Below are 566,661 nucleotides of genomic sequence, written 5' to 3' on the forward strand. Positions count from 1 at the left end.
AATTACTAAACATATAAAAAAGCAAAAAAAAAAAAAAATGTGGCTCATCACCAAAAGAAAAATCGCTCAATAGAAAGAAACCAAGATGGACCAGCTTGGGCAACATAGTGAGACCCCCATCTCTAAAAAAAAATAATAATAATAATAATAATAATTAACCACGCATATTGGTGAATGTCTGTAGGCCTAGCTATGCAGGAAGATGAGGCAGGAGGATTGCTAAAGCCTAGGAGTTTGAGGTCATAGTGAGCTATGATTGTGCCATTGCACTCCAGTCCAGCTTGGGCAACAGAGGGAGACCCTGTCTCAAAAAAAGAGAGAAAGAGGCCAAGGTGGAATTAGTAGACAATATGTTAAAATAGATATTATAAATATAAATATAAGGAGATATTATAAATATTTTCCACAATATAAAATTTCTGCAATATTTCATGGAAAAAATATAAATTGTCCCATACAATAAACAAATAAAGTAAGTCTCAAAAAGATTTAATGGAAAATATGAATATGAGAAGAGAAATGAAAGACAAAAAATTAAATGGAATATCTAGAGCTGGAAAATACGATGTCTGTAGTAAAAATTTCACTGGATAGACTGAACAGCATATTATTATAGAAGCTATAGAAAAACGGTTAACAAACTGGATAACCTAACAATTGAAACTATTTAAAATGAACAACAGAGAGCAAAATAAATTTTATAAAAAGCAGGCCAGGCGCAGTGGCTCACGCCTGTAATTCCAACACTTTGGGAGGCTGAGGCGGGAGGATCACCTGAGGTCAGGAGTTCAAGACCAGCCTGGCCAACATGGTGAAACCCTGTCTCTCTACTAAAAATACAAAAGTAGCTGGGCGTGGTGGCACATGCCTGTAACCCCAGCTACTCAGGAGGCTGAAGCAGGAGAATCGCTTGAAACTGGGAGGCAGAGGTTGCAGTGAGCCGAGATTGCACCATTGCACTCCAGCCTGGGCGACAAGAGCAAAACTCCGTCTCAAAAAAAAAAAAAAAAAAAAAAAAAAAAAATGCCGAGAAGAACAACAAACTGTGCCAGGACAAACTGTGGAACAATATCAAGGGGCCTAACATGTGTAATTGGAGTCATAGGGTGGGAGAAGAAAAATATTTCAAACTATGATGACCAAAAAATTTCAGTTTTGATGAAAACTACAAACCCAATGATCTAAGGAGCAAAATGAACCCTAAGTGATATAAAGACACACTCATACACAAAAAACACACAAAAGAACATAATAATTAAGCTACTAAGACCAGTAGTAAAGATAAAATCTTAAAAGCAACCAGAAAAAAAAGACACGTTATATACATTGATATAATGATAGGAATTCCCGAACTTATTATCAGAAACAGTGCAAGCCAGGAGACAATGTAATGACCGATTTAAACTGAAAGAACAATAAAAAAGAGCCTATCAACCCAGAACATTCTATATCTGGCAAAAATATTCTTCAGAGATGAAGGCAAAATAAAGACATTTTTAGATAAGCAGAGGTGAGAAAATTTGTCATCAACAGATCCACATTAAAAATACATGCTAAAGGAAGTTCTTCAGACTGAAGAAAAATAATACCAGATGGAAAGCCAGATAGATAAGGAATTAAAAGATCAAGAAATGGTAAATATGTGGAAATACATGAGACTTTCCCTCATTTTAAGAACCCTTTAAATGTAATTGCTAAGGCAAAAGCTTAAAAATACAATATATTTTGGGGTATATAACATAAGTAGAAATAAAATACAAGAATAGTGCAAAGGATGGGAGGGGAACATTTTAAGTATACAGTTGTACATTTCTTAAAATATACCTGAAATTGTATAATATTTTGAAAGTAGACTGTGGTGAGTTAAAAATATTGTAAACGCTAAGCAATCCCCTAAAAAATAAGACCAAGAGGTAGCTAATGTATTAGTTTCCTGGAGCTTTCATAACAAACTACCATAAACTGGGCAGCCTGAAACAAGGGAAATTTATTATTTCACTGTTCTAAAACCTAGAAGTCTGAAATCAAGGTGTCGGCAGAACCAAAGTGATTGAAGGCTCTTTCTTGCCTCTCTAGCTCCTGGTGGTTGCCAGCAATCTTTGGCCTTCTTTTGACATTCCTTGGTTTGTAGATGTTTCGCTCCAATTCCTGTCTGCATCAGTGGCATTCTTCTGGGTGTCTTTGTCTCTGTTTTCTCTTCTTATAAGGACACCAGACATTGGATCAGCATCCATCTGAATTCAATATGACTGCATCTTAAACCAATTACTAATGGAGGCTGCAAAGACTTTATTTCCAAATAAGGTTTCATTCTGAGCTTCCAGTGGACATGAATTTTAGGGGACATTATTCAACCCAATATAGCTAACCAACCAAGAGTGGAGAAAACATGGAATCATAAAAAAATTTAATAAATGAGTTGATTATTAGAGAGTAGACAACCTCCTCAGGTATGAAAAACAATATAGTTAAATCTCTATCAATTTTAACTTGGCTAACTAGTTAAAATGCCCAGTTGGTGAGTGGAAGGCATGATTTGTTTATTTATGCCCATCTAGTATCCATTTTCTTCTTTTTTCTTGCTCACAGTGATCCACCTCTGTCTCAGTGATTCATTGGATGGTAACCCAAAATCCTGCTCAGAATTAAGTCATAGTTGGCTTAAACTGCTGGTGTTGGTCCCATTTTCTTGCCAGTCACTTATTTAGAGGTGAGCATTTTTGGCCAATTATTGGCCAATGAAATGTGGTGGACATGACTGAGATTTTTCTGGGAAAAGTTTTTCTTGCCTCTAACGAATACACGTTAGGGGGCCCGGTGTGGTGGCTCACGCCTGTAATCCCAGCACTTTGGGAGGCTGAGGTAGGCAGATCACCTGATGTTGGCAGATCACCCGAGGTCAGGAGTTCGAGACCAGCCTGGCCAACATGGTAAAACCCCATCTCTACCAAAAATACACACACACAAAAATTACCCGGATGTGGTGGCAGGCACCTGTAATCCCAGACACTTAGGGGGGCTGAGGCAGGAGAATCTGTTGAACCTGAGAGGCAGACGTTGCAGTGAGCTGAGATCAAGCCATTGCACTCCAGCCTGGGCAACAAGAGTGAAACTCCATCTCAAAAATAATAATAATAATAATAAAATAAGAAATATGCCTAGGAGAAGCAATCCCTTTCCTATCTCTGAGTATTTTTGTGTTTGAGTGCCATGTTTAGAATTTGAATGGCTGCAGCCATCTTGCTACCAGGAGAACCACAAAGAAGAAGAGTTGGACCTGGTGCATGATACATGGAAATTCCCAACCTCCAAACATCTTATTATAGGGAAAAATACATGCCTTTTTTTGTGAAGGCCAAAATGAATGAGGATTATCTGTTTTTGCTGCTAAAAGTATTCTAATCAATGGAGTAGGTCTACACAAGGCCTGGGTGAATAAGCCCAAATTTTCATTAATCACAACTGTATGAATGGGAGATACTTCCCATTCTAGGACTACACTCATGCATCTTTTGAGGGCCAAGAATGAACCAGAAAACTCCTACCAACATAAAGATGAAGATTGCCTGCCTTTGACAAATGTCTTAAATATTTCATATCTAGTTACGAGTTGTAATTTTTTGTGTTAATTTTCTTTTTTTTAATTTGAGATGGAGTCTTGCTGTGTCGCCAGGCTGGAGTGAAGTGGTGCGATCTCGGCTCACTGCAACCTCCGCCTCCCAAGTTCAAGCAATTCTCCTGCCTCAGCCTCTTGAGTAGCTGGGACTACAGATGCACACCACCACGCCCAGCTAATTTTTGTATTTTTAGTAGAGATGGGGTTTCACCATGTTGGCCAGGATGGTCTCAATTTCTTGACCTCGTGATCCACCTGCCTCGGCCTCCCAAAGTACTGGGATTACAGGCGTGAGCCACTGTTCCTGGCCTGTGTTAATTTTCTTTTTCTTGGTCACATATTTAGCCTACAACTTAACTGTATGGTATGGTGACTGTATCAATCACATATCTTCATATGTAAATGTCTTACAAAACATCTTTTATGTAGGTAATTGTGTAAGAGTAAGATGAGGGTAAATCTGACATTATGATAGTACTGATGTCATAATAAGGAAAAAATTTGATATTTAAATCTTCCAATCAGAATTTTTTAATCTTATATTTTCATTTTGAAAATATTCTAAAAGTCAGATGTAAGGTATTCTAGAACATATAGAATACTTCAGTGAGATTTAAAAGTGCTCATTTACATGTGCATTTATGATTATGTTGTCACCCAGTGATCCCTAAGTGACAGTGCTTGATTTTTAATGTATTGATAATAAAGTTTGATATATCCTAATGTCAAAGTGGCAATTGACCCATGACTGTTATTGTGGTCATGTTAAATTCTTTTAATAGTTTAAGGACAAAACTTTTCTTCTGCAATGATAATTTATGCTGCAACATCATTGAGTCTTCTCTTGGCATAAATGCATTATTCATATTTTTTTAAGGAATTGAAACTCCTGAATATAGTGTTGATGCCTTAAGTGCAGATTATTTTGAATTCAGCTGCGTGTGCTATTGAATGCCTTGGCATGATTCAGTTCTGCCCCCATTTTTCTCTGTCTGAACTACTAAGAAGACTCTATTCCCTGTGACTTCATTGAACTCCACTGGGCTTATATGAAGATGCAAATGCAGACACAAACCTTGAAATATGTGGCAATATTTGATTATATGTTGGTGTTCCAGATGATCCCCAAATATCCTTTTTATTGCTCTTCCTTTTAAAAATGAAACAGAAGCTCAGAAATGTGAACTAATGTTTCGAGGTGGCATAACTACTAAACAGCAGAACCATAATTTGAATTTAGGTATTTTGGCTGCAGTTACAGTGCTTTTCCCATGAGTGTTTCCCAAGGTGATATGCATACTACTGGTGATATATCCGATAATCTTAGGTGATAAGTGGGCAAACATTTTTAACAGTTTTCTAGTTAAATGTTGTTAGAAAATATAATTAATTATACATCAAAACTGCTTCCTCAGATTTTTGCATAGGACAGGGCTAACATAGACAGTGCCACAAAAATCCATCCTAGGACACATAAAACACAAGGTACACTCAGGCAAGTGTATGGATGTTTTCAAATTCCAGTAACTGAACCTTCCATTATATAAATTATTGATGTTAGAGATGATATACATCAGTTACATGGCTTCTCATATAATGAATGCTTGCATCCTTTTCAGTAAAATATTCATCTTTCTTCCATAAGCTCTCAGTTACTTGCAAGATCGGTAAGACTGTTTCTCATATATAATCTATTGCAGCAATAGGAAAAATTACTCACTGATGTAAATACAGGATGTCTTTCCCACCAGAGAATCATATGAATATTTAACAAATCTGCTAAAATTGTCAATCACATTAAGAGCAGCCCAATATATTTTTGACTTTTTCCCCTCAAGATAGGTGGTGACCACAGATGACATTTGTTTTATAGGTGAGTTTAGTGGCCTTTGCAAAAGTCCTCTCTTATCTATTCAAGTTGCAAGAACTTCATGGCTTCCAGAAAGAACTCATCACTCTGTAAAATTATATGCATGATTAAAATTGACTTTGCAAGCTAGCTTATTCCATAGATATATTTGCTCATCTGAAAAACTTGTTTTTCCTCTCAAGGCAAGCTTATGAAAATATATCATGTACAAAACCAAATGCACACAATTCTCACGAAAATGAAATAAGGAATACATGCCATGATTGTGTGGTCTTAGTTTCTTTGTGTTATCTAAATTATCTGGCTCTTTGGATTTCTGAGGTTACCAATAACATCATTTCCTCCTGTATATTCTGTGTGTATATTTACTTTGTGTCCTGTGACTTGTTATATCCATTTATTGGTTCATTTTTTATAGATTCTTCAGGACTTTCTATGTAGATGATCACATTGTCTGAGGATTAAGACAGTTTTATTTCTTTCTTTCCAATCTTGTCTCATTGCATTGCTAAGACATCCAGCATGGTGTTGCATAGAATTGAGAGAAGACTTGTTCCCCATCTTAGAGGGGAATGTATTTAGACTCATCATGAGAATAATATGAGCTGAAGTTTTTCATAGATTTCCTTTTTTATATCATCTATTTTAATTCTCCCATTAAGCTTAGTGTTTGGGTAGAATTGTCTCCATTTACAGATGAGAATACCGAGGCTCAAAGATGTTATATAAATTTCCCACAATCATACAGCTAGCAAGAGGCAATCAAGACCCTGATGCCAGTGCTGTTTCAACTGTATCAGTGATTCCATTTGTCAAGTGTCTGGTGCTTTATTCAATTTAAATCATTCACTTTGGAAACAATTATTGAGCTCATACCATGTGCTATACTTTAAAGGTGCAAAACACTGAACAAAACCTATTTATTTGTATTAATAAGTTTTTAAAACTGAGATGATACCCAAGTAATCTTTTAAGAAAGGTTTGCAAGAGGTTTTTGCATAGATTACTTAGAAAGACAAGAGGAAATCACCTTACTGATGAAAGTAATATATCATCAAGATGACATATCCCATTAAGCATCAAAGGGATGCTAAGTTTTAGTCCTTAAAGCATGAATTTGTGTCTCCAGAGATAATCTGTGACAACTGTGTATTTGATAGCTCTATTTATCTGTATTGAAGAACACACAAATTCCACTTTAAATACAGCTTGTTCTCATAGAACAGCACCATTGGTTTGGTGATTATCATCATCTTCTTTAGCGTTATATCAGAGAATGTCTTTTCTTTCTGATTCTATTGGTAGCTAATTTATTCATATTTTAAGTGTTTTAGATAAGGAGATTTTAATTTTAGGTTTAGTTTCTTTTTATCTTTGTCCATATGTATGTTCTAATTCATTCATTCTAAATTGAGAGATAATTTGCAATGTGAAAATCAGCTCATCTTTCTTTTTCAGGTTATGAATAAATATCCAGAGGGAGATAAAGATTGGAGAAGGGAATCATAGAATGTTAGGACTGAAAGAGACCATGATGGTCACCATATTATTTTACAGCTGAGGAAATTGAGGCTGAGGAAACTTAAGCCACATGTCTAATATTATACAGCTGCTGGCCAAGTGGCAAGGCTGAAACTTAAACTCAGTTCTTACGTCTCCCAGGCCTGTAGTTTTCCTTCTTTCCTTTCTTTCTTTTTCTTTCTTTCTTTCTTTCTTTCTTTCTTTCTTTCTTTCTTTCTTTCTTTCCTTCCTTCCTTCCTCTCTCTCTTTCCCTCCCTTCCCTTCCTTCCTTCCTTCCTTCCTTCCTTCCTTCCTTCCTTCCTTCCTTCCTTCCTTCCTTCCTTCCTTTCTTTCTTTCTTTCTTTCTTTCTTTCTTTCTTTCTTTCTTTCTTTCTTTCTTTCTTCTTTTTTTTTTGACAGGGTTTCACTCTGTTGCCCAGGCTGGAGTACAGTGGCACGATCACTGCTAACTGCAGCCTCGACCTCCCTGGGCTCAGATGATCCTCCTGCCTCAGCCTCCCAAGTAGCTGAGATTACAGGCACATGCCACCATGCCTGGCTAATTTTTGTATTTTTTGTAGAGATGGGATTTTGCCGTGTTACCCAGGCTAGTCTCGAACTCCTGGGCCCAGTAATCTGCTAGCTTCGACCTCCCAAAGTGCTGAGATTACAAGCATGAGCCACCACACCTGGCCCTGTAGTTTCTATTTCCGCAGGCTGACAAACATTAGGTAAGTGGTTGGAATAGTTTACGTTCAGTATCCCTTTCAACTCAGAGAGTCTTTTGTTATTTTATCCCATTATGGGTACAATTATATTATTTCTACATCAGCTAATGTGTGAACTATTTCATGCCATTCTTCCTAAATAAACATTTCAAATTAAAAATAGTTTTAAAAATCTGCTATAGGTCAGTTTAATTAGAATCAATACCACTTTTGAAGAAAATACTCCTACTTCATATATTTGCTGTAAACAGAACAATTTGGTGTAACTGTTCATGTTTTATAGAATCAGTGGTTGTCCTTCTACCACCTGTTTTAAAAAGGACCCATGATTTTCCTGCCTTGTTGGAGACATTCACCTGCAGTGAGTCCACACATCTGTGCCTAAACTAACAATGCAACATTTGGCTTTCTCAAGACACAGAATCAGCCTCAAAAATATAAAAAATAGATCACAGCTTTGAAACGTAAAGTGTGTACTGCCAAAAAATGAAATATACATATTCAGTTTTTGAAAGTTCCATGATAAGATGGTATCAAGCAACAAGGCTGTTTTTCCTTTTAGGAAAAATTATTTTTCAGCTGGGTGCAGTAGCTTACACCTGTCATCGTAGTACTTTGGGAGGCCGAGATGGGTGGATTGCCTGAGCTCAGGAGTTTGAGACCAGCCCAAGCAACATGGTGAAACCCCATCTCTATTAAAATACAAAAAATTAGCTGGGCATGGCAGTGTGAGCCTGTAGTCCCAGCTACTCGGGAGGCTGAGGCAGGAGAATTGCTTGAACCAGGGAGGCAGAAGTTGCAGTGAGCTGAAATCATGCCACTGCACTCCAGCCTGGGCAACAGAGTAAGGCTTCATCTCAAAAAAATATATATATATACATATATATATATATATGTATATATATATATATTTCCTGGATGATGATAGAAATTATTTTTATTTCTGTCAAATCCATCAGACTGTAGCCTCTTAGCCCGTAGTTGTTTTCAACTATGTCCCTAGCATGTATTTGAGAATTACCTAGTCATGCTTACTAGAAATTCAGACATCTGGTCCAATCCCAGAGTACTTTTCTAGCTGGGGCCCTGGGAATTAGCTTTTCAATACATTCTCCTCCCCATACCCAAGATGATTCTTATTTGCACTAAGTTTGAATCATTGGTTTAGAAGACAAGAAGTATATCCTTTTGTTATTGTTGTTGTTAAGTGTAGCTTTATTTGTAAATGACCCAAACTGGAAACAACCAAAATGTTCTTCAGCAGACGAATGGACAAACTGTAGTATATCCACACCATGGGGTACTACATAGCAATAAAAAGGAACAAACAATTGATACATGCAACAACTTGGATGGATCTCAAAAAAATTATGTTGAGTGAAAAAGGCCAATCTCAAAAGGTCACATACTATATGATTCCATTTACACAATATTCTTGAAATAAAATTATAGAGATGGAGAACAGATTAGTGGTTGCCACGGGTTAGAGATGGGGGATGGGGTAGGGATGGCTATAAAGGGCAATAACAGAGCCTTATGGTGGTGGAGCAGTTCTGTATCTTGATTATATTCGTGATCACGTCAATTTACATATGCAATTTTTTTTTTGAGACAGAGTCTCGCTCTGTCACCCAGGATGAAGTGCAGTGGCGTGATTTTGGCTCACTCCACTTCCTGGGTTCAAGTGATTCTTGTGCCTCAGCCAGCTAATTTTTGTATTTTTAGTAGAGACGGGGTTTCACCATGTTGGCCAGGCTGGCCTCAAGTGATCCACCTGCTTCAGCTTCCCAAAGTGCTGGGACTATAGGCATGAGCCACCACCTGGCCTCACATGCAATAAAACTGAACATCACTACACACACACATACATGAGTGCATGTAAAACTGGTGAAATGTGAATGACCTCTGTGGATTGTCCCAATGTCAATTTCTTAGTTGTGAATTAAGAATTACATCCTTTTTAATCTTAATTCAAACTCCACTAACCATACAGGATGCTTCATACTGCATTCTCTGATGATGATAATGTAATGTGTACCCAGTCCCTACTTGTAAATCCTTTATAGCTAGAGCTACTCAGCCCCTACTTACAGGCCAGTCCCCCACCTAGGTTTTTGGATTAGTCTTATAGTTGTGCAGAAAGAATTTAGGAGCCACAGGTTAGTGTTTAGTGGTCAGCATCAAGGGTGATGATGCTGTGACATCAATATCTGTTTAGCCCTTCCCTCTTTTTTTCCTCTCCTTGGTAGCTCCAGGGAAGGGAGAGAGTTCACTCCATAGGATCCACCTTTTCTAGGAGGCCCATTTCCCACATTGTTAGTTGGTTCATTGCATAAGGCTTATCTGTAGCCTTCTAACAAACTCTTCCCCCTCTTCCCCTCCATCTCTCCCATAGCTCCATACAAGCAGCTGATTGGGCAGGATTTTAGGCTTGGGTAATATTTATATCTGTGTTTTGGCAAAAGAGTGAAGCATTATTCACTTCACTTCAAACCGACTGTTCCAGGTCTTCAATCAAGTTTTAGAGCTGTCTCTAAATTTTAATTATATTATTTCCTGTAGCCTAATTGGCACTCAATTTAAAATATATTATTGATAAGTCATCACCTCTATGTGCAAACCCATGCCTCAGACCAGAGAACCCTTTGATGTTTAGGTCTCATATTTTAAAGGAAGAGATGTAGATATCAGTGGCTCCAAACCCATTTCTTTCTGGACCAGTGAAGGCATGCAGAGGAAGTCAGGGCTTCCTTTTTCTCTCAAGCTGATTCCTCAGACCGCTTCTTCCTTTCATATCAAAGGTTTCAGTCAGTCATCCATTTTTCTCAGCTCAGAAATTCTGACACAGGGAGCTTACTTGTATGTGTGACCTGCCATTATACCTTGTTGTGCCTGGAAGTGTGAGAAGGGACAGAATTTTTACTTGAAAGAAGACAGTCTTGTTTCCAAAGAATGACAGAGAGGGGTTCTTTGCCTTTCCCATCAAGTAAGACTTCCTTTCAGTCTGAAGAGAGCCAGTCTTGAAGGGCACTTGGTCGGCAGGCACCCTTGCTCCCACTCATCTGTATTTGTACCCTTGGGTTCTAGCTCCAACTTCCTGGTAACCCAGGGGAGCAACTCTATGGAGATCCTGGCAGGGTTACAGAGGATCCTTGGGGGTACAGTTGATCATTCTAGACAAATCTCCCCAGGAACAGGTTGTTTTTCCAGATTTTACAGAATATAGTATTTATAAGACAATATTTCTTTTGCTTTCTCTGTCTCTCATGGCAGAACTTTTCATGCTTAATTGTTCCAAAGTACTGTTTCGTCAGAGCCAACTACACCAAAAATTCTTGTTCCCTTCTGAGATGGAATTACTGCTAGCAAGCAACTTTCCAGCCTGAGAACCCATCTCAGCTTCCGGCACATGTGAGAGGGACCATGCTACTAGTTCTCATCAAGAGATCTTAAGCAGAAGGGATGTGTGTCACCTCTGGGCTGAGGTGGTTATGTTCCAGGTACAGGGCATTTCATCTCTTTCTTTGACTGCCATTTGGCTGAATGCAGAGGATCCAGGAGAGGTGACAAGGAGGGCCTAGGGGATGGTGGAGCCACAGGATAGAAGGAGCCTGGATGCTGAGTTGCCACTTTAGGAGAGAGCTGCCAAGGAGAGCAGCTTGACCAGGAATGTCTGAATCTGTGACTTGCCATTATGCTTTGCTGTGCCTGGAAGTGTGTGAAGAAACAGAATCTTCAAATTTATGTGAGACAATATCAAAGACTTGGAACCAACCCAAATGCCCATCAATGATAGACTGGATAAAGAAAATGTGGCACATATACACAATGGAATACTATGCAGCCATAAAAAAGGATGAGTTCATGTCCTTTGCAGGGACACAGATGAAGCTGGAAACCATCATTCTCAGCAAACTAACACAAGAACAGAAAACCAAACACTGCATGTTCTCACTCATAAGTGGGAGCTGAACAATGAGAACACATGGACACAGGGAGGACATCACACACCGGGCGGGGCCTGTCGGGGTGTGGGGTGGGAGAGGAGGAGGGATAGCATTAGGACAAATACCTAATGTAGATGACAGGTTGATGGGTGCAGCAAACTGCCATGGCACATGTATACCTATGTAACAAACCTGCACGTTCTGTACATGTGCCCCAGAACTTAAAGTATAATTTTAAAATATTTAAAAAAATTTATGTGAGAAATAAACTTTTATTGTGCTAAGTTACTGAGATTAGGGATTATTTGTGACAGAAGCTGGGGTTAATAACCCTGACTGATACAACCATCTTCCTTAGAGTGAGGATGAGGAAGAAAAAGACAGTAGAGGGTCAGGGAGAGGACGGCCCCCATTGGCCACATATATAAGAACAACACATAGAACTATGAACTAGAAACCCAAGTGCCTAGAATCCCATACTTCACAAATGGAATCAGCATCTCTATTTGTCCTGCCTAAAAATACAGTATTTAAATCTAATAGTTATCAAGTTGCATTTTGCTGGCAGTGCAGGAGACTTAGAGACAAATGAGACAGAGTTGCTTAAGTCTTTTGTGGCAGCACAGTCCCTGCCAAACAGAAACACTGGATAAATATTTGTCGAATTGGATAGTTGGAGTCAGATATGAAACAAAATGTAACACAAGGTAAGTGTCTACACAGGGCTATGGGAATAGACAATAGAACAATTAATTTTGCTTGCATAGAGTATGTGTGAGTGGTTAGTAAAGGCCCCAGTGTCTAGATGTCTTTTACAGAACAAAGATGCAGACAGCCCTGGGTTCCTTATAGCTCTTAGCAATGAAGCTGATGGCTTGGGCTCACCCCCTGTCACTGCTGCTCTGAGAACTCCCAGGCCTTCCTGACTCCTCCACCCGTGGTCCCCCCCATCTAGATCACCCTTTGTTGGTTCCTTTCCTCCTTCCCGTGCACATTCCTGTAGTACTCTCACACTTCCCTTCCCAGCACCTCTAGGGAGGCCAGGGCTTCAGGACACCACCAGGGAGATATTCTTGCCCATTTCTTGTTTACTATGAGTCAGCCCCGACTCACCACCCAGGGCTGTGCATCCTGAACATAGGTTTTTCCAGCCTTTGATGAGAAGGCAGTGCTGTGGCTCTCCTATGACCAAGAGAGAAGCCAGCACCTGGTTATCCATGGAGTTACCTTACCTCACCACCTTTCCTTTCTGCTCACACCTTTCAAGTTTAGGTTCTGGAGAGGTTCTCAGGGGAGTAGGCACATGGCCTGGGCCTACGGGCTTCTTGGTTCTCACAGGGGTCCAGGCTCTAGTTCTAGTCTATGCTTTCTTTTCTTTTCTTTTCTTTTTTTTTTTTTTTTGAGATGGAGTCTTGCTCTGTTGCCCAGGCTGGAGTGCAGTGGTGTGATCTTGGCTCACTGCAACCTCCACTCCTGGGTTAAAGCAATTCTCCTGCCTCAACCTCCTGAGTAGCTGGGATTACAGGCGCATGCTGCCTGCCTGGTTAATTTTTGTATTTTTTTTTTTTTTTACTAGAGATGGGGGTTTCACCATATTGGCCAGGCTGGTCTCGATCTCCTGACCTTGTGATCCGCCTGCCTCAGCCTTCCAAAGTGCTGGGATTACAGGCGTGAGCCACAGCGCCCGGCCTCTAGTCTATGCTTTTGAGGGCATTAGGGGAAGTTTGTGTTTCAAATATATTTTGATATTCTTAAACATGTTTCATGATCTTTAAAATAAAAAGATGAATCCAATGTGTTCTGTAAAATGGGGGTGGAGGTGGATCTGAGGGTTCATTTCTCAGGCTGCATCTAGATCTTTTAGGAGGGCACCACTACTCAGTTCTGCCTCTTGAGGGCACCAGAGACTGTTTTGCCATCCACAGAACAGCAGGGAACTAGGCAGCCATCAGCTGAGTGACCCATGAACAGGCGATGTTTGGCCAGCCAGGGGAGCCCTGCTTGGGGGCCATAGCCTTGCAGAGCTCTGCCAGGTTAGTGGGATGATGACGGGACCCAGAAACCTGAGCTATGGCTTCAGCTCTGCTCTCAGCTAGCTGTGTGCCTTTCAAAAGCCATTTAACTTCCCCGGGCTTCAGCTTCCTCCCATGTATTAAAAGTAATGGCCAAAACCTCAATTATCTTTGCACCAACCCAAAAAAAGGCCAGGGGTAGAAAGAGCTGACCCAGATGGCTTCTTCTATATTTAGGGCTTTGAATTGCCCTAAATCATGGAAAAACTGGAAATGATAGAACGGCATAGATTCTTATTTCCTGGAGCCTTTGAAAGTGTTCCGGTCCTGAGCCCTGACCTCGACATGACCAGAAATTGGTTATGGCAAGATGGCTGGGAGCAGGGGGCAGGTGCTGACAAAGAGTAAATGAAGAAAATGAGGCTCAGGAGATAAATCAGAGTGGAAATGTCACAAGCTCTCCCTAATTTAGAATCATAACTGATGCTAGGAAAAGGACCTGAGAAAGATTGCATAACCTTTTTGTAACTATCCTCTGCCTGTCCAAGCTGTGTATGAAATAATAGCTATGAAACACAATACAAGCTAAGGGGGCTTTGGTAGCACTCAATAGCCCTGTTGAGATGTGGGTGGGTGTCTCAATAGTATTCCGAGTCACAAATGAACTTTCCTTGACATTTCATTTCCATACCTGAATTGTACATAATATTTTGGTTCACACCAACTCACTGAGGTAGGAAGACAAAATGCATGTCTATAGCATTAATCTTGGAAAAATGAATCATTCATTCATTCATGAGTCAACTAACGAAAGAAAGAGCAAGCGCCGAGTGGGAGAGTCTTGGCTGTGAGGGTAGTAAAGGCAATTCTGATTCAGGCACAACTCTTAGGAGTGGAAGTCTTTGGCCCCCGAGCAGAGAGAACTTGGTTGCAGGTCAGTGGGGTGTATTTCACTGTCCCAGATGGCACTTGTATGTAGGTTAAACTCAGAATCCAAAGTGTTGCTAAAGGACTGTATGGAGAATATGTGGGGAATGGGAGCAAACGGTAGTCTTATATGTTGTGAATGCCAGAGGATAGATAGAGACAGCAGGGGATGTTCTGAATGCTGAAAAAACCACGTTACCATTCAGTTGGGGGCGACATCAAAATTCTGCTCCTTGCCTTGTAGGGATGTCAGGTGGGATATGGGTCAGTAAAGCAAGATAGAAGTCTGGGGAGTAATAGTGCTTAGAGAGGCATCAAGGTAGTGGGATCCCTAAAAGGCTTTTTGAGAGGGAGTTGCCATTCCAAATTCAAGAACTTGACACTTTCCCTAGGGAGCCATAAGGAAAGCAAAGTACCTTTTCTTTGATCTTGCTTTGTAGACATGTCTTCTTTCAGAAAGTCCCTCCTATCAAGGGAGCCACAGGTAGATAGGGGTACAGTGGAGAGGGTTATAAAAGTCAAGGACTAAAGAGAAGGAATACACAGAAGGCGTGGGGTGAGCATGGAGGGTGGCTTGCCTTCAGACCTGGCTCCAGTGCTTATACCTATGTGATCTCGGAAAAACCCTATAATCTTCCCCAGCCTCAGTTTCCTCTTCTGCACTATGGGAGCCATACTTGTACCTCTCTCAGAAGGTTCTCATAAGGATTAGGTGAAATATAAACAAATATAAACAAAAGGCTTTTTAAAACTATACGGCATGGACTGAAAATAAACTATTATTATTATGAAAGGCAGAGGCGGTAGGTGCATACCAGAATGCCAGGATTATTACTTTTCACACATGGTGGTGTTTTGGGGACCCCTGCAGCCTTGCTAAAACTACTTCTACTGGGTGACTGCAGGTGTTAGCAAATTAAGTTTTTAAAAGGGCTCAAGAGCACCTGTGTGCGGGCTGAATCCTTGCATTATGACTTGGCAGCCTGGTAGGGCATGCTGGTCTCTGGAAATCACCTTTTGTAGTAGGCTGGGAGGGGACCTGGGGGTACCCACAAATTATCTGCTAGTTCTCCACTTTACGCAGGAGATCTACTTCTACCTCATCGTGGTAACCTACAACTTACATGACAGCTAGCCATGGTGACCAGAAACTTTATTGTTTTGTAACCCAGTAGGCCATGAATGCCTCCCTGGTGTGCCAAGAAATTGCATATACCATAGTTGTAGAGCCAGGTAATACAGGCATGCATAGGTTTGGACACAGGGCCTAGGAGGAGAAATCCTGGGCACCAGCCAATGTAATGTATTCCCAAAACACATCTTTGAAAGGCTGGATGGACCTTCTTGTCTCAACGCACCACTAATGCCACCATGGCATGCATCTGATAATAACAGATATCAACTGAGAGCTTACAACATGCCAGAAACTGTGCTGTTTTACATGCATAATCTCATTGTTTTAAAACTTTTTTATTGTAAAATATACATAACAAAATTTATCTTAACCATTTTTAAGTGTACAGTTTAATGGCATTGAGTACATTTGCAACGTTGCATGGCCGTTACCACTATTCATTTCCACAACTTTTTCATCATCCCAAACAGAAACTCTGTACCTATTAAACTATAACTCCCCATTTCCCCTTCCTTCCAGGCCTTGGTGACCACTCTTCTACTTTCGGTCTCCATGAAATTGCCTATACTAAGTACATCACACAAGTAGAATCATACAGTATTTGTCATTTTGTGACTGGCTTATTTTATTTAGCATGTGTAATTCCTAAAGTTTCATCCACATTGTAGTATGTGTCAGAATTTCCTTCTTTGTTAAGGCTGAATAATATTTCATGATATGTAAATACATTTTGCTTATCCATTTATCACTAATAAATATTTGAGTTGTTTCCACCTTTTGACTATTGTGAATAATGCTGCTTACAAGTTTTTAAGATGGAAAATTCTAAACATATACAAAAATAGAGCACAAAATATGATAAAACCTCATGTACAATGATCAACTCATCAACAATAATCAACTGATGGCCAATTTTGCTTCATCTATATGCCCACCTACCTCCCCCCATCCCATATTATTATGAGGCATCTCAAACATCATACAGTAATTGTTTCTAGTTTACAGAAGAGGAAGCTAAGGGACAGAGAGGTTTGAATTTGACCAAAATTCAAACTCAGGCAGTGTGATGACTGGGCTCATACTTATAAGTCTTTGTGTGTGTGTGTGTGTGTGTGTGTGTGTGTATGAGTGTGTGTTCATACATATACACACATGCATGGGGTCAACCTTGGGCAAAATTGCATATTTGGAAAAGTTTGCCTCTGGTGCCTCTCCCTGCGTCTTTTCCCATACTTGGATGCCACGTGGACTTTAAACATATGAGCACAAGTTTGAAGTCTTAGTTCTTAGTTACAGGTAGAGTCAGTAATGCCTGGCCTCCAGAGTGGGTGTGAGGATTAAAGGAGATAAGATCAGTAAAAGTGTTGGGCACCTTCAAGCATGTGGCAGATCAGTACACATGCTTTCCCCTCCCTTCCTTGGGGGGCCAGGCCCACCTTCCCTCCACAAAAGCAGACCTCAAGGAAACATGCACTATCAGAGCGCAACTCTCAGATGTCAAGGGGTAATCACTGCTGGGGGATTTGTGTTGTGAAATAAAGGATTTTTACCCTGCCAGTGAGTACACGACAGAGGTGGTGCAATTCCTTCTTGCCAATGAAATCATGTATGCGTGTGTGTGCAAGCATGTGCATCCACAAATGTGTAAAATAGGTTGGTGGACAAGTTCAGACTTCATTCTCTACCCAGACCATTACATTTTCTTTTCTCTGAGGAATTGTGACCCTGAAACAAATAACCACTTTTTCTCTCTTTGTCCTCTATTGGCTAAAATAGGAGGACAAGTCCTTTGTTGGGACCCTCATCATTTTCTGGCCCAAGGATACGAAACCACGGGACAGAGGTCTGAGCTCAGACAGGTCTTGGCAAGCCTGGCTCATTTCACTTCTAATCCTCTGTGGCCAGGCCCCTGGAGGTAACTCGGGAAGGACTGCAGAGCTCAGTGGACAACGGAGCAGGACTCATTGGTTGACCACAAAGTCTCAGGTAACCTCAAAATGTATCTGCAGAGGGGACAGGAGGGCACTGTGGCCTCAAGTATATTGAGTGATGGTCAGCAATAGTCTGGTTGGCCACTTCCTCTACCTGGAATGGGCTTTTCTGATCTTGCCCATGGAAGTAATAGAATCCTTTAATGCCAAGCTCAAGTACTGCCTCCCCTGTGACATTTTCTGTGTCTCCTCCCACTCTCCACCTCCACCCACCCCTGGTTGCCATACAAAGTGATCTCTCCTGCTCTGAACTCCATGGTATCACTTTTGTGCCCTCTGAAGCACTTTTAGTGCTTTATTTTTATACCATCGGAATATCAGTCTTAACTCCTTGATAGATCAAAGTGAGTTCCTCCAGAACAAGAACTGTTTCATCTATTTCTTTCCACTGTGAAGAGCCATTCAGTCATGCAACTAATGAGCATGCAGACTAATGAGCTGACAGAGCATGCAGTCAGCAACTAATAAATATCTGTTGGCTAAATGATCAGATGTCTCACACAACCATGGCACATAGCAGGCACTCACTAAATGCACACCGAACGAAGTAACATCCATCTCCAACATAAGAGACAGTTTACCCTGCCACGGATGTTCAGATGGAAACCAGTTTCATATAGCCCTTCAGGCAATAAAATATTTCAAAACCTCCATGGAAATAACCATACAAACTGCCTTGGGTAGCACCTGAGATGGTCTCAAATGGGGTTTCGAGTATTCTAATATCCCAAAGTGTGGCATTTTTATTAGTCTGTTTATTATTCTAACTGGCATTCTGAAGAATTTGAATGTCACAAAGTAGTACATACTTGTTGATTTAAGATAGTCTTGATGAGAATATCTGACCAGAATATCTGCTCATCAGCAGAATAATGGTTGACATTTGTAACAGTGACCCTGTAGTTACACAAGAAACCCAAACACCTTATTTAAGGAAGTGTTATAATATCTTTGGAAACTTGCTTTTTAAAAAGCCATTTTAATTTTCTTTTCTTTTTTTTTTTTTTTGAGATGGACTCTCGCTGTATCTCCCAGGCTGGAGTGCAGTGGAGCGATCTCGGCTCACTGCAAGCTCTGCCTCCCGGGTTCATGCCATTCTCCTGCCTCAGCCTCCTGAGTAGCTGGGACTACAGGCACCTGCCACCACACCCAGCTACTTTTTTGTATTTTTAGTAGAGACGGGGTTTCACCATGTTAGCCAGGATGGTCTCTATCTCCTGACCTCGTGATCTGCCCGCCTGGGCCTCCCAAAGTACTGGGATTACAGGCGTGCGCCACCATGCCCAGCCCTTAATCTTTTTTTTTTAAGACAAGATTTCACTCTGTCACCCAGGGTAGAATGCAGTAGGCGATCGATCTTGGCTCACTGCAACCACCTCCTGGCCTCAAGCAATCCTCCCACCTCAGCCTCCCAAGTAGCTGGGACTATAGGTGTATGTTGCCACACCTGGCTAATTTTTGAATTTTTTGTAGAGATGGGGTTTTGCCATGTTGCCTAGAACTCCATGTTGGTCTTGAACTCCTGAGCTCAAGTGATCCACCCACCTTGGCCTCCTAAAGTGCTGGGATTACAGGCATGAGCCACCTCGCCTGGCCTATTTTAACCATTTTTAAGTTAATAACTCAGTGACATTAAGTGAATTCACCACTATCTCCATAACGTTTATCATCCCAAACAGAAAGTCTATACCCATTAAACAATAACTGTACATTATCCCCTCTTCCTGGCTTCTGATAACCTGTATCCTATTTTCTGTTTCTATGAATTCACTTGTTATAGGTACTCCATGTAAGTGAAATCATAGTATTCATCCTTTTGTGACTGGCTAATTTAACTTAGCCTAATGTCCTCAAGTTTCTTCCATGTCGTAGTATATGTCAAAATTTCCTTTCTTTTTAAGGCTGAATAATATTCCATTGCATATATACACTACATTTTGTTTAATCCATTCATCTATTGATGAACATTTGAATTGTTTCTTCTTTTGGGAAAATTACTGTGAATAATGCTGCTATGAACATGGGTATACACATGTCTGCTCAGAAACGAGCTTTTTATGATCGCCTTCTCATCAGTAAATTTTATATCCATGGTAACTTCCCACTAACCAGAATATTTGACTAACTAGAATACTCCATTTTACCATCAGGCTTGGTAAGAACATTTCCTGGAATATATGGTAGACGTACAATACACAGTGATGGAGAATTATGCCTCCGTCTCACACATGGACACAGGGCCACAGGCAGGCAGATGACTGGACTACAGCAGCCCAGCATATTAGTATGGGCAGTCAGATTTGCACTTAGAGATCCCACCCCACCCCCACTCTGGCTCTGAACCCCATCACTGTTCTAGCTGTTAGACTGGGCTGCTTTTCCAAAAAGGTATGAGCATGGGGAACATTTGTTCTGAATTAAACTTGGCTGCAGTTAAAGTGTTATCATTTATGTGAAGCTCAGATTACAGAGGCTGCCTTCGGCCAGTGAATGGCACAGCACGGCTGCTCAGAGAGGTGGAAAATCCTGAGGCCCCTCCAGCACTGTTTCAAGAAAAACGCTCTGAGTGGTGTGGAGAGGGGCCAGCTGGTGATGTCAAGAGATTTATAAAAGAGATTACAGGACCTTTTAAGGGAGTGAGGCAGTTGTTAATGATGGAAAACTGCTAAAGCTGGATCTGGATGAGACCTGAACACTTAATTTGCTAGTTGTCCTGAAATGCCTGTAATTTTTAGAAAACATATTGTGCCTCTCCCTTTGTGTGGAGTTCAAAAGACAATATTAGAGCATGGTGAGAACCTGTTATGCTAATCAAAGTCTGGGGTAACTGAAATTGAGCTCTCAGGACACATAAAACTCAAAGTGGGAGATCTTGAACCTGGGAGGGAAAATTAAGGTCCAAACACACCTGGTTGCACTGTGCATCTGTACTTTTCTTTTCTTCTCTCCTTTCCTCTCCTCTTCTTGCTTGCTTTTTAAAAGCACACTAGTGGAGGGTCCAGAGCAAGCTTTATGTTTTTAAGCAACTACAAAACTACCTAAAAGTTTTTCACCAACAAAGAGAGATCTGAAAATAACATTAATTTATATTGCATTTATAAGGTTTTCCGTAGTCTTTTTACAGCCCTCGTGTCATCTTAAGAATGTAGGATTTATAAAGAGGAAGCAAGATCAGTTACAATGACACAGGATAGATTTAGTTGAGCACACAAGCCCCAGCTTTCTAAATGTAACAGCTGGGCTTACTCTGTGTTTTAAATAGATAATTAATGTAAATAGTCCCAGATTTAGGAATAGATATAACTTTGGAGAGGTAAAAGTGAGGGCCTTAAAATCAATTTTTAGTAGCGGAGCTAAATGAAAGAAAATTCTCCATCAAGATCTCTTTGCCATTATGAAGCACTAAAACCAATGAACAAACAAACAAAAACAAACGGACAATATATAAATAATACTAATATTGTCACTCAATGGGGAATGGAAGCAAGAATTAAAAAGTATCTGGAAGTGAGCAATGTGGAGGTACTTTGGGACCCATGATACAGAGGTATAATTGGTTGCAGCTTTGTTTTCAGTATCCTTCATTTGTGGGTACAGGAGACAACACGAGGACGATCTGGTCAACTCTCTATATAATCTTATAATATGGAAAAGCCAATCATTCCCTTTAATGCCAGACATTTCTCAATTGTAGCTTAAATAAAAAAGTATTCATTTTTTGGTGGTAATGGGGAGGTAATCTTTCTGAATTAGCACCCAGGGTCACATCCCAGTTCAAAAATATCCCATGGAGTGCAGTCATCTCAGCCAGCTGTTGAAGGCCTCTCTAGCTGTCTCCTGACTCTGTTCCCAGCCTTATCACTAATGGCTCTCCAATTGGAACTCTCCACCCTGTAAGCTTGTCCCCTGAGGACATTTTGCAGATTAATGTCTCTGTAGACCCTGACTCCATGTCTGCCCTCCTCCTGTGTTTTTAAAATCAAAATCCTTTCCCTTTTTTTTTTTTTTTTTTTTTGAGACAGAGTCTTTCTCTGTTGCCCAGGCTGGAGTGCAGTGGCGCGATCTTGGCTCACTGCAACCTCTGCCTCCTGGGTTCAAGCTATTCTCTTGCCTCAGCGTCCTGAGTAGCTAGGATTACAGGCGCCCACCACCATGCCCAGCTAATTTTTTTTGTATTTTTAGTAGAGACGGGGTTTCACCATGTTGGTCAGGCTGGTCTCGAACCCCTGACCTTGTGATCCACCTGCCTCGGCCTCCCAAAGTGCTGGGATTATAGGCATGAGCCACAGCGCCCAGCCAATCCTTTCCCTTTTTAAAGCCCAATGCAAGCCTGACCTTCTTCCTTGAGGCCTTTCCTGACCACGCCAGCCCCAGTGATTTTTGTCCATCCTTTCCCTTCATGCCACTTAGAGATGGGCGCCTCATTTTTATGTGTAGATCATACATTACCTTCTGCACTTAAAAGTGTCTGTCTCATGAAGGGTGTATACCTCTCTTATGTTCCTCGCTGTGCCTGGGAAACTTTTACAGCAGGAATACCTGTTAAATATGATTTTATTGCCTTTGACCAAAAGGCTTTTTGACCCAGAGCCATCAAATTAATAAGTACTTTTTACTTGAAATACTAAGTGGCACTAAGAAATCCAGCTATTACCTTTAACTTGAAAAAGAATATTCTGAATTAGAAAAGCAGGAAAGATTATACTATCCAGTAGAGATTATTCAACAAATCTACCTGAGAAGGGGAACTTAAACCGTGCCAAGAACCTAAACTTCTTTCTTCAACTCAAAATTCTTCAGACCTTCCTCTCTTCCTTAGATCTCCTAATTCCCCACAAGTGTTTCAAGAGAACCTTTGATACTGCCTGTTTCCTGCTGTTCTGCTCCAGGGATGTGTGAGAAAGTGCTATAGGAGGAAGTAGCTCTGGCCACTGCTTCCCACTCACCGTGCTGTCTCTCCTTCTGCATCAGCTAGCTGTTGTGGAAAGCTTGGATCCCAACAGGCATTCCCATTTGGAAGTTGATTTGAAAGAGTATTGAATTTATAAGAACATGATATGCATTCTTTTGTAGAGAGATTTACCTTTGAAACAGAAATAAATGACTCAATATGGCTTAGTTCTTGGTATGGGGGTGGTAGTGGATGGAGTCTGCTTCCATGAAGAGGAAAAATATGTGGACCAGCATCACAGTATGTAATACGTTTTTGAATAATCTTTCTGATGGGGCAAATATCCCAAATTATTACTTTGTTGCTCACGTAGTAAAAGATCATGCTAAACCAAACTTGCATTAGAGACCATTGGTGATAGAGGGCGCTATTTTTTCCCAAAGAGAAATTACTTAATGTCTATTGCCGCTTTAAAAAATGGGCTACTGGGGAGGCTGAGGCAGGAGAATGGCGTGAACCCGGGAGGCGGAGCTTGCAGTGAGCCCAGATCGCGCCACTGCACTCCAGCCTGGGTGACAGCGAGACTCCGTCTCAAAAAAAAAAAAAAAAAAAAAAAAAAATGGGCTAATGATTTCTAACTCTATATGTCGCAGAGAAACACTGTCAGGTAAAAACAGTAAAACATGAAAAAATAATTTGAAATCATTATGTATTTTTAATGTTTAGTATTATTTATACAAAGATTTTGTGAGTTCTATCCATCTGCATATCTGAGCAGTATTGAGCAAGCTGACATACTCTTCATTCTTTGTTGGCTCTACTCATGCCAGGATTCCTACTTATGTTTTATGACCTATACAAATTACTTCCCTCTCTCAGCCTCAGATTCCTCACCTGTTTAATGTGGATAACCTGTCTTATACGGTGAAGCAAGGCAATGCACCTGCCATGCTTAGCATGTGGAAGCCAGTGTTTATGATCAAAAGCAAATTAAGGCTGGGTGCGGTGGCTCACGCCTGTAATCCCAGCACTTTGGGAGGCTGAGGTGGGTGGATCACCTGAGGCCAGGAGTTCAAGACCAGCCTGGCCAACATGGTGAAACCCCGTCTCTACTAAAAATACAAAAATTAGCTGGGTGTGGTGGTGGGTGCCTGTAATCCCAGCTACTTGGTAGACTGAGGGAGGAGAATCACTTCAATCCAGGAGGCTGAGGTTGCAGTGAGCCAAGACTGTGCCATTGCACTCCAGCCTGGGCAACAAGAGCGAAGTTGCATCTCAAAAAAAAAAAAAAAGCAAATTAATTTTCTCAATTCCAAATATGTGCTAAAAGTAAAGTTTGCTGTCAATTCATTTATAACCCATTACTGTGTGATAGAAAGATTACTGAGTTAGCTCTAGTTCATAGTAATTTGATAGGCAAATTACTTAATCTCTCTGGGCTTCAGATAGTTCTTTGTCTCATTTAAAATGAAGGAGCTGGATTAAATGATCTCTGAAGTAACTTCCAGTTCTAAGATGCCATGATGCAGGATTTTTTTTACAATTAATTTTCAAACAAAGTTAAAATAAGAAGTATTATATGATTGACAATTTATATTTAATTAAATATACTTCAGATTAAAATTTTATCAAGCAATGTTTAAAATACAGAATGGTATGGAAACTGATACAAGTACCTGTCATTCACTATAAGAAATACAACTTGAGGCCAGGCGAGGTGGCTCATGCCTGTAATCCCAGCTCTTTGGGAGGCCGAGGTGGGCGGATCATTTGAGGTCAGGAGTTCAAGACCAGCCTGGCCAACACAGTGAAACCCTATCTCTACTAAAAATACAAAAAAAAAAAAAAAAAGAAAAAAAGAAAAAAATTAGCTGGGCATAGTGGTGCATGCCTGTAATCCCAACTACATGGGTGGGGGCTGAGGCAGGAGAATTGCTTGAACCAGGGATACTGAGGTTGCAGTGAGCAGAGATCATCCCACTGCATTCCAGCCTGGGTGACAGAGTGAGACCCCGTCTCAAAAAAAAAAAAAGAAAAAGAAATAAAACTTGATTCATTTTTTTAAAATGGGTTTGGAAATGCTGTGGGTGAGATTTAGTTACATTTAAAGGTGTAAAAACAAGATTGAAATCACTGCCTAAAAAAAGGAAATTACTTTGGATGCCCATTGTTTCTGGAAGAAGGGTGTTTTCATGCCTATGTGGCACTGACGTTATATTAGGTGGAGGCCAAAGTAGAGAATGAGACTCTCCTTTTTGGAACACTTCATATAACTGAAATGGAATGAATATTACCTTAGCAATACTATGTGCCTAAATAAAACATGGGTTCTGAATTTGACTTGCATCTCATTTGTAATATGAAGCTTTTCTTATCAATCCAGGCATGCCAGAACCACCTCTTGACACAGAATTGACCTGCATTCAAATTCCAGTTCCTTTCCTTTCTACATGTGTGACCTTGGGCAAGTTATTTAAACCCCCCTGTGCCTCGGTTTCTGTGTAAAACAGGGCTAACCTTAGAGTTGTGTGCATATTAAATAACACCTGTAAGACTCTAAGAACAATGCCTGACACATAGTGAAAGGGAATGATCATTATCTATTATTATTCAGTTCCATAAATAATTATTGGCTGTCTACTCTGTAGTAGTCTCTGTACTAGACCCTGAAATACCTTTGGGATTTCAGCCTTTTTGTTTGTGTTTTGTCTACAAACAATGTGTTATAGACTTAGATATGAAATTCTGATAAATTCAGCAGTCCAGTTAGACTCAAACTAATCTAGAAAAAAGGCCGTTTGGAGTCAGAGGACATTTTAAATTCGGGAGAGAATATGAGATGTAAATGAAATAGTTACTTAAGGTCTTGCCTTTAAGTTATTGAGTTACTGTGCCAGGTTTTAGAGAGTACATTTACGATGCATATTAAAACCACTTTGACATTCAAAGAGTCAAACATGCCTGATTAGACTTTCATGTCCTGTATTTATAAAAAGGTTAGTGGTGCATTTCTTCAGTGCAAATTATTTTTGGTTCTTACTAATATTTATGAATATAATAAAATCTGTACAGCATAATGTATGTGATTAATTTGTCCATATCATCAGTTTGCTTTTATTTAAGGAGATATCCCAGAAGTTGCTACATCTTGACCAGTAATTTCAGCAGTTAGAGAATAGGCAATATCTAGTTAAGGGCAATTGTACTTTAGCACTATGGGACAAAATGAGAAATGCAATCACGGCAATAATGTATTCTCTTGTAGAAATCTGTCATGGAAATGGTATAAGAAGACATGCCTTTTACAAGCAGTTTCGTTGTTACGCTTTATGGTAATTCCAAGCCTGGCCTATACAACAAACAATCAATAATGTTTGGTCTGCAAGTCGCCTTGGGTAGATATGTCCACAGGGCACTAAAAGTAGGTTTAAGGTGATGAATTCAACAGAGAATCTGACCCTTTGGTCTAAGGAATCTCAGATTTGACTGGCTTTGACACTGGCTTGACTGGTTACTTTCCGAGATTTTGGAGTTAGCCATGTATATAACAGCTGTCCTGCAGCTCTACCTATGGTGTTTTCACAGATACTGAATACTTGGTCACGAACTCCTCCTATAGCTCCTTTATTTGCATATCTTGCACCGTTCAGAAACTGAACACATAGGACACAACCCTTCCATTACCCGATATCTGCCAAGATGGAGATAATTAGGCAACTTTTCTCCAAAACTGTTGATGTAAAGGAGAAAAGTGACTAGGCCCCTTCTTAGCAATAGGCAAATTGAGCTCCAGCATTTACTAAGATGGGAACCATAATACGCTGGCCGGAAATAACTCGGAAGCTCATTTTGTCCATACCCAGTTGTAGACAGTCAAGAATATAAAAATGTTCTGGATTCTCTTGTCCTTAGTACTCCTTTCTGCCTTCCCCATTTCTACAAGGCTGATGGCTTTTAAATGTTAAAACCCTCCCTAAAGGCACCCCATAAGCCCTATTACACAAGTCACATACGAACAAAAAGCGCCTAAGATAGTCCTCCATTTGGGCGCAGTCTTGCCTTCTGAGAAAGGGGACTCTGAGAATTAATGAGGGCCCAGATCTGGGATATCTGGGACAAGACTTGGGCCTTCCTGGTAAAACACGAAAACAAAACAATAAACACGGCCCCTCCCCCCTCTCCAAAAACAAAAACAAAAACTTCAAGGCCATGCCGCCGCGGCCATCAGTAGCTCCGGCTCAGAATTTGACCGTTAAAAAAAGGAAACTAGGCTGAGCTAGGGCACCTCAGATCCCGGCAGTCTGGGGCCGGGGCGAAGTTGCCGGCGTCGCGCGGCCGGGGGCGCGGGCAGGGCCGGGCGCGACTCTCCCGGGGACTTTCACCTGCTCGGCTGGCAGCGCGGGCAGCGCGGGGGCGGACCCGGCGGCGGGCGGGGCCTCTGAGCCCGGCGGGAGGAGCCGGCCTGGGCCCGCCCCACAGGAGGAGCCGCTCGCTGGCGGCTGATCCAGCGTCTCCGTGACAGGCACCCTGCTCCGCCGCCACCGCCACCGCCACCGCCACCGTCGCCTTTTCTTCTTCGTCCCGGGCGGTGCGTTCCACTGCTCTGGGGCCGGCGCCGCGCCCAGTCCCGCTTCGGGCCGCAAGCCCCACCGCTCCCCTCCCCGGGCAGGGGCGCCGCGCAGCCCGCTCCCGCCGCCACCTCCTCCCCTGCCGCCCTCCTAGCCGGCAGGAATTGCGCGACCACAGCGCCGCTCGCGTCGCCCGCATCAGCTCAGCCCGCTGCCGCTCGGCCCTCGGCACCGCTCCGGGTCCGGCCGCCGCGCGGCCAGGGCTCCCCCTGCCCAGCGCTCCCAGGCCCCGCCACGCGTCGCCGCGCCCAGCTCCAGTCTCCCCTCCCCGGGGTCTCGCCAGCCCCTTCCTGCAGCCGCCGCCTCCGAAGGAGCGGGTCCGCCGCGGGTAACCATGCCTAGCAAAACCAAGTACAACCTTGTGGACGATGGGCACGACCTGCGGATCCCCTTGCACAACGAGGACGCCTTCCAGCACGGCATCTGCTTTGAGGCCAAGGTGAGGGGGCTCCGGGGAGGGTGCTACCTGTGGTGGCGGTTGGGGGGGCATGTTTGAGCGGATGGGATGCACAGCCGTCCTGGACCCAGAGCTGGCGGGCTAGGCCGATTTGGGGGCCTTTCTCTTAGGGAGGGTAACTCTCCCTTCTGAGTCTATAATTCCGCGGGCTCCTGCCCAGAACTGCTCAAGAGCAACTGCAAAGTTTGAGCGGTATTGCCTCACCTCCCCCTTCCCACCTGCAGACTCCCCCATCCTTACCCGCCTAGGACTGGATTGAGTTACTTCCCGGATCCCTCCTCCAGAGGAGAAGCCGGCAAGTGAGCTCAGCCTGGGCACCTGGTCGTTTAGAATCGGTTTAAGGAAGCTCTGGTGTTATTTACCTGCTGGGCTCCCAGGGAGAGGTGCTTTCAGGAAGGTCTTTTAAAAGAGGAATGCCTGCTTCCTAATTGAAGAAAAGAATCCAGATTTTTTTTTTTTAAACTCCAGGTAACCGGGTCTAGGTGTCAGAGTCACTTCCTAAATGGCTAATTTGCCAGACTCCTCTGCATGTGCCAGTCACTGAAGGGAGTGGTGAAAGCTACCCATTTGCTAGTTTTGTGGCTTAATGTTAAGTTTCAGCATCTAGTAGGGAACTGTTGCTGAAGAATTTAGCAGAGATGACTGGAATTTCAGCGCTGAGGTCGGAGCCCCAGGTCCACCGTTGGGGGAGGGGTGGAGCAGAAGCCTCGGCCCTGGACCATCAGGTGTGAGCAAGGCTGACTCCCTGTGATGCACCTCCCTGAGTGAGGAGTTCTGGCTTCTGAAACTGCAGTGGCGGTTCCCACTGCCCATCAGCAGGAAAGAGTGCTTTTTCTGTGGAACAGTGTTCTGCTCTTCCTTCAAGCCACTTGACCTCCTCTGTGACGTAGAGAGACCCAGGGACTTTCGGCACCTACAGTGTGCCTGTAGGTGGAAAAGTATTGTCCCTCTAAGTAGGCTGGGTCTTGCTGGTTTTGAAAACGTTGTACTTTGGATGTGGCGACAGTTTGACTCTTTGTTCTCTTTCTCTTTCTTGATGGTGTACGTGCAGGCTGTTAGCATCTCACGAAAGGATTATTCCATCAGGTGTCTTCTTCCTTCAATTCACACATTTTTCGAGTATCTGACATGTGCCCAGTGTGGTCAGTTTCTTTAGATTTTTTTCTTTCTCATGTATATGGGTGAATTGGTGAAGCTCACCTTTTTTTCCCCCTGAATAACCTTATCCCAGCCATATTTGCTGGAGCTAGGAGAACTGCCCCGCTTAGTCCCCCGAAACATTAAACCCTGCCGTGGAATGCAGAGCTGAATTACTGGGTATGGCTGGGACAGAGTGGGGCTGCAGCCAAGATCTTATCTTAGTTCTCTCATCTCTCAGAATAGACCTGGTCGGTGGGTCTAAGATGGGATGCTTGGGTTAATTTTTGCCCAGGCCTGTTGATTTGGTGAGCAGAGGTTTTTATTTTAAAGTATGAGTTTTCATCAGGGTCATGATTTAATTTTCTTGGACATACATAAACTGGGAAATTGGCTTGTGTTTTGTTTGGTTCAGCAGTACCCTATTTTACAAGTAAGAGGGTAAGAAGGGAGATAAGATTTAAAGTGTTTTTAAGGCTAAGCATGGTGGCTATTGCCTGTAATTCCAGCACTTTGGGAGGCCAAAGTGGGAGGATCGCCTGAGCCCAGGAGTTAGAGACTGCAGTGAGTTATGATTGCACCACTGCACTCCACCCTGGGTGACAGAATGAGACCCTGTCTCAGATAGATAGATAGATAGATAGATAGATAGATAGATAGATAGATAGATAGATAGAAAGTGTATTTTAAGCCTTTTTATTTTATCACAGTTCAGTCCTCTGCATTTGGTCCCTAAAACCTAGTGTGCATAAGAATAATCAGGTGAGGGGGTTAACAAGTTTGAGTCTTGCCACACCCCAATTTTAATTTGATACATCTTGGGGGAGCCCAGGACTATGTACCTTTAACGAGCATTCCAGTTGATTTAATGCAGGTGATTGTGGCCAGACTTTGAGAAATATTGGGCTTGAGGGTTGCCTCCAATTTGCTGGATCTTACTCTCCCTTTCCCAAATGTACTGTTTCTTTTCTAAGCAAATGTCTGGGGGCTGTGTGATGTAGTTCCTATAGTAACTTCCCTGGATTCACAGGCAGTGGTGGTCAGTGAAAGGAGAGGGAGCCGCAGTTGGTTCAAGCTGTTTTCCCAATGCAAATGAGAAATAGGGGACCAAGGATCCTTCTTTGAGAGAGGTGAGGCAGAGAAGAAAGGACAAAAGCATACGGTAAGGGGAGTGGTGGAACTTCTTTGGGCAAAGGCTGACTTTGAGGACCAGGTCCTAACTCCCAGATCTTTGTAATTGATGCTGCACCCTGGCACATTCAAACACCATGTTAGTCAAGACCTAAGCAGAGGTGGAAGCACGAGCTTTTCTGTCCTACATGCTCCTGGTAAGAGCCTTCTCTGGCTGTTTTCCACATCCCTGCAGAGCAGTGTCTATGCAACTGCACAATCACTGGGATTTCAGGGTTAAATCCACATCGCAGTCTTCCCTTGTTTTGGAAAAATGCAGGCTGGAAAATGCAAATGTATTATTGTTGCCTTGTCGGGTACCCTTGGAAAATGAGTGCAGCTCTTTCTCTCCCAAGGGCTGGCAGTTTTTCAGAATCAACATTGGATTGAGTGTTCCTTTGGAAGTATGCCACTCATTTTCAGGGTTCTGCAGAGATTGAAAGGTGTGGGGTTAGGATCGAAGGGCATCTGGGTGGCAGAGGTTCTGTGCACTTAAAAACCCATGCATTTAGTTATCAAGTGCAATCCCAGATTTTTTTCACCTGCAGTACCTCATTTAATTCTCACTACTTCCCTAGGAGATGGGTCTCCTTATGTCTATTTTATAAACGAGGACATAGGCTCAGGGAGGTTGTTGCGTGCCTTAGTGCTCACAGTTGTGTATGACAAAGCCAAGATTTAAGCCTGGGGCTTTGACTTCAGACTCCCAAATCCAGTGCCTTTTCATTCAATAATTTTTATGGAATATTCACTCTATGTTGGCCACGGGTTTGAGTCACAGCTCTCTAGTGGAGTGTTCTCAGGTTGCTGGCCTCTAGAACTCTGGTACAGGAAATTATTCAAACATTTATTTATTTATTTATTTATTTTGAGATGGAGTTTTGCTCTTGTTGCCCAGGCTGGAGTGCAATGGCATGATCTCAGCTCATCACAACCTCCAACTCCCAGGTTCGAGTGATTCTCCTGCCTCAGCCTCCTGGGTAGCTGGGATAACAGGCATGCGCCACCATGCCCAGCTAATTTTGTATTTTTTGTAGAGATGGGGCTTTCTCCGTTTTGGTCAGGCTGGCCTCGAACTCCCGACTTCAGGTGATCTGCCTGCCCCAGCCTCCCAAATGTTGGGATTACAGGCGTGAACCACTGCGCCCGGCTCAAACTTTTAATGCTTGGCTGTTTCCAGATTTCCCTTTGGGCTGAGAGCTGCTTGCCAGGGAAACCTGTTGTCTGTGTTCAGAGTGGGTACCTGGCTTACTGACTGATGCTGGTGGGTGGGTAAATCTCACATGCCCTGAGAGCCTGTGGCTCCTTAGTAACTGCCTCCTGATCTCCCAGTATGTCTTCCTGGTGGCCAGTGCCATCAACTGACTGTCTCTCCTCTCTTGGTGAGAAAGAGACTTTTAATGCTATGGGTACAAAGGATAATAAGAGTATTAATAATAGTTATATCTTATATCTGTAGGTGATTTTTGATTTGCATTGGACTTCTACATACAAAGACTTTTCCTCTTATAGAGACAGGCACAGGCACATTAGTGTTATCTCGATTTTTCAGACCAAAAAATGGAGATCAGAGAGATTAATTTGTCCAGAGTTGCAAATTGGTGTATCAGTTAATGATATTTATTGAGCACTTACTATGTGCCATACATTATTCTAGCCTCTGCCTCACTTAATCCTCACACTCCAGGGCTTTTGACTCCAGGTCCATGGTTCTTTCACCTCCTCCAAGGCTCACTCAAACCTGAAGTATTAATAGTTGCTCCCTTTGTAGTCCTAACACTCATTGCCTAGATTGTTCCCTTATATCTGCGTGTATGATACAGATGGTCAGAACTGGAAAGCACCATGGCTCATCTAGTACAACCCCCTCACCCCATCATTGTACAGATGAGGAAATTGAAGTTTGGAGGGGAAGTCATGGACCCAAGGTCACATAGTCAGATAATAACAGAACCAGGACTTATCCCTGGTTCCCTGGCTTCAAACTGGTTTCAGTTATCCATCACTTCAAAACAAACGACCTCAAGACTCAGTAGCTTGAAACAATAACTGTTTAATTTGCTTATGAATCATGGCTCAGGAATTCAGGCAGGGCTTGGCTGGGCTGTTCTTCTGTTGCTTATGGCGTTGACTGGATCACTCACTTTGCTGCATTCATCCACAGCTAGGCTGGAATGTTCAAGAAGGCTTCACTCATATGACTGTGCCTTGGTCGTCCTTCATGTGACTATTCTCTTCACTGGCTGGCTTGGATTTCCTCACAGCATGGTGGCCCTTTTGTTTGGCAGCTGGTTTTCAGTAGGGGGTGTTCCAAGCAGGAAAGCAGAAGCTCTTAAGGTTGGGTCTTTCTGAGTTACATAGGGTCACTTCTGCCACATCCTGTTGGTCAAAACAGGCTATTAGGGAAGAGACATAAGCCCTACTTCTTGATGGGGGAATGTCAAGTTCACATTGCAAGATTGCACGTGGGATGAGAGATATTGCTGAAGCTGTTTACCACACAAAATTCTGTTTTTTCCTCTCTGCATATATCTTCTCTGGTGATATGGAATGTTCTTTGAGGACCTTGCCTCATGCCTTGGTGTATCTCCCCCTCCCAAGCCTCAACATCAGGTACAAACATAGTCACAATGAAAAATTGTCAAGTGGAAGAAATGACCAATTGTGGAAAGTCTGAAAGCAGTAAATATCATTGCTGAGTGATTTTGTGGCTTGGGAGCATGTGGTCAGATTGAAGCTGAATTCTCTGGCTATATTTCCTTCCTTGCTACCTGGCTTCATTGGTTGATGGTTTCCCTGATGTGGATTTTAGAGATTCCAGTAACCTCAGCAGGATATCTGTGGATGCCTCTTAAACATACGGCCATGAAGGCCTCCAGATGAATGACATTTGGTCACCGTAAATGGGGTATCCCTGACTCGTCTGAGCCTGCATGGCATGGTACAGAGCTCTCAGAACCATTCCACTATACACTGGGTGTTTATGTCCCCTTTCTCCCTTCTCTCCACCCAGACTAAGGGTCCTGTCTTCCAGGGTTCTGGAACAGTAGCAATTCAGATTAAGGGTCTGATGTATTTTCTGATGTCATCATTAAGGAGGAGACGTAGTTCACTTTCTTATGCTTTTCCAGATGCTTTTAAAAACACTTATCTTCTGCCCAGACTACTTTTTTTTTTGGTGGGGGGCAGTGAGTTCCAAAGATACAGTACTGCTCTGAAATGACACCTATTTTATTTGTCCTTACATTGCTCTCAGATGTCCCAGTATGTTCCTCCACACCTGGTATCTTGGGATTTGATGGACAAATCTATTTCCACGTTAGCTGTACATTTCATGATTTTATGGCTTTCAGTCGTAGTTCCTTTGCCCACAATGTCCCAGTCCTTTTTAGTGGTCAAAATCATGCAGCCACATCTAATGATGACCTTTGCCAGTTATCTATACTAATCAGGCTTGACTCACTGTTTACTATTGCCTACTCATAATGCAGCTACTCCCAAGACTCAAACTTTCAGAATGCTTTCGCTGGCTATAATTACCTGCCTTCCCTTTATACCTTTGTTGCCTTGAGGATGCTCTTAGCTCCTCAGTGACCTTTTTGCTGCCCTTGTCCTGCTGTCTACCCTCCCCAGCAGCCTGGGACCATGCCCATGGCCGTTCCTTCCTGCCTTTTTGCCCTACCCTGCAAACTTGATCTTTGCTACTTTTCTTCTTCCTTTCTGTTTTTGGAAAAGACCATTTATATATTTTCTTTGGAGAATGTCTATTCTGATCCTTTGCTCATTTAAAAGTTGGATTGGCTTTTTACTATTGAGTTCCCTCCTTTCTAATAGTTTTATTGAGATGTAGTTCACATACCATACAATTCACTAATTTAAAATGTATAATTTAGTGATTTTTAAGATATTACAGATCTGTACTACCAGCACCACAGTCAATTTTAGAACATTTTCATCACATTAAAAAGAAACACTAGGCTGGGCGCGGTGGCTCACTGCTGTAATCCCAGCATTTTGGGAGGCCAAGGCGGGTGGATCACTTGAGGTCAGGAGTTCAAGACTAGCCTGGCCATCATGGTGAAACCCCATCTCTACTAAAAATACAAAATTAGCTGGGCATGATGGCACACACCTGTAATCCTTACCCCCTGCGTCTTCCCAGACCTGAACAGCCACTAATCTACTTGCTGTCTCTAGATTTGCCTATTCGGGACATTTCATATTTATGGAATTATACAATATGTGGTCTTTTGTGTCTGACTTCTTTGCCTTAGTGTTGTGTTTCAGGGTTCATCTATAATTTATCAGTACTTAATTCCTTTATATGGCTGGATAATATATCATTGTATGGATATACCACATTTGGTTTGTTCATTCATCAGCTGAGGCACATTTAGGTTGTTTCCATTTTTGCCTCTTAAAAATAATGCTATAAACATTCATGTACAAGTTTTTGTGCAGGCATGTTTTTATTTTTATTTTTTAAAATTTATCTTGGGTAAAAGTAAAATGGCTGGGTCCCATGGTAACCATGTGTGACCATTTGTGGGACTTCCAATGTGGCTGCATCGTTTTACCTTTCCACCAGCAGTGTGTTCATATCTTCACCAATGCTTGTTGTCTGACTTTTTGATTCTAGCCATCCTCCTGGGTGTGAAGTGGGATTTCATCATAGTTTTGATTTGCATTTCCCTTTTGAACAACATAGAATGTCTCCTCATTCCCTAGGAAGCAGACTCAGAGAAAAAAAAAAAGACCATCTTTTCATGTGTTTTTTGGCCATTTATATATTTTCTTTGGAGAAATGTCTATTCTGATCCTTTGCCCATTTAAAAGTTGGATTGGCTTTTTTACTATTGAGTTGTAAGAGTTCTTTATATATTCTGGATTCAAATCCCTTATATAGATTTGCAATATTTTTACCCATTCTGTGGTCTTTTCACTTTCTTGGTATTGTCCTTTGAAACACAAAGTTTTAAATTTTGGTGAAGTCCAATTTTTTTTCTTTTTCCCTCATTTTGAGATCCATCTGCCTTCCATGTCCTGTTAGTCTGCCCTTGTCCTCTTAATTATGCCCTTCACTCCCCACCCCCACCCTGGCACAGTTACATCTCCTGGGCACTGGCTTACTCCTCCCTGCCTAAGAGTATGCTATGGCCTTCCCTGTATGAAATACCTCTTCTTTCCACCTCTTTCTTTAATTAACATGTTGTCTTTCTCCTCCTTTCACAGCTAAGCCTTGTGAGAGAGTACTCCACCCTCTGCAGTATCTCAGTCTTCATTCAGTCCCTGGCCACTTCCTTCCAACTTCTGTCCTGGCTGCTGTACTGAAATTGCTCTGCTGCCCCCTTCTCTATCCTCATCCTTTTTGACTTTTCTTCCTGAGCTGCCTGTCCTAGTCCTCTGTGGAATGCCTCATTGGGCTCTCTGTGCCTGCTTGCAGTCAGCCAGCCCCTTGCCCCTGCCCATACCTCCTTCTTTTGTGGCTGTTCTACCTCCTCCCTTTGCCCTCTACTGTGAGTGCTCCATTCCCTCTCCTTTGGATTCTATCTACTCCCACTCTTCTGTTATGCAGGCTGCTGGCTCTCTACTTCAGTCCAGACTCCACATCTTTATGCGCAGCTTCCTGCTGGTCATCTGTACCTGAATGTGTTGCTGTCCCTATCACTCAACAAGCTGGAAATCAAATTTCTCTTCTGACTTCATTGTCTTTTAACGACCCCACCATCCTCTTGGGCACATGGGCCTGACACTTTAAAGTACCCCTTGTATTCTTTGATTTAACAGCCAACTCAAATTTGCTGTTTACTGGGTACCTATGATGTCCAGGCTCTACTCTCCTGTACCCCACATCAAGTTAGGTGCCAAATCCTCTTGAATGTTCCCAGTGACATCCATCCACCCACCCTGGCTGGTCCATCACCCGTTCAGATGCTCCACCCCCTCCCCTGTTATCAGGGCCATCAATAACCTTCTGAAGGCCTCCAGTGTCCCACTTGTTCTCTGATCCCCCTCATCCCTTAAACTTTTGCCCTATCAATTTTCTTGAAATGGTTATCCTCCCACTCAAAAACATGAAAAGTTTCTGTACCTACTATATTAGAACCAAAATTCTTAGTATGATATTCAAGGCTGTTTTTGAACAATTCCCTTTAATCACCCTGGGCTTCAACCCAACTGTAGTACCCACCATTCCCTTAACCCTCACTGCAGTTTCCCACCCCGTTCACAAGTCACTCTGTGAAGTGGATGTTACCAGTCCCACCTGCTTTGTATTAGAGCTGCTTGTCCTGTCCAATTTTCATCCCTACATTGTCATTGTCAGGGTCCATGTCACTCTGCCCCCGTGTCTTCCACAGCCCTGAGTACAGTGCCTTGCACATAGAAAATGTATTTTGAATGAAAGAGATGATCCCTATAAGATGGCCAGGACCCTCCTGGGTCACCCAATGGTGAGAGGTGCCTTAATTGACTCTCCACTCCTCCCCACCATTTCTCTTGCTTTAGTCTAGTAACTTCCGGTTCCCAGTGGCTTGAGGGACCCCCCAGCATGGCCTCTTTCTGATACCCCCAATCTCACACAGTGCTGATTCCTTCCAATGAAAATACCAAGTAAGCATTTTTTTTTCCTGAATTAAATAAAATTCCACTGATGGATGTCCAGTGGAATTAGAATCTGAATATAGAACATATGGCCAATTTCAGGAGTAGGTAATTGTCATTTCTCAATTGTCATTTATGTAAGAAACATTTTCAACTTGTTTTCTCATTAATGAATTGATGTCTTTTTTTTTTCCTAATTCATGGTTTATTTTCTGTAATTTGCTACTTTGCAATTTTTATGACATGAATTTGGTTGGTAGCATAGCATGGCATGAATTCAGGAGCCAAACTGTGTTTGGGTTCAAATCCTGGCTCTATCCCTCACTTGCTACTTGACTTTGTGTGAGTTATGTAACATCTTTCCTTTAGCGTTCTCATTTGTAAAAAGAGGATACAAATATCTCATACTTCGTAGGGTTAATGGGAGGATTGAATCAGTAGTACCTGTAAATGGCCTAGCACCGTGCATGACACAGAGTTGGCTGCTGTTTTTATTATTGTTATTAAGTCCTACAAGTTGCAATTTAGTTTCATCTGTGCATGGTTTTAATCTATAGAATATTCAGACACTCTGTTCTTTTATAAGTCAGAGGCCTAGTCATGTATTATCTTCATTATACATGCCTGCTTAAAAAATCTAGCTGCAGCTACTCTGATTCCTAAAGTTGCAAATCAGACAGCATGACTACTTTGTGGGCTTAAAATAGCTGTCAGCCTCTTTGGGAAGGAATAAAAAGGGGTTAACTAGGTTCTGGTGCATGCCACCATCACATTTGTTCCAGCCCTTTAATCCTTGTCAGGATTAAAAATCACAGAATCTTAAGTACGGTATTGTCTGTCTTGTCTTTCTCTGAATTTCTTGGATAAATATTTCTTTAAGCAGAGGTAATCTAAGCAGAAGGAATCTTCTATCATGGGATTAATTAATACCTTGTGATGCTTACATTTCCCTTTACAATTTTTATATTCAGCATCATGTTTCCTTTTAAGCACTGGAGCAGTTGGCTTTAAAAGTTATTTAAAATGGCACTTCCAGCAAGTTCAGTGCCCAGAGGGTGCTGGAACACTTTAGAATTCCTACTCTGTTAGTTAGAAAACTAACCCCTGTTAGTTTTCTCTAGTGAGGCTTCTGTGTCTTACCCCTTTATGGTCCATCCATGAAAACTGAGGAGAGTGGCTACCCCCATTTATTCTTGAAACGAAGTGCTTTCCAGGGGGAACTTGTTTAAATGAGCAGCGTTGAGTATTGAATAAGACCTGGGAATCCCTACCAAGGGGCCTGCCCTTGGGAGTAAGGGGGTGACCAAGAAGGGAGCACTCCCCTAATCCCACAGCACCCTGTAACATTCTGAATTCCCTTGGCATGTGAGTGTGTTGGGGAGAGAGAAAGGAGACAGGAAGGAGAACATGAGAAGTGCTGTTTGCATGCTTGCAGAATTATCATGCATCCCATGTTCTGTGCTTTTCTTCCCTGCTACTTCTGTGTGTGCATTGCTTGTCTCCTTAATTAGGCTACAAGCACCTCAGAGGTCAAGGGGACTCCCTAACTTACTTGCCTCATGCTAGCCACATCATAGAAAGATAACATTATAATTACTGTCATTTAGAAAGCGCTTACTGTGTTCCAGGCACTGTGCCAAGCTCTTTCTATGAAACGATTAATTTAATTCTCCCAACAACCATGCTAGTTAAGGTATTATCATTATTTGTATCTTATAGATGGAGAAGCCAAGGCATAGAGAGGCAGAGTAACTTGCTCATGGTCTACATCTAGTAGTGGGTAGATCCCAGAGTCAAACACAGGTAGTGTGGCTCAGGGTGTCTCCATTGTTAACTCTTGTGCTGTATGTCATTCAAAATACCAAGAGCTAATGTTTATCAAGTGCTCACTGTGTTCTGTGCATTGTTCTAAGCATTTTACATGTATTAACTAATTTAATCTTTACAGTGGCCCCTATCCCATGGGGATAGGTTTTATTGTTCCAGTTTTTCAGAGGAGGGTCTTTTAGGTTGGATTGAATAGGCAAATGGTCTGTTAAAGGTGACCTTAGTCCTTTCCATTGTGGCTATGTCCGGGACCCAGGTCTGCTGTTCTGTGCCATTGGGCAACGGGTCACCTGTAAAGACTTTTCTGGACCATGTTGATGTTGTCCAGATAAAGAAATGAGGCATCAGTGAGTAGGTGGAAATGCTGGAGAATGGGAAGGAGAGGAGCTCTGGGAGGCCCTTCCTGGAGGGTGTTATTCTTGGCTGGGCTCTTGCCTGTGCATTTCCTGTCCAGTGTGGCATTTCACTCCTTTCAATGCCCATGCCCTTTTCCTTGCCTTTCCCAGCTTTTTTTTTTTTTTCCTTTTGAGATGGGATTTTACTCTGTTGCCCATGCTGGAATACAGTGGCATGATCATGACTCATTGCAGCCTTGACCTCCTGGGGCTCAGGTGATCCTCCCAGCTCAGCCTTTCAAGTAGCTGGGACTACAGGCATGTGCCACCATGCCTGGCTAAGTTTCATATCTATATCTATATATCTATATCTATATCTATAGATATATATATATATATATATTTTTTTTTTGTAGAGATGGGTTTTCACCATGTTGCTCAGACTGGTCTGGAACTCCTAGGCTCAAGTGATCTGCCCACCTCAGCCTCCCAAAGTGCTGGAATTACAGGTGTGAGCCACTGTGCCTGGCCCCACTTCTATTTTTTTCCTTTATTCCATTTTTGAAAAACCTTTTATTTTAAGCTCAGGGGCACATGTGCAGGTTTGTTGCATAGGTAAACTTGAGTCATGGGGGTTTGTTGTACAGATTATTTCATCACTCAGGTATTAAACCTAGGACTCATTCGTTCTTTTTCCTGATCCTCTCCCTCTTCCCAACCTCTACCCTCTGAAAGGCCGCAGTGTGTGGTGTTCCCCTCTATGTGTCCATGTGTTCTCATCATTTAGCTCCCACTTATAAGTGAGAACATGCAGTATTTGTTTTTTTTTTGTTCCTGCATTAGTTTGCTAAGGATAATGGCTTCCAGCTCCATCTATGTCCCTGCAAAGGACATGATCTCGTACTTTTTCATGGCTGCATAGTATTCCATGATGCATATGTACCACATTACCTAGTCTATCTATCATTGATAGGCATGTAGGATGGTTCTGTGTCTTCACTGTTGTGAATAATGCTGCAATGAACATACACATGCATGTGTCTTTATAATAGAATGATTTATATTTCTTTAGGTACATACCCAGTAATGGGATTGCTGGGTCAAATGTATTTCTGTCTTTAGGTCTTTGAGGAATTGCCACACTGTTTTCCACAATGGCTGAACTAATTTATACTCCCACCAACAGTCTATAAGGGTTCCTTTTTCTTTACAACCTTGCCAACATCTGTTATTTTTTGACTTTTTAGTAATACCCCTTTTGACTGGTGTTAGATGGTATCTCATTGTGGTTTTGATTTGCATTTCTGTAATGATCAGTGATGTTGAGCTTTTTTTGCATATGTTTATTGGCCCACCTCTATTTTTGAGGACAAGTTCTCTCCACCCAGAGGCCCCATGGTGCCTCTGGTAGAGTACAAAACGCTGAAAAGGTCATTCCCAGAGATGTTGCCTTTTGGATTGGAAATCTCAGTCCACCACGCACAATGGAAAAGCTCCTTGGTTGTGTCCTTTTTTTCTTTTTTTTTTTTTTTTTTTTTTTTTGAGACGGAGTCTCCCTCTGTCGCCCAGGCTGGAGTGCAGTGGCGGGATCTCGGCTCACTGCAAGCTCCGCCTCCCGGGTTCACGCCATTCTCCTGCCTCAGCCTCCCAAGTAGCTGGGACTACAGGCGCCCGCCACTACGCCCGGCTAATTTTTTGTATTTTTAGTAGAGACGGGGTTTCACCGTTTTAGCCGGGATGGTCTCGATCTCCTGACCTCGTGATCCGCCCGCCTCGGCCTCCCAAAGTGCTGGGATTACAGGCGTGAGCCACCGCGCCCGGCCGTGTCCTTTTTTTCTATCTTGACTGTAAACTCTTTGCTTTTTCTTTTGGTTTCTTTGGGTGGGAAGAAGCACTCGTGTAGAAGCATTTTATTGTTCTGCGGAGAGGAAGATTCATGTCTCCTGTGGGCCAAGTGACAGATAACATATTATCTTGAGTCCATGCTATTTTCCATAAACACACATAGCCTCCACTGTAACTACATTTTCAAATTGGCAATTTTTTTATTTGGAGACAGGGTCTCACTATATTGCCCAGTCTGGTCTCAAACTCCTGGGCTCAAGCAATCCTCCTGCCCTGGCCTCCCAAAGTGCTAGGATTACAGGTGTGAGCCACTGTGCCTGGCCTCAAATTGGCTCTTTAATGTGGCTAGATTTCTTAAATTTGGCAGCCCAGGTTAAACAGACTATATTCTGGGCACCTGTATCCAAAATATGATTGAAATTTTACCTTTCCTCAAAGTCACGTAAATGCATTTTTTTCCTCCAGATAAGCATTTTGCAGCTTCCACAGATGAAGGAAATTACCTGCAAATTCCTTTGATTAATTACAGCAGGTGTTTTCAGTCTTTGGAGTAATCAGAATCACCTGAAAACTAATAAAAATACAGAGGCGCAGGCTTATTGAAGTAGCATAGGGCCTGAGTGTCTTTACCAAGTTTTCCACCATGTGATTCTGATGAACACTTCAGTTTGAGACCCACGGCATTAGAGCACTGGTTCTTAAACTCAGCTGCTCATTGGAATCTCTGTGGAGTTATAAAAACAAAATAATAGCTAAGTACTCCTAGTGATTTTGATTCAGTTATTATGCAGTGCAACCTGGGCATTGTGATTTTTCTATCTTCTGTGTCTTTGCTGAGACTTTTGACTTTTTAATTGGTTTCAAGCATATTCATAATTGCTTGTTGAAGCATTCTTAGGACTGCTTTAAGACCCATGTCAGGTAATTCTAATATTATCTGTCATCTTCGCGTTGGCTTCTGTTGATTGTCTTTTCTCATTCATGTTGAGATTTTCTTGGTTCTTGGAGTGATGAATGATTTTTGATTGAAACCTGGACATTTTGGATATTATGTTATGAGCTTTGGATCTTATTTAGATCTCCTGTTCTAGCAGGAGAGCCTCACTACTCTCAGGTGGTGGTAGAAGTCTAGGTTATCCACTAGGCCTCAGCTGATACCACCCTGGTTGGAAAGGGCAGGGGCAACTCATTACTGATTCCACATGACAACCACTAATGCTGGCCTTAGTACCACTGGGGTGGTGGCAAAAGTTCAAGGTCTCCACTTGGTCTCCTCTGACACCCCAGCAAGGAGGTGGAGGAGGCCTTGTGTTGCCAGGTGAGGTGGATGTTCCAGCTTCCCATTTGGTGTTGCCACTATCAGGAGGGAGGTAAGACTGGAACATCTTATTACAGCCTGATGAAGGAGAAGTCCAGTTTCCCCACTCGGTTGGTGAGATTGGGCCACAGTTTTTTTCTCTTCTCTTTTTCTTCTTTTTTGAGACAGGGTCTCACCCTGTCACCTGTGCTGGAGTGCAGTGGCATGATCATGGCTCACTGATGAAGCCTCAACCTCCCAGGCTCAAGTGATATTCCTGCCTCAGCCTCCCTGGTAGCTGAGACTACAGGTGGCCTGGCTAAATTTTGGATTTTTTGTAGAGTTTTGCCATGTTGCTCAGGCTGGTCTGGAACTCCTGGGCTCAAGTGATCCACCTGCTTCAGACTCCCAAAGTGCTAGATTACAGATGTGAGCCTCTGTACCCAGCCCATAGTGTTTTCTATGGTATTTTTCTGGAGTGGAGCTGTTGCTGTTGAAAAATTTTTATTGTCATACTGTGCTGCCCCTTTCCTGGTCATTTGGTTAGAGAGAACAGGCTTTCTTGGGACCTTTTTTGTTTTGTCAGTGTCTATTGGTGTTTCCAGGTCTCCAGCTTCTCCAGCAACCAGTCTGGGAGATGTGAGGCAAAAAGAAAATGCAGGGAACTTGCTGCTATGCCATCTCTTGGGTGCTGAGGTCCCCAGCTTGTCTGTCTTCTCTCCATCTTTCAGATTCTTCTCCTGCTTGTTTTATGTATAATGTCTGGAGTTTTTAGTTCTATTTCAGAGGAATAGGGGAAGGTATATCTAGTTCATTTTTGTGGAAGTGGGAATTCTCCATATTGGGAGCCTCCCCAGATAATTCTAATCAAATCAAATCAAGCAGGAAAATTTAAGAATCATAGGGTGAAAACATTGGAGCAGGCAAAGGAAGTTTCACTGGGAAGACCAAGAAGAACTGGGGTCCTCCCCAAGTGGTGGTCTTTATGAATCACTGTGTACTCCCTCATAAATTCTTATTTCACTAATATCCACTTTCCTCCCCTGGGTTTGTTGCATTCTCCTTAGATTTCTTTCTTCATATAGCCCTTTCCGAGTCTGACTCCTGTTCCCTGAATTTGCATTCCTAAATGCAGATGTAGAAATGGATCCAGTCTATAGGAAGCATTTATTGTGCATCTACCATATTTGGGACACAGTGCTTAGTGTTGAAGGCCAGAGAGAGATGAGACAAGATGGTGACTTGAAGGATGTCAGCCTCACTGGGAAGATACTGACACGTGGAAAGATAGGCACATTATATTATTAGGTATTAATCACATACTATGTGCTGGGCATTCTGCTTGGTGTTTTATAAACTTTCTGATTTAATTCTTCCAACTGTGCTGCCAGATGGGTGCTATTTTTCCTCTTTTATAGTTGCTGCTACTGAGGGTCTGTCAAATCAAGTGACTTGCCCAAGTTCACTTCATATCCAATTCTGGACAAAAATGAGCTCAAGGCTTTGGTGCTGAAATGAGGTCTTGCTTTTCACATGCAGCCCTGTTCCACTGAGCTTTCTGTAGAGCATACTCATGGGTGCTGCTGCGATGGGGCAGAGCTCATCCATTTTCCTGGACCCAGAACAATTTTTGGAGGCAGCTGTTAGTGGACTAGTCTGTGGCTTTGGAAGGGGTATTTCAGGGGTTTTAAATGATGATTCTTGAGGTTTTAAAACATCCTTAGCAGCTCTATGGAGAGTGGTGGAGGGGGCAATAATAGGCCTGGAGAGAATGTCTAGGAAGCTCATCCTGTACTGCAGGCACGAGGTGGTAGTGGTCGGAGCTAGGGATATTAGACAACAACTTCCTTTGTGTTTCCAGGCTTTTGTTAATATTTATCCACTGTATATCTGTTATTTCTGTCTTCTATACCCTTCCTTGCCCACCCTGAGTAGCTTTCCCTGGCTGGTGAGATCCTTAAAGAAGCACTGTATCTGACTTGCTTTTGAATTTCCAGAGCTTAGCACAGTGCCTGACACCTTATAGGTGTGCCATTGGTCTTGAATGAATGAATCAATGCATGAAGTTGATGACAGTCTGGGTACACTGCTTCACTCTTCACCACATTTACTGGGGTGCCTTGGCCAGGAGTGGGATCTCCAACATGGCTCTTACCCACTGTAGTGATTTTGCTTCCCCTGACCAGCCGAACTGTCATCTGAGTCATGTTGGTTATATTTCACAAAACAATTTTATGTAGAGAATCTGATGTTTAATGACTTTCCCCTCCCAGCCATTCCCTTGACAGGATGGTAAAGAGGTTTATGGTGTGGGTCTCATTTTTCTTTTACTAAAGTTGAACTAGCTTGTGGCCTGAAGCTGGCTTTGTAGTTGTAGGCATAGGATGCATACAACAACTCCACGCTCATCTTGTGAGGGTTAGCTCAGCAAATACTAGTTTCTCACCCTCGTCCAACTGTACCTGTGTGCTTCCTTGTATTGCCACAGCACCATTTGACTTATAGTAGTGTTATTTGTGTACCTAGCATAGGGCCCCAAAAGGTGGTTGAACTTTTGTATTTTCTGCAGCAGACAGAGGGCCTGATATATAGTAGCCACTCAGTAAAGACACACAGGGTTGGATGAATTCAGCAAGAGTTTGGTGTGTTAGAGTGAGGCTGACATCCCTTGAATGCTATGGATGTCCAGTAGCTCGTGACAGTGATGCCCCTTAGTGAGTCTTTATTTCCTCTTTCCAACAGTAGCTTTAAGTTGTTTTCTGTTAAAAATATGTCTGAAGCATACACTTGAGGCTGCTGACTCACCTCTTCTAGGGCAGTCTGAATGCATTGGATGTGCCATGTGGGAGGGAGGCAGCCACCTCCCCATTCTCATTTACACTTTTTTCACTTTACACTAATTTGTCTACTCTTTATTCAGCATGGAAGCTGGGGTCTGAGAGACTGGAATGTGGCCTGGGAGAGTTCAGGACAAGCTGCAATGCCAATCCCATCCTTTGTTGGATCCATGGACTTGAACTAGTCAACTTTCATCTCTTTGTACTTCAGTCCCCCTCATCTGTAAAATAACAGAGCTGATTTAGAACCTAAATCTCAGAGGTGATCTCTGAGGTCTCTTCCAACTCCAGCACTCCATGATTCTATATTTGATTCTTCCCATGTATTCTGCAGACCATCCCCCTTTACCCAGTGAAGTCACATCCCAATTACTTAATGCCCATGTACTGGTTGACAGATCAATTAAAGCAAACAGCCAGAACACAGCCAGACTGCACAGCATTCCACATGCTCCTGGACTGTGTAAAGTGCCCTCTCTCTTTGAGGCGTGGGAGGAGAAAACTTGTGATCTCTGTCTTCCCTTAGTTGTTCATCAATATGTTGTTCAAATGTAACTACACATAAGCAGGATTTATCCATTATTTGTCTTATGTTCTCAAATATTTATACCTTTTGCTGCTCTGTGAAAAAAAATCCTTTAAAGTCTAGTCATTAATTTTACCCTATTGCAGCCAAAAGAGAAGTATTTTGAAAAGCATCAGAACTCTATAGGGTCAAATTCTGCGGAAAGGCAAAGGATAAAAAAGATTTAGTTATGATCTTGGATTTCTGTAGAAATTCAAGCAGGAAGAGGCCTATATGTGCTTGAGAGCCCCAGGGGTTGTCCCAGAAGCCAGGGTCTTGGGCTTAAAAGCCGGCATTGTTGCTGACTGTTTGAGGGCTAACACTTAACCTTGCTGCCTCAGAAACCTAATTTCATGTAACAGTACTTTGCAACCCTGCTGCACCATAGGATCACCTGAGGAACTTATAAAACATGGATACCCACTGCCCCTAGGGATTCTTATTTCATATGTTCAGGCTGGGTTCCTATCATCATTGTAATTTTAAAAGCTCCCAGGTGATTTTGCCATGTGCAGCCATAAGAACTGCTGATGTGTACACAGAATAAGGACATTTGTGAGCAGAACTGGGTTGTTCAGATTATCGAGCCTGATTTATGAGGCCAGAATTTCTTTTTATGGATTGACAATGAGGAACCTAATTGAAAAGAGTTACTGGATATACTTGGGGATACAAAACCAGCACTTATCTCCCTGCAGGTAGGAGGGTGGTGGTGAGGAGGGGGACAGATCTCCATCAGAAGGGTATTTGGGAATGTTTAATGGCAGCAGGCCAAGACGGTTTGAGGTGTGCCCCCAAACAATGGTGATGATTTCCTCTTTGAGGCCAGATTACTCAGTCTGTAGGTCAAAGGCCTCCTCATACTACTAAGCATTTGGCTGGACACTGCTAGCTGTGTGTCCAGACTGTGTGTGTGTGTCCAGGGCTGAGCAGCACCTCCTTCCCCTTCCTGTGGTAACGTCTTTATGAATTATGAATTTATGAATACATACAATCTGGAGACCGATACCTCTTTTGGTATCAGGGATTTTCTCTCCCTCTCGCCATTCTCCTTCCCCTTCATCTCTCTTCCACTCCTTGTGTATTTTGTGTCTCAGACCTGGAATCAATCATTTCTCCAGGAAGACCTGGTATCTTTTAATGCAAAATTGTATTTCAAGACCATTATCTTGGCACCAGGGATGCTAATTTTTATTGAGTTGGCCATTGTCTGTAGGTCTTTTTTGGTGAACAGAGCTGGGAAACTACACATAAGGAAAGAGCAAGGATGAATGTGATAGATGTAAACATACTTGTGTGTTCATACTGATATTTCCAATATCTTAACTACTTCTGTATTTCATCTGATCTTTTGTCCACACTGAGAATTCTGGTTTTCAAATACATAGGGAATAACAGAATCCAATATTCCATAATTACTCACTTGCTTTATCCTACACTACACAATTAGGAATCTCAGAATAGTAGTACAAACACCAGCACCAATTATGATTACTGAAAACAGTCCAAAACCTTTTAAAAAATATGTCATCTGTATCCTTCACCATCTTTTAAAATGGTTATACTGTATTATTGTGATACTCTGAGTAATGGTCCCTCAAAAAGTATTCATGTCTTAATCTCTGGAATCTGTGAACGTTACTTTACATGACAAAGACTTTGTATATGTGATTAAGTTTAGGATCTTGAGATGGTGAGATTATCCTGGATTATCTGGGTGGGCTTTAAATATAGTCACAGTTGTCCTTACAAGAGGGAGGGAGGGGGAGATTACACACAGAAGAGGAAAAGACAGTGTAACCACAGAGGCAGATATTGGAGTGATGTGGCCACAGCCAAGGAAGGCTGGCAGCCTCCAGCAGCTGGAAGAGGCAAGGAATAGTTTCTCCTCTAGAGCCTCTGGAGGCCGTGCAGCCTGCCAACACCTTGATTTAGGCCCAGTGAAACTGACTTCGGACTTCTGTTCACCAGAGTTATAAAAAATAAATTTCTGTTGTCTTAAGCCTGTAGCTTTGTCATAGTTTGTTATAGCAGCCCTAGTTAACTAATACAATCATATAGTCATTACACATTATAATATTTCCTTTTTAACCCTCATTTAGTTTTTAGTTCTTCAATAATTACATATTTAATACTTACTACCAAAACTTACATTCTTGTTTCTAGTCACTTTGATTATCCAAAGTTCTTCTCTAGTATCCTTAGGAAAAGCTTATGGAAACAATATTCCCTGATTTTTTTTTTCTGAATGTTGATAACATTTTATCTATGCTCTTTGTATGCGAAAGGTCAAAACTGCTGAATATTAAATCTGTGGTTGACATTTTTTAAAAAATCTTAAGTGTTATTCCATCTACTTCTGGCATAAAGCTTGTTGTAAATCTGATCTAATTTTTCTTTTCCTTATAATTTGTATACAGTTAAAATTAGATGCTGCCTAAATTATCTTTTGTAAAAAAAAAAAAAGTCTGAGAATTTTACTAGAGTATATGTTGATATTATTCTGAGTCAGTATTCTCAGGTAAACAATATGTTCTTTCAATATCAGGTTTCAAATAGTTTTTTTCCAGGAAAGTTTTCACAGACTACTGTTTTTAGAATTATATTCCTTGCTTTGGTTTTGTTCTTCCGGAACCACTCTTATCCATATGTTGGTTCTTGTTTGCCTATCTTCGATGTTTGTCACTTTCAAATCCCTTTGATCTCTTTCCTATTATTTCTTTTTAATTAAAAAATTTCCCTAAGTTTCAGGCAGTTTTTAGGTTTATTTTTTCTTATATTTCTTCTAGTTTAGTTTTTATCTCTAAAATAGTTTTCTTTTTTTACTTTGCTTTCTTGAGTTTTGTCACTTTATTTCTGAATTTTTCTAATTCTAATTTATGTTGTTCTTTCATGCCTTGCATAATTTAAAGTATTTTTAGCTTATTTAAAAATATGTCTTTTTGGCATGCTTTCACTATCACATATTTCTAAGGATGTTATTTTGTTCCTTATTCTCTCTTTTTTTATAGAAATGTTTATGGATTTGACCTTGTTACTTTTCTGTTGTTAATTTTTATGTAAACTTAGTTTTCCTGAATTTTAAAAAGGAGGGTTGGTTTGGTAGTATTTCTAACTGCACAGAGAAATGGAGATTTAAAAATCTCTTGTTTTCATGGAGATTTAAAAAATGTGGTAGTTCTGTTTCCATCTCTCTCTTTTACCTGAGCCTTCTCTTTTCTTTGTCTCTGTTGCCTGTCCTGCTTCATTTTGATTCTGTTCCCAGCAGTTTCTCTTGGTGTGGAGTCCTGTCCTGGGCAATCAGTTTTGAGAGTTCCTAGTGGCTTGAGTGCTCCAGCCCTTCGAACCTCCTGTGGGTCCCCTGTTGTTCCAGGTTCAGCGGCAGTTCTCCAGTTTACCCTATTGGCTCTTTTGGGTTCAGGTTCATCATATGCCCCATTGCTTCCCTTTGATTGTTCCCACATAGACATCAATATCATACTGGCTATTGGTGATTTGTCTCCGATAACTTGTCACCAAATTTTGTTGAGTGTCATCCATGAGTTTTTAAATTTGCTATTTAGTTGCTCTGTTTATTTTTTGTAGAGACTGTGGAAGACTCAATAAATATATTGCCACCATTTTCCCAGAATTGGGATATTGCTTTTAATTTTCACTACAGTGTGGCAAGTTGCTGACTGAGATTTTAAGTTATTTTTCCCCCATGGAGCAGCAAAACATATAAAGATTTGAGAACATAGGATAAGGAATGAATAAATCCTGCTTATGTGTAATTACATTTGAGCAACATGTTGATGAACAGCTAAGGGAAGACAGAGATCACAAGTTTCCTCCTCCCACTCCTCAAAGAGAGAGGGCACTTTACACAGCCCAGGAGCATGTGGAGTGCTGTGCAGTCTTGCTGTGTTCTGGCTGTTTGCTCTAATTGATCTGTCAACCACTACGTGGGCATTAAGTAATTGGGATGTGACTTCACTGGGGCAAGGTGGGGTGGTCTGCAGAATATACAGGAAGAATCAAATATAGAATCACGGAGTGCTGGAGTTGGAAGGGACCTCAGAGATCACCTCTGAGATTAGGTCCTAAATCAGCTCTGTTATTTTGCAGATGAGGGGGACTGAAGTACAAAGAGATGAAAGTGACTAGTTCAAGGCTGTGGATCCAACAAAGGATGGGATTGGCATTGCAGCTTGTCCTGAACTCTCCCAGGCCACATTCCAGTCTCTCAAACCCCAGCTTCCCTGTTGAGTAATGAGTAAACAGACTATTGTAAAACGAAGAGGACTTTTATAGAGTAAATTGAAGGGTATTCATTCATTCTTTTGTTTTAGGAAGTTCAGTGTTTCAGCTAGTGGATTTTCTTAAGATACAGGCATGCAGAATTTGGTGTTTGTGTGGAATAATTGAGGGAGAGAACAGAGGAGGATTTCATCAGCACTATCACAGCTCTCCTGTGGCAGAATCAAGAGCACAACCAGAAGGCCTGGCTTCGTCAGTCCTGTTGAACTTTTCATGCCACCAAGTGGTAAATCTGGTGATTGTTGACATTTCCAAGAAAAGTGTTTCTCTGAAGGCTCCATGCTATTCACTGAATAAGAGTTTATGACTGACTTAATGAATTGACATTTTATTTATCTCAGTGCTTATTCTCTCTCAGTGGTCTTTTTGTTTCTTTGGGCAAGAAGATAGTAATTCAAATTTGCATACCCTTGCCTGGTACATGATTTATGCTCAATGTATATGCAGTGAATGAATCTGTTTGGAGAAATGGGACTAACATGTGAAAAGATGAACAAACTCACCTACTGTGTGTTGTTGAGTACTAAATTATATGCCACAGATCCTGAGAAGAAGATGCAGTGTGGGGAGGCTTCCTGATGAAATGGTAAGGAGGATTTACTCCTCCTGCATTCACCAGGCCAAGCCCTTATTCTTCTTTAGTACCATAAATGAGGGGATACGAGAAAAATGGCTCCTTTAAGCGGCAAGTGTTTGGCTGCTTCTTTTATTCTCATCTTGTACCTCCTTTACTCCTATCCTCTATTTTCTTTTGCAGTTTATCTAACACTTTAATTACTGTTTTGATCTTCAGATCCTTTGTTTGAGATAGTTTTTATTATTTCCATTTACAGGTAGGGAAGTTAAGTCTTAGTGGCTAAATGTTGTAACATCCCTTAGGTAGTGAAAGGCAGTTCCCAGTAGACCTAGGCCTCTAGAACCCCTGGAATATTGCATGCTGCCTCTCAGTGCTGGTTCTGATAAAAATATCTCCCCTATCTGAGCAGGGGATAAGTAGGAATGTGTTAAAATAAGAAGGGGATTATGAAAGAGAATTTTATTCATGCAATCAGTATTTACTGAGTACTATGGCAAGCCAGGCACTGTGCTAGATGTTAGGGACATAAACTTGAACAAGACAGTGTTGGCTGCAAGGGTCATGTGATGTAGATATGGTGTTGCACAAGCTTGGTATACCCTGTGGACTTTTTAGAATTATTTTGGTAACAGGTGTGAATAGAGTGCTTTTCATATTCAGGCAGTATTTTTGGTGGCGAGGACATTAGGTAGGTATGTGTTAGATATTTTGTCTCTCTCTCAGGCTACATACAGTTTAGTGGAAGAGATACTATGGCGCTTTATTTTATTTTATTTTTTTTTGCCGCTATCTCACTTTGTTGCCCAGGCTGGAGTGGTGTGGCATGATCATGGCTCACTGCAGCTTTGAACTCCTGGGCTCAAGTGATCTTCTTGCCTCAGCCTCCTGAATAGCTGGGACCACAGGCATGCACCACCACCCTGGCTAACTTTTTATTTTTAGTGGAATCGAGGTCTCACTATATTGCCCAGGCTGGTCTTGAACTCTTGGGTCCAGGTGATCCTCCCACTTTGGCCTCCCAAAGTGTTGGGATTACAGGCATGAGCCACTGTGCCTGGCCTGTGGACATTACTGAAAAAAATTAAGCAACAGTACAAAGCAGTTAGTCAATGTGAACAGGGCCCACAATACAATTTTCCGTCCTCTAGGACTTATGTTTCTAATGATTTTGACCAAGAAGATGGATTCTAATGTTCCTTCTGGCAGCCTAGTTGTTCTGTGACTTATTAAGACCTCAATAGGCGTAAGTGCTTGTCTGTAACTTTCCTAGCCTTTCTTGAAAGCCAGATTTATCAGTGTGCATATTGTGTGATAGACTCGCACCAATGGCAGATGTGTGGTTGGACTCTCAGCTGATGGGTAGGAGTGAGTAGTTACCCTCTTGGGAGGAGGAGGGGGCTTTTACACACTCTTGCCTCACTCTGAAAGTGAACTTTGTTGTGTGCTGGAGTGGTCTTCATGGCATCATAAACACAGGTTGGTTCTCTTCCCTATGCTCTTCATTCCATTTACTTTCATCTTTCATCAAGACAGCAGATGGACTGGTAGGGAGAGTGATATTTGCTTGTTTTTCAGACTCTGGTCTGATTGAAATGTTGGTGGTGTGTGCTGAGTCAGACTCAGTAAACTCCTGCTTGATTTATTCTTCCCCTGGAGCCCACAAAACCCGTAAAACAGAATTAGAGAACCAGCCCCTAATCATGCTTGTTAGGGCTAACCATAAACACAGTCATGTTGATGGATGGATGGTTTAATAAACATCTGCTGAGTGTCTGAGCTGAGTTCTGCAGGCATGCCCTGGGCCTGTCCTGAACCTGGCTGGGAAGTGGACACTTGGCAGATTCTGGGACATTTTAGGGACCATCACCTTTCTTTTGACTTTACACTTGTTGAAGCTCTGTCTTGAGTAAGTTTGGTGATTCAGACAAGATCTCTCAGCTAGTTTAGGATTGAGCAGAGAGGATGCAAGTGTTGACTTCTGTCCTGTTAATGGTCCTTCCAAACCATGGTCCAGTTGTTGAAGAGTGGGTGAGGGTGGAAACCAGGTATCGCTGTCCATTCCAGCTCTAATTCCAGCACCAGGCAGCCACATGTCATCTTCTACTCCTTACAGTGCTGCTGGGAACATGTTCCAGTTGCTAGAAAGAGGGATGGGGTGTAACGGGTGGAGCAGCTGGCTTTAAGTCCACTCACACTCCACTATGGGTTCTGCAGGGATTTTGTGTCATGAATGTGAGTCTGACCTAAATGTCTTTTTTCATAGCCCAGTGTGGGCAATTGGCAACAGTTATAGGAGCTGTGGCATCATATCTTCTACAAATTTCTTAGTGAGGATTGATCAGTGACTTACAGATGGAGTGCTATGGTCTGAATGTTTGTGTCCTCCCCGAATTTTTGTGTTGAGGCCCTAATGCCCAGTGTGATGCTATTTGGAGGTGGGGCCTTTGGGAGGCAACTAGGTCATGATAGCGTGGTCCTCATGAGTGGGATCAGTGCCCTTATAAGGTGAGACAGAGAGATGATCTCTCTTGCTGCCCTGTGAGGATATAGCAGGAAGGTCTGTCTGCAAACCAGGAAGAAACTAAATCACCTGGCACCTTGATCTCAGACTTCTCAGTCTTCAGAACTGGGAGGAATAAACTTCTATTGTCTAACCCACCAAGTCTATGGCATTATTTTTGTTATAGCAACCCCAACTAAGGCACTGGGTGTGTGTATACTCTGTGGCATTAGAATATGAAGTTGGGAGACAAGGAAAGAATGTAGTAATTGATAGAGCTAATTCAGAATGTTAAATTGTCTTTTCTACTACCTGTGTATTAAGTTCTGTAGGGACCATATTAGACTGCCAACACGCCTGTATGTGGGGTTCCCTCATCCGGTGAGTGGGGTTACTTGTGTCACAGAAGATGGAGTTTGGTGTCTGGAGACCTACGTTTTAGTACTAGCCTTGATACCAACTGGCTGTAAGATACTGAGCAAGTCACTTAATCTTTGTCAGCTTCAGTTTTTTAACTGATAGAATGAAGTAAAGCTGTTCTTTGCATGATTATTGTGGAGATTAAATAACGTGAATAAACTGTAAAGCACCCTTCAAAGACTACTTATCATGTGGAATTTACTGGATAGTCTTCAAATCCAATGTAGACAGTTTCTCTGAGCTTGCTTTTGCTCTCCTCCAGTCTCCTGTCTTCTAATTCATCCTGTTTAATCCTTGTTGGTGAGTATAAGTTAATATTCTTAATTTTGTTACTGTTAGGTTATTTTTATTCTTTTCAATTTTCTACCACTAGCATTTAAGGAGACTTGCAGTAAATGCTTTTCAAATTTCAATATTCAACAAATATTAATCAAGCATCTCCTAAGTATAGGCTCTGCAGTGAAGATAGGATGGTAAATGGAACATTAATGGTTCTTTCCTCTGCAGTGTCTTCTACAGGAGGGCATCTGCTTCTGTTCAGAGAGCTCCAATGATGGGGAAGTCTTCACTTTCCATGTCAGCGTATTTATTTAGAGGTAGCTCTAATTGTTAGGTGACTTTGCCCTCATATCAAACCAGTGTCTTCCAGTGTAACTTTACCAGTTGAACCACCATCAGGCCTCTTGACATGAATTTGATTTTTAAAACATTACAAAATATTTCAGGCATACAAAAATATACGTAATATAAAGATCATGTAGGTATCCGCCACCCAGATTAAAGAAAAAATATGTATAATTGAAGTCCCCTGGATACTCCTCCTTGATTTAATTCTCCTCCTTCTCTTTTTCCCAAGAAACAACCACTATCTTGAATTTATTTTATTTTCCCCATATATTTATACTTTTAAAAAACATATGCATATATCCAATAACATTATACAGTGTTGTTTGCCATGTTTTTACATTTTATTTAATGATATAATATGGTGCTTATTCTAAGTTTGCTTTTTTCCTACTTAACAATATGCTTTTGAAGTTTACCCTTATTAGTTCATTCATTTTCACTACTGAATCTTATTCCATTGTATAGATATACCACAACTTATTTATTCTTCTGTTGATTGCATTTAGGTTGTTTCTAGTTTTTCACAATTGTAGACTGCTGCAGCAAACATTCTTGTATAAATCTCCAAGTCTCCTTGAGCACAGTTACTAGTTTGTTAGATTATATATCTAATTGTGGAATTGTAGGACCATAAGCTGAGCACATCCTCCACTTTGTTTCTTCCACTTGTAAGATTGCTGGAGGGATATAAATTGACAAAATATACATTCATATTGCTGTGCTCTACACCCCTGGTAACCCTTGGTTTTGTTATCCTTAACAGTTTTTGCCAGTATGCTGGGTATTAAAAAAAAAAAGTACATTTCCCTTATTACTAGTGAGTTAAACCATCAGTTTCTATGTGTATTGGTCATTATGTTTTTCCCTCTTATGCGATTGCCTCTTCATATCTCTTGCCCATTTTTAAGCTGAGTTCTTTTGTCTTTTCCTTGTTAACTTATAGGCATTCTATCTAAATGCTGGTCTCAGTTATGTGTATAACAATTGTCTTTTCCACTATGTGGCTGCTGTTTTCACTGTCTTTATGGTATCTTCTGATGTATGGAACTTTAAGATTTAAATGTAAAATGTATATCTTTCCTTTTTATTTGTGTTTTCTTTGTCTGTTTCAACATTTTCTGTAATCTGTGATCATAATAGTGTTCTTCTATATCTTCTAAGGTTTTAAAGTTTGCCTTTCACATTTGCATCTGGAATTTATTTTTATGCATGGTTTGAAATAAGATTCTAATTTTGTTTTTTCTCTATGTAGATAACCAGTGGTTCTGAAGCACTTCATTCTGTCTGTTCACCACTTTTACCATGTTGTTGCTGTCATGTGTCAAGTGTATATGTGTGGAGGTCCATTTCAAGGTTTATTCAGTTCTATTGGTCTGTTGATCTCTCCTTCATTTAGAACCTCTATCTTAATTATTATAGCTCTATTTTAGTCTTGCGATCTAGCGGGATGATTCCTAACCTTATGGTCTTGGCTATTCTTGGGCCTCCCTTTGCTTTCTCATATAAATGTTAGAATCAGTTTAGTAAGTTCTTTAAAATAGGTATATTTATATTTATTCGTTTTTTTTCTTTATTTGTCTTTTTGGGTTGAGATTTTTAATCAGAATCATGTTGAATTTATAGAATAATTTTTGAGATTAATGACATCTTTATGATATTTAGTCTTTTAGTCCATGAATATGGCTTTATCTCTTCATTTATTTAGGTCTTCATTAATGAATTTTAATAAGCTTTTATTTATAATAGTTTCTTCTCTCTTTTGCTTTTTTTTTTTTTTTTTTTTTTGAGACAGGATATTGCTCTGTCACCCAGGCTGGAGTGCAGTAGCGGGGTCTCAGCTCACTGCAACCTCTGCCCCCTGGGCTCAAGCAGTCTTCCTGCCTCAGCCTTCTGAGTAGCTGGGACCACAGGCGTGCACCACCATGCCCGGCTATTGTTTGTATCTTTAGTAGAGAGGAGGTCTCACCATGTTGCCCATGCTTGTTTCGAACTCCTGGGCTCAAGTGATCTACCAGTCTCAGCCTCCCAAAGTGCTGGGATTACAGGTGTGAGCCACTGCATCTGGCTGATAGTTTCTTAATTAAATTTGTATCTACCTTTTGTTGGATTGATTTGTAGGTGCCTTACAGTTTTGTTTGGTACAATTAACGGTGTCGTTTTTTTTTTTTCTCTAACTTTTATTTTAAATTCAGGGGTACATGTGCCAGATGTCCAGGGTTTGTTACATAGGTAAATGTGTACCATGGTGGTTTGCTGTACAGATCATCCCATCACCTAGGTATTAAGCCTAGCATCCACGAGCTATTCTTCCTGATGCTCTTTCTCCCCCCAACTCCTGATAGACCCCTAGTGTGTGTTTTTCCCCACCTTGTGTCCATGTGTTCTCATCTTTCAGCTCTCACTTATAAGTGCGAATATGTGGTGTTTGGTTTTCTGCTCCTGTGTTAGTTTGCTGAGGATAATGGCTTCAAACTCCATTCATGTCCCTGCAAAGGACATGATCTCATTCCTTTTTATGGCTGCATAGTATCCCATGGTGTATCTGTACCACATTTTCTTTATCCAGTGTATCACTGATGGGCATTTAGGTTGATTCCATGTCTTTGCTACTGTGAATAGTGCTGCAGTGAACATATGTGTGTATGTATCCTTATAATAGAATGATTTATATCTCTTTGGGTTTATACCCAGTAATGGGATTGCTGGGTTGAATGGTATTTCTGCCTCTAGGTCTTTGAGGAACTGCCACACTGCCTTCCACAATGGCTGAACTAATTTATACTCTCACTAACAGTGTAAACGCATTCCTTTTTCCCCATAACCTTGCCAGCGTCTGTTACTTTTTGACTTTTTTTTTGTTTTTTTTTTTTGAGATGGAGTCTCGCTCTGCCAGGCTGCAGTGCAGTGGCACGACCTCGGCTCACTGCAAGCTCCGCCTCGCGGGTTCACGCCATTCTCCTGCCTCAGCCTCCTGAGTAGCTGGGACTACAGGCGCCTGTCACTACGCCAGTCTAATTTTTTCTTGTATTTTTAGTAGAGATGGGGTTTCACCGTGTTAGCCAGGATGGTCTCAATTTCCTGACCTTGTGATCCACCCTCAGCCTCCCAATGTGCTGGGATTATAGGTGTGAGCCACTGTGCCTGGCCTACTTTTGGACTTTTTAATAATGGCCATTCTGACTGGTGTGAGATGGTATCTCATTGTGGTTTTGATTTGTATTTTTCCAATGATCAGTGATGTTGAGCTTTTTTATTTTCATATGATTATTGGCTGCATGTATGTTTTCTTTTTTTTAAATTTTATTATCATACTTTAAGTTTTAGGGTACATGTGCACAACGTGCAGGTTTGTTACATATCTATACATGTGCCATGTTGGTGTGCTGCACCCATTAACTCATCATTTAGCATTAGGTATATCTCCTAATGCTATCCCTCCCCACTCCCCCGACCCCACAACAGTCTCCGATGTGTGATGTTCCCCTTCCTGTGTCCATGTGTTCTCATTCTTCGATTCCCACCTATGAGTGAGAACATGCGGTGTTTGGTTTTTTGTCCTTGCGATAGTTTGCTGAGAATGATGGTTTCCAGCTTCATCCATGTCCCTACAAAGGACATGAACTCATCATTTTTTATGGCTGCATAGTATTCCATGGTGTATATGTGCCACATTTTCTTAATCCAGTCTATCATTGTTGGACATTTGGGTTGGTTCCAAGTCTTTGCTATTGTGAATAGTGCCGCAATAAGCATACGTGTGCATGTGTCTTTATAGCAGCATGATTTATAATCCTTTGGGTATATACCCAGTAATGGGATGGCTGGGTCAAATGGTATTTCTAGTTCCAGATCCCTGAGGAATCACCACACTGACTTCCACAATGGTTGAACTAGTTTACAGTCCCACCAACAGTGTAAAAGTGTTCCTATTTCTCCACATCCTCTCCAGCACCTGTTGTTTCCTGACTTTTTAATGATTGCCATTCTAACTGGTGTGAGATGGTATCTCATTGTGGTTTCGATTTGCATTTCTCTGATGGCCAGTGATGATGAGCATTTTTTCATGCGTTTTTTGGCTGCATAAATGTCTTCTTTTGAGAAGTGTCTGTTCATATCCCTCACCCACTTTTTGATGGGGTTGTTTGTTTTTTTCTTGTAAATTTGTTTGAGTTCATTGTAGATTCTGGATATTAGCCCTTTGTCAGATGAGTAGGTTGCAAAAATTTTCTCCCATTCTGTAGGCTGCCTGTTCACTCTGATGGTATTTTCTTTTGCTGTGCAGAAGCTCTTTAGTTTAATTAGATCCCATTTGTCAATTTCGGCTTTTGTTGCCATTGCTTTTGGTGTTTTAGACATGAAGTCCTTGCCCATGCCTATGGCTGCATGTATGTTTTCTTTTGAGAAGTGTATGTTCATGTCCTTTGGTCACTTTTTAATTAGGTCATTTGTTTTTTTCTTGTAAATTTGTTTAAGTTCCTCATAGACTCTGGATATTAGATCTTTGTCAGATGAATAGATTGCAAAAATTTTCTCCCATTCTCTAGGTTCTCTCTTTACTCTGATGATAGTTTCTTTCACTTTGCGGAAGCTCTTTAGTTTAATTAGATCCCATTTGTCAAGTTTTGCTTCTGTTGCAATTGCTTTTGGCCTTTTCATCATGAAACCTTTTCCTGTGCCTATGTCCTGAATGGTGTTGCCTAGATTTTCTTCTAGGGTTTTTGTAGTTTTGAGTTTTAGATTTAAGTCTTTAATCCATCTTCAGTTAATTTTTTTATATGGTGTAAGGAAGGGGTCCAGTTTCAGTTTTCTACATATGGCTGGCCAGTTCAACCAGCACCATTTATTAAATAGGGAATCTTTTCCCCATTGTTTGTTTTTGTCAGGTTTGTTGAAGATCAGATGGTTGTAAGTGTGTGGTCTTCTTTCTGAGTTCTCTATTCTGTTCCATTGGTCTATATGTCTGTTCTTGTACCAGTACCATGCTGTTTTGATTACTGGAGCCTTGTAGTATAGTTTGAAGTTAGCATGATGCCTCCAGTCTTGTTATTGTTGTTTAGGATTGTCTTGGCTATTTGGGTTCTTTTTCAGTTACATGTGAATTTTAAAATAGCTTTTTCTAATTCAGTGAAGAATGTCAATGGTAGTTTAATGGGAATAGCATTGAATCTATAAATTACTTTGGGCAGTATGTACTTTGGGCATTTTTATGATATTGATTCTACCTATCCATGAGGATGGAATGTTTTTCCATTTGTTTGTGTCCTCTCTGATTTCTTTGAGCAGTTGTTTGCGGTTCCCCTTGAAGAGGTCCTTCCCTTCCCTTGTTAGCTATATTCCTAGGTATTTTATTCTTTTTGTAGCAATTGTGAATGGGAGTTCATTCATGATTTGGCTCTCTGCTTGCCTGTTGTTGGTGAATAGGAATGCTAGCAATTTTTGCACATGGATTTTGTATCCTGAGACTTTGCTGAAGTTGCTTATCAACTTAAGAAGCTTTTGGGCTGAGATGATGGGGTTTTCTAGATATAGGATCATGTCATCTGCAAACAAAGATAATTTGACTTCCTCTCTTCCTATTCGAATCCCCTTTATTTCTTTCTCTTGCCTGACTTCCCTGGCCAGAACTTCCAATACTACGTTGAATAGGAGTGGTGATAGAAGAGGGCATTCTTGTCTTGTGCTGGTTTTCAAGGGGGAATGCTTCTAGCTTTTGCCATTCAATATGATATTGGCTGTGGGTTTGTCATGCATGGCTCTTATTATTTTGAGGTATGTTCCAGCTATACCCTGTTTATTGAGAGTTTTTAACGTGAAGGTATGTTGAATTTTATCCAAGGTCATTTCTTCTGCATCTATTGAGATAATCATGTAGATTTTATCTTTAGTTCTGGTTATGTGATGAATTACATTTATTGATTTGTGTATGTTGAACCAATCTTGCATCCCAGGGAGGAAGCCAGCTTGATCGTGGTGGATAAGCTTTTTGATGCGCTGCTGGATTTGGTTTGCCAGTATTTTATTTAGGATTTTTCACTGATGTTCATCAAGGATATTGGCCTGAAGTTTTCTTTTTTTGTTGTATCTCTGCCAGGTTTTGGTATCAGGATCATGCTGGCCTCATAGAATGAGTTAGGGAGGAGTCCCTCCTTTTCAATTGTTTGGAATAGTTTCAGTAGTTTCAGTAAAATTTCTTTGTACTTCTGGTAGAATTCAGGTGTGAATCCATGTGGTCCTGAGCTTTTTTTGGTTGGTAGGCTATTTCTCAATTTCAGAACTCCTTTTTAGTCTATTCAGGGATTCAGTTTCTTCCTGGTTCAGTCTTGGGAGGATATATGTGTCCAGGAATTTATCAATTTCCTCTAGTTTTTCTAGTTTATTTGCATAGAAGTGTTTATAGTATTCTCTGATGGTTGTTTGTATTTCTGTAGGGTCAGGGGTGATTTTCTCCTTAATATTTCTGATTGTGTTTATTTGATTCTTCTCTCTTTTCTTCTTTATTAGTCTGGCTAGTGGTCTATTTTATTAATTTTTTCAAAAAACCAGCTACTGGATATGTTGATTTGTTTGAAGGTTTTTTTTGTCTCTATCTTCTTTGGTTCTGCTCTGACCTTGGTTATCTCTTGTCTTCTGCTAGCTTTTGGGGGTTTGTTTGCTCTTGGTTCTCTAGTTCTTTTAGTAGAGATGTTAGGTTGTTAACTTGAGATCTTTTTAGCTTTTTGATGTGGGCATTCAGTGCTATAAATTTCCCTCTTAACACTGTTTTAGCTGCGTCCCAGAGATTCTGGTACGTTGTCTCTTTGTTCTCATTGGTTTCAAAGAACTTGTTGATTTCTGCCTAATTTCATTATTTGCTCAAGAGTCATTCAGGAACAGGTTGTTCAATTTCCATGTAGTTGTGTAATTTTGTGTGAATTTCTTAACGTTGCGTTCTAATTTGATTGCGCTATGGTATGAGAGACTGTTATTATTTCAGTTTTTTTTTTGCGTTTGCTGAGGAGTATTTTACTTCTGATTATGTGATCAATTTTACAGTAAGTGCTGTGTGGGAATGAGAAGAATGCATATTCTGTTGTTTTTAGGTGCAGAGTTCTGTAGATATCTATCACGTCCACTTGATTCAGAGCTGAGTTCAGGTTCTGAATATCTTTGTTAATTTTCTGTCTCAATGGTCTGTCTAATATTGACAGTGGGGTATTGAAGTCTCCCACGACTACTCTGTGGGAGTCTAAGTCTCTTTGTAGGTCTCTGAGAACTTGCTTTATGAATCTGGGTAGTCCTGTATTGGGTGCATATATATTTAGGATAGTTATCCCTTGTTGAATTGAACCCTTTACCATGATGTAATTCCCTTCTTTGTCTTTTTTGATCTTTGTTGCTTTAAAGTCTGTTTTGTCAGAAACTAGGATTGTGACCCTTATTTTTTTCTGTTTTCCATTTGCTTGGTAAATTTTCCTCCATCCCTTTATTTTGAGCCTGTTTATGTCTTTGCACACAGCATACCAATGGTTGGCTCTTCATGCAGCTTGCCATTCTGTGTCTTTTAATTGGGGCATTTAGCCCATTTACATTTAAGGTTAGTATTGTGATACGTGAATTTGATTCTGTCATCATGACGCTAACTGGTTATTTTGCAGACTTGTTTATGTGATTGCTTCATAGTATCACTGGTCTGTGTACTTCAGTGAGTTTTTGTAGTGGCTAGTAATGATTTTTTGTTTCTATATTTAGTGCTTCCTTCAGGAGCTCTTGCAAGGTAGGTCTGTTGGTGACAAATTCCCTCAGCATTTGCTTATCTGAAAAGGATCTTATTTCTCCTTTGCGTATGAAGCTTAGTTTGGCTGGATATGAAATTCTGGGTTGGAAATTCTTTGCTTTAAGAATGTTGAATATTGGCCCCCAGTCTCTTCTGGCTTGTAGGGATTCTGCTGAGAGTTCTGCTGTTAGTCTGATGGGCTTCCCTTTGTAGGTGACCTGGCCTTTCTCTCTGGCTGCCCTTAACATTTTTTCCTTTATTTCAACCTTGGAGGATCTGACTAGTATGTGTCTTGGGGTTGATCTTCTCATGGAGTATCTTACTAAGGTTCTCTGCATTTTCTGAATTTGAATGTTGGCATGTCTTTCTAGGTTGGGGTAGTTCTCCTGCATGATATCCTGAAGTATGTTTTCCAGCTTGGTTCCTTTTTTTCCCATCTCTTAAAGGTACCCTACTCAGTCATAGGTTTGGTGTCTTTACATAATCCTATATTTCTCGGAGGTTTTGTTAATTCCTTTTCATTCTTCTTTTCTCTGCTCTTGTCTGCCTATCTTATTTCAGAAAGGTAGTCTCTGAGATTCTTTCTTTCACTTGGTCTATTCTGCTACTGATACTTGTCATTGCATTGTGAAGTTCCTGTGTTGTGTTTTTCAGCTCCATCAGATTGGTTATGTTCCTCTCTAACCTGCCTATTGTGGCTATCAGCTCCTGTATTGTTTTATCATGATTCCTAGCTTCTATGCATTGAGTAACAATATGTTCCTTTAGCTAGGCCAAGTTTGTTATTACCCACTTTCTGAAGCCTTCTTCTGTCAGCTCAGGCATCTCATCCTCAGTCCAGTTCTGTGCCTTTGCTGGAGAGGTGTTGTGGTCATGTGAAGGAGAAGGGGCATTCTGGTTTTTGAGTTTCTGTGTTTTTGCATTGATTGTTTCTCATCTTTATGGGCCTATCTACCTTAGATTTTTGAGGTTGCTGACCTTTGAATAGGGTTTTTGAGGGGTCTTTTTTGTTGGTGGTGTTGTTTTCTGTTTGTTTTTCTTTTAACAGTCAGGCCATTCTCCTGTAGCACTGCTGCAGTTTGCTGGGGGTCCACTCCAGACCCTAGTTGCCTTGGTTTTTCTGTACCCAGAGGTATCACCAGTGAAGGCTGTGAAACAGCAAAGATGGCAGGCTGCTCCTTCCTCTGGAAGCTCTGTCCTAGGAGGGCATTGACCTGTTGCTGTTCTGCACACACCTGTAGGAGGTGGCTGGAGACCCCTGTTGGGAGATCTCACCCAGTCAGGAGGAATGGGATCAGGGACCCACCCAAAGAAGCAGTCTGGCTGCCCTTTGGTAGAGCAGGTATGCTGCATTAGGGGGGTACCATTCCTCATTCAGATCATTTGTATACTACAAAGCCAGCAGGCTGGAACAGCTAAGTCTACCAAACTGCAGAGATGGTGGCCGCCTCTCCCCCTGGGAGCTTTGTAGTAGGGAGAGATCAGAGCTCTCTCTGTAGAACCCTTGCTGGAGTGGCTGAAGCCCCCACAAGGAGGTCTTGCCCAGTGAGGAGGAATGGATCAGGGTCCTGCTTAAAGAAGAAGTCTGGCCACGATCTGGCAAGGCAGCTGTGCTATGGGGGAACCCTCCTTCTCTGGACCGCCTGTATTCTTCAAAGCCACCAGGCTGAAATGACGGAGTCTACCAAACCACAGGGATGGTGGCTGGTCCTCCCCTCTGGGAACACCATCCTGACTCAGGATGACTCCAGCCTGCTGCCACCAGCCAGCTGGAATTGCAAGCCAGTGGGTCTCAATCCACGTGGTGCTGTGAAAGTGGGGCCCGAAGAATGATGCCAGTTGGCCCCTGACTCAGCCCCCTTCCTAGGGACATGCATGGATGGATCTCCCACCTTGCCATGGATGCCGGGGCCAGAGTATGCAAAACTCCTGGGTCTCTGTGTGTGGCTGAGCCACTCCCTGAGTGGCTGCTCTGCTGAGATTCCACACAGCTCTCTGTATTGGACCCAAATCCCTGGTGGTGTGGGCTCATGAGGGGATCTCCTGATACGTGAGTTGCAAAGATCCATGGGAGAAGCATGGTTTCCCAGGCAGGGCTGCACAATCACTCACTGCTTTCCTTGGCTGGGGGTTGGGGTTCCCTTGGCTCCGTGCAGCTCCTGGATGGGCCACTGCCCCATCCTGCTTCTCTTTGCTGTCTGTGGGTTGAGCTGTTTGCCTGGTCAGTCCCAATGTGAGAACTCAGATATCTCAGTTGAAGTTGCTGAATTCACTTGCTCCTTTCATTCCTTTCTCTGAGCACCACGGACTGGAGCTGCTTCCAATCGACCCAATGGTGTCTTTTAAAAACTTACATTTTCTTGCTACTGGGGGCTGGTATTCTTTGCTTGTATTTTATGGCTCTTTTCACTACTAGATCACCTTAAATGTTTCTCATCTTCTCTATTCCAGATATATATGTTCTTTCTTAGACTGTTCAGCAGTAGACCCTTGACTTACAACCAGAAATATGAAGAATTATTGCCACAAATGGCTTATAATACTATGAAAAGATGCTCAACTTGACTTGTAGAGTAATGTAGATTACATCCAGATAGCATTTCTCATGATCAGATTGGCAAAATTCCAAAAGTTTGACCACAACTCTGTTGACAAACTGTAGGGGGAAATCGATACGTACATTGTTATTTGCTGGGGGAATGCAAAATAGCATAAAGCTGATCTATTAATATGTGGGGGAATGGGCAATTCCCAGTACAATTAAATCTACAGTAAATCTGAAGATTGCTAGACAAAATTCCTAGAATCCTCTAGGAATCTATCCCAAAGATTTACTGGCAAAATATTTTTTATGAAATATGCGTTTTACTATTCATTGGCACACTATTTGTAGTAGCAAAAAGCTGCAATGACTGAAATATTCTTCATTAGAGGACAGTTGGGTCAGCTGTGGTGCTTCCATAGGGTGGAAAACTATGAAGATGAAAAAGAAATGGGAAATATATCAGTAATAGAGTGATTGTCATGATATATTAAGTGAAAGAACAAGATACCACTTGTCTAAGAAATAAGAGAATACGTATTTTCTTTGATATTTGCTTTCTTTTAAAAGAATAAACCATAAGAGAATAATAATAGAAAAAGGAGAAGAGGGGTAATGGGATGGAGGGAAAGGAATAAAACCTAACCATTTCTGAATATACTTTGTTTTCTTGGTTTGGTCATGGAAACATGCAAATTTTTAACATAATTTAAAAAATAGAGACAGGGTCTTCCTCTGTCATTCAGGCTGGAATGCTGTGGCATGGTCATAGCTCACTGTAATCAAACTCCTAGGCTCAAGTGATCCTCTCACCTCAGCCTTCTTAGTAGCTAGGACTATAGGTGTGCACCACCACACTCAGCTAATTTATTTTTTGTTTTTAATTTTTTGTAGAGATGGGGTCTTGTTATGGTGCCCAGGCTGGTCTCGAGCTCCTGGCCTTAAGCATTCCTCCTGCCTTGGCCTCCCAGAGTGGCAGGATTACAGGCATGAGCCACTGTGCCTGGCCTTAACATAATTTTGAAATAAAAAACATATAATCCCTGAGAAAACCAAATAAATCTAAGTGTGTATTGAGCTGGTTAGCATAACCCACAGAGAGGAACAGACAGGAACTCAGCCAACTGGCTTTAAAACACAGGGATTTGATTGTATATCCCTATCGGCGTGTATCATAAAGGTACCCAAAGTGCAGAAAACACTGTAGGCTGTTTTTAAATTATCATTACTGGTGTTGGTATTCTGAGATTCTTACGTGTATTGTGAGATAGAATAAACAACGAATTATATTTATAGGAGGAAGGAAACATTGACATTTGAACAATAAAATTAGGAAAAATTCTTGCATTCTTGAATTTGAGTTGGACATACAATATGAACTCAAAGCATTTTAGTATTTTTTAGAAACATGGTCTACCTCTGTCCACAGAGAAGGGCCAGAAACTATGGCCGGCCCAGTAACAATGAGCATTCCTTGTGCCAGACTGTGATTGCCAAATACCATTTCCTACAAAAAATAACCAGGGCTCTTTGAAACAATGGCTGCTTTCAGATTTGGAGCAGGAGATATACAAGATGTGCCTGGTTCATCTTTTTACAACAGCAAGCAGGGAAACTCTGGAGGACTCCCAGGGTCATGTTGTAGAAGGACTCAGGAACCAACGTGAAGAGGTTCCTACTGGTCAAGTTTGAACATCATATTGGATAATACAGCACTGGATTGAAACATATCACACAGGTTTAAATACATGAGTTTGTAGTGATACTCAAGAAAAAAAAATCAGTCACTTTTGCAGGATGCTAGGAAATTAATGAATTACTTTGAAAACTGGTAAATAAAGGGAAAGAAATAAGCATTTTACAAACTATGCCTTAGGATGACCAAACTGGTAATGAAGGAAAGTTTCTCTTTATAAAAGTAGCTACAGGAGAGATGAAGAGGGAATGATATCACATCATTATTATTTTGTAATTCCTAGTTCATGGATCTAGGCAATGATCAACAATGGCTGCTGACAACATGAAAAAATATTGCCAAAAAGATTGCCTAATCTGAACAAGCCTCTAAATTTAACAAACATTAAAAAAAAAGGATTTATACAGGGGGCAGAGGAATGTGTTAAATAAAACTATGGGAGTGCAATCAGCAACATTTAGAAGTAGGAAACTACAGAAAAATAACCTGGAGTTTCAATAGTTGCCAATAGATATGAAAAAAAAGATGGAGGGTAGACTTATAGATTAAACATAGATGTATTCTCACACTGCTAATAAAGACATACTGGAGATTGGGTAATTTATAAAGGAAAGAGGTTTAATGGATTCACAGTTCCACATGGCTGGCGAGGCTTCAGAATCATGGCGTAAGGCAAAGGAGAAGCAAAGGCACATCTTCTATGGTGGCAGGCAAGAGAGCTTGTGCAGGGGAACTCCCATTTATAAAACCATCAGATGTTGTGAAACTTATTCACTACCATGAGAACAGTATGGAGGAGACCACCCCTATGATTCAATTATCTCCAACTGGCCCCACCTTGACATATGGGGGTTATTACAGTTCAAGGTGAGATTTGGGTGGGAGCACACCCAAACCATATCAATTAACCAGTTACAGTGTGTGAACCTTATTTGGATCTTAAGGATAACAAAGTGTTTAACAATTTTGAGACAACCAGGGAGAATTTGAGCACTGGCTGGCTATCTGATAAAACAAATTGTTAGTTGTTTTCAGATGAGATAGCGTTGTGGCAATTATATTTAAAGAAAGGTCTTTATCTTTTAAAGGTGCATATTGAATTATTTACTTCTGAAATAGATGACATTTTATTTGGGATTTGTTTTTAAAATAAAGGGCTGATGAGGAAGCAGGTGGGTATGGATGAAACCAGAGTCGCCCTGTGTTGGTGGTGACTGAAACTGAGTAATGCGTTTATTCATTGTACTATTCTTTCTATTTTTGTGTATGTTTAAGCTTTTCAGTGGTAAAACATTAAATGAAAATAGCATTCTTAGCATAAATAGGGCTCAGAAGAAGGGAATTTCTGAAAAGTTCTATGTAAAATGGGTCTCTATTAAGTTTCATTTTTATAATGTCTTTGTACATCCGAGATAAGTTCCTAGAGGGAAACAGAATGCACACTGGGTATCTGCAATTCATTCCTGTTTTAGTTCAGCTCACCAAGCCCTTAAATTCGTGATCACAGAGGAAGACAACCCAAGTTTGCATCCCAGGGAGACCATTTGAAAGATGACTTCTTAATCTAGATTATGATTCTCTTTTAATCTGGCTCTGACCTCTGCCATCATCCCTTCCAGCCAACTGCAGACTGCAGTGTCTCTGAAGATGGAAAAGGACCTGTTTTCCAATTTCCAAATGCTCAAGCACCCTTTGAAAAGCCATCAACCTAGAGAGGGACTGTGACCTCCCCATGTCACTTGGCCAGTGAGTGGGATAGCTGGGATTCGAACCTGGGTCTCTGAACTTCCACTGCGCTGCATTCTACTGCTTTGCTCTCATTGAATAAATTAAATTCTACATGTCGGTTCCCCTCCGGTGAGGGGTGCCTGTATTCTTTGTTGAGCTTACAGTGTGCTTTTTAGGAAGAGTTTTTGCCCTAAGTTATATGTAGACCACTGTGCCTGTCTGGGCACATGTTCACCAGCCAAATAACTTTTAACATGCCCAAGGAAATGAACACAGGCTCCAGGGTCTGAGGAATATTAAACTGTGGGCAAGGAAAATTTTAATATGGATTATATTAATAAATTTGTTGCTTTAGAATTTCAAACATGATTCAAATACATGCACCACGTTATTTGTTCCTCCTTACCTTACCGGCTGTTATCAGTGATGGAATGGCTTGTCAAGTCTAAGACCCCAATCAGAATCTTATGACTTCAAAATCCTCACTCTCTCTATTTTATCACACTACCTCTTTCTTTTAGCAGAATTTGAAAATAGTAATGTAATATCTTTAGGTGATGCCAATGACCTATCAGAGTATGGCTTAGGCTGTTGCTGTCATCATCACCAAATGAGTAACAATGATTTCTAGTTCAATTTAGTACTCACTGTGTGACAGGCATGTTTGGAAACTTGAGTTCTGTCTAACATTTAAAAATAATAAAATTTAATTTTCATAAAACCCCTATGATGTACATATTAAAGTTGTATTTGCTGTGTGACATTGGATAAAATTAAATAGTTTCCAAAGTCGCAGCACTAATAAATAGTAGAGCCAGGATTTGAATCCAGGACTGTCTGATGCCAGGCCCTGAGCTGTAGCCATTAAGTCACTCACTGATGTCCATTCATTCAATAGCAGATATTTATTGAGCATTTACTCTATGCCAGGTACTGTCTCAGGCACTGGGGATACAGTTGTGATGAGATGGATATCCTCCCTTGTCCTTATACAACTTACAACTAGTGAGTAAGACAGACAGTAAACAAGATATTTTTAGGCAGTGATGAGTGGTTTGTAGGAAGTAAAACTGGGCAATGTGACACAGAGTGTCTGGAGTATAAGACTAGGATGCTGCTTTAGGCCTTTGGGGGCTTGTCTGAGGTCAGATAGGACTAGAGTATTCCAGCCAGAAGGAACAAGTAGAAATTAAAGATCCTATAGTTGAAACTGGCTTGGTATGTTTGGAGAACAGAAAGAGAATACAGGAGAGAACATGAAAGCCATTGGAGAGGCAGTGCTCATCCAAAAGCATGGATAGAGCTCCCCACATCCTCATCCCAGCCCCCTGGTGATGTAGGCGTGGTTGGGGCGAGGAGTACTGCCTTTGACCGTGGAGGAGAGCTTGTTGACTTGTGATGGGACTCATTTCTGAGAAACAAGCTCTGTCCCAGAGGAATGACATATTTCTTTCAGACCATGGGCTCTGAAGTCTCAAAACAGTAGGACAGGGATAAGTAGTTGAGACCTGGCTTGATGGCATGTGTGAAAATGATTTTGGCGTCTTAAACGGCATCAAGTAGAAGCAACATCAACAGTGTGGCCTTATTACCAAAAAAGTTGCTGCAGTCAGAGGCTTTCCTGAAGGATGACATACAGAGAGGTCAATGCCTGCCAAATACAAGGAGAATATTTCTGGCCAAAAATGGAATAGATGTCTTGGAATGCTGATGTAGTCCCTCACAGTCATCGAGAAGCTGCTCTGCCCCTGGTCAGGAATATTGCAGAAATGAGTCAAGCCGGGTTAGTGTTGGAAGAAGAGTTGGACTAGCTCATCTCTGTGGGCTTTCCAACCTGCAGTCCTCAGGGCCTCATTGCCAGGGTGGCAGTCCATGGCAGTGGTGGTTGGTAACAATTTATGGGAGATGAAATATTCAAACCCAAATTATGTTCCTAACTGGTTTACCGCTCAGGCCAGTGCTCCTTCGTGCTCCGACTCTTCTCACTGTTCTGCAGCCTGTGGTCACTGAGTTGCTCTGGGATCCCTATTATTTTTATTGGTACCTTATTTAATGCAGCTCTACATTTTCTAGCTAACTGGTACCATCTGTCTGTAATCACACTTCTCAGATCTGCCTCCTTGTCATCAGCCTACCTCCCTCTCTGATGGTTGGGAACTAGTTGTATTCTCCGAAGACTTGCTGTACTTTAACATTTTTACTTGGCATGGCCAACAAAAGTACCATATATTGTCTGTGGAAGCCAACAAAAGAAGGCTTGGAAAAGAAGGCTTGAGTTGTCATCTCACGTTAAGAGCATCCTGGCCTCTAGTGGAGGGTATACAAGAGTTGGCTCTAGGTTCTGATTCCTTTGTTACTGGGCTTTGACTGTGTAGCCTTGGCCCCCTCTTCAAACCCCTCTGGGTTCCAATTGGTTTATCTCTAAACAAGTTGAAGGGATTAGACCAATGGCTCCCTGGAGGGCCCATCCTGCTGTCAGATCATTCAAAGATGTTCATTGCCAGTTCTTTGCACCATGAGGAACATATTTGGACTTTTAGACAGGCTCTGACTTCTCAGAGCTTGCAGTCCAAGACATTCTGACATGGATGCACATTTAAAAGACAGACACTTTATAGATAGATTATTGATCAATTTTGCCACTAGTGTGAAGCTGTCACTTCTGAAAAAGGGATATGTTTTTCCTTCTCACTTTTACTGCTTTGGTTAAATCATTTGCCCTAAGAACTCCCTCAAATATAGATGTGCATATGCCATAGACTGAGTATATTAGCATTATAAGCATGTCAATGCCATAATAGCACCTTTTTGCATAAATTTATGTTCTTTATAACAACTTTATGGGGTGAATTGCTTTAGTCTGCAATAAAAAGATATGGGAATTCAGAGAGGTGAAATTTCCCTCTAAAGCTTCTGAGCTCCTTCATTATGCCTGGCTTCAGTGCCTGTGCTTTGTTTGCAGTTCTGGGCTGCATCTCTGAATAGGTATATTAGGTCAGTGGGTATATCAGGCAGAGGGTGGTGGGGATAGGGGGTTACTGAGGGAGTTAAGTTGACAGGATCAGAGATGAGGATCCCTGGTTTCTAGAGAGGAGGCTGAGGGGAAGCCTACACCTCTTCTCCTGATAATCCTGGCAGGAGGTGGAGCATGAGTCTGACAGCAAGCAGGTTATGGGGGATGTTGGTTCCCATAGTAAGCACAATTGTTGGAGCATTACTGGAGGCAGTCCAGGCATGACTTGGTTGTTAGGACGTCCACACCTCAAGCCTGCAGAAGTGTGTCTGGCGGCCCAGTGGGGTCCTGGCAGCCCCACAGTGGAATGTGTTGTCGGGCAAAGGCTGCTGATGAGGGCACCTCCTCTAATGAGTCCATTCTTGCATTGTTGTAAAGAAACACCCGAGACTGGGTAGTTTATAAAGAAAAGAGGTTTAATTGGCTCATGATTCTGCAGGCCGTACAGGAAACATGGCAGCATCAGCTAGCCTTCTGGGGAGGCTTCAGGAAACTTATGATCATGGCAGAAGGCAAAGGGGAAGCCAGCACTTTACATGGCCGGAACGGGAGGAAGTGGTGGGGGTAGGGAGGGGTGCCACACACTTTTAAACAACCACATCTTGTGAAAACTCTGTATCACCAGAACAGCACCAAATGGGGAAATCCGCCCCTATGATCCACTACCTCCTGCCAGGCCCCACCTCCCATACTGCGGATTACAATTTGACATATTTGGGAGAGGACACAAATCCAAACCATCTCCTCCTCTTACCTGTCCATCCTTCACCTCTTAGGAAGGAGGGCAGCCACAGTAGAGCACTTGCCTCTAGTTGCTCTTGAGCACCCTTCCTGGGTAAGAGAATTAAAAAAAAAAACAATTTTATGATTCTAAAGGCAGTGTTATTACAGAAAGTTTGAAAACCCAGAATTTATACAGAAAAACACAATAACAACAATGGGAGAATGTTTCCCGTGGTGGTGTGGTAAATATGGCTTCCTTGCTCATTTGTAGTTTCAGTTTAAGGTGGCACAGTGTTTGGATTATAAACAAACACTTAATTTGAATGGAAAGAACTGTGGTGTCTTTCACTCTAAAACCCCAGTGTAGAAAGAGGCCATATTATTTTCCAGCAGGACAAGATCACCCTGTTTAGCTGGTGTATCAGTCAGGGTTCAACCAAAGACGAATAGGGGATATATATATGAAGAGACTTATTGCAAAGAACTGGCTTATGTCTCTGTGGGAGCCGTTAGACAAGTGCAACATCTATAGGGCAAGCTTTCACGCAGAACTCTCAGGCACAAACTGAAGCTGCTGTCCAGAGGCAGAGTTTCTTTTTCAGGGGAACTTCAGCTCTGTCCTTGAGGCCTTTTGACTGATTGAATCAGGCTCACATATATTATCTTGGATGGTTTCCCTAAAAGCCAGCTAATTATGGGCCTTAATCACATCTGCAAAATACTTTCACAGCAATACCTTGATTAGTGTTTGGATAACCAGGGACTGTAACCTAACCAAGTTGACATATACAAAATATCATCACATCTGATAATCTGTCCTCTTTGAAAATTAATCTGGGAAATTGGATGCATCATCTGCCTTGGTTGTCCAGCCCCTCTTTCAACAACCTTCCTTGCTAGGACATAATAAGGGCTAAAGTCAATCCCAGTGGTCTCATCGGGACCTGCCTACCTGCAGCATCGTGTTCTGTCTAGATTTTGTCATATTCACTTGTATTTCTGCTTCCTAGGTATGCTTAAGTCATCGTTTGCGTCTATGTGACCTCTCCCCGTGACTAAATCGGAAGTTGTTGTAGGGGTGGGATGGTATCTCCTGTTGCATTTGTCTGTCCCTTGATGGTCTAAGTGCTGCAAGTGCTCTAAGTGGCTTTTCAGTAAACAGTGACTGATATCCATGAGTTAACTTCAGGTCCCATAATGGCCAAGATTCTTATGTCTCCTTGTTATAGCTCCTCATGGAAGAAGGAGCAGCTTGTTTCATTGCATTTGTTTTTGTTCATTCACTTACAGATTGCCAAGTAAGCATTGTTCTAGGTACTGAGCCTATGGCAGTGAACAAGACAGACAGGATCCCTCCTCTTTTGGAGCTTTACAAAACTAGTAATGGTTGTTAGAGATGTGGTAGAGGGAGAGGAAGGAAACTAATAATAAACAAGTATACAAATTAAACAAGCTAATTTCAGATACTGTAAGTGTATAAGGGAAAATAAAACAGTATACCATGACTCTAAATTGGGTGGTCATTTTCTGACTTCAAATAATGACTCCCTAGCTATGTGATGATGGGTAAATTACTTCACCTCTTTGAGCCTCAGGTGCTCTGTTTTTTTTTTTTTAAAGAAGGTAAGAATCTGTGATGTTTGGGTTCCAGGCCAACTGAACTGGGAGTTGTTGTAGGTTTTTGTGAGGGGATTCTTGGAAGAGGAATTGTCTAGAAATGTAATCTGGGATGGTGAGAGCTTTGCCTCTCAAATGTGGCTTGCAGACCAGCAGCAGGTATCATTGCAGAGCTTTTTAGAAATGCAGACTCTCAGGCCCCTTCCCAGACCCACTGAGTCCAATGTGCGTTTTGCCAACAGCCCCATGTGATTTTTCCGTATAGTTTGAGAAACACTGGAGTGGGAGGTTGAGGGCAAGTTGGAGTAACTCAGGTGTAAAACATTGGTTTCATCTTGAAAACTAGAGGCAGGGAGGAGGAAGAGAATGAATTCAAAGGTCAGTTTTATCCCGGGTGAGGTCAGTCTCTGAACAATTGACTTAAAAGAAACCAACTTATTACCAAGATTGTCAGTTGATCAGATATTTATGGGAGGTATGCAGGTTTTAAATTCTGAGAATTTGTACTGGTCTCTATCTAGGACACATCTCTCTGGGTGCTGAGTCCTCTCACGATGTCAAATACTCAAAGTAGAAGGTTGTTTGGCGATTAGAGGATTCAAAGTAGAGGTTGTTTGGCGATTGAAAGGATATTCAAGCTAGCATTGCTGGGTGTGTCATCCTCCTTTACTTAGGAATATTTCCTTTTAAGATCTAGGTTTAGCCTTTGTGAGGCTGAGCCCCTGGCCTCTGAAGTGTGAGGACAGCTGTGTCACCTTCTCCAGAAGCGGGGTCGTGACTCACTTTTGTATGCAGTCTGTGTCACCATCGTCCTCTGTAGTGGACTCCTGAGACTGCTTTGCATCCGTCACATTTCAGGTTGATGCCCTGTGGGAGATTCCTAGCCCTTTCTGTCCAGTGCTTCCAGAACGGGCTGCTCCCCAGTAAATTTGCGTGGACAGCTAATGCCATCCATGGGATGTAGAGTCTTGCATGCTCCATCCCCCAGATGGTGACCCTTCGCTCCCCAGGTTTCTTCTTTTGTCTTTCTTGGGATCCATCATACCCAGGGTATTTATTCCATTCAATGCTTCCTTTGTGCTTGGCATGGTTCGAGTCCCATATTTACTCCTAACTATGGCTCAGACAGATTTTACAGGAGCTGGTAGTTAAATATGATAGATTCGTAGTATGTTACCTTGGAATCAGCCATAGTTAGGGACAACTGTGGATGCAGTGAGGTTTTCTTTCAAAAATATCTTGGTGTTTCAGAGATGACACATAGGGAAAGGACAACTGGGCATGCAGAGGATGGGTACAGTTTCTGAATTCACAAATTGACATTTTGATTTGTTGACTTTGATGCAGATTCAGGATGGGTGGGTGTCTTAGAAGTTACTGTGCACGTTATGAAGAGAACTTCACTTGCCTGCCCCCACTCCCAACAGCTGCATCCTTTTAACAAGTACAGTTTCCTTAGAGACGTTTCTCTGCAATATTCTTTGATGTTGCTACATAGATCTGTAGCTTTTTGGGGGGGCTGGAGGGTACTCATATATTTCATCTGTTTTGGAACAGGAGACAGCCTTTGTTCCATTGTCCGAATCAAAATCAAATTCATTTCATTTCTTAAATTTCTTGAGCTCTCATGAAGCTTCTTGCAGATATGTATACCCTAGCACTAGGGAGTAAGAATGGAGTTAAAAGTGCCCCTGTGGACAGCATTAATCAATTTACTAGGACGTAATCTAATAATCAGAAAATGCTGGCTTCAGTTTCCTGGGGACAGGAGCTCATTTTATGCATTTTGTTCTGTTTGCATAGGCTGTCTCTCCAGATATTGCAGGTTTCCATACATTGGTCCTGTCTTTATCAGATTAATGTCAGGTGGTAGCAGCTAGATTCATCTGTGGATTTACTTGCTGCTGCTTAATGGATTGCGGCCTGTGTCTGACACTTTAGTCTGACTGCTTGGTAAGTCTTTTTTTAAACTGGTGAATTCTTGCCAGACAATTTGCCATTAGTGTTTCTTTCTCTAGACAGGGATGCATGAATTCAGGTACCCTAGCTATCATCCTCTTTGTTTAAAAGGAAGGGAGGGAGACATAGGGAAGTCAAGAGACACATTATGAGCCCTGGCAGACATAACTCAGGACTCCCAGGACTTCCTGCTACCCCTCAGCTGGGACTGCTGACCTCACTCCTCCTTGTCTTTCAGACATGCCACTGAGCACATTGGTGAACAAATGTATCATTGTGCTCCCTGAAATAAAAAGGGGGGCTGGTGCTCTGAAAGCACCTTGTCAGGCTGTAGCTAAAGTGCCTTTTAGTTCTCCTTTCTGCTAAGATCCCAACTGGAACGAGTTGGGGCTGTACCCTTCCAGCTCTTTCAGGAAGGCACGGTACAGGAAAAGGTGCCTAGCCCAGGTTGTGTGTGTGTTGTATGCACACATATGTGTTGGGACACATGGGGCTTCCACTGTCCCCTGGGAGCCTAACGGTCCTTCATGGCTTCTGGTCATCAGATGATGGACAGGTCCACATATCTGTCTTTTGCTTCCACTTTCTTACCACACATCAGTCAGTGAACATTTATCATATCTTCTAGGCACCAGGCGTATCTCATTGTTCTCCTTCACAACGTTGTTATGAGAAGATACAGATAAAAAGATTATGAAATGTTTTATTAATAACAATTGCTTTTTAAAAACTAATTTCAACTTTTTTATAGATTAACAAACACATACAGGTTTGTTCCATGGGTATATTGCATGACATTGAGGCTTGGGGTCCCAATGAATTCCGTCACCCAAGCGGTAAACACAGTACCCAACAGATGGTTCTTCAGCCCACGTCTCCCTTCCACCCTCCCGCATCTAGTGGTCCCCAGTGTCTGTCGTTCCCATATGCACGTTCATGTGTATTCAGTGTTTAGCTCCCACTTATAAGCGAGAACATGTAGTATTTGGTTTTTCCATTCTTGCTTTAGTTTGCTTAGGACAATGGCCTCCAGCTACATCCACGTTGCTGCAAACGACATGATTTCATTCTTTTTTGTGGCTTCATAGTACCACATTTTCTTTTTCCTGTCCACTGGTGATGGGCACCTAAGTTGATTCCACGTGTTTGCTAATGTGAATAGCACTGCAGTGAACATACAGGCAGGCATTTGTGTCTTTGTGATAGAATCAAGTGCTTTGTCTTGCTGATATTACAGTCAACTTTTCATTAAAAAACCCCAAACCAAAAACACTCCAGCTGCTGTTTTTCATGTATAAATAATCAGTATTTGTAAATCCTTTATGCATAACCATTATGTTTTGAATATATATATTAGTCAATTGATGTTTCTCAATTTGCTCCATGTTTACTGAATACCCAGTATGCACCCAGGGCTGTGCAAGAGATTGAGGTAGAGGTAGGGGTGTGTCAGACATCTCTTTTGGACTCTGTGAGTTCTTTTCACTTTTGGACTCCATGAAAACCTCATCTCGGAGCCTTGGCCTCTCTCCTCAGAAAACTCATCAACAGGGAGTGGAATTTAGCATATTATTTCAGGGAGCCCATAGACCTATGAGAAAGTTCATGGGGATTTCTAGGTCCCTATGATAAGAGCCACTTGTCTTGATGATAAGGCAAATCATGTGAGAGCTGGATGGTAATTTTGCCATCATCTGCTGCATTTTGGGAGGTAGAGCTACTACTTTTGAGGCCCTCATAGAATGTTTTTCTTTTTAAGAATGATCTAGAAACTGAAATAGTTTCCTGTCATAATAACCGGAAGAGAGGCTGCTTGGGGTCCATGGATGGGAACTCTTCCAGTAGCCCATGAGGAATAGCAGCAAGAGCTCTGGAGAAAGTCTCTCCAGGCATTCTAGAGAGTCTTTACTTTCCTCCAGTTTGGAAATGGGGTCTGGCAGCTCAGTGTCTGACACTGGCAATATGGAACCTGATTAACCTAGAAGGATTTACTACACAGACATATTCTGCAAGCATTGAGCTCGTGTGTCTGCTTTTCCCTAAGAACTGTATATGGTGTCCTTGCTTTTAGTTTCTGTTTAGATAAAGCAGAAATCTCTTTTGGGTTTACTCCGCATTCTATAAAAGCCAAAAAACAAAACAAAACAACAACAAATGGTAAAATATAAGCAAAGGACTCGTACTGCTGCTATTCTTTTTTTATTTAAAAATTGCCAACAGAAAGAGGGTTCAGTCAGTTTAAGAGAAGTATTAGGAACCTACTTGCATGGCTCTTTATTCTTCCCTTACTAAAAATTTATCGTAGTCTCCCTAATTCTTTATGCGGCTCTAGCTTTCTCTTGGATCCCAGAGTACTTAACAGCCAGGGCGAGGGAATCTCTCTCTTGTCTTTGTGAGGTATTGAAGGGTAGCAAAAGGTATTCTTTTCAGATGAGGGGATTTACAGAGGCACTTGGAATTGCGTAGAATCGTCCTCTGAAGACTTGAAGAGTGAAACATATTAGGGATCCTTGGCTTGTTGTAAAGGAAACGGATGGCATGGGGGAGGCAGCAGAGATGGTAACAGTTGGTATATGGCCAAAGTGACAAGTACGAACCTATCCTGTGAATAATAGGATGTCTTTGGTGCTGCTGGTGGGAGTGTAAATTGGTACAACCTCTTAGGAAAGCAACTTGATTTTATATATATGTATATGCATATGTATATGGTATATACATATGTATATGATATATACACATGTATATGTATATGATATATACACATGTATGTGTATATATATGTATATATCAAAATATACCCTTTAGCTGAATAATTCTTTAAGCTGTGAATCTATTCTAAAGAAATAGCCTAAATATGGTAAAATATTTTTTGCATTATATCTTTACATTCATCAATTTTATTTATAATAATGAAAAATGGAAAGACAGCTTAAGTGCTCACAATTGAGGAATTTTTATGTAAGTGGCCAAATGATAAAAATTTATGCAGTTATTAAGCTTGTTTACAAACAGGGAAACAAGGAAAGAATTGGGAACCTGGTGAAGGAAATGAGGAGAGAATTTGTATTAGTCCATTTTCACTCTGCTGATAAAGACATGCCTGAGACTGGGTAATTTATAAAGAAACAGAGGTTTAATGGACTCACAGTTCCATGTGGCTGGGAAGGCCTCACAATCATGGCAGAAGACGAAAGTCATGTCTTATGTGGCGACAGGCAAGAGAGAAAATGAGAGCCAAGTGAAAGGGGGAACCCCTTATAAAAGCATCAGATCTCGTGACACTTATTTACTACCATGAGAACAGTATGGGGGAACCGCCCCCCCCATGATTCGATTATCTCCCACTGGGTCCCTCTCACAACACTTGGGAATTACGGGAGCTACAATTCAAGATGAGATTTGGGTGGAGACACAGCCAAACCATATCAGAATTCTTTTAGATTTTTTCCCTCATACCTTTTAACATATCCTTCTCCACATTCTGTTGCCACTCAGATATTTACAAAAGTGTAGATGCCTCTGCTCCCTAAACCCAGTGTTCATCTCTTTTGGATATGGGTTCTGAAAAGACCTCTGGCACTGTAATTTCCTGTTCACCTACATCTCTGATGAGCAGAATTTCTCATGAGGAACTCAGCTGGGTGATCACTGCAAAGTCCTGTCGAGGCCTATAGAGAGATGCCTTTCTGCTAAAGAACTTGGCACACTAGGATTTTTTTTTTTTTTTTTTTTTCATTTGAAAAACTGCATTTGAGAGGGGTAAACCGATCACTTCAGACTTGGAGAGAATTTTTTTTTTGTTTTTTGTTTTTTTTTTGGAGACAAAATCTCGCTCTGTCGCCCAGGATCAAGTGTAGTGGCACGATCTTGGTTCAGCCTCCCAAGTAGCTGGAATTACAGGTGCATGCCACCACACCCGGCTAATTTCTGTATTTTTAGTGGAGACGGGGTTTGGCCAGGCTGGTCTCGAACTCCTGACCTCAAGTGATCCGCCCATCTCAGCCTCTCAAAGTGCTGGGGTTACAGGTGTGAGTCACCGTGCCCGGCCTTGGAGAGGATGTTTAATTCAACCTTCTCATTGTGCAAACCAGGAAACTGAGGCCAAGTGAATGTCTCCAAATGTCACAGCTGGTAGTGACAGATATGGCATCTCCATTTCCAGAGGAAGATGGTGGAGGACACTAGTTTTGCCCTTTACAGCTGTGTGACTTTGGGCATATCATCTCCTGAGAGTCTCAGGAAGTGGTAAACTGAGGAGACTGTGTAAGTGCTTAGCACCATGTCTGCCATATATGAAGTGCTCAGTAAATGTTAACTATTATAAACAATAACAACAAAAATAACAGTGAAAGTTAGCAATCATTACTTTTTATTGTTTTTACTTTAGAAAAAGGACTCCGGCTTCTCTAATTATCTGGATTGTCTCAGGAAGTAGAACCCTCACCTCTTTGGGGATATGGGATAATTGTTCAGATCATGTTCCCGCACAGAGTACATAAAGCAATAATTGAATGTTCGCAGTTGGGGCGCAATAACCCATTTCTAAATACTGTAGTTAAGGTCCTTTGAAACAAGCATATTACAATGCAGGTCAACCTCTATTTTCACAACCTAGTATTTAAAAGCTGGAATCTATCAACAGATAAATTAGGATGATTACTGTAATTGCAAATGACCTCTTGTTACAAGACAATTAATTTCAAGGAATATTTAAGTAGAGAAGCTCCCATTGATTATTATAAGATTATTCACTGACACTTTTTCTCTAGATAATAATTAGCAAATGTAAATGATATAAAGCAAGACACGTGATCTGTTGTTGAGGGAAACTTGGCTTCTAATGATAAGTGTCCAGAACAGTGCTTTCAGATATCATCAGTGTTAAAAAACCCCAGTGCCAAAAAGTGAAATAAACTCTTTGGTGGGCATGTAACAAAATAACTTCAATTTTTATTTCACACAGGATGACTAAATCTGAAATTGAATTATAGGGAAGAGTAGACAACCCTCCAGAAGCCAACCAAGGTCACATTGTGCTACGCATGTAGTAGGTCTTTGGGAGATATATCATAAGAACTTTTTATTATGAAAAAATTAAAAAATATATGAAAGTAGAGAGAATGATATAATGAATCCCCATTTTTTTTTTTTTTTTGAGACAAGGTCTGGCTCTGTCATCCAGGTTGGAGTGTAGTGGCATGATCTCGGCTCACTGCAACCTCCACCTCCCAGGCTCAAGTGATCCTCCCACCTCAGCCTCCTGATTAGCTGGGACTATAGGCGCTTACCACCATGCCTAGCTAATTTTTTTATTTTTTGTAGAGATGGGGTTTCACCATGTTGCCCCAGTTGGTCTTGAACTCAGCTCAAGTGATCTGCCTACCTCAGCCTCCCAAAGTGTTGGGGTTACAGGCATGAGCCATGGCACCCAGCCCCCAATTTTTAATTACAACTGACGTTACAGGATTTAAACTTCTTTAATTTTATACTTGTATATTTTTCTTTTTATTCAAAATCTTGGTTCCTAATATTATGTAAATGTAATTATTTGTTTTATTTGTTTTATCAACAGTATATATAGAATAGTTTTAAAAATGCCAATATTTCTGCAATAATACTGCAGTTCTCTTTGTGCTTAGAATCTATTCGACGAGTATTTATTGTTAAAAATACTGTGCTCTGAAGATCTTTGAAATATTGACTTTCTCCAGTGCTTATGCCACCAATTTGAGATAATAGTAGATTCATTTGTTTTCAGTTTGTTTCCAAGCTTTACTGATTTTTAAACATTTTTTATTTTTTGAATATCTAAAACACTTGATTCCAAATTCAAAGCTACTAACATAGTATATTCAGAGATGTCTACTCTCAGCTCACTGCAACTTCTGCTTCCTGGGTTCAAGCAATTCTCCTACCTCAGCTGGCTGGGTAGCTGGGACTAACAGGCATGTGCCACCACGCCTGGCTAATTTTTGTGTTTTTAGTAGAGATGGGTTTTGCCATGTTGTCCAGGCTGGTCTCGAACTTCTGACCTCAAGTGATCCACCTGCCTCGGCCTCCCAAAGTGCTGGGATTACAGGTGTGGGCCACTGTGCCCCAGAGATGCCTACTCTCTACCTGTGTCCTCTTTCACCCTATATGTAAACAAACTTTAAAATTAGTTTTTGGATAATATTTTCAGTGTTTGTCTTTTGCATATGTAAAAATATATATTTCCTTCTCCTTCCTAAATCTAATAAAAGGGAGCATATTATATTTACTATTCTGTGTATTTGAAATTTTTAAATTTCTTATTTTGAAATCGTTTCAAACACAGAGGAAAATTACAAAAATAGGATGAAGGACTCCAATTTACCCTTCACCCCGCTTTCCCCAGTCACCCTCTCTCATATTCATTGATCCCTTCATCTATCTATATACACACACACATTGTTTTTTTCTTGAACCATTTAAGAGTAAGTTACAGACAAGATGTTCCTTCTTCTATAAGTCCTTCAGAGTGGATTTCCTAAAAACAAGAATATTTTCTTATATAATCATAGTACAGTTGTCAAATTAAAAAAATAATATTGAGGCAATACCATTATCTTCTCTACAGACTTTATTTAAATTTTACCATTAATATTCTATATAACAAAAAATAATTTTTGTTCTTGTCCAGGATCCAATCCAGGCTAGTGTAATACATCTAGTTGTTATATCTCTTTAGTCTTCTTTAATGTGTAGTAGTTTCATTTTTCTTTGTCTTTCATAACCTTATTTTTAAATTTCAGTAGCTTTAGGGGTACAAGTGGTTTGTGGTTACATGGATGCATTGTATAGCGGTGAAGTCTGGGATTTTAGTGTACATATCACTCGAGTAGTGTACATCGTACTCACTAGGTAGTTTTTCATCTCTCACCCCCGTCTTGCCCTCTGCCCTTCTGACTCTCCCATGTCTGTTAGACCACTCTGAATGCCTTTGCGTACCCAGGGCTTAGCTCTGACTTGTAATGAGGACATGTGGTATTTGTTTTTCAATTCCTAAATTACTTCAGTTAGAATAATGGCCTCCAGCTCCTTCCAGGTTGCTGCAAAAGACATTATTTCATTCATTTTTGTGGCTGAGTAGTATTCCATGGTGTGTGTGTGTGTGTGACACACACACACACCGTATTTTCTTTTTCTTTGAGATGGAGTTTTGCTCTTGTAGTCCAGGCTGGAGTGCAGTGGCACGATCTTGGCTCACTGCAACCTCTGCCTCCCAGGTTCAAGCGATTTCCTGCCCCAGCCTCCTGAGTAGCTGGGATTACAGGCGCCCGCCAGCGCGCCCAGCTAATTTTTTGTATTTTTAGCAGCAATGGAATTTTGCCATGTTGGGCAGCCTGGTCTCGAACTCCTGACCTCAGGTGATCTGCCCGCCTTGGCCTCCCAAAGTGCTGGGATTACAGGCATGAGCCACCACGCATGGCCACACACACCGTATTTTCTTTATCTACTCATCAGTTGATGGGCACTTAGGTTGATTCCTTGTCTTTGCAATTGTGAATTGTGCTGCAGTAAATAGATGTATGCAGGTGTCTTTTTGATGTAGTGACTTATTTTTCTTCTGTAGATACCCAGTAGTGGGATTGGTGGATTGAGTGGTAGATCTACTTTTAGTTCTTTGAGAAATCTCCATACTGTTTTCCATAGAGGTTGTACTAATTTACATTCCCACCAGCAGTGAGTAAGTGTTCCCTTTACACCACATCCATGCCAACATCTATTGTTTCTGACTCTTTTTTTTTTTTTTTTTTTTTAAGACGGAGTCTCACACTCTCACCTGGGCTGGAGTGCAGTGGCACAAGCTCGGCTCACTGCAACCTCCACCTCCTGGGTTGAAGCGATTCTTTTGCCTCAGCCTCCTGAGTAGCTGGGATTACAGGCACCCACCTCCATGCCCAGCTAATTTTTGTATTTTTAGTAGAGATGGGGTTTCACCATGTGGCCCAAGCTGGTCTCGAACTCCTGAGCTTAGGCAATCTGCCCACCTTGGCCTCCCAAAGTGCTAGGATTACAGGCATGAGCCACCGCGCCTGGCCTGAATTAATTTTTATATATGGTGAGAGATAGATATCTAGTTTCATTCTTCTCTACTTGTGGCTGTCCAGTTTTCTCAGCATCATTTGTTGAATAGGTGTCCTTTCCCCGAGGTATGTTTTTGTATGTTTTGTTGAAACTTGGTTGGTTGTAAGTATTTGGCTTTATTTCTGGGTTCTTTATTCTGTTCCATTGATGTGTGTATCTGCTTTTACTAGTACCATGCTGTTTTGGTTACTATAGCCTTGTAGTATAATTTGATGTCCAATAATGTGATTCCTCCAGATTTGTTCTTTTTGCTTAGGATTGCTTTGGTTATTTGGGCTCTTTTTTGGTTCCATATGAATTTTAGGATTGTTTTTTCTAATTCTGTGAAAAACTATCTTGATATTTTGGTAGGAATTACATCGAATCTGTAGATTGTTTTGGGTAGTATGGTCATTTTCATGATATTGATTTTTTCCAATCCATGAGCAGGGAATGTATTGCCATTTGTTTGTGTCATCTATGATTTTTTTCAGCAGCATTTGGTAGTTCTCCTTGTAGACATCTTTCACCTCCTTGGTTAAATATATTTCTAGATATTTATTTTATTTTATTTTTGCATTTATTGTAAAAGGAATTGAGTTCTTGATTTGATTCTCAGCTTGGCAGTTGTTGGTGTATAGCAGTGCTATTGATTTATGTACATGGATTTTTAACCTGAGACTTTACTGAATTCATTTATCAGAGCTAGGAGTCTTTTGGAGGAGGCTTGAGGCTTTTCTAGGTATAAGATCATATCATTGGCAAACAATGTAGTTTAACTTCTTCTTTTCCAATTTGGGTGCCCTTTATTTCTTTCTCTTGCCTGATTGCTCTGGCTGGGACTTCAGGCCTCCTTATATTTTGACCAGTTATTTTGTAGAATGCCCATTATTTGGTGTTTGCCTGATATTTTCTCATGTTTAGATTCAGGGTTAGCATTTGGGACAGGGAAGTCACAGAAATGATGCCATATCCTTCCTAATGCATCATATCAGGAGACACAAAATATTGGTTTGTTCCATTTTTGATGATGTTAACCTTCACAGTTTGGTTAAGGTATGCTTTTTTTTTTTTCTCTCTGTAATTTTTTTTCACTTAACAACACTTAATTTCCACATCCTGGAAATCATCCATGCAAGTATATGGAATGCTTTCTGACTCTGTTTTAAAGCCATATAGTTTATCCTGATGAATGTGGTTTATTCAACTTGTTTTCAATAGATTGATATTTGGACCATTTCCAGCCTTTTGCTTTTACAAATACTGTCACAATATCCATATGTGTACACATATGTATAACCATGTGCATAAATAATTTAATAATTTTCTAGTTTGTTTTCAGTGTAGATTCCTGGAAGTGGGATTCCTGGGTCAAAGGTAAATGCATATGCAACTTTGCTATGTATTGCCAAACTTCTCTCCATAAAGAATATACAATCTTACATTCTGTAGCAATGATTGTTTCTCTATACCATGGCCAACAGAATGTATTGTCAAACTTGGATTTTTACTTATCTGATAGGTGAGAAATAGTATCCCTGTAGAGTTTTAATTGTACTTCTTTTGTTATGAGTAAGATTGAGCATCTTTTCATTTAAGGGCCATTGGCATTTGTTTTTCAGTAAATCATCTGCTTATATCTTTTGCCATATTTTTTTTTAAATCAGGGTTTTGGTCTTCTCAAAATTTAGGAGCTTGTTGTATATTAGGAATACAAGCCCTTTGTGATATGTTGTAAGCTTTTTTTCTACTTTGTCATTTGTCTTTTGATCTTACTTATGGTATTTCTCTACCCCAACCACATATAACTTTTTGTTTGAAAACTTTTTAAGTTGAAAGTATAGTGCAATGACCTCGTATTCTCCATCTGGGTTTACAAAGTTTTAATAAATTTGCCATATTTGTGTTATAGTTCTTTATACACATAAACACCGTTTTACTATTCCATCTGAAAATAAATTGTAGGGATTATTCATACTTCATCACTAAATACTTAAGATAAACATCCTAAATGTATTAGTTCGTTCTTGCATTGCCATAAAGAAATAACCTGAGACTGGGTACTTTATAAAAAAAAAAAAAAAGGTTTAATTGGCTCACAGTTCTGCAAACTGTATAGGAAGATTGATGTTGGCATCTTCTCTGCTTCTGGAGAGGCCTCAGGAAACTTAAAATTGTGGAAGAACGTGAAGGGGGAGCAGGCACTTCACAAGGCTGGATCAGAAGCAATAGAGAGACGAAGGTGCCACACACTTTTAAATGACCAGATCTCATGAGAACTCACTATCGCAAGGACAGTACCAAATGGAATGGTGCAAACCATTCATGAGAAACCCATTCCCATGATCCAGTCACCTGTCACCAGGCCCCACCTCCAACACTGGGGATTACAATTCGACATGAGATTTCGTGGGGACATAGATCCAAACCATATCACTAAGAATAAGAACAAACCTCTGCATATAACTACAAACATTTTTACACCAAAAAAATGATGATTTGCTTATGTTTTTTTTTGTTTTGCTATGCTTTTACATAGTTTACATAGTTTGTATGCTTTTATATAATTACATTTATTAATCTCTTATGTTAATGCTTCTGGATTTTGAAGTATAGCAAGATTTTGGTCAATTGCAGGGTATTAAGGAAATCATCCATGTTTTCTTTTAGTACTTGGATTTTTTTTTTAAATGTAATTCATATCTTTCATTCATTTGATATTTATCCTAATATGCAGCATAAGGTAAAAAATCTAATTTTATATTTTCTAAATGGCAACCTGATTGTCCCAACATTGTTTATTAATAAGTTAAATTTTTTTCTCCACTAAATGAAAATACACGTTTACCATACACTACATTTCTGTATGCACTTGGGTTTTTAAAAATACTTTCTATTGTGTTGCATTTTCTATTTTTGGGGGTATATTAATTCAGTTGAATTGTTATTTCAATTCACTCAACAATCTCTATTCTCCTATAGTTCAATTCTAATCACAAAGTATTCATTTCTTATACATATATACACAAATTTATCATGCCAGAATGAAATAAATATTCAATGTTATATTAAATATTGATAATTTTCTTCATCATTATTCAACACACCTTAACAAAAACTCCTCAAAAAAATTTGTATTCCAAACCTAAGTGTATTTGTAATCTTCTTTATTTAATAGAGGATAGATTTTCCTATTTTTTTATTATCCATTTTCTCTTCTCTTTTTATTCACAAGGTATGTAGTTAAGTGTCTGCTATTTGCAAGGTAATTTGTTAGCCTATGAATTCTACAAACAGGGAAAAAAAAATCTGTTTCACATCCCACCCCCTGCTTTCTTTTGTTACTTGAAGAAATCAGTTTAAAATGAGGATTTTTCTGGACCACTGGGGATCAGTTGCTGTCCTGTGAGGCCAGCCTGGGACTTCCCTGTTAGCCGTTTAGCTTAGTGGCTGTTGAGTCACTTAAGGGTGGATTCCAATGGAACCATTGATTCTTTTCCCCAGTTTTAGGAGATTCTCATTAGGCGCTGATAACCCCTAGGTTTATTTCACCTTTATTCTGCAGACAGGGATTTGAAGTAATACATTGTTGTATGCTAAATGCATCAGTTTTTTTTTAATGTTCTTGTCATTTCATGCCAAAGTGTTTTGGGTCCCCAGCTAAGCTCCGCCTCCTTGGTACCTGTGTTTTCTGTGTGTTCGTTCCTCTTTATGACTCACTTAAGCCTTCATCTGACCGTTCTAGCCCTCTGTGATCTGTCTTTCCTCAGGATTCTCTGTCCCCTCAATTGGCCTGAGGTCGCACATGCCTTGTGTTATTGTATAACTGGTTTCTTTAGGTGTCCTCCCCATAATTGTATAAGTAGGCTGGTCTCTCTGCCATCCAGCCTCATTTTTTAAACCCTGATTGTTGCCCACTAGCCCACAGCATCTACTCCCTATTCTGCTCAGACCAGTCCTGTCCCTGCCCTGCGTCACACAATGTGTTTTCCTACCTCTCACGTTTTCCCTGCCTAAATATCCTTTGCTTCTATAGATCTATTTGTCCTAATGGGCTCAGCTCAAATCTGCATCCTCTGAAGCTGTCCCTGATCTCTGTTTCATTAGCAAATCGTACAGTCCCTTTAGAACCCTTAATACATTGACACTGGTCTTCATGAGAATGTGAGCTCCTTGAGTTATTGATTCTGTTTTATTAAACTGCTCTATCTCTTGGTAAGCCTGGTGTTGGGTCCACAGCAGACGCTTAACTATGTATTGAAAAAACTGAATCAATCTTCCTAGCCACCAGGGCACTGCTGACCCATCGCCAGCCCCTCGAGGACATGCCGTCTCCCTCTTTTTGGCCTAGGCAGTGTTTGCAGAGCTTATGACACAGCTAAATGCAATATCATGCCTGTATTATCTGTGATTGATTTATGCATATTAACTTTTCCCATCTAAATTGTAAGTCCCTTGAGGATAGAGACCTCTAACTCCCACAGTAATGAATATGCTTAATTAATTACTTGGGTTTAATTTATACTTGTTGGTTGAGTGTCGAATATAAACCTTTCACTAAGGGAGATGCTGTGCTAGACTTTCTATCTTTCTTAGTACCAATTTAGTGCTGCAATGTAGAAATAGCAACTGCTACCATACATTGAGCTTCTGTTCAATGTATGGCATTACAGACATTGTATATATGTACAGGTGGAGTTACGGCTATTTCTGATAATGGCTATAATAACAATAGCCCTATAAGGAAGATTGCATCTTCTTCATTTTGCAGATGAGAAAACAAAGGCACAGAGAGGGTAAGTAACTAAGTTAAGATCTCTCAGCCTGTAAGTGGCAGAACTAGGATTTGAATTCAGGTCTTTCCGACATTAGAGACCACAATGCTCAATAACAAATATGTGAGTTTTTATTTCACCCCAGTGGTCAATTGTGGTGCTTTGCACCTAGTGGATACTTACTGGTTACCCTTCAAGAGCTGTTAAGAGCTTTAGTATTACAGGTGTTGAGCATTCAGCTGCCCTGCTCTGTTTCTCAGGCAGTATCCCTGTGACTATGCTGGCACCTGCTGAAAGCCCTGTTCTTGCCACCTCCCAAGAATAGGAGGAACAGACAAGTACATTAGGCCATCTCTGCTGAGGTTCCCATCAGAGTAAGACTTATTTAAGGCAAGGAAAAGGCTTTTCTAGAGGCTTTTTATAGAGAAGAATGAGACCGCTGAGAAGTCACCTAGTCTAGCATTTTAAAACTTGACTCTGCAGTCAGCCAGGCAGATGACACATCAGTTTTATTAGAATAAAAACTGCTTAGTGTGTACCCTAACATTTGGTGGGTGAATGGATTGTTGATCATCAGAATCATCTAAGGAATTTTAAAAAATGTTACTAATTCTCAGTCCTTACTCTAGACCTAACAGATTTTTTGGATTGGGATCAAGTAGGTCGGGTAGTCCAGATTTGGCATCTACAAATTTAATTCCCTTCCATCTTTTTATGGATAAAAGAAAATTGAAACTTAGGCAAACAGGTTTAGAAAAAAGACTTAGTTGTGAGTGAAACAGAAATGCTTTCCTATTTTCTTACCATTTTCTGCAAATGGAGGAGTTTCCCCTTCAAACTTGTACAGCAGGGGCCAGTGAATATAGTGAAAAGCATGACCCTTTAGAACTACTGCGTATTTTATATTTGATCGAATGTTTGAACGCTTGCTTGTGTTCTGTGCTAGGTGCTAGGTTTCGAGTTTCAAGGAATCTTTAGTCTTGCGGGCTCTCAGTGCAGTAGGAAGCATATATAATAAGCAAATAACTGTATTAAAATAACTTTATTAAATAAGCCTCTTTCCGTGGGAAATCATGGACTTAACTATTCTTGGCCCACATACCTCAACAGCTAATATAATAAAGACCCTAATATCTCTATGCTCCCCTTTCTGCCCTATTGTGGCTTGTCACTTGACACAGAATCAGCTGCATTTTAATAATGCAGCAAGCCACAATAGGACAGAAAGGGGAGCACAGAGATATTAGGGTCTTTATTATATTAGCTGTTGAGGGATGTGGGCCAGGAATAGTTAAGTCTGTGATTTCCCATGGAAAGAGGCTCTCATTTAGATTGGTAAACAGACTGATCCAAAGTGCAATGTCCTTGCAGGGACATTTCCCTGGGAGGTTGGAAAGTATTCAAAGGTGATTTGATTTAGCTGCTGTCCAAGCTCAGCTGAAACAGCCCGTTTTATGGGCCTCTTGGACCATTCTGTGAGCTCCAGTGTTATAAGGCGGCATTTTTTTTTTCTTTTTGGTTGGGAGGATGTGATTAAGATAAAGAGAGGAGGAGAAGGCACCAAGGTAGACAGAAAATGATTTTACATATGGCCTCAGTCAGTATGTCTGGCATTATTCCCTGTACTGCTGTCAAACTTTGGGCAAGTATCTACAGTTCTCTAATCTTTAGGCCTCTTAACTGTGAAACAGAGGTAGCAACCTTGTTTGCTTATTTAATGGGATTGTCACCAGGATCAAATGAGATGTGTGAAAATACTTTGAAACTGTAAACTGCACAGTGAAGGGTCCTTTAAATGACTATCAAGAAATCTATTTGGTGATAATGGCATGTGTGTGTCCCAGACATGTGATTCCTAGGCCTGCCTGGAAGGTGAGCTGAAACATTATGATCACAGTGGAGGATTATGGGAAGTTTCAAAGTACAGTTCCTGGGAGGGTGAAGGACTCCTGACTCTGCCAAATACCGGATGTGCTATACCAAACATAATGCTCCCTCTAACAGAAGTTGATGGCATCCTTGGATTCTTTGGGAAGGTGACGCACATTGGAGGAAATGCAACTCAAATATGCCTCCCCAGGCAAGAGAATCCATAGGAAGAAGCTTGTGATGGGAGGATTTACATCTGGAGAGATTAGAGTAGATGGATACAAAGTGATGCTAGTATGTAAAATAATTTTCTACCCACCTCGATAAGATCCTCATAGGAGAAATGATCTTTGTAGAAAGATAAAGTCAAGAAAAAAATACAGAGATTTCTCCGTGACCTTCAGGTCTAGTGAAACACAGGAGAATTGCCTTTGGACAGGATTATCTGATAAAGTGAGATCACGGCAATCAGATGATTATTATTTAATGATAGCACTTAATAATTGCTCAGCCTAATCTTAGCTCATTAAAGCAATATGGAAAGTAGTAGTAAACTTGGTTTGAAACTGTTATTGGTATAAAATATTTTGATGATGACATAATAGGAATCTATAGCATAGCTTCCCAACCCACAGGTCTCCATATTGATTCCTCCAGCCCTGCAAATCTATGAGTGACCCCTCCCAGGTTCCACACTCCTTCAGTTTTCCCCAGTTACCAGTGTTCTGGGTGCCATGGATAAAGGTCTGTTTCTGAAACCAGAGCTCTCTTCTTGCTGAGATTCTCCACTTTGCCTGCATGTGCCCCAATTTCCTTGTTTGCTCTGGCTCTTCTGTCAGAGCTATACACTTACTTGTCTTTTCTTTTGTGATCTCTTTTGACTTGGCGCCTAATGGAAACTTCTGCATCAGTGAGGTCCAGTGTGATAGTAAATGATGGAATATTGCAATATCACGTGTTGGCTGGGATTTCTGGGTCCATTGCTTCATATCCCATCTGAGTTCATTCTGTAGCAGCCATTTACCTAAAATATTTTCCAGGTGTGTGCTTATTATATTAGTACGCTTAATTTGTCTATATTCTTGGGTTTAATCTTTGAAATTTTGAATTAAACTGTATTAACAAAGACAAGTCATTATTTTATTAGATGCACTGTGTTGGTAATGCTTTCCTAAGTTGCCTCAGAAGATCTTCTAATCTTAACAAATGTTTTGTCATATTTTATCCTTTATCTGTCTTATCTATTGATTCTTGCCTAGGACCAATTATTGTAGATATCATACCCGTCTTGGTTACCATTGTGCCTAAACCCAGATACCATTTATAGTTTTATCTAAAAGTCTATGAATGAAATCATACTCTCTTGCTGTCTTATTATTCTAAAAGTGTGATATTTTATGTGAACTAGATTTTATAACAAGCTTTCCTTTTTATAATCTGGCAGCAGTATAAATTGTTGATGTTTATTCTTCTATCCCTTTTACATGATAGATGAATCTGTTCAATTTTGGCTTTTGAGTGACTCATATGTGGTTAGCATTCTGCTGTGGCATTGGGTGGTCTTTAGCATTTTATTGGACTATTTTATGAAACATCTCCAAAGAAATATGTTGGAACTGGTATTTATTACCTTAATCTTATTGTCTGCCTTGAGAAGCTGCTAACTAAATGTTTTCTCCAGCTTTTCCTTAATTGCAGTGTGGTTAATTCCTCTCAACTGCAGGAAGCCAAGGTATTTATAGATTGTTGTTATTATTTTTTGTGGCCTGTAGAAGTAATCGGCATTCAACGAATGCCAAGAACATGCTTGGCATGAAGTAGTACATAGAATTAGATCCAGTTCCTGCCCCATGAACTTGATGTGAGATAAGCTAACTGGGGAGGAGAGAAGGAAGAGAAGACTTTCCAAAAAATTGTATCTCTTCTAAAATTGGGAGAAAATGAATTTCAGTTTAAAAGGAAACCTTAAGAATTCAATTAATAGGATAAAACACAGGTGAAACAGTCAGTAAAAGCTAAGACACTATTTATGCTAAATTCATGAATCTAAGGAGTGAGCTATAGTAAGCCCTGGTATAATGGATAATTTATCTCAAAGCAAAACTGGGCTGGGCGCAGTGGCTCACACCTGTAATCCCAGCACTTTAGGAGGCCGAGGCAGACAGATCACATGAGGCCAGGAGTTTGAGACCAGCGTGGCCAACATGGCAAACCACCATCTCTACTAAAAATACAAAAATTCCAGGTTTGGAGGTGCATATGTAATTCCAGCTACTGGGGAGGCTGAGGCATGAAAATCGCTTGAACCGGGAGGTGGAGGTTGTACTGAGCTGAGATCACACTACTGCACTCCAGCCTGGAGTGACAGAGGGAGACTTTGTCTAAAAAAAAAAAAAAAAAAAAGTAAAACCGTAGTGCTGTAAATGGGGGAGGAGAGGAAGGAGAGTAGGGAAAAAGTCAAGATGTGGAGATGCATGCATTCAGTGGAAGGATTAAGGAATCCTGAAAATTACCCTGAATTCATCTCCCTCTCCAACAGCCACATCTGATCAGTTTCCAAGTCCTGTCCCTATTATCTCCCAGATATCCTCTCCTCCTATCCCTGATTCTTTTGCTCTGTTTTAGGTCCTTCTTATCTGTCACTGGTCTCTTGTCATGTCCTCTCCAATCTATCATCCATGAAGCAGCCATATAAACCTGATCAAAGTTCGTGGCTCAAAACCCTTAGGTGGCTGCACATGACTTAAGAGTAGCAATGCAAGGCCTTCATGACCTGACCCTGCCTGCATGTTCAGCCTTATCTCATCTGGCAGAGGACTTGTAGCATCTGAACACACCAACAGGCCATGCTGCCTCAACTCTCCATTTCTATGCACGCTGATGTTCCTGCCTAGAATGGCCTGCCTTCTCTATTTCTATCCAACCAACTATTTATCCTTCAAGTTCAAAAATTATCTTCTCTGTGAGTACTTCTGACTTGTATCCAAGCAAATTAGGTGTTTGCCTTTCTGTGCTTCTACTGGACTTGGTAGATATAACCTTATTACAGCAGTGACCTTAGCACATTGTCACTGTTGAATCATATGTCTCTCTTTATGTGTACTGTTAACGTTTAGAAGACAGATGTCATGTCTTTTGTTTTTTATGTCCTCAGAGGTATTGGTTGCCGGCTGATGGAAGGACTGGCTGGGTCATGTCAGGATGCAGGCTACTCAAGGACAGTGTGGATACTGAGTATCTGCAAAGGTTTTCGACTTTCATATACTGCAAGGGGGAAAGACAGGCTCTTGGAATTGTGGGAAGATGAATTTATTTCTCATTCTGGAAGGTTTCCAGTACTGGAGGACAGGAACAGTTGGTACAAATGTCCTGGATTTGTGGATATAATCTTGATGGGGGGACACCTGTTCTGTCTGCAGAACTGGCATTTATTTTGGACCCTGAGAAGCAGAAGCCTTCTGCATCTCCCAAGGGGGCAGCCAGGTCTGTGCAGGGAGGTTGCAGACCCAGGTTTGCGTTGTAATACAATTACTCTCACCATCTGGGGTTCTGCCTTAAAGCATGAGGGTGACTTGAACACTTCTGACCTCTGGAAACTCGGGGACGGTGAATTTCAAGACCAAAAGTGGCAAAGAGGCTGACTTACTTTTGGGAACATTAAAGGCCTCCATCTAAATGAACTTTGTGCATGTAGTGGACCACGTTTCATTTGATTCACCCATGTTACTTAAATTTGTTTAGGAATGGAATATTGTAATTGATTATTTTGTAGTGGGAATTTTAAGCATTTAAAAAATTTGTTAAAAATTTATTTTTTATTGACTTTCCTGTGTATGTACAACTGTTGTCTAGTGTTGTAGAGGAATATGATTTAGGTGTATAATACAATTTAGAATCCTGAGATTCTGGGAGTCTAGTGAAAGCTATGTTATAGAAGCAAGTGAAAACATTGAAATAACCCGAGTTAGTACTATAAAAATGGCCTCAACAAATGCTGTACATCATTCTTCAGAGGAGCAGGGTACTGCTATGGTGTGGAGTAGTCAGGGAGTGCTTCACAGGGAAGAAAATGCAATTTGAGCTGTGTCTTGAAGTGGGGTAGAATTTGAAGAGGTATAATAAAGAAAGGTAGTTCTGGGGCAGGAAAACAGCTACTGAGATGGGGATTCTTTATTTATTTATTTATTTTTTAATGTATGGTGTTATTTGACCAAGTATTTTATGATATAGATCTAGGCTCATGATCCTCCAACTCCCTTAATCTTATCTAACCTCTTCTAATTCTTTGAATACCTACCATGTATTCAGTATTGGGCTGGATACAAAAGAAATGCAAGACATCATTCTTTTCTTTATGGAGCTTCAGTCTTGTAGATTACCGTATCATATGGAAAAACATAGAACCAGCAGCAGTTTTTGGAAATGAGAATGTAAAATTAGAACTTCAGATTCTGTCTTGCTGGTATGATACCCTGGGCTTACTCTCATTCTCTCACTGCTTTCCAGATGTGTCCTTTTTCTTTTCTCATGTGCTGCAGAGGTGGGTAAATAGGGTACTCTCTACCTTTCATGACAGGAAATTCAATGTCAGGTGATTTGCCAAAGTTTAGAGACAAGTTGGTGGAAGAACCACAGTGAGATGTTTGTGTTTTTGTGTGTTTGTTTAAAAATTGCTTCTCAGCTGGCTGTAGTATGAAGGGAGTTGCCTTGGAGCATACAGAAGTACCTCCTAGCTTTTCTGGGGTGAATACTGCCCTTCCAAACATGCTCTGGTATTTTAGAAAGAGGTGTAATACATCAGGTCAACCAGAGTGCAGGTCAGAGTGCAGCAGCTCTGAGTCTGTTGCTGAGGAATTAGTGACTCATATGAAAAGCACCTCGGACTTGCTCATGAAGATTCTGAGATCCTCGTCAACTTGGTACTTGATCTCTGAATTTCCGTTCTACCCTCAGTCCTCTTGGGCCTTGGTTTTAGTGGAGGTAGGAGCTGAGAGTTGGAGTTGATCTTCGTTTGCTTCTTTGACTTTGTCTTTGATGGACCCCCCTGTCACAGATTAGGAGACAAAGCACGATTTGCATTTGCACTCAGCCTCCTGCAAAAATGCCATTTCTCAACATTTTCTTTCCATCTATCTCTTCTTTGTCAGTTTCAGCCTCTCAGCCACATTGATAAGCACATTCAAATTCTGGGCCACTCCTGCCACCCTGTGAGCCGTTTGTCTGTCCCTCTGCACTTCTGCAGCACTATTGATTTGCCGTTTGCTTGCACTTTAACTGGATCTGGATTGGCGTGTGCCTCTGGAAGGTTTTCCATCTATTGATCAGAGTTAATGGTACCCATCACCATGGTTTCTAGGATTGCTGTCTGGGATCAGCACAGTGTTGTTGCTAACCATTTTTTTGCCATGAAGCTGAGGCAGTCCAGGGACTCTGAGGCACTTAGAAGTAAACCTCAGAGCTCTGTTTTTCTTTTCAGAAATCTGTATGTGAGGATCTTTTTCTGCCCTTTCTCTGCTTGATTTCAAAATCCATCTTCTTCTTGTTCAGTTGCCTGCTCCTCATTCTGCTGTCTGACGGATGAAAAAACTCATGCCTTGTCTCCTGTGTGGTTGCTCAGGGTCTCCCTTGAGCCTTCAGTTATGCACATGCGTACACACACACATGTAATTGGGTCTCGCTGTGTTGCTGTATACCTAGACGGGCATTTCTCTTGTGGCTGCTCATATTGCTATCCTTCCTACATAGCCACTTAGGAATCCACAGACAGAGCAACCTCCTTAACAGAAAGCAAGCAAGCGGTGATTGGCTTGGAGTGTGTATGTAAGCATATATGGGTCTGTGAGAGAATACTAGGTGGGTAAGAGGGGGTGCTGGTGTGGTCAGTGAAGCCACTGTCAGTACCTCACATTAAATGTTAAATGTAACCCCAGGAAACAGGATACATTGACACCTTTTTTTAAAAATGCATAATCTGTTGATTTGGTAAATAACTCTAGTTGGTGTAGCAGATATGCACAGTGTATTGGTAGCCAATTGCCTCAAAACCTAACAGCTTAAAGCAATCATAATCATTTATTCTCTCATAGTTTCTGTGAGTCAGGTTTTCAGAAAAAAGCATAGCCTGGTGGTCCTTGCTCAAGGTCTCTTAGGAGACTGCAGTTAGTCTAAGTTTCTGTTGTGCAGTGGGGCGGTGGTGATGGTGGGATACGTGGTTTCCCTTTGGCTTAGTTTTGTAAATGTGGGCAGAGTGGCCCAAGAGGATAAGACTTTGTGGAGATGGGTGGGAGGAGTTTGCAGTTTTTAGAATTTGTATAAAAATACATACATTGAAATTAATATGAGGTTATTAATAATTGTTGTGTTATACCCTTGCATAGCATTTAATTTTATTCATTTGGTTCCCCAGATCCATCCTGGATAGATAGTGGAGGGAGAAGCTGGTGAGGCCAAGTGCCAGTTTTTGAAGAACATCTCTGTGACCCTGGCAAGCTGGAGCCAGAGGCCTGGGCTCCTGTCTGCCTGGGGGCCATCCAGAAGGACTGAGCTTGCTTTTTCAGCACCCGTTTCTTCCTTACTTTTCCATGACTTCACTTAGGAGCCAAGGCATTGAGAAAGCCCTTCTCTAAGAGAGGTCATGTGCTTAGCTGGCAAGGCTACAGGCAGCACCTGTGGCACCCCTAGTGTGCCAGGGGTGTTTTACTGTCTTGCTAGTGAAACCATTCTCGAGGAAGGGGAAGGGACACTGCACCTAGGGCAGTTAGCCAGAGCAGGGGTTCACACAGGGCCAGGGATTCCTGGGATGTGGGACTTTCACTGCTAAAACCAGGGCAGTGCCAGGCAAACTGGGATGGTTGGTCAACCTAACTATACTTGCAGATGCTTCCTGGTTGACCTCCACCTCTACTGCCCTTGCCCTTGCTTCTTACACCTGAGTAACAAACCTCATAATAGGTAAGCATCTGGCAGAAGGCTCCCTTGTGGATGAGGGCTCTGGCTTGGGGCATGTTGTATTTCACTCCGCCCTAGTGTCTACCTCTTAGCCCATCCCGGGTTTTGACCTCATTCCCTCCTTAGTTGTTATTTTCTTGGGATATCCCAGAACTCCAGGGATGAGGTGGTTGAAGACCACAAGGCTCTAACCACCAAGACACTGTGTTTCTGTTTGGTGCTGAAGGATTGCAGGGGTCTCTGGGTTGGAAGCCAATGTGGCCCTGTGGCTTGCTTCCTGTTTGTTTTTGTGGGTGGGAGCTCTACCCTGCTGTCCATTCCAGATACAAGCCTAGACACTATCTATCAGGGGCTTACAGATAGCCTGTGAATGGGAAAGGACTGATGACAGGATGTCCACAGATCTCAGTGCTGGAGGAACAATGGATGCTTTCTCAGAGGCTCACTTCCAGAATTTTGCTTTGTTGAATGGGATATATGGAGGGAGTGTTGAAAAGGCTTTGTTACGAGAGGAGGAGAAAGGGAGATGAGGCCACTGGTGCAGTGGAATAACCCTTTGTAGGAAGAACAGGGATTTCTGTCAGGGATGTTTGTTTAGCTCTGTGGTATGTAATTTGAATCTTTCGCCACAAAACAATCTTTATTAAAATATTGGTTTCTCCTTAAAAATAGCTTTTGTCAGACAAATCTGTACCCTTGCTGTGTTTCATTGGCATCTCTCAGAATGGGAGGCAAGCCGTGTGATTTCAGGTTCAGTTTCTCAGCCAGAGTTGCCGTCTTACTTTTTTTTTTTCTTTTGAGGCAGTCTTACTTTGTCGCCCAGGCTGGAGGGCAGTGTGTGATCTCGACTCACTGCAACCTCTGCCTCCCTGGTTCAAGTGATTATCATGCCTCAGCCTCCTGAATAGCTGAGATTACAGGTGTGCACCACCACACGCAGCTAATTTTTTGTATTTTCAGTAGAGACAAGGTTTTGCCATCTTGGCCAGGCTGGTCTTGAACCCCTAGCCTCAAGTGATCCACCTGCCTCAGCCTCCCATAGTGCTGGGTTTACAGGTGTGAGCCACCGCACCCGGCCTGCAGTCTTAATTTTGTTTTCTAAAGCATTTCTCTGTGTCCCAGAGAAGACCTTTGCCTGCAGGCCCTCTGTTCTCATCCACAACTACTTTCTTTTTTATTCCCTGGTTCCTTTTGTATTCATTCAAGGTCCTCCAGACAATCATTTATTTGCTAGGACAGAGTGTGGTCAATCTCTATATATATTATTAGAATCAAGGGCACACGTGCAGGTCTGTTACATGGGTATACCCAATGTTTAGCTCCCATTTATAAGTGAGAACCTACAATAGTTGGTTTTCTGCTCCTGTGTTAATTCCCTTAGGAAAATGGCCTCCATCTGCATTCACATTGCTTCAAAGGACATGATTTCTTTCTTTTTTTCACTGTGTAGCATTCTGTGGTGCATATGTAGCACATTTTCTTTATCCAGTTCACTGTCGATGGACACCTGGATTGATTCCATGCCTTTGCTATTGTGAATAATGCTGCAATGAACATATCAGTGCATATATCTTTTTTGGTAGAATGATTTATTTTCCTTTGGGTATATAACCAGTAATGGGATTGCTGGCTCAAATGGTAGTTCAGCTCTTAGTTCTTTGAGAAATCTCCAGACTTCTCCACCGTAGCTGGACTAATTTATATTCCCACCAACAGTATAGAAGCGCGCCCTTTTCTCCACAACCTGACCGACATCCGTAATTTTTTGACTTTTTAACAAAAGCCATTCTGATTGGTGTGAGATGGTATCTCACTGTGGTTTCGATTCGCATTTCTCTAGTGATGATGAGCATTTTTTTACATTTGTTGGCCTTGTGTATGTCTTCTTTTGAGAAGTGTCTATTCATGTTCTTTGCCTACGTTTTATTGGATTTGTTTTTTTGCTTATTGATTTAAGTTATTAAGCCTTTGTCGGATGCAAAGTTTGCAAATATTTACTACCATTCTGTAGGTTGTTTGTTTACAGTCTCTTTTATTCTTGCCTCCTTATCTTTGGCAAATAGAAAGTGTTCTGTAATTTTTAAAAAAGGAATGGAGCTTCAATGTGAAATACTAGGTGCTTTCCCTACATGGTCTCATTTAATCACACTGGTAATCTTGCAAAATTTCACTTCATAAATGATGAAGCTGAGGTGCTGGGAGGTTGACCAGATGGCTCAAATTCATAGAGCAGCTAGAAAGTGGTGCAGCTGGAATTGGAACCAATGAGACTTTTCATGTGATTCTAATATATATTTTTATTTTTAGAGCATTGGCTTTGAAGCCAGGATACCTGGGTCATAGCCTCTCTCACTTTGATTCTGTAACTTAGTGACCTTGAGCAAGACTCCTGATCATTGAACATTAGTCAGTCCTGCCTTGTTGGAGTAAAACAAGATGTGGGGCCAAAAGACCTTGGAGCTACTTTCTAGTGCTGATGTCTCTCTTCCCTCTTTGTTTCTGGGAAAATCTGTCCTCATCATCCATGTGTGCCCCTCACCTCCGTCTCCTTTCACTGATCGCCCTTGTGTACTCTTTTCTCTTTGACTTCTCTGATTATTTTGTGGCTTTTCTTGCTCTCTTTCTTTCCACCTTTTGGTTAGAGGAACTAATGCCGGGACTTAATTTCTCAGACTTTCTACTTCCCTTTAGCTTACTTGGATTACCTTATCTGAAAAATCATTGCAAAAATAGTTGCTGTTTTGTGATGCTGCTGCCGATGTTAATGAGAATGATTAATTCCTCTGCTATGAGGACTGTTGGGTGGATCACCATAGGAAGTTGGGTAATATGATGGAGTCTTTATAGTGCAGGAGGAGTGGGACTGCCTGAAGGCAGGTAAAGAACTAGAAAACATCTTAAAATTTCTTGCTTAAAAACAGGAAAAGCTATCATTTGTCCATTCATTTGTTTGGTGGGCCAAGCTTTGTACTGGGCGCTCAGGATACAGTGGTGACAACAACAGTTATACCTTGGAGCTACCAATGCAGTCTAGTTTGGAGAGACACAGTTAATCTAAGAAACAGATATTAACTCACAACTCTGATAAGTGGAACCAGGTATAACAGGGAGAACTAACTTAGATGTAGAGCTGACAGAAGATCTAAATGCCAATCACTTCATATGTATTATTTTATTTAATCTTTACAGTGGCTCTGTAAGGAAGATGGATAGAATGACAAGAGTGGACATCCTTATCTCGTTCCTGATCTTAAAGGAAAAACATTCAGTCTTTCACCATTAAATAGGACGTGGGTTTTTGTAGAAGCCCTTTATTAGTTTGAGGAAGTTCCTTTCTATCCATAATTTGGTGTGCGTGTGTTTCTGCGTGTGTGTGTGTTTAAATCATGAAAGGGTATGAAAGGGTATTGGATTTTGTCAAATGTGGGGTTTTTTTTGTCTGTTGAGATGAACATATGGTCATATGTTGAACTAACCTTTTATTCTTGGTGTACATTCTACTTGATCATTGTGTATGATCCTTTTTGTATGTTGCCGAATTTGTCTTGCTAGTACTTCCTTGAGGATTTGAGGACAGGCATTGTTAAAGGCGAAAGCATGTGTAGCATATTGTCATCTTTCTTTCTGCTAACAGTGTAGGAAGTTTTAGAAAAATCCTAAAAATCAGCTTCAAGGACTCAAAAGGTGTAGTATTAATAGTAGTCTGGAGCCATTCCTTGCAGGGTCGTTGCTGACTTGTAACTTACACGTTAAGTGATGTATGTAAAGGTTATTCTGGCTTATAGAGACTCGATTGTTAGGACAGCGTGGAATATATTTTAGAGAGATTTCTAATCAAGAGAGTTTAAAATATAGAAAACTTTATATTTAAGTGGGGAACATGCCAGTTATCTGGAAATTTTACTCATTTGTGGGGTTTCATTCAGCAGTGAGGCTGACAAATGATTAATGACTGCACTGCAGACCCCACATTCCCAACTCCAGGAAGGCTTTTCCTGGTCGCAACTTGCTCAGTCGGAGGCAAATGTGACAGGGTGTTTACCTCAAACTGAGCCCATCCCATGAGGTTCTGTGAGCAGTGTCATAGTTAGCCATTCCCTGATGAGGGGTGGCAGGTGGGGGTGTTTGCCAGTTGTCTCTGTGGTCTGGTCACTGGTAACACTCTGCTTGTGCCATTCACCACTTCCGTCTTCACTCCTCTTTGATTCTGTTGAGACTAATTTCTTGATTCTGCCCTTCCATTTACTCTGGCATTTTAGATCACCTCACTCTGTGTACAGTTATTAGTCTATGAGAATTCAAGGAGGCTATTATGGTAAAGCTACAAATTCTGTACCTTCAGGATCTTCTTGGCTCACAAAGCAAGAACATGATAATACAAAGAATATTATCTCCTTATGATTTTATAATATTTTCTAAACTATAAAACTTTGATCTGCATTATCTAATTTTGATTTGCAGTGGTGCAATCATGGCCCACTGTAGCCTTGACCTCCGGGGCTCAAGCGATCCTCCCACCATGGCCTCCTGATTAGCTGGCACTACAAGCGTGTACCACCACACCTGGCTAAATTTTTTCATTTTTATTTTTTATAGAGATAGGATCTTCCTATGTTGCCTAGGCTGGTCTTGTACTCTTGGGCTCAAGTGATCCCCCCACCTCGGCCTCTCAAAGTGCTGGGATTTCAGGAGTGAGCCATCATGTCTGGCCCATCTAATTTTGATTCTTATGACAACCCTGACATGTAGGTAGTACAGATACTAGGTACATTTCATGAATGAAACAGAGGCTTGGTGAGTTTAAGTACTTAGAATTTAGGAGGTGTAGGATGTTGGTGCTGCGCAAAGCTGAGTGCTTTCGTTCTTCATGTGAAGAATAAGGGATCTCTCTCTATTGTCATCTGACAGCCTTCTCATTTCTTCAGTTTACTGTTCTCCAGTAGTTGGATGACCATTTCCCTCCTTCGGTGTCATGGCACCATTTTTATTTATGTGCCTTTAATTCCATTCCCAAAGTCATTCAGATGAACCAAATAGGGATCCCCGTCCATTCCTTGTAAGTCTTGGTGCCCCACCATTTTTCACTGATGTGTTTTTGACCTTCTGACCATTTGGGTGTCCATACACAGGCATCCTCATCTAGCTCAAGTTGAGTTTAATGTAGTGAACCAGCCCTTGCTGGGGCATTGGCTTATGTTCATCCTGATTACTTATTTCCTACTGAAGTATTAGCATGGTGGTACAGGGTAGGGAGTCCTACACTGGTTCTGATTCTGCCACTCACAAGCTACGTTTTCATTCTTTCTCTGAGCCTTGATTTTCCCTTCTATAAAGTGAAGGGTTAGATCAAATCACATTCGAGGTCACTTAAACTCTGTCATTGGATCTGACTTCCTTATTGGTTTTCTGGTGTTCTTTGTTCACCTATCCATTCCTGGTTTACCTGATACAGGTGATGATTTTAATGATCATACAGCCTTTGTTAGTGTATCCCTTTGCCTCACACCATGTGTTGGACTTTCTTTTCTTTTCTTTTCTTTTCCCTAGGAGAAAATAACCTGCTGGCCAAGTCAGCATCCCAGGTAGGCATGGCAGAAAGTGCTGCCGGCCCAGGGTACAGCCCGGCCTCTGCCTCACACCTGCCTCTGTGACACGAGCCAGAGATTTTAATCACCAAGCTGAAGCTTTTATTCAGGAGCTGATAGTTGAAAGGCCAGAACAGTTTCTCTGTCTTCCTGCTTTTTTTCTCTCCTCTTTGCTGTACCCCTCAGATCCTCATAATAGAAATAATCAGGCCAACCCATCTAAGCTTTTGCTAATGGAGACTAAAAGAACTGAAAGACACAGCCTCCCCATGGGCACGCTGGTTGGATCGTTCTGTCTTACCCTCTGTCCCTTTTAGAGAATTGCATGGCATTAGCATAAAGACAAGTCATCGCAATCATTTTGCACCCAGCCCCTTAATGTTGAGGAGCAGGAAGGATTCTGCTGTGATCTCCGGCACATTCATCGGCCCCTGCTGAGCTACTGATCAATAGTGACACAGTTGCATCAGATGGCCTTCAAATAGTGCTTCCTTTTTCAGATGGGCTGGGAGAGAGAGGAAGAAATATAAGTGCCTCATTCCTCTTAGACTACAAATAAATGAAGACGTGGTGTGCAGCTGCATTTCAAGCATTTTGGAAGCTTTTCTGGTGTATGTGAGGGGTGGGTGGGGGGGTTGGCACTGAGGCTTCTCTCTTGATTGCAGTTGAGAGCAAGGATGCTGCTAAATGTCCACATGGGCGCTTTGAGTCCCTATCCCCACGTCCCTTACACCCTAGCACCTGGAGAGCCCCGAGCAAGCCTCACAAGTGGGGAGTGGGATACCCTGACGCAACTTTTCTCTTTTTCCTCCCCTCCCCCAGAGTATTTAGTAGGAGGTCACTGGCTGAGTGTGTGCCCCGGAATCTGGGGCCGCTCCTGCTGCTGCAGTTAATGCTGCTTTGTTCCATGCTAAATGAGGCGAGAACTTTCACCCTGGTCACATTCATAATCCCGCTCAGCAGGACGCTCAGCTGTGCACAAGAGCAGTTTCTGCAGGCAGGGAAGGGCTTTCCCTTTGGACAGTCCTTTGGAAAGCTCCTTTGGTTCTCTGTTTCTGGAAGCTATCAGTACAGAGGATAGGTTCAGGGACTAACTCAGATGGGCAATCTCAGCTGGGGGTTTCTAGGCACGACCAGGGTATCAGATTTCTTTATGCTTTTGTGTGTTTTGGAGAGAGGACACAGTATGACCAGGAGACCAGCGGGATATGAGGAGGTAGACAGGGAGACCAGACTGCATTTGGGACCCCCAAGGGAGAGAGTTTGGAAGAATGCAGGGGTCCTAGACTAGAAGCCAGGAGCTTGAGGGAGACTGAGCCCCTTCTCTGCCATCTGCTAACTGCTTTGGGCCTCACTGTCCTCTGTAAAAGAAGGGAGTTACCCCTGAAACTCACATGTTGTATCCTGTGTGCTGAGGCTGTAGAACTGAGCAGCTTCAGAAAGGAGATGAGAGCTGGGAGTGCAGCAGAGGCAGGGACCTTTACGTTATGCCTATTTCTGGGGGCCCTGTCCTTTCCTGCGGCCTTGCCTGCGCTAGCTAGTCACTGGGGCTTTTACAGACCCATAGCAGAAGATTCTGCTAGCCTCTTCTGAAGCATGTTTTCTTGTTCTTAATGATAGTTAACTTGGCTGGTCATAAATCCTAAATCTGCCTCCTCTGAGGTGGGGAGCAGTTAAAATCTCCACTTGATTTTCTTGTTTTTCCAACTGTCCCCTTCTGCTGGTTTCCTTGGAGTTTCCTGAGCACATGCACAGTTGGGGTCCTGAAGACCTGGCTGGGGTTTACACATGATTTTGGAGGCTTCCCCTCTGTGACTCCCTCCTGCCTGCCCTCTCTTTTAAGCTCCTCTGGCTGTCCCCGTCTCTGGTATCCAACTCCCCAGGGTGTCAGAGTGAGCTTTTCTGCCTGAGCTCCAGCCAGCCTGCACTGTGCCTGTGGGGTTGTGCTGCCAGACGAGATGCCCCACACCCAAGCCTCACCAAGAGCAGTTCCCTTCTTTCAAAGCTTGACTTCCCATAATCTCTGCCTGTTTTTTGTCTCTTTCCAGGGCTTTTAAAGTTACTATTATTATCTTAAACAATAGACTTTATTTTTTAGAGAAGTTTTAGGTTAAGAGAAAAATTGAGAGGCAAGGCCAGAGTTCTCATACATTCCTTATTATTAACATCTTACATTAGTATAGTACATTAGTTACAATTGATAAGCCAATATTGATACATTATTATGAACTAACATTCACAGTTTATATTGTGGTTCACTTTTTGTGTCCTGCGTTCTATGCAGAGCTATTTTTTCTATCTTGTTCAGAGTTCCTATTTGTTACTTGTGGGAGGCTTAGTCTGATACTAGCTACTCCAACTTTATCAGAAGCAGAATAATCTGATGCATTTATTTTTGATTGATAAATACAAGGCCGGGCGCGGTGGCTCATGCCTGTAATCCTAGCACTTTGGGAGGCTGAGGCAGGCGGATCACGAGGTCAGGAGATTGAGACCATCCTGGCTAACATGGTGAAACCCTGTCTCTATGAAAAATACAAAAAATTAGCCAGGTGGGGTGGTGGGCGCCTGGAGTCCCAGCTACTCTGGAGGCTGAGGCAGGAGAATGGAGTGAACCCGGGAGGCAGAGGTTGCAGTGAGCCTCTGAGATCGCACCACTGCACTCCAGCCTGGGCGACAGAGCGAGACTCCGTCTCAAAAAAAAAAAAAAAAAAAAAAGATAAATACATTTTTCCCTTGTCTCTGGAAGCACCTGACATAAACCTTGTGAATAAAAGGAGTTTCCAGAAGAAGGTGATGGTGATGGCAGAAAGTCTAACAAGTCTATGGATGGCAATTACATTGGTGAATGTTTCGAGCTTTCTGTCTTGCTGCTTTTCACATTATGATTCGTGTACCAGGGGCCACAACAGTAGAGTTGATTGGTGTCTTCAGAAGTTAATCTCCAGAAAATAGGGTGGAAGCCAGCAAGTGAAAGCACTTTATGAAATATTAACTTAGTACTGAGGCTGAGGTTGTCCAGAAACTTATAAAAAAATTTGAAGTCTTTCAGTTAACTTTATTTGCAGTTAGCTCCTGCTTATCTGGAAGATAAGATAGAACAGATACAGATAATCCCATATCTTGATTACCTATACAGTTTGCATCTTCTGTATAGTTTTTTTCTTTCTAGATGTTAATGAAAAAGAAGTAGGCCCTGGTATTTTTAAACTCCTTTACCTTATTTCCCCTTAAGCTCAGTGGTCAATGTTCTGAATAGAGGCCCTGTTTGATGTCTCACAGCAGGGATTCCTGGAAGGGGGGGATGCAGGAATGCTACAGAAGTCTTACAGAAGGCTAGGTGATTAAAAATCCACCAGCAGGAAGGTTTAACATACCACCCCTCTCGGTAAACCAGGAATTGCATGTGCTACTGTAAAAGCATCTGGCTTAGGTCCAATTGAAGTACCTGGATAAAAGTCAAGTAAGTTTTGCTGTGGGACTATACAGAGTGTAATGGAGGGCTGGAAGGAGCAGGCTGATGCCTCAGATGCCGGAACACCAGGCAGAATCCAGGACTCAGGATGCTCCTCAGAGGAGAGATTCTCCCATGGGCACTTGGGGTGAATCTGTGTTCATTTTTGGAGGATTCCACTCAGTCAAATGTATTTTGAGCATCTCCTGTGTACCTGGACCTGTGGGAGGCACGGTCAGCTAGTGATGACTAAAGCATGTTTTAGCTGTGTGTTCTAGACAGGAGAATTGCATGGAGGTATGGGAGTCCTCTCTAAGGGTATCTCACCTACCCTGGGGGTAAACAAAGGGGAAGTAGAGATTAAGCAGAAATCTACAGGATCACGAATGTTGGAAGATTAGGGGACGAGTGGGTAGAAGAGTATTCTGTGCACAGGGAGGAACATGTGTAGATGCCCTTGAATGTGAGAAGATACGGTGTGATTGAGGAACTTCTGAATAATTGGCAAGGCCACTGGTGTGAGATGAAGCTGGACCATGTGGCTATGTAGGCCATGCTGAGGATTTTGATTGCCATCTTTGAGCAAATGGAAGCAAGTGTGGGAGGTTCTTAAAGAAGGGAATAAGATGACCCAATTTGCTTTGTAAAGAGATCACTCTGGCAGCTTCATGGAGAATGGTTTGCAGAGGGCCATGTGGGTACTGGAGAAACCAGTAAGGAGGCCATTGTATAGACAAAGTGAGAGAGGAAGATTTTCTGGGATCAGGTAATGGCAGTGTAGACAGAGAGGTAGAGGGGAGAGAATTGGGAGGTCCTGATCACTGATTAGCTGTGACGGGTAAGGGAGAAGCACGTTCGGGGATGACTCAAGTTTCATGCTTGAAAAACCGGTGGATTTCCTGGGGGCTGCTAATCAGGATGAGGAAGGCTAGAGGAGGAACATGACATGGGAGAAGGAGGGGAAAAAGGATGAGTTTCCATTTTGAAATATATTCCTCCAATTCCCAGGCATCAGGCCAACCCAGCTCCATTGCCCTAGGAACGTGTGGGAGCCTGCATCCTGCAGGAGAGGCAGATAAAAGGAGTGCTGTTTCAAAGTGATCAACTGCCACCAGTGTATCAGTCTTTGACTGAAGGCAGGGAATTGGTGTTGCCTGACCCCTGTAGGAATTGACAGAGCCTGGATATCTGAAGGTTGTTGGCTCCTAGGCCTGAACTTCATCTACCTGCTGAGCTAACCTTCCAGTCAAGAGTGGGAGGGTCTGCCTGAGTTCAGTTTACTGCAGAATTGCTTGAAGTTGAGCAGTTAGAAGGGCCACCCTCCAGCAAGTATGTCTGGTCTTAGATGGTGTCTTACACTTTGCTCAAGATGAAGACTCAGGGACAGACAGAAGTTAGTTGTGGAGGTGGTAATGATTAGTTATCAAGGTACTCTTTGTTGTGGTGTCATATGTGTAAAGAAAGTATTCACATACCACACCCTCTGGTTTTGCCCTGTGCAGTAGACTTTCTGACCCTTTGCTTCCCTGGCACTGTAGTTCTGCTCTTGATTCATGTTATTAGAGTGGATGTTTAGCTTTTGTCTAGGAGATGCAGACCTGAATCCTGCTTTGTGTATCGTTTTAATCTCTCTGGATGACCCTAAGGTGCAGCTATAGCGAAAACAGGTTATTTATTCCAGACACATTCTCAAAAAGGCAGATTAGTGATTCTTGTTTGTAATTTATTTTATTTTAAAAAATTTATTTTCAATTTTTGTGGGTACATAATAGGTGTATAGGTTTATGGGGGCACATGAGATATTTTGATACCGGCATGCAATGCATAATAGTCACATCAGGGTAAATGGGGTATCCATCACCTTAAGCATATATCCTTTCTTTGTGTTACAGATAATCCAATTACATTCTTTCTGTTATTTTTAAATGTACAATAAGTTATTGTTGACTATAGTCATCCTATTGTGGTATCAAATACTAGATCTTACTCATTTTACCTAATTATATTTTTGTACTCATTAACCATCCTTCCCTCCCTGCTGCAACTACCCTTCCCACCTACTGGTAACCATTGTTCTACTCTCTCTTTCCATGAGCTGAATTGTTTTAACTTTTAGCTCCCACAAATAAGTGAAAACATGTGAAGTTTGTCTTTCTGTGCCTGGCTTATTTCACTAACCTCCATTTTTATCTGTGTTATTGCAAATGACAGGATCTCATTCTTTTTCATGGCTGAATAGTATTCCATTTTACTGCATTTTCTTTATCCATTTGTCTTTTGAGGGACACTTAGGCTGCTTCTAAATCTTGGCTATTGTGAATAGTGCTGCAATAATCTGGGAGTGCAGATATCTCACCAATATACTGATTTCCTTTCTTTTGGGTATCCTAGCAATGGGATTGTTGGATCATGTTGTAGTTCTAGTTTTAGTTTTTTGAGGAACCTCCAAACTGTTCTCCATAGTGGTTGTACTAATTTACATTCCCATTGATAGTATACGAGGGTTCTTTTTTCTCCACATCCTTGCCAGCATTTATTATTGCCTGTCTTTTGGATAAAAGTCATTTTAACTGGGGTGAAAGATATCTCATTGTAGTTTTGATTTGCATTTCTCTGATAATGATGTTGAGCACCTTTTTATGTACCTGTTTCCCATTTGTGTGTTTTCTTTTGAGAAATGTCTAGTCAGATCTTTCACCCATATTTAAATCAGATTATTAGATTTTTTTCCTACAGAGTTGTTTGGGCTTCTTATATATTCTGGTTATTAATCCCTTGTCAGATAGGAAGTTTGCAGATTTTTTCTCCCATCCTGTGGATTGTCTCTTCACTTTGTTGATTGTTTCCTTTGCTGTGCAGAAACTTTTTCAACTTGATGTGATCCCATTTGTCTATTTTTGCTTTGGTTGCCTGTGCTCATGGGGTATTACTCAAGAAATCTTTGCCCGGTCCAATGTCCTGGAGAGTTTCCCCAACATTTTCTTTTAACAGTTTCATAGTGTGAGGTCTTAGTTTTAAGTCTTTAGTTCATTTTGTTTTGATTTTTGTATATGGTGAGAGATAGGAGTCCAGTTTTATTCTTCTACATATGGATATCCAGTTTTCCCAGCACCATTTATTGAAGAGACTATTCTTTCCCCAATATATGTTCTTGGCATCTTTGTTAAAAATGAATTCACAGTAGATGTATGGATTTGTTTCCGGGTTCCCCATTCTGTTCCATTGGTCTATGTGTCTGTTTTTATGCCAGTACCATGCTGTTTTGGTTACATGTTCTGTAGCATGTACATGTGCATGTTCTGTAGCATGTACCTGGTTACATGTTTTGTTCTATAGCCTAATTTGAAGTCAGGTAATGTGATTCCTTCAGCTGTTTTCTTTTTGCTCAGGATAACTTTAGCTATTCTGGGTCTTTTATGGCTCCATATAAATTTTAGGATTGTTTTTTCTATTTTTGTGGAGGATGTCATTGGTATTTTGATAGGGATTGTATAGTACAGACACTTTAACAATAGTGATTCTTCCAATCCATGAACATGGGTTATCTTTCCATTATTTTGTGTCCTCTTCAATTTCTTTCATTAATGTTTTGTAGTTTTTATTGTAGAGATCTTTCACTTCTTTGGTTAAGCTAATTTCTAGGTATTTAGATTAGTGATTTTCTTTGCATGAATGAGAAGGAAGGAAGGAAGAAGAGCAAGTGAGTGTGTGGTGTGAGTGTGATGTGTTAGTAGGGGTGTGGGGTGAGGCAAGTGTGTGGCATGTGGGGTGTGCATGTACATGTACATGCGCACCATGACTGTGTGTGAAGGTGTGTGGTACATGTATGCACACATACCAGCTGGGGTAGTGGCTGATGTAGTGAAGGAGTTACTTGTGGGGTGAAGATGGTAGATGTCTTAATGTGAGCCCCTTGTTAGGAAGCCTTGTCCAAAACTCGAAGCTGCCTCTTCTCTCCACCTGTCCTCCCTGCATCCTATGTTTCCTTTGGCTTTCTCAGTCCAGCAGTGCCTCTTCCAGAAGAGGTAGAAATGGGCCAGGGTCATGGTAGCAGGATAGGGATGGGTCCCATCTGGGTATTTGTGTTTAGGCCCAATGGTGGGTCTCACTGGGCAGCAGCCCCTTTCCTGGTCTGCAGGGATCCAGTGGGAGGACTATACAGTCCCCCAGGCTCCCTGTGATGGGTGACCTTTCTCGGTCCTGTGGCCCTAGCTCTCATGTGATGGCTGAGGGAACATGAGCCCCTCAAGGCCTGTGTGTTCCTGACTGCACAGCATTCAGGGCAGGAGCCATCAGCTGTGCAGTGTCAAGGAGAGGGGGCATGGAAACTGCCCCCAGCTGGAGGGCCTGTGAAGTTGGGCAATCACGAATCTGGGCCTTACGTCATCCCTAGCTCTGGGTCGCTGTCTTGTTGACAGACTGTACCGCCTCAGCAGAGCTCAGAAGGAAAAATGTAACCACAGTTAAATCTGGCCACGCTATCAGATCTAAGTGGTTTTGTTTACCTCAGCAAGCTGCAAGGTTCTTCAATAGCTGTGTTGCTCCCCATGGGCCGTGGTGGGGCTGTCCCCTTGGGGCCAAACTGCAATGTGCTCACTGCTTGCCAGCTGTGTTCTTCAGTGTATTAGCACAAACTGTTGATCAATACTAGGGGAAATCCCTTTGTGGTATTTAGTTTTTGAAACCCTCCTCACTGGGGTCAGGCCTCAGCTCCAAATTTCGGGAAAAACTTGCTTTTCCCGTAACTACAGGACATCCCTTTCCCGCACAGATGTCGCAGTCTTATCTTCACTCTTAATGGAATCTTTGCTTGGGTAGACTTTTAAGTTAGTCTGGGCTCTTAATTTCTAGTATATCCCTTGGGCTGTTTTATGTAATTTATGTATAATAAGGAAAGGCAAGTCCCAATGAATCAGTGTGTAATGGGATGGTGTATATGAAGGCGCTCATGTCATAGATGCTTAATCAATGAATCAGTGTTGGGTGGTCCTATTTTCTTGTTTCATTCTTATAAGCAATGATATCTAGAGATTATACCTTTTTAATTTTTACTTTTTGAAACAGAGCCTCAGTCCATCACCTGGGCTAGAGTGCCATGGCACGATCTCAGCTCAGTGCAACCTCCGCCTCCTGGGTTCAAGCAATTCTCATGCCTCAGCCTCCCGAGTAGCTGGAATTACAGGCATGTGCCACCACACCCAGCTAATTTTTGTGTTTTTAATAGAGATGAGGTTTCATCATGTTGGCCAGGCTGGTCTCGAACTCCTGACCTCAAGTGGTCTCCTTGCCTCAGCCTCCCAAAGAACCAGAATTACAGGCATGAGCCACAGTGCCCAGCCAAGATTATACTTTTGATCCAGCAATCTTATCCTAGGAATCCAGAAATCTTACTTCTAGAGCTACTTGGATGGGCTCAAACTTGGCTAGATGAAAAGTATAATTTGTAGTAGTGTCATAGCATGTCCACCAGTAGGGGAGCCATTATATGTAATGTAATAGTCCTGTATTCATTGGCATAGAGAGATGCCCTAGTTGTATTTAAAGTCAAAAAACCAAGTTGCAGAACAATGTGAGTAATATGAACCTTTACATAAAACAAATTCCCTCCTGTCTGTGAATATATACCCATCAGTACACAAAGAGAGATGTACATCAACTGTTACAGTGGGGACTTTATTCTTTTGTGCTGCATATTTCTGCATTATTTGAATAGCTTACAGTAAGAAAGTACTCATATTAAGCATTCATTCATCTTCAAAAAATTTTAAATAAATTAATTCATTTCTTTCCTCCAGTCGGGAACTTAATCAAATGTGTCAGGTATCTAAAACATCTAGGGCTCAATCAGTGAAATTCCATTAGTTAAAAAAGGTATATATTCTTTTTTTTTTTTTTTTGAGAGCACTAATATTTGCCAATCACTTTTGTGTAGGACATTTTATTCTGTTTGATCTTTACTGAGAGCCAATTTTACAGTTGAGGAAATTGAGACAAAAAAAGTGAATTGCTTTGCCATAAAGTAGTGGTGGAAGAGTCTTCACACCCAAGGCTTTCTGGCTTGAAAGGCTGCTTGGTTAGACACAGTTCTCTACTGGATCTCTGGTTAAGAGCAAGATGAAAAAAGGAAGCAGTAATTTCTGGTTAACTTGCTTTTTATAAAGTTAGAAACAGACTCAAAACAAAACACCCTGCTGGCTCTTAATTTCTTCATCTGTAAAATGGGCAGATGAGCTAGTCCTTTACCCTTTGGAACTTTCTGGGATTAGGGACACTTGCTACCCCTCCTCTCAATGAGTGTTTGCTTCTCCCCCACAGTACGTAGGAAGCCTGGACGTGCCAAGGCCCAACAGCAGGGTGGAGATCGTGGCTGCCATGCGCCGGATACGGGTGAGTGGCCAGAGGTGGACTGTGTGGAGCGGGGAGTCAAGTGCCTTAGCTGCTGGCCCTTCTAGGTAGGGCTGGAGGGGCCAAAATGGATGGCTACACCCCTTGCAAACCCAAACTCCTCCTCTCTGTACCCTCTAGGTAGCTGTTCTGAATTGAACATTTGATCTTGATGAAAGGCCAATGTTAAAATGGATGTGATGGCTGGAGTGGTACCATCTTCCCTCTCTTGTGACCTGTAGCTCCTCAAACTGAGATACATGTTACCTTGATGATGTGTGGTGACTGGCCAGGGACTGATGTCTCTTTTTTATTCAAAGATTTTAGGGAAAAGGTTTAGTAATGATCTGGTAATTGACTCAAAAAGATGGGGTTTCACCGTGTTGCCCAGGCTGGTCTCGAACTGCAGAACTCAGGCAATCCACCCACCTCGGCCTCCCAAAGTGTTAGGATTATAGGCATGAGCCTGTATAATGTTTATAATGGAAGCTTTTATTAGAAACGGTGGCTCTTGAATAGAATGGGAGTGGAATAAGTACTCTAAATAGGAAAAATAACATTAGCAAAGATATAGTATAGTGATGAACTGTTGCCTGGATAAGGGAGGACAAAGAAATTGGCTTGATTAGGGTATTCGAGGGTGGGTAAGCGATGTGTTATATGGGGAGGGTGGAGCTAGTTAACAAAATGGTTTGAACTTCAGTATGAAGGAGTTTGGGATTGAGTCCATACACAGTGTGAAGCCTTTATACATATATATATACATATACATATACACATACATATATATATACACATACATATACACATATATACATATATATGTATATGTATGTGTATATATATATGTATGTGTATATGTATGTATGTGTGTATATATGTATGTGTATATATATATAGAGAGAGAGCTTATATATATAGAGAGCTCATATATATATATATAGAGCCTATATACATACATATATACATATATATATATATATAGAGAGAGAGAGAGAGGTATCGAATATAAGATTTACTTGGATTTTTAAGAGCAAATGTGAGATTTGAACAAAATTTTATTGGTTGGATGCCGTAGGCTCCGGGAGTGTAAGCGCATTTTCTTCTGCCATTTTGTCTACTTTCGGAAAGTTCACTATACATTCTCGCTGGTATACATGGTTCAGTCTGTGAACTTGTTGCTTTCTGACTCTGTGGTACATGAAGCTGAGACTGAGCAAGAATCAAATTCTCTTCTGATACCTGTGAAGGAATTTGTCCATGTGCTCTGCACTGGAACAGAATAAATTACCTTGTACTTGTGCATTTCAAAGGTAGGTTTGGGATTGGTGAAATGGATTTTAAGTGTTTTTTTAAAGAGATAATTGGCATTAGAGATGGCATGATTGGTCATCCCTGGATGCAGCCTGGTTTGTTCTTTAGAATAATTGTTCTGTAGAATAATCTACTCACCTAAATGGAAAAACATGTAGGTGATGCTGTAGCTTCATTTTGCTTTGTTAATTTTACTTTCAGCCAGTCCTTCCTCTGGTCAACAGAAACTTGAGTTCAATGACAGCAACGTTGGGAAGAAAATTTGCATGCTTGGGGCTGTTTCTCTGAGCAGTTCATCAGCCTAATAAAATCTTTTCATTGCCTTGATCTTCGCAGTATTTCAGCATTTTTTTATTGTTAAATTAAATTTATTGAGACTGCTATTAAATACAACAGTACTGTTTTTCATGGACACAGTAAGAAGTAGCTTCAAAGCACTTTCACTTGAGTTGTTTCATTCAACATTCACAGCAGGCTGTGAAGTGGGGAACCAGTTACCCTCATTTTCTAGATTAAACTGAGGCTCAGAGGGGTAGGGTGAGGAGTCTCGCAGGTCTGGGAAGGGGCAGGCATGTGGCCTGAATGCATTTCTTCACTCAGTCTCATGAGAACATGCAACTTTCGAGTGTTTCCAGGCCTCTTCTTTTCCTTCACCTTCTAGCTCAGATAGAAAGCACAGAGGCCTCGGCTGGGGAACATCTGGAGGTGTTACAGTTGTTAGGATGGGCTGCTACTTTCACCACAGTTGTGGTTGCTGCTGTGATAAGGACTGGACCTGCAGCTGGCCTGTCCTTGGGGTTTCAACCAAAAAAAGTCCCTTTTTAATTCACTTTTGACGAAGAGATAGGGAATATGTTGTCAGTAATATCACTATCATTATGAAAGTGATATCTCTGTTAATAGTAGCTACTATTAGGAATAGCTACTTATGTGCCAGGTGCTTTGTTAGGCTTTTTAATATTGAAATAATATTTTATTATTTTATTTATTATTTACAACTACTCTAGATGAGGATGTTATTATTACATTTTATAGATGAGGAAATAGAACCTTGGGTGGGTTAAATAATTCTAGGTCAAGTTGCTGTTAGTAGGAAGAGTTGGGATTCATATTCAGGACCGTGCTGGCCCATTTGTAATCCTGCTGAAGGCTCTTTGTGACCCTAATATGAGTCATTACCCCAGCTGAGGAACCAAAGAACTGGGACATGGGACCTCCCCAGTAAGAGAGCCAGTGGCAGAGATACAACTTCATGGAACAAACAGAGGTACAGGAAAACATCACCTGGAAGCAAGGGAAGGCCGAGGCATGGTATGGGGCTGGCTGGTTGTGGGATCTGGAGGCATCTGGGGTTGGAATGTGACCCCAGTCTCCTTTTCCCTCATCATCTGCCAGCCCTTATGGCCCATGTGCCTCTTCCTGTGGCTCCCTTCCTATGTGCTGCTTCCAGTGCTTAATGAGCAGCTCATTAAATTAGAGGGAGCAATTAATTGGCCAGAAAGCTGTTTGGTCTGGCTGTCCAGTCTCTTGTTTAGACTGGCCACCATTAATAGCAAGTGCCGTGGTATGTGTTTTACCCTAAACCCCTCAATTCACTGCTAGGTCCAGGCTGCTATTTTCTTTTCTTCTTTCCCTTTTAAAAGCTGTTGGCTGTAATTACAGCTGTCAAGAACTAGGGCATGGGATTTCTGTGTAAAGGACTATTCTTGACTTTGTCTTTTTATGTAGAACGGTGCCAGGCTAACATTGGGCAGGCTTTTGGTTGCTGGGTGTTCTGATGGGTTCAGAAGACACAGGCCTTACAGCTTGGCTGGAGCAGTGGGTAGACCTTGGAAAACAGCAGTTATGATAAGGATCACATGTGTGTGAGATGTCAACCTCCCTGATCCTGTCTAGAGCACTAAAGGGACAGTTAGTTGATGGGCAGTGAAGATCATCTGTTTCCCAGAGAGAGAAGCATTCAGAGTGAAGGGATCTGTGTGATGTGCCCCATTCATTCTTTGAGCTGGGGCTCTAGCTGGTGTGTGCACTCCTATTCCTTACCCCAGAGAGGACTCTGAGCTAAATATCTGGACTTTGTTTTTCACTGGTGCTTTCCTCTTCCCTCTCTCTATTTCTCATTTGGTCTCTCACCCTCTTGATGGTCTTTCTGAATTTATGTTATCTGTCTTGAGCGTATTTTGCTTTTTTTCCTTTTTAATGTGCTTTCAGTATTTTTTATGGTGGTAAATGTGTAACATTAAATTTAACTATTTTTAAGTGTGAAGTTCAGCAGTGTTAAGTATATTCACACTGTTGTGTCACAGATCTCTAGAACTTTTTCATCTTGCAAAATGGACACTCTATACCCATTAAACACAATTCCCCTTCCCCCTCTTGCCAGCCCTTGGGAACTACCTTTCTACTCTCTGTTTCTGTGATTTTGACTACTTCATATGAATGAAATCATATAGTATTTGTCCTTTTTTTGACTGGCTTATTTCGCTTAGCATAATGTCATCAAGGTTCATCCATGTTGCAGTATGTGACAGGATTTCCTTCCTTTTTAAGGCTGCTTAATATTCCATAGTGTATATATACCACATTAAAACAATCCATTCATTTAACTATGAACATTTTGGTTGCTTCTATGTCTTGGCTGTTGTGAATAGTGCTGCAATGAACATAGGTATGTAAATATCTTTTTGAGATCTTGCTTAGAAATTTTTGGGATATATACCCAGAAATGTGATCGCTGGGTATGGTAGTCCCATTTTTAATTTTTTTGAAGAACCTCCATACTGTTTTCCATAATGACTATCATTTTGCATTACTATCATATCTTCCTTGTTTATTGTTTACCAGAGATTAGAAGCTAAGTGTTAGAACGAAGACCAAACTGCAGGCCTCTGATTCCAGATCTGGTACTTTCCCCCTCTCTGTGCCAACTCCTTGGTATTAGGTTTTTCCATATATTACTCTCTGATCTCTACAATGACCCAGACAAGAAGGAAGCTTAAGGGACACTCCCCAGAACTACAGGATGGTTGTCCTGCTCGCTCTTTGTTTACCAAGGATCCAAAGGTCTGAGAAGTTGCCAGCTGGAAAAGGAAGGGGAAAGTGAGAGAAGAGGGAATATGGCTCCTTTTTAAATTGAAACATGTTTTTATTTTCTTTTAGCTGTATAGCTTAGAACAATTCACAAAGTTTTCAGGGAAGTTCTCCTTGAGCTGGGGATTGGTCTGACACTGGCGCCGCTTGCTTGGAGGTTGCTGGTTGAAGGTGCAGGGTGGCTGGTAATGCTGAAACCAGGTTGCTGGCATTGCACTGTCAGTCCAACTGTGTGAATAGGTGAGTCCAGCAGCCAGATGTTTGGTATGATTTGCATTAGTAAATATGAACACCAGTCTGTCGTTTAACTTTTTAGCTTTCCTGGGAAGGCAGCACTATGTAGTGAAAAGAGCTCTCAATGAGGAATAATGAGAGCCAGACTTGAGTCTTCTCCTTGACTTCATAACCTTGGTGAGGCATGTAACTGCTGTTAATCTCAGTTTCCTCATTTATAAAAGGCAGAGCATGAAATTTCTTGTTCTGTCTCTCTAGTGCTATTGTTGAATCTGGGATGAAGCATGGAAAAACATTTTATAAACCATAAAGTGCTATTTATATTCATTGGTATCATTTTTATGCCTTCCTTTGGGTTTCAAAGCATTTCATAAATGCAGATAAATACCCTGAGAGATACTGAGCTGCCTCATCTAGCCCCTTTTAATAGCTAGCGCCTTTTTTTCAGGTTCCAGTGCAAACATCCCTTCCTTGGGGAGGCCTTTCCTACCTAGGTCATCTTGTCCTCTCATGTTCTGTGGCACCACACCCCTCTTTTTTGTAGCACTGAGAGCAACTGTATTCCCAACATTTGGCATGGTGCCCATCTGTGCTCAGTAAACATTTGTTGAGTGACTGAGAAAGTTAATCTTACTTAATAACCACCTGAGCATAAACCCATGAAATCTGGGGAGGCTCCACCAAGGGGGTTCTGGGGAAGGAAGACAGCTGCACTCAAGTCAGACTTGACGGGTTCTATAGCTTTTTTAAGGATACTGGTGTGGAGAGAGCTGGGCTGCAGTGCCCAGCTCCAGCATGTCACTGGGTGGCTCCTGACCCCTTCATCTTTGGAACCCACTGTTGCTGTGGGAACTGGGGGCTTTCAGTGCTGTCCGTGAGGCTGGAGACTTGATTTCTTGCTCTTAAACCAGGGGATAGATCCCTGCAGTCGAAACGTGGTGCAGCCTCTGGTGGCCAATACAGACCAAACCTGGGAGGGATATGCGCTGTAGCTAGATGACACTCAGGGGTATCTGGTCTCCTGTGGTGGCTCCTCTGGCTGTAGGCTGGGCAAAAACTTGGCCCCACTGCAAATGGTCTTCTAAATGGTCCAGTGTGGAGTCAGAGTTTCCTATTTAACAGTGACTTGGTTTCTCAAGTGTGGCACTCTGGAGTGGTGTTGGTCTTGGCCTTGAACAGAATTCACCGGTGACCAGAAAATGGCCAAGCCCTCCTCTCCCTGTAGCCCTCTTCCAGAATTGCCAACTCTTCCAGAAATTCTCTCAAGAAAAACAAAAACAGAAAAATATAAAATGGCCTTGGATGCTCTCTTGGGAGAACATAACTGAAATGCTCTTAGGAGAACATCCAGGGACTGGTGGACGGGCGGCTTTATGGAGGCAGCGACTGGAGTTGTGAGTGCCGCCTGTCTGCACTTGTGTTTCCTTACCCACCAGCAGTACGCTTCGGCACGTGGTCTCATGCATTCAGCCCTGAAATCCATATTTTACCTCCTCTGGGAGGCTTTGTCCAGGAGTCACTTTATCCCTTTTTATAACTTTCTCCCTAAGTGGCCCCCCTCAGCACCATTTACTCCTTTGTCATTGTTCTCCTTTTCATCCTAAGTTCAGAGTTGGCAAGCCTACCTCAGAACAGCTGAAGTTGTAACACAAACCTCTGTTTCACTGTGTTAGTATGGCTCTATTAATTTCCTATGCTGCTGTAACAAATTATTTAATAATACAAACTTAGCGGCTTAACACAAACTTACAGTTCTGGAGGTCAGAGTCCAAAATGGGGCTAAAATCAAGGAGTTGGCAGGGCTGCGTTCCTTCTGGAGGTTCTAGAGGAGAATCTGTTCCTTGGCTTTTCCAGCTTCCAGAGGCTCCCTAGATTCCTTGGCTCATGGCCCCTTTCCATCCTTAGTGCTGGCAATTTCGTCCCTGAATTATGGCCCCTGCTTTCTGTCTTCACATCTCTTTCTCTGACTCTGACTCTCCTGCACCTCCATCGCCTTTGGTTATAAGGTCCCTCGTTATTAGATTGGTCCCTCCTCATTCTTCCTTCCCCAGTAATCCAGGATAATCTCCCCTTCTCAAGGTCCTTAATTTGGTCACACCTGCAAAGTGCCCTTTGTCATGTGAGGTAACACATTCATAGGTTTTGGGGATTAGGTCATGGACCTCTTTGGGGGGCTTTGAGTCTGTCTACCATAATGGGATTAGAGTGTTAGGCTCATAGCAGGGATTGGAGAGATTCCACCCCCTACTGAGGTACTCCAATATTGGGATCAGGAAGAACTAAATTCAAATCCTGTTTCTTCTGTTTACTAGCTAAATGACTGAACACATTTCTTAATCTATCAGTTGTTCTTTAATCATCAGGAAAATTGGGATAATGTCCTCTTGGCACATGTATTTTACAGTTATACATGAATGCATGCAGCATACTGAGTGAAGTGCCTAGCATGTGGATTATGAACCATAAATAATAGTTCTTTGCCTCCTTTTTTTTTTCCCTGAGATGGGCTCTTGCTCTGTCACCCATGTTGGAGTGTGGCGGCATGATCATGGATCAGTACAGCCTCAACCTCCCAGGTTCAGGTGGCCCTCCTAGTAGCTGGGACTACAGGCATGTGCCACCACACCTGGCTAATTTTTTAAATTATTTGTAGAGATGGGGTCTCCCTATGTTGCCCAGGCTAGTTATTCCTTTCTAATTACTGTGCACTGGAGCAGGGCATTGGGGTCAGAAAACCATATATGTTGGCTGCCAAGCACGCATAAGCACCTGCTAAATGTTAGCTATTATTATTAAATACATGAATTCAGTTGCCTCTAGGGCAATTATTATTTTTAACCAGTCAGTACATCAGTGTTTCTCAGAATGGATTCTGTGGCTCTCTTGGAATTTAGGAATGTATGTTCAAGTGTCTGAGAGTTCTCCATAAGAATTTTAAGATTTTGTTTTTCATTTGATCCTAATGACAACAAGATAAAATAAGCCTGTTCTGGACTGTTGGAAGGGCCGTTGTCTGCCTGAGCACTGTCATTTGAGTTTATCATTCACAGCTGTGTTTGTCTACTTGTTTCTACGTGTGTTGCCATCAAATAGTTCTTCTGTAAGGGTTATGCCCTGAAGAAAAATAACAGAAAATTTTATATATAATGAATTCTAATAAGATGAAGGACACATGACTGCACTTTGCACAGTCATGAGTTATGAATCAAGATTTTTGCGGTCGTTGGAATAGAGAGACGAAAGTAGCAGAAAAATGGAGTTAGTGCATGGTGCACGGTACTGAAGGCGGGGCTGATATGTAGCCATAGTTCCTGAGGCAGCCTCTGGAGTTGCTGATGGCTAGTGTTTGTCCTGATAACTCTCAATGTCTTTTCTGATTTGTTGGGACTGTACCATCCTGGCTGTCAAATTTCTGAGTATCACCCTGTGTATTCCTCTGCCAAACCCAAGAGAACTTGGGGCAGGTAGTCACTGTATATTCCTGTTGTGAGCAGTGATATCATTTCAGTTACAAGGACAAAGTATTCTCTGACTTTAACATTCTTAATTTGTTTTGGTTACATTATTTGTGTTTAATTTATAAATTTATGTAAACCCTGTAAGTAATTTCTATCTAGTTTTATGCTTTACATATTTAAATGATGTAACAGACATCATTTGGAACGCTTCTTTGGGTAACAGCTTTTTGAGGTATAATTTGCATACCATATAACTCGCCCATTTAAATATACAATTCAGTGAGTTTTAGTATATTCTTAATGTTGTATAATCATCACCACAATCAATTTTCAAACATGTTTGGGGCGCGAACCCCAAAAAGAAACTCTATACCTCTAATCCATCATCCCTGATTCCCCAACACCCCTAGCCCCAGACTACTACTAATCTACATTCTGTCTCTATGGATTTGCCTGTTTTGGACATTTTAAATGGCATCATACAATATGTGGCCTTTGGTATTTGGCTTCTTTCATTTAGCGTAATGTTTTCAAGGTTCATCCATATTGGGACATGTATCAGTACTTCATTTCTTTTTGTTGCTGAGTAACATTCCATAGCATGGCTATACCACATATTATTTATTCATTTAAACACGGGGTGTTTGCCAATTTTTTTTTCTTTAAAAGGGGCCCAGACTTTATTAAATTTTAGAAAACACTTGATAGGGATTGAGCAGCGTGTGATGGAATGATTAGAACTGTCTTCTCAGTCAAAGGAAACAAATCAATGCTTTCTTAGGGGGCGAGGTATTCTCATCAATATAAAGAGCAGTGCCCAGACAGCAGGACCTAATTTTTTTCCCCACTCATTTGAAAAAATAAATTGACTTCCCTTTTTGAGCCAATACTTTTTGAGGCTCTGGGGATACAGCAGTCTACAAAACAAAGTCCCTGTCTGCATGGAGTTTATAGGGGTGGGTGCTCTTTTGCACAGACTGTTGCGGAAGGCTTCTGGGTTCTGATGACACTTGAGTCTCTAGAGATGTGAATGGAAAGAGGGAGTGAGCCGTGTGGGTATCTGGAGGAAATGTTCCAGACAGAGGTCAGCAAGTGCCCCAGGTCACCATTCCTGGGGGGCAGGAATGGGCTTCGCAGGTTCAAGAAATGGCAAGAAGGCTAGTGTGAATAGAGACTTGGGAGCTTGAGGGAGTGGTAGATTATTTCTAGGATTTTATTCCCAGGAGAATCACACCTCAGGAGAATCTGGTTTGCTAAGTACCTACTGAATACATAATGAAAAATACATTTATCTTTTCCTGAATCTGCACCAGACTGAAAAGTCACTCAGTAGGAGGAGTTTGGTTCTGCTCTGGAAGTGAAGTGATTTGGGAATGATTTTTAAACTGGGGCAGAACTGCTGAATGCATTATCTGTCAGCAGAGAAGAGTTAGTAAGAGCCAGGAGTTGTTGTCAAAGCAAAACAGATGCTATCTTTTAAATAAGGTGCTTTGCTTTATTACAGTTATTTATGCTCAAGAGTAAGAAATGATGTTATTGAGTTTCCACGGGAGGATTTGATATTGCCCAGCTCAGTCCACAGTTTCTTGCACTGACACACCTCATGTTTGGGAGTCCTCTGAAGCCAACAGTGTTTATCCATTGTAACAGGATGATATGCAGAATGTCAGTTCCTCGCTACTACACTAACCACCCTTTAGGGACCCTTTGGTTCATGTTCTTGGTGTTGGCAACAGGTTGCATTGAGCATCTACTCTTTGTTTTGATGACTTCTATGGCACACATATGTATATGCACACACACAACATAATTATCATTTTAATCACTTGTAAGTGTACAACTCAGTGACATTAAATACATTCACAATACTTTGTATCCATCACCACTATGTATACCCCAATGTTTTTCATCCTTCCTAAGATGAACTCTGTACCCATTAAACAATAGCTCTGTTTTCCCGTAGCCCTTGGTAACCTCTGTTCCATCCTCCATCTCTATGAATTTGCCTAGCCTAGAAACCTCATATAAGTGAAATCTCATGTATTTGTCCTTGTGTGTCTGGCTTATTTCACTAAGCATAATGTTTCTAAGGTACATGCATGCTGTGGCATGTATCAAAAGTTTATTCCTTTTTATGGCTGAATAGTATTCCCTTCTGTGACCTTTTGGTACTCAGCACATGACACAGGGTCTGGTGTGTGGCAAGTTTCCTCTTGGAGCCAAAAGCAGCATATTATAGGACAAGGACGGAAAGCCATGGCAGCACACACTGATGATCGGATCTGCTGGGAGCGCAAACCTCTTTGATTCCTGCTGAAAGGCCCTGATTTCTCACTTACGAAGCACTTTCTAGTTGTTTAAGTGAATTTTCATATCCACTGTCACCTAATGTTAGTCTTCAATAATCCCATAAAAAGCAGGCGTTATCCTTATTTTACAGGTAAGGGTCACATAAAGAAAATGACTCCCTTGCCTGGTGTGGTGGCTCACACCTGTAATCCCAGCACTTTGGGAGGCCAAGGCGAACAGATCACCTGAGGTTGGGAGTTCAAGACCAGCCTGACCAACATGGAGAAACCCTGTCTCTACTAAAAATACAAAATTAGCTGGGCATGGTGCCGCATGCCTGTAATCCCAGCTACTCAGGAGGCTGAGGCAGGAGAATTGCTTGAACCCAGGAGGCAGGGGTTGCGGTGAGCCAAGATTGCACCATTGCACTCCAGCCTGGGTAACAAGAGCGAAACTCTGTCAAAAAAAAAAGAAAGACTTCCTCAAACTAATTACATTGTTGTTCTTATCAACATTAACCAGAATTGAGTACAGACTGCACTATGTGCTGTTACTGTGTCGGGCTCCATGCAAAGCACTTAACAAGATTTGTTACTTTATCCTTATAACAACTCTGTGTGGTGTAGGTGTAATAATTATCCCATTGTCCAGATGAGGAAACTGAGGTACCAAGAGGTTAAATAACTTGCCATAGCTCGCAGAGGTGGTAAGTGGGGAATCTAGGATTCACTTCTAAGCTTGAACGTGGTATGGTTGTGGTATGGAACCAAGGCAAGACTCCAGTCTGCTTACATCTGACTCAGAGATCCTACAAGAACATGCCGACTGTCCCTGTTTAACCAAATGTCAGTCCAGGCAGCATTGTCTGTGTCCCTGATTGTGCCTTTCTCTAGTCTGGGAACACTGCCAGGCAGTGTATGTCACTAGATGTAAATAAGGCCATTATTTGATTTTATGAAACTCTTTTTGGAGGTTGAGACTTGTATATTCTGTGTGACACTCCCATTTGGATATCCCAAAGGCACCTTAAATTCAATATGTCAAAAAACTGAAGTTATCATTTCTGCAGTCTCTCCTTTTTGCCCTGAAAAAGAACATGCACTTGTTTTTCATATTTCCTTATCTCTTGGAAAGACATCTTGACCACTCAAGAATGTAAGCTGGAAACCTCAGGGTCACCTTTCTTCTCTGTCACTACCCCTGGCTTAGGTCACCCTTACAGATGTGCCTCTTAAATATTTTTCAATCGTGTCTCTCCCTATTCCTTCCTACCAGTGCAGCCCCAGACTGTTGTGTTTCATAGACAGCTGCCGCAGTGCCCTCCAGACTGCCACCATGCCTTTGGCTGTGCCCTCCCACCATCCTCCACACTGCTGCCTGGCTCATCTGTATAAGGATGATTCTGTAGGCATTGTCCTACTTAAAACCATGTGGTGATTCCAGGCTTGAGTCTGAACTCAGAGCAAGGCACATGGCATTCTGCCTGGCACCTGAGGCCACAGCAGCATATTATAGGTCCGCTGTGCCTTGTGCCCTGAGTATGTCCTGTTGAGGCCACTTCTATTCCTCCTCTTCCTTCTACCTGGGAAGCACTCCCTTCCCATTGCGGCTGAAGCCTGTCTCTTCAAACCTCAGCCCAACTTCTGCTTATCTTCCAGAGCCTATTTGAGCTTTCATCCCTTCTAGAAGCTTTCCCTGATGTTGGCAGAGTAGTTTTCTCTTCTTTTGTGTTACCATTACACTCTAGAGAGACCTTTGTTTCTGCATGCATCACAGTGTATTTGTCTTTTTGAAGGCAGGGACTCTGACACTCATCTTGACAGCAAAGGGGTGAATTACTCAACTGTCAATTCTTTTGTAAAATGGACAATGTCAACCCTGTTAGAAGTAAATGCAATAATGGGTGTCACGTCCTTAGCACCGTGCCTGGCCCATAGTATATACCCAGTGGACACCTGTACCTCCTCTCCACATCCCTGTTGCATGGTGACTGGGCCCAGAAGGCAGCTAGAATTGGCAACTCAAGCCCTTTTGGTCAGGATCCTTTGCTGGGTGGAAGCTCCTCGCCTACTAATGCGGGTGCCCTGTGGCTGAATCTGGTGAATCCATCAGGTCCAGGTTGAAAACTACTGAGCAGAGCCCTGCTGCCTCTGGGTATTCTGTTCACCACCCAGCCCTTTTGCATTTAATGAATGTAAAAAATAATGGGGCAGCTGCTGTTCCTTACTCTCTCTTCCTGCTGCACTAAGTCTCTGCCTCCCTGGAGAGGCATTTAACCGCACGAAGGTTTATGGTGGAAATGACAAATTGCTTCTTCACAACGAGCTCACCCTGCTTTCTAACCAGTTGGAATCACCCTTGTTCATGTAATATTAGCAATTTACCTGTCTCCTTAACCACTAACCATCCTGAGAGGATTTGGCATTCTTTGCAGCTGTTAATCCTCTCATCACCTGAGGGCTTATTAAATAGGTGGAGTGTACATCTAGCCTTTCTCCTACAGTGAACAGTCATTCATGATCTTTTCCTTTTTACTCAGCCTCTCTCCTCAGCTGCCTGAGCCCAGGATAAGGCAGGGTCCTCCCCTCTAGAGGCCACAGCGGAGAGAGCTGGGCTCTGGACCGGGGAGTCCCCGGTTTGACTCCTTGCTTGGTCAGGACTTCCTCAACATAATCGCCTGGCCCTGGTGCCAGGGTGGTTGTGGGGCTGAGGGAGGTGCCTGTGCAGCCCATTTCCCTGTGGAGGTCAGTTGCCCCTTTCCTTTCCCTTCATCAGGCTCAGGCCATCCTTGGGGCAGCCCTGCTATCTGAGGGGGTCTCTCCCGAGCCGCTAAGACATAGTCCTCATTCATATTGGGTGTTGTTGACAATCATCCCATCCTCTGCTGCTTCATTTTGTGACTTGTGGACCCAAGTGGGTCTTTGTTTATCCTGATCCAGGAGAGCTGGGAAGGGAGACAGTTTGAATTGCTCCGGGCATATGTTACTTGTTAATATTTTAAAATTTGACTTGTTGCAGTTTTTCAGAGGTATTAATCTAAAAGCCATTTCATGGAAAAAAGCAACAAGGAACTGGTTTTATTTCTTTTAGGTGACACTAATAACCAAACATGAGACACATCAGAATTTAAGTGGCTAGTCAAAAAAAAAAAAAAATACCAGTGAAAATAGCAAGTCTACATTGATGTTAGTTGTTATATAACAGGCGCTGTTCTAAGCGTTTTGCCTGTAGCAACTCACTGAATCCTCATAATTACTTTATGAAGAGGAGATTCAGTAACCTGGTCACATAGGCAATGAATGGCCAGGATTCGGGCTCTAAAACTGGGTCTCCTGACCACGACGATCCCTCTCTAGGGCTGATGGAGATCATCACTAAATCACCTCCTTTGGGATTCTCTGCTCGTTGGAAATGGAGTGTTACCTGCAGAGTACTGCTGTGACCTCTCCTTTAGGCCTCTCTGTGCAGAGACTGCAGTAGTCTGTGTTAGTGCTGTCCTGTTGAAGCTGGTCCACACTTTTCTGGACTTCTGGTTGAGCCAGTCTGCTCAGATACGAACTTCCAAACGAACCTGTTTCTCTTTGGTCCTCAGCCAGGCTTTGTGACATCAGCTGCTACAGCTGTGGAAACAGTTGATAAACAGGGTCAGGCTGCTCAGAGGGAGAATGTGGCAGTAGGGTCCCTGGCAAGGGTTGCCTGCTCACTTGGAAGGGCAAAGGCCTAGAAATCCACGCGCAATTGATGCACAAGCTGTCATTGTGCTGAGGCTTGTGGGCAGGGGGGTGTGTTTCTCTTTCCTTCTCCCCTTTTCTTCCTCTCTTTCCCTTGCTCTCTTTCTTTCTTCCTCCTTCCCTTCCTCTTTCCTTCCTCCCTTTCTTTCTCCTTTGAAAAACTAAGATGAGGTCCTGGTAAAGATAGTACATAGAAGAGAGGCTTCAAGCCTCAAAAAGTTATTTCGATAATATAGTAAGTCACTGCTCCTTATTAAATAAGAGGCCTAAGGGGCTGAGGTGGTGAGGGATTGAAGTGAAGTCTGGCTTGGTTCAGGCCTGAATACCCAAACCAGGCCAGCTTTGGGTTGGGTTGGCTCTGCCTGGCATGAGGAGACATCCAAGGATTCCGTCTCCCTCAGAGAGCCATGCTGGGAAATCTTCTAAGCATTGGACTTTGAGGTTAAAATAAAGAGTCTTGCACCCTTGGCGGGGATTTCTGAAAGATTGATGGGATTCTAACTGCCTAACAGTTCCATTTCCAGATGAGCGCCCTCCGTGCATGGGCTTTGCAGCAGCTCTCTGCCTTTCCTTGCCAAATGACCCTATTTGATCTGGAGCCCTGGCTTGACTTTTCTCTTCAGCATCTGCTGTTTTCTGACCAATCCCACACCTTCCCCTGGTTTTCTCTTTTACAGAAATCCTTTCTTCCAACTTGATTAGATTTCTTTGTTGGCTTGCACATCTGGTCTTCATTTAGTAGGGATGACACTTAATTGAAGTAAGAGTTTGGCTGCCTTTAAATTTAACAACTGCACCCTGCTGGGGGTGCTAATGAGGAGTCAGTAGCTGAATTGTTTATTGAAAGAGATCATATTGATTTGTGATTTTCACTTAAGAAATGCATTCCCATACACCCCTGCATTTAGTTGCTTAGCTGGGCACTCAGACAGCTGCTTTAAGAATCCAGTACCCTTGTCTCTGGAGAGGCGTTTCTCCTCAGTGTGCATGCAGTACTACTGTATGCACGTGGCATGTGTCCATCTGTCCTCACAGAGGAGACTGTGCATTGGTAGAGCTGGAGGGCTCCTGTTGTCCACCCAGCATGCCACTTTGAACCAGCTCCTAAAGCATGAGGTCCATCATGTCTCTATTCAAAAACTTTCAGTGGCTCCTCATTGCCTGTGAATGAAATATGGAATCTCAGCGGGCGGTCAGGGGCCTCCCAGTCTGGCTTCACTGTGCCTGTCCAACTCATTTCCTATGATTGCCATGCAGAAACCCAGTTCTCTGGCCACACCGAATTTCTTACAATCTTCCCATTCACTTGGCCATTCTGCCTTTATGTTTTTCACTTTCTCTGGAATTTCCTCCCTCCCTTTCCTGCCTGTATGGTCTCAGTTCTTCAAAGCCCATTTCAAATGAAAACCTTTGCTACGAAATCTTCCCTGATTCCTCTCACCTATAGTGCACCCCTTTGAACTCAGACACCCTCTCTGTATTTCTCTTCAGGTATTTTAGCTCACTTTATGTTATAATTGTTTTTATGATTGTTGTTTATTCTTATTCAACAGAGTCACTACCTGAGAGCAGTGACCTTGTGTTGGTCACATGTGTCCCCTGAAGGATACAGCTCAGTGCTTGGGGTAGTAATAATTGATATTCTTGAGTGCTCACTACATGCCAGTTCTATTCTAAGCACTATACATGTATTCATCTTGGTTGATCCTCACAAAAGCCCTTGGAGGGAGGTACTGTTATTAGCCCCATTTTACAGATAAGGTAACTGAGATCTAGGCTGAGTAACTTGTCTAAGGCTACCCAGGTAGCAAGCAGCAGAGCTGGGGGTCCACCTGGGCCTTCTGAATCCAGGCTCTCAACTAGTAAGCCACATGGCTTCTTTCATTAGGTACTTGCTCAATACATATCTATCAAGAAAAGTTGTACTGAAGTTAAGAGATATAGGGGAGCAGGAATAGGTTAGTTTAAAAACAAGGAGAGGGAAGAAGAGAAGGAAATTAGAATGGGCCAGTAGGAAAAGAAAAGAAAGGAGAAGTGCTAAGAAACCAAGGAACAGGCCAGGCGCGGTGGCTCACGCCTGTAATCCCAGCACCTTGGGAGGCTGAGGCATGTAAATCACTTGAGGTCAGAAGTTCGAGACAGCCTGACCAACATGGAGAAACCCTGTCTCGACTAAAAATACAAAAACTAAAAATACAAAAATTAGCCGGATATGGTGGTGTGCACCTGTAGTCCCACACTCAAGAGGCTGAGGCAGGAGAATCGCTTGAACCAGGGAGGCGGAGGTTGCAGTGAGCTGAGATTGTGCCATTGCACTCTAACCTGGGCAACAAAGAGTGAAACTCCATCTCAAAAAAAAAAAAAGAAAAGAAACCAAGGAACAGAAGAGACAGGCAGCTAAACGGGTGGAGCTCATCCTGCAGGGAGGCTTGGGGTTCATGCTTTTGGATTTGGGGTGGGGTCCAGGGCCTCTGGGATGCCAACATGCTGGGGAAGACACAGGGGCTGTTGGTCACTGTACTTGGATCCCAGCACACTCAGCATTGTTGCTGCAAATACTCCAAGTGTGACTCAAGGCTTTTACCCAAAGGGATGGAGCGGGAGGGTGCAGAGATCAAGATCCTCATGCTCCTTTTCTGGGAAGGAACCTGAGGCATGAAAAGGTTGTGGCTTGCTCTGGATCCCACAGGGCAGCAGTTCTGGCTAGAATTCAGGTCGTTTGTTCTTTCTGCTTTAATTTCCTGCTTTATAAGGAATGGCACATGACTTTCTCTCCCCTTGCTGTTATTGGAAAGGGTTATGTAACCCTGGTGTCATGGGGCTGCTCATCATGGTCTTGTATTCTGCCTGCATCTCCTAGATCGTATGTCTCCCTGCCTCAACTGCTTCCACTTTGGTCCAGTTCTCAGCCATCTCTTCCTGCCTCAGTGGCTGGCTTCTTCCTGTGCTTTACTTCTGTACTGGTCTTCACTCCTGCTAAAGTTGCATTGTCTAATCTTTGTCTCAGCCATCCCCACCCCTGAACTTGGAGCCTTTGGGGACTAAGGATCCTGTAAGTGAGCTCTTAGGCCCTCACCCTTTATTAAGGTCTTTCATCAGGCTCTCCAGCCTCTCTTTCTGAACTCATCTCCTCTCACCTAACTTCCCAGTTTGGGCCTCCACTCTTCTCTGGAGAGTTCTTTTCATCTAGTGGCATCTCTTCTCTCTTGTCATGCTTCTCCTCATGGCCATAGAACAACCAGCTGTGCCAGCCTCTCTCCTTTCATGGAATCTCCCTGTGCAATAAAGGAAAGCTGAGGACATTCTCCCATACCACCCTTTTTAGGCCATATATTTCCTCCTTAAGCCACCTTAACCCGTTAAATGGAAAGGTGTCATTCCCAAGAAAGCCACTTAGCAGCCCCAAGGTTGGGGCTTCAGCCAGTGAGATGCTTGATGGTATTAGATGGGAAGATGCTGAGTTGCTCAGTGGGAGAAACTTCCCCAGGCCTTACTCAGCCTACCCACTATCTTTTACCCATCACCAGTAAGACCTCTCTGTAAAGCAAACCAGAAGTCCAAGTTCAGATGAACCCATGACGGGTTGTGGGGAGAGGGACAAGAGGAGACCCAAGCACCCACCAGTAAATGGCAACTAAAGAGGAAACTTGTTGAGCCTATACTGGAGAAGAACACATCTTAAATTTTCACATTTTGTGGGTGGTAGGGTAGCTGTAGCAGTAGAAACATACATTATGAGCATCTTGGCTTTGTCTGAATTTTGAGAAATGGCAGTCACAGAGACTCTTCTATATGCATATCATCCCTTGACACAAAAGAATGGCTATCCCAGTCTGGAGTGGGGGATGTGGGCCTGTGAATGGGTGTGCCCCAAGTCCACATGATGGCTTTGCTATTGAAACCCTCTAGATGGCCATGACTCTGTGTTGCCAAATTACTTAACATTGCAAACTAGTGGCCTACAGGAATAATCTTGATGAGGCGGGTGGTTTAAGTGGAATGTCAGCAGGTGGTCATTGGAGATTATTGTCATATATCACTATTTTCTGTGACCCAGCCAACTCTTTGGTATATGTATGTGCTTTCCCTTCTGTCAGGTGAGGAAAGGTTTTTTTTGTTGTTGTTTGTTTTTGTTTGTTTGTTTGTTTGTTTTCATCTCAAGGTTTTGCATAGATTAACCAATGGATGGTCATGAATCATTTAAATATGAATCATTTAAATAACTATGCTGATGTTGAGACTGAGCCTTGAGATTCTGCTATTCAGGCAGCAAACTTCTCTGCCTGCTAGTTGAGTGTTATTCTTAACCAAACACAAGTTCACCCTTGCTCAATAGGAGGTTTTTTTTTTGTGATGGGGTCTCAGTCTGTCACCCAGGCTGGAGTGTAGTGGCGCAATCTTGGCTCATTGCAACCTTTGCTTCCCAGGCTCAAGTGATCCTCCCACTGCACACTGCAGCCCCCTGAGTAGCTAGGACCACAGGTGGGTGCTACCATGCCCAGCTAATTTTTTGTGTATGTTGATGCAAAAGTTATTGCGTTTTTGCCTTTGAAAATAATGGCAAAAAGCGCAATTACTTTTGCACCCGTCTAATATTTTTGACGGGGTTTCACCAGGTTGCCCAGGCTGGTCCTGATCTCAGGTGATCTGCCTGCCTCAGCCTCCCAAAGTGCTGGAAATATAGGTGTGAGCCACCACAGCTGTCCTCCACTCTCCTCCATTTATTAAATAGGATTCCCTATTTAATAAGTGGTGCTGGGAAAACTGGCTAGCCATATGTAGAAAGCTGAAACTGGATCCCTTCCTTACACCTTATACAAAAATTAATTCAAGATGGATTAAAGACTTACATGTTAGACCTAAAACCATAAAAACCCTAGAAGAAAACCTAGGCAATACCATTCAGGGCATAGGCATGGGCAAGGACTTCATGTCTAAAACACCAAAAGCAATGGCAACAAAAGCCAAAATTGACAAATGGGATCCAATTAAACTAAAGAGCTTCTGCACGCAAAAGAAACTACCATCAGAGTGAACAGGCAACCTACAGAATGGGAGAAAATTTTTGCAACCTACTCATCTGACAGCTAATATCCAGAATCTACAATGAACTCAAACAGATTTACAAGAAAAAAACAAACAACCCCATCAACAAGTGGGCGAAGGATATGAACAGGCACTTCTCAAAAGAAGACATTTATGCAGCCAAAAGACACATGAAAAAATGCTCACTGGCCATCAGAGAAATGCAAATCAAAACCACAATGAGATACCATCTCACACCAGTTAGAATGGCAATCATTAAAAAGTCAGGAAACAACAGGTGCTAGAGAGGATGTGGAGAAGTAGGAACACTTTTACACTGTTGGTGGGACTGTAAACTAGTTCAACCATTGTGGAAATCAGTGTGGTGATTCCTCAGGGATCTAGAACTAGAAATACCATTTGACCCAGCCATCCCATTACTGGGTATATACCCAAAGGATTATAAATCATGCTGCTATAAAGATACATGCACACGTATGTTTATTGCGGCACTATTCACAATAGCAAAAACTTGGAACCAACCCAAATGTCCAACAATGATAGACTGGATTAAGAAAATGTGGCACATATACACCATGGAATACTATGCAGCCATAAAAAATGATGAGTTCATGTCCTTTGTAGGGACATGGATGAAGCTGGAAACCATCATTCTCAGCAAACTATCGCAACGACAAAAAACCAAACACCACATGTTCTCACTTATAGGTGGGAATTGAAGAATGAGAACACATGGACACAGGAAGGGGAATATCACACATTGGGTACTGTTGTGGGGTGGGGGGAGGGGGAAGGGATAGCATTAGGATATATACCTAATGCTAAATGATGAGTTAATGGGTGCAGCACACCAACATGGCACATGTATACATATGTAACAAACCTGCACGTTGTGCACATGTACCCTAAAACTTAAAGTGTAATAATAATATAATAAAAAATAAAAAAACTTTCTATTATAAAACAGTTTTAGGTTTACAGAATTATTGCAAAGATAGTACAGAGAGTTCTTGCATACCCAACACCCAACTTCCCCTATTATCAGCATCTAATGTTAGTATGGTACAGTTGTTAGAATTAATGAACTGATATTGATATATTCTTATTAACTAAAATCCATACTTGTTCATATTTCCTTAGTTTTCCCTTAGTGTTCATTTTCTGTTCCAGGATCTTGTCTGGGACCACATTTAGTTCTTATCCTCCTTAGGCTCCCCTGGACTGTGACTGTTTTTCAGATTTTTGGTGATCTTGACAATTTTGGTGATCTTCACAATTTTGAAGATTACTGGTCAGGCCTATTTTGTAGAATCTCCTTTAACTGGAATTTGATGTTTTCCTCATGGTTAATATGTTTTTGGGAGGAAGACAGAGAGGTAAGATGGCATTCTCATCATATAATTTGAAGGGTACATACTATCATTATGACTTATCACTGTTGATGTTAACCTTGATCACCTGGCTTGAGATAGTATTTGTAAAGTTACTGTTTTTCTTTCCATGAAGTACTTTTTGGGGAAAAAAAAAAAAGTCGTTATGCATGGTCTGCACTTACATGCACTTACAGAGTGGAAAGTTTTGCTCTACCTCCTTAAAGGCAGTTAAAACAGTTAAAACAGTTATGTCAAGTATTTGGAATTCTTTTGCATAGATTTGTCTGTCCTCTCCCATTTATTGCTTTATTCAGTCATTTATTTATTTTTATCAGTAAAGAATCATGGATATTTGTTTTATACCTTGTATTATAAGTACTTCTTTATTTCATTGCACAAATTGTTTTAATGTGGCTGCTAAAAACTCTTTGATTTGGCTCTTGTATCCCCTTGCCCCATCATTGTTTGTTGTTTTGAGCACGTTTTAACTTTCTGGCACTACACAGTACTCCAGGCTCATCTGGTGTATTTCCTGAATCCAGCATTTCTGCAAAGAGCCCTGACTCCTTTTGTTGAAGGCATGGAGTTAGATAGCAGGATCGGAGGTGTGGGGGTGGGGGCGGTCGGTTAGTTGCTGCTGGAATGTGTTTGCATCTAGGCCCTCTCAGCAGATAGAGCAATGAAATACGTGTGTATGCTACCTCTTTAATATACAAATACCCATGAATATTTCTATATGTAGCCATCTATATTAAGCCAAACATGAGTTTGTAGTGATGTCTGCAATTCTGATCCATATTACATAAATCATTCTAGCTTCCTCCCTTGCTTATCTGTAATATCCCCCGCAAGCAGTTAGAAACCTAGCTACCACCACCCATTTGCTTAATTGTTCACTTCCAGTGTACGCGTACAGTAGTATCAGAATCGTTAACCCATACCCCCATTGGAAACAATTTTTCAGCTCTAGTACAGTGCTTATGTACAGTTCTTTTTGCCATTAGTTTGTACAGACTCCACTGATTTCTAAGATAACTTCTGTTAGCACCTTACTGTCTCACTTCTTCAGTGAGATTATTTCATACATTTGTAATACATTTAGATTTTTGGGGGTCACATTTTACATTCCATCCTGGGATCCTTGGCCTCCCACTCAATGATTTTTTTTAAAAAATTTGCATGCATTTAGGTTTACTCTTGTGCTATAAAGTTCTGTGGGTTTTTGTCAAATGCTTAATGTCCTATACTTACATTACAGTATCATACAGAATAATCTTACTGCCCCAAATAGTCCACTGTGCTTCATCTATTTAATTCCCAAACCCTATCCCCAAACCCCTGGCAACCACTGGTCTATTTACTATCCCTATAATTTTTGCTTTTTCTAGAATGCCATGTAATTAGAATCATAGAAAATGTAGCCTTTTCAGACTGGTTTCTTTCACTTAGCAGTATGTACTTAAGATTCATTCATATCTTTTTGTGGCATAATAGCTCTTTTTTTTTTTTTTTTTTTTTTGAGATGGAGTGTTGCTCTGTTGCCAGGCTGGAGTGCAGTGGTGTGATCTTGGCTCACTGCAACCTCTGCCTCCTGGGTTCAAGCAATTCTCCTGCCTCAGCCTCCCAAGTAGCTGGGACTACAGGCGTGTGCTACCACGCCCAGCTACTTTTTGTATTTTTTGTAGAGACAGGGTTTCACCACATTGGCCAAGATGGTCTTGATCTCTTGACCTGGTGATCCACCCACCTTGGCCTGGGATTACAGGTGTGATCCACTGCGCCCAGCCAATAGCTCATTTTTTATTGCTGAACAGTATTCCATAATATGAATGTACCACAGTTTTTTCACTTACCTATTCAAGGACATCTTATTTCCAGATTTTGATGATTACGAATAAAGCTGCTATAGCGATTCATATGCAGTCTTTTATGTGCACATAAGCTTTCAAATTAATTGGATAAATGCCTAGGAGAATCTGCCTCATTTGAGTATCTGCCTTTCAGCATCTACCTCCTCAATTCTACCTGGACAATGTCAGCACACTCTAAAAATTGGTAGTTCTGCTGCTGAGCTGCCCATATACTGACCTGTTTTCTTCTCTGCCTGTAAGTGGTAAGCATTGACCACCCTTCTTGCTGAGAACTTTAAAAATTTTAATCCAGGAGGTGATATGGGGGAGGAGGGTGGATTATGTGATTTGGAATAGCCCTGGAGTCAGGGCTTAGCTGAGCCCCAAGGATTACGCCATTGTGTTAATTAGGAACTTAACCCTGATTCCTGAAAGCAGTTTTCACGTGACTTTGGTGTGGCAGTAAAGGCCAGTAAACCAGAGTGTTTGTTACACAGAGTGATTCGTCCTGTGTGACTCAGGAGAGAGGCCGGCCCACGCATGGCCCTTTCAGATCTTTGGGGTGAGTTGTGGTGGTGTCTGTTTTGCCAGGTAGGTCAGCTGCGGAGTCTTTCAGCCACTGGCATGAAGGGAACCAGCCATGGGTCTGGGGTCAGTGTAGCTCAGTCTCCTGGTTTTCCCACACTTCAGTTTGCGGGGCAGCTCTCTGACCTGTAGTTATATACTGAGTTTGCCTACTCTTTTTATTTACTTATTTATTTTGAAGTTTATATTAATTTATTTAAACATTTTTAACTAAATGATGTGATTTTTCTATTTTTTAAAAAAGTAGTAAACATTATTTTTAGAGTAATTTTAGCAAAATTGAATGGAAAGTTTGGGGATCCCATATATTCCTGCCCCTGCACATGCACAATGTCCCCCACTTTAAACATTCCACACCAGAATGGCACATTGGTTACAACTGATGAACCTACATTGACACATCATTATCACTCAGAGTTCATAATTGACATGAGGGTTCATTCTTGGTGTTGTGCATTCTGTGGGTTTGGACGAGTGTTTAATGACATGTATCTACCATTATAGTTTCATACAGAATAGTTTCACTGCCATAAAAATCCTCTGTCCCCTGCTTATTCATGCCTTCCTCCTCCTAACCTCTAGCAAACACTGATCTTTTTACTGTCTATAATTTTGCCTTTTCCAGAATGTCATATAGTTGGAATCATACAGTAGGTATGAATGGCTTTTTAGATTGGTTTCTTTCACTTAGTAGTATGCATTTAAGATTCCTCTAGGTCTTATTATGGCTCGATAGCTCATTTTTTTTAGTGCTGATTAATATGCCATTGTCTGGATACACCACAGTTGATTTATTCATTCACCTACTGAAGGACATTTTGGCTGCTTCCAAGGTTTGGAATTATGAATAAAGCTGCCAAGAACATCTGTGAGCAGCTTTTTGTGTGGACATAAGTTTTCATTCCATTTGAATAAAGGTGAAAGACTGTGACTGCTGAATGATGTGCTTGCTAAGAGTATGATTAGTTTTGTATTATTTTATTTAAAAATATGTTTACTGAGTATGTGCCATACACCAAACATGGTGCTAGTTGCTAATATATTATTTAATAATCCTTTTAGCAACCCTATGAAGTAGGGCCTTCCACTTTATAGGTGAGGAGACTCAGGCACAGGAGGGCTAGGTAGCTAGTAAGTGACAGCTGGCACTTACACTCATCCCTCCTGATGCCAGAGCTTTTCCCACTGCGTCATGCCGTCTCTGGAGACCAGCATATAACAGAAGGTGGCATCCACCCAGCTAGAAAGGGCTCATCCAGAAGCACCTCGTTCAGCTCACCAGGGTTGCCCGTCAGTTTATGAACAGTGGAAGAAAAAGGTTTCTTTCTCTGTGTGAAAGTTGTAGCCTTGCCTAGGTGCTCTTATACTTCCTGGATGCTCAGCCTATGCTGGCCTATTTAGATTTAAACTGTTTTCATTCCGAGCATTGTCAAACATACACCAAAGTAAAAAGACTAGTTTAGTCCGTCTTATACCTATCACTCAGGTCCTGGAATTACCAGGATTTTATCATTCTTGCTTTATTTGTTTGTGGGGTTTTTTGGTGGGGGTTGAGGGGGGTGGTGCTGGTGGTTATGTATACTGTTTCTTTTTTGGCTGAAAAATTTTGATAACAGTTTTGTCATTAGCTCATCTCCTGGACCTGTGTGGCATCTCTCCTTTCTTTGCATGAATTTCCTACCATTGTGTATCTCGTAGTTACTGGGTATTTATTTTATGTAACAAATGTTTATATAGTCTTAATCATATGTTACACCCTTTTTTAGTTCCTTAACAAATATTAGCTTGTTTACACCTCATAAAAATCTTACGAAATAGATATGAAAACGATTCTTCTTTTAGAGGTGGTAAAACCAAGGCACAGGGAAGTTGAGTAACCTGCCCTGAGTTACACAGCTAGGAAGCCGGCTAGCTGGCTTTCAAATGCAGGCTGTGGGGTTTTATAATCTGTGTTCTTATTTGTCATGCTGTGCTAGATAAACAACAATTCTACAGCCATTGCCAGTCTGTTCTCTGGTACTGCTAAAGACAGAGGAAGGAAAAAGCTAGTTCTTGCCTGCAGATGCATCCAGTCTGTTGGGAAGACGGACCTGGAAACCAGCATTTGGGGTAAATGCTGCAGCGATTATGCAAAAACAATTCAGTGAGAATGTAAAGAAACATTATGTGAAGCTTCTTGAGAAAGTCCAAGCAGGCTTCACAGAGGCTGTGATCCTTGAACTCAGATCCAGAAGGGTGGATGAGTGGGGAGGGAAATCCTGGACCTAGAGGTGAGAGAGCACAGGGAGGGCTGGAGAGAGATGGACTTGACAGTGGATTTCTCAGGCAATAAGATCATGAAGGCGCTGACTTGCCTGCTAAAAAGCTTTGACCTCATCCTGCTGGTAGTAGTGACCTATTGGTAGATTTTTAGCAGAGAATAAATATGGTGAGGTTTGCAGATTACTAAGCTCTCTCTAGAGGTGATGCAGAGGATGGATTGGGAGGAGAAAAGGCCGGACACCATTTATTAGTGCTGGCTGCTGGCAAGAATGTAGGGGCCTAAACTGGAGCCATGACAGTGGGAATGGAGAGCCTGGATCTGAGAGGTGAGGACCAGCATTATGCAGGTGTTCATTATCTGGATTTCTGAATGATATGTTACCTAGGAAAGCAACAGTGATCATAACATCCAAATATTCACCAATGAAGCCATCACTTACAGAAACAATCCCTGTGGCAAATGCACCCGGTGACCTCCAATGTGCCAGGCCCTTGTGTAGCCTCCTCCATGATGTGTTATTTTATTTTTATTTATTTATTTTATTTATTTATTTTTTGAGACAGAGTGTCGCTCTGTCGCCCAGGCTGGAGTGCAGTGGCGCTATCTCTGCTGACTGCAAGCTCCGCCTCCCGGGTTCACGCCGTTCTTCTGCCTCAGCCTTCTGAGTAGCTGGGACCACAGGCGCCCGCCACCACGGCCAGCTAATTTTTTGTATTTTTAGTAGAGGCGCGCTTTCACCGTGTTAGCCAGGATGGTCTCGATCTCCTGACCTTGTGATCCGCCTGCCTCAGCCTCCCAAAGTGCTGGGATTATAGGCATGAGCCACCGCGCCCGGCCAATGTGTTACGTTATTTAAGACCCCATTTTAGCAGCCTGGAGCGGGACCTTCTGCATGTGAGAGGCACATGTGGAAAGGGACTACAGGAGCCTCTTGGAGCGGAGCATGGCCCTCAGCTGACAGCCAGCAAGAAAGTGGAGCCTCAGTCCTGTAGCTGCCGGGAACTCAGTTCTGCCAACGACAACGTGAGCTTGGGAGATGACCCATGAGCTTCAGAAAGGAACACAGCCTGGTTGACACCATGGTTGCAGCTTTGCAAGACTCTCAGCAGAGGACCCATGTAAGCTGTATTCAGACTCCTGACCCAGGGAAACTGGGAGATACTAAATGTGTGTTGCTTTAAGCCTTGAAGTTTGTGGCCATTATTATGCAGCAAGTAGAAAACTAAAACATTCCCTGTTCAGTCATCCTCCCCTTAACAGCAGCATCTATTCTCAGCTATCCTCAAGGTCTATCAGCCAGCATTCTGCTTTCAGATCTGGCAGTACAGTGCAATTTCCATGCAAATGTATTTCAAAGTGAAATTGCAAGTCTTGCAAAAGATGTAGGATTATAGGTAGTCAATAAAAGGATTGCTGGAGAACTGCTCAAACAACTTAACAGACAAAAGAGGACTGGGCAGGGTTAGACCCACTCATAATTGGTGAGAAAAACAATCAGTATGCTGACAAGAAACTGACTTCAAAGGAGAAGGATTTGAATATCTTTGAATATTAAGACACACCTTTGAGAAAATGAAAGCTCTTAAATAATTTCTGCAAAAATTATGCTCTGTATAGTAATGTCATGAAAGTCAGAGATGTAGTAAAGGATGTCATGTTATTATGTAGTGATGTTGGAAAAAAATTACAACAATAAATCAATAACTCAGTCTAGCCTAAGAATTAATGCAAAATTCAATATGATCTAAATATTTCACATTTTAAATAAGGTTTTACATTTTAGATAAGCTTATTTGCATAATTTTTACTTCATTTTGAAAGATTAATTCTGTCAGCTCTTATTTTTTCACTATTGTGAAGTTCTGGTTCTTATTTTTAAGGGCTTTTCTAGTACCAGCTGCCCCCTGGATAACAGTTATCAAGGGCCTTTTGAATTAGGGGGTGATGTTGACATGAACTGCTCACTGGAGTGGATGCTTCCTGATGGCCAGGAATGAGGGGATTGATTTGGGCACTTCCTTTGTAGGATGGAGCCCAAAATGCCCAATTTATTTCATTCATGGCTTCACAAGCCATCAGTATCTCAGATGCTCAAAGATTTTTGTTCAGTACTCTCCTTGTATCAGACAGGAAACATGGTAGACCACTGAGTATGGTCTGAGTTGATTTCAAGTGTATGCAACATCTTTTCTGGGGATGACCTAAGAAGGCCAGCTTTATGAAGGACTCTGGAGAATTCCTGGATAGAGTTGAAAAAAGTCCCACTTGACATTTGCATTGGGCTTGTATTTTTCACAGTGCTTCTATTTACATTGTTATTTTAATCCTCAGAGCTGTACAGTGAGATGGTCAGAGAGCCATCTTCCTTCTTCATGTACTAGAGGAGGAAGCCAGGGTCTGGAGAGATTTGAACACAAAGTCACATGGCTTTTTACTCAGAGGCCCAGAAAGAGGTAGATTATTACAATAATTGTTACGACAGTCATCATTTACAGTGTCTGCTTCCTGACAGTCACTGTGCAGGGTACTTTCATACATAATGTCATTGAACCTTATAATCGGTCACAATACTGTCAAGTTGGTACAGGCATACCTTGGAGATACTGCGGGTTTGGTTCCAGGCCACTGCAATAAAACGAGTATCTCAATAAAGTGAGTCACACAAATATTTTGGTTCCAAGTGCATATAAAAACAAGGTACACTTGATGTTGATGGCTACTGACTGACCAGGGTGCTGGATGCTGAAGGTAGAGGTGGCTGTGTCAATTTCTTAAAATAAAGCAACAATGAAATTTGCTGCAAGGATTGAGTCTTCCTTTTACCAAATATTTCTCTGTAGCGTGTGACACTATTTGATAGCATTACAGTAGAACTTCTTTCAAAATTAGGGTCAGTCCTCTCAAACTCTGCTGCACTGCTTTATCAACTAAGTTTATCTAAATCTTTGTTGCCATTTCAACAATGTTCATAGCGGGTCTACAGGGAGTATATTCCATCTCAAGAAACCAATTTATTTGCTCATCCCTAAGAAGCAACTCCTCATTCATTAAAATTTTATTATGAAATTGTAGCCATTCAGTCACATCTTCAGGCTCCACTTCTCATCGTAGTTCTCTTGCTATTTCTGTTACATGTGCAGTTACTTCCTCCACTGGAGTCTGAACCCCTCAAAGTCATCCTGGAGAACTGGAATTCACTTCTTCCAAGCTCCTGTTGATGTTGATGTTTTGACCTCCTTCCATGAATCATGAATGTTCTAATGGCATCCAGAATGATTAATCTTTTCCAGAAGGTTTTCAATTTGCTTTGTTTGGGTCCTTCAGAGGAGTCACTATCTATGGCAGCTGTAGCCTTACACAATATATTTCTTAAATAATAAGACTTGAAAGTTAAAATGACTGCTGATCCATGGGCAGCAGAATGGATGGTGTGTTAACAGGCATGAAAACAACATTCATCCCCTTGAACATCTCCATCAGAGATCTTGGGTAACCAGGTGCATTGTTAATGACAGTAATATTTTGAAAGAAATATATTTCTGAGCAGTAGGTTTCAACAGGGGGCTTAAAATATTCAGTAAACCATGCTGTAAAGAGATGGGCTGTCATGCCGTCTTTGTTGTTCCGTTTATAGAGAACATGCAGACTTGATTTACCACAATTCTTAAGGACCCCAGGACTTTCAAAATAGTAAATGAGCACTGGCTTTAACTTAAAGTCACCAGCTGTATCACTAGCTGTCCTTTGAAGCTTTGAAACCAGTTATTGATTTCTCTTCTCTAGCTATGAAAGTCCCAGATGGCCTCTTCTTCCAATAGATGGCTCTTCCATTCACATTGAAAATCTGTTGTTTAGTGTAGCCACCTTCATCAATGATCTTAACTAGATCTCCTGGATAACTTGCTGCAGCTTCTGAATCAGCACTTGCTACTTCACCTTCCATTTTTATGTTACAGAGACAGCTTCTTTCCTTTAACCTCATGAACCAACCTCTGCTAACTTCGAACTTTTCTTCTGCAGCTTCGTTCCCTCTCTCAGCCTTTATAGAATTGAAGAGTTAGAGCCTTGCTCTGGATTAGGCTTTGGCTTAGGAGAATGTTGTGGCTGGTTTGATTTGTCTATCTAGACTGTCCAAACTTTTTCCATATCAGCCATAAGGCTGCTTTGCTTTCTTATTATGCATGTGTTCACTGGAGTAGCACTTTTAATCTCCTTCAAGAACTTTTTCTTTGCATTCACATCTTGGCTAACTGTTTGGCACAGGAGGCCTAGCTTTCGGCCTATCTCAGCTTTGGACATTCCTTCCTTACCCGGCTTAATCATTTCTAGCTTTTGGTTTAAAGTGAGAGAGGTAAGACTCTCCCTTTCACTTGACCACTTTACTGATGGGCCATTGTAGGGTTATTAATTGGCCTAATTTCAATATTATTGTGTCTCAGGGAATACAGAGGCCTGAGGAGAGGGAGAGAGATGGGGGAATGGCTGGTTGGTGGAGCAGTCAGAACACATACACATTTATGGATTAAGTTTGCTGTCTCATATGGGCACAGTTTAAGGTGCCCTCCAAAAATTACAATAGTAACAATAACGATCACTAATCACAAATTATCATAACAGAGATGATTATTAAAAAGTATGAAATATTGTGTGAATTAACAAAATGTGACAGATATGAGGTGAGCACATGCTGTTAGAAGAATAGCACTAATAGACATGCTTGACACAGGGTTGCCGCAAACCTTTAATTTGTAAAACAAACAAACAAAAAAACCCCAATATCTGTAAAGCACAACAGAGTGAAATGCACTAAAACAACGTGTGCCTGGCCTGTATTTTTACATTGTTACTGCTGAGAAAACTGTGACTTGGGTGGATTATTGCATCTGGTATGTGGAAGAGCCTGACTCCAGCACTTTACTCTTTCCACCACATCGTGGGACGTTCTAACATCCTTTCTCCTCCACCAATACCATGTCCCACACAATGGGAAAGGTCTCCATAGGATGCCTGTAGAGAACCTGGCAGCCCTGTTTTCCAGTAGTTCCCCTGAGACTGACTGAAGTGAGAAAGTTAGATTAAATCCAAGCTGTAGTCCTCTTTATTGTGTTGCAGTGAGAACCGTGATTTCAGCTGTTGAATAATCAATATAGTCTGTTTATTATTTTCTATTGCTGCTGTAACAAATTACCACAAACTTAGTGACTTAAACAGCACATTTATCTTATAGTTGTGTACATCAGAAGTTCACTATGGGTCTCACTGGGCTAAAAATCAAGATGCTGGCACAGCTGTTTCTTTCTGGAGCTCCAAGAGGATAATCCTTTTCCTTGCCTTTTCTAGCTTAAAGAGGCTGCTGGTATTCCCCAGCTCGTGGCCCCATCCTGTATCTTCAAAGCCAGCATTATTGCATCTCTCTGACCATTCTTCCATAGATATATCTCTTCTATCTTCCTCTTCCACTTTTGAGGACTCTTGTGATTACATTGTACCAGTGGCTGATCCAGGATAATCTCTCCATCTGCAGGGCCTTAATTTAATCACACCTGCCAAGTACCTTTTGCCATGTAAAGTAACATGTTCACTGTTCTGGGGATTAGTGTGTAGACATCTTTGGGGAGGATGCAGCTTGTAATACTGACTGTCTGTATTTGGTGACATTAGTTGTGAGCTCATGTTTCATTCTGTGGTAACATAATTCCGCCCTACTTCCTAGAATCAGTGGCCATACAGATTACGTTTGCCTTTTGGTCAATAATCTGATGCCTTGAAGAACTCAAGTCTTGATGGGGGTTATCTGAACAGCCAGTTATGCAAAGGACTGGAATGTGAGGAGACTGCTGAGTCAGCAGCTGTGTCCTCAAAGCTGGGCTCTCCTATTAACTTGCCATGTGCATTAGGACAGATTGCATAGGCTTCTACCTCTGATATTCCGTAGGAATGAGCATTCTCACCTACTGTCTAGGGTTGCTATAATCACTTATAGGATAGTAATGCAGTTTCTAAAGTTGCATTTTTACATATGTACTTACAATATTAAAGCCAAATATAATAATGAGGAATGTTATTATAATATTTGGAATGAGGATTTGTGGTGGAGGAAAAACAAAACCCTATGCATGCAAATTCCAGAAAGAAAGGATGTATGCACTCTCCCTCCTCTGGAATCATATTTTAATTCTGAATCCTTGTCACATAAGGAGTTACTGAGGTTCTGAGATTATTCTCAAACTTTAGGAGGAGGTCCTAGAAGGGGCTAAGCCTGATAAGATGCTGCCTGGAGGTTAGAAAAGCAAAGTCTTCCTTCTCCTCCTCCTTCGTAGTTGCTTTGCTTAACTTTTGTTTACTTATATATTTTTTGTAAATGTTAAAATAACACTTGTAATTATGGCATCAAGATGGGGTATTCCTGGTGTGATGGATCTATATTCAGCACCATTTATTTAAGACCTTAAGAAACACTCAGTGAAGCAACATTCTGGTTGGCACCACGTTATAATGCATGTCACTGGCAGAAATCCTAATGTCATTGCATTTGGTTCTGGAATGTTGTGATCATCCCACAGATGGGTGTTTAACCCTGTGAGATGTTTCCACAGTGCATTTAATTATTGTTAAACAGTAATTTCTGTTTTTTTTAATGTAAAGCCTGACTCATATATATTGTATAAAGTGTTTTGAAAAGATGAAGAAAAAAAACAAAACAAAACAAAACAAAAAAAAACAAAAAAACCCCAGCTCTCTCCCACTGGCCAGAAATAGCTACTATTAAGTATTTTGGTACACATCTTCTTCGGGTGGACTGAGTGTGTCTCCCCCAAATTCATACGTTGAAACTCTAACCCCCAATGGGATGATATCAAGAGGTGGTAATTAGACTTGGATTAGGTCATGAGGGTGGGGCCCTCATGATGGGATTAGTGTCCTTAGAAGAAGTGAAAGAGAGTCAAGTTCACTCTCTTGGCTGTGTGAGGACACAGTGAGAAGACTGCCATTTGCAAACCAAGAAGCAGGCCCTCACCAGACACTGGATCTGTTTGTTGACACCTTGATTTTGGATGTTCCAGCCTCCAGAACTTGAGAAGTAAATGTTTGTTGTTTAAGCCATTAGTTTATGACACTTTCGTTATAGCAACCCGAGCAGACTGACACTGTTTCAGATTTTCAGATTGTAATTGTTGCAAAAATGGAATGCTTTTAACAAAAATGAAATGTTATGCATAAAGGTTTTTTTGTTGTTGGTTTTGTTGTTGTTGTTGTTATTTATTTGTTTGTTTTTTTGAGACAGGGTCTCACTTTGTCACCCAGGCTGTAGTGGAGTGACCTGATCTCGGCTCACTACAGACTTGACCTCCTAGGCTCAAGTGATCCTCCCACCTCAGCCCCCGAAGTAGCTGGGACTATAGGCCGCACCATCACACCTGGCTAATTTTTTGTATTTTTTGTAAAGATGGGGTTTCGTCATGTTGCCCAGGCTGGTCTTGAACTCCTGAGCTCAAGTGATCCACCCGCCTAGGCCTCCCAAAGTGCTAGGATTACAGGCATGAGCCACCACATTCAGCCACCATGCATAAAGTTTTGTGATCTTCTTTATTCACTTAATAGTTTATATGATTACTTCACATCTTTAAATAATCCTTTACAACATTGTTTTTAATGGCTGAGTATAGTTACATTCTATTAATACATATATTTATTTAACCAGATCCCATTTTTTGACATTTAGCTTGTTTCTAGTTTCTCACAGCTGTCAACATCTTTGTAGTTACATCACAAAATCATTCAAAATTATTCCTTAAGAATAAATTTCTAAATAGAATTTTGCACCCAAGGGTATGGAGAATTCTAATGCTTTTGATACTTACATTGTCAAATTGACTCCTCCTGCCCTCCAGTATTATACCCTCTGAGTATGAGGATGTGTTGGGCTTTCTACCACCCTCTCCAGTGTGTAGAGGTGTTATAGACCTGTGAAAACGGCTGAGTAGAAGATGTTGGAGATAGTTCATGGAAATGTAGGTCAGTGACAATGAGGGGCTCAGGCAAATTCTTGAGCTGGATCAGAAGCAGAGTGACCTTGCAATTGTAGTCATGTTCAGAGCCATGAACATTTGCCTGCTGTCCTGATTAAAAATTTCCTGTGTCTATGATGCCATGTGATGTGCTGGGCAGATGCCAGACTGTTTCCTGCTTGATTCAGCTACATTCATGAGACCATGTAGCAATCAGAAATAAGAGAGCATTTTGAGGAGTTCTGAGGGCCAAGTAAAATGTGGTGGTATAACATATTCTTGTCATTATCCCTGGCTTGCCATCTTACTGTGAAGAAGCCCCTTCCTAGCAAGGAAAACTAGCAGCAGCCCAAAGCCAAAACCAGTTTAATTACCCATTGACTGTTTTCCCATCTGCCTAGTAGGGAAAGTGGCTGGACTCTTGAAAACTGGGACCAATTCTCATGTTTAAGACTTTAACAAAACAGCCTCTGGTCAAATGGCATGCTGGAGTTTTTAGATGAAAGATGCTATTTTGTATAAGCAAATGGTGCCCTTTGCAATCGTTTTGTAAATTATCTGTGGCCTGCTGGAAAGCTACTCAGTATTCTGTTCCACAAACTTCTGCTTAATGAGATAATTCTTCTCTATATTTCTGTTGCTGGAATTGGGCTCACACACTGTCTCTTTATAGGCCATTTCCATAATGCTTGATTAATGCTCTGTTGTTAATATCTTATAAGACCTGGATCACTTGCTTTATTGAAATGGGATTTTTTAGACTGTAGGGGCAGCACTCTTGTTTGTGGGCTCTGATATATGCCACACAGCCTACAACTCGACTCTGGCAAATGTTGAAAGTGCCTAAATTTTTTCAACATTAGCACAAGAGGGCAATCTGGCTGGCTTCTGTCGAATCTTTGGAAAAAGTGACAGAGGTGCTTTGAATGTGGGCTGCATGTGTAGTGGTCTTATGTGCCTTCCTTGAAGTGCAGTGAGTTTTGTTGAATGATAACAGTGTAATAAATGTCTCTATTTTTATTTTCAAATGTTGAACAGTTGGTTAAGATTATTTTAGGCTGAGCACGGTGGCTCACGCCTGTAATCCCAGCACTTTCGGAGGCCGAGGCGGGCGGATCACGAGATCAGGAGTTCGAGACCAGCCTGGCCAACCTGGTCAGGAGTATTTTTAGAAACTCCATCTCTAAAAATACAAAAATTAGCTGGGCACAGTGGCCTGTAGTCCCAGCTACACAGGAGGCTGAGGCAGGAGAATCACTTGAACCCAAGAAGCGGAGGTTGCAGTGAGCCGAGATTGCACCACTGCACTCTAGCCTGGGCGACAGAGTGAGACTTCATCTTGAAAAAATAAATAAATAAATAAATAAAAAGATTATTTTAGTGTTTTTCATGTATATGAAGTTTGAATTTGCATTATAGTATATGTGTTATGATAGTTGTATCATGTCATTTTACCTTACAATAGGAGGTCTAAGAACAGTTTTTTATATGTTGAACATTTCAGCTCTTAATAACTACCCAGAAATTGTCACTTGAAAATGCCATTATAAAAAACCAAAATGTGTTCCTGTCTAGGCAGACTTCATCTATTTGAAACATGGAAAAAGTTTAAGGTGCTCATTTAGTTCTGCTAATTATTTATTGTAGAAAAAACTGGTATTTTTTGTTAGTAGTCTGTTAATTCTTACCTTAAGCAAACTGGTTTCCATAATTTGGATGGAAAAGAAAACACCTTTGCATACAGAATCAGATTTCTCCTACTCAAAGAATTGGACTGTGCTTGGTGTTTCAACAAATATTCATTTAATAGACAAATATTTGAGTATCAGTATCTGACAGAATGTTCTAGGCACTGGGAAACAGGTAAATAAGATAGGCGAGATCTCTCTTCTCATGGAACTTATGTTCAAATGGGAAAGTCTGGTTATAATACAAAGACACAGTAGACAGGGTAACATCAGAGAGTGGTCAGTTCTGTGAATAAAATAAAGAGAAAATAAAGAGAAAATTATTTTTATCTAAATAAAGAGGGTAATGTGACGGAGAGTGATTCTGGGGAAGGCCAGGTGGGGCTACTTTGAAAGTGTCTGGGAAGTCCTCTCTGAGGAGGGGTAATTTGAGTTAAAACCTGAATATTGCCAATGAGCCAGGCTTGCCAAGATCTGTTCATGGCGAGGGATCAGCAGGTACAAGATTGGGAGGCAGCAGTGAGCTGGGCCCCTCCCAGCAACAGAGGGATGGTTTGTGCTGAGTGAAGTGAGTGAGAGCACCCTCCAGTGAAGATGAAGAGGGGCCAGTCCCAGATCGTGGAGACCTTCTAGGGCATGGCTAGTGAGTTTCTCACCCTTTTGTAATCCAGGCCTGTGAATTGATGCCAAGTGAGATTTTGTGGAGCTTAACTTTTTGTAGTGGATATTACAAAAATAATGTAACTTTAACAGTCTCTGTCTTACCCTCCCTGCCCCTCTCTGGCCATGTTCACATAGAACGTGTTTCATCTCTGCTCCCCATGATAGCCCTTCAGATACTTGGCTCCGCCATCTCTCTAGGCTAAACATCTCTAGTTTTATCAGCTGTCCTTCCCTGCTTGAATGGGCTCTTCAACTTCAAGATTTCTTTCTTCTCTGAACACATTTTTTTTAAATTTTATTTTATTTTATTATTATTATACTCTAAGTTTTAGGGTACATGTGCACAATGTGCAGGTTAGTTACATATGTATACATGTTCTGAACACATTTTTTTAAACAATCTGATTTTATTTATTTTTAATTGACAAATAATGTGCATATTCATGGGGTATATAATGATATCTTAATACATAGAATATATAATGATCAGATCAGGATAATTAGCATATTCATAATCTCAAACATTTATCATTTCCTTGTGTTGGGAACATTCAGTGTCTTCCTTCTAGCTATCTGAAACTTTATATATTATTGTTAACTATAGTTATCCGGCAGTGGTGGAGAAGTCTGGGACTTAGTCCTCCTATGTAGCGTAATTTTGTATCCTTTGCCAAATCTCTCCCTATTACCCTCTTCCCCCTACCCTTCCCAGCCTCTAGGACCCGCTGTTCTGCTTTTTACTTTTATGAAATCAACTTTTTTTTAGCTTCCGTATGTGAGTGAGAACATGCAGTGTTTACCTTTCTGTCCCTTAATGTCTGAGAACCTCAGGAATTGGTCACATTCTGATGGTCTGAGGAGAGCAGTGGAAGAGGGATGAGATGCTAGGGTAACCATCATCAGGGTTTTTGAGGGCTGTGTCTTTTTCCAGAAGCAATGGCTCCCTATCGTGTTACTTTTCTAGAGTCCTGAATGGGCAGGGGCCCTGTGTGGGAGACTCTGTAAGCAGAATCTGACAGAGTTGTTCCCTGGTCCACCACCGTCTAACACCCCATGGCTAGACTTGCCCGTCCATATCAGCCTTATGTAAAGCAGCTCTTCTGTTGGCCTCACTTTGATTTTTCTCAGTGTGCCCCATACCACGGGCACTGTCCACACAGGAACATCAGATTGGAAAATATCCCTGAGTTCCCTAAGAGACAGGCACTACTCTGAGGATCTTCCTGCCCTGGCCCCACTTGCTTCTTTCCTGGGGTAGGGTTTCTTCCTAGCTTGCTTCTGACTGTTCTTTCCTGGGGGGGATCTTCCCTGCTTCGAAGTGTTTTCTGTGCACTATGGTGCAGGGGTTTGTGAGGGCAACTGTACAGCTTGTTTCTTTCTGTTTCCTCTCCACAACCCATAGATCTGAGATTATCAGGTTTTGCCCATGTGGAGGTACAATGGGAAGATCCTGTGTTCCCCCAGGACTCTTTAGCATGTCTTCTTTGATTTACTGAATTACTTGAGGGATCTGTGTTTGGGCTGGCAGAAGAAGATAAGGGATTCCAGAAATTCTTGCCGCGTTCTCCTAGATAGCTGGCTACATTCTCTTCCTCTTCCTCTTCCTCCCCCATTGATAAGGCCTGGGGGTAAGAGAGAGTCCAACTCAGATTGATCCTGTAGTTGACCTCTTTGTGTTTGTCACTCATTCTTGATCTTTCTAATGAAGAAAGTTGGCCCATTAATTTTAATTATGGTAATAATGTCATTGAAATCACACCATTCATTTAGCCTAGGTATTACCCTACTCATGTAGAATTAGATAATAAATGCCAAAGTGGTGATGTAGATCCTGGCCTGTGGTTGGTGCTGAGCTAGGGGGTTCTATTCTACTGCTACTCAGATAGGGAGTGGTTGTCCCCTGGAAGATAAGGGACTTGTCTGGGGTTTTTAATGCCAGTGTTTTTGGGCTCCCACCTCTGTGTCCTGGATTATTTGAATAGTCCAGACCAGTGATTCTGAAAATGTGATCCCCAGACCAGTAGTGTCAGGCTCACCTGGGAACTTGTTAGAAATGTGGAGTTTCAGGCCCCACCCAGCACCTGTGGAATATGAAACTCTGGGGGTGGGGCCCAGCAATCTGTGTTTGACAAGCCCTCCAGGTGATTCTGATGTGTGCTCAAGCTTGACAACTGCTGGTCTGAGCCATCAACCTGACTGCCGTTTTCCAGGGTTTTTTCAAGAAGTGTCTTAGACTCTAGTGTGAAAGTTGCTACTCTGCAGATTGTCCTGTTAAACTGGGAAAGGGCTCAGGAAAGTTCAAAAGGGATGATGTATGGGTTTTTGTGTTGGTGTGTAGCTGGTGGGGAGGAAGGCACTCTGAGTGTAGCATGAGGCCTGGTGCAGCAGGCCTGGTCACTGGGGACACTAGGTTCAGAACAAGGAATACAAGTGGCACTTGTGTTAGAGGAACCAGAAGAAGAAAGAGGCTTGAAGACTGGCTTTACCACCACAGAAAGGCTGTTGCCTGCCATGTGGTTTTGGGCAAGGCCACTTTTCCCTGGCCTGTGCCTCAGTGGGCACTGCCTCTTTGCTTAGATGTCTCAACTTTTCTGTTCTTCCACTGGCCAATCCCTTTGCTGATTTAAATATATGTAAATATAGATTTTTAAAATAATTTAATCTACCTGTAGTCAGGTTTACCAGCCTGGGCACCTTTCTGTTTTCCTCAGGTAATTTTGCACCTTTCTGTGTGGATCTGATATATGTTTTATTTTTCAGTTTAATGCTCAGGTCTCCTGAGCTTTTGCAGAGCAGAGCACATCCTCCCTTCCTTTATAGAGACTATGGGGGAGACTTAGCAAGGGATCTATTCTAGTCTTCTGATTTCAGCCAGACCCTCTATCTAACAGGCCACTTTGACCCCTGGTAAAAGTCAAGAGTGTGCCCATGTGCCAGGAACTGACAGCCTCTGCAGAAAAATTCCTGTGATGAGAGAACTCACTGTGTGCTTTTGCGAACACTCAGGATGTTGAAGGATAGTTACAATAGTTACAGATTTTTCTTAACTGTACTGAAAAGATGACTCTCAGGCTGCAAGAAACACTGAAATGCCTTAAGGAGTGATGCTGTGAAGTGGCTGGAAAGGAGCTAAAGCTGGAAGCCTGGGTTGTTTGATAATAATAGGAGCTCTAGATCCCCGAAGTGACAGGTTGTCTCTTCTGAATTATCTTAAGGCAGATTTCAGGGCTCTTCCAGGCTGAAGTGGAGGTAAGCTGAGGTGAAGGGAGATAAGATTCTGGGGCATTTTGTCCTGGAGCATGTCCCAGTCCCTGGGCATAAAGGGATAGACCCAGGGAACTCACAGCTGTTGGGTATGCAGGCTGTTGAAAAGGCTCTAAGAGATAAAGTGGGAATGGCCTGAGAGTTAGAAAGGGAGCTAGACAAGCAATCAGGTCTGAGTGGAGTAAGGAGAGGGTATTTAAGAATTTGTGCTGATGGATTATTTTTGCTTCCTTTTCGCCTTGACCATTTACTGAATGTTTGTCTATCTTGCTGAATAGCAGCCAAGAGACTCTAACTTCTCTTGGTTTCCATCTGTATTTAGTTGGATTGTCTGTTCCCTTCTCTTCTGACAATTCCCTGAAGAATGTCTCCTGATTTTAGAGGGGGCCAGGGAAAAGGGGCCCTTTTCAGAAATCAAGCTAGATCTTTCCTATTTCTTCCTGACCCTTTTTCTAAAGCCTGAGATCACTCTTTTCTCACCCCTTCCTCTCAGTATTAGGTTCTGCTGCTCTCTTTTCCATCTCTAGATGGGTGTTTCTTTACTTTTCTTTCTTTCTTTTTAATTAAGTGGTTACCTTTCTGTCTGAGCTATTGGCAGGGATTTGCCAGGAGATCCAAGGCAGAGCTGCCAGCTTACTGGAGTGTGACAGCTGCTGAGGCCTCCCGTCTCACAGGCTCTGCAGAGATCCAGGGCTGTCACTTCAACAAGTGTCAGATATACACACTCTGCTTGCAGAGCTCCCCATGCATAGCCTTAAATAAATATCCCAGATATATCTGCCCTGTTTCCCATCTCAGACTCCTCTTTTCGTCTCCATCTGGTTTTCAAACATGATTTCCCAACTTCCCAATTACCATCTCGCAAGACCCCTATATGTCCCCTCTCTTCTCTTCATCTCTCTGATAAAATAAGGAACCAAAACAGCCATTACTACTTTAATAGAGCAGAGAGTCTATTCCCTTGGCTGCGATGAGTTTGCAAGACTGCTCTGCCCAGTCTTGTTTGCAGAGAGCCTGGTTGGTCCATCTCTGTAGGTTGTGAGTTTGCGCTGGTTTGGGAACCCCTCTCTCTGGCTGAGGAAAGTCCTCCCCGTATTTAAGTACCCTTCAGTGCTGGCTGTGCCCTTTTTTGTGTTGAGACGTTTTCTCAAAGGGCACTGTGGTTTCTACTTTCCTGCTGGAAGTTCCATGTCTGTGCAAAAGTTTCCTGTAACCTTTCAAGGTTTGTACTCTGTTCCAGAGGGGCTCTTGGATATGAAAATGGTCTTTTTTTCTTAAATGATCTCACAGATGATCAAAAGGAGCACATAAAAGCTGTCCTGGGGATTTGGCAAGGTTGCCAGTGTTCTCTTTACCTTTGGTCTGGTATTTAGGTCTGAGACAGTGTCTCGCCAACAGCCCTTGCTTTCCTCGGGGGGTTGGGGCTGAGAGACACAGAAGGGGAGGCAAGAGGGGCGTATTAATTCCTCTAGGAAGTAGAACTTCATTTTTATTCTAGGAGAGCCATTTGAAATTGGGTTGGCACATTCAGTCCTGAAAAAGTGACCTTGCAGGAGCTAGAATTTTATATCCAGCATTATTTTGGAGGACCTGGCCAGCAGTATTTCCCCTGGATGTATTATTGCATTAACCCTATCCAGTCACTCCTATGAGGTTTGTCTGGACTAGGATTGCTTGTGCCTCATAGTAGAGGAAAAGCCAGAGATGATGTTCTCTGGACTCACGGAAGCCGCTTAGCAGTTCTGTGATTTTTGTAAAATCTGCTTTCTCTCTGGTGAAATGGGATAGGGGTAGTATAGAGGGTCTCTGAGGACTCAGTGACACAATATATAAAGTACTTAGTATAGTATCTAGCACATAGTAGATATTCAATAAATGGAAGCTGTCATCGTGAATAATCACATTGATAATTATTAATATTAATACCAAATTACTATTTCTCAGCATGAAGTTGGTACCCCATATTTACTGTCCCATAAGTACCTTGCTCTTACTCATTGCATTTATCACTCTGTCCTTTAATCACCATTGTACTTGCTTTCTCTCTACGAGGCCATACTCCTAGACCCTTGAAAACACTAGTAATGTCAGGTTTACCATTGCATCCCAGCATCTCCAGCACCTGGCATGGTACCTGGCACATATGACAGGCTCAGTATTTATGCATTAAATAAATACATGATCAAAATTCTCTAGCTGACTTTTTATTTTTTAAATTTGTTCCTCTTCTGCAATGCTCATCCTCTACTTCATGCAAACTGGGTACCCCTTTGTACACTCTTTCTGCTTCTCCAGTTACCATTACTGTTGCCGTGTCCTTTCCTTCATTCATGCCTGTCCTCTTGTCTTGAAATGACTTTCATCTTTTCTGTTACTATTTGACATCCTTTTTTTCACTTCTTGTGTTCTTTCTCTTCTATGACGCATACCCTAATCACTCCAGCCCATATTAATCTTGTTCATGAAATCTTGTTTCATGTATAGCCCGTAAGTCCTTGTTGTTCTTGGATTGAGTTTTATATTTCCAACCAGACTGTCAGCTTCTGGAGAGAAGTCATAATATCGTTGATTGTCCCTACCCATTATATGTCATGGTCTGGGGCCAGGTACATAATTGGCTCTAAATAAAAAGTAAGCCACTGTCAAAATGATTAAATAAATTAGACTATTGGACCAAAGGGGTAAAGGAGATGAAAAGGTTTTCGCTGATAGGACACAGTCTTTAGAGTTGGTTGTGTGAATGTGGGGGTTAAAGAACAGTTACCAGTGCCTCAGTGCTTTGTTAAGATTTGGGTTTTCTGTATCTATACACTCTCTTACCAGTTCTTGGTCTTGCCTTTCCCCCAGTCATGTTTGGAGGAAAATGTGGTAAAATGGAAATCTGTCAACTGCTTCTGGGTTGGAAGGCAACATACTTGATGACGATAAAGGAATTGGGAATGCCTAATGGTGACATTGGGGCTCACCATTTAGTGGGTTTTATTCACCAATGCTGTCTTCATTTCTTTGCTAGTTTGGTTGATACCACGCTCTTTCTGTATTAAGCTGTAATCTATTGATTCATACGTTTAACATTTTTGAGGCCAGATGTACAGCAGAGAACTCCGTATGTTGCGGGGATTTCAGAAGATGTGGTGTGCAGCACATAGTAGATGCTTTGTTAATGTTGGGAAGGATGCACACAAATATAAAACATGCCCTTCAGGAATGTGCAGTCTGCTCCAGGCTGCAGTGAAGTAGCAGGGTGAGGCTGGAATGAGTAGGGGCCAAAGGGCACCAGTTCTCAAGGGAGAGTCGTTGGGAAGCAGAAACAGGAAAGAGATGCTGGATGAGCTTCCCATTGCCACATGGACTGTGGAAGGCAGACTATAATAGAAATCAAAGTGCTTTGAAAAAATGCAGTGCAGTATTCTATTATAAATATTTAAATAATCATAAATTTTACAGATTGATATAGGGGTTGCTTGGGGGGAACAGACTGCCTGGCACTTGGCAGATGGTCAGTAAAACATTTATTGTGCGAACGAATCTAGAGTAGAGTAGGGCTGGAGGCCCCGCTATGGTTTTTGTCCCTCTTCTCTTTTTCATGCCCATTCCTTCTGCTGGTTCAGGCAGTAGCATTTCATTTTCCAGCTGTAACTAAATGAGAAATTACGAGGAGTGGTTCGAATAGAGTTTGTCGGTGGCTCTCCTTTTCTTCGCCCATTCCATTGTGAAGATGAGCCAGTAAGGCTCTGCATGGATATTTTCTGGCAAGGGCATCAAACACGTTTCTGAGGGCAGAGTCCATGTTGTTGAGTAATAATTAACTGCTAATGGCATTGTCTTGGGTGTTGCATAGTAAATAATCAAGAAATAGTCTCTTTTCAATGAGAGTTTGAAGGCCAATGCAAAGACCACACACGGGCAAGCCTGAAAGGTGCTGTTTTGACTAACCTTAATGGGAAACAAAGGGAAAATCTGGCTTGTTTTGTGTGGCCATGCTTAATTGCATGATGGTGTGTTTTTCCCTTGAATTTCCTCATGCCCCGTGGAGGGCACACGCATGATGGTGCTCTGCCGAGCCAGGATTATAGAACAGAGGTTCTTGGCAGCCGGGATGTACTGGCTGCTATGTTGTCTAGCGTGCTGGATCTTACTGGGAGCTTTCAGATCGGAGTCTCTGTGAAATGGAACAAGTGAACTGAGCCTAGTCTGTTCCTAAAAATAAGTCTCTAAGAAGCAAGTGAAGTGCTTTTCAGTGGGAAGCCTGTGGAGAAAGAGCCTGGAACACAGTCTGGAAGTAAGGCAATTCAGGGTTCCTTTACCCAACCCTTTTCAGGCTCAGGAGAGAGGAAGTGACTTGTCTCGGGTCACTTAGGGGCTAGGCCTCGCACCTGATCTGTTGTATTTCTCTGCCTGGGCTCTTTTCCACCACCAGGGGCCAACTGTCCAGAATGTCATTTTCCTGAGTGAGGAAGCAGAGATGCCTGGCTCTAGGGTGTGCGGCAGGGCTACAGGACTGAGAGTGTCCAACTCTCTTGGCCCTGCCGCACTATCCTCAGGTTAACTGGTGTTCCCCGCTGGCCTGCTGTTCAGGGCTCTGTGGGAGAGAGCTTTGCAGCACATGCAAAGGAGGTATGAGGAGGGCAGATGGCTCCACCAGCCTCGCCCAGAGTGTGTCTTCATCCTACCTGCCATGGGGCGAGTCATGGAGGCGTCATGGGCCCGGCCTGGCTGTAGGAGGGCCCTGGTACTGCCTCCTCAGGGTTTGACCTGGAAGGCGTTCTAGGAGCATGATGAGGGAGGGATGGGCACAGGGTGTAGGAGAGAGTGGGCTGGTGTGATGCTCGTTTAGGGGCTGGGAGGGAGCTAGGGGAGCCAGGGAGAGAATGACATTTTAATTACACAGTGAGTTGTCAGGACTATAATCTTCTCTGATGGCTCTTCTTATTTTCCAGTCATCAAAGCCATCTGCATACGAATTGGAGGTGCTGAGGTTTAAACTTTCTGATCGTTGTGATGGTGATGCTGATGTCAGTCTGACTTTTTGTGATCTTGTCCTGGGTGAAGAGGGCAGGATCCACTGGTTGTAGTATCTGAAATGCCCTGCAGTGGCAAGATTCAATCCCTTGTGAATCCCATTCTGACATTTCCAGGGCTGGATTTAAGAAACTTAAGGCAAAAGTCAAGCCCTAAAGACATCTGAAAACGATGCAGGGTCTTGAATTATTGTTGCCTGACTCTGAGAGGATGGGCCTCAGGAGGACTACTTCTCCTAGGCTTTGGAAATGGGTACATCTGCATGGTATTTGTTAGTGTCAAAATGCAGCAAATCTCTAAATGATTGTTCCTCTGACTCAAATTTAATCCACTGATTCTTTCATTATCTCGTGGATTCAATAGCCTGGTATTTGTGGAGAGCCTTCCTTGTGTCATGCTCTTTGCTGGAACTGGGAATCAAACGGCAGACCAGGCATACTCAGTGCCTGCCTCCAGAGCTTAGGAGTGAGGCTGGAGGACACTGTGCACCAGCACCACTATTCATATGTGGCTTCTGAGGCGAGAGAGAGGACATATTTCACCCAAGGACTTGGGGCTTGGGGCCTTGCTTTCCTAGCTAGGTGGAAAGCAGCTGGAGGGTAGGATCAGGTTTTACCCCTCCGCATAATGCCCTGCAAAGAATAACCACTCAACTAATATGGGTTGATTGATTAAATATGGCAAAGGGACACCTTACACCCTCTTCCAGTTATCCTGCTTCATTGTTAGGGGATAGGCATGGGGGTTAAGCCTTGCAATCCTCCTGTTTCTCACCACAAATGTAACTTGCACTGACCATCAAACCTCCTTGAGTCGGCTTTAAGAGTTTCTTTCTAGAATCATGTGGGACTTGAGGCAAGAGGAGACTGGATGGAGGTTTTTACTCTTTGATGGAATCTCGCATAGATGTTCCTTAAAGAGTGGGGAAAAGAGGACAGCACCATTTATGGAATATCTGCTCCGCTGCTGCATGCCGGTTACGTCCTCACTGTTGTTTTATTTATTCCTTTAAACCCTTGTAAGGCTCCATAGATGAAGTGAGGATAAATAGCAGGAAACTGACATAGCTGGCTGAAGCCCATGTCCCTGTCCTCTCCACTGTGTTTCTAAAACTTTCTGAGGGATGTAGAGGTATGTGTTATCATGGGCTTTTAGTGGTTTCTGTGGTTTGCACAAGAAAAGTCTAGAGCCTGGACCTCCTGAAAATTTCCCTGATAATTCTGGACAACAGAGCATGGATTGCGTGTGTGTGTGTGTGTGTGTGTGTGTGTGTGTGTGTGTGTGTGTGTCTGTGTGTAAATTCTTGCAAATCCTCCTGCCCTGACAAGAAGGGCTGATAAACCACCACCCTTAACAGCCAGTCCCCAGGTAGTCCTGTTCTGGGATACAATTTAGTGAATTTGTTTTAACATTTAGTACTTTGTGGCTAAAACACATAATTCTGGGTTTGAGGACCACGCAGTGGACTGGCTTAATTGTTTGATTTGCCGACTTAAAATTAGAAACTGGGAATTCCGTATGGAAATGAAAATTAAGCAGGATGCAAATTAGTGCTTTGGTCCTAGAGTCTAGAGGACAGCTGATGCACCTTTGCTTTGTAGGAGGAGGCAGTAGGTAGTGGTAGAAGCCATGTGCATGGAGATGGAAGCTGTTTGGCACTGGTGGCATGTTACCACGCGAGATCTCAGGAAACCCATTTCACTTCCTTGGCTTGGGTTCTTCCATTTGTGCACTGGTAGAAAAAAAATTACTGGCTATTGGCCATCCCTTTCCTGGGACTGCTTTATCTAGAAGTTGTGGTGTTTCTGGGGAGAGGAACTACTACTGGTCATCTGAAAGGGTACAAGCCTGGGTGAGAGCACATACGTGTGCACAGGTATTTGCACATGGATATTTGGTGGTTTTCACTCCTGTGGTTTTTCTATGATTCATCCCATCAGTCCCAGAACTTGGCTTTTGAGACCTTTCCCTGACCTGGAAGATGACGTAGAAGTAATCTTAAAGCATCTCTCTTCACTTCCCAAAAGTGCATTTTCTGAGACATGGAGAAGTGCTGTCTGTGACTCCTTGGGCTGCAGGCTACCAGCCTTCCCTGGGTCCATGAAAATAGTTTGAACAAAAATCTGGCCCAATTGCCTGTATATTTTGTGAGACCCTGGGGCCTGGCATTAGGGAGCGGAGAGGATTATCTCCAGAGAGCGTTGAGACTCAGGACTTCTGTTGCAGTCTCCCTGGCATCCTTCTCTGAGGGTTTGGAAAGGGCTGGACTAGGTTCAGAGTGATATCACCCCTGAGGAATTCTTTGGAGAATATGGGAGGATGACTTTTGGAGAATCAGGAGTTCTCCAAAGAGAGGGGAAAAGATATGTTGCTGTGGTGAATTTCATCTTTACCTTGGGAACCTGTTTCTGTTCATTCTTATCTCAAGTTGGAGGAAACAGGAACTGAGGCTGCATTAACAGAGATGAGGTATCTAGAACAAGGACGTGCTACTCCTTGGACACAAGTTACTAGACCACACCTGGAACACTGTGATGAATTTAGAGCAGGACATTTTTTAAAACTTTTATTCTAAGTTGAGTCCATGTGCAGGTTTGTTACGTAGGTAAACATGTGTCATAGGGGTTTGTTGTACAGAGTATTTCATCACCGACATATTAAGCCTAGTACCCATTAATTATTTTTCCTGATCCTCTTCCTCCTCCCACTCTCTGCCCTCTGATAAACCCCAGTTTGTTTTGTTCCTTTCTATGCATCCATGTGTTCTCATCATTTAGCTCTCACTTATAAGTGAGAACATGTGATATTTGATTTTCTGTTCCTGTGTTTGTTTGCTAAGGATAATGGTCTCCAGCTCCATCCATGTTCCTGCAAAGGACATGATTTCATTCTTTTTTATGGCTGCATAGTATTCCATGGTGTATATGTGCCACAGTTTCTTTATCCTGTAGTCTATCATATCCTTTAGTCTAGACTAATGATATCCTTTAGTCTATCACTGATGGGCATTTAGGTTGATTCCATGTCTTTGCTATTATGAATAGTGCTGTGATAAATAGATGCATGCATGTATCTTTATGATAGAACAATTTATATTTTTTTGAGTATATATCCACTAATGAGATTGCTGGGTTGAATGATATTTCTGTCTTTAGGTCTTTGAGGGATTGCCACACCGTCTTCCATAATAATTAAACTAATTTACAGTCCCATCAACAGTGTATAGTGTTCCTTTTTCTCTGCAACCTTGCCAGCATCTGTTATTTTTTGACTTTTTAGTAATAGCCATTCTGACTGGTGTTAGATGGTATCTCATTGTGGTTTTGATTTGCATTTCTCCGGTCAGTGATATTGAGCTTTTCTTTTTCCATATGTTTGTCCTGCATGTATGTGTTCTTTTGAAAAGTGTCTGTTCATGTCCTTTGCCCACTTTTTAATTGGGCTGTTTGTTTTTTCTCTTGTAAATTTGTTTAAGTTCCTTATAGATGCTGGATATTAGACCTGTGTCAGATGCAGTTTGCAAAAATTTCCTCTCATTCTATAGGTTGTCTGTTTACTTTGTTGATAGTTTCCTTTAGAACAGCACATCTTAAAAGGGATAACACATTGCAGTGTGTTCAGAGGAGAGTTGGAAAGCCTACCCTATTCTATGGGGGTGGTGGAGAAACGGATTTTAATCTGGAGAGGGCAAAACTCAGGTTTTGACAGGGTTTTAAATATCTGAAAGGTTGTCCTGGGGATCTGTATGTGGTCCCAGAAAACCTAACATTGGGAGTCGAAACTCTAGGTGGAAGCTTTATGGAGAGAAATTATGTTTTATATGAAGAAGAAGAATGAATTTCATTTTGGATGGGGTAGCTTTACTGAGTTTTTTTCCTTGACCCTGAAAGCGATATATTCTTATTGCAGAGCATTTGAAGAATAGAGAATAATTTTTTTAAAAAATCAGTGAAACACCTGTAATATCCCTTTTCAGAAGCAGCCACTACTAGCATTTGGCACATTATATTTTAGTATTTTTGTATATTTTATTTTATTTTTACAAAGTTGAAATCATGGTACATAAACAATTTTGAATCTTACATTTGATGTAAAATAAAAGGTGAAACATTTAACCTTACATTTAATAATTTGTAGTAAACATACATTTTAATGGTTTCATAATATTCTATGCTAAAAATATAGTGTGATTTTGTCTAATCATTTCCTCTAATGTGGGCCATTAAGTTTATGTCATAGTTTGTGTTTTTATGGTAAATATTATGAATAAATTTTTGCGTGTGTTTCAGATTATTTCCTTGGGTTAGGTTCCTAGAAATGATTTTGTCAGGTTAAAGTATATGAACAATTTAAACTGTTGAGATATATATGTATATATAGTTTTACAGAAATGTTATACCTGTTTACATTTTGTATCAACTAAGATGCTTTTTCTTCAAATGATGAGGAAACTTAACTTCAACTGGCTTGAATGAAAAGGAACTATATTGGCTTAGATATCTGGAAATAAAATATATGGCTGGAGCTTAGCTTCAGGTATGCTTGGATACAGGGGCTCAACTGATGCCTGTAGGTCTGTTTCCTTTCTCCCCATCAGTAAGAGTGTTGGCTACTAAGAGCCACTGTTTTTGGCAGCCTTTTTTGGTGATTGTGTGTGTCGGCGGGAGGGGTGTGCTGTATTTGTGCCTTGAGTTAGGGTAGTGTCTTCATGACTGGGACAGACAGCCTGAATCATCTAGAGAGGCTATCAGAGGAACCTGCTCATTTCTTTGGTCTCATTAGATCTGGTTTTGCTGACATAAAAAAGGCTGTTTTTTTCCCTATGAAATCTCTTATTAGATGAAGGAGGTAGATTATAAATAAAGCTTTAAGAGGTTGTTCATTGATCCAACTCTCCATTGCTATGCTTGTCCGTCTGTCTGTTCATTCCTCTATTCAGGTGATGTAGTGCAGTGAGCCTTGGATAGGAGTTAAAGGATGTGATGTGGATTTTCATCCAGATTCCACTACTGGTCTGTGCTCTAATTGCATTGGCCAAAGCAGAGCTGGGATTAGGAAGCAGGGAACAGCTTTTCCCCCAGCACACATCTACAAAGTATCTACTTTTTAGCAATTTTCAAAAGGCGAGATGTCAACATTATGATGAAAAGTCATTAGAAGAAGGAGTGTGGGAATCACACAGGAAAGATAATCAAAGGGTGTAGCACCTTTAAAAAAATTGATTTGCAGACTCCATCCCAAGATTACCCACCATGACTTTAGAACTTGACTTTGCCTCTGCTGTCTGAGTATTTCCCTATTACTTAAAGGGGCTAATCCCAGTTCTGCCACTCTTAGGGAATCACAAGAAGTGATAATGCATGTGATGTAGATGATGTTTTAAATGTTGGGCACCTAGGGCATAAAAGCAAGCTCCACCTTGCTTCTGAAAGGGGTTATCACATCCCATCCCATCCAGCAGGGCCCCAGAGGATTTGGTCTTTTTCCTCTTTGGTCAAGAAGGCCAGATGGAAGTTTGATAGGATATTAAAGAAGCACCAAGGGTCAGCCCATAAAGATCTGAAGTTCAAGAAATGCATGCCATCAATACAGATTTTTCTTAGTACCCATTGCCACCACAGGCCCCCTTCAGCCTAGGCTTAGATTTAGCAGGCTCGCCTTACTGTCCTCACACCCATCCTCCACAGTATGGCCAGAGTGCTCTTTCAAAAAATTCAAGTCTTGTTAGTGCGTGCCCATTTGTGCTGCTTCAACCCTGCAATAGTTCATCCATGCTCTGGGGACAATACAAACTCCTTTACATAGCCCAAAAGGGCACAAGCAAATGACCTGGCCTGGTTGACTTCACTTTGTGTTTCCCCTTCTTTCTCTGCTGCCCTACATTACAGCTGGGCTTCTTTCAGCAACACCGTGCTCTCACTTGCCTTTGGGCCTTCTCATTTCTCCACGATGCTCTCCCATCCCAAAGCTTTAGGTCATCTTACAGGTTTCCGCTTACATGTCACTTCTTCCTATTTTTGTCAGTCTTTTGGTTGGGGGACCAAATAGATAGTCACTGATGGTGGAGTGAATTAAAATGGCTCACATTTTTGTTGCCTCTGTGTGGGCAGGTGATGACTGGGGATTGAACCTCACCTTGCTGCCTAAGTGCAGCGAATGGCCAGCCAGTGTCAGAGTGGTGTGGTCACTCCGAACACAGTTCACAGTTAGAGCTGGGAAGAGGGTGTTCTGTGTCCTCTTGTTCCTTTGGCATCATCCCATGTATGTCTGCCTTGTATATTTCCTGTGTTAGTGCCTCTTGTCATATAGTGTGGAGTCCTAGCTTTTGATCAGTGCAGCTGCTGCCAGCTGTTTGCGTAGTTTTCAAAATGGAACGGAACAGAGAAATGTGTATGTCTAGCTTAGACATTCTGAATTCCTAGAAATCATTATGAATCTGAATCACTGGGTTGGTGTTGCTGCAATTATCTGAAGACTGTACGTGCACATGTGTGGCTGTGGGTGCTTGTGTGGGATGTGAATGGATGGTGATTTGTTTATAGGGGTAGGACTAGGGGACTTTGAGAGGAAGCTACTAAAATGTATCCTAGATTTTTGCTGAATTGGATAAGAAGATATCCAGGTTCTCTGCACACCAGATATTCATGAGGCTGAGCAACACAAGCCATCTGAACTGTTTTGTAATACTTCATTTAGCACAAAGATATTGCCAGAAATCACACTGCTAATCAGTTGGTCCTGGAGAGAAAGCAAAACTGATGCCTAGCTTCTTGATAAATGAGTATGTGAAAAGAAGCCCTGTGAACCCCAGATGGGAAGTTGGTTCCTGATATTCATACATTTATTGAGCAAACATTTATTGATTACTGTGCGTCAGGCATGTGTGAGCCTGAATACATATCACTCCTTTCTTCTCTCAGGTTCAGGATCAGTTTAAGCTTTACTTTAAAAGTGTTTAAGATGAAATCTTGCATTTGTTTTAGATGGTCTGGATGTTTAGCTAATGGGGAGTGGAGCTCCCCTGTGCCTCTTGATTGCAAGACAAAGCATTAAACATGAGCTTGGCTCTCTTTCCCCAGTTGCCATACCACTTTTTTTCCTTGGTAGAGGGTGACAATTAAGTGAATGGGGATCAAAGAAAGCACAACTTAAGATGCTTCTTGAAAATGGGATTCAAAGTTAGAGTTTTCCTTCTTTCTAAATACCACTCTAATATTCTCGTCTTCATGCCTTTCCATCTTTCATCCAGAATAATGTAATGGTTTTTCCGGGGAGTATTCCGGTGTCATCACTATTGGATCTTTTTACTAAGGAAGTCTTTGGAGGTATGTTAAAAGGGTGATTCTCAGTTTGGGAATTGTAGCTGTCTTGCTGTAGATCAGGCCTGTTATAATTCCCAGCTTGGTGTGTGAGCCATCAAGCAAAATTCTGAACCCTGTAGACCTTGTTCCATGAGTAGGATGGGGCTTTTGGGGTTTTTAGTGGCTCTTCGATAGCCTAAACATTTGCTATCTGGCCTTACACAGAAAAAGTTTGGCAGCCTCTGAAGTTGGCTGAGCCTTGTTATACTGCTACTCTTTGATGGTGTAAGGAGTCACAGAGGTCTATGTCTGTTTGACCCACCTCTCAGCAAAGCAGTCATTTATACTGTTCAAATGAAGACCATTTTGTGAGGGACCTGGGCATCATCTTTTCACATTTGGAAAGGCAAAACAGTAGCATAAAACCTTTTAGAGAATGTTATCCGGTAACTGGAAAACTCAAAAGAACAGGGAAAAGAGGAAAATGTGTGTGGAGCAGGGAGTAATGTTCAGCAAGTGGCTGAAATAGCATAAAGGGATTTTTACTCCAGGGAGCTCTGGAAAGGAAAATGGACTGGGGCATTTCAAATCTATTTCTCTCTTAAAAAAAAAAAAGTAGCAAAGTTTTTTATTCTCTTGTTTCTGAGTTTGTAGATTTGACTCTATGGGTTAGTCGGATCTGTGAGAGGATGGGAAGACCCTATAATCTAGTTCAGGAGTTGGCAAGCTACATCTGCAAGTCAAATCTGTGTCTTCCCTTCCTGTGTTTATAAATAAAGTTTTATTTGACACACAGCCACACACATTTGTCTCTGGCTGCCTTGGCAGAGTTGAGTAGCTGTGATAGAGACAGTCTGTCCTGAAAAGCCTAAATATTTGCTATCCAGCCTTGTGCTGAAATAGTTTGTCAACCTCTGAAGTTAGGTAAGCCTTGTTATCATAAGATAAGGGGATTGTGAGTTTTTGTATCACAGGAATTTTTTTGTTAATATACAAGTAGGCATTCTTGATGATCATTTGCAAATTAAGTAGGAAAGGAGAGTGAAAATCACCTATTGCAAAGGGGCCATGCAGTGTGGCTGGCACATGATATTGTTACCAGACAAGCCAGAAGACCTTGTAGTGTGACCATGGGCAATTCATTTTACCTCATTGAGCCTCGATCTCTTTGAGTGTAAAATGGAGATAAGGTGACTTGTTTCTCAAAACGTGGTTGCTTGGATCCAATGAAATAAAGCCACGAGGGCATCCTATAAATGGTAAGAGGGCTGTATAAATAGAAGGAATTAACCAGCACCCATTTGTGCTGTTGCAGCTGCTGCAGATACGTGCCTTGTAAAATTACCCTATTATTTAGAGACCGAGAAATATTTGGATAGTGGTAATGTGCTGCTCTGAGAAAAGCAGTCGCCAGTGGGATTTTTATCACATAATTAGAGGGTTTGTTAAATGTGCTAGTGAAAAGAAGCTGTTTGCTGCTGCCTTGTTTTAACATGGACCAGGGATCCTGAGCCTTCTCCCTGAGGAGATTCTATACCAGCATCCTTGCTCCAGTCTCTTTTGTGGTGCTGGCTTCTGGCCAGCAGAAATTCTGGGAAGTTCTAGACGTAGTGCCAGAGGCACAGTGGCCTTAGAAACCCTTGTAAAATCACCGTCTACCCACGCGACACCTCCGCTTTAGACAGCTAGGTGCTGATAGCCACTGTGTGTGTAAGAGCCCTGAGGGGTGGGGCAAGCTGGAACCCAAGGAACAGCAGGCATCAGAAAGAGCCCAGGTTAGTGTGGGAACAGCAGAGCTGTTCGAGCTGGTTCTTTGCTGACTTATTGGTTTATTTATTCATTCAGCCAGTCAGTTTCCTCATTTTAGAAGTGGTAATACCAGGTACTTTACAGGGTTGTGGTCAAGGATTGAATGAGATAATGCAAGTAAAGTTGTTAAGCAAACAATCTGGCAGGGAGCAAATGTTCATTAAATAGTAGTTCCTGGTTGGTGTAGTGTATTCTTGGTTATCATATAGCTTTGGGATTTTGAATTGGTAAATATTCATGATGTGTGAAAAATCATGATACATACTGTACGGTCTCAGTCCCATAAAATTGGATGTTGTGCCTATACACACACAGGATCTAGAAGAACATGTCAAACTATAAACTGCTTGTGATTGTGAATGACTGTGTTCTTTGCTTCTTGTGTTTCTCAGTTTCTTATAATGCACATATTAACTTTTTTAAAAATAAAGTTTATTTTAAAAGCCTGAAAAAAATAGTAATTCCTGATTTAATTTTATTGTCTTTTTCTAATTATTTCATATTCATGAAATACATACCCTGCGCTAGGCACTGGGGAGTATCTGTAGATGGGAGATGAAGGTATGTAGACTGTGGTCAGGCTTGGCTTCTGCCAGCTGGCTATGATGCGGGAGGACCAGCAGTGAGCATGCTTCTTGGGTTTCTCACGGTGAGTCTGGGGATGCTATTGGAGCCCCTCAGCTCAGCCCTTTCACCTGGCAGGGGCCTCCCAGCCTGCCTATTCCAATCTTACCTGCCCTCCAAGACCAAGCTCAGGACCCATCTGTTTTCTAATTAATGCTGGCCTACAGTTGCCACACTTTTCTCAGAATCTTGAAGCACTTACACACCCAATTTAACTCTGGATCACATCCCACCTTGTCTTTTTATAATTGTTTCATGTAGCCTTGAGAGAAGAGACATGTCTTATTCATCTTTAATTCTTAAGTGCCTACAAAGTTCCTGACACATACATATCCTCAATAAATATTGAATTGGATGAATTCTAGTTCATTTTAGCCACCATGTATCTACTAGTGGATCACCTACTTTAGGGTTTCTTAACTTTATTACCACCACCATTTTGGACCAGATAATTGTTTGTTGTAAGGGGCTGTCCTGTGTACTGTGGGATGTTTAGCAGTGTCCCTGGCCTCTATCCATTATATGGATATATGAAATGCCAGTTGTGACATTCAGAAATGACCCCAGACATTGCCAAATGTTCCCTGAAAGGCAAGATCATCCCAGGCTGAGAACCATTGATTAATTGTGTTTTAGACACTGCCTGTACCCTGCCTTCTGAGTTAGGCTATAAATACTTTAGGGGAAATTTTGTTTTCTCAACAATGCCTTTATACCGACCGTAAAGTAGATGTCTAATAAATGTTTACTCCATCTGCTCAGCTCATTTTCCTGGTTGCACCACCTTCATGTGAGGCTGGGGAGAACAGAAAATTTGAGGCCATATTCATCATCTTCTATTAGCTCGTATTAAATAAATGCTTAGAATTTTCTAGTTTTCATTTTGCTTTCCTTGCTGACTCACAGGCCTGCAGTCCCTTACTTTCAGAATGCCAACACTGCAGGGGAATGAGCAAATTCTGCAACCCTTTTTCAGATTACTCTCAAACAATTGATTAAAAGAATAAGCTTATGGGTAAGATTTTTCCTCTTCTGGAATCCCATTTATGGCCTTTAAACCCCATGGGGCCTCTGTATTTGCAATTTTTGCACAAGATGTTTCCCAATTTGCTGGGGAATGACTTCCAGAAATATTTCTGGTGCCCCTTCAGGGATGGGCACCAGTGTAGGGCCCAAGTGTCTCAGGGACTGTCTCACATGTAAGGTTGTACCAGGCAACCAAAAGCCAAACGTCCAAGCCTTTAAGTTGGAAATAGTCTGGACTGAAGTGTGTGTATAAATGCATGTAGATAGAAGGGCGATAGGATAGCACAGTTCTGCTTGGGGAAAATTAGGAGAAGTGGTATTTTAGGAGAACCCAGTACAAACCTCTGGATGTGAGGAGAGCTCAAATATAACCTTGGGTGTTCTGCTAAGTGTCTATGAGGACTTGAACAAGTCAGTTTCCTCTCTTTGTGCCTGGGTTTCATCTGTGAAGGAAGAAGAATAAATGATCTTTATGATACCTTCTACCACTGAACATTCTGTGACTTGAAAACATTATTCTAAAGAACACTTTTTAAATACTCATGGAAGAGAAATTGATTAGAGAGTTGGGCCAGAGCCCTCCCAACACTTTGGGAAGATCCCTCTCTTGCTAGCCATCTTCAAGTTTTGGAAAGCTCTCATGAAGCTGAGAGCTGGGGGCGGGGGGCAAGGGCAGGGGGACTCTTCTGTACTCAAAGCAGAACCAGGCAATTGAAAAGTGGATTCTGGCTCAGTATAACAAGAATTTTCTGGTCATCAGTGTTGTTGGAAGATGAAGAAAGCTTAGGAGGGAAGGAATTCTTCATCACTGGGGCCATTTTAGCCAAGGCTGATGCAGAGTGGGCAGAGATAGAGATATCAGACGAGTGACCAGACTAGATGTCTCTAAGTTCTTTCCAACCTGGGAGTTTTAAAAATGTATATATTTTTGTTAATTTTTCCTTATTATTTTGATCCTTGTGAAAGGAGAAGGAAGAGAGATGGGCATACTGCTGTCTGAAAGACTGATTATATGGGAGGGATGGGTGGTAAGGCTCTGAGGGGGAGAGAGTATCACTTTAACTACATTTCTTCAGCAACAACTTTGCAGTGTGGAGTAGGCTGAGGTGCAAGGGCTTAGAGACGCATTGAGTGGGTTCCTTGGATCTCCTTGCTGTGGGGCCCAGCTCGACCTTCAAGAGCACGGTGACTTCTCCCATGCCCAGCCCACAGCTCTGCTTGCCTCTCTCACTGTGGGCCTCCCTGACTCACTCGACAGCAAGCAAAAGCCACACTGTTTTCCCTGCCACCTTCTGTCTATCTCCCCATGGCTCTGAATCAGCTGTCATGGGAGTTGGCTGTGACTGAGAACCAGAATTAATCCACTTTCTCTGGAAATTATTTCTCTCAGGCCCATGACTGTCATATCACCGAGCTCTCTGAGGCCAGCATCTTTCTGTGAAGTCCTTGCTTTCCATGACAGCATTTTATAGGCTCCGTGTGGAGTTGCTGTTCCACTCTGTAATTGACTGGGCATATTGGTGCCACTTGTAATTACCTCCAGATACTCGCCTGCTTCAAGGCCATGGTGGTGACTCCTCCTTCTCCTGGGCTGCCTTCATCACCAGGCTTCTTTGCCTGTGGAATGGGAGATCCATTTGCTCTGGTTGGCAGGGCATGAGTGACATGTTCAAATAGCTCCATGGCACTGGCCTTCCTCTATCCACTGACTGCCTTTATTTCTTCATCTCTGCTATTGCACACAACGAGTATGGCCCAGCGACTGAACTGGCTGTCACTGTCAGGCCCCTGAGCTCACGGAGTCCGCAGCTGCTGTGATGCTGGAGGGGCTGCAGTGCTGCCCACAAGCCTGGGGGCTCTGGAGTCCTACCATGTGAAGAAAGTTGGTCTCTTGCTACTCTGGTCTCACCCCACTTCCCACCATTGTGTTCTTGCTGTTTCTACCCAGGCAGATCTTCACATGGGGACAATGAATGTGAGACAGGCTCATCTTGGGAATGAGGGTGAATGGTACTTGAGACTGGAGAGAGCCAGCAGGCTTCTTGGGTCTCTTATTGTCTTAGCTCAGCTGCCATAACAAAATATCACAGGCTAGGTGGATTGAACAAGAGAAATTTATTTTTCACAGTTCTGGAGGCTGGAAAGTCCAAGACCAAGGTGCCAGCAGGTCCAGTGTCTGGTAAGGGCTGTCTCTTTGGGTTGCAGATGATTCTTGCTACGTCCTCACATAGCCATTCCTTAGTGCATGTATGAGAAGGACATCTCTCTCTCCCTCCCCTCCTCTTATTGGAAGGATGCCAATCCTATGGGATTAGGACTCTACCTTTGTAACCTCATTTAACTTTAATTACCTCCTAAAAGCCCCTTCTCCAAATGCAGTCACATTGGGGTTTAGGGCTTCAGTGCAGAATGTTGGTGGGGGAGGGACAATACAATCTATAGCACTTATTTATTGATGTTTCTTTTTTCAACTTCAGAAGCAATAACTCACCTCCTAGGGCATTAAAAACCCAGTGAGGCAGTGGGTTGTTTGGCTACCTTCCTGTCCGAACTCTTTCTTTCCTTGTTTCCCTGTGTTTTTTTCTTGACTGTTTGAGACCCTGGGGGAGCCACTTTCCTTCCTCTCTCTGCAGTCTGATTGTTTACACTTTGCTGACCGTATCCTGGTTAAGGAAACTGACAAGGGTCCAGGGTCTCTAGGTGTCCTGCCATCGGAGGGACTGGCTGAATTAGCAGCAGCTGGCCCTGAATCATCCTTGGGAGTGTTGTATATTTAAGTCCAGTACTTGTAGCTTCCCCCCACAAAAGAAGATCATTTTACAGAAAACAGAACCAAGACCCCAAAAGTTCAGATTGTTGGTATGAAGTCATAAGACTACTTAGTGACAGAATCAGGAGTGTAAACCTAGCTCATAATCTCTAGTCGATGCTATAGCTGGGGAAGGACCAGGCAGATTGCAGGAGGAGATGCCTTGCCTGTGTTGCTGAGTTTTCCTCCCTCGGGTTGCCCTCTTGGAGGCTCCTCTTGTTTTTATACTTGACAGGACAGGGACAGGAAAAAGGTGAGACAGCTCATCGTGTGGCCCCCTCTGCAAGGCTGGGAAGGTGTTGTTTGACATATAGAGAACCAGGGGCTGCATGATCAGTGGTCTGAGCAGTGGTCTGGTCTTCTGTAGTCCCACCTCATCTACTTAATGACCAGTTAACTCTTAATTCAGGTGACAGTAAACATTTAGCACCTGTGCTGGGTGCTGGGCTATAGTGGTGAGCAAAATGGGCTGGTCCTGCCCTCATGAAACACAGTCTAGGTTTTATGCACCAAACTATTTACTCTCCCCATCACAAATCCACATTGACACTCAAGGATGGGGAACCTCTAAGTGACTGGGGTTTGGGATGGGAAATATGTAAACTCTGCCCCCCGCCACCCCGCTGCCCACCCCAGTCTGGTAATAGGTGTGTATGTTGGTGGTGGTAGTGGAAGAGTGGTAAGGGATATAGGATAAGAACAGGGGTAATTGTAAAAGCTTCGGGATTTTAGTGAAGCCACACACTTTCCTGCCCCATGATCAGTCTAGGGGGTCTAGCTGTGGATGCAGGCCTAGAAAGTATCAGTGAGTGGGTGGAGGATAGCCATGAGATGGCTGTGGAGAGTCTCCTACCTCTCCTTCTTCCTGCTGGGATGTTGCTTCTGCCCTCGACACACCCTGTGAACTTTGGCTGCTGCCGTGTAGCTTCTGAACTCTCTGTGGAGTGAGTGCCCCCGGCACACGGCGGACCATGTCAACAAGTTCAGCTGTATGAGCCTAGAGACTGTTCCTCGAAAGCCTGTCACACAGCTGCCTTGAGCCCAAGTGACAAGCTGTGGATCTTGCCCAGGGTAACCATTTCTGACTCTCCTGAATAATATGGGGTGGATCTGGGGCATTGTGTCTAGGAAAAGCAGGTGGAGGGTGTCTCTAGGGGATCAGGTCAGGGCTGGCCGCCCACCTCCCCACCCTCAAGGAATCTAGATACAGTTAGGGAGTCCCAGGTAACTTGAACACCCTGGTACATTTCCTTAGGAAGGAAATGAACGTATGAGCATGACCCCTTTTGCTTTATTCCAATACATATTTAAATACCCCAGCAACTCTCATCCACAACATTAGCTGTGATAACCAACTGTATTTCCTGTCTGAGACCCTTTCCTTCTCCAGTAATTAGCCTTTGTCTAGCCTTTAATCCAGTGGTGGTTATATGGGGAGCTGCCTGGTCAGGAATTTTTGCATTGAGGGAGGAGACTCTCCCACTGATCCTGTGCAGGCATTTTTGCTGACAGATTGTTATGGCTGGAGTTGCCAAATACAAGAAGCAGAGACCTTTCACCTTCACCTGAGCTGTGTGCTTTAGAGAAAGAAGGATGTGCCCACCTCCTATTTTCTGTCCTCACTGTTGAATTCGGTTGACATTCAGTTGCCCAATCTGCAGTCATATCCAACTAACTGGATTGTTTTTAAGTTCTCCTCTGGATGAATTATGAGCTTTCTTGACTTTGGTCAGGCTGCCTGGAGTCATTCCCAGCCTGGGCAGGTGCTGTGCCAACTTCCCTGGCATGTGCCTGTGCCTGCGGATTTTACTATTTGACCCCTAGCTCTCCCTTGGAAATACCAAGCCTGGAACTCTGGAGAAGGCGCCGCCGCTCGTGTAGTTCTGAAAGGCTCTCTTTGTCCTGAGGAATGCCTGTTGCAATGAAGCTTGGTAAATAGCCAGCTCATTTCTCCTATAAATTAAAATGAAGGAACCTCATCCGCTAGAAGTAACTTTACTTGTCTCGTCTCATCTTCTTTATTCAAGCCTATTTAATGAATATTTATTTAAGACCTAAAATCCAGCACTGTGCCAGGCACTATAATGGGGGACATAGAAGTAGAAGTTTGTGGTCCCTGCCTTCAAGGGCTTAAGGCTTCTCAGTGGGGACAGGCCATGTGCACATGAAACTATCAAAGAATATATAAAATTGAATTCAATTAAATGCCAAGTGGAGGAGTTTTCTTCTTTGGTGTGCCTGTGGGACCAGAGTTCCTTTTCCTATGTCTTTCAGAGATATCCATTTATTTCAGCCCCTTTAACATTTGTTCCTTTGTTAATCTGTTTGCTTGTTCATTCGTTCGTTCGTTCATTCATTCATTCATTCATTCATTCAGTAAAAGCCAATATATTGTTTACTCTTTGCCCAGCACTATGCTGCGTGCCCGCCTCCAGACAGAGAGGTGATATCAGCATGGCCCTCAGCAGGCTCACAGTCTGGTTGGAGGGAGAAGGAAAGGGGGAAGTGAGTATGCACGGTGGTAAAGGCTGTACACCCAGGAGGAATAGAGTGCCATGGGGACTGGAGGGAAGGGCTGCTTAGCTTCTGAGTTTTGATTTTCCCTTCATAATTTTTTTTTCTGTTCAAAAATAATTCTCAGTGTTTTTCTTAACCTTTCCATCATTCAAATGGCTGATTAACCCTCCTTTACTGTCAAGCTGCATATCTTTTTAATTTTGTGAAGTAGCCTTTTCTTCATTAGATACTGTGTATTCATTTGTCTTTTATCTTATATTGTATATTTGTTATTGTTTATTGTGTTCTTGAATCACTTCACAGAACTACTATTTGGCCTAATTTTCGGTCTGGAAATAGCTACTATTTTCTTCCATGAAGAGTGGCTGACAGCATATGGGAGTTCTGTCTGTACGCTAACATTTGTTTGTTAGTCATATTTCTCTCTTTTTTGCCTCTAATAGTTGCTCAGAGTTACTAATTTACCATCGTTATTAATGAATTCTTAAACATTTTTTGAAAATGTCACCTTTCTCCCTGCCAGGCTACATCAGTGAGTGGAGCAACAAAAACAGAACACCTTCAATAACAGAAAACAATATTCCTCTGGCTTCACCCCAACCCACCGTGATAGGGCTTTTATGCTGCATTCTCCGCGAAGCTTCTCCAAGATTTCTTGAGCATGCTTGGGAGGGATCTCACGGGTCCTCAAGGCCACAGTGCTCTCAGGACCATGAGATGCCTAGGATTCCCTGTCTCCTGTGTGTGGTGATGCCTGCCCTGAGCACCCCTAGCCTCGGGGCCCGTAAGTCCCAGGAAGTGCCTTGCCAAGGCCCCGGGGCCGAGTCTTTCTGAGGCTTGCCAGAGCTGAGCCACAGCACTCGACTGCGGTCATGCCACTCCCTGCTTTTAGAAACTGGCTTGCTGGGTGGGCCACACTGGTGATGCACTGGACCTTGCAGGTGGCAGCACTGTGTTGTGTCCCCTACTGAAGTGGTGAAACCTTAACTTGCATTGCGGGGCTAGGCTCATGAGCCCTGGGTCATTGCTGTCTGCTGCTCTCTGTCCTGCTATTTGGCCTGTTCCTAAGATGCAAACATGGATGCTGGGCCAGGAGACAGTCTGAGTGGCAGGCACTGTATTATGCTTATAACTGACCTGCTGCCTGGCCTGAGCTCTGTCACTGGCTCAAGCTTGAGGACCCAGCTCTGTCCTCAAAACAGATGCTCTCCCAGCAGGCCCTTTAGTGTGTCATCCAGATGGTCTCCAGCAGAATGGCCCCTTGGGTCCTCCACTCATGCCCAGGCAGACCTGAGACCTCGGGCAGATGCACCTTAGGCTCAAGCCAGGACTGTTGTGATGATGTCGAATTCTATAATCTTTCAGATTTAAAGATGATAAATCTTTCAGAACATTTAGAAAACAGAGGAAAGGAACAATGATAACCCATGATCTTACCATGCTTCTTTTGTTAGCATTTTGGAGAATTTCCATCAGACCTTTCTCATGCACATATCCTTCATAGCATTATAACTCACTGTTCTCTGGCCACGCCTTGGTCTGTCTGTCCAGCTTCCGTGTGTGTTCACCCGTTTGTGGGATGGCGAGTGGAGACCATGCTGAGCCTCTCATTTGCACTTTTATTTCCTGCTCCAACTGCAAGCTGCTTCCTTGCCCTCCTCCCCCATCTCCTCCCTGTCATCAGTCTTCTGAGTCCATTGACGTTGATTTGCATTCCTTTGCCTTCTCAGGTTGCTTTCTCATTGGTTGCTCTACTCTGAGCCACCTGTGTCCCATTCCTACTCTTACTTCTGCCAGGGACCTCCTCTTGCTGGTGTGTGCTAGGCCCACTAGCCAGAAGAAAAACCCTCTTTCACACAGATGCCATGAAGGGAAGGAATCTAGGCTGGGACTGGAGGTTGTATTAGGATCCATGCCCATGTAACTCTGCCCTGGCTAAAGCAGTGCTACTGTTGTGGGGACATTAATGACACCTTTGAAAGTGGTTTTATCAGTGCCTAGACAATCACTGGACCATTTCCTTCTAGAGCGGGCTTTACATCTTATAGTTGGACTCTTGGTGACTTGCATTTTAGTCTCAGCTTTGCCTCTGAGTCCTGCTATGTACTTTAGGCAAGTCGCTGAACCTCTATGCTTTGGTTTATTCATCTACCAAATGGGAATATTACAATTTGTCCTGTCAACATCACATGTGTATTGCAGATAGCATGACAAACCTGCTGTAATCCTGGTAGTACCATAATGTAAAATAAAATAATTATATTTGAAAAGAGAAGTATAAACATTGTGATAAGAATGTTATAAGAACACTGACTGTGGAATCAGGCAGCCTGGGTTCAAATCTTGGCATGACTATTACTGGCTGTGTGACCTTGGTCAACTTTCTAAACTTCTCTGTGCTTTGGTTTCTTCTTCTATCCAATGAGTAAGACAGCATAGCAGTACTTATAAGTTTATGGTTTTGGTAGGATTAGATGAGTTAACACATATAGCAAATTTAAAGGTGGGCTCAGCACATTTGCAAGTATTGTGATTGTGGGTGCTGTTATCGTTTATAGAGGATTCATCATCAAATCTTTTCCTGCTGTGAAGGGAAGGAGCTTTATGTGACTGACTTGGAGAGGAGCAAGGGCGTTCATGTATATTTGGTGCCAGTTGTGTGATGCATACACCTAGGTACTTCTATGTTTCCACTCTTTCACATGGGGAAGCTTAGGCTCAGGGAAACAAGCCTATACGACTCAAACTCTTTTGTCTGGGTCCAAATTGGTACTCTTTTCACTACACCATACCTCTTTCCATTTGGGTCCTGAAACAGCTGTTGTTAGCTTTTTTTTTTTTTTGAGATGAAGTCTCACTCTATCGCCCAGGCTGGAGTGCAATGGCACGATCTCGGCTCACTGCCACCTCTGCCTCCTGGGTTCAAGCGATTCTCCTGTCTCAGCCTCCTGAGTAGCTGGGATTACAGGCATGAGCCACCACACCCAGCTAATTTTTTTGTACTTTTGTAGAGATGGGGTTTCACCATGTTGGCCAGGCTGGTCTCGAACTCCTGGCCTCAAGTGATCCACCTGCCTTGGCCTCCCAAAGTGCTGGGATTACAGGCGTGAGCCACTGTGCCTGGCCTTGTTGTTGGCTTTTTGTTCAAGCACTGGTGTGCTTTAATGAGTATAGTTGTCCCAATTATCATGGGTGCCAGCGAGGCAGAGTGAGAGTGTGGCTGGCTCCCTGATGCCAGAGTAAAGGACACAACCTCCACTTTAACCCTGTGACCATAATTAAAACCACATATACACCTTTCTCTTTATCCTGTCCTCTTTTCTGTGCATTTTTCAGCAACTTGGTCAGCCTGCCAGTTCCTGAAATTAACCTGCTGCCTGGTTTATGACCGAGACTGGAGATGGCCTCATGCTAATTGCTGGATGGTTTCAGCTTCCTTCCCACTCACAGATACAGTGGTAGGAATAATAATTATGTCTGCCATGTACTGAGCATATGGGGACTTTACATCATCTTGTTTCCATCTCATAAATAATCAAGAGAGGCAGTGCTGTTCTTCTTGCTACAGATGAAGAAACTGAATCTTGGAGAGGTTGACTAACTTCCTTTAAGTATCACTAGTAAGTGACTGAGTTAGGACTCAAACCTGGGGCCTTTCTCTTCCTGGAGGCCCCACCTCTGAGTCCATCAGATAAGTTCTATTTTGGCTGATTTACAATGTAAGCTTCCAGAGAAGATTCTATTTGAAGCAGTTCCGGGACTTAAAAAATTTGAAAAACACTGCTCTAGGAGAAAGAATCCTTGGCTGGGAGCCTGATGACTTGAGGTCTTGCTCTGGGTTTATGCAAAGTTGTTTGTCCTTACTGAGCCTCAGTCTCTCCATATGTGAAAGTGGACCTGTACTATCAGCCTCAAAAATATCAGGCTAATAAATCACTATCATAATGGCAGTGCTTTGAACTCTCTTACCTATTTGAAACCAAGCCCCTTCGGTTATGCCTTGAGCAATCGCAGTAAGGGTTTTATAATAATGATAATAGGCATGACTGTGATTCTACTGTTGCTCCCACTCCTGCTATCACCCTGCATAGGTCCTGCAGTTGTCATTTGTCTGTGGATGTTGTGAGAATGTCTTCAGGGCTGATTAGAGGCCTCATGGTCTCCAAGGGAGATGATCACACATGTCGTTTGCTGGTCAGTCGTGGAACTATCCAAGACCAATTTCCCTTGCTAAGTGGCCCCCAGAGTCCAGGCTTTTGCTATTGCTGGAATCCAGCCTATTAGAGCGGAGGAGGGTTTCAGGAGTGTCCCGGGCACCCTGTCCCTTCCAGCCCCACTCACTGCTTGCCTGGTGTTGCTTTCAGGCACTCCTTTGCCAGAGGACAGATGCAACTCTGGGTACTACGGCTTCCACCCTGCTTTTGAAAGTCACTTTCAAATTTCTCTTATCTGTGCCACCAGGTTTGATATCACCAGAAGATTTGTTGATAGCTTGGCCTAAAACAGTTTTTCACATGCAGTTTTTGAACCATCTTAGGGCATTCACCACCGAGCCCAGGTGAAGGCCTCAGGTGCAGCAGCAGCAGCAGCAGAATGTGCAAGTGAGGTATTATCTTCTAGTGGCTAATAGCTTCGGCATGACATTCCATCTGGGTTAGAATCTTCACTCCTTTATTTACCAGCTCTCTCTCGCTGAGTAAGCTCTTAACCTTTCCAGCCCTACCTCTTTGCTTATAAAATGGGAATAAGTACACCCACTTCATTGGGTGGTTGTGATCGATGACATAAAATATGTCAAGAGCTTTGAACAGTGCCTGGCTCATGGCAAGTGCTTAGCAATAGTAGCTATTAGTAGCAGTCGTCTCTAAGGACAGGGGAAGCTAGACTTAAACCCCAGAATATGTTTTTAGGTCTCAGATAGGCTCCTGTTTCCATCTTCCTTTCATCTCCAGGCCCCAAGAATCTGGTCCTTCTGCCTCTTTCTTTTTTAAACAGCTATCATGTATTACCTGTTCCTCTACTGAGGTGGGGCCCTGGCTTTTTGTTTATCCTTTCATCTCTGTCTCCCCTTGCCTTCTCTGACCCCCTGCCACACAAAAAGTCTTTTTTCCTTTTAAAGGGTTACTGTTGCTGGCATCATCAGGGAGACAGATGGGGCACAATAATTATTCTTTCACAATAACTGCTGGAGACAATGTTAATCTTCGAAGTGGCTGTTGCCCCCACCAGGGTTCTAGGGAGAACAGCCCTGAAAACCTTCATCCTTCTAGGAAATGTCCCCTTTTAGGAGTAATTATGCTTTAGGTTTTAGGCTTTATTCTGCAATTCTCTTGACTTAGTCTGACAGCACTGCTGCTTTGAGAGATTGATGGCTTGGAAAATTGTTGCCTGTAAGTTTACCTTTCAGGAAGCAGCTTGTATCTGCTTGTATCCCCTAGGAAAGAGTTAACATTGACACATTAAATGCAATAAACTTCTTCTTTTCTGTTGTGTGTGTGGTTTTTATTTTTGAGACAGGGTCTCACTCTGTCACTCAGGCTGGAGTGCAGTGGCACGATCATACCTCACTGCAACCTCAAACTCCTGGGTTCAAGGGATCCCCCTGACCTCAGCCTCCTGAGTGGGCAGTACTATAGATGAACACCATCATACCCGGCTAATTTTAAAAGTTTTTGTAGAGATAGAGTCCAACTATGTTACCCAGGCTGGCCTCGAGCTCCTGGCCTCAAGCAATCCTCTCCAGTAGTTGGGCTTATAGGTGTGAGCCCCCGTGCTCAGCCTAACTTCTTTACATGTGAATGGGAATGAGAAATGCTGTAGGAACTGGGAAGCTTCTTCCTTCTGTATAACTACCTCCCTCATTTTGATTCAGCTAGAATCTGGGTGGGTGTCTGCTGTGTGCTATGCGTGGGTCTCGGTTGCTGCCACAGAGAGCAAACATTTTAGTGGGAGAGGGAGGTAGATGAACAGTGTCTGGGGAACACAGGTGTCCAGAGTGCGTATTGGACCCATGCCTCCACATGGCCCAGCCAAACTCATGGAAGTGCTGTTGCTAAAAATGAATTTTCTCATTTATAAATTTTCTCTTTTATAAAATACCCAAATTGCAATCTGGACTTGGAGTCTCCCATGTGGGATCTGCAGCATTCCTAGGGCTGCTGTTTGTTTGATCCCTGGGTTTTGTCAGATGGATGCTTTATCAGGTCTTCTATGTTGCCCTGGCTGTTGCTTTCCATTCCGGCTTTAAATTCTCATACTTTGCTCCCCTCATCAAGCAAACCTTTACTTTCTCCATGGCCTCATCCCAAGGGCTCCCTGACATTTCACGCACCAGCTTTTGTTTTTGTTTTTGCATACGCTCTTGGAATCTTTGGGCCAAATGGGAAAAAGAAGTTCATATGATCTACCATATAAATATGTTCATTAGATGATGAGTCTTACTATCCAGAATTTGTTGACTAATGATTGGAGCTGTATTCTGAAAAAAAGAAATCCTTTACACATTATTTTTATTATTTTTTTGAGACAGAGTCTCACTCTGTCACGAGGCTGGAGTGCCGTGGTGTGATCTTGGCTCACTGCAACCTCCACCTCTCGGGTTCAAGTGATTCTCCTGCCTCAGCCTCCTGAGTAGCTGGGACTGCAGGCATGGACCACCATGCCCATTAATTTTTGTATTTTTAGTAGAGACGGGGTTTCACCATGTTGGCCAGGATGGCCTTGATCTCTTGGCCTCCCGATCCACCCACCTTGGCCTCCCAAAGTGCTGGGATTAAAGGCGTGAGCCACCGCGCCCAGCCCACACACTATTTTTAAACACATTTTTGAAGTGGTGGTTAAGCTGACTGCATGGTGCTAACCTACTCAGGAATTCGCATTGAAGGCTTGCTGATTTTCTTTCTATCTTTCTTTCTGCCTGTCTTACTGTGTTTCTCCTTTTTAAATTACAACTAGAATCTTTTGCTAGAAGAAAAAAATCCAAATTGTTTAGAAGTTACAGTCATTCTCCCTTTCTACAGAGTTTTTCACCATTAGCACTTTGGGTAATCTCTCATTTCTTTTTTTAATGCAACACACACACGCACACACACGCGCGCACACACACACACACACACACACACACACACACACACACGGGTTAAGACCATGGTGTCTGGGTTCAAAGCCTGTCTCTATAACTCACTAGCTTTTTTACTTAAGGCAGATTACTAAACTTCTCTAAGCTTCACTTTCCCTAATTTTCAAACGGAGGGTATTAAATAACTTATAGGACTGTTAGTAAATATTAAATTTAAAAACGTTTGTCAGCATTTAACACAGTATTTGGAATGTAAACATTCAGTAAATGTCAGCTACTTTTTAAGACAAAAATGGGATCATACTATATACATTTCTATAGCTTGTTTTCTTTTTACTCAATGATAAATCAAAGATGTCCTTTCAGGTCAATATATGCAGACACCTGTACTCCATTTCTTTTTAATGGCCTCATAATGTTCTGTTATATAGATTAAATTATAATTTATTTAATCATTCTCCCATTGAATATTTGTGTCTTAAAAATTATTTGCCATTATAAAAAATGTTGAATAAAAAATGTTGCAATATTGCAATGAATTTCGCTTCTATTTCTTTCCTTGCTCTCTCTGGATTTTTACAGTTCTTATTCCTAGCTGTGGAATAGTGGAATTGGAGGTGGTGCCAATTTCGTTAGGTAATATCAAATTACTCTTCAAAAAGTTGCACCAAGCCTTACTTCCTGCAGCAATATGTGACAGCTTGAATGCACATGGTTAATTTTCAACTTAAGCCACGTTATTGAGCATGGCAGTATACAAGGAGCACAGCAGTGTTGTATACAATGCGGTATATAATATCTAACACGGCTAGTATCATAAATTTCTTCCTTGAGCACAGGCAGTTGTTTCAGAGACCTTTTACTTGACTGATGTTAATGAAAGAGCTCATTATGGACTTGGGTGCCCCTGCATTGTCAGGATCCTTTGCAGTGTGAGGACTGTTAAGTGGTATTGACACCTCTGAGGTTATCTTCATTTGTGTACAGAAGATGCATATTGGTGCATCTTTCATCAAGCAGAGTTTTTTTTGTTTTGCTTTTTTACTTTGATAATATTTAATGCAAATTATTTGATGCTAACTCTGCCTCAACTGTGATTACTACTCAACTTAGTTCATAACCCATAGAGGCACATGCCCACACACAGGTGGCCTGTTACATTTGCTTTTGCTGGTTGGTTATGAAGTTGTACTATATTTTACCTTTTTGGGGACTTATGTTTTATGTTGGCCATGATGAGAGCATTTTTTGCATAATTCTGAAAAGGCATGAAACTGCTGAAATAAAAATGAAAAGAGAAACAGTACATCCACTTTTAAGCATGGATATTTGCATTCCTTGTGGGGTGAGGTTAAGATCACGTGTGCTGATTAGGTCAAGAGAATGGAAGAAAATGGGTGTGATAGTTATGAGTATTTACATACAGATCACACTATTCTTTTACCATTTTGTCATTGGAGAGCCATGAATAAACCCACCTGTTGTCACTTCAGCTCATTTATTGGTAATAATGCAGTCTTAGCTTTTTGTTCAAAGACGTTGTAACATTTTATTCAGGATGTTGAGTGTAAAGTATATGTAATCTTTAAGAAACTCATTCTGAAATTATATCTAAGACAGTTGAGATTATTCCTATTACATGTAAGAGTTAAGTGAAAAAATACCTTCTTTAGAATGGAGAGAATCTAGTTACAGAATTTTCTCCTCTTAACTTAGAGGTGCAGTTTATAGACCTCCCTCCCTCCCCAAACTTCTGTGAGTTTGTTTTGTTTTATTTGTTTGTTTGTTTTTTGGTCTTGTATTGAAGAAGCAGAGAAACTCAGTTGAGGACAAGAAAACAACTAAGAAAATTCCTGAGATTATTTGAAAGCAGCTATAGAATAGATTCTGTATTGCCAAAAAGTGTGTAGGGGTGGGGTGGGGGAGCTCTGTGATAATTAAGGACAGGTCGGCAGAAAGGCTTCTGGGGTCAAGCTGAGCATAATGTTTGGAGGAATGTCTGAAAGAGGTTGGGGCTCCAAGGTCAAGACGTAGAAAAAGCTTTAAGAAATCTGAGGTTAAGATCAGGGGTTAATTAAACTGATTAAGACATTTGTGAGAAAAAAAATTTAATTGTGTTTATCATTGTTTACATAAAATATTTTCTCTCTGAATCATCTGCTGTTCAGTTCACCTGTTTTAATAGCTGTGGTTTTGTAGGTAGAGGATATAGGAAATTATTAAAATTTCAAAGCATGCGCCTTGCAGTTCAGAATACCTGCTACCCATAATGGCAGTTTAGTCTATTTGAAGGAAAAAGCCAAAAGGAAGCCTAAGATGACAAAGTCAAGATAAGCATTTCAATACTATACATGAAAATATATATGTGCATATGTATGTATATATAATTTATTTTTGAATCAAAATGGCACCTTTCACTCTTGCCTGGATACGGTGCATGGATCATGGATAATACATTTTCTGCCAGAGTCACTCTGTTAAGGGCACTCTCCAGTTCACTTTGGGAAGTTTATGTAAATACTGATTTTAATTTGTACTGGGTGACACTTTGCATTCACAGGTTTAAAGGCTGTAGAGTCATTAACTTGTAATTAACAAATTTTGCAGTCCTAACGCTTTTCATTCCAGATCTCAGAGTGTTTTGGGGACAGAAAAAAAAAAAAGCACAGAACTTTTGTGCAGGTCAGGGATCCACTCAGGAAACAAGGAGAGAAATGAGTTTTTGAGACCGTTCATTCATTCAACACATATTTATTGCCTGCTTTTTTATTCAAGGCACTTATTTTTTCCAGGATTGAAATATATTCTGGCAGTTTCTCCCTGCTTCTGACATTCATAATTCTCCATTTGGTAATGAACTTTCATTACTTCATTACCTTGGTTAAAACAATAAACTTTTTTGACAGAGGAGATCAAAAGTTGGCAATGGAAACTTAGGACATTATTTGATGTTCAAGGTGGTTGAGCTTTATAGGTGCAGAGGCTTAGAATTGGAATGCTGGGGGTCAGGAGAAAGGTCACATAGAAAGACAAGTGCCAGGTTGGATGCAGGTAGCTGTGGCACTAAGAGCAATATCTCTTCTGATGGAAAGCTTTACTTTAACTAATTAAACATGAAATAAAAGTGAAAAATTGTACTGAACAAGAAGACAGAGGAAATGCTACAGACTCATCCCCTGAGCCTGATTTTATCCAGAGTAACTTAGGGCAGGAAAGGAGAGAAGTTAGAGAGGACAAGTAGTGCCTGTCTTTGTTCCCAGGAGAATTGACCAGAATCTTCCCTGTTGATTTTGGCTAAGACTGATGTTGTTTCCAGGATGAGACCCCATGTCCTGAGGGTCACTGCCTTATCAGAGATGGGCTGGGGGCTCTTGGGTCAGTGAGCAACTCAGCCAGTAAAAGCAGGGCCCCCGGGAAGTCTTAAACAAAGAAAGAAGTGAGCATTGAAAAAGAAGCATCTCAGTAAAAATAAGGTTCTAATGAGCTTTCTTCTTGGCAACCATTCTCTTCCCAGTGACATGTCTGAGTCTCAGAAGTCCTGCAGGTGATATTTGCCACTTTTCACCACCCCACATACTTCTCCTTGAAGTCAAACCATTTAATTTGGGGCCTGCTGTGTGTCAGCACAAACTTTAGCCATGTCTGAGCAGAGTCCTCCTAGGGTAGGGTTATGAGGTCACTCTCCTTATTACTTATTCACGAGTTTTGGGTAGCTCTCACCTTTCCTGAAGGCCTGGACCATCGTCATGGCACAAACCATGGCTAGTTGTGGGGCAGTGTGCCTTCTGTCTGCACTGCCTCTTCCCTCACTCCCTTCAGTGTTCCCACTCCCTAGACCAGGACACCCTCCACCACAGAAGATGCTCCAGCCCCACTGTATCTCTAAGAGCATCACTCACCTTCCTGAGCCTCAGTTTCCTGCCTGTAAGATGGGTACAATAGTATCCACAGTGCACAGTGCCTCTTCTTCAGGTAGGTTGTGTAAAGGACGATAAAGTGAGTGTTTGTGGGAGTGTTTTTTGAATATTATAAATTAAGTTATGCTTTCCCTCTTCCAAGGAGGATAAAAGTGCCTGCAGGTGCCTCATAAACAATCAGTGTTGTCCCACGATCCATTTCCTTAAAGTTTTTCTCTGTCACAGATGCAACTAACCCAGGTAAGGCTGTCAGTTTGCTAACCTCTGCTGTTTTGTTCACTTAAATGGGTGGGAAGTTTTGGGATCAAGTCTCAGAGAGGCTTGTGAAGTCCTCCCATGTTCTCTGCCTTCACCACTGGCACAGTCCGTAGATTACTGATGGTGTCATTAGGATAGAATAGGCCCTATAGTCACCTCTACTTTAGCTGCAGAATACTAATAGCTCAAATTATTTATTTTTCATACAATGAAATTATTTTAACAAATTAATTTTATGTTAAGAAGCAAGGAATGTTATAGAGAAACGAAAGCAAGATAAAAATATTTTGCTTGTATTCAACATTCAAGGAATGTTTATTGGCTGGGCGTGGTGGCTCATGCCTGTAATCCCAGCACTTTGTGGGGCTGAGGTGGGCGAATCACCTGAGGTTGGGAGTTCAAGACCAGCCTGACCAACATGGAGAAACCCTGTCTCTACTAAAAATACAAAATTAGCTGGGCGTGGTGGTGCATGCCTGTAATCCCAGCTACTTGGGAGGCTGAGGCAGGAGAATCACTTGAACCTGGGAGGCAGAGGTTGCGGTGAGCTGAGATCCCACCATTAGACTCCAGCCTCCAAAAAAAGAAAAGAAAAGAAAAGAAAAGAAATGTTTATTGATTACCTGCTATGGTGCTAGGCCCTGGGGATTTAGCCTTGAGCAAAATGACACATTCCTTGGGCTGGTATTGTGGGGCAGCTCTAAATACTAAACCTAACATCTAAATACTTAATATTTACTTACGTAGTATTTACTTAGTAATTCTTAGTATTAACATCTAAATACTTAGTATTTACCATCTAAATACCAAACCTAACATTACAACAATAATTGTGAACTTGCAAATTGTGATGAGTGCAATGAAGGATTAGTAAGGATTGTAAGGGGACCCTAACAGAGTAACCTGATTTAATTTGGGGGCATCAGGAAGGCTTTTCTGTGGATGTTCTATTGAAGCCTTTACTAACTTTTAATCCTTAGTTTTTCTGAATATTTACTTTCACCTGTATGTAGGCCAGTACAACTCACTTTCCCTCCTTAGGCTGTATGTCTTCCTAAGCTCTGCTGCTAGTTAGAGAACAAGTGGTAAATATCCCCATTAGCACTTTGTGTCTTTGTAAGCTAGCTTTGCCTTCAGGGAGCTCTGAAATTCTTCCCTCTTTAATAGCTCTTTGATGACAGGCCTTGGACTCTGTTCTTAACTCTTCTTTCTCAGTATACTAGTGACTTTTTTTTTTTTAAATCCCCAGAGGGCCAGTTTGTCTAAGGGGGACAGGGAAGAATATACAGGCCATCATACTACCTGAAATGAAATGCACCATTCATTCTCCTTTGAGTTGTGAGTTTTAAGAAAGAAAAGGATCCTGGATAATGATTAATACATGGTTATAGAAAATGTGTTTAAAATATTTAGGCTAAAAAAATTATCACCCTTAATTCCAACATTACAGAGTTATCTCTATTAACATTCATAGAGTAGATTCTTCCAGTCTTTCCCCCGCTGTGCATTGATGTTGTTTAATCTATTTCTATATACAAAAACATAAATTTTTCACACATATGAGCATTTTTAGTATTTAAGAGGGCCATATTAACATTTCCTGGTGGACTTGTTGTGAATAAAGTACAGTAAGCACATTCAGAATTATTTCTTCTGTTCCAAACACATAGGAACAATTTTAAAAATATAACAATTAAAAAACAAGGGGGAAATCTTAGAAACCAAGAATGGGGATTGATGGCCCAGACTTTAAGATCTCCTTTCAGTGCACTTAGCACATGACAGGAGATCAGAACCATCCTCCTGTGTGGACTGGGGTTGGGACCATGCTCCTTGCAAGTTGACTGGAGCCTAATCACTCATGGTTGAACTTTGTGGCAGGTAGCTCTCCCATGGCCCAGGAAGGAAGCAGAGATAGGTGTGAGAATAGGACCTACAACTGTGCAGCACACACATATCTTATGTTTTGTTGTCCGTTCTAGAGAAAATCCTAAAAGCTTACTTTGGAACCTTGTTCAGAGTTGTATATCCTATTGGTCAAGGCTCAATCATTATTTCAGCTGCTAGTGAGGGGCAAATAAGGAGAAAAAACCCTCCTATGCAAGATGAGTTTGCAAACAAATTTCTGCACTCATGGAAAACCACCACTATGAGAGACAGGTGGAAGACCTGTCAAACAAGATAATTTAAACCCTAAAAAAGAGAAACCAGGGAGCAGTCTGAAAAGTTTGAAAAGTGTGTATATTTAGAGTATCGGAGAAAGACAGGAGCGTTTCTCAAATAAAAATAGAAGGTTGTTAAATAATAGGCCAATATGAAAAGATCCAATTGGAAATATCTGAAATGAAAAATATAGGACTGAGGCAGGGAGCAAGTAATGAAGTCAACAGTCGAAGAGATCAACATAGCTGAAGAGATCATGAATTGAAGAGCAGAAGTGAGGAAGCACGGAGAGATAAAGGGCTGGAAAGTTTGAAGGAGAAAAGGCTTAGAGGTTAGATTGAGAAGCTCTGATATACCATCATAATTTTTTTCTTGAGTTTCTTCTGATTTTGTCAGACTAGTTTGTATTATACTAATCCTTCCACTGTGAATACCAGAAAAGCGTATATATGTTTACTGTGAGTGTAAATAGAAATAATATAACTCTCCTTGGAGAATACCGTGGCATTGATGCCTAGAAAGGCCAGAATGGTGGAGATGAAGGAAATGAAGAGAAATGTGCCATCAGATGCCACTTTTCCCTCCAGGTATTTGCCAGTTTGTAAGTGGCAGCAAAGAAGCTAAATTAGGTGCCAGAGCTTTCAACAGTCTCTCAGAACTGAGGAGACAGAATAGGAGTTCAAGACTCGCCAAGGAGGAGGGGCCTGGTGAACCCCCTAGGCTTTCAGTTTGGACCCCCAGAAGGTTTCTCTCAGGAGTAAGGGCAAGCTGGCAATAGACCAGCGCCCAGCAAGGCTGACACTTACCTTCTAACTCGCTCAAATGGATCAAGGTTCCTTTTCTCTACCCCGGCTGCCTGCCAAAAGCAAACAAGTACTCTCTGGAGGAAGATAACATCGTTCAGACCCTCAAATTAACGCTATCATTTTTCAAATACAATGTCTGGCAGTCAATAAAACATTACCAAATGCTTAAGATGGTAAAACCAAATGATGGTAAAACAAGAGAAAAAAAATACACAGGAGAATTAGAATTGCACAGGACCTTCTTAACTTGCAGTCATATTGGACATAGACTTTTAAATAACTGTAATTAATACATTGAAATAAATAGATAATAAGATGGAGAAATTTGCCAGAGAACTAGAGTCTCTTAAAATAAACTAAATGGAAATTCTGGAACTAAAATTTTCCTGGGAGCAGGTAATATCTTAATCCTGTGTTCAATGTGGAAGTTGGGATGAAGTTGGAGTCTGGGGCCATGATCCTAACAGGTGAAATAGAGCTGACTGGCTCTTTAGGACTGTTCTAGTAATGTGCTGCTTGGCTGTGGCTCGGGAAGGAGGCAGAGGCAAGCATGAGAATAGGAACCAGGCCTGTGCAGCATGCAGATATAATATCTAGGATTGCTCCTGAGAACACAACTCTTGGTTAGTAAGATACTGGTTAGATGTCTGTAGGGGAGAGAGGAAACCCTGGAGTAAGAAAAAGCCCTGAGGAGGACAGAATGTTGCAAAAACTTCTTTTTGTTTTCTTTACATGTTTTCCTATGGCCAATTAGGGTACCCAGAATGGTATGTCTGCCTCTTTTATTTTTAATTATTTGCTTATTTTATATTTTTAAATATTACATTATAGTGAATTGTATCATCCTTTATTTTTATTTGCTGGGTTGTTAGGTGCTTGAAGCCTGAGTTTCTGTTTCACCTGTTCCTGTTTATTTTCTCTGTGTTACTTTTTCTTTTTCAAATTCTCAACCACCCTCTGTCCCACACCCAGCATATTGCCCTCACGTGATAGGAGCTAAGTACATAAATGTTTGTTGAATGAATGGTAGAAGACATAGCCCTTGATTGACTTATGAGTTTCAGTTCTTAATGTGCTCCCTGAATGATAATCCCAGGGTGGTAGTAATACAATGAAAAACATACATTTCTGTTTTTAGGGAACTGAAAATAGAGGAGGAGGGGAGCTAGAACCTGAGAAGAACAGTGGGAAATGCAAGACGTGTCTCAACTGCTCAAAGCCTTGTGACACTTCTTCAGCAACTTTTTTCATTACTAATGGTATCCAATACAGAAATCATACCTGTAATTTGAATGGAAAATCTAGTATGAAGAATTATTAACTAGTAAATGAAAATCAACTGCTAAGATGGGTAAAAAGAACTTTAAAGAATACAAGAGAAGCAGCCTGTGTCCCTAGGGCTGAGTGAGAGTGTCCAAGGAAGAATAAACTAGGAAGGGATCCCCCAAAGCTGAGACTCAGATCTCCTTGCAGAGTTAGTGGCTGGGGCCCACTGGATGGTAGAGAAGTCACTGGAGCACCACAGGACAGGGCTGGTAAGCAGGAAGCTGTCCACTGGGGCGCCAGCAAAACCGGACGGAGGGGTGTATGCTGCTGGGTCTCCCATATCCCATTGGCCAGGAAGTTGCCTGCTGTGCCATAGAAGTAAGAACAAAAGCACTAGAACCAGGAAGAGAAGCTTTTCCTTTCAGCACCCTCTACTGACAGGACCCAATGTTGTGCCAGCTGGCAATGGGGAAATGTTCAGAGCAGCTCAGTCCAATAGAAATATAATGCAAGCCACATATGTAATTTCAGAATTTCTACTAGTCACATTAAAAAGCTAAAAAGAATCTGGTGATACTAATTTTTAAATTTGGGTAAGATATAACATAAAATTTACCATCTTCACCATTTTTCAAGGTACAGTTCAGTAGTTGTGCAAACCAAACTTCGAAACTTTTTCATCTTGCAGATCTGAAACTCTACACCCATTAAACAACAACTTCCCTTTCTTCTTTCCCTGCAACACCAGTTAACCACGATTCTCATTATTTCAATGAATTTTATTACTCTGGGTATCTCATATAAGTGGAATTATGCAGTATTTGTTTTTTTGTAATGGGCTTATTTCACTTAGCATAATGTCCTCAAGGTTCATCTTTGTTGTAGCAGGTGTCGAATTTCCTCCTTTTAAAGGCTAATATTTCATTGTATGTAGGTAGCATATTTTGTGTATACATTCATATGTCAATGGATTGGCTGGGTTGCTTTTACCTTTTGGCTATTGTGAATAATGCTGCTGTGAACATAGGTGTACAAATATCTCTTTAAGACCCCGCTTTCAGTTATTCTGGATATATACCCAGAAGTAGAATTGCTGGATCATATAGTAATTCTATTTTCAATTTTTTGAGAAACCACTATTTTCCATAGCAAATGCATCATTTTACATTTCCACCAACAGTGTACATGGGTTCCAGTTTCTCCACATCCTTGCCAACACTTGGTCTTTTCTGATTTTTAATAGTGAGCATCCTAATGGATGTAAAGTGGCATCTCCTTATAGTTTTGATTTATATTTCCCTAATGATTAGTGATGTTGAGCAGCTTTTCATATGCCTCCTGGCCATTTGGGTGTCTTCTTTGAAGAAATGTCTACTCAAGTCTTCTGCCCATTTTAAAATTGGCTTATTTGGCTTTTGTGTTGTTGAGCTGTACTTCTTATATAGTCTGGACATTAACCCTTTATCAGATACATGATTTGGAAACATTTTCTTCTGTTCAGTGTGATGTCTTTTTACTCTGTTGTGTCTTTTGCACAGGCGTTTTACATTTTAATGCAGTCCAATGTATTTATTTATGTTTTTGTTGCCTTAATTTTAATAATATATTTTATTTAACCCAATATATTTAAAATATTCAATATGTCATCAACATACAATTATTGATATTTTATGTTTTTGCACTAATGTACAGTTAGTACAAACTGTACTGTCATACTGGCCACATTTCAAGTGCTCAGTAGCTATATATGACCAGTGACTACAGGGTTCCTCTCCAGTATCAGAAAGCAGGGCAAAGCAGGAGAGACTTGGAGCTGAGAGATGATAAATTGATAACTGGCACAGGATTATAGTAATTATGTGGCCACATATGGAGCATTACATATAATTAAAAGCCATGTTCTAAAAAGTTACGAAAATTTTAGGAAAAGGCTTATGTGAAGTTCAAACAGAAACCACCTATGTATTGAAAAAGAAAGGAAATACACTGAAATCTTAGCAATGGTTATCTTTGGGAATTAGTATTGGGCTGTTTTGGTTTCTTCTTCCTACATTTATGTATTTTCAAAGTTGGTTTAATGAGCACACACAGTTTATCCACATAAAGTTTATGCTCTTGTAGCACAGAGGTATCCTTTGTAACTCTAAGCAGTGGAGCTTATTAGAAGTCTAGGCCCCTAAGCTTCAATTTGGTCGCAATTTGAGAGAGAAATAGGTACCTTGGAAAATGGGATTGACTCCAGTTAATTGTGCAAACCTGGGTTTGTAAAGTGCAAAGATCTTGCCATTCTGAGTTTGAAAGGTCATGACTGGGAGTCCTCGAGGTGGCAGAAAACCTAATCCCTCTGAATTTATGGGACAAGGGAAGGTGGTTTATTCAGTTTCTGTTAAAAGCTGCTTGTTAATGGCTGTGATTGGAATACTTGACATTGTTCACTTCCTTTTTTCCTCTTGGGGATCAGAGAATTAAAAGGCTGTTATTGGAATTGATTTATTTTGCCACTTTTATGTAGAACATTTTATCTTCCCTGCTCTGTCATACAAAGTGGAAGTTCTTTCTTTTCCTCAGGGAAGCTGAAGAGTGTTGTGATCTTCTTTTGTGCTTAGAGTGTGTGTGTGTGTGTGTGTCTAAGTGTGTGTGTGTGTGTTGCAGATGCGGTCTGCTGACACAGCTACAAGACAGCTTGCCCATTCTGTGGGATTCTCTCTTGTGCTTTGATTCTGCTAACCTGCCTCAATTTTATGCTGGTTTGGCTTACCAAGGGTGAAAGTACATGAGACCAACCCCAAATCTGAATATTAAAAAAATTTTAAAGCAAATAGTTATTTGCTTTATTATGTACCTATTATGTACCTATTATGTACCTTTATTATGCACTCTATTATGTAATAGACACTGATTTAAGTCCTTGTCATAAATGAACTCATCTAATCCTCATAATAACCCTATGATACATAGGTATGGTTGTTTCTCCCATTTCATATACAGGAAACTAACACACAGAGGTTTAGTAACTTGCTGAAGGACTCATAGCCAGAAAGAGGATGAGGCAGAATTCAAATTTACAGTCTGGCTCCATAGTCTGTGCCCTTAAGAATTAAACTGTGTAGTGGTTCTCAAACTTCAGTGTGTTTTAGAATCTACTGGAGGGCTTATTAAAACACAGGTTGCTGGGCCCCACCTTCAGAGTTTCTGCTTCAGTAGGTCTGAGGTAGGGCCAAGCACTGGCATTTCTAAGTTCCCAGGTTATACTGATATTGCTGCTCCAGGGATTACACTTTGAGAAGCATTGAGCTATATATGGAACCCCTGGTGTTGCTCATCCTCATGGCCAAAGCAAACAGAGCTTGCTAAGTAGCTCCTCCCCACCCCAATGCCTGTGGCTCTTGCATGGTGGTGGCTGGCGGGGTAGTTGTACTGCTGTGGCTCTGACTCTCCCAGGAGGGTCAGACTACCCTAGACTCTAACCTGGTTGTTTTCCAAGTGTCCTCCTTTACTTGAGGTATGTCTTTAAAAATAACATCTTTATTGAGACAAAATCAATAGTGTACAGTTTACCCATTTAAAGTGTAATATTCAGTGATTTTTTTTTGGTAGATCCAGTTGTGTTACCGTCACCACAATTTAAGAATGTTTTCATTATCCCAAGAAGAAACCCTATACCCAATAGCAGTCACTCCAATTTTCCCCCAATAACCATCAACCTTAGAAACACTTGATGAACTTTTATCATTTATTTTAAGTACTTTATTGTCCAATCCCAAAGATAGATATGACTTTCTGGGACTTTATTTGCAAGGCAGTGTTTTGAACTCAAGCCTCTCAAAACTTTGCTTTGTGGCCAGGACTTGTGAGGATTTTCTTGGCCTACTAAGTGGTTCCTCTTCTTCCAAGAAACTCGTATGAGATGTTTAACCTCTTCTCCATGCTCCTGAATACTTTGGGATTGGAGATCTGACTCTGGCACCTTGGAATGGTTTGTGATTTTCTTTTTTCCTTTAAAATTCAACAGTTAGGGAAGCATTACACATGTGGTAGTAACCTACTTTGAGAAACACATCTTGTCTGCTATTGGACATACATGAAGATGAATAAGACATGGTTTTAACACCCAAGGAATTTAAAATCTAGTAGGAAAGACCAACATGCATAGAGAGGACTGCAAACACAGGCAGAATGTGATTGGGCCCAGGAGATGGGCAGAGTGCTGAGGAAGCACATTTTGCTCATGGACAAGGGGGCATGGTATCTGGACCTTGAGAAATGGGTATCATTCCAGTACATGAAGATGAGGAAAAGCTATAGGCAGTGAGAAGCAGAGCTAGTATCCTAGCAATGAGTTGGGAACAAGAGGGCTTTAAAGGAGCGAGGGTAGGAAGTCACATTGGGCTTATATCATAGAGTGCATTGAGGACCACCATGCTAAGGAGTGTTCCTATTCCATAGATAGTGGGAAAATGAGGAGTTTTAGATCAGGGAATGGCAGAGCTGTGCTCTTGGATGTCTCTTTTATAGAAATTTTTCTCTTGGATGTCTCTTTTATAGAAATTTTTGTCTTGTGAAGTTGGCAAGATCATTGTGGCAGCTCTTCTTCCCAAGTTGCCCAGGGTCTCTAACTTCTGAATTCCTCCCACGTGGAGCCAATGTGTCTCTTCCTCTCTATGTGTCCTGTGCCACTTTGTGTCCCCATCCTTCCCAACTCACTCCCTCCTTAAAATTCTTGCTGTCCTGTTCTCCATGATGTTTCTAATCTAAGGTTTCTATCACAGGAGGAATGGGTGCTGCCATAACTCCTGAGTCCATTCCAGAAACCACAGATGGGTTTTCACAGTGCTCTGTTGCAGGACCACAGCTCCACACCCACCCTCACTCCCACTCCCATGTGCAGTGCCCTTTGTGTTTAATCAAATTGAGTGGGGAATTGTAGCCACATAGAAGAGGCTGTTGCTTCTGGAGTTCTGCAAACTATACCCTGCAATCGGCTGTTGAGGCAGAACCCTACTCTGATTCCAACCCCTCGCTGGTTGTTTTATGCCCTGTTCTGACAGTTCCCTGGGCTGAGTTTGCTCATCACATTCTCAACCTGTTCATTTAGATTTGGGCTACCTCCTTTTATTGTTTTAAACCTGAGCGTTCCTTCAGTAAATCCTGAATATGTGAAGAAGAAATGTAGTACAGAGAGAGAGAAATTTTTCCTATTAAACATTTTAAAACTTTTTTTTTTAACTTGCCAAGTGTTATGAGGTTTAGATCCTGGGGACCTGATTCTGAAAGCTTTTCCCCCATAGAAGGGTTCACTCAGCTAACTTGAATTTGAACTTAATCTTACTCATCTCCCCACAACAAATCATTTTTCTCTCTGTCATGATTTCGTTGCACTCTGTGGCAACAGGCATGACCCTTACTGGGAAGCTCTTATGTAAGAGCTTGCCTAAGTGAAGAAGACTTCCCTGGCGCTGGTATTGGCTCTTGGTAGCATGAGCCTTTGTTGCCTTTTTCCATTGCCCTCTCCCTGATCTCTGCACCTTGCAGGTCCTCACTGTTGCGCATACCTGGAAAGGGGCCATGGGGAGCCTCGTCAAGGCTGACTTGTCAAAGGCTCTTGCTGGTTTGTGTTTCAGGCTCTTGGAGCATGGTCAACAGTGCGGAAACATGCTGCATGGGGAGATCAAAGCTTCAGTGGCCAGAATGATGCAGTCACTACTCTGCTTAATTAAAACCAGGCCTGTGTACGTGGTTTTAATTAAGCAGAGTAGTGACTGCATCACTAGAGGCCAAGGGGCAGTTACAAGAAAGGTGATGGTGGTTAATTCCTGGCATTCCGTCTCTTGGTCCACATGGGGCCAGTGTTCAAGGAGCACTTGCCTGACTCACTGATGACATGAATATGTTTCATGCTCACATACATGCATCCATGTGTTTAGATCATTTGCTGATACTTGTCGCATCAGTTGGATAAATCAAAGAAATATAGAATCTGAGATCTAGAAGGCACATAGACATCATCTGGTTTCATTCATTGGAGATGAGAAACTGAGGCCAGGGGGATCCTCCAAGAGTTTGTTAGGAGCACAGTCTACATGTTAAGTGATATTTCATGTCACTTCCCCAGTCCCAGTTTAGAGTTGTATTGTAAATGACAAATATAGGTTAGTTAAATTCTCATTCATTCGTTCCACAGATGTTAACTGATCACCAGATTCTGTGTATCAGGGTCTTTGATTTCATTACTGATTTCCCATTCCTCTGGCTTCTTTCCACCTCAACTCCATAGTACAGTTCAGCTTTCCATTCCTATGCTAGTAGCTGTCCAACTTTCTAATACCAATCAGCAATTTTGAATATGTACAACTGTGCTACCATTTTCCTTGGTCACTAATAACAAAAACTACCATTATATTGAGCCCCTATGAACCTGTTAGATGCTTTACAGATACGATCTCACTTAATCCCCAGGAAAATATTTTTAGCTGACTTGCCCTTCACAACATACCATTCATATTTTCACAGCTGAAGGGCTGCAAGCTTGAGCAGTGTGTCCAGGGATACCCAGAGAGTAACTAGCGGACATGTCTTTCTACTCCCGTCCATCAGTCTGCCATTAAAGCACACCCTTTGCCCATATGTTACTTCTGTTAAGCCATGAGGAAGCAGGGCAAGTCATCCCTCTAGTCCCCTCTCTCCTCTTTCCATTTTTTGCTTTCTTGAACACTCCAGCCCCCCTTTCCCTCTTTTTCTTTGGTGGGGGATGGGGGGGCAGGTGTATTCCTGCATTCCTCAATTTGCCTTCCTTTCTGTTTCCCTTGGTTAGAAATGTTGTCTCTATAAATCGAAACCCATAGTTCACAGGCCAGTCCATGTATTGCAGAAGAGTCTGGCTGGTTTCAGGCTTCCTGGTCTGCATGCAGGCTGTACTTCCTCACTGACCTGTCTTCACCCTCCTTCTTAGGCATCAGAGGAGCCTCTCCTAGCTAAATTGCTAGTTACTTGAGAAGGAAAATGTTTCATCTTGATGGTAGCATATTATTCAGAGCCCTGGATAACCCCCAGCTCTCCTGGAAACACAATACGTGTATGTTTGATGGAATTTATCTTGATGATTGGTGAGAGGGTGGTGATTTAAACCAGCTCGTTTCCCGTTTACCACTGAGGCCAGCTCACCTTTGCTGGAGAGGGTTCTTGACTCTTTCTTTGTAGCAGGAACTCCCAAGTTAATCAAGTCTTTTCAAGAGCTTCAGGCTGAAAGTCAAGATCCCTCAGGTTAGACCCAATGTTGAAATTTTAACTGGGCAAATTCTCATTAGAGACAAAGGGCCAAAGACTGTGCTGGTGGAATCTAATGTCTTTTAATGTTGACTTCAATCCAGTAAAGCCCTTGTTAAGCCATTTAACTGTAAAATTGGGCCTTGGGAAGGCAGGACACCCTCTGAAATTAGAGGTCAGGAGATTTGAATTTGATTTCCAGCCCTCTGCCAGTCAGTCAGCCACTCACTCTCAAGCCTTAGGCTAGTCACTTTCTGTCTGTTTCTCAATTTTCCACAGGGATTTTTGTGGGCATTAAGGCCCACTGGGAAATGATCCCCTTTTCAGCTCAGTGCCTGGTTTGTTAAGGATACTGGTCAATCTGGACTTTAACACACCTATGATTTTGGATTAACTCTATTACCTCTGCCAGAAATTAACACAGAAAATTGACAGTTGATTGACAAGAAGGAGAATCAGTTTTAAAGAATTAAAATATAACTGAGTCCTTTATTACTTAAAGAATATTCAACTCAAGTGGACACAGATCACCCATTCTAACTTCATCAGCTATAGCACTTAAAGGAGGCAGGCTTTGCGGGGACAGTGTTAGCTATGTACTTTGAAAAAGTCGTGTGCTCTACAAATAAAAAGCTACTTTTGTTGTTACTTTTGGTCCCCAGTAGAAATGGAAGTCATTTTCAGAGAGCATGGGAGACACATGAGTCCTTTGCTGTCCTCTTGTCTGCCTCTGAGGGTGAAATGAGAGGAGTGTGAAGCACTTTGGGGTGTGGCCAGGCACACAGCTAGGCTCGATGCAGAGCTGCTGTCGTGGTGGTGTGGCCCCAGTCATCATGAGCCACATCTGACAGGATTAATCACATTTCATATGCAAGCATGCTCTCTGCTTGACCGTGCTGTTGTTTTTAATGAGAGCATCATTTACAGTATGGTGCAGTGCTTTAACCTGATAGCCCTGCCTAATTTTGTTCTGTGTAACAATGTGTGGACTTGAATAGGAGGCAGGGTTGGGGGAGAAGGAGGGAGAATGGACGTATGAATAAGAGAAAGGTGTCTCTTCCTTTGGAGCATGGATGGGTTCCAGTCCCCACTAACCCCCTCAGCTGGGTATTTTTGTGCGGGTCACAGCCTGTGCTACATTAAGCATCAGCCCTGGTTGGGGATAGAGTCTACAGGGGAAGGGTTAGGGCTTCATCAAAGAAGCAGCTCTCTTAAGTGACCTCCACTTAACTTACCTGCTAGTCTCCATTCCTTCTGTAAAACATACTACCGGCAACTGCTGCTACGTGTTTTTGTTATTGTTGTCTTATGTGCCACCATAATTTTTTTCCCTCCATTAGGGCTGAATGCATACCAAGAGCCAATTGTGTGAATTCCTAAACTTGTTTGCACCAGTTATATTTGTTGTTGTAATTGAATAATTTAATTATTACATAAATGAAATATGAGTGAGAAAAAATAGATGGCTAACATTCACTGAGTACTTACTGTGTGTTAGGTACTCTTCTAAGTATCTGACATCTCATCTCTTATAGTTGCTGCGTATATAAAAGTAGAATGTTTTGAAAAAAATGATAACAGTGAATTGTTACAGAAGTCACCAATGGATTAGTTATGAAGAAGACAGCATAAAAAAGTTGGAGGGAAAGTAAAAATCTTAGAAGGATCCTGCACCCATGTTACTCAGCAAATGTCTCTAAGTTCTTAATCCACTTGGAAGAAAGCAAAATTAGAAATCAGAGTCAATATATTGTGTTATTTATGTAAGGAAGAGTTTGGTAAGTTAATCTGTAGACCTATTCCTAGAGGAAAGACCTCCAATCTACATTACAATATTAGTGAATAAACATACATTTATATATCTTATATTAAAATAAAATGTTTAAGGTATGCACATACTGTTTTCTATGGTTCTTTGCCTTAACATCTGTTTTGAGTAATAGACCAACTTTTACTGGTTATGATTGTGTTTATAAGAAGTCTTTTACTGTAAGAAGATTAGTGAAGACAAATCAGATATGGGCTCCACATGGCCCCAGCTGATGTGGGCAGGTGCCTCTAGGAGAGCCGAGGAAGCTCATCTAAGGAACGTGTCTAGGAAGTAGCCATTGTGATCTACAGATCATATTCTCTTATTGCAAGTTCCTATTTTACCAGTTATTGGGTGAATTCCTAAAATTCAGTGGACTGCATCAACCAAGGTTTTGGAGCCCTATTTTGAGTATAATGCAATTTGACATATTATAATGACACTGCCCTTTGGTGCCTGTCACCAAAAGGATTCCTTTGTTGTTCCAATGGTCAGATCCTGTGAAGACTGAGAGTGAATATGTATTTGCACACATACTCACACAGATCAACACACGTGCTTATATTCAGTTAAGCAAATATTCAGCAAGCCTGCTGTATGCCAAGTGCTGGGCTGTGAGTCATAAGCCCCCAAGAGATTGCCTGATATGATTATTGCCCCTAAGTAACCTGGGGATGTACCTGGAGGAGTCACATATCACCAGCTAAGACAGATGGGCTAACAGAGGCCACTGTGAAGGACAAGAGGAGTGGGAGAGAACCCCAGTAGGAAAAGCAGCATAAACAAGTAGGGTGATGTTGCAAAGGGATTGTACAACTCAATGAGTATAATGACTTCGAGAATAATTTACTTTCAGATTACTTTTACTTAGGTTTGTCTGATTTTATGCTCAAAATAATTCCAGGAAGTAAAAAGGCCTGTATATTGCCAACTAATACTTGGGGACACAGATGTAGAGGGAAGGTGACTTGCTTCAGTAATGTGGCATCAGAGCTCCCTCCAGGCTTCCCAGTGCCTGGATTGGTGCTCCTGCCACCAGATGGCAGCTTCCTGGCACATTTACCCACCTGCCACGCTAGAGACACTCATTGAAACCCATTCCTTAACTGCTCAGATGAGATTACCTTATTGCCTTATGGTCTGTCCTTCTCAATAAGCCACAACAACTGCCAGCTGACTGAACAGAGGGGCCTCACTGACTTCCATGATTGGCTCAAGTCCCATTCCTGCTGCACTGTGTGGCCAGTGTGTGTGTGTGTGTGTGTGTGTGTGTGTGTGTGTGTGTTGAGGCATGCCTGCTCACCTGGCACGTGGATTGGGATTCCTGCCTTCTGGCCCTATGGGCAGTACCTCAGAACAGCCTCTTCATTCAGTGCCTTCTGAACGGTTCAGGGAAATATTTTTGGCTTATACATTCTGCCCAAGCCCAGGCAAGCTCAGCAGGGCCCCAGAATAGCACTTTGCCTTTTACTAGAGAAGGTTGCATTTGCAGAGGTACCATTAACCACCTGGATAAGGGCTCTTACAGCACAGCATGCTTTCTAGCGGGAGCCTGAATCACACTGTCTATATGAATTGAAGTCTCACTCACTGTTCTCCCAACTCAAAACAAAAACTACAAACGTGGAGTAAAGATAAAACATCAGCGTGTTATTTGGCAGCTTTTTGTTTGCACAGGTACACTGTGGAATGTATAAACAACCCCAAGGGAAAGATACAAGGCACATGGTCATTTCTTCATGGTCCATTCATGTATTCAACAAATATTTACTGAGCACCTATTTGGTGCTGGGTGATATACTAAGTATTGGGGATTTCACCTGGAGCAATTATGGCCCTGCCCTTGCAGAGTTCACAGTCTGATGGCGGGATACAGACGTGTCAAGGGATGGTCACAGTGGAGTAGGATAAATGCCATGAGTGCACACTGGAAGCAGGGCAGTGTGCAGTTATGTGGGGTGTGGCTGTTCAAGGGCTGTTGGCTGAAAGGATGAGTAGAGGCTGAAATCCAGCCTATCCTCTACTTCTCAAGACATGTACTGGCTAGAGGCAGGGGAGCCTTTTTGTAACTCACAGAAAGGCTCACAGGGACCAGCAGTGACCCTGATTGGAAAGGCACCTACTCTGGATTTAGCATGGAAGGGAAAGCTTCTTGGAAGGAAACATTTCAATTGAGACTTGAAAGATGACCAAGAATTAGCCAGACAAGGGAAGCAGAGGAGAGGTGGGAAAGAGCATTCTAGGTAGAACCATAATCACCAACACTGAAGATAATGCTTAGCATGTGCCAGGCGCAGAGCTGAGTGCTTTAAAAGATTAATACTTTTAAGAGGAAGTTGCATACGGAACAGCATGGAAGGGCAAGAAAACCTGGCACTTTTGGGAAACTGAAGTGAGTTCATTTTGGGAAGAGCATGGAGTTCAGAGGAGAGAGAGATCGTGAAGACTGGAGTGATGATAATAGCTAGTTAAAATTACTTCACACTTGCTCTATGCTGGGCAACCTTCTGAGTGCTCAGTACATATTGACCCATTTAATCCCCATGACTGTATGAGGTAGATACTATTATTATCCTCATTTTACAGATGAAAATGAGGCTGGGAAGGATTAAGTAACTTGACCTGGGCTACACTGCACAATGTGGGAGAGAGAATCTGCACTCCCCCTGACTGCAGAGTCCAGGCTCTTAATTCCCACACTGCCTCTACGGGAAGAACTCAAGATGAAAATAGGTCTCCAAGGATTGACTCAGCAGAGGAGAAAAGGGAAGGCATTCCAGATGAGGTGACAGATGTCAACATCAACAAAGCAGATTCACACTGAAACTCTGTGAACAAGGAGAGGCTGGCTGCATGGTGCCATCTCTAGTCTTACTTTTTCAGCAACCCTGGGAAAATGAAAATCCTTCCTCCTAAATCATCTCATTCATCTCTAACCACAATCCCATGAAAGTTGAATGTCATATCTCCACTGTAACAATGAAAGAAAACAAAGCTTGGGGACAGTAAATGACTTTTCTCTCAAAAAATAGATCTAGAAGTTTCCTTATTCAGGAAGTTCATTTGTTCTTTTTACCTTCCTTCCTTCATTCATCATCTATTTATTGAACATCTACAATGTGTCAGACACTCAACTAGGCTTGAGAGAGTAAGGAACAGAGTATATTCCCTGACCTCAAGTGAATAGGGTTTTAAGTGATGACAGGTCAGTGTGGGTTTTTAAAACATGTCTGCAAATTCTTTGAGACTCATCTCATTGAAAGATGGAGTTTGTGACTACTCTTGAATCTTGGTTTACCTTCATGATTTGCATGCAGCCAACAGAATGCAGTGGAAGTATGCAGCTTCTGAGGCTAGGTCCAAAAAAATGGCCAGTCAACTATTCCTCACTATGAGGAACACTAGCTGCCAAGAAAGAAGTCCAACTAGCCTGACATAGCCATGCTGGAGAGGCCACGTGTAGGCACTCTGGTGACAGCTCCAGCTGAGCTCCCAGTTGATGGCCAGCATCATCTGTCAGCTGTGGATTGAGCCATCTTGGACGTCCAGACCCATCAAAATTTCAGATGCAGCCCTAGCCAACATCTTACTGTAACTGCACGCAAAACCCCAAGCAAGAACTGCCCAGCCAAGTCTCTTCCACATTCCTGACCCACAAGAGTCTGAGTAAAAAACAATGGTGGTTGTATTACAGATGTAATTTGTTATATAGAAATGATAGCTCTAATCATCAGCCTCCAAGAATTGAAGAAAGCAGCAACTCAGGGGATCCACTAGAGATAGGGCTCAAATCACTAGAGAAGAAATTGCTAGTCTTCAGCAGTGAGCATAAAACCTTCAGCTATCTCCTAGATTTTATTGCAAATTGGTCTTCGGGAAGGAGGGGCGCGGGCAAAAGTAGAGGAGAAAAAGTGAAAATGAGCATTATTTAATAGAGGAGTTTATTTTGCATGTTGCTTTCGGTTTGAGCTCCTCCCCTATATACGCATACCCATGTATACATACACCCACAGACAGCAGGCAGTGCAGGAGCCTGATTAAACAAGGAGTTATGATTGTCCCTAAGGGAGCCTACTGTTCTCAGTCTTCAAGCTGGTAATGAGTAGTGCTATCTGCTTCTGCTTTAGGAGTGATATCCTGATTGAAGTCTGCATTGACTTTAATTCAGGTGTGTCTGTTGAAAGGTTATTGTAGCCGAGAGGGGACAAGGGGGTGTTAGATGTGTAATGGCGGCAGCTGGAAGAGGAAAGCATGCTTCTCAAGGTCCCATCAAGCACTGGCTAGATGAGAGAGAAGCAGGTGAGGAAGGCAATGATGAGGGGCAATGGGCATGGGCTCCTGCATAAAGAGCAGTACCTCTCAGAGACCAGGGTATTCACTTCCTACATTCTGTGTCCTCGCTTTCCCTCTTTGCTGTGAATATGCATGGAAGAAAAAAAACAAGGAAGAGAGATGATGGTGATTAGTAATGTGTTTCAACTATGGCCCTGACCTTATCGGAAAAGAGACAGAGAAGAGTGTAAGGTCTCCTTTCAAATCGGTCTGCCTCTTTGAAGAGCAAATCTCTTCCCCATCTCCAAGGGCTGGCCTTGCTCTCTTCTTAACCCATCAATTATGGTGGAAGTCATATGATTTCACCAGAAATATCTACAGGCAGCTCTTGGGGTTAATTCTGAGAGGTTCCAGGTAAATATTCTTCCTTAATTAATGTTTCTAATTTTTAGTCAGTTTGAAATTAAAGAACTTTACCCATGGGCCATCTGAGATGTTGGCTGTCTGTTCATTCTTGCAGGGACCCACAGGACCATTTTTCAACCTCATTTAACCTGCAAAACAGCTGTTGTAAGAATTGTTGGAGGACCGTCTTCCCCTCAAAGGGGGTGTGAGTGGCAGGAACTGATTAGGATTCAGCGTTGGTATTGCCTGTGGCCTGTCATTTGAGGGAGTGAGTCCCAGGTTCCCACTACAAGGTGACTTACCTCCTATCAGAGCTCCGTCTGGATTTTCAAAGACACCATATCATTGGCACAGACTCATTTATAAGTTGGAGACTGGCTCAATGAGGTGTATCGGGCCTTAAAGTATTTTTACCTGCTCTGCTGTGAAACTCAAATTTTACATGTTTATATCCCTGAAGTTGAGTGAGTAGGCATGGGATGGAGGAGAGAAGGATCCAGACTGGTGGGGCAGGGTCTATTTAGGGAGTAACTAGATCCCAAGATTCTGCTTGACAGGTGCTGGGAACCTGTCTCCCCTCTCAGTTGAGGCAAGGTTCCTGCTGGGGTCAGCAGTTGATTTTCATTCTCTTTGAGACACATTCTCAAGGACTGTTCTCTTAAACCAACCTTTGTTACCATCTTGTTGAATTTAAGTATGGAACCTAAGGACATTTTCAGGACTGCTCCAAGTTCTATGTGGTTTTGAATAAATAGCTATATTTATTTGCTACTAGAGGAGAACTTAGAGATAATTTAGGTTAGCTTCTGCATTTTACAGATGAAGAATTTAGTGCTTTGAGAGATTAAGTGTTTTCCTGAGGTTATACAACTAGTTAGTGACCGAGCTAGGAATAGAACCCAGGTCTCCTGGCTCTCAAATCTGTATTATTTCTATTATACTATATTGCTTTATCTAAAGGAGTACCTGTAAATTGATTTAAAGCAGAGTTTCCAGATAATTCTTCGTTGTGGGGGACATTGTATGACGTTTAGCAGCATCTCTGGCCTCTACCCATTGGGTGCCAGTAGCAACCATTTCTACTGTCCAGTTGTGACAAACAAAAATTTTTTTAGATATGGCCAAGTATTGCATGGGGATAAAATTGCTCCTAGTTGAGCTAACGATTCAAAGTTAGTGCATCTTTAGAGAAGAAATGGGCTTATGTTAACTCCTCCTGGGCATGCATGAGTATACATGCATTTGAGTAACAAGGATATGAGAAGATCTACTTCCTAACTATGGCTATATAGGGTGATGGGAGCTTGAGGGAAGACCATAGCTGCCTCCTCTTTTATTTAAATGCTGAGATTGTGTGCTACCATGTAGAGGAGGAGGGGACAAGGATAGGGCGAGGAAAGAGAGGAAACTAGTAGGATATTTTGTTTTTAATTTGGGGAAGGCAATTGCTGTGAACATTCCTGCCTAAGGACTTGTATTCAGAAGATAAAGAACTTAAAAAAATTAATAAGAAAACAACCCAATTTTAAAAACTGGGCAAAAGCTTTGAACAGATACTTCACCAAAGAAGACATAAAGATGGCAGATATGCATATGAACAGATGCTGAGCATCATTAGTCTTAAGGAAAATGCAAATTAAAACCATAAGGAGGAACCTCTGCATAACTAAGAATGATGAAAAATGTAAAAGACTGACCATGTCAAATGTTGATGAAGATGTCAGGGAACTGGAACTCTCACATAATGCTGGTGGGAATGCAAAATGGTACAGCCAGTTGGAAGACAGTTTGGTAATGTCTTAAAATGTTAAACATACACCTACCATATGATCCAACCATTCTACTTCTAGGTATTTACCCAAGAGAAATGAAAGCATATGTCTGTGAAAGCAAATGCAAGCGCTTGTACATGAACCTTCATAGCAGCTTTAGCTGTAGTAGGCAAAACTGGAAACAACCCAGATGTCCATCAGCAATTGCTTTTTAGACATTATTTTGTGAATGAGACATTTTACAATCCTGTCAGCTAATCAAGTTTGGTAGAGAAAAGGATCAGAACGAGAACATCTGTTTATGCCAGAATACTGGCTTGATTTCTGGGTGTGTCAGAATGTCTTTAAGTATTCTCTTTTGGCATCTGGATTTGGCAATGGAGTTGGTAATCTTCTGTAAGTCCCAGGTGGGCTATTTTAATGATGATAGCTTATGATGGATTAACGTTTACGTTTTTCCTTAAAAGAACACATCTGGCTCCAACTGCTAGCTCCTTTAAAGCATTTTATTAATACCAACGTTAACACATTTGAGGGGTCAAGGTGTCATTGGTTACTATTGACCTCTCTCCTAAAGATGGCAGGCCAGGTGCCCTTAGGGCTACAATTCTATCGAAAGAGTAAAAAATGGGAACCAAGAAAAGAAAACGTTTCAAGGGAGGGTAGAGTGATCAACTCCTGCCCCAGAGGTAACTTAGACCTTCTGTGATGTATGTGGGTTGGTTGAGACTTGTTGTAGAATCCATTTTTTATTTAATCCTTTTTTTTAAATCTCCTAGTATGTGTTGAATATTGAGATACACACAGGAAATAAGATATGGCCCAGTCCTGTCTTTAAACATCTTATAGTCCAGTGAAGAGAAAGACAATGTGCAGGGACAGTACAGAGTGATGAACAACATGGTGGATGTGGCCATTGGATGCTGCCAGCAGAGCATGCAGGCTAGATCCTTAATGAAGAGTGAGGTAGGAGTTGGTCAGGAATCACTTGAGTGTTCCTCCTAAATGTCTTAGCTTGGTGCTGGCTGTTATGGTGTGAGTGCTTAAAATTACTAGGAAAACATATAATTCTTGCTCTCCAGGAGATTTTAATCTAGTTAAGGAGATGAGATTAATACACATAGGATTAAGATGACCATGAGTTGATAGTAGTATAATATATTAGAAATAATACTGTACAGAAATAGTAATTCTGGCCTGGGATCTGCTCCTACTTGACTCTGTAACCCTGGGAAAGTCATTTACTGGGTCTCTTGGCCTCAGTTTTTTAAACTCTAAAATGAGAAGCCTAGATAACAGTATATGATATGTGGGGTCCCTTCTAGCTCCCCAATCTGTGCTGTGGGGGTGTTGATGGGAGACCTGGACAGGAATGGGTATGGCCAGTTTGTCCTCGCTAGAGAGATTTGCCTCAAGGAAGCAGAGAAGTTGTTGTTGAGAAGAAATAAAATCCATTATAAGGTTGGGTAAAACTGTAGGAATCAGGGATTTTTAAATTTTGGAAGTCATTTTGTGGGAATCATATTTAAAGCTAAAACTGAGTACAAATCTCATCTTCCTGGGATCAAGGACGTTAGATCACTGGGTGCTTTTCTTCAGTAATCCCTTTTGATTGTCTGGCTTTGAATTGGTCCTGGGTTTCTGATGGTTATTAATAGAAACCTGTATATATAGAGTGAGAACTCTTAGCATGTTTTTTGTTGTCTTGGTTCCTTCCCTCTTGGCATGCAGAATTAACCAGTGTCACCAATCCCATGATTGGAAAGGCATTTTCTCCCCTTGCCTCTTTCTCTCGTAATTCCTTCTATCTGATCCCTCAGGAAAGATGCTCTGATCTAAGAGTATCCCAACAATGCACAGCAGTGTTATTTGAAAGAAAAACATAAATAAGGAACTTTTGCAGAACCAGAGGGAAGGAACTGCATTCTCTTTTCTCTGCCATATCCGGTAGCACCTGAATGCCTCCTTTGTCTGATTCCCAGAGTTCCCAGGGTTGAGTAACCTTTCCTGGAGCACTGTAGGCCCCACCTGGCAACTTTGTGAGTGCTTATTTTGCAAGATGAGTTCAAAGTTTATGTTGTCTTTATAAAGGGTCTGAAAGATATGGAAGAGACTTTTTGGACTGGGGTAATAGCAATATAATTTCTACACTTGTTTCTGTTTCCAGACTCCAGAGCTTTCAGAACTCCCATTTCTACATGTATCAGGCTTGAAAACTTACCTATGAAAATAATTTTTGTCCCGTCCCCCCCACATTGTCCTCCTTCCATACCTACTGTGCCAGAGAGCCTTTCCTACAGCTTCAGCATCTTATTCCCTATTGAAATGTAACTTGCCAACACTACTTTGGGAAGACAGGTCTAATTGTCAGACTTGATTCCTGCACATGATCTGATGGCCTTCATGAGAAAGAAGGCTGTGAGGACATATATTCTATGTTATCCACAATTTCAAGGTCACAGTAATTGGTTGGATGCCAACTTTTCAAACAGAGCTGGATGACACAAAAGGATTTACTATGGTTCTGCCTGGAATAATTAAAATCAAAAGCTGGTCGTGTGTGGTGGCTCACACCTGTAATCCCAGCACCTTGGGAGGCTGAGTTGGGAGGATCGCTTGAGGCCGGATGTTCAAAACCAGCCTGGACAACACAACGAGATCCCACCTCTAATATATATATATATAAATCAAAAGACCTTTTTTGATATGGGTGTGGCATTTTAGGTAACTAACAAACACCATGGTGTTTGACAAGTGATAACATAATTTATTGATAAGGCTTTATCCCATATTAAGTACACTGGCAGTTACAATCCCCATGAAGTAGAAGAGATAATTGAGACTCAGGCATGTGAAGTGCCCAAGGTCTTGCAAATAATAATTGATGATATTGACTTTCAAATTCTGATCTTCTGACTTGATGCCAAGTCTAGTGTGTCTTCCATTACCCATATGCTTTTCTATGTGTTATTTATGGAACTTTTTAAATTTACCATAATCTTCTCTCATTAGATTAAAAAATCAACTCTTTAATGGCAGTGGCTATTATGAAGTAGCAGGAAAAATCAGAAGGACTTCTAATATGCTCCGCTTTTACCTGAAAAAAGTTTGCAGCAGAGGAGAGGGGGCAGAGAGCTTACATCAATTTCCTTATGACCCTTTAGCCTCAGGGGTTATGGCCTGGACCATGCTGATGAGCCTCACAACTGAATGTTTCTCTAGAGATCCTAATTGACAGGGTCCTCCAACAGATGAGTGTCGGTCATTCTGTATGCCATTTTATTCACCCCAACTCCACCAACACAAATAACAACAAACCATAAACATTCATGTCCCTAATTCATTTCCTTTGGAGATTAGAGGTTTTGTTATATACACCATTAAAGTCTTCGGGGACCCATCTCAATATGTTTTTTTCATCTTGACTTAAATCCAACTCTTCTTGTTTCCTTCTCCATCAAACCACAGCACCCCCCCCTTTCCTTTTATCAAGGGGTGATGGACAATAGATGATAGCAACAGTTTCTATGGTAACAGCATCTGAGTCATCTCCTTGGAAACCTGCATAAAGGCCTTCCATCTCCAGACCAGCTCAGTGCAACTTTGAAGGCCTTTGTTCCCTTGAATGGATCAGCGTGGGGGAGCAAGCTCTCCCGGGGTTTGGCCACTGCAGTTTCCTTTGGTTCCTGATGCCCATGGCACTTTGGATATAGAGTTGGATTCAACCAAAGGTGGGGGATGGTGGGACCTGGAGTGCTTTTCTCAGCCTAGCCCTTGGCCAGAATGCATTGTCCCTAGTCCAGCACCAGATACCCTGCAGATTTAGCCAATAGATGTCTCACTTTTTAAAATGTCCATATGACTCAGCCAGGCTCCCACAGTGACCATCTATGGATCAAAATAAAGCAATGTCTCATGTGAACACAGATGAGCTGGGTATTTTAGTATGGTCACGAAGAGAATCCTGAAAGAGGGCACCATGGGGCAGCTTGTAAGAATCCCTTTCCTTATGGTGTCTTTCAAATGCAGCAGTTTTGTTACTTCAATGAAAGCAGAATGGTTTCCAGTGGCTAAGAGGATTAATTCTCTTGTCATCATCCACACCAAATAAGAATCACAAACATATCCATTGTACTGCATATTTTGGAGATCATTTTCATATACATGAGCTCAATTAATCATCTATTCAATGGTTGAATATGTGTTAATTTGAAACCTACTATGTGCTGCATAGGGTATTGAAATTTGGGATACAATCATGAGAAAAACAGACATGGTTCCTGCTCTAATGAAGTTTACTTACAGATAAGAAAAACAAGTGCTAATCAGATAATTATGCATGAGTGTAAACATTCAACCATGATCTACTCTGAAGGAGAGAGTCCAGTGTATCAGTGGGCACGAGAGGGGGATTTGACCAATGGGGACAACTTCCCTGAAGAAGTGATAGATGAGTAGCAGTGAATGGGCCTTTTGCAGATGAGGAAGTAAAGACTTTGTAGGTTGAAGAGACATCCCTATGTCACAAACTGCTAAATGACTAGTCCAGCCCTGGAATGTGAACCCAGGAATGGAGCAGTCAAATCCCATGCCCTGTCTGTTCCCTTGTTCTGACTCTCAGAGCACTGCCTAGAGTCAGTCCTAGACCAGGTAGCCAAGGAGTGCTCTCCCATTTCCCCTTTCAGGGCTTATGCTGTCTTCAGAAAGGTTCCTCCCAGCTTCTAGGACCAAACCAAATGCCCATTTTCCCGAGGGGACAGTTCTAGGAATTTTCTGTTTATACAGACATCCTCCTCCAAGGTGTTATCTGATCATTGAAGTTAGCCTTCCTAGGGATGTTGACCTTTAAATATAGCACTCTAGGAGGCTAAAAGTTTTGAAGTACCTCTTCCCTCTAAAAAAGGATGGAGATAGGTTAAAAAAGAATATCCACTGATAGAGTATAGGCTTTAGGAGAGAGATTGTTTTAGCCAACATTTGGAAGCAAAACAGCAGCAGAAGCAGGCGAATCCATTTCATTCATACTCTGGGCCTATCTGGTTCCCTGTGGTTACATCTCCATTTAAGGGGCAAAGAAAGCTGTATTGTCTCCTCCTCAGAGGAGTGGGAAAGCCCCCCTCCATAGTCATTGAGAATAAGTGAGTCAGGCAGGGGAAAGTGGGGTGGGGTAAAATGGGACCACCCCCATGCAGCAGTTGAGGGAGCTGCTGTGTGCACAGCCCTATGGTGATGCAGTGGATGTCTATATTTAGGCATTTGCCTACTTGTTACATTTTTTTAAACAAGAACTTAAAGGTGGCAGATTCCCCCTGGCATGCGAAGAGTGTGTGAGACTACCTTTCCACCTATAGCTTGAGTTCTTCCTCCCTCTTATCCCTTTGTGGATACCATTATCAGCCAGACACCTTTTTCTTGAGCTTTTGTAACCCAAAAGCTAACCCTTCTGCCTCCTGCCTTGACGTCCCAAGCATACTGGAACTTTGACTCTTCCCTTCCTCTCTGGATCACTTGCTGTAAAGGCACACCTTATCATAGCCCCACTGGGACTGCCTTGCCTGTCATACTTCCAGGGGAGGAGACTTTAGGTATTACCTGCTGTGCCCTCTGTCCTGAGCTTTTTTGTTTGTTTGTTTGTTTGTTTGTTTGATAGTGTCATGAGACCACTACCACAAAAATAACCTGTTTATCTGTAAATTCCTTAGTATGAACTCAGCTAATGCCTGTGGCCTATGAGCTGTGTGAATAGAGGTAGTCTGAGTACAGCAATATGGTGTCATGCCATCTTTGGCCTAAACAATCCTGCTCTCCCACTAGGCCCTCTCAGCTCATGTCCTGCTGTCTCTGTCACATCTTCCCTGAGTTCTTCAAATTCCCGCAGCCCCTGATCCCCATGCCATTCACTTGCCATCATTTTCTACTACCTTGTCATTATGAGTCAACGTTTTATGTGTCCTTGTCCTGTTTCTTCAGAGAGAACATGCAGATCATCTATTACTGAGCAAAAGGGGCTCATTTCCCAATGTACTAGAAGCTAAACACTGTGACACTGGGTTTTTAAGAAAATAAAAGCTTTATATTGAAAGTTGACTCCCAAGGAGACAGGAGTCAAGCTCCAATCTGTCTCTTCAGGCTGGGTTTATTTAAAATATATATATGTGTGTGTGTGTGTGTGTGTGTGTGTGTGTCTGTGTGTGTGTATAAATATATATATATGTGTGTGTGTATGTGTGTGTATATATACACATACATATTTGAGATAGGGTCTCACTCACTCTGTCACCCAGGCTGGAGTGCAGTGGTATGATCATGGCTCACTGTAGCCTTGAACTCCTGGGCTCAAGTGATCTTCCCAATTCAACCTCCCACGTAGCTGGGACTACAGGCATGCACCACAACACCTAGCTAGTTGTTTTTTTTTTTGTTTTTTTTTTTTTTTTTTTTGTGGAGACAAGGTCCCACTATATTGCCCAGGCTGAACTCAAGTGTTCCTCTCTCCTTGGTCTCCCAAAATGTTGAGATTATAGGTGTGAGCCACCACAACTGGCCCAAGGCAGTATATTTATTAGAAAAGGTTCAGGGGGTAAATTCTTTTTTCTTTTTGTTTTTTTTGAGACAGGGACTCATTCTGTTGCCCAAGCTGGAATGCAGTGGTGCAATCTTGGCTTACTGCAGCCTCAGCCCTCAACCTCACAGGTCCAAATGATCTTCCCACATCAGCCTCCTGAGTAGCTGGGACTATAGGTGTGTGCTACCATGTCCAGCTAATTTTTGTATTTTTTATAGAGAGGAGGTTTCACCATATTTCCTAGGCTAGTCCCAAACTCCTGAGCTCAAGCAATCGGGCCACTTCCTCCTCCCAACATGCTGGCTGGGATTATAGGCATGAACCACTGCATCCAGCCCAGGGGGTGGATTCTGAGATTAATGGATGATTGGTGGAAGGAAAGGGGAGGTCTGGAAATTCCTTGGGCATGCACAGTTATCTCTGCATGTTGCCTCATGGATTGCATGTGCAAATTCAAGGGGAGGTAGTATGAAGCATGCAGTAGAAATTCAGGCTGTGAGGTCAGCAAGCCCATTCTGTGCACTCTAATTGGCCATCTTGGTTCCAATAGATTTCAGTAGTTATTTTATCTCGTAAGTGGAGGGAGCTTCAGCAAGTTGTTTCTTTAATTACCTGCCATCTTGTGAACTCAAGAATTTCTATTAATCCCTGGTTTCTTTAACTCTTTGGGGCACAGTTTCACATATGTGCATGGACCATGCTTTCTCTTATATTGGTGTCCCTTATAGCTGTGTATTCAATATAATAGCCACTAGCTAAGTGTGGCAATTTAAGTTTCAATTCATTAAAATAAAATTAAAAATAAAATTCAGTTTTTTGGTTGCACTTGCCCCATTTCAAGTGCCCAGAAACTGTATGTTCAGCAGCTATTGTATTGGATAGCACAGGTATAGAATATTTCCATTATTACAGAAAGTTCTGTTGGGCAGTGCTCTTCTATAGCACTTGGTATATGCTGGTACATGCCTGGTGCCTAATTGGTCTCTGCTATGGTTTGAATGTTTGTCCCTAACAAAACTCATGTTTAAATTTAATTGTCACTGTCACAATATTAAGAGGTGAGACCTTTAAGAGGTGATTAGGTGAAAAGGGCTTTGCCCTCTTAAATGGATTAATGTCATTATGGAGGGAGTGGGTTTGTTGTAAAAGGGCGAGTTTGGCCTCCTCTTGTTCTCTTTCTCTCTTGCCCTCTCCACACTTCTTCCTTCCGCCATGGGACGATGCAGCAAGAAGGTCCTTGTCAGATGCCAGCACCTTGATATTGGACTCCCAGCCACTAGAACTGTGAGAAATTTCTGTTCATTATAAATTATCAGTCTCTGATATCCTGTTATAGGTGCAAAATGAACTAATTCCTCAAGAAATATTTACTGCTTGAGCCTTCAAGTTAAGTCTGTTTCTCATGGGTGAAGCCAAGGGTGGTTACAGATATAGAAGAAAACTTATACTTTGCCCAATTCAGTTATGAATTGTCAGAGAGAAAACATTAGAAAAATGAGGAAAAAAGCTCTCACTTTTCATCCTTAGAAGATCAAAATAAGCAAGATTAACCCTGTCTAGTTCTGGCCAACCACATAAGTGAATGTTTAAGCATTCCCCATAATCCTAGATTTTCTAGCTATAACAGTTTTGTCCTTGACTTCTGTGATGCTGAGATCTAAGGAAATGTCACTCCCTTTGTGAATATAATGATCTTTTGAGAAATGCAGTTTTTTCAACATAAGCAGACTTATCTTCTGGGTTTTTTTTCTTTTAAACATCTCTTGATTTTTATATTTCAAGCCACTTTTTTTCTCTTATAAATGTTTTTGCTGACACAGATGAGTAGTTTAGCTGAAGATTTATCTTTTTTAATGCATGAATCCAGAAAATAAGAAGCAGGCGTATCCTATGACAAGGAAATGATGATTACTATCTTGAGGAGATAATGTCACCTCCTACAGAGGCTACTTAGTGATTGAAGAGGTAAAGGGAAGATAGGATTCCTGCATTCTGGAGTGGTATGGTTTTTGATGACTTGGCTTTTCCATCTGTAAAATGTACTTTAAGAATCATTTTCTTATTTTTTGAGTAATTGTTTTTGATGAAGGATGATGAAACATTTGTATCTTTGTCTCTAAATGCTTTTTAAAGTCAGTGCCTCGTTTCAGCATCTCGCCCTGGGTCTTGACTATAGTAGATTCTTGGTCAATGCCTATAGATTGTTTAAGTCCTCATTAAATGTGCATCATGTAACTGCAAGGCCTTCTTCTTGTATCAGGGGCTATAGTTTATAGAACACAGGCAAAGAGCTGGGATTTCTGGTGACCAGGAGCAGTTTAGGAGGATGCTGTTGGATGGGACTGACATGAACCATTGTGGGTGAATGTGCAAACGTGAGTGTTACCACTGTCCCATGTGACTAACCCTCCCCAGCAGGGGCCAGTGGTTTTAAAGGGCAAAGCCATGGGCCTGCTAGATGATGATGGAGCACGAGAGACATGGAATTCAGAGCTAAAGCTGGCAAGCTGGCTCCTCCACCACTTTGCTGGCAAACATGTTGGCCATTTTAGGGTAAGGAGTGGGAGGCCTTGAGAATCTCATGGATGTGTTTTCTACAGTAGCTAGCGTGTCACAAGAGGATGCGACTGGTGAATGTGTACAAAGGAGAAGGGACATGAGGAAAGTGTGCTCTAAATTAACTACCACAATACTTTATAGTATGCCATAGTTTATAGCATATTACAAATTATACTCTAACTGTAGATCACTATAAGCTGGGAACAGGGCAATGCATTTTACCAGTACAATCTGTGGTATGGGTGGTGTTATCCTCATATTGCAGATAAGAAAGATTGAGGCTTAGATGTTTAAGTGACTTCTTGGCACTCACACAGCTGGTAGATTCCTTATCTGGGATTTAGATTTAGATCTTTCTCCAAGTCCATATTCTTTCTATTATTCCTTCTTCCTCTCTAAAGAGGCTCTTTGTGGTCCATTTCAGTTTGGACGTTCTATGATGTTACCAAATATTTTCTTCAAAAGGTCTTTCAAGAAGCAGTTAGAGCTCCAGGAATAGTACAGCTTGAATGTGCTCATCAGTTAAACACATTCACATCTCCCTGGGGCTGCGGAGTCAGGAGAGTTAATTAGCATCTGTCAGGCAGTTCTAAAGTACTTACAAGGGCTCACAGATGACCTTGAGGAACATTTTATTTTGAGGTGGCTCCTAGAGTTTGTTTTATAGATTGGTCACTTTCCACCCCCCTCACTCCAAACTGGGAGCTTTTTATTACAACAGGTCTTTCTCCAGAAGCTGCATCTTTGCTGCAATTTCCTGTTTCAGCTGGCCCTGGCCAAACTGAATTCAGTGTCCTAGACTCTTCCCCAAACAGTGTTCTCCTCTCTTGTGGCTCCTTTTACTGTTTCAGGTCAGGAGACCCAGACAGTTGGCCCAAGGTAGGGATTTCAGATGCATAGGTTATTTGCTGCTGCTGATTTTTTTTTTTTTTTTTTTTTTTTTTTTTTTTTTTGGTAAGATAGGTAATGCATTGCTCTGAGCTATCCACATTCTCCAATTTCCTCTCTCCAGACTTTCCACTGCTATGTGTAAGATGCTGATCAGGGCAGGCATCTCAGCCAAAATGAGAGCTGTAATCGATGGCCATGGAACCAGCAAGGTCAAATGGATCCTTTAAAGAAAGACCTCTGTAGCATTGTGAACTCACTGGCAAAATCTAGTCTCACAAACAAGAGAAACGTTGGTGAGGGCAGGGGTGGAAAAAAACTATGCCAGTGATTATTTTCTGCTTAAGCACTAACCCAGTCTTTATGGGTAGGAATGAGGGAAATAAAAATTGGGTAAATTGATGCTGGGTGCGGTGGCTTACGCCTGTAATCCCAGCACTTTGGGAGGCTGAGGCAGCAGATCACCTGGGGTCAGGAGTTTGAGACCAGTCTGGCTAACATGGTGAAACCCCATCTCTACTAAAAATAGAAAAATTAGCCAGGTGTGGTGGCAGGTGCCTGTAATCCCAGCTACTGGGGAGACTGAGGCAGGAGAATTGCTTGAATCCACAAGACGGAGGTTGCATTGAGCCAAGATCGCGCCACTGCATTCCAGCCTGGGCAACAGAGTGAGACTCTGTCTCAAGAAGAAAAGAAAAAAAAAAAGAATTGGCTAAATTGGAATAGAGGTAAGCAGACAGGGGACAGATAGCATCCTCAGCTCTCCCCGTAGTCCAGCCTATGAGAATACATCTGGCATTATTACAGAGTGTCTGAATGATTATTTTGCTCTTCTGTCATCTGATGTGTTGAAAAACACTCCTGCAATTGTTTTCCTTACATTGGCTTCTGGGCTGAACTTAATCTTCTAATGGATTTTACTCCCTTTCCAAAAGGTCTTTGTAACAATCTAACTCCTTGTGAGTCCTTGGGATTTTCCCTTGTTGGCCAATCCCCGCACCGATTGTGGACACTGTTTAATTTACTGTCTCCTTTCAGACTGCCTGTGAAGATTAACTGTCCTTGAACAACAGCATCACTCATTGTACTTGGCCACATTTGCTTCACCTTTCTCAACTGCACTGTTTTCCTTCCTTGTCTCTTAGGCACACACACATACACAAATCCATGTAATTTGTTAATTCCCCCTCTCATAGATACACACACACAAATGCGCGTATGTACATTAACACTCAAATGTGTAGCATATATGAAGTAACGGGGTCTCCTATCTCTTAAGAGCAGAGTAGTTGATGTTGCAAATGTCATTTCTCATGAAGTCTTAGGATCTGAGTTTTGAAATGCCAGGGACGCCTTTTTTTTGTTTATTTCTGGTCATCTTGAACCAGATCCCAGAGTTGCTTGTGAATGTGTCCCTCATTAAGAAATCACTTCTTTGAGATGATCTCTTAGTGATTCCAGACCCTTTAATCATTTAATAGTTCAAAGTGCCAACCACTTACAGGGCATTCTCTTCTCCAAGTTATTCCTAAGTGAAACTGACTTTTGTTCAGGCCTTTCCCAAGAATTGGTCAGAGGGCTAGGGTATTAGGGGTGAGAGGGCTACATTGGAGGGGAGATAAAAGAATAGAAAGGGCATATGGGTATCCAAGATAATAAAAAATTAGCTCATTACATAGCCAGCTGCATTCATACTTACATCATGCCAAGTGCAGCAGAACTTTCTGGTTGGAGGAATATTTAGAAAGGAAGCATTGCCCAGAGCTTGCCAAATGCTGGGGAGTTGGTACATTGGGAGGGCAGTGGAAGCCAGTGGGCTTCTCTGTTCACATCTGTGAACAGAGATGTGATTTTTCTAGGAAGTGCTGCTGGAGGTAGCTACTGAAGAGAAAGCAAGCCAGGCCCAGACCAGGCACGGTGGCTCATGCCTGTAATCCCAGCACTTTGGGAGACCAAGGTGGGTGGATCACCTGAGGTTGGGAGTTTGAGACTAGCCTGGGCAACATGACGAAACCCTGTCTCTACTAAAAGTACAAAAATTAGCTGGGTGTGGTGGCGGGCACCTGTAATCCCAGCTACTTGGGAGGCTGAGGCAGGAGAATCTCTTGAATCCAGGAGGCAGAGGTTGCAGTGAGCCGAGATCATGCCACTGCACTCCAGCCTGGGTGACAGAGCGAGACTCCATCTCAAAAAAAAAAAAGAAAAAAGAAAGCCAGGCCCCAAATCTGGTACACATGTAAACACTGTCAAAGGCACTGTCATCAGTAGTGGTAGTCGAGGGAAGAGGAGAAGTGTCCATTGGCTACATGTGTAGTATCTTGAGGCCTCTGTGGCAATCTGAGTACTATGGGCCACAGTGAGTGTAACCCAAAGTTCCTGGACCTGGCTTAGCCTTTGTCTCTTCAGATTTTCTCTACTGGCTCTAGACGCATCTCTTTTCTATCCATATTTCAGAGAGGACATTTCCCGCTTTGAGCAACTCCATTAATCAAGTGGACAGATTTATTGCTTTGCTTTTTTTTTTATTTTAAATGCCATAAATTGTCTCTTGGCTAAATTTTGAGCCTTATTTCTGATAATTCTCCAGTGCTCATTTCCTCCAAATGTACAGGCCTGTTTGCTTTTCCCTGACACTGCAGGTATCTAGAGCTTTCTGCACAAGTGCTCGCTGCTCAGTCTCCCTCAGCCCTCACATTCCCCTCCTACCTAGTCTGCCTGGCAAACCCTAGTCACCCTTTCATTTTATCACATAGTATTTATAACATGGAATCATAATTATTGGACATCCATCTTTTCTTACTTGTCTCTGAGCACCATGAGAGCAGGAAGCATGTCTTAATTATTTGGGTGCCCTGCTTGTAAACAGTGACTCCTTACCCCTGTATCTCACACCAGGAATATGAATGGGATGTGGGGAGGTGATGGTTGGGGGAAGAATTATTGTAAGAACATTCCAAATGGGTGGGAGACATAGGTGCATCTTATCTGGAATCTTTTCCTCCCATGGAATCCACCACTACTTCTCCCAGCTCTCCTCTCCTCTCTTGGTTTCTCGCATTGACACGTAATGGTCCTCTGTGGTTCTATGTGTCTTATCTCCCCTGGCTTAACTCCCAGCTCCAGATATTTCTCTCCCCATGGGCTGAACCCTTAACATATACAGTGGAAATTGCCTGACAGTAATGCCTATTTGAGCTGTTGCAGGCTTGGGTGACATTCTGACAGCCATTGGCATTCATTTGGTGTCATCTTTATTTCTTTACACTGCTTCCTATATGTGAGCTCTGAAGGAGGGTGAGAGTGCCCACAAACCAGTCTAACACTGGGATAAGTACATGGGTCTTTCTAGGATTTATCATCATTAAATATTGAGATTTAAGTGGGCTTGATACAGAGTCCATAACAAATAATCTTGAGGTTGGCAGGGTGTGTTATAGGGTTCACATTGTAGGTGGGATGACGTCTGGTTGGTTCCATTAGGACCTCTGATGGCTAATTTTATGTGTAAACTTGAGAGCCCTTTCCCTCATCTTGTAAACCTCATCATATGATTCAGTATCACCAGCCTCACCATTGCTGAGGGAGACTAGAAAAGACAACCTGCGGCCTCCAATAAGGTTGTTGGGTTATGATTCTCATCATCTGGGACAGAGAGCTCCCTGTTCATACACAGGTAGCTTCTCTGCGACCACCCCGCTGTTGTACTCTCATCTTTTGTGAGTTAGATTGCTTTGGTTGACTGATTTGAACAACATTTTCAATCTTTTGAAAGACTATCCCACATCCAGAAAGGCATTCCTAAGATGTTCCTGGAGTTGTAAATCAGACTATTCATTGCAAACCCTTGACAGAATGTGCTGGTTTCTCTCTGTAAGCACGGCAGACTTAACAATACAAATATAGTTTCATATTTGTATAAATAATATTAGGATGCTTGCTAGTGTCTGATTTTCTTGAGTCTTTCATTTTTTGTGATTACTTTTGAAAATGTTTTGTTCAAATTTTATACAATAGTTTGACTTTGCCATTCTATAATATGTGTGGAATTTCATAAATATAGTTCCATCATTTAGTATTTATATGATTGTGATTTGGTTTTTATATTTTGTTATGGAATTTAACTGCATATGAGATTATTTTTCTTAAACTGCTAAAAAAGCTATTAAAATGTACTTTCAATTATGTTCATAGTGTGTAAATCCACACAGTTACAAAGCCACAAAGCAGTAAAAGAGTATGAAATGTTTTTAAAAGCATTAAAACATTAACATGTGCATTGTAGAGTTGCAGATCTTATTTTTAAGAAAAGTTAAATTTCTTAATTTTAATCTGGCTTACATAAGGTAGAGTGGATTGCATTATAGAAAGAAATTTGGCAGTTATGTTTCCTAGTTGCATTTATTCCCCATGTATTTGTAGTTGTAAAAATCTGTACTCTGTTGTTTTCTCCTAAGAAACTAAGATACTCTCAAAAAGCATATTATCTAACAGCTTACTTATTCCAATCAATTGTTTGGGTTTTGTCTTCTTTTAGAATCCCTTCTAGTTTCTCCCCCTTTGAAAATATAGTGATGTTGTTTCTATGGAAACAATGATGTCATGGGTATGAATGGGGCTTTAGTGACCACCAAGAGTGCCATATATCAAGGCAGTGATAGAGCCCAGCTTTACCTATGAAGTTGCTAATGAGGGTCTGTTGTCAGAAACTTGAAATATATACGACTGAGAGGGAAGCAGATTTATGTAGCAATTCTGGATGGCCCATATGGAGTGAGTGTGTGTTTGTGAAGCCATGTGTATGTGATTGTGAAATACATCCCTCCTTCACAGTTTGACTTTAAATCATATGGATTCCCAGATCTGTAGGGTGGGAACTTGAAACCTATGAAACCAAGTCCTCAGTATCTATGGAAAGAGTGAGGGAGAAATATTTGTCTCTAGGGCTTGGTATTCAGAACCATCAAGCTTGTAACATCAGCATTAATACAAGTAGGAGCTTTGTAACGCATGTAATATACAGACATTACTATAGAATAGATATATCTAATTTAACTTGCCTGTATTTAAATGTTCTCTAAATATAGATGACATTTGATGACTAACACATACAAGTTGTAACTAATTGATCAGAACTAGAGACATATTTAGCAGTGTACCTTAACTTATATATCCAAAGAATGTGGTCCCGCCCAAAGAGGAAAGAGGTTGTCTGGAAAGGCTAAACTCTTAGTGATCACACCCACCTTTTTTTGCTGCTCCTTTTTCAGAACTGCATCTAGATCTTGCAGCTCACTCTTTTGACTATTGTCAAGGGAGATGATTTTTTTTTAATAGCTGAAAGTAATTTGGAACTGAGTATAATGATTGACTATCTTAATAAGTTCATCTCAATTTTTTTGCTATTCCAGTTAAAACACGAGGTGTGGTTACAAGGTAATGAAGCTGATAATTATGTAGTTTATATATTGGTTTTAAATATCTTCTGAAGAGATGATTTCCTCAAAGTTTCAAGCAATAATTATTTCATTAGAATTTGTTATATTCCCAAGGTGACTAATATAACAAATTAGAATTTGTTATATTCCCAAGATGACTAATATAACAAATTAGAATTTGTTATACTCCCAAAGTGCCTTGAAAGTTAATATTTATTTGGAGATATATATGTTCAGGTATACTTGGCAGAAACAACCAGTAAATCTCATTGGTCTGGCATCAGAGAATGAGGTTCTCCATATAAGTAAAATTTCCAGGGAACTCAAGCTTTCCCCTCTAAGCATCAGTCCTATCTTTCAAAATCAATAACATTTAATTACAATATTTTATAACCTTTCATGTCCCCTTGTTCTTAAACAATATCCTGATGTTACCTTCTATGGCAGCAGGGAGTTTGCAGATTCTTAATGTGCAAACTTTTAAGAATCTTGAGATGGGAGATTACCCTGCATTATCCAGGTGGGCTCAATCTAATCACAAGAGTCCTTATAGAAGAGAGGCAGCGGGGAGTCAGAGAGAGAGAGAGAGAGAGAGAGAGAGAGAGAGAGAGAGAGAGAGAGAGAGAGAGAGAGAGAGAGAGAGAGAGAGAGCAATGAAATGACTGGAACAGAGGAAAAGGTGTTAAGATGCTATGTTGCTGGCTTTGATGATAAGGAAGGGGCCAGAAGTCAAGGAATGCAGGCAGCCTCCAGAAGCTGGAAAAGTGAAGGAAATGGATTCCCCCCATAGCCTCCAGAAGGAACGCATCCCTGCAGAATCATTTTAGACTTCTGACCTCCAGAACTTTCAGAGAATAAGTTTGTGTTATTTTTAAGCCACTAACTTTGTGTCCCCAGATCTCAGCTTTGCGATGGACATAGTTCATTTGGGAGATTGAGCTGGGAAAAGATCGGTAAACAGATGATTGTAATCCAGTGTATTAGGTACTGAAATTGAATTATGAACAAAAGAGTGGTAGGAATTCAGAGGAAAGACAACTCTTATTTTGGGGGATCCAGAATGGGATTCATACTGATATAGGACTTACAGAATGAATGCATGTCTGTGTTTTGGGGTCATGGTAGGGCATTGAGGGAGGCTTGCCTATAGAGAAAGTAGTAGATGAGCAAAGAGCATTCCAGGTAAAGCAAAAAGCATAAATTTCTCTGGGTTGATTTTTGTTTTAGGGAAGTAGATGAAGGTCCATGATGGGAGTCTGACACCCGTTTTGGTTTCCTGCAGCCTTTGCTTTCTGTATTTCATGTGGCTGGGTGTTTTGTCCTTTAAACTAAAATTTCAGCTATGGATAAGAGAAGCATCACTTACTATAAATATAAGCTAGAGAGATAACAAATTAGTGGCCAATGTATTTTCGGTGTGATTCCAGAACCCTCATTCTTTCATTGACTATAGCAAAGAGGAGAGCTTGATCCTAAGATCAACTTTGTTCACAGATGCTGGAGGTTCTCACAGATTATCTCATTAAATCTCCCAACAATGAATTGTGTCACAAAATATAACTAGCTTCACTTTTAGTCCAAATTTTTTTAGGGAGTTTAACTTCATCATAGTAGTAATCTAATGACATTCTAATGGGAAGGTTTTGTTATAGCATGAAGAAATGAAAAACACAGGATTATATTTAGATTAACTTTTATTTTTATGAAGGGAAAATAGGGCATCTGGTTTGCCAAGAATTTACAGCCACTTTTAATAGCAAATTATGTAGAATGACTTAGCACCCCTTTGTTTCTCCTTAATGGTTAATCATCACATCTAAAATATTTAGTGAGTGCCAACTAAGTGCAAAGCATTGCTAAAAGAGCTATGGGAGATTTGAAGCTACTAGTAATCTTAATGTGAAAAACAACATTTAACCAGACTCATTTATCGAGCCCTTGAAGTCAGTCACTATTCTAATCTCTTTAAGTATATTCTCTTTATGATTTTCAAAAGAATTGCTTAGTTGCTGCCTGTATTCCATTCTCTCACCTTTCTCATCTTAAACTGACTTCTAACCCCACCTTTCTGCCAGAATAATTCTTCTTAAAGTAACTAGTGACCACTCTCTCCAAACCCATTTGATGTTTCATCCTCTGTGAGTACTCAAGAACATTTGTCACAACTGGTTATCATCTCCTAATTTTTTGATTTTCACTATATATCGCACTCTTCTGACTTTACTCTTTCCTTGGTAGGAAAAAAATCCCTTCTATTGGATTGAGCCATATAGAAATTTCAGTTTGTGTTAGTTTATTTTGTGCTGCTATAACAGAATACTATAGACTGGGCAATTTATAAAGATGATAAATTTATTTTCTCACAGTTCTGGAAGCTGGAAATTTAAGATCACGGTACTGGCCTCTGGCAAAGCCCTTTATGCTGTGTCCATACATGGAGGAAGATGGAAGGGCAAGAGAGAGGGGGAAGAAAGTGAACTCACTCCTGTGAGCCCTTTTTGTAACAGCATCATTCCATTAATTAATGAGACCTAAACACCTCCCATTAGGCCCCACCTCCTAACACTGTTGCATTGGGGATTAAGTTTCTAACACATAAATTTCTGAGAGACACATTGCAATCATAGCACAAGTAGCTATTTTGGTCTGTATAATGGCATTTTCCTATGGTTTCACAGAGAGGTGGATTCTCTTATGTCTATAAATATTGGCATTCTCTCTTTCCTCTTTTTACTCTCACCCTAGGCAATCTCATGCACATTCACAACTATACACAGACCACCCAGAATTTCTGTTTCTGGCTTAGACTTCTTCTGACCAAATTCTAATTATATGCCCACTGCCTACTTGACATCTCTTTTTGGATTTCTCAAAGACACCTCAGAATCACTGTGTCCCAAATCAAACTCTTTACCTTACTCCATAAATCTGATTCTGTTCTAGTTCTAATCCGGTGACTGGGACCACCTTGTATTCAATTTCACAAACCTCAGAAACCTCCCCATTGACTTTTCATTCTTCCTCCTGTCCCACATCCAATCCAACACCAGGTCCTGTTGCTTTTAATTCTAAACTAGGTCTTGAATCCAACTGCTGCTCTCTCCGTCTCCAGCCAACTGGACTATTACAGTAGCCTCCGAATGGTTTCCCTACATCTACATCAGACTTGCCTCCACGCTGAACCTGTTTTTCATACTGTGACCAAGATGAGCTTTTGGAATCAGAATCTCCAGCCATGTTCCACTTCATCCTTCCAACCTAAACGTGTCCATTGGTTTCTTTCTCTCTTAGGGTAAAGGCCATACTTCTTCACATGGACTGTAAGGCCTGCAAGGTGCCCCTATTTTCCTCTTCAGCCTCTTCTCCCTTTACTAATGTCCTCATTGTCTTTCCTGGGGTCATGCTGATTTTCAGTTCCTTTGTAGCCTCTGTAATCCCTCCAGCCCAAGGCCTTTGGCTATGCAGTGACCTTTGCTTAGAATGTTTCTCATCCCTCTTTGCCCTCTCCTCTTCTCTTCCCTTCTCTTCCCTTCTCTTCTCTTCTCTTCTCTTCTCTTCTCTTCTCTTCTCCTCCCCTCCCCTCCCCTCCCCTCTCCTCCTCTCCTCTCCTCTCTTCTTTTCTTTTTTTTTGAGACAGAGTCTCACTGGTCACCCAGGCTGGAGTGCAGTGGTGTGATCTTGGCTCACTGCAACCTCCACCTCCTATGTTCAAGTGATTCTCGTGCCTCAGCCTCCCGAGTAGCTGGGATTACAGGCATGTGCCACCACACCTGGCTAATTTTTGAATTTTCAGTAGAGACAGGGTTTTGCCATGTTGACCAGGCTGGTCTCGAACTCCTGACCTCAGGTGATCCACCTGCCTGAGCCTCCCAAAGTGCTGGGATTACTCCCAAAGTGTGCGTGAGCCACCGCGCCCGACCTTTTTTTTTTTTTTTCAAGACAGGGTTGCACTCTGTCACCCACACTGGAGTACAGGGGCACAATCTTGGCTTACTGCAACTTCCGCCTCCTAGGCTCAAGCGATTCTCTTGCCTCAGCCTCCCGAGTAGCTGGGATTACAGGCATGCACCGCTACCGCCTGGCTACTTTTTGTATTTTTAGTAGAGACGGGGTTTCACCATATTGACCAGGCTGGCCTTGAACTCCTGATCTCAAATGATCCACCCACCTTCGCTTCCCAAAGTGCTGGGATTACAGGCATGAGCCACTGCACCCGGTCCTCTTTGCCTACTTTCTATCTATATTTTAAATTCTATGTGTCACTTCCTCAGGGAAGCCTTCCCTCTCTTTCCTGACTATGTTACTTCTCCCTATTAAAGGGTCGTTTTCTTTTTTTTTTTTTATTATTTTACTTTAAGTTTTAGGGTACATGTGCACAATGTGCAGGTTAGTTACATATATATACATGTGCCATGCTGGTGTGCTGCACCCATTAACTCATCATTTAGCATTAGGTATATCTCCTAATGCTATCCCTCCCCCCTCCCCCCACCCCACAACAGTTCCCAGAGTGTGATGTTCCCCTTCCTGTGTCCATGTGTTCTCATTGTTCAATTCCCATCTATGAGTGAGAACATGCGGTGTTTGGTTTTTTGTCCTTGTGATAGTTTACTGAGAATGTTGATTTCCAATTTCATCCATGTCCCTACAAAGGACATGAACTCATCATTTTTTTATGGCTGCATAGTATTCTTTATGAGAATACGCAGTTTCAATTTTATGTGGATTTGTGGGGTTCTTTGCCATGTATATCTCATAAATCTGAGTTAAGTAACATTGATCCCATTTTACAGATGAGAAAACTGGGGCAGTTGATTTGCTTGAGATTATTTAGCCAGAAAGTGACTGAGCTATGAGTTGAACCTAAATCTGTGTGACTATATTACTGTTAGGCTCAGCTGTGAGGAACAATAAAACCTTAAAATAACATAAGCTTACACAAGATAGAAGTTTCTCTTTCTCACATAAATCCTGTCCCAGAGTGGTGTAGTAGCCCATGGTATCGGAGATCTTGACTCCTTATGTAGTGCTGCTCTGCCTAGTATGACCCTGACCTCATAGTCCAACATGGCTTTATCCGAGGCCAGACAGTAGGATGGACGAGGGGACTAAGGAGAGATGACAAAGGACAAAGATGCATGTGGTGTCTCTTCAGGTGTTTAGGAGCTGCCACAGGTCATTTCTATTTTTGTCCCATTGGCTAGAATTCAGTCTCATGGCTGCGTAAGTTGCAAGAGAGGCTGTGAAACGAAGTTATTCTGGGTGGTTATGTGCTAGCTAAAAATGTGGGTTTCTATGACCGCAGGAGAAGCAGCAGTGTGTATTGGGAGATTACAAGCAGTCTACATAGATTCTGAAACCCATGTTCTCAGGGCTGTAAGTCCCTGGCCTCAAGGATTTCCATCTCATTGAGTAAACAAGTGAAAAGTTAATGGTAAAAGAGAAATAGCAAAATGCAGAATAGAATGTTACCAAGCATGTGGGAAGGATACAGGAATGTGAGATGAATTTTGATGGTATTCAGGAAGGGTTAGGTGTTAGATGGATGTGGCAGTCCATAACCATGAATCGCCTGGTAAGAAAATTCTTCCCTTCTTAAATACCTTTCAATCTTTTGGATTATGTCAACACATGATATTAGCTGGTCTCTACCACCAATCTAATACTGGTTGTAAGAAGATTACTTTTTAATTTTGCATTCTGGTTCATGGTCTTTTCCTTGCTACTGAGTCTTAAACATGGTTCCTTTTGGTGTTATTGTTGAAAGCTTTGCCCAAAGAGCTTATCTGTCTTCATATGCTAGAATAGTTCTGAATTGCCTTCTGCTGAATGCTAGCTTTCTGTTATAATTAATCCTTAGAGAAGAACCTATCAAGTATTTAAAATATTATACTACGATGCTTATAATTCTGATCTTTTGTGCTTTTCTCCCAAGGGGATACCTTTTTCTAGTCCATAGAAATGACTTCTCATCTGTGGTTGTTAGGTTGAGTGTAAAGTGGCTTCTTAGGAAGGCATATGGAAGACTCAAACCCTTTGTACAGTTTCTGAAGATAGTATCATCATTATGTTATGGTACCAGATCCTCTCTTTCTTCTATAACATTAATATAATGGAGGTGGTTCATGTGGATCTTGTCTGACCCTATTTGCCTGTGGTAATGATCAAACAAATATAAACAGATCACAATGACATAGAGTGAGTAATTGTTTTGATTTTTGACACTGCCAAAGAAAGAGAACCATGTATGGTAGGCCTGGTGTAAGTGGAAAACTAGCAGATAGATCAAAGAGCTGTATCTGCCCCATTAAGATAATTATCTATCTCCAAACTAATGTTTGGAGTGAAAAAAGTCTGCTTCTGTCAGAGTTTTGGCATCACTAAAATTGGTGTGGAGAATTATACTAGAGTTTTCCCAAAGGGCCCCACCAGTGTTAGGGAATGGTTGTTAAACCTGGTGGATCCGTGATGTGCATTTATCTCCTTTTCTCTCTTGAAGCCCCACTGGAATAACCACTATGACAAAGAGAACAGGAGAAGAAACAGTCAATAAAGAGATTTCATAATAACTTTTTACAAGACAGAAGGGCTGGGCACAGTGGCTCACAACTTTAATCCCAACATTTGGAAAGCCAAGGTGAGAGGATCACTTGAGGCCAGGAGTTCAAGACCAGACTGGGCAACATAGACCCTGTCTCTACAAAAAAAAAAAAAAAAAAAATTATTTTAAATTAGCCAGGCACCTAAGTCCCAGCTACTCAGGAGGCTGAGGCAGGAGGATCACTTGAGCCCAGGAATTTGAGGCTGCAGTGAGCTATGAGTGCACTACTGCACTCTGGCCTGGGCAACAGAGCAAGACGTTGCCTCTGGAAAATAAATAATAAATAAAATAATAAAAGAATACAAAGGTATGTTGATAGCCTTAATGGAGCAGAGGTAGCTTTAGTCCAAGGTCTGCAGAAGGGGCTATTGATGGCAAGTAAGTTGATTGATGCCAGATAACTCTTGAAAGGCTTAAGATGTTAGAAGTACCAGTTGTTGCAGAAGGTGGGAGTGAGGTGCCATGATTAAAAAGGTCTTAAGGCCAGATTCGGTGGCTCATGCCTGTAATCCTAGCAGTTTGGGAGACCAAGTGGGCGGGTTACTTGAGGTCAGGAGTTTGAGACCAGCCTGGCCAATACATTAAAACCCCTTCTCTACTAAAAATACAAAAATTAGCCAGGCATGGTGGCGTGTGCCTGTAATCCCAGCTATTCGGGAGAGTGAGGCGTGAGAATTGCTTGAACCCAGGAGGCAAAGGTTGCGGTAAGCCTAGATCGTGTCATGCTAGCCTGAGTGACACAGCAAGATTCTGTCTATAGGAAAAAAAAAAAAAAAGATCTTAAGTCTTTATACCAAACTAGTGTGGCCCTGTAGCTCCCCCCCCCTATTTCTAGAATATTTATTATAAGAGTTTTCTCTGGATAAACTGAATGGTCCCAGAGAAAAGATCTCCAGGCCTTGACATGTGAAGGTTTCTGCAACTAGAAGGCCAGTTTGCTTCCTGATCACTTTATAACAAAGCTCACTCATCAATGAAGCCTTGTGGGCAACAAGCCCTAGTCACTCACATAGCATTTCTAGTCAGCTTTGACTTCCACTTTCTTAAATATGGACGGGCAGCCCAAAATCCCAGGATGTTTGAGGAAACTCTCCAACGCAGAAAAAGAGAGAGACCAAAATAAATAGAAGGAGGAAGCTGAAGAAAACAGAGATAGCAGGGGATTAGAAAGAAACCTGAAAACAGAAAATAGAATTAAGACACTACATTCTAAAACAAGCCTCTATGAAAAAGAAATAGAGAACTCTCAGAAATTAAAAATATATTCAAACTAAAAAAGAAGTCAGTAGAAGGGTTGAAAGGTTTAAAAAAAGAAGAAAACAAAAAATTAGAATAGAAATACAAGTTAGAAGAGGAAAGACTAGCAAATTAGAGAATCAATCTAGGAAGTCCAACATCTGATAAATATGAGTTCTAAAACAGAACAGAAAAAAAGGTGGAAACTGGCCTAAGAACCAATACAAGAAAAACTTCCAAATTCATAGATTTAAGTTTCCAGAGTGAAAAGACCCACTGAATAATCACCACAATGAAAATGAAAGGAGCCACTAGTACCCCAGGCAGATCCAGGCAAGCCAAAGCACACCAAAGATCAATTTCTTTGCCAAACATAGCTGTGCTATTGCATTTCTTCTGAGCTGGCCCTTTCCATCTCAGAGGGGGCCACAAAACCAGAGCAAGAGTCATCTCTGTCACTTAAGCTCATTGAGTTTGAGAGCCATCAGTCACCTTGCAGCCAATTTCTCAAGATAAAATATCCCTTACAGTTCCTTGGTTATCTTAATTATTCATTATCAAATATAATATCCTCATCTTAAAATTGAATTTCCTTTTATTCTTTGTAGTGACTGGAGGGGGAGTTGAGATATAAAGAGGTGAAATTACTCTTTCTCTACTTTTTTGAAAAGTAACTTTAATTTAAGAAACGGATAATGGCTGATATCTTGGAAATAGATAAAACACATTCAGGTTTTAAAAACCAGTACTTATTTTTGAAAATTAATCTTAATGTAATTGGTTGCAACTGAATATCTTCCTGATCAGGAAAGGGTTGGAGAAAATTAAAAGGAACTCAGTTCATTTTTGCCTGGAGAAAAATAGTTTTCTTTTTGGCACAATTATTCCAAGCTAATAAATTGTTAAAATGACATATTGTTATGGAACTCAGTCATAGAAGATCCTTTGATTTGGGCTCAGAATGTGATGATTGCTACAAAACAAGGTGGCCATTAGAGATTTTTCCAAAGGGCTATACTATAGATACCATTTTTTTTTTCAATTTCCTTTTGAAAAATCAGGAAAGAGAGTAATTTACGTGTAGTTCACTCAGTAGCCTGATTTCCTAAAAGTTGTTAAGTTCTTAGGAAAAGAGAAATAGGTCAAACGGGGTGGGTCTGTGGTCTCCCAACTAAAATAACTTGTCACAGTGTTGAGCTGGTAGTCTAAGGGTGTTAATCTGCAAATGATAAAATTACATGGGCCCATCAGTTCTGAGGTTTCATGAGACTATGACTATTATTTGTAATAGCCATTATAATAAACAAATATATTAAAAATAGATGGAAGGGGAACATTAAATGGCAACTAGTCAGGGACCTGCCCACTGGAAGTGTGCTCCTTGCCTGGGATTATTCTGCCTCTAGGTATGGGGTAGTGTTTATAAGCCTGGTATCATAGTTACTTGTATACTTTTCTCACCCCATGGGAGACAAGTGGCCTCCTTAATGATTTCCTTGCTTCCTCCCTGAGTTACATTCTCAACTCAGCAGGCAGAGCTATCTTTTAGTATTGTCAGATCAAGTCCTTAAAATTGGTTGAAAACCCCGTAATAGATGCTAAAGAGGATAAAGAGCTGAACCTATATAGCGCTTGCCTGCAAAGAATTTACAGTGTGGTTGAGAAGATGAGAAAGAACCATGTTCCAAGTTAAGAGTGTTGTGTAATATTAGGAAATGTATTTTATATATAACATTATTATAAAATCAATCCCCTGAGTGCTAATTGCCATAGCAGTATAGAAACTCTTTCAAGCTGTGGTAGTCAGAGGAGGTTTTTATAAAGTGATATTTGAAGTAAAACTTATGGGGATGTTTTGGATAGATTAAGGGACTGAGCGAGGGATTTGAAAGTAGTAATTACATAAGTGCAGACATGAGAAAATCCAGTTTCTCTTCAGGATAGACAGTGAATAAGCCACTGTGCAATTGAAATATTGTAGCGTAGTATTTTATATAGGTCAGTGATTTTCGAATTCTTCTTTTTAAAGCGATGAACCTTTTGTCAAAATATCACATGGAACTCCAACTTATTAAACCTGAGGACTGTAGCTTCTGTGGGTGAAGCAGGATGGGCAGAGGTTGGTTGGCATATCTGCCTGCATGACCTCTCAGCCCTAGAGTGGCCTTTGAGGCTCGTCCACTGAACCCAGGGCTCTGAAGAATACAGCTTAGAAACTGTATGTATGTAACTGTATGTACGTTTCAAGAGCAGCTTGGTGGGAGAAGGGAAGCTGGCTGCTTTGCGTCAGTTGGTAGAACATGTTGAATATCAGTTTTGATCTTCTGGTTTAGGCAATGGGGTATTATAGAAAGTTTGTGATCAGTACCTGTTATATAATGTTTCAGGAAGGCTTAAATGGTCGTGGGGGGTGTGCGTGCAGTTTTTGTTCTTCTTCCCTCCCCCAACACCCCAGTATGATCCTTAGAATTCTACCCAGGAGTCCAGTGATGGCACCCCCAACCCCCCAGCATGATCCTTAGAATACTACCCAGGAGTCCAGCGATGGTACCCCCCACCCCCCAGCATGATCCTTGGGATACTACCCAGAAGTCCAGTGATGTAGAGAGTGTTTACTTTTTTCATATTGAAGAGCAAGGCAAGTGTGGTGGAAATAACTTATGGAAAGAAAGTATGAGGGCCACGTGGTGAGCACCAGCCGAGGCTAAATAGGATAATAGATATGAAAGTGCTCTGATATTTATAAAAGGCCACTGTGTAAAATGCTCAATACATGAGTTAGAATTAATATCCCAGCATTAATATTATGGAAGAGTAGGCAGCCTTTGAATGGAAGAAATCAGTTCAGCCTTTCGTGTGTGCTGGTTCTCAGAGCATGAGCTTAGCTCTCAGATGTCATCATGACCAGCCAGCTCGCTGTTTTCCTCTCAGACCAATGACTTTCTTGATTTCCTATAACAACTCTTATCTTAGTCAGCTTGGGCTTCTATAAAAGAATACCATAGACTGGGTGGATTAAACAACAGACATTTGTTTCTCACAGTTCTGGAGGCTGGAAGTCTGAGATCAAGGTGCCAGCATGGCTGGGTTGGTTAAGACCATCTTCCTAGCTTGTGGATGGCTGCCTTCCTGCTGTGTGCTTCCCTTAGTCCTGTTTTTGTTTGTTTGTTTGTTTTTTGGTCTCACTCTGTCACCCAGGCTGGAGTGCAGTGGCATGGCTCTATCTAGACTTGAACTCCTGGGCTTGAGCAATTCTCCCACCTCAGCCTCCTGAGTAGGGACTGCCAGCTAATTTTTTTTTGTAGACACAGGGTCTCACTATATTGCCCTGGCTGGTCTGTAACTCCTGGCCTCAGGCAATCCTCCACCTCAACCTCCTGAAGTGTGGGGATTACAGGCATGAGCCACCACTCCTGGCAAGTACTGTTTTTATAAGACAGTAATCCCATCATGCGGGGCCCACCCTCTTGACGTCATCTAAACCCAGTTTCCTCCTGAAGTTCCCACCTCCTTGAAGCTGGGACATCAACATGAATTCTAGAGGTACACTAACATTTATCCCACAACAACCTCCTTTATCACTTCCCACTGTTCTCGTGTGTGGAGAACAGGATGGGAATCCTGCTGCATGTATTCCAGAAGAATGGCTGGCTGAAGCTGGGGATGCTGCCAAACACATAGATTTCCTGTGTCCATGGAGGTGCTGGGCTGAAGCACAGACATCTGAGGCTCCAAGGAGGAGAAACTCACCCAGAGAGGCAGCAACACGAAAAGATGAATTGATAGAGATGACGCGAGGAAGAACTGAATACACTAGATGTTCCCCTTCTTGAACTGGTGATCGCCTGATGATTTCATCAGCTGCCACCCTGCAGGCCTTTTCTCTACTGGCTGCTCAGGCATGTGCTCGTTATTTATCTTGTCCTTTTGTCTGAGTCCCATATATGTGAGCCTGTGTGGATTCAGTCAGAAGGCAGAGGTGTTCAGAAACCAACAAAGTAGTTGGTTCAGTGTTGCTATGGGCAGAAGAGCTGAGACTGGGGTGAGACTTTTGCTCTGAGAAACTAGGCTGAAAAATTATTTCTGCCCGTTGAAATGTTAGAGTTCTATATCTTGAGCCCCAGAGCCTACAGAGACGTGTCTGGGCCTCACTGCAGCTCCCATTATTCCATTATTCCTCCAATAATGGAATAATAACCTCCCATAGGGATTGAGTTACCAGACTGAGTTGACCATGACTTGGTACCATAGCAGCTGGATGACCTTCATGGGTGTCCATTGCCCTAGCTTAGTGACCCTACCAGTGCCTGGACTGGCTGTGTATAGGCTGGAGGGGACTCTGTGTCTGGGAAGACTTCCCTTATCTTCTGAAGCCAGTATGAGATTCTCCTGGCCTGCTCTGCAGGACAACTCTGGAAGCCCTTGTTCTTTTTTTTTTTTTTTTTTTTTGAGACGGAGTCTGGCTCTGTAGCCCCGACTGGAGTGCAGTGGCGCGATCTCGGCTCACTGCAAGCTCCGCCTCCCGGGTTCACGCCATTCTCCTGCCTCAGCCTCCTGAGTAGCTGGGACTACAGGCGCCCGCCACCACACCCGGCTAATTTTTTTTGTATTTTTAGTAGAGACAGGGTTTCACTGTGTTAGCCAGGATGGTCTCGATCTCCTGACCTCGTGATCCACCCACCTCGGCCTCCCGAAGTGCTGGTATTACAGGCGTGAGCCACCGCGCCCGGCCGAAGCCTCTGTTCTTGACCTGGGAACAGTTAGTTCAGAATTGTCTCTGTGCTTTGCACTGCAGTGGAGAGGGTATCCCTCACATTCAGTCTGTGCTAACCTTGGAGGCCTGGGGGCAAGGTTTTCATTCACTCCACCTGAGGAGGAGGAGTTTGGGAAGCATCTCCTATCCTGACACTTCATCCAGCCCAAAGGACTTTAATTTTCATTTTATTTTTAAAATTAACAGTAAAATTGATTTTGGGGGTATAGTATTATGAATTTATGTGTCTGTATAGATTCATGTAACCTTCACCCCAATCAAGGTAGAGATACTTTCAAGTTTTGTGTGTATCAGTAGTTCATTCCTTTTTATTTGTTAAAAATTTGTTTTACATTTCAACCAATTCCCCTCTAACTTTCTGTAACAATACTGTATCACACATGAACTGCTTATTTTCCTTTTTATTTTTGAGTAGTATTCTATTATATGGATATACCACAATTTGCTTATCCATTCACCCTGTGGAAGGATATTTGAGTCGTTTCTAATTTTGGTAATTATAATAGAGCTGTTAAACATTCATGTACAGGTCTTTGTGGGAACATAACTTTCCCTTTCTCTAGGGTAAACACTTAGCTGAGGTAATGCTGGGTCATATGGTAAGTGTATGTTTAACGTTCTAAGAGACTGCTAAATTAGTTTTGGCTGTGCTATTTTCCATTCCTTCAGCAATGCGTGAGAAGTCCAGTGGCTCTGCATCCTCCCCGGTGTTTGGCGTCTGTTGTGCTGGACCCTGTTGACTTCAGTAGGGATGGCACCAGGTTCAAGAGGCCGGAGGAGAGACCCAGAACCGGTGAACAAAACATGTGGTTTATTTGGGGGAACTTACAGAGACGGTCCAGTGGCTGCAGGCTGGAGAGGAGAATGATAACCGCCTGTAAAAAGCATGCAGTTTATATAGCACCCTCACTTGGCACACTTCCCTCAGCAACCTGCATGTGGCAACCCTAATTTCTTGTTATTTCTGTCAGGTGCATCTACCATACAGTGTTTAGTTGTTGTTTTAATTTTATCTATTCTAATATGTATATAGTGGGATCTTACTGTGGTTTTAATTTGCATTTCCCTAACAGCTAATGATATTGAACATCTTTTCATGGGAGGCCATTATTCCAGACTTGGGTGAATACCCTATTGTCTTAGGGAGCTGTAATCAGGTCTGAGTGTGTTTCAATAGGCCCTGGAGCTCAAGATTCAGACTTTAAAAATCCCAGTGGGCAGATATAATTTTTTAGCCTTGTTTCCTAGGCATGAGCCTCACCTGTCTCAATTCCTCCTGTTAGACAAAAACACTGAACCAACTACCAAAACTTGTTGGTTTCTTTACATGTGTTTATTTGCTTTCAATATATCCCCTTTAATCAAGTGTCCATTTGAGTCATTTGCCCATTTTTTACTTCGGGTGTTGTCTACAGCTGTTGAGATTTGAGAGTTCTTTATATGAATGTATTCTGGATACAAATCTTTTGTCAGGTGTCCTATTTGCAAGCATTTTTTCCCAGTCTATTACTTGTCTTTTCATTCACTTAAAACTGGCTTCCACGGAGCAAGTTTAATTTTATGAAGTTCAATTAATCAGTTTTTTATTTTTTATGGATCATGCTTTTGGTATCATATGTAGAAGTTCTATATAAACCCAGGTCACAAAGTTTTTTGTTGTCGTTGTTGTTTCTGTTTTGTTTTTTGTTTTTGATACGGAGTCTCACTCTGTCACCCAGGCTGGAGTGCAGTTGTACGATCTTGGCTCTGCAACCTCTGCCTCCTGGGTTCCAGCGATTCTCTTGCCTCAGCCTCCTGAGTAGCTGGGACTATAGGCATGCTCCATCACACCCGGCTAATTTTTGTATTTTTAATAGAGATGGGGTTTCACCATGTTGGCCAGGCTGGTCTTGAACTCCTGACCTCAGGTGATCTGCCTACCATTTTCTTCTAAAAGTTTTATAGTTTTACACTTAAGCCTGTGATGCACTTTGAATTATTTCTGGCATAAGGTATGAGGTTTATTTTCATGTTCATTTTGGTTTTTTGCCTGATCTGGTCACATCTCACTCTCAGTAGTTCATTCTCTTTCCCTGTCAAGTTTGACTTTAGATTTCCATCATAGTTGGAGGGGGAAACCTGCCTCACATCACAGATTGTTTTTCCTATGGGAAAATAATCCCAGGATTAGGATTTTGCAGTTTGTAGTGGGGGCTTCTTCCCATTTTCATCCTCGTTTCTGAATAGTCACCTTGCTCTGCTTTGGATCCATGTTCAAATCTCATCTGTCTTCGGGGGCCCTCCCACGCATTTCAGTCTCTATCCAGTAGACTCCTTCCTGCACTCTGGATGTCACAGTGGTTGTGCTTGGTAATGCCACATGCTTTAATAGAGCGGAGACAGAAAATTCAGAGGGAACTCAAATGAGGTAAGGCAGGAGTTGGCAAACCATGGCTCATGGATCAACTCTGGCCCACTGAGCGCCTTTATAAATAAAGCTTTATTGGAACATAGCTGCACTCATTTATCTCTGTATTGTCTATGGCTGTTTTTGTGCTGGAGCAAGAGAGTTGCATAGTTGCAACAAAGATCACATAGCTCTCAGAACATAAAATATTTACCACTTTATCTTTTACAGAAAAAAATTTACTGACCCTCGGAGTCAAGGCTGGTACTGGGGATGAGTTGGGTTATGGCACTTTGCTATGGTGAAAACAGTCCTGCAGAAAACAGTGCTCTTCCTACATAAACCATCCTGGCATCTCTTCACCCAAGTTCATTTGTTGTCATAGAAATTTGGACGACGTAATGTCTGGTGCAGCTTTGGAGTTACCTATGGTGATGGGCTGGAAGAGAAGATGAGATGGAATAGAGATCATGTGGTGCATCAGTCAGTCCCAGTGAAGAACGGGGAGACGCAGGGAATCAGGAGTGACTTGATGACCAGCACTGACTTCTTAGTTTCTATGGTCTGCTAAACCTCACTCTACTTTAGTGGACCTCAGTCTTAGCTGCTCATGAGAATCACCTGGGTAGCTTAAAAAAAAAAAAAAAAGCCCAATGTCCAGGCTGCACTCTAGACCAATTACATCAAAACTTCTGGGGGTGGGATCCAGACACCAGTATTTTTTAAGTTTCCCAGTTGGCTCTAGTTTACAGCCCAGGCTGGGAACCATGGTTCCACTTTACAATCCCATAACCCCGAGGAAATATTGCCACCTACTGACAGTAGATAATTATTATGCCTTGAAAGAAGTCAATAACTTCAGATTCCCCTCCATTCTGGGAACTTGTGTATTGGTTACTGTATTTATATCATTTATGTATGAGAGTTGTATGTTAGAGTTTGATTTGGGGCCATCTTAAGGTGGTTGTTCCTGAGAAACACCTCATGTCTCAATTTTTATGTAACTCAGAATATTGACATATATAATTGGTAGGAATCATTGAATGTTAGCACTGAAAGAAACCTTAGAGATGGTTAGTTCACAAAGCTGACATATCCAAATACCTTTTGGACTTACATACTGTGGTTCTGGCTCCTTGCTTCTCAAAGTGTGGTCTGTGGACCAGTAGTGTCAGCATCATCTGAGACTACGCTAGAAATAAAGAACCCTTGGCTCTCCCCAGACCTGCAGAATGGCCTATAAATTAACAAGGTCCCTGAGTGATTTATATGGACCTTCAAGTTTGAGAAGCACCAGTTTAGAGAATCATATAAGTGGAATCTTCTGGGTGTAGCTTCCAGTTTTATTGTAAGAAACTACTTTTCAAAGAGAGCTGCCAGTATTCTGTTAGAGGCTGAATGATTGCTCGACAGAGACAACACTGTGACTTCGAGAGCCCTCCAAATTCTGATTTTATTATTTTCCTCCTCCTTCTCAAATAGTTTCTTCAGTATCTCTCAAGAATTACCTTCTTCATCATACCTTTCATTATACCACGAATATTCACTGGGGCCATCAGTTCTGCCTACTGTAGTTTCTCTCTTCCCAGCCACCTTACATCTGGAACTTGTATTATCCTAATGGATGAATGCAAGCACAGGTTTTCCAAATTTACCCTTATCTCTTGCTCATCATGTTAGAAAGTCTAAGCTCACCCTAAGCGTACTATGGGGAAATTCAACGGGTAGAAGACTTGGGAGAGCATAGGAAAAGCAGTCCCACATGAATGGCTGTGTGACCCCCACATCCTGTCTAGCTCCTATTACCTGATTCTCCAGTGCAAGATAGACTTTTTCAATGTATAACACATTCTTGTGTTCACCTGTGCTGGCATTGGTGAAAACATTGCTACCTTTTCCAGGCAAGGGATTTAGGGACCACTTCCTTATTCTGCTTCTCAGTCTATATAGTGATTTCATCCAGATATTTTCTTTATTCTTACTATGCAGTGCTTGATACATGTCTCTAGTCTTTCCTAGATTTCTCATTTACAGTGTCTCTTCTTCCTGATTCCTTAGTGCTGTTGCCAAGATTATGTTCAGGATTTGCACCTCTATTTTTCACTCTTTTTAAAACCCTTAAGCACCCTCCTACTTTCTATGCAAAACTATAGTAACTTCTTTTCCATTTTAGAACTTTCCCCATCTGTCTGCATCCTTTCTGCCTTCCATCCTCTTCCCTTGCTTCTGGGATTGACCTGGCCTCACCAAATGCCTTCATTTCTATGTTGGTATACATTTGCCCCACCTTCCTCAAGTGTGCCTGCCCATCTAACTCTTCCTACAAGAGCTATGAAGGTTCATATCACATTGAGTCATGTTTAGAGCTGGGAAGGTGTAATCTAACCCAATACCCTGGCTTCACAGAAGGGAAGAATTATACCCTTCTGTAGGGTAGGTGGCTTGCTCAAGGTCACGTAGCTAAGAATGTGAATACTTGCTGTGAAATAGCATTACTATTCAGTGTAGCTTCTTTGACTTCATAATACTTCATGCAAATTGTTTAACCTAACTTCACAAGGTAAGTGTGGGATGTGTGTGGCAGATAGTGAGAGGTGCTGGGAGGTTTATTAAACATGATTGATTACCTTCTTTTCAAGAGAGGTAAATTGAGCCCTAGAAAGACAAAAGGATTCATCATTTGTCTCATACCCACTTTTGGTCTGAGGCAGAAAACCGTAAATCCTTGATTCATGACTCTTCTAAATACTAGGAAACGTTTACTCCTTCTACGTGTGTGTGTGTGTGTGTGTGTGTGTGTGTGTGTGTGTGTGTGTGTGTAGATATGAATCATACTGTGGTAACAGTGTTATCTCTGCCCCACTCCTCTGCAAGACTATTTATTGCTGCATAATGGATGTGTATATTTTGGGGTACATGTGATAATTTGATACATTCATATAGATTGTAACGATCAAATCAGGGTGACTGGGACATTCATCACCTTAAATAAGTACCTTTGCTTTCTGCCAGGAACGTTGTTTAATGTCTCTAGTCTTCCTACTTACATCATATATTAACCATTTAGAGGAGTTTAGAGGACAGTCTAGGCTAGATATTAGTGGAGAATGATAGAATTGACCGGAGTAGGGTTTATACTGTTGTATTTTTATCTTGCCATCCACCTCTGTCTCTTTTTTTACTTAAAGAAGAGAAGATTCTAATACTTGTTTTTAACATGCTGTGAGAGATATAGAGAAGAAAGCAGCTGAAAGCAGCAGATGATTGTTAGTACTGGTACTCATCTTGCTTCATAAATCAGCCCTTCAGGCCCCTTAATCATTTAGGTTGTTGTTCAGCTACCCGTGACCTGTCAGCATGCTCCTGGTCAGAGAAAAGTGATGGCTGTATTCCCGGGGCTATCTCGTCTCCTCTCTACAGGGAGCAACCGCCACTTGGAGCTCCCCTGAGTACACAGTCCGAGATTGCTTGCACTTGAGGCTGCCGCTGCCTTCCATGCCAGGGCCTGTTTGACTTGCCCTATGCCATCATGCTGGTCTCCTGACACTGTGGAAATGCAGCCTCCTCACAGAACATCTGTGTGTGCATGAACCGCTCTTCCACCTTCTCAACGTTCCAAACAGCAACGAGCTTGAATATTTCCTGCCCCAAAGCCCTCCTTAAGTTCAGAAGGTCTCTTTACCATGTTTTTCTGTCCTCACTGGTATTTCATACCCTTCCCACGTTATTGACATGTGTCCCTGGGTGTGGAATGTTCCTGGTCCTGTGAAGTTAATTTCCAATATGTTCTTATTTCTCTTCTTGCTTTCTGTTATAAAATGGGGTTTGTGTGCTCATGAGACAGCTCATTAACCATGTATTGAATGAATGGAGGAATGAATGAATGAATTTTATTTCCTGGAGCCATGATTCTGAGCTACTAAAAGACACAAGTGTTGGGGAACATAACAAGCACAGAGCCAAGAGTCAGGAGATGTAGGTTCCAGATATGGGTTTTCTGCTAATGAACCTGGGAAGTCTCTTATCATCCCTGGGCACTGGTTTCTTCATCTATAAGATGAAAAGCTTGGTCAACCCTGGTGGCCTCAAACATTTCAAATACAAAGTTTCCTCTATAAATTTTTTAATGAACTATTTCAGGCTGGGTGCAGTGGCTAATGTCTGTAATCCTAACACTTTGGGAGGCCGAGGTGGGAGGATTGCTTGAGTCCAGGAGTTTGAGATCAGCCTGGGCAGCATAGCAAAACTCTGTTTCTATTTAAATAAATAATAAAGAAATATTTCAGATGTAAAAAATGTATGAAAGGTAAAGTATGAATACCTAATGCTTAGCACTCTGTGGAATTTCCTCCCAAAGTAATACTTTTTATTTTATTAGCTTTTGATTTAGAAAATGGATGACAACAACTAGCAATAGCACTTTCATAAGAATCTATCTTGTTACAAGAATAGCTATACTTAAAAAATAGTACATATATGATTAAGACACATTGATTAGTTTATGGCAATTCTTAATGCAAATAAAAATGTATAATAATCCTTGCTTTTGTGGCCCAAAGTAGTGTTTCTGAATAGCATGGTCTACATTACCATGTGCATTTTAAAAAACGCCAACTTTTGGCCGTACTTCTGATCTGCTGAATAAACATTTCTAAAGCCTGGGCCTGTGATTCTGCCTTTTTATCAAGTATTCCAAATGGGATTTAGAACTTGAGTTTTAGATCTCCTTGGTCTACAAAGTAGGATGATACTTCATTTCTATATAATGACAATGAATATTTCTTTAAAAAGTAGCTTCTGTGGTTCCTTTTGAGTATTTTGGAGATTGCAGAGATTTTATTTATACCCAATTTTCAATAATATATCTATTGCAAAAATAAGTCATGCTGGGATTGAGGTAGGTAGATGGGAAATAAATGTCTCTACCCAGTGTTTCCAAGACTCCTCATAGATATTCTGGAATTTAGATTCATTTCAAACTTTGGTGTTGGTCATGCTGGCATTTCTGAGATTTTATATAAATCAACAATACAAGACACATCAGTATTAGAAACTGCCATGGTTCTCAGGAACCCTGCCCCCAAGATTCTGGTTCCATAGGCATAAGAGCCAGAAGTTAAGGAAGCTGGGTAGCCCACAGAACAGAAATTCATCTCACGACCATCCCCCCAATCATTACTCCTAACTGTACAGTCAAATGATTACGAGTGGCTTTGGCCAATAATGACAGCTCTACAGGATTTCATTTTTAAAAGGCTGTATCAAGCATAGATAAAGTGCTCAGTACTGTGCTGTGGACCATGGACCATATAAGGAAGATTAGTTCTTAAAGTCCTTGCACTTCGGAATGGAATCCAGATTTTAATAATTTGGTAATTAACTTCTGGAAGGCTTACTTTATATACAGTGCCTTTTCTTGGGCTCTGTGAATAACCACTGTCAACTATATTCATTACTTTGACATTCATTTATCACCCTCCTATGTCCTGGTCTCTTTTCTTGGGTAGAAATATGTATCAGTCATATTTCTTGCTCTCATGAAGGGTATGGCCTGTGGGATAAATAAATAATCAACCAATCAACAGTGAGTGATAATAGAGGCTTGCATATTGCTGTAGTAACCAACTCTGTGGGAGGATATGGGAAGCGGGAGTTGGCTTCACTGTGTAGAAGTGTGAGCAGATATTTCAAGAATAAACAAGAGTTCACCAGGCAGATGGTGTGGGGAGGGCATTTTAGGCATAGGGAATAGCAAATGCAATTACATGGAAGTGTGGAAAACTATGGCATGTTTAACTTGCATGTGGGGGAGTTCCAGAAATATCATTTCGTGAGCAGAATTTAAGTGGACTTGCCGTGAGAACAAATGTGTTTGTTACATGGTGTTTTAGATTTTGCATTTTTGTATTGTGGTAAAATATACATGACATAAAATTTACCATTTTAGGCCGGGCGCGGTGGCTCACGCCTGTAATCCAAGCACTTTGGGAGGCTGGGGCGGGCAGATCACCAGTCTGGCCAAAATGGTGAAACCCCGTTTCTACTTAAAATACAAAAATTAGCTGGGCATGGTGGCAGGTGCCTGTAATCCCAGCTGCTCAGGAGGCTGAGGCAGGAGAATTGCTTGAACCTGGGAGGCAGAGGTTGCAGTGAGCTGAGATTGCACCATTGCACTCCAGCCTGGGGGACAAGAGTGAGACTTCATCTGGAAAAAATAAAAATACCATTTTAACCCTTTTTAAGTGTACGGTTCTGTGGCATTAAATATATTTACATTGCTGTACAACCATCACCACCATCCATCTCCAGAACTTTTTCATCTTGCAAAGATGAAACTCTGTACCTGTTAAACAACTTCCATTTCCCCTTCTGCTCAGCCCCTATTATTTGTCTCTGTAAGTTTGACAACCCTAGGGACTTCATATAAGTGGAATCATAGAATATTTTCCATTTGTCATCAAGATTCAACCATGTTGTAGCATATGTCAGAATGTCCTAACTTTTTAAGGCTGAATAATATTACATTGTATGTATACACCACATTTTGTGAATCCATTCATCCATTGATAGACATTTGGGTTGCTTCTACCTTTTGGTTATTGTAAATACTGCTGTGAACATGGGTATACTCAGATTTTGTATCTTACTGTCTAAATTTTTAGACTGTCACATCACATAATACATGCAAAAGGACTTTCTGAAAACCCTTTGTGAGACAGTACCTTTGGTAGAGGTGCTTATGGTTTTGTTTTGGAGATCTGCTCACACTCCTGAAACCGAGACTATAGACAGAATATGATTGGAATGCCCAGCAGCACTGTCAGAGTCCACTTTTAAATTTCCTGTGATCATTTGCAAGAAGCGAAGCTCCAAAGCTCCTTCTAGATAGGTAGTGAACACAGTCAAGGACTTACAGAGCCTGGCATAGTGTTTGCCTTTGCAAACTGAATCCTCTCCCCTTGGTGAAGTTGCCTTTGAGCACCTTGACTCATAAGCAGGTCTTGGCTGACATCTGTAAGCATTGCAGAGACAGTGAGAAGGACTTGGCAAAATGAATTTTATGGTTAAGAATGAGGGAGACCTGCTTCCTATGAAGCAGGTGAGAGAGTGTATCACCAGCCAAATTATTTCTGGCCAAGGTGACTGAAGAACCAAGGATCCTGTTTTCTCTCTCTCTCTTTATTGCTTGCTCGCTCTCCCTCTCTCTCTCTCTGTGTGTGTGTGTGTGTTAAAAATCCATGGATATGTTAATATACATATATATTTTTAACATATATATATAATATATGTTAAAAATCAGGTATTTTCAAACATCCAGGGATTCTTTAGGGAGCTACACATTTTTGTGAAAACAGACTGCTAAATGTGTGAGGAGCATCTGATGGCCCCAGCCCTTCCCCTGGACTCTGAGGAAGTAATTCTATTCCTTCTGTTTCTGAAGTATAGCCTCAGGTTTAGGGCTGGCTGGTCCCTTCATGAGATGCCCACTCTGCTGTTGCAGACTTCTGGCTTCCCCTTCTTGGATACTCAGTGACCAGGACAGAGATATATAGGGTTAGGAGGCAGTTTGGGAAGTTGGGAAAAAGGAAGCACTGGGGTGTCAGGAGATGATTAGAAATGAGGCTGCTGATCTGTCAGCAGCTTTCCAACTTCTCATCGATGTTCTTACTCATGTCTTCCATTGAGTGTTCACTCCTGGCTCCTGTTGGATGCTTTTCCCAGCTTCCCCTTCCTGGACCTCACTGACTGGCACGGCACATTAAGTTCCAAGGCCACTATTCCAAAACAAGGTCCCAAGGCTCTATTTGTGAAACCCCAGACACTTTCCCCTGGCCTTTCCAGTCTGCAGGTGGTGTTCCAGGACTTGCATTGTTTTGTTCCCTGAAAGGTCAAGTCCTGTAGGGCTTCATCTGTCCAGGCTGGTGGGGCTCTGGCTGGCAAAGCAAATGCATCAGATCAGCCTGGCCATATTCAGGGAGGGCCAGGCCCGTTGGCACAGACTGCAGGGCTGGCATGGGCTTTGTGGGAGGCTGGTCTGAGCCACAGACGGTGGCACCAGCAGTCTTGTTTGTTCTTCAGCCCCTGGCAAAGCCTGAGCAGATTGGATTCCTGTCCTGTGGAACACAGATGCTTCCTCCAGAGCTCACCTGCCCAGGCAGTGCTCCACCTTGGAGCAGCACCGTCAGTTTGGGAAAAAGGAGGATTTGTCCCTGAGAGCCCCTTCTCTTCTCCATTCTTGTGGTTACTCCATTATCTCTCCTCTGTCCAAATTCATTTTCTCACCCCTCAGTGAACACAATAACATGTTGTCCAAGCAAAGCATAATTGCCATATAAACAAATGGCTTAATGATAATAAATATTCAAGCATTTTCAGATACTTGATTTCCTTTTATTTTCCTAGTTTCCAACATAATTGCAAGTTAATTTTAATTTTTCTATTGGAAAGGGTATGGGACATCTGACCAGCAGGCAGGTGGGGAAGATGCAGAGTGTGTCCAACCCAAGAGTCCTTATAAATAGCACTCAGGCAGTTCTGGCAGCCGTGATGGAACCTGGAGGCCTATTTCCTGCCTCTCTTGTCCATCTTCATTTTGAAGGACTCCAGAGCATTCCACCAGCTATTGTAAGGAGCACCTGTGTTGTCACCATCATTGAGGTTTTGGGAGAAATCATTTGGTCATGCTTTTTCATGCAGTGACTGTGCCCACAGACCCTGTAAGAGCCATTGGGAACTATGTGCATGGTGATTGAATTAGAGACCTGTTTCCAGTTCTAAAGAGAAAGTTCAGTTGCACTTTTGAGTTCTTAAGACGAAGGTATTAAAAGGCATGGCCAAGCCTGCCAAAATACTAACTGTAGAAATAGATAAGGTTTCAGATACACAAGCAAGGAGCTGGCTGGGTGCCTCTTGCTATGCTCGGGTAAGAAATCATGATTAATAAAGGCCACAGAGAGAGTGAAACCAACAGGGAGGTGGACAAAGCAAGAAAGAGAGATATGGTCAACTACAACATTCTTCCAGAAATATAAGACATTTAAGGTTATGGCATAGCAGGCAATATGTTCTCTAAAACCAGGACTGGGGAGAATGATGTAGTGTTTTGCAGAGGTAGGTACTTGATATTTCTGCTTTGATTTTATTGTTAGAAAAGAGAAGTATATGGGGCATATGAAAGTGATATACTGTAAGAGACCAAAGAACAATAAAAGAGTTGAGGTCCAACCTGTCTAGGGTAGGTTTTGCCCTCTTCTGGGTGTTTCTGGGACTCTTCAGCCTTTAACTTCCACCTGAGTGCATCAGACACACTCTTCTGTACTCCTTTGGCCGGCAGGAGCAGCCTGATTTTAGTGACTCGTTCAGAAGGGAGGTGCAGCTGGAAGGTTGTGTTTATTAAAGCCCAAGTGACTGGAGGTAAATGCAGGTGTGGTCAGGAAATGTAGCTGGTTCACCTCTCAGTAGGCACAAGGCCAAAGTCAGCCGACTTGCAGATTGTAATGCCGGTTCTCCCACCCAGAGGTTATTTGAGTTCATCCAGCACTGCAGCTGAGCAGAATGCTGCAGTCAGGGTGACACAATGCAAACTGGAGCCATGTCCTCAAGTGCATGCCAATCAAACCAACTTTAACCTTCGCTGGTTTGTGGCTGCTGACCTAGAGAGGAATTTGTTATATGGCTGAGGTCCTGTCCTACCTAAGCCAGACTCCAGTGCAAAAAAAAAATCCTGTCAGATGCGCCTCTTCTTCTCTGTCTCCATCTCCCTCTCTGCCTCCCGTTTCCCCTTTACTCTTTACTGTTAGTTGGCCTGGGGTTCCTGGGCTGAAGTGGAGTTTCCTCCTGTCTCCGTGTGTTTGCTGCTCTGGTTTGCTCTTCTTCCAGGGCCCCTTGGTAAAAGAAGAGCTGCTGACAGGGTAGAGTGGAGGTGGGGAAGTGACCACCAGACTGGGAGTGATGTAGGTTGTGGTCATCAATGATGTAGGTTGCTGTCACCAGGACACTCAAATCAGCTGTGACCAGAGCCTGCAATGACAACGTGAAGAAGGATCTCTTACCTCAGTTAGTGAGGTCCTATTCTTGTAGAGACAAGAATGTTTCTTGTGGAAACAGATAGCCAAGAAGTATCAACAATAACTCTGTACAGTGGAATAGAAGATCTGAGATTTTAGTGAAAAGGATAGACTCAGGACAGTAGGAAGCTCTGAGTTGAGTTTGTAACATCAGAATATTAAAAGGCACAGTGAAGAGAAGGTTCTGGATTTCTAATGAGATTTCCAAAGTAGGCTATGTTTTTATCTCATTAGGATGGATTAAGTTCATGCCTATCAATGCTAACTGTAGAAATAATTAGGTTTCAGATGCACTGTCAAGGTGTTAGGTGCCTTTTTCCAGGCTTGAGTGGCAACATGGTAGGAGAAGGTCTTGAGTATAAAAGGTCCCGGAGAAGGGATGTGGGTGGGCTTTGGGTCTTGTGTATCTTAATTTTTAATCTGTAGCCCAGATGTTTGATTGGAGAGCTTGCAAGTGAAGTTTGCTAGGCGGTGATAGTAAGATGGGAATCAGATGAAAATGGTTTTAATAAACTGGAGAAGTGCTCAAAATGAAGTTCACTGAGGAAAATGTAGAATTATACCACCAGTTATGAATAGCTACACAAGTGTTAAGAGATGGCTATGAATGAACAAATGTACCAGAAAGAGCTGAGATTGAGGATGACGCCAACATCCATCAGCAGTATGGGTCTGTGGTTGGAGCATCCCTGTCTAGAACTACAAATAAGAGTTCAAAACACAGGGGTTGTCACTATATACCCCATGAATATGTACAATTATTTGTCAATTAAAAATATAATTAAATAAAACTTAACAAATACATGGTTTTTGAGGCCATATCTTTTCTAGATGTGCCAAAATCTTCAGGCTAGCAGGGCTGTGGGTAGACTTGTAGACTGACTCACAGATAAAGGAAATTTGAAATTGAACTTTTAGAGAGTAATTGAGAATTCATAATTATCTTTCAGTGTGTAAAAAACCCTGATGTGAAGATTGGTTCCAGCTGTTAGTCTTTGCTGAGGATGGAATGTAGTTTCTGTAGCCTTTGATGAGACACTAGGAATACTTGCCTGACCGTGGAAGTCATTAAATGATAGAATGAGTTATTGAGGGAAGGTTCTGATTTTTTATGGGATATTCCAAATAGGCTATGTTTTCATCTCATGAGGGTAGCTAGCTGATGGCTGAGAAGTGGTATAGACTATTCAGAGTCCCGTTTCTAACCCAGAGATTGCCTGAGACATCCACCTGCTTTTACATCCCCCGAGGTGCTCCCTGCCCCCAGGAGCTATTCCCCACACCTGTCTGGGGACCTTTTTTCCAGGCATGGGCTAGCTGGGTCTGTATAGATGCACTGATCTCATCAGATTGCACTTTCTTTTTGTTTTCTTCTTTCTTGCAGTATGAGTTTAAAGCCAAGAACATCAAGAAGAAGAAAGTGAGCATTATGGTTTCAGTGGATGGAGTGAAAGTGATTCTGAAGAAGAAGAAAAAGGTAAGTGGCTCTGAACCAGAATCTGAGGTGAAGAGGAAAGCAGGGGAGGTAGGCATGGGGTACCTTCTTCTTCTGGGCCCACCTCCAGAGAGAATCCCTCCCTTATCTGGCAAGCTCTTCTGCTTTGAGCAGCAATGGTGCTGACAGGCTGCAGCAGAGTGTAGGGCGAGGCGAGGCCAAAGGCCTAGTCACCAGTTGGCTCAGTCAGTCCTGGTACCCCAGGTGATGGGAGTCACCTCCTGTCATCCATGCCTTCAACCCCCCTCCCCATTTTCATACCTTTATCTTTGAGTTTTGAGTCCTGATGGTAGAAAATATTTTCAATTTTAGTAAGAATAGCAGGGTTCAGTGGGATTGGGCAGCGAGAGGAGGCTTCCTCAGCAGCTGTCCCCTTCGATTGCAGGACCATCCTTCAGTCCCACCCCAGGTGCCATGCAGCCCCCTCCGTTGTATGTCCTTGCATCCTCCTGTTGCAGCCTATATTTACATCGTCCCTCAAGACCCAGCCACTGCTGCTGCTCCGTGTGCAGGGATGGTGGGGTGTGGCCAGGTCGGGAGGATGGGCAGGGGGATTGATCCATTCAGCGTGAGTTGGGGAGAGACAAGCAAGTGAGCATATGTTGTTTAAACACTTGTCTGTTTTGTGCCAGTTGTATGTGGTTGTGGCAGGTAACATTAACCCCTTGGAAAGGCTAGATTCGTATGGTGGGAGGATGGGAGGATGTGTGTTTTCAAAAAGAAACAGAAAAGAGCTTGGCTGATTGAGTATATATAAGGAGCCCTTTTTGTCCCTGTTTCTCAATTCTGCTGATGTTTTTATTTTTTATTTATGATGCCTTTGTTTTACATTTATTGATGGTAGCACCATATCATAGTCCTCCATAGACCTCCTGAGCTTATTTTGGTTCCAAATCTCAGTCACTCTTAATTCAACTGGGACTTAAAGCAGACCTTGAATGTCGGGGCTAGAGGGAGAGAGTGTGGAGGTTATGGAAGCAAAGACAAATGAATCATAGTAGGCAACATAAATTTGAAGAACCATATAGCTGAGAGAGATCTTAAAGGGGACTTGTCATATCAATCCAAGGGCTTAAATCTTGTTTATAATGTCCGTACAAGGGGCATTGTCCAGTGTATGATTGGACACCTGTAGCAATGGGAAATTTACTACTTCCTGAGGCAGCCCCTTTCCTCTCTGGATGTTTACAAAGGTCTCTTACGTATTAATCCAAAACTTGTTCTTTCATGCTCCCTCAATACTTTCATTGGTGGTTTTAGAAAGTGTTTTATGGCTATGATGCTGCAAGTATGTAGAAAAAAGATATACTGTTTATAAAGAACCACCTTCTTCAAAATTCACAAGTATAGGGAATTAAATATCTTTGGCTTTGTAAACCTTTGCTGTGTGCATGGGCCCCATCTTGTTCTTCCTTTGGGGACATCTGTTTTGCTTCTTCTCCTCTCACATGTATGTACAGAGTGGACAGTCACGGGACAGTCTTTAGAGTATTGTCCTCTTGGAGTTCCTGAGCAGGACATCAAGCTGAGGCCTGTCAAGCCCTGGGCCTGTTAAAGAAATCGTGGATGATGACAATATGAATTTGAGCAAAAGATATCCTCAGAGGAAAAAAATGGGCTAATTTTGTCACATGTGTAAGATTGCTTTCCTCAGCAATCTGTGGCTGACACTCCCAGAATCTTCCCACCACCCCACTACACATCCACTTCTGACTGACATATCTTTGTTTGCCTTTCTTTCCTTCCTTCCTTCCTTTCCTTCCTTCCTTCCTTCCTTCCTTCCTTCCTTCCTTCCTTCCTTCCTTCCTTCCTTCCTTCCTTCCTTTCCTTCCTTCCTTCTTCCTTCTTTCTTTCTTTCTTCTTGATGGAGTTTCATTCTTTTGCCCAGGCTGGAGTGAAGTGATGCAATCTTGGCTCACTGCAACCTCCACCCCCTGAGTTCAACTGATTCTCCTGCCTCAGCCTCCCGAGTAGCTGTGATTACTGGCGCCTGCCACCACGCCCAGCTACTTTTCTTTTTTTTTTTTTTTTTTTTTTTGAGACGGAGTCTCGCTCTGTCGCCCAGGCTGGAGTGCAGTGGCGGGATCTCGGCTCACTGCAAGCTCCGCCTCCCGGGTTCACGCCATTCTCCTGCCTCAGCCTCCCAAGTAGCTGGGACTACAGGCGCCCGCCACTACGCCCGGCTAATTTTTTATATTTTTAGTAGAGACAGGGTTTCGCCATGGTGGCCAGGTGGTCTCGAACTCCTGACCTCAGCTTATCCACCCACCTCAGCCTCCCAAAGTGCTAGGATTACAGGCATGAGCCACTGAACCCAGCCTGTTGACTTTCGATTAGGTTAAATGTAAACACCTACTGTCCTAGGGGCTGCTCTGTCCCTTTCAGGTATCTTCATACACCTCTGTTGTTGTCCATCATGGGGCAACTTCATAGTTTTGCCCTTAGAGCACAGTCTTGTTTCTCACCTCACTGTCTCTCCCATGTACCTTTACCACGTGTGGTGGCTTCCCCATTGTGCATGTGAGAAAACTGAGGTTGGATCTCATGACACAGTGTGTGCTGAGGTATCACCTGGAGAGAAGCCTCCCTGCCTCCACTAAGCACATGAAAGCCAGGCTGGAGTAGCATCTCCCTGAGGGAGTGCATGGGACCTCGTGACTCACTTTGAAACTACGTCCTGGGTAATCTCCAGTGTGGCTTCATCGTCCTGCTGGCCCAGAAAAAAAGATGGTCTAGCAGGTCTTTCCTAGATCTAACTCTTCTGATGCCAGGCTTGGGAAAAGGGAGCTGCCCATCTTGTTTCCTGCACCCACACTTAGTGTCCGTTCCAGGGCCGTGGCTGTGATTTGAATAATGCCTTTAACCACGGGGTTCATTTTACACAATCTCTGACAGATGAATGCACATTAACAGCAATCAGCCTTTTTGTCATCTTGTTCTCATATGACAGTTCTCTGGTATCTTAATGCTACCACCACACTCAGACACATGCACACTTTCTCTCTCTGCTTATAGAATTGAGAGAGGTGAGAGTAGACATGCTATTGTGTAAATGCACAATTTTCTCCAAGGAAATGGAATACTTGGCAAATGTCACTGATCACCATCATGATTAGGTTAAGAACTAGAGCTCTTTGCCAAGTAGCTGTAGGTGTAGAGAGAGCCATAGCCTATATTCAGCCGTGAGGCAATGGTTCCATGTACAGCCTGACATTGCCCACTGATTCGTTGGTGCTTGTGCCAGGCTAGTGGGTAAAAACATTGAATAGCCCTCTCCTCCCACAATTAGCTTGTTGATTTTCACTAGGTTAGTGTGACAAGCTGGGAGGGACCCTCACCCCAGATGAGAAGACCTGGGTTTCAGTCCTGGCTCTACCCTTCTTGGCCTGTGGTTCTAAGCATGTTATTTTGCCTCTCTCAGCTTCAACTGTGAAGAGTTCAATTAGGTGATCACTTTAACTTTTCTAGCTCGGATACTCTGTGCCAGCTCTGGAACCATGCTTTTTGGTGTTTGTGTGTATATATAGGTCACCTGTATGTATTTAGGTCTTTGAGAATCTACTGGACTATCAAAAAAAAAAAAAACCCACAAAAGACAGCCCCTGGAGTCTGAGTGGGTCACTATGTTGTTGTTTCCCAATCTTCTAGAGCAGGAGGGGACCCTCTGAGGTCCAACATCTCTGAGGCAGCCATCCCAGCCTCCTCTCTCTCCCAGCCTGTCTGTAACTGGTGAATGGTGATGTGTTTCCTGGCTGAGAACTGTGTTTACAGTAAGTCTCTGCCCTCCAGTGAACTTTTTAAGGGCAGGAGCCATCTTTGTAAGCCCAGCACTTGCCTGGGCACCAGACACATGTAGTATGTTTTCAGTAATCGTGGCTGTTCACTAGCTGCTTGATTGAACATTATTTGTGTGTAATAATGTCATTAAATTATGAGAAAATAAATACTTAGCAATTGGATCAAATGAAGTCTAGTTTGTTACCTTTATCATGTTGTCCTCCCTCTTTTTCTTCCTGTCAATCTGCCAGTTTAAAAGGAAAAAAAAAAAGGATGAGATCCTTTCTCAAATATAGGAAGGCTTCCATAAAAATTGCTAATTCCATAGTATTAATTGTAGGATTTGTTCAGGTGACTGTAATCTTCAGGTGCATTATACTAGTGTAGGCAGTGGCCAAATATATTCAACTTTCATTGAGTTGTAAAAAACATCTTTTTGGTTATAATAACAAATATCTAAAAATGCTGTCATCTTGAACTGACGCCAACAGATAATGAATCTCAAATTCTTTATGAATCTTAGGTTGAATTTGTGATGTAAACCCAGTTACTAAGATAATTAGCTGTACTTTGATGTCTCTCAACCAGTACATTTTCTTCAACTCGCATCTAGGCTCAAGTAATTATCTTTTCCATGTATATGTAATGATTAGTTATTATAATACTGGAATCACGCTATAGCACCATTTGCTAGGGAGTGGAATCCTGAGTAAGAAAGACTAGTCTTGAACTTCATCCAAGGGATTTTTCTAATAAAGGACCCAAAGAGCTTCAGTTTTATATAGTTTCTCTTATGAACCAATAACTTTCTTGGGATCCCCTAAGGCAGCATTCTAAAAAGGCTCCATCATTTTCATTAACAAATATTCATTGTGTGTCTACCATGTTCAAGGATCTGCATAGGTTACATAAGGATATTAGATATGAACCCTTCCCTGCAAAATTATTCTTTGTCACTGTATGCACACATAGGTCTATTACAGGTTTTATAAGATTGCATTGTAGTTATTTATCTCTTTCCCCCATAGTTTGTTAGCTTTAGGGGGCAGGGACCATGTCTTCCCTCAAATCTTATTTCATCTGTTTGGAAAAGTAGAAGACCAGAGGGAGCAAACTGATGTAAGTAGTTACACACTAAGGTGATAATGAGAACAGCTAATAGTAATAGCTAACACTGATGTGGAGTACCTGCTATTGCCCAGGCCTTGTTTGATGCATGTTTACACTTAACAAATCCTCACAACTGTCCTATTAGGTAGATACCATTCTTATGATTGTTCAAAAGCAGATTGAGCAACTTGCCTGAATCTCACATCCTATCAGTGGTGAAGTCAAGGTTCGAACCTTGTCTTACTTAAATCCCAAGCAGGTTCTTTCCACTGCTCTGTTGCTGTGTGTGTGACTGATCTTTTTGGACCCCTTTGGATAATAATCACTCCATAGGAAATGCCTAATTAATTAAGCCAGAGTCTTTAACTCCTAACCTGTACTCTGTCATGGGTGTATTACATCACAGGGAAACTATGTTCCTGCCCAAACAGTAGTGCTGGTTACTATGGAAACACAGAAGTCAGATCGAATTAAGAAAAGGAGGCACTCAGAATTATAGAACCAGAATTTAGGAGACTTAAAAAGTGATTTGGCCTGATCCTCTAATTGATTAGATGTGGCAACAGGATAAGAGAAGTCCAGTGACTGTCCCTAGGACCCCCAGGTAGTTACTGGCAGCCAGGGTGTGAATCTAGGCCCTAAACTTCATCCAGTCTTCTTTCCACCGTGCTGTGTTTCTTGGCCTTCTTTATTTTCTGCTACTTTAAAAACAGGCCTATTAGGAATTGTGCACATGGGAGGATTTATTACTGCTTCAATTTTGAAATGCACGTTCCTATATCCATAGGTTATACCTGAAGGAGAGAGATAGCTTTATTTTCAGTAGTATCCCATTCTATCTAGAAGCATGGAGAACTTGTCAAACTGAGTTTATGTGGCCTTTGCAATTTTTTTTTGAGTCACCGCTGCTATTAGGTGCTTGAATAATGCTGCATGAATAATGGTGAAGCTTGCAGGCTTTGTGATACGCCTACTGATAATTCTAGTAGGGATAGGAAATGAATGTCAGTACAAATTTCTCCTCTACTTTAGCATTCCTGAGGAAGGGTTTCAAAGATGCCATATCCATTTCCACATATCAAAAGGAGAAAGGACCACTGTGATAATTATTCCTGACTCTGTTTTCTCTTTTTGGCACGGTTCCAGGAAGACCTACCTCTAAACCAGTTCCCATATAACATTCCTTGCCAGGAGCTTTTAGAATGATAAAGTGGCTGTGAATTTCCATGGAGGACTTGACATTTGCACTCAACAGATTAAGGAAAGAGAAGGTCCTATATCAAAGATGCGCTTACCCCATTCAGTGGTCTTACAAAAGCATACAGAGCAAGCCCTTTATTCCCTTCCTCTGTGGAAAGCAAAGAACTTCCTGGCAGTGGACAGTGAAAGACTGATTTCATCATTTGGAGTTACAGACCATGGGACTGCAGGTAGAAGAGTTGGATTTTATTTATCACTGGACTAGGTGGCCTTGGAGGGAAATAAGCCAACTTCTCTGAGCCTTAGTGTTCACCTTTAAGGTGGAGACCAATTTTAGTAATCTAAAAGCATTATGTAGTTCTTTCCCTAAATGGAGGAAATGACTTTTTTCCCCACATCAACTATGAGAATGAAAAATGAAGCAGATACAGATGACTTTCCTATATCTTTGCTTTCTCACCTTCTCACTTTCTGTGTTAGTCTAGGTCCTGTGAGAAGCAGATGCCAAGACAGTGTTAAACGCCTGTGGGAGAAAAGGGGGAAGCATCTGAGAAAGGCTGGGAGGACTGTCAGGCTGCAGAGAGGCCTGCCCCTGAGTGCAAGAGAGAGGGGAAGAAGGAAGGAAGGCAGGTAGGAAGGAAGGAAGGAAGGAAGTAAGGAAGGAAGGAAGGAAGGAAGGAAGGAAGAAAGAAAGGAAGGAAGGATAGCAAAAGGCTCTTAGACTGCAGTGCAGTCTGAGGAAGGCTTGGCAAGGTTTCAGGGTGTCCAGAAGCCAAAGTTGTCTGTCGGGATCCCCACATCTCCCAGGGACGGGCCTGCCTTAGTATCCCTCCATTCTCAGTCACTGGCTGGAGCAGTCTGTGGAAAGCATAACTCCTGAACCAACACGATGATGAATTTCAGAGTGCAGCAGCTGGGTCCCTTGGGTGCACCTCCCTGTGACTGGAGGTCTGTGGTGTACACTCTATGATCACACCTTTCTTTCTCACTCCAGAAAATGTTTACTAATCGAGATATGAAGTTGAGCCTTCCTTCAAGTTAACCTACTCCCTCTATCTCGCTGACTTTTAAAAATACCCTAGAGTAAGGAATTCATAAACAAAGAGAAGAGGGGAAGGGAGGAGATGGCACAGAGAGAGAGACAGGTTAATAAACTCTAGTTTAGAGACCTCCTAAAAGGCTCAGCAGTGCCATAGGTGTCCTTAGCAGACGCGGAGGGCACAGGAGTAAGAGAAAGGAGTTACACATATCCACATATAGAATTTGGGCATGGCAGAATGCTAGACAGTTGCCCCTAGGACTAATTAATCTGCTCCACCAGGCACTCCCTCCCCACTCACAATTTTTTCTCCATTTGCTTTGTTTCTGGAGTGAGTGAAGAGGCAGATCCTTGTCTCCTTGAGCATTTAGCGTATTGGCCTCACCACTGCTGCTGCTGCTGCTAGTGCTCCTGCTCCAGCGGGAGCCCTGCCTGAGCCTGGACTCATAGTGGAAGGAGGTTGAAGACCAGCCCTGCTGGTGCCCAGTCCTGTGGGTTCCCTGGGCTGTTTTTAGTAAATAAGCCTGTGAAGGGCCCCCTTACCCCAGAAGGCACTCAGAGAGGTGCTGACAGCTTTAGAGGTGTGTGTCCCCTCCTTTTCTCCTCTCTTTCTCCTCCTGTTTCCTTCCAATCCCATCTGAACTGAAAATGTCCTCATTTCCTGGCATATCATGGAGACCACAGCTGATCCTGAACAGTGAGTAGCAAGACTGAAATTTCCCTCACACAGCTACCAAGACTCCAAGTCTTTATTTTCAAGGATTTCTTTTTTTTAAAGGAAAAATAAAAGACTTCAAAGACAGTTAAACTGAGTTTGGCTGTAGTTATTGTTCAGTAATACATTCTGTCCTATCTATTTTTGAAGCCAACTTTGATTTATAATCCCATAGGTTTGGGAAATTTGTTTTTCTTTCTATTTTTCTGCTCATTTCAAATTTTTTTTTTCTGATTGTTTTTCCTTAGAAGAGTATTTCCATATAGAAAAGTGAGGAGGAGCTGGTTTGTTTGTGTTGTTTTGTTTTTTTCTTTGAAATACTTGCAAAACATAGGCAATAAGAGACACAATTTCAGACCAGGAGACAGGAAGAATCAAATTGTTCTTGAATTAAGACATTGGTGACAATCATAAAGTCATGTGAGATATGTGAAGCGGGGCCTCCCTCTAAGTTAAGCCATTCATTGTATTGCATTGCCTACGAATTGTGCCAGAGTAGTGGAGTCAGCACTAGTCCAAACATCAGGAGAATTTGTTTTTACTCTTGGCTGGGCGGCTAACAAGGAGTGACACCTTGCTTGAGTGACTACACTCCTCAGGGTATTATTTGAAAGAGGTGCGGTGGGGGAGGGGTGGAGACCCTTTAGTTCTAAAGTTCTTGGACTATCATTCAGGCTGTGAGGAGATTGGGTTAAAAAGCTCCAACAGTGGCCGGGTGTGGTGGCTCACACCTGTAATCCCAGCACTTTGGGAGGCCGAGGCAGGCGGATCACCTGAGATTAGGAATTCAAGACCAACCTGGCCAACATGGTGAAACCCCATCTCTACTAAAAATACAAAAATTAGCTGGGCATGGTGGTGAGTGCCTGTAGTCCCAACTACTCAGGAGACTGAGGCAGGAGAATCGCTTGAACCCAATAGGTGGAGCTTGCAGTGAGCCGAGATCGCGCCACTGCACTCCAGCCTGGTGACAGAGCGAGACTCTGTCTCAAAAACAAAAAAAGCTCCAACAGTATTTGCATTAGCTTCTTGAATAACCAAAACATTGGTGAGTCCCTGTTACTCCCCAAACCCATTGAGTTATCTTGATGATTTCCTGATCTCTTCATAGATTTAATAATTTTCATCCAAGGATGAAGGTCTGTAAAGTGACAGGACTAGATTTTAATGAGCTCTTCAGAAAAGGAAAATTAGTAAGTTGGTGAAAAGATCTTTGTGGTTTTCTCCCTTTTCAGGACATTCTATATGGGTGCTGGGACCTCTTTTAAAAGTAAAGTATGTTTTGGCTTCTGTAGATCCTGCTAATGCTCATTCTTATTAAATTAACCCAAGGGGCCCTGGGAGCCTGGTTTCTCTGTCCTCCTATTCACATCTGCCAGAGAAAGAAAATAGTTCTGTATTATTTTGCCTCATTATTCTTTCCTTTTAATGAATGTCTTAGTTACATTCTATAGAATTGCTGAGAAGAGTCTTGCCCAGCTTAGCTTTGATGATGGAGGCGCATCGCAAGCCTTGGAAGAAACATGAACTGGCGCCCGATGCATCCTCTCCCTCAGTGTTGCCACCAGTATGAGTGGAAATAGAGTCACAGGTCACAAAAACTGTCCACTGTTACTGGGGCTCAGCCTAGACTCCACTTAGGATTTGATATTCCCCAAAGAGAGGAATTGATTGGGTAGAGTTGGGTCTTTTTACCATAGAGCTCAATGATTGGGTGATTTAATGACAGCCCCTTGCTGGCTCCCCATGGTCAGTCAGGTGGGGATCCCAACCCCAGACAGTCATGGGCAGATTAGCACAGTTGGCTTCCTCAGATGCATGCAGCATAAACCAAATCACCCTCGTTCAGACCCTCTTTGGGGCTGCTTTCCTCAGAAGGGAACAGGACATGTGGCTGGTTGGGGTTTCACAGCCTCTTTGATGTATTGGGTCATTGGCTCCTCTCAGTCACTTTGCAAATCACACCAGAGCTGCAAGGACTGTTGGGAGCAGACTGTCCTGATGGTAAGAGCATGAGAGAAGTGAAGATGCATTCTCTCAGGAGCAAAGCAGGTCTGCTGATGCCCCACCAAGTGTTTATGCCACCGCAGCCACTTCCTGAGTATGCTGAGGTGGGCCCTGGCCTGAGACAGTGGTTAACGGGACCGTGGTCAGTTGGCTTTCTTTGAAATGTCAGGGGACCTCCCTGTGCCAGGCCTGAGACTCCAGAGGAGTGTGTGGTGTGTGAAAGAGAGCTTCCGGTTGAGGATTTCAGTCCAGTCTTTCTTTGGTGTATAGCAGTGGCTCTCAGGCCCAGGGTCACATCAGAACCACTTGAAATGTTTGTTAAAGCTACAGATTATGGGGCGTCACCTCTGACCCACTGTATTCATGTCTCTCAAGAGGTGGAGCCGAGGCAACTGTAGTTTAAAAAGAAAAAAAAACATGATAGATATAGGAACCAGACTTTTGCTTCTGGGAAGACCAAGTAGATGCACTTTACCCTATTCCTCCTGCTAAGTACAGCTGAAAACCCTAGACATTTTATATAAAATCAACATCAGAAGATTTTGAGAGGTGGAGAGAGGGCAGCCTGGCTAGGAACTTAGGGACTCACAAATTACATAGTTGTGAATTCCCTGGGTTTCTTTTCACCTCATATATCCCAGATGCAGAGCTGAAGAAGCTGGCAACTCACACATGCCAGTGGGAACAGGCATAAAAGCCCCAACAAAAGCCTGCTCTCTCCAGCCAAAGAGGAGAAAAGGGGCAACATAACAAGGCAGAAAACTGTCCACAATAACCACTCTCTTCCAGCCAAACAATTCACGGAAGACCGTCCTCACTGGCACCCAGGCCCCCGTGGCTGAGCCGGAGCCCAGGCTTCCACCCTTGCTGGGCTGTAATGAGGTGCCCCAACACCCCCTCCAGGTGGTGCCACAGAAGGCTGAGAAGGGTGCCAGGCTCATCTTCCCTGCCAGCTGGTAATGAGTGTACCACACCACCCTTCTTGCTCCCGTTTCCCATGTGGTGTCTGTGGAGAAGCTACACTTCCACCACTGACCTGCAGTCATGAAGCCACTGACTATGCATGTTGTCAGCGGATGCCATGTGGGAACTCCAAGGCACTCCTACCCCTACAAACCAGGGTGGTGTAATTGGAAGCCCAGTGGGGACCTAGAACTCCCACCCACACCCAGCAGTAATGAGGATCAGCAGAGGCAGAGTGGGAACCCAGCCTTAACTCCCTTCTGGGGGTAATAAGGTGGCATCCTACTCCTTCCCCTATTTAGTGTCACAGTAAGACAGTGAATGCAGAAAGCTTAAATAACATCTAGAGTCTTACAATACTCAAAATGTCTAGGCTTCAGTTGAAAATCACTCACTATACCAGGAATGAGGAAAATCTCAACTTCTGTAAAAAAAAGACAATCAACTGGTGCTAACACCAAGATAACAGAGATGTTAGAATTATCTGAGAAAGATTTTGAGAGAGCCATCACAACAATGCTTCCACGAGCAGCTACAAAAACTTTTAAAACAAATGAAAAAGCAGAGTGTCAGCAAAGAAAAAGAAATAACCAAATAGAGATATTAGAACTGAAAAATATAATAGCTAAAATAAACTCAGTAGATGGACTCCACACCTTCATAAACATTGCTAACTGCGTTAAATTAAAAGTGCAGGTAGAATATGTGGTCACGGCTATAGATGTGACTTAATTTAATATTTATGTCATAAAGATTTTGCCCTGAGATCAAACCATCTTTTAAGCATATTATTATATTTTGCTGTTTGAAGGACTACTATGGAGAACAATGATATTGGATGTTTACAATATGCATGCAGATATTTGGACTTTAACTCTGAAGAATTTCAGTGCATCAGTTGGAAAGCAGCCTAATGTGTGCTCATTATGAGGTCATTAAAAAAACTGCTATAAACCAATCTGCTGGGTTAAGAGGAGTGTCATGGCTGGAACATTAAAAGGCTGTGTCTCTATGTGGCTGGAACATTAAAAGGCTGTGTCTCTATGCCATGCAGATCAGGGATCCAGTTCATTTTACCAGGTTTTGGGGGGATCACTGGTAAGTAGGATACATACAAAGAAAATTCACTATGGTAGCAGGTAGTCTGGAAGACTTGTCTAGTGAGGGATGTTTACAAAACCTGGGATTATTTAGTATAAAGATGTTCTGGACTTGCTCTGTTTATGTATTTGAAGGGGTTCTTGCTTAGAAAAGAGATTAGTCTCCTTCTGTGTTGCTCCAAATAGGTAATTCGTATATTAAAATTTTATAGGGTAGTCAGTAGCAATTATAGGAAGGTATCTTTTTAAAAAAATATTTAGTTTTTGGCTGTAACTGAAGTTTTGTTGTCTATAAAACAGTGTTTGATATTGGATGTTTTTAAACCAGTCTAAAATCCACCTCTATGGATCATATTGGTGTTTAATCAAAATTCAGGGATTAAATGTGGTGTGTGTGTGTGTGTGTCTGTGTGTGCACGCGCACATACGTAGTATGGTATTTGGGTAAAGCTGCTGACAGTGCTTCTTCCTAATGTCACTGTAAGAGCCTGGACATGATCTCCCCTAGTCCCGGTGGGGGCTTAACAACCTCCAAAGCCCAGTATGTTTAGAGAGTGGCCACCCTGTGCATTATCTCTGAGAAATCCATATAGCTAAAAGCATTCAATTAATCCACTGTATACCCCTTGCGCTTTCCCCCCTCTTGAGTCCTTCTTTCATGGATGAATGTGTTCTTCCCTAATTTCCCTGGACAGCAAAGTCTCTCTGACAAAGGCGGATGAAGGTAGAGCAGGATTCTCTGTCCTTGCACCTGGAGGTTGAGCCTGAGAGGGTGTAGTTGGCCGCTGACCCTAATGGCCCCCCACACTGGGGTGCTTCTCACCTCAGCAAGCACTACGATTGAATCCACTCTCCTCCAACTCCTCATTCCTAGCTTAGAGGGTTTCTTTTGTGTTCACTGTAAGTTAGGTTTACAGCCAGAATGAATAGCCTCTTAGGGGTCACTCTGCAAATGTACCAATTAACCTACCTAGCTTGTCTGGAGCTTCACATTACGTCCCCACTTCACCCCGAGTTCCCTAAGGACTTCTTGGCTTTTGCCTACCCTCTGAGCCCTGGAGAGGCACTCTCCTAAAGTGCTTGGAGGAAACTGATCAGACTAGACACTTGATATTTTGCACTCGTCGTTTTGGAGCAATCAACTCCAGGCCTCTTAGAGGGAAAAAGTCAGGTCAGGAGCAAAATGCATGTGTTTGCATAAGTATGCATAGCTCAGTGTGTGCCCTGGTCCTGTAACTGAGGACAAGCCTAACTTATTCATTTACAGCTTCTTTTATTGCAGAAAAAGGAATGGACGTGGGATGAGAGCAAGATGCTGGTGATGCAGGACCCCATCTACAGGTAAGAGCCCAGTCCAGCACCCAAGATATCACTGAGCCCCAGAGTCCTCCTGCCCCCTACAGCCACCTGTCAGGCTGGTGGATCCAGGCAAATTTAAATAAACTTCTATGCTTTTCCCTCCTGAGACCTGTTGCTTCCATTAGATGTGAGTTCAAGAAGTAAATCTGCCTTATCATTCTGGTCATGCTTGATTGCATTAAGGAAGCTATGAAGTATATCTGCTTGATGTTTAATTTAAACCTCTCGGTTGTAATTGGAGACCTTTTAAATTTGTGCTAGTGTTGTCCCAATTGAAATTCTAAAATTGCATATATTGATCAAAATAAGAAAACTGGATTATTCCATCACCCTATGCTAACAATTTCCCACAGTTATCTCTTCCACCTCTCTACCCCTTCAGAAACTGAGCATAGTAATAAGAGCTTTCATGCAGTAATCGAAAGTCACAAATGTGTCTACAGGTCTGAATGCTTTTGTCTCCCCAAAATTTGTATGTTGAAATCCTAACCCCCAAGATGATGGAGTTAGGAGTTGAGACCTTTGGGGGTGATTAAGTCATGAGGGTGGGGCCCTCATGTTTGGGATTAGTGACCTTATTTTATAAAAAGAGGCCCCAGAAAACCAGCTAGCCCCATGGTGATGTCCTTCCCCTATGGGAAGACACAGCTAGAAGGTGGGCCCTCACTAGATGCCGAATCTGCCAGCACCTTAATCTTAAACTTCCCAGACTCCAGGACTGTGAAAAATAAACTATTATTTATAAGCCAGCCAGTTTCTGGTATTTTATTATAGCAGACCGAACCAACACACAACCAGAAATTGCTTTTACAAGGAGACTGGTATGATTCCTCTAGAGATTAGATGGCTGCCAACCATGTGTATTGTCCTGGGCAGAAGAATATATCAGATAGCAAGAACATATAGAAAGCCAGGCTCTCCCAGGAACCATGACAGGAGCTCGAGTCATGGGTGTCATTCTTGTGTCCTGGATCTCGGCAGACTAAGCCCCACTTCCTTCCTGTTTTCCTCATTGGGAGAATGGCCATTCCTTTAGGAATTTGGGGACGTAGATTTAGGTTTTGATTTTGTCCGCTCTCAAATTATTGCCATGCTTTTGTTGACAAAGTGGATAAGGGTTGGAACTCAACGTGTGAAGTTGGCAGCATGGTGGCCCTGCCTTTTAAAGAGCAGATGCTTGTGAAATGGAATGTCCATTCATCCAAACAATGTGCAGGTGTGAAATACTCATGCCAGGTACTGTGCTAGGTAATTTCATAGATTACTAAACTAAATGAGTTGCAGTCCCTTGTTCTCAGGGAGTTTTAGACTAGTGGGAAATGGACAAGTTACTGAGGTATAAGATAGTATGTCTGACAGAATGAATTTCTGCCTCTGTGTTCCTGTAGTACTGTTTAATGTTTTTTTGAAATACTTGTTATAGTGTTTCTGTTACTTTTTTAAAAAACAAATGTCAATTTTTTGCCACTAGCCTGTTAGGCTCTTGAGGGAAAAATCTATGCCCTTCTACTCACTTTTGTATATCTAGCGCTAAACCTGCATCTGGCCCAAATGAAGCACTTAATAAATGTGCAATGGGTGGATGGATAAATGCATTGAATTAATATCTGAAAATTAACATAAGTGTTATGGTGATTCATCGAAGGGAACAATTATCTTCTACTTGAGTGATGAGAAAAGGCTTTAAGAAACAGATTGCATCAGAAGCTGGCTTGAAGAATGTGAATGGGCAGGCACCTATGATATGCATTTTGTAAAAGGAAGAGTTTCTTGGCTTTATTTTCTTAATGCTGGCACCATATATGGAAAAAAGTGACTTCCTTATGGATGCTGATCATGAGTGAGTTCTGCCTTTTCCTGGTTGAAAGAAAGGACTTTCCCCAAAGTTTTCACATGTCCCAAGTAAGCTGCTGACTTTGCTTATTTTTAATAGCTTCATTGAGGTATAATTGGCATGCAAAAATCAAACATATTTAAAGTTGAATAACTTGGTGAATAAATCTCAGTCAAGATGGTGAACATATCTATCACCCCAAAAGTTTCCTTGTGCTTTTTGTAACCCTTCTCTCCTCATTTCTCTCCCACTTTTTCCCCAATCTCAATCCCCACATCCCCAAGCGACCACGATCTCCTTTCTGTTATTGATGAGTTTGCATTTTCTAGAATTTTGTGTAAATAGAATCAACAGTATATCCTCTTTTTTGGGAGGAGCTGGCTTCTTTCACTCAGCATAATTTATTTTGAGATTCATTCCTTGTCATTGCATGTATCAGCAGTTCATCCCTTTTTATTACAGATCAATGATCTGTTTTATAGGTATATCACAGCTTGCGTAACCATTCATGTGTTCATGGACATTTTGGTGGTTTCCGGTTTTGGGCTGTTACTATTAAAGGATCTATGAATGTTTGTGTAATGAACATTCATATGTTCATTATGTTCAAGTCTTTGCGTGGACATATGCTTTTATTTTTCTTGGGTAAATACCCAGGAACAGAATGGCTGACTCATATGATAGGTATACATTTAACTTTTAAAGAAATTGCCAGATTACTTTCTAAAGGGATACCACCAGTGGTGTACAAGAGTCCCAATTCCTCCATATCTGCCAACATCCAGTATTGTCAGTCCTTTTAATTTTAACTCTTCAAATATGTGTTTATTAATATCTCATTGTGATTTAATTTGCATTTTCATAATGACTAATATTAAATATCATCTTTTTGTTTGTTTTGAGACAGGGTCTTACTCTGTCACCCAGGCTGGAGTACCAGTGGTGTAATCACGGCTCACTGCAGCCTCAACCTTCTGGGCTCGAGCAATTCCCTCCCCTCAGCCTTCTGGGTAGCTGGGACTACAGATGTGCACCATCACACCCAGCTAATTTTTAAATTTTTTGTAGAGACAGGGCCTCACTATGTTGCCCAGGCTGGTCTTGAACTGCTGAGCTCAAGCGAACCTTCCATCTCAGCCTCCCATAGTGCTGGGATTATAGACGTGAGCCACTGCACTCAGCCTTCTCTTGATCTTACATGCCATTTGTATATATATTTTTAAGCATCTGTTCAAATCTTTAGCCCATTTTGTTTTCATAATCTTGAGAGTTCTTTATAAATTATGGATGTAAGACTTTTTGTCAAATACATGGTTTACAAACATTTTCTCCAAGTCTGGCTTGTCTTTTTTTTTTTTTTTTTTTTTTAAATAGTGTCTTTTAAAGAGCAAAAGTTTTAAATTCTGATGGAGTCCAATTTGTTAATTTTTAAAATTTTATTGATTGTGCTTTTGGTGTCATAGCTAAGAAATCTGTACCTAACTCAAGGTCACAAAGATTTTTCTGTTTTCTTCTAAAGCATGAAGTTTAAATTTAGGTTTTAAGTTTATGTGTATAATCCAAGTTGATTCAATTTTTTATGTGGTATGAGGAATAGATTAAAGTTCTCCTTCTCCTCCTCCTCTTCCTTCTCTTCTTCCTTCTCTCTGTTCCTCTCTCCCTCCCTCTCTGCAAATGGATGTCCAGTTGTTCTAGCCCTGTTTGTTGAAAAGACTGTTCTTTCTCCACTATAGTGCCTTTGCTAAACATCAGTTATCCGTCTCTGTGAGGTTTATTTCTGGACTCTTTATTCTGTCCTATTTGTCTAATTGTCTGTCTTGACACTAGTACCACACTGTCTTGATTACCATAGTTTAATAATTCTTGAAATCAGGTAGTAATAGTCTTCTTTCTTTTTTAAAAAAGTTTTTTTATTCAATTAGTATTAGTATCGTATGTCTTTTTCCATCCATTCACTTTTAGGAAGAAATATTAGAGGGAATGGGGAATGCCAAATACATTTTAAATGTTAAATGAATTTTTCTTTGGCCTCAAAACTCACACAGTAGGCTCTCTGATTGTTGATAGTCTTGTGGATGTCTTTCTAGTCTATCAAAATTTAGCAACTTGTGTTTAAAAACAAAGAAATAAACTTTAGTCCCTGTGTTTTCGGTGTCCTGGGTACTTTTTTTCATGTATTAAATTGTGATGTTTTGGTCTGTGTACATGTGAATTTTTATATCTGTGTGTGTGTGTGTGTGTGTGTGTGTGTGTATGAGGACTTTTTTCTAAAATATATATGGTCCATTTTATCATGAACAAGGTTATTTATTATGATAATATGGTAACATTTACAAATGAGCTTTTCATGGGTACAGTTATTTTTCTGCCCTGAAGGGACCACTCTGGTTTGATTCACTAGCTCTGCTGAAGAATACATACAATTGTTTGTGGCTTTATGAAACGCTGGCTTACTGAAGTGTTCATTTTAGACGAATGAATTTTTAATTTTTTATTAAGTCAAATTTTTTATTTAAATCTTTTGCATTATTCACATAGAATAACAGAATCATATATTTTTTAATTGTGGTGAAATAAATATATATAACATAAATTTTGCCATTTTAACCATTTTTTAAGCATACAAATCAGTGGCATTAATTACATTGGTAGTCCTGTGCACCCATCACCACTGTTTCCAAAACTTTTTTATCACTCCAAACAGAAACTCTGTGCCCGTTAAGTAGTAACTTGCCATCACCCCCTTTTTTTAGCCCCGGTCACCTCTAACATCATGGAATCTGAAGAGGTTAACAACACTATGGTGGACATCTAAACCAATTCCTCCTATTTTTTTTTTTTCAGTTTATCCTTTATTACAGTATACCTCTTTATCACAGGAAGTGATTCGCTATTACAGTGTTCTTCATTAAACGAAAGTAAATTTTTTTAATGTATAATTGTTTTCCATTTATCCTAGCTCTTATCTCTGGAGCCACAAATATATAGATCTTTTTCTCTTTTAAGTTAACCCAAGTTCCTGAAGCCATTCTTATGGTATTTTTCTAGACTTCTTAATTTCAGAAAACAGTATTTCCTCTTTAAAATATTAGCGTTTAATAGAATATCCCAGATATTCTGTCTTATCAGTGTAAAATGTGGAAGACATATTTTTACCCCCACAATATGAAGTTATACATTCATTTTGTATGAATTAGATCCAGTGTAATTTATTTGCTTAGCAAACTGTGATTGGTCCTAGGTCATAGTGGAGTTGGAGTTCAAACTCCTCGGGATAATAACAGTAATTGTTTTTAATTCAGGTTTTACTCATTCTTTATTTCTATAGGTTTCTTTGTTTTTTAGCCTAAATATAAAACTTTACATATATTAATGTTCAATTAAATGTAATTGATTTGAGACTATTCTTCAGTTTTTGAATCCTTGTGAATCAGGATTTCAATCAGGGAAGCAGGATGACTGTGAGTGTCCTGTAATAAGGAATTTGCTATAGGATTTGGACCTGTACAATTTCAGTAGGAGCTGGGAAGTAAAAAGTCTAGAAAGGCTCAGAGAACAATTATTAACCAACCCTGGTGTGGGTTATGAGTCAGAATGTGCAGGAAGCCAGCCACATCCATGTGCTAGATTAGAACTGCAAAGGGGACAGGTGCAGAAGTCTCCGGAAGGCTGTTGGCTCTTCATGGCAACCACCTTTGAGTTTGCAGTGAAGTTTCTGATGCTGGGCCTGAGCTGACTGTTGTTCAGCAGGGCTAATAGTCATGAAGGAGAGCTTGATGCCAAGCTAGGTATAGAGAAAAGTGAGGACAGACTTAAGCAAAACAACTCCCTGGCACCTTGACATCCATTCTCTCCCAGAATAGCTGGAGCTATTATGACCTCCAGCACATAATAGCTGCTGCTTCACTCCCACTTCCCAAATCTCCCACAAATTATTCTTGTGGGCAACCGTAAAATAGGAGAGGGAATGCTCAGACACATAGTTCTAGCCTAGGTGAGTTGACCCGGTATAAAACCACCACATCAGGTTCTAGTAATAGGCTAACTCTCCCTCCCAGTTTTTTGCTAAGTGCAGCTTTAATAAGAATAGTTTCATCAGTCGGCTTGGTGGCTCACACCTATAATCTCAGCACTTTGGGCAGCTAAGTTGGGCGAATCACTTGAGGTCAGGAGTTCAAGACCATCCTGGTCAAAGTGGTGAAACTCCATCTCTACTAATTATACAAAAATTAGCTGAGCATGGTGGTGGGTGCCTGTAATTCCAGCTACTCAGGAGGCTGAGGCAGGAGAATTGCTTGAACCTGGGAGGCAGAGGCTGCAGTGAGCCAAGCCTGGGCAGCAGAGTGAGAACCTGAGAGGCAGAGGCTGCACTCCAGCCTGGGCAACAGAGTGAGACTTTTGTCTCAAAAAAAAAAAAAATAGTTTCATCCAAGTCACCGATAAGGCTGTTGAATAGAACAGTGGTAGGCCTGGAAAATAGAGACTTTGTTTTTTTTCTCTTTTATTCATTTTGGATTTCCTTTTCTTTCTTAATCTGCTTATTCTACTCTTTCTGGCTTCAAGGGCATGCTTCCTAGAAAAAAATAAACTAAATAGTATTGGAGTAGTTGTTCTGTTATGGAAGTCACTGTGCTTTTGAGTTTCAGTTTTCCTGCCTTAGCATCCCTTGTCCTAGTCTTATTGGTGGACACTGATGGAATTAACATGTTTGACTAAATTAGTCCCTAGGCTGTTTATGTTCCTTGAAATGAGTGAATAGACTAACAAACAAAACTCCTTTTTAAAACTAGGGGGAGTAAATTAATCTGACCTGAAGTCTTCAGGAGCCAGAATGGAAGTAATTCTTCAGTTATGAGTTTAAATGATCAAGTTAGGTAGAGTCTCCATTAGGAGTTCCAGCCAGTCTCCAGAAATGGCATCAGTTAACATCCAAATAGTGACATGATTAAGAATTAGAAGTCTAGGCCAGACGCGGTGGCTCATGCCTGTAATCCCAGCACTTTGGGAGGCTGAGGCAGGCGGATCACGAGGTCAGGAGATCGAGACCCTCCTGGCTAACAGGGTGAAACCCAGCCTCTACTAAAAATACAGAAATACACTGTAATAGCCAGGCGTGGTGGTGGGTGCCTGTAGTCCCAGCTACTTGGGAGGCTGAGGCAGGAGAGTGGCGTGAACCTGGGAGGCAGAGCTTGCAGTGAGCTGAGATTGCACCACTGCACTCCTGCCTGGGTGACAGAGCAAGACTCTGTCTCAAAAAAGAAAAAAAAAAAAAAGAATTAGAAGTCTATTCCAACTTTGGCTTTCTACATTGATCTGTTTTGATTTTGAGCAAGTCAAAGTTAAATTATTCAGGGCTAACTAGAGAAGGGAAGAAGGGTTGCATGGAGAGGTAATGTGTTTTGTTGTTCATTGTGCTAGGCACTAGGGGAAACAGTGGTATGTCAGCCTGGGTCCAATCAGGAGACAGAAACCAGGCAGTGATTTAAACAGAAGAAATTTATTATAAAGAACTATTAAACTATAATAAAAGAGTACCTACAAAGTGTAAAGAGGAGAGTACTCAAGGCAGCACAAATTTGGAAAGTAGACCCATTCCCAAGATGCCCTTTAGACATTAATGTAGAAGATATGATTACAGCTACTAGTGACAGAGAAATTCACCAGATTGCCTATGTCAGAGCTGGTCCCAGGTGCAGGGAAAACAGAAAGCCATCCTCCAGGGCTTGGATCAGGTGATCTGCAGCTGGTGAGTGGGCACACAGGTGGAGTTGGGGTATGGCTGTGGGTAAGAGACATAGAGTATGTGATGTCTACATCAGGAGAGCTGTGAGAAACAAACCTGGGGGGCAGGGGGAAGGCTAGCAGAGAGAGTTAGAGCATCACTGTGGATGGGAGGCCCACAACACCTAGTGTCTGCTTTAGGAGGGCTGTAGGGAGGTGATAACCAGGCGGGGCTGGTGCTGAGGTCACTGAGGGATGTGTGTTCTGGGCATGCATACCACTGGACATCCTCATATCCACACCACTGATGGGCTGTGTAGCAGTCGGACCAAGGGAAGCCCTTTCATTCTGCAGTGTTGCCCCTCCATTCTGCAGAGGAATCTTACCATCGTGCTGCTGTACAGGAGATGTGCTTAAAGGAATTCCGTCCATTACCACAGAGCTTGTATTGAAAGGTAAATTTGGAGCTGAGTAGCAATAAATTGGTACAGGTGGTTACTAGGACACAGTCCTACCCTCAAGGAATATGGTCAGATAGAACTTGACATGTGTTACTTCACTTAATCCCAGCAACCCTGAGTGGTAGAATGGTAGAATCTATCATTCTCATTCTTAAGACAGAAATTAAGCTTCAGTGATATCGGGCAACCTCCCCATGGTCACACAGCTGCTGCATGGTTAGAGAGCTGTCTGGCACTCACACTTTTGCCCATTTTGTTTTACCTCTGTGCTCAGTGCTATCCACCTTTAAAGGTGCCTCATTCATAAGCTTGCATACTCTGTTTTTGTTATAAAAATTATGTATAAAAATACAGGACAAACTACATTTTAAGGTAAATGGGGATTTTATAGAGCTATTCTGTGATATTTGGGATTTCTTGGGAAATCAGGATACCCATGTAGTATGTTTCACTTAGTTAACAATCAAGAGTTTAAATGATCAAGATGAGCAAGATTCAGGAAAGAGGAGTATGCTGAGATTCAGGAACCATATCAAACTACAAGCAAGGTAAACAAGAAATCAGTTCTTAAACTCTAGACTCAGTAATGAAATGACAGAATGTTAAAGACAAAGATTTTAAAACCAGCTGAAGGGGAAAAATATATTGCCTACAAAGAAATAATTTTTTGATGGCAAAAAATGTAAGGCAGAAGACAGTGAATTATCTTTAAGAATATGCTAAGTTAAGTGCTTATCAAGTGCTGAAGCTTAGAAAGTACTCCTTAAATACCTTTTTATTATGGAAGTAAGGTAGAAGAAATCCTGGGCAGCTTTTGTAAAGACTTGGAAATAAACAAAAAGGGCATCCATCCTTACAGGAGAATGAGTAGTTCAGAGTACAGACAGAAGAAAGACTTGCATTTATCAGGTGACTTCTGCAGAGCAGTTTCAGTAGGGAGTTGGGGACAGCCGTTTAGTTACTTGGTAGTGAAAGAAAGGAGAGCCATGTTATGATGAATTACAACTTAATAGTGAGATCAAATAAATATGTATTTAAAAAGAGGAGCTAGTAATGCCTTTATAAAGGGAAGATGAAAAGGTCCTATGGGGATAAAGATGGAAGGTTTTTAAAGTATGTGTAATTTTAAGCATTATTATTTTTTCAAAATGTGCTTATATACAATCCTGACCTGGGATATGTAAGTGGAATCATAATTATGAGATAAGGGAAATGCTGTAATATTTAGTCACTGTATTGTTTTGTGGAGCCAAAAAGCACTCTCAGGATTTAAGGATATCTTTAAGATACCTCTCCAAAGTCCATGCTGTCCCTCCAAAATCAGAGACCTCCCAGACAGAGATGACTCTATATCTTCCCTTCTTCCACATCTTCACATGCCCCACGCTCCAACTCAAATCCCGGAATGCATTCCCTTTTCTCCATTCCCGTTAGACTCTGGAAGGGGTCAAAGGCACAAAGGGTCATAAAAAAAATCAGGGAATGAGGTATACCCCGTTCTTTGCTTATGATATATACATGTCTCTTTTGCTCTCTGTGTGGTTTATAAGTGATGGGGTGACATCTGCACCTTCTGTACTGTTTCTGTAAGGTTGAGTGTTTTCTCTTCCTTCAGCCTCGCATTGCCTAAGGTTTTTGAGCAGCCTTTGCTAAACTGAGGAAACTGATCATCAGGGATGTGGAGGCAGCACAGCCTATAGATCTCTTTCTAACTTCTCATATCATTTCTGGGCCAGCCCATCTGGCGGATATGAGTGTCCATCACTCTAGTCATGAGTCATGTTTCATGTAGAGTTGATGTTTTTATTTCCTCCGGCTTCAAAACCTTTCATTGATAGTTCCTTTTCATACATATGCATGAGTAGGAATTACCCAATTTTACGCATGGAGAATCTTATGAACTAAGAAGGGGAAGGAAATACCATTCATGCTGCCTAGCTTCTGTTAGTTCCCAGGGCTACTTAGCAATCCCTTATTCATCCTGGTAGATGATAATACCCATCATAATGCCCTTCTTACCTTCTACCTGTCAACCCTGTATACCCTCACTTTCCATAGGTGACCCCCACACCTCTCTGAGATTCCTCAGCTGTCCTCTCCTCCCTTAGAATATCTTAGTGTCACTGCCAACTGTCTCTCTGTTCGCTGACTCTCTCTCTCTCTTCTGGACCCATCTTCGCTTGTTTCTTCAGCATCTTGAGCTGTGAACTATGCTCTGTCTCTCTGTCTTCCTGGATACCCTCTTTCTCCCTACAAATATGTTCAGCTCTCTCCTTTCCTTTTTTTAACCCTGCTAACACCACCCAAGAGCCCATCTTCTGTTAACCCTCCCTTTCTTCCAAAGCCCTGGGTATGTCTTTGTCAGGGCCACCATCCTGCAGGTCCTCATGGCCTGGCCTTGCTTTCCACCACTTACTTCACAGAAATGGCTCCCTCCACATTTACCCTTGCATTCCCCACACCTCCAAACACACCAGCACATTCCTCTGTTCTTCTGTGTTGCCCTGCAGTATCATCTACCACTTCTCATTTCTCCTATTTCTGTTTTTTGCCTCCTTCTCTTTTGTTTGCTTTCAACCCTACATAGTTATATGTATTCTTTATCTTTCCTGAAGGGAAAGTTCTGGGTTGTAGTGTTTATCCCTCCTTATAGGGTGCAAAAAGTCCCTTGTGCTTAGTGAGTCTCAGTTAATACCTACAATGGATGATGAGTCTCCAGCAAGGGATTAATGACTTATAAATCATTGGAGGCATGGTGGCTCCAAGTTATATGTACATATTAGCACATGTGTCCAAGACCTTTCTTTTTCTCTCTCCTTCTTTCTTTCACCCTTTGTTTTCTTTTTTTTTTTTAATTATACTTTAAGTTTTAGGGTACATGTGCACATTGTGCAGGTTAGTTACATATGTATACATATGCCATGCTGGTGCGCTGCACCCACTAACTCGTCATCTAGCATTAGGTATATCTCCCGATGCTATCCCTCCCCCCTCCCCCCACCCCACAACAGTCACCAGAGTGTAATATTCCCCTTCCTGTGTCCATGTGATCTCATTGTTCAATTCCCACCTATGAGTGAGAATATGCGGTGTTTGGTTTTTTGTTCTTGCGATAGTTTACTGAGAATGATGATTTCCAATTTCATCCATGTCCCTACAAAGGACATGAACTCATCATTTTTTATGGCTGCATAGTATTCCATGGTGTATATGTGCCACATTTTCTTAATCCAGTCTATCATTGTTGGACATTTGGGTTGGTTCCAAGTCTTTGCTATTGTGAATAATGCCGCAATAAACATACGTGTGCATGTGTCTTTATAGCAGCATGATTTATAGTCCTTTGGGTATATACCCAGCAATGGGATGGCTGGGTCAAATGGTATTTCCAGTTCTAGATCCCTGAGGAATCGCCACACTGATTTCCACAATGGTTGAACTAGTTTACAGTCCCACCAACAGTGTAAAAGTGTTCCTATTTCTCCACATCCTCTCCAGCACCTGTTGTTTCCTGACTTTTTAATGATTGCCATTCTAACTGGTGTGAGATGGTATCTCATTGTGGTTTTGATTTGCATTTCTCTGATAGCCAGTGATGATGAGCATTTTTTCATGTGTTTTTTGGCTGCATAAATGTCTTCTTTTGAGAAGTGTCTGTTCATGTCCTTCGCCCACTTTTTGATGGGGTTGTTTGTTTTTTTCTTGTAAATTTGTTTGAGTTCTTTGTAGATTCTGGATATTAGCCCTTTGTCAGATGAGTAGGTTGTGAAAATTTTCTCCCATTTTGTAGGTTGCCTGTTCACTCTGATGGTAGTTTCTTTTGCTGTGCAGAAGCTCTTTAGTTTAATTAGATCCCATTTGTCAATTTTGGCTTTTGTTGCCATTGCTTTTGGTGTTTTAGACATGAAGTCCTTGCCCATGCCTATGTCCTGAATGGTAATGCCTAGGTTTTCTTCTAGGGTTTTTATGGTTTTAGGTCTAACGTTTAAGATAAAATACTGGCAAAACGAATCCAGCAGCACGTCAAAAAGCTTATCCACCATGATCAAGTGGGCTTCATCCCTGGGATGCAAGGCTGGTTCAATATATGCAAATCAATAAATGTAATCCAGCATATAAACAGAGCCAAAGACAAAAACCACATGATTATCTCAATAGATGCAGAAAAAGCCTTTGACAAAATTCAACAACCCTTCATGCTAAAAACTCTCAACAAATTAGGTATTGATGGGACGTATTTCAAAATAATGAGAGCTATCTATGACAAACCCACAGCCAATATCATACTGAATGGGCAAAAACTGGAAGCATTCCCTTTGAAAACTGGCACAAGACAGGGATGCCCTCTCTCACCACTCCTATTCACCCTTTCTTTTCAAAAGTCATTTCATGCCTCTATGTAGAAAGCGCTTGGAATGCAAAGACAAACAGGGTGTCTCCCATGCCCTCAAGGATCTCACTGTGACTTCTATTAAACTTTCCATGATAGTTTTTAGATAAATATTCAGGGGAAGGTGAGGCATAAGTTTTAAAATGACCAAATAATACATAACTGTTACTAAAAATAAAGTAGTGAAGAGTTTTATAAAGGAAAGTGTCCGTTTTCTTTCTTCAACACCTATTCCTCCTAGTACTGCTCCATATGCAAATATATTGACACTCGGATATTCTTTCAAACTCTAATATTCTACATTTAGTTCTAAATTATCCTGTTTTTCTCTCAGTAATATATCAAGAGCTGCCTCCCACATCTATACTTGCAGTCTTCCCATGATGGCTTTGGCTCTGAGAGTTCCAAAGTGAAAGTGATATTTTAGGAAAACCAGTCTGGCTTGGAATGCAACTCATCCCAAATGGAAAGAAACTCCTGTCAGTGAGATGGACTGAAGAGAGATTGCTTGGGGATCTGAGTGTAATGGGGAGAGTATCTGGGTCTGGCCAAACTGGGTGACAGCAGTAGAAATGCATAGAAAGCAGTCAGCCTGTGGGCTGTTTTAAGCATGGACCATTCAGACTAGTGGTGTCTGAATATAGAGTAAATGAGGGAGGGAAAGGAGGCCCCAGTGATCTCAGGTTGAAGCTTCAGTGCTTTTACCTTTGTCCTTTCTGAGGGCTTTCTGCCTCTGCTGGCCTCCCGCTTGATTTTAAATTCAGTCATCCTGAAACATGGAAATTTGTGTCATGGTAACTCTTAGCATGAACTCCATGAGGGTGGGGACCATGCATGTTTTACTGTTGCATCCCAAGTGCCTAGAAGGATTCTTAGTGTATAGTAGGTGCTCAATAAATACATACTTCACGACAAAGCTGGGGCAGCCTTGATTTGCTTGTTTGCTGCACTAAAATATTCATCTCAAAAAGGCTACTAAGCTGATTTATCCTTTTGGTGGCCTTGTCTTCTACCCTTGCATAACCCTTTTGTATCTAAAACTGGGAAGGGTTATCACAGCCCCCAGGGCAGGGAGCTCATGAGAGAGCCCATAGACCTGCACAGCAGGAAACTGAAAATAGCTACCAAAGCAATCAAAATTAAACCTCTGGATCCGCCTCTCTGGGCCTGGCCCTAGAGGGCATCTTTTACACTAATGATGGAAAATTAAATTAGGCCACCTTTAGAAAACTTCACAAAATTAAATACTGTTTGCCAGGGAGGGAATTACCCTATGGAGAAAGTAACAGGGGAGCAGGGAAACAGGCTGGTCACAGTTCTACAACAAAATGATTGGCTGGTGTCAAATTTCCTTACTCTGTGCTTCATTTTATTCTTCTTAAATGTGTAAAGGGAATCAATTTAGAATTTGTGCAAAACATTGAAGAATCTCAGAAGGGAAAGTGTGTGCAAAATAAAACAAACACTTCTTTCCTTGTCTTCTCTCCTTGTTACCAAATTGGCACTGGCCTGGGAGTCCATCAGATGGTCTTGACCTTTTCTGGGATACAAATACCTTTGAGAATCTGCTGAAAACTGTATTTTCTCCATAGGAAAAAAATCATTCTTGCAAAGTTTTGAATTTTAGGAGAATTCATGTACCCCAGAGTCCTGCATGTTTATGAATTCCAAGGTAAGACTCCTATTTTGCCAGTAAGTGTTGAACATCATCTTTGAATATTTGCATCTAAAGCTGGGAAGGTTTAGCATTGGCTCTTCTACTGCTCAAGTAAGAGTAGGAGGAGAAAAAAACAAACCAATCTAACTTTATTAATGATTTAATGTTTGAATGCTTAATAAATTTTATTTACCTTCCCAAGAGATATTTGCATTTTGTTAGAGGAGTCATTCAAAACAAACCAATCTCATGTTGGTGAGTTTCAGATTATTAAAGGGAAGAGGATTCGCTTAGGAGGGACCTTTATGTTACCCTCAGTGTCCTTGGAATCACATGGATGATGGGAATGTTGGCCTAGGGCCTGGGTTTTACACTGACATGTAAGGACCATGTGAAGGCCTAGAGTAAAGGGCCAGAGTAAAGGGCCAACCCTAACCCCAAAGGTAAATAAAGATTGGTCTTGATTTGGAGCTGTAGCCCCTGCCTGACAAACCTTTAATATTAATAGATAACCTCTGGGCTTGTAGTAGGACCGTGTTGTAGCTTACTCCGCAGCATGAGCATTTTGCACTAAACACCTGTCTAGATACTGCCACAGTGCCCTGTCCTCTGGCCTGACTGGGTAAGCTTTCCGTGGCTTCCATCTTGTGTCCTGGCACAATTGGGAGGAAGGATGGTGGCGTCACACCTCTGAGACCACAATCAGACTGTGAGCCTTGGCTTCCTCTCTGGTGGCAGACCTCAAACTGGAGAGGTGAGGATGACTGCGAGGTCCAGAGGGTTAAGCACAGAATTTGGGAAAGATGGAGTGGAAAAAGCTGGGTTATCTGCAAGTCTCCACATCCTTTATCAGGAGACCCTGAGAACTGGCTTTTGAGGAGTTACAGCCTTTCCCAGTTGCTGGCAGTCACCATGATCAAACCATGATTAACTGAGGAGTCCTCTGTATTTGGCTTAACATTTCTGCCTGTCAAATTCTTATTAATCTTTCAACGTTTATTGTAAATAACACATCCACCAGGAATGCTTTCCTGATTTCATCCCTACCCCCACAGTGGGGATCTAATTAAGGTTTGTCCTTTGGACCCTAAGGTGCTATACAGCCCTTAAGTTTATCCTTTTATTGTAGTTTATCTATCATAGTTTTTAGTAGGAACTGTATCTTATCTATCTTTGGGGCTCCTTAACCACTTGTCTCACACACAATAGGGCTCAATACGTATTTATTCCATGTAATTGACTTATTAAACTTTTGCACAATTCCCAGAAATTAATTACACTCATTCTGTAGACTTTTATTCGGGACTGAGTGGATGAATGAATGAACGAACGAATGAATGAACCAACCCACCTATATAAAAAAAGTGTGTTGAGCACTGAACACAGCCCATATGTGAAGGTATTTGAGAACAGTGGCAAAAAATGTTAACATTAGAACATCAGAACATATATTCTAATAGAAGATAACAAGCAGCACACAAATAATACTAAAAAGACAGCATCGCAGTTGAGAACACTGAGAAACAAGAAGTCGAATGACTTTGTTCAGCTTTGCTCAGGAAGAGAGCCCAGCACCTCTTGATGTTGTGGGTTTAACCACTAAGCAAAGCTGCCTTTGAAAATGCACACCCTCCTTCCTCTGGTTGGCCGAGGATGCCAGTCCTGTCCAGCTACTGCTGTGCAGTTAGCTCTTTGCTTTAGGGCCTGATTATCTTTTCTCGTGGATTATCTTGGCCTTTGACTGTCTTACATGTCCATGTGAAGAGACCCCCAAACAGGCTTTGTGTGAGCAACATGGCTGTTTATTTCACCTGGGTGCAGGCAGACTGAGTCCCAAAAGAGAGTCAGCAAAGGGTGGTGGGATTATCATTAGTTCTTAGAGGTTTTGGGATAGGCAGTGGAGTTAAGAGCAATGTTTTAGGGGCAGGGGGTGGATCTCACAAAGTACATTCTCAAGGGTGGGGAGAATTACAAAGAACCTTCTTAAAGGTGGGGGAGATTACAAAGTACATTGATCAGTTAGGGTGGGCAGAAGCAAATCACAATGGTGGAATGTCATCAGTTAAGGTTATTTTCACTTCTTTTGTGGATCTTCAGTTGCTTCAGGCCATCTGGATGTATATGTGCAGGTCACTGGGGATATGATGGCTTAGCTTGGGCTCAGAGGCCTGACATTGACCTCATCTCTTGTCTCATTTGTTGCAGTTTTTACTGATAATTCATAATGATAAGGGGGTGGGTGGGAGAAATGAAGCCATCATAAAGGGTAAATGTGTTCATCTTGTTTGTATTAATTGCTCCAATAAAAGGTTTTTTGGAGGAGGTGAGCAAGAAGAACCTCAGAATGGCAGCCCCTGACAGATGAGATCTACACATGAGCTCATCGTTGCTCAGTGTCTCCCATCAGCACATAATTAATTGTTGGAGATGGACCTGATTGCTGGGGGAGATGAGGTAGTGCAGGTGCATTTCCTTCCAGAGTCGGAGCAGCCGTCCAGGGTCTGGGCCAGTGGTGTGTCCTCAGACTCAAACACTGTTAAAAATATATAGAGAGATATATGTATATACACATGCGTACACACACGTGCACATACACACACCAAAGTTTTTTGTATGTGTATATGTATGTAAGAAGAATTTTCTTAGTAAAAGAGTTAAACCTAAATTTCTCTTGATTACCTTTGTTCACTCATGAGAAGGACAAAACCCCAAGGAAACAATTTAGCCTGTCAAACACCTCAGCTGATGAAGGGGAATTTGAAAAGCTAAATGTAAAAGAGAGACTGCAAGACTCATAAACAGATCCCAAGAGAGCATGTAGTATTGGCTAGGCCTCCCCACCCTTCCAGCCCTCGTATATCTACATGAGCCCCATCCCTCAGGTCCTGAGAGCCAGGAGGAATTCATATGAATCTCCTCTCTAAGAAAATAACAGCAAAATGATTTTGATTTCACGTACTGTCCTTTTGATCCATGTCACGTTTCTGGTTCCTTCCTATGAGAAAGGGAAGTCAGTAACAGATGGGTGAAATGCAGGTCTGGGGCAGTTACAACAGCCCTTGCTTTTTATCAGGACACTTTACTAAACATTAAACTGACCTCTTGCCTTAACCAGCCCCACTCCTACTTCCACATCAAAACGGCATTAGCTCTCTCGCAGGGAAAGGCTTAGCTACTTCATAAGGGCCACCAAAATACTGCCCAAGAAAGGGAGAGGGATACAAGCCAGGGGTAGGACTGGCCCCCACCTTAGTGGCAGGTTCATAGTTGGTGCTGTCTCGGACCCCAGGCGAGCTCCTCTTCTTGCACTCTGCCTTCTGCTGTCTCTGTCTTGAGCCATCATTTTCCCTACATTCCCCTAGATCTTGAGGCTATTTCTGTTTTGTCCCTTATTTTCTAGCCTATAAATAGGCTTAGGTTTTGCCATCCTAAAAAGAAAAGATGACCCTCAAACCCACCATCCTGTCTTGCCGTTTCACTGCCAGACTCTTTGGAGAAACTGCATTTGCTATCTATATTTCCAAAACTCCCATTCACTTTTCAGCTCATTTTAATTGGGCTTCCTGAGCTACTCTACTGAGACTGCTCTTGCTAAGGCCACCAGGGATGTCTTAGTTGCAGAATCCCTGGCTCGCTTTCTGTCTGCATCTTATTCAGTCTCTGTGAAGCACTTAATGCTGTGGGTCTTTCCACCCTTCTGGAGACTCTCTGCTCCCTCAGCTTCCACGATTGTTTTCTCTTGTTCCTCCTCAGATCTCTTGGTCTTTTTCTGCTCAGTATTTTTTTTTCTGACTCCTCCTATTACGCCCTCCATTTAAATGGGTACTGTTAGTGGGATTCTCTCAATGAGCCCCCTTTCTTCTTCTTCTTCTTGATCCTCAGGGGATGTCGTATTTCCTATGGCTTCAACCACCCTCTAAATCCCAGTCTATGCTCCTCTGCCCCCACACTCTATCCCCTCCATCCCTTATTTCCAATTGCCTCTTAGACAATTCCATCTGGCTTTTGCCTTCTCAAATCTGACCTGTCCAGAGCCACACCACTCCTCCTCCTTCCATGTTCCTTAGTTCTTTTTTCCTTCTGTGGCCCTTGACCCCATTAATGTTTAGTCCATCTGCCAAGTTACACAGCTCAGAATCATATCCTTCCCTCTCATTATCACACCCAGAGAAATGATTCTTGTGTCCACCTGCTCTCCCCATGGTGGCTGCCCCTGCCTTTGTTAGGCCTCCAGTGTTTCTTGCCTGGACTCAGGGTTGGTTTGTCTGGCTGCATAGACTGTGCTGTGCATCGCTCCAGGTGTGTCATTCAGGGCCCTGAGCCCAGGTGCCCTGCACTTATTTCCCAAACTGTAATTCTCACAACAGCTCCCCTGTTTGTAGATGAGAAAACTAAAACTTGAGCATTGAAAGACTCACCCAGTAGCTCACAAATGTAAGCAGCAGAATGGGGATTTGAGTCCGGTTCTTCTGACAGCAAGCCCCAGGTCCAGATTCTGTTGATTCCCCTAAGCATTCTGTATTGCAGTAGGCTCTTGGTGGCCTTCCTTCTGCTCCTGCCCTCCTCCAATCCATCCTCCACACCACCATGACTACCAGCCATGTGATCCCCCTGCTTAGACTCCCATCCTTGCCCTGAGCCCACAAGGTGAAGTCTGAGCTCTGTAGCTGGGCTCTCCACAATTGGCCCTGACCTCCTTCTGTCCCCATCTCCCACCAGTCCTTCTGTATGCCCTGCAATCCCTGTACCCAGGCAAACTGTGCTACCTCATGACCTCATGCCTTTCCACATGCAGTTTCCATTGCAAGGGCTCTCCCTGCTCTTCTGTCTCGGTGATGGATAGATTTCCATTGTCCCAGATCTGCTCAGCAGCCCTCCCCACTGTCCTCAGTGCCCAGGGAGGCTGGCCTGTGTAGACCTGTCCTGAGAGCTCCTGCCAGATGGCACACAGCTCTTCCTCTCTTGGCTCTGGAAACTGCTCCCTGCCCTGCCTCTCTGGACTTGGGGTGCTGAGGGCTCCCAGGGACACTGCACTGCCCTCACCTTTGTGAACAGTCCTGTATTAAACTCTCTTCAGCCTACTCACATACTCTGTTTCCTGCCAGGACCCTGACTGACACATTCCCCACCCCACAATCCTGCCACCTCCCACGTTGTCTTCGAGTCACAGCTCAGGCAGCAGCTCCCTGTGTGCCTTCCCAGTTCCCACAGGCAGCTGGCTGCATCCTCCTCCGCGTTTCACTGGCTCCATTCCTCTGTCCGCACTTGCCACACCCTGTCTGTACCCCCTGAGCTCCTCAGGGCAGTCTCTGAAGCAGACTCAGCTCTGTATCTTGGAGAAGCCAATATGGGGCCAAGGGGGGCGGGGTACGGAGTAAGATGTGCGTATCTTAGAAGAGAGGTCATGCTGGACCACCCCGACACCTGCTTTTCGGTGGTGGGGAGACAATGAGAAAAGAGCTTCTGGCATACAGCAGATGAAAATAACAGGAATTCTCAGGCAAGGACTTGCCTCCTTCACAGCCTTCTGCTCACATTTCTCCACCCTTTGTGGACAAGGAGTGGACAAGCAAGTGTACAAACCTTTGTTGATGATTATTTTGCACTGGGAAGATTTTGCCTAATGCCTCTCTGCATATAACACTTGAAGGAAAGTATTCGTTTGCTTGAAAGCAAAAGGATAAACTTGAGAAAAGAGAAGAGGAAGGGTCCTTACATGCTGCCTTCCAACCACCCCCTCCCCACATTGCCAAAAGAAAGATACAAGACTTTTAAAAAGTAATTGGAGCCGGGAGCGGTGGCTCACGCCTGTAATCCCAGCACTTTGGGAGGCCGAGGCGGGAGGATCACAAGGTCAAGAGATCGAGACCATCCTGGCCAACATGGTGAAACCCCGTCTCTACTAAAAATAGAAAAATTAGCTGAGCGTGGTGGCGCGCGCCTGTAGTCCCAGCTACTCGGGAGGCTGAGGCAGGAGAATCGCTTGAACCAGGGAGGTGGAGGTTGTAGTGAGCCGAGATTGCACCACTGCATTCCAGCCTGGTGACAGAGTGAGACACCATCTCAAAAAAATAAATAAATAAAAATAAAAAATAAAAAAGTAATTGGAAATCAAAACGAGGTCAAATAGGAATGGGTTCATTTTTCTCCCCCACTTTTTTTTAAGGTTTGCCAATGGCCTGGAAGTAAAGGTACACAGTCCTTTAAAAAGCAGCAACATGCCTGTGTCCTGAATGGTATTGCCTAGGTTTTCTCCTAGGGTGTTTATGGTTTTGGGTCTAACATTTAAGTCTTTAATCCATCTTGAATTAATTTTTGTATAAGGTGTAAGGAAGGGATCCAGTTTCAGCTTTCTACATATGGCTAGCCAATTTTCCCAGCACCATTTGTTGAGTAGGGAATCCTTTCCCCATTTCTTGTTTTTGTCAGGTTTGTCAAAGATCAGATAGTTGTAGATGTGTGGTATTATTTCTGAGGGCTCTGTTCTGTTCCATTGGCGCTATTCACAATAGCAAAGACTTGGAACCAACCCAAATGTCCAACAATGATAGACTGGATTAAGAAAATGTGGCACATATACACCATGGAATACTATGCAGCCATAAAAAATGATGAGTTCATGTCCATTGTAGGGACATGGATGGAGCTGGAAACCATCATTCTGAGCAAACTATCGCAAGGACAGAAAACCAAACACCACATGTTCTCACTCATAGGTGGGAATTGAACAATGAGAACACTTGGACACAGGGTGGGGGACATCACACACCAGGGCCTGTTGTGGGGTAGGGGTAGGGGAGAGGGATAGCATTAGGAGATATACCTAATGTAAATGACGAGTTCATGGGTGCAGCACACCAACATGGCACATGTATACATATGTAACAAACCTGCACGTTGTGCACATGTACCCTAGAACTTAAAGTATAATTAAAAAAAAAAAAATATATATATATATATATATAAAAGCAACATGGATGCAGCTGCAGGCCATTATCCTGAGTGAATTAAAACAGAAACAGAAAACCAAAGACTGCATGTTCCTACTTACGAATGGGAGCTAAACAATGGATACACATGGCCATAAAGATGGAAACAACAGACACTGGGGACTCCAAAAGGGAAGAGGGAGAAGGGGGGACAAGGACTGAAAAAGTTCCCGTTGGTGCTGCGTGCACTGTTTGGGTGACGGGTTCAAAAGAAGCCCAAACTCCAGCCTTGCGCAATATATCCGTGTAACAAACCTACAAATGTAACCCCCTGCATCTAAAATAATAAAATAATTTCTAAAAAACACACAAAAAAGAAAAAGACACTAGATTGTGATTGAGAGTGAGTTGTCCCAGGCCAAATCAGAATGGCCTGGACATTGACCTGAGGGTGGGGCAGGTGAGAATTAGAAATGCTGATGCCTGGAGTACACACAAGCCACCAGCAGTGGCTTGTCATCTTATCTTCAAGTCCTGGGAGGAAGTGCCTTCAGGTGAGTTCTGATTCTGACTTCCTCTTCCTCAGATACAGCATGAGGTAGGCAGGTCAGAGCAACTGGAAAAATAAAAATATTAGAAAAGAAAAGTATCTGGACCTGCCAGCCAGGCATGCTCCCACCCCTGGGAAGCTTGGGGAAGGAGGTGGATACTCTTTCTTCATTTCCCGTCATGGCACATGGGACTCCTCACATGCTGAGCAGGTGGCATGAGAGGTATGGAGTTAGAGTCAGGTACAGAGGGAGTTATGGTGGGAATCCTCAGACGCTCAAGTGGGAACTCAACTGCCTTGGAAAAACAAGATGTGCTTATGATGTGTATCATATCCCTGGATTGGTTTATTTGAAGAAACATGGATGGAAAGTGGACAATCAGTCAGGGATGATAAAGAAATCCAGCACCTCTTACCCACGTGTCCCCTGAAAATCTTACCAACATGAGAATGAATTTGTTGGTGACCATAGAGACATCTATGAAGACATCCAGGACTTGGAAACATAAGAGGAATAAAAAAATCCAGGCTTTCCAGGTGGCATAAATGTAACATGGGACTAATTTCTAGCCCAGGTATAGAGAAAACAATAGTAATACGGGTAATGAATGACATTCAATATTCAAATGATATCTGATGATTAATCAGGCAGATGGTGCAGCAGTTTTCAGAACTTGGTGAAGATTGCTAGGGTTCCAATTCTAATGCAGATACTATAGTGAGTTGAAATATGTCCCTTAGAAAGCTATGTTAGGATATGTTCCTCACCCCGGTACCTGTGAATGTGGATGTTATTTGAATATAGGGAGTTTGCAGATGTAATTAAGGTGAGGTCATATTAGATTAGGGTGGACCCTAAATCCAATGACCAGGGTCCTTACAAGAAGAGGGAAATTTGGACACAGAGACAGAGGAGACACAGGGCAGAATGCCGTGGGAAGGCAGCGGGAGCAGACTAGAGTGACGCTGCTGCAAACCCAAGAATGCCAAGGATTGTTGGCAGCAGCCAGAAGCTAGGAGAGATGTGGAATAGATTCTCCCTGAGAGCCTCTAGAAGGAATCAGCCTTGATTTTTGACTTCTGGCCTCCTGAACTGTGAGAAATGAAATTTCTGTTGTTTTAAGCTATCCGACTTGTAATAATTGTTACAGCAGCCCTAAGAAATTAATACAGATACTACTGGCTGTGTGACCTTAAGAAAATGCACAGGGGTTACCTCTCTGTTTCTTCATCTGTAAAATGGAGATAATAACTGTATCCACTTCATACAGTTGTTGTGAGGATTAGATGAGTTTTTGCCTGTAAAGTGCTTAAGCAGTACCTGACAGATGGTAAACACACAATAGATTAGCAAATATTCTTCTTTGATCACTTCAATTTAGTAAAGATTTTTTTGAGCAACTACTATGCGGCAGACCCTATATGTAAGTTATTTCATTTGATTCTTGTAACAGTCCTGTGAACCTCTTCTTATCCCATTTTGCAGTTAAGAAAACTAAGGCTCAGAGTATTAACTTGTTTTGAGAAAGCAGACGAGCTGCAACCTCGACTGAGCCTTTGGCTCTGTTCTGTCAGGTCTTCTATTCCACAAAATTACAGGCATCTCAGTGTATACTGGGGAGTGGACAAGGAAGGGTGCGAACCTTTGTTGATGATTATTTTGCACTGGGAAGATTTTGCCTAATGCCTCTCTGCATATAACACTTGAAGGAAGGTATTTGCTGGCTTGAAAGCAAGAGGATAAACGAAAAAAGAGAAGAGGAAGAGGTAATTTTCTAGATGATGCTCCTCCAGCATACACCAGTCAAACTAGTGCCCCTAATATTTGTGGTGTGTTCATTTTCTCTCTTTTTTCTGGCTCTGGGAGGGAAGTTGTGTCTCTGAGCACAACCCTCAGGAAGTCCGAGGGTCCTGAAAAGTGTGGGATGGATGGTTTAAGCCCCCCAAATGTGAACAAGCTACATGTATGAACTCAGATAACACAGACACACAGAAGAAATAAATTGGCAGCCTGTGTAAATAGATTTGGTTTTTGACAGCCAATAGCAGGTGATGGTTATTTTGGAGAAATTATGAGTGTTGGAGAGAAATTAAAGTCTTGAAATATATGAAAGGATTTTTGTGTAGTGGTTTTGTGAGGGACACTAGCCTTTTTTTTTTTTTTTTTTTTTTTTTTTTGCCTCCCTGTCAAGTACTGAACAAGAAGAAATTAATTTATCCCAGTACTTGGCATTTAGAAAGTGCTGTGTGGTGGTTTGTGGTTGATTCAAGTAAAGCAGGGGAGGTTTTAGTGGGACATAAGAAAAAACTTAACAGCTGTGAAATTAAAACATAAATTAACTGCTGATGTAGGCCATGAGGGTGCCTTAGCTAGACTTTCAGAAGATAAAGATGCATTTGTCTGGCTCTCGCTAGGTCTTAAAACCTCAATTGGTTGCTTATTCGTTACTCTAGGCACACAGTAGATCTTTGTAACAATAAGTTAGACATTTGTATAATTTTATTCATTGAAGAAACCTTAGGAATCAGCTCTTATATTTGCATTTCTCTGCCTGCAGTTGAAGTGATGAGCTTGACTGTCTCTCGAGGTCTCTCCCAGCCCTGGAATCCCAGGCTTCCTTCCAGACTGTGCTGCGATGAAGCAGATCTGTGATATACATCCCAGTCATGGTGACAAGGGGCGACTTGACAGTGTGGCCCCACACTTCAGGTGTCTGTGGAAGTCAGGCTGTGAAGTAAGGAGACCAGTTCCATGAGGGATTTCAGGCACCATTTCATGAGTTTATTACCCTTCTTTTTTGCCAAATAGCCCTGAGGAAGGTAGTCATCAAATCGAGAATGGCTAAAATGAGGAATGAAGAAGATGGAAATTACAATAACTTCAAATAAAAGCAAGCCAGCTGATGTGATTAAAAAGCCCTGTATATACAGTGGGGGGAAAATGATAATCAGACCAAAGCAGTCATAAGAGAGAACAGTGATCAAGATGGGAGACAATGTTATATAAAGATTAAATTAAAAATAAATAAGATAGATGAGGAAAAGAATGAGTAACAGCTGCGACAGGAGTGTGAAACTGTGTTCATGCTGCAGGGCTGGTTGAGAAGAGAAAAAGACACACCAGTAGGCAGGCAGCATGCTGGGGATAGGAGTAAGGGGTGCATTCTTCCTATAGTGTCTGGTGGTGTTCTATCAGTGAAGCATTTGGAGACTCTCGTCAACCCACCACCCCTTCTGATATTTTCCCCAGTCCCTCTAAGGATAACACATTGGGCCCCCCAGAATCACATGGGCTGGGACGCTTAGGGAACCCTTCTTCCCGAGACCAGGAGTCATGCTGGATTTCCCAGGACCATGCCTTCACAGTTAGGCCTCATTTATCTGGTCTTGAGCAGCAGGTTGATTCTGTTTTCCGACTTCTGCATGTGTCACATTGTGCTTCTTACTTTCCCAGAGGTTTTCCTTAAGAATACCACTTGATTTTGTCTCCACCATCTTCAGGTGACTTGGTACCTTATCTTTATCAGCTGGTTTCATTTCGCTCTGTGCTGCAGCATGTCTTTTGGGGTTAGGAATGCCCATGCGTTCCAGGACCTCAAGAGAAAAATCTCTATACCACACACTGGAGACTCCCCTAGCCCCACCGAGAGATACTGATGTTGGGAGAACAAGAAATATTTCTCTTTGTTTTTCCACTTGACATTTCTAAGTTTGTTTCCACAGTTTTCAAGTATTTGTACAACATTTCATGGGTTAGAGAATATTTGTGCATCTGTTGTCGCATCTGAACCTTATAATCACCCTGAAAGATGTTTTTATTATTCTCACTTCAACGATTAAAAAAGAAGAAGGTTGAGAGAAGGAAAATAATTTGCTCAAGGCCCCTTGGTAGTCTACATCCTCTACCCTAAAGTTCTGTTTTGGGCTATGGCAGGAGAGAATTGCGTGGCAGGTCCTGGGCTTGCTGGGAGAGACCCAGTGGATCTTGAGCAGGAGGCGAGGAACATGGATGTAGACTCAGGAAACCTTGCAGGTGACTGGAGACCTTTCACAGCCTCTGCAGTCCTAAAGTCAGCAGGCAGTCCCCATGGAGATGAGGGGCATTAGAGGTAGAATGCTAATACCTGGGGGAATATGGCTGTGTTAGGATTCTCCAGTGAAACAGAACCAATAGGATATATGTGTGGGTGTGCATGCTTACACATATTACATGTGTTTATGTATAGGTACACATACTTAATATATACAGGCACATATAAGAAATAGTTAAGGAATTGGCTCACATGATTATGGAGGCTGAGAAGTTCCAAGATCTGCAATTGGGAAGGTGGAGACCCAGGAATGCTAATATATGGTTCCAGTCTGAGTCTGAAGACCTGAGAACCAGGAAAGCTGATGGTGTGAGTTTCAGTCTGCACATTGGCAGGCTTGAGACCCAAGAAGAGTCTGACCTGGCTGGAAAAGACCAATGTCCCAGCTCAAAGCAATCAGGCAGGAGGCATTCCCTCTTACTCAACCTGTTTGTTCTATTCAGGTGTTCAGTTGGATTATTGGATGAGGCCAGGGATGATGACAGAGTAAGATGAGGTCTCATGGCCAGAGACTGAAAGAGGGAATAAAGGATGAGAACTTGAAGACAACATAATTGATTCTAGTCAGGCCCCAAAAATGTGAGATCATGAAGAAAAATCATGTGACTGCCCAGATTTTCATAAAATGCTTCTTGAAAAGTATACAATATGGAAAGCAGAGCTTAAAAACAAGTATGAGTGCAAAGGAACAACAATTACTGAGAGAACTGAAACCCTGAATGCATTAGGCTTATGGAAAAGGCTGAAGATGAGAGAAAAAGGGGTGTGAAGGAAGAGAGAGTTGGCACATGGCAAGGGGAAAATCTCAATCCCATTTTTCTAACTGTCTTGGTTTTTTTCTTCTCAAGTAGAGAACTGATCTTCAAATTAGAAACACTAGAACATATGTAATTTTAAAAAACCGAAGTTCAAAACCAAGAGGAAAAAGGAAGGTATTCCTCACTACCATGTGTCCAGGCCTGAATCACTGGCTTCTGGGTTCCTGAAAAATATGATTGCAAAATAGTGATTGGTCATCTTTTGCAAAATCATGAGGGATGGAGAAGAAACAAAAAGATTGCAAAAATAAAATATTGCAGTTTTTAGAAAGGGGGCAAACCTGCATCAGGAATTACCAACTAGTGAATTTGTCATTGCTCCTGGGCAGAATTCTAGAAGAGATCATTAAGCAGATGGTCTGTGAGAACTTGGAAAAGGAAATCATGAACACTGAGAGCTAGTCCTAAAAAACCAGTTACCCAAGTATGTTCAGGAAATCTGCCTTACAGCTGTTGCGCAAATTAGCTTTGAGCATTTGAGTAGACTACAGTGTGAACCAGCAATGAGATGTTATAACAGAAGAAAAAAAACATGATCAGAGATGCTTTGCTAAAAATTCAGTTCTAGGGCATAGAAAATATTTATCCAAATATACTCTGTGCTGTTCAGATCCCTCACAAATGAGTTCAGTTCTGTGAGCTGCATTTTAAGATAGTCACTGGCAAGTTGGAATATGTACGGAAAAAGTTAAGAGAAGATGGAACTCATATTTATTGAGCAAGCAACTTAACATGTGTTGGGCATTGTGTAAAATGTGGTATGTGTGTTTTAATGCTTAAAACAATACCATGAAGAAGTCATTAATATGCCTATTTTAGATGAGGAAATGAAGGATTATGTAACTGAGTTTTTTGCCTCAGGCCAGCAGCTAGAAGATGGCAAAGCTAAGACTTGAACCTGGATCTTTCTCATCCCCAAGCCCATGCTCTTTCCACAGTGCAAACCTGCCAGAGAAATAAGGGACTTGGAAAATGAGCCAACTGAGAAACTGTTGAAGGAAGAAGTAATTCACTTTAAAAATGAAAGGAGTGCAGAGGAGTCGGAGAGTGGGGAGGGCATCAGGAAGAATAGCTAATGCATGCTGGGATTAATACCTAGGTGATGGGTTGATAGGTTCAGCAAATCACCATGGCACACATTTACCTATGTAACAAACCCGTCCATCCTGCACATGTACCCCGGAACTTAAAATAAACTTAAGAAAGGAGTAAATATAAACATGATATTGTTTCCATATATTAAAATGTTGGCCATTTGGAAGAGGAGTAGCCTTGTTCTCTGAGATCCCTAAGGATGGAACTAGAGCAGTAGTGTGGCAGTAATTAGAGCAGTTCACATTTATTAACCATTTGCTGTAAGCTGACCCCTCTGCACATACTCATTCTTTAAACCTTACTAGCATGAGTGAGGTACAGCACAATGATCATACCTGTTTCACAGGTGAAGAACAAGAAGGGGGTTGAGATAATGACCAGGGTGTCCCAGCTAGTAAGTGGCAAAGCTTGGGCTGAAATCCAGGTCTGTCCCCCTCAGGGCCAGTGTTCTCAGCCATTTTCCTCCACTGCATTCCTGTTGGCAGAATTCCAGTCAACATGAGGGAAAATTTCCTGGTAACTAGAACCTCTTAAAAAGGGATCAGATACTTTGTTAGAGAGTGAATTGCCTATCAGTGATGAATCCTGACAGACAGAGATGCTGGCTTGTATCCAGGCCTTATGACCCCATAGGTTTCTTTCTACTCTAAATTGTTGTTGCTGCTGTTGTTGTTGTTTTTCTATGATCTTAAGAGAAGCGAGTTTACCTATAGATGAATAGTTTGAGAAGGGGGGTATTGGTGGTGAATCTAGTTGTTTTTAAAATCACGTTGTCAACCTAAATTCCAGCATGATGATAAACCCAAAATCCAGTTTCTTCCAGATAATGTTTTTCTTTCAGTCATTTATGGTAAGTCTGTGGACATATGATGAATCTGCAGAAAGGTTTATTACTGTGTAAAAGCATAACAGTTCTGTTAGTAAGTAAAAATTATAATGCTATACATATTTTGAAATAAAAGTAAGAAATTTTAGGGCCAGCTGTGGTGGCTTACACCTATAATCCCAGCTACTCAGGAGGCTGAAGCACAAGTATCACTTGAACCTGGGAGGCAGAGGTTGCAGTGAGCCAAGATTTCACCAAGAAAAAAAGAGAGAGAGAGAGAGAGAGAGAAAAGAAATTTAAAGGAGAAGAAATTTTAGGAAAGTTGAAGGGGGAATAAAACCTTATTAACATTATATGAACTACTTTGGTATCCTACTCTTTATAATTATAGTGAAAGTTGGGAAAATTGACTAAGGTACTTTTTGGAAGCAGGATTATCAGAACTAGGCTAGACTGACTTAAGGGTAAAGATGAAGAAGGAAAGAAAAAGGGAAATCTTTCCTATTCTCTTGAGCACTCACCTTCCTCTACTCTCCCCCAATTTCTACCACCCCCACAATCACAGTGCTTAAGAAAACCAAGTAATGGAGAAATAAGGGTTCTTGGAATGTATTTCTTGATCTGGAAATTTGGACCCAAGAGACATTAATTTGCGGATTTATTAGTTTGTTGATGAATGAGGTCGCATGGAAAAACTTTCTGCCTCTTGGTTATGTTGGTGGAAACTTTTCTAAGCTTTAACTAGCTGACTTTTTGGTTAGCTAGAGATTATTTACTTTTAATAACAACACGCTAAGTTTCTGAAATCAGATATAGCAGAGCAGTCTCCAGAGAGCTGTGGTCCAAAGGCAGTGGCTGCATCCATGTACAGTTCTCATCAGATTTTCTGAAAAGATGCTTTATCTGTTAAGGTTAAGTTAACCTTGGCTTACTGCCGTTCCTCTGTTCCTTCCACATCTCTGTGTCTTGTGGGCATGCCAGTTTGCATTCAAATCTGCTGTATCAGTTTTAAATCCAGTTCTCAGTCCTTAGGGTATTACATAAGAATAAGTTAACTAAAGAATCCAAGAAGTTTTACGTATGATGCTGAACTAACTGGATCTGACTTCCTTGGGGAAAATGAATAGCCAGGCAGATCACATTATAGATGAGCATTAATGACAGCTGGAACACCTCCCTCCCTTCTAAGCAGGCAAGGAACCTCCCATGTGCCAATCACTGTGCTGGCACTGGGGATACCAAGATGTGTTCCTTGTTCCTTCAAGGAGCACATGTAAAAACATCATAGTGTGAGATATGTGCTGTGGCAACGTTGAGCCCCAGGGTATTCAGCAACTCAGACTGCTGAAGAAAAGGGAGGGGAAGGCTGCTCTGAACCAAGTCTTGGCGGCCATCAAAGGTGTTCACAGCAGTTGCAGAATTGGGAAGATGCACACACCTAGTTCTGCAGGCCTGTGTAGGTCAGGACTCTGGAGAGAGATGACTGCAGAAAGGTAGGTACACCATGCTAAGGAGTTTGGACTTTATCCTAAAAGCAGTAGGAAGCCTTTGGATGGCTTTAAGAGGAAAATGATGGGATGTAATTTGTCTTTTTTAAAAATAACACTTTGCTGGCAATGTAGAGAATGGGTTGACAATAGGTGAGTTAGGAAGCAGAGCAGCACACTGTTTACAGGATGTTGTAAAAATCCAGGTGAAAAATGAGAACTCTAGATGATCAATAGCTTGGAGTTGAAGAGAAAAACATAAATCAGAGACATATTAGGGAGCGAGTCTGCAAGGAACTTGCTCCTGAGTGATGGCTATTGGGGAACAATGGAGGAAGCTGTTGAGAATGACACCTGGGTTTCTGGCTTGAGTAGGTATGGTGTCCCCTTATCAAGATAGGACATGGAGAATTATGGGGAATATGATGAATTCACTCGGGGGTATGAGGAATTTGAGAAGCTTGAGAACCATTCAGGAGGAGATGTCCAGGAAGGTTGGCTGAATGGGCCTGGAACTCAGGCAGGAGATGCTGAGATACAATTGTAGATTTGTCCCTTTGATGTTAGGAAGACAGTTTGACATCATTAGAAGGATAGGGGACTGGAAACCACACTAAACAGCCTCTATTTCAGAACCATTTAGAGATGATAGACATGTGAGATGTACTGAAATGCCTGCTAGCTGAGTGTAGCAGAGAAACTACAGTCCCCAAGGTGAACTTGGGTTTTTTCACAGTGTTGTTTTCCTCTCTGTGCCCACCTTTCTTTTGGACTTTCCTCCCAGGCTTCTTGGGGTCCTGTGGCAAGAATCTCAGTTACTAGGCTGTTTAGAGGCTATATCAGTAAGGGGATGTAAGATGGCATTTTACTAACTATTCTACCTCCTCAATAACTCTTGGAAGGGTTACTATTAGTAGTCCCATTGTACAGATAACAAAACTGAGCCTCTGAGGGGTGACATAACTTATTTTTTAGTAAGTGGCAAAGTCGTAGATGAAGTTGTAGACTCTCAATCCCATTCTCTTTCTTCTATACAGCACAGACCTACACTAAAACAAATCAGACCTGTTAACTCCTTGAATGAAAGCCATCAGTGTTGTTAGTGGTGAAAAATGTTTTGCAGAAATGATGTGGCCTCTTAGGTGCTACCAAGAGCAATACACTCCTTGGACTGCCCAAAACTAATTCCACTGATGCACCCGCTCCAACTCCCTGCACCGACCCCACAGCAGTCAGACCTGGAGGCCCTGGGGGGGCCCTGTCCTAAGCCATCTTAAGATGCAGCCTCTAGGGCCTTGCTTATAATTTTCCCCCTTTCTCCAGCCTCCCCTTGTTCCTACCTCTGCCCACCCCAAGCAGCCAGAATGATCCTTTAGTTTAAAGCATAAGCAAGTCAGTCCTCTGCTTAAAAGCCGATGGCTTCTCATCTCACGTAGAATATAAGCCACGACCTTCAAAGCCTTCTACATTTTGGCCTCTGGCTGCATCTATTACCTTGTTGCTGACCATACTCCACTTGAACCACACTCCGTTGAGCCTCCCTGGGTGTTCCTTGAATGCTTTTAATACCTTCTGAACACTGCAGGGCTTGTAAACTTGCTATTCCCACTTCCTGCCATGGTTTGGCCCAGGTGTCTCAGTGACTGTCTCCCTTACCCCATTCAGATCTCAGCCTCTCAGTGTGACCTCCCTGGCTACCCTGTCTAAAATAGCCCCCATCATGCTCCATCCCTTAGTCTGCCTTATTTTTCTTCATAGCACTTATTTTATATTTGCTTATTTGCATTGTCTACGTGTAAGCTCCATGAGTTCAGGGGCTTTTTCTGTCCTGTTCCTGTTGTGACCCTGGCTGCTGGGATAGTGCCTGGCCCACAGTGTGCACTCAGTGGCATTGGTTGAATCATGGAATGAACACATGGATGCTGTGGTCCAGGCAGAGAGGGGACAGAGAGTGGGATCACTATCACCAAAGGAACTAAGAGTATCTTAGTCCCTCCCAATGTGGTAAACATTGCTGGTTCCCTAAGTTTCTGCATTTGGGGATAATTGTAAACAGGCATCAGAAAACGTGTATGCATCTCTCTGGGTAAGAAGCAGGTTTGTTGCTCTGATAAGGATGGGAATGATTTTTCCTTCTAACATACAAGTTACAGGGACAGATTTGCCACCTCAGGAGATGGTTAACAATAGTGTCGGTTCCATGTCCTACCCCTGCCCCCTCTACCAAATCTGAAAGTCACAGTGTTAGTGTTTGTGGAATCTGTTGAAAGTGCCTCCTGCATTGTGACTTTTTGATCCTGAAGGAAGAAGACTTTCTGTAATAACTTGGCTCTCATGAGCTGTGCTTCAGAGTGTCCTTAAACAGAGCTTTCCTGGTTGGAGATTTGAACCTAAGGCCATTTTCAGTGCATTTTTCTGTTGTTCTTCCTTTAGGATCTTCTATGTCTCTCATGATTCCCAAGACTTGAAGATCTTCAGCTATATCGCTCGAGATGGTGCCAGCAATATCTTCAGGTGTAACGTCTTTAAATCCAAGAAGAAGGTAAAGAGGCGGTTGCCGTCCATCTGCTATTTTCCTCTAATGGTTCCAAAGCACCCCCAACATTGGCCCGTCTCCCTGTTGAAGACAGCTGTGGTAATGCCGACATGGGGCAACTATCTCAGTCGTCTGTCATTGCTCCTATATAATGGAATTCTCTTTTAGCATCATCTGAACTTTGTACTTAGTTACATACAGATAAATGCAAAGGGATTGACCGTTGACTACGTGCTCTGGGATGAGAGCAGTTAAACAGCACCGGGAGTGATGCTAACCTTAGCCTTGGGGTAGGAAAAAAGCATTGTCATTTACTAAGGAGACCCTTCATCACAATTCTGTATATTGATTAGGGGGCTACAAAATATGAATACACATGGAGTCTGGTTTAGACTCAGTGTGTGATATTGGTTATCCTGGGTGATTATTTGTTATGGCAACCTTGATACTCAAGTAAATGCAACTTTGAGGATTCTGAAGAGGCATTCTTTATGTTAATGTCATTCCCCCAGGAGTCTAACACACACAACTGGGGTTTTAGAAGCCTAGGATCTAGCCCTGCCTCTCACTGGAACCCTGAGTGACGTTATGTAGGTCCCAGCGTTCTCATCTATAAAATGAAAAGAATCGTCAAAATCAGCATTTCCTAAATGTGTTCTGTAAAACATTTATCAGCCAAAATGTTTCATGTTAAAACTACCTGATTTAAGTTGCTGAGAAGGTCTGATGATAAAAAACATGTTGTTTAACCCAGAATTTCCCAAACTAATTTCACAATGGAATCATATTTTTTCCATGTAATATGTGTTAATATCCTGGGAACTGTTTTTCTGCAGAAGAGATTTTGGAAAACACTATTTGTGCCCCTAAGGACCCTAGTAAGTCCATCATTCTAGAAACAAACTACTAAGCCTGGCTTTCTACAAGAACTTCATTTTATGCATCTTTTGTCTTCAGGCCTCTTTAGCAGATGTTTAGGTACCTTGTCAAGTACCTTGTCAATAACACATGCCAGGGTCCAGATTTACTGATGGGTGTCCTATTCCCTACCCTAGCTCCACAAAGAGAATTATGCTTTGTTAACTTAGCCTCTTCCTCTATGGAGATTTGTGCCCTTAACCACCCTGTTCCAGGCTTTTTAAATGCAAATCATGGAGTTGGATGAAAAGTGCTACAACTGGAAAGATGGCAGGAATAAAAGAGTAACTTGCCAGACTTCACATCTAGATAATAGTATAGCTGAGAGGGAAAAAACATAAATGAGGCTAAGTCAAGCTGCATTAAAGAACTGATAGAAAGGGGAATAGGAAGAGGGAGAAAAAGAAAAGCCATAGGCGCTGGAGATGAGAAAGTTTAGAGTTTGGGAAAGTGAAAGGCTCGTATGTGGCCTTGTGTAGGGGACCTGGGGAGGAGAGAAAAGGAAATACAAAGTCTCCCTGATGGTCATGAATTGGCTCGTCTGTAAGGTTCTGACAGATGCAACAAAAGACTGGAATTCCCTTTTAATTCATTTTGAGTATTTGACTGTGCTTCTGACTTTAGTTTCGTACAAAGACTGGACCATGTGGACCTTGGAATTTATTAGAGTTACAAATAACGCATTATCATTTGCCAGGTTCTTTAATAGTTAATCTTATTTTATCCTTATAACACGTCTGTAAAGAAGGTAAGACATGTAACTTTCACTTCCCAATTTTACCGATGAATAAACTGAGGCTCAGAGAGGTTAAATGACTTGCCTGAGTTCTCATGAATAGGCACTGGCTAGAATAGAACCAGGGAGACATGCAGGACAAAAGAATTTTGAGCAGGAAACCTAGGTAAGAGGACCATTATGTTATATTTGCCTTGCTATCAGATCTAACATAGCAATACGGACGCAGTGGGGGCATCCACTTCTGACAAAACCTGAGTTTAAGACCAGTGCTCACTTGGAACTTTGATCTTGAAGTGAAGCACAGAATGGAGTTCCCATTATCCGTGAAAAGGAGTAGTCATCTGGTTCCCTATCATGTCAATTTTTTTTCCATGTCTCGTAGCTCTTACAGCGAATTCTGATCTCTGGCTTTCCTGTTTCCTATACCGCTTTCATCCTCACCTACTGAGACCCTAGCTCTTCATAGAGTTGGTTCTCAGGCCCTTTCCTGGCCTGGAGCCATGCAGCTGAGGGGATTGTTTCCAGTCAGCCTGGGCGTTGAGCCCTGTTGCTGCTGAGCTGTAGGTGGGAAGGCTGGTTTCCAAGCTAAGAAAGGGAAGTGAATTGTTCGGCAAAGGATGCAGAACTGGGGAGGGCTGGGGAACACATCTGCAAGGTTTTGCTTGCCCTTCTGCTTAGCCTCCAAACATGGTGATTTACCTTTTTTATAAAGCACTTCTAATGTCAAGAGGTAATAGTTAACTTGGGAAGGAGTTTTAACTGGCAAATCATAGGAATGCTTCAGAAGTGGTGGGCGGGGGGAAAGGACTATAGAGGACATGTGTGTTGCAGAGATGTTGCTGGGTTGTTGGAAGTCAATAGGGAGTCCTCTTGACTGGAAGCCCGCAGATGTGGGTGTTCTCCGGAGCCCTCGTGTTGGTCATAGTGTAGAAAAACCTTGTCTGAGATCCTTTTTGTGTTGGGACTTTGGTTATTGCTGTTTCATATCACATCATGTCCCCTGCGTATATGCTCATGACCTCTAATGGGGTGTCATCATCACCCTAGAGTTCACATGGGGAAAGGGTTACCTCCTCTCTTGGTTGAGAATATGGGTCAGATGTCTTAGCTTTCCTGGTTGAGGGCCTCCCTCGACCTTGTTCCCTGCACAGCTATTACTCTGTACCTATGGATCTTCCTTGGGCCACTCACACAGATAGCCAGTGTGGCTCCCACCTTGGGAGTTGTATCCTTGAGCTAAGTTTTTTTTCAAGTGGGCTTTCACCAGAAGCTAGAAAGCAAAAATATTGCAGGAATATAACATGGTACCTGCTATTCTTCTATACTCTAGATTATCTAAGTTCCAGCCTCATATTACATCAGATAATAATATCTAACCTGTTTTGATTAGTTGCTATATGCCTGAGACTGTTCAAAGCTCTTTACATGAATGATCTAACTTTATTCCCACAGCAGCCCTGTGAGGTAGGTGCTGTTATGCTCTTCATTTTATAGGTGGGAAAATGGGGCCTAAAGGTACATAATGTGTGTAAAGACTCAACAAGTAATGGAGTCAGAACTGAACCCAGAGGGTCTGACTGTGGAGCTCACACTCTTACCCACTCCATTATACTATTGTTGTTGGCTCATGAGGAAGTTATATAACTCAGAAGTTGCTTTGTTTTCCAAGACCCATTTGTAACTGGGTTCTGCTGTAATTATTACATGGGTATGAAGAGCTCCTTAACTCCGAATGGCCCAAATCACTTTAACATAGATTTTCCTTTTTTCCTCATAGTATCTTTTTGTAGTTAATATTGACTCAATTTTGTAGTTGAAGAAGAAAAGGCCCAAGGAAGTAAATCACCCTTGGTCACACAGTGAATCAATGATGCCACTGAAATTAGAAACAGGCTTCCTCCTTCTCAGGCCAGGACTTTGAACGCTAAACCCTATTACACAAAACTCATAAGAAAGATACGTGAGCCTTTCTGGACTTGAGTTTTCTCTAGCCATCAAATAAGATGAAAGGCATCTCAGGAGTGCTGATTGTTGTGTGTGAAGTGACGTCATCTTTAAGGAACAAATTCTCTGTGACTGGGAAGGATTGTCAGGATTGTGGTGGAGGGACCCTAGCACTCTTCAGACCCATGCTAGAAAGGAGGGATGGGAGTGGGTCTTTTCCTCACTGTGAGCATCCAGTGGAGATGCTTGCTAATAACATGGGCATTCCTTGTTTCCCCTCCTTGGGGGATATAATGATAGTATTCATTTGCAGGGCCTTTTGCCTCTCGAGAAGACTCTTGCATGGTCTCTTGACCTCTCCCGTGGAGTGGATGTCATCCTCCTGTCATTTTCTTCTAGCTCTAGGAGTATATGGCTGTCTGCCCTGATTACCAGTGACTGCACTTATTAATGCATCAGTGCGTGAAGTGCTGGTGATTAACAGGAGCTGCAGGCATCTCCCCATTATCTTCATGGGCAGCTCCTTGAAATAATTTTGCCTGCAATCACAGCTCGATTGGTTTGGGTTAGGAGAAATAATTTCCTCCTATAATGCTGTCACTATCAAATTGGGGGCCACAGCTGTGAAGTTGAACTGTCCTTTAGAGGTTGCAATGGATTTTGAATGATGATGACAGCCATGTGCTAAAGAATAAGTCACTTGCCTGGTCAAACTTACGAGATGAAAGATAGGAAAGTTCTAAAGTTAGGGAAAGAGTCTGTTTTTTATACTTTAGGTTGAGTTGGGAAGTCAAAATGCAGGAATCATGGGTCTCAGAACTCATCTAGTCTGAATCACTCTCTTTGTGGATGAGAAAATCAATACTGAGAAAGGAGAATTAACTGTCCACAGTCACCCAGTTGGTTCTGACAGCACTGGGATTGTAACTCAGACTTCTTTTCTCTGGGGTACTAAGTTTCATGGACTAGCAGAGTAGAAGGAAAAACACAGCTATCTGTTGGAAACTTTAAGATGCAGTATGTCCTGTCAATGTAGAAAATCACACCTGCTTTGAAACTAAACTTTCCTTATACTGAGCAATATTCTGATGTCCAAGGCATCACCTCAACCAAATTATATAATCAAAGCCACAAAATAATGTGTTGGACAAAAACCTAACCCATCTACCATTTCAGAGCCTTAGTACTGTAGATCCTACTGTATGTAGAAGTCCAAATATAAATGTATTTTCATGCTTTGGCATTGTAAATTCCATAGATTAAGATCATTTGATAGATATAAGCTGAATCTTTTACTAAGATTCCCCCCAACCCAAAAAAATACATTAAAGAAACATGACATTCAGTTCTGTTTTTGTTGAGATTCTGTGGCAGTTAAGGTCAAGACAAGGACATTATCTTGTATTGCTGTGATAGATAAGAATTATAAATCTGTGAGCTGTCCCACAGCTGACCTCATGGACTTCAGTTCTCTAAAATTCAGAACCACTTGTCAGTCAAATTTGAGTACCCAAAAGAGATGGGGGAGAGGGGGAGTGGAGGAGGGGACAGGGGAATAGTAAACTAGAGAGCTGGTAGACCATTAAAGAACCTTACTTGAAAGATGTGTGCCCCCATTATTCTCTTTTCTCCTCTTATTATTGTCATTGTCATCATCATCTTCATCTGGTATTTTGTACTTATACTCTCTACTTGCTTATCTGGTGACTCTTAATCCTCTTTGTAAGTTGTAAAGTAAAGAGAGAGCTTCTTCCAGGACAGTGAAATTCAGAACAGTGCCCAAAATTATTTATCAAATCAGCTATAGAATATGACTAATAAGAACCATTCTTTACATGCATATGGCACTTAAAGATTCCCAAATTTTATAGGACCAACCAACTACAAAGTCGTTAAGAAAGAGAATAGAAAATAAAATCATGGTCTATGGCCATACCACCTTGAATGTGTCTGATCTCATTAGCTAAGCAGGGTGGGGTCTGGTGTGTACTTTGATGGGAGAAAATAAAATCATGATTGACTATAATTTTTCTATGGGCCAGTGAGGTACAGGAATCAACCTTTTGATTTATGTCTTCCTAAAGCTACCACTGTCGGCTTTTGTTTGCTTTCGGGTGTACAACCCACAGTGATTGTGAATATAGTGTTATTTTCATGACCATTGCCGCAGTTCATCAAATGTTGACTCCTGCTAGGTATGAAGTTGATACCCACATTAGGTGTGCTGAGGAGAACAGCTGTTCATTGCATTTGGACTTAACTTTGGTTCTGGCTTGAGGGATGTCCTAGGGTTGTGGGAGAAGGAGCTGTGTCAGCGTGAAAAGATGGGTGGTTTGAAGAAACATTGCTGTGTGTATAAGGTAAGTGTATACAGTTTTAAGCTCCCTTTCCAGCTGTATTTTCACAAAATTGCCTGTAGTTGACACTCCCATGAGCAGGCTCTCCATCTGGAGCTAAGAGCCACTCTGAGGTTAGAGATCCCTTTCCAGCTTTGAAAATATCAAAGCAACCATATCCAGCCTAATCTTGACAATGAAGAGCCCACAAATGCTTTTGGGCTGCTAATAGAAAATGGCTTTTGGACGAGAAGATTTGATCCGTGTGGCAAAGCACTTTTATGGGCTTATGTAAAACTAAACTGGATTTGTACAGAAATAATGCAGTATAATGATGCTTTTTTTAAAAAAAAAAAAAATCTAGTAAATTCCAGAGAATGGCCAGATTTTGGAACTCAAAAAGGCTGCTTTCTCAAGGTTCCACTTGTTTACCCTTTGTACCTCACTGCCTTCAATCTTTAAACCTCTGCTTTAGTCTCCAAAGGCCTGTATGTCGTCATGAGGTGGGAGCAACTGCTTCACTGTGATCTAGAAGACCCACAGACAAGCATTCATAAAAACTTCTGGAAGGGACTTTTTAAAGCTGCTATTTACCAGAGTTCTCCCTCTTGGGTGCAGACATGGCTAATTAATGATAAAATCCCAGCGTGTGTGATTCTTGCATTTTGGGGTTGAAGGCAGAACCAGTTTTCTTGCCCTGCAGGCCAGAAGGTGGGGTAACTAAGTGGGGTAGGCCTAGCAGGCAGGAGCCAGCATGGCTGTGCAGAAAGCAGATGGTGAAGACACAGCCCCTCCCAGGCACAGGCTGCCTCTACTGACCACCTTTAAGTAATCACCTCCCTAACGAGGTCCCCATATAGAATCCTCTAAAAGTAGACTTTTTAATGGTGAAGCAAGGAGAGCCTAAAAGGTCAAGGGACATCAGAACTCACATAGCCATTTATGAGTACAGTGAGGAGCTGTTTAGCCCCTTCTGACTCCCTGAGTGGTAGATAGGAAGGGCAATTCTTTTATGTGTATGTATGTAGTCATTCTGTGAAACAGTTAGAGTAGCTTGATTATGTGTTCCAGTGCAGAGGGCTCTTTATGAAACATGCTACAGTGTCCTTTTACTGTGAATAGAAATATAACCTTCACATTAAAGGAGTAAAATAAAGGATAAATTAAACCATTTAATTTATTAATTTAATTATTAAACTGTTTACCACTCAGTATGCAGATCTAGAACTCTTAATGCAACAATTTCCTCACATGTAGAAACTATCATACTAGCTCAGACCAAAGATCCATTTGGCTCAGGAATTTTCCTGTGCTGCTATGGTGGAGGCTATGCTATCTGATGCACAGCCTTTTGGATGTTAGCATACATAAGTAAGAGGTGATTCCCTTAGTCGCTTTATGTTTCTACTATGATAAAAATTGTTCCACCTTTCCTGCACTGCTTTTTCTTTTCTGTCTTAATTGCCTCTTGGTGCAGTGAATTCCATAGTCAGGATAAAACATTTCTTGAGCATTTACTATATGCCAGGCACTGTGGTAGGTGCTATCATATATTCAGTTTTTCAGTGCAGTTACAGAAATACCGTAGAGAACAACGGGTGGAGGGAGGATAGGAAGGAAATGGGAGGCTGAAGGATGGGATGCCCTTTCCAGCATGGGGAAGGCAGAACCAGTAAACCTAAAGTCTGCATTTCCTACTTTTTCAGGGGAATCAGGTAGAGGTTAGGGTCAGCTGCTGATCCTAGTAAAAAATACTAGTAAAATGTGAAAATGAAGTGTTATCAATATTAACCATTAAAACCAGCCTACTTCCTTACAGCCACTTTGGGCTTATAGATGGTTGAATATGTGAGTATGTTGCACATGTTTGTCCTTGATAAAGGTGGCAGAATAGAGATTTGAGCTGGAGTCTATATTCTTAAGATGCTCAGTTCTGAGCATAGCCCATCATCCATTGTCATCTTGTGATGCCTGAGAAATACAGGTCCTCTGTGAAGTCATTCTCCCACCACCTTTATCCTCTTATTTAAATCTGAGGGATTCCTTCCAAAGATAAATTTAGAAATTCGATTCCTACCCCTGTCTAATCCCATAGATCAGGGACATTTGTTTGAGGATCTTTAAATTTTTAATATCATCTTAAAAGCTGGTTAAAGGAAGTATCTGTGATTTACAGAGATGATGGAATTTGTAACACGTCCTCCTTAGGAAAACCTGAGATGTTATAGGAACAAACTCAGTAGTGAATTTAGAATTTTCTATATAACTGTATTTTAAAGGGGGAACTGTATTTTAATCTGTACCCTGGGAATGAAACCGACGGGAAAAGACTAACTCAGTCTTTGCAGATATTTATTCAGTATGAGATATCTGGGTTAATTCATGTAAGAGAAGAAAGTAATGGAATTAAACACTTAATCTCTACATATCATTTGGACTTACCATATTTTATTGTTACAACCTAAAACATTTACCTTTTTTACCTTTTGTAAAGATACCTGGGGGAGCAAAATTCCCAAGAGTCAGAGAAGAAAGTAGAGGAAGGTTTCTGTATAGTGGACACTGGTAGGACAGTGGTAGGCAGAATAAAGTCATACCTAAGGTTTAGTAAACTAGTAACGAGCTTTGCCGTAGACGATTAACCATAGGCAGTCTGCTCTTACTCTCATAAAAGGAATAGGAACCAAAAAATCTCAAGGCCTAGGGGAATAACAGTTTCGGATGTAGGAGCCTTTACTTCTCCCTTTTCACCTGAGAGTTAAGCTTCCTGGCACAGCCTCCTAAGCACAGCACAGCTTGGTGGCTAAAGGAAATGTAGAAAGCTGGAGTGTTCCTAGCCCACATTTGTTAGGGACTGTGTCTTCTAAATCACGCCTTTTTGTGTGTTTTGGGAGTGGGAAGTGTAGGGGCTTCTTGCTTAGGACTGATGCCTACTGCTTCTCAACTTCCTGTGCAGATAGAACAGTCATGTCTTACACACTGCAAGCCTATGGTATGAGAAGGGGCCTAAGCCTGCCCTGTGGACACAGGAGGAAATTAAGGGTAGATGTAGAAAACAGAGGTTCTGATTCGCCACTGGGTGATGGTGGACCCCACAGAAGTTACCCATCTCCTCCTGCTTCGCTTAAGGTTCTTATCTCCCAGAAGTGTCAGGATATTTCAGGTGAGAGACCAATGGAGAATATCTCTGGAGTTAGTCTAATGGCTAAGAAAGGTTAGAGCTGTAAAACAATTACTTCTAGGAGTAGATTTGAACTGAAGAATATAGGGAGCAGTAGAGTTGACTGAGATCTCAAATTGACATGTAGATGATAATTAGTCAAGATGCCTTTCACATTAATATGGATGCTCTGGCCTGAAATAAGCAGAAGGAACATAGAAATGACTCCAGGCTTGAGGAGAAGCAATTCTAGAAGTTATACCCAGCAGAGAATGGACTACAGCAGTTGTTCCATGCACAGGGTTCCAAGGTCCCTAGGAGTTCACAAAGATAGTAATAAGAAAGATGAGCTCATTGTAATATGAGCTTCATTTATACATTTCATATTACCATTAGCTCATCTTTTTTATTACTACCTTCAACAAGGCCTTCTAGACTTATCAAAACACTGGATATCAGTTAGGTAATGTAATACCAGCTACCTCATGCTGATGAAAAGCCCTACTTGATTGCTGCCATTACCTGGGGTGGGTGGGAGGTGGATGTGATTGATGGACTATATGGTGTCAACAGGTGGCCATGGCTGACCTGAAGTCAGATCATCCAAAACACGATGAATGTTAGACTTGAGTATAGGGTGACAATCACAATTAGATTAAATTGTAGCCCATGGTGGTGGGATGCTTGAGGCCCACTGAGGTAAGAGAAGCAGTGTGCTGAGCCCTTCCCAGCCTGAGCTCTGAAACTCTAAATAAACCACATCACTCATTTCTGTCCTTGAAAGAAAGCAAAAGCTGACATCTTCAAACCATAATCAGTTATCCACCTTTGAGGCCATGCCCTGGAACCCCTGCATGTGGCTCTTCCTCACAGCCTGCATGGGTGGCCTAAGACTCTACATAGGAGCAGGCTTCTTTGTCCTCTCTCTCTTCTCCTAGTTAAATGGTGGAATACTGGGAACTAGGGTCAAGTTCTCTTCTTGGGCTCTTAAAGCAAGAGATTAAATACCAAAACAAAAGAAAGGAAGGAGCCACAGAATAGACCCAAGAACGTGAGGTCTTTGGAGTAAGTCTGGGAAAGTGTCACCTTAGATTTAGTTGGCTGCCAACTAGTGGTGTTCCAGAGGAGCTGGGTGCTGAGCTTCCATTGGTTTCTGCTGTTTAGGCCATGGCTTCCAAGCCTCATGTTACCACTGCCCTTGGTCTGCAGGAGCTCCAGGGAAACTCAACATTTGCAGCAGCATTCAAAAAAGAAAAAAATGATAGCCGAGTTCCTCTTAGTTTGATGGACCCATTGAACATTTTATCATGGCTGGCAAAAGATTCTGAAGCATATTGACTACTTCTGTTACACATGGGAGGGAAGAATTGGGGCTAAGTCCATAACTGGCATATTTGCTATCTGTCCTTTCAGTTGACTGATTGTTTCAGCACTGTGGTGACAGTTTCTGTTTTCTGGAGTATTTCAGAAAGGGGAAATGTCTTTGCACTCATTTGTATGTGCATATCTGAACAACTTTAGATTTTTCTGTCTCTTTCTTTGGCTGCTTCATGAGTTTCTATCCACATGCCCCTTGCGCATCCTCACCCATCCTGTTCTTCTCCTTTCTCCTTCCCAGAGCCAAGCTATGAGAATCGTTCGGACGGTGGGGCAGGCCTTTGAGGTCTGCCACAAGCTGAGCCTGCAGCACACGCAGCAGAATGCAGATGGCCAGGAAGATGGAGAGAGCGAGAGGAACAGCAACAGCTCAGGAGACCCAGGTAGGCACTGCGGCTTCTGTGGATGTGGGTGGGAAGGCAGTGCACACAGTAGGCTCTGGTGGATCACTGCCCTGACCCCCAGGCTGTGAACTCATTTTAAGAAACATTTTATTTTTTCCGTTTCTCTCTAAATTCTAGATTCTCTTTAAGGAACACGTATTACTTTTATAACAGAAATTAAAGATGTTTAAATTATTAAATGAGGAAGTATTTAAACTGGATATCAGGGAGAGGTAGAGCTGCTATACTACCAAATCTGACTTCAAAGAAGTTTTCAGTAAAAAAGCACCCCCATAAAACAAATTAGAAAGAACATAAATTTATAATTACCTAGTTTGTTTTATTAAATTTCTAACTTCTGTAGTTCTATAAGCCCTCAATATGGATAGTATTTTAATATCCCCAACTTTCAAGCCTCATTAAAAGTCAGGAAGGAGGCCGGGCGCAGTGTCTCAAGTCTGTTAATCCTAGCACTTTGGGAGGCTGAGATGAGCAGATCACTTGAGCCCAGGAGTTCAAGACTAGCCTGGCCAACATGGCAAATCCCTGCCATGTTGCCTGTATTTTCTACTAAAAATACAAAAATTAGCCAGGCGTGGTGGTACACGCCTATAGTCCCAGCTACTTGGAAGGCTGAGGCAGGAGAATTGCTTCAACTCAGGAGGCGGAAGTTGCAGTGAGCCAAGATTGTGCCACCGCACTCCAGCTTGGGCTACAGAGCTAGGCTGCCTCAAAAAAAAAAAAGTCAGGAAGGAGACAATAAATGTGAAAAAATGAAGTATGGGCAAGAAAAAGAGCAGATAAAAAAAATATTGTTTATGTTAATTTTTAACATGGGAAACCCAAGAAAATAAACTGAGAACTATTAGAAATAATAAGAGAATTCAGCTAGAAAGTCAAAGTTCAATAACACATACAGCTATATTTGTGATTTTCATATATTCCAAGAACAGCTGGTTAGAAGTCATAGTGGAGGAAAAAAATCCATTAAAATAACAATTAAAAAAAAAGATACTTATGAATAATCACAATAAAAATGTGTTTGTTACCTACGAAAAAATCTTAAACAAATGGAAAGGCATGCCATATTCTTGGATGGGAAAGCTCAACATCATAAAAATGTTAATTCTCTCTTTGTTTATCTATAAATTTAACATGACAATACAGATTTCTTTTCTTTTTTTCTTTTATTATTATACTTTAAGTTTTAGGGTACATGTGCACATTGTGCAGGTTAGTTACATATGTATACATGTGCCGTGCTGGTGCGCTGCACCCACTAACTCATCATCTAGCATTAGGTATATCTCCCAAAGCTATCCCTCCCCCCTCCCCCCACCCCACAACAGTCCCCAGAGTGTGATGTTCCCCTTCCTGTGTCCATGTGATCTCATTGTTCAATTCCCACCTATGAGTGAGAATATGCGGTGTTTGGTTTTTTGTTCTTGCGATAGTTTACTGAGAATGATGATTTCTAACAGCAAAAGAGGTACCACAGTAAGCTACAGTATTCAAAACTCATGGGATATAGCTAAAGCAGCACTCAGAGGAAAATTCAAAGGTTTAGTTATTTACGTTAACAGATGACAAATCATGAAAGTCAAATGAATTAAGCATCCCACTCAAAAAGTTAAAAAACAACAAAAGAAATGCTAGTCTGCAAATGGCAGCATTGCAAAGTGGCTCAGAGAGAAGACCTTTGCTTTGCATTGTAGCTGCACCAGTCACTGCCTGTGTGATCTTGGGCAAGTTCCATAACCTCTCTGTGCTTTAGTTTACTCTTCTGAAAAACAGAAATAGTAGTACTGTGCACTTCAGAATTATTGTCGTAATTAGATAAACTGATACTTTTAAAATGCTGAGCCTGGTGCTTGGCACAGAGTATGCACCACATACATGTATGCTATTATTTTTAAGTAAATATGTGAAAATTTAAAAAAACAAGAATAGAAAAAATCCTGGAAAAGATGAATGATAGCAGAGGAGGAGTGGCTTTCCAGTAAAACTGTGCTTATAATAGGTAAAACTCATGTTCAAATAAGTGCCTGAGCGGATCAGAATGGAAACTCATATACAAACCCAGATGTGTTTGCAAATTTAGTGTATGATAGAGAGGGAATCCCTATGGAGAAAAATGTGGAAATCTTTATTGAATTTGAAAATTCATATGCCTTTTGACCCCCAAATTTCCTTCAAATTCCCTTCTAAGAATGAATCCTAAAGGTAAACCCATAAAGGTGTGAAATGATTTCTATATAAGGTTACATAGCAAAGAATTTGTTATAGAACCAAAGGATCAGAAACAGCAAGAGGGAACTTTTAAATAAATTACAATACAATATGGTACAAATAATGGAATACTGCACAACTATTAAGAAGAATAAGTTAGTTCTCTATGAACTGATTTAAAGCCATCTTCAAGATATTTTGCTTACTTAAAAAAGTCAAAGTTTAGAATTGTGAATAAAGGAAAAAAATAGAATTGTGGGTATGAGGTACTACCAATTGTATTAAAAATGTATAGATTTAAATGTGTGTGTATATGTAGGTATATATGTATACACATGCATGCACACACACACATTTCTTATGCATGGAATATCTCCAGAATAGTACACAAGAAACTGGTAACTGTGGTTCATCCTGGGAAAAGGAACTGGGTGGCTGAGGTGGCAGGAAGATTGACTTTTCACTGTACTTTTATGGCCTTTATACTTTGGATATATATTAGTTATAAATCTTGAAAACCTGACATTATTTTCATCCTAGTGCTCAGTTTCTATGTGACTAGAGGGAATTACTTTACTTCTCTTTTGGCTTACTCATTTCTATTAAGTAGTGACATTCTATTACTAATGACAGCATCTCAGTGATCTTGACTCATAAAATATTATCACACAGACGGAGCCTTGCATTTGGTCATGTACCCTTGGCCAGTCTCAGTTTTAGCAGGCCGTAGTACTAATGTGATGTAAACCTTAACATTTTTCCATCTCTGTGATCTAGGGCTTAGAGATAAAACAGAGAGATAGATAGACTTTGGCGAATATTTTATATATCTCTGCTGGTCAATTTTTAGAGCGTAATGGTGACAGTTTCCTATAACTAATATGGAGGACACATCAGACCTCTAGCTGGTTGCTTGGCTCAAAGAACAGAAACCAATCTGCTCATTTCTGAATTGGAGGATTTGCCGTAAGAACTGCTAGCTGGAGAAGATTGAAGTCTTACATTGTTAACTCTTCTTTGGTCATGCCCATGCCCCGTTGGTGGCCTGATTGGCAGAGAGCCACATCCTAACTCTCAGAAGCTTTTAAACCCACAGTCACATTGGCAGCCAGTATACACATGTACAAAGAAAGTTTAACCAGAAAGTAAAGGATATTTTCTCTGGTGAAGACACCTATTCCTGGAGTGAAAGCGGTTGGACGCAGAGAGGATGCCCAGAGGTTGAATGTTTGAACACTGTTATTATCACAGAACAACCATCGGAGGAATTTAATCTAATCTCCAAGTACTTAATCAGAACCTGTCACTCAGCTGCTGGCCACAGAGGTCAGAGTTATATGGTCTGGCCAGGTGGAGAGAACCACCTGGATAGCATTTTATGTAAACAACACCAAGGGCTAGATCTTATTTCCCTTTTGCAGTGGGAGCTGCTCTCTCCTTGCACTTCTGGCCCCTGCAGTGGTCTGCTGGGTGGAGTGGGTTTGATGTGATTCACGATTCCCTGGGGACTCAGTGGGGATTCCATAAGGATCACTTCCTATACTTTTCTTTCAGTACTACTTCCCTCACTCCTCCCATGTTCCCTGAGCTCCTTCCTGCCCTGAACATATAGTAAGTATCATGGACTTTTCAGCCACAGTCAACGCCGTTCCCTCTGCCATGGGTCCCTGCCTTCACCTCCATGCAGACATCTTACTCATCCTTCAAGCCCAGCACTGTCTTCTGGGAAGCCTGACTTTCAGCTCCCACTCTCGTTCAGAAAATTTAAACCCTTTTTTTCTGGGTTCCTGTGTTTTCTTCACTCCTGGCTGATGCCGTTAACATTAACATTTAGTCCACTGTGTACCAGACATATAGCATAGCGTCCTCTGTCTTTAGTGGAGTGTGAGCTCTGGGAGGGTAGGGACTTCCTAGCACAGTAAAGACTTGTTGAATAAACTGACAAACAGAGCCAGTGAGTGTGGCAAGGAGTACATATGTTTTAGTCATTGTCAACAAGTGTTTGTTAAATGCTTACTGTATGCCAAAATGAACAGAGATTAAGTAGAGATTTCAACTTTTAAGCAGCCCCTTTTGATGAGGAATGATGACACTTGGTGTCAGGGGAGCAGGTAGAAATGAGGTGAGACTGGGAGGCTGAGCAGAGTATTGATGAGAAGGTGGTGACAGTGACCATGAGTACAAATAGAGGCCAGTGTGGTCACACTCCTTGATTGTAACAGATGGTCAGCTTGGAAATAACAGGCATACCAGCTATGTTTCTCTCTCATTTATATTACCTTTTTGGAGATAGTTTTCCCAAATCACATTACTATACGTGAGACCTCAGCTGCTTGGCTTCCGTATACCACTCTTCCTAAGAAAAATGGAATTGATATTCTATGTGAAGAAACGCCTGGGTCCATTCTAAAAAAGCCCATCAGGCCCAGGATAGTTTCTTCAAGGTTTAAGATGTCCAACAGAGCACTGAGTCTCTGCAAGGAGATCAAGCATGGGCTGGATATGTTAAATAATATAAAGGGAGGCAGCAAGGGCTCTCCCCTGCTCGTGTAGGTGAGGAGAGGACCTGTGGGGTGATGGAAATTGTGTTAGGGACATATAAAGAAAGAGAAAGACAGAGATGGCTCATGGGCCTATATGGCAGAATTCTCTCTTCCTCCAGGTAGGTCGGCCTTTGCTCTATTAAGACCTTCAACTTTGCCGGGCGCAGTGGCTCATGCCTGTAATCCCAGCACTTTGGGAGGCCAAGGCGGGCAGATCACCTGAGGTCGGGAGTTCAAGACCAGCCTGACCAACATGAAGAAACCCCATCTCTACTAAAAATACAAAAAATTAGCTGGGTGTGGTGGCGCATGCCTGTAATCCCAGCTACTGGGGAGGCTGAGGTAGGAGAATTGCTTGAACCCGGGAGGTGGAGGTTGTGGTGAGCCGAGATCGCACCATTACACTCCAGCCTGGGCAACAAGAGCGAAACTCCAACTCCAAAAAAGGGGAAAAAAAAAAAAAGACCTTCAACTGATTGGATGAGGTCTTCCCACCTTATGGGGGAGTAATCGGCTTGGCTCAGAGTCTACTGATTTAAATGTTAATCTCACTTAAAAAAATACCTTCACAGCAACATCTAGAATAATGTTTGACCAAATACCTTGGTATGGTAGTGGCCTAGCCCAGTTGACACATAAAATTAACAACCACAGAAATGAAGAGACAGAATGGCATGATGGAGAGAGAGTTGGAGCCATGGGCTAGAGGAGCCACTGAGGGTTTGGGTTCCAGCACTGGAACCACTGGGACTTGAATCCTGACTCTACCACCTTTCAGCTGGCTAATCCTTGGCAAATTTCATGCTCTCTCTGGAGCTTCGTTTTCTCATCTCTCTGGTATTGTGAGAGAATGTATGTAAAGCAGCATAATGCCTAGCATATAATATGCTCTCCGTAAGTACCCACTGTTTATCGAGTTTTCTAATGTTATAAGTACCCACTGTTTATTAAGTTTTCCAATGCAGACTCCAGAATACATGACCTCATCTGTACAGTGAGGGAGCTAGACAAGGCCTCTCCAGTACTGATTTTATGACGGGTCCAAGTGAAATGATTAACTGGACGCCCTCTGGTTATTGTGTAGTGCCGAGGCCATGAAGCTAAACCATACTTTGAGTCTGAGCATTTGGAATTAGCATTTGGTTCTGGGATTGGAAATGTTTTCTTATCAAGGAAGGCTGTTTACTGCCTAGCCCATTAGTCACTTCCTTTTTACAGCCCCACACACGTTTTCACTGTCTATAAACTGCTAGGAATGTGTTTCTTCTTACTGTAAATGCTTCTCCCAGAGCATTTTTGACTCTACTAAGATTGTTGCCTAATGGCACACCTTGAGCGCCCAGAGTTGAACTGTTGGCTGTTGTTTTTTTTACGAGAATCTCACCTTCATGTTTGGGAGCTTTTCATTTAGTGCAATGTTTATCTTTCCAGTGGAGCTGCCCCACCTGACACGTCAGCAGGCCCTCCGTTGTGCAGAAAAAACATGTTTACTCTGAGGAGCTGGAAAGTGCTGTCTTGTCATGTCTTTTCATCGTTTTCAGCAGTGCTTTCAATGATGTTGCTCACTTTCATTGTGTGCCTCTTCCCTCTCTCCCTCTTTGTGCCTGTCTTTCTTTCTTCCCTGTTCTTACTACTGTTCCCTCCCTGGGGGAGTTTTGTCTTTTGTATCATTTGGCAGCAGCTGCCCTTGGCCATCCCTGGGACTCCAAGCCAGGTGGAGCCACTGCCCCTGTGGCACTTGCCCTGTTGTGCCCTATACTGCTTCTCTGACTCCTTCTGGAGAGGGTTTCCTGGGTGAGACCCTGTTCCCCTGGAGGTGACCCTCCTCCCCCAGCTGCAGACAGTCCAACATGGGAAAGGGCTTGGAGCCTTTTGGCAAAATAGACCTTTTTTGAAAATAAAACTTTTTTTATTTAATGTGAGAAAAGCACCTAACATCTACTCTCTTAGCAAAGATTGTGAATATGATATTATTAACTAGAATCCTCGTGTCGTACATTAGAGTTCTGGCCTTATTCATCCTACATACCTGCAACTTTGTATCCTTTGACCTACATCTCTCCCTTCCCCGCAATTCCTGGTAACTACCTCTTAGTTATGATGATAAATCAGTTAATACAGGTTGAGCATCCTTAATCTGAAAATCCAAAATCTGAAATGCTCCAAGATCGGTAACTTTTTGAGCACCGACATGACACCGCAAGTGGAAAATTCCACTCTTGATACCTTTGCTTTCTGATGGTTTCATGTACACAAATGTTGTTTCATGCACAAAATTATGTAAAATTACCTTTGGCTATATAAGGTACACATGAAACATAAATGGATTTCATGTTTACACATGGGTCCCATCTCTAAGATATCTCATATATATGCAAATAGGCAACTCTAACATCTGAAACACCTGTAGTCCTAAGCATTTCAGATAGAGATACTCAGCCCATACACATAAAACTAGTGCAGTGCCTGAAGCATACTAAGTGCTGTTTAAGTTTAAGCTGTTATTGTTGCAGTTTCAAGGCAAAAAGTGGCCATTTCAAGCACTTTGAGACTGAGCTTGTAACTCCTTGCTCATTTGACTGTACCAATCTGGCTAAACCCCAATTCTACATTAACTCAGGAGTATTTTTTCATTTTTGCCCTATGACACTGAACAGCACTGGAGAAAACTGCCACCCACAGACCGATTACACATTTGTGATCCCCAAGCTCAGCCAGGGCTACTTCACCATTCAGCAGCCCTGCTTGTCCCCCCCTTCTGTCTCAGTGGACAGTGACCTTCTCCTGTCACCTGCCTCTGCATTCCACCTCCATCTCGCCTCCTCTGGAACTTTGAGCAACTGGTTATCTCATGCTCCTGAATCTTCACCCAAATTATCTGCTATTGCTGACTTGCCCTTCCTCGCCCAACTGCAGATAGATAAGGTCGGGTCTTTCTTATCTTAAAAGCTGAGCAAAATTAAGCCTTCCTTGTCCCTATGTCTCCCCCCGACCTACGACCTTACCTCTCTCCTTTCCTTGGTAGCCAGGCTTCTTGCACAGCTTGTCTGTACTCACTGTCTATTTTCTTATTTTCTCCCAGTCTTTCTGTCCACTCTTGATATCTTTTCAACCTCCAGTAATCTGGTGTCTGCTGCCCTGCCAGCCCTTCCTGAAGTTACCAGGCAGGGGTTCCTAAGGGCCACCTTTCTCTGTAGTGCTCAGCCCCGGGAATGAAGTGCACCTTTGCAGCTTCTGGGGCACCCCACACTCCTTCCCTCTTGACTCTGCTAGCTGCTTTTCAGCATGCTTTGTAGGCTCTGCTTCTTCGTCCTCTTTTTTTTTTTCTCAAGACAGAATCTCACTCTATTGCCCAGGCTGGAGTGCAGTGGCATGATCTCAGCTGACTGCAACCTCCGCCTCCTGGGTTCACGCAATTCTCCTGTTTCAGCCTCCCAAGCAGCTGGGATTACAGGCATGTACCACCATGCCCAGCTAATTTTTGTATTTTAGTAGAGATGGGGTTTCACCATGTTGGCCAGGCTTGTCCCAAACTCCTGAGCTCAGGTGACCCACCCACCCCGGCCTCCCAAAGTGCTGGAATTATAGGCGTGAGCCACCGCGCCTGGCCTGCAGGCTCCTCTTCTACCTACCCCTTAAGTGTTGGAATTTCTCCTGGACTTGCCCCTGGTATTTTTTTTTTTTTCTGACATTCCATGATTTCAACTAAAGTTTATCTTTAGGCCAGGCCTTTTTCCTGAACTTTCCATTCATGCACTATAGTAATCTACACAGCCTGCCATAATAAAATGCAGTAGATTGGATGGCTTAAACAACATTTATTTCTGACAGTTTTGGAGGCTGAGAAGTCCAAGATTAAGGTGCCAGCCAATTTGGTTCCTGGTGAGAACTCTCTTCTGGTTCGCAAACAGCTGCCTTTTTGCTGTGTCCTCACAGGGTGGAAAGAGAGGGATCTCCTACATCGCTTCTTATAAGGGCATGAATCCCATCATGAGGACTGCATTCTCATGATCTAATTACCTCCCAAAAGCTCATCTCCAAGTGCTATTACATTGGGAGCTAAGGCTTCGACATATGAACACCAACATTCAGTCCATAACATACCCAACAGCCTAATAGGTATCCCTACTTGACTGTTACACAGACTCTTACAATGTCAACAGGTTTAAAACTGAACTCATCTTCTTACCTGCAATCCTGCTTCTCCTGGATTTTTCCTATAGGATGCCATTCTCCATTCAGTCACCTGAATCAGATATTTTAAGACTCATCCTGCACATATCCCCACCCCCGCCCCCACCACAGACAAGCAAACCCTGTGCTTTCTGCCCCCTGACGATCCTTCGAATCCATCTCTTCTCCATGTTATTGCCATTGTCTTCACTCAAGCCCTCATATTTTCCACCTAGAGTATCACTTTCTCTCATTGCTGCTGGATCTATCCTCCATACTATATCTAGAGTGAAATTTTGAAGGATGAAAATGTTTTGGTATTACTTGCTTTCAGTCCCTCAAGATAAAATGCTGACTCGTCCTGGTCAGGTCCCTCCCTACGGGACCACTTGCATTGCCTGACATGCCGTGGACTTCCTGCCTCTGTGCCTCTCTGCCCCTGCCCCCGCGCCCGGCCAAACCTGACAAATTTTCTGATTCCACCTGGGCTTCTGGCGAGGCCCTGTCCAAACCCTCTGTGTCTGGGGCTTCTTAGTTCTTGTTATTAGGATCTCCAGGGATGGGAAGTAGATAAGCAGCCTTCTCCTGCAGCCTGTTCTCCTGTTTTGCTACCCTGTCACTACATTACTTACTTTGTCAGTATTTATGGAACACTTTCTCTGTGCCAGAGAAACATTTTTAGGAAACATGAATGAGACACAGCCTGGCCTCAAGTCTGTAAGGGAAGACTGATGGCCAGGCACATCCAATATCATGTGCTAAGTGCACAGAACACTGCAGTAGCCCAGCTTCTCCTGATCACTGATAGAAATTTCACCCTGCTTTTTCCTGTACAGGCATGGAGAACCAAACGCTTAGTTCCCAGCACCACCCACCTACCGACCCTCCATCTCTCAGGCTAAGCACCCAGCCATCAAGACGGTCACTTCCAGGTGCAGGCTGTGGTAGAAAGCAGGCTGCTCCCTGTGCTCCCCGCCTACTGGCTGACCAAGGGGCAGAAGAGCTTCCCCTTCCCTGCCCCCACTAGCTGCAGTCAGAACCATCTTTTCTGTTAAACGCCTTTGCAGCCCTCCACAGGACTGTCTCCTCAGCTCCTGGAGTAGCCAGGAAGAAAACCAAGCCCACTGTTTACTTTCTAAATGCCAGGCTTGTTTCCCTTGATGACTTGTGTAGGTTTGCATAGGAAAACTTCTTAGAACAATTTGTTCTACAAGGCAAGCACTCAAATGGCCAAGGCCTGGTTGCCTGGGCTAGCTTCAGCACTGGGGCATCAGCTCTGTGTCTCCTGCTTTACATCCACCTGTTCCATTTTATAATTGGTGCGTGGTCTCTGAAAACTCATGAGAAATCTTATTTAAAGACGGCAGTAATTAACCTAATTGCAAATATAGAAAATGAAAATATTTCCTATGAAATGCCCAGGAGTTGTCAGATGTTTTTACAGAATCCCAGAAATAGGATCAAGGAAGGAAGATAAGTAGGAAATAGCAGGGCTTTCATACATTGGTATTAAGCAGTATGCTGTGCCTGTGGTTAAATATTAAGTAAAGACATGGCCATTGTCTTCAGTGGAAAGGAAGAAATGTGGGAAGTAGAAAAATTAGATAAGGAAGCATGGAAAAGCAGCCACCCCATCTCTCTCCTCCTCCCCGTGCCACTTCCTGCAGGCGTCTTCCTGGCTTCTGCTGTTGGTGAGAGGATCAGGCTCTGAGGGCTGGGAGATTGATACTGTGTTAAAATGCAGCCTCACATCTCCCTGCCTTATTCCTCAGTCATGGAACCCTACCTGTCCATCTAACTGAGCTTCTAATTCTGTAGTTAAAGAAACATGGCCCAGAGAGTGAGGGGATTTGCTTCTTGTCCAGCAGTTTATTGGAGGCCCAACCTCCTCATTTCTGGACCCCCGGGCCAGGGCCCTTTCCCTTGACTGCTTCCGTTCCTGAGCTGCGATGACATGGAGATGATCAGCATCCCCTTCTTCCAGTGTACCTTGTCAATATATTCCTGTGAACCTGGCAAAACTTTTACATCCAGGCTTGAGGAAGTATTGCCTTTTTTTCTGGACTTTGAAAAGATACTAAGATGAGAACATCTTACTGGGCTGGAAATGCACTTTAACGTACTTGAGTGAAAAGATGTGTGAAAATGTTACAAAGCCAGTGGCATCCCTAGGCTCAACATGCCTGAAAGCTAAAGTATTAGGAAAGGAGGACTTTGTTCTCGGTGTTTTCATTCTCTTCCCTCCCTCCCCTGTTGTTCCTGCAGGCCGCCAGCTCACTGGAGCCGAGAGGGCCTCCACGGCCACTGCAGAGGAGACTGACATCGATGCGGTGGAGGTCCCACTTCCAGGGAATGATGTCCTGGAATTCAGCCGAGGTGTGACTGATCTAGATGCTGTAGGGAAGGAAGGAGGCTCTCACACAGGCTCCAAGGTAGGCAAGAGATGGCCCATCTGTGTGATCTGCACACGTGTGCCCTCAGGTCATCAGTCACTTCCTAGCCCCTGCCAGCTCAGCTTCCGAGTGAGGCACTCCATGGCACAGTGGCGGTGCCAGAGCGCACTTCATTGCCTTTCAGAAGGTCTGACTTCCAGAGGGTCTGAACACTAGATGCTGCTGCAGGCCAGGATGCTGTGGAGCTGATTCCTGACACACATCGCCCTCCCCAAATCCCACCAATATTTGGTCTCCTACTCCCTGGCACCCTCTTCCCTTAACAGCATCTCATCTTTGCACAGTATTTTGCAAGGCTCACTCTGGCACACACACACACAGACTCCCCTGTGACTTAGCTAGTAGAGCAAAGTCAGTTTGGGCCCGCTCTGCCTGCAGTAGCGGTGGTATACCGTTGGTAATTCCTGTGGATAGCACTTTGGAGTCTGGAAGTTGGCCCACTGGATGTCAGAAACTGAGAGACCACCTTAGTCTTCATCAGCTCTAACCTAACATCATATAGGTGAGATGACTGTGGCATCTGGGGGTTCCTAATGTGATCCAATTAAGAAACTAAGAACTTGAGATCAAATTCCAACCTGAAGCCAAAGCTAATTAAAAATGTTTTAAACCCAGAAGCAAAATTACTGACCAATAGCTCTACCCTTAGATTCCCAGGCGGTTTATATCAGGGCACCTCTCTCTCTTTAACATTCATATCTTATCTCACATGGAGGTTTGGAGGGCAGTTCAGTTCTAAACTAGCTGCCTGACGTTTCCTTTGGAACCAGTTTATCCTCTACAAGTGGAAACAGCCCTGTGTCACTGGGGGCCTTCCTTGTGTATGTCTGAAGAAGTCCCCACAGCAGAACTGCCAGAAACAAAATGTCTTTCCCTGCCATGGAATTCTATGAATCGTAGAAGCCATCTTGGTAAAAATGTCCACAGGAGAGGGAGACAGAAGGAAAGGAGGGAAGGACACAGGAACTTCTTTCATCTAAGAGGATCTCTCCAGATCATTATATATTTTAGGATCCAAACTTCTTTGCCGATGGTTCTCACCAGAGGCAGTGGAGGGCAGGAGGTAGCCCCCTCACATGGCCCCTTCCTCCAGGACCCAGCTCCACGCTTCTCCCAACAAGGGAGAAGGAACATCTCAGACCCTGGAGGAGGGAGCCCTAAGGACACAGCAGAGTAGAGGATTGAAGCTGGGTCCTTCCTGTTATCATGGTAGGGTGGATGGAAGCTACGTTTTCCTAAAATAGATTCTTCTAAGTCTAGAACCTCAAGGAACTCAGTGACAGGGTATCATTGGAAGTGGTGGGCAAGAGATGGAGCAGTATCAGCCATCAGTCTCCCATCGGGGTCAGTTACCGAGGTGTCCCCCTAGTCCCCCTACGATTTTCTGACTGTGTGGTATCAGCCCAGGCAGCTACACCATTTCCTTTCTGGGCCTCTACTCCCATTTCCATTGAAGATATAGTGCTGTCAGCTTATGGGTTGTAAGTGTGCCAATTTGCTCCTCCTGAGTGCATGCCAAAGAGAGGGAGGCCCCTCAAGATGGCTCCTGCCACATGTCATGTCCTGTCTTCTCCTTCTCCTCCAGGTTTCGCACCCCCAGGAGCCCATGCTGACAGCCTCACCCAGGATGCTGCTCCCTTCTTCTTCCTCGAAGCCTCCAGGCCTGGGCACAGAGACACCGCTGTCCACTCACCACCAGATGCAGCTCCTCCAGCAGCTCCTCCAGCAGCAGCAGCAGCAGACACAAGTGGCTGTGGCCCAGGTTCTCCTCAGCCTCCTCCCTACTTCGCAGGCTCCACTCTCATGGGCTTGATGCACCTTCCCTAGCGAGGGGCTCAGGGCAGGTTTAAAATCTAGGGAGTCATAAGGAATCGCTCATGCTATTGGATCATTGCTTGTTGGGGAGTGGGGGCAGCGGGAGGGGGATAGATGGGGGATGCAGTTGAAATGGAGAGGCACATTTTGGTTTCCCATGTATCCCCTGCTCTGAGCTGGGCTTGGCTGGCTTGGCTGAATGTTGTTAATGACTTGAACTGACCAAGGGAAAAGATGCACACAATTCCACCCTTCCTTTCCTGCCTTACTTTCCTGATATTTGGGGTGGAAAGTGATGCCTTTGGAGTCAGAACAGTTGTGGCTTTATGATACCACTCTTAAAACAGCTTAAAGTATGAATTTGTGCCAAACACTGTTGTAAAAAGATTACTACCCTAGCATCCCAGTCTCCGTGTCTATAACAGGTTTCCCAGCCTTCATTACGATCTACTTATTCCAGGCAGTATTTGATTGGAATTCATTATTGTAGGATTTAACTTACAGGAATTTAGGTGTATTATTTGAGCCATAATGAAAAGAATTGGCTTAGATCTCAGAATCAAGGTGGTGTTTGTACCCCAAAAAACTTGTTCGGGGGCTGCTACATTATAGGGGAGGGTGAGCTGATTTCCCTTGCTGCTTTCAGCAGGGATTCTTCTTGTTTGCTTTCTATAGAGGGCGCTGTAGTCCACATCTTTCTTGGGAAGTCTGAGCTCCCTCTCTACCACCAGCACTCAGGGAATGGTGAAGACATTCATTCATACCCAAGGCTGAATCCTGAGGCGAGAGGCAGGGTCAGGGCCTGATGAGTGCATGAAGATCTTAGGAGACGGGGCAGTTGGGGCTTGGAAGAATTGGTAAAGGATCTGGAAAGGCAGCCTGCATCAACATTCTAAATCTGCTTGACCAGACTGTTGACCACTTAGGTTTTCTGCATTCTAGAATGGCGGGGAGCAGACTTCTCCAGGGAGCACTTATTGCTCTCTGTTATGTCTTCTGCTTACTCTTGTCCTGGCTCTTGAGTGGACTGAATCATCCAGCCAGAGATATCCTTTCCACCTTTCCACCTTGAGGAGGCATCCGGCGTCCTGGCCATAACAGGATCTGCTATGACTCAGGGTTTGAAGAAGACCTTCTTGTAACACGGTCTCTCCTGACCTGGGCCTGAGATGCAAGGCTCATGGATGACTTTTGCAGCCAGGTTTCAGGAGAGTAGAGTCAATGGGACACAGCTCTCAAGTTATCGGAGTCTTTTTAAAAAGTCTTACCATGAAACAAAAGGATATCTCGTGATGCTAGGAGGATTTGCAGGTGTTCCCAAAACAGCAACAGAGAGGGGGAATGTCATTAATGGCTTCTTATATTTGGAGAAAAAAAATCATTTCTCTTTGTCAAATAAAAGAATCCATCTCCTGTAGTTAATGATGGCACAGCAGTCTGAGAATCCCCTCCCTAGTGTGACAGTTGACAGGAGCACAAAGACTAAGCACTGCAGCACGGGTCCATTCTCAGACTCATTTCATTTCCACAAGTTTCCCATTGAATACAGAACATAATACTTTTATTTTGCAGCGTATCAATTGCCAAGTAATTATTATTTATCTAAGAGTGGGCTTGATGCATATTCATGATATGATTTTATCAGGGAGGCATTTGAATTCGAAGTCACTGCTAAGTACTAGAGAGAAACTATTTGCAAATGTGTAATCCACACAATAGTGTTGTGGCGGTGGAAGGAAGCATTCAATCTCCAAAGCAACAAGACATGTAACTTATCACAGGTCTACTACAGTCAGGATGAAACCTTAAGAGTAGTTTTCTGGTATAGAATCAATTGTCAGTCTCCATGGGAAATCCTGCCCTGGCCCTGTTTTAATTGTGTCTCTCCTAGAAGACAATGAATCTAGGGGAAGGAAAGGGTGTGGTATTAGAGATTTGCTTCATGAGCCTCTCTCGGTTCCACATGTCCACAGGCTGAGCACCCTTAGCCTCTCACTCACTTGGAATCTGTTGAATATAGTTGCCCTGCTTGACTCTCAATACAAGCAGTGTGGTGATCAAAAGGCCACCATACTGCATCTGTGTCCCACATTTGTGAGATGACTTTAGGGAGAGTCTTAGGCTTCCAAAATCATCAGATAGGACGTTGGGGTCATCTGATAGGTTCTTGAACATACTCCTGTACCTCTGTCTGCCATGCCCATCTGTCTCTGACTACCTTCTTTCTGTTCGCATCTTGCTTTTGCTGTCCAGGACCACAGCAGGGATATTGTACATTTCAGCTGGCTTTCAGCTCTCCTGTCCTGCAGACGGATTCGGTCCTAAACTGACCTTCAGTTAGAGGTTTCTCCGCACACTGTTCATTCTTCCACTTTCTTTGTAGTGTTTAATTCAAGGGCTTTTTTACTAGTGTCTATATCCTTGGGTAAAAACAATTACGTAAGATGTAGCTGGATTAATAGGTGGGTCTTCTTGGCATCTTTCACACATTTGAAATAGACCAAGTATAGCAAGCTTGGTTTCTCTACGCGGGGGGGGGCTGATTTCAGTTTCCAGCACGAGGTCAGCTCTTACTTGTTCTGTCAGACTCTATTGCCACCAAACTGCAAGGCTTCTGTCTGTCTTTATTAAACTACCAGCAGTCCCCAGAATTCCAGTGAGTAAAACTATGACCTCAGCCTTTCAGGTGGGAATAGTTTCCTTCTCTCGGAGAGCATCCAAATCCTCCTATGTTGTTCCTGGATAAAAATCTAAGGATAAAGACAGTTTCTTGCAGACAAGTGTACCCTTGATGTCACTTGTTGCACTATTTATGTCGTCCCCCCCCCACCACCCCCATTTCTTCCCACAGACTAGTCTAGTTCTGCTGTTGCCATGGGGACCAGGCTTAGGTTTCCTTCACAGTGTCCTGATTTGGTCTAAGACCGCAAGACCTCTCCCAGCCTCACCCTAAATTGGTTCTGAGCTGGTCTCAAAGGGGCCCGCCCTGACCTTAAAGGTATATGGGCAAAGGTGGTATTCAACCAACTCTTAAGTATTTCCGGGTTAGACCTCAGTGGGTAAGTAGTGAATACCCAAGTCCCTCTGACCGCTCTTCCGACCCAGCATGAGGCTTGCCTGGCTGCACTAGCTTCCTGCTTTTAGGTGGACCAGAAGTTCAAGGGTGTGAATGAGAGTATAGCTAAGCCTCGAAGCGAAGCTGGGATGTAGCTGGCACCTGCATGGCCATGGGCTGGGCCGACATAGTCTCAGAACTGATCTGGGCACTGTGGCTGATTGGCAAGTGTTAAGTAGGCCAGGTCTATTCACAGTTTGCCAATTCCCAGCCTTTTTCCTGAGGAAAGTGTTAGTACAGTTCAGTATTGCTATTTAAAGATTTCTCCTCTACCTGCTGCCACTTCTGTTTGTTCAGGAACAAGGAATTGGTTATTTATGCTTCGCAATCATGTATGCTGTAGTTAGAGGAACAGTGCTAACAAAACTCCGCATCCCCACCCCAGGCCCTCTATTTAGCATATGTCCCTGTGGCTTCTCCCAGTCCCCAGCACGCTGGCATGCACTGCCCAAGTCCCTGCCATGTGCATGCTGAGACAGCGGCGCCTGCCTCTGCTTCTGTGTCCAGTGTGTGGTGGGGCAAATTGCTCTGGTTCTCTCCACTGCCATTTCCATGTGCCTGCTACTCCCTAACTTCAGCCTGGCCCTGCCCTCACTTCTGATGGAGGAGCTGGAGTCCAGGCAAGTAAGCTGGAGAGTGAGGGCGCCAATGGTCTGGTGTGGCTGGGTGGGTTGAGGGTGGGTTTCAGAGTTTGGGAAAGCAGTGTAGAGCTGGAGGGTGCAGGGCTGAACTTTTGTGTGTCATGATGAGGCCAGAGTGCAGAGCTGGACATCTGAGCCCTGGCACTCGGGACGTGGCCGTAGTGTCACATCACTCTGTGCCACATCACTGACTTAGTATGTAAGTACAACATTCATTGCCAAAGACAACACAGTTCTGCAAAGGAGACACTAATTTGTACCTTTCCAGAAAGAAATATGGTCTACTTTTACAAAAGGGGCTTAATTCTTTGAAAGAAAAGCATGCTAAATACAAAAAAAAAATCCCATCTGGTGGGGAGGAGGTGGTGCTCTCTGCCCCTGTTGTATGAATGGGGAAACAAAGCACAGAGGGCTGTAGCAGACTGCCCAAACCAAGGTTTCACGTAACGCTGCCTCGTTTCAGTGCTTCAAGTTCGAGCCTACATAGTTATAAAATGCTGCACCTCAAAGTTAAAAGAAGTCCAGGCTATTTTGTCTCAGTATGGCCTGGTTTGGGTTCTCCTGCAGCACAGCCTGCCACAGCTTGAGGTTTGAGCCTTATGCCCAGTACCACTTTTGACAGCTGCAGAAGCAGAGGGCTCATTAGTGCTGGCTCAGGCAGTAGCAGCAGTGGGTGCTCACATATTCACAGGACTTGAAAATACCTGAAATAGTGTAACTGGGTTTACAGAGGTAAAACTCTTATTTAATCTGGTACAAGGAGCATTTTCTCATGGCACTTGGTGCCAATGGATCTGCGATGGGAAGCATTTGAGTCAAAGGTCTTCTTCTAGGTATTGCTGGTACTCCACCATTGAACTTGGGTACCTGCAAAAAAAGCTTTCAATTTTTTTCCTGGCTTCTGTAAGAGGGGACTTTTCCTTCACCCTCAATTCTAATTCTGACTTCACAATGGGGAACTGAGAGTTTTCTTCAATGAGCCATTAACAAATTGCCTCCAGTACTGACCACAATGTCAACCTGGATGTAGAATTATCAACTGTCTCAGCCTCAAGCCAGTCCTCTCGGTTGACAGATGGAGAAACTGAGGTCCAGAGAGAAGTGAGTTGTCTACAACTGCCTAGGGAGTACCCAACAGACAAGCACTCCAGCTCCTGGTCTGGTGCATTCAAATGGCCTGTCCTGTTGGGATGTTCAGACTGGAAAGCAGGAAACTGACTCTGGGCTGGGCATGGTGGCTCACACCTGTAGTCCCAGCACTTTGGGAGGCCGAGGCAGGTGGATCACTTGAGGTCAGGAGTTTGAGACCAGCCCGGCCAACATGGGGAAACCCCGTCTCTACTAAAAATACAAAAATTAGCTAGGTGTGGTGGCGGGCGCCAGTAATTCCAGCTGTTTGGGAGGATGAGGCAGGAGAATCGCTTGAACCCAGGAGGGAGAGGTTGCAGTGAGCTGAGATCATTCCACTGCACTCCAGCCTGGGTGACAGAGTGAGTCTCAAAAAAAAAAAAAAAAGAAGAAAAAAGAAAGAAAGAAAAGAAAAGAAAAGAAACTGACTCTGCAGTATGTGTGCAGAGAGCCCTCAATAAGTGCCAGTTAGAGGTATGCAGGATTCTCTACTTTCTTTGTTTATATCTGCTGAAAGACTTTGTTCCACATTTCTCTCTGGTTGGTTTGGTTCCAAAGAAAATGGAAGATGAATAATTTAGTAATTTTATTTGCTCAGTAGGTTCCTTTCGATGCCACTCTTTGTTGGGATAAGTAACGGTACTCATAAGTGCAAGATTAAGCTTACCCTTCTCTGAGGCTTATCTGTGGGCTTCCCATAGCAGTTGTCCTGTTCCTTAGAACCAAATAGATTTGGGGGACCCCCAGCTGAAATTTCTCCATGCCTCCCTTTCCAAAGAGGAGAAAACCTTAATAGCCACCCACCATCTGACATCCAGATTACAATATTATTGACATTTCTTTCCCTGTTGAGTGGATATAGGAAGAAACAAACTCAGTTTCTTCCTGCTATACTGTCACAACATACTTCTATGACCAAATGTATGGGGCTTTTTCCCACACACCAAGCAAGCAAGCAGTTCTGCAGAGGGCACACAGTGTCCTCTAACTCAGTTTGATTCTGATACTATCTACCTGGAAACAGCATCAGATCCCACAGTTTGAGGGCTCAATCCCACAAGACTTTCCCCCATTTCAGACACCAATCACAAGTAATAGTTTGTCACCTACACCTCTGACCAAGTGGCTATAAATTGGTGTTCCCACTACCCTCTCCTTGGACTCAACTGATTTGCTAGAGCAACTGACAGAACTCAGGAAAACACCTACATTTACTGGTTTATTTTAAAGGATATTATAAGGGATACCAATGAACACCAGATGGAAGAGATGCATAGGGCAGGGTCTGTGGGAAGGGTGGCAGAGCTCCCATGCCCTCCCAACGTGCACCACCCTCCAGGAACCTCTAAATGTTCAGCTGCCCGGCAGCTCCCCACACCCAGTCCTTTTGAGTTTTTAATGGAGGCTTTATTATGTAGGCATGATTGATTACATCATTGGCCACTGGTGATTAGTTTAACTTTTAGCCCCTCATCTCCTGGAGGTTGGGGCGTGGGACTGAAAAATCCTATCCTCTAATCATACCTTGGTCTGTCCTGTGAGCAGCCCCCATCCCGAAGCTTCCAGGGGTTCCCCAACCACTAATCATCTAATAAGCATACAAAAAACACTCTTACCACTCTGGAGATCTCAAGGGTTTGGGGAGCTATATGTCAGGAAACAGGGATGAAGACCAAACATGTATTTCACTGTATCACACCTGTTCTCACCCCTCCCCAGATCTTCTCTCAATTAATATGAGACAAAAAAATGAGTCTGACTTCTTGACCAAAATATCAGTTCTGTCCTTAGCAGCTTTATGGAGGACAGATTTAGTTTAAATTCCTTAGGCATTATGCCCCTGTGGCTCCACTCAATCAGAAATAGGGTCAACGGCAAGGTCAGGGCCTCCAATCTGGGCAAGAGGGAGGCAGCCACGGTATCCACAAGTGTAATTCTCTGAGTGCTGGTTGCTGGGAGGGGCACACCCTGGGCCAGCAAGTCACTTGGCCAAGGGTGGCCAACTGTGAGGTAGCACTGCCCTTTACTCCCTAAAAAAATGTGAATCTCTTTGGAGCAAACTCCTCTTCAGAAATTTGAGCACTTGTTTTCTGAGCAAGGGAATCAGCTAATGCTTTTGACTCCCCATCCATCTTCCTGCATCCTCGTCCCACCTCTCCTGCCCCCACTCACCTGGCTCTGTCTTTACCCACACCATGGTTTTGGTACAAGAACACCCTTTTCCCCATAAGCTACATTGGTCCAGGCCATAAAAATTCATTAGTTCCCTTTCTTCAGGGGCCTTCTGAAATGCTCCCTGGAGAACTCTTTATTCACTTCTTTGCACAAGAATCACATATGTGTGAACACTGGTATTGGCCTTCTAACTCAGTTTCTTCAAACCAGGGTCCTGGTCTGGTTGCCCCTGTCTCCTCCCACTGAGTTTTATCTCCACATAAGTATTGCTCACCAAGAACAGAGCTGTTGACACCACTGGGCCTCAAGCATGCTGAATGCATTGCTGCCAACTGCTCTGCCTTAAGAAGGTTGGAAACTGATGAGGGTGCCACAAATTGTTCACCTCAGCCCTTCTGGGCTGGTTGGAGGAGGCCCTCTCATGAATCAGTCAGCAAATGTTTGACCCCTACCAGGTGGTCCTGGTAATATGTGGTATGAATCATGGTCCTAGATGTCTGCCATAGCAAATAAAAAAGGAAGACAGGGAAAGAAGCTGTCGCCTACAGAGTGGCTTGATGACAGCTGCCTCACTAATTTAAAAAGCCATGTGTAGTGCTTCCTATTTCTCACTATGTTTGGGTGAGTGGGAGAGGGAGAAAGATTATATGGGCTTCGTTGTGACACTGTTCTTAGCCAGTGGGTCAATAGATGAGTTTTGGTTTTGTTTTTTAGAAGACAGGATGAGAAGAGAGTGCCCCCTTCCACCTCCAACATGGCATGCCATGCTAGGTGCTGAAGGAGTTCTCTAAGCAGGGATGGAGCACCGTGCGTGTGTGTGTGTATATGTGCACGTGTGTGTGTACGTGTGTGTGTGTGGCAGGTCTAGAGGGTCGATGGCTCTTTCCTGCCTCTTGCCCTTGGTATGGGTACCTTAGTGATGCATCATGGCCCTCCCTTAGGACACACAGCTTCGCAGTGCCAGTGAACCCACTCCTTTTGGCTCCTCCTCTGGAATGATAAGCCCAGATGCCCATGCTGCCCGTGAAGGGCTTCTTCTTGAACTGAATGTGGAGGGCATCTCTGGTCCCGGCCATCTGCCAGTGACTCTCATGTGCATTCATGTCCCTCTCTTCTCTCTGTCCTGTCTTCTCTGCCGCTGCCTCTTCTCTGCAGGTACACTTGCTGAAGGACCAGTTGGCTGCTGAGGCTGCGGCGCGGCTGGAGGCCCAGGCTCGCGTGCATCAGCTTTTGCTGCAGAACAAGGACATGCTCCAGCACATCTCCCTGCTGGTCAAGCAGGTGCAAGAGCTGGAACTGAAGCTGTCAGGACAGAACGCCAGTAAGCCAGTGCCCTGCCCAGCCCTGCTTCCTCTGTGAAGGCTCTGGAAAGAGTGTCACTTTCCTTAAGTTTTTGGTGGTGCTTTCTTGGACCCCTGACCTACCCCTATATTCCAGCAGAAAACATAGGCAGCTTTGTTTTCCCATTAGTATACTTAATGAATTACAGAATCACATGCCCAAAGGAGATCTCGGGTGCCTTCTAATCCAGGCCCAGGGCTGGACTTTGAATGTCCCCGGAGTCACTGCTATGTGCTCATCCAGTCTCTATTTGATAGGGGCTCAGGTACTCTGTGTTCTAGGGCAGCCCATTTCTTTCTCAGAGAGCTTTTGCAATCAACAAACAGTATACTTGGCACCTATTGGGTGTCATGGTCTCTGTGAGCTCTGTGGGAGACAGCAGATTGTTTCTTAGTTTACTACTCTGCACTATGTATTTCAAGACTCTGTCACACAGAAAAAGCTGGGAGCAGTATATCTGTTCAGTGGATAAGGCAGTGGAATCTGGCTGCACTGCTCTGCTGGGCAATAGCAGAGGTTGCCTGGCCCCTGCTTGAGAAGCTGTCTCTACACTCAGTACCCCTGGGCTGGGCTGGGCAGCTGTAGATCGCAACACATTTTCACGCCTTCCTCTTGAGCCTTTCCGTGGGTTGTTTGCATGCTCAGAGTGTGTGTGGGCTGTGGACCAGCAAATAGCCATTGATCACATATTGTGCCAGAAACTGTGATAGAATTTTTTGCCTGTGAGCTCATTTAATCCCTGTAGTTCTGCTGCAGAAAAATGGGATGCCATTTTACAGATGAGGTAACAGACTCAGGGAGGTTAAGTAACTAGCTCAAGGTTATAGGCCTAGCAAGGAGCAGAGCCAAGATTCAAACCTAGATCTGATTGCAAAATTTTGTTCCAACTATACCAGTGGTTCCCCCAAACCATCCCATGAGCTCTTTTAAAAATGCGTCTTTCCTACTGAGATCCTACATCGTTCTGTCTAGGGCTGGTCTGGGAGCCTGTATTTTTAAAGTAGCCCAGAGGTGTGGATTGGAAACCAGTGCCCTTCACCACTCTGGAAGCCTCTCTGGATTTTCCAGATTGTTCATTGAAACTCTGCTCTATCCTAATTAATGCTTATTTACATGATTGTACTAAAGGTTACCACAGGCTTCTAACATGGTTCTCTCAATTGGTACCTTTTTCCTACCACTAACCCTATTCAGAGCCTTCAGTGGCTACCAGAACCATCATATGGTTCTTATGTCCCCGCCTTTACCACGTCCCAAAGCTCCTCCCCTCCAGCGAGGTGTGTCTGGAGCTATGTGGGGGCGGGAGGAAGGGTGAAGTGTTAAGAGACCCAAAGCCCGGAGAGGTGCTGCTAAGCTGGTCTGGGAAGGGCTTTGGCAGGGCACGGGCGGGCAGAAGGCGGGCATCCCAAATCAACAACCTTGCCTAACGCTGCCCCTCTGCTACCTCTTGTCTCCCCTGCAGTGGGCTCCCAGGACAGCTTGCTGGAGATCACCTTCCGCTCCGGAGCCCTGCCCGTGCTCTGTGACCCCACGACCCCTAAGCCAGAGGACCTGCATTCGCCGCCGCTGGGCGCGGGCTTGGCTGACTTTGCCCACCCTGCGGGCAGCCCCTTAGGTAGGCGCGACTGCTTGGTGAAGCTGGAGTGCTTTCGCTTTCTTCCGCCCGAGGACACCCCGCCCCCAGCGCAGGGCGAGGCGCTCCTGGGCGGTCTGGAGCTCATCAAGTTCCGAGAGTCAGGCATCGCCTCGGAGTACGAGTCCAACACGGACGAGAGCGAGGAGCGCGACTCGTGGTCCCAGGAGGAGCTGCCGCGCCTGCTGAATGTCCTGCAGAGGCAGGAACTGGGCGACGGCCTGGATGATGAGATCGCCGTGTAGGTGCCGAGGGCGAGGAGATGGAGGCGGCGGCGTGGCTGGAGGGGCCGTGTCTGGCTGCTGCCCGGGTAGGGGATGCCCAGTGAATGTGCACTGCCGAGGAGAATGCCAGCCAGGGCCCGGGAGAGTGTGAGGTTTCAGGAAAGTATTGAGATTCTGCTTTGGAGGGTAAAGTGGGGAAGAAATCGGATTCCCAGAGGTGAATCAGCTCCTCTCCTACTTGTGACTAGAGGGTGGTGGAGGTAAGGCCTTCCAGAGCCCATGGCTTCAGGAGAGGGTCTCTCTCCAGGACTGCCAGGCTGCTGGAGGACCTGCCCCTACCTGCTGCATCGTCAGGCTCCCACGCTTTGTCCGTGATGCCCCCCTACCCCCTCACTCTCCCCGTCTCCATGGTCCCGACCAGGAAGGGAAGCCATCGGTACCTTCTCAGGTACTTTGTTTCTGGATATCACGATGCTGCGAGTTGCCTAACCCTCCCCCTACCTTTATGAGAGGAATTCCTTCTCCAGGCCCTTGCTGAGATTGTAGAGATTGAGTGCTCTGGACCGCAAAAGCCAGGCTAGTCCTTGTAGGGTGAGCATGGAATTGGAATGTGTCACAGTGGATAAGCTTTTAGAGGAACTGAATCCAAACATTTTCTCCAGCCGGACATTGAATGTTGCTACAAAGGGAGCCTTGAAGCTTTAACATGGTTCAGGCCCTTGGTGTGAGAGCCCAGGGGGAGGACAGCTTGTCTGCTGCTCCAAATCACTTAGATCTGATTCCTGTTTTGAAAGTCCTGCCCTGCCTTCCTCCTGCCTGTAGCCCAGCCCATCTAAATGGAAGCTGGGAATTGCCCCTCACCTCCCCTGTGTCCTGTCCAGCTGAAGCTTTTGCAGCACTTTACCTCTCTGAAAGCCCCAGAGGACCAGAGCCCCCAGCCTTACCTCTCAACCTGTCCCCTCCACTGGGCAGTGGTGGTCAGTTTTTACTGCAAAAAAAAAAAAAGAAAAAAGAGAAAGAAAAAAAAGAATGAATGCAAGCTGATAGCTGAGACTGTGAGACTGTTTTTGTCCACTCTTCTGAATCACTGCCACTTGGGTCAGGGACCACAGCCATTGCCACCCTTGGCCCATCTCTCTGCGTGCGTGCCTTGAGCACACATATAAAAAGTGCCATGTGCAATTGTCTTATCTTTTATGATCTAGGCTTTGCCTAGGGATCACTACTCCTTAACGGGCTGGCTGGGGCAATGAGGAAAAGCTCCTTTGCTCCTGTAAGGCCATAAGTGGCTGTTAACAGATTTTCAAATGCCTGAAGAGATTGCTGAGACCTGCTAGAGTCATATGTTCGGGGAATTAAGTCTTTATCCTAGACAACAAGGTACAGATGCAAACTGCAGTGTTATTGGAGGGTCAATCGGCAAGGATATGATTATCCCAAAATGGAGTTCATCGACCCTAGCTTTCCTTTAGATTATATATAAATAAAAGTGCAGTCCTCTTCTAATGGCCACAGTTGGTTTTCTTGTAGCCCAGAAAGTCCAAATTAAAGGAAATAAATTCAGTTTTATGTTAGCCTTCCTTGGTGCATCAGGGTGTCAGTGGAAATAGGATCAGGTGGTGTGTGTGTGTGTGTTTTGTGTGTGTGTGTACACATGTGTTTATATATACATGTGTGAGGGAAAGTGTGTACATATATGTAGGATTGTAACCAGACGGAAAAGAACGAGGATCTCCAGGGTGTTTGAATCAGCAACAGATTTGTGTTTTCTAACATGCATTTAGTTGGAGAGGCATGGTTCTGTTTGTTTTGTTTTGATCTAATTTGCCATTGGAAATAGGTACAGTTACACAGAGAAGGAAGAACCAGGAAAGTGAGATCCATGAAACTAAATGAGCAGCTGTCAGAATCCAGTGTGGCTGAGCCTACCTAGCTTATGAAATCTAACCCAGGGTTCCCTGAGTCCAAGACCACTTAGATTATTAAGATTTTGAACGTCCAGAGGAGTGAAAAGTCTGTTTTCTGACGTAAGCCGGAGCTGAGGATAAAGCCAGAGGCCAGTGGATTAGGTGTATGGAATGTGGATGGAGAGGGCTTGTGTGGGATGTGGCCAGGGAGTGGGTGAGGAAGGCCGCTTCTAAATGGCCTGTAAAAACTTGAGATTGGATAGACGAAAGGAAATGGAGAAATTAAAGAATTGGAGAAACTAGTTATCTGTGTTGCTGACTTTGGGACCCATCCAAGACTCCTGCCCTTGGGGTGTTCCATGGTGGTTTCTTCCTGCCTGGGCGCCACCCTTTCCCCAGTTCAGGCCCTCCCTGGAGGACTAGTTTGTGTATTGGTATCCTCCCCAGTGGACCCAAACCAGCGCATACTTGGTGTGTGGAGATGGGAGACAAAGGACAGATCTAGGAGCCTTGAAGGATCACCAGCCACCGACCCTCCATCAGGGCCAACTGGGCAGGAAAGGGAACATTGCAGACCTGATTTCCCGACGATGTCACCCTGTCCTCCCTCCTTGCTTCTTGCTCTGCTAACTCAACTCTGCCTTCCTCTTTTTCATTCTTCTACTCTGCCCTATATGGAGGACAAATGGACACCAGGGGTGCTAACCTTATTGGTGCCTGCCCCAGCCTACCCCAGGTGCCAGCAGACTCTCGTGCACAGGAGGCTCCCACAGTTATGGAGCCAGGAAAGAATTTCTCTGCACTGGATGGACTGTATATTGAGATTAAAAATTATATTCCTTATATTCCTGCTTATATCAATGCTCTCTCTGTAAAACCTCTTCCTAGCCTCATTTCTCTCAACTGATCTTGTTTAGGCGTTGTATTCCTTTTATTTACTCTTTGCTTGACTGCTTCCTCCTAACCCTCTACCCACTAGCACTCTACTTCCTAAAGCTGTTGTGTCATTAACTCTGTTGGATCAACTCTCTGGGAAAAGATTCTGTTAATGTAAGTGCACTTACTCCCTGGATGTTGTCACTAGTCTAGTGGCTTTTGCTAAATAAACCTTTCTTATTTCTAGAAGCTTTTCCATTGTCTTTTCTTGCTGCTTCTATTCCACCTGCTCCTTCTCTCCCCCTCACTTCCACCCCACTTCCCAAGCCAAGTGGCATCAGCTCTGTGAGATGGTTCCCAAGGGTATGGGATTGAGGAAAGATTCACAAGTTCCCTGTAGGAGGAGAGGAAGATGGTGGCTTCATTTGCACTTTATATAGATCAGCCCTGCGGGATCAGAGGTATCAGTGGTTCTTAACTAGGCCTGATTTTTCCTCACCAGGGGACATCTGACAATGTCTAGAAATGTTTTTGGTTGTCACAAAGCTACTGGCATGTAGTGAGTGAAGCCAGGGATACTGATCAATATCCTACAATGCACAGGACAGCCCCCCACAACAAAGAATCATCCAGCCCCAAATGTCAGTAGTCCTGAGATTGGGAAACTCGTCTACACCCATTTTTGCCGACTCTGCCAATCCCAGGTTTTTTCAAACTCCAAATATCATTAGAATATGTGGGTAGTAGCAGCCAGTTGGTTTTTTTGGTTTTGGGTTTCAGGGCTTTTTGTTTTTCAGGTGTTTTTAAGGCAGGGTCTCACTCTGTCGCCCAGGCTGGAGTGCATGATCATGGCTCACTGCAGCCCTGACCTCCCTGGGCTCCATGATCCTCCCACTTCAGCCTCCTGAGTAGCAGGACTACAGGTGTGTGCCACCACACCCAGCTAATTTTTCTATTTTTTGTAGAGACGGGTTTCGCCATGTTGTCCGGGCTGGTTTCAAACTCTTGAGCTCAAGCAATTCTCCCACCTTGGCCTCCCAAAGTGCTGGGATTGCAGGCATGAGCCACCACACCTGGCCAGCATCAAGTTCTGAGTGCTTGAAAAATTACTACATCATAGATATTTGCCAATATAACTGTGTAATTGTATAAACAAGATTATTCAGCTCATGCCAGTAATCCCAGCACTTTGGGAGGCCGAGGCAGGTGGATCGCTTGTGCTCAGGAGTTTGAATCAACCTGGGCAACATGGGGAAAGACCGTTACTAAAAAAAAAAAAACATAAAAATTAGCCACGCATGGTGGTGAGTGGCTGTGGTCCAAGCTACTTGGGAGGCTGAGGTGGGAGGATGGCTTCAGCCTGGGAGGCGGAGGTTGCAGTGAGCCGAGATCATGCCACTGCACGCTCCAGCCTTGATGATAGAGCGAGACCCTGTCTCAAGGAAAAGAAAAAAAAAAAGATTATACTATTTCACGGACTTCATGACTAAATGCCTGAAATATGTAGTTGGTAGAAGTCTGAATAGGCCCATTCCAGAAATGTTCATACTGGGGACAAAACTGGCTCCTCCTCATACCTACCTCGGCGGGGATCATGGTATCACTATGACACAGCTCAGCACAGAAGTCCTGATTCATGGGAATGTAGGCTTCCCTGCAAGGAGTACAAATGAAAGGGCAGAGGAGCCTGGTAAAGGAGGGAGTGTTTGAGGAATGAGGAGCTGTGGGATCACACAGAACAGACTTTAGAAAAGCCAGGTCACTTTGGCTGGAACTTTTAGCCATTTTGCAGGCAGAGGATGTGTTAGGCCTGATGGCTTCGTCAGGCCCAGGCTAGAGAGAAAGTTGAAAAGGTTAGATCAACTGGGTTCACATGCTCTCTGTTCTTTTCTGGCTAAGTGAACTGAACTGAGTTTTGTATTCTCATCTCGAAAATGGGGATAGTATAAACCACACAAAGCTACTATGGAAAGTAAATGAGATTGTATTTTAAAAGCACCCAGTAGAGAGTGCCTGGCAGTGACCCAGGGTACAGAACAATTTCCCTTTTAGGGAGCTTCCTTCTGCCTGCACCTGTGCTGCTCAGTACAGTGCTGGGTGCTCTTTCCTGCTCTGCTAAAACTTAGCTCTGTACTGAGAAAATTCCTGGGGTTACATTGATACAACATTAAATGTGGAATGTGAAAAACGCCCTGTCTTTAGGGAGAAGACACTAACCACGAGCACCTGGCAGGCGGGATGGGCACGTGCCATGGCACCTGGGCTCAGTCCCTGGCCTGCTTGTTTTCCTTCTCGTGATATGTTCTATGCCTGTTGTACAGATGCCATAGAGAAGGGAGCATGGGGTTGGCAAAGGACAGAGACAACAGTAGCTCGGAGTGAGGATTAAAAAGATTGCCCAGAGCCACTCATCTGCCCTTTCAGGGCACAGGGTCCTGGGAGTGATGTCAGGGCTGCCTGGAGACCTCTGCACACTGGACTGGATAGGTTGTGACCTTGTCCTGGATCCCAGCCCAGCTGGAGCCTGGCAGTCAATTGGACTTTGGGATGCAGGCTGGGTGGGGTTGGGGACAGAATGGGGTGAGAAGCATGGCTCGAGGGCACAGGGCCGCAGTGGTCTCACAGCACATGATGCGATGGGGATCGAGCCCAGCCTCCCTCCCACTCTGTGGGGAACGACCACAAATGAGGTTTTAGCAGCACACTGATAAGCAGAGCAGCTCTGCTAAGCCACAGATAAGACTCTGGAGGAAAAGCCTTTGGGAGGTGAGGGAGGACCCTCCACACCACCTGCTGGCCAAGCCCTGAGGGAGGCAAAGACCAGGGCGGGGGTTTGTGCCAGGGTCCCTGCAAGGCAGTGCCCACTGCAGTGGAGGGGCTACTGAGTCATCAGGGTGATAAAGCAAGAGGTAAATGAGGCCTGAAAGGATGACCAGCAAGCATTTGGTGCTTTTTAAAAACCACATTACAGTCAAGATAGATGTCTCTGCTGCATCCCTGATGCTTATCCATCTTTCTGGGTCAGATGGACCAGGAGGTTCACTCAGAAATGGAGGCAGAGTCAGGGCTGCCCACTGGACACATTACTTGGTAACAGGAAGCAATAGGTTCCCATGTTTACCTGCCTATTTTCACCTGGCTCAAAGCAGCCAAGAAAAGACGTCTCCTGGGTCAAAACTGATTCTATTCTGCCCCAGCACTGGATGGCTGTTCTAAGTGAATGATGGTAGTGCCTGAGAGCTCAGTCCCGGGTGAGCTCAGCCCCATCTGCCTCTTACCTGCCTTATACTCAGAGGCATATTTTCCTCCACATTCCCCCCTCAGAAGATCTACCGTCAAAGAAGCCTTTAAAACTGCAGAGATTCTTCCCCATGCAAATAGGAAAGGGCATCCAGCCCCTTCTTCCCAGGGTGGGGCAAGGACTGACCACATAGGGACCAAGCAGAGGCCAGAATCCTAGAGCAGTGCTTCTCACAGCTGAGCTGCATCAGAGTCACCTGGAGGGCTGGTTAGGACATAGACCGCCAGCCCCAGACCCATAGTTTCTGATTCAGTAGGTCTGAGGAGGGCCTGAGAGTTCCCAGGGGTTGCTGGTACTGCCAGCTGGGCACCTTTGAGAACCTCTATCTTAGATGATTTTCCCAAACTTCAAGTATTGTCTTTATTTTTAAAAGAGAGAAAGGGGAGGGTGTGTGCCTGGTGTTGCTAGGCAACCATTAGCCAAAGGTGATGAGAGCCGGGTTCTGGGAAGGACAGCAGGCTGTGCGGGGTGACCTCAGACTGGACAGAAGGCTGTGACTAACTTTATTGGCATCTCTCTAGAGACATAAGTAGGCTTCACCGCCAATTTGCCTAAGGTGTTCAGCAGGACTATTGAAGGCCTGGCAGCTGCCGGAGGAGAGCCTGTCTCCCAGCCGGGCCTTCTGCTCCTTGCTCCAGAGGGCTTTGAGCTTGCGGTAGTACACCTTGCAGCTGAAGCCCTCCCTGAAGCCCCTCTTGATGTGGCTCTTGAGGAAGTCCAGGGTGGGGTACATGCGGCAGCAGGCCACGCACTTGTAGCCATTCTGCTGTGCTGGGTGCCACCTGGAAGCCATTAGGATGTCCTGGGATGTGATGGAGTCCAGGCCATGCCTGGATTTCTTGGTGGCTTCTCGAGGGCAAGTGTTCTCTGGGGAGGAAGAGGACGAACAGATGTTCTCAGCCATGTCCTCAGAAAGGCAGTTGTCCCACTTGCCCTCATCCTGCTGCACCTCTGGGAAGTCATAGGCCTCCAGCTGGCTCTCTTTGTCTGCACACACGAAGTAGCTGTAGGGGGAGAACCAGGGCCGGTAGATAGTGCAGTTCCGCCTCAGCTTCTCTCCGTGCTGGGTATCCCCCAAGCTGCAGTCTGCAAAGGAAAGGACCAGGTCTGAGTCTCTGGCAGGGAGCAGTGGAGCCAAGGATGCTGGAGCAGAAAGGTAAGAAGGCAAACATCAGGCATGACCTCGGTTACCTCCACCCCACCACGATTGCAGTTCTGAGAGCAGACGCAAGACAGTGGTAAGAGCAGCCGAGGGCATTCCTTCTCACTGCATTCTTTTTCTAGGGGTACAAAGGGCCGTTGGATCTTGGGGCAGGAGAGGCTGCTTTTAGTTGGTAAGCCTTGGTATTTGTCGAGGCCTTCCCCTCCTGGAGACACCATGTCCACTGACTCCTCTAAGGATAGACACAGACAGGTGACCCAGCGGATAGCCAAACCGGCGGCCTCCCACAGTCCCTCTTTTCGCCACCCATGGCTGTGACCCTTTTTTCAGCCTCACTGCTCATCTTGATCCCTCCACGGCCCACTCAGCCAGAAACTGCTCTTGCACACCAGTTTCAGAGACAGGAGAGGGGAGGCAAGGCGAGAGCCCCAGGCCTGTGGGTGTCTACCAAAGGAAGAAGGGCCAGATAGGAGGCTGCAGGTGACAAGACCGCGCATGGGGGTCCAGCTTCCAGACACCTCTGCTTCCTTAGGGAAGCAGCCCCTTTTCATCCTTAGCCTCTCACACATTCCCGCCCAGAGTCAGAGAAGTCCTCACCTGGTGAGAGCGCTGTGTTCTGTATCCCTTGCCTGACAATGATGCTTTGGTACTGGGGTGGCAGGGCCTGAGCTGGGCTGGATGCCTCAGTGGGTACTGCTGTCTTTGCAATGTCTGGGTTATAGAAGAAACACTGGTGAGCTGAGCAAGGTTGGGATTCCACTTTCTGGGACTCCCCCAGGCATACCTAGGGGCTCAACCTCTGTACTTCAAGGCATCTCAACGCTGAAACAGAACAGTGACCTCTCAAACTCAGCCAGGCAGAGCTATTCTGGATGACATCCTGGGGAATTCTGAATGGGGCCATTTCATTCAGGCCTCAGAAAGATCCTCTGGAAAGTGGGATTTATGATGTAGCCCAGATGACACCTCTCCGCCTGGCCTGCCCCTCACCTAACCCTCCTGCATCTCATCACGCGGATGGCTTCACTCCGCATTGCCAGTCTCCTGAGCATCCTGGGACCCAGAGTCACAGGCTGCAGAGCAATGTTCCATGCCCGCTTTGAGGATTGTCCAGTTGAAACATCTCATACCCACAGTCAGGGTTCCCGTGGGCCATCACTGCACGGCACACCCTGGAGTGCTAACACTTGGACAAAAAGCTGACCTGCCTCAAATCCCAGAATAGCAGCTGTGTTCAGTTTGGGGGACAAATTTATAAATGTCATATATGTAGACAAATGGATGCTTAGGAGGCCTACTCCACTGAGCAGTACTTCTCCATTTTACTGTGCATAGAGATCCCCTAGGGATCTTGTTAATAACACAGATGCTGATTCAGTGGATCTGGGGTGGGAACCTGAGATTCTGCATTTCTAACAAGCTCCCAGACGATGCAGACGTTGCAAGTCTAAGGACCGTATTTTGAACAGGGAGTCCTCAGGGTGTCCAACTTTATTCCATGATGTGCTCATCAGTTTACGCTGCTGCTTAGGCTTCTCTGATTTGGCTAACTCCAAATCCTCTCCAAACTTGTCAAAACAGAGCTAAAACTAGTTTCTACTCTATGTAGACATACTGCCACCTTGAGATTTCATGCACAATCTAGGGGGAAAAACTTGATGATAAATGGAGACTGAGGCAGGAGAATCACTTGAACCCAGGAGGCAGAGGTTGCAGTGAGCCGAGATCACATCATTGCACTCCAGCCTGAGCGACAGGAGTGAAACTCTGTCTCAAAAAAAAAAAAAAAGTTTTCCCCTTTCTTCCCTTACCAAAAATCAATACACAGCAGTAACTACTTACCACAAATGCAGCATTTTGAAAAATTATTTTCTCCCCATGCGTAATTTGACTTTCTCACTAAATCATGGTCCTGTAACATGATCTGGTAGGGTACTCAATTAAAAGCTTCAAAAAAAACCACATCTTTGTGGCCCTAGTGGCACCAAAGTTTACCTGGCAGGCTGGTGGCACGAGAGAACATAATGTCGGGAAAAGCACTCAGGGCGGAGGAAGAGATTGGAGGTCCAGAGATGCTGAGGAGTGAGAAGTTCTCCATATTCTGACCACTGCGGGGGTACAGAGATCACACGCCTGCTCTGGAGAGGCTGGCTGGTTTGTCCAGAGGATAAACATTCTGAGCACAGTTGATGTCACAAGGCACATGATTCCACTACCAACTAGGTTACCCTTTGGAAGATGAATGGAGTCTACTGAAAGCAAGATTAAAATGTGTAAAGATTGTATTTGACTTGCCATTGCCCAGTGGCAGGCCCTGATTGACAATACCCAGAGAGAAGAATGTAGTAGAGATACTGTAGTGATGCTGTCTATTTGTCCCCTTTTATCTTTGTTATCATCAGTTTTCTGTGTTGACACTGTCTACCCCCAGCCCTCCAGCCCTGGAAACCTCTGTCCTGTCTGAATAATCTCCTTCCTTTTCTTCTCCTTTATCAGCCTAATCTCTGTCAGCAAATATTTTTATTGTTTTGTTTTAGTTTGTTTTTTGAGGTGTATATATTTTTCACATTTTCTTTGGAAATTCAAATTTGTAAAAGTTGCAGAAATTAGGCTGGGTGCAGTGGCTCAGGCCTATAATCCCAGCACTTTGGGAGGCCAAGGCGGGTGGATCATTTGAGGTCAGGAGTTCAAGACCAGCTAGACAAACATGGTGAAACCCCATCTCTATTCAAAATATAAAATTTAGCCATGCGTGGTGGTGGGTGCCTGTAATCCCAGCTACTTGGGAGGCTGAAGCAGGAGAGTCGCTTGAACCTGGGAGACAGAGGCTGCAGTGAGCTGAGATAGCGCCACTGCACTGCAGCCTGGGTGACAGAGCGAGACTCCATCTTAAAAGCTGCAAAAAATAAAATCAATACAAAGAACACCCTTATGCCCTGTATCCAGATTTTCCTATTAACATTTTACCCCATTTGCTGTATCCGTCCCCTTCCTCCTGCCCCCTGCCCCATGTGTATGTGTATATACTTAATTTTTTCTGTGAACTATTTGAAGGTAAGTTATAAACACTATGTCCTTTTATACCTAAGTACTTCAATGTGTATTTCCTAAGAATAGGGGCCAAATATTGTTTTCAGTGGTTGGTGCTCTTTTTAGCAAGTGACTAAAGCACAAATGGGTGGCTTACTCAATACTATTTTGCTCATTGCTTAAGTCAGTTTGATGGGGAGACTCTGGGACTCCAGAGAGGCAAGGTTGCCTCTTCGTTTCGCTTGTCCTATAACAACCTTGTGCACTAACGAGGTGTGGAATAAGGTGAAAGATGATTGTGACACTTGGAAGATAAGCTGAAGACACCCCTTTCTAGATTATCACAACATGTCAACTAGATACAGAGCAGGGCTGCAGATCTAGATGGCAGGTATGTTTATGCTGCATGGGGAGCTATGGCCGCTCTGGAAATAGTGATGGGCTTGTTTTGCAGTGCTGTCGAGCATGTGTGAGTGAGGTGTGAGTTAGCTTCTGCACGTGAGAGCCCAGAGTTGTCTTCCTGTGTGTATTTATTCACGGTACTGAAACATTCGAAGGACAATGGGAGAACATGATTCCCCTCGTGTTCCTCCCAGATAGCCTGGTTTGGAACATTAGCATGTATTGGAAAGTAAGTTGAAGCCACATACTTTGGCAGTTTGGGGGGTATCAGCAATTTCATTTGGTCCATTATGGTGTAGAGAAAGCTCATGAGTCTGGGCATCAGCTTATGTGACTTCTAACCCTGCTCCGCCATGAGCTACCTGTGTGATATTGGGCAAATCTCTCTGCTACTTGGTTTACCCATGTTATTAGTTTAGACTCTAAACTGGAATGGATGAACATCTTCCTGGCTAAAACCCAGTGACTGACATGTGGACAGTAGCATACTTGTGAGTGATGCACACAGGACCCCGAGGACTTGGAATTGCATTCTGTCTTGACCCATCACATTTCTCCGACTGCCAACTTCAGACTCTCCCACTGCAACCTCAGACTTAAAGTAAAGGGAGCTTAAAATACTGGGGGGAAATATGGGAGGCAGAATCTCTCAGTGCCTGTGTAGAGTTTTTAAAATGCGACCCGGTTTTGGTTTAGTCACTGAAAAGTTTGTGGGAGCCTGGCGGTTCCAGGGTGCACACCACTCCTCGTAGCAGGTCCCCTGTCTTGTGTGCTGTGTCCCCCCGAGGTATGCTGGTGCTGGTGGCCCAGGCAGGAGGTGACACTCTCAAAGTGACTGGTCACTACGTAAAATGTGTCTTTCTTTTGTTTGTTTCCCACCTGCTTTCCGAGCCCCTTTCTCGGACAGGTAAGATATCCTGTTTTTTTGTGGATGACTTACATCCCCAGATGCCCTCCTCTGCTTGGGTGTGTGCATGTTGGGGGGTACTGTTGGGAGGGCCACCTGGCTGGGGTCCAGTCATCTCTCTGTCCTCCATTGCCATTATTTTCTGAACCATCAAGCCTCTAGTCCTGAAGCAAGAGAGATAATGTGTGGGGGTCATTAGCGTCATCATCAAGAAAGGGACCCATTGCACATCCTCAGACATAGGGATAAAGGGACCCCCCAGCCAGAGCCCCACTTTCACTTTGAATAGAAGGGCAGTTATCCGGGTCTGACCTCAAGAGCCCCTGAAGACCACTCCCATAGAGGGAGTTTTGAGTGGTTTTTATAAATGGAAAAAGACTTGTGAGCAGTTTCCCTACAATGTCAGTCCATCATGCAATTTTTAAGAATTCATATAAAAGTCAAATTCAATTAAACAAACTTATTAAATGCCTACTATCGTGCAAGACCCTAAGCTGGGCATTGTAGAAGATAAAGAAACACTTCAGGAGCTATGGCCCTCAAGGACCTTACCATTTTAAGACAAGGTGTATTTACTGGAAAGACTTAGACAAGGGTAAAGGGAGTGCATGGTAGGCTATCTTTACATTACTTAAGAATTCAGTGCGTTATAGACTATGTTATGAAGGGTAGAGAGCAAAAAATACAGGAAATCCAAAATGGTGCATAATCCAGAGTTCTGTTTATTACAAAGAGTGTTTTAAAAATAATAATAGCTTATAATTTACTAATCACCTTGACAGGTGTTTTTGGTGCTTGCCTTTTTAAAAACGAGTATGTCTGCTCTGAAAAGTCACTTTAAACCAATAAGGAGACCACCAGGGAAATGTCTGATTTGGGAAGTGGTGGCAATTTGCCTTCCCCGGGCATTTCGTACAGTTTCATTGTTGTCTATGTACTTTCTGGTTTGGGGGGAAATAGTTAAATGGTTTGGTTTCCAAATCTTCTTTGCTAGTTTGCGGATGACGTGATTAAAGAAAATAAGAAGGATGTGGGACCTGACAGGCAAATTGTGCCAAAGTGGATGATGTGGCAAGATACACACTTAGGAGAATCATCAGGAGTTGATGACCCTGCTTGCTGTGGAGCGGGCTGGAAGCTTCTGCTGGTGTGGTGGGTCTATCTGGAGCCCAGCCAGCTTGGGCCCTGTGTCCCAGGGATGCTGTCATGCTGTTCCCTGGCAGGTCCTCACCCTGCAGTGGTGCAGGCCACAGGGCTCATCCGCAGAGAGTAGTCTCCACTTCACTTCCCACAGGTTTTCCTCCCTGCCACCCAAAGGCCCTTAGAATATGGCATACCTAGGTAGTTGGCCTAGAAAGGATAGCACCACTGAAACCACAAGAAAGGTTTTCACTGGCCCGGGATACAGCAGTGCAGGGCAGAAAGAACTGCTTTACACAAAAATTCAGCAGAAGAAAAAGTACACCCTAACCCCAGTTACTCTTAGAAGAGGCTCAGTGAAAATAGACACTTAGCAGAGGTGTTCACAAGGAAAGGAGCCTAGTCATCAAATGATCGAGCGATCTCCTTTCCTCAGACTGACAACATATCTGGGGTAGTTGGTGTAGACAGAAACCTTGACCCAGATTCCAAGGCCTCAGAGTGGGTCTGGCTGCCTGATGACTGAGCTGGATTTCCAGATAGGGAGAGGATGGCCAAGTGTGAGTGTGTGGACAGCATGGCTTAGAGCCTGGAGCTCCAGTCATTTCAATAACAAACCTTTAAGCTACCACCTTGGCCACCACAATTTTCTATCTACAAAATGGGTTTTGGCGATTCAAGATCTGTATTGAGCACAGCTAGGTACCAAACCCAGGCTAGGTGTTGAAAATACAAAGATGAATGAGGCATGCTCTCTGCCTTGCAAATCTTTACAACCTAATGGGTTTATACCCAGCTCTTTGAGTTAATTTTTCAAGCCAAAGAGGATCCCTACAAGAAGGACCATGTACCAGGCATATATAGGCAGCTGTTCCATGATCTATAGCAGGGCAAAGTTGTGGACAGAGCCCTGAGCTGTGGGTTAGAAGGCCTGAGTTCTAGCTCCAGCCCTGCTAGTATTTAGCTGTGTGACCTCAGGCACGGCACTGCATTACGCGGAGTCCTGCAGGCTTCATCTGTAGGTAGATATCCTTCCATGTACCACCTCCCTAGGTGGTTGTAAGGATTAAGTAAGCTGATGTTCATTGGGATCCTCGTGCTTCACTGGCACCGAGTTCCTATCCATTTGGTACGAACTGATTCTGAACCACCACTTAGCACCTCTGCAAGAGCTGGCCCACTCGCTCAAGGCCCACCTCTGTAGACCTGAGGAGCTGCTGCCCCATTTTTTGTGGAGAATATGTGCTATACTCATGGCCTTCAGTGGGGAGCTTCTAACACCAAGCCTCATCCATGCCATCCCTCCACCAGCTTCCAACCCACTGAGAGCTCAGCACGTGCTTACGGTGATGTAAAAATGTCATGTTTCATTGCTTCATCCTCATTTTTTCTTTACTCCAAAGGGCGTGGTGACTCCAAGGTAAAGGGGCCAAGCCCATGAGTCAAGGAGGCAGGTTTACAGGAACAACTTTATTTTTTTATGGCTAGCATTAGTCACTGATTAACTTGGGTGGGGCAGAGCTAGAATTTCTAGTTCCTGTCCCATCAAGAAAACTACACTGGAAAGTTCAAGAGTGTCTTTGCTGGCTCTTTCTTGAATATTTCCAAAGCCTTGGAAGTTACAGGTTTTGGGTGTGGGATAAGGAAAAACTGAATGATAGAGCACAGGTACCGCTCCCCTTTCCTCATCATGCCTCTCTGTCGCCTCTTTGTTCATAGTTGACCACGGCATGTTTGAGAATTTGAACACAGCCCTCACTCCAAAGCTCCAGGCCAGCCGCTCCTTCCCCCACTTGTCCAAGCCCGTGGCCCCCGGCTCTGCCCCTCTGGGCTCTGGTGAGCCTGGGGGGCCAGGACTCTGGGTGGGCAGCAGCCAGCACCTCAAGAACCTGGGCAAAGCCATGGGGGCCAAAGTGAATGACTTCCTGAGGAGAAAGGAGCCCTCCAGCCTGGGCAGTGTGGGTGTGACAGAGATCAACAAGACTGCAGGAGCACAGCTGGCCAGTGGGACTGACGCGGCTCCAGAGGCTTGGCTAGAGGATGAAAGGTGAGCCCCTCACCCGCCCAACATCCATGCCCCTCTGTGGACCCACTTGAAAAGGTACAGGGACAAACTGCAGTGTCTGCACAGGAGAACAGCCCCAAGGGAGGGGTGTGAGATTGTCCTGTACTGAAAAGCTGCAGGATCAGGCCACGTTCTCGGGAGCTGGCTTCACCTTCTGCAGCCACAGCTGAAGGTTGCTGAGTGCCCACCATGTCCTCGGCTCTGTGCTGCTGAAGGTTGCTGAGTGCACACCATGTCCTCAGCTCTGTGCTGCAGGCTATAGTTGCATCATTTTGTCTAACCCTCCCAGCAGCCCTGGGAGGTAGATGATATTTCCATCCTGCAGATAACTCACGTTCAGACAGACAAAGTAAATAGCTTGAGGTCACAAAGATAGTACTTGGCAGAGCTGGATTTGAACCCAGCTATTGCCCAGAAGGTCCCCAGGTAGATTCTGATGCCCGGCCATAGCTGAGAAGCGCTGCCGTAGACTGTTGCTTGTGGAGAAGCCTGCACCTGTCACAGCCCACTAGGGCACAGTGGGAGAAGCCCCCTGTAGCAGCCCTCCTGTTCTTCCCCCTCCTACCAACAGGCTCTTTCCAGGCCTTGTTTTAAACACCTGTGCATCTGAGGTGGGAATGCCCTCACATTCCCTGTTTTAAACACAGGACTTACTGCCTGGGTTCTGATTTGACAAGCTTCACCAGCGGTCTCTATCCTGTCTTCTAGAGGCCAGCACTTTGTGCTGCTCTGAACACTGAGTAAGCATGGACCAGGCCAAAAGCTACTGTTATGCTGAAATTGCTAAGGCCTATGTGCCAAACCAAGAACCAGAGCCCAAGGAGTAGAGCAGTTATTGGGTGGGGTGGGTTGAAAGTGCAGTTGGAGTTGGAGAAGCAAGATGGCAGGTGGATTGGTGTCTTGCTGTCCTTAAGGCATGTGTGTTTATTGTCATTAACCTTACAGGTCAGTCCTGCAAGAAACATTTCCTCGGCTGGATCCTCCACCTCCCATAACCAGAAAGCGAACCCCTCGGGCCCTGAAGACCACCCAGGACATGCTGATTTCATCACAGCCTGTCCTCAGCAGTCTGGAGTATGGGACAGAGCCATCACCTGGGCAGGCCCAGGACTCCGCTCCCACTGCCCAGCCTGACGTCCCAGCAGACGCTTCACAGCCAGAGGCCACCATGGAAAGAGAAGAGAGAGGCAAAGTTCTGCCCAATGGAGAGGTTTCCCTGTCAGTACCTGACCTAATCCACAAGGATAGCCAGGACGAATCCAAGCTAAAGATGACTGAGTGCAGAAGGGCCTCCTCCCCCAGCCTTATCGAGAGGAATGGCTTCAAACTCAGCTTGAGCCCCATCAGCCTGGCTGAGTCCTGGGAGGATGGCAGCCCCCCTCCTCAGGCACGGACCTCCAGCCTCGACAATGAGGGCCCTCACCCAGACCTGCTGTCCTTTGAATAGAGCCTCTGCTCTTTCCTGCTGAGCTCTGCCCTTGTCTTCCTGCTGCTTTCTCCTCCACTGCGCACACTGGCCCTGGCCTCAACTCCGCTGTGCCCTTTGTCTTCCTTGTATGAGGCACCAGCAGAGAGCCAGTCGTCCATCATGGGATTTTGCAGGACTGGAAGTCCTTGAGTAGTTCTAGTTAAAGAGTCTATCCGCAGAATGGCTGAAGGACTTGATGCCGTTTTGAGCCTAATTTTCTGTAACCTCCTCTGAGTGGGCTGCAGCCCTTGGACATTAGAGCTCTTCCACTCTTGAGCTTGTCCTGTCTTCTCAGTGAATTGCAGGGCCACCAGCTCAGGACAATGGATCTTACAGGAATTCTTTTTGCCTGTCCCCTACATGCGCCTCCTCCCCTGCTGTTCTCCCTCCCACACCCCTGTCCCTTCTCTCTCCTCCTTGATGGGTCCGATGCCCCTGGCCTCAGCGGGAGGAAGGCTGGATGAGGAATGATGTGTTTGGCTTGATGACAGGCCATGGCCTAGAAAGCCACACACCCTGACCACAGCCCAGCCATAGCTCCTCTTGGTCCCAGGACAGTGCAGGCCCCTGGTTGCCATGTTTGCTCTGCCCCTGGGGTGGAGGCCAGAGGAGATGCTTACCAGGCCTGAGACCTTGAGAGTTCACCCAGGGTTTGAACGCTGCCACCCAGGGTTCCCAAGGTTTCTCCCATCTGGTCAGATGTCGAACACAAAATGTGGGCATTCTGCACGGAAGGAAAGATCAGGCTTCTCTTGCTGAGTGTGTGAAGACAGGGAGAGCCAGGCCCCAGCAGATGCGGCCTAGCACACTCTGATTTGGTTTTGTGGGGAGGGCCCAGGAACTTGGGGGTGGTCTTGGCATTCAGAGCTGGTGCTAAAAACCCAGAGCAGAAGCAGGGAGAAGGGAGTGAGGATGGGACAGAGAAGAGCGACCACTGGGGATCAGAACAGCTTTTCAGGGGCCACCTTGCAGCCTAAAATAATGCCGTTTCAGGGCCTGGGCCTGCTGTGAGAGCCAGAATGAAGCATGTACAAGATTGGAATGTGAGAAGAACTGTGGGGGGAAACCAGTTTTAATTAAGTGGAAGTGCTTTGTGCTTGTGCTGAAGTTGCCTGGGCCTCCTGCAGCTCTGGACCTCACTGGAGCGGCCCCGCCCTGCCCTTGCCTGCCTTTCTTTTATGCTGATGCTGGTGGGCTTTTTCCTGCTTCAGGATCCATGTAAGGGACTGACCAGGTTCATCCAGCCTTAACTGGTTCCTGCAACCCACTTTTAGGTCTCCCACCAGGGGCCTATTGTGCTGTCTTCCTGTGACCAGCAGATCCTGTAAGGGGGTGATCCTAATTCTGGGGCTCTTTGCAGCAAGAGGAGAACGTTCTTTTTCTTGAACAAGGTGGCCGGTTCCCTGGGAGAAGGCTGGGAATGGCACGTCCGGCCAGGGCAGGCGGTGCGGCATCCTCCTCCTGGGATTCCTGTGGCCTCCCCTGTTCTATTCATTGTTTGGCTTCCCACCCATAAGCTCTGGGATACCCAGGGCTTGCTTCCCAGCTCTTCTCATCTCCAAGCCTCTGCTCCCCTTCCCACCACCACTGCCATATAAAATGGCCATGCTAACTCCTACACAACTAGGAGCCTCAGCAGGATTGCTAGGATGTGGGTTCCTTCCTGCATGCTTGCTTCTGCAGCTGTGTGGCCTTGCCATGGCCCTCCCACCACTTTCCCTTCTACCTTGCCTTCCATTGTCTTCCTTCTCCCAGAAAGCCAGGTTTCACCACGTGCTCACCACAAACTGTCTCCCCTCCCTCGTAGGAGTCACTGCAGTAGGGCACCTGCAGGCCCTGGTAGAGTGAGCAGGGCTTACGTGTACATTCTTTCTCACTCTAAGGATGTGATATCTGACCCTGATGTCAGAGAGGAGGTCTCAGGACTAGCATTCGGGGTCCTTTGAGTGTTCCCAGAATGGTTTGGGGTATCACACAAAACACCAGAGCTGAGGATAGGGATAGAGTCCCCAAACACACATCCTGGGAGCAAGCCACTTCATCTGAGCTTCCCATACCAGGAGCATGGTTTGTGCTTTGATGGGAAACCTAGCAAGCCCCTGCACTCTGGGGCTTCTCCTCTCCTGGAGCCCAGGGCGGCTCTGGCCCGATGATATGGCAGCCATAGGTACAGGTATTGCAGGTGCAGCCTTTCTTAAGTACCCTGCCTCCACTCTATAGCCCAGCTGCTGCTGGAGTCCAGGACCTTAGACCCAGGATGAGCAAAAGGATCCCACCAGGTTGTCCAGGACCATTGCCAGGGTGACCCCAGAGTTCTTCAGACCTGTGTCTGATACTGAATACAGTGCCATGGGACCCTGCTCCAATCTAACTGCCTACAACCTGCCCGTCCCCCTGCTGCAGGGATGTTGCTGCTACCTCGGGAGGCTCTCTGAGACTGGTGTCTGGTCTTAGATGCTGCACATAGTACCTGGTGCTAGGGTCTAGGGGCTGCCCAAAGCCCAGCAGGAACAGCTACTACTCATCCTGCAGAGGCCTTGGCCCAGACCAGCTTTCCATCCAAAGCCTCACCTGGTTTCCATGTCCATCTCAACAGTCTGGCCTTCCTGTGACTGTAGCCTGGCAGCCACACCCTCAGTAATCCCGCACAGTGAGTCCAGCTTCTCTGGGAGCTTGGCCTTCAGTTAGCCCAGTCCATGAGAGGGCAGGGTAATGAGGAGGAGTAAAGGACCTATCTTCTCTGTCCACATAAGGAAGTTGGGACCACAAGGTCTTTTATCTCCTTGTTACTCCCCAACCCCACCATAACCTCCTACTCAGCACACAGCTGTATCCTGGTAGATTATAAGGTGAGCTTCCAGAACCTGGCAGGAGGCTGGTGTATCCCCCTGCACAGAGGGAAGTGTATCTGAATGTTGTGTATGTGGCTGATATGGAAGACATACATGTATGCAATCCATCAGCGTTTAAAGAAGAAGATTGGCTCCAGTTCGGAGGAGGAGGAGGAAGATTACAGATCTATTCTGAGTATTTTTTAGAGAGTTAATATTTATATTTTTAGTAATTTTCTGGTAGAAGGAAATTGCACAATAAAATGATTTGGTTTGGTTTGCTGGCTTTGTCTGTTTTTCCTCCTGACTGATGGGGAGCAGTTGGTTTCCTCAAGGCTGACTTGTTGGCTGAAGTATGTTGGCATTTTCCTTTGTAAGCCTGGAAAAGTGAGAAATGAGGGAGGTAGAATGTGAGGAAGATGGGCATTACCGACACCTCCAGCCTGAACCCTTGGCGGGGAAATGACTTCTGAGGATGTGCCATCATTGGCTCCCCTGGCTGGCTGGCTGTGAGGGGGTACCTCTGCCAACCCGACCTATCACTGTTTCAGGATGTGCCATCATGATGTGCACAGGCACGACCCTCCTTGGGAGGAAGTGGGGATAAGCGGACATGGCCTTTGGATCATCCTCTAGGACACTCATTCTTTACCTGGGTCCAAAGCCCTCTTCCACCAAGAAAGGGATGAAGCTTCACATTCATGTATGCACGTTCTTCCATAGAGGAACCAGAGCTTCTATCAGCCTCTCAAAGAGAGTCATCAATATATGTCAGTGATTTGGACTTAGGTACTTCCTGGGAGATTGCCCCCAAGGGCCCCCCATGGACAGGGACATTCTTATTGCTCACCTGCGGAGAGAAGGTGGCTCAGAGAAGAGCTGGCCTGGAGTCCCTTTGCCCCTTTGCTGCCCCTGGGCCAGTGTCAGATCCAAGGATCCAGAGGACCCACACAGCTGAGAATTGGCCAGGCCTTTATCCTCCTTAAAAGGAAGGAAATGGGGGAAAAACAGGAAAGGAAAGGGGCGTTCAGTCTGTTCACAGAAGCCACGCACATTTCCAAAGGGAAACATGGGGCCTTTCTGCGCAGCCCTCTCACGTGCAGATGTGACTATGCCTGGGGTTGGATTCCACAGTTCCGCATGCAGGGGCTCCCTGGCTCCATGTCAGAGGCGTCTCAGGCTTGAGGCTAAGTCCCTAACGTTTTCTGCATTTTTTTCCACTCCCACACTTTGTTTCTCAGCAGAGGGGCAAGAAAAGAACAGCTGTGATCTCAAAGGTTGCTCGCTGTCTCTGCAGTGGGCTGCGGCGTTATCGTCCAGGGAAAGCAGGAAAAACACAAAAACCAATCCTCCATGTTTTGGGAAAAGGCATTGAAAATGCTTACGATAGCAACTTTTTTCTTTATAAGTATGCTGCGGTGACTCCAGACAACCTCTCCCATTGAATGGCTTCGGTATCTTGCTGCAGTCGTTCAGGTGTGAAACGTGCTTTTAACATGCCTTTCCCGCTATTATGTGAAGTCGTTATTTTTGTCTAAGATCAAGTATAAACAGTTCTAGTGTAAAAAAATTTTTAAGGGAATTTTAAGTGTGAAAACGGAAGTGCAGATGTCATGTTTTTTAATGCTGTGCTCTACGCTGAGTCACTGTTCTAGAATCTGGGGGACAAAGATGCATTTATTCAGACAATATATCCAAGCCCCTTCCTGCCATGCACTAAGTGCTATCTAGGGGACTGTGGTGACGTTGGTGGAAAAGTGACACGCGGTCCTCTTTCTCCATTCTGAATGGATGGGAGTGCCATCATACCTGCCCTCCCGGGCGCTATGCTAACAGGGTATGTGATCAGGATGTGAAATGCAGTGGAAGCACCAAAGTGGGGCTCAGGGTGAGGCAGTTAATTTCAGCCGAGAGAGTGCTCATTTCCTCTGGACTAAATCTGCCATTAGTAGTTGCTGAAGGAAACACACTCAGGGGCCATCAGGAGACCCACCTCATTCCTTAGGTCTGTGCCTATGCTGGCAGGGACCCCAGTTGGTATTCAGAATTTTTATGAAATTAGCCGACCCGGAAATGTACTCAGATGCTACCCTAATCTCAGAAAATTCCTGCTGGGTCAGTTTAATCTGCTCTCACATTTCACAATGCCTTTGAGGTCAGTGAATCCTGGGAGTGTTCTAGAACTCTCTGTGCTTGGACTCCCTGTCCTCCTCTCTCTGCTGCCCTCCCCACACTGCGGAGTTTCCCAGGCCAATCTAGCTGTGGTGGCAAACTCAGTGATGGTTTGTCTGAGACTTTGGCCCTCAGAGTGCCCCGGGCTTCAGTCGCTCAGTTCGCCGCCCTGCTTTGGGACATTCAGCCTGGAGCCTCCCACTGTGGCCTCTCTGTTAGTGGGAACAAGTAATTAAGTCCATATAGCCCTTGTAGAGAGACTCCTACCTCCCCCTTGGAAAGCTTCACCAGTGCAGATGGCATTTAATACCTTTCGTCTCTCCCAAGGAAATCTACTCTGGAAGCTTTAAGTTGTCCAGTGAAAGCATCTTCAAGTACATCTCCCCTCCAGGACGCCCCCTCCCTGCTACTGTTTGCACTGGGGGCACAGGAGGAAAGCCCAGAGTCCCCACCACTGACTTCCTCCTAATGAGAAAATTCCTCCACTTTCTGTATCTAGGGACCAGCTCTCCTGAGACACAAATCCTCTTTGTGTCCAGCTTATCTCCAGCTGCTGCCATGATAAATAGTCCAGCCCAAGGGAGCCTGGGGAAGCTACCCCACAAAACGAATCACTTGGCTATTAACAACACAGACGAGGAAGCAAGCTTGAGGAAATATTTAAGGACCACCTCAGACTCCAGACTGTATTCTCCTTCGTGCAAGTTGCCTGAGGAGTCTGTTGGTTATATAGAGCAGGGAACATTGCCAGTGTGTTCTTTGGAATTGACCAAAACAAAACAAAAAAACCCAAACAAAAAGCAACCTTCCGACAAACCGCAACATTTTTTTTTTACTGTTTAACCAGCCAGCTGTTTCCAGTGCCATCTGCTTAGCTACCTATTTCCTGAATCATCGCTCCATGTCTGCCGCCACCTGCTTTCTAGGCTTGCGTTTATTGGGAAATTCTTGTTGGCTTGGTCTGATGTTCAAGCACATCCCAGTGTTCAGCCCACTTCGGGGGCTCACTCACAGCAACTTAGAACAATTCCCTGTGGTTGTCACAGGAGTGCTTTGGGTTGGTCCAGGCCTTCATGGGGCAAGCCAAAGGGGCAGGAGAAAAGTGAACTGTCTGCCCTGGGAACGGTTTGCAGCTTCAGCAAGATGCATGCCCCCCACTTTATCCTGAGCCTGCAATGGATGGATCCCCCTTGCTGGATAGGAAAGCTCAAGACAAGCGGGGACTGCCCCTGTTGTTTTGCCTTCCCATAATCTCCTGGTACTTGGTAAATTCTGTTGCAGCCAGCCTCCCTTGTTCAGCTTAAATCCTGGGTCCTATGTGTCAGGAAGTCTTTGCAGCTGACCTGGCAAGTAGTCTTTAGACCTGGCCAATGTGTGACATTTCTAGGAACTGGGCCTCCCGGAGAGGCTGTGTAAGCCATCTAGGAAGCGATTTCACGTGTAAGAAAGCTAGAGGGGGAGGTGGGGGTGGCAGTCTTGTCCATGCCTCTCCCTACCCCACCCCCTTAATCATCAGTCATCGACTGTGTAGGTGGCACATGCTGTGACCTGGCCAGGAGGCTTGCTAAGACGCATGTGGGGGAGGTGTCAGGTGGGTTCTCCGCACTCTGGATTATTTGTGGCCGGCCTGCCTGCCTAGCTGGCGGCGACTGCCACTGCTGCCTCTGTGCTGTACTTCCCTCAGAGCCCCAGCCTGCTCCGAATTGCTTCCATGCCTGTGTTTAAGATGGTCCATCTGCCCGGGTCACGTTTCTACCTTCCCGTCCCTTTCCTCTGACTTCACTAGGCTATGTTAATTCATCTTTCACATTTCCACTCAGGCATCCCTTCCTCCAGGTGGCTTCCCGGACACCACCCCACCCCTTCTCTGCGTTCCCGTAGCATCCTATGTGTTCCTCCATCACGGTACTCTCCATGTGTCATAGAAAGTCGCTTCATCCTCATGCTTCTCTCCCCCAGGTCTCTGAGCTCAGGGGCAGGGACCATGCCATCTTCATCCCTGACTCCTCGGTTCCCAGCACAGTGTCTGGCATATTGCAGGAGCTCGATAAAGATGCACTTTGAATGGAACTAAACTCAGGAAACCTGCAGTTGAATTTGTGTGGAACAGACTAGACAGGCTCTGGGGTAGACCAGCAGGACTCTTTCAGCCCCTCTTCCTCAGGATCTCTATCCGCAGGCAGCCTCTGTACATGATCATCAACTCCACAGAGAAGGATTGAGGGTGGCCATTTTCGAAGTGGAAAGTGATTAATGGGCCAATGTGAAGCTCATTTATCTGCAGCCGGAGCCTTCATTAACTCTGTTCCTTGGACAGATGCCACCTTGCCACGGAGCTGGTAGAAGCAAGCACTTATATCCAGCATAATGCAAGAAGGGCTGTGCTTCAGTGCCAGGCACCTGCCTACCTCTGGGAGCTGCCTACAGGGCTCTGAGTTCCAATTCTTAACATTCTACTTCACTGTGTTAGGCTTGACTGTTAATTGGTGCTTTATCATTCTCTGAAGCTTCTATATACTCCAGGAATTGTGTTAATCAATTTATACACATGGTCTCATTTGTTTTTCTCATAGCCCTCCAAGGGAGGTCTTACTAAGCCCATTTTCCAGATACGGATGTTATTCTATTGTGCTTAAAGAGATTCACACACACGATCTCATGAATCCTATCTTGTGAGGGAGGTATTTCAGCCCCATGTTAGGAAGAGGTAAACTGAGACTGAGATGATGTCTAAGCCAATTCCCTGGGTCTTACAACTGAGAGGCAGAACTCTCTGGGAAGACCTAAGTCTTCAGGCCTGAGGAACAGCCACCCTCCCCTACTTCTCTATCTCCATCGCGCCAGTCTGATAAATAATTCCAGGAAACGTTCATGGCTCAGAAACATCTTTTTGAGTTAGATCTTCTCCAAGGAGTAATACAGTTTCATTAAACACTGCATATTCACATGGGATGGGAATTTAAAGACCCATTCCACAGTCCCCTCATTTTACAAAAGAGGAAACAACAAAGACTGCATTGTTAACATGTTAACCTGGGCTGGCGTCATCTCAGTGAAGCTCCACAGTAACTTTATGTGGTAAGTCATTATCCTCATTTTCTAGATGAAGCTGACCAGAGGCTTAGGGAGTCTTAGCAATTTGCCCATAGTCACTCTACCAGTAAGTGACAGAGCTAACAATAGTACCTCCTGAAAACATTCGTTCTTAAGGGTGTCGGTAAGAGCCTTCTCTGAATTGCAAGAATTTCGCCCTGCAGTAGGAGTGGCAAGAGCACCTATTACATCTCACATTGCAAACTCAGGGAAGCCTGGCTTAGAAACTAATCCTGTTATCGACACTGGAGATTAAGCATTCAATGGGGAAGTGAGTACTGTTTGGAGAATACTTGCTAAAGAAATATTTCAGGTCTAATAGCTACCATGGTACTCAGCAGGGCTTTACAAAAAAAGAGAGAGAGAAAGAAAAGGAAGGAAGGAAGGAAGGAAGGAAGGAAGGAAGGAAGGAAGGAAGGAAGGAAGGAAGGAAAGAAAGGAAAATAAAACCCTCAAGCAGTACTAGTTTTCTTGATGGCTGTCTGGCCTCTTGTGGCTGGCATCAGGTATTGCAGTTTCTGGTAACTGAAAGGAAGACTTCCATGACAAAACTAATAGTAATTTATGAGATAAATATTGTCTCCATTTTAGAGAGGCTTGTATCTTTCCTAAGATCACTTAACAAATATCATTTCAAGGGCAAAATAAAAGAGAGGACAGTTCTTAATTAGAAATTCCAGTAGGAGGGAAAAAATAGAAGAAATCTTTGAAAAATGAATGAGAATTCTCATTCATTCATTCATTCATTCATTCTATTCATTTAAATAGTAATAAAAGTAAAGAAAGATTAAAATCCCAAGAGCAAAATGGCCTATAAGGTTTCATATTTGATAGAGAAGAAAAAACTCACTATTAGACACATCACAGTGAAATTTAAGATCATGAAGACAGGCCATTTTTCAACTTTCCACGAAAAAGTTCAGCAGTGAAGGAGGATCAGATTGACATTAGACATCTCAGTAAGAAACCTACACATAAAGTGCTAGCAACTTAATATGTTTTATATCACTGAAGGAAAATAACTTTAAACCTACAATTCTATATTTAGCTCAACTATCATTTAAATTAATCTAAAATTAAAAAGACCGCAAAAGGTTTACCACTCAAAGACCATCTTTGATGAGAACACTTAAAATCTGCTCTCATAGCAATTTTCAAATATGCAAAATACTTTTGCAGAAAATATTCTGCCAAGAAGAGAAACTCAGGAGAGTGCTATGTGTTTTTTAAATTTACAAGAAGGATGACTAATTGACTCAGTAAAGTATACTGTTATTTAAATGATAAAGGACCCAAAAGAGTAAATAACAATTAAAATTTTAGATAATTTCAGAAAATCTGATGGGATTGGTGATGGTGACAGAAGAGAAATGAGAGCATGTTAAATTATAACAATTGATATATTTACAATGTTATAGAGAAAAATAAAAATACAGGGCCTAATAAGTTATGGGTAAACACTAAATTTTTTTAATAGAGCTTTCAAATTAACAGAGATAAATTTGATCTATTCAATGGAAAGCAGAAAAGGAGAAAAAAAGGAAAAAATGTATAGCAAATGGAAAGAATGTATAAGATGGCGGTATAAATTCCAATAGAACAAATTATAATAAACATGTGTTTTGAACTCACCAAACAAAAGGAGAGAATCTTAAATTGGAAAAAAAAAAAAGATCCAGCAATATTGTGTCCACAGAAGACAGAGATAAAAGGTGTAAAAACTTGAAAATGAAAGGACAGAAAATTACATACTAGGAAAGTATGAATAAAAGTTGAGATAGCAATTTTAATATGATGTAAAATATAAATAAAGGCAAAACTAATGAGAGACAAGGAGGAATACTTTATAAAATAAAGGAAATGAAGATGATAAAATAGTAATAAAAATATATACACATAAAAATATTAAAAAACAGTTAAAATAAAAATGGTAAAATAACAAAAACTAGTTAATATACTAACTATTATAATCAGAAAGTTAAATACTATTATATATAGAATTAAAAGATTTATCTTTCTCTGACGCTGATAGATCAAATAGATAAAATATGCAAATCTATGAAAATATTTGTTTTATATAATCTATAATCTTGAATACATTTGGGGAAGAGGTAAAGAGAACAAGCTTTAAAATGAATAGAAAGAGTAATTCAAACAAATGAAATATTCACAGAATGTTCACATATACCAGGTCAGCAAGGAAGCCTCAGAAATTGAAGTCAGGCTGTTATCCAACCTTAACGTGATATAGTTTGAAATCTATACTAAAATAACTAAAAATGTATGTTTGAAAACAATTATGAACTACTAAATAGTTTTTGGATTAAAGAAGATACTTTTACAAGAATTAAAAATACTTTGACCTAAACTGCAATAACCACTATTTGTGTTAAAATTTATGGGATACAGCTAAAATAGTACTTTGAGCTAAATTCATAACTATAAATATATTTATTAGAAAATAATAAGTATTGAAAACAAGTCAGATAAGCCCCCCTAAAATGAGGCTGGAAATCAAATAAATAGAGAATAACAATTTAAAAGCAGTAACAAAAAAGATGAACAAAACCAAAAGCTGGCTTTGAAAAGACTAATAAGATAGATAAAATCAATAAATATAAAAGAGTAAGATCCAAATAGACACAGTGTGAGAAAGGAGATGTTGCTACAGTCACAAGAAAGCATTAAAATAATGCAAGAATATTACAAACTATCTGCCAATAATTGTGAAAACAGACAAAATTGACACATTTCTAGAAAAACAAAAAAAGACAAAATTGGCAAAATATTTTAACAAATCAAAAAGTATTAATATTTAAATAGTAATTGAAGATGCCCCCCCACTCCACCCCACCCCACCCCACCAGAGTCTCAAACTCAGTTTTATAAGAAAGTACTGTACTAAAAAATGTCAAGGAACAGATAAGTTTATTTTTATTTATTTATTTACTATATATATATTTTTTGAGATAGGGTCTCACTCTGTCACCCAGGCTGGAGTGCCCTGACATGATCTTGGCTCACTGCAACCTCCACCTCCCGGGTTCAAGCGATTCTCCCACCTCATCCTCCTAAGTAGCTGGGATTATAGGCGTGTGCCACCACACCTGGCTACATTTTTGTATTTTTGTAGAGACAGGGTTTCACCATGTTGGCCAGGCTGATCTTGAGCTCCTGACCTCAAGTGATCCCCCCACCTCGGCCTCCCAAAGTGCTGGGATTACAGGTGTGAGCCACCACACCCAGCCCAGAACAAATAATCTTTACCTGAAGAGTTGTTGCAGAAAATGGTAAAAGGAAAAAGACTTTTCTTCGCTTTATATGAACAGTGTAACCATGATTCAGTAAATTATAGTCCTATTTGGTTTATGAGTTTTAATGCAAAAATCTTAAATGAAATATTAACTTACCAAATTCCACAGTTTATGAAAAATAATAAAATATTATCAAGTGAAGCAATGCAAGGATGAAATGATATCAACAATTTTATTAAGGTAACTTACCTTTATAATGGAGTGAAGACAAAAGGAATGTGACTATCTCAATAGATTAGAGATAGAAAAAAATCACAATAAATGTCAAAATATTTCTAGTAAAAATTATAAAATAGCCTTTAACAAGGCTACAACAAACATAATGTTTAAATAAAGAAAATTTCTAAGCATTCCCTGTAATACTGGGAACAGTGTAAGAATACTCACTATCATGACTATGAACTGTTTAATGTATACAGGAGGCCCTAACCAATGGGTAAACATAAAAAATAAATGAGCATAGGTATTGCAAGGAAAGAGAAAATAAAATGTTATTATTTATAGCTGACAAAATCATTTACATAGAAAACACAATAGAATCAACAGGTAAACTAGTAGATCTAATGAGAGGGTTAACATTTCACCAACACCATATCCTATTAGAAATGTAATAAAACATAAGATATCATTTACAGCAACTAGAAATAGGAATTAATCTAACAGAATATACAAGACTTCAGTTGGGAAAATTTATGACTCCATGAAAGGGCAAAAAAGATGACCCAAGAACATGGATGTGGCATGTTTATGCATGGGAAAACATCACAAGAACGTCAGTTCTCTCCTATTTACAAATTTGTTGCAAGTTCATTAAAAATTCCAAAAAGAGGTTTTAAGCAATTTCACGTATTTATTATAAAATGTATATAGAAGAATCAAGGTCCATGAATACCTAAGCCAGTTTTGAAAAGTAAAAGAGGACATTTGTCCTACCTACCAGACCCAGGGAATAGTAGCCATAAATTGCTGTGACCCCAAATCTCACAATGCTCCACACTTTGGGGCTCCAGCCACAGTGTCTGTTCATCTGTTCATATTACCTCTAAGTCGAGAGCTCCTCTCTTTTAAAACTCTGAAGATAAGTCCAGTGGGGTGAAATACATTACTACAATTTGATGATAGGTAAGAGAAAGGGCATAGAATTTGGTATATTTCAAACTGACCAGGTCCTAATTCACATTTTGAACTAGCAGAAAAATTCAGCAAATCAATTTCAGTAAACCTTAAAAACCAATTCAACAAACCTCCCTCAGCAATGTGCTTCCAGTCAGTTTCTATGAACTAGGCACAGCTCTGGGCAGCACAAATTTCTACACACTGTGGAAGATACAAGGGAGACCCAACCGTGCTTTGATGGCACTTAGAACCTAGTTGGGAACAGAAATCACACATAGAATATTTTAGAAATCTCCACATACATCACTGTACAGAACCACATTCATGCTGTTGAAATGACTGATGCATAAGTGGAATTAAGCAAAACCAGGGAGAAAGTGTGGCTGGGGCAATGCTCACCAGGAAGTTTAAGATTAGAAAGAACCAGGAGGAGAGTAGCCCAGGCTGGAGGGAGAAGGGTGCACATGGGGGTCCAGCAGGTACAGAGAAGGTGCTGATCTGTATGCATCTCCATCACTCCCGATCCCTCACCTTCACCTGACACAAGCAGGCTCAACAGAGAGACTGGGGCAATGTTTATCATCCCACCCAACCACAGAGACAAAGAAACTAAGACCTGGAGATGGGCAGAAACGTGTTCAAAGTCACACAGCCACAGGACTGGAACTCAGGGCTTCAAACTCACAGACAAGTGTGCCCCTCCTCTGTATAAAGCTGCCCCTCTGACTGCATGGTCCAAAGGAGGGTGTCAACCATGATGTAGGGTGGTACCTTTAACAAGTCAAAGGGAAAATGTTCAGGCTGTCCCATTCCAAGAAAGAAGAGTGAAACTGGAGAGGGTTTTGAAATTGCTCCTGGTATATGTCTGGGAGGCGGGGATGTGGAGAGTGACCTCTGGTGCTGGTGGGCAGAACATCTTCAGTTACACAACCAGGAGAGTCTGAATTGTCCACTAGAGTTTGGTGCTCTGGACCTATGCCTGCAGAAGTGGGTCATCAGTGAGAACTGTTACTCATCTCTTCAACTTGCTTTGTCCGGCAGCCTTATCTTCAAGGCAAGACATCCACATAATCGCTGTTACTGTTCTTTGGAGGGAAAAAAAAAGCAGAAGACCAGCCATGAGACCACACCCAGAAGTCATATCAAACAACCCCACTCAAAGGAAAGAAGACCCCTCCCCAGGCACAGAGCCATGTTGATGCCACCTGAAAGTTGTATCTTTAAAGGCTGGGGTACTACAGGGAGCCCTCCTAACAAAATAGGAGATCTCTTTATAAGCCAAGCCTCAGACCTTCCAGCACAAGTGTCTCCATTCACCAGCAAGAAATCTGCACCTCCCTTGGAGTAAGAACATCTGAAGCTTCTTCTAAGGAAGCAATGGGAATGGGAGGAAGAGGTTGATGGGGAATATTTCCTCTTCAGTAGCTGAGAATTTTGGAGCCTGCTGTGTCAGCACTGACCCGGCATGGAAAACTGATGGAGTGAGATTCATGCCCAGGTCTTGGGGAAGATTTCTGAGGGTTCTCCTCCTGGGATTTATGATTCTTTTCTCATTGTTGAGACAAATGCTACCACCACCCCAACCAGTCCCAGCAACTCATCTGGGTTTGCCTAAGGGCTGCAGCACAGATACATTCCTGGGTTTCTAGATCTGCCACACTGTATACTTTTTATTCTATAAATTTGGGGGGGAAAGTAGCTGTGGGACTACATCTGCAGCTGGACCTATAGAAAGTGATTTTTTTGTGTCCATGAGTACACACTGCCCTTCATGGGGATGGGGGGACAGGGACACAATGGTAGGGAAGGGAGTTGTATTTTATGCTTAGCCTTGCTGGGGAAATGAGAAGCCGGCTATGGCAGCCTAAAGGGTGACTTTGCCGCAGACAGAGTAGAATGGGGATGGAGTGATTGCAGGCTCCCAGAGAACTCTCTGTCCTCTGTCCCTCTCCTAGGGAGGATATCTGATCTCATCCCATCACCTGCCACTGATAACTGCCATCCCTTTCACTGAGAATATAACCACACATTCCAACATGGGAAAACAGGATTAAGACCTAAGTGTTTCTGGAAGTCTGAGCTAAATTCAAACAACATTGCAACTGATAGTAAATTCTTTACTGAGAGCAGATTTCAAGAGTGTGGGTAAGGAAGAGTAGCTGCTCATGATATAATTTGAGAGGCTTAGGCAGGGATTCTCTGCACTCAGATTTACTGACCATCTCTCATTTTCCACTACGGCTTAATGCCTTTAAAAATGTATCTGACATAATTTGACACCCAGCACTTTATAAATGAATGCTTAGCAAATATTGAGCAAAGTGTAACAGTATACGCTTTGGGGAGGGCTTGAAGGGCTAGAGTGATTTTCTCATTTGAAAATCTGCCCATTTGCCCATTTATTCTCAAACTTGAATCGTCTGCACAAGGTCACAGAATGAATTTGAAGTCAGCTGTCTGCCCAGGAACCACTCTTGCTATCCTGGCTGCAAACGCAGCAAGCTCTCTGTCTTGGCCCTCAGGGACTAAAAGACAGCACTTCTCAACAAAATGGAAATTGCTCTTAGTAGGATGAAGCTTTTTAGAGATAATGTCACAGAAAAGAGCATTTGTCTGTATTGAGTTTACAAAGTAAGGCATTGGTGGAAATAGGATTAAGATTGCTTTCTGACCCCCACGTGAGAGATTTTACCACAAATGTTTCCAACTCTAATTTCAATCCTCTCCATCTCAAGCTGGGGCTGGTTCTCTTTATTGGCTTTAAAAGGTGAACCACCATCCCCTGATTTGGTTTTTCAAATTTGGAGATCAGTTCCTTTAGGCTTGGAAAGACCTGTTTTGGAGAACCTTCTGCAGTCTGCAAAAATACAAGAAAGGAAATCACTCATTATCATGCAATTGCGTGTGAAATGTGACACTTCTCAAAGCAGTGGGTTTTCAGGGCTGCCCTTCTATGAGCTGAAAAACTGAAAACAAGTGGCTGGAGCTCACACCACTCCCAGTTCACAGAAACTCTCATTTCTAAGACCAACCTCTGACTTGAGCCACTCTGAGTAAAGAGGATTTGCAATCAAGGGATCCCAGCGCAGTCCATAGTATCAAGTGAACCCCATCCTTGGGAAGTTTACCTGGGGCAGTTCTCGCAGATACACTGTGAAGGGTACCCCTGTAAGGGCTTACGTCTGTACCTACAGGCGGGCTTTGCTATCTTAAGGGACTATCGGAAGTGGACTTCTGATGGGAATGCAAAAATGCAATTAAAAAAAATTCCAACTGTTATTTTAAGTTCAGGGGTACATGTGCAGGATGTACAGGTTTGTTACATAGGTAAACGTGTGCCGTAGTGGTTTGCTGCACAGACCATCCCATCACCCAGGTATCAAGCCCAGCATTCACTAGCTATTCTTCCTGATCCTCTCCCTCCTCCCACCCTGAGCCCTCCAACAGGCCCCTGTGTGTGTTGTTCTCCTCTGTGTGTCCATGTGTTCTTATCATTCAGCTCCCACTTACAAGTGAGAACATGCAGTATTTGGTTTTCTGTTCCTGCATTAGTTTGCTAAACATAATGGCCTCCAGCTCCATCCATGTCCCTGCAAAGGACATGATTTCATTCTTTTTTGACCTAAGCTCCTTTCTGATCCCCATGTGAGAGATTTTACCATAAATGCTTCCAACTCTAATTTCGATCCTCTCCATCTCAAGCTGGGGCTGGTTCTCTTTATTGGCTTTAAAAGGTGAACCACCAGCCTCTGATTTGGTTTTTCAAATTTGGAGAACAGTTAGGCTGCTTAGTATTCCATGGTGTATATGTACCACATTTTATTTATCCAGTCTATCACTGATGGGCATTTAGGTTGATTCCATGTCTTTAAAATATGCATTTTGTATACTTTATGAATTTAAAATACACAATTTGTATACTTGATGAATTCACAATCTCCATGTGGGCAAAACAAAACCAAAAAAGTCCCAATGTAAATAGAAAGTGGGAATGGCAACACAACTCAGTTAAGTTGTAAATAGATGTTTTCTGTTTACCAGCTATACACCACGTACTTTTTTTTTTTTTTTTTTTTTTTGAGACGGAGTCTCACTCTGTGGCCCAGGCTGGAGTGCAGTGGTGTGATCTCAGCTCACTGCAAGTTCCGCCTCCCGGGTTCATGCCATTCTCCTGCCTCAGCCTCCCAAGTAGCCGGGATTACAAGCACCATCACCATACCTGGCTAATTTTTTTTTTTTTTTTTTTTGTATTTTTAGTAGAGATGGGGTTTCACTGTGTTAGCCAGGATGGTCTCGATCTCCTGACCTCATGATCTGCCTGCCTCAGCCTCCCAAAGTACTGGGATTACAGGCGGGAGCCACCATGCCTGGCCCACCAAGCACTATTTTCTAATATAACCTTTTAGAAATAATTTTAAAATGAAAAGAATTTTCTGGCTAGGCTCAGTGGCTCATGCCTGTAATCCCAGCCCTTTGGGAGGCCAAGGTGGGTGGATCACTTGAGGTCAGGAGTTTGAGACCAGCCTGGTCAACATGGCAAAACTCCGTCTCTACTAAAAATACAAAAAATTAGCTGGGCATGGTAGCAGACGCCTGTAATCCCAGCTACTCGGGAGGTTGAGCCAGGAGAATCGCTTGAACCAGGACGCGGAAGTTGCAGTGAGCCGAGATCACGCCACTGCACTCCAGTCTGGGTGACAGCAAGACTCTGTCTTACACACCCACACACACATGAATTTTCTTCCTCTACTTTTGTGTATTTGGTTTTCTTGATCGTCACTGTGGTTTTCATATGGCCACCAAGTCAGACTAGAGAAAGGGGTTGGTGATCAGAAGGTTTTCTGATATGCGCCTGATTAACCTCTGTATTAGAGGTACAGGCTGACATCAAAGTCATCTGCAAGGAGGTTCCTTTAATGCAGTCATTTCAACAAAAGGCATCACTGCAGGCTTCTAAGCTCAAAGCTGCTCCCCAGTGAAACGCCTCTTTGTGTCTGAGTTACAAATGATTTGGATGTCTCCCTCTATTTTGTCCACACAAGAGACAAAACAGGGTACTGAGGAATTATCCAGAATTTCCCAAAGAATAAACAGAAAAAAAAGTCTTAAAATAAGTTGCTTTTTATAAGACATTTTATCTTGAAATTATTTCAGACATAGCAAAGTTGCAAAAATAATTTTTAAAAATTACCATATATTTCACCCACACCCCAATGTTAACATTTTATTATATTTGCTTTTTATTCTCTTTCCAAATATATACACATATATTGTGCATGTATATATACACATATATATAAGCTATTTTCAAAGTTAATTTGCAGACATAATATCCCTTTAAATACTTCAGTATTTCTTCAAAAGTAAGGATATTACATAACCATACTACAATGATTAAAATCAGGAAATTAACCTGGATACAGTACTATTTGTTAATCTTATTCAAAATTTGAATTTATTCAAATTTTGTCAACTGCCTCAATAATGTCCTCTATAGCAAAAGAAAAATAGTATAAGTGAGGTGTTTGGGGATCATTTTATATTCTAGTCTCTTTCAGATATTCAGAGTAAACATTAATATACTGAAGATTCTTAGAAATCTGTAGTCTCCTTAACCTTATATGTAAGTGTTTGAGAAAGATTATTTTAGGATTCTCTGTTAGCAGTTATGTTTATTATACTCTACTTCTTAAGCCAGAGAACTAAATTTAAAAGAAGCAAAATGTTTTTCTGCTTAGCTCTCAGTAAACCAGAAAAATTAAACAAACCCTAAGACTTTCAGCTATCTGATGCTTCCCACTATATTTTCGTACAACTATTGGGCACACTTGACTCCCTAAACACTCTGACCTCTTTCCACCGTCCCTTTCTAGCTCCATCTTGCATCATTGTTGAGTCTTCTAATTCAACGGAGGTTTTGCTTGGAGTCCAGGCTGGTGTGTTTGGCCAGTGGAGGAGCCACAGTGGAATAACAGTGAGGGTTATTCAAAAGTAGAACCCAGCTGGGTGCGGTGGCTCACGCCTGTAATCCCAGCAGTCTGGGAGGCTGAGGCCGGCGGATCACAAGGTCAGGAGATCGAGACCATCCTGTCTAACACGGCGAAAACCCTTCTCTACTGAAAATACAAAAATTAGCTGGGGGTGGTGGCGCGCGCCTGTAGTCCCAGCTACTTGGGGGGGCGGGGGCTGAGGCAGGAGAATCGCTTGAACCCGGGAGGCGGAGGTTGCAGTGAGCCGAGATCGCACCACTGCACTCCAGCCTGGACGACAGAGCGAGACTCCGTCTAAAAAAAACAAAACAACAACAAAAAAAGTAGAACCCAAGCCTAGAACCTTCCTATTTCTCTTCAGGGAAAAACCAGGTTAACTCGATCTGACTCTCATCTCTGCATTGTGCTTTCCTTTTTAGAATGCTTTCGCACAGTCATGGCTCAGGTAAAAGACATGTTCCCAGGTTCTTCTCCCCCAACTTTTGTGTTGTTGTTGTTGTCGTCCTTTTTGTTCTTACCTGTATCCTGTAATACCCGTGTTTCTCTCTGAAGATTCGGTATGTGTAGACAATATTTTTAAACCTGTGGAAAAAATGACTGTGTGAATCAAAATGTTCTATGCAAATCCAGGTAACATCTATCGTTATGTTTCATATGCAATACCTTTGTTAATCTACAATCCTAAAAAAACTCTTTTTTTTTTTCTGGGACGGAATATCACTCTGTCGCCCAGGCTGGAGTGCAGTGGTGCGATCTCAGCTCACTGCAACCTCCGCCTCCCGGGTTCAAGCGATTCTCCTGCCTCAGCCTCCTGCGTAGCTGGGATTACAGGCACCCACCATCATGCCCGTTAGAATGGCTATTATCAAAAAAGACAAAGGATATAGAGAAAGGAAAACCCTTGTACAATGCTGATGGGAATGTAAATTAGTATAGCCATATGGAAAACAGTATGGAGGTTCCTCAAAAAATTAAAAATAGAATTACTGGCCGGGTGCCGTGGCTCACGCCTGTAATCCCAACACTTTGGGAGGCTGAGGAGGGCAGATCACGAGGTCAGGAGTTTCAGACCAGCCTGGCCAACATAGTGAAACCACGTCTCTACTAAAAATACAAAAATTAGCTGGGTGTGGTGGCGTATGCCTGTAATCCCAGCTACTCGAGAGGCTGAGGCACGAGAATCGCTTGAACCCAGGAGGCGGAGGTTGCAGTGAGCCAAGATCATGCCACTGCACTCCAGCCTGGGCGACAGAGCGAGACTCTGTCTGAAAAAAAAAAAAAAAAAAAAAAAATATATATATATATATATATATATATATATATGTAATTACTATATAACCTCACTACTGTGTATATATCCAATGGAAATGAATCTAGTATGTTGAAGAAATATCTGCACTCCCACTTTTATTGCAATATTAGTCACAATAGCCAAGACATGGAATCAACCTAACTTGATTAATAGATGAATGAAGAAAGTTACACACACACACACACACACACACACACACACACACACACAATGGAATATTATTCAGCCATAGAAAAATAAAATCCTGTTACTTGCAACAACATGGATAAATCTGGAGGATGTTATCCTAACTGAAATAAGCCAGGCACAGAAAGAAAAATACCACATGGTCTCACTCATACGTGGCATCTAAAAAAAGTTGATATCATAAAACTAAAGAGTAGAATGAGAGTTCTCAGGCCTTGTCAGTGAGAGGGGGAGGATTAGGGAGATATTGGTCAAAGGATACAAAATTTCAGTTAAACAAGAGATCTATTGTACAACATGATGACTATAGTTAATAACCATATATTACGTTCTTAGGCAGGGCACAGTGGCTCAGGCCTATAATCCTAGCACTTTGGGAGGCCAAGGTGGGTGGATCACCTAAGGTCAGGAATTCAAGACCAGCCTGGCCAACATGGTGAAACCCTGTCTCTACTAAAAATACAAAAATTTGCTGGGTGTGGTGGCAGGCACCTGTAATCCCAAGTACTCAGGCGGCTGAGACAGGAGAATAGCTTGAACACAGGAGGTGGAGGCTGCAGTGAGCCGAGATGGTGCCACTGCACTCCAGCCTGGGTGACAGAGTGAGACTCCATCTCAAAAAAAATAAAATAAAATAATAACCATATATTATATTTTTGAAAAATGCTGAGAGGATATTTTAAGTTTTCTCACTACAAAAATGATAACTTGATGAGGTAATGCATATGTTAATTAGCTAGATTTAGTCATTCCACAACGTATATATATTTTAAAACATCACATTGTACAAAATAAGTACATATAATTTTATCTATCAAATAAAATAAAATGAATTAGATTGTATACTTTAAATATGTACAGCTTATTTTACTTGAATTAGACTTAAGTTTTTAAAAATAAAAAAAGTAAAATCTGCTGTTGAACCTCAATAAAAAAAGAAAAGAAAATACATGGATGGCAAATAAGCACTCGTAAAGATACCCAGTATCATTAGTCATTAGTGAAACGCAGATTCAACTCACAATGAGATACCACTACACACTTATTAATACAGTTAAAATGTAAAAGACTGACCGTTCCACATGTTGGTAAGGATGTAGAGCAATCAGAACTCATGTAATGCCCATGGGAATAGTGAGATCGCATGATCACTTTGGGAAACAGTTTGGCAGTTTCTTAAAAAAGATAAGCCTACATAGAACACACAACTTAGCTGTTCCAATCCTGATTATTTACCCAGGAGAAATGAAAGCATACACCCACACAAAGACTTAGTCACAAATATTCATAGCAACTTTAGCTGTAATAGCTATAAATGAGTAAGCAATTTGGGATGCATCCCTACAATGGAGCACTATTCAGCAATGCAAAAAAATGAACTATTGCTGCATGCAACCACATAGATGGATCTCAAAATAATTATTCCGAATAAAAGAAGTCAGATAAAAATGACTACATACTCTATGATTTGATTTACATTAAATTCTGGAAAAATACACATTAATCTATAGTGCCAGAAAGCAGTTTGTGGTGGCCCAGAGTCTGGGCATAGGTGGGAGGTATGTTGATGAGAAATTACAAAGGGGTGCAAGTGAAGTTTTGGAGGTGATAAATATGTTCATTATCTTGGCTGTGTTCGTTTCATAAGTGTACATACATATGTCAAAATCCATCAAATTGTACACTTTTTATTTTATGTCAGTGATACCTCAATAAAGCAGTAAGACATATTCATGGCATAAAAAGGTAGATGAATATAATTTATCTTTCTAATATATAAACTAAATTTTAATTCCTTATACATATGTGCTTTTGCTGTTTTCATGATTGGTTTTTGGCCTCAGATAGAAAAAGTGTTTCCTATTTTTGCAGTTATGTTCTCAATAAATATGTGGTGTCTTGACTCTCTGTGTGAGACTGATACCCAGTGGAGCCTACCTTTTTGTTTATTCTATGGAAATCGTTGTCGTCATTTATGAGAAATACACTGGACTTATAAAAAACATTTAAAAATCTTAGGCATTAATTTCTCAGTTGAGGTTCAAAAAGGCTGGAATACAGGACCTCTAAGTTTTCCCATATCTTTGAATTGTTTTACTCTATCTATTTAGCTTTCAAAGTGATCGTTCCATGAGGTGCTGTGCACGGATCTCTGAGTCCTTGCTCAACGCATGAACAGCCCACAGATTAGCACGGTCTCATGTTGTGGCCATTGTTGTGGGGAAACTTGTTTGTGTTCAAGTTTTTATTTTAACTAACCTTCAAAAGGTCAGCTGAAGGAAATGGAATCGACTGCACCCTATAATATCAACAATGTGTTCTGCATTTTTCCATGCCATGATGCAAGTGGGAAATCCAAGTCAACAAAGAAATATTTTAAGACTTTTGACCTCTGGCCTTATCACTGTTCCTGATCTCAGTGTATCTTGGTGCAACCTTTTGTGGTACTAATTTTTCAGTGTGCATGAAGATTTTTTTAAACATCTAGGATTTTATCCTAACTAGGGAGTAAGGCAAACTTTCACAGATGTAAGTACAAAAATGTTAATCATTCCAAATTACACTGAGTCCACTGGACTAAATTGCAAATGAAAATTGAAAATAACCTAATGTATGATATGTATACATTATGATATATCAAATCAATAAAATACTAAGCAGTCATAAGGGGATGACCTGCTTTCTTTGATGGGGAAAGAGACCTACAATTATGGAGAAAACAGGTTGCAAGCCATCATGTATAATGAACCATTTATGTACATATATTGGTTTATAGATGCGCAGAGAAGTCTGGAGAGATGTATGCCAAAATATTAAAAATGGTGATTTCAGAGTGGTGAGACTGATATAGTTTGTTTTGTTTTTTATACCTTTCTCTATATTTGATTTTCTAAAATGAATTTTCATTAGCTTGATAAACCACCACAACAAAATGGATCATTTCTTTTCTTTCTGTACTCTACAATCCTTGCAAAAGTCTCAGAATCTGAGACTCATAAATGACTCTCAAGGCAATAGATAGACATTGCCATTATTATTCTTAATGAGAGCATGCAGTAGGTTAGGGCTCAGGTCTTCCTCACCTGCAGCCTTCCTATGGCTTTGCAAAGTCCTCCTTTTCTTCACACTTGCAGATGAATCCTTTGCACCTCCTAATATCTACTCCATTTAATTTTACTGATGATAAAGGCAGACAGTTTAGACACTCACAAAGTCACACTACACAGACAACCTTTTACACACTGGAGTTTTCTAGACACTCTATTACATTGTAAGATCAGAAAACATTTCCTGTCCACAGTTACCACATAGCTTTCTGGTTAGTGCCATATGCTGCTAGGTCAGCTCTCTCTGTGACCTCCTTCTTTTATTTCTAACCTTCCTCACAGTATTTTCATCACTAAATATTTAGCTCTGTGAAAGTCCTGAAGTATCGGGGGAACCAGCCCCCAATATTTCAACGTAGGTTCTTTTCTATTCTCCCTAAGTGTCGGCCAGTCTAAGAAATAAAGGGAAAGAGTACAAAACAGAGAAATTTTAAAGCTGGGTGTCCAGGGGAGACCCATTTTAATGCAGCAGAGAAGAAGGGGACACTGCATATCAGAGTCCACTCCCAAGCCCTCAGGTCCCCTGCTTGGGCATTTTATAACACAGATCCAAGGTGATTACCTGAAACATATTTCAGTGAAGCTGGGGACATTGGTAAGAGAGGGAATGTAATAACATATTAGCAATTTGGCCCTAGGCAAGCTATTAAATAAGAAGCTACAGTTTATTTTCTCACAAAATAGTGATCATGTCGCCTACCGCAAAGGGATTGCAAATGACAAATAAGATAATGCATGTACCATGCTTAGCAAAATGTTTGGCTCATAGATAATACCTACATGGTAACTTTTTCTGTGTCAGTGAAGACAAGCAGGCTAACACTTGTATCATAATAGTAATTCTTGCTTTGCTTGCAAAGGGTTGTATCTTGAAGCATGAATTGGTTGATGTGACCTCTTCAGAGAAACCTTTCCTGTACCCAATGGAAAGCAGCAGCTGTGTCTCTCCCTGTCATATGACTCTGTTTCATTTTCATCATATTTTCTCCTCTTACTGAAATTAACTTCATGAGGGCAGAAACATTGCCAGTAGTATTTATCACTGTATTACCAATGCTTAGGACCACGCATGGAACATAATAAGTGCTCAGTATATGCTTGTTGAATGAATGAAGGTTCCACTTATTCTCCTAAAGTCTCAGCTCCAATATCTGGTTCTCCCCTTTTTGCTGTCAGCTCTACAGTGCCCTAATGATAGTCCAATCATCATAATTATCACATGCATCACTGTGTCTGTTTACTTCTTTATTTTCCCCACTAGGCTCTGAGTTGTGTTGAAGGCATCAACCGAGTGTCTAGCACACTGTCTGACATATGAGAGAATTCAAATATTTGTTGAACAACTAGAATTTAATAGTCCATACTTATCTGTATGATAATACATTTTTACAAGGCCCTATGAGGAGATAGCTTCAGGGGTCACTTGACCTAAGCCTTAAGCCTGAGGGTGAATGAAATGTTGTTTGCCTTTCAGTGACATGTGTAGGGAGGTGGGTGAGACCTGATCATGTGCAGGGGCTTAACAAATATTTATTTTTGCCTCTCCACTTGGTTTATTTTCATTTTTTAGCTTCTCTTTTTTTCTCTTCTTTTTTTTTTTTTTTTTGAGATCAAGTCTCGCTCTGTAACCCGGCTGGAGTGCAGTGGTGCGATCTTGGCTCACTGCAACCTCCGCCTCCTGGGTTCAAGCAATTCTCCTGCCTCAGCCTCCTGAGTAGCTGGGACTACAGGCGCATGCCACCACACCCAGCTAATTAGTTTTGTATTTTTAGTAGAGACAGAGTTTCACCATGTTGGCCAGGATGGTCTCAATCTCTTGACCTAGTGATCTGCCCGCCTCGGCCTCCCAGAGTGCTGGGAATACAGGTGTGAGCCACCACGCCTGGCCCATTTTTTAGCATCTCTTAGTGACCTTTGCTTTAGATGAATATGCAAGATGGGCTGATGCACCACAGAACAGTTGAGAATAAATATCAATTTTCAAAGAGAATCCCAATATAGGCTGGGTGCAGTGGCTCATGCCTGTAATCCCAGCACTTTGGGAGGCTGAGGTGGGTGGATCACTGGAGCCCAGGAGCTCGAAATCAGCCTGGGCAACATAGCGAGACCCCATGTCTACAAAAAATTTAAACATTAACCAGGCATGGTAGTGCGCACCTGTAGTCCCAGATACTCAGGGGGCCTGAGACAGGAGAATCTCTTGAACCCAGAAGGTTGAGGTTGCAGTGAGCCATGATCGCACCACTGCACTCCAGCCTAGGAGCTGGAGTGAGACCCTGTCTAAAAAAAAAAAAAAGAAAGAAAGGAAGGAAGAGAATCCCATATTGACCATATACCCTGAGATCCTGGCCAAGGTCTGTCCTTGCACCTTCTTGTTTTTTCCCTTCCCACTGCTTGCCCCAGCACAACTAGCTCTTCACCGTCTCCCGTCCAGAGACACAACAGTTTCTGTTGCCATCATTTCCCAGCTTCATTGTGTTCTCCACGTCAAATTGAAGTTCCTAAATTCACCAGTCTTTTCACTTCCCTGCTCAGAAACCATCCATGTTTCCCTGTTATCTATAGAACCATTCTTTTAAAACTCCATGATCTTATCCCACCCTCCTTTTCCAAAAGCTGGTTTCCAAACTACATTTTAGGAACCTTGTATGTAAATCCTTTAAAATATCCCACTTCTAGACTCCTGTTCCTACCTCCTCCCCTTCCTAAAATGCCCTCCATCCCATTTACATGTAAGCAGATCTTTTCCACTCTTTGTTTATTTTATTTGAGATGGAGAGTCTTTCTCTGTCTCTCAGGCTGGAGTATAATGGCGCGATCTCGGCTCACTGCAACCTCTGCCTCCTGGGTTCAAGCGATTCTCATGCCTCAGCCTCCCAAGTAGCTGGGATACAACTGCACCCACCATGCCTGGCTAATTTTTGTATTTTTAGTAGATGGGGGTTTCATTATGTTGGCCAGGCTGGTCTTGAACTCCTGACCTCAGTGATCAGCCCACCTCAGCCTCCCAAATTGCTAGGATTACAGGCATGAGCCACCGCGCCTGGCCAATATATATTTTTCTTTAAATGGTACTGTTGGATGTAGATATGAGAGAAATAGCCTGTATCTCCAGTACCATTTAAAGAAAGAAATATGTCCCTGTGTATTCTATTAGTAATGACAATCACTTTTGTCTATAATCAGACTTCTGAGCCTATTCCAAGGCCCATTTGTGTACTTCCTTGTAAAATCCAGTTTTAGCAAAGAACCCTACTAAGTCAGTTTGGCAAGGACCCCTCACCCTAGCTATCTGATCACTGTTGGATTCTGATCAGATTCCTCATCCTCCACCATCCCCCAGGCAACATCTGATCACCCGGGCCTGTCTTCAGCTACAATTCTGTTAGGCTGGTTTAGCCAGAATCCACTTTACCCCTGATGTTTCCTCCGAGTAATTTTCTGTCTACCGACAGCCACACTGCTCCTTGGCCATAAATTCCCACTTGTCCATGCTGGATTCAGAGTTGAGTCCAGTCTCTTTTCTGTGCCGCAAGAGCTCATTGCAGTGGTCCCTGTACCTTTGTGATGATCCTGAATAAAGTCTTCCCAACCATAATTTAACAAGTGACATTGAGTAATTTTTTTCTTTAACAAGAGACATTTGGATTTTAATTTCTGTTACAGGTATAATAAAAGGTTCAGTGGTCCCTACTTTACAAAGAGGAACATACATAAAGATAGGAGGTTTCTAGTGATTTCTGTTCAGGATTGCTTTCTAAACTGGGCATAAACAAGTTCCTTCAGCTAGGTCTCTTTGATACTGTGGCCTGGAATTTGTTTTTCTTTTTCTTTTTTTTTTTTTTTTTGAGATGGAGTTTTGCTCTTGTTGCCCAGGCTGGAGTGCAATGGCACAATCTCAGCTCACTGCAACCTCCACCACCCGGGTTCAAGTGATTCTCCTGCCTCAGCCTCCCAAATAGCTGGGATTACAAGCATACGCCACCACACCTGGCTAATTTTGTATTTTTAGTAGAGACGGGGTTTCTTCGTGTTGGTCAGGCTGGTCTCGAACTCCCGACCTCAGGTGATTCACCTGCCTCCGCTTCCCAAAGTGCTGGGATTACAGGAGTGAGCCACTGTGCCCAGCCACTCTTTTTTCTTTTTTTTGGACAGAGTCTCACTCTATTGCCCAGGCTGGAGTGCAGTGGTGCAATCTCAGCTCACTGCAGCCTCTGCCTCCTGGGTTCAAGTGATTCTCCTGTCTCAGCCTCTCAAGTAGCCAGTATTACAGGCACACGCCACCACACCAGGTTAATTTTTGTATTTTTGGTAGAGATGGGGTTTTGCCGTGTTGGCCAGGCTGGTCTCAAACTCCTGACCTCAAGTGATTCACCTGCCTCAGCCTCCCAAAGTGTTGGGATTACAGGCATGAGCCACCATGCCCAGCCTGGAATTTCATGTTTAACTTAGACTCTGGAAATTCCAAATGAGTTTTAACACAAACAAATTATTTGAGAAATTCAGGTCTCTGTTTCTTTACCTATGAAATGGTGACTGCTTATGCTTGCCTTGATAGACTACTAGGATGAAAGGAAATGACGAATATTGAAGTCCTTCACAAATCTAACAAAATGTGAAATATGATTGTATTTATAGTTTACGTATTGCAAGCAGATGCTGCAGAATAAGTGTTTCAGATTGAAATTTCTTGAAGAACCCCTAGCCTTTTCCATACCAAATAAACAGATCTCTGGAGGACAGGACCTCTGACATTTGTACCTTCTTTCCATCCCTCTGTACCCCTGTACTTCCTGCAGCCCTTCCCTTCACCACCACCATGTCCCTCCTGCTGCTGCAGAGTCTGCTTGCAGGGCCTTTACACCAGGGAGAGCAGGCAGATGGAGGAGCATGGACAGATACATTCCTCTCCTGGCAGTGTCCATTACTTCTCATTCTACTCATTGAGACTCCAAAGTCAGAGTGAAATACTGAGGGATATGAATTCCTGTACTGTGTGGCAGCCATTGCCACATTCAACATACGATGTCAGATGTGTGCAAGATGAGGCTACTCACGAGACACAGAGGCACAGGACTCCTGGTATCGACTCGCTGTCTCTTAAAAGAAAGTTGCCATCCACCCCTTCCTTGAGCAGCAAGGTCTCACAGTCTTGCTTGGTCAGACGTCCATGGTAGTAAGGCAGATCCATGGAGAACGCTCTTGTATCCCAGGAAGCCCTGTTGGCCTGAAATTCACCCCCAAGTCAAGGGACAGCTCTGAGGAGAGATGTGTAAGCAGCTGTACCTCCTGTGGAGCTACCTCTTCCTCTAGCGGTCTGTGGGACTCAGCCAGCTTCACAAGATTCAGGAAATGAGGAGGGCGGGGTGATAAAATGACCAACACTTTTCACCCTCTAAATGGCCCACATGTGACTCACAGAAGTAGGTAAAGCACATTTAAACACACAATGGAATCAGTGATGCTCATGGCTAGGGAGGCAATGCTGAAGTCAAGCTTCCTGGAACTGTGTTGCAGCCTTGTATATTACCATGGACTATCATCAACTTCTTTGGCTACTGGTATCCTTTCCAGGAAGCACACCGCTGCTTTTGCTGTAATGGTACCCATTTTCTGCTGAAGTTGCCTAGGATTGGGCTATGCTTAGCTTAGACTGGGTGCTCAAAAACCATTTGGATGCTGAGAGAATTGATATGCTCAGATACAATGGGAAAATTGAAAGGGTGGGATTTCCGTGGATCAAATGACACTAAAAATGGAAGACATTAATGGCAATAAAAAACAGTGGGACACTGTGGATGAGGACAGCCCATTCCATGGCTAAGGCTCCCAGCCACTGGTGAAAAAAGGCCATTTGAACACCCTCAAGCATTGTTCCTTTTGGAGAAAGGGCTGGTGTAGGTGGGAGGGATATCTGGGTATACTCATATATCTACAGAAAATCACTATATATATCTCAAAAATGTTATCTATGAAAATAGAACTATGTGCTAACGATTCATCTTTACTTCTCTTAACTTCTTCTTTTTTTTGTTTTCTTCATCTCCGTAGTACCTGGAGATCTTAACTTCTTCTTAACCTAGATGTTTATTTCACCTTGCTACTTTGCTTACCAGCTGTTTACTCACAGTTGGGTGTATCTTCTATGGAACTTCCTTGTAACAGATCTTTGTTCTTCCTTGGAATTCCCACTCTGCATTTGGCATAGTGCAGTTTCACTGATCAGGGAACTCGTTATCAGACAGATATGCTCTCAAATAGCAACTTTTCTTCTGTGGTTTTGGACAATTCATTATTCAATTCTCTGGAAACTATGGCAGTTGAAGACAGAGTTGTTAATAATGAAAGAAGAAATTTGGTATTTCTTGTGAATAAATTCACAATCGTGGTGTAAAGATGCTTTTTGACATAAGAGAGGAAATAACTGAAAGCATGCTCAGGCTCTTGGTCATCACAGGGGCTTCCTTGCCCTTTTTGCTGTTTCAAAATCCAACCCTCACAATAAAAGAAATGCAAATTACCTGCATGCTGAGATAACAACTCTCACCTATCATATGGGTGAAAATCAAAAGTTTGAAAGCTTATTGGGTTGGTCATGGTGAAAGAAAATAGAATATCTTGTATATCATTAGTTGGAATAAAAAATAGTTACAACTATAGTAAAAGATGGTTTGGCAATATCTTGCAAATTTATGTATGCCTTCACCATCTGATAGAACAATCTCAGTTCTAGAAATCTGTCACAAAACTACACAGGCAGAATTAGAAAATGACTTGTGAATAAGGTAGTATTTTTTAATAGAAAAAGATTACAAACAACTCAAAGACTTGTGAATAGAGGGACAGGTGAATAAACTGTGATTCATGTATACAATGGAATATTACTATAGAATAATAAAATGGGATTGAGGAAGATCTCTATATGCTGATATGCAATAATCTTCAGGATGTATTTTTAGGTGAAAGCAGCAAGATGCACAATAGTATATAGAGTATGGGGGATATAAATAAATATATACATTTATAATATTTGCTCATATTTAAAAAACAAACGAAACACCCACTGGAAGAACAAAACTAAAACTAATTAAAACTAAAAACTTCTGCCTCTAAGAGGAGAGCGGAAACATGCATAGAGGTGAGACTTCTCTCAGTAAAACTTGCTGTAGAGTTGTTGGTTTTTTGTTTTGTTTTGTTTTGAGACAGAATCTCACTCTGTTACCCAGTCTGGAGTGCAGTGGTGTGATCTCGGCTTACTGCAACCTCTGCCTCCCTGGTTCAAGCAATTCTCCCACATCAGCCTCCCAAGTAGCTGGGACTACAGGCACGTGCCACCATGACTAGCTAATTTTTGTATTTTTAGTAGAGACAGGGTTTCACCATGTGGCCCAGGCTGGTCTCAAACTCCTCACTTCAAGTGATCTGCCTGCCTCGGCCTCCCAAAGTGCTGGGATTACAGATGTGACCCACTGCGCCCAGCCTGCTGTGGAGTTTTGAATGTAGAATCATGTAATTGTTTTTTTGTTTTGTTTTGTTTTGTTTTGAGACAGAGTCTCACTCTGTCGCTCAGGCTGGAGTGCAGTGGTGCGATCTCGGCTCACTGCAAGCTCTGCCTCCTGGGTTCATGCCATTCTCTTGCCTCAGCCTCCCGAATAGCTGGGACTACAGGCCCCTGCCACCACGCCCAGCTAATTTTTTGTATTTTTAGTAGAGACGGGGTTTCACCATGTTAGTCAGGATGGTCCCAATCTCCTGACCTCGTGATCCACCCACCTCGGCCTCCCAAAGTGCTGGGATTACAGGCGTGAGCCACAGCGCCCGGCCATAATTGTTTTACACATTGAAAATAAACAAGTAAAAGGGTATTCCTAAAAGGAGGAATAAAAACTAAAATAATGTATCTAACTGAACATTACTTTGGTAATATAATCATAAAGAAAATTATTTCAACTGACTTTAGAATGTAGAATTTGAGTGAACAGTTTTAATTAAATATCTTGTACATTAAATAAACTAGCAAATAAATTTAGTGATAATTTGGTGTAATTTAAATATATTTAACTCATATTATAAGATAAACAAAAATCATACTGATATTAACATTTTAAGAACTAAGTAAGGTAAACAACTGTACCAGTTTGCTTATGTCTGAGGGGTTTCCCAGTATCTACGACTTTCAGTGTTAAAGACAGATGAGTCCTGGGAAAATTCTAGAATCAAGATTTTTTTTCAGTATAAGAAAAGAGATACACATATAAAAGCAAAGAAGTTAAATAAAATTTTTGATGCTAAATTTGAATTGGAAATATCAGCATGGATTTACAACTTGCTTTTCAACAAAAGGCCTAAAACAGGGGCCAGCAAACTTTTTCTTAGGCATTGCAGGCAATAGTCTCTGTTGCAACCATTCATCTCTGCCATTGTAGTGTAAAAGCAGCACTATGGGCTGTAGTTTGCCAATCCCTAGCTAAAACAATGAAAACTTGGTAGCAATGAGCACACCTAGGGATAAGGCTATGGTCTCTAAATACCACTTCTCCTATAAAAGAAGCAAGAACTTTTTAGAGAAATGGCTGAATTCATGCCAGGGACATATAAGTGTGTCAGTGAAGACTGAGTCATGTCAAAGGACATAAGACCCAATATGGAAAAATTTAAGTATCAAAGGAATAATGATTGTGGTTGATCAAAATACGTTGAATTTATATTATCCAGTAAAAGATCAACCTTGCCCAAATATAGATGTAGCCCTTTGTCCTAGCTCCTTGGAGAAAAGCTTTAAGCTCTTGGAATCCAGTGTATGGGACATTCAGTAGAACAAATAATGTGGTGTCTTCATAGGTTGTAAAAACTGAGTCAGATAGTTGGGTGAGAACTGCTCTAGGTTAAAAAGATGGTTATGCAGCATGAAACCAATGCTAGATGACATCTTGTTTGGATCTTGGCTTGAAAAAACCAAATACCAAAAATTTAGTGCTGGGGGAAATTTAAGTATTGATTTGATATTAGATAGTGCGTGTAGCAATGGCATTATGCTTTTGTGAATATAACTTTTAGAGATACGTATTGAAGTGTTATGTCTGATACTGGGTGATTGTGTGTGTGGTTCATTATATTAATGTCTCTTTTTGCATGTGTTGTAAAGTTTTAATAGTAAAAATATCTTTCCATTCCCATATTATTCTGATCCCATGTCACCTTTAAGAATAGCTCCACAGTACACAGGAATATCTTCAATTTCTTGCGTGGGTCCCCTTTCTCTCATCCACAGAAACAAAAACCTAGCACTATGTTTGTAGAACATGACCCTATTCTTCTGGCCATGGGTGATTTGATCAAGGATAGGCCTCCGACCTAAGATAAGTTAATCACAAACCCTTATCCAGGAGTTTAGAGAAAATGGGGAAATGAAGGAAATGAGAGAGAAAAAGAGAGAGAGATGAAAGGAAGGAAGGAAGGAAGGAAGGAAGGAAGGAAGGAAGGAAGGAAGAAAGAGAAAGAAAGAAAGAAGAGAAAGAGAAAGAAAGAAAAAGAAAAGAAAGAGAGAAAGGGAAGGAAAGAAAGAGAGAAAGAAAGAAGAAAGAGAGAGAAAGAAAGAAAAAGAAAGAAAGAAAGAAAGAAAGAGAAAGAAAGAAAGAGGGTAGGGGGCTGGGATGGGTAGGAAATGGGAATGGAAATTAATTCTCTAGGAATGGCTGTGTAACAGGTACATTTTTACACTGTATACTGGTGGCCATATCCCAGCAAGCTGTCAGGAGAAGAGAACTGGTCTGCAAAATGAGGAATGAAGTGGACACATGAAAAAAAGCAGAGTCAAAAGATAGTCTCACTTGGATTTTCCATGGGTTTTCATTCCAGGATTCAGTGATTTCTGAGGTCTGGCTACATGCTTGCCCTTGAGTTTTTTTGTCATTTTAATAGATTTCCCTTTTGTCATAAGCTAGTTGGCATTTGTTTTTGTTATTTTCTACTAAAGATGTCAAATAAATCCAGCCTTACAGATAAAATTCTGTTCTCAAGACCAAGGAAGCATGAGGCCAAATGTGAATCACAGTGTTGTTCTGAGTGAAAAGTCACGTAGAAACTGGACAGTGTGGTGTCAACCCCAGAAAGCCCAAGATCACAAGATCATCACTGACCACAGCAGCATGGCAAATGCTTGTGTTGTGCTTGTTAAAAGATGCCTGATGGAGGGCAACAGTGTAGGACCTCCCACTTCATTCCTACTGTCTTATCGTAGGAGATAGCACTTTGTCTATCTCCTTAAAGAGCTAACTCATTGCATCACCATCATTCATTGAACATACTTTATAGTGGGACCCCAATATTCTTGGAATCTCCATGACTCTAAGGGCAGAACCGCCTATGTGAGAGGCAGTGTGGTGTGGGGGCTTCAGCAAGAGGCCTTGCCACCTGTTCATTCTTGCACTGCTACAAAGAAACACCTGAGACTGGGTAATTCATAAAGAAGTTGAATTGGCTCACAGTCCACTGGTTATGCAGGAAGCATGGAAGCATCTGCTTTTGGGGACGGCTCAGAGAGCTTTTACTCATGGTGGAAGGCAAAGAGGGAGCAGGACTGAGAAGGGGGAGGTGTCACACACTTTTATACAACCAGATCTCACAATAACTCACTCACTATCACAAGAACAGCACCGAAGGGATGGTGCTAACCCATTCATAAGAACTCTGCCCTCATGATCCAATCACCTCCCACCAGGCCCCACCTCCAACAATGGGGATTACAATTCAATATGAGATTTGGTGGGGACATAGATCCAAACCATATCACCACCAGACTGCCTGGATTTGAATTCCAATTTCGCTACTCAGTGATGAATGCAAACTGCCTAGCTTTTTGTGCCTTTGTTTTTCAGAAAATGGAGACGATCATTATAATGACCATATAGAGTTGCTGAGAGGATTATATACATAATGCAGCTGGCACGTAGTTAGGGCTTGGTTTTCTATTATTGTTCATATCTGAAAGATTCCACACAAGATGGCCCCTGTTTTGTCTGGATGGTGATATGTCTGCATGGGAGGCCTTGACCTTTGGCAATCATTCTGGAGCCACAAGAGTGTCAGCCCGAGGGCCAGCCGGTCTGCCGAGAAAGGAAAGGCAGAGAGAGAGAAAGAATCTACGTCCTTGAAAATGGCACTGGGCGGCTTTAACAACTGACCTAGAAGACCATTCCTCTTCTTGACTTCCAATTGGATGGGAGAATAAATTTCCTCACTCTTCAAACTATTTGAATACGGGCATTTTTTTTTTTTTTTGCAGTGAAAAGATCCTAACAAGTACCCTGGCATATGCAATTGAATTTTTTATTAGTTCAAATGTTATCTTCATTGATATTTTGAATATAATTACTCATCTACTAATATTGTGTAGATGTTTTATAACATCAAACATTGTGTAGATGAGCACACAATGAGTTTTATAACATCAAACATCCACTTAAATAGCTCAGATGTTTACCTGCATGTCACAAGTATGCTCTTGTTAATTTAACATCAAGCTATTATTTTGAATAACTAATATAGTTTCAATAACTAATACAGTTTCAATAACTAATACAGTTATGGAAAATAATAATAACATCCAATAATAATATTGGATGTTTCCAGTGTGGATGTTGACACCCACACTATCCAGTTTATATTGGAATCTACTGAATGTTTCCACAATAATGTTGACCTTCTACTACTTGTTGATCTCCTCTTACATTGAACTAGCAGCTTTCTTTTTTTGAGACAGGGTCTTGCTGTGTTACCCAGGCTGGAGTGCAGTGGCACAATCTTGGCTCACTGCAACCTCCACCTCCTGTGCTCAAGCGATTCTCCCACCTCAGACTCCCGAGTAGCTGGGATTACAGGCATATGCCACCTCGCCTGGCTAATTTTGTATTTTTAGTAGAGATGGGGGTTTCACCGTGCAGGCCAGGCTGGTCTTGAACTCCTGACCTCGAGCAATCTGCCCGACTCAGCCTCCCAAAGTGCCGGGATTACAGGCATGAGTCACTGTGCCCAGCCCTGGACTAGCAGCTTTCTGAAAGCCACTCTACCACAGATGTATTATCTCTCATTTTTCCTCTCATTTCTCAAATAAAATTTTAAAAGCCATGCTAAAACTGGATTAGTTATATAAAATAACAGCTTGGTGTTAATAAGAGCATACTTACGACATGCAGGTAAACTTCTGAGCTGTTTAAGAGGTGAATACAGATACAATAGCAATAGTATATCCATTTAACAGCTTGAACTATTGAATATACTAGAAAAAGGTTTTTATATGCATCATTTTATTTTAAAAATAAAATACTCAGAAGTAAGCAAAATGATAATAAAAAAAATCCCTGAAGAGTGCAAAATAAAAATCTCAAAACGAGCTGAGATACTCTAATCAAATATAAAAGGTCAACTTGGTGAGTACTGTGTGAATTTTAGAAGATGTGATTAGGAAGTTTGTTCATTAGGAATATATACATTTTGCACCTTTCTTCCCCATGCAATTTGGTTTAGGTAAACTGTGGAAAGAGAGTTTCTGGGGTGCCAGTTGAGTTGGTCTCCCCTGTGTGAGACACCCATGGGGAGCCATGGGCGGCCTCTGAGGAGAAAAGTCTCCTTATTGCCTTCATGCCTTTATGCCCCGAGAGCATAACTGCTCAGCGGCATGCCACAGGTTGCTCAGGGAGATAACACTCCCTTGAAGCAGTGGAGTATAATCAAACATCTTGGCTCCTCCTGAAACCCACTCCCACCCATTTCAGTCTGGATAAGTTAAAGATCTTAAGTAGTTTAGACATACACCTTTGCTCAAGGAAATTCACAGAAACTGCCACTGCTATACATCTTATTGAATGACTCACGAGTTCTCCTTCACTGATTAATCCTTTTCCTCATTCCCTCCTCGCCCTCCCATCTGCCCTAAGAACGAAGAGCTTGTAAACCAATAAACTGGGCGGAGCCCGAGAGCTCTGGGCCTTCAGCAAGCCTCAGCTGCTCCCATCCCCTGGACTCACCTTTTAAAGCTTATTCTGTCTCTTTCTAACTCCTTTGTCTCTGCCGGACTCCGGGTACCCTCTGGGTGGTGTGGGGCTGGTTTCCCCCAACAGTAAACAAGATGAGTCTTCTTGGAAGAAGAAACTGAGTTTAACCCTGAATACTTGACCTACAAGGCTTGGTTGCTGGGCTAATTCATAGTGAAGAGGATCACGCTATTCAACGTACAGACACAGGTGAGTGAGGAGAAGAAAATTAATGAAATCTACCTCATTCTCCACAGGAGGAACCTGGGTTTACTTCTTAAGGGGACCTGATTTGTTAGGTGTATAAGTTTCCTATTGCTATTGTAACAAGTTACCACAAACTTTGCAGCTTAAAACAACACAAATTCATTATCTCACAGTACCCTTAGGTGAGAAGTCTGGCAACTTTGGCTAGGTTTCTGCTTAGAATCTCACAAGGCCAAAATCAAGATGTTAGCAGGCCTGCGTTTTCTTTAGAGGTCCTAGGGGAGAATCCATATCCTTGTTCATTCAGGTTATTGGTGGAATTCCATTTAAGGTCATTGTAGCACTAATGACTCATTTGTGTCTTGTCTGTCAGTTGAGAGGCATTACCCGTTTTTAGAGGCTTCCCACATGCCTTGGTGCACGGCCTTCATCCTCCAACTTCAGAACCAGCAATGGTGGGTGACGTCTCTCACAGGCTTCCAATCCCTCTTCTGTCTCTTGATTCCACTGCATATCTCTGACCACTATTCTCCCTTCTTCTTCTACTGTTAAGAAATCCCATGGGGGCTGGGCACAGTGGTTCACGTTTGTAATCCCAGCACTTTGAGAGGCCAAAGTGGAAGGCTCACTTGAGCCCAGGAGCTCGAGATCAGCCTGGGCAACAAGATGAGACCCCCATCTCTACAAAAAATCAAAAAATTAGTTGGGCATGGTGGTGCATGCCTGTAGTCCCAGCTACTTGGGTAGCTGAGGTGGGAGGATTGCTGGAGGCCAGGAACATCAAGGCTGCAGTGAGCCATGTTCACGCCACTGCACTCCAGCCTGGGTGATAGAGTGAGACCATGTCTCAAAAAAACAAACAAACAAAAAAAAAAAAGAAAGAAAAAGGAATCTCATGATTTTGCATTGGGCCTACCCAAGACAGTCCAGAATAATCTCCGTGTCTTAAAGTCAGCTGATTAGTAATGTTAATTACATCTGTCATGTCCCTGTTGTCAAGAAACGTAACATATTCACAAAATCCAGGGCATAAGGAACCATTATTCAGCCCACAAAATTAGGGATATGATCAAAGGAAGAAATATTAATAAAATTAAAACAAAATGCTGAAACAAATATCAGGGACAATCAGAAGAGAAAACAAAAAGGTAGTTCATGGTCAGCTCCAGGAAATCACATGTCTGCTGCACTGCCAAGGCTCTGTGGCAGTCTTGACTTCTCTGCCAACTTCTAAACTATGTTTCCTGGGCTCTTGGTGGGAGTCTAGCCCCTGAGAAATCTCAAGAGGAAGGAGATTGTAATCAACTGGCCACTTCTAGCTCCAGCCACAGCACAACTGTGGTTATTGTTTATGTCCAGCATATCTGATAACACCAGCATTAGGGCTCTCTGATCTACTGCCAGAGTGAGCGGGGGTGTCAACAAGAGATGCTTTTGTACACGTTTTCCTTCCGGACTTACAAGAAACATAATTTCACACACTAAACCTGTTTTATCCTCTTATCATGAACAGTTGTCTGGAGGAGTTGTTGGCTCTCTCCCTGAAAGCTCTTAGAAGAAAGCAGATTAATATCACTACCTAGTTTATTGATTTTGTATCTCTTGCCCTCATAATACCAAAAGAAAGAAAGCCAGAAAGCATCAGGGTAAATGAAACCAAAAGTGTAACTGACCTTTACCTACTTTTTGCTGCAGCTCAGTATCTTGACCATGTTAAAGGGCCCAGAGTATGTTATTGTCCTCCAGAGCATTCTTCCATTTCTCTGTTAGGGGCTTCAGAGTGTAAGGATGCAAGTGACATCACTGATGGCAAGGTGGGGACGTTTCTCACAAGACCTTGGGGACTGGATATCTCTTATTAGAGGTGATCACTGACATGGACATTGGCCCAGAATGCTTTCTGGAAAGACTTCTTGTTCCCTCCTTGTATTCGTTTCCTGGGGCAGAGTCCCAGAAGCCAGGAGGTTTATTGTCTTACAGAGGCTTGAAGTCTGCAACCAAGGTACCAGCAGGATAGTGCCCTCCAGAAATTCATGTCCTACCCCAAACCTCAGAATGTGATCTTATGTAGAACTGTGGTCATGGCAAATGAACTTAATTAGGCTCTAAGATTTAGAAGAGGAAGAAAGAGGTGGAAGAAGGGGACTAGGTTGCTAGATTCTTGAGAAGAGCCCGTCTAAACAAGAACTGTAGAAATGAACCCTACCCCTCAGAGCAATGCCAGAGCAGAGAAATAATGTACCTTGATGACCAGAACTCACCAACAGATCCCAGCTGATGTAATTAGTTATAATTGGCTGAACAAACTCAGATGATCTGTTTCTTTTTCCAGAGGCTAAGATTTCTCAGAGTCTGGGATTAGAAGAGTCTGAGATCTTTGCTGTTTTTTCTCCCCTTCATCCGTAAGTCTTCTTCTCTTGGGATGTTCTAAAGAGGACCCTGTTTTCTCTTTTCATTTTTTCAAAAAACTATTGCTTCCAGCAGCTAAAAAAGCCTCAAGGTACACTGGAATCCACTATCTCTGAGAACAGTGCCTGTTATGCCATGTTCTAACATGTTCCTTGAAGGGAGGAGGTGAAATCATACTTACAGGTGGACCCCAATGGACCAGGGGATGCTGTGTCCTAGGATGGATCCACTCACAGTGACTCCTTAGGCTCTGCAACCTGGACCAGACTTACATCTAGACAGCCTTAAATCCTATGAGCAATAGCATCTCCTGCCATCCCTGCTGGGCAGCCTTGTGCAGATAACTGACCTTCATGGCCTCTATAGGACCCCTGGGATATTCTGAGAAGATCTGGGGAGTGCTGAAAAAAGGATGCCAGGCTGGGTGCAGTGGCTCGCGCCTGTAATCCCAGCACTTGGGGAGGCCGAGGCAGGCAGATCACGAGGTCAGGATATGAAGACCAGCCTGATCGACATAGTGAAACCCCGTCTCAACTGAAAATACAAAAAATTAGCTGGGCGTGGTGGCGCATGCCTGTAGTGCTAGCTACTCTGGAGGCTGAGGCAGGAGAATTGCTTGAACCCGGGAGGCAGAGGTTGCAGTGAACTGAGGTCACACCATGGCACTCCAGCCTGAGCAACAAGAGCGGAACTCCATCTAAAAAAAAAAAAAGAGGAAGTTGTGGTCATGGGCTAGTGCTTGGATGGATTTGAAATTCAGGTTCACATAAGCTGGGTACTCAAAGGCAAAAAAAAGCAGAACAGACTCAGCAAGACTTCAGATTCCTTATAATCAGCCACACAGACTCAAAAACAATTATGCTTAAATAAGAGACACCTTTGGAAATCTCTTCAAGAAACAGGAGAATTAATACTGTTAAAATGTCCATACTACCCAAAGTGACCCACAGATTCAATACAATCCCCATCAAAATTCCAATGACATTTTTAACAAAAATGGAAAAAATAATCTTAAAGTTTGTATGGAACTATAAATAAACCCAAGTAGTCAAAGCAATCACGAACAAAAAGGACAAAACTGGAGGCATTATACTATCAGACTTCAGAATGTACTACAAAGCTATATTAATCAAAACAGCATGATACTGGCATAAAAACAGACACATAGGCCAAAGGAACAGATAAAAAGCCCAGAAACAAATTCATGCATTTACAATTAACTGATTTTTGACAAGGTGCCAAAACACACAATGAAGAAAGGAAAGTCCCTTCAATAAAAGGCATTGGGAAAATTGGATATCCACATACAGAAAAATGAAATTAGACCCTTACCTCACACTATATTCAAATATCAACATGAAGTACATTCAGAACTGAAATGTGAGATGTGAAGCTGCAAAACCACTAGAAGAAAACATAGAGGAAATGTTCCATGACATTGGTCTGGGCAAAGATTTATTGAATATTCCCCCAAAGCATAGGCACTAAAGGCAAAAATAGACAAATAGGATTGCGTCAAACCAAAAAGCTCCCGCACAACCAAGGAAACAATCAACAGAGTGAAGAGATAACCTATAAAGTGGGAAGAAATATTTGCAAAGCATACATCTGATAAAGGATTAATATCCAAAGTGTATGAGGAAGTTAAACTACTCAATCGTAAGAAACAAATAACCTGAGTAAAAATGGACAAAGGATCTCAATAAACAGTTCCTAAAAGAAGGCATACAAACGACCAACAAATATAAGAAAAAATAGGCCAGGTGCGGTGGCTCACACCTGTAATCCCAACACTTTGGGAAGCTTAGGTGGGCGGATCACGTGAGGTCAGGAGTTCGAAACCAGCCTGGCCAACATGGTGGAACCCCATCTCTACTAAAAATACAAAAAAATTAGCCAGGCATAGTGGCTCATGCCTGTAATCCCAGCTACTCGGGAGACTGAGGCAGGAGAATCGCTTGAACCCGGGAGGCAGAGGTTGCAGTGAGCCGAGGTCATGCCACTGCACTCCAGCCTGGGCAATAGAGCAAGATTCTGTCTCAAAAAGAAAAAGTGCTCAACATCACTAATAATTAGAAAAATACAAATTAAAACTGCAATGAGATATCACCTTATGTCTTAGAATGGCTATTAACAAAAAGATAAAAGATAACAAATATTGGCAAGGATGTGGAGAAAAGGGAACCTTGCACACTGTTTATAGGAACATAAATTAGTACAGCCATTATGAAAACACAGTAAAGAGGTTCCTCAAAAAAATTAAAAATAGAACTACTATATAATCCAGCAATCTCATTACTGGGTATGCAGCAGGACAGGTAGTCAAGGAAGCGACCATGTCCTTGGACACAGCAACCTTGGTGACCATACAGTCAGTACAATAAGCCTCAGCATTTGCATTGTAGTCAAGCTCATTCAAGCAAAGCTATCTCCAATAAGGCCTTTCCCCTCTACAGAGCATGTGCCTTCTGATTTTTACCTATACTCCAACTGACCCTTTGCTCATTTTAATAGTAAGAAATACACCCCTGGATGGAGATTAAGATGCTTATGAGACACGCGACATATGAACAAGCATGTACAGCTACTGTGCCTGTGCATCTAGAGGACCACCCAGAACACGCTTACTAGTAACACCTCTTCCCACCCCCTTATGAATAATATGAGACTCCCATGAAGGGAATCTCCTCAGTGCCAGTCTTTGCTGTCTCATCCTTATGAGCAGCCTGCCCTGGATCTTCTTTCTCTCAGAATGTACTGTCTATTCTGCACTTTTAACTTTCAAAACGTTCTTTTTACTTTGGAATAAATTATTCTACGCTGCATATCTTTTTCTGTGTGTCTTTTGTTTAAATTCTTTTAAACTAAGAAGATAAAAACTGAAGTATCACAATAGCCGTCAACAAGTATATAGCCAAAGAAAATGGAATTAGTATGTTGAAGAGTTATCTGCACTACCATGTTCATTGCAGCACTATTTACAATAGTCAAGATATGAAAGCAACATAAGCATCCATCAATGAATGAATGGATAAAGAAAATGTAGTATATGCACATGATGGAATACTATTCAGCCTTAAAAAAGAAGGAAATCCTATCATTTGCAACAATATGAATGAACTGGGAGGGCATTATGTTAAGTGAAATAAGCCAGGCACAGAAAGACAAATACCACATGATTTAACTTATATGTGGAGTCTAAAAAAGTTGAACTCATAGAAGTAGAGAGGAGAACAATGGTTACCAATGGTTAGAGAAAGGGGGTTGGGAAAAGTTTGGTTAAAGGTTACAAAATAAGTTTAAGAGATCTATTGTACAACATGGTGACTATAGCAAATAATGATTATCTGTATTTTTGAAAATTGTGAACGGAGTAGTTTTGAAGTGTATTCACCATTAAAAAAAGCATGTGAGGTAACGCATATGTTAATTAGCTTGATTTAACCTTTCTACAGTGTATACATATTTTAAAACAACATATTGTATATAATAAATATATTCAATTTTAACTTGTCAATTAAAAATAATTTTCTTAAAAAAGAAAAATGTGAAATATTATATTTGAAAAATAACCAATAGAACTTACAGAAATAAAAAGCAAAAAAAAAGTTATATTTAAAAAAGCCAATAGATGTAATTGGCAGCAGACGGGATATTGTAAAAGAGGTAATTCATGAATTGGAAATTAGGTTAGAAAAAAATATTCAGAAGGTAGTACAGAGAAACAGAAAGGCACAACATATGGAACAGAGATTAAGAGGTATGAAGGATAGGGTAATAAGTCTTAAGAGGTGCTTTATTAGAGTTCTGGATAGCAGGAGAGTAAAAATGGGACAGAGGTGGTACTGAAAGAAATAATGGTTGAGAATTTTTAGGACTAATGAAAAACACCAGTGCATAGAGCAAACAGGCAACAAATTCTACGAAAGGGAAATGAAAAGAAATCTACATCACAGCCGGGCACGGTGGCTCACGCCTGTAATCCCAGCACTTTGGGAGGCCGAGACGGGCGGATCACCTGAGGTCAGAAGTTCGAGACCAGCCTGGCCAAAATGGAGAAACCCCATCTCTACCAAAAATACAAAAATTAGCTGGACGTGGTGGCGGGCGCCTGTAATCCCAGCTACTCGGGAGGTTGAGGCAGGAGAATCGCTTGAACCCAGGAAGGTGGAGGTTGCAGTGAGCCGAGATCCCGCCACTGCACTCCAGCCTGGGCAACAAGAGCAAAACTCCGTGTCAAAAAAAAAAAAAAAAAAAAAAAAAAAAAAAAGGAAATCTACATCAAGAATCAAGATGCGGCTTAGTAAAAATGTAGAATTCCAAAGATAAACAGAAAATTTAAAGGGAGTCAGAAAAAAAAGACAGGTTGCTTTAAAGAAACAACAGTTGGCCGGGCGCGGTGGCTCACGCCTGTAAACCCAGCACTTTGGGAGGCCAAGGCGGGTGGATCACGAGGTCAGAAGATCAAGACCATCCTGGCTAACACTGTGAAACCCCGTCTCTACTGAAAATACAAAAAATTAGCTGGGCGTGCTGGCAGGTGCCTGTAGTCCCAGCTACTCGGGAGGCTGAGGCAGGAGAATGGCGTGAACCGGGGAGGCAGAGCCTGCAGTGAGCCGAGATAGCGCCACTGCACTCCAGCCTGAGCGACAGAGCAAGACTCCGTCTCAAAAAAAAAAAAAGAAAAAAAAGAAACAACAGTTAGACCTCTGACATTTTCCCTTTAATAGTGAAAGTTAAAAGGCAGTGGTATAATATTTTCAACATACTAAGAAGGGATAATTCTCATCCTACAATATTATGCTCAGCAACAGTATAAGAATAAACATTAAATAAAAATACTATCAGACCCCCCCCCCCACAAAAAATGGAAAAAGTTCACCATGAGTAGATCCTCCATTTATGAGGGATATACTTCAGATGGAATTAGATAATGCCAAATGAAAGAACTGAGCTGTATATTATCCTAAAGAAAGGGAAATATAGAGATTAAATTACAATAGATTAAATGTAGATAAGATTAAGCAAAAAGTATAACATCCAAAATAGTAGACAGAAAAATAGATGATAACAAAATGATTAATCCAAAAAGAAGGCAAGAGAGAGAAAAAGAAATGTAGAACTTGTGGGACAAATAAAAAGCAAAACATAGGATGGTACATTTAAACCCAAATGTATTAGCATCACATTAAATGTAAATGGACTAAGCGCTCCACTTAAAACACCAGCGTTGACAAATAGGATTAAAATAAACAAAATCCAGCTTTGTAATGTTTAGTAAAGAAACATTTAAGACATATGCACACAGAAAATTTGAATGTAAAAGCATAGAAAAAGATTACAGCATGTAAATATAAACAAAAGAAAATTTGTGTGGTTATATTAATATAAGACAAAATAAAGTTTATGACAATAGCATTAACAGAGAGGATCGCCTTGTAATAATGAAAGTTTAATTTCCGAGTAATATATAAGAAATTGACATTTACATGCACCTTAGATAGTCTTAAAATATATAATACAGGCCGGGCATGGTGGCTTATGCCTGTAATCCCAGCACTTTGGGAGGCCGAGGCGGGCGGATCACCTGAGGTCAGGAGTTTGAGATCAGCCTGGCTAACATGGCGAAACCCCATCTCTACCAAAAATATAAAAATTAGCCGGGCATGGTGTCGGGCACCTGTAATCCCAGCTACTTGGGAGGCTGAGGCAGGAGAATCACTTGAACCTGGGAGGCAGAGGTTGCAGTGAGCCGAGATCATGCCACTACACCCCAGCCTGGGCAACAGAGTGACACCCTGTTTTAAGAAGAAAAAAAAGAAAAATGTATGATGCCCTTTATGAAAACAAAGCATTTCAGACATCTAGATCTAGCAAAAGTTTCACAAGACCCCTAGAATCAAATTATAAAGCATTATTTGGAGAAATGAAAGAAGACCCAAATGAACAGAGGGATATGTATACAATATGGAAGAATCAATACTGTAAAGATGTATGTGGTCATGTAAGAAAACACCACGTTTCCCAAAAACCTATTGAAATAGAAAAACGCAGTATAAAAAAAAAAAAAGTGGTATGTGGGCTCCAGATTGAGATATAGATTTTTTAGAAATCACAACAGTTTCTTTTTTTTTTTTTGAGACAAGGTCTCTCTTGGTCACCCAGGCTGGAGTGCAGTGGCATGCTCACGGCTCACTGTAGCCTCAACCTCCCAGGCTCGATCAATCCTCCCACTTCAACCTCCCAAGTAACTGTGATTACAGGTGCATGCCACCATGCCTGGCCAATTTTTTTTTTTTTTTTTTTTTTTTTTTTTTTGTAGAGACAGGGTTTCTACATGTTGCCCAGGCTGGTCTTGAACTCCTTCCACCTCGGCCTCCCAAAGTGCTGGGCTTACAGGTGTGAGTCACCACGCCCAGCCATTTTTGTTTTGTTTTGTTTGTTTTTTGAGAAACAAGTTCTTCCTCTGTTGCCCAGGTTGGTGTGCAGTGGCACAATCATAGCTCATAGTAACCTCAAACTCCTGGGCTCCTGAGTAGCAAGGACTATGAGCTTATGGCACCATACCCAGCTAATTTTAAAATTCTTCGTAGAGGTGGCGTCTCACTATATTACCCAGGCTGGTCTGGAACTCCTGACCTCAAGCAGCCTCCCCCTTGACCTCCCAAGGTTCTGAGATTACAGGCGTGAGCCACAGTGCCCGGCCTACAGCAGGTTTTTTTTGCGGGGAGGGGGAATGGAAAATGACAAAACGATTCTAAAATTTATATAGAAATGAAAATAGTCACTGCTAGTCAAGACACTCTTGAAGAAGAAAGGGGACTTAACTAATTCTAAAGATATTAAAATCTATTATAAAGCTACTAAAATTATGACAGTGTGGTTATAGCACAAGAAAGGCCAAATAAACCAATGGAACAAAATTAAAGTTCCAGAAATACACACTATTATATGTACACACTCAGTCTGTGACAAAGGAGATACTACAGAGCTATGGAGAAATGACAATTTTTTTGACAAATGGTGCTGCGTCAATTAGACATTCATTCAGTGTGGAAAAAAATGAAACTCACACCTTACTTCACACTTTACATCTCCAAATTCCAAGTATATTGAAGACCCTCATGTGACATGTAAATTTTTTTAAAATCTTCTAAAAGATATCCGTATCTATAGAAGAGTATCTGAATTCTGCCGGGCACGGTGGCTCACGCCTGTAATCCCAGCACTTTGGGAGGCTGAGGCAGGCAGATCACCTGAAGTCCAGAGTTCAAGACCAGCCTGACCAACATGGAGAAACCCCGTCTCTACTAAAAATACAAAATTAGCCGGATGTGGTGGTGCACGCCTGTAATCCCATCTACTCTGGAGGCTGAGGCAGGAGAATGGCTTGAACCCGGGAGGCGGAGGTTGCTGTGAGCCAAGATCACGCCATTGCACTCCAGCCTGGGCAACAAGAGCGAAACTCCATCTCAAAAAAAAAAAAAAAAAAAAAAGAAGAGTATCTGAATTCTGTGTGATCTTGTGGTAGGGAAAGAATTCTTAAACAGAACAAAAAAAAAAAGAAAGGCTAACCCTAAAAGAAATGATGATGTACTAAATTAATCTTAAGAAATTCCACTTATCAAAAGACCGTTAAAAAGTAAAGAGACAAAGCACAGAATAGGAGAGAAGATTTGCAACACATAAAACAAAAAGCTCTTATCCCCAAAATATATAGAATTGTACAAATCAAAAGGAAAATGACAGACAACTCAATCGAGAAATTAGCAAAAAACTTGAAAAGCATTTCAAACAATAACCAATAAACATTTTTAAAGGTATTCAATCGTATTAGTAATCAGGGAAGTAAAAATTAAGACTAAAATAAGATACCAATACACATCCACAAGGAATAGTTAAAAAGACTAATAACACCAGGTACTAGAGGAGCAATGAGAACTCTCATATACTGTAGATGGAAAGGTAAATTGGTACAATACGGTTTTTCATTATCAATTTTTTTTTTCTTTTTGAGACAGAGTGTCACACTGTCACCCAGGCTGGAGTGCAGTGGTGCAATCTCAGCTCACTGAAACCTCTGCCTCCCAGGTTCAAGCAATCCTCCCATGTCAGCCTCCTGAGTAGCTAGTATTACAGGCATGCATCACCACACTGGGCTAATTTTTTTTTTTATTTTTAGTAGAGAGGGGTTTCACCATGTTGGCCTTGAACTCCTGACCTCAAGTGATCTGCCTGCCTTGGCCTCCCAAGGTGCTGGGATTACAGGTGTGGGCCACCAAGCCTGGCCTCATTATCTATTAAAGTTTAAACACAGACATGCACTATGACCCAGTAATATTCTACTCCTAGGTATATACCCTTAAGAAATGAGAGCGCACTGTGCAAAAAAATTTACAACACTCTTCGTAGAAATATTATTTACGACAGCATCAAGCTGAAAACAACACAAATGCCTATCAGTAATAGAACATGTCAGTAAATTGTCGTGTGCACATACAGTGGGATACTATATAGCAACGAACGTGAAGAAACTACAGCTACTTGCCACAGCATGGCTGACTCTTACAAATGTAATAGTAACCAAAGGAAGCCAGATATAAAATACAGAAACTGTATTATTCCATTTGTATACAACTTAGAAATAGGCAAACCTAATCTATGGTGTTAGAAGTCAGACTATCTGGTTAACTTTTGGGGGATAAGTGCATCTGAGTATTGGGAGAAGGCAAGAGATGGGGCTTCAGGGCTGCTGGTAATTTTTTATTCCTTGACTTGAGTGTTGGTAACATTGATGTGTGGACTTTCTGTTAATTTATTGATCTCTCGTTTATCATACACATATTTTTCTGTATGTTACAGTTCAATAAAAATATAATTAGAAAAATAATTCCCACTGAGAAATTTCAACCCCACTGAGCCCCAGGGGAGCAGGAAAGTGTGGCCAGCCTCTTGCACTGCTTTGTCTCCAAAATAAACTACCAAAATCAAACAGCAAAAAAAAGAAAAAGAAAAGAAAAGAAATTTCAACCCCAAATGCCTTCATTGGAGAGTTCTATTTTAATTCAAAGAAGAAATAATTTAAATAATTTACACAATCTCATCTAGAGAAATGAAAGAGGAAATATTCTTCAACTAATTTGTGAAGTGACGTTACATCGAGAGAACACACTTTAAAAATAATTGCCTTAGACATAAAATATACTTGAAAAATATTGGCCTCAGGCTGAATTAATAGTCTAAATATATAAGAAGCTAAATACAGATTGATAAGAAAATTACCAAGTATTAGCCAGGGGCAGTGATTCATACCTGTAATCCTAGCACTTTGGGAGGCCGAGGCGGGCATATTACTTGAGGTCAGGAGTTCAAAACCAGGCTGGCCAATATGGTGAAACCCCGTCTCTACTTAAAAACACAAAAAATTAGCGGGGCATGGTGGTGCACACCTTTAATCCCAGCTACTAGGGAGGCTGAGGCAGGAGAATCACTTGAACCCAGGAGGCGGAGTTTGCAGTGAGCCGAGATTGCACCACTGCACTCTAGCCTGGGCGACAGAGACTTTGTCTCAAAAAAAAAAAAAAAAAGGAACAAAAAGCAAAAGAAAAAAAAATTACCAAGTACCAAATAGATAGGTAAGAGCATAACTCATGTAGCAAATCAATTTGTTTTTTTTTTAAAGTGCAACCTCACTAGTAGTTACAAAAAGTTATATAAATTAAAAAGTTATTTTCTTAATTACCAAATGGTATATATTTTTTAAATGATATTCTCCGAGGCTGGGGAACCTACGCATTGGTAGAATCATTTTGAAGGGGAATTTGGCAATCGTATAAACAGTATAAAATTGTTAGCATCCTTTAATCCAAATACTATATTTCTAAGAATTTATCTTTTTATTTATCTTATGGAAGTAATCCTAAATAAGGATAATGATTTAAGCAAAAAAGTATAATCTTGTCACTATCTCACATGGTGAAAAATTGGAAATACCCGAAATGTTCTATGTTAGTGGCCTGGTTAAATAAACTATAGTGCATTCACTTGGCGGTCTATTTTTATGTGATCATTAAAAATAATGTGCATAAATAATATTAATGACAGTAAAATATGCTAAGAATATAACTACACAAAAAGGCTAAACACAAAATTGTATAAAGATTTTGACATCAATTATCTATTTTAAAACATATTCAAAAGAGGCCGGAAGAAAAGACAAAGTACTAAGCAGTTTTTCTACTTTTTGGAATTTTCTCCAGTTTTCAAACTTACTATAATAAGTGTATGTTCCCTTTTAAAAACCTGCCCAAAGCATCTTTTTTAAAGTACCATAATAGCAATAGAAAGAAAGAATATTACGTATCTATTTCTCACTTTAGTCATACGTATTATTCTTAATATTGTAATTGTTAAAATGTTACAAATTTATATATTCTGTGCTTAACATTAAAACTGTGTTCATCGATGGCCAGGCACAGTGGCTCACACCTGTAATCCCAGTGAGAGGTGACAGCTTGCTGGCAGTCCTCACAGCCCTCGCTCGCTCTCGGCGCCTCCTCTGCCTGGGCTCCCACTTTGGTGGCACTTGAGGAGCCCTTCAGCCCACCACTGCACTGTGGGAGCCCCTTTCTCGGCTGGCCAAGGCCGGAGCCCACTCCCTCAGCTTCCGGGCAGGTGTGGTGGGAGAAGCGCGAGCGGGAACTGGGCTGCGTGCGGCGCTTGCGGGCCAGCTGGAGTTCCGGGTGGCGTGGGCTTGGCGGGCCCCGAACTCGGAGCAGCCGGCCGGCCCTGCGGGCCCGGGCAATGAGGGACTTAGCACCCGGGCCAGCGGCTGCGGAGGGTGTACTGGGTCCCCCAGCAGTGCCAGCCCACCGGCGCTGCGCTCGATTTCTCGCCGGGCCTTAGCTGCCTTCCCGCGGGGCAGGCCTCAGGACTGCAGCCCGCCATGCCTGAGCCTTCCCCCGCCTCCGTGGGCTCCTGTGCAGCCCCAGCCTCCCCGACGAGCGCCGCCCCCTGCTCCAAGGCGCCCAGTCCCACCGACCACCCAAGGGCTGATGAGTGCGAGCGCATGGCGCGGGACTGGCAGGCAGCTCCACCTGCAGCCCCAGTGCAGGATCCACTGGATGAAGCCAGCTGGGCTCCTGAGTCTGGTGGGGCCTTGGATAACCTTTGTGTGGATACTCTGTATCTAACTAATCTCATGAGGAGGTTGAGAACCTTTATGTCTAGCTCAGGGATTGTAAATACACCAATCGGCACTCTGTATCTAGCTTAAGATTTGTGAATACACCAATCAGCACCCAGTGTCTAGCTCAGGGTTTGTGAATGCACCAATCGACACTCTGTATCTAGCTGCTCTGGTGGGGCCTTGGAGAACCTTTGTGTCCATACTCTGTATCTAACTAATCTGATAGGGCCTTGGAGAGCCTTTATGTTTAGCCCAGGGATTGTAAACGCACCAGTCAGCACCCTGTCAAAACAGACCACTGGGATCTACCAATCAGCAGGACGTGGGTGGGGCCAGATAAGAGAATAAAAGCAGGCTGCCCTAGCCGGCAGTGGCAACCCGCTGGGGTCCCCTTCCACACTGTGGGAGCTTTGTTCTTTTGCTCTTTGCAATAAATCTTGCTACTGCTCACTCTTTGGGTCCACACTGCTTTTATGAGCTGTAACACTCACCACGAAGGTCTGCAGCTTCACTCCTGAAGCCAGCGAGACCACGAGCCCACCGGGAGGAACAAACAACTCCAGACGCGCTGCCTTAAGAGCTGTAACACTCAGGGGGAAGGTCTGCAGCTTCACTCCTGAGCCAGCGAGATCGTGAACCCACCAGAAGGAAGAAACTCCGAACACATCCGAACATCAGAAGGAACAAACTCCAGACACGCCACTTTAAGAGCTGTAACAGTCACTGCGAGGGTCCGCGGCTTCATTTTTGAAGTCAGTGAAACCAAGAACCCACCAATTCCAGACACACCAGCACTTCGGGAGGCTGAGGCAGGTGGATCACTTGAGGCCAGGAGTTTAAGACCAGCCTGGACAACATAGTGAAACCCCATCTCTACTAAAAAGACAAAAAAAATAGCCGACCGTGGTGGCGCACACCTGTAGTCCCAGCTACTCGGGAGGCTGAGGCAGGAGAATCGCTTCCACCCAGGAAGCAGAGGTTGCGGTGAGCCAAGATGGCACCACTGCACTCCAGTCTGGGCAACAGAGCAAGACTGACTCAAAGCAAACAAACAAAACACAACAACCCACAAAACAAAACTAAACCAAAAAACTGTATGCATGGAACATTTTAAATTTTTTGCTATAATAGAAGCCAAGTTAAGTTGATTTTATGTCTGTGGATCTTGATGTTTTCTTTGCGGGTCTTTGGCCCTTGATAGAAAAAAGATTTCATATATTTGTTTTAGGTCTTCAATAAATAAATGTTGGCTGGACCTTAGTGGAGGACAACTCTGAATATGACAAAGAGGATGAAACTGTTCAATACTCTCTAAGATTTTCAAGACAGACTATTGAAGTAGCTGCTTTTATCGGTTCTCCGTGGAAATCCTTGTCTTCATTTGAGACCTCCATAGAGTTTATACCATCTGTTTGTCCGTCTTTGGCATAATATTTCCAGTTGTGGTTGCAAGGCTAGACTATGAAATGTAGTTGTTTGTTGTCTGGGTTCTTTTTTGTCAGAGGGATGAGCTTTAAGTACCTTGGCCATGTTTCATAGTCTCTGAGTTTTACATCTGCTTAGAAAAGCCTTCTTAATTCCAAGACTATTTTTAAATGCAATGCTTTCTTCTGGTACATTTATAAGTGTTTTTATGTTAAAGTACTAGACCTAATTTTAATTAAACTTGATCTAAGATACAAGAGAGGGTTCAGCTAATTCTCTTTCAAATAAGCAGCTAGCTGTTGTAACACCATTAATTGAATCATTCTTCTTTTCCCTACTAATTAGAAATTCCCCTTTTATTCTATGCTAAATTCTAAATGTATTTTTTCCTGTTTTTAGATGTATTTCTCTCCACTATTCTGTCAATACCAAACTCTTAATTACTGTAGCTTTCCAATACATTTTAGTATTAAGTTCATCTCTGTTTCCCCAGCCTCCCCACCAAATTTGCCTGGCTTTAAAGCAAAATTAAAATGGAGGACAGGCCTGAAAAATTCCTCAGCAAACAAAACTAAGCCTTAAAAATAGCCTTAGCCTTGCTTAAACTACAAACATAAGTGAAATTTAACTTGAATTATTTTTGGTAAAAGTTATGTCAGTCAGAACCTAAACCTCAGCCAATCATAAGTGGCCAATTAACATATGATTATGTGACTAGGGACTTTGCAGCAAAGTAAACCAAAAAGGGTAATTTTGTAACTACAGCCAATTAAATGTCTTTTATTTTGCTTCCTCATTTTCCCAATAAATGTTTTCCTCCAATGTTTCATCACAAGAATACTACACCTCTTCCAGTTTGGTGTTCCCCAGTTTGTGAATTTCTTCTTACTCAAAATCTTTAAAATTTTATTGTTCTTCAGATTTTTCTTTAACACAGTATTTTTACTTCTGATGAATTTTATACTCACTTTGTCAAATTTACAAAAAAACTCTGTTGGTGTTTAGATTTATAGAATGTATAGATTTATCTGAGAAAAAAGTGGCATGGGTCCCAAATCAAGTCCTTTTATTCATTCAAATTTTCTTTTATGTCCTTGAGTATATTTTAAACATTTTGAAAAACAATTCTCTTGGTTACAAAAATTGCTAATATGTTTGTTGTTATTCTCATTATTATTGTAAATGGGCATCTGTCTTTTATTATATCTTTTTAGTGATTATTGTTTGAATAAATAAAAACTACCATTTTTGTATTAATTTTGTAACCAGTCACTCTAGCTAATAGTCTTCAAAGTTTCATTTTGTTTCCCAGTTAAGTTTCTTGGATTTCCCAGGCATAAAACCACGTCATGTGCAAATACTGCTAATTTTGGCCTTCTCCTTAAAGATTTTTAAACCTCATTTATTTTGTCTGATGGCACTGGCTAGTACTTACAGTATAAATTTATATCAAAGTGGTGATAATATGCATATTTATTTCATTCTTTTATTTATTTATTTATTTGCTTGAGGTGGGGTTTCACCATATTGCCCAGGCTGGTCTTGAACTCTGGGCTCCTGGGTGACCCACTTGTCTTTGCCTCCCAAAGTGCTGAGATTACAGCGTATTTATTCCATTCTTAAAACCAATGTGAGTTCTTTTAGTGCTTTATCCTTAAACATAATTCTGACCATTAGTTAAGGAACTATACCTCTAGCACTACATTTTTCAGATTATGTATGTTAGTGTGAGAGTGTTTGAGAATGGTAGTTGAATTTTTCCTACCTTTTAAGAACCTTTTGAACATTTAATTTTTATTTTTTTACCTATTTATATGACAAGTTATGTTTATATGACAAATTTCCTAACATAGAAGCACTCTTGGGTTCTTGGAATACACACTGAATCATAACTATTATACTTGTAATATGCTACTAGATTCCAGCTATTAGTAGTTTAAGATTGACATTAAGTTGGTCTGAAGTTGTTTCTGTGTGCATGTGAACATTCTTTGTTCATTTTTAAAGCTTCATACACAGAATTTATGAGAAATCTGTAAAACAAGATAAGCAACTCAATATTAAAACAATAAAAGATATAAATAGGCGGCTGGGCGCGGTGGCTCACGCCTGTAATCTCAGCACTTTGGGAGGCCGAGGCAGGCAGATCACAAGGTCAGGAGATCGAGACCATCCTGGCTAACATGGTGAAATCCTGTCTCTACTAAAAATACAAAATATATTAGCCGGGTGTGGCGGCGTGCGCCTGTAGTCCCAGCTACTTGGGAGGCTGAGGCAGGAGGATGGGGTGAACCTGGGAGGCGGAGCTTGCAGTGAGCCGAGATTGCTCCACTGCACTCCAGCCTAGGCGACACAGTGAGACTCTGTCTCAAAAACAAACAAACAAAAAAAGATATAAATAGGCAATTCTCAGGAGTTAAAATACCAATAGCTAATAAAGATATGGAAACAGATCAACCTCAATAGTAATCCAGAAAACACAAATTAAATAAGGTGTTAGCTTTTTCTCAACAAATTGGCAAAAGTAAAAATTATTGAAAAAAGTTAGTAAAGGTGTGGAGAAATGAGTTCTCCTATGTGTTGCAGGAAATGGTGGAAATATTGACTACTATATATTTTTTTAATTTTAACAAATTAAATTAATAAATAATTCTCAATATTAAAAATGCAAGGTGTAAAGAAGCATATATATGTCCCCTCACTGCCAATTCCCCTTTCCGGGGGGAAAATTATGTTTTCAGTTTTTAATGTGTCCTTCCAAAAATATTTTAACCCCTCAAACACATTTTCATCCCCTTCCTCCTCCACCAACTTTTCTGAATTATAATTGAAGTGCAATAAACTGGACATATTTGAAACCTACAATTTGTTTGGTTTTGACATATGTTTACATATGCATATACCTTAGAAATCATCAGTGAGTCCATATAATCAACATAGTCACCTCCCTGCAAATTTCCTTGTTCTCCTTGGTAATCTCTCCCTCCCTCTCACCCTTCCCGACCTACTTCCCGGGAAACTACTGATCTACTTTTTGTCACTATAGATTAGTTTGCATTTTTTAGAAGTTTATGTAAATGGGCCAACTTTGGTGGCTCACGACTGTAATCCCAGCACTTTGGGAGGCGGAGGTGGGCAGATCACCTGAGGTCAGGAGTTCGAAACTAGCCTGGCCAACATAGTGAAACCCCGTCTCTACTAAAAATACAAAAATTAGCCAGGCCTGGTGGTGCACACCTGTAATCCTAGCTACTCGAGGGGCTGAGGCAGGAGAATTGCTTGAACCCGGGAGGCGGAGGTTGCAGCGAGCCTAGATCACACCAATGCACTCCAGCCTGGGTGACAGAGCAAGACTCTGTCTAAAAAAAATTAAAAAAAAAAAAAAAGTAGTTCATGTAGACAGAATAATATAGTGTATACTTCTTGCCAGGTCTATTTCATTTTGCATAATTGTTTTGTGATTCATCATGTTATTTTATGAACAGTTCATTTTTTATTGCTGAATAGTATTTTACTGTATGCATGTACCACAATTGGTTCATATATTCACCTGTTGATAGACATTTGGATTGTTTATATTTTGAGGCTATTACAAATAAAGTTGCTATGAGTATTTGTGTACATGTCTTTTTTAAACATATGTTTTAATTTCTTTGGGTAAATATCTAGGAATGGTCTACTTTTAACTTTTTAAGAAATCAAACTATTTTCCAAAGTGTCTTTACCATTTTACATCTCGTAGTATTTGTATTATTGTTGGTATCATCAAGTATCATTTATCCCATTGTGGTCAGAAAATATATATAATATGATGTGTACTTTTTTGAATTTGTTGAGACTTGTTTTGTGGTCTAAGATATGGTCTATTTTGGAGAATGTTCTGTGCACTGATTAAAATAACGTGTCTTCTGTGGCAGTTGGGTGAAATGTTCTGTCAATGTCAGTTAGACCTACTTGGTCTAGTGTATAGTTTAATGCTTCTCTGTTGACATTCTGTCTGGATGATCTGTCTATTACTGAGAGTGGGATGTTGAAGTTCCCTACTATTATTGAATTGCAGTCTATTTCTCCCTTTAGATCTGTTAATGTTTGCTTTATATACTTGGGAGCTCCAGTGTTGGGTGCATAGATACTTATAATTGTGATATCTTCTTGCTGATTTATCATTATATAGTGACCTTCTTTGTCTCTTTTTATAGTCTCTGATTTGTAGTCTATAATATCTGATATAAGTATAGCTACTCCTGCTCCTACTTGGTTTCCAGTTGCATGGAATATTTTTCTCCACTCCTTTACTTTCAGTCTGTGTGTGTCTTTATCGGTGAAGTGAATTTCTTCTAGGCAGCGTATAGTTGGGTCTTGTTTCTTTATTCATTCAGCCACTCCGACTTTTCGTTGGAGAATTGAGACCTTTTAAATTGTGTTATTATTGATGCATAAGGACATATTACTGAAATTTTGTTGCTTGTTCTCAGGTTGTTTTGTAATCCCTCTTTCCCTTTCTTACTGTCTTTTTTTGTGGTTAATCAATTTGCTATGATAGTATGTCTTAATTTGTTGCTTTTTATTTTTAGTGAATCTATTATAGGTTTTTGCACTGTGGTTACCATGAGGCTTACAAAAAACACATCATAAGATATAATGAGACATTTTAAAGAGGTGACAACTTGTCTTAGATCACAAAGAAAAGAATAGGAACAAACAAACAAAAAGACAAAGAAAAAATAACCCTCTACACTTTAACTCCATCCCCCTCACATTTTGACTTTTTGTTGTCCCAATTTGCATATTTTATACTGCTTATCTCTTAACTGGTTGCTCTAGCTATTACTGGTTTCAATAGATTTGTCTATGGGGCTTCATACTAGATTCATGAGTGAACTGCACACCACAATTACAGTATTAGTGTATTTTGGGTTTGTCCATGTACTTAATTTTACCAGTGGATTTTGTACCTTCAAATGACTTCTTTCTGCACATTTGTGGGGTTTTTTTTCCTTCTCTTTAGCATTTCTTATAAGATGGGTCTGGTGATGATAAATTTTCTCCTCTTCTGTTTGTCTGGGAAGACTTTCTCTCTCCTTTATTTGAAGGATAGCTTTGCTGGTTACAGTATTCTAACATGGTAGTTTTTATCTTTTAGCACTTTGAAAATATCATCCCATTCCTTGCTGGTCTGTATGGTTTCCATTGAGAAGTCTATTGCCAGATGAATTGGAGTTTCTTGCTATGTTACCTGCTTCTTTTCTCTTGCTGCTTTTAGGATTCTTTGTGCTTGACCTTTGAGAGTTTATTATATGCCTTGGGGTAGTCTTATTTGAGTTTAATCTGTTTGGTGTTCTTTGTCCTTCCTGTACCTGGATATTTATACTTTTCTCAAGTTTTGGGAAGTTTTCTGTAGTTATTTCTTTTTAAAAAAATAAATTTTAAAAACTTCTTATTACATTATTTTGTTGAGACCAGGTTTTACTCTGTCACCCAGGCCAGAGTGCAGTGGAGCAATCTTGGCTCACTGCAACTCCTGCCTCCCAGGCTGAAGTGATCCCCCCACCTCAGCCCTGCCAAGTAGGTGGGACTACAGGCATGTGACGCTATGCCTGAATAATTTTTGTATTTTTTTTAGAGAGAAGGGATTTCGCCATGTTGCCCAGACTGGTCTCGAACTTCTGTGCTCAAGCGATCCATCCTCTTCAGCCTCCCAAAGTGCTGGGATTACGGGCATGAGCCACTATGCCCAACTATTTCTTTAAATAAGCTTTGTACCCTTTGCTTTTGCTCAACCCCCTCCTGAACATCAATAATTTATAGATTTGATCTTTTGAGGTAGTTTTCTACATCTTGTAAGTTCCCTTCACCACCACCCCACATCCCTCCTGCTGCTACAGAGTCGGCTCACATTTACACCAGGGACAGCAGGGCAGATGGAGGACCATGGACAGGCACGTTGCTTCCATCCTTTCCTGGCAGTGTCTATGATTTCTCACTCTACTCATTGGAGCTGCAAGGTCAGAGTGAAATCCTGAGGCATATTAATTCCTGTGATGTGTGGCAGCCATTGCTGCATTCAACATAAGATGTCTTGTGTGAAAGATGAGGCTACTCAACAGATACAGAGGCAAAGGACTCCTGTCATCGACTCGCTGTCTCTTAACAAAAAGTTGCCATCCCCACCTTCCTTGAGCAGCAAGGTCTCACAGTCTTGCTTGGTCAGAGGGCTGATCCATGGAGAACCCTATTTAATCTTAAGCTGATTTGACAGCAGTAAAATCAGCCCCAACATTTTAATTATACATTCTAAGTGGAGGATATTCTAAGGATAAGTATATTTGTAAAGAAATTCTATACTCATTCAGTGTTTATTGTTGCTATAAATAATTTTGGTATTATTATTTAAAAACTATATATTTTTTCCAAGATAAACTGAACATGTTTTTACATCAGTGCTGTCAAAAAATAGGCTTTCTCTTGTAAGAAAAAAAAGATACATGTAAAACAAATAATCTAAATAAAAATCAGGAAAATATATGCAAACTTTTGTTCTATTTTTTAGAATATGAATTTTCTAGTTCTTTTCTCTAAAAAGACCTGGAAGCAATGCAACCCAATATCAGTATGTATGCTTAGAGACAAAATTTTGATCCTTACATACTATTCCCCCATGAAAAGAATCAGTCATCTTTTGAGAAATGGCTGATCTCCTGTCTATAGCAGATAATGAACAAGATAAGCCTGGGATACTTTCTTGTTCAAGAATTCAAAGAAATTTAAAAATATTAATGCAGGCATGTTAAAATAATATAGGAACCAACATAAAGTTGGGGAAGGGTGCTCATATTGGCCACAAGTGAGAAAATTTAAGCACCAATATAGAGATGATTGCAGTTGATTGAAATAGATAAGTTTATAAATTCATGAGAAAAGGGAAGAGTGAAGGAGAGACCTCCCTCCAAAAACAAAAAGAGGGAAAAAAGGAGGGGAGAAAAGAGTACTGAATTCTCTATACTAGAAGATATTTATGAGGTTCAATAACAAAACATAGCATAAGGATTTTGTCTGGATCCTGATTAAAACAAAACCAACTACGACATGTTTTTTGCCATCAGAGGAACTTTGAATATGGACCAGGTATTTTACAATACCAATGAATTATTTTTCAGTTTTTTAGTTGGGATAGTGGCATTAAGGTTATGTAAGAAAGTATATGTATCTATTTTTAAACACATAGTGAAATATGTAGGAATGATAGCATAATATATAGGATTTGCTTTCAACACTTGGATAAGAAGAAAGGAAGAAAAGTATACATAAAATAAGAGTGGCAAAAATAGTAATAAATATTGAGTTTGTGTTGGTAGATATTTTGGGAGTTCATTTACAATTATCTCAACTAATGCTTGGCTGAAAATTTCTAAAGACAGTCCTATGTTAGGCCAATTCTCTTGTATTATTAGCAGTTGAGAATGGTTTTCCACTTTACTAGAATACCCTTACTTTCTCACATTGTGGAAAGTAAGAATGAGATAGGCAAATTTGCAGATAACCTTACTGCCCTAACTAGAGTTTCTTCTCCCAGGAATTTTGAATTGGGAGAGAAGGAAGAAATGAAGACAGGGAGAGAGAACGGTGATGAGTCTCTAGATATGGCTAGCCCTATAATAGCTGTGTACTGGTGACCATATTCTACCAGTAGGCAGGTGGAGAGAGAGCTGATCCAGAAAGAGAGAAGTAAATTAGACACATACAGAACAGGGTCAAGAGACAGTCCTGGTTGGTGTCCCCTTGGTTTTCATTTCCTAGATTAAGTGCTTTTTGAGTTCTGGCTACATGCTTGCCCTTGGGCTCTTTATTCTTGTAATTTTCCACCCCTTAACCCCATCATAAGATAGTCTACATTAGTGTTTATTACATGATGCCAGTGGTATTTTATGAATCCAGCCCTATGTAACAAAGTCCATTGCCAATCCAAAGAAGTATTGGGTCAAGCTCATCAATGCCAACAGTGCTGGAGGAATTTTGTTGCTGATAAATTGAATTGTATTGCACCTGTTTTCTTAAAAAGTGCACGGTTGGGACAGACCATGTAGCACCTTCCACTTAATTCCTATTACTTATTTGGAGGTAGCAGCACATGGTGGTTTTATTCTTTTCATTTAACTTTGTAAACCATTCAGGGTGTATTTTATGTTAAGGGTAAGACAGGGATTTAAATAGAAAAAAACAGCCAATTATTATTGTTATTATTATTGAGACAGAGTCTTGCTCTGTTGCCCAGGCTGGAGTGCAGTGGCACAATCTTGGCTCACTGCAACCTCCACCTCCCAGGTTCAAGTGATTCTCCTGCCTCAACCTCTCGAGTATGGATTACAGGCACACGCCACCATGCCTGGCTAATTTTTGTATTTTTAGTAGAGATGGGGGTTTTACAATGTTGGCCAGGCTGCTCTCGAACTCACGGCCTCAAGTGATCCACCTGCCTAAGCCTCCCAAAGTGCTGGGATTACAGGTGTAAGCCACTGTGTCTGGCCAAAACTAGCCAATTATATCAGAACCATTTCATAAGTGTATTAGGTTCTTCTACAGTGGAATCTCAATATTTCTGAACAAATGAGGACTATAAGGACTGAAGCTGAGGCAAGTGTCTAGCCCAATTAAAAGAAAATAACACATTGTCTATATGTATCAAAATATCACATTGTACCCCATAAATACGAACAAATATTGTGTCCATTTAAAAAACTGAGTGAAAGATACAGAGATTTCCCATATGCTCTCTGCTCCATACACACACACACACACACACACACACACACACACACACACACACACACAAAGAAGGAGAGAAAGAACAAAAGAAAAAAAGCCGGGAAGCAAACAAGAAAGAATGAGAGAAAGAGATATGGTTAGGCTTTGTGCCCCTACCCAAATCTCATCTATCTCATCTTGAATTGTAATCCCCACGTGTTGAAGGAGAAACCTGGTGGGAGGTAATTGGATCATGGGGGTGGTTCTTCCATGCTGTTCTTGTGAAAGTGAATAAGTTCTCATGAGATCTGATGGTTTCATAAGTGTCTGGCATTTCCCCTGCTTGTACTTCTCTCCCCGGCTACCGTGTGAAAAAGGTCCTTGCTTCCCCTTTGCCTTCCACCATGATTGTAAGTTTCCTGAGGCCTCCACAGACATGTGGAACTGTGAGTCAATTAAACTTCTTTCCTTTATAAATTACCCAGTCTCAGGAAGTTCTTTGTAGCAGTGTGAGAATGGAGAAAGAAAGAAAAAGAAAAAAAAGGAAAAGAAAAGAAAAGAAAAGAAAAGAAAAGAAAAGAAAAGAAAAGAAAGGAAGAAAGAAAGAAAGAAAGAAAGAAAGAAAGAAAGAAAGAAAGAAAGAAAGAAAGAAAGAGAGAGAAGTGGTTAGCAAATGTGATCATGTGATCAGCATGGGGAACAAAGAGAGTTTAATCTATTAGCTGTTCATGCTGCAGAACAGGACTTAATGTTCTCTTTTGCCTTCCTCTTAACTCCTCGCGATCTTCAAGGCAAACCAGGTCAGTCCTGCCACCATGAAACCTCTTGCTCAGCTTCTCCTCTTTCTCCTCCAGTTTCAGAAAGGTGAGTGAGTCAGAGGCTCCTTCCTTGACCTCCCAGGGGGTAGGAAGTCTACACAGGCACAGCCCAGCCAGATATTTTCAGAACTGAGACCTCATATTAGGGAGATTGGGGGACAAGAAGATAGAAGACATTGAGAGACTCTTGGACATGGGAAAGACTGACTAGGGAGTGAATGAGGGCAAGGAGGAAAAGGAAAAGAGAAAAATCTAAGGTACATAGAATAATGACATTGTGAAAGTCAGAGTTGAAAGCATTCTGAAAAGCTCTGCATTTTATCTCCCTTGTTTTAAAAAAGAAGAGAAAAGGACTGGAAGAATCAACAGGCTTCCCCAAAGCTGCACATCTCAATAGAGGCAGGATCAGGACTAAGAAGCAGGTGTCCTGTATGTCATCTGAGATCTTTATATCACATACCATTGAGATACCAGAACTGCAGTGACAGTGAAACTCCAGTTCTGTGGGGCAGAAACATTTCAGAAAATAGGAAGTTGTGAGAGTTGAAATCTCAAACTGAATAAAAAAGAGGGACCAGCCAGGGCAAGGCTGGCTTCTGACTTCCCCAGTGGTCTCCATTCTGGTCTTCCAGGGCCAGTAGCTCTCAGGGGAACACAACCCCAGAGACAGGGATGAGTGATCCTAGCTGGAAGGATCCCTGGGGTGATCACTGGAGATCCCAGCAGGAAGGAGAGTTTAAGCATTGCCCACTTTGAGCTCCAGCCACAACACCACTGCTAATACCTGTTTATGTCCAACATTCTTGTGGGCCCCAACATAGGGGAGCTATGACTGACTGGGAGACTTGTGGGGAGGGACAATTGTCAGGGACATTTTGTAGCCTTTTCCTTCTGTGTTCACAGGGAATCTAGTTTCACAAAGCAGCTCAACCCCATTGATGGTGAATGGGGTTCTGGGGGAGTCAGTAACTCTTCCCCTGGAGTTTCCTGCAGGAGAGAGGATCCAGTTCATCACTTGGCTTTGCAATGGAACATCTTTTGCCTTCCTAGAACCCTATGAAGGCAAAAGTCCAAAAATCTACGTGACTCATCCGAAATGGCAAAAGCGACTGAGCTTCACCCAGTCCTACTCCCCGCAGCTCAGCAACCTGGAGATGGAAAACATAGGCTTTTACAGTGCCCAGATAGCCACAGAGACCTCTGCAAAGCTGTCCAGTTACACTCTGAGGATATTCAGTGAGTAAGGGCATAGAGGACCAGGTCCCTACTGGTAAGGGTGAGTGGGCTACCCACTAAGCCTGGGGGGCTGTATGACCCTTGGTAAAGGCGGTCTCCCAGTTTCACTCTTTTTGTCCGTCCAGAACCTTTCCTAGGTAGATTCTTTTTTCTTCTCTCTCCTTATTCTTTTTTGTCCTTCTTCAGTCTGGCAGCCCCTGGCTGTGGTTGTGGCTGGCTGAAAAACATACAACTTACCCCTTCCTTTATGCCGGTGCTCAGGAGTTGGAAATGAAAGAGTCAGAGATCTTTGCATTAAAGGGGTCTGGATTTCTTGCTGAGTTCTTACTCCTTGATGATCTGAGTCTTCTCCTAGCATGACCTGGAAAGGTCCTTAATTGCTATTTGTGTCTTTTAAAATTACTGTTTCAAAACAGAGCAGCTGCCAAGGCCTCAAGTTAGAGTGGATTCTATCATCTCTGAAAATGGGATCTGTAATGCCATCTTGAGGTGTTCTGTGGAGGAAGGAGGAGAGACCATCACATATGAGTGGACATCAATGGGACCAGGGGCTGCTGTGTCCCACGTGGGGTCAGTCCTCTATGGCTCCTGAAGCCTTCATGACCTGGATTGGATCTACACTTGCACAGCTCTGAATCCTGTTAGCTACAGCAACTCTACTCTTACCCTTGCTGCACAGCTTTGTGCAAGTAAGAGTCCCCTTCTGGTCTCTCTAGCACCCCTTGGAAATGTTTTGTCTGGTCTCTGTAGCACCCCTAGGAAATGTTTTGGGGTGAGGGCACAGCAGCCCTTGTCACCTGCCAACAACCCTCATTCGACTTACACACATGTGCTCTGTCCTCTCTCATTCTACTTTCTCTCTTTCAGGTTCCAAGGCAGCTGAAGGCACCTATTGCCCAGTGAAATGGATTTTCCTGGGGAACAGGCTTCTTCTCCTTGTGTTCCTTGGTGTCCTACGAACTTGGCATATTCAGGCACAGGTGCTCAGCAAACCCTTGAGGCCTAACTCAGGGTAATAAGAGGCCACCAGTACCCCAGGAGAGCCAGGCTGTGCCCAACTGAGGCCATTACTTTTCTGTGGCTCAACTAAATTACATTTATTGACCCGTACTCTTTTCAAGGTGAAGTACTATGGATTGTCAAAGGCCATTGGGATAAATTTTTTTATTTTGTCATGTCTGAGCCCATGTACATGCTTATTTTTTTTTTTTAAAAGAAGAAGTTTGGTCAAGAAGAGATAAAATAACTGCACGAACACCATATGTTATCTATTCTAAGCATATTTTTTCTCCACAATTTAAGGTTTCTGAAATCAAGATAAGTCATAATATAAATGTATACAGCTAAAAGGAATAGGGTGTTTTTCTCCCAAAATATCATTATTAAAATGATCTGCTTTTTAAAATTCAGTGGTGTCTTCTGTTGATAGAGATGTGAATTAGTACACTATTATGGAAAAACAGTATGAAGGTTCCTAAAAGAATTAAAAATAAAACTACCATTTGATCCAGCAATCCTACTACTGGGCATATATCCAAAGAAAATTACATGTCGAAAGGATATCTGCACTCTTATGTTGATTGCAGCATTATTCACAATAGCCAAGATATGGAAGCAACCTAAGTGTCCATCAGTGGATGAATGGATAAAGAACATGTGGTATATATACACAATGGAACACTATTCAGCTTTTATTTATTTATTGAGATGGAGTCTCACTCTGTTGCTCACACTGGAGTGCAGTGGTATGATCTCAGCTCACTGCAACCTTGCCTCCCGGGTTCAAGCAATTCTCCTGCCTCAGCCACCCGAGTAGCTGGGATTACAGGCACGTGCCACAATGCCCAGCTAATTCTTGTATTTTTAGTGGAGATGAGGTTTCAGCATGTTGGCCAGGCTGGTCCTGGCTCCCGACCTTGGGTGATCTGCCTGCCTCGGCCTCCCAAAGCGCTGAGATTACAGGTGTGAGCCATTGAACCCGGCCAGCTTTTAAAAAGAAGAAAATCTGTCATTTGCAATGGCATAGGTAGACCTGGAAGACCTTATGTTAAGTGAAATAAAACAGGCACAGAAAGATACATACTACATAATCTCACTCATATGTAGAATCTAAAATAGTTAAACTCATAGAAGTAGAGAGTAGAATAGTGGTTACCAGGGGCTGGGGTAGTTGGGTGTGATGTTGGGGACATGTTGGTCAAAGGATACACAATTTCAATTAGGAAGAAGCTCAAAAAATCTATTGTACAATATGGTCACTATAGGTTAATAATATATTTCAACTTAAATAAAAATTTAAAATATCTTAAGAAACAATACAAATCTGTTCAATATTTATTAGAACTAGATAGTTCAAGGGGCAGTTCCAAGATGGCTGAATAGGAACAGCTCCAGTCTACAGCTCCCAGCATGAGCAATGCAGAAGATGAGTGATTTCTGCATTTCCAACTGAGGTACTGGGTTCATCTCACTGGGGACTGTTGAACAGTGGGTGCAGGACAGTGGGTGCAGCGCACCAAGCGTAAACCAAGGAAAGGGGTGACAGACGGCACCTGGAAAATCGGGTCACTCCCACCCTAATACTGCGCTTTTCCGACGGTCTTAGCATATGGCACACTAGGAGATCATATCCCACGCCTGGCTTGGAGGGTCCTACACCCACGGAGCCTCACTCATTGCTAGCACAGCAGTCTGAGATCAAACTGCAAGGCGGCAGTGAGGCTGGGGAAGGGGAACCCACCATTGCTGAGGCTTGAGTAGGTAAACAAAGTGGCAGGGAAGCTTGAACTGTGTGGAGCCCACCAGAGCTCAAGGAGGCCTGCCTGCCTCTGTAGACTCCACCTCTTGGGGCAGGGCATAGCTGAACAAAAGGCAGCAGAAACTTCTGCAGACTTAAATGTCCCTGTCTGACACCTTTGAAGAGCGTAGTGGTTCTCCCAGCACGCAGCTTGAGATCTGAGAACGGACAGACAGCCTCCTCAAGTGGGTCCCCGACCCCCGAGTAGTCTAACTGGGAGGCACCCCCCAGTAGGGGCAGACTGACACCTCACACGCCGGGTACTCCTCTGAGACAAAATTTCCAGAGGAATGATCAGGCAGCAACATTTGCTGTTCACCAATATTCACTGTTCTGCAGCCTCCACTGCTGACACCCAGGCAAACAGTGTCTGGAGTGGACCTCCAGCAAACTCCAACAGACCTGCAGCTGAGGGTCCTGACTGTTAGAAGGAAAACTAACAAACAGAAAGGACATCCACACCAAAACCCCATCTGTACGTCACCATCATCAAAGACCAAAGGTAGATAAAACCACAAAGATGGGGAAAAAAACAGAGCAGAAAAACTGAAAATTCTAAAAATCAGAGCACCTCTCCTTCTCCAAAGGAATGCAGCTCCTCACCAGCAATGGAACAAAGCTGGATGGAGAATGACTTTGATGAGTTGAGAGAAGAAGGCTTCAGACGATCAAACTACTTTGAGCTAAAGGAGGAAGTTCAAACCCATGGCAAAGAAGTTAAAAACCTTGAAAAAAGATTAGATGAATTGCTAACTAGAATAACAAATGCAGAGAAGTCCTTAAAAGACCTGAAGAAGCTGAAAACCACAGCACGAGAACTACGTGACAAATGCACAAGCTTCAGTAGCTGATTCAATCACCTGGAAGAAAGTTTATCAGTGATGGAAGATCAAATGAATGAAATGAAGCAAGAAGAGAAGTTTAGAGAAAAAAGAATAAAAAGAAACGAACAAAGCCTCCAAGAAATATGGGACCATGTGAAAAGACCAAATCTACGTCTGATTGGTGTACCTGAAAGTGACAGGGAGAATGGAACCAAGTTGGAAAACACTCTGCAGGATATTATCCAGGAGAACTTCCCCAACCTAGCAAGGCAGGCCAACATTCAAATTCAGGAAATACAGAGAATGCCACAAAGATACTCCTTGAGAAGAGCAACTCCAAGACACATAATTGTCAGATTCCCCAAAGTTGAAATGAAGGAAAAAATGTTAAGGGCAGCCACAGAGAAAGGTCAGGTTACCCACAAAGGGAAGCCCATCAGACTAACAGCGGATTTCTCGGCAGAAACTCTACAAGCCAGAAGAGAGTGGGGGCCAATATTCAACATGCTTAAAGAAAGGAATTTTCAATGCAGAATTTCATATCCAGCCAAACTAAGCTTCATAAGTGAAGGAGAAATAAAATACTTCACAGACAAGCAAATGCTGAGAGATTTTGTCACCACCAGGCCTGACCTAAAAGAGCTCCTGAAGGAAGCACTAAACATGGAAAGGAACAAGTGGTACCAGCCACTGCAAAAACATGCCAAAATGTAAAGACCAGCAATGCTAGGAGGAAACTGCATCAACTAACGAACAAAATAACCAGCTAACATCATAATGACAGGATCAAATTCACACATAACAATATTAACCTTAAATGTAAATGGGCTAACTACTCCAATTAAAAGACACAGATGGGCAAATTGGATAGAGTCAAGACCCATCAGTGTGCTGTATTCAGGAAACCCATCTCACGTGCAGAGACACACATAGGCTCAAAATAAAGGGATGGAGGAAGATCTACCAAGCAAATGGAAAATAAAAAAAGGCAGGGGTTGCAATCCTAGTCTCTGATAAAACAGACTTTAAACCAACAAAGATCAAAAGAGACAAAGAAGGCCATTACATAATGGTAAAGGGATCAATTCAACAAGAAGAGCTAACTATCCTAAATATATATGCACCCAATACAGGAGCACCCAGATTCATAAAGCAAGTCCTTAGAGACCTACAAAGAGACTTAGACTCCCACACAATAATAATGGGAGACTTTATTTTTATTTATTTATTTATTTTTATTGACACTGAGTCATAGGATGCATAATCTTTATGGGGACATCTATCTGCCTCATGACATGCTTATTATAGATTTCTGTGAATATCTTTTTTTTTTTTTTTTTAGTATTTATTGATCATTCTTGGGTGTTTCTCGGAGAGGGGGATATGGTAGGGTCATAGGATAATAGTGGAGAGAAGGTCAGCAGATAAACACGTGAACAAAGGTCTCTGGCTTTCATAGGCAGAGGTCCCTGCGGCCTTCTGCAGTCTTTGTGTCCCTGGGTACCTGAGATTAGGGAGTGGTGATGACTCTTAAAGAGCATGCCGCCTTCAAGCATCTGTTTAACAAAGCACATCTTGCACCCCCCTTAATCCATTTAACCCTGAGTTGACAAAGCACATCTTTCAGAGAGCACAGGGTTGGGGGTAAGGTTATAGATTAACAGCATCCCAAGGCAGAAGAATATTTCTTAGTACAGAACAAAATGGAGTATCCTATGTCTACTTCTTTCTACACAGACACAGTAACAATCTGATCTCTCTTTCTTTTCCCCACATTTCCCCCTTTTCTTTTTGACAAAACCGCCATCGTCATCATGGCCCGTTCTCGATGGTCGCTGTCTCTTTGGAGCTGTTAGGTACACCTGCAGAAAGGCTGTCACTTCACACTTGGAAGGTTGCACAGTGGCCAGGCAGAGGCGCTCCTCACTTCCCAGACGGGGCGGCCAGGCAGAGGCGCTCCTCACTTCCCAGATGGGGCGGCCGGGCAGAGGCGCTCCTCACATCCCAGACGATGGGCGGCCGGGCAGAGGCGCTCCTCACCTCCCAGACGGGGCTGCCGGGCAGAGGCGCTCCTCACTTCCCAGACAGGGCAGCCGGGCAGAGGTGCTCCTCACTTCCCAGACGGGGCGGCCAGGCAGAGGCGCTCCTCACATCCCAGACGATGGGTGGCTGGGCAATAATGGGAGACTTTAACACCCCACTGTCAACATTAGACAGATCAAGGAGACAGAAAGTTAACAAGGATATCCGGGAATTGAACTCAGCTCTGCACCAAGCAGACCTAATAGACATCTACAGAACTCTCCACCCATTCTCCATCCATACAGAATGTATATCAACAGAATATACATTCTTCTCAGCACCACACAGCACTTATTCCAAAATTGACCACATAGTTGGTAGTAAAGCACTCCTCAGCAAATGTAAAAGAACAGAAATTACAACAAACTGTCTCTTAGACCACAGTGCAATCAAGCTAGGACTCAGGATTAAGAAACTCACTCAAAACCGCTCAACTACATGGAAACTGAACAACCTTCTCCTGAATGACTACTGGGTACATAACGAAATGAAGGCAGAAATAAAGATGTTCTTTGAAACCAAAGAGAACAAAGACACAACATACCAGAATCTCTGGGACACATTCAAAGCAGTGTGTAGAGGGAAATTTATAGCACTAAATGCCCACAAGAGAAAGCAGGAAAGATCTAAAATTGACACCCTAACATCACAATTAAAAGAACTAGAGAAGCAAGAGCAAACACATTCAAAAGCTAGCAGAAGGCAAGAAATAACTAAGATCAGAGCAGAACTGAAGGAAATAGAGACACAAAAAACCCTTCAAAAAATCAATGAATCCAGGAACTGGTTTTTCGAAAAGATCAACAGAATTGATAGACTGCTAGCAAGACTAATAAAGAAGAAAAGAGAGAAGAATCAAATAGATGCAATAGAAAATGATAAAGGGGATATCACCACCAATCCCACAGAAATACAAACTACCATCAGAGAATACTATAAACACCTCTACGCAAATAAACTTGAAAATCTAGAAGAAATGGATAAATTCCTCGACACATACACCCTCCCAAGACTAAACCAGGAAGAAGTTGAATCTCTGAATACACCAATAACAGGCTCTGAAATTGAGGCAATAATTAATAGCCTACCAAACAAAAAATGTCCAGGACCAGAAGCATTCACAGCCGAATTCTACCAGAGGTACAAGAAGGAGCTGGTACCATTCCTTCTGAAAGTATTACAATCAATAGAAAAAGAGGGAATCCTCCCTATCTCATTTTATGAGGCCAGCATCATCCTGATACCAAAGTCAGGCAGAGACACAACAAAAAAAGAGAATTTTAGACCAATATCCCTGATGAACATCGATGCAAAAATCCTCAATAAAATACTGGCAAACCGAATCCAGCAGCACATCAAAGCTTATCCACCATGATCAAGTGGGCTTCATCCCTGGGATGCAAGGCTGATTCAGCATATGCAAATCAATAAACATAATCCAGCATATAAACAGAACCAAAGACAAAAACCACATGATTATCTCAATAGATGCAGAAAAGTCCTTTGACAAAATTCAACAACCTTCATGCGAAAAACTCTCAATAAATTAGGTATTGATGGGACATATCTCAAAATGAAAAGAGCTATCTATGGCAAACCCACAGCAATATCATACTGAATGGGCAAAAACTGGAAGCATTCCCTTTGAAAACTGGCACAAGACAGGGATGCCCTCTCTCACCACTCCTCTTCAACATAGTGTTGGAAGTTCTGGCCAGGGCAATCAGGCAGGAGAAGAAAATAAAGGGTATTCAATTAGGAAAGGAGGAAGTCAAATTGTCCCTGTTGCAGATGACATGATTGTATATCTAGAAAACCCCATCGTCTCAGCCCAAAATCTCCTTAAGCTGATAAGCAACTTCAGCAAAGTCTCAGGATACAAAATCAATGTGCAAAAATCACAACCATTCTTATACACCAACAACAGACAAACAGAGAGCCAAATCATGAGTGAACTCCCATTCACAATTGCTTCAAAGAGAATAAAATACCTAGGAATCCAACTTACAAGGGATGTGAAGGACCTCTTCAAGGAGAACTACAAACCACTGCTCAACGAAATAAAAGAGGATACAAACAAATGGAAGAACATTCCATGCTCATGGATAGGAAGAATCAATATCGTGGAAATGGCCATACTGCCCAAGGTAATTTATAGATTCAATGCCATCCCCATCAAGATACCAATGACTTTCTTCACAGAATTGGAAAAAACTACTTTAAAGTTCATATGGAACCAAAAAAGAGCCCGCATTGCCAAGTCAATCCTAAGCCAAAAGAACAAAGCTGGAGGCATCACACTACCTGACTTCAAACTATACTACAAGCCTACAGTAACCAAAACAGCATGGTACTGGTACCAAAACAGAGATACAGACCAATGGAACAGAACAGAGTCCTCAGAAATAAATAATGCCACATATCTACAACTATCTGATCTTTGACACACCTGACAAAAACAAGAAATGGGGAAAGGATTCCCTATTTAATAAATGGTGCTGGGAAAACTGGCTGGCCATATGTAGAAAGGTGAAACTGGATCTCTTCCTTACACTTTATACAAAAATTAATTCAAGATGGATTAAAGACTTAAATGTTAGACCTAAAACCATAAAAACCCTAGAAGAAAATCTAGGCAATACCATTCAGGACACAGGCATGGGCAAGGACTTCATGTCTAAAACACCAAAAGCAATGGCAACAAAAGCCAAAATTGACTAATGGGATTTAATTAAACTAAAGAGCTTCTGCACAGCAAAAGAAACTACCATCAGAGTGAACAGGCAACCTACAGAATGGGAGAAAATTTTTGCAATCTACTCCTCTAACAAAGGGCTAATATCCAGAATCTACAAAGAACTCAAACAAATTTACAAGAAAAAAGCAAACAACCCCATCAACAAGTGGGCGAAGGATATGAACAGACACTTCTCAAAAGAAGAAATTTATGCAGGCAAAAGACATGAAAAAATGCTCATCATCACTGACCATCAGAGAAATATAAATCAAAACCACAATGAGGTACCATCTCACACCAGTTAGAATGGCAATCATTAAAAAGTCAGGGAACAACAGGTGCTGGAGAGGATGTGGAGAAATAGGAACACTTTTACACTGTTGGTGGGACTGTAAACTAGTTCAACCATTGCGGAAGTCAGTGTGGCGATTCCTCAGGGATCTAGAACTAGAAATACCATTTGACCCAGCCATCCCGTTACTGGGTATATACCCAAAGGATTATAAATCATGCTGCTATAAAGACACATGCACGCGTATGTTTATTGTGGCACTATTCACAATAGCAAAGACTTGGAACCAACCCAAATGTCCAACAATGATAGACTGGATTAAGAAAATGTAGCGCATATGCACCATGGAATACTATGCAGCCATAAAAAAGGATGAGTTCATGTCCTTTGTAGGGACATGGATGAAGCTGGAAACCATCATTCTCAGCAAACTATCGCAAGGACAAAAAACCAAACACCACATGTTCTCACTCATAGGTGGGAATCGAACAATGAGAACACATGGACACAGGAAGGGGAGCATCACACACTGGGTCCTGTTGTGGGGTGGGAGGAAGGAGGAGGGATAGCATTAGGAGATATACCTAATGTAAATGACGAGTTAATAGGTGCAGCACACCAACATGGCACATGTATACATATGTAACAAACCTGCACGTTGTGCATATGTACCCTAAAACTTAAAAGTATAATAATAATAAAAAAGAACTAGATAGTTGAGACTATTTCATAAAATAGCATTTAACTGCTTTGAAAAGGCAATAAGTAGCCCCAATAGGTGCGAAAATATTCAGAATCTGCTAATCCCATCCTAGCATTAGGAAATTCATCAAAATTAAAATTTTCATCATAAATATCAAGTGAAGGCCAGGTGTGGCAGCTCATGCCTGTAATCCCAACATTTTGGGAGGCCGAGGCAGGCAGATCACCTGAGGTTGGGGGTTCAAGACCAGCCTGGCCAACATGGCGAGACCCCATCACTACTAAAAATACAAAAATTAGCTGGGCATGGTGGTACACACCTGTGATCCCAGCTACTCGGGAGGCTGAGGCACAAGAATCGCTTGAACCTGGAAGACAGAGGTTGCAGTGAGCTGATATCGTGCCACTGCACTCCAGCCTGGGCAATAGAGTGAGATTCCATCTCAAAAAAAAAAAAAGAAAAGAAATATCAGGTCAATATAGTCAATATTAAAATTTTTTTTTAGTTTATTGCAAAGAGATCTGTAGGTAGGAAGCAAGATGAAGTACCTTAATACTTTCTTACTAGCTGGTGAAGGTGGGCTACATGTACAATTGAAGATAAATAATATTCTGGGTGGAGTGGCTCACGCCTATAATCCCAGCACTTTGGGAGGCTGAGGCAAGTGCATCACTTGACCTCAAGAGTTTGAGACCAGCCTGGGCAACATGGTGAAACCTTGTCTCTACAAAAAAATACAAAAATTAGCTGGGTGTGGTGGTATGCACCTGTAGTCCCAGATACTTGGGAGGCTCACTTAAGCCCAAGAGGTCGAGGCTGCAGTAAGCTGTGATCGTACCAGTGCACTCCAGCCTGGGTGACAGAGTAAGACCCTATCTCAAAAAAATAAAAATAATAAATAATAAAGTACATGAAATCACAGAGAGTAGTTATCACAATGATGGAATATATCGTGTAAAAATAATCTAACAAATATAATTTCTTATAAGAAATATTGTGCGTGAATAGCCTTGAGATTAAGGAGACATAATACCGTCACATAAAGATATCTCAAGGAAACTTCTGGTAACCAAAATTTGCCAAAACACATTTCCTTCATAACAAAATAATAGTACGTATAAATGTGATAATAAAGGATTTAACCCTCATTTGCTTAATGTTTACATTCTTACTGCCTCCAAGGGGATGATCTTGTAATTACGTCCCCATGTTCATCCTTATATAACAAGATGTAATGACCAGCTCAGTGCTTTGTCAATCTCAAAACACAATAACAGGACTTTTCCCGGTTCCTTATTAAGTTGTTAAATTACATTTTTTGACTCTGGCTTTTGTTACAAAACTGAATTAGGAAATATAGGGCTCCTAATTTTGTTTCCCCTATAGCCTGAGGATGTTTTGCCATATATGAATCACTGCAAATTTGAAAACGTGATTTTTTTTTCTTTTTTTTAAATTATACTTTAAGTTCTAGGGTACATGTGCACAACGTGCAGGTCTGTTACATATGTATGCTTGTGCCAGAAAACATGACTTTTAGGCAAGTGTATTATTAGGCAAATTGCTTGCCATTAAATTTTCATTGTAATTTTCTATGTAAATTTTCATAGTCTTCTCAACAAATGATGCTTGATCAATTGGATATAAATATGTCAAAAAACTTTGATCAATTTCCTATACAATATTGTAAAATTAACTCAAAATGAATTATAGGCATAAAAGTAAAATCAGAAAGCATAAGACTTCTAGAGAAAAACAGGAAAAATTATTTGTGATCTTGGGTTAGGCAAGAATTTTGCGGATAATAACAAAAGCACAATCCATAAAAGAAAAATTTGAGCTTCTGCTCTTTTTTTTGAGACGGGAGTCTCGCTCTGTCGCCCAGGCTGGAGTGCAGTGACGTGATCTCGGCTCACTGCAAGCTCCGCCTCCCAGGTTCACGCCATTCTCCTGCCTCAGCCTCCCGAATAGCTGGGACTACAAGGCGCCCGCCACCACGCCTGGCTAATTTTTTTTGTATTTTTAGTACAGACGGGGTTTTACTGTGTTAACCAGGATGGTTTCGATCTCCTGACCTCGTGATCCGCCCGCCTCAGCCTCCCAAAGTGCTGGGATTACAGGCGTGAGCCACCGCGCGCGCGGCCAGGCTTCTGGTTTTTGAAAGAGAATGAAAAGACAAACCACAGACTAGGAGGAAATATTTACAAATCCTATCTCATAAAGTACTTGTATCCAGATTATATAAAGAACACCCAAAGATGCTGTTAATCTATAACCTTACCCCCAACCCCGTGCTCTCTGAAACATGTGTTGTGTCCACTCAGGGTTAAATGGATTAAGGGCGGTGCAAGATGTGCTTTGTTAAACAGATGCTTGAAGGCAGCACGCTCGTTAAGAGTCATCACCACTCCCTAATCTCAAGTACCCAGGGACACAAAGACTGCGGAAGGAAGGCCGCAGGGACCTCTGCCTAGGAAAACCAGAGACCTTTGTTCACGGGTTTATCTGCTGACCTTCTCTCCACTATTATCCTATGACCCTGCCACATGCCCCTCTCCGAGAAACACCCAAGAATGATCAATAAATACTAAAAAAAAAAAAAATAGCTGGGCATGGTGGCGGGTGCCTGTAGTCCCAGGTGTGAACCCGGGAGGTGGAGCTTGCAGTGAGCCGAGATCGTGCCACTGCACTCCAGCCTGGGTGACAGAGCGAGACTCTCAAAAAAAAAAAAAGAAGAAGAACTCAATGGATGTTTGCTATGTCTCTCTTCTCTAAGCTATACCATATTTAGGATCTTTTAATTACAGTGAGGCAAAGCATACAATAAAATGGCCTGGTGTGGCGCTCACACCTGTAATCTCAGCACTTTGGGAGGCTGAGGCAGGAGGATTGCTTGCAGCCAGGAGTTTGGGACCACACTCTCTACAAAAAATAAAAATAAAGAAATAAACACCAAAAAAAAAAAAAAAAAAAAACACCCAAAACTCAATTTTAAAAAGACAAGCAATTAAAAAGTGGGCAAAATATTTGAATAGGGATGTCAGAGAAGTGGTTTTCATGCGCGTTTGCCTAATGACTAATGTGTTGAACGACTTTTCACGTGCTGGCAAATAAGCACATGAAATGCACATGAAAACCAGATGAGACACCACTCCATACATATGATAATGTCTAAAATTACGGTGAGCAGACCAACTATTTGGTGATGGTGTGGAGGAACTGGAGCACTCATATACTGCTGGTAGAAATACAAAATGGTACAACTGCTTGGAAAAACATTTTAGATATTTCTTAAAAAGTAACACATATAACATGATTTAGCCATTCCACTTGTAGGTATTTACACAAGAGAACTGAAAACATATGCCTATACAAAGAGTTATGTGGAAATATTCATAGCACTTTTTATTTGTAATAGCCTCAAAGTGGAAACCACCTAAATGCCCATCAACAGATGAATGATTAAACTGTGGCACATTCATCTGATAGAATACTGCTCATAAACTAAAAGGAAGAAACCATGGACATATGCAAAAACATAGATGTACCTCAAAACTATTCTGAGTGAAATAAACCAGACAAAAAATGAACATGAATTTAATTATTTTATTTATTTATTTATTTTTATTTTTATTTTTATTTTTTGAGACGGAGTCTCTCTCTGTCGCCCAGGCTGGAGTGCGGTGGCTCACTCGGCTCACTGCAAGCTCTGCCTCCTGGGTTCATGCCATTCTCCTGCCTCGGCCTCCTGAGTAGCTGGGACTACAGGCGCCTGCCACAACACCCGGCTAATTTTTTTTTTTTGTATTGTTAGTGAGATGGGGTTTCACCGTGTTAGCCAGGATGGTCTCGATCTCCTGATCTCATGATCTGCCTGCCTTGGCCTCCCAAAGTGCTGGGATTACAGGTGTGAGCCACCAAGCCCTGCCTTAATGATTTAATTTATATAATGTTTTGAAAATGCAAACTAATCTATCATGATAGAAAGCAGATTAGTGGTTGTCTGGGAATGAGGGGGTTGAGAGTGGGAAGGAGGAAAGATTCCACTAGGGCATAGGGAAGCTTAGGAGTGATGGGTATGTTTAGATTCTCGTTCCTAATGATGGTTTCACAGGTGAAAACCTGTGAAAACTTAATCATTGTACACTTTCCACAGGGGTAGTCTACAACATGTCAGTTGTACCCCAATAAAGCTGTAAAGGAATGGAAAGAGCATCAGTGACCCACAGAGAAATCTCAAGGAGTCTAATATGTGTATTTGGAGTCCCCTAAGGTGAAGAGAGTGGAAAGACATAAAACAATATTTGAAGAAATAATGACCAAAATTTTCCTAATTTGATGAAAACTATAAATCTACAGGTCCAAGAAGCCCAATGAAACTCAAGCCAGATACACAAACACACACACACACACACACACACACACACACACACACACACAAAGACACACACTAAGGCATGCCATCACCTATAAGACTGCATAAAGTAGCCATAAAAATTTTACAAGAATACACGTCTGTAATCTCAACACTTTGGGAGATGGAGGTAGGTGGATTGTTTGAGCCCAGGAGTTGGAGAACAGCCGGGGCAACATGGCAAAACCCCGTCCCCGTCTCTACAAAAAAATTTTTTTTAAAAATTAGCTGAGCATGGTAACACACGCCTGTAGTCCCAGCTACTAGAGAGGCTGAGGTGGAAGGATCACCTGAGCCCAGGAGGTCGAGGCTGTAGTGAGCCGTGATTGTGCCATTGCACTCCAGGGCAACAGAGCAAGACCCTGTTTCAAAAAACTCCCACAATTTTTACAAATAAACAGATATGTAAGGTGTATGTGGAGGACGAGAGGAGAATGGGAGTGGGAAAGATGGATGAATAAAATGAAAAAGAGGCTTTTGGTGGATCAGTGAAGATAATGTGCCACAGAAGGTGTTTAATGAATTAACTTGACCCTCTGTGGCTGAGGCCAAAATATCGACATAAGCAGGAATTTGGAGTAAAGGTTCAAACAGAAGAAATATTATGAAATAGCTAATGCTTTGATAGCAATTACAACATGTAAGGAACTGTTATAAGTGGCTTGCACATATTAACTCACTGAATGTACACAATGCTATAGTGTAGGAGTTCTTATTACCATCATCCCTGTGCTTGGTTTTTTGTTTGTTTTTGTTTTTTTGAGAGGGAGTCTTGCTCTGTCACCCAGGCTGTAGTGCAGTGGTGCAATCTCAGCTCACTGCAACCTCCGCCTTCCGAATTCAAGTGATTCTCCTGCCTCAGCCTCCTGAGTAGCTGGGATTACAGGCACGCGCCACCAAGCCCAGCTAATTTTCGTATTTTTAGTAGAGATGGGGGTTTCACCATGTTGGTCAGGCTGGTCTCAAACCCCTGACCTTGTGATCTGCCCGCCTCAGCCTCCCAAAGTGATGGGATTACAGGCGTGAGCCACCGTGCTCGGCACATCTTCCCTGTTTTAAAGATAGGGACAGGGCCGGGCGCGGTGTCTCACGCCTGTAATCCCAGCACTTTGGGAGGCCGAGGCGGGCGGATCACGAGGTCAGGAGATCGAGACCATCCTGGCTAACATGGTGAAACCCCGTCTCTACTAAAAATACAAAAAATTAGCTGGGCCTAGTGGCGGGCGCCTGTAGTCCCAGCTACTTGGGAGGCTGAGGCAGGAGAATGGGGTGAATCCGGGAGGCGGAGCTTGCAGTGAGCGAAGATTGTGCCACTGCACTCCAGCCCCGGCGACAGAGCGAGACTCCGTCTCAAAAAAAACAAAACCAAAAAAAAAAAAAGAAAGAAAAAGATAGGGACAGTTGGCCGGGCTCAGTGGCCCACGCCTGTAATCTCAGCACTTTGGGAGGCCAAGGTGGGCAGATCATGAGGTCGGGAGATCGAGACCATCCTGGCTAACACGGTGAAACCCCGTCTCTACTAAAAATACAAAAAAAATTGGCTGGGTGTGGTGGCGGACGCCTGTAGTCCTAGGTACTCGGGAGGCTGAGGCAGGAGAATATAGCGTGAACCCAGGAGGCGGAGCTTACAGTGAGCCGAGATTGCACCACTGCACTCCAGCCTGGGCGACAGAGCGAGACTCCGTCTCAAAAAAATAAAAATAAATAAATAAATAAAATAGTAATAAAATAAAGATAGGGACACTGAGGCACCAGCAGAGTAAATAATTTTCCCAAGATGCACAATTAATAAATGGTAGAACCAGGATTTGGATCCAGATGAACTGTTTCTAGAGTCTAATTTCCTCAGCTACTATACAATATAGGTTTGCAAGAATTTCCAGGAATAACAAAACGATGGGATTTTAAGCCCATTTTATCCAAATCTTTAATGACAAGGTAACTCAACAAGTAGAAGAAATTAGGAACATGCCAAGAAACTGGCACATGTGTATTGTGTGTGTAGAGCACTGTTTTCTTGAGTGCAGCAGATATCAAGATAAAAAGGCTACAGTTGAAAGGGCACGGTGGTTCATTCCTGAAATCCGAGCACTTTGGGAGGCCAAGGTGGGTGGATCGCTTGAGGTCAGGAGCTCAAGACCAGCCTGGCCAACATGGTGAAACCTGTCTCTACTAAAAATATAAAAATTAGCCAGGTGTGATGGCGTACATCTGTAATCCCAGCTACTCAGGAGGGTGAGGCGGGAGAATTGCTTGAACCCAGGAGGCAAAGGTTGCAGTGAGTCATGGTTGCACCACTGCACTCCAGCCTGGGTGACAGAGTGAGACTCTGTCTCAAAAAAAAAAAATCATCAAAAAAAACCCCTCATAATAAAGAAGAGGGTACAGACTGAGCTGCCTCATGAAAGGGATGGGGCTGTACGGTTGGTATCAGGAAGGGATCACAGGTACAAAATACTACATCTAGTTTGGGAGAGTAGAAAATACTTTGCAAGAGAGGCATTTGAGATTGATATTGAAAGATGGGAGGAGACTGAGTAGGTCAGAGAAGGATTTTAGATAATAGGGTAATATAATTATCATTTATGGAGTGTCTCTTATGTTCCAGGTACTATATATCACTGAATACCCCTAACAACTGTAGGGGGTAGGCATGGTTACTCCCATTATTCAGATGAAGAAGCAAGCCATTATTATTTTCCCTGATCTTATTCTCTCTCTGAATGTTACCACTATACAAGTAGTCTTCCAAAATAGAAAACTGGAGATTATTAAAATTTGTTCTCATTCATCCCTATAGCCAATGACTAAATCATGTTCTTTTCATTACCTAAATAGTCTTATATCCATTCCTTCTCACCCATCCCTATGGTATAGTTTGTTTAATTTTATTTATTTATTTATTTATTTATTTATTTATTTATTTATTTTTGAGATGGAGTCTCACTCTGTTGCCCAGGCTGGAGTGCAGTGGCACAATCTTGGCTCACTGGAAACTCCGCCTCCTGGGTTCAAGTGATTCTCCTGCCTCAGCCTTCTGAGTAGCTGGGATTATTGGCGTGCACCACCACACCCAGTTAATTTTTGTGTTTTTAGTAGAGGTGAGGTTTTACCATGTTAGCCAGGCTGGTCTCGAACTCCTGACCTCAAATGATTCTCCCACCTCAGCCTCCCAAAGTGTTGGGATTACAGGTGTGAGTCACCACACCCGGCCCCTATGGTATCGTTTAAATGCATGGTCTACTCATCTTTTTTGAATAATTCAATCACCTTTTGGCTAAGCCCTATCTCTAGTTTTATCCCCTCCCAATTCACCAGAATGATCTTTGTGAAATAAAAACTGATATCTATTTCCTTACTGGGATGTATGAGTTAGGGTTGTTCATGTTTCACATAATAGAAATCTTATCTCAAACCTATTCAGTAAGGAAACTCAACCAGAAAACTTCTTGGCTCATGTCATGGGAAGTTCAGAGAGAAGGTAGTGTTTGTTTAATCTAGGCTCCAGCACCATTTCCCTGCAATTCTCTCATGTCTGTCTCTCCACTATCAGTTTCGTTCTTCAGGCTAGTTGAAAGGTATCCACAGTAGTTTTGGCACTCACACTTATAGTATGATGTCCAGTGAGAGAGGAAAAACTGCCCCTTCTTGTGTTTCAGTCTTGGGAGTGAAAAAACTTTATCTGGAAACTGTCAGAAAACTTAAATTGTATTAGCTCATATTTCACCATATGTACAATTTCTGACCCTATCTCTCTGGTTAAGGGAATGCCATCCAGGGATGGGTTCAGGTCTGAGATCCTGAGCCAATCACTAACAAGGAGCATGGGATTATTAAAGTAGCTTATTCAGAATATGCTCCCAGAGCTGGGGGTTCAATCTTCCATACCACTTGGATGTTACACAACAGAAGTGGGTAAAATTGATGTTGAGTAGAAAATCATGGGGTCACTACATGGATAAGGTCCAAACTCTTTTGCCCAACTGACAAAGCCCTTTGAGTTTTGTCCTCTGCTTACCTCTCAGGACTCATTCCCTGCCATTCTTCTTTGCACACTTAAAATTGAGCCATATTGAACTACCTGTACTTCCTGAAAAAGAACATGCTTTTCCAGATGACCATACTTTTCATATATCTAGATCTACATTTGCATCTTTGCATACTTTCTACTTCCCGGAATGCCAGCCCCCTTTGACTAACTGATAAACACATCTTTCAACATGAAACTCAAGTGTCCTTTCCTATATGAAGCCTTCCTCGATCTCTTGGACAAGTTTAACCAATGAATCCTTTGTGCCATTGGTTACCTAGTTCACACTTCAAATATCTTTTCTTTCTTTCTTTCTTTCTTTTTTTTTTTGAGACAGGGTCTTCTTGCTCTGTCTTCTGGGCTGGAGTGCAGTGGCACTGTCATGGCTCACTGGAGCCTTGACCTCCTGGCTCAAGCAATCCTCCCACCTCAGCCTCCTAAGTAACTGGGATTATAGGCACACACCACCATGCCCAGCTAATTTTTTAGTTTTGTAAAGATGAATTCTTGCTATGTTACCTGGGCTGGTCTCAAACTCCTGGACCCAAGCTATCTGGCTGCCTCAGCCTCCCAGTGTTGGGATTATAGGCGTGAGCCACAGTGCCTGGCCCACACTTCAAATATTGTAGTTATCTCACTGATGCACAATTATTTGTTTTTGTTTTTGTTTTGGTCTCCTCAACTAGATTGCAAGCTTTTTAAGGACAGGTACTATATCTTCTGTCTTTTTCTACTGCCTAGTAGAGTTTCTAGCACATTCCAAATACTCATAAATATCTCTTGAATGAATGAAGCATGCCCTCAGCATCATTGTTTCCCCTCCTCCTTTAGGTTCCCCTTGCTTAGTCTCACCAGCCCTGGCCAGTCTCCCCAGTGCTACTTTGTTGGTGCCCAGATCTTGTCATTATCAGGCTTAGGTGTAAGATAAGACCTGTATTGGGTCTTACACCTAGGAGCTGTTACCTCTCTAGTAAGCTAACTCACCAGGTGAACAAATACACTTATATGTGGTAACACTAAAAAGCTGGGAGACCGCCTCCCAGATTTGTGCTTGTTACTTCTTTCACCACATCCCTCAGTGATATGCCTCTGTCTCTTTGTGTCTCTGATAGGCAAGAGAACAGGCTGCAAGACAGATTTAGGTCCCTCCGATATCTGGATTACTGGAATAGCCTCCTATTGTCTCTCTGCTTATAGTTTTGCTCTTTTTCCATCTATTCTCAACATAACCATCAAAGAGATCTTTTAACAGTTTAGTCAGGCAGGGTGCAGTGGTTCACACCTGTAATCCCAGCACTTTGGGAGGCCAAAGTGGGAGGATCACTTGAGCCCAGAAGTTCAAGACCAGCCTGAGCAATATGATGAAACCTCGTCTATACAGAAGATACAGAAATCATCTGGGCATGGTTGTGCACACCTTTAGTCCCAGCTACTTGGGAGGCTGAGGTGGCAGGATCGCTTGAGCTCTGGAGGTGGATGCTGCAGTAAGCTGAGATCACACCACTGCACTTCAGCCTGGGTGGCAGAGACCCTTTCTAAAAAAAAAAAAAAAAAAAAAGTTTAATCAGACCTTGTTTTTCCTTTGCTCAAAACCCTGCAAACCTCAACCTCTCCCTCTCCCTCTCCCTCTCCCTCTCCCTCTCCGTCTCCCCACGGTCTCCCTCTCTTTCCACGGTCTCCCTCTGATGCCGAGCCGAAGCTGGACTGTACTGCTGCCATCTCGGCTCACTGCAACCTCCCTGCCTGATTCTCCTGCCTCGGCCTGCCGAGTGCCTGCGATTGCAGGCGCGCGCCGCCACGCCTGACTGGTTTTCGTACTTTTTTGGTGGAGACGGGGTTTCGCTGTGTTGGCCAGGCTGGTCTCCAGCTCCTAACCGCGAGTGATCCGCCAGCCTCGGCCTCCCGAGGTGCCGGGGTTGCAGACAGAGTCTGGTTCACTCAGTGCTCAATGGTGCCCAGGCTGGAGTGCAGTGGCGTGATCTCGGCTCGCTACAACCTCCACCTCCCAGCCGCCTGCCTTGGCCTCCCAAAGTGCCGAGATTGCAGCCTCTGCCCAGCTGCCACCCCGTCTGGGAAGTGAGGAGCGTCTCTGCCTGGCCGCCCATCGTCTGGGACGTGAGGAGCCCCTCTGCCTGGCTGCCCAGTCTGGAAAGTGAGGAGCGTCTCTGCCCGGCCGCCATCCCATCTAGGAAGTGAGGAGCGCCTCTTCCCGGCCGCCATCCCATCTAGGAAGTGAGGAGCGTCTGTGCCCGGCCGCCCATCGTCTGAGATGTGGGGAGCGCCTCTGCCCCGCCGCCCCGTCTGGGATGTGAGGAGCGCCTCTACCCCGCCGCAACCCCGTCTGGGAGGTGAGGGGCGCCTCTGCCCGGCCGCCCCTACTGGGAAGTGAGGAGCCCCTCTGCCCGGCCAGCCACCCCGTCCGGGAGGGAGGTGGGGGGGTCAGCCCCCCGCCCGGCCAGCCGCCCCGTCCGGGAGGTGAGGGGCGCCTCTGCCTGGCTGCCCCTACTGGGAAGTGAGGAGCCCCTCTGCCCGGCCACCACCCCGTCTGGGAGGTGTGCCCAGCAGCTCATTGAGAACGGGCCATGATGACAATGGCGGTTTTGTGGAGTAGAAAGGGGGGAAAGGTGGGGAAAGGATTGAGAAATCGGATGGTTGCCGTGTCTGTGTGGAGAGAGGTAGACATGGGAGACTTTTTGTTTTGCTCTGTACTAAGAAAAATTCTTATCCTGTTGATCTGTGACCTTGCCCCCAACCCTGTGCTCTCTGAAACATGTGCTGTGTCCACTCAGGGTTAAATGGATTAAGGGCGGTGCAAGATGTGCTTTGTTAAACAGATGCTTGAAGGCAGCATGCTCCTTAAGAGTCATCACCACTCCCTAATCTCAAGTACCCAGGGACACAAACACTGCGGAAGGCCGCAGGGTCCTCTGCCTAGGAAAACCAGAGACCTTTGTTCACTTGTTTATCTGCTGACCTTCCCTCCACTATTGTCCTATGACCCTGACAAATCCCCCTCTGCGAGAAACACCCAAGAATGAACAATAAAAAAATAAATAAATAAAAATAAAAACAAACAAACAAACAAACAAACAAAAAAACCCCTGCAAACCATTTCCCCTTTCACTTACAGTAAAAGTCAAATGCTCTACTAGGCTACGAAGCCCTGATGATCTGTTCCACTGCCCCGCTCCTCTCTGGCCTCATCTCCTACCCTCCCTCTTGCTCACTCAGCCTCAGCCACCCTGGCTGCCCAGTCCCTCTTAAGCACACTTGGCGTGCCTCAGAAACTAAGCCTTCACACTGGCTGTTCTTGCTGCAGGATGGCTCCTTCTGCAGATTCACATAGCTAATTCTCTCACCTCCTTTAAGTCTTTGTTTAAATGCTGTCATCTCAATGAGTCCTGCCTAGACTGCTCCTCTGAAAATTGTAGCTCCCCTCACCCCACCTTCAGGCACTCTTGGTTTCCCTTACTCTGCTTTTTAAAATTAAAACATAATGTTTTATTAATGCACTTATAACTTTTGTACCTACTATATAATTTACTAACCTATTAAGAGTATTGTTTTTGTCTGAATTCTCTGGGTAGAACATAAGCTGAACGAAGTCAAGGACCTTAATTCTGTTCACTGATGTATCTCAAGTTCCTGGAACGGTGTCTGTTCTATGGACTCACCAAAAATACCTGTGAAATGAATGAATGAATAAATGAATGAATGAATTATGACACCTTTAAATTATGAATTTATGAATGAATGTTCAATTCATTCATTCATTATGAAATGAATGAATGAATGATGACAGCTTTAAATATGCAGGTGGTTCTTTTGAGAACAAAAGAGACACGGATTTGCATAATTCAAGGATAGAGTACATTTCTGATACTTACAATGGGGAGTCAGATACTTATAATGGGGAGTTATGTTTACAGAAAAGCTCAAAGAAAAAAAAAATCCTGTATCTTTTTACCCAATTTTATCACAAGCTTATGAAATGTAGCTATTGAGCAGTGTTAGAATAGACATATGTTGTAATCATGGCTGTTAAGTATAAAATTATCTGAAATGAGAAAGAATATTCTGCCAAACCATTTACATATATTCTACACTCGCTGCATCCTCTTTAACACTTTAGAATCCAGATTCTATCTTTTTAACTGTTTCTAATAACAGTATTTGTGCATATTTATACTTGGTCTGCTTCCAGCCTTTTTTTTTTTTTTTTTTTTTAGCTCCCCAAGGCATCTGATAAAAACCTCTAGTTTAAGAATCACTTATTTAAGACAAGAACTCTATCTTAACACAATTTTTTTGTCCCTAGCACCTAACACACAATATGTACAGAGCAGGCATTCAGTAAATGCTAACTGAATGCAGGAGAGGAGTCTCACCATCCTCTAGGACATTTTCTGCATTATACCGCAAGAGTTACTCTTCAACATAATAGAGGTGTTTGGCTTTAGCATTCTTGAATGGTATCAACTCCAAATACATAAACTGTGAAACTTAAATATGTACATTGTGAAAATCAAATTTTTATCAAGATATGAAACACTACCATTATCCTTAAAATTTATTTGTGTCTCATCCCAGTCCATTTCTGCCCCAACCCGACCAGAGACAAACACATTTATGATTTTTCTCACCGTAAATTAGTTTTGACCTTTGGAAAATGTCCTATAAGTGGAATCATAAGGTAAGTAATCTGTGTAAGTCTTTTGCTCAGTATAATTTTGCCAGTTATTTTGTTTAAGATATTTGGAATTATGCTCATGAGTGAGACAGGTCTATACATTTCCTTTCTTGAACTATCCTGGTTTTGTATCAAGATTATGACTTATGTCCCCATGTTGCTCTCTTCCTTTTGTTTAATAGCTAATACAATGACTGGCACTTAGTAAGTACAGAAGAATATGAATAAACAAATGAATAAACAGAGCTATAATAATTACATAATTGTCTTGTTATAACAAGCGCCTAGTCTTTGTCAAATTCTATGGTGGTTCAAATGAAAATATCAATACCTTCAAAGTTAACACTGGAAAATTAATTTTGACCAGATCCCAATGATGAATTTGTTAATTATGATAATGTAATAGTATTTTAATAATAATAAACCATTGTTGTTACTTACTGTGGCTTACACTAATAATTGCCACCCAATATCCACCTTCCTTACTAATTAACACCTTCCTTACTAATAGAATCCTTATTTTAAGACAATGATGTGCACAAAGAAAAAGAACTTCACACACCTAGCCTCTCTTGCAGCTAGGGGTGGCCACACTACACAGGTCTGGTCAATAAGACCTTGATACGTAATTGCCAGGGAATTGCTGGGAAGTTGCTTGTCTCCCATAGACATTGCATCTTCTTCCCTGTCATTTCCTTATTCATGTATGGAATACAAACATAAATTGAAGATGAATTAGCTATGTTGTACCCGTGAAGCAACTGAGACAATGAAAACCAGGTGCTAATACAGATGCTCCTTGGTTTACGTCCCAATAAATCCATCGTAAGTTGAAAACATCGGAAGTCAAAAATGCATCAGGGTGGGCACAGTGGCTTACGCCTGTAATCCCAGCACTTTAGGAGGCTGAAGCAGGAGAATTGTTTGGTCCCAGGAGTTTGACACCAGCTTGGGAAACACAGTGAGATGCCATCTCTCAGAAAAAAATTAATGTAGTACACCTAACCTACAGAACACCATAGCTTAGCCTAGCGTACCTTAAACGCACTGAGAACACTAATGTTAGCCTAGAGTTGGACAAAACCATCTAACACAAAGCCTATTATATAAAAAAGTTTTGAATATCTTATGTAATTTATTGACTACTGTACTGTAAGTGAAAACACAATGGCTGATGAGTACTTGATATACAATTTCTACTGATGCATACCATCATGAAGTCCAAAATTTTTAAGTCCAGCCATCAGAAGTTAGGGTCAGTCTATATGTTAATTGGGCTATAGGCTAATCGGCTGTGACAAAGAGACTGAAAGTACAGTGTCTTAGATAAGAGAGTTTATTTCTCTGTCTCTAGAGTTTGCAATTCAGGCCTCTGCCATTCACGATGTGGCTTCCATCTCTGTGATGAATGCATTTTCTTCACCTTCAACATTTCATGGCCTTTGGGAAGGTGGGTAGAGACCAAGAAAGCACACACCTGGTTCTGATGATGTTAAGACCCACAGGGGTACACATTATTTCCATTCATACCCCATTAGCTTCTACTTAGTCACATGACCTCACCGAGCTGAGAGAGAGGCCAGGAAATCCAGGCAAAATTCTATTAGTAACAGAAGAACAAGAGAATGGATGCAGAGGGACAGAAACAGGTCTACCTCACTAATACTGGCACAGCAGAAAGGCAGAAGGCTCCTGGGTCCCTAATGGCATAAAAGAAGTCCATTCTGGCTTTCTACTGCCTTCCCCCAGCCTTCTTGTTCCATGAGAAAAATAAATCTCTGTTTGATTAAGCCTCTGTTACTATTCTTGTTTTTTATAAGATGTACTGTTTATTTGTTGTAGCAGAATTGTTTTTTATTTTTGGTAAACTATGCATAACATATAGTTTACCATGAAAGCCATTTTTAGTTGCACAAGTAGATAATGTTAAGTACATTCACATTGTTGTGCAACCATTACCACCAACCATCTCTGGAACTCTTCTTATCTCGCAAAATTGAAACTCTATACTCCTTAAAAAACTCCCCAGTCTCTCCTTTCCCCAGCCCCTGGCAGCCACCATTCTACTTTCTGTCTCAATGAATTCGATTACTCTAGGTACCTTATGTAAGTGGAATCACACAGCTTTTGTCTTTTTGTGATGGGCTCATTTTACTTAGTATTATGTCTTCAAGGTTCATTCATGTTGGAGCACGTCAGAATTTTCTTCCTTGTGAAGGCTGAATAAAACTGCGTTATGTGTATACACCGCCTTTTTTTTATCCATTCATCCACTGATGGACACTTGGGTTGCTTCCACCTTTTTGAACATTGTGCATAATGCTGCTATTAACATGGGTATACAATGGGTACACAAACACTGCTTTGGGACCCTGCTTTACATTCTTTGGGAGTATATAACCAGAAGTGAAATTGCTAAAACATGATAATTCTATTTTTAACTTTTTGAGGAACCACATTCTGGTTTTCACAGCAAGTGGGCCATTTTACATTCCCACCAAGAGTGCACAAGGATTCCAATTTCTCACAAACACTTGTTCTTTTTTTTTTTCTTTCTCTTTTTTTATGGTGGTCATCCTAATGGATGTGAGATAGTTAAGCCTCTGTTATTTGGATTCTCTCTTACATGAACCCAAATGCAGTTTCTGACTCATATGCCGTACAACATTGTGTAGATATCACTAGATTTAATCTCCAAAATCCTAAGGCAACTACTATTATCCCCATTTTTCAGACAGAGAAACAGGGGGTTCAGTGACTTCCTTAAGGTTACACAGTTAGTAGAAAAACCAGGATTTGAAATTAGCTCTGAATATTTTTTGGAGGCCCTATTTTTAACAATTCTAATTGCCTCCCTGCTTTTTGTCTGGATTACTTTGTGATTATTTACTACATAAACTATTCGGTTCACTATTCTGCCTCGTTGCTGCAATGTAAAGAGTTGGTGAATGAAGAGGTGAGGTGGGCAGGGGAGCTGTGGAAGCATGTGGGAGAAAAAAGTTGTGGTCTTGGTTCTGCCTCTAACTCGTCTGAACCAGTCTTTCTGAGCTTCTGTTTCCTCATCCGCAAAACAAAGGAGTTTGATTAGATGATCTCCATGGTTCCCTCCAGCTTAACATCACTGATAGTTGCACTTCAAGGGGGATGGGAGTGCTAACGGGAGGGAAGACAAAACGAGAAAGTACTTGACTGAGGATAATTATTGGGGGCAATGAGAGTGAAAGTGAAGAACAGATAATTCAGTCAATGAAGCAGTGAAATAGGTAAAAGGGAGAAAGCCACACCTGGGAAAATCATCAGGTATGTCAAAATGTGTTGTGGGTCTCTTGTTTGATAATAAAAGAAGAGAGTGTTTGGAATTAAAGAAATTGAAAAACACACAAAGATTGATCCCATAGGTTCTGGAAGAATTATTTGATATTTAAAATCAGAGTCCTGGACATTCTTAAAGTTTGACATTTCTAGTTCTAGTCAATTCAGTTTGTGTTTTACCAGTCCTATTAGCTTAACATTCTTATTTTTTTTTCATTCTATTTACTTAAAATAAGGTATCTTGATTATTCCTCCATATTAATGGATTTCAAGTGATCCCCCTCATCAATGTAGATATGTACCTGAAATATCCTAAGCCCATGGCTGTCCACATTTCTTGTATTAAGAGAAGCCTGCTGGCCAGGTGCAGTGGCTCTCACCTATTATCCCAGCATTTTGGGAGGCCAAGGTGTTAAGGATCACTTGAGCCCAGGAGTTCAATGTCAGCCTGGACAACATAGTGCAACCTCATCTCTACAAAAAAAATTTAAAAAATTAGCCGGGCATGGTGGTACGTTCCTGTAGTTCCAGCTACTTACGAGGCTGAGGTGGAGGGATGCTGATGTACCAAGAATATGTATATAAGAAGAAGAAAAAAAACAAAAAAGAAAAGAAAACTAAAAGTCAGGTGTTCTTGGCTTACTACACACAAATGTCTAAATTAGGATTTCAGCCAAGTTTCAGTGGAACCCAATGGAACCCCAATGGTCCAGCAAAAAATTGTGATTGAAAAACAAACCTATCATTTTTGGTACATTATACACTGCCCAATGCTAGTGCTCACAGTGATGGACAGTACCCCAAAACTATGTTAGCAATTACATTAAGAGGTCAACCTATGGGGTCAGCCCCATAGGTTGGCACAGGGTAAGGCCATGTTTATTTAGTTGGCTCATTGTCAGTTTTTGATGTGATAATTGGTGATTGCTATATTGCACAGAGGGAAGGACCGGAGACTGATGACATCAACCTCTCCCTCCCAAATTGTCTCGCCCAATCTCTCTTACAAGCTACTAAGCCACCAACTGCTTTTATGGGAGCAAATTTCATCAATGTAATAAAAACTCGGCCGGGTGTGGTGGATCAAGCCTGTAATCCCAGCACTTTGGGAAGCTGAGGCGGGAGGATCACCTGAGGTCAGGAGTTCAAGACTAGCCTGACCAACATGGCGAAACCCCGTCTCTACTAAAAATACAAAAATTAGCTGGGAGTGGTGGTGGGCACCTGTAATCCCAACTACTCCAGAGGCTGAGGCAGGAGAATCGCTTGAACCTGGGAGGCGGAGGTTGCAGTGAGCCGAGATCACGCCATTGCTCTCCAGCCTGGGTGACAGAGTGAGACTCCATCTCAAACAAACAAACAAACAACTCACAGGGAATTTTTTATTCTAAAGGAGGGACATTTATGTGCCATGATTCAGCTACTCTTTGCAGCTTTGCCATTGTAAACATTGCAAAATGTGGATGATTTCGGTTGGAAGTAAACTGTATTGTGAGGTTTTCATATTTCTTTCTTTTTTTTTTTTTGAGACGGAGTCTCGCTCTGTCGCCCAGGCTGGAGTGCAGTGGCGCGATCTCCGCTCACTGCAAGCTCCGCCTCCCGGGTTCACACCATTCTCCTGCCTCAGCCTCCCGAGTAGCTGGGACTACAGGCACCCGCCAGTACGCCCGGCTAATTTTTTGTGTTTTTAGTAGAGACGGGGTTTCACCGCGTTAGCCAGGATGGTCTCGATCTCCTGACCTCGTGATCCGCCCACCTCAGCCTCCCAAAGTGCTGGGATTACAGGCATGAGCCACTGCGCCCGGCCTCATATTTCTTATAATATTCTCATTTATTTATAATGCTCTTCCATTTTAAATTAGCAATTATGTTTTACCAATATGTCTGATGGTCACGTGGCATTTTTTGAAGTTGAGTTGTGAAAATGTTAGTGCTAGGCCTAGGCCTGTGGAAAGTTCTGCTAAGACTAGCAATAAAAAATTACTACCTTCTGAATCACTTCACTGTACTAGTACAATAATGACAATGACAGAAGTTCATATTTAAAATGGAAGCTGATTATCAATAGGTTTTACATAGGATGATAATCCAAACTGTCCATTGTTGAATGCCTCCCAAACATATGTCCACATCCTAATTCCTGGACCTTATGAGTGTTGTCTTATTCGGAAAAAGGGTCATTGTGGATATGATAAAGTTAAGGATTTTGAAATGGGGAGATTATCTTGTATTATATGGATGGGCTCTAAAGGGAGTCAGGTGTTCTTATGAGAGGGAGGCAGAAGGAGAGTTGACACAGGAGACAGTGATGCGGAAATGAAGTAGAGTTAACAACCGCAGGTTCCAGGAATAACTTTAGGGGCCATTACTTAGCCTACCACATGCAGTAGGAAAAACTGGGAAGCTCAAACAATACAATAAATCCACGTATTGATAACAAGTTATATGACATTGAGGATATTTCGTGTAGAAAAAACTAGAGAATGGCCGGGCGCGGTGGCTCACGCCTGTAATCCCAGCACTTTGGGAGGCCAAGGTGGGTGGATCACAAGGTCAGGAAATCGAGACCATCCTGGCTAATACGGTGAAACCCCATCTCTACTAAAATACAAAAAATTAGACGGGCGTGGTGGCATGTGCCTGTAGTTGCAGCTACTTAGGAGGCTGAGGCAGGAGAATTGCTTGAACCCGGGAGGCGGAGGTTGCAGTGAGCCGAGATTGTGCCACTGCACTCCAGCCTGGGTGACAGAGTGAGATTCCATCTCAAAAAACAAAAAAAAACTAGAGAACACAAATTTTTTTATTTAGGATGATAAGTCAACAGAGTTCAAAAATAAATATGCGTAGCAGTTTTAGGATTTTAAATGATGGCAAGATTTGCTGGGCGTGGTGGCTCACCCCTGTAATCCCAGCACTTTGGGGAGGCCGAGGCAGGTGGATCACCTGAGGTTGGGAGTTTGCGACCAGCCTGACCAACATGAAGAAACCCCTTCTCTACTAAAAATACAAAATTAGATGGGCATGATGGTGCATGCCTGTAATGCCAGCTACTTGGGAGGCTGAGGCAGGAGAATCGCTTGAACCTGGGAGGCGGAGGTTGCGGTGAGCTGAGATCACACCATTGCACTCCAGCCTGGGCAACAAGAGCGAAATTCTGTCTCAGAAAAAAAAAAAAAAAAAGATGGTAAGATTTAAGAAAATCTTTTCTGCTGCAAAGAACTGACTGAAACAAGAAAAGGCCAGGAAATATGAAGTATTCATTTTTGTGTCTAAAAAGGAAGGTATGGGCAGGGTGCGGTGGCTCATGCCTGTAATCTCAGCACTTTGGGAGGCCAAGGTGGGCTGATTGTGGGACTTTGCATTGGAGCTTAGTGCTGCCCTGTCACAGTGGAAGACAACACAAGGCAGAATTCTGCCAGCACCCATGGAGGTAGCATTTAGATCAGCCCTGGCAGGAGGAAATCGAGTTCTGGCTGGCTCCACCACTGGCTGAGTAAAGTGGCCTGGGGCCCAGAACAAACTTGAGTGGTAGCCAGGCCACTGGGACTACAGTCCCTGGGCAAGCGATGCTGCTGCACTGAGCTTGAAGGCAGTAGATTTGGTGTGTGTGACCCAGTGAGACACCAGGAGTGGTGACCAAGGTAGTGCCTGTATTATCCCTCTCCCAACCTCAGGCAGTACAGCTTAGGGAGAGACTTCTGCTTGGGCAAAGGTAGGGGCAGAGTACAGAGGACTTTGTCTTGCAACTTTGGTACCAGCTCAGCCATAGTAAAATAAAGTACCAAGCAGATTCCTGAAGCCACCATTTCAGGCCCTACCTCCCAGACAACATTACTAGGTACACCCTGGGCCAGAAGGGAACCTGCTGACCTGAAGGAAAGGACCCAGTCTTTACAAGATTCATCACCTGCTGACTAAGAAGCCCTTGGAATTTGCATATACATCAGTGGTAGCCAGGCAGTAGTTACCATGGGCCTTGGGCAAGACCCAGTACCGTACTGGCTTCAGGTGTGATACACAGCAGTAGCAGCTGTGGGGGTCACAGGAGTGCCTGCATCATTCCTTCCTCAATTTCAGGCAGCTCAGCACAGAGAGAGATTCCTTCTGATTAGCGGAAAGTGAGGGAAGAGAGTGAAAGACTTTGCCTGGTAATCTAGGGAATTCTCCTTGATCTTACCGAGGCCAACCAAGGTGATTCCTCTGAGTCTGCAAGAGTCACAATGTTACTGAGCTCGAGGGCACCCCCTAATGCTGATAATGGCTGCAGCGATCACAGTCTCACATGACAACACTCAACTCCCTTTCAATAGATGGAAAGTCTTCTCAAGAAAGACAGGTACAAATAAGCCCAGACTGTGAAGATTGGAATAAATACCTAACTCTTCAATGCCCAGATATTAATAAGCATCACAAGCATCGGGAACATCCAGGAAAATATGACCTCGCCAAATGAAATAAATAAGATACCACTGACTAATCCCAGAGTGATGGAGATATGTGACCTTTCATTTTATTTATTTATTTATTTACTTATTTTTAATTTTTTTTTCTTTTCTTTTTGAGACAGAGTGTCGCTCTGTCACCCAGACTGGAGTGCAGTGGTGCAATCTCGGCTCACTACAACCTCCGCCTCCTGGGTTCAAGTGATTCTCCTGCCGCAGCCTCCCGAGTAGCTGGGGTTACAGGCATGTGCCATCATGCCCGGCTAATTTTTGTATTTTTGGTAGAGACGGGGTTTCACCATGTTGCCTAGGCTGTTCTTGAACTCCTGATCTCAAGTGATCTGCTTGCCTCAGTCTCCCAAAGTGCTGGGATTACATGTGTGAACCAACGCACCCGGCTATATGTGACCTTTCAGACAAAGACTTCAAAATAGCTGTCTTGAGGAAGCTCAATGAACGTCATGATAACACAAAGCAGAGAAGGAATTCAGAATTCTATCAGATAAATTTAACAAATAAATCAAAATAATTTTAAAAAATCAAGCAAAAGTGCTGAAGCTGAAAAATTCAATTGACAAACTGAAAAATGCATCAGAGTCTCTCAACAGCAAAATTCATGAAGCAGAAGAGAGAATTAGTGAGCTTGAAGACAAGTTATATGAAAATACACAGTCAAAGGAGAAAAAAGAAAAAAGAATAGAAAAGAATGAAGCATGCATATAAAACCTAGAAAATCACCTCAAAAGGGCAAACCTAAGAGTTCTTGGCCTTAAACAGAAGTTAGAGATAATGATTGAGGTATAAAGTTTATTCAAAGAAGTAAAAACAGGCCGGGCATGGTGGCTCCTGCCAGTAATCCCAGAACTTTGGGAGGCCAAGATAGGCGGATCATTTGAAGCCATGAGTTCGAGACCGGCCTGGCCAACATGGTGAAACACCATTTCTACTAAAAATACAAAAAATTAGCTGGGCCATGGTGGTGCACGTCTGTCATCCCAGCCACTCAAGAGGCAGAGGCACGAGAATCACTTGATCCTGAGAGGCAGAGGTTATGGTGAGCCAAAATCGCACCACTGCACTCCAGCCTGGGTGACAGAGCAAGACCTGCCTCAAAAAAATTAAAAAAAAAGTAACAACGGAGAACTTTTCAAACCTAGAGAAAGATATCAATATTCAGGTACAAGAAGGTCATGGAACACCAAGAACACTCAACCCTAATAAGACAGCCTCAAGGTATTTAATAATCAAACTCTCAAAAGTCAAGTATAAGAAAGGATTCTCTCACGCCTGTAATCCCAACACTTTGGGAGGCCGAGGCAGGCGGATCACGAGGTCTCACCATGGTGAAACCTCATCTCTACCAAAAATACAGAAAATTAGCTGGGCGCGGTGGCGGGCGCCTGTAGTCCCAGCTACTCGAGAGGCTGAGGCAGGAGAATGGCATGAACCCGGGAGGTGGAGCTTGCAGTGAGCCGAGATCGCACCCCTGCACTCCAGCCTGGGTGATGAAGCGAGACTCTGTCACAAAAAAAAAAAAGAATTCTAAAAGCAGTAAGATAAAATAAACAAACATATAAAAGAGCTCTGATACATCTGGTACCAGTCTTCTCAGGGGAAATCTTACAGGCCAGGAGAAAGTGGAATGACATGCTCAAAGGGCTGAAGGAAAAATTTTTCATTATGGAATATTATAAACAGCAAAAATATCCTTCAAACATGAAGGAGAAATAAAGTCTTCCCCAGTCAAACAAAAACTGAAGGATTTCATCAACATGAGACTAGTCCTACAAGAAATGCTAAAGGGAGTTCTCAATCTGAAAGAAAAGGGCATTAATAAACAACAAGAAATCATATGAAGGTATAAAACTCATTTATTATAGTAAGTACACAGACAAAAACAGAGTGGTATAACACTACAATTGCTTACATAAACCACACATATCTTGAGTAAAAGGACTAAGAGACACGTATCAAAAACAATAACAACAACTTTTTAGGAGACAGATAGTATAAAATGTTACAGAGACAACAAAAAGTCAAAAAGAGGGTGGTGGTGTTAAAGTGTAAAGTGTTTTAGTTTTCTCTTTGCTGGTTTCTCTTTTTTTGTAATCAGAGTTAAGTTGTCATTAGTTTAAAATCATGGATTGTAAGATATTATTTGGAAGCCTTATGGTAACCTCAAATCAAAAATCTGTAACAAATACATTAAAAGATAAAAAGCAAGAAGTTAAAACATATTACCAGGGAAAATTACTTTTACACAAAGGAAGGCAGGAAGGCAGGAATGAAGGAAAGGGAAGGGGAAGGGGAAAGAAGGAAGGAAAGACCAACAAAACAACCAGAAAGCAAATAAACAAAATGACAATAGTAAGTCTTTACCTATCAATAATAACACTGAATATGAATGTCCTAAATTTTCCCATCAAAAGACACATAGTGACCAGGTGTGGTGGCTCACGCTTGTAATCCTAACACCTTGGAATGTCGAGGCAGGTGGATTGCTTGAGCCCAGGAGTTCAAGACCAGCCTGGGCAACATGACAAAATTCTATCTCTATCAAAAAGAAAAGAAAGAAAGAAAGAAAAAATTAGCCTGGCATAGTGGTGTGTTCCTGCAGTCCCAGCTATTCAAGAGGCTGAGGTAGGAGGATCATTTGAGCCCGGGAGGTTGAGGCTACAGTGAGCTGTGATTGTACCACTGCACTTCAGCCTGAGTGACAGAGTGAGACTGTTTCAAAAAACAGAAAAAAAAAAAAGACATAGAGTGCTTAAATGAATAAAAAATAAGACTCAAAGTATATGCTGCTTATAAGAAACTCACTTCATCTACAAAGACATTCATAGACTGAAAATGAAGGGGTAGAAAAGGATATTCCATGCAAACGAAAGCCAAAAAAGAGCAAAAGTAGCTATATTTACATCAGATAAAATATATTTAAACATGAAAGTGTAAAGAGAGACAAAGAAGGTCATTACAAAATGATAAAGGGGCCATGCATGGTGGCTCACACCTGTAATCTCAGCACTTGGGGAGGCTGAGGCAGGTGGATCACCTGAGGTCAGGAGTTTTGCCAACATGGTGAAACCCCGTCTCTACTAAAAAATACAAAAACTGGCCGGGCGCAGTGGCTCATGCCTGTAATCCCAGCACTTTGGGAGGCTAAGGCGGGTGGATCACGAGGTCAACAGTTCGAGACCAGCCTGGCCAAATGGTGAAACCCCATCTCTACTAAAAATACAAAAATTAGCTGGCCGTGATGGTGGGCGCCTGTAATCCCAGCTACTTGAGGGGGCTGAGGCAGGGAGAATTGCTTGAACCCGGAAGGCGGAGGTTGCAGTGAGCTGAGATCATACCACTGCGCTCTAGCCTGGGTGACAGAGCAAGACTCCGGTCCAAAAAAAAAAAAAGGATAAAGGGGTAAATTCAGCAAGAGGATATGATTGTAAGTATACATACACTCGACACTGGAGATATATAAAGTGAATATTATTAGTGCTAAAAGAAAGAAAGGCCTCGATACAATAATAGAAAGGCCTTGATACAATAATAGCTGAAGACCTTAACCCCCACTTTCAGCACTGGACACATCATCCAGACAGAAAATCAACAAAGAAACATCCAACCTAGGGGAGGGATAGCATTAGGAGAAATACCTAATGTAGACGACAGGTTGATGGGTGCAGCAAACCACCATGGCACATGTATACCTATGTAACAAACGTGCACGTTCTGCACATGTATCCCAGAACTTAAAATATAATTTAAAAAAAAAAAAGAGGTCGGGCTTGGTGGCTCACACCTGTAATCTCAGCACTTTAGGAGGCCGAGGCAGGCGGATCACAAGGTCAGGAGATCAAGACCATCCTGGCTAACATGGTGAAACCCTGTCTCTACTAAAAATAGAAAAAATTAGCCGGGCATGGTGGCACACACCTGTAGTCCCAGCTACTCGGGAGGCTGAGGCAGGAGATTCACTTGAACCCAAGAGGAGGAGGTTGCAGTGGGCCTAGATTGTGCCACTGCACTCCAGCCTGGACAACAGAGCAAGACTCCGTTTCAAAAAAAAAAAAAGAAAGAAACTTCTGACCTAATCTGCACCAAAACATGGACCTAAAAGACGTTTACAGAACATTTCATCCAACTGCCGGAGGATACACATTCTTCTTGGCACATGAATCACTCTCAAGGATAGACCATATGTTAGACCATGAGACAAGTCTTAAAATTTTTTTTTAAATTGAAATCATATCAAGTATCTTCTCTAACCACAATGAAATAAAACTAGAAATCAAGAACAAGAAGAACTTCAGAAACTATACAAACATATGGAAATTAAACAATATGCTCCTAAAGGATCACTGAGCCAATGACAAATTAGGAGAGATATTAAAAAATGTATTGAAACAAATGAAACATGGAAACACAATATACCAAAACCTATAGGATACAGCAAAACAGTACTAAGAAAATTTTATAGCAATAAATGCCTACATCAAAAAACTAGAAAAACCTAAAAAAAAAAAAAAAAGTCGTATTACCTGACTTCAAATTATACTACAGAACTATAGTAACCCAAACAGCATGGTACTAGCATAAATATGGACACATAGACCAATACAACAGAATAGAGAACCCATAAATAAATCCACACATTTACAGTAAACTCATTTTTGACAAAGGTGCCAAGAACATACATTGGGGAAAGAACAGTCTCGTCAATAAATTGTGCTGAGAAAACTGGATATCCATATACAAAAGAATGAAACTAGACCCCTATCTTTTGCCATATACAAAATTGAAATCAAAATGGATTAAAGGCCAGGCATGATGGCTCACGCCTATAATCCTAGCACTTTGGGAGGCCGAGGTGGGTGGATCACTTGAAGTCAGGAGTTTGAGACCAGCCTGGCCAACATGGCAAAACCCTGTCTCTACTAAAAATTAGCCGGGCATGGTGGCGTGCACCTGTAATCTCAGCTACTCAGGAGGTTGAAACGTGAGAATCACTTGAACCCTGGGGGGCGGAGGTTGCAGTGAGCCAAGATCATACTACTGCACTCTAGCCTGGGTGACTGAGTGGGACTCCAAGACTCCATCTCAACAACAACAACAATGAAAAAGATTAAAGACTTAAATCTAAGGCCTGAAACTATAAAACTACTAAGAGAAAATGTTGGCTAAACACTCTGGGACATTGATCTGGACAAAGATTTCTTGAGTAATACCTCAAAAGCATAGGCAACTGAAGCAAAAATGGACAGATGAAGCTAAGAAGCTTTTGCACAGCAATGGAAACAATCAACACAATAAAGAGACAACCCACAGAATGGGAGAAAATGTTTGCAAACTACCCATCTGAAAAGGGATTAATAACCAGAATATATAAGGAGCTCAAACAACTCATTACGAAAAAAAAAAAAACAAATAATCCATTAAAAAGTAGGCAAAAGATCTGAATAGATGTTTCTCAAAAGAAGACATGTAAATGATCAACAGGTATAAAAAGAAAATGCTCAACATCACTAATCACAGAAAAATGTAAATAAAAATTACAATAAGATATCATCTCACTCCGCCCAGTTAAAATAGCTTTTATCCAAAAGATAGGCAATAATGAATGCTGGTGAGCATGTGGAGAAAGAGGAACCCTTCTACACTGTTGGTGGAAATGTAAATTAGTACAACCACTGTGGAGAACGGTATGAAGATTCCTCTAAAAACAAAAAACAGAGGTACCATACCAGCTATCCCACTGCTAGGTATATACCTGAAAGAAAGGAAATCAGTATATGGAAGGAATACCTGCACTCCCATGTTCATTGCAGCACTATTCACAATAGTCAAGATACAGAATCAGCCGAAGTGCCCATCAGTGGATGAATGCATAAAGAAATATGGTACATGTGCATAATAAAATATTATTTGGCCATTCAACAGAAAGAGATCCAATCATTTGCAACAACATGGATGAACCTGTAGGGCATCATGTTATGTGAAATAAGTCAGGCACAGAAAGACAAATTTCACATGTTCTCTCTCCTAAGTGGGAGTTAAAAATTATTTTAAATGAACTCTTGGAGACAGAGTAGAATGATGATTACTAGAGGATAGGAAGGGTAGTAGGGAGGGGATGCAAAAATACAGTTAGAGTAAGTACAAAGATACAGTTAGATACGATAAATAAGATCTAGCATTCAGAGCACAATAGGGTGACTATAGTTAACAATAATCTATTGTAAGTTAAAAAATAACAAAAATAGTGAAATTTGAATGTTCCTAACACAAAGAAATGATAAATGCTTGAGGTGATGGATACCCCAATGACTGTGATTTGATCATTTCATATTATATGCTTGTTGCAAATCATCATATGTACCCCATAAATATATACAACTATTACGTGCCCATAATAATTAAAAATTTAAAACATTTTTTTTCTTTTTTTTTTGCGGCGGAATCTTGCTCTGTCGCCCACGCTGGAGTGCAGTGGCGTGATCTCAGCTCACTGCAACCTCCACCTCCCAGGTTCAAGCAATTCTCCTGCCTCAGCCTGCCAAGTTGCTGGGATTACAGGTGCCCACCACCACACCTGGCTAACTTTTTTTAATTTTTAGTAGAGGTGGGGTTTCACTAAGTTGGCCAGGCTGGTCTCCAACTCCTGTTCTCAAGTGATCCTCCCACCTCTGCCTCCCAAACTGTCGGGATTACAGCCGTGAGCCATTGCTCCCGGCCAAAATTTAAAGCTTTTTAAAAATCAGAAAGAAATGCATAACAAAATTGAACAGTGTTTTGTCTTCTTTCAATCCAAGTGTGTGACTTGGTAAGGGATTTTTTTTTTTTTTTTTTTTTTTTTTTTTTTTTTTTTTTTTGAAACGGAGTCTCGCTCTGTCTCCCAGGCTGGAGTGCAGTGGCGCGATCTCGGCTCACTGCGAGCTCCGCCTCCTGGGTTCACACCATTTTCCTGCCTCAGCCTCCCGAGTAGCTGGACTACAGGCGCCCACCACCACGCCCTGCTAATTTTTATATTTTTGGTAGAGACGGAGTTTCACCGTGTTAGCCAGGATGATCTTGATCTCCTGACCTCGTGATCCACCTCCTCGGCCTCCCAAAGTGCTGGGATTACAGGCGTGAGCCACTGCGCCCGCCAGGGATCTTTTTTTCTAATGCGTCTACTCTTGGCTTTGAGAGACAAGAAAGAGCTCTGTAAGGTATAATCTGTTCATATACAAAAGATGAGATTTACTGACCTGCTCCTAGACAAGTTCTGGAATTTGGTAAAATGAAAATATCCTGCTATTCATAGGAAAACAATAATTTGCTTCAGTTTTTTTTGGTTGTTGTTTGTTTTTTTGTTTTTTGAGACAGAGTCTTGCTCTGTTGCCCGGGTTGGAGTGCAATGGCACAATCTTGGCTCACTGCAACCTCCACCTCCCGGGTTCAAGCGATTCTCCTGCCTCAGCCTCCGTAGTAGCTGGGATTACAGGTGCCCGCCACCACGCCCAGTTAATTTTTGTATTTTTAGTAGAGATGGGGTTTCACCATATTGGCCAGGCTGGTCTCGAACTCCTGACCTCAAATGATCCACCCGCCTCAGCCTCCCAAAGTGCTGGGATTACAGGAGTGAGCCACCACACCTGGCTTTGCTTCAGTTTTTAACTACTTAAATCCGTGAGAATTTTTTATAGTATAGAAAGTATGAAGAGTAAAGACAGAAATTGTCTCATTTTACTGGAAAATGAAATCCATGTATGCTTATCTTAAACTCAGAATTCAATATTCAGAATTAAACTTCAACTCAGAATTATTTGTGCAATAAAAAACAAGCCCAAGTTTCACATTAAAGAAGAAAATTTTCTTTTTCATTTTTAGCCTCAAAAATAACAATTTTGGCTGGGCATAGTGGCTCACGCCTGTAATCCCAACATTTTTGGGAGGGTGAGGCAAGAGGATTGCTTGAGGCCAGGAGTTTGAGACCAGCCTGGGCAACATAGCAAGACCCTATTGCTATTATTAAATAAATGAATAAATAACACTTTTATGCAAGAAATCAATACCTGTATATAATGATTTTGTCACTGCCACGCTTACATTTAAGCTTGATCATGTCACTCAGTAAGAAAATGTTCTCTTTTAAGTCTTGTACAAAATTGTATCTTATACTAGATTTTTATTCATATTGGTTTTGTTTATGATTTTCATAGCTTACCTATTCAATAAATGTTAATAAAATTTTATGTTGTGAATAATATTAATCAAAATAAATGTGCAGTCTTTGTTTAAGTTAAATCAACCAAGCCTACCTTTAGAAAAAAATCAAACACCATTTTGGCTTGTCAGTTATTTAACAGAAATTTGTCATCTGCCTTCTGAATTTTATTTTATTTTATTTATTTATTTATTTTATTTTATTTTGAGACAGAGTCTTGCTCTGTCACCCAGGCTGGAGTGCAATGGCGTGATCTTGGCTCACTGCAGCCTCTGCCTCCCAGGTTCAAGTGATTCTCCTGTCTCAGCCTCCCGAGTAGATGGGATTACAAGTGCCCGCCACTTCACCCTGCTAATTTTTGTATTTTGAGTAGAGATGGGGTTTCACCATGTTGGTCTGGCTGGTCTTGAACTCCTGATCTCAGGTGATCTGCCCGCTTCTGCCTCCCAAAGTGCTGGGATTAAAGGTGTGAGCCACCATGCCCAGCCTGCCTTCTAAATTTTAAAAATTCATGAAAAGAAAGAGATTAATTTTTAAAAAGGTAAGTTAAGCTTAACTACCGATTTTTTTCCCAGAAAGGTTGGCTATAAAGTAATTATTAGTTTTAGATAGGGTGAAGAACTACTTTTGCCCATCAAATATGTTATAATATACCCCATTAATATCTTACATAGTAGAAATTTATTATAAGACTTTTAGGCCCACTTGGATAAGGTAAAAAATCAAGCACATTTCAACAAAGGAAAAACTAAAGTTTTCTCTATTTATACTAATGACTTAGATAAGAGTTATCCTTTGTAAGGAGGGAGAACCACGCAAAAGGTATACTAATAAGTCAGACAAAATAAGCAGATCTATAGAAAACTAACATTGTCTACTAAACAACATTGACCATCATCTACAATTTACTGATAATGTAAGCCATAGATTTAATAATTTTTATGTAGGGTTTCCTTGAGACTTGAAGATTATTATAAGCATTCCTCCAGGGTAAGGAGATTGAGAAATGTTAGGGAGAGTCTAGTTATGAGTCAAAAACCACAACAGTAATTGGAGCAGGAAAAACTTTCAAAAATGGAATTATTAAGAAGTGAAAGATGGTTAACTAAAAGGTATAAAAGGGGATTTCACAAAATACAGGAATGGCAAATACAGGAAACAGCTACCATCCATAGGGTTAAGGGAGAAGATATCTAAGGAGGAAACTAAGAGTTTGGAAGAAGATACTCATCCCATAAGGTCAAGACTCAGATCTTGTTAGAGTGTGGCTACAGTCCAGCCTGGTAGGCAACAGAAAGTTTGCTGGGGTCCTGGTGGGCCAGGAAACTGAGGGTAGGTCTGTTAACATCCTCTGCTAAGAACTGAAGGTCAGGCTTTGGAATTGTCCTGCTGCCACTTGGAGAGATGGCTGAAAGCTTTATTAAGAGAAGAGCAAGGTTTTGGCGGGGAGGGGAAAGAAGAGGTTTTCCTTGCCTTTGCTCAGCCATATAACATTAAAGGATTTTTAAAAATTGTGTTGCTATTCCTCATGAGGATTGGGATGTGCGATAGGCAGAATACTAATCTATCCTTTTCTATGGCACACCAATTTTTTTTTTTTTTTTTGCCTAACTCCTACCAGTACTGTCTATATTATAACACAGCTCCAGCACAATGAAAAAAAAAAAAAATAAAACAATACATCTCTCTCTGTCTATTCCTCTTCAAAGGAATAAATACAATATAAAAATCTATAAAAAGATATATTAAAATATACAATACCATATTATAATAGAACATAGTAATTTAGCAAATGACTTAGTATTACATCACACAAGAACCCATGAAACAAAAAGGATTTAATGGAAACCTGCCCAGACTGTAAAAACCAGAACAGTAATTCATAAGCAGAAAAGAAAATGTTCAGAGGAAAAGCTGTTGGCATTTGAAAGACTAATGCAGCTCTTAATGCAAATTAATAATGAATGCAGTTAGTTTGTGACACCATGTAAAATAGTGACAAGTGATGGTGTAAAACAATCTGAGTTTATATATCTTGTTTGTGATTTCCATTATTTCAGGATCAGGAGTAAAAACAGTGTTTTTGAATATAGAGACAATTCTCGATTATCTATAATCATACAGTTTCTGGATTATCAAGGTCCTTAAATTTTCCTTGGTTTTGCTAACCATCTTTTTTTTATATATATATACTTTAAGTTCTAGGGTACGTGTACACAATGTGCAGGTTTCTTACATATGTATACATGTGCCATATTGGTGTGCTGCACCCATTAACTCTTCATTTGCATTAGGTATATCTCCTAATGCTATCCCTCCCCCCTTCCCCCACCCCACGACAGGCCCCAGTGTGTGCTGTTCCCCTTCCTGTGTCCAAGTGTTCTCATTGTTCCATTCCCACCTATGAGTGAGAACATGTGGTGTTTGGTTTTTTGTCCTCGCGATAATTTGCTGAGAATGATGGTTTCCAGCTTCATCCATGTCCCTACAAAGGACATGAACTCATCCTCTTTTATGGCTGCATAGTATTCCATGGTGTATATGTGCCACATTTTCTTTTTTTTTTTTTTTTTTTGAGACGGAGTCTCGCTCTGTCGCCCAGGCTGGAGTGCAGTGGCGGGATCTCGGCTCACTGCAAGCTCCGCCTCCCGGGTTCACGCCATTCTCCTGCCTCAGCCTCCCAAGTAGCTGGGACTACAGGCACCTGCCACTACGCCCGGCTAATTTTTTGTATTTTTAGTAGAGACGGGGTTTCACCGTTTTAGCCGGGATGGTCTCGATCTCCTGACCTCGTGATCCGCCCGCCTCGGCCTCCCAAAGTGCTGGGATTACAGGCGTGAGCCACCGCGCCCGGCCGCCACATTTTCTTAATCCAGTCTATCACTGGTGGACATTTGGGTTGGTTCCAAGTCTTTGCTATTGTGAATAGTGCACACGTATGTTTATTGTAGACCATCTTTTCACTGTTTATTACCACTCTCGCCAGAAGATGGAGATCAAAGTAAAGAGGTTGTGAAGTCCAAATGACTCAAATGTCACCATCAGTGAAAGTGGCTTTTCTCAGCATTAGTTGGTGCTGGGAGAGAAAGGGAGGTTGGTGCTGGGAGAGAAAGGGAGGAACAGAAGATGTTGAAATAAATTCCCTGGCCGGGCATGGAGGCTCATGCCTGTAATCCCAGCACTTTGGGAAGCTGAGGTGGGCATATCACGAAGTCAGGAGTTCGAGAGCAGCCTGGCCAACATAGTGAAACCCTATCTCTACTAAAAATGCAGCCTGGCCAACATAGTGAAACCCCATCTCTACTAAAAATGCCAAAAATTAGCCGGGCATGGCAGCACCCACCTGTAATCCCAGCTACTCAGGAGGCTGAGGCAGGAGAATCGCTTGAACCAGGGAGGTGGGGGTTGCAGTGAGCCAAGATCGTGCCACTGCACTCCAACCCAGGCAACAGTGCAAGACTCCAACTCAAAAAAAAAAAAAAGAGAAAGAAAGAAAGAAAAAAGGAGAGAGAGAAAGAAAGAAAGAAAGAAAGAAAGAAAGAAAGAAAGAAAGAAAGAAAGAAAGAAATGCCCTGCTCTGCCTAGTGCCCTTTTCTTTTGCCTCTTCTTCCCCCACCACGTTTGCCTCTCCCTCATCCTTCCTGTCTTTCATCCTTTAGTACCCTTCAATTCTACATGAAACAATCTTGGTCCAGGATTGATAATTAGAAAAAAACAGCTGAAGACTTCCCTACCTGGAAGAAGGATAAGGTCCCTAGGTTCTGTAGTGGGTGAGCTGCGGGCCTGGGTTCTTCCTTCAGACGTTACAGATGCTTCTGCTTGGTCTGGGGAACAGCAACGCAGCAAACCAGTAATGTGAAGCTACAAAGAAAAAAATAATCATTACATAGGAGGAAACAAGTACTGAAAAACAATCCATCATCTTGCTGTACCAGTGAAGACTCCAGACTGCAGCAATCGTCCTACACTTGAGACTTCCTCTAAATATAGAAAAGTACAGACTGATGTTCCAGAGGGAACCTTAGGGCTTATCTTGGAGCTGAGACTCCAGGTGGAGATTGCCAATCACTGCCACCTAACCCTCCGGCTACATTGTCTGTCTCATATGTCTCACTTGTTTGGGAAACTCTCATCTCAGTCAGAGGGTAGTGGCAGGAGATGAAATAAATAAAGCCCCAAATCTTGACCTTGACTCATGAACACATTAAACCCTTTTGGGACTCTTAATTTGTTCTCATGTGGCCCCAGCAATGGGCCAAACACCTTTAATCTTGTAAGGCAGGTGTGTTTCACTCACATCAGTTTCTCTGTTCTCTACCTTCCTCAGTTCTATTTCTGTTTTTTTTTTTCTGAGATGGAGTCTCGCTCTGTCACCCAGGCTGGAGTGCAATGGTGCGATCTCCACTACTGCAACCTCCGCCTCCTGGGTTCAAGTGATTCTCCTGCCTCAGCCTGCCAAATAGCTGGGACTACAGGCCCATGCCACCACGCCCAGTTAATTTTTGTATTTTTAGTGGAGACGGGGTTTCACCATGTTGGCCAGGGTGGTCTCAATCTCCTGACCTCGTGATCCGCCCACTTCGGCCTCCCAAAGTGCTGGGATTACAGGCATGAGCCACTGCGCCCGGCCCCTCAGTTCTATTTCTAATTGTCTTTCCTCCTTAAGACATAATGCCCTTTGTTAAAGTCCATCTTCTGGTTTTTCCATTTTCTCCTACTGGTTGTCATCCCCTCTCCATCCACTAGCCTCCTGTTGCTGCCTGAAAAATAGACAACCATTTAACAAACATTTGTTAAGAGCTTAATAATGTTCCAGACACTATTCCAGGCACTGGAAATACAGCGGTGAACAAATCAAAATCAAACTCGTCCTTATTTTAGACAGGGGAATCTAATTTAAAAAATGAATTATATACTATGTCCAAGGTGATACAGAGTGAAATGAAAGCAAAGTAAGGGGTGCAGAGGATACCAGGGAAGTAAGGAATGGCTAATTTATATAAATGTGATCAAGAGAACTTCATCAATTAAGGACATTTGGGCAAACACTTGAAAGAAATGAAAAGTTGTCTGGGTGTGGTGGCTCATGCCTGTAATCCTAGCACTTTGGGAGGCCAAGGCGGGCAGATCACCTGAGATCAGCAGTTCAAGACCAGCCTGGCCAACATGGTGAAACCTTGTCTCTTATTAAAAATACAAAAATTAGCTGGGCGTGGTGGCGGGCACCTGTAATCCCAGCTACTATGGAGGCTGAGGCAGGGAGAATCTCTTGACTTTGGGAGGCGGAGGTTGCAGTGAGCCAAGATCACATCGTGGCACTCCAGCCTGGGCGACAGAGCGAGACTCTGTCTCAAAAAGAAAAAAAAAAAAAAAGAAATGAAAAGTGAGTCATGTAGATATCTGTGGAAAGACTATGCCAGGCAGAGGAAACAGCAAATTTCCTTCTTGAGGAAGGCAGCTGCCTGATGTGTTTGAAGAACAGGAAGCTGGTGTGTTGGGACCAGAGTGGACATGGGGGATAATGGGAGGACATGAGGCTGGAGTGGTAGAGGGGTCTAAATCATGGACAGCTTCATCACCCATTTTATGGATTTTGACTTCAACTCTGGGAGAGATGGAGGGTTTGGAGCAAAGCCATGAAGCCATGACTTAGCCCGACTTCTGCTCTCACTGGATCACTCTGGCTACAGTGTTGAGAATAGACTGTAGGAGGGCAGGAGTGGAAGCAAGGAGACTGGCTAGGAGGTTATTTCAATCATTGAGGCAGGAGGTGATGGAGGCTTGGAACAGACTAGTAGCTGGGAAGGTGGTAAAAAAAAAGTTGTTAGAGACTGAGTATATGTTGTAAATGGAGGAAAGAGAAGAATCAAGAATGACCCTGGGGGCTGGGGGTGGTGGCTTACGCCTGTAATCCCAGCACTTTGCGAGGCCGAGGCAGGCGCATCACCTGAGGTCAGGAGTTTGAGACCAGCCTGGCCAACATGGTGTAACCCCGTCTCTATTAAAAATACAAAAATTATCTGGGTATAGTGGTGAGCGCCTGTAGTCCCAGCTACTCAGGAGGCTGAGACAGGAGAACTGCTTGAACTGGGGAGGTGGGGGTTGCAGTGAGCTGAGATTGCACCACTGCACTCCAGCACTCCAGCCTGGGTGACAGAGTGAGACTCTGCCAAAAAAAAAAAAAAAAAAAAGAATGACTCCAGGGTTTTTGCCTTGAGCATCTGGAAGAATAGAGTTTCCAAGAACTGACCTGGGGAAGGCTGTGGAGGAAGAAAGTTGGGAGGAAGATCAGGAGTATAGTTATATATATACCAAGTTTGAGATACTGATAAAATGCTAATTTGACATTCCCCACTCAAAATTCCAGGAAAAAAAGTTCCTGTAGCCAGCTGACAAGAGTGACATTGAGACATTCCCCACTCCCTGCAGCCTCTTCCCCAATAGTGTATCAAGTACAGAACTGCTTGGCTAACACTGAGTAAGCGCCAACCTCAAATCAAGCTTCCATGTAGATACATGCTGTTCAATTTAAACTCTTCTCTCCAACACATTTCCCACTGGAGTTATTCTCTCTTTCAATCCCCATATGCTCTCCCTCTCCTCTTCCAATGATGCTATCATGCCACCTTAATGGGAAAGTTTGAAGTCATCCAGCATTTTTCAGTTCATCACATCGCACATTCCCACATCATCCTCTCAGAACTCTCTCCAATCTCAAATGATGAACTTTCTCTTTTTCTCTAAGCAAAGTCCTGTGTTTTTTTTTTTTTTTCCTTAATCTTGTCTGTCTCCCCTACTAGACTATGAGTTCCTTGCCCAGGAAGCTAGTGGTTCTTTATAAATATATATTGAAATAATGAATAAGTGAATAAATAAATGAATGAATGGTTTTAAGCTACCGATCTTTTCCAGTTTTCTGGATTTGGGGCCCCACAATCCTCTCCCTAGAATCGTCAATCTCTCTAGGCTAAATAGATCAAGACCAGACTGATTTTAATTAGTGGCTTGCGGAATAAATCTTTTTACTATTTAGACCTACCTGTATCATTAAGCACCTACTTTTCAGGCAAGAGCTAGCTGGGACAGGAGTGAGGGGAACTAAAGAGAAAAAAGAAAATCTACCAGGTGATCAAGAAAATTTAAAGAAGAGAAAATAAAAATAAAAGAATTTTTAAAAAAAACTCTTGAAAAGTAATGAAAAGTCACCAAAAGTATGAAAAAAGTACACCCTACTAATAACAACAAAAATTAAAAACTATATCAAAATGTCATTTTGGCTTTTAAAATTAAAAAGAAAAAAGTTTAAATAATAATGCTTTATATTGGTATGGATGTGCTAAGTCAACTTTTGACTGCTGATTAGAACACAAATGTATACAATTGGTTTGAAAAAGTGTTAAATTTGGGGGACATTATTTATTCCTTTCTAGTGTACAGCTACTTATTGCTACATAACAAGTACTCTAAAACTTAAAACAACAATAAATATTTATTATCACACATAATCTCTGTAGGACTGAATTCAGAAGTGGCTTAGCCGGGATGGTTCTAGCTAGGGGGTCTCTCATGAGTTGGCAATCAAGACTTCAGCAGAGCTGCAATCATGCTGAAAGCTTGACTAGGATTGAAAGATCCACTTCCAAGGTGGCTCACTAACATGGCTGTTGACAGGAGACCTCAGTTTCTCAAAATGTAGACATCTCCATTGGGCTGCGTGAGAGTCTTCATGACAAGACAGGTAGCTCCCCCAAGGTAAGTGATCAAAGATACAGCAAGGTGGAAGCTGAAATGTCTTTTATGACCTAGGAAGTCTCACACCATCATTTCCATAAATTCCCCTTGGTTATACAGATCACCCTGCTCAACATGAAAGGGTGTTACAGGAAGGAGTGAATACTAGGACACAAGGATCATTGGGGGCTATTTTGGAGACTGGCTACCACAGGGTGTAATCACTTTCATGCTTGAAGGATATGGATCTATCTTTAAGAGCTCAACAATTAAAATACAGGCCACCCCTTCTGTTAATGATATTCCAAGGCACATCTGTTTCAGAATATTCTTGGTATGACTTTTGAATATGGCTCAATTCTATAATTTAGTATCCTCATCTTTTAGGTTAACAAGTGAAGCAATGAGAAGACACTGAAGTATAACAGAAGAGACTGGAAAAGCAGAAAGAAAGAAAACTTTACTGGGAAATATTTTCAGATGGATAACTTTTATTTGTAGTGTTCAGGAAAAGGGCTTATAACTAACCAAGATATGGCGTATAACAATGGATATTTTTCACAAGGAGGACCTAGTCAACTTCTAAAAGTTTAGCGCTTAAACTCTCTGATTACAATACACTTTATTTCAACAAGACCCTCTGAGGATCCCTAGTACTTTACTTGGCATTCCTTTAGAGCATTTTTACCTATATTGTTTGATCATATTACACATGTCTAAGTCATTCTACCAACTCCAAAGTCCTTAAAATCAGAGTTCATTTCTATTTCATCTCTTCCCTCTATTTAGGATCTAATGTCATTTTGTTCTCCACTTCCCTCCCTACTTCTCAACTTCCCACTTTGCTCTCCCTTTATACAAACACAGATGGCTGTACTTATTGCCTTAGAGGAGCCATGTGGCTGCAACATCACAAAAACCTGTGAGTCTTTGCTTCAGTTTTGTATTCCAAAAGCCCAAAGCCCTCAAGAGATTTGTGTGGACTGCAGACTTAGAGAAAATGCTTTTTAGATATAGTAGGAGAGGGGCTGGGCATGGTGGCTCATGCCTATAATCCCATCACTTTGGGAGGCTAAGGAGGAAGGAGCCCTTGAAGCCAGGAGTTCAAAACCAGCTTGGGCAAGAAAGTGGAGACCTTGTTTCTAAATAAATAAATAAATGGATTTTTAAAATGAAAAAAAAAAATAGTTGTGCAAGATGGTGTGTGCCTGTAGTCCCAGCTACATGGGAGGTTGAGGCAGGAACGTCACTTGAACCCAGGAATTGGGGGATGCAGTGAGCTATAATTATGCCACTGCATTCCAGCCTGGGCAACAAGTGAGACTCTGTCTCTAAAAAAAGAAGAAGAAAAAGAGCAGGAGAGTGCACACATCTCAGTGACAACCAGACAAGATGATGAAAAATGATACTGAAAAGCAGATGTGTCAATGAAAAAAGCCAAACTCTGTAAAATATTTGAGAAGATTTATTCTGAGCCAAATATGAGTGGCCATGGCCCAAGGCATAGTCTCAAGAAGTCCTGAGAACAAGCTCCCAATATGTTTGGATTACATCTTGGTTTTATATGTTTTAGGGAAACATAAGACATCAATCAATATACGTGGGTACACACTGGATTGGTCTAGAAAGGTGCAACAAAGCAGGGGTGATGGCTTTCAGGTCATGGGTGGATTCAAAGATTTTCTGATTGCAGTCGTTTGAAAGAGTTATTGTCCTGTAATCAATAGAAAGGAGTATCTTGGATAAGATAAGGAGTTGTATAGTGAGAATACATAGATACAGGGAGGGTAACAACACACACTGGGGCCTGTTGGGGATGGGATGGGAGGAGGGAGAGCATTGAGAAAAATAGCTAAGGTATGCTGGGCTTAATACCTAGCTGATGGGTTGGTAGGTGCAGCAAACTACCATGGCACACATTTACCTACCTATGTAATAAGCCTGCACATCCTGCACGTGTACCCCGGAACTTAAATAAAAATTAAAATTAATAAGAAATAAAAAAGATAAGGGGTTGTAGAGACCAAGAATCTCATTATGTAGATGAAGTCTCATAGATGGTCATCCTTAGAGACAATAGATGAAAAATGTTTCTTATTTGGACCTTTAGAAGGTGCTAGACTCTCATTTAATATCTTCAGGGTTGGGAGGGCCTGGAAGGGGGAAAAGCCATAGTTATGTTAACACAGATTATTTACAGATGCAAATTTCCCCCACAAAAGACAGGCTTTGCAGGGCCATTTCAAAATATAGCAAAGCAACATATTTGGGGGCTAGGCACAGTGGCTCATGCCTGTTATCCCAGCACTTCGGGAGGCCAAGATGGGTGGATTACCTGAGCTCAGGAGTTCGAGATCAGCCTGGCCAACGTGGTGAAACCTCAACTCTACTAAAAATAAAAAATTAGCTGGGTGTGGTGGCAGGCACGAATAATCCCAGCTACTTGGGAGGCTGAGGCAGGAGAATTGTTTGAACTCGGGAGGGAGAGGTTGCAGTGAGCCAAGATCGCACCATTGCACTCCAGCCTGGGTGAAATTCCATCTCAAAAAAAAAGCAAAACTCTGTCTCAAAAAAAAAAGAGGCCGGGCATGGTGGCTCACGCCTGTAATCCCAGCACTTTGGGAGGCTGAGGCAGGCAGATCACAAGGTCAAGAGATAGAGACCATCCTGGCCAACATGGTGAAAATACAAAATTAGCGGGGCGTGGTGGTGGATGCCTGTAATCCCAGCTACTCGGGAGGCTGAGGCAGGAGAATCGCTTGAACCCAAGAGGCGGAGGTTGCGGTGAGTCAAGATCGTGCCATTGCACTCCAGCCTAGGCAACAAGAGCGAAATTCCGTCTCAAAAAAAAAAAAGGAAATATATTTGGGGTTAAAATATTTGTATTTCCTTCTTTATCTGTCATGTGATGTTATGCCAGAGTTAGGTTGGAAAGTAAGTCACGTTATATGGGGTTAAACAAAACCCATCTTGTGGCCGGGTGCAGTGGCTCATGCCTGTAATCCTAACACTTTGGGAGGCCAAGGTAGGAGGATTACCTGAGGTCAGGAGTTCGAGGCCAGCCTGACCAACATGGCAAAACCCCGTCTCTACTAAAAATACAAAATTTAACCGGGCATGGTGGCGCATGCCTATAATCCCAGCTACTCGGGAGGCTGAGGTGGGAGAATTCCTTGAACCCAGGAGGCAGAGGTTGCAGTGAGCTGAGATCACGCCACTGCACTCCAGCCTGGGTGATAGAGTGAGACTTTGTCTCAAACAAACAAACCAACCAACCAACCTATCTTGTTACTGGAAAGTGGTCTCAATCCAGACCCCAGGAGAGGGTTCTTGGACCTCACGCAAGAAAGAATTCAGAATGAGTCCATAAAGCAAGTTTATTAGGAAGTAAAAGGGATAAAAGAATGGCTACTCCATAGGCAGAGCAACAGCTTAGGCTGCTCGACTTATAGTTATTCATATTTATAGTTATTTCTTGATTATATGCTAAACAAGGGGTGGATTATTCATGAGTTTTCCAGGAAAGGAGTGGGCAATTCCTGGAACTGAGGGTTCCTCCTCTTTTTAGACCATGTAGGGTAACTTCCAGGACGTTGCCATACCATTTGTAAATTGTAATGGTGCTGGTAAGAGTTTCCTTTAGCATGCTAATGTATTATAATTAGCATCTAATGAGTAGTAAGGACGACCAGAGGTCACCTTCACCACCATTTTGGTTTTGGTGGGTTTTGGCTGGCTTCTTTACTGCAATCTGTTTTATCAGCAAGGTCTTTGTGACCTGTATCTTGTGTTGACCTCCTATCTCATCCTGTGACTTAGAATACCTAACTTCCTGGAAATGCAGCCCAGTAGATCTGAGCCTTATTTTACCCAGCTCCTATTCAAGATGGAGTTGCTCTGGTTTGAACACCTCTGACAATCTGATGAGATTTTATGGTTTGTAGGCTGTGACTCCTCACATCCCTTAGATAAGAATTTGGGGCCAGGTGCAGTGGCTCACGCTTGTAATCCCAGCACTTTGGGAAGGTGAGGCAGGCGGATCACAAGGGCAGGAGTTCGAGACCAGCCTGACCAACATGGAGAAACTTCATCTCTACTAAAAATACAAAATTAGCTGGCATGGTGGCAAATTCCTGTAATTCCAGCTACTTGGGAGGCTGAGGCAGGAGAATCGCTGGACCCCAGGAGGAGGAGGTTGCGGTGGGCGGAGATGCCGAGATCATGCCATTGCACCCCAGCCTGGGCAACAAGAGCGAAACTCCGTCTTACCAAAAAAAAAAAAAAAAAAAAAAAAAATTGAGCAAGAGAGAAGACAGGTCAGAGTTTAGTCCTCAACCTCTCCTCAAACTTTCCACTTAGCACTACATGAACCATCTCATCTGGCTGGGAACTTACACAAAACCTGAAGAAAAGAAGATAGGGCCTATTGTCTGATACTAAGTTTTTGCCACACAATCAGAATAGATCTTGAAATAGAAAAGGTTGAATGACTGAAAAGTAAAGAAGGCTACATTTCTTACACACTCGAGTTTGTGGATTGAGATGCCTATTTGCTACATTTGTTACTCAATAAACGTTTGCTGAATGAATAAAATAATTGAATAAATAAATGAAAAATAAAAATTTGGAACAGATCCGTGTTTGCCCAGGGTGAATGCTTTTTGATGAGGGAGCCATAGGCAAGGTGGACTATGTTGATAAAAAGAGTTAAACTCTGTAAAATATTTGAAGAGATTTATTCTGAGCCAACTATGAGTGACCATGGTCTGTGACACAGCCCTCAGGAGATCCTGAGAACATGTACCCAAGGTGGTTGGGGTGCAGCTTGGTTTTATACATTTTGGGAGACATGAGACTTCAATCAAATATATTTAAGAAATACATTGATTTGGCCCAGAAAGGTGGGAAAACTCGAAGCGGGAATTGGTGGGGGGAGAAATGGGTCCTTCCAGGTTATAGGTAGATTTAAAATTTTTCTAATTGGCAATTGGTTGAAAGAGTTATCAATAGAAAGGAATGTCTGGGTTGTCATAAGAACTTGTGGAGACCAAAGTTTTGTCATGCAGATGAAGCCTCCAGGTACCAGGCTTCCAAGAAAATAGATTGTAAATGTTTCTTACCAGACCGAAGGTCTGTGTTGACCTTAACCGGAGAGGTATGAGGCTAGTCGGACCCCCACTTCCCGTCATGGACTGAACCAGAATTTTAGAGTGCCCTGGCCTGGGAGAAAGTCCATTCCGATGGTTGGCGACACGGGGGGCTTAGAATTGTATTTTCGGTTTACATCTAAAAGAAGAACAAAGGTCTAGGCTTCCAGAATCATGGGTTCTGGTGACCGTGGACCTGGAGGTGATGGTAAACTCTCTTTTTGTTCCTGGGGTGTTTTCCTTGGGATCCTTTCTATGAGAAATGTAGGCCGGGTTTTATTTTTCGGGTTCCTAGTGGTGAGGTAAGGTGAGGTGCCTCAACAAGAAAAAGGACCAGTTTTGGCTTCAGGTCTATGTGAAAGCGGTTAACACTGGGCCTGGAATGGTAGATACTCAATAATTAAGGTTACTTCTTATTCTCGGTTCTTTTTTCCAAACCTAGCGCGTCTAATCTCTTCTAGGCCCCGCCCCTTCTGAGCCCCCCCTCCTTCGGCCTGTATGATAGGCTCTTCCTCCATTTCCGGCTTCTGGGACTCGGGTGCACCACGGCTTCCGGTGTCATGGCTGCTTGAAGTCCCGGGAGTCGGTGAGGCGGCTGCAGGTCCCTCCCTGCGGAGCCGCTGGTCCGGCTGGCGGAGATGTGACCGCGGGCCCGGCCGGCCTGCCTCAGGCGTCGCGTCAGCTCCCGTGTCCGTGCCCTTAACCCACACCGATGGCGGGATCCGGCTGCGCCTGGGGCGCGGAGCCGCCGCGTTTTCTGGAGGCCTTCGGGCGGCTGTGGCAGGTACAGAGCCGTCTGGGTAGCGGCTCCTCCGCCTCGGTGTATCGGGTTCGCTGCTGCGGCAACCCTGGCTCGCCCCCCGGCGCCCTCAAGCAGTTCTTGCCGCCAGGAACCACCGGGGCTGCGGCCTCTGCCGCCGAGTATGGTTTCCGCAAAGAGAGGGCGGCGCTGGAACAGTTGCAGGGTCACAGAAACATCGGTAATTGCCGCTGTCTCCTTTCTCTTCTTGCCCAGGTCACAGTCCGAGCACACTCTTCCTCTCGCTGTCTGGCGTTCCATCTTCCTCCCCTTCTGCGGGAGAAGCGGGTTTAGCCCTCTTTATCACCCCATCCAGGCCCCTTTCCCCTTTCACTTTATTACTGTCTGCGGTATAGTGGAGTTGGTGGTCTGCTTTGCCAGGTGTCACATAGATGCTCAGTAAATTGTCTTGCTTCGAGTCTCATCGGAGAATGCCGCATTCATTAGCATACAGAAATATCTTTTCTAGTGAGAGGAGGCATGTCTTTGCTAGATTGTCGTGTCTTGTGTGGAAATTTTTGAATCTTTGCATACCAGTAGAAAATGGGAACTACGTCTGGGCCTTGTGACATCAATGCTAGTAACTCGTATAGCTCACCTATTATATCTTTAGTACGGATTTGGAAGAAATGATGCACTATTCCATGGGAGCCTTTATAGAAGTGTGAAATTTAGGAACACTATACCTTTGCTCTCTTGAGACTGTTTCAAGAATCAGATACTCAGAATGTAAGATATGTAATGATCACTGATGATTGATCTGTGAAAAGGTTTCATTTTCATTACACGACAGAAAGCTTATCATTAGTTATAGCTTTGGTTATTAAAGAAAAGTCTTATTTCCTAGCAAGTATGATGCATAGTTAATTTGAAGAGTGAGTTTTTTTATAATATCATTTTGGAGAAGAATTAACACTAGTGCTACATTTTTTTAGTTTACTAAATGGTCTGTTACTATAACCTTGGTATTGAAAAGGGAAAAATTTTGCAAGCCTAGGGACTTGCCTGATCTCTGCAAGATTAAAATTTCATCCGAAAAGTCTTAATCTCTTTGTTAGTATTTAGATTATAGAGAGCTGTTTATTTTTGTTTTAGTTTTTTTTTTTGAGACAAGTTCTTACTCTGTCACCCAGGCTGGAGTACAATGGCGAGATCACAGTTCACTCCAGCCTCCAATTCCTCCTAAAGCCATGCTCCTACCTCAGCCTCCCAGGTAGCTGGGACTACAGGCACGTAGCACCAAGCCTGGCTAATTTTTTGTAGAGAAGAGGTCCCCTTTTGTTACCCAGGCTGGTCTCCAAACTCCTGGGCTCAAGCAGTCCTCCTGCCTCGGTCTCTCAGAATGCTGGGATCACGGGCATGAGCCACCGTGGCAGACCTAGACTGCTGTTTTGGATGAAGAAGCAATGTTTAGTTTGGTTTTTGCGCATTGTGACATTCCTTTTAAAAGAGTTACTTAATATTTGGGTTTTTACTTTTAAAAATTTCTTTTTTTTTAAAGGACCTCATGATGCAACAGTAAGTTTTATTTATTTATATTTAGGTTTTTTACTTTTAATCATTTTTGCTTGGCACTCCAAGTTCGTGTTCATCACCAATGAGTACTTGGTGAAACACAAATTGAATAATTGTACCATATTTAGTATCTGTGAATGGTAATCAGCTGTTGTAGGCTGTCTCATCTTATTTTTATTAAAATAACCCAATTGCCAAAAGATCTTATTCATGGGAAAAATAAATTACAGTGGAAGCTTGCTCATCAAAGTTATCCTTATCTAGACTATCTCAAATTTGTACTGCAGTTACCTACTTTAGTAGTGACTTACTCTGAGTCTGATTTTTAAAGTATTATAATTTCTTTTTCTAGTGACTTTGTATGGAGTGTTTACAATCCACTTTTCTCCAAATGTGCCATCACGCTGTCTGTTGCTTGAACTCCTGGATGTCAGTGTTTCGGAATTGCTCTTATATTCCAGTCACCAGGGTTGTTCCATGTGGATGATACAGCATTGTGCCCGAGATGTTTTGGAGGCCCTTGCTTTTCTTCATCATGAGGGCTATGTCCATGCGGACCTCAAACCACGTAACATATTGTGGAGTGCAGAGAATGAATGTTTTAAACTCATTGACTTTGGACTTAGCTTCAAAGAAGGCAATCAGGTAAGAAATAACCTTTTCTTTTCTCTCGCAGTTTAAAATGTAGTGGTTGAAGCCAAATATTTTTAAATGACAAGGGTAGTTTAGTAGGGGCTTACAAGTCATTTTAACCTAAATTACTGAAATGCCAGGGGATGCAGTAAATCAAAAGAATTTCAGTGCCACCGTGTAAAAAAAGGACATAATGTTTGGGTCAGGTAGGAGGAGCCAGTGAAGCATGAGAGCTCTGGAATTATTAAAAGTACTTAACCTACATAGAATGGTTTTTTAAATTTTATGCGTGTTTGGCTAATTGCTGAGTTACTATTCCTGGTCTCTTCAGTGTTGGGGCTGTATCTCGTGGCAGAATGCATATGATAGTTCTGCCAAATCCTCTTTTCTCCATGGTTTATCATTTCTTTGCAGTGTCCTTATTATCAGCAGTGCCTAATAGGTAAGAGACAATCCAAAGAAGACTTCTTTATGAGCGCTATATGGAAATGTACAGCTTGCCTCTGAGAACTGCCCAGTTAATGAACCAAAGAATTATGGTAATCAAGGACTAAAAATTTTTAGCATTTAGCTTGGCAGTGGGTTTACTGCACTCTTAGGGAAGTAAATTCACTGTAGAGATGGATAGAAAGGGAGCAGCTTTTTTATTGGTTGTAATATTTACTCATCTTTTTTAGGATGTAAAGTATATTCAGACAGACGGGTATCGGGCTCCAGAAGCAGAATTGCAAAATTGCTTGGCCCAGGCTGGCCTGCAGAGTGATACAGAATGTACCTCAGCTGTTGATCTGTGGAGCCTAGGAATCATTTTACTGGAAATGTTCTCAGGAATGAAACTGAAACATACAGTCAGATCTCAGGAATGGAAGGTAAACTTCACCAGTGCTTTGCTTTGGGGTCCTTACTTTCAACTTAAGAGTATTCAATTTATGATGATTTTTTTTTTTCTTTTGAGATGGAGTTTCACTCTTTCACCCAGGCTGGAGTGCAGTGGCGCAATCTCAGCTCACTGCAACCTCCACCTTCCGGTTTCAACCAATTCTCCTGCCTCAGCCTCCTGAGTAGCTGGGATTACAGGCGCCAGCCACCGTACCCGGCTAATTTTTGTATTTTTAGTAGACACGGAGTTTCACCATGTTGGCCAGGCTGGTCTCAAACTCCTGACCTCATGATGCACCCGCCTGGGCCTCCCCAAGTGCTGGGATTACAGGCATGAGCCACCGCACCTGGCCAATTTATGATGATTCTTTTAGAGAACTCTTGATTGCTGTCTGTTGTCCATACTCCTCTTTTTCTATTGATGATACTTGAATGCCACTACCAACTCCTATGGCTATCAATCTGCTAGTGAGTATTGCATTCTTATTGTTCCTAGCCTGTGGCTTGGCATATAGTAAGTGCTTGATAAAATGTTTGAATGAATGCATTTTCCTGAAGAAACAAAAGTGGTTTCTTTTGTTTACTAACAGTAATATTAAGTTCTAAAGTGTTACTAATACAACCATAGCTTATAAGTTAAATGATAAGTTTTATAGATTATCTTAACTGCTTTACAGTTAAAAAATATTTTTGCTGGGCATGGTGGCTCACACCTGTAATCCCAGCACTTTTGGAGGCTGAGGTGGGAGGCTCACTTGAGACCAGGAATTTGAGACCAGCCCAGGCAACGTAGTGAGACCCCAGTCTCTAGTAAAAAAAAAAAAAAAAAAATTATAAAAGGTATTTTAATACTTGTTTAATATCAAGAACAATAATCATTCCAAAACATTGTATTTATTAAACCTCAAAAAATTAGCTGGGTGTGATGGCACACACCTGTAGTCCCAGCTACCCAGGAGGCTGAGGCAGGAGGATCACTTAAACAGTAGCCTAAAGGATACTGATATTATCACAACATTAAAGCCCCACAATACCTTTGAAAACATACTGTAGTTAATTCCTAATTTATAAATGCATAAAAAGTTCATTCAAATATTAGAGGTTTGGAACTTAGATATTAAGCAACAAGTTTTTGATACTAAGCAACAAGTGTTTTTTTGAGCATCTAATACATACTGTATAGCTATTATAACATATAGTTTTGTTTCTTTTAAACACCTGGTCACTGATTTCCATTGTAGCATTTCCTGGAAGGGATATTTTAATAGCCCAATGTATGTACCTGATGCTTTTATGGGTAAAAATTGCTTTCTTGGGAGTAAAATCAGTATCATTCTTTATTATTGATATCCCAAACAATCAAGAGTCTTACGTATTCTTTCTTGGTGCTAATCCAGACATAGATCAGTTATTTGAATGAGTTTTGACTGTCTTTGAGCCTTTTGGACTATATCTGCTTGGCCTAGAGCTCATCAGAACTAGATCACATTCAAATTTGTGTGAAATTTAGAGGGGTGATGTGTAGTAATGGGATCTCCAATATATGCCTCTAGATAAAACGCTATTTTTCTGTTTTATCCCTTTCTATGGAGGCAAAATTGCCAACTGATTATGAGCATAGGCTCTAAAGTCAAGCTACTAGGGTTTGTATCTTGCCTCCACAAAGCTCTTACTAAGTTATTTATTTAGGTTCACTAAGCCATAGTTTGCTTTCTTTAAAATGAGGATAATAATGGCATCTATCTCATAAGACTACTGAGGTTAATAAAGAAATGATACTTTTAGCAAACAGCTCATGGTAAGTATTTAATAAATTTTACTGATAATGATAGTATCTGTTCTTTTAACTCATGTACACAGTTCTAAATTGTGAGTTAGCATAGTATTCAAGGAGAAAATATATTCTGTAAAGATTTAGAGAATGAGTAATATGACAAATAAGATGTTTTAATACTGCATCATATTCGCTTTGATAGTTTATTTCTGCCTGAAAACCAATTGAAGACTCGTTACGGAGATACCCTGAGTCACCTATTATACATTCATTTTTGCATTAAACTACATTCTTATGTGGTTACTTCGGTATTTATTTTTTATTCTTTCATCTAGTAGATGTTCATAGAGTGCTAGGCGCTGAAAATGAAGAAAAAAATGTTCTTCTCCAGAAGTGTGTAATTATGTATATTATTTCCTCTGTTAAGATTGTAGGCTCTTGCTGGGCACGATGGCTCACAGTTATAGTCCCAGCACTTTGGGAGGCCACGGTGGGCAGATCACTTGAGCCCAAGAGTTTGAGACCAGCCTGGGTAACATAGTGAAACCCCATAGCTATAAAAAATACAAAAAATTAGCTGGATGTGATGGCACACACCTATATTTCCAGCTACGCAGGAGGCTGAGGCAGGAGGATCACTTAAACCTGGGAGGCAGAGGTTGCAGTGAGCTGAGATTGCGTCACTGCACTACAGCCTGGGTGGCAGAGCAAGACCCTGTCTCCAAAAAAAAAAAAAAAAAAAAGATTGTAGGCTCTCAGAAGATAGTGTTTTCTGTTGCATTTTACTCTCAAATAGTGCTATATGCCTAGTATTCAATAAATACAGACTGAATAACCAAAGGAAAACTTTTCTCCGTTTTTTAAGGCAAACAGTTCTGCTATTATTGATCACATATTTGCCAGTAAAGCAGTGGTGAATGCCGCAATTCCAGCCTATCACCTAAGAGACCTTATCAAAAGGTATGTTACACGTACCATAAACTTGCTTTGCATTCATGTACTATGTGAAATGGTACGTCTTTTTTTTCTCTGAACAGATTTATATTATTATTTCTATGTAAGGAACATAAGTAATGAAATAGTTTTACCAAATTTGTTTTCAAAGGAATGCTCTTTTGCTCATAGTATCAGATGTTAAGCTTTTCCTGGCAGCTGCCTTTTCACTGGAAGATAGATTCACTGTACCTTTGGCCACTCATAGCCCTGGCAGTTCTGGATACTTGATGGAAAGCAGGTTTTTAAAGAGAGTCTTTTTTAACTAAAGATTGAGTTTGCTTTTGGACTACTCCCCTCCCCCCAAAAAAAGACCCAAAAACCATTTCGAATAAGATAGTTTTTTATTATACTTTAAATAATTACTCTTGACAACGGTCTGGGGACAGATACAGTTTTTCTGATATCTGAATAGATCCGAAAACAATAGATATTTTGAAAATACAAATGTGTACAGTCGTGTCATTTAACAGTAGGGATCTGTTGTGAGAAATATGTCATTAGGTGATTTTGCCATGCTGACATCATATAGTACTTACATAAATGTAAATGATACAGACTTCTGCCCACACCTAGGCTATATTGCACAGTCTATTGCTCTTAGGCTACAACCTATATAGCGTGTTACTGTACCAAATACTATAGACAGTTGTAATACAATGGTAAGTATTGTGTCTAAACATAGAAAAGATACAGTAAAAATACAGTATAAAAGATTAAAAATGGTATACCTTATAGGGCACTTTACCATGAATAGAGCTTGCAGGACTGGAGTTGCTCTGGGTAATTCAGTGAGTGAGTGGTGAGTGAATGTGAGGGCCTAGGACATTACTGTACACTATAAGACTAAGGGTAAACACTGTATACTTTGCCTACACTAAATTTATTTTAAAATTTTTTCTCCTTTTTTTGAGACAGAGTCACACTCCATCACCCAAGCTGGAGTGCAGTGGCACAATCTTGGCTCACTGCAACCTCTGCCTCCCAGATTCAAGCGATTCTTGTGCCTCAGCCTCTTGAGTAGCTGGAATTACAGGTGCATGCCACCATGCCCGGCTAATTTTTGTATTTTTAGTAGAGACGGGGTTTCACCATGTTGGCTAGGTTGGTCTCGAACTCCTGACCTCAAGTGATCTGTCTGCCTCAGCCTCCCAAAGTGCTGGGATTACAGGTGTGTGCCACCGCTTCTGGCCAAAATTTTTTTTCTTCTATAATAAATTAGCTTAACTGTAACTTTTTTACTTTATAAACTTTAATTTTTCTTTATCTTATTTACTTTTAAAATTTTTTGTTAAAAACTGAGACACAAGCACACCTTAGCCTAGACCTACACAGGGTCAGGATCATCAATATCATTGTCTTCCACTTCCACATATTGTCTTACTGGAATGTCTGCAGGGGCAGTAACATGCATAGAGCTGTCATCTCCTATGTTAACAATGCCTTCTTTTGGAATACCTCACAAAGGACCTGCCTGAGACTATTTTACAGTCAACTTTTTGGGGGAGGGCGATGTACTTTAAAGTAGGAATAAAAAAATATATAGTTATAAATACATAAGCCAGTAACACAGCTATGTATTGTCATTATCAAGTACAGTAGTTTTGTTTACATCTATGTCCTACCGCAACACCTGCATTACCTGCATTACCACAAGCATGTGAGTGATGTGTTGCGATAGGACATTATGATAGCTACGATGTCGCTAGGCGATAGGAATTTTTCAGCTCAGTATTATTTTATGAGATCGCTGTCATATATGTGGTCCATTGTTGACCAAAACGTCATTGTGCAGTATATGACTGTATTATTAAATAGTAGGTTTTTCAGATTTCTAGACTATGGACTGGAAGTGAATAAAATAATTAGTATGCTAGAAAAGTATGGATCCCTTGTCTGAGTTAGAGTAGTATAGTTTCCTTTGAATATTGGCCCTATAAACCTTTAAGTTAGTTTTATTAACTCTTTACTTTGAAATAGTTACAGACTCACAGGACTTTGCAAAAATGTTACAGAGAGGTCCCTACCATTTACCCAGTTTCCCCCAGTGGTAACTTTTTACATAACTGTAGTATATACAGTATCAAAACCAGTAAATTGAAATAGGTATAATCCACATGATTTATTCCTATTTCACCAGTTTTACGCATACTTACTTGTGTGTGTTTTTCAAATTAGTTTTAAATAGCTGTTAGTATCTGATTGATATGAGATATTATAAATTGCATTTTACATTGAAGAGATGGGAATGAAAAATTATAAAATGGATTCTAGCCTGGAAGTTAAATTTTCATCTAAGTTCTAGTATTGACTTTCTTATTTTTATTTTTTTTAAATAATAGCCCCCCCCCCCCCACCATTTTACATAGAATACTAAATTTGGAAACTATAGAAAGTCATCATGAGGAAAATAAAAATTATAAACCCACATTCTAGTGTTAGCACTTTGGTATATTTCCTTCCACTATTTTTCTGCATATTGCATTATATATGCATGCAAGTCGCTGAACCTTTTTTGTTGCTGTTGTTGAATAAAGCACAGACACTAAAAACACTAATTAAACAAATGTGTAGCTTAATCTGTAGGAACATTGTACCCATCTTGTAACTACCATTCACACCAAGAAATAAAACTTTTCCTGTCACCCTGGAAGTCCTGTATGTGTCTCATCCCAATCTCATACATTTTTGTTTCCTTGAGTGTCCTATATATTACTGCATGTGTTTCTGTTGAAAGTTTGATGACTCAGTAATTGCCTTTTCATTAAAAGTCGCTTGGTCTTCCAGCCTGGCCAAGGTGGTGAAACCCCGTCTCTACTAAAAATACAAAAAAAGTAGCCGGGCCTGGTGGCACGTGCCTATAATCCTAGCTACTCAGGAGGCTGAGGCAGAGAATTGCTTGAACCTGGGAGGTGGAGGTTGCAGTGAGCTAAGATCGTGCCACTGCAATTCAGCCTGGGCTACAGAGGGAGACTCTGTCTCAAGAAAAAAAAAAGAGTCACTTGGTCTTCTTGTCTAGATGCCCAGAGGATTTTAACTTTTTCTTCCATGTATAGTAATTTTATCAAAATATATTTTGATTTTGATTGTTCTGGGTCAATATTCTCAGAAATACGGTATGTCTCTTAAATTACAGTTTTTAAATATTTTTTCTGTTCTTTTTGGTTTTCACTTTCATGTCCTCCTCGTCTACATACGTTTGATTTTCTTTGCCTTATATTCAATGTTGCCATTTTTTCCTTTCTTTTTTTTTTTTGAGACGGAGTTTTTGCTCGTTGCCCAGGTTGGAGTACAGTGGCATGATCTCGGCTCACTGCAACCTCTGTCCCCTGGGTTCAAGCAATTCTCCCACATCAGCCTCCCAAGTAGCTAGGATTACAGGCTACTGCCACCATGCCTGGCTAATTTCTATATTTTTAGTAGAGACAGGGTTTCACCATATTGGCCAGGCTGGTCTTGAACTCCTGATCTCGTGATCCGCCTGCCTTGGCCTCCGAAAGTGCTGGGATTACAGGCGTGAGCCACAACGCCCAGCTGCCATTTTATCTTGATTCTATATTATCTCTTTTTCCTTTCTTTTTTTAAGAGACGAGGTCCCACCATGTGCCAGGCTGGTCTTGAACTCAAGTGACCTTCCAGCCTCAGTTTCCCAAAATGCTGGGATTACAGGCATAAGCCACCACCCCCAACCCATTCTTTCTTTTTTTTTTTCTTTTTTTTTGTGATACGGAGTCTCACTCTGTCGCCCAGGCTGAAGTGCAGTGGCGTGATCTCGGCTCACTGCAAGCTCCGCCTCCCGGGTTCACGCCATTCTCCTACCTCAGCCTCCCGAGTAGCTGGGACTACAGGCACCCGCTACCACACCCAGCTAATTTTGTGTATTTTTAGTAGAGACAGGGTTTCACCATGTTAGTCAGGATGGTCTCGATCTCCTGAACTCGTGATCCGCCTGCTTCGGCCTCCCCAAATGTTGTGATTACAGGCATGAGCCACCGTGCCCCGCCTCTTTTTTATTTTTAAAAATATCCTCCTTTTTGCCTACTCTTTAAGACATTATTTGTTATGTTTATTCATCCTTGTATCTCTTATAGTGTAATTTTATTTTATGAAATGATTTTTAAAATGTCTAATTCTTTCCTGAGTTCTATTACCTTATTTTTGTGATTTTCAATTTTTTTTCTGTTGCTCTTTCACATCTTATATCGTTTTTTAAAAATGTCTAGCTCATTTGAGTTTTTTGCAGGGGGAGGAGAAGACAAAGTCTCACTCTGTCACCCAGGCTGGAGTGCAGTGGCACAGTGCTCACTGCAACCTCCGCCTCTCAGGTTTTAGCGTTCCTCCCTCCTCACCCTCCTGAGTAGGTGGGCTTACAGGCGGATGCTGCCAGGCCCAACTAATTTTCATGTTTTTAGTAGAGACAAGGTTTCACCATGTTGGCCAGGCTAGTCTGGAACTCCTGACCTCAAGTGATCTGCTTGCCTCAGCCTCCCAAAGTGCTGGGATTATGAGCGTGAGCCACCACGCCTGGCCATTTAGCTCATTTTGAAATGGTAGGCTCACACCCATAATCCCAGCACTTTGGGAGGTTGAGGTGAGCAGACCACTTGAGGTCAGGAGTTCCAGACTAGCATGGCCAACATGGTGAAATCCCGTCTCTACTAAAAACACAATTTAGCTGGGCCTAGCAGCATCTGCCTGTAATCCCAGGTACTCTGGAGGCTGAGGCAGGAGGATCGATTGAATCCTGGAGGCGGAGGTTGCAGTGAGCCAAGATTGCACCACTGCACTTCAGCCTGAGTGACAGAGCAGGACTCTGTCTTCAAAAAAAAAAAAGTAGATTATAATGGTCATATCTTTCTGGCATACATTATCTGAGATTTATCATTTTGCAGTTTTTTTTTTGTACAATAGATACTTTTCTTTCTCTTCTTTTCTTTTCTTTCAAGGCAGGGTCTCACTCTGTGACCCAGGCTAGAGTGCCATGGTGTGATCACAGCTCACTGCAGCTTTAAGCAATCCTCCCACCTTAGCCTCCAAAGTAGCTGGGACCACAGGCATACACCACCATGCCTGGTTTATTTTTTTTGTAGACAAAGTCACACTATGATGCCCAGGCTGGTTTTGAACTCCTGGGCTCAAGTAATCCTCCTGCCTTTGCCTTCCAAAGTGCTGGGATTACAGGCGTGAGCCACCACGCACAGTCAGTTATAATCCTTTTTATGTTGCCCATTTTTATGTGAAAATTATTTTCCTAAACTTAAAGAAAATATACTTGGGATAACTTTTCTTATATAGGGCTCCCTCTTCTGTTGTTTTGTATAATATTCCCCAAAAAGTGGCTTTTTTCAGAGATCTCCTGGCTCTTCTCTTCTGCTTTTTTCTGGTGCCTCTCTCTCTCCCCTCATCCTGCTCAATTTGGATTGTGTTCCCAAGATTTCTTCTCACTGTGGGACTTTGCACTGAAAGAAAGCTTTGGCTGGTTAGTTTTAAGAGGTCTTAGTGTCTAGATTACTCCAACCTCTTATGATTTTACAAAGAACTGCTTGTATTCACTTAGTATTAGAATGTATAACCCCTTATAGTTTCAGCTGCTTTTCTCCAGCATCTTGCTGTGCAGTCCAGTGAGTACCTTTTGGCTGTTTGGGTTTATTTTTTTTCTGGTTCATCAGATCAATTGTAGCTTTCCTCTGCCTTCTTACACATAGATGCCAATATAGTGCAAATCTTACAACTATTGATAGTTTGGCACTATAGGTTTTTTTTCGTATGTGTGTGTGTATGATGGAGTCACACTCTGTTGCCCAGGCTGGAGTGCAGTGGCACGATCTCGGCTCACTGCAACCTCCGCCTCCCAGGTTCAAGTGATTCTCCTGCCTCAGCCTCCCCAAATAGCTGGGACTACAGGTGCACAGCACCATGCCTGGCTAATTTTTTGTATTTTTTAGTAGAGACGGGATTTCACCATGTTGGCCAGGCTGGTCTCAAACTCCTGACCTGAAGTGGTCCACCCACCTCTGCCTCCCAAATTGCTGGGATTACAGGCGTGAGCCACCACGCCTGGCCTAGTTTTTGTTTTTTAAGTGGCTTATTTTTACTTTATAAATGCTTACTTACAATAAGGAAATAATGGTCTTTTTATGCCACAAACACTTCAGTAGCTATATAGAGATACATTAATTTTATTAGACTATAACAGCATCTCGGTCTTCTTTTTTTAATGACATAAAATTGTATGTATCATGTACAACGTGTTTTAAAGTATATATACATAATGGAATGATTAAATCTAGTTAATGAACAAATGCATTATTTTACATAGTTATTTTTTGTGATGAGAGTGCTTAACATTCACTCCCTATGTTTTTCAAGAATCCAATATATCATCATTAACTAGAATCACCATGTTGTGCAGTAGATCTCTTGAACTTATTCTTTCTATCTAACTGTAATTAGGCATCTTTTGGCTTTGGCCAATGTCTCCCCAAACTCCTCTCTCCTCTAACGCCCCCACCCAGCCTCTGGTAACACCATTCTTCTCTCTACTTCTGTGACATCAACACTTTTTAGAATTCACATATGAGTGAGATCATGCTGTATTTGTCTTTCTGGACCTGGCTTATTATAACACTTAACATGATGCCCTACAGGTTCATCTGTGTTGAAAATGACAGGATTTGCTCCTTTCAGTGGCTGAATAGTATTCCATTGTGTATATATATATCATATTTTCTTTTTTTACTCATCTGTGTTTTTTGTTTTTTTTTTACTTTTTACACATCTGTTTTTTAATTTTTTTTTTAAGCTAACATGCAAGAAATGAACACTTATCTGTTAATAGATACTTAGGTTGATTCCATATCTTGTATATTGTGAATAGTGCTGCAACAAACGTGGGCCTACAGGTATCTCTTCATCATACTGATTTCATTTCCTTTGGATATATACCCAGTAGTGGGATTGCTGGTAGTTCTTTTTTAAAAATTTTTTTTAAGGGGCCTCCATACTACTTTCCATAATGGCTTTACTAATTTATATTCCCACCAACAATGTGTACGGATTCCCTTTTCTTTATGTCTTTTGTCTGTTTGATGATAGCTATTGTAATAGGTATGAGGTGATACCTCATTGTGGTTTTGGTTTTTCATTTTCCTGTTGATTAGCGATATTGAGCATTTCTCATATACTGTTGGCTATTTTTATGTGTTCTTTTGAGAAATGTTTGTTCAGGTCTTTTGCCCATTTTTTAATTGGGCTATTTGTTTCCTTGCTATAAAGTTATTTGAGCTCTTTTTTTCTTTTTTCTTTTTCTTTTTTTTTTTTTTTTTTTGAGACAGGGTCTCGTTCTGTTGCCAAGGTTGTAGTGCAGTGGTGTAAACATGGCTCACTGCAGCCTTGAATTCATAGGGTCAAGTGATCCTGGAACTACAGATGCATGCCACCACACCAGCTAATTTTTAAATTTTTTTGTAGAGAGAGGATCTTGCCATGTTGCCCAGGCTGGTCTCGGACTCCTGGGCTCAAGCAGTCCTCCCACCTCTGCCTCCCAAAGTTCTGGGATTACAGATGTGAGCTACCACACCCAGCCAAATTGAGTTCCTTATATATCTTGTATATTACTCCCCTAGCAGATGTATAGTTGGTAAATATTTTCTCCCATTCTGTAAGTTGTCTCTTCACCCTGTTCATTGTTTCCTTGGCTGTGCAGAAGGATTTTAGTTTGATATAATCCCATTTGTCTGTTTTTGTTTTTGTTGCTTGTGCTGTTGAAGTTATATTCAAAAATTCAGTGCTCAGAACAATGTTGTGCAGCTTTTCTCTTGTTTTCTTCTAGTAGTTTTGGGTCTTACATTTAAATTGTTAATCCATTTTGAGTTGATTTTTGTGTAGGTCAGAGATAAGGGTTTAATTTTATTCTTTGGCGTGTTAATATCCAGTTTTTCCCAGCACCGTTTATTGAAAATACTGTCCTTTCCCCATTGTGTTTTCTTGGCACCTTTGTTGAAAATCAGTTGGTTGTAAATATTTTTTTTTCCCTGGGCTCTCTGATCTGTTTCATCAGTCTGTGTGTCTGTTTTCATATCAATACCATGCTGTTTTGGTTACTGTAGCTTCATAGAACTTTTTTGAAGTCAGGTAGTATAGTGCTTCCAGCCTTGTTCTTTTTTCTCAAGATTATTTTGGCTATTTAGGGTGTCCTTATGGTTTTTGTTATAGATATTGTCCATGGGTTTTTGGTTTTGCTATCTAGTTGCTTTATTATTAGAGAAATTTGATGAGATTCAACAATCATCCCACCGATATCTTTTTTTTTTAATTGTGTTACCCTAAATCTGTGTCTTTTTTGTCACTCACTGTTACAGAGTGTGGATCACTTTGCAGTGTTTCATTTATTAATCAAAAGTGTTATTTTAAATCACAGTATAATGTCATAGGTATGTATCATGAATTACTAAACCATTTACTAATAAATAGCATTTGTATTTATAAGTGAATGATTCAATAAATCATGCTAATATAATTAATGCTGTGATGAACATTCAGACATTCTTACTTTCTTTAATGGTTGCATTTTCAAAAGATTCAGCAGAAATGATAAGGCACCTATTTTTGTGTTTTAGCATGCTTCATGATGATCCAAGCAGAAGAATTCCTGCTGAAATGGCATTGTGCAGCCCATTCTTTAGCATTCCTTTTGGTAAGTTGTGTATTCTTTTATTTTTTTCTTGGTCATTTGACAGTCATACAAGACATCAGCACTAATTTATATTCACAAGTTCCTTTATCTGGTGTTCAACTTATTTGGGGGGATTTACATTTAACCATATTATGATGAATTTTAACAGCCCCTCATATTGAAGATCTGGTCATGCTTCCCACTCCAGTGCTAAGACTGCTGAATGTGCTGGATGATGATTATCTTGAGAATGAAGAGGAATATGAAGGTTAGTGTTTTCTAAATTATATTTTAATGTGTCTTTCTTAAATAAGTCTAGAATAAACATATCCGTAACATTTTCATATTTCTCAATTTATCTAATGAGAATATTGAACAATATGATCTCTAATATACTCTCACTTTTATCTTTTTGAGGCGGAGTTTCACTCTTGTTGCCCAGGCTGGAGTGCAGTGGCACGATCTCAGCTCACTGCAACCTCTGCCTCCTGGGTTCAAGCCTCAGCCCCCCAAGTAGCTGAGATTACAGGCATGTGCCACCAGACCTGGCTAATTTTGTATTTTTAGTAGGGACGGGGTTTCACCATATTGGTCAGCTGGTCTCGAACTCCTGTCCTCAGGTGATCCACCAACCTCAGCCTCTCAAAGTGCTGAGATTACAGGTGTGAGCCACTGTGCCCAGCCCTCTCACTTTTTAATTCATAATGTCCTTTTGACTCTTTTACGTTTCATCTTTACCCAGTTAATGAAGAAGATTAATTTTCCCAACAACTTCTATCTCTCTGGTCTGTCTCTTCTAGCCTTTCCCTATGCTTGCATTTCTCCATTTTAGCTCTCTTTTTTGCTTTTAACATTCATTCATTTAAGACATATTAACTGAGTATTTACTATGTGCTGTTGTGGGATTACTTCCCGTCTTTAGTATAGTAGGGGATACGGCTACATAAACAATTATAGTTGTGATAATCTGAAGATAGGGTACTATACAATGGCAGAAAGGACAAGTACTTAACCCAATCTTAGTAACTGGTGAATGCTTCTCTACAGACGTTATATCTGAGCTCAGTAATTTGGAGTTGCTTGACTAAAAGTTGAGGGGTTAGGAAGTAAGTAGCACAAACACATAGATATGAAAGTGTCAGAAAACAGCAAATTGGTATGACTGTATCTTAAGATATTTGTTGGGGAGCAATCAGTTAAAGCTAACGAGGTAGCCAGAGTACAGACGAGTTTGCTATGTTTAAGAATTTGGATTTTATCCGAGAGATAGTAACACCAAAATACAGATATGTGAAGAACTTTGCGTCAGGTATAGAATAATATCTAGTTTATGATTAAGTATTCAATACCTATCTGTTCTTTGTTGAATGCAGTAAGGAGTTTATTAAATAATTTTAAATTGGAGAATGACATAGTCAAACCTGTATTTTAGTAGGGACATTTTGGAAACAGAGAGGGAGTGGACTAAAACAGGGCCAAACTTAGACCAAGGACAACAGTTGTGAAGCATTTGCATCAACCTATTGTTACTAGTACTAGAGAGACAATTTTGTGTAGCGGTTAAGAGTGTAGGCTTAACAAAAATTAGCTGGACGTGGTGGCACATGCCTATAATCCCAGCTGCTCGGGAGGCTGAGGTGGGATAATCACTTGAACCCAGGAGGCAGAGGTTGCAGTGACCCGAGATTGCACCACTGCACTCCAGCCTGGGCAACAGAGTGAGACCATCTCTGGAAAAAAAAAAAAAAGAGGGTAGACTGAGTTTACATGATGTCTCTCACTTACTAGCTTCTTTGCAGTTTTTTGCAAAAGAAGGAAACTATAGTTTCCTCATCTATAAAATGGAGATAATAAATAGTACCTATCTTGTAGAGTTGTTGTGAAAATTAAATAATGTATAAACATTTCCTAGAACCATGCCTGGCAAATAGTAAACACTCAACAAATATTACCTATTATTAACCACTAGAATACAATCTGGTTTGTTTTGTTTATTGCTATATTAATAGCACTGACACACAGTAGGCACTCAAATATTTATTGTAGGAAGGAAGGAAAGAAGGAAGGAGAAATAATTTGCAAGGAGCCAATCTATCTAAATGCAGTGACTAAGTGGATATGAGAGCAAGAAGTGAGGCAGGTTGGGGTTTTGCATGAGGCATCTGAATTAAACCACTTGGCAGATGGTGGTCCTAGTTAAAGAGGTAAGGAATAAAAGAGAAAAAGCAGACCTTGGGGATTCATTTTGGACAAGAGGAATACCTCCTGTACTCACTGAAATAGGTTGGAAGAGAAAGAATTTTGGTGTGGCTGTATCTAAGTTACGTAAGTTATAAGTAAAAGTAGGTAGGAAGTTAGTGATGTTCCTGCATAGTAACCAAATGTTTTCTGTATATGTCCTTCAGCACTCAATTTTGGACTTCTCTAATTTTTTCCTATTATTTTATTTACTTTCAGGTCTTAACTATTATTTTGCTAACAAATGATGCTCAAATATCCTCTAGACTCTTGACCTATTTTTAATTTCTCTATCTTCTGCCCATAAATTATATCAGTTTTATGTCCTCTTAATATTTAAAATAGAAAAAAATTTAAAACAGCAAACAGAAAGCTTTATTTTATGTTTCCTTTTCCTTTTACTTTGTTTCTTGTTCTCTGGCTTAACACTTACTTTGTGCCTAGTACTTTATATATATTATTTGAGAGGTAGTAGTTATTTTTCCAGTTTATAGATAATGGAAGTAAACTTAGGTTTATTCACAAAGCTAGTAAATATTTTTAAAGCCAGATATTTAGGTCTGTATATCTCTAAAGCTCTTATTTTTCTATTTAAAAATATCAATTGCTTAATATTAAATATTCTCCTTGTAGAAAATTAAAATGTTACAGATAAGGCTAATTATATGACAGTACCTCTTGTAAATGATTTCATATCCCTACAGTGTAGTGAGAGAACTGTAATTTCTTTGAGTCTGTGACCATTTTAAGAGTCTTGAGTTTTCAGGTTGTCTGTCTGAAAGAAAGTCTTGCCCTCAGCATTGTTTCAGGTTACGAAGGTACAATGGCTCTGAATTTCTTGGAATCAGTTCAGAATACTACTTAGGTCCTTTTAGTCTTCGTCTTTGTAAAGACCTGCTGTCTTCATCACCTCATTCTGTCTACTCCTAATAATTTTTATCTCTTTAAAACTGAAGCTTGGCCGGGCGTGGTGGCTCATGCCTGTAATCCTAGCATTTTGGGAGGCCGAGGCGGATGGATCACGAGGTCAGGAGATCGAGACCATCCTGGTTAACATGGTGAAACCTGGTCTCTACTAAAAATACAAAAAATTAGCCGGGCGTGGTGGCGGGCGCCTGTAGTCCCAGCTACTCGGGAGGCTGAGGCAGGAGAATAGCATGAACCCGGGAGGCGGAGCTTGCAGTGAGCCGAGGTGGCACCACTGCACTCCAGCCTAGGCAACAGAGCGAGACTCCGTCTCAAAAAAAAAAAACAACAAAACTGAAGCTTGGCCTGTTTTTGAATAAACCTTTAGACAACCATATAACCCTCCTCCTCTATCTTGCTGTGACTTTTTTTCCACTTTTAAATACACGGAGTCTTTAAATTTTGTTTAAATGTTGCTATTGAATCTTAGTGTTTAAGAATCTGAAGTGAACCAAAGTGCAGCAGACAATACGGTACCATTAAATACCTTTGTTACTTCTGATGAACAGGGTCATCATGAAATAACAAGTTTCTTAGCTAGAAATTATGGTATGTGTTGGAACAGCTGTCTTGTAATCTTGATAGAGGCAGGGAAGGAAGTTAAACCTTACATTATAGACCAAATTAAATTTCAAATCAAGTATAGATTAAAATACTAAAACAAGGGAATGAAGTAGGGAGGAAGGGAAAAAAGAAAGGGATGAGGGAAGGAAGTAGGGCAGGTAGGAAGGAGATACTTTTTTAATATAAAAAGACATCGTAGAATTTTGTGTTTTAATATTCCTGAAGTTGGAAAGGCCTTTTTTGAATATGGCAAAAAACTCAGAAGCAGTATAATAAGCATTGAACAAAATCAACCCTGACAAAAATCACCCTAAGAAAGATTAAAAGACAAAGGATAGTTTAAAGAAAAAATATTTATAGTTTAAAGAAAAAATATTTATAGCTCTTATTACAGTTTATGGAAAAGGAAGTAGACAAGTATTTTACACATATGCTTTTACTCTCTATTATTATTGAAATGCTAATTAGAGCCAAACTGCAATATCTTTGTTACCCATCAAACACATTGACAGTGATGAAACATTTGATTATCCTCTTGTGGGTAAGGGTATAAGGAAACATTTTTGTACATTACTAGAGAAAGTTTACATTGGTAAACTTTTATGGAAAGCAAATTGGAAAAATTATAAATTTATGTCAATTTTGACCCAGCATTTCTATTTCTAGAATGTCAACTTAGAAATACACAAGTGAGGCTGGGCGCAGTGGCTCACGCCTGTAATCCCAACACTTTGGGAGGCCAAGGCAGATGGATCACCTGAGGTCAGGAGTTTGAGACCAGCCTGACCAACGTGGTGAAACCCTGTCTCTACTAAAAATGCAAAGATTAGCTGGGCATGGTGGCACATGCCTATAATCCAAGCTGCTTGAGAGGCTGAGGCAGGAGAATCACTTGAACCCGGGAGGTGGAGGTTGCAGTGAGCCGAGATCGTGCCACTACACTCCAGCCTGGGAACAGAGCAAGACTCCATCTCAAAAAACAAAAAGGAAAGAAAGAAATACACAAATGAAATGAGATATGCATAGGGGGGTTATCTATTGCAGTACTGTTTTTAATGGTAAAAGTTTGGAAATTGTCTAATCAGTACTGGACATAGTATATAATATATTGAATATTCATAGAATAAAATATTTCATAACCATTAAAACAAATGAGAAAATTTTATGTGATAATTTGGAAATATCTTAAAGGACATATTTAATATAAAAAGCAAGGTATTTTTATAATTTCATATTTGCTTGTATATAAGTTTATAATAATGGCAGAATACAGAAGAAATTGGCCAGGCGCAGTGGCTCACGCCTGTAATCCCAGCACTTTAGGAGGCTGAGGTGGGCGGATCACAAAACCAGGAGTTCGAGAACAGCCTGGCCAATATGGTGAAACCCCATCTCTACTAAACATACAAAAATTAGCTGGGTGTGGTGGTGCACGCCTGTAGTCCCAGCTACTCGGGAGGCTGAGGGAGAAGAATCGCTTGAACCCGAGAGGCGGAGGTTGCAGTGTCACGCCACTGCACTCCAGCCTGGGGGACAGCGAGACTCTGTCTAAAAAAAAAAAGAAAAGAAACTGATACTATGTGTTGCCTTCAAGGAGAGTAGAAGGTGGAAGACTATTATTTATAATTTTGAATCATTTGAATGTCAACTATTCAAGACATAAAATGACCTCATTACTAGTTATGTATTCCTGAATTCTTTGATGATTAAAAAATTTAAAATGTTGAATACTTGTTTATTATATCAGAGCAGTTACTGTTATGTGTTTTAATAATCAGATGTTGTAGAAGATGTAAAAGAGGAGTGTCAAAAATATGGACCAGTGGTATCTCTACTTGTTCCAAAGGAAAATCCTGGCAGAGGACAAGTAAGTGAATATTTTCATAATTGCAGATTACTCAGAGGTTATTAAAATTCTGTGTTAAATGTTTTAGTTCTGTAGGAAGATGTACAACAAAATTTTGCTAAGGATTATGAGTTTTGCATTTTAATGATTTTTATATTCTGACTTGTACTTTTTACTTCTTCTAAAAGTTCTATAATATGCTTGCATTTTTTTAGCACTTAAAATTTTTTTTTTTTTTAAATATTGGCTGGGTGTGGTGGTTACGCCTGTAATCCCAGCACTTTGGGAGGCTGAGGTGGGTGGATTACTTGAGGTTAGGAGTTCAGAGATGGTGAAGCCCTGTCTCTACTGAAAATACAAAAGTTAGCCAGGCGTGGTGGCACATGCCTGTAATCCCAGCTCCTTGGGAGGCTGAGGCAGGAGAAACACTTGAACTCAGGAGGCAGAGGTTGCAGTGAGCCAAGATCCTGCCACTGCACTCCAGCCTGGGCCAGGAGAAATGAGTGAGACTTCATCTCAAAAAAAAAAACTACTTTTGGCTGGGCGCAGTGGCTCACGCCTATAATCCCAGCACTTTGGGAGGCCGAGGCAGGCGGATCACGAGATCAGGAGTTTGAGACCAGCCTGGCCAACATGGTGAACCCTTTTCTCTACTAAAAATACAAAAAATTAGCTGGGCATGGTGGCGCATGCCTCTAATCCCAGCTACTTGGAGGGGCTGAGGCAGGAGAATCGCTTGAACCTGGGAGGTGGAGGTTGTAGTGAGTGGAGGTCATGCCACTGCACTCCAGCCTGGGCAACAGTGTGAGACTCCATCTCAAAAAAAAAAAAAACTACTTTTGAGCCACTGTAAACAGTAACACCAGGCCAGGTGAGGTGGCTCATGCATGTAATCCTAGCACTTTGGGAGGCCGAGGCGTGTGGATCACCTGAGGTCAGGAGTTTGAGACCAGCCCGGCCAACGTGGTGAAACCCCCTCTCTACTAAAAATACCAAAAATTAGCCAGATGTGGTGGCAGGTGCCTATAGTCCCAGCTCTTCAGGGGGCTGAGCAGGAAATTTGCTTGAACTTGGGAGGCTGAGCTGCAGCAAGCTGAGATTGCTTTATGGCACTCCAGCCTGGGTGACAGAGCGAGACTCCATCTTAAAAAAAAAAAAAACAGTAACACCAACTGCTAAATCATGCTTTATTTCAGGTTCAGCTGGAGAAATGTTTTAGTCTAATTTTGTTCTAATTAGGTAGAGTTAGAAAGCCAATTAGGTTAGGTTCTAATTGTAATAGAAACTATCAGTGATAGTTTAAAGAAGGAAAGTGTGCTGGACTGAGAATTCTTGAACCTGAGTTCTAGCCTCAATATGATTAGCTTTGTGATGATCCTCATTTTCTTCATCTTTAAAATGTGTGGGCTAAAACTGTTATCACCGCATTTTCTTTAGAAACTCTAATTCCAAATTAAATTATATGACAAAGAATGTAAGAAGATATTTATTTGTAGTATTTTTATTTTTTGAGAGATAGAATTTTGGTTTGCTTTACCTTAGGGTTTCTCATTCTTGACACTATTGACATTGAGCCTGATAATTCTTTTGTTGGAGTAGCTGTCCTCTACACTATAGAACGTTTAACAGCTTTCCTGATTTCTACCCACTTTGAACAAAAAAAATGTCTCTAGACACTGCCAGATGTCTGTCCTCTAGGGGGTGAAGTCATCTCTGGTGGTGGATTATTTTATTGTATCTTTTTTTTGAGACAGGGTCTCACTCTGTTTCCCAGGCTAGAGTGCAGTGGTGCAGTCTCAGCTCTCTGCAACCTCTACCTTCCAGGCTCAAGTGATCCTTCTGCCTCAGCCTCCCGAGTAGCTGGAACTACAAGCACATGTGCCACCACACCTGGCTAATTTTTTGTAGAAACGAGGTTTTGCTATGTTGTCCAGGGCGGTCTTGAACACCTGAATTCAAGAGATCCAACCCGATTCAGTCTCCCTAAGTGCTGGGATTAAAGGCGTGAGCCACTGTGCCCAGCTATAATTTTATCTTAATAGCTTAGTATTATGAACATTCCTGACAACTGAAAAAATATGAAAACAAAAATATGAGCACAGTTTTATTCTAGTCCTAATGAAAAGTTATTGCCAAACTAGTGATAATAGTTTTACATTTAGTATCACGTACTGAATACTAATATGTATAATTGTATCCTTGCTGTTTAGTCATTTAACTGATATTTATTGAGCATTTATTATGTTCTAGGTACCCATTGTAAAAGTGGTCAAATCAGATTTTTAAAAGTGTGGTGATAAGTGCTAGGGAGAAAAACAGATTAAGGAAGAAACTTAAGGAGTGCTGGGGTAGGTAGGGTGGGTTGCACTTTTAAATGGGTTAGTAGGGAAGGACATCTGAGAAGGTCATATGAATCAAGATTTGAGGGAAGCGAGGAAGAGAATGTTAGGCAAAAGGAACAGCAAGATCCAAGGCCCTGAGTATTCCTGGCAGATTTGAGGAGGCCAATGTGGCTGTAGCAGAGTGAGAAAGAAGAATAGTAGGAGATTAGATCAGAGAGATTAGGGAGTGGTAGGGGGCTTATTAAGTAGAGTGAGCTGGGTAGAGTATTGAGATTACATTGGCTTTTATTCTGAACTAGGGCGAGGTATTGGAAGATTTCGAATGAAGGACTGACATGATCTGACTCAATATTAGCCCCAGTGGTCAAAATGAAGTGGAAGATACAGAATAGAGAGACAGGAGAAGTCTTTTCCAGAGAGAAGTATCCAGGTTTAAGATGATATGAAAAAAGTATCAGTGAGAGGAAAGTTGCTATTTTGAGAAGTTTTCACTGACATTTAAAGGAGAGTGAAAGCAGCTTTTGATAAACTCTTGGAATCACAGATTTAATCTATCTAGGCTTTTGAAAATGTCCATTACCTAGTTGTCGAAGCCATTCTTCATTTGAATTTTTAATTCAAGCAAACATGATTTTATAAGGAATGTTACAAAAAACACTGAAAAATAATGAATGCATCTGATAATGCAATTATAAAAATAATCAGAATTAAAATGATACAGCCCTATTAATTTCATAATTTATAAAAATAAGATGCCTTTCTTAGTGTGGGATGGTGTAGTATAGAAAAGTATAGCCTATCTGAAGCAAGGAGTATGATAGAAAACATGATATTCCTTCTATAAATGCATGTCTACTCATTTATCGAACTTTGCTCTATAGGTTTGGGCATAATTAAGAATCAGGTAAAAAAAAAATCAGGAATAGATTCATTATTCCTTTTTGGGGTGGGGTCAGGGAGGGGACAGGGTCTTGCTCTGTCACCCAGGCTGGAGCACATACAGTGTCGTGATCTTGGCTCATTGCAGCCTCGACTTCCTGAGCTCAAGTGATCCTCCCAACTCTGCCTCCCAAGTAGCTGGGATTACAGGCATGTGCTATCACGCCCAGTTAGATTTTGTTTGTTTGTTTTTGAGATGGAGTCTTGCTCTGTTGTTGCCCGGGCTGGAGTACAGTGGCGCAATCTCAGCTCCCTGCAACCTTCGCCTCCCGGGTTCAAGTGATTCTCCTGCCTCAGCCTCCTGGGTAGCTGGGATTACAGGTGTGTGCCACCTTGCCCAGCTAATTTTTGTATTTTTAGTAGAGACACGGTTTCACCGTGTTCGTCAGGCTGATCTCGAATTCCCGACCTCGTGATCCACCTGCCTTGGCCTCCCAAAGTGCTCAGATTACAGGAGTGAGCCCCTGCACCCAGCCAAATTGTACTTCCTAATAGGTGCAATTTCCAGCAGCTTTTGACCAATATTTTTTCCTTTTTCACTGCTAAAAGTACAGATTATCATCCAGGTACCATTGAAATGCAGTTGCTGTCTGAGCTATTCAGCCGTATCTTTGGCAGATGTCTAGTGTTATTCATCACTCCTGTAACGACCTTAGCAAAAGATTGTACATGATTCACACAACTTGTCCTTGAGAGATTTTTCAAAGTTGAGCTGAGTTGTGAGGAAGTATTCTAAACCTTGCTGTCCTGAAGTATAGTTCATAGACCAGCAGCATTGGCATCACCTGGAAGTTTGTTTAGAACAGAAACTCAGGCGACATCTCAGACCTAAGGAAGCAAAATCTGCATTTTAATAACATCTCCAGTTGATGTATATATATTAAAGGTGGTAAAGCACTGGTCTAAAACAATCTTGGTGGAAATGAAATGTTTTTTTCTCTGTCTTCTTTCAGGTCTTTGTTGAGTATGCAAATGCTGGTGATTCCAAAGCTGCGCAGAAATTACTGACTGGAAGGATGTTTGATGGGAAGTTTGTTGTGGCTACATTCTACCCGCTGAGTGCCTACAAGAGGGGATATCTGTATCAAACCTTGCTTTAATCAGTAACCTAAGGACTGTTTCCTTTTTCTCCTCTTCCATTTCTTGGGTTATTCCACATATGAATGCAGGACTACCCCCTTACCATTTTAAGAAGGTACTTTATACATTTATTTAATCCTACTAATGTGCAGCCATTGCCCAAGCAGTGACTGCGTTGCATACATTTGGCACTGAGTAGGACAAGACCTCTCAGCTATACATTGAGGGGTTTTAGAGCATCCATGTGGGCAACCCTTTTTTGTGCGGGAGAGCAGGTGTTGCTCTTCAGTATGTAGCCTAAAAAAATCTTAATTATTTCATGGATCATGAAGCAAGGATGAATAATATCATGTCTTGGTAAATACTAACAAATTTGTTAGGTTTGGTGACATCATTTACAGATTATTTCTTTATGTTGTCCAGTGGTTCTTCCTTATTGTTGATATCCATAAGCTGGCACTGGATGCTCTCAGTAATGTTAAGTAATTGTCAAGCAGCAGTTACCTACTGTGTTCTTAACACTGAGTTGTGAATTTTTTCTTAAAGCAGTACTGTAGTACTGAATATTCCTTTAAAGGAACTGCAGTGAGCCTATCTAAGTTTTTTTAAATTAAGGCTTTTAAAATAGAAAGCTGATGCTTGATCTTGCACAATTTTTATGTCTAGTATGTATGCTTGAGTGAATGTGCGAGTATGAATGATTAGAGAAAATTTGAGTCAGTGTACTTTATAGTGTGAATCCTGTGAGCTAATACAGTCTATACTTATTTCTTCCCTACCTGTTTCACATCCGTAAGATTTAAGATATACATTTTTTGAGAGGTAGTCTGTCTGATACAATGTAAATGACAAAACATAATTCCTGAGAGGCCCAGAACAAACTGGAGTCTAGCCTGGAGTTAAATTGAGACTTCTAAAATGATTGGAACAAAGACTAAGTTGTGCCAGATGTAAATCAACCCCTCTTTTAGTTTACTTTAGACTTTGTATTAGCTCATCTTTTTTGTAGTAAATCTATAGTTTTAAGGTTTCTCAAGATGTGGCTCTACCTACTATGATGAAAATTGAAGTGGGTCAAAAGAATTAGATGTACAGTGAAGGGAAAAGAAAAAAAATGGGCGAAGAGAGGGTGGAAAATAAAAGGATTCTTTTTTCTTCCTTTCTGTTTCTCGTATCCCTGCTCCCTTTTTCCTCCCCTTCCCTCATTCTTTGCCTCTATCCTTAGCTGAAGACAAACTAGAGGAGCAGCATCCCAGGTAGTTTGGCTTTTGACTGCAAGGTAGTTAAGAAAGGTGTAGATATAATGAGGTAGAAGTAGAAAGGAAGAAAAACTCAAAGAATTCTTAAAAGGATTCATAGCAACATAATGTGTCCCTGAGTAGAGGATGCTGCTATGCGTGAGTTCATGGACACAAGTTGATTACATGGTTTTTAGAATTATAATTATGGATTCTTCTTATTTCATGGTAGGTTGTCTTTAAAGATATAAAAATTAGGATGCCTTTATGAAGCACTGATTATACCAAAAAAAAAAGACAAGTTATATACAGGTTATTAATTTTTTTATTTATTTATTTTTTCCTAAGGAAAAAGTCTTCTATCTTTCCCTGCTGGAAGCCTCCTCATATTTCCTTATGTTTGCCATGCAGGTTGCTGAGAGTCCAGTTAGAATTTGCATTTTACAGAATGAAATACTTTACCCCATTCAAACAATTATTGTTTGACATTTTAGTTATTTATAATTGTCAAATTCAGGACTCTCCTTTAATGTTTATTATGAAACCAAATTTGGCATAAGGAGGCTGATTTATGAATTACCAAAGGGTCTTGTGGCATGTTCCCCAATACATGCCCTTAGAAGGAAGAACTATTATTTTTTATTTTGGCCCTTTCAGGAGTTGATTATAAATTGGTTTGTTTTCAAGTCAGAATTCAAGTGGGCAGAACCCGTATTGTGAAGACCTAAACTTTCCTAAATGTTCATATGGGTAGCAGATTTTGTGGTGATTAGAAACATCAGGTCCTTAAATACGATGAACATGGGATACAAAGGAATTCTTTATAAGGGCAAGTATCCTAAGTTAGCACATTTACTTTTCTCTCCCCTCCGCCCCCAAAAGAAAAATCCTTACAAATAAACTGCAGGTAGGCTTCTAAGCCTAGTCCTGCAGTATGCTGCTAACATCTTGATGCCAATCTTCACAGCATTCTTTGATTGTCATCTTATTGCTGATACATTCATACATATATTTAGTGCTTGACACTGTAGAATTTTGTTACAGAAGATGGTTACTAGATTTTAAGGGAGCTGAGGGAATAATTGATGAGCCTTGAATTAACCATGCATTTAATTAGATTTTTTGTTGTTGTTGTTGTTGTTTTGAGATGATGTCTTGCTCTGTTGCCCAGGCTGGAGTGCAGTGGCTCAATCTCGGCTCACTGCAACCTCTGCCTCGCAGGTTTGAGCGATTCTCCTGTCTCAGCCTCCCCAGTAGCTGGGTTTACAGGCGCTTGCCACCACACCTGGCTAGATGTTTTATATTAAAGCCAGAGAATTGAAAAAGAAATGCCTCCTGTGATTGAAATTATTTTATAGCTCTTAGCCCGTTCTACCAAAGATCACATTAGCAGATTACCCCTCCCTCCTGTGATATTATCTTTCTTAAACCTGAACCAAATATCAAAAGATACAAGTTTCATGATTAGGATGAAATATATACATAGGGATTTTGGTTTATTGAAGTTATTGAAAGACCTAGAAATTTTCTTTTTGAGAGAAAGGGTAAAGAGGTGAGGGTTCATGTCACTTAACCCCTACCCTTTTGGGCAAATTTTGTCTCAGGTAGTGTTTCATTCCCTAAATTAATACCTGTGCTTCCTTGCCTCTCACCTTCCCAGTTACTTCTTTGGGGTATTACTGTGGCACATTGTACACCCAGAAAAGGCACATACAGTGATTATTTTGTGGGAAATACTTGATTCTTTTGAAATATATTTGGAGGGGGTAGCTAGCTAGCCACTGTCAAAACTAATGCTGTATTTACAGGACAAAAACAAGTAGAGTTGGACACCTCAGTAAGAGACAGCATTAACTAAAAGTACTGACTGCCTTTTAAAGGAATTTTTAAAACTATTCTCTTGCAATAAGAGATCCGCATTTATTACCACTGGATGTCTTCCTTTTTTGTGGCCACCAATATAGCAGCTCTCTTTAGAGGGATTCCCTTTCTGCTATGCCTTGAGCCAAACTGGCTGCTTTTAGAACAAAAACCATAAGTATGGTTTTACTCGAACTTCTCTTTGTTTTTATTGAGAGAAATATTGCCTTCTTTTTGGTACTCCAGCTGCTAAAGAGTGCTGAGATATGTTAAATTATTTTTTAAAAGAAAATCTCCAAATACTTATTTAACTTGTCTTCTAGATTCATGTTGCTTATATTTTAACTATTGAGCAAGTTTATTATAAGGAATGCTGCCATATAGAGAAAGCTGAAGAGAAACCATGGGCAGAAGGCTTTTTTCTGTCTTATTACACTGGACCTTCACTCTGGTAAGGGCATCAGTTACTTTTCTGGAATAAAAGGCGGAGTTAGAGCACTTATCAGATGCTGTTTCATGGCTTGTTTTAGTTAATTTATCATGCAGATAACTAACATTTGGGTATCTTTTTGTTTTAGGTCTTATTTTCTGACTGTTAGGCCTATCTTACACATAAGTTCTACTATCAGTATACTTGGCAGCATGACTTTTTTTTTTTTTTACAGTTAATTTAATGAAAATCAGCACCATTGTAAATGATAGTAATTGTAACAACATAGTTACTGGGTGAAGGAGTAGGGGAGACACTCAGTAACCATCTATTTACCTAGACACTTATGCAGGGGTACATGCTAGGTGGCTTTATTCAGATTCGGGTACATTGGAATCACATCATGACTTTGAGTCTGATGGCTGTGTAGATAAAGATTTAAGCAAGTGCCTTGTGTTTGCTGGAAAATATTAAAACTCATTTGGGTGAAAGCTTCCCAGATGATGATAATTAATAGCACTTCTGCCTTTTTCCTGGAGTAACTTTTAGATTGAGTCACATATGATAGTATAAAAGTCCAAAATTTTCTGGGTTTACCTTTGTTTTATTTTTCATATATATATTCACTGTCTGCCTGGAAATAGCCTTGGTTTACCTTATTTTTTTGTATATGTAAAACTATTCATATTTGATTTTATTCCAATATTATATATGATGGAAAAGCCAGAATTGTCTGGCAGAATTTAATTCTTCCTTGGATCTCTAGTTCTGTTTTTAATATCAGGTTCCTTCATCAAATTTTACTACTGTAGCTCTGTGATATAATTTCATTTCTTGTCAATTATGGTCACATATAGACAAGTACTTGGTCACAATTAGCTCAAAAGAATCCCCATTTCTTAAGGTGCTCAGTCAATCACCTTTATTTTGAGATGGTAGTTTTTCAAGTTAGTATTACTTACTAGCTTTCTTGATGAATATAAAAATGTTGTCTCCATCATACAGAGCTGAGCCTCTTGTGGTATATTAAGATAAGTCCCATTCTTAATCACAGAAGAACATGGATATTTTAGTTTTTGGAGTACCCAGAATTGTAAAGATTTTGTTTCATTTTGTTTTAGGATAGCTTCTCTGCCTAATACTATAGGATATGTCATGTTCGTTATTGTAGCCACCTCCCTCAGATGTTTTTCACTATTTTTAAATTATATAATGACCAGTAGATTCACAGTAGCATGTACTTGACAAGTGCCATGGATATTTAAGAAGAAGGTAAATAATTTTAATATTTTTTGCTGTAATTTTATAGGAGCAGTGGACTGTAAGAGAAATATCTATAAATCAGAGAGTATTTAGGAAACTTTGTATTTTATAGGTGGTCATTAAAGTGATCTTCAGGATATAAGATAGTTTACACAAACTTTATTCTCCTGATAGGAAATTTTTATTCATTTTCCTACCACTCAGCACTTTTGTTCTGCCTTGTACTGCTTATGAGGATTAATGTTTTAAATTTGCTTTATTTGTGCTTTTCAGAGAGTTGTCATAATTGTGGCAGTTGTGTTTGTGGCACTGTAAATGCTGAAATTCATGGGAAACTTACCAAATGACTGCTTGAGTGTTATTTCCCATTAAATTGGGTAGCTGTCACAATAACCAGAAGAAATCTTGTGGCCCTTTTGAAGAAAGCCATGTATGTTTTGTTACCTAGGTTCATAGTATTTTAATTTAAAGGCAAAGAGAAGCATTCTACTTATTTGTCTTATAAACCATTAATCGTTTTTTGTGCAGAAGAGAGCTTATTTTGTTATACTGCTTTGTATAATGGAAATAAGTCACATTCTGGGGGAAAAAAACTGGAATTGTTTGTATTTTGTTTTTTTGGGGGGGGATCTTTATGTGAAAAATCAGAGCTACTTGTTACCATAAGCCCTTACTATCAACAAGATAATTATTTGTAATCACTTTTTTATCCCAGGTTGGAATTGCTTTCCCCTTCTAAGTTATCTTCCCTTAATAATATTTATGATACCAGGACAGTGAGGGTATAAGAGCAAATGTAGTGAGGTATTCAAAAATCCTGCATATATGGACTCAAAAGTTCTTTAGTTATTTGAATTATATATAGCTATATTATTTTATTAGCTTGGGTTGTCAGAAGATTGCCAATTTTAAGAGTAAAGAGGAGAGAGATAAGTAATAAAAATAGAGGAGGGGAAGAAAATGGCTCCCTTACTGGTCTTAGTAATCTTCTATATAGTTAATGAGCTAAAAAATGATACTTAAAGTTCCAGGTTTGGTACCGCTAGCATAGAAACATTGCCTTTCCTACACATTCCTCATCATTGTTTCCTCAGAAAATTATTTTAAGAGTTTGTGAAACCAGATTAAATATCTATATTCAGTTTGGCCTAATTTTTAAAAATAAATATTTATACTCCAGCTTTTGTGTATTTGGTGTACATCACCACTTATGCAAATCAAGGATCAGAAAACTGGAGGTTAGCCATCTCCATTATTTCCTTTTGCACATTGGGTACAGTGGGTGGCATTAGTATGCACTAGCTGCAAAGTCACAGCACCTTATGGAAATAAGTATGTTTATTATAATAAAAAAAAGTTAAGCTGCATCTCTGTAGATTATTTACTTTGCAGACTGTAAAGCTGCCCTATCTTTTCCAGCAGAATTTACTCTTCCATTCTTAATTCTTTTTTGAAATATCTTAAATAATTTAACATTCCTTTATAACTTCTTAACAGTGTCAAAACTGGGGTAGAAGGGATTTTATTTTTTCCCAAAAGGGTTCCATCTTTGCTATCTGTTGATCAGCCTTAGAAAATCTAAGTATGATCAATAAATTTTAATGGTTGATGGCATCCTGTGTCAGCTGGAGTAGTTGGTTGTGAATATTAAAACCTAGTACTATTTTCCCTCAGTAACATGTAATTGCTACATTTTTTATAAGAAGGTATGGTTAGAAAAAAATGTGAAAGATCACTTAAACCAAAGCCAGTTACAAGGAGTAATCTCTCCTGTTGGTTTACCTTCACCTCAGAACTACAAGAATATTACAATACATAGTGAATAGTTGTCTGTAACATTTCTACCAGTTGTTTCAGTAGCATATTGGTCTTGGCATTTCTTGGCACTGTGGTTCTGCTGTATTATTTGTGATGTCTTATTGTTTGTGAGCTTTTGTTTTTTTTTTAAAGAAAAAACAAAAACTAAGTGGGACTATGTATGTAGATGTGTGTCAGTACCAAAAAGTTATTTTCTCAAATCCCTAAATTTCTGATTTCCATTCAAGTCTTTTAAACTCTTTCCTGCTGAATAGCAAAGAACTTTTATTTTCCACTTTCCTATATTCCTAAAAAGTGTGAACAATGCGTTTCAGTTGACTGTATTGCATACTTTTTTGCTGAAGACTTTTTCTGTAAACACAATTGCCTTGTTCAGTTTTGTTGTAAACTGACTTACCATAAGATGCACTGTTGATAATGCTTTCTGATGTGTGTTTGATAAGAGTGATAAAATAAAAGCTTAAAAATAAAGGAGTTGCTTTTTAATTTCAACTTTTTCTATACTTAGTATAAATATTCAGATAACAGGTAAATATATTTATTTTCTGATTTAATTTTAACTAAAAGCTGCCAATAAAAATTTCCATGTAGCTTTAACCACCCATTTCTAAAGAATATGATTTTTCATTTTTGGAAATCTTGCATCATATTGGTAATACTGATATGTAATTTTTTATTTTGGAAAAGTGTTCTTGATATTATAGAAACAGCCAGGTCTAATGAAAAGAACCAGAGTTCAGAGTCAGGAAATTTGTGTTCTAATCTTGGCTGTTTTATCAACTTGGATATCTTTAATCCAGTGATTCTGCTTTGATAATAGCTGTATTTTTATGTTGTGAGGACCAAATGAGATAATAGGTGCAATAGTAATAAAACAGCCACAAATCATGAAGCATCAACTAGGTGATGGGTACCATTTTAGTTTATATCATGTTTAATGTTCCCTTTTTCCACATGGGAACTGAAACCCAAATAACCTGAGACCCAATTAACTGAGACAACAGAGACCCAATTAACCCAAATAAAGAGACTTGCCCGACATTTCATAAAACTGAGAGGTGGTATTTATATACTGGTCTGTCTGGGAGTGGCATTGGCATGTTGTTTTGGGAAGTCAGTGACAGATCTGGAAGATAAATTCAACAGGAAAATGTTGTTAGAAGGGACACCCTAAGAGACTGTTTTAATAACTTAGACTGGAGTTAAGAATATTTAAACCAGTAATTCTCATCCTTCAGCATATAACAGAATCACCTGGGAGGGCCTGTTAGGCTACCGACTGCTGGGCCCCGCCCCTAGAGTTTCTGACTAGTTCTTTGTGGGATTCGAGAATTTGCATTTCTAACAAGTTCTCAGGTGGGGCTGTTGCTGCTGCTAGGGTGGAGACTGCACTTTTAGAACCACTCATCTAAACAACGGGCATTGGTTAGGATTGAAAAGCAGAAGCAGGCCTTTATTCAAGGGCTACTTAGGAGTAGCTCAATCTCTTCATCTCCCTGATAGTAGAATAGTGACTAACTGAGCGTTATTTTGCACCAAACGTGCTAAATGCTTTTTGGTTAATCCTCCCAAGAAGCCTATTAGGAAGATATTAATGTTCACTTCATTTTATGGTTAAGGAAATGGATTGTTTAGCTTACTTCCTAGGGTTTACACAGTGGACAAATGAATATCTAACTTCAGAGTCACCAGTGTGCTAGGTTGCGTGCTAGTCAACCCAGTAATTCCTTCCAGATCCAGCTTCCCTTTTTCATTTCCTCAGATACTACTGGGTTTAGTCCTTGATCTTTTACTAGAGTTTCTTAGAAGATCCCTGTCTCCTGCCCTCTTGTCTCTTAATACTGCTAACAGTTTTCATTTTTAAAAAGAAGCCTGATCATGCTACTCATGTATAAAATTCTTCATTTTATTTCCTATTCTGCCCATTTGCCTTCAAAATTATGTCTAATTCTCTTGAATTGGCATATAAGACTTTTTACAATCTGGCTCCACCTGTCAATCATGCCTCCTATCTCTTTCCCTATTTATATTTCATGCTGCAGCTGCACCTACCTGTATTTCTGCAAAGTCCATCCTTTTTCCTCTTCTGATCCTCTTATTAAAATGCCATTCAGGCCAGGCACAGTGGCACACGCCTGTAATCCCAACATTTTGTGAGGCTGAGGTGGGTGGATCTCTTGAGCCAGGAGTTGGAGACCAACCTGGGAAACATGGTGAAACCCTGTCTATACAAAAAATAGAAAAATTAGCCTGGCATGGTGGCATACACCTGTAGTCCCAGCTACCTGGGAGGCTGAGGTGGGAGGATCACCTGCGCCCGGGAGGTCAAGGCTGCAGTGAGCTGTGATGACACCAACTGCGCTCCAGCCCAGATGACAGAGTGAGACCATGTCTCAAAAATAAAACAGAAAAAAATTAGCCAGGCATGGTGGCACGCGCCTGTAATCCCAACTACTCGGGAGGCTTAGGCATGAGAATTGCTTGAATCTAGGAGGCAGTGGTTGCAGTGAGCCGAGATTGCACCACTGCACTCCAGCCTGGGCGACAGAGCCAGGCTCCGTCTAAAAAAAAAGAAAAACAATAAATAAAACAAAGTTGCATTCAATTCCCTGCCTACCCATGCCCAGTTATCTGTGTGATAAAATCATATTGATCTTAAAACAGCTCAGTTGTTACTTTCTCTAGTTATCTTCCCTGTGCTCTTCCCTGTCAAATTGTTAGTAATTCTGTACCAAGTCTTTACTTTGTATGTATGCATTTCCTATATGACTAGATTTACCATTTTGTTTTGCCCCAAGTGTACTCCTTATCAGTAGTGGATCATCATATTCAGATCTGTATTCCTAGCACCTAGCCCCATGCCTGAGCTATAGTAATTGCTCAATAAATGTTTGTGGAGTTGAAAATGAATTCATAGAATCTGGCATCCAGTTGGATATGGATGACTCCAATATTTCAAAGAATGGCAGTTTAGTAGTTTATTTTATTTATTTATTTATTTATTTTTGAGACAGTTTTGCTCTTGTTGCCCAGGCTGGAGTGCAATGGCGCCATCTCGGCTCACTGCAACCTCCGCCTCCCAGGTTCAAGCAATTCTCCTGCCTCAGCCTCCCTAGTAGCTGGGATTACAGGCATGCACCACCACGCCTGGCTAATTTTGTATTTCTAGTAGAGACGGGGTTCCTTCATGTTGGTCAGGCTGGTCTTGAACTCCTGACCTCAGGTGATCTGCCCGCCTCTACCTCCCAAAGTGCTGGGATTACAGGTGTGAGCCACTGCACCTGGCCAGTAGTTTCTATTTTAGTTAACTCTATAGCAAAAGGAAATCATTATAATCTATTGATGTACAAATAACAAAATTGGCAATTTAATCAAATAACTTAGAAATTTAGAAAGGTAGACTTTGGATTTTAAAAATATAGCAGATTATGCCCAGTCACGGTGGCTCACACCTGTAATCCCAGCATTTTGGGAGGCCAAGGTGGGTGGATTCCTTGAGGTCAAGAGTTCAAGACCAGCCTGGCCAAGACAATGAAACCCCGTCTCTACAAAAAAAATACAAAAATTAGCTGGGCGTGGTGGCATACACCTGTAATCCCAGCTACTTGGGAGGCTGATGCACGAGAATCGCTTAAACCTGGGAGGCGGAGGTTGCAGTGAGCCAAGATTGCGCCACTGTACTCCAACCTGGGTGACAGAGACTCTCTCTCTCTCTCTTTCTCTCTCTCTATATATACATATATATGTATATATAGCAGATTATTTTTGTGGAACAGTTTTTAGTCCTAAATTGAAGGAATTAGGATTTTTCATTTCCTTCTGTTGCATAAAATTGTGTATCTGAACAACCAAAATCCTTGAGTTCTTCCTTAGCATGAGTATATTGAACTTGGCTAAGCAAATTTTCACTTTAAAAACGTGAGGTGTTTTATTGTGACTTGTAGTTCTCTCCACTATTCTGTAACTTTTAAGAATTCTTGACTTAATAGGTTGGAACATGAGCGAGTTGCTACACATAATTACTAAACCATTTCCAAAAGCCTATTTTTCATTAAGCATACAATATCATCTGCATATGTAATATTATATAGATGTCTATATGTATATTTCAATATCTTTACATATGAAATAAAAATAATGCTCAAAGGAAAATGGGTGACCGATGGCCGCATATTCAAATACCAGCTAAATAAAATGTCTTCCAGAGTTGTGCAGACCTGGGAAGAGGCTCTATGACAAGGACCATTGAACACCTGTTCAGTTGAGATTACTTTGTAAAGCAATGAGACGTTATTGATGTTTCTGTTGGAAACGATTTATTAGACTAGTAACAAAAGATTAGTACTATAGGCTGGGCGGTGGCTCATGGCTGTAATCCCAGCACTCTGGGAGGCCGAGGAGGACAGATCACTTGGGGTCAGGAATTCAAGACCAGCCTGGCCAACACAGTGAAATCCCATCTATACCAAACAATCCAAAATTAGCGAGGCATAGTGGCGCATGCCTGTGGTCCCAACTACTCAGGAGACTGAGGTGGGAGACTTGCTTGAACCCAGGAGGTAGAGGTTGCAGTGAGCCACTATACTCCAGCCTGGGTGTCAGAGTGAGACCGTCTCAAAAAAAAAAAAAAAATTACTGCTATAAAATTAGAACATTTACATTTTTAAGACCACACTCCTTTAAAGAAAAGAGGGATCAGGCTGGGCGCGGTGGCTTGCGCCTGTAATCTCAGCACTTGGGAGGCTGAGGTAGGTGGATCACTTGAGGTCAGGAGTTCAAGACCAGCCTGGCCAACATGGCAAAACCCTGTCTCTACTAAAAATACAAAAATTAGCTGGGCGTCGTGACATGCGCCTGTAGTTACAGCTACTCAGGAGACTAAGGCAGGAGAATCACTTAGGAGAACGAACTCAGGAGGTGGAGATTGCAGTGAGCCGAAATGGCGCTACTGCCGTCCAGCCTGGGCAACAGAGTGAGAATGAAAGCCAAAGCTAGGCCAGGCATGGTGGCTCACGCCTGTAATCCCAGCACTTTGGGAGGCCAAGGCGGGTGGATCACGAGGTCAGGAGATCGAGACCATCCTGGCTAACACAGTGAAACCCCGTCTCTACTAAAAATACAAAAAATTAGCCGGGCGTGGTGGTGGGCGCCTGTAGTCCCAGCTACTCGGGAGGCTGAGGCAGGAGAATGGCGTGAACCCGGGAGGCGGAGCTTGCAGTGAGCCGAGATCGTGCCACTGCACTCCAGTCTGGGCAACAGTGTGAGACTCCGTCTCAAAAAACAAACAAAAAAAAGCCAAAGCTTAGTTAAGCAGTCATTGAACAAGTTGAAGTTAGAGGAGAAGTGCTTATTAGTGTTTAGTACAGCATTTCCCAAACTGTATATCCTTGGAACATTAGCACTAGCATGCCGTATAATATTGAGAAGCCTGGAGGGGCTGGGTAGACCAGAAATATTCTATGGTTAAATATGTTTTGGATGTACTGCATACTTTTTCCCCAATTTTCTTAGAGAAGTTGGAGTCTATTTGGTCTATTTAAACCCACAGAAGAGTTGGAAGGATAGTAAGTTGATGCCAACATACCCTTCATCTACTGTCAATATTTTGTCACATATTGTTGGCCAGGCTGGTCTTGAACTCCTGACCTTGTGATCTGCCCACCTCAGCCTCCCAAAGTGCTGGGATTACAGGCATGAGCCACTGCGCCCAGCCTCAAAAGTGACTTTCTGTAGGCCCAATCACAAATTCCCAGAAGAGAATCTTTAATTGGCACAGTGTGTTTAAGTGTCCATGCTAGACCAATAAACTATGACAGATATTGATCCACATTGTACAAAGACTATTGTGCACTTTTCCTTTTCAGAGGGGGCTGTTCTTACAGAAGGGAGAATTGTTCATTAGCCAAGGAGATATCTCAAAACCTGCCTTGACTATATTCTTTTTTCAGGTAATAACCCATCTACTCAGTGACCAAAGTCAGAAACATGAAAGCCATTTAGTTCTCCTCCTCCCTCACTGTCAACATGCAATCAGTAAGCCTTTCCCATCCTAAATCTTAAATATCTCTTACATTTATTTCCTGAACTTCATATTCATCATCAGCTCTCTCTCTATATATATTAATAATAGAGATGGACCCTCACTATTTTGACCAGGATGGTCTCGAACTCTTGGCCTCAAGCAATCCTCCTTTCTCAGCCTCCCAAAGTGCTAGGATTACAGGTGTGAGCCACCATGCGTGGCCCATCAGCATATTTTGGACCATCATAATCTCTTACTTAAACTATTACAGTGATCTTCCTGCCTTCAGGCTCCACGCTGCCAAGAGAATTAAAAATTTTGATCAGATTCCTTCACTTCTTGAAATTCTTCAGTAGCTCCATATGCCCTGCCCACTCCTCCCCAACACCTGCCTGGATTTCAGACCGAGTGTTCCAATATCTGTTTTCAATAGCAGTACTTCCTCCATTTCTGTGTATCATTGCTTGGCAAGTATCTACTCATCCTTTAAGAATCAGCCCATGTATCCACATCTGTGTAAACCTGTGGTCTCTGGGCTGAATCAACTATTCCTTCCTTGATGTTTCCAACAAATTTTGTGAATATTTATAAATTCTTAACACTAAATAACATTTCTCTGTTTCTTCCCTTTGCATGTGAGATCTGTAAAAGCAGTGACCTCATCTTATTTATCTTACAGCTAAAAGGACATGTGTTATAATAAGAAGGCTACATTATTTCTGCCAGGGAATAAGAGAGCTAAAAAAATTATACTCCTCGCCTCTGAACCACGTCTTTTTTTTTTTTTTTTTTTGAGACAGTCTTGCTCTGTCGCCCAGGCTGGAGTGCAGTGGTGTGATCTCGGCTCACTACAACCTCCACCTCCCGGCTTCAAGCGATTCTCCTGCCTCAGCCTCCCGAGTAGCTGGGATTACAGGCACCCACTACCATGCCCAGCTAACTCTTTTGTATTTTTAGTAGAGATGGGGTTTCACCATGTTGGTCAGGCTGGTCTTGAACTCCCGACCTCAGGTGATCTGCCCGCCTCAGCCTCCCAAAGTGCTGGGATTACAGGGGTGAGTCACCGCTCCCGGCAGCACTCTATTTATTTATTTATTTATTTATTTATTTATTTATATGATCTTGCTCTGTTGCCTAGGCTGGAGTGCAGTGGCATGCTGATGGCTCATGCAGCCTCGACCTCCTGGGCTCAAGTGATTCTCCCACCTCAGCCTCCCTAGTAGCTGGGACTACAGGCATGCACGACCACGCCTGGCTAATTTTTTTTTTTTTTTGTATTTTATGTAGAGACAGGGTCTTGCCATGTTGCCCAGGCTGGTCTGAAACTCCTAGGCTCAAGTGATCCTCCCACCTTGGCCTCCCAAAGTGTTGGGATTACAGGCAAGAGCGACTGCACCCGGCCAGCACTCCCTTCTTATTATTGCTGCACATTCATCAAAGGCCTAAGCATCTGACTTTGCATTATAGCCAAGAAAGAGAATTTGGAGGTTGGGTCTGATGATAAATAACATATGCAGCTATGGCCCCTGAACTAGGCTGCCTGAAAGTGGTGTTGTGAGTCACTTTTATGGTTTTGGCAAACTGAAATTCTACCATTCAAAATGGCTTCCACCTACTTGTTCATGTGTCTGTTCATGTACATGACACAATTGTTTTCTTTGTTCCCAAAGAAACAGGCAAGGGAAATCAGCTAATTGGCTAACCCTTAAGCAGTAGGGAAGATATGGCAAGGGCTGGTTATGTTGCTACATTGGTTTGTATCACAAGTGGATATAGAGAGTCTGGGGTTAAGGAACAGAAGGTTCCATTTTAATGCCATATTTCGGCCAGGTGCGGTGGCTCACACCTGTAATGCCAGCACTTTGGGAGGCTGAGGCAGGTGGATCACGAGGTCAGCAGTTCAAGACCAACCTGGCCAACCTGGTGAAACCCCATCTCTACTAAAAATACAAAAATTAGCTGGGCGTGGTGGGTGCGCACCTGTAATCCCAGCTACTCGGGAGGCTGAGGCAGAAGAATCGCTTGAACCCAGGAGGCGGAGGTTGCAGTGAGCCGAGACTGTTACTGCACTCCAGCCTAGTGACAGAGCAAGACTCCGACTCCAAAAAAAAAAAAAACACCATATTTCTCCATTATCTTCATTGACAGAGCATCAGAACCAGTTGCCTGCTGACAAAGGCCAAGTTTAATTAGGGTAAAAGAGGTGAGATGCCAAATTTGTGTGTGTGAGAGAGAGAGAGAGAGAAAGAGAGAGAGAGAGAGAGAGAGAGGGAGAGAGAGAATTAGAGATTTCAGGACCAGGCAAAGGAGGCAGCTTGGAAATGAAAATAGAAAGGCAAGTTGGAGTGTTCCAGGGACTTATATGACTCTCCCTTGCACTCTCCAAGTTGGAGAGACTTCCTCACACAGTAACGATATGACCTTAGTAAGCTGCTTAAACTTTATAAGACTTGGTTTCCTCTTTTGTAACATAGAGATAATAATCATATTTACATTATAAAATTGCTGTGAAGACTAAATGAGCTTATTCACATGAAACACCTGTGAGGTGTCTTTCCCTCCCTTTTGTTCTCATCGTCATCCAAATTTCTCTTCTTATGTTGGGCTGCAAGTTGAGCATTTCAAAACATCTTCCCTTCAATGTTATGTCCATTTTTCTCATCATTTGGTGTTAGTGCCTAACTCATCCTGACCATTTTTGATGTAAGGAACCTCCCTCATAGCAGGATTTTTTTTTTTAGCATGCCCATACTTTTTGTTTCTAACAATTTTACATTTTGGAAAACTCATTTTTACTTGCAACTGTGGAAAAATATGTCATCTACAGTGGATCCAGAAACATAGTTATGAATGCTTTTTGCTTTTTTTCTATTATTACCATTATTATTTTTTTCATTAGGTGGTCAGGCACGGTGGCTTACATCTGTAATGCCTGCACTTTGGAGGCCGAGGTGGGTGGATCACTTGAGGTCAGGAGTTTGAGAGCAGTCTGGGCAACATGGTGAAACCCCATCTCTACTAAAAATACAAAAAATCAGCTGGGCTTGGTGGTGCACACTTGTAATCCCAGCTACTCGGGAAGCTGAGGCAGGAGAATTGTTTGAACCCAGGAGGCAGAGGTTGCAGGAAGCTGAGATCGTGCCACTGTACTCCAGCCTGGGTGACAGAGTGACACTTTGTCTCAAAAAAAAAAAAATTAGGTTATTAAGCTTGTCAAGGAATAATTAAATATAGACTATATTCTCTACCCTTTGATATTGTGGAGGAAAAATAATACTGCCACCATCAATATTTTTATTTCATATAAATATTATTATATATAATTTTTAACCTCCTTAATACAACTTTGCTTTCATATTTAAATGAAAATGGGGGGGTGGATTTTTGTCTGAGATTTTAACAATATCTTTTCCTTCCACAGATAACAAGATCTTAATTTCGCTTGTAGTTTATAGCTGTATGAATAGGTAAAAGGGGATTCTTACTCGGATGCAAAACTCAGTAAGTTGACTAATTAATTCATAAGGAATATTTTACTGTTAACATAGACGTGGGCTTATATGGGCCAATTGTTTCTTAATCTGTTTGTTTAATATGTCAGAAATAAGGTTTTGTGGCCGAATTCAAGCAGCCTATCCCCTGTGTCACCAGAATTTCAAGACTTAAATCTCTCTTTAATTATGCTTTTCACTACTGGCTTCAACAAAGCTGAATAATTTTGTGTATGTGCCTCACATACACATGCCCCATATAATAGGTAGACTACATTTCTTAGATAAAATACATACTTAACTCATTGCTCATGATATTTCTTTGAATTCCAGGAACATGACCAAAGACTAATTTTCTAGGTTGTACAGGAAAACAAAAACCACACATACAGGCTAATAATGACTGATCTCAGAGCATATGAATTGAATGACTCTGATTCTCAAACTTTCAGTTGCCTGAATTGAGAGGCCTTTTCTTATTCTTGCATCACTTCATATTAAGCCCTTCTGAAGTTCCTTCCTAACTTGAAGCAGCACCCTCTTTATGGAAAAATACAGTTCTCAATGAAGGTAAGTATGGCAACTATGATCTCTGTTAGAACAGCCCAACAAATGCTCAAAGCTCACGTACAGGAGAGGGCAGGTTTGCCTGACCACACTGGGTGAGCAGCAGAATTAAAAGCCAAGCCTGAACCAGGGGTGGTGACTCATGCCTGCAATCCCAGCACTTTGGGAGGCTGAGACAAGTGGATCCTTTGAGGTCAGGAGTTCAAGACCAGCCTGGGCAACATGAGGAAACTCTGTCTCTACTAAAAATACAAAAATTAGCTGGGCGTTGTGGCAGGTGCCTGTAATCCCAGCTACTCGGGAGGCTGAGGCAGGAGAATCGCTTGAACCCGGGAGGTGGAGGTTGCAGTGAACATAGATTTCGGCACTGATCTCCAGTCTGGGTGACAGAGCCCGATTCCATCTCAAAAAAAAAAAAAAAAAAAAAAAATGTCCAGCCTGAGCCTGCGGGATAACATACTTTTCTTTCTTGCCTACAGAATTTGTATTACATATGATTATTATATTTTTCTCATACAAAGACATTGTTCATAATAAACTGTACCAAATTTTAAAGAGAAATATTCTACATGAGATCATTAAGATCCTGACTATAAACTGTGAATAAGAAACCAGAAAACACCAGTGGCAGTGGCTAACACCTGTAATCCCACCACTTTGGGGGGCCGAGGTGGGCGGATCACCTGAGGTTGAGAGTTCGAGACCAGCCTGACCAACATGGAGAAACCCCGTCTCTACTAAAAATACAAAATTAGCTGGGCATGGTGGTGCATGCTGGTAATCCCAGCTACTTGGGAGGCTGAGGCAGGAGAATCACTTGAACCGGGGAGGCAGAGGATGCAGTGAGCCGAGATTGCGCCATTGCACTCCAGCCTGGGCAACAAGAGTGAAACTCTGTCTCAAAAAAAAAAAAAAAAAAAAAAAGCAGAAAATCTTTGTCATTTTAAAATGGTTTCTGGGTGGTAGTCGCAAATTGCAAAAATACTACAGTTTTACAAGGTGCATTTTATAGCTCCAGAGAGAATTCATCTTTTGTTTGGGGAAGCAATTCAACAGGTCTTTGGGTGATGTAAAGACAGTACTCACAGACTAGTGTGTGGAAATAAGAAGGGGCCAAACCGCTCCGTATATTAAAGATTTTGTTCCTTGGGTACAGAGACAATCAAGTGATTACCTGATTTTCTGCTTGTGGGGAATCCAAAGACATGAAATTGGAATTACTTTATTTTTTTGAGATGGAGTCTTGCTCTGTCGTCCAGGCTGGAGTGCAGTGGCGCAATCTCGGCTCTCTGCAAGCTCCGCCTCTCGGGTTCACGCCATTCTCCTGCCTCAGCCTCGCGAGTAGCTGGGACTACAGGCGCCCGCCACCACGTCTGGCTAATTTTTTTTTTGTATTTTTAGTAGAGACGGGGTTTCACTGTGTTAGCCAGGATGGTCTCGATCTCCTGACCTCGTGATCCGCCCGCCTCGGCCTCCCAAAGTGCTGGGATTACAGGCGTGAGCCACCGCGCCCGGCCGTAATTGGAATTATTTTATCTGGATAATAAAATACAGTGATCTCAGGATGCCAAAAATAAAAACAAACATCAACCAACTTGGTAAAGTTGGGGTACGTATTGGATTCATTTGAGACAGTTTGTTGTTGTTGTTGTTGTTGTTTTTACTATAGGTATTTATTTAAAGGAAAACGTGCAGACTAAATACTTTTCTTTTCTTTTCTTTTTTTTTTTTTTTCTGAGACGGAGTCTCACTCTGTCACCCAGGCTGGAGTGCAGTGGTGCGATCTCGGCTCACTGCAACTTTCGCCTCCCAGGTTCAAGCGATTCTCCTACCTCAGTCTCCCGAGTAGCTGGGATTACAAGTGCCCGCCACCACGCCCAACTAATTTTTGTATTTTTTAAAGTAGAGATAGGGTTTCGCTATGTTGGCCAGGCTGATCTTGAACTCTTGACTTCAGGTGATCCACCCGCCTCGGCCTCCCAAAGTGCTGGGATTACAGGTGTGAGCCACTGCGCCCGGCCTAAATAATTATTAAATTGTGTTTTGGCGTTAACCAACATCTTCATAAAAATACTTTGAGGACAGCTGCATCCATAGATTTCAACTGCATGATTACTTCTTTGCCCATTCTTTTCTCTCTTTTCTCTCCCAAGTAACCGCTTTCAGATACGGTTCAAGGTAGAATTTATCCTGTCATATTTGGTCCACTGTTCTTTAGGCGAGATCTGCTGCCTCATAGTCAGGTCCAGCGCAATCGATGTGAAACATCCTGTTATTATAAAGGTTCACAGGAGGGCTTCTTATGGCTTCTCTTACTTCTTCATCCTTATATATGGTATCATCTGGCATTAACCCCAGTTTATGGAATCCTGCAGCATTATAATACACTTACCAAAAACCATCCAGCCACTGATGCTGCAACAGCCGGCCTGCCAGCCATTTTGACCCTGAGATAGTTTGGAACCCTGGTACAGGATCTACATGCACCTTAGACTGGTACTTCCCCAAGGATTGCGTCACGAGCAACTACCAAATGGATTTTCAGAGTCCAGACTGTTCAATTAATCTCATCCACACACTCCCCTCTTCCCTCAGTTCTCTGTTCTCTTGCAGCCTCTGCCTTCAAAATCTGTCCAATGAGTGGCCCTATGGCCACTGTTCCTTGGGAAATTGTAATTCCAGCTAATGGGGAGGGATTTTTTTTCTTAGTCTCTTCATAAGCATTCAAGGGAAATGCCTCTGGCTTTGCTCAGATGCTGGCTCTCTTCCACTCAGTTCCTGTCAGCTCCTGGAGGAAGAGAAAGCAGCTATACTTTCTGGAGAGAAGATTATGAGGGAGTCGGGTGGGGCAGGTACTCCCTTTGCAATTCAGTTTACTCATCATTGAGAGCAGCAATGATTTCCTACGGACTTCACAGAAAATAAGTACAACTCATACTAACCAAGAAGGGCAATTTTTTTTTTTTTCCTTTTGGGACATTACATCTCAAAGTTAAGAAACAAAACATTAGAAATTGCTGATGGTTTGGCTGTTCCTTTTAAACAACACATCCTGGTCATTGAAGCATTTGCTCTTTCCTAGACCTGTCTTATATTATACCCTGGCCATACATTACTTTTTATTTCTCATGAAAAAAGGGAAACACCATCTCAAATTAGCATTCTTTTCTTTTGTATTCCAAATTTTCTCCTGATGGAAGGCTGTCCTACTGTCAAGAACAATTTTTAAGAGCAAAGCAATCTCAATTTGTATTTATATATATATTTTTAATTTTAGGTGGGGTACAGTGGCTCATGCTTGTAATCCCAGCTCTTTGGGAGGCTGAGGTGGGAGCATCACTTGAGCCCAGGAGTTCAGGACCAGCCTGGGCAACATAGTGAGACCCCATCTCTACAAAAGATACCAAAAAAAAAATAGTCAGATGTGGTGTCACGCATCTGTAGTCTCAGCTACTCAGGAGGGTGAGGCAAGAAGATTGCTTGAGCCTGGAAGGTTGAGGCTGAGGTGAGATGTGATTGTACTACTGCACTCCAGCCTGGGTGACAAAGTAAGATCCTGTTTCTCAAAAATAAAATAAAATAAAATAAAACAAAATATTTATTTAATTGGAGAATTCTGTCTGCCTAAATTCCCCTAACACATTTTCTGCTGGATAGAGGCCAGGAGAAGTAAATGGTAGGCCACTTTGACAGCCCCTAAAACACACACACACACACACACACACACACACACACACTAATATCCCTTACTCCCACTACATTTATTTGTTTTGACATGATATAAAGATAAGGAATATTTGAAAAAAATACTTCAGAGATGTAATGGCTCTTTTTCAAATATGTGCGGGGATTTCACTTCTTTAAGGAAGTATTTCTTGAACCACACCCTCCAAGTGATGTCAACTTCATAATTTGTACTACCATAGCATCATAGCAGTCTCAAAGTACAGATACGTACTTTGATTATAATTGTACCTTAACATTTATTAGTGTAATTACATTTGAATATGGCCTCTCCTCTAGCTTCATTTGATCATGAACTGTTTCTGGCTTGGTCACTATTATATCCCCTGTATCAAATATGCTGCCTGATACACAGTAAGAGCCCAATAATTATTTGTCAAGTGCATATGTAACCACCCAATGGGCTCATCTTGCCCACTGCCTAGATACAGCCAATTTATCAAGACAGGGGAATTGCAATAGAGAGAGTTTAATACACCTAGAGCCAGCTAAACAGAAGACCGGAGTTTTATTATTACTCAAATCAACCTCCCTGAAAACTCAAAAATTCAGAGGCTAGCGCTTCTCAAGCATAATTTAGTGGGCATGGGGCTTTAGAAGAGGGAATACTGATTGGTGAGGATGCAATCATAGGAGTGTAGGAAACGGTCTTTTTCTGAGTCTGCTTCTGGGTGGGGGCCACAGAGGAGCCCCTGGTCTAGGTGGGGCCATCTGGTTGTCAGAAATGCAAAAGTCTGAAAAGACATCTCAAAAGGCCAATCTTAGGTTCTACAGTACTGAAGTTATTTACAGGAGTGACTGGGGAAGTTGCAAATCTTATGACCTCCAGAATAATGGCTGGTAATCATTTAACTGTGCTTACATCTTAGCAGAATTCAGGCCCCTCTCATCCTTGTAATCTGGTGGACTTTCATTGTTTTTTTTTTTTTTTTTTTGAGATGGAGTCTCGCTCTATCACCCAGGCTGGAGTGCAGTGGAGCAATTTTGGCTCACTGCAGCCTCCACCTCCCGGGTTCAAGCGATTCTCCTGCCTCAGTCTCCCGAGTGGCTGGGATTACAGGTGAGTACCACTACGCCCAGCTAATTTTTGTATTTTTTTAGTAGAGACGGGGTTTCACCATGTTGGCCAGGCTGGTCTCAAACTCCTGACCTAGTGATCTGCCTGCCTCAGCCTCCCAAAGTATTGGGATTACAGGCGTGAGCCACCGCACCCGGCCTTTCATTGGTTTTACTAAACTGGTTTAGTTTAGGGAAGGGCTATTATAATTTAAACTATAAACTAAAATTCTCCCCAGATTAGCTTGGCCCATGCCCAGGAATGACCAAGGGCAGTTTGGAGGTTAAGGCAGGGTGGAGTTGGTTAGATCAGATCTCTTTTACTGTCATAATTTCTCACCGTTATGATTTTTGCAAAGGTGGTTTTAGAGAAAGGAATGGGTGGTTCAAGTGGTAGTATTCAGAAAAATGGGCAGAATCACAAGGGAGGCAGATATTCCACCCCCACCCCTCAGCTGTCCATACCCAAATCCCTGGAACCAAGGAACATGTTGCATTACATAGCAAAAGGGACTTTGCAGATCCAGCTAAGGTTATGAACTTTAAGATAGGGAGGTGATCCTGGATTATCCCTGGTGATGGGGATGTGGGGAACATTCAGTTACAGGAGCCCTTAAAGCAGAGAACTTTTTCTTTTTTCTTTCTTCTTCTTCTTCTTCTTCTTTTTTTTTTTTTTTTTTTTTTTTTTTTTGAGATGGAGTCTCACTCTTGTTGCCAGGTTAGAGTTCAATGGCACGATCTCGGCTCACCGCAACCTCCGCCGCCTCCTGGGTTCAAGCAATTCTCCTACCTCAGCCTCCCAAGTAGCTGGAATTACAGGCATGCGCCCCCATGCCTGGCTAATTTTTTTTATATTTTTAGTAGAGACAGGGTTTCTTCATGTTGGGTCAGGCTGGTCTTGAACTCTCGACCTCATGTCATCTGCTTGCCTTGGCCTCCCAAAGTTCTGGGATCACAGGCGTGAGCCACCGCACCTGGCAAAGCAGAGAACTTTTATGGCCGGCCGTGGTGGCTCATGCCTGTGATCCCAACACTTTGGGAGGCTAAGGGTGGCGGATCATGAGGTTGGGAGTTCGAGACCAGACTGGCCAATATGATGAAACCTTGTCTCTCCTAAAAATACAAAAATTAGCCAGGCGTGTTGGCGCACGCCTGTAGTCCCAGCTGTTCAGGAGGCTGAGGCAGAGTAGTTGCTTGAACCTGGGAGGCGGAGGTTGCAGTGAGCCAAGATTACGCTACTGCACTCCAGCCTGGGCGGCAGAGCATGACTCCGTCTCAAAAAAATAAAAATAACTGGAGTCTCTGACTCCAGCTGGAGTCAGAGAGAGGTGGCAGAAGGGAAAGTCAGAGATTCAAATCATGAGAAGAACTCTACTTGCCATTGTTGGAAGAGGCCACATGCAAAGCATGAAAATAAATGTGGGCACCCTCTAAGAGCAAAGCCTGGCCCTGGCCTGACGGCAGCAAGGAAACAGGGACCTCAAGAAACCGAATATGGCCAACAACTTGAACAAGTCTGGACGTGTATTCTTCCCCAGGGCTCCATTAAGGAGCACAGCCGTCTGCCAACACCTCGATTTAAGCATTTTCTTTTCCTTTTTTCTTTTTTTTTTTTTTTTTTTTGAGACAGAGTCTTGCTCTGTTGCCCAGGCTGAAGTGCAGTGGCGCAATCTTGGCTCACTGCAACCTCCACCTCCCGGGTTCAAGCTATTCTCCTGCCTCAGCCTCCCAAGTAGCTGGAATTACAGGTGCCTGTCACTATACCCAGCTAATTTTGTATTTTTAGTGGAGACAGGGTTTCACCATGTTGGCCAAGCTGGTCTCAAACTCCTGACCTCAGGTGATCCACCCACCTCGGCCTCCCAAAGTGCTGGGATTATAGGCGTCAGCCACTGCGTCCAGCTGATTTTTGCCTTTTTGTACCCTAAGTAAAGGACCCAATTGAACTTACCCAGCTTCCTGATCCAGAGAAACTGTGATATAACAAATTTGTGTGGCTTGAAGCCACTATGTTTGTAGTATTTGTTACAGCATCTATGTAAAATGAATACATCCATCCATAGAACAAAGGGATTTTATAACATTTCTATCTGACAATACCTAATTCGTGATTTCATTAGCTCTTTATCTGTCAGAGATGTTAAAGAAATGATTCATGCATTGGTTGGGAGGTAGGATATGATGACTTAGAAAGTTTCTTCCAGGGGCCCGGCACAGTGGGTCGCGCCTGTAATCTCAGCACTTTGGGAGGCCGAGGAGGGCAGATCACGAGGTCAAGAGATCGAGACCCTCCTGGCCAACATGGAGAAACCCCGTCTCTACTAAAAATACAAAATAAGTTCAAGCAATTCTCCTGCCTCAGCCTCCCGAGTAGCTGGGACTACAGGTGCATGGCACCATGTCCAGCTAATTTTTTGTATTTGTAGTAGAGATGGGGTTTCACCATATTGGCCAGGATGGTCTCCATTTCTTTACCTCGTGCTCCACCTGCCTCAGCCTCCCAAAGAGCTGGGATTACAGGTGTGAGCCATCCTGCCTGGCCCATTATTGTCTTTTTGAGATGTTACTCTGCAATATTTATCTAAATGGGTGCTGGACAGAGTATTTACTGTTTTGGAAAATAAATGGTTGGATATATGAATTCAGTGATTAAGAGTATGAAATTTGTAGTAAGAGAGATGTGTTCATATTCAAAATCTGCCACAGTTGAGACCTTGAAAAAGCTACTTGACATTTCTCAGCCTCAGTTTATTGAACTATAAGATGAAAATAATATCAGGGCAGGGTATGGTGGCTCATGCCTGTAATCCTAGCACTTTGGGAGGCTGAGGCAGGTGGATCAGGAGCTTGAGACCAACCTAGCCAACATGACGAAACCCTGTCTCTACTAAAAGGACAAAAATTAGCCGGGTGTGTTGGCGCACACCTGTAGTCCTAGCTACTTAGATGGCTGAGGCAAGAGAATTGCTTGAACCCAGGAGGCGGAGGTTGCAGTGAGCTGAGATCACACTCCTGCACACTGCACTCCAGCCTGCGTGACAGAGCAAGACTCTGTCTAAAACAAACAAACAAACAAACAAAAAAACAAAATAATTATTAGAAAATTACCTTAACTTTTGTGGTAAAAAAATTTAAGCACATAATTGAAAATATTTCACATTGTTAATTTAAATGTAGGCTTTCCTTATTCTAATAATTATCCAAATCAGCTATAATCAGGTGCTGTATCAAAGAGTCACTCCAGCCTGGGCAACAAAGCAATACCTTTCTTTACAAAAAATAAAAAAAATAAAAATTAGCCAGGCGTGGTGGCATGCACCTGGAGTCTCAGCTACTTGGGAGGGTGAGGTGGGAGGATCACTTGAGCCCAGGAGTTTGAGGCTGCAGTGAGCTGTAATTGAGTCACTGCACTCTGACATGGGCAATATAGAACAAGAAAAAAAAAATTCACAACTGCCATTTGGAAAGTTCCATTTACTATATATTTTCATATTCCTAAATTGCTTTTTAGCAGTTTACTATTGTGTACTAAATTGTGGCCTAAAGTCATGTTTTTCTATGGCTAATAATAAATAACAATTTTAGACAGTTATTTAAACAAAATGGCTACCTCCAAACAAACTATCACAACTTTTTTTTGGGAGTTACAGTAGAACCGCATAAAACCTAATACTAATGGAATAATGTTAAATGATAAATAAATAAAGGACAAATTGATTTTTAAAAATACAAACAAATGCCGGGTGCTGTGGCTCACGCCTGTAATCCCAGCACTTTGGGAGGCTGAGGTAGGCAGATCACGAGGTCAAGAGATCAAGACCATCCTGACCAACATGGTGAAACCCTGTCTCTACTAAAATTACAAATATTAGCTGTGTGTGGTGGCATGCACCTGTAGTCCCAGCTACTTGGGAGGCTGAGGTAGGAGAATTGCTTGAACCTGGGAGGCGGAGGTTGCAGTGAGCCGAGATCACGCCACTGCACTCCAGCCTGGCAACAGAGAGATTCTGTCTCAAAAACAAACAAACAAAAAAACAAACACCATATATATAAAAAAAATCTGTAGATTTCCATCATGATGTAATTTAATGAGATAATCTGGTGAGGAAAAGAAAAAAGTCTGTATGTTTATTTCAGTCAAAAGGATTTATTTTATTCTTGGGTGGCCTGTTTATATTTTATCATGCATTCATTTTAACTGTTGAGAATACAGTGCAATGAAATATATTCCGTCAAAAGAAGAATCTAAATTGTCTCTTTAAAACAGCCTTACGATCATGACAAATCTAGTCAGAAGTTACTTCAGTGAGATGCCAGAAAGGTCTGGGCTCATGAGCAAACCCCAGGGCGTCTTTTCAAAAACTTGTGGGTGAGAAATGAGCTCAACTGGGGCAGGGTGTGGTGTGCTACGTGAAGTCAAGATTTCAGAGAAGACACTGTTCCTCTCTCTCCCTGGGGAGGAACACTGCCAAGGATAGTAAATAGTCTTTTAAAAGTACTTAGACTTTCAACTCTATAAGGAAAAATACTACCTTTAATAGGAATTGTTTTATGTGCCAGGCCCAAAAGGTGGCCTTCCTTTCTTCCTTATTCCCCCTCCCTCCTTCCCTTCTTTCTCTCCTTTGTATGTTTCGAATTTTAATGTTTATAATATCTGTAAAATTAAAAAATAATCTATTTTTTTCTTTTGAAAATCCTAAAAGCTTCAGGTCTTTAACTGATTTTTTTTTTTTTGCTTTTAATCTTTCTTTCATCACAAAAAGGAAAATAAAAAAGGAGTCTCAAGTAACACCAGCTTGGCTACTAAGGGACCCTTTGTGCCCCTGCTGGGTCAGCAAGGCCAATCAGAACAGTTTTATCACATAAGGGGCTGGTATTGTAGGAGGTGCAGGCCTGTCATATTAACTGTCTGTATTTTGTCCCACTTTATAGGCAGAGAAGACAAAATGGAGGCTTTTAAAAACCCTTCAGGGGATCTGGCACAGTGGCTAACACCTGTAATCCCAGCACTTTGGGAGGCTGAGGTTGCAGTGAGTCGAGATCACACCACTGGACTCCAGCCTGGGCAACAGAGTGAGACTCTGTTTCAAAAAAGAAAAAACGAAAAAAAAAAACAAGAAAAAGAAAAACCCTTCAAGGACTCCTCACTGCCCTCAGGACAAATTCTAAGCTCCAGTGTGGCTGGAGTCTGGTGAATCAGGGCAGGCTATGGAGAACATAAAAGGGAGAAGTTAGAGAAGGAGCAGGCCAGGTGGAGTGGGACAGCATAGATGACCTTGTGGGTCATTTGATGATTTTGCATTTTATTCTGGTTGAGATAGGAAGCCATCAGAGTGTTTTGAGCACAAGGGTAATATAAATCCACAGATCATCATTCTGGCTATTGTATTGAGAATGGCTTTAAGAAGGGCAAGGGGGCCAGGTGTGGTCGTTGACGCCTGTAATCCCAGCACTTTGGGGGGCTGAAGCTGGAAGATCACTTGAGCCCAAGAGTTCGAAACGAGCCTGGGCAACAGTGAGACCCCATCTCAATTTTTTAAAAAAAAAGGAAGAAAGAAAAGAAAAGATAAAAACAAGGGCAAGGGTAGCAGCAAGACTCGTTTGGAGGCCGTTATGTAATCCAGGTAAGAAATGATGATGGGAGAAAGTGATATTGAGAATTGGTCAGATTCTAGATGTACTTTGAACATAGAGCCTATGGGATTTGCTGTAGATTGGATCTGGTATGAGAAAAAGGAGTGAAGGATGACCCTAAGATTTTTTTTTTTTTTTTTTTTTGAGACGTAATCTCGCTCTCTCGCCCATGCTGGAGTGCAGTGGCGCAATCTCGGCTCAATGCAAGCTCCGCCTCCCAGGTTCACGCCAGTCTCCTGCCTCAGCCTCCCCAGCAGCTGGGACTACAGGCACACACTGCCACGCCCAGCTAATTTTTTAATTTTTAGTAGAGACGGGGTTTCTCTGTGTTAGCCAGGATGATCTCGATCTCCTGACCTTGTGATCCTCCCGCCTCGGCCTCCCAAAGTGCTGGGATTACAGGCGTGAGCCACCGCGCCCGGCCGACTCTAAGATTTTTGGCCTGAGAAACCATAGAGATAGGGAAGACTGAGGGAGGGAAGCAGGTAGTTTTGGAGGTGTATAGGAATCATTTGGGAATTCAGTTAAAGACATGTTAATTGTGTAAGTAAGTATTCAAGGCCGGGCATGGTGGTTTACACTTGTAATCCCAGCACTTTGAGAGGATGAGGCAGGTGGATCACTTGAGACCAGCCTGGGCAACATGGCGAGACCCCGTCTCAATTAAATTTTAAAAAATTAAATAATTCAAGCCCCAGAACGATGTCCTTGAGTGGGCATGAAAGGATGGGATCTAGCACACAGGTAGAGGGGTTGAACCATGGACAGTTTATCCTAAGCACATAGAGATAAGATAAAAATATGGGTGCAGATACAAGTACATGGGAGGGTGTGGTGGTGGGAACTTGTAAAAGTTCTCTTCTGATTGCTTTTGTTTTCTCAATGAAAGAAGCAAGGTTATCTGTTGAGAGTGAGCATGGGGGAGAAGATTATAGAGGCCTGAAGAAAAAAAAAAGATGTGAAATAGTCATCTAGGAGGATGGTAAAATGATATTTCTCTAGAGTAGACTAGAGAAATATAGCATATCATATTTCTGTGGTGTTCATGAATTTAAAGTCAGACGAGTCAGCATGATTGCACGTTTTTCTCCAATATGTTCATCTACCTGAGTATTCTCGTTCAGGGTCTCTCACAAGGCTGCAATCAAGGTGTTGTTGGCCCCGGGCTTACCTGGGTTTTCTGCTTCAAGGTCCCACCAGACTGTAGTCAAGATGTCAGCTTCACTGCATTCTCACCTGGAGGCTTGACTGGAGAAGACTCCAATTCCAAGCTCCCTCTGTTTCCTTGCATTTGCAGGATTGCAAATTTCAGGGTTTTGTTGTTGTTGTTTTCTTATTGTTTGTTTGTGTTTTTGTTGGCTGGAGGCCACTCTCAGCTCCTAGAAGCTGCATGCAGTTCTCTGCCATGTGGTCCTCCACAGGCCATTCACAACATGGCAGCTGGTTTCCTCAAGGCCAGCCGAATTGTGAAAATAGTTTGTTGGCAAGAAGGAGTCTTACATAATGTAACATGATCTTGGGAGTGACATCTACTCACCTTTGTCAAATAGCATAAAGTGTTCAGGGGAGTGAGTATCTCCTTTTCCATATTCTGTTAGAAGCAAGTCATAGGTCCTGCCTGCACTCAAGGAGAGGGGTTACACAAACCCCCTCCAAATGCACACCATTCTATTCTCAATACTTGGCACTCACAAGGCCAAACTTAGCAAATATATGTGTGTGTGTGTGTTTGTGTATACACACACATACAGGATTTGTTTTATGTGCCAGGCCCAAAAGGTGATTTCCTTCCTTCCTTCCTTATTCCCTCTCTCCCTCCCTCCCTCCTTCCCGCCTTCCCTTCTTTCTCTCCTTTCTTTCCATCATGAAGTTTTGTATATATATATACACACTCACACACACATATTTGCTAAGTTTAGCTTTGTGAGTATATATATATATATATATATACACACACACATACACACATATATAGGTGTATATATATGTATATAGTGAGATGGAGTCTTGCTCTGTCGCCTAGGCTGGAGGGCAGTGGCACTATCTCGGCTCACTGCAGCCTCTGCCTCCAGGGTTCAAGCAATTCTCCTGCCTCAGCCTCCCAAATAGCTGGGACTACAGGCACCTGCCACCACGCCTGGCTAATTTTTGTATTTTCAGTAGAGACGGGGTTTCACCATGTTGGCCAGCCCGGTTTCGAACTCCTGACCTCAAGTGATCTGCCCACCTCGAAGTTCTGGGATTATAGACGTGAGCCACTGCACCCAGCCAACAAATATAATTTTTTAAACAAAAACTTACAGAGCTCTTATTCTGTGTCAGAAACTGCTCTAAACACTTTATAAATATTAATCTTCACGGCAACTCTAGTCGGTAGGTCTTTTTATTAAGTAGGTCTTATTTCTTTTTCTACATTAATTTTTTTTTTTTTTTTTGGAGAGACAGGGTCTCACTATGTTGCCCAGGCTAGCTCTCGGATTCCCAGGCTCAAGCAATTCTCCTGCCTCGGCCTACCGAAGTGCTGGGATTATGGGTGTGAGCCACCACGCCAGGCCTGATAGGTTTTATTTATGTCTGCATTTGGGAATCAAGGCATGGAGACATCAGTTAACTTGTTGAAGGTCATAGTAACTGCAGAGCCAAGACTCCAACTCTTGTAGTCTGGCTTCAGAGTTCATATTCTTACCTATTATGCTAAGCAGTTAATGACAAATTAAATGAATAAATAAATGCTTTGGGGGGACACAGGAAATAATTACCCAGCAGCTCTGAGAACCCAAGGAAGTTTTGAAACCACACTTTTGTAATTCAATTTTTTTCTTTTTTTGTTTTTGTAATTCAATTTTGATGTCAAGCCAGTTAGCACTGCCAGAGACTTTTGTTGCAACATCGGTTCTTTCTTCCACTAATATTCAGTAACACAGGCCAAGGGGAGATATGAGGTCTGGAGCAAAAAATGTTGAGGAAGTTTTTGCTGTGCCTAAGATATTACCTGGAAAATAAAAACAAAGTTAATTTGTTGTCTATTCATAAAGAAGGAATAGGTGACCAGGAGATATCTCCAACAAAAATAACTTGTGGTATATCGTATGTGTGAGAAGGATAAGAGATAAAATGCACAATAAATTCAGACATGTTCACTTAGAGTAGAGCTGAAAAACTATATTATGAAAATTGTATTCTGAGAAATCATCCACATCTGAGAAACCATCTTGTGGAAGGTCAACAGCCCAGCAGAGATGGATGGCTGAACAATGACCAAATAGGTGGAGAGCAGGTTTAGAATAAAGTATGCTGCCCTTCTGGTTTCAATGTAGGTCAGAGGCCATTCTAGGCTAGGTTTTTGAGGAATTTCCCTTGCAGAGAGTAACACTGTGTGGCTGCCTGCATTAGAAAGATCCAGCCAAGGCCGGGTGTGGTGGCTCACGCCTGTAATCTCAACACTTTGGGATGCCAAGGTGGGTGGATCGCTGGAGGCCAGGAGTTCGAGACCAGCCTGGACAACATGGCGAAACAGTCTCTACTAAAAATACAAAAAATTAGCTGGGCGTGGTGGCAGGCGCCTGTAATCCCAGCTACTTGAGAGGCTAAGACAGGAAAATTCCTTGAATCTGGGAGGCAGAATTTGCAGTGAGCTGAGACTGTGCCACTGCACTCCAGCCTGGGTGACAAAGTGAAAATCCATCTCAAAAAAAAAAAAAAAAAAAAAGAAAGATTCAGCCAAGTGGGCTCTCAAGAGTATGCATTAAGTATTTGACCTAGGACTCATAATGGTTACAAGCCATTTAGTTTTAAGAGAAGAAAATATATTGGAATAATTGATTATGGTGGTTGAGGTTTTTAATGACTGGATTATTTTTACACTCATTACCTTCAGAGGATCTCTGTTATATGGCAATAGATTGACTTCTGATCCTCCTGTTTTTTCTTAACTACTTGTTCTTTCCTTTAGTTAATCTCTTAACTTATGAGAAATTTTGTCTCCTTATCTATGAATTAAGGGAGGTGAACCAGGTAATTTCCAGTCAACAACACAGGAATAAAATTTCAAGTCCACTCCTCCACACTATAAAGACCATACCTCAGTGTGGAATCCTGTGGTTGTGTACCTCCTGTAATTATCACACATTGATACTCTCAATTTTTATTTCTTTTCTTTTTTTTTCTTTTTTTTTTTTTGAGACAGAGTCTGGCTCTGTTGCCCAGGCTGGAGTGCAGTGGTACAATCACGGCTCACTGCAGCCTCAAACTCCAGGGCTCAAGTGATCTTCCCACCTCAGCCTCTGGAGTAGCTGGGACCACAGGCATGTGCCATCATGCCTGGCTAATTTTTGTATTTTTTGTAGAGGCAGGGTTTTGCCATGTTGCCCAGGCAGGTCTCAAACTCCTGAGCTCCAGAGATTGGCCCGCCTTGACCTCCCAAAGTGCTGGGATTACAGGTATGAGCCACTGTACCTGGCACACCAATACTTTCTTGCCCACTTTCTCTCCTGTTCATTCCATTTTGTTATTTATGTGATTCTTAGGTTATAATCAGTTTTGAGAGGTTGTACATTTACTCATCTTTGTATATCATCCCCAGCATCCTACACACTGTAGATGCACAAATATTTTTCTGACAACTTAACCCTCTGAAGGACAGCATATACTTTTGGAGGGTGTGGGAAACACTGGGTAAAAAAAATAAATTTGTCATTTAATAGAGTGTACTCATCATTCCACAGAATTTCACAACACACTTTGAAGTACAGAAAATTTATAGGGTGGAAGAAGTGGTAAGCTAAGTCAGGATGATCTCTTGGGAGAATGAAGTAATGTCCTAGGAAACTGTCAAAAGGAAAGTCAAAACCCTAATCCCACCCCACCCATTTATTTGAAGGCTCTCAGAAACAGTGACCTCATGAATGCTCAGGCCTTGCCTTGAACAGAGCCTTGAGTTGAGCCAGACTTTCTCCTGGTGTGTTGTCTATACTGCTGGGAAATAATACGGACATTTGCAGAAGTTCAGTGGACTAGCTGAGGCCATTGCACTCAGGACAATGGAGGGAAGGCTCCTCTAGTGTATACTTGCTAATACCAGCCTACTGTTAAAAAATCTTGGTGGGGCAAGGCACAGTGGCTCACGCCTGTAATCCCAGCACTTTGGAAGGCAGAGGTGAGTGAATTACTTGAGGCCAGGAGTTCGTGGCCAGCCGGACAACATGGCAAAACGCACGTTTTCTACTAAAAATACAAAAATTAGCCATACATGGTGGCACATGTCTGTAACCCCAGTTACTTGGGAGGCTGAGGCATGAGAATCACTTGAACCCGGGAGGTGGAGGTTGCAGTGAGCTGAGATCATGCCACTGCACTCCAGCCTGGGCAAGAGATGGAGACCCTGTCTCAAAAACAAAACAAAACAAAACAAAAACAAAAAACCCTGGGTGATGGATCATTACTGGTTGTACTAAGCAAGAGAGTGTGGCCAGACTGGCACATATCTGTCATGACTTCAGAGAAGAACAATCAAGGAAGCAGCTTTTTAAGTTGTTAGCATGCCTGCTCTTCTGAAATTAAAAAAAAATTCTCCTAATTATAAAACAATTTCCTCTGTAGCATATTTAGAAAATAACCCCTCAAAATCATCCAAAAGAATATAAAAATCACCATAATTCTATCATCCCTAAAAGACAAAACACAAAACCTACTCTTGTATGTCTTGAATTTTTTAATTTGTTTGTAGTAATGGCCCACTTAAAACATCTCTCCTGTAATCGTGGTATGATTGTTTGTTTGTTTGTTTGTTTGTTTGTTTGAGACAGAGTTTCACTCTTGTTGCCCAGGCTGGAGTGCAATGGTGCAATCTTGGCTCACTGCAACCTCCGCCTCCTGGGTTCAAGCAACTCTCCTGCCTCAGCCTCCTAAGTAGCTGGTATTACAGGTGCTCACCACCACTCCTGGCTAATTTTTTGTATTTAGTAGAGACGGGGTTTCACCATGTTGGTCGGGTTGGTCTTGAACTCCTGACCTCAGGTGATCCACCCACCTTGGCCTCCCAAAGTGCTGGATTACAAGTGTGAGCCATCTAGCCCAGCCTGATTCTATATTTTTAATAGAGGACTATTCTATTTCACTTTTTTCTTTCTTTCCTTCTGTCTTTCATTTATTCACCTAACATTTATTTATTATTTATTTTATTTTATTTTATTTTATTATTTTTAGACAGAGTCTCGCTCTGTCACCTGGGCTAGAGTGCAATGGCACCATCTCAGCTCACTGCAACCTCCACCTCCCGAGTTCAAGTGATTCTCCTGCCTCAGCCTCCTGATTAGCTGGGATTACAGGCGTGCACCACCATGCCCAGCTAATTTTTGTATTTTTAGTAGAGACAGGGTTTCACCATGTTGGTCAGGCTGGTCTCGAACTCCTGACCTTGAATTCACCTAATATTTATTGAATAGCTACTGTGTGCTAGGCTTTTTCTCTTTTAATTCTCTTTCCAACTCCATATTTCAATTTTGTAGATGAGGAAACTGAAGTTCAGGGAATTTAGGTGATTTTTTTCCAGGTCTCACCGCTTCTATATACCTGTTTTATTTTATTTTATTTTATTTTTGAGATGTGGGTCTCACTCTGCCGTCCAGGCTGGAGTGCCGTGGTGTAATCTGGGCTCACTGCAACCTCTGCCTCCCAGCCTCAAGTGATTCTCCTGCCTCAGCCTCGCAAGTAGCTGGGACCAGAGGTGCACACCAGCACACCAGCTAAGTTTTTGTATTTTTGGTAGAGACAGGGTTTCTCCATGTTGCTTAGGCTGGTCTTGACCTCCTGGGCTCTGGCAATCCACCTGCCTCGGCCTTCCAAAATGCTTGGATTACAGGTGTGAGTCACCGTGCCCGGCTCTATCTATCTATCTCTCTGTCTATCTATCTATCTAGCAGATGAAATATTATCTTTTGGAAAACCAAGCTGAGATCATAATACACTGCTAAAAATACATACATTTTGGTAAATATTCCATTTTGGTGTTTCAAATTTTACAGTTTATTTAATAGCAACCCTTAAGTAGATATCTCACTTTTTTTTTTTTGAGACAGAGTTTTGCTCTTGTTGCCCAGGCTGGAGTGCAATGGCGCCATCTCAGCTCACCGCCACCTCTGCCTCCCGGGTTCAAGTGATTCTCCTGCCTCAGCCTCCAAAATAGCTGGGATTACAGGCATGTGCCACCATACCCGGCTAATTTTGTATTTGTAGTAGAGACAGGGTTTCTCCACGTTGGTAGGCTGGTCTCAAACTCCTGACCTCACGTGATCTGCCCGCCTCCGCCTCCCAAAGTGCTGGGATTACAGGCCTGAGCCACCGCGCCTGGCCAGATGTCTTACTTTCTAAGTTCTCAACCTGAGTACAAATTCCTTGGTCTTTTTCATTAAGGAGGCAGCAGGAGTTAGAGAAGGTGATGGTGTTACAAGGGGGGAAACACATGAAGGCCTCTATCCCCAAGGCTGCTTATAAAAGGGCAGCCTCCCATGAGGAGTGAGGCTGTCCCTTGCCTCCTGCCTCTTTCCCAAACCTTCTGGCTGTCCTTTTGGGAAACCTCTTCATTCCTTCATACTTTCCCTCCTCTGAGCTCTGAAATCCTTTATTTGTGCATTCACTATGGCGCTTATGACTCTCTGCATTGAAAAAGAAACCTCTTCTATCTCTATTATTGCACTATAAGCCATTAAGGACACAGAATCTTTTGATTCCCTAGAATGTCTATCACAAAGTCTAGCACAGAGCAGCCAAATAAACATATTTTGAGCAAACATCAGTTTGTTCTTTTTTGAATGCTGAAAACACGCCAGTTTGCGCTTAAGAGAATAGTTCAACTTCAGAGACATCCATATATAAACATGGAGGGATTTCAGGCAATGCCCGCTCTGTACAGGTTTCTGTGCTCTTCATCTAAGCCTCCACTGTATCCAACTAGAAGGCTGAGAATCACAGAAAAACATTTTCCTATCATTATTCCCGTACTAAGGAGGCACAGTTGCCACCATAAACAGCACTTACCGGTGGCATTTACAGCTTCTCAGGTGATGTGGCATTCTGACCAGATGCCAGAAGGCTTGTGACATGGTACAGATATGCTGTTCTGTACACTGTCACACCTTTCCTGGATCATTTTCCTTCAGAGCTGTGTGCTCTGTGGGTTAAAGATTTTCTTTTGTGTTGGACTGGTAATGAACAACTCCACTGTTGGTTGTATTTTAAAATTTTATGTAATTTCAATCTTACTTGAAGAACAGTATAAAGAAGTTCTAAATACCCTTTAAATTAACTGTGTTTTCCTCCATTTACTTTACTATTATTTACTTTGCCTCCCAAATTTCTTTCTTGCCTACCCCCATGTATTTATGCACATATATTTCTTTCTGAGCCTTTTATTTATTTATTTTTTGAGACAGGGTCTCACTCTGTCACCCATACTGCAGTGTAGTGGCATGATCACAGCTCACTGCAGCCTCAACCTCCTGGACTAAAGCGATCCTCCTGTTTCAGCCTTGGGAGTAGCTGGGTCCACAGGCACATACTACCATGCCCGGTTAATTTTTATGTTTTTTAATAAAGATGGGGTTTTGCCATGTTGCCCAGGCTAGTCTCAAATTCCTAGGCTCAAGTGATCCTCTCGCCTTGGCCTCCCAAAGTGTTGGGCTTACAGGCGTAAGCCATTGCTCCTCATCTTTCTGAGCCATTTAAGAATTACAGACATCATATTCTTTTACCCCTAAATATTTTAGTATGTCTTTCCTAGGAACATAAACATTCTTTTACATAACCACAGCACAATGACCAAAATCAATTTATTTAGTCATTTGTTCATATCCGCAACACACATGAAATAGCTCCAGAATTTTTTCATTTGATCAAATATCTTGTGTGGCTTTTAGGCATCTTTTATAACTCTCCTTACACAGATTTTGCACATTTTGCGCTAAATTTATACTTAATTTTTTTTGTTGCTGTTATAAATGGGATTTTCTCCACCATCGTGTCTTCTAAATGTTATAATGTGTGTATATGAGAGCTATTGATTTCTATATGTTCATTTTATAACTTGCTACCTTACTGATATGGTTTGTCTCTGTGTCCCCACCCAAATCTCACCTTGAATTGTAATAATCTTCATGTGTCAAGGGCCAGACCAGGTGGAGATAATTGAATCACTGGCGTGGTTTCTGCCATAGTGTTCTCGTGATAGTGAGTTCTCATTAGATCTGTTTTTTTTTTTTTTTTTTTGAGACAGTCTCGCTCTGTCATCCAGGCTGGAGTGCAGTGGTGAAATCTAGGCTCACTGCAACCTCCGCCTCCCAGGTTTAAGCGATTCTCCTGCCTCAACCTCCTAAGTAGCTGGGACTACAGGTGCGTGCCACCACACCCAGCTAATTTTTGTATTTTTAATAGAGACAGGGTTTCACTATGTTGGCCAGGCTGATCTCAAACTCTTGACCTCGTGATTTGCCCGCCTCAGCCTCCAAAGTGCTGGGATTACAGGCGTGAGCCACCGCGCCTGGCAGATATGATGGTTTTGTAAGGGGCTTCCCCCTTTGCTCAGCACTCATTCTCTCTCCTGCTGCCCTGTGAAGAGGTGCCTTCCACCAGGATAGTAAGTTGCCTGAGGCCTCTGCAGCCATGCAGAACTGTGAGTCAATTAAACCTCTTTTCTTTATAAATTACCCAGTCTTGGGTATCTCTTGATAGCAGTGTGAAAACGGACTAATACACTAACCAAAATTTTTCTGTGGTTTGTTAGTCTTATTGTTGACTCTCAAGGGCTTTCCAGGTATTCTCTCTTGTCATTTGCAAGTCGAAGTAGTTTTATGACTTTTTAAAATTCTTAAAAAATAATTTTTTAATTCTTATATATTTTTTCTAATTTATAAGCCTCTTAGGATTTCTGTTGTCTAACTTCATTAGCTGATACCTTTGGTGTAATGTCAAAAAATCATAGGTAGTGTGAACATCGTTGCCTTGTTTTCTTCAATCAGCTCTTAAAAGACCATGTATATAAAAAGTATTTCGAAGGACAGAAATAACTCTAGTGTTAGACATTTCTGGACATTTAGCTGGCAAGATGAGATTATGGCCCCTCTTATGCCTAGTAACCAGAATAACAAACAAATGAAACTTCAGCAAAAAAGGGTAAAAGTACAAATGTGATTTTATAGTAGTTCATTAAAAACATTGAGCTGGACCTCAGTTCTATCTTTTTTCTTTAAAGGATTGCTAACTAATAATTTTGCTCTTTACTCAGTCATTCATCTATGACTTATAGAATGCCTATAATATTCCAGACATTATCTTAGGTTCTTTCTCATTTTTTACTATACCCATGTGAAATAGGTATTAGCTTCATTTCATAAAAGGACATTGGAGTTTGGAGTGGTTAAATGACTTACCCAAAGTCACACAGTTAGTAAGCGTAGACTGATTTTGAATCTGGGTCTCCTAGTTTGAATTAATAAGTGCTCAATAATAAATAATAACTAAAGGTTATTTAGTGTTTACTGTTTTACATACTTCATTTATATCGATTGGTTTAATACAACCACCAAATGGCATTTTCATCTTTATTGTCTGTTTTTTATAGATGAGAAAACTGATAGCACAAGTAGCTTGCCAAAGATCACAAGCAATAAAGCTGAAATTGTCTTCAGATCCCATGATTAAGAAACCAATCACTACACTATAAACCAATCACTACACTATTCTTCTTTCAAAGAAACGAAGGAAGTTCTAGGATCATGAGAGATGGAGAGTATTCAATCTCCTGAATGTAAATCTACCAGCATTACTTACCAAGTTTAAGTTTTTCTGTTGTTACTTGAGGCAGTGGGTGATTATGCAATTGGTAAAGGGAATGAAAAGGCCTTTGCACCCAAGAAAGTAGAAGAAAGGCGCCTGAATCTCTTTATGATAGGTGGTATGTTAAATCTAGGTATTTTCGTATTTCAACATATTCCACTTCTTGCAAAAGCTGCAAAATGCAACACAACTTTAAATGTAAACATAGCTTCCAAGGGCACAGTGCTGAACATATAATAACCTGTGTGTGCACACCCACACTAGGTTATGTAACAGGACTGTAAACACTGGTCCTGGAATGGCCTGGGAGGTCATCTAGGTCCTCCACCATCTTTCTGCAGAGTACTGAGGCCTAGCGACGTTAAGTCTGCAAACTCACAAAGATGACCCCGGGCTTATACTACCTTAGGTTACCTACTACCTTTGCTTGCATTTCCTCTCTCCTTTCCTGTCTGTTTGTGCAAAAGAAAAAAGGCCTGGCTTCGCCTTCTTGGGAGCCAAAACACAACCAAACAGAGAGCGAGTTTGGAGCCCGGCCAGGCATCTTGTGAACTGCACACAAAATAACTAGCCCAAGGTCAGAGAGCGCGCCAGGCCCGCCCTGAAAGTTTCTCCGCAGGAAAATCCACCGCCCTTTCCCAACCACCCGCGTGGGTGGCTCGGAAATCCGCCACCCTGGGGACACAGCTCCCTGCCCATCTCTGTGGCCCGCTTGTGCCCCGTGCCGCTGGGCCGACTAAGAGCCTCGGGCTCGCACCTCCCAGTACAACCTAGGGACGTCAGGGGTCCTGGGACCCACGAGCCGCTCTCTGCCGGCCGGCTCCTGGCCCCTCCTAGCAGACCCAACCGACATCCTTCACCCTCAGTTAGTGCGCAGGAGGGACCGGGACGCCAGCCGACTGCGCTCCAGAACTATTCCCATTGGGCCAGAGAATGAGTGACGCACTAGGCCCCGCCCCGGCCCGGTGGGTTACTCCTTTCATGCCCGGCCCCCATCCCTAGCCCCGCCCCGGCGCCCCGGGCCGCGGCCGCCTCCGCGTCCGCGTCGTCGTCTGTGCTCCCGGCGCTGACGTGTCTGGGCGGTCGGCTTCCACTCCTTCAGGCGTCGGCAGCCACTAGTCGTGGCGAGAGGGGCGGGGTGGCCGGGGCTGGCGCTCCACTTGGCCCCCGCTCCCGGCCCGCCCCGCCGCCGCGGCCCCCCGGATGAGGGTATATATTCGGAGCGAGCGCGGGACGCCGATGAGTGGCCGCGCGGAAGGAGCTGGAGACGGTCGTAGCTGCGGTCGCGCCGAGAAAGGTGAGGGGCTCCCAGCCCAGCGAGGAGACGGCGGGGCTCGGGACCCGGGCGGGCGGAGGGCCTGGCCCCACCGCACACACGGCCACGCGCTCAGACGTGGACACGCGTCGCACGAACGTGCACAGCGCGGGCAGCCGAGCACACGCCGAGGAGCCTCCCGCTCGCCCGCAGACACACACCCCAGCCCGTGCGCCCCGCAGTCGCACCCCATCCTCCGCCACCCCGCGAGAGGGTGTGTGGGCTGGGCAGCCGGGTGGATGGCGGGGCCAGGGATGGAATGAGCGCGCCCCAGATGGACTGGGGGCGTTGTGGGAGGAGGTCTGGGCCAGTGTCTGAGTCCGAGGGGGTCGTGTAGGCGTGTGGGGTTGGGAGTGGGGCCTCTCCCGGGTGGGCAGTAGAGACCTCGAGGCTCTCAGGCTAGGGCCTTGTGGACAGTTATACCAAGTGTGGGGGCCTGTAGTGGGACAGGAGATCGTTGGCACTGTCAGGTGGAAGCGAGTTGGTGTGTCTTGAATATATGAGGAAAAGATTTGAGAGGTCTGACAAAGACAGGGGATACATTTGGAGGACAGGACAGTGGGACAAAACCTGTTTGCTTGCCACTTTTTTCTTTCTTTTTTTTGGTTTGGTTTGCCATGATACTGGTAGTGAGAGAGAATTGAAATTTCTGGGTTTCCCCTCTCTTGGCCAAGCAGAAGGATGGTATTGGAGGGCTGAGCACACGTATGCTGAACATATGGCTGCTTGAACTTTGGCCTGTCGCTGTGCTACACTTACTTCTACATGGTTTATGAAATCTGAAATCAGGTAATAGGATTATGATCATATGTGTGTGTCATTTGGTATTGCAAAAGTTTAAGGACTTTTAGGTGAAATTCACTGGGTGTGGATCCAAGAGTTCGCCGGAAACTCAAGGCAGTTGTCTATTCCTTCACGGTTAGTCAGTTGGCTCACTTAGCTGGAGCAAAGAAAGACTTCATAGGCTGTGCTGCCAAGCATTTATAGGATTCAGTTGGTGGTTATGTCTCAACTCTGATACTGTTTTTCAAAAGCTTTAAGAGGTTTACTTATTCATTTCGAGGGCATACGTATACCAGCAGAGATAGGGGCTGGGTGGGGGAAGCCAGAAAAGGAGGGAGAAATACTGGATTTCTTTAATACTGGTATTTAAATTCTAATAAAAATATATTTGATAATGGTAGATTATTACCAAATTTTTCATATATTTTGATGCAGATGGATTAGGCTGTGGGCATGTACCAAGTTTTGTCATAATTTCTCGAGCAGATTTTCAACTTTTTCAGATTTCGGTTGTCAAAATAAAAATCCATATCTTTTAACTCTTCTGTTAATTGCTGCTTACCATTACACGTGCCTCTAAACATCGTTAATGGGAAACATGCTACTATTTTTGTGGCATGAAGGTGCTTATATCTGCCTCAAATAAATATAATAGATGAATTGTGCTTGTCCAAAACTCAAGTATGGTCGTTACATTATGAACATTATACAACATGTAGATGAACACATGTTACCAGTGGTTTACGCCCAGATATCAAAGTTTAACCTATGAGGTACCCTTTTTTTTTTTATTTTTATTTTTTGAGACGGAGAGTCTCACTCTGTCGCCAGGCTGGAGTTCAGTGGCGTGATGTCGGCTTACTACAACCTCCGCCTCCCCGGTTCAGGCGATTCTCCTGCCTCAGCCTCCTGAGTAGCTGGGACTACAGGCGCGTGCCACCATGCCCAGCTAATTTTTGTATTTTTAGTGGAGATGGGGTTTCACCATGTTGGCCAGAATGGTCTCCATCTCTTGACCTCATGATCCGCCCGCCTCGGCCTCCCAAAGTACTGGAATTACAGGCGTGAGCCACCGCGCCCGGCCCTATGAGGTATCTTATTTGCATGGATTCATTTTCCCAAGTGTCTGAAGGTGGAGGAGTATCTAATGATCTTTTAGGAAAAGTTTGGTTTATATCTTAAAATGTTATAGTAATATGTTTGTGTATGCCTTTTATCAGACAGAGCACTCTTTACTCTTGACTATCTTGAAGGCATGTGAGAAAGGTTGGTTGTCTTATATTCATGAGGAAATCTATGCACAGGGAGGTAAAATGATTGCATAGAATCAAATGATAGAGAAGGACCAAGAACAGGGACTTCCTATTCTTTGGTTATCTGGTTCCTTGCTGATCTTCCTACTACAATGTACTCCCTTAAATCAGAGGCAAAGCAGCAGCATAAATAAGGTCTTGGGAAAGACTACATTCCTTGGAAAATAATTTAATATAAATCTGTTCCTCTCAAGTGTCTTTTTTAATGTGATTTTTTAAAATTAAAAAATAATAGCATCATGACTCTTGAAACCTATATAAATCAATAGGAATGCCTTTTAATACCATAATGAACATTGAAAGCTGAGTGTTGTTATTACCACCTCAGGGAACACACAGATGTAGGTTCTCTAGACCTGAGCTTGTAAATGGAGTTTGATGTTTAATGATCCTGGTGAGGTAGATACTATTATTAATCTCATTTTACAGATAAGGTAACCGAGGCATGGGGAAATTAAGTGGCTCAGCTTAGCCTAGAATTGTGCTCTGAACTACCATGTGTATTACTTTTCACTGTTCTTATAGGAAGAGAAGATAAGTGTCTTTAGAACCTACTTTTAACCTCTGTCTCTCACATCGAAGCAATTATAATGCAGTGATGATTCTTTACAGTGACCCTCAAATTTATTCCTTTCACTCTCATTTTCTCTGCCACTAATCTGGTTCAGACCTTTGGTATTTCATACCTGCAGTTGTCTTTTAACTTCTTTTCCTGCTTCTAGTTGTCCCTCCTTACAATCTATTGTATCCATTGCTCCTTTCTCTCATCTCTTTAAAGCATGGTAACACTGCCCTGTTTGAGAATCTACTGTTCGCTTTCTATTACTTATTCTCTGAAGTCTAAATTCTTTTGGTTAGTTTTCAGGCTTTTCATGATCTAGCCCTACCCCAGGCCATTTTATATCATTTGTCATACGTTAACCTTCTTACTGCTTTCCATCCCACACGTGCTTGCTCATCATGGCCACCAGGCTCTGCTTGTTTCCTAATCTTTTATTTTTTTGAGATAGAATTTCCTGTTGCTGAGGCTGGAGTGACATGATTACGCCTCATTGTAGCCTCGACCTTCCGAATTCAGGTGTTCCTCCCACCTCAGCCTTCCAAGTAGCTGGGACTACAGGCATATGTTACCACATCTGGCTAATTTTTGTGTTTTTTGTAGGGGTGGGGTTTTGCCATGTTGCCCAGGTTGGTCTTGAACTCCTGAGCCCAGGCCTGTGCTGGGATTACAGGTGTGAGCTACCATGCCTGGCCTCTAATCTTATCTATGTAGTCTGCCCAACCCTTAACACATGGCTAGATTGTGCCTGTTTGTGAACTTTCTAGACAGCACCTATCTCCTGTTGCATTTGTCTGTATTGGGCAAGTAGATTAAATATTTCCCCATTTTCTTATTTTTTAGCACTATGAAGTTTAACATTTTACTATATTATCACAGAATATAGCTCTTTAGAAAACATTTGTCTTATTCACTGATTGTTATATGTGTATTGCTTGTCTCTTTAAGGAGGATCCAAGTTTTTAATGAGTAGAGAAAATAGATGTGTTATTGCTTCTTTGCAGAAGTTGCTAATGAAATGAAATGTATTTTTCCTTATTATAGGTTGTTCTGTCTTCCTGAATATTTCATTATACTGACTACAACAACACATGATAGTATTTCTATCATTAGAGATACAAGGAAAACATTTAAATATTAAGCAGTCAGGTGTTCTTTCAGTGGTAGCTTAGTGGTCAGAGGACTAATACAGAGACAACTAAGTGTGGTAGAGAGTGTGAACCATGTCATCAGGCTGCCTGGGTTCCTGTCCCAGCTCCACTCACTGGTTAGGTTACTTAGCCTCTCTGCCTGTCTTCTCAGCTGTAAAAGAGTGGTAATAATAGTGCCTATGCCATAGTGTTGTTGAAAATTAAACAAGACCATGAAGGTAAAGTACTTAGAAGTGCCTGGTACATATTATTGTCTTACAGGTTTGATCTCTTACAAATATTGAGTGATGGAAAAGCAGAAGTTAATTTTTTTAACATCGTTTTGAAATATTCTTATTTTTAGAGGGGAAAAAAGCCCTCAATTTTGGAGGTTGGATTTTGACATGCCATTAATTACTTTTCTCTTTTAGGTTTACAGGTACATACATTACACCCCTATTTCTACAAAGCTTGGCTATTAGAGCATTATGAACATTAATGACCTCAAACTCACGTTGTCCAAAGCTGGGCAAGAGCACCTACTACGTTTCTGGAATGAGCTTGAAGAAGCCCAACAGGTAGAACTTTATGCAGAGCTCCAGGCCATGAACTTTGAGGAGCTGAACTTCTTTTTCCAAAAGGCCATTGAAGGTTTTAACCAGTCTTCTCACCAAAAGAATGTGGATGCACGAATGGAACCTGTGCCTCGAGAGGTATTAGGCAGTGCTACAAGGGATCAAGATCAGCTCCAGGCCTGGGAAAGTGAAGGTACTGGGCATGTACATATTTCTTACTGAAGTTTATTTGAGATATACTAAAATTGTTCAGGTAGCTGGATCATGTCACTAATATTTTGATTCATACTACATTAAACCAGGTGACCTAGCAGAAAGTGACAAAATTGTCTTTTTATTTTTGATGCTCCATTTAAGGCTTCTCTCATTCAAGTCTTAATTTGCCTCCAGTCTCTTTCCCTCCTCAATTTCCATACTTCTGCTAGATTTCTTTTCCTGAAGCACAAGTTAAATACTTAAGTTTAAGCTGGCTTAATTTTTTTTTTTTTTAAGACAGAGTCTCACTCTGTTGCCCAGGCTGGAGTGCAGTGGGGCGATCTCTGCTTACTGCAACCTCCACCTCCTGGGCTCAAGTGATTCTCCTGCCTCAGCCTCCCAAGTAGCTGGGATTATAGGCATGCACTACCACGCCTGGCTAATTTTTGTATTTTTAGTATAGATAGGGTTTCGCCATGTTGGCCAGCATGGTCTTGAACTCCTGACCTCAAGTGATTTCGCCTGCCTTGGCCTCCCAAAGTGTTGGGGTTACAGGTGTGAGCCACTGCACCCAGCCCAGCTGGCTTAATCTTTAAACCTGCCCTAACCTGATCCTAACCCATATTTCCAATCAACATTTTAGCTGAACCAAATAATTCACCTTTCCCTGAACATGATACCATGCCTTCCCTGCTTTTGCTCATGTTTATCCTTAGCTTGATGTGCCCTTTGCCCTTTCTCTACCTAGCTAGGTCACCTTGTAAGGTCATTTCTTGCAGTTGTGCAGTGCAGTAGTTCTGCCAGTTGGGGAACTTACACTCATTCATTAAGGTTTACCACACATAATATTTTATCTATGACCTTTTCTTTTGTGTCCCAAGTTAGAATTAGTTGTTCATGCTTTTATTTCATTCTAGCTTATCATAAGAGTTCTTCCTCAATAAATTGTAAATTCTTGAAGAACAGCCCATGTACTAGTTGTCTCTGCATGTTACGTAGCATTTAGAACAAGAGTTTTATAGTTATAAGTTGATCAATAAGTGTTTGTTGAATTGCCCCAATGCTTTTCATTCTAAAGCATGTAAAAAAATCTTTCCCCTTAACCTAATACTAATTTGTGCTTTTGAGAATGGCAAAATAGCTCAACTGTAGCTTTTGGTGGAGTTGAAAGCTGTGTTTTTTATAATCTATTACTCCTCTGTAAGTAAAATGTTGACTAAATATTGTAGCTGATTCCCTCAGTGTTGGTACGTGATCCTTGTCAAATCTGGGCCTCATTTTCTCAACTGTGAATGAGAACTTGGGCAAATACTTTCCTTAGCTTTTTAAGACATTATTTTATTGCAAAAATAATATTGAAATAACAGATTGCCCATAATCTCATCAAAGCTATATTTTTATTTGCTCACATTACCACCCAGTACTTGATTGTGTACATATTTTTTTGTTTCTTTGTGGTTTTTTTTGAGACAGCCTCGCTTTGTTGCCCAGGCTGGAGTGCAGTGGTGTGATCCTCACTCACTGCAACTTCGCCTCTTAGGCTTAAGCAATACTCCTGCCTCAGCTTCCCGAGTAGCTGGGATTACAGGTTCGTACCACCATGCCCGGCTAAGTTTTTGGTATTTTTAGTAGAGATGGGGTTTCACCATGTTGGCCAGACTGGTCTCGAACTCCTGACCTCAAGTGATCCGCCCACCTGGGCTTCTCCAAGTACTGCGATTACAGGTATGAGCCACCGTGCCCGGGCAGATTGTATATATATTTGATTTCATAGATGTGTAGTAATACTATACATACAATCTTATAGTCTATATTTACAACATGGCTATTTTTATTTTGTTTTCCACTCTTTGGCATCCCCTTACCCCCTGTAAAAAGAAAGATTACTGGCATTATCAACCTGCTGTATACCTCTCTCTGTCTTTCTCCAGGCTGACAAATTTACTGATTTTCAAAGGGTGTTCCAAAGAACCCAAGGGTTTTCACTGTTGGGGAAGCTGCCTCTTATAGGGAGGGAGGGAGCAGATACTAAACTGGTAGGTCTCCAACCCCTTTATCCTCTACTATGAGTAGTTCTGCCTTTTTCTGTTCTGTGTGTTTGATCTTTACATGAGGTTTTATTTAAAAGAGTTTAGAAGTTTAAAAACAGTTTGAAAATAATTGGATCTTCTTCAAGGAGGTGCTTTTCAGATGTAAAATGCTTGGTAGTAGCTAACCTAGCTTTTTACTTAGGATAGGGCTCTGCCACTAAGATGTGAGAGAATGATGCCTAGGTATGTCCTTGTGAATGAAGAGTTTGATACCATGACTTCTATTACTTTGGATTCACTAATCCTTCCCTTCTTCCCTGGGTTTCAAAAAGGCTACTATTCCAAACCAAAAGCCACACAGGCCTTTCTTTACCCTCTAGTATCCCAGTTGCCTATATTTTTCCTGGGGATTTTAAGGGGATGAAGTCTTAGTAGTAACTCTTATGGAAAGTCAACACTTTGACCTTGTTGGGGAACATAAGCCACAATTAAGGTATCCTATAATTTGAGTCTTCTTTATGTCCTTTTTGTTGGACTATGTGGAGCTAGTCTACATTTATGACTTTTCATGTAAACTAAAATCCGGAACTATTAGAACCAAGTATAGCATAACACGGTGCAAACTTCCTTTTGGCTTAGTGTCAAAGGAAAGATATTTATCTGTAGCTTAAACAGTAAGGGTGGAGAAGGAGACTTTATGTTGACATTATATCCTTTTCACTTAGCCAGAAACTACCGTGTGTCTGCAAATTCATAACAAAATGAAGTTTCTGCAGTAAGTTATCAAAGCGAAGAGAAGCCATTGTGAAGATCATGGCATTGTATTTCAGGTAGTAGGAAGATCCTGGTAATTGTATCAGGGACAGTTTTTACTTCCCCACACCCCCACCTCCTCAGAATGGGGGAATGAAAGCATTGTCCAGTAATTGCAAAGTATCTGGTGGTTATTCAGATGATAATGGACATTTTTACAACTGGAGTGGAAAATTATTTATTTCTGAAGGTCGAATATAAGTGACCACTGTACTCCTTGTTGAAGAGAGATCTTGCTTTATTTCTTGAAGTTTTCTGGGCAGTTGTAGAAAATGGAATGTAAAGGAGCAACTAGAAAATCTTTATTTTACAAAGCTGAGATCTTGAAAGAGAAGTAATTATAAGCTTTGAGAATGCTGTATTAGTAAAGATACACTGGGAAAACCTGTTTGCTTGATAAAAATTCCCATTCTTTATTAAAACAAATGCATGCTTATTTGAACACAGATCTACCAATTTTATATTACAATATCTAATTAGTATTCAGTCTTAGCTTTTTTTGCCTATGAGACATTTTCCTATTAATCATAATGGTGCTTCTCTACCATATAGCACTATAGTAAAGTAAGTGGATTATTTAGAAGAAATGCATTCTTAACATTATCTCCTCTACATTTTTTGAAATCTAGGGTACTGATGTTTTTAATAGATTTGTTTTATTTTAAAAGTAATACAGCCGGGCATGGTGGCTCATGCCTGTAATCCCAGCACTTTGGGAGGCCAAGGCAGGAGGATCATGAGGTCAGGAGATCGAGACCATCCTGGCTAACACGATGAAACCCCGTCTGTACTAAAAATACAAAAAATTAGCCAGGTGTGGTGGCAGGTGCTTGTAGTCCCAGCTACTCGGGAGGCTGAGGCAGGAGGATGGTGTAAACCCAGGAGGCGGAGCTTGCAGTGAGCCAAGATCGTGCCACTGTACTCCAGCCTGGTTGACAGAGCGAGACTCCGTCTCAAAAAAAAAAAAAAAATACTTATTTTAGAGAAATTGGAAAATACTAAAAATTACAAAGGAAAAAATACTAATCTCTCTGATTCCACCATACAGAGATACTCACTAGTAATATTTTACAGTCTTTTCTTTCACACACACACATATGCATATATTGGGATTGTGTATAGTTTTGTAGCCTGCACAAGAATTTATCATGAAAAATGTCAAGGATATTTTGAAACAAATATTTAGTGGCAAATTTAGTATAGTGAACCCCCACATAAGCCCCCTTGATTAAAAATTATGAAAGTTTTGCTCCTTTTGCTTTCTCTCTCCCTCTTTTTTTTCCCCTTTGCTGCAGTATTTTAAGGCAAATCCCAAACATCATGTTATTTTTATCCTCATATAGTTTGGTATCTATGTCTAAATATATGGGTGTTTTCTTACTAATCACATGCCATTATTATACCTAATGAAATTCATCTAATGTAATCTCTGCTATCAAAAACTGGTTCAGATAGAGATTTTCCTGATTAGTCTGCTTTTTGTGCTTACTATTTTGGGGAAATATTGTAGTTTCTTTCAGCTATAACGTGATTAAAAATTAAAGACTTAAATTATTCTCTCTAACTTTCTTGGATAGCTTTCCTTTATTCCTACCAGTTGAGTAGCCTGTTTACCCAACTCCACTCATCCTGGAGTTCTGATAATTTAAATGAAAGTTCTGACAGTGCTTTACTTCAAAAGGACCTGTGCTATCTTCCTTGTTAAAGTGTATAGGAGGAACTAGTCTAAGTAGGAAGTTATCCAGGAAGCATTTGACCTCTGACAGGCCACTGTAAACTTTTCTCTCTGTTTCTTGTGAATGTTATCAGAAAAAGTGCTTAGATTCTCTTGGGCCCACAATGCATGACTCTCCAAGGAGAGAGATACTCCAGCCCTAGAAATGTGTCAGTCTGGCTTTCTTTTTTTTTTTTTTTTTCTAACTTCTGATTTTTTTGTTTGTTTGTTTGTTTTTTGAGGCGGAGTCTCACTCCGTTGCCCAGGCTGGAGTGCAATGGCATGATCTCGGCTCACTGCAACCTCTGCCTCCCAGGTTCAAGCCATTCTCCTGTCTCAGCCTCCCCAGTAGCTGAGATTATAGGCGCCTGCCACCACACCCAGCCAATTTTTGTATTTTTAGTAGAGACGGGGGTTTCAACATGTTGGCCCGGCTGGTCTTGAACTCCTGACCTCAAGTGATTTGCCTGCCTTGGCCTCCCAAGTGCTGGAATTACAGGTGTGAGCCACTGCACCTGGCCGCTTTTTAAAATTTCAATTTCAGTTTTGCCTGTGTTGAGTTCCCTTGTGTAGGAAAATTATTAACCCTTATGTCTTATCATGGAGAGATAGAAAGGGTGATACAGTGTTGAACTTTTCAGTGTTTTTCAGTATTTCTGCAGAGGTAGCTTTAGGATAGAAATTTATAATTTCCTAATTGTCACATGGGTTTAAATACATTTATATTTAGTTAACATTTTTCAGGTAGGTGCTGTGCTGCCCATATAAAATTTATGTTATGACAAAAGCAGTCCCAAAAAGCTTATTGAATTTTATTGGGCCACTTAATTCAAAACAGCATTTTATCTGTCATCATAAGACAGATACTAATTTATGTGTTACATACTTTTGATAAACATTGCAACTTTATCGTAGTAACAGCTGAAGTAGATGAGTACTGAGTACTTCAGCCAGTGTACACACAATTTGATACTGTGAACAATAGCTGTAGCTGCATTTCATTTGTGAATTACAGCTGGCCTTGATTCTCCAGGAACTGCTGCCTTTTCTCTTGTTTTTCACTGTTTGCTCATAAGTGAGATGTGTAAACAGGAAGAAGTTAATGAAAAGCCTTTTTATTGCAAATATATGTGGATTGTGTTATAATTCATTATAATAGTTGTGGTTAAATAGAGATGAGATGTAAATGGATATCTACCTGGTAGTGTACATCTGATTGGCATCATCTCAGTGCCACTGTTAATTGGTGACTTGACTGGTTATCAGGTTCGGAGATGGAAAGAAGCACTAAAGAGCGAACAGGAGTTTAGGAAACAAACACATGCCATTTATCTGAATAAAGAATGAGGCCACTGTGAGCTGCTGGTTAGCAAAACTTTAAATGTGAAACAACTGGAGAGTAGGAATGAAGCAGTAATTTAGGGAACCCATCTAAGGAAGAGAAAAGTTTATACAGGGCTATTTTCATACCTGGTTAGACCTATAGAAAGCACTGAATTGATGTTGAATGCCATCAGGTGAGCAGGAGCTGAGACATGGAGCTGGCTCTGGGAGTGTAGCTTTTACCTTTTTCAGGTCAGTTAGCTGAGGGAAATAACTTTCCTGGGACTGAGAGTGAAAGTAAGAAGTCAGGAAGAAGGTTGGCACCATGTTAAGAGTAAAACAACTTAAAACACATGTGCCATATGAAGAAAATGTACTGTATAAAAAGAACAGAGATCTCTGTGTCCAAAATGTAGGTATTTGGCACTTCTTTTGAAGATGTTCAGAAATATTTTTTATTATAACACCTTTGATGGTATGCAAGTGTCCAGACAGGAGTTCTTTATCTGCATTTCGAAAATGGTACAAAACCTGACCTGAATAGACATGACTATTTGTCAACTTTATTTATCCCACTTAATGTGATTATAGGGTGCTGTTTCATATCTGCTGGGGACATATATAATTATAATATAGCATTTTATATATGTACTATAGTCCTTTTATAAATTTTGAAGAGTTCTGCGTTCTGAAACAAATCTGACCCATGGGTTTAGGTAAGAGATTGTGGACTCATATTTTAAAACAATGCTTTGTAGGTGACAGCAGAATTAAATTTATTTTCTAGAAACCATAGTTTATTTGATATAATTCAGGGAATAACCAAATATAAAACAGTTTTCAAATGTCTTGAAAGGTTCCCTGTTCCCTTTAAATTTCTTCATCTCAGTTTTTGTTATATAGTGGTTTATGGGTCTTGCTTAAGGCACATACAAACTCAGAATGGCTGTTAAAAATTTCAGTGTTTGGGAAGTTTTGGAGAATGTTGGCTCTTCTTGCTCAACAGTTTTTTCATTTAGGATGGTGGGTAAGACAGACTAAAAAAAAAAGGCAGCACAACCTCTGGTGGCAGGGTGGTGTGGTGGTGAAGAGGCCCTGGAGTCAGGTCCTAATCCTGATTCACATTTACTAGCTATGTGACCCTGGGCGAGACTCTTAACTTCTCTGAGTTCATTATCTCTAAAGTGGTGAAAATTACACAGTAACTGCCTCTTAGATTATAGTTACTATTTTGGGTTCTATTTTGGTACACCTGATTTTATGTTCTTATTTTCAAACTCTGATGAGGTACAATTAAATGCTATGGAGTTAATGAGGACAATTCTGGTTTTAGGGAAGGAAGAAAGAAGATTTAACTCTCAGGTAGCTAAGGTCAGCTTCATATCAAAGGTGAAAATTATGAAAATACATAATGTGCTGTTGGGTTTTTAAATTGAAAAAATAGCAGGAATAGGCTGGGCAGGGTGGCTCATATCTGTAATCCCAGCACTTTGGGAGGCTGAGGTGGGCAGATCACTTGAGCCCAGGAGTTCGAGACCAGCCTGGGCAACATGGTGAGACCCCTGTCTACTAAAAATACAAAAATTAGCTAAGTGCGCTGGTGTGCACCTGTAGTCTCAGCTGCATAGGAGGCTGGGGTGGGAGGATCACTCGAACCCAGGAGGCAGAGGTTGCAGTAAGCCAAGGTTGTGCCACTGCACTCCAGCCTGGGTGACAGTGTGAGACTCTGTCTCAAAAAAAAAAAGAAGAAATAGCTGGAATGATTGCTGAATAATGTTCTTGGACTATACTTACTAATAAAGGAAAAATAGAGTCAGAACTGGCTCTAAATTTATAATGGAGTTATTTTTTTCTTTTCTTTTCTTTTTTTTTTTTTTTTTGAGACGGAGTCTCACTTTGTTGCCCAAGCTGGAATGCAGTGGCACGATCTCAGCTCACTGCAGCCTCCGCCTCCTGGGTTCAAGCAGTTCATCTGCCTCAGCCTCCTGAGCAGCTGGGATTACAGGCATGCACCACCACACCCAGCTAATTTTTGTATTTTCAGTAGAGACGGGGTTTCACCATGTTGGCCAGGCTGGTCTTGAACTCCTGACCTCAGGTGATTTACCCACCTTGGCCTTCCAAAGTGTTGAGATTACAGGTGTGAGCCACTGCACCTGGCCGGGTTTATTTTTCTTTATGTTGTTGACCTACTAGTGTATTAGCTTTAAGAAAACCCAATATGTCAAAAACAAAGCACAAAGTTGGTAAATGAAATAAACCCACATTACCTAAGGATTTTAAAATAATTGATAGTTGCCATCACTGACTGCGTCGTCTGGCTTAGCCTATAATTGTGGCCAGTGGCCAGGTTTGTTCACAGAATTTCTAAGAATTCTAATGAAAGTATGAAACTCAGAAAACAAGAACGAAACTGTTTACCATGGTTTTAATTTTATAGTTTTTCTAGCTTGCCAGAGACCCAATTTCCACATAGCCTCTTCTCACAAGCTACTCTGCCTTATGGTACTGAGACTGTCCACTTTTGAATAATAAGATGGGTCTTAGGAATGGATTATGGCAAGATTTTTTTTTTTTTAATTCAGACTGAGAGCTCTTTTGTAGCTTTTATAGTTACATTTATTTGCATTTGGATCTCAAATCATCTTGAATTTATTTTGGTTTGAAGAATAACATTTTTATTCAAACATTATGCTTGATGACTATTTATTGCTGAATATTCAACTGGCAAAAATTGACAGGCTTCCAGACCAAAGAAATAAATCAGTAATGAAGATAGTCTGAGTCTTACATTCTTCTTAGCTGGTATAGATGGCCCATTTTTTAAAAAGGCATTTTATTTATTTATTTATTTTTGAGACAGAGTCCCGCTGTGTTGCCCAGGCTAGGGTGCAGTGGCACGATCTCAGCTCACTGCAGCCTCCGTCTCCCAGGTTCAAGTGATTCTCCTGCCTCAGCCTCCTGAGTAGCTGGGATTACAGGTGCTTGCCACCGTGCCTGGCTAATTTTTGTATTTTTAGTAGAGATGGGATTTCGCCATGTTGGTCAGGCTGGTCTTGAACTCCTGACCTCGGGTAATCCTCCCGCCTTGGCCTTCCAAAGTGCTGGGATTACAGGCGTGAGCCACTGTGCCCAGCCTACAAAAGGCGTTTTAATAAATTAATATATATTTACATATAATAAAATGCATTAGTTGTACCTTTTGATTTTGTTTTGTTTTTGAGAAAGAGTTTTACTGTCACCCAGGCTGGAGTGCAGTGGTGCAGTCTTAGCTCACTGCAACCTCTGCCTCCTAGGTTCAAGCAATTCTCATGCCTCAGCCTCCTGAGTAGCTGGGATTACAGGCATGCACCACCATGCCTGGCTAATTTTTGTATTTTTAGTAGAGATGGAGTTTCGCCATGTTGGCCAGCCTGGTGTGGTCTGGAACTCCTGGCTTCATGTGATCTGCCTGTCTCGTAGTTTTATGTTTTTGTATTTTGTTTTTTTTTTTTGAGTCTCGCTCTGTCACCCAGGCTGGAGTGCAGTGGCGCGATCTCGGCTCACTGCAACCTCCGCCTTCTGGGTTCAAGCAATTCTCCTGTTTCAGCCTACAGGTGTGTGCCACCATGCCTGGCTAATTTTTATATTTTTAGTAGAGACAGGTTTCGCTATGTTGGCCAGACTGCTCTCAAACTCCTGACCTCAGGTGATCCACCTGCCGCGGCCTCCCAAAGTGCTGGAGTGAGCCACTGTCCAGCCAATTTTATGTTTTAACAAATGTATACTCACGTAGCTACCATCCCAATCAACATAAGCACATTTCCATCACCATACAAAGACTTCTGATGCCCTTTGCAGGTGATACCCCAAGCGCATTCTGTTGAGTTGGGTTTCAAACCAGAAATCCTAACTTCAGAGCCTGAGTTCTCGCCCATTATACTTTACTACTTTCCTAACTGAAGATTTATTTTCTTTATGTAGCTTACCTGCTATATTTGCATGCTCATTGATTATTTATTATAGGCTGGAGGTAATTTGATAGTGTCATCATTCATCCCGAAACTTTGGTATTTTCTTTACTCTGTCTTTTTTTTGACTTGCCACATCAATTAGTCATCAAATTTTTGCGAAACATTTATTATATCTCTCGGTTCTTACCTCCTGACATTATCAGCAAAAAATATTTAGTTCACTAAAATGCATCGTTCATTGTTTGGTGTTCGGTTGGGTTATATAAATTTAATTGTTTTAATAATAGAAATGTTTTTATTAGCAAGGTAGTCATCCACGATTCTATGTAGATTCTGTATTCTCTGTGCCTTACGTTGATAAGCCCCTATCTTGTTATTTCAGTCCCATGTGATCAATAAAAGCAGCAAGCAGGCTTTGGTCCAAGCCAGATTCTCCACCACTAGCCTGTACCCAAAATCAGCAAATGGCCTCAGGACAAGACAGCTGTATAGCCTTACTTCCTTTTTGATGAGTCTTTGCTGCTACCTATGTATATTTAATACTAAAGTGTTGAATTGTAGAGGTTTTGTGATACAAGTGTTTTCTTTTCTAGGACTTTTCCAGATTTCTCAGAATAAAGTAGCAGTTCTTCTTCTAGCTGGTGGGCAGGGGACAAGACTCGGCGTTGCATATCCTAAGGGGATGTATGATGTTGGTTTGCCATCCCGTAAGACACTTTTTCAGATTCAAGCAGAGCGTATCCTGAAGCTACAGCAGGTTGCTGAAAAATATTATGGCAACAAATGCATTATTCCATGGTAAGATACGTCTCATTATTGGAGTGTGTCTGAACATATATTGTTTTATAATATTCAAAATGCATATATACTTTATGCACTCACAGACATATTTCTTGTTACTGTTGATTTTCTTGGGAGGTATAATTTACTATATATGTTAAAAGTGCTATATATTATTGCTTGATAGATGACCACTATTGACTTAATAAGCAATATATACTCACCGCCAACTTTTACATTCCTGACTGAGTACCTTAAAGTACTCAGTGAGCTCTCTGCATCTAGAAACTCATATTTTCAGGTACCAGGTTATTTAGCTCTCCCACACCCATGCGCCTCTTCCGCATACACACCAGGTGAAAGCTGCACTGACTTCTGTGCTATGGGCCATACTTGTGTCCTCAGCCTCTACTAGTATGCTGTATTCTCAGGTTCTCAGGGGCTCCACCTTGGTCAGTGTTAGTTCCTTCCCTTTTTTTTTTTTTTTTTTTTTTTTTTTTTTTGAGACAGGGTCTGTCTCGGTCACCCAGGCTGGAGTGCAGTAGTGCAGTCTTAGCTGACCGTCACCTTTGCCTTCTGGTCTCAAGCCATCCTCCTACCTCAGCCTCCCCAGTAGCTGGGAATACAGGCACCTGCCACCATGCCTGGCTAATTTTTTTTTCTTTTTGAGAGGGAGTCTTACTTTGTCCCCAGGCTGGAGTGCAGTGGCGCGATTTCGGCCCACTGCAACCCCTGCCTCCCGGGTTCAAGCGGTTCTCCTGCCTCAGCCTCCTGAGTAGCTGGCATTACAGGCACACACCACCACACCTGGCTAATTTTTGTATTTTTAGTAGAGATGGAGTTTCACCATGTTGGTCAAGCTGGTCTTGAACTCCTGACCTTGTGATCTGCCCGTCTCAGCATCTCAAAGTGCTGAGATTACAGGCATGAGCCACCGCACCCGGCTATTTTTTTTTGTTTTTTTTATAGAGACAGGGTTCTGGTCTCAAATTCCTGAGCTCAAGTGAGCTGCCCCCCTCGACCTCCCAAAATGCTGAGATTACAGGTGTGAGCCACTATGTCCAGCCAGTGTTAGTTTCCTAAGGACCAAGAGATTACAGAAGATCCTGCTCTGCTTTTTATAAGTTTTTGGTTCAGCTCTTTAGTCTCTTTCCCCGAGCAGTTTTGGAAGTTAGCATGTTTTGAGGGGAAAATCAGCTGTGTGTTTGAGGTCCCCCAAGTCCCTATCTTGTTATTTCAGTCCCATGTGATCAACAAAAGCTCTACTAGTTTCTGTCCCCGAGCAGCAGCCTTTGGTCCAAGCCATATTCACCACTAGCCTGTACCCCAAGTCAGCAGGTGCCCTCAGGACAAGGCAGCTGTATAGCCTCAGTTCCCTTTTGAAAGATTCTGTCTCTGGACTTACAATCTATTTTGCCTCTGAAGTTCTCTGATGCCTTTAAAAAACTGCTTTTTGTAATTTTCGTAGCTCTTCTAGCTCTTCTCACCACGAGTACTGGCCTGCTGTGAACTGTTTTGTTCATCTTGATGCCTGTGGGGAATTTGGAGGAACATCTGTGTTCTAAGTGGCCAACATTCTACTTACAGCCCTGGCCTCCTACTATCATGTTGAATTTTCTTCTCTCTCTTTCTTCCATCTCTTCACAACTCAATTTCTGTTCTTATGCAGAGAAGTTTAGCCACTTCTTCTGTCATCTTCTAAATATATCCAAACCTTTTGTACCTAAAGTTCAAAATATCCAGGATAATTTGTTAAACAGACAGATACCTCCTGTGGTATGAAATTATACCATTTTGTTTATTCATTTAACAAATATTAATTGAGTGTCTTTTTCTAGGTATTGAGGATAAATCAGTAACCCAAACAGGCAAAAATCCCTTCTTATATGTAGTTTACATTCTAGTAAGGGCAAAAGCTACCACAGTCACTAATTATAGTTTTAGAAATAATTTTTTTCTTTTTTGCCACACTAGCATGGGTTGGATTTTTGTGACAACAGAAAGTATAATTATACTTTTATGATTTTTAAATGGAGGGTTAGCAGAGCCCAGACTGCATTTCAGATTTCAATAAAAAGAACCCCAAGAGATCATTAAACTGTATTGCAGTTACCCTTTTCTTCCTGTTTATTCAGAATAGGCATTTCAAATTTAAAATACACTTTCACAGAGTTCTAAAATGTTTACTTAAGCCATTTTATAGGTTCTCTTGAAGGAGGTGTGTTTAGTATGTTTAATATTGTAAGTAGATTTATTTCATACGTAAGAGTTGATGAAATTACTGAAAGAAATTCCCCTTGGGTAACAGCTAATGAATGTGTCTTACCCAGGAAAAATATGAAGGAAGTCAAAATAATAAGCAAGTGCTTTCAAAGATATCTTTAGCTTAGGAAATAGACGAAACTTTATTTTGCCCTAGTCCACCTAGCACGGTTGCTTAGAAGATCTGATTTTCTCTTGTAAGGTATATAATGACCAGTGGCAGAACAATGGAATCTACAAAGGAGTTCTTCACCAAGCACAAGTACTTTGGTTTAAAAAAAGAGAATGTAATCTTTTTTCAGCAAGGAATGCTCCCCGCCATGAGTTTTGATGGGAAAATTATTTTGGAAGAGAAGAACAAAGTTTCTATGGCTCCAGGTTTGTAATCATCCTTATTTAATGGTGACTAGAAAGGATAACAACATAAATCATCAAATGTTGATTTTCTTTTTAACATGGTGATTTTGATATTTAAACATTAATATATATGTGTTTTTTGCAGCTTGGAAATGATTTAAAAAGATGAAAATGCCCGTTGGTGTAATGGATACACTTTTATGCTTGTTGTGGGTGTCTGCTCTATGGAGCAATTTGAGGAGCATTCAGGGTATTCTTTCTCTATAACAAGTATTTTATTTTTTATTTTTTACAATTTTTGAGACAGAGTCTCACTCTGTTGCCCAGGCTGGAGTACAGTGGCGCAATCTCGGCTCACTGCAACCTCTGCCTACTGGGTTCAAGTGATTCTCCTGCCTCAGCCTCCTGAGTAGCTGGGATTACAGGCACGCGCCACCATGCCCAGCTAAGTTTTTGTATTTTTTTGTAGAGAAGGGCTTTCGCCATGTTGGCTAGGCTGGTCTCAAACTCCTGACCTCAAATGATGTACCTGCCTTGGCCTCCCAAAGTGCTGGAATTACAGCCGTGAGCCACCGCGCCCAGCCATATAGCAAATATTTTATGTATACTGCAATGTTCATGGCTACATTGTTTATTATAGTGAAAACTTGGAAACCATATGCTATTTAATAAATGAGAGGCTAAATTATAGTTTAAAAATAGCATTAATTCTTAAATAGCATTAAAATAATTGGTGGCATTAAATTCTAAACATTATTTCAGCAAGTTAAGTAAGAGAATGCAAAATGAAAAACTGCATACAGTCTATGATTAGGGCCACTGCTTTGCACAATTCCAGGTAGTGCATACACATCATGGTTTGTTAATGGGACCCACTAGAATTGGACAGTGTATTGCCTGTGTAGCCACATTCAGTGACCCTGAGTACAACCTCAGTCTATAAAAATAGACCTACTGACAGATTTATGTTTATGAGAATCTGTACTTGGAGGAAAGGCTGAAAAGAAATTAATAGTATTAACAGTGGTGCTCTCTAGATGTAGGCTTTTATTTCATCTTAATTATTTTGGTTAATGGAAGAGTTACTATTCTTAGCTGTATTTTGTGAAGTTGTCTAATTTTTCATCACTTAAGCTATGGTTAAGGTTGTTATTGGACAAAGTACATTAAAGCAGCATTATAAATAGATGGAGAAAGAAGAGGCTTTATTTATATCTCGTTTAAATCACCTTAGGCCTCCATATCAATCTGTTTTTTTAACAAATGATTTGATACAAAATACTTACGTATTTTTGAGATGGGTGAAATTGTCAGCATTGGGGTTATAAATACAGAGCTAACTTGAATCATACAAATGTTAATGAAACTTGAAATGTTATGAAATAATCATTGCCTGATAAAGGATTTTATATCATACAATATATTACTAAAAGGGGCTGAGTTAAAAAGAAAGATATGGTTTTTGGGGTTGCCTGATCTTACATTGATAGTGTTATTCTCTGGATAGTTAATGCTAAGTAACCTTCAAAATCCTATAGTTCAATTTTTTTGACACCTGATTCCTTCCTTATGGATATTCAGTTTTCTTGCCTTTGTAAAGCGAATTTTGTTTTTTAGGGATCTTAACCCTAGTTTGGAAACAATCTTTGTGTTACCTTTATGATGGATTTTGATATGCTACTAATGGGCTATTTTGTTTTCCAGATGGGAATGGTGGTCTTTATCGGGCACTTGCAGCCCAGAATATTGTGGAGGATATGGAGCAAAGAGGCATTTGGAGCATTCATGTCTATTGTGTTGACAACATATTAGTAAAAGTGGCAGACCCACGGTTCATTGGATTTTGCATTCAGAAAGGAGCAGACTGTGGAGCAAAGGTAATGCCTTTCTCAACTATGGTGAGGCTTTTGATGGTCTTGCTCTGTCATATACGCATTCCAGAAGTCAAACCAAGTTTATTAGGGTGATTTGAATATTTTAGAACCATTTATCTCTCTAAAGTAACTAAACGGTCCCACACCCACTTTTTTTCTTAAATTGGCAAGACTTGATTCTAGATGTAATGTTGTATACTTATCACAGGTAAGAGTTTAAACTATGTGAGGAGGATTTGTAAGTACTTCGGAAAGTGGTCATCACTAGACCTGGGTTGGATTCATTAATATCAAATTGTGTTCAATCAGATTAACCCAACTTTTTTCCTGTGACAAAGTTATTGGAGTAGGTAAGGAAAATGTGGTAGAAATAACAGATTTAGACTTCCTAAGTCAGGTGACAAGGTATCTTACGATGTTCTTTCGAATAAGATAGAAATATGCAAGTTGGGCATAAGGACAATTAAAGAGGTGAATAACTGCTTGAATGACCACACACAGACTGATACTAAGTTGGAGGGAGGTTTGTAATGATATGTAATGAGTCTGTTCTTGGCATTGTACTTTTCAACACGTTTTTAGTTGTATAGGTGATGGCATGTCTTTATGGTAGCAAAAAATATATATATTATAGCTAGAAATAAAATAGACAGCAAACATGCAAACCTTTAAAAACACTTTGGAAGACCTAAAAATACTGATATAAACATTACTAGAAGTCTGTATAGGTATCCATTCTCATCAAAAACAGTGTAATAAAAGCCCAGTCAAAATCTCAGTGAGACTATTTTGGGGACACTTGACAGAATGATTGCAAAGTTTAGAATAAACATGTAAAGGTGGCCAGGAAAATGTTGAAAAAGGATGAAGATAAGGGAGGAAAGGGGGCCGAAGACCATCTATCAAGCATTAAAAGGAATTGTAAATTAAAAGAGTGTGGTACTGGAACCAGAATAGAATGACAGATTAATGAAAATAGAGTAGGTCAGTCAGAAACACATCTGTGTATGTATAAGAAGAACACATTTTATAAAATATGGCATTTTGACTCAGTGGAGGAAATGAATGAAATAACTGGCTAACAATAAAGTAAGATCTCTCTGTCAAAGCTCATACAAATATCAGTTTTAGGTGGATTACACAGTTAAATATTTAAAAATGAAATCATAAAGGTATTAGAAGAAAATTAGAAGAATTTTATAATTGTGATGCAAAAGGAAGACCTTTCTACTGAAAGCAGTAACCATATAGGCTTCTGACAAAAACAAATTCGATTTCAAATTATTTTGAAATATCTGTATTTAAAAAGAAGATCTGCCAAAGAAGTTATTTCTCTCAAAGTTAATCTAGAAATTTTATGCAAAGTCTCATTGGAAGCCGAAATCTTAAATTTACTGATACAAGTTTTGAGAGATTAAGCTGATAGACCTAATAAGCCTCCTCTGGACTCTGAAAATAAGTGTTGGTTTAGTTCAGTTATTTAAGACTTCTATCTGTTCCAATACTCTGTGAGTATCTGAACTGTATTTTTTTTTTTTTTAGCCACAGACTCACTATGTCATCTAGGCTGGTGTGCAGTGGCAGGATCTCGGCTCACTGCAACCTTTGCCTCCTGGGTTCAGTGATTCTCCTGCCTCACCCTCCCCAGTAGCTGGGATTATAGGCACACGCCTTCCACTTGGTGTCACTCTTTTTTTTTTTTTTTTTTTTTTTTGAGACGCAGTCTTGCACTGTCGCCTGGGCCGGAGTGCAGTGGCATGATCTTGGCTCACTGCAACCTCCGTCTCCCAGGTTCAAGCAATTCTCCTGCCTCAGCCTCCTGAGTAGCTGGGATTATAGGCACCCACCACCAGGCCCAGATAATTTTTTTGTATTTTTAGTACAGACGGGGTTTCACTATGTTGGCCAGGCTGGTCTCGAACGCCTGACCTCATGATCCACACACCTCAGCCTCCCAAAGTGCTGGGATTACAGGCGTGAGCCACCGTGCCCAGCTGGTGTCACTCTTTTTTCCTAAAATAGAAACTTAAAATTGTACTGTTACGAGCTTCAGAACCAATTTAAACTTTATGCAATCAGAGAGTGTTCAACCTGGAAGGGACCCCAGAGATCATCTGGTCAACCCCTTTGATCTCAGAAATGAGAATCCTGAGTTCTAGTACTTTGTTTGTTTATTTATTTATTTATTTATTTGACAGGGTCTGGCTCTGTTGCCTAGGCTGGATTGCAGTGATGTGATCTTGGCTCACTGCAACTTCTGCCTCCAGGCTCAGCAATTCTCCTGCCTCAGCCTCTGGAGTAGCTGGTACCACAGGCGTGCACCACCACACCTGGTTAATTTTTCTGGGTCTTTTTGTATTTTTAGTAGAGACAGGGTTTCACTGTGTTGCCTAGGCTGGTCTTGAACTTCTGACCTCAGGTGATCTACCTGCTTTGGCCTCCCAAAGTGCTGGGATTACAGGCGTGAGCCACTGCACCCGGCCAGAGTTCTAGTACTTTATAAGACTCAGGCTCAAGGTTCTTTATCACATTAACAGAGCCAGGATTAGAGTTCATGTTTCCCAACTTCCTAGTCTTATATTATATTACATTATAGAACCATACTCTTCAGATTAGTTTTTGCTGACAGTTCAAAAATCTTTAAACTGGTGTGCTAACTTTTGTGAGTACACTAATCATGCAAAGATGCAAGTGTTAAGTCACTCCTCTCCATTACCTGTGGGCTCTGTAGGATAAATCCAGACTCAGTCTTCCTTGCAAAGACACTCACTGTTTAGTCCTGTGTCTGGCATGTAATGTAGTAGTCATTCAGTGAATGAATAAGTAAATATTCAGATGGAACCAAAACATGACTAGACTGGCATATATTAAAATCTTTTAGAAATGTTAGAAGCCGTTTACATAATTGCTCCCCTGCCCTTTTAAAATAAGAAAATCAAAGCATTAAAATATGTATCTTAAAGCACCTAAGTTAGGGGATGATTCATACTGTGGTAGTAGAATTATTTGCAGTACTTTATTTTTATTGTATTTATTTATTCTGAGACAGGATCTCACTCTGCCACCCAGGCTGGATATGCAGTGGCATTATCATGGCTTCACTGCAGCCTCGACCTCCTGGGTTCAGGTGATCCTCTCACCTCAGCCTCCTGAGTAGCTGAGACTACAGGCACCCAGCACCATGCCTGGCTAATTTTTGTATTTTTTGTAGAGGTGGGGTTTTGCTACATTGCCCAGGCTGGTCTTGAAATCCTGGGCTCAGGTGATCTGCCTGCCTGAGCCTTCCAAAGTGCTGGGATTACAGGTGTGAACCACTATGCCTGGCCTGCAGTACTTTAATAGGCCCCTGTCTTGGTGCATTAAGTATTTTTTATGGAGTGAAGAACATGAGAAAAGACTGAAAGAGTGAGGTAGTTTGCAAAAGTACAAAGTTAAAAAGGTAGGAACCATTGTTAACTGAAGATCATTTTGTAAAGCAATTATAGTAACTCTGAGGTTAAAGTGTTATTTTGGACTCAGCTTTTCTCTCAGCTCACTGCAACCTCTGCCTACTGGGTTCAAGTGATCCTCCTGCTCAGCCTCCCAAGTAGCTGGGATTACAGGCATGTGCCACCACACCTGGCTAATTTACCATGTTGGCCAGGCTGGTCTCTTAACTCCTGACCTCAAGTGATCCACCTGCCTTGGCCTCCCGGAGTGCTGGGATTATAGGTGTAAGCTACTGTGCCTGGCCCTGGACTCAGTTTTTCTGGATTAAACTTATGAAATATTGAGTACACCTTTTAAGTTTATACTGTATATCTTTTTTTTTTTTTCTGAGATAAGAGTCTTTCTCTTGTTGCCCCAGCTGGAGCGCAATGGCGCAATCTTGGCTCACTGCAATCTCTGCCTCCCAGGTTCAAGTGATTCTGCTGCCTCAGCCTCCTGAATCGCTGGGATTACAGTGCCTACCACCATGCCTGGCTAATTTTTTTTTTTAATTTTCAGTAGAGATGGGGTTTCACCATGTTGGCCAGGCTGGTCTTGAACTCCTGACCTCAGATGATACACCCACCTCAGCCTCCCAAAGTGCTGAGATTATAGGTGTGAGCTACCACGCCCGTTCTATACTTTATATCTTTTCTGTATAATATAAATGGATTCCCACTTCATTCAGTTTACAAATGCTTTCTTCTGTAATGTAGACTTTTAAAATATTTAGAGGTTAATAGTTGCCATAGAAGTAAACCTTTGGGAAATGTAAAATGTGAATATGTATATTTTTATTTTTATGGCTGGTTGGGAGTAGGAGTATATAGTGGTGACTGGAAAATAAACCTGTGTGCGTTAAAAAAAAAAAAGAGAGAGAATAAGGGGAATCTATCCCAAATTCCCTGCCTAGTAAGATACCCACTGTAGGTAGAGTACATGAAGTAAGAGATGGTGATGGGTTGGTAGATAAGAATTGTAAATAGGCCCATGATTGATTTAAATAATTTGCTGCATAATGTTCCCCTTCAGTTTAATCTACTTCCTCGGTAGAAAGTTTCTTTTCATTAAGAACTGTGTTCCTTTCAGGGTGGCAAACAGTGAACCACACAACAGGCTTACTTATCCAGCAGTCCTGCCTCACTGAGCTGGACTCAGTGCCTATATCTCTAATTGCTGTGTAAATGAAGTTCTCAATAGTGGCTTTAGTTTTCTGGATGAGACTGTTACTGACTGTATTTATTTTAAGAAATCAGTTGTTGAAGAAAAGTCTTAACTTTATTAATATAATTTCATGTCTACTTAGGATAGACTTGTCAAATTGGGGACAGAGTTTTAAACATATTTTGAAGCATGCTGAATTGATAATTAGACTGGACAAACAAAACAATACCTTCAAATAGATAGGGATTTTTGAGACAGGGTCTTACTCTGTTGCCCAGGCTCGAGTGGAGTGCAGTGGTGCAATCACGTTTCACTGTAGCCTCAACCTCCCCAGACTCAGGTGATCCTCTTTCCTCAGTCTCCCTAGTAGCTGAGACTCCAGCATGCCACCACGCCTGGCTAATTTTTTTATTTTTTAAATAGAAGCCAGGGTTTCACCTTGTTGCCTAGGTTGACAAATATTTTTTATTGTTTGTTTCTTCGGTTGGATATTTATCTTATCTGAACCTTGATTTTATATTAGTGCATTGCATATAGTTCTTTTATAATTTTCTTCTAAACACTTAAGTCAGTGATGTGTGGGATTAGTGTGGTGGCATACCAAAATCACTTGTGAGGTTTTTAAAAATTACATATTCTTAATTTTCCCTCTGATTTTAGTATACCCTCTTTTCTCAGCTCCCCATCAGCCCAGAGCCATTGATAAATTATCACATCACTGGTTTTCAGAATTATTTTTTTGAAGTATAGAATCACTTATTTCAAACAAAATTGAGTATACAAAACAGATAAATATGGGTGGGTTTTCTAATTAAAGTTGGAGTGGGAGGCTAGTGACCTGCCTGCTCTAAACCCCTTTACCTCCTACTCAGGTCCCTGAAACACAAGGAAAATGCCAAAATTAAAGAAATGCTTTTTTCAAATGAAATATCGGGCAATAGAAAATGAGAGACAAAATGCCTAACTTAGGTCTTTTGTCTTGTGAATCCCAGAGAAATTTCATTTTATTTATTATGAAAGTAATTGAGGTGGTTAAGGATAAATTAAATAAAAAGTACAAGATACATGGGGGATGTTGACTCCTGATGTAATTATTCCCACTCCAATGTGATTTACTCTGTGCTAGATATATGTATATGATGGAATTTCTAGCCCAAGGTTTAGTTAGGTGATAAATAGGAAGGAAATAATATACCTCATTTCCAGTTGGAAAGTGCCTGTCAAGGTATATAAAGATGGATAGTTGATTGTCTAAAGTTAAAGATTCTTCTTGGCTTTATACCTTTTAGTGTAAGCAAAGTTGTAAATGTCATCTTTGACAATGGCAAATCTCCAAAGAAACATTTAATTCAATTTCCTCCTCTACTGTTTTTCTCTGGTGGACAGGTGGTAGAGAAAACGAACCCTACAGAACCAGTTGGAGTGGTTTGCCGAGTGGATGGAGTTTACCAGGTGGTAGAATATAGTGAGATTTCCCTGGCAACAGCTCAAAAACGAAGCTCAGACGGACGACTGCTGTTCAATGCGGGGAACATTGCCAACCATTTCTTCACTGTACCATTTCTGAGAGATGTTGTCAAGTATGGGCAAGATGGGGGCCTTTTAAAATTATATTTATTGTTAATCAGAAACTAAGACACTTGAGAGGGATGCAGACACCCCAAGTCCATATCCCACAGAATTCATCTTTCCTGAGGATCACTTATCAAATGGACATTTATCTCATGTTGTGATTGTTTTTAGTAAGATGTATTGTAAGGTGGGAATCATCGGAGCCCATTCCCCAGCGCATTAATGGGAGGCCAAAGCATTTCTCCCTTCTCACCCTCCCACCCCCAACTATGTGCTAGGTTCTGTTGAAGCAAAGCATAAGAAATGAAACTTTCTTTACCACAGCTGTGAGCTTTTTAAAAATACAGATGTTCACCTTACACCAACTGAATTAGAATTTCAGGAGGTGGGTTCGGGGCATCTATATTTTTAGAAAGCTGCCCACAAAGTTCTAATTCAGCTGATTCCCAGGCTGGCATTTAGAAACTAGTGTGCTAAAGAGTGAAGAAATTACTTGACACCTGCATGAAAATTAGCGGGTAGTGCTACAAAGGATAAAATAAGAGCTATTTTATCCCACCATAGTTTTAAATGAAGGACATTCTCACTATCGATTTCACTTAGCTTTTAGACATTCAAGATGACTTGTCTACTTTTTAAAAAGTTAATATGCATTACTTTAGAATATCAACTCCAGTTCCAAAATATTTCCCATTCTATGCCATTTGTAGCTGTGTTACTGTTTCATCCATAGTAACTTAATGCGTTTTTTAATGTACATATATACAGTTTTAAGGCATTTGTAATGAATACAGTTTTAATGCACACGTACACAGTTTTAGTGGAGACTGTTATTTGATTTTTTTTTAAATATAAAGAGATGATTGGGGGAAAGCTATTCATTTACTATTTAAATATGAACTGAAACTTAAATGCTCTTCACTTTGAAAATCTTAGTATTGGTTGTTGACACATTTGCTCCTGAATGTTGTAAGATTTTCTGGCATTTTAAATCTGGAACGTGATTATATCTTTTCTCCTCCTGCTTCTTAGTGTTTATGAACCTCAGTTGCAGCACCATGTGGCTCAAAAGAAGATTCCTTATGTGGATACCCAAGGACAGTTAATTAAGCCAGACAAACCCAATGGAATAAAGATGGAAAAATTTGTCTTTGACATCTTCCAGTTTGCAAAGTATGCTTTGAATAGTACCAATAAGGTTAAATAAATGTCTTAAAATGCTGCTTTTCACTCTCTTAGGCATGAAACTGTTTTCAGGAAACATTTGATAGCACATATCTCACATGGCATTTTGATTGTGAGTATGTAGTCTAGATTCATTATAGTTCTCTGGAATAAAACCAGGAGTGTGATCTGAGTTGCCTATGAGTACAACTTTTTTTTTTTTTAAATCAACTAGTTTCTGGCTCCTATAAAGTTTTTTTCATATGTATATTAAATATATATATTATATATATATTTTATATATATAATTTATATATTTATATAATATATATTATATATAATATATAAATATTATATATAATATATATTATATATTATATTTAAATATATATAATATTTATATATTATATATAAATTTATAGTTATATATAAATATATATTTATTTATAATATATATAAATATATATTGTTTATATTATATATATAAATAAATATATATTTATTTATTAAATGTGATGGGGTCTTGCTATGTTGAGCAGGCGGGTCTCAAACTTGTGGCCTCAAGCGATCTTCCCATCTCGGCCGCCCAAAGTGCTGGGATTATAGGCTTGAGCCACTACGCCCCGCCTTGGTCTCCTGTAAAGTTGTTAAAGTCATTTATTTTGGATGAGAAACTGAAAAGGTTAAGATAAAGAGTTGTCTCGTTTTGTATTTAGGATATCTTCTTACTGCCCTGTGAATAGATGTTTCAGTAAACATGTTTTTAGATTATATAGCTCTCTATAAAGATCACATTTGATGTTGAGATGCTTGTCTCAGAATTTGACGAGTGCAAAAATGAGAAAGACAAATAAGCTGTATAAAATTAATGCGTGGTGGCTCATGCCTGTAATTCCAGCAGTTTGGGAGGCTGAGGCGGGTGGATGACTTGAGGCCAAGGAGTTGGATACCAGCCTGGCCAACATGGTGAAACCCTGTCTCTACTAACAGTACAAAAATTAGGTGGGCGTGGTGGTGCATGCCTGAAGTCCCAGCTACTCAGGAGGCTGAGGTGAGAGAATCTCTTGAACCCAGGAGGAGAGGTTGCAGTGAGCTGAGATTGTGCCACTGCACTCCAGCCTGGGTGACAGAGTGAGACTCCGTCTCAAAAAAATAAATAAATAAAATGAAATTAATCTTTCCATTTCTAAATCATTTTTTTTGCCTGTTTTTTTTTTTTTCCAGAACAGATACTAATGTGATCTTTGTACATTAAGATTTCTAATCTTTCCGACTTAAGATGAACTGTTCTATAGTTGAGGGGGGAAATGATTTCTCATTTTGCATTGAAAAAGAAAATTTCAGCTTTCTTTAGTCCAAGGGTGAGCAATATTTTATTCATCATTCAGATTGGAATAGGAAAGCCTATTGTTGAGACCAAAGCCTTAGCTATGTTAAAGGGTTAGAAGCTGTGTATGCAGTTTCATAATAAAGAGGTCTTTATATGGTTTCGCTCTAGGAAGTTTGTGGTATATGAAGTATTGCGAGAAGATGAGTTTTCCCCACTAAAGAATGCTGATAGTCAGAATGGGAAAGACAACCCTACTACTGCAAGGCATGCTTTGATGTCCCTTCATCATTGCTGGGTCCTCAATGCAGGGGGCCATTTCATAGATGAAAATGGCTCTCGCCTTCCAGCAATTCCCCGGTAAGTCAGTATCTTTTCTCTTTTGTATGAATCCTTTCTTGGACTTTTCCTCTTGGACTTCTCTCTCTCTCTCTCTCTCTGTATTCCTAGATCTTTTTTAAAAAGCAAAGTTTTGATGTGTGAACAGTTCCTGATGTGAAATAACAGTAGCTTTGCCTATTATAAAGAGAATGATTGTTTTACTTTCTTGTGAAGAGGAGTCTTTCAGATCTCTCTTTTTTTAATTTTTATTTTTTGGAAACATTGCCACCATGACAGCAAAAAGACTTCTACTAAATAATGATCAGAAGATTTTTTTTTTTTTGGTGTGCCATATGGTTAAAGCCCATCAGTAACACACTATACCACAGGGCAAGTCCTTCAGCCACAGAGGATTGTTTGTTGTTGCCCATATATCTGTGGCCTCACCACTATTTTTTTTTTTTTTTTTTGAGACAGAGTCTTGCTTTGTCACCAGGTTGGAGTGCAGTGGCACAGTCTCAGCTCACTGCAGCCTCCACCTCCCGTGTTCAAATCGATTCTCCTACCTCAGCCTCCCAAGTAGCAGGGACTATACAGGCACATGCCACCACACCCAGCTAATTTTTATATTTTTAGTAGAGATGGGCTTTCACTATGTTGACCAGAGTGCTCTCGATCTCCTGACCTTGTGATCCACCCGCCTTGGCCTCCCAAAATGCTGGGATTACAGGTGTGAGCCACTGGGCCCGGCTGACCTCACTACTGTTAATAGTACTGTCTGTGAGACCCACTCATAGCTCCACCACCCCCAGGCTACCTACAAATTGTAGTCCAATGGCAGTTTTCACTGTAGCACTTTCAGGTCACTGAGGAAGGTGTCTAGAAGAGAAGTAAATGTCAGTTACATTCACTGATACTTAGAAATGGCTTTGGTTTTGAGAAGTTAAAAAAAGAAGGTATTGTAGTTATTTAAATCCAAGATAAAGTACTTTTCAGCTAAATCTGTTTTTTTGTTTGTTTGTTTGTTTTTTGGAGACAGTTTCACTCTTGTCACCCAGGCTGGAGTGCAATGGCACAATCTCTGCCCACTGCAACCTCTGCCTCCTGGGTTCATGTGATTCTCCTGCCTCAGCCTCCCAAGTAGCTGGGGTTACACTCGCCTGCCATAAAGCCCAGCTAATTTTTGTATTTTTAGTAGAGACAGGATTTCACCATGTTGGTCAGGCTAGTCCCGAAATCCTGACCTCAGGTGATCCGCCCGCTTTGGCCTCCCAAAGTGCTGGGATTACAGGCGTGAGCCGCCATGTCTGGCCAATCTTTTTTTTTTTTTAAGACAAGGTCTTGCTCTGTCACCCAGGCTGGAGTGCAGTGGCGCGATCTTGGCTCACTGCAACCTTCACTTCCTGGGCTTAAACAATACACCCGCCTTGGCCACCCAAAGTGCTGGGATTACAGGTGTGAGCTATTGTGCTCAGCCTAAATCTTGTATTTTATGATGAAACCTTCACTGGCACCTAGAATTTCCCTTTCTGAATCATCTGGTATATCCGTACTTATGTAAAAAGCATTCTGGCATTTAATTTATATTCCTAACGGATAAGATGGCTGGCTGCAAGAATGCCTCAATAAATGGTAAAATATTGGGCTGGACACGGTGGTTTGTGCCTGTAATCCCAGTATTTTGGGAGACTGAGGCAGGCAGATTACCTGAGGTTCAAGACCAGCCTGGCCAACATGGTGAAACCCTGTCTCTACTAAATATACAAAATTAGCTGGGCATGGTAGCGCATGCCTGTATCCCAGCTACTTGGGTGGCTGAGGCAGGAGAATTGCTTGAACCCGGGAGGGAGAAGTTTCAGTGAGCTGAGACTGTACCACTGCACTCCGGCCTGGGTGACAGAGTGAGACTCCATCTCAAGAAAAATAATAAAATGTTAGAGAACACTGAACATTGGAATTTACTGGTACATAACTGGTTTTACAAGAAGCAGCAGTGGTAGCTTTCATCTCCCAGTCCAAGGCCACTTTTGGGCTCTGTATTGTCAACAAGCTTGCTCTTGGCATGTCACATTGTCCTCATGTTTCATCTTTGGCCATTGAGTTTTATTTTTATTTTTTTACCCCCTTTTGGTCTCTTGGGACGAATTTATGATTTACCATAAATACATACCATTCAATCAAGTATATTTTGCAACTCCATTTCATTGTTATTGTTTGATTTGCTTCCATTCCCATTAATCCTTATTTATTCCCACATAGCAGTGCTACAAATGGGAAGTCAGAGACCATCACAGCTGATGTCAATCACAAGTAAATATACCAGCCTGCCTACAGTGCATGGTGATGGGGCTGTGCTTCCCTCCATACTAACTGGCATCGTAGTTTAGTGCTCTGCCTTTTGGGGGTCTGGAGGGAGGATGGTTGAAACTTTGGTGTGGGTGCACTGCTTACTTGGTGGCAGGTATCTCTCTGGATGACACTAACTCAGAATCTTGTTGCATGCTGGAAATGGAGAGCATGCTTTACTAAAGAATCTGACCACAGGTGTTAGAGCTGGAACTGACAGATTTTCAGATGATAGGTAAGATCCAGAGCAGGTTACAGGTCAGGGAGAACACATTTTGCACCTTTAACATAAGCTTATACGGGGTTAAAAATACCATTCTGAAGATGTGTCTTGTGGAATTGGGTGTATGCTCTCAGTATACAGGCTGATTGTTCCTGTCATATTTGATGGCCCTTAATATGGAGAAAACTGTTCTGTTGATTTATTCTCACACTAACAGCTCTCCTTTTTGGTCACTGCATTAATTTTAGTCAGTTACTTTCTTGCTTCTAAAGAATCTTTTTATCTTAATGGCAGATCATTTTTAGTTAGAAGTAACACATATCCTCTCCCATCTGGGTACTGACAGAGTTTGGAAAAGCCATTATCTTTATAGTTTAAGAGACAGCTTGATGTTATTGTTACACTTTGAAAGTTAAAGTTTTTAAGGTTGGGTGCGGTGGCTCACACCTGTAATCCCAGCACTTTGGGAGGCCAAGGCAGGCAGATTACCTGAGGTCAGGAGTTCGAGACTAGCCTGGCAAACATGGCGAAACCTCATCTCTACTAAAAATACAAAAATTAGCTGGTGTGGTCATGCACGCTTGTAGTCCCAGCTACTCAGGAGGCTCAGGTGGGAGAATCACTTGAGCCTGGGAGGCAGAGGTTGCAGTGAGCTGAGATCGCACCATTGCACTCCAGCCTTGGTGACAGAGCAAGACTCCATCTCAAAAAAAAAAAAAAGAAAGAAAGAAAAAGTTTTTAAGGTAATTTGGGAAATATATGCAGGGCAAAAGATCTGGAGATGGAAGTTATCTCAGAAATAGAGTAGCACCTTCATCAGTGTCACCCACGTGCTTTTTCCTGTCTGTGCCATTCCTCTGCCCAGACAAATTCCTGTGAGTGTCAGTGTTTCTGGGATGTGATTCTGTAAACAAGGAAGTGGACTCAAAGATCTGATCAATTTCTTATAGGTGCTGTAGATCAGCGGTCTCCAACCTATTTTGGCACCAGGGACTGGCTTTGTGGAAGACAATTTTTCCACAGACTTGGGGTGGTGAGGGTGGTTTCAGGATGATTCAAGCATGTTACATTTATAGTACACTTTATTTCTATTATTATTACATTGTAATGAAATAATTATACAACTCACTGTAATGTATAGAATCAGTGGGAGCCCTGAGCTTGTTTTCCTGCACCTAGGTGGTCCCATTTGGGGATGATGGGAGACATCATCAGGCATTAGACTCTCATAAGGAGCACACAACCTAGATCCCTTACATGGGCAGTTCACGATAGTGTTCACATTCTTAAGAGAATCTGTTGCGGCCACTGATCTGACAGGAGGTGGAGCTCAGGCAGTAATGTGAGTGGTGGGGAGCATCTGTAAATACAGATGAAGCTTTACTCACTTGCCCACTGCTCATCTCCTGGTGTGTGATCCAGGTCCTAACAGGCCACAGAGTAGTACCGGTCCATGGCCCAGGGGTTGGGGACCGCTGCCATAGATGACTGTTGTCTCTCCTGCCTTGGGAACTGGGATGCAGAGCCCTTTATCACTTTCTGTCTCATCCACCATTTTTAATATATGGAAGCAAGCTGCTTTTATATTTAAGAAATAAAACTTTGATTAAATTTCTTTGTCATTGAACCATAGCTTTTAACCTAACAGTGTAATAGATTGTTAATTATATAACTGAAGACAGCATCTAGCTATCTTAGTTAAGATACAAAAAGCTTTAAACATTATTCTTACTCTTTTGTTTAATATCCCCCATCGCCCAGTTTACTTCATTTTAGCCATTTATAGAATAATTAAAGTGAAATCAAAGTTTGGCTTTAAATGATACCATGCACTGAAAAAGAGTTCCTGCGTAATCCTTAGCACCAAAGGATGACCTTACACAGCTGAAGAACATCATGTAATTGTGAGAGATGAAAAGGAAGTATATTATGTAAAAGAGGGAAGAAGCAACTAGGAGGTATTCTGAAAGAATGGAAACAACCATGCTGAGTTTTGACTCGATATTATTTTTATTTCTCACCTTAATGCTTACTGAATAGTGTTAGCTACCAAAAGGATGCATGGCTAAAGAATTGTGGGGCAGTAGGTTTATTGGGCTAATTTGCTTATATCCTGAGATTTTACATTTGGTGATGGTAGCTTCTGTTTTCCCTCCTTCAGGGCATCCAATTTTGTTTACTGAAGTTCACTCCTTAGTTTCTTGGGGTATCTTTGTGGTAGTAGAATGGAAGTTACATATTCAGGCCAGCTGTATATGTGTTTCTTGGGTTCACAACCACCTTCTGTTCCTGCTACACTGAATCCTTCAGGGGTTTAGGTGGGACTGGGCTATATACATCTTAATGGGGTGGGCCCTCATTTTTTCCTTTTTTTTTCCTCGGCATGCCTACTCAAGATTCATTTGGTTTTGTATGACTTTGAGTTGCCCCAGAAGGTCTGGACTAGACCTCTTGAGCTCTTGTGGTAGAATCTGGCATGTATGTAGAGAGGTGTGTGCCCCACTATGCCTCCTCTTTTCCCTTCATTAGTTTGTCATCATTTTCATAGTGTTATTTGTTCAGACAACAAGCATTCGTAGGCCTGCTCATAGGTTTATAGGTGCTATTAGTATCCTAGGTGCTGAAGTATCTTATACAAGAGAAATAAGTCACTTCTTACAGACTACTGGGATGTTCAAGATGCACATACATAAAAGTTAAGTAACATTTTCAGGCAGTATGTGATTATGTGCTAAATGTGTGCTATAGCAATAATTACTCTGGGAGGCAGTGACTTAGCAGGTGTCTAATACATTTATTTTTTATTTATTATTGTTATTATTATTTTTGAGACAGTGTCTTGCTCTGTTGCCCAGGCTGGAGTGCAGTGGAGCGATCTCAGCTCATTGCAACCTTCACCTCCTGGGCTCAAGCGATTCTCCTGCCTCAGCCTCCTGAGTAGCTGGGATTACAGATGCTCGCCTCCAAGCCCAGCTAATTTTTTGTATTGTTAGTAGAGATGGGGTTTCACCATGTTGGCCAGGCTGGTCTCGAATTCCTGACCTCAAGTGATCTGCCCACCTTGGCCTCTCAAAGTGCTGAGATTATAGGCATGAGCCACCACACCCGGCCACATTAATTAAATTAATTAATTAATGTATTTATTTATTTTCGAGACAGAGTCTCGCTCTGTCACCCCGGCTAGAGTGCAATGGTGCAATCTCGGCTCACTGCAACCTCTGCCTCTTGGGTTCTAGCGATTCTCCTGCCTCAGCCTCCGGAGTAGCTGGCTTTACAGGTACGCGCCACCACACCCGGCTAATTTTGTATTTTTATTAGAGACAGGGTTTCACCATGTTAGCCAGGCTGGTCTCAAACTCCTGACCTCAGGTGATCCACCCACCGCGGCCTCCCAAAGTGCTGGGATTACAGGTGTGAGCCACTGCACCCAGCCACATTTATTTTTTATATGAATAAATGGATGGAGACAATCACTATGAAATGCAGTGGTCAAGAGAAGATTGGGGCTTGAGCCAAATCTTGGAGGATGAGTATGGTTTTTATGGGACCATAGTTGAGAATGACTTGGAATAATCCAAAGAGTGTGACTGATCTGGTTTGAGTGGAGAGTCTCAGGATAAGTAAGGTGAAGTAGGATAGAGAGTGCTTTGAATGCTAGAGAAAGGTTGACCTGTAGCTAAACTCAGAAGCCCTCTGATTTTTATTGACTCCAGCAAAGTTTGAGACTACGTACTTGGGGAAAGCACAGAAAGAGCTATGGTTTGACAAGAGACTAATATTTTTGTGCCCTGTGTCTTATTGGTAAGATTCTTGAAGTGGCAAATAACAAAGAGGTCTAATGACTGCAAACTCATTGACTATTTATTGACTTTTGTGTTAGATAACTTAGAAATTCAGAATTGCTGTAAATGTTAGGTTGTGACCTAGATGAAACAAATAGGGACTTTGACCTTGCCTTCGCTTGAGTGCATTCTGCCTTAGCTCTTTAAAAAGGGACTTTTGGTAACAGAGAAGTACTTTGAAACATATTGAATAAATTAGCTCAGCTAATCTAGGACATTTGGGTTGTACAGAAAAAACATGTACTGGGAAATAATTTAACTGTCTGATAGAACTTTCTGCAGTGAAGGAAATGTTGCATATCTTTGTTGTCCAGTTTTGTAGTCATTGGCCATTCATGGCTTCTGAACACTCGAAGTGTGATTATTATGACTGAGAAACTGAATTTTAAATTTTAAATTAGTTTTAAAAATTTTAATTAAATTTAAGTAGCCCTGTGCAGCTATTGGCTTCTGTATTGGATAGTACAGCTTTAGAATGTTTGTCAACATTAATAGTACCAAGGTAGTGGTGAAGATTAAAATGCAATATGAAGGCTTCAGAGCACCTAGCATTGGGCTTGGCATATAGTATATACCTAGTAAGTAGTCACCTTTTTATCAAATTGAAACTTGGAAATGGTTAAAAATGAGATGTATGTAAGGGGACAGTGTGTAAAAACTAGTGAAGTGCTGTAAAGAGCTACCAGTAATTATTGGCACTTGCCCCAAATAGTGTCCTTCTGACCTGAGAATTTCATATTAACTTAATCCTCAGGGAATTTAGTGATCATCAGGGTAGCATCTATTCCATTTGTTTAACTGGAAGAATTATCTGCAAGCTTCTCAGAGGAAAGTTATGGTTTGTACTTTTGCTCTGGCAAGTAACATGGGAAGCAAAGTCTTTAACACATACTTGTTTTTTTTCTTAGCTTGAAGGATGCCAATGATGTACCAATCCAATGTGAAATCTCTCCTCTTATCTCCTATGCTGGAGAAGTAAGTCTGCTTTACTTTTTCCTCTATTCTTTTACAAAGCTTTGTATATTTCAAAATAATGAAAAAGTGGATTTTAAATGTTCTCACCATAAAGAAAGGATAAGTATTTGAGGTGATAGATATGTTAATTGGCTTTATTTGATTATTCGACAGTGTATATATGCATTGAATCATCACATTGTATCTGAAAAATATATACAATTATTGTCAATTAAAAATGAAATAAGGTTGGGCACAGTGGCTCACTCCTGTAATCCCAGTACTTTGGGAGGCTGAGGCAAGAGGATTGCTTGAGCTCAGGAGTTTGAGACCAGCCTGGGCAATATAGTGAGACCTGTCTTTATAAAGAAAAAAAAAATTACAAAAAAAGAAATAAAACTTTTTTAAAAAGTAGAATTCTGGCATTGTTTTATGTTTAAGTAGGGATGTCCTTAGAGAAGATGCAGCATTTTCTGATGGTCCTGCCCTGAGGAGCTCTTCCTGGGAACAAGTTGAGAAGCTGCATTTGTTCTGAATTCTTCTCTTTGAGAATTCGTGTTATGGCTTTGCATCTATCCCATAAGTGGGTTAGTTGCCATTAACAGACATCTGCAATATCTAGTCCATTTCACCTACTCATTGAAATGTAGTAGGCTTTTGAAAAATATATAATCAGCCTTGTTTTTTAGATGAATCACCTGGCTTTTTTTAAATGCAATGTAAGTTTTCTTTCAAGGATTCTAGTTTGTTCAAGTACTTAGTACTGTCACTTTTAAAACTTGGGGATTTAGAGGTCTCTACTCTTTTACTTATGTAATATTTTTCCTGGAGATCTTTGTATTGCTTTGTTGTAGCATTAGAGATAGCTTTCTTGCTTAGAAAGTTAACTCTACTGGCCGCTTGCAGTGGCTCATGCCTGTAATCCCAGCGCTTTGGGAGGCCAAGGCAGGTAGATCATTTGAGGTCAGGAGTTCGAGACCAGCCTGGCCAACATGATGAAGCCCTGTTTCTACTAAAAAATACAAAAACTTAGACGGGTGTGATGGCAGGCGCCTGTAGTTCCACCTACTTAGGAGGCTGAGGCACGAGAATTGCTTGAAACTGGGAGGTGGGGGTTGCAGTGAGCATAGGGGTGAGACTACTCCGTCTCAAAAAAAAAAAGTTAACTCTGTGAGAGATGATTATAGGAAAAATGTTTATCTTATTAACTGTAGAAATGATCAGAGTAATTTTCTTTTTATATTTTTGTTTTATGCTTTTACAAGTCAGTCATTAAGTCTACTCTAAAATGTCTATTAAATAGATTTTGACTTTTATATTCTGCATCTCAACCTTTTTTGGCATTTGTGCTTTAAATCATCATTATAGCAAGTCCAGCACTGCATGACAAGTGCAAATTTTCTAATTGTGTTTCATTTCAATCCTCTTTTTAGGGATTAGAAAGTTATGTGGCAGATAAAGAATTCCATGCACCTCTAATCATCGATGAGAATGGAGTTCATGAGCTGGTGAAAAATGGTATTTGAACCAGATACCAAGTTTTGTTTGCCACGATAGGAATAGCTTTTATTTTTGATAGACCAACTGTGAACCTACAAGACGTCTTGGACAACTGAAGTTTAAATATCCACAGGGTTTTATTTTGCTTGTTGAACTCTTAGAGCTATTGCAAACTTCCCAAGATCCAGATGACTGAATTTCAGATAGCATTTTTATGATTCCCAACTCATTGAAGGTCTTATTTATATAATTTTTTCCAAGCCAAGGAGACCATTGGCCATCCAGGAAATTTCGTACAGCTGAAATATAGGCAGGATGTTCAACATCAGTTTACTTGCAGCTGGAAGCATTTGTTTTTGAAGTTGTACATAGTAATAATATGTCATTGTACATGTTGAAAGGTTTCTATGGTACTAAAAGTTTGTTTTATTTTATCAAACATTAAGCTTTTTTAAGAAAATAATTGGGCAGTGAAATAAATGTATCTTCTTGTCTCTGGAGTGTCATTTGTACTTGAAGAAATTATTTCATTGAGAAAATATGAAACTTGGGAGAAACTTTAAGATAATGCATAAAAACAAATTGATGCTTCAGTGAGGTTGCAGAGTCATAGAACTTCTTTCAGTGAATATCTAACTTTGGGCTTTATCTTCTTATCACTTTATAATAGTAGCTCTCACCCAAAGATTATTTTGTCCTCCACCCAAAGGGGCATTTGGCAATGTCTGGAGATATTTTTGGTTGTGACAAGTGGGAAAGTGAAGTGGTACCACTGGCATCTAATAGGGATTAGGGATGTCACTAAACATCCTACAATGCACAGGATGGTCTCCTACGACAAAGAGTTATCTGGCCTAAAGTGTCAATGGTGTCAAGGTCGAGAAGCCTTGTTTCAAATTATTCATTTACTCTGTTTTGCCCAAATATTTGGTGGCACTTAGGAATTCAAAAGAATGTAGTTTCTGAATTTTCTCTGGTAGGCTATTCCAGTTTTTTGTTATTGTTGTTGTTATTTTAGAGGATTAAAAAAATAAAAAGACAAAGGTGGTTCTTTAAATATGGGCCATAGATCATTGGTCATTAGTAAGGGTTCTCTGTGTCTAAAATGCTGTTTGCATGAAAAGACTGAGCTTTATAAATGCATCTTAAATAATATTTAAGTATTGACCAAAAGTATAAAAAGGAACATCTGGATAAATGATTCTAAAAATTATATCTAGAAAAGAGATGAATAAATTTCATTTTCCGCTAACAAGTTGTCACAAGATAGGATGTCATTCATGGGGTGGGTCTTTTGTTTAAGGATCACTTTTTTTTTTTTTTGAAGAGCATGTGATGTTCATATCCATCAATCTTACCTATTTTTTTTTTAACTAAGGCCTAAATCATTCATTTAGCATATTTTCTATTTTATTTCAATAACAGCTCAATTTTGCTATTGTTATCTATTCCAGTTTTCAAAAAGATTAGTGAAGTTTGACTTCTCATTGAAATGAGCTCCAAATGGGTTGTAAGAATGGAATTGCAGAGTCTTTAGCTCCTGAATGCCAAAAACTGATACTAATGGTATGATCCGTTTCTTTTTTTCTTGAACCTTGCTATTTCCTCTGCTATTTCCACCTGCTATTTATTCTTCTCCTGTTGTAAGAAAATACTAGTGATGCTAGGAAAAGGGAAGAATGGAAATGGGATTGTGTAGTGGTTTTGTTGGAGAGGAGCGATGGCTGGGGAACATTGGGTAGTTAAGAGCAAACTCTGAGAGCCTCTGAGCCATGAAATGATAAGGTGATAGCATTATGTATTTTTATGAGTTCTTGTTAAATAATTGTTATAATTCAGAAAATACAGAATTGGGTAAAATGTTTATGAAAATAAAAGCTAGAATAATTTGGCAGTAACAGTATAGAATTTATGTGACAGTTGATAGTCATTTTGAGTCTGGCTTGATCGACTGGCTGTGATTTAATAACTTTTTTGATAGTCACAAGTGAACATATAAGCCCAATGGGTATGTTACTTGAATATTTGATTTTTGTTCAATTTCCCTCTTAACCTCTCTAATTTAATCCAGTTTTGATGTCCACAAAGGAATTTTTAGTGACGTCTATTGGAAGATAAAGAAAAATTCAGTTTTCAACTTCTACCTCTTCTATTCCTGGAAGTTTTGGCTTTTATTGGTAATTTTGATTTTATTTCTAATTCCAGCTTACTATTGCTAGCACTTCCTCTTTATTCATCACAGTACAGTCAGATTTCAGTTATCCAGGTAAAAAGAGGCAAGGAAAAAGCATGCATACTCTTAGAAGAGTGACTAAAACACAAATCATTCAGTTAGTTTGGAAATCTGTTTTTCTGTTGGCCAACGTGGACATTTTTGCAATTCATGGTCCTGTTTTGAGCCCTGGTTTAGGAAATACATATTGGGAAGTGATGAATGAATGAGTTAGCCAGTAAGGACTGAGTGCTTGTCACGTGGCCAGCAATATTAGATGGGGTATAAAAAGTATAACACAGAGACTTGTCCTTAAAAAACTTACATTCTGGTTAAAGGGACAAAATTAACCCACGTAACAATGAAAAGATAATTTATTACTAAAATGTAAGGAATTAAGCTCAGTAAGAGTTAAACAAAGGTAATCATAAATTGGAGTTTATCGTGTCCTCATCGAAGGATCTCATTGTATTAGGATTCTCCAGAAAAACAGAACTGATAGGATATTAAAAGTAATGGGAAAAACTGCAATTACTTTTGCACCAGCTGAAATATGTAGATATATAGAAAGACTTATTTTGAGGAATTGGCTTATGATTATGGAGGCTAAGTCCCATGATCTGCCCTCTGCAAGCTGGTGGTGTGGTTCCAGTCCAAACCCGAAGGCCTGAGAACCAGGGGAGCCAATGGTGTAAGTCCTAGTCTGAGTCTGCAGGCTGGAGAACCAGGAGTGCAGATGTCCAAGGGCAGGAGAAGATGGATGTCCCAGCTCAAGCAGAGCCAGTTGACCCTTCCTCTGCCCTTTCATTTTATTCAGGCCCTCAATGTATTGGATTGCCCACACTGATGAAGGCAATCTTCTTTACTCAGTCTCCTGACTCAAATGTTAATATCTTCTAGAAACACCCTCAAAGACATACCTAGGAATAATGTTTTACCAGCTGTCTGGGCATGCCTTAACCCAGTCAAGCTGACACATAAAATTAACTATCACACCCATCATTTTGAGAGTAGAGCTATTTCCTTCTCAAATTGGGGTTAGATGTTTATTTTTATTTATTTTTTTGAGACGGAGTTTCACTCTTGTTGCCCAGGCTGGAGTGCAATGGCATGATCTTGGCTCCCTGCAACCTCTGCTTCCCGGGTTCAAGCAATTCTACTGTCTCAGACTCCCTAGTAGCTGGGATTACAGGCGCCTGCCACCATGCCCAGCTAATTTTTTAGTAGAGACGGGGTTTCACCATGTTGGCCAGGCTGGTTTTGAAATCCTGACCTCAGGTGATCTGCCCGCCTTGGCTTCCCAAAGTGTTGAGATTACAGGCATGAGCCATGGTGCCTGGCCAGATTTAATTACCTCTAAGTGCAAATGTGTATTGTGATTTAGAAGTGGATCATGAAAGGAAGATTTATAATTATTTTGGGGAGGAAAGGGGTCCCTTAACTGCATCAAGTTGCCAGGTGATTCATGCCCAAAATATGGGGTTAATTAGGAAATCTATAACTGATATTTCTAAGTGTGGTCGCCTGAACCAGGTACATCAGCATCACCTGGAAACTTAGAAATACAGATTCTCAGAATAACTACATTATGCATATGGGGGTGCAGCCTAGAAATGTGTGTTTTAACAAGCCATCTGCATGATTTTGGTGTACACTAAGGCTTGAGAATGGTCACTGTAAGAGAATTTGGGGAGGCTGACTGAAAGTTCAGAGATGTTCCTGTGTTGATTTGTTTAAGATAATGGCCTCCAGCTGCATCCGTGTTACTGCAAAGGACATGATTTCATTCTTTTTTATGGCTGCATAGTATTCCATGGTGTATATGTACCACATTTTCTTTATCCAGTCCACCTTTGATGGGCACCTAACTGGATTCCATGTCTTTGCTATTGTGAATAGTGCTGTGATGAACATACAAGTACATGTGTCTTTTTGGGTGAACGATTTATACATTTTTTTAGTTATATGCACAGTAATGGGATTGCTGGACCAAATGCCACATGTTTTCACTTATAAGTGGGAGCTAAACATTGGGTACTCGTGAACATAAAGATAGCAACGATAGAGACTGGGGACTGCTTGAGAGGGGAAAGAAAGGGTTGGAAAACCAATAGTTTTTCACCAGTAGTTGAAAAGCTATGCTTACTACCTGGGTGACAGAATCAATTGTACCCCAAGCCTCAGCATCACACAATATATTCATGTAACAAACCTGCACAGGTACTGCCTGAATCAAGAATAAAAGTTGAAATTATTAAAAAATGTTCAGGGATGGTACTAAAAAGGAAACATAAATTAGGGAGAGAGACTGAGAGGCCAGTGTTTCCAGAGCAATAATAAATTAAGCTAGAAACCAAATAGATAAATCTTATGTGAGCTTTGTTCTTTCAAACACCCGAGGGGGCGGTACTGATCGTGGTAAAAGAATGAAAGATGGGCTGCGTGCGGTGACTCACGCCTGTAATCCTAGCACTTTGGGAGGCCGAGGGGAGCGGATCACGACAGGAGTTCGAGACCAGCCTGACCAACATGGTGAAACTATGTTGGTCTCTACTAAAAAGACAAAAATTAGCCAGGTGTGGTGGCGTGTGCCTGTAATCCCAGCTACTCAGGAGGCTGAGGCAGGAGAATTGCTTGAACCCGGGAGGCGGAGGTTGCAGTGAGCAGAGATCATGCCACTGCACTCCAGCCTGGGCGACTCCGTCTCAAAAAAACAAACAAACAAAAAAACTAGCAAGACATGACCAGGAGAATTGTAATTACTAGAACAATGGTTTCCAACCCTTAGGATCCTCTGAATTACTTGGAGAGATTTTTGAAAAATCTTGCAAGTTTTTGACTTCAATCCTAGAGATTATGATTCTCAGTCTGGTAGAAGGCCAGAGCATCTAATTTATAAAAAGCATTAGATGATTCCAAAAGGCAGCTAGGAGTGAGAATTACTGACTTGGAGGCATAGACTTAGCTTAGAAATCAACAACCAAGGATGAGAGGGAAGAGACTGGATGTGTTCTGGCTTTGAAAGCTTAGACGAGGAGAAGAGTGAAGAACATTTCACTTGAGAACAGTACAAGCAAAAGATGAATACAGGCATTCTGGGGATAATTCCACTTTGCAAATATCTCAGACTGCTAGAAACAACCAGCCTAAATGGGGGTCTTTCTAAATTTTATCCCTGTCTGACTCAACATCTTCTGAAATGGGAATCAGGGTGGTAGGCAGGGAAGAGAAAGAGGAAAGTTAGTGAACAGTTTGGTTTAAAAATATTACAGGCACTTCTTTCGGGCTGAATGAGAAGTAAAAAGTATAATAATGTGTTAAGGCCAGGCGTGATGGCTCACACCTGTAATCCCAGCACTTTGGGAGGCTGAGGCAGGTGGGTCACCTGAGGTCAGGAGTTCAAGACCAGCCTGGGTAACATAGAGAAACCCCATCTCTACTAAAAATACAAATATTAGCCAGGCGTGGTGGCACACGCCTGTAATCCCAGCTACTCGGGAGGCTGAGGCAGGAGAATCATTTGAACCCAGGAGGCAGGGGGTACAGTGAGCTGAGATTGCACCGCTGCACTCCAGCCTGAGCCACAGAGCGACGCTCTGTCTCAAAAAAAAAAAAAAAAAAAAAAGGTGTTAAGGTGATGACGTTATGGGTGGGTTTTTTTCTCTCTATAAATTTTTGGACAATACATTCTTAATTTTATGATTAAAAAGCTTTATCTTTTATAAAGGCTCAAAGGAAAAATTAACCAAAGGTGTTCACATTAGCCACTTTGGTACAGCTGTGAAGGAAATCTGAGGTAAAATTGGCTGTGGTGCAGTTGAGGTGGAGGATGTAAACATACTTTCAGAGAGCGGAATGTGCATTGTTGCAGTATAAGAAAGCGTAGTCTCCATTATGCTATTGTCTTTGGCATTGGGCATTTAATAGAGTCTTCATTTGTGAAATATGATAATGCCTTATGATTCAGAGGAATATACGAAGGAAATATATAGAAATTTAAGGTAATGCAGTTTGAGGTAAAGCTTTTTTTCAAGAGGTTTAATATGAGCCCTCTGATGGAATGTATACATTCAGTATTATGTCTTTAAAGCTGAAAGGTCTAAAAGGCTTGCCAAAAAACTCAGTGAGTCAGTGGTGACAATATGTTTATGTGAACAGTGTTTTCCAAATTATCAACAAAGTTAGGACACCATAAGAACAAAAAGTCTATCCTTGTAGCTTCATGACTCATCTTTTCCACATCAGTTCTTCAATTTCTCTCTCAGTGATTCCACTTCCCAGGAAATGATCCTTCCCACAAATCTCAGATTTTATTCTGGTAGGCAAAGTTTTTTTTTTTCTTCTTACAAAACCATGTGTACAACTCATGTTGTATTTTATAGAGTAAAATATATAACATAATATGGATAAGATTGAAATGAGACAATCGATTTTCTTTTAAAGTTTAAAATATACATTTTATTTTATTTTTTAAAATAAATTCCTCACTTTTTTTTTTTTTTAATTGGAGACAGGTTCTCACCCTGTTGCCCAGGCTGGGGTGCAGTGGCTCAATCATAACTCACTGTAGTCTCAAAATTGTGGGCTCAAGGGATCTTCCTACTTCAGCTTTCCAAGTAGCTAGGACTATAGGCATGCAGCACCATGCCCAGCTAATTTTTTTTTTTTTTTGAGACGGAGTTTCACTCCTGTTGCCCAGGCTGGAGTACAATGGCGTGATCTTGGCTCACCGAAACTTCTGCCTCCCAGGTTCAAGCGATTCTCCTGCCTCAGCCTTCTGAGTATGTAATCCCTCCTGGGATTACAGACATGCACCACCACGCCTGGCTAATTTTGTGTTTTTAGTAGAGACGGGGTTTCTCCATATTGGTCAGGCTGGTCTTGAACTCCTGACCTCAGGTGATCTGCCTGTCTCGGCCTCCCCCCGCTAATTTTTTATTTTAATTTTTGGTAAAGATGGTCTCACTATGTTGCCCAGGCTGGTCTCGAACTCCAGGGCTCAAGAAATCCTTCCACCTTGGCCTCCCAAAGTGCTGGGAATACAGGCATGTGTGACCACATCTGGCTTATTTTATAGACTTCTAAAAGGTCTGAAATGTGATAAAGGAGAGATTAACTGTCACACGAATATAAAGTAAATATTCAGTAAGGATAACTATGGCTAACATATTCTAACACTTAACCATGTGTCAGGCATTGCACTAAGCACTTTACATACATTATCTCATTTAATCCTTATTACTTTCCTATGAAGTGGGAACTTTTATTGTCCAGTACACAGGGAAACTGAGGCATAGAGGTTAAGTAAATTGTTTAAGATTATATACCTCATAAGAAGCAAAGCTGAGAATTGAACCCAGAGTCTAAATCCAGAGGCCCATACTTTTTGTCTACTTAAAATAAATTCAAACATACACAATAGAACAGAGTAATAAGCCTCTATTACTTAGTTTCTAACAATTAATTGTGGTTAGTCTTGGTTCATTTATTTCTCACTTTCCCTCTACACCCCACCCACCCACTGAATTACTTTAAAATCAGTTCAACATCTTGGTTGTAATACTTCATTGTATCAGTGTATATTGGAGTGATAAAATAACCAGTGTATGTGTGTGTTTATATATATGAATATATATATGTATTTAGACCAGGTCTCACTCTGTCACCCAGGCTGGAGTACAGTGGCATGAACATGGCTCACTGCAGCCCCGAACTCCTGGGCTCAAGTGATCCCCCAACCTTAGCTTCCCAAGTAGCTGGTACTACAGGCACATGCCACTGGTCCAGGTAATTTATTTTGTAGAGACGAGGTCTTGCCATGTTGCCCAGGCTGTTCCCAAACTCCTGGGCGCAAGTGATCCTCCCACCTCAGCTTCTCAAAGTGTTGGGATTACAGGCGTGAGCCACAATGCCCACCCCATGATATTTTTAAAACCTTAATAATTAACAATCATGCCTTAATATCATGTAGTATCCAGCCAGTGTTTGAACTTCCCCAAGTGTCTCATAAATATCTTTTTTTTTTTTTTTTCTGAGACAGGGTCTCACTTTGTCGCCCAGGCTGGAGTGCAGTGGCAAGATCTTGGCTTACTGCAGCCTCAACCTCCTGGGCTCAAGTGATTCTCCTGCTTCAGCCCCTCAAGTTGCTGGGACTACAGGTGCACACCACCATGTCGGCTAAATTTTTGTTTTTTTTTGTAGAGAGGGAGTTTCACCATGTAGCCCAGGCTGGTCTTGAACTCCTGAGTTCAAGCTATCCCCCTTCCTTGGCTCCCAAGGTGCTAGGATTACAGGTGTGAGCCTCTGTGCCCAGCCCCCAGTGTCTCATAAATATATATTTTTTATGTTGCATTATTTGAATCAGGCTCTACAGTCAATTTATTGCCTTTGACTAATATGTCTTTTAAATATTCCCTTAAATATTTAAAAATATATGCAGGTCCTCCTTCCTCTTCTTTTTTTTTTTTGTTTGATATTTATTTGTTAGAAAAAACTGGTTACTTTTTCAACATAGATTTGCAGATTTTGGGTTTCATTTCCATGATGTCCTTTAACTTGCTCCTCTAGCCTCCATATTTCCTGAAAATTATAGTTATAGCTGAAGCTTGATGAAATTCAAGGTCAATTTTTTTTTTTTTTTTGGGGGGGGCGGAATCTCACTGTTGCTCAGGCTGGAGTGCAGTGGCATGATCTTGGCTCACTGCAAGCTCTGCCTCTTGGGTTCACGCCATTCTTCTGCCTCAGTCTCCCCAGTAGCTGGGACTATAGGCACCCACCACCATGCCCAGCTAATTTTTTGTATTTTTTAGTAGAGACGGGGTTTCACTGTGTTAGCCAGGATGGTCTTGATCTCCTGACCTCGTGATATGCCCGCTTTGGCCTCCCAAAGTGCTGGGATTACAGGCGTGAGCCACTGTAATCAATTTTGTAAAGTTAAAAATATTTCATAGGCTGGGCACAGTGGCTCACACTAGTAATTCCAGCACTTTGGGAGGCCAAGGGGGGCAGATCACTTGAGGTCAGAAGTTTGAGACCAGCCTAGCCAACATGGTAAAACCCTGTCTCTACTAAAAATATAACAATTAGCCAGGCGTGGTGGTGTAGGCCTGTAGTCCCAGCTACTTGGGAGGCTGAAACAGGGAATCACTTGAACCCAGGAGGCAGAGGTTGCAGTGAGCCGAAATTGCACCACTGCATTCCAGCCTGGGCAACAGAGCAAGACTCTGTCTAATCAAAACAAAACAGAAACAAACCCAAAAAACTTCATAGATAGTGTGCATACTTCATGTTAATCTCATTAGAGGCACATAAATTCAGTTCTTGTTCAGCCTAACAAGATAAAGAGTATCTCTGTGTTCTTATAAAGATATTTTAAAATCAGTCCTCTGAAAATAGATTAATAAAATATTAAAATCACCTAGGGTCACTATGGAATAAAGAAATCCTAATTTAAAGAGGAAATAGTGGCCCTTGATCCAACTATTTAATATGGCCTTAGTAGAATTAGCTGTATTTAGGGCAAGTCAGACTTTATTGTGAAATGTAATAGGTGTCTGCATTCTCTTCATTTTAATCAAAGAAACTTAAATGGCTTCTTTTCTTCCACATGTCCTATCCTTGACAAGATGGGCAATATCACTAAGGGGCCTGGTTTTCTATTATCTGATGCTAGGAAGTATAAACTTGTACTTACTGTTCTTGTTTCTCTTT

At 41.9% G+C, this 566,661-nt stretch overlaps 6 protein-coding genes, 3 long non-coding RNA genes, 2 other non-coding genes and 3 pseudogenes across 38 annotated transcripts, besides 28 other annotated features; 8 read left to right on the plus strand and 6 right to left on the minus strand.

The window, feature by feature from the left end:
- Positions 13,379 to 13,893: an enhancer, noted in NCBI's record as "OCT4-NANOG hESC enhancer chr1:162025767-162026281 (GRCh37/hg19 assembly coordinates)". NCBI's record gives its function as "activates a minimal SCP1, AML or CMV promoter by ChIP-STARR-seq in naive H9 embryonic stem cells {active_cell/tissue: H9 hESC(naive)}" and the evidence as "EXISTENCE:reporter gene assay evidence [ECO:0000049][PMID:30033119]".
- Positions 26,847 to 27,146: a silencer, noted in NCBI's record as "silent region_1490". NCBI's record gives its function as "represses an Ori minimal core promoter by ATAC-STARR-seq in GM12878 lymphoblastoid cells {active_cell/tissue: GM12878}" and the evidence as "EXISTENCE:reporter gene assay evidence [ECO:0000049][PMID:35858748]".
- Positions 27,093 to 327,877, plus strand: NOS1AP (nitric oxide synthase 1 adaptor protein). Of its 3 annotated transcripts, none has more exons than NM_014697.3 (10): positions 27,093 to 27,684; positions 111,807 to 111,878; positions 244,746 to 244,838; positions 258,035 to 258,108; positions 290,419 to 290,527; positions 301,237 to 301,378; positions 312,589 to 312,755; positions 314,362 to 314,538; positions 322,806 to 322,971; positions 324,454 to 327,877. In NM_014697.3, exons 1-10 carry the CDS (start codon positions 27,580 to 27,582, stop codon positions 324,867 to 324,869), a joined length of 1,521 nt encoding a protein of 506 aa, NP_055512.1. In that variant the 5' UTR covers positions 27,093 to 27,579; the 3' UTR covers positions 324,870 to 327,877. The 3 variants fall into 3 exon arrangements, with proteins under 3 accessions (NP_055512.1, NP_001158229.1, NP_001119532.2); NM_001164757.2 differs by having other exon boundaries at positions 258,050 to 258,108; NM_001126060.2 differs by lacking the exons at positions 27,093 to 27,684; positions 111,807 to 111,878; positions 244,746 to 244,838; ... (3 more) ...; positions 312,589 to 312,755; positions 314,362 to 314,538 and having other exon boundaries at positions 320,385 to 322,971.
- Positions 27,177 to 27,356: a silencer, noted in NCBI's record as "silent region_1491". NCBI's record gives its function as "represses an Ori minimal core promoter by ATAC-STARR-seq in GM12878 lymphoblastoid cells {active_cell/tissue: GM12878}" and the evidence as "EXISTENCE:reporter gene assay evidence [ECO:0000049][PMID:35858748]".
- Positions 27,367 to 27,426: a silencer, noted in NCBI's record as "silent region_1492". NCBI's record gives its function as "represses an Ori minimal core promoter by ATAC-STARR-seq in GM12878 lymphoblastoid cells {active_cell/tissue: GM12878}" and the evidence as "EXISTENCE:reporter gene assay evidence [ECO:0000049][PMID:35858748]".
- Positions 48,795 to 49,390: an enhancer, noted in NCBI's record as "OCT4-NANOG-H3K27ac hESC enhancer chr1:162061183-162061778 (GRCh37/hg19 assembly coordinates)". NCBI's record gives its function as "activates a minimal SCP1, AML or CMV promoter by ChIP-STARR-seq in primed H9 embryonic stem cells {active_cell/tissue: H9 hESC(primed)}" and the evidence as "EXISTENCE:reporter gene assay evidence [ECO:0000049][PMID:30033119]".
- Positions 49,391 to 49,985: an enhancer, noted in NCBI's record as "OCT4-NANOG-H3K27ac hESC enhancer chr1:162061779-162062373 (GRCh37/hg19 assembly coordinates)". NCBI's record gives its function as "activates a minimal SCP1, AML or CMV promoter by ChIP-STARR-seq in naive and primed H9 embryonic stem cells {active_cell/tissue: H9 hESC(naive and primed)}" and the evidence as "EXISTENCE:reporter gene assay evidence [ECO:0000049][PMID:30033119]".
- Positions 68,796 to 68,965: an enhancer, noted in NCBI's record as "experimental_577 CRE fragment used in MPRA reporter constructs". NCBI's record gives its function as "activates a minimal promoter by MPRAs in K562 erythroleukemia cells, with activity observed for both the introgressed and non-introgressed 1:162081269 variant alleles {active_cell/tissue: K562}" and the evidence as "EXISTENCE:reporter gene assay evidence [ECO:0000049][PMID:34662402]".
- On the minus strand, positions 71,269 to 132,622 carry LOC105371475 (uncharacterized). Of its 6 annotated transcripts, none has more exons than XR_007066699.1 (4): positions 132,160 to 132,310; positions 129,129 to 129,266; positions 125,684 to 125,880; positions 71,269 to 71,304 (listed from the first exon to the last, which is right to left on the minus strand). It is a non-coding gene; the product is annotated as an uncharacterized LOC105371475 (long non-coding RNA). The 6 variants fall into 6 exon arrangements; XR_007066697.1 differs by lacking the exon at positions 71,269 to 71,304 and adding an exon at positions 90,444 to 90,528; XR_007066696.1 differs by lacking the exon at positions 71,269 to 71,304 and adding an exon at positions 116,314 to 116,785 and having other exon boundaries at positions 132,160 to 132,308.
- Positions 93,700 to 94,899: an enhancer, noted in NCBI's record as "CDK7 strongly-dependent group 2 enhancer chr1:162106088-162107287 (GRCh37/hg19 assembly coordinates)". NCBI's record gives its function as "activates an origin of replication core promoter dependent on BRD2, BRD4, P300/CBP, MED14 and CDK7 cofactors, with strong dependence on CDK7, by STARR-seq in HCT116 cells {active_cell/tissue: HCT116}" and the evidence as "EXISTENCE:reporter gene assay evidence [ECO:0000049][PMID:35650434]".
- Positions 102,257 to 102,971: an enhancer, noted in NCBI's record as "OCT4-NANOG-H3K27ac-H3K4me1 hESC enhancer chr1:162114645-162115359 (GRCh37/hg19 assembly coordinates)". NCBI's record gives its function as "activates a minimal SCP1, AML or CMV promoter by ChIP-STARR-seq in naive H9 embryonic stem cells {active_cell/tissue: H9 hESC(naive)}" and the evidence as "EXISTENCE:reporter gene assay evidence [ECO:0000049][PMID:30033119]".
- Positions 102,361 to 102,655: an enhancer, noted in NCBI's record as "tiled region #2282; HepG2 Activating DNase matched - State 5:Enh, and K562 Activating non-DNase unmatched - State 22:ReprW". NCBI's record gives its function as "activates a minimal TATA promoter and a strong SV40 promoter by Sharpr-MPRA in HepG2 and K562 cells {active_cell/tissue: HepG2 | K562}" and the evidence as "EXISTENCE:reporter gene assay evidence [ECO:0000049][PMID:27701403]".
- Positions 109,312 to 109,812: an enhancer, noted in NCBI's record as "H3K4me1 hESC enhancer chr1:162121700-162122200 (GRCh37/hg19 assembly coordinates)". NCBI's record gives its function as "activates a minimal SCP1, AML or CMV promoter by ChIP-STARR-seq in primed H9 embryonic stem cells {active_cell/tissue: H9 hESC(primed)}" and the evidence as "EXISTENCE:reporter gene assay evidence [ECO:0000049][PMID:30033119]".
- Positions 114,509 to 114,584, plus strand: MIR4654 (microRNA 4654). Its single transcript, NR_039798.1, has one exon. It is a non-coding gene; the product is annotated as a microRNA 4654 (primary transcript).
- Positions 137,846 to 138,376: an enhancer, noted in NCBI's record as "H3K4me1 hESC enhancer chr1:162150234-162150764 (GRCh37/hg19 assembly coordinates)". NCBI's record gives its function as "activates a minimal SCP1, AML or CMV promoter by ChIP-STARR-seq in naive H9 embryonic stem cells {active_cell/tissue: H9 hESC(naive)}" and the evidence as "EXISTENCE:reporter gene assay evidence [ECO:0000049][PMID:30033119]".
- Positions 155,445 to 156,081: an enhancer, noted in NCBI's record as "OCT4-NANOG-H3K27ac-H3K4me1 hESC enhancer chr1:162167833-162168469 (GRCh37/hg19 assembly coordinates)". NCBI's record gives its function as "activates a minimal SCP1, AML or CMV promoter by ChIP-STARR-seq in naive and primed H9 embryonic stem cells {active_cell/tissue: H9 hESC(naive and primed)}" and the evidence as "EXISTENCE:reporter gene assay evidence [ECO:0000049][PMID:30033119]".
- Positions 206,874 to 207,535: an enhancer, noted in NCBI's record as "NANOG-H3K27ac hESC enhancer chr1:162219262-162219923 (GRCh37/hg19 assembly coordinates)". NCBI's record gives its function as "activates a minimal SCP1, AML or CMV promoter by ChIP-STARR-seq in naive H9 embryonic stem cells {active_cell/tissue: H9 hESC(naive)}" and the evidence as "EXISTENCE:reporter gene assay evidence [ECO:0000049][PMID:30033119]".
- Positions 273,970 to 276,890, minus strand: LOC124904445 (uncharacterized). Its single transcript, XR_007066701.1, has 2 exons — positions 276,608 to 276,890; positions 273,970 to 274,722 (listed from the first exon to the last, which is right to left on the minus strand). It is a non-coding gene; the product is annotated as an uncharacterized LOC124904445 (long non-coding RNA).
- Positions 277,212 to 277,781: an enhancer, noted in NCBI's record as "H3K27ac-H3K4me1 hESC enhancer chr1:162289600-162290169 (GRCh37/hg19 assembly coordinates)". NCBI's record gives its function as "activates a minimal SCP1, AML or CMV promoter by ChIP-STARR-seq in naive H9 embryonic stem cells {active_cell/tissue: H9 hESC(naive)}" and the evidence as "EXISTENCE:reporter gene assay evidence [ECO:0000049][PMID:30033119]".
- On the plus strand, positions 296,045 to 296,144 carry RNA5SP61 (RNA, 5S ribosomal pseudogene 61; annotated as a pseudogene).
- Positions 299,948 to 300,042, plus strand: MIR556 (microRNA 556). The gene has a single exon (NR_030283.1). It is a non-coding gene; the product is annotated as a microRNA 556 (primary transcript).
- Positions 312,260 to 312,760: an enhancer, noted in NCBI's record as "H3K27ac hESC enhancer chr1:162324648-162325148 (GRCh37/hg19 assembly coordinates)". NCBI's record gives its function as "activates a minimal SCP1, AML or CMV promoter by ChIP-STARR-seq in primed H9 embryonic stem cells {active_cell/tissue: H9 hESC(primed)}" and the evidence as "EXISTENCE:reporter gene assay evidence [ECO:0000049][PMID:30033119]".
- Positions 315,149 to 315,371: a silencer, noted in NCBI's record as "fragment chr1:162327537-162327759 (GRCh37/hg19 assembly coordinates)". NCBI's record gives its function as "represses an EF-1alpha promoter that drives an FKBP-Casp9 reporter gene in an ReSE screen in phorbol 12-myristate 13-acetate-treated (for megakaryocytic differentiation) K562 erythroleukemia cells {active_cell/tissue: K562(+PMA)}" and the evidence as "EXISTENCE:reporter gene assay evidence [ECO:0000049][PMID:32094911]".
- Positions 324,605 to 325,104: an enhancer, noted in NCBI's record as "H3K4me1 hESC enhancer chr1:162336993-162337492 (GRCh37/hg19 assembly coordinates)". NCBI's record gives its function as "activates a minimal SCP1, AML or CMV promoter by ChIP-STARR-seq in naive H9 embryonic stem cells {active_cell/tissue: H9 hESC(naive)}" and the evidence as "EXISTENCE:reporter gene assay evidence [ECO:0000049][PMID:30033119]".
- Positions 330,605 to 334,256, minus strand: SPATA46 (spermatogenesis associated 46). 2 transcript variants are annotated; one of them, NM_182581.4, is made up of 3 exons: positions 334,090 to 334,256; positions 332,692 to 332,805; positions 330,605 to 332,018 (listed from the first exon to the last, which is right to left on the minus strand). In NM_182581.4, exons 1-3 carry the CDS (start codon positions 334,190 to 334,192, stop codon positions 331,450 to 331,452), a joined length of 786 nt encoding a protein of 261 aa, NP_872387.2. In that variant the 5' UTR covers positions 334,193 to 334,256; the 3' UTR covers positions 330,605 to 331,449. The 2 variants fall into 2 exon arrangements, with proteins under 2 accessions (NP_872387.2, XP_005245160.1); XM_005245103.4 differs by lacking the exon at positions 332,692 to 332,805.
- Positions 334,257 to 336,398: 2,142 nt separating this feature from the next.
- Positions 336,399 to 344,214, plus strand: C1orf226 (chromosome 1 open reading frame 226). 2 transcript variants are annotated; one of them, NM_001135240.4, is made up of 3 exons: positions 336,399 to 336,433; positions 339,293 to 339,620; positions 340,584 to 344,214. In NM_001135240.4, exons 2-3 carry the CDS (start codon positions 339,304 to 339,306, stop codon positions 341,083 to 341,085), a joined length of 819 nt encoding a protein of 272 aa, NP_001128712.2. In that variant the 5' UTR covers positions 336,399 to 336,433; positions 339,293 to 339,303; the 3' UTR covers positions 341,086 to 344,214. The 2 variants fall into 2 exon arrangements, with proteins under 2 accessions (NP_001128712.2, NP_001078844.1); NM_001085375.2 differs by lacking the exon at positions 336,399 to 336,433 and having other exon boundaries at positions 339,130 to 339,620.
- Positions 339,781 to 340,075: a silencer, noted in NCBI's record as "tiled region #12682; HepG2 Repressive non-DNase unmatched - State 15:Elon". NCBI's record gives its function as "represses a minimal TATA promoter and a strong SV40 promoter by Sharpr-MPRA in HepG2 cells {active_cell/tissue: HepG2}" and the evidence as "EXISTENCE:reporter gene assay evidence [ECO:0000049][PMID:27701403]".
- Positions 349,301 to 349,595: a silencer, noted in NCBI's record as "tiled region #4437; HepG2 Repressive non-DNase unmatched - State 12:CtcfO". NCBI's record gives its function as "represses a minimal TATA promoter and a strong SV40 promoter by Sharpr-MPRA in HepG2 cells {active_cell/tissue: HepG2}" and the evidence as "EXISTENCE:reporter gene assay evidence [ECO:0000049][PMID:27701403]".
- Positions 352,670 to 369,538, minus strand: SH2D1B (SH2 domain containing 1B). The gene is made up of 4 exons (NM_053282.5): positions 369,285 to 369,538; positions 360,141 to 360,204; positions 356,325 to 356,489; positions 352,670 to 354,717 (listed from the first exon to the last, which is right to left on the minus strand). The coding sequence occupies exons 1-4, from the start codon at positions 369,416 to 369,418 to the stop codon at positions 354,682 to 354,684; spliced, it is 399 nt and encodes a 132-aa protein (NP_444512.2). The 5' UTR covers positions 369,419 to 369,538; the 3' UTR covers positions 352,670 to 354,681.
- Positions 376,932 to 378,131: an enhancer, noted in NCBI's record as "P300/CBP strongly-dependent group 1 enhancer chr1:162389320-162390519 (GRCh37/hg19 assembly coordinates)". NCBI's record gives its function as "activates an origin of replication core promoter dependent on BRD2, BRD4, P300/CBP, MED14 and CDK7 cofactors, with strong dependence on P300/CBP, by STARR-seq in HCT116 cells {active_cell/tissue: HCT116}" and the evidence as "EXISTENCE:reporter gene assay evidence [ECO:0000049][PMID:35650434]".
- On the plus strand, positions 402,936 to 403,306 carry SLAMF6P1 (SLAM family member 6 pseudogene 1; annotated as a pseudogene).
- Positions 422,510 to 423,114: an enhancer, noted in NCBI's record as "H3K27ac-H3K4me1 hESC enhancer chr1:162434898-162435502 (GRCh37/hg19 assembly coordinates)". NCBI's record gives its function as "activates a minimal SCP1, AML or CMV promoter by ChIP-STARR-seq in naive H9 embryonic stem cells {active_cell/tissue: H9 hESC(naive)}" and the evidence as "EXISTENCE:reporter gene assay evidence [ECO:0000049][PMID:30033119]".
- Positions 423,115 to 423,717: an enhancer, noted in NCBI's record as "H3K27ac-H3K4me1 hESC enhancer chr1:162435503-162436105 (GRCh37/hg19 assembly coordinates)". NCBI's record gives its function as "activates a minimal SCP1, AML or CMV promoter by ChIP-STARR-seq in naive H9 embryonic stem cells {active_cell/tissue: H9 hESC(naive)}" and the evidence as "EXISTENCE:reporter gene assay evidence [ECO:0000049][PMID:30033119]".
- Positions 454,576 to 487,033, plus strand: UHMK1 (U2AF homology motif kinase 1). Of its 3 annotated transcripts, none has more exons than NM_001184763.1 (8): positions 454,576 to 454,698; positions 457,357 to 457,649; positions 458,315 to 458,506; positions 461,156 to 461,250; positions 469,902 to 469,978; positions 470,127 to 470,225; positions 475,504 to 475,592; positions 479,806 to 487,031. In NM_001184763.1, the coding sequence occupies exons 1-8, from the start codon at positions 454,653 to 454,655 to the stop codon at positions 479,950 to 479,952; spliced, it is 1,038 nt and encodes a 345-aa protein (NP_001171692.1). In that variant the 5' UTR covers positions 454,576 to 454,652; the 3' UTR covers positions 479,953 to 487,031. The 3 variants fall into 3 exon arrangements, with proteins under 3 accessions (NP_001171692.1, NP_653225.2, NP_787062.1); NM_175866.5 differs by lacking the exon at positions 454,576 to 454,698 and adding an exon at positions 455,220 to 455,670 and having other exon boundaries at positions 479,806 to 487,033; NM_144624.2 differs by lacking the exons at positions 454,576 to 454,698; positions 475,504 to 475,592 and adding an exon at positions 455,207 to 455,670.
- Positions 454,956 to 455,456: an enhancer, noted in NCBI's record as "H3K27ac hESC enhancer chr1:162467344-162467844 (GRCh37/hg19 assembly coordinates)". NCBI's record gives its function as "activates a minimal SCP1, AML or CMV promoter by ChIP-STARR-seq in primed H9 embryonic stem cells {active_cell/tissue: H9 hESC(primed)}" and the evidence as "EXISTENCE:reporter gene assay evidence [ECO:0000049][PMID:30033119]".
- Positions 455,191 to 455,270: an enhancer, noted in NCBI's record as "active region_2009". NCBI's record gives its function as "activates an Ori minimal core promoter by ATAC-STARR-seq in GM12878 lymphoblastoid cells {active_cell/tissue: GM12878}" and the evidence as "EXISTENCE:reporter gene assay evidence [ECO:0000049][PMID:35858748]".
- Positions 455,457 to 455,957: an enhancer, noted in NCBI's record as "H3K27ac hESC enhancer chr1:162467845-162468345 (GRCh37/hg19 assembly coordinates)". NCBI's record gives its function as "activates a minimal SCP1, AML or CMV promoter by ChIP-STARR-seq in primed H9 embryonic stem cells {active_cell/tissue: H9 hESC(primed)}" and the evidence as "EXISTENCE:reporter gene assay evidence [ECO:0000049][PMID:30033119]".
- On the minus strand, positions 498,734 to 499,061 carry UQCRBP2 (ubiquinol-cytochrome c reductase binding protein pseudogene 2; annotated as a pseudogene).
- UAP1-DT (UAP1 divergent transcript) lies at positions 509,955 to 518,755 on the minus strand. Its single transcript, XR_426859.4, has 3 exons — positions 518,640 to 518,755; positions 517,877 to 518,054; positions 509,955 to 510,047 (listed from the first exon to the last, which is right to left on the minus strand). It is a non-coding gene; the product is annotated as a UAP1 divergent transcript (long non-coding RNA).
- Positions 518,713 to 519,612: a silencer, noted in NCBI's record as "silent region_1493". NCBI's record gives its function as "represses an Ori minimal core promoter by ATAC-STARR-seq in GM12878 lymphoblastoid cells {active_cell/tissue: GM12878}" and the evidence as "EXISTENCE:reporter gene assay evidence [ECO:0000049][PMID:35858748]".
- Positions 518,933 to 558,642, plus strand: UAP1 (UDP-N-acetylglucosamine pyrophosphorylase 1). Of its 17 annotated transcripts, none has more exons than NR_174352.1 (12): positions 518,933 to 519,179; positions 523,414 to 523,750; positions 525,684 to 525,788; positions 534,179 to 534,383; positions 536,830 to 537,005; positions 538,689 to 538,861; positions 544,877 to 545,070; positions 546,095 to 546,235; positions 547,725 to 547,913; positions 550,134 to 550,184; positions 555,194 to 555,260; positions 556,673 to 557,239. NR_174352.1 is itself a non-coding variant. In XM_047428845.1 (12 exons), exons 3-12 carry the CDS (start codon positions 523,471 to 523,473, stop codon positions 556,763 to 556,765), a joined length of 1,566 nt encoding a protein of 521 aa, XP_047284801.1. In that variant the 5' UTR covers positions 518,933 to 519,179; positions 519,875 to 519,986; positions 523,414 to 523,470; the 3' UTR covers positions 556,766 to 558,642. The 17 variants fall into 17 exon arrangements, 16 of the variants coding, with proteins under 16 accessions (XP_047284801.1, NP_001375330.1, NP_001386719.1 ...); XM_047428845.1 differs by lacking the exon at positions 525,684 to 525,788 and adding an exon at positions 519,875 to 519,986 and having other exon boundaries at positions 550,137 to 550,184; positions 556,673 to 558,642; NM_001388401.1 differs by lacking the exon at positions 525,684 to 525,788 and adding an exon at positions 519,875 to 519,986.
- Positions 523,106 to 523,165: a silencer, noted in NCBI's record as "silent region_1494". NCBI's record gives its function as "represses an Ori minimal core promoter by ATAC-STARR-seq in GM12878 lymphoblastoid cells {active_cell/tissue: GM12878}" and the evidence as "EXISTENCE:reporter gene assay evidence [ECO:0000049][PMID:35858748]".
- Positions 558,643 to 566,661: the final 8,019 nt, after the last annotated feature.

This window comes from Homo sapiens, chromosome 1, assembly GCF_000001405.40.
Source record: "Homo sapiens chromosome 1, GRCh38.p14 Primary Assembly".
Lineage (NCBI taxonomy): Eukaryota > Metazoa > Chordata > Mammalia > Primates > Hominidae > Homo > Homo sapiens.

Coding starts and splice junctions, on each gene's coding strand:
- SH2D1B (NM_053282.5), bottom strand. CDS start 369,418: ATGGATCTGCCTTACTACCATGGACGTCTGACCAAGCAAGACTGTGAG. Junction 360,205..369,284: donor GTCCTGTGCCTCTGTGTCTC/GTGAGTAGCCTC, acceptor TTTTTTCCACAG/GTTTAAAAATATTGTCTACA. Junction 354,718..356,324: donor TAGAGTTGGAAACATTTGTG/GTAAAATCTCTC, acceptor TTCCCTCCAAAG/AACAGTAACAGCGATTATGT.
- NOS1AP (NM_014697.3), top strand. CDS start 27,580: ATGCCTAGCAAAACCAAGTACAACCTTGTGGACGATGGGCACGACCTG. Junction 111,879..244,745: donor CTGCCATGCGCCGGATACGG/GTGAGTGGCCAG, acceptor TCTTTCTTGCAG/TATGAGTTTAAAGCCAAGAA. Junction 312,756..314,361: donor GCTCTCACACAGGCTCCAAG/GTAGGCAAGAGA, acceptor CTTCTCCTCCAG/GTTTCGCACCCCCAGGAGCC.
- SPATA46 (NM_182581.4), bottom strand. CDS start 334,192: ATGGAGAACTTCTCACTCCTCAGCATCTCTGGACCTCCAATCTCTTCC. Junction 332,806..334,089: donor TCGTGCCACCAGCCTGCCAG/GTAAACTTTGGT, acceptor TCTATAACCCAG/ACATTGCAAAGACAGCAGTA. Junction 332,019..332,691: donor GAACACAGCGCTCTCACCAG/GTGAGGACTTCT, acceptor TTTCCTTTGCAG/ACTGCAGCTTGGGGGATACC.
- UHMK1 (NM_175866.5), top strand. CDS start 455,403: ATGGCGGGATCCGGCTGCGCCTGGGGCGCGGAGCCGCCGCGTTTTCTG. Junction 457,650..458,314: donor GCTTCAAAGAAGGCAATCAG/GTAAGAAATAAC, acceptor CATCTTTTTTAG/GATGTAAAGTATATTCAGAC. Junction 475,593..479,805: donor AAAATCCTGGCAGAGGACAA/GTAAGTGAATAT, acceptor GTCTTCTTTCAG/GTCTTTGTTGAGTATGCAAA.
- UAP1 (NM_001388401.1), top strand. CDS start 523,471: ATGAACATTAATGACCTCAAACTCACGTTGTCCAAAGCTGGGCAAGAG. Junction 538,862..544,876: donor GAGCAGACTGTGGAGCAAAG/GTAATGCCTTTC, acceptor TCTGGTGGACAG/GTGGTAGAGAAAACGAACCC. Junction 550,185..555,193: donor ACAGCTGATGTCAATCACAA/GTAAATATACCA, acceptor TTTTTTTCTTAG/CTTGAAGGATGCCAATGATG.
- C1orf226 (NM_001135240.4), top strand. CDS start 339,304: ATGTTTGAGAATTTGAACACAGCCCTCACTCCAAAGCTCCAGGCCAGC. Junction 339,621..340,583: donor GCTTGGCTAGAGGATGAAAG/GTGAGCCCCTCA, acceptor TTAACCTTACAG/GTCAGTCCTGCAAGAAACAT.